Below are 537,464 nucleotides of genomic sequence, written 5' to 3'. Positions count from 1 at the left end.
TTCCATCCAAACATCAGGTAATGGGGGGTGTAACCTGTAGACGCATGGACAGAGTTATTATAAGCCTGGAGCAGTTCGGGCAAACATTGTACCCACCGAGTCCGCCTCTCTTCCTCTAGGGTGGACAGCATATTTATTAATGTCTGATTGAAACGTTCACAGGCCCCATTTCCCTGAGGATGATAGGCAGTAGTTCGACTTTTCCGACAATTATAATACTGACAGAGCTCCTTTATGAGGGCGGACTCGAAATTAGCACCTTGATCCGAGTGCAGTTGTTCTGGGCATCCAATTGGCTGAATAATATGTTTCAACAACATCTTCGCTGTAGTTGCAGCGGTCTGGTCCCTGGTAGGTATTGCCCAAGCATACTTTGTAAACAAATCAGTGGCGACCAAAATGTACTGGTATGAGTCTGCCGGTCTACCTAATGTCAGGAAATCAACTGCCACGGTTTGGAGAGGTGCGTGTGTAAGAACAGGACTAAGTGGGGCCTGACCGTCACCACGACCTTTATGACGTACACACCGTTCACAGGATGTTGTCCAGTCCCGCACTCTCTTCTCCATTTGAAGCCAATAAAAACTACGGCGCAGCATCGAAAGTGTCTTTGCCACCCCCAAATGACCATTCCTTTCATGGAAAGCCTTCCATGTTGGTTGCTGTTCCTCCAAAGGAACAAGGATTTGGTAGTACGCCTCACAGGTGTTGGAATCAAATTGTCATTCAGAACCTTTTTGTCTAAAGATACATATGCATATGTTACGGGAGGTCTGTTAAGAGAGCCTCCGTGCAAAAAGAATAGGAATTCTAGTAGGGACCAGCAACAAACCACCACGCACACACTGCAATGGGTTACACAAAATTTATTTGTTCTTCCTCTAGGCAAACTACCGGCTGAAGACAACCCCGGCCAGGGATCCAAAGCCCAAAGACCACCGCGGTCCGAGTTCTTCGCCTAGTTACAAACAGGGGAGAGAGGGTCACTGCACGAACACGCAACCAACACGTATCAATCCTGCAGCTCCCTAAAACAGGTTTGCCACCCACCTTTTCAGGCTTTAACTTTGTTCGAGGCTGGGTCTCCACATTACCTCCCGGCAGTTAAACTTCCCCGAGCTGGTCCAGTTCTTCTTATCGGGGCGCAGGAGGTCTCCAGTCTAGTGCTCGTTTTCCTCTTTTCCAACACGTCCCTTTTTTTCCAGCACGTCCTCTCTTTTCCAGCACGTCCTCTCACAGCTCCATAGGAATACGTCCTCCTTTCCACGTCCTCCGTTTCGTTAAAAGCAAAAACCAGGCCAGGCTAAAAAAAAATCCTTTCTATTAAAAATGCGCACACTTTGTCCTGGATCTCCGGGGCTCTCCTGCTTCACCGAGGTCCTACTAAAAACAACAACAACACTTCCTGCTTCCTCTCCCCTTTATAAAGAGGAACTCCAATCAGCCGCTCCCTGTATTCAACTCCGCCTCACTGGCAGCTGGGCTAAAGTAAAATCTCCCCTCCCACACAGGTGCAACAACCGTAAATAAACACAAAAACATGCAATTAATCCAAAACAAACTCAAAAACAAAACCAACAAAACTTAGGGGGGGGGGGTGTTTCTCTCCGTCCTTTCCCACCATGCTATACTCCGTAACACATATGTGCAAACAAACTTTTTTCCTGGTAAATTTATTAATGTCCCGTTCTAGGGAACTCCTGCTTCACTCGAGCCCAAATTTTTACATGCCTGGAAATATTTTAATTGCTGTTTTTGTATTTATCTTGTAGCAAATTAAGCATTAAAATTAAATAATATCTTCCACTTGTGTCCTACAATAACCTACAATTTTAGAAATTAAATTGTTCACTTGGAAGATGCCAGAAGAAAAGAAATGCTGGTAGATGAACAAAAGTGCAACCTACTTTAAAAGCTGAAGTTAAATGTGTACCACACACACTGTCATCGATCACAGAGAAGCATTTCACACAATCATAATTATCATATTTAGCAGAAGGTTTTCAGCAGTGGGAATAAATCAATAAAGGTCAATGACTCCCTTCCTCTAGCTGCTAATGTTCCTCTATCCTCCCCCCTGTTGGAACTGCAAAACCAGTATCAATACTCCCACCTACTGGCCAATGCTTATTAGTGTACACCCCTGCAGTCCTTTTGCCCTTTTTCTCAACCCCCCACCACCCGCCTCCAGGCTCCTCTTCCTGCTGCAGGAATGGTAAAGTGATCTGTCGGCCCCTGAGTGCTTTTTGCTGTCAGTGGTGTTGACGTGGGATGCAATAGAAACCCAGCTATGGCCACCTTGATGTAGGAGACATGCTTGGCTTTGCAGTGTACACTCAGAAAAGTCAACTAAGGCACTTGTTTGATTGCTTAGATATAAAAATGCTTAATGAATATAAATATATTGTGTTCATGGTTATTAAATGATTCCTTCTTGTTGGTTGTATCTTAAGAAAACTCAGATCAACTATATCTATATGTGTTCATCCAATGACAATTAATTACTTCAAAGCAGTGACAATTTCAAGTGCATGTTCCACACTTGGAAAACGTTCAAATCCAAGCAAGTGGGAAAAAATGTCAGAAGGCTGTTAAACTAACACATCTTCAGAGCTAACAGTTGCAGAACAGATGCAAAAAAGTAGACCTGATTATATGTATTTCTGACATCTTCTTTCCATCAATATAAAACAGCCAATTTCAGGTCTCAGAAGGCAGTGAGTTTTGTCATTCATGTCCAAGTTTTCTGCCACACTGACACAAATTTACACTTCTTATCTAACAATGCAAACACAACTAGAAAATATTAGAACATGTCTGTTTAGTTGAAGACATTTGCACATTTTTACTCTTATATTGAAAACTTTAGAAGGCAGTAGTGGTTTTGTTTTGGGGGTATTCAGCCTTGCGTTAGCACATTAGTTTTGCTGTCGACATTTTACCATCATTAATTACCTTTAATGGTAGTTGATATCTTGCTCTAAATGTTTTATATTCGTGAAAATATTCTGATTTTCTCTCCTCTGACTGGTTAATAACTAAACAACTGATGCAACCAGTTTAAAATTAGGGTTCTTTGTGTGTGTTTTACAGTGGAAATGTAAGTAGAATGTGTTGTAATATTCTTGTCTTTACTAGAAGCACATCACAAAATAAAACAGCCCCCTTCATCTGCTCGTGGGCCCATCTTCTTTAATCCACAGTACGTTTTTACACATTTCTAAGACGATGCACATGTATGTACTAAGGCTTAGAGTAAGCTTCTTATTATTATTCCTGGATGGATATTGTACACAGTGCATAGTGACAATAACATATGCAATAACTAATACATAATTACTATGCATTTACATGATATACCGATGTAACGGTATAGCTTGAGTAAACCAATCAAAGATATGAATAGAGAGTTTCATTTGGTTCAAATTGGTCGGGTGTATTAGTCTGGTTAGATCTATATTAGTAACCAAACTGGATGACATGTTTACGTACAGTATAATATATATGTGTTTGTGTGAGTGTGAGTGTTCATAAGGGAATTGTGTTCTTGCAGTGCAATTTTTAAATTTATTATATTGCTTATGATGTTAAAACTGTATTTTTTATTTTTAAAGCTTTATTTTCATTTGTGGGATTCTGGAGAATTCATAGGAAAACTTTGTCTTGCCTTCAAGTGTTTGTTGAAATGTCTTTACTCTTATAATGTGCTTCTTCTTTTAACAGTAGATTTATGTTTTTAATCAAAGAGCATACACACATGGCTAAAGGCACGATGAAGATAACAGCGATGAAGCCATGTGTCACATGTTTGTGGGGATGTACACAGACCTAAAGAAAGTTTAGCATAAAAGAAGGAGGAAGAACTAGTTACAACAGTAACAGTAGTTAATTGCTGCCAGTTACAGAAAAAAGTTACATTTCTTTGGATGTGTTAATAATGTAATTTATCTGTGGTAAACTTTGTTATCTAAATAAATGAATTTGAATTGAAACAATAAGCTTAATATTCACAATATTTTCTAACCATGTATTAGTTCATTCAACAACACACACTAGTTACACAAAGTACATAATAGTTTTATATAACAAGGCAACATTTTGTTGCTCTGATGTGTTTGATTTACGAGTAAATGAATGTAAAAACTTTTTGATTTACTAAATCCAAGTATTCGGAATGAAAGGTTAAAAAAGGTCAATAAATTAAAGCTACAAAAAAGCTAATTGACTGAAATTTAACCAACAAATGTGTGTCATGTTCATAGAACTTAAGTTTGGTTGATGTATTTTGTTTAAGTTTTTAGATGGAAATATGGTGCATTCATTCAGATTATTTTTAAAGTGTGGACAGCAACTCCCACTCATGTCTTTCACTCTGTTTTTTTCTTCTCCATCTCTTCCTCATTTTACTGTCATGTAACAAAATTATCAATATAGACCCAAATATTGTCAGACTCCTACATCACCTACATACCTGCAGTAAATACTTGCAGTTCTGTGACCAAATCTGTTTTAAATGAATGACTTATTATTAGCCCCCATCTTTATGTACGTCTCCCACAGTGTGTGTCTGACAAGGTGATCAGCAACACAGGGGCACCACAGGGGACTGTCCTCTCCCCCTTCCTCTTCACCCTCTACACCACAGACTTCAGCCACTGCACGGAGACATGCCATCTTCAGAAGTTTTCTGATGACTCTGCGGTGGTTGGATGCATCAGCAGGGATGATGAGACAGAGTACCGGGCTGTGGTCGACTCCTTTGTCACGTGGTGTGAGCAGAATCATCTGCAGCTCAACGTGGCAAAGACCAAGGAACTGATCGTGGACTTCAGGAAGACCAGGAAACACTTGACCCCTGTTTCAATTCAGGGGGTCAGTGTTGACATTGTGGAGGACTATAAATACCTTGGAGTACACATTGACAATAAACTGGACTGGGCTAAAAACACCACAGCACTTTACAGGAAGGGCCAGAGTCGTCTCTATTTTTTGAGGCGACTGAGGTCCTTCAACATCTGCCAGAAAATGCTCAGGATTTTCTATGAGTCTGTTGTGGCCAGTGCGATCCTCTATGCTGTTGCATGCTGGGGGAGCAGGCTGAGGGTCGCAGATGCCAACAGACTTAATAAACTGATCCGTAAGGCCAGCAATGTTGTGGGGATGGAGCTGGACTCCCTCAAGGTGGTGTCGGAGAGGCGGATGCTGTCCAAGATAAAGACAATGTTGGATAACACCTCCCACCCACTCCATGACATGCTGGTCAGTCACAGGAGCACGTTCAGTGAGAGACTGAGATTACCGAAAAGCACCACTGAACGACACAGGAAATCATTCCTGCCTGTGGCCATCTCCCTGTACAACGCATCCACTTAACACACTGTTTGCTGCTACAACTACACATGTTTCTTTTCCAACTATTTATTTATGAGTGACTTATGTATGTATGTATGTATATATATGTATATATTGTACTATTCTTAGTTAGTGTATTGTCTGTCTTGTCTTAATGTTGGTTTAAAATGGAGCACTGTAACAAAAAATAATTTCCCCCAGGGATCAATAAAGTATTCTGATTCTGATTCTGATTTACACATCCCACTCAATACTAGAGCCTGGTGTCACTCTACACTCCTCATATAAGAACAAATAGGCTGGACACCTTGCACTTAAACACAGTCAGTACTATTTTTTTTTTTCTATATGCAGGATTGTAAACAGAATCAATGCAACCCTAACCATTATTAAGACCAAGAGCAAATAAAACAGCTCATTATCCATTATAGCCACTGGCAGTCCATCAAGGTGCTAGAGCACAAACTTATGCAATTTTTCCATCTTTCTGTATAGATTATAGTACAAAGGTGGCATGAGGGGCACTGCATTTTTAATCTCCAGAGTTGAAGCTATGGAAAGTATTAGAAGCCAAAATTCATCTTGTTTTCTTTAATGTTTAATCTTCTAATACCACCAGCTGCCTTTTGGAGACTGAGACCTCAAAGTCGCTCCTTTAATGTGTTGACTTGCTAGTTAGCTCAGTGCACTACTGTGCTAAAAGATATCCTGCGAGACTTGTTATCAAATGCTAAACTTTTTACCTTCAAATATGTTAGATTGCAAGTTGACCTCCAGTAAAAGTCATATGTGTCTGCTGGTCAAATAAAGCTTCTGAGAGACATTCCTGCCAAATCCAGCCAGTTCCTACAGTATTACAGTACTACAGTCTTATTTTGTTTACTTCACTGGCAAAAAAAGACCTAAGCAATGTAAAATCAATAGGACTGACTTTGCTTGAGTCGACAATACATGGGAAAACACATCATAAGGAGGGTTTTGGAGTTTGGTTTTGTTTTTTTTAACACAAAACAGAATTTCTGTGAACTATTTCTGCTAAAAGAAAAAAGGCGATGGGGGAAGGGTATAAGTGAAATTTATATTCTTGTGCAATTTGTAAATTGTGTTTTTCTTTCAATCAAGCTCCATCCTGGAAAAGAGATATACTTCAAGGGCCCTGGACTGCATGGGAAAATCCCCCCTAACTGGTGGAGGAAGCCACGGACACAAACAGAGGAGAGTTGGGGACTACCTGCTGTTTAAACAGATAGCGGGCCTGTGTGGCCGAGGCTGGAAAGGCCCCTGAACTTCGCTCCACTTCTGATGTTTAAAAGTCCCAGCGAGGGCTTTGGCAGTTCTCCTGAGAAATAACGAACTATCTGGCCAGAACAGCCTTTGGATCCCGGGATGGACCGCCAGCGGCGATGCAGAACCCTTTTGCTGATTGGTTAGCAGACATGCAGAACATTCTCCAGGGAGCGGATGCTTGGGTGGTTCAGGAGATTGCCAGGCAGCCGCGCAATTAACTCAAATAAGCTTTGTGGAGAATTACTTAATGTGTGTCAGGCCCTTGCTGAGTATACAAACTACAGAGAACATCTACTGTTGCAGCAGTTCACAAGAGATGCACATTAGTGTCCCGCCCCCAACTCCCTACAGCCTCACTTTCACAGTCTCTTCAATACCACAAACAATATTTACAATATTTCACATCAACGTGATATGAATGATAGATGCTACAAGTGCTATAAAAAACTCCTGGCTGCTGCTCGTAGTGGGAATATAATGACAACAGTTTCATTTCTGAATCAGGTTCAAGCAAACACCTGCCCTGAACTTTGTTCACCGTGTGGGGGCCAGAAGCATGAATCTTCCCACACAGAGCCAACGACTGACCAGGGACCAAAAACAACAGTTGTAAAAACAGATGAAAACAAAATACCTGCCCAGAAATGAAAGAAGTCTCCCTCGCACATGAAGAAAAAACAGGTGAAAATGAATCGATGTGACGTGGGCTGAATGGATCCTTGCAGATGAACTAGTTTTTTAGTTGAGTGGGTAAATATGAAATTCTAAATATCTGCAAAAGATCAAGCAATCAAACTGCAGCTGCTGAAGCCTGAATGTCTTTTCTCGCATCTCTGAGATGAAAAAACGACTGTGTTGATATGAAGCTACCTAATAGCAGCATGACCACCTAGGCTGATTTTATTGCTCCCATTTAAGGTTCACAGGAAATCTGTATTTATTTACAGGCAGATGTGAGTACCAATAATCCTATAATAACCCTAAGTAGTAACTGGGAGCCAACGAGCCTCCCCTCAACAGTTACTCTGTTATTCCAGCCGCCATACCCCTGCATTTCCTCAACCTGACTGGGGTAGGGAGCTAATCATAATATATTAACTGACCATACAGGAAGCCATTTCCCTCTGTGCAGTTATAGTTACCATGTATGTCTTTCAGGCTTTAAAGGCCATTTAAGGTAAAGGCAGTTCACGCAAGCATTTTCAAACTAGTCCAGTTGTTGTTGGATGCCAGCACCCGCTGCTGAACAGAGCCGCGTTCACCCTAAAACTCCACCTTCAAGAAGAAATAATTTTATAGCGACGCAGTGACATCATTTACACGAATACGTTGTTCAAAATCCAACAAGGTCTTTTGTATATTTGATTTGGCCTCAGGCCCCTCAGCTGACCAATACATCACGTCTGGTCTGCAACTATTTAATGTAGAATCTCCAAAACTCACAAATGCAGTGCAACCAAACGTTCCAAAGATGTACCAGTATACTAAACAGGCCATATATCTTGCTCTCTTCTCCAAACAGAAATAGATTTTGCTGAATTGTTTGATAAATTTGGTCTAGGTTTTCCAACCATCCTTACTGGAGCTCCTACTGTTTTTCTGGCTGTTGGTGGCCTAAGCCCTAATCACCCACTGTTCCCTCAGAGGCCATAAATTACTCCGATGAGATGGTCCTTTGTGTTCCTATTGCTGGGGAGCGGGGCGAATTCACAGCGCCATATTTTGACAACCCGTACATTAAATCATTGTTTTATGACAGATGGGAAAACTTCTGCACTTTCACCGGCCTGATTTATGTTCATTTGGGTCTGGAGGACACTATAATTTGCAAGTAATGTGAAAACAGATGGATAGAGAGATACCAAAGGGTAAGACTGACCTATACATTCTCAGCGCAGCTTGCAAATGGCATCCATATGCTGCTAGAACTCTTCCAGTTATATCTCTATTACTGCGTGTGTCTGTGTGCGCGCAACGACTACATGCACATGCTTCTATGTTTGACTTGTGAAGTTGAAGAATAAAGGAGGTAGAAGCCTGTAAAAAATTAGATTTTATGTTGATGTTTGTTGAATAAAGAATCTTGTTGAGCATCCATCAACATTATAATCAGTAGTGTAATTTATTACGTGTGCACTGCCTTTTTTTATTGCTTATCTAACATGCAAGTGACAGCAAGTCACTCCGACATGTTTAACATTTATGAGCAAACACTTTAATCATTTGTCTTTGGTTTATTTTGCTGCTTCCTATCTCCAGTGAGGCATAAAAAATGGAAATGAAATAATTTAAGCCATACTTCACCAGATTTCCTCTCTGGTCAGATGTCAATTTAAATGAATTACAAAGTCGGCCTGCTTCATTTCCAGGGCCGCAGGTCATGTAGCAAGATCATAGATAGACCGCTCAACAGAGTTTCTCTGTTCTAATCACATCAGACACACTCTCAGTATCATCCTCTGTGTCTCATCATCATTTAGGTTAATGTAGCAGTCAACTGGAGTAATGACAAGCTGCTGCTAAAATGTCCAATTAGTGCTTTTTAAATGATAGACATCTACTTGTGAACTGCGATATTGAGCTGTTTTGTCAGACCACACTTGTAGAAAAAAATACTTACTGTTAAAAAAAGATAGCGATAAAATGTCAGAAAGCCAAGACATGTATGGTAACCGGTGAGGAAAGAAAACTTAGCCTGGGAGCCCTGGATGACTCGTGTTTTATGGCTTTTCCAATGAGGCAGGACAGTATGTGAGTGAGCAGTGTCTGGTTCAGCTATTGTATTCCAGCAAGGGGAGGGGGGGGGGACCACCCACATGAAGTCAGTGATGAAGTAAATACTGTTGCACGGCCACGTTCCCCTCCCTCATAGAATAAACTGTGGTCAAATGGCATGGCTCTGCTATCTCAGCTTGTCTCCAGATTATAGGGCAGAGGCTGAAGACATTCAAAGCAATCACACCAGCCTCTAGTCTTGCTGTGAATCCCCCACTATCTGCCCTCCCTGTCCCGCTAAGGAAGCCAGCTAATAGTGGCCAATGTCTACGGGCTGGGTTGAACTTGGCAGAGCACCGCGTCTTTCAAGACAAGACTTATGCCACTATGGAGCCAAACACAAAGCAAGGCCCAGAAGGAATGAGGTGCCAACAGATGCTCCTGTCACAGGATGACGCCCTTGGTTTTCTTCCCTTTCATGCAGGACATCAGGCAGAGTTCATCCTGGGAGAGTACCACATGTTCAGATAATCCTTTCTGAATCAAGTGATTCCTTCTCAAGTAGTCTGAGAGAATCTGCGTAAAAATACTGAATCGAAACAAGTAAACTAACAAGCAAATCTCTTGTGTCCTACATACCAGAGCTCCTTAATCATATCCTCTCTTTTTGTTTATTTGGGCTATTTGGACATCAAACCTTTCAAGGGGGAATAATATCCCAGGAGCATGGAAAAGAGCAAGCCAATTGGCCTCTTACAGGAGGTCTTTGAAAACCACATTTGTGTTCTACACTCTAAAAAATTATTCATGGGGTTAGTAAGTAAAGCTTAAAATTAATAGCTTTTTCTGCATAAAAAATTAAGTTTGTTGCATGTACACATTGTAATCAGTTGATAACTTAATTTAATGAGTTGGTCGAAATGAAAATAAAGAAAACAGTCTTAGCTCAGTAATATATCGATTTTGAACAGACATTTCTGTGTTAACTTAACATGAAAGTGTATTCAGTTAATACAACTTAAAAATCTCGTAAGCGTCCTTTAAAAGCTGAGTACAAGGCTGACTTGCCCGGACATGTTGTGCTCTCAGACCACTGATCGAAAGAAACGGAGGCAAAGAGAGAAAGCAGAGAAGCGGCATTTTGTACGGAACATTATCAAACGTTAAAGCTTTGTGGTGAGTACAATTTTTTGCCTTGTTTTATTCACAGCAGCTAATAACTCTAACTTTAACTCTATCAACACGCACTGCAAGAAATCCTTTTTACACAACACTAAACTCTTCCTCGGCGAGTGGTGGTGATAAGCTAGTAACGTTACACTTCTGGCTAACTTGTGAAGTAATTCGACCGTAACATTAGTCTTTGTTAAGTTTTGTTTTACGGTGGCAGCCAAATGGTGTTAATTGACACTGAGCTTCTGTAGCAGTAGTTTTAACTCTGCAAAGACAGGGTAATACATGTTTTTCTTCTTTCTACTTTGAAATCGTTGCAGCGTTGATGAAGGTTTGACCAGCAAAAGGCTGGGCCATTTTACATTCATGACTAAACAAATGTAGGTTACTGAGTATACATTCGGTTTAACATCGATGCATTTTGATGTTTAAGTCCTAGAGTTATTTTTATGTGAGATTGAAGTTTGTTAATTGAGCCCTAGCTGAAGAACAGCCTGTGTCAAAGTTCAGTCAAAAAACGCGGGCGAGGAAGCGAACGCCATGTTGTAGAAACGCCACAGGAAAGATCTTAAGTAACATTCATAAACTAGTTGTTTTAATGACATTACATTGAGTGTGCATTAGCACATAAAATATAATTTTGCTCCTTTGGGTGTTAACTGCAGATACATAAGCGCAGTTGTATCACTTAAGAAAAAATATCTTTGATTTGGAAACATAACATAACATTCTCCATTCGCAGGCAGGAAGTTGTCAATCAAGCACCAAAAATCAATGACCTGAAAGAAAGATGGCCTGCTCTTTTTGATGCAGTTCAGGTAAATATTTTTCCATAAGATAATTTGCAGTATGTATTCTTTTAAAGTAAATTGTATACATTAACATGTTGTGCCTATTTGTGCCTTTTTTTTATACAGATAAACCAAGAATTCAGAAGGATCACCACTGTTAACCTGGAGACAACATTCATGGCAAAGCTGGACCAGTACTCTCAGAAAATAATGTCCTTGCTGTCCTCAAGAGGAGGGGCTGCAAAAATGCGCATTCGGCGCATCCAGAACATGCTGCTAGAGGTATGAATGAATGAAATGTAGTTTATTTCAAATAGGATAATCCACTTTTTTTTCCAATAGGTGATATTGAGTCTTAAAAGGTAGCTGTTTACAACTCAACTATGTCAAATTATTGTTTAGAGCTTGAGGCACAAATATCAATTAAAACTATAAATACTTAATAATAAAACAAATTATAGGTGATGTGGATCATGATTGGCAGAGTAATTTGCAAGATTTTGCAGTTTTTCTATTTGTTACCTGGATTTTTCAAGTTCATGAATTGATCATTTCAGAGAAATGGCTCTTTGAAATGATCAATTCATTATTTTGATTATCACTGGAAATCTATAATTGGTACAGTTCAGGCCATATAAAGTCAATCCTTTTTTTTTTTTTTTTTTTGGATGTAATTATCAAAAACCCATCCTCCTCGAAGAGCAGTTCGACATTCTTTTTCTTATTCACAGGACGATTCTGTGGAGAGAAGGCGAGAGGTCGCTATCCGTGGCTTAGTGGTGTATCTCAGGGAAAAGGAGGAGGATCTCTTCAAAGAGCAGGTAAATCAGACATGACTATACTTTGTATTAGAGGTACGATCTAATCTATTATTAATTGATTTCTAAATTAATCGGCAACTATTTTGATAATTGATTGATCGGTTTAAGTAATTATTTTAGAAAAAGAAGTCCAAATTCTCTGGTTTCAGCTTCATAAATGTGAATCGTTTCTGGTTTCTTTACTCCTCTATGACAGCAAACTGAATATGTTTGACATTTGAGGTCATCATATTGGGCTCTGAGAAACATTGACATTTTTCACCATTTTCTGACATTTTCTGGACCAAACAACTAATCAGATAATCGTCAAAGGAGCTTGCAAAGAGAACCTTCACAGACATAATCAGATAATCGAGAAAATTGTTAGTTGCAGCCCTATTTTGTGTTACTCTCATGTATAAGTATGATTACTTAAAACATTTATATTGATTCTGATCTACCAGGATGGTGGCGGGGATATTACCAATGAAGTGATGAAGATTGTAACCAGAGGTGCCACAACGTCTGATCCAGCCAGCGCAAGGATCATACTTGAAGGAACAGAAGTCCTAGCAGACCTGGATGTACCCAGAGCCTGTGCCTTGCTAATGGGGCTGATATATGCACTCAACCTCAGCTACCCAAAAGAACTGAAAAACACTTTTGAAAAACACTTTTGAAGTGTTTCAAAAGATATTCCTCGAGCTGGATGATCTGAAAGCCAGTCCTAAGGTAATGTCACTAAAAAGTAAACTGTTGTACTAAAAAATGTGAAGAGTGAGGCTATCCTCAAATTAAACGGGAAATGTTCCACTGTTGTTTGCAATGTGTTGTGTTACATACTTTACAGTAGGCAGTAGGTGTAAAGTTGAGCGTTGAGCATTAAGTACACCTAGTTAAAAATAATGCACTTTAAAAGGATAGCTCGGGTCTTTTGAAGTGAGGCTGTATATGAGGTACATATGTATTGTGAGTGTATTACACACAGTAGATGGCAGTCAGTAAGCTCCACCTACGGAGAAGCAGACGGGGCCACCGGCACGCAAGATGAGCCTCCATCCTAATAAAACTGATGTCAGTTTAAATGTACATTATATCAAGAATATGTTTACTGCTTTATTTTGCTATCAGACAGCCTTTTCTGTGAGGAAAGAGAAGTTCTACTGCTTGTTGTTTCAATCGCTCTGGCCCACCAGCGTCCATGGACAAAAACAGCAATTTTACCTGACAGCACACAGGAGTTGCTGGTCTCCTGCTGCCTTGATCAGTAAGTGTAATTGTGTTATTTGGTGACTTTGGTGTTAGTTCGGGTTAGTTCAGATTTACCAAAGTCACACAAACAAACTGAGCCTATCGTGCGTGTTGGTGGCAGGAATGTGCTGACTGCTGTCTACTGTGTGTAATACACTCACAATGTACTTCATACTTAAAAAAACCTAAACTATCACTTTAACACAAACAAACTTGAATCAGAGCATGACTGTCAAAATGTTCAGTCTTTTTGAGACAGATTTACAGGGGTGTTTTATGTCATTTATTTTATGGAGGCAACAATTTTGTCTGCTATTGAAATGTCAATGAGTCTGGAATGGTGGACTGGTGTTCTAATAAACAGTTTGATCATAAAACTGGAATTTCAATGTGTAATTTATTGTATAATTGTAAGTTATAAGTTATTGTAAGTTACTAGTACTCAAAAAAATTAAGGTAACAATTTGCATGGATATTTCTGAGTAGAATAAAAGTAAAAAAATAAGTTTTAATAACTAAATGGAGTAATTTTTTAAACAATTAAAATTAAGTTGGTTCAACTTAATTAAGCTTGTAGAGGACAAAGCAAATCATGTTGTTTGTACGTAAGGAATAGAGTTTGCCTAACTAGAGAACTCTTGTGGCATTTACGCTATAGTGGCTAAGCTGAAGTAACTTAAAAAGATCCATGCAAATTGTTACCTTAATTTTTTTACGTTAAGCCAGCAGATCTTTTTTTAGAGTGTACCAACAGCAGCTCAGTATTTTCACTCTGTGAAACTGTAAGGCTGATTATTACCACTATTAGGAGTCCGGTTCCCGATTTGTTAGGAAAAATGAATCATCTCTTTGTGGGAACACTGAAACTGTCCTCCAGGCCAGTTCCTGTCAAGCAGTGCCACAAAGCTTAGACAGACCTTAGAGACAAACCAGAATCTTTTTTCCCCATCATGTACATGAGGATTGTTCTAACCCTTTCGCACCTTTGAGACATTTTCTGAAACTCTGTTATCCAGTGAAAAGCCACAGAGTGAAATGCTACTGACATAACATTGACCGTCATTTGCGAGGAGGTTGTTCCTACAAATGCTTGCTTTATTGGTCTTAGATGATAGCATCAACCACAATGTCTTTTGCTTTCATAATGATTTACTGCTGCCTGGTGGGATGAGCTCAGTGAATATGTGGGGTTGGCTGCCAATTCCACTTTTTCCTCTGTTTCTTTTTGGTCTGTGTGGGCCCAGGAGGTTTCTTAACTGTTACTGAGCCATTTGGACTGGAGACCAGGCAGTATGAAGCTGTATTTGGCTAAAGACCTCACTGGGCCTCCAAAAATAAGAAAGAACAGGGTGAGCATATTTGTCTGTGTGTGTGTGTGTGTGTGTGTGTGTGTGTGTGTGTGTGTGGGTCAGACAGATACAGCAAGCCGTATTTGTTCAGTAACACTAATAACTAAAAATACAAATGAGCCTTTCACTGTAAACCAACTCGCCAACTTAACAGAACATACAAATTGGAGTCAAGTCATCCAGCCCTCTCATTAAGCTTTTATATTGACCATACAGGCTGTAACACATGGGCTTAGTAAAGCCTTTTTAGATGTTAAGAGGGGATAAAGGGATATAATATACTTTTACAAATGTTTAAGAACGTGATGGTGTTAACATTTCGCCAGCTGTGGTTAATTCTCTACCTGCAGCTGTTTCTGCTGGTGGCCATCTTGAGGAAATATTACTCAAAAAAAGAAGAAGAAGAAAAAGAAGAAAAAGAAGAAGAAGAAGACGTGGGCTTGACCCAGTCACTGCTGTTATTTTAAAGAGAAAGAGGTTAGGACACTCCTCCTGAGGGACTGGTGGTCTGACCTGTGGACCCAAAGTCAAGGATGTGAACCACAAAGAGCAGGCTGTGACTTTATAGAGGGACTGAGCTGTACGGGAGGGGGTAACATGTCTATGAAGGTGAAAGATGTGGGTTCCTCTCAGAGGAGGGAAAACCACAGATATTTTTATTTAATTTTAAATGTTTTAATCTACATCAATACTCACTGAAATAAACTTTTGTGTGTCTGTGTGTGTTTTGTTCACATGGTGAAATCACTGCTCTTGGATAAAAACGGAGTACACTGTGCAGGCCCGTCTGCTGCTCACGCATCATGTGATCAGTGGTTTGACTATGGCGACCTCTAGTGGTCGCTATTCATACTACATTGCCATATGGAACTGGTTTACACCAGTGGTTAAATATGCAGCACCACATGATACTGGGCATGCTGTGCACGAGTTGTGGCAACCCCTGCTTACAAATCGTGCGATGTCAAAGTTTGTAGCACAAAGCCAACGTCACTGTTAGATTTTGTAGGGAACTGTGTCAAGCTTGTAGCGGGGGTCATATTGAAAGGGAGTGAGCTGGAGCCAGTAGTACACATTATATTTATTACAGTCATATTCAAGCTGCTCCTTGTTTCCCTGGCATCATTCATGCAGATGACAAATGATCCAATTGCATAAATTAGTTTGTTAAATGTGCTTTTTTTGTTCCAAATGGCAGAATGACATAATGTATAGTGGATGGGCTTCATATTTATTCTGCAGCATGCTGCAGTTTAGTTTGACAGATGTGCCCTGCACCCCCTTACGCTAGCTGACCCTTTTAGTCAGTATGCATGAAGAAAGCGCCAAAGTCACTTCTTTCACCTCGCTCAGATTTTTATGGCTGACTTTGTGGACATAGAAAAGCTACCCAGGCCGAGCAGCAGACAAATAGAGCCCTGTTCATCTGTTTCTTTGGCCACCCTCAAACACAGCGTTCTTACATCATCCATAACTTTTCTTTCAACAAGAAAGTGCCATTTATGTTGCGTTTCCCCCTCCCCTTGCAGCACATAATACACCGATCCCATCATGTAAAGCCATTTGTTTGGAGACTTTGTGTGGTGGCCACCCGTGTTTAAGCACGGCCCCGGCGTGCTGATGACTTTTCCAATCTTTCCTCACAGGCTGGCAGGCAGAGTGGAGCAGAGCACACAGCCCCAGACCTCAGGCAAGCCCTAGCCTTCCAGAGTCCAGCGTTCATGTTTGTTCTTCTTCACCTTGATTCCTGTAAGAGTCTACCATCTGATGTACAGGTCAACAGCAGAGGAAATGACAATCCCAGCTGAGGATGAGGATATAACCTATTAACTTTCTCATCTGTGGGAGGGAAAATGGATCACTCACTAAGTCCTCTTCTAACCGGTGGCCGATTTCCTCCCCAAAGGAAATTAACAGTTACTCTAGAACTGTAAGTTCTCTTACAGAATCCTCTGCTCTCTGTCTTTGTATGCACATGCACATGTTTGATGTGTACCAAGACATTACATAGTGATAAACAAGACAGTTGGACTTTGTAATTATTAAAATCATATTGTGGTCATTTGTTGTTTACTTGATTGAAAGGTTTTTGCTTCAAAGCAGATCTTTTAGTGAACTGTTTCTGGCCTATAGGGTGGAAATCTACGTCCTTCCAAATAAAGCCTGGAATCCTGTGATGATTTATAACTATTTAGACAAGTGTTTAACAGAGATGTAGGATTATGGAAATACTGCTGTCATATGTAATACACAGAGCACCTCATGCGGGCTTCGGTGACCACTTAAATCTGTTGGCAGCTTGAAATGTCCCCTTCAGCTAGGCAGATGGATAAGGCTACGTTTCAATCCTCACACTGAATATTTGACTTCCTTATGAACTTGACAGTTAATGTTAGTTGGAGGTCCCAAGGTTTTCTGCATGTCATCTGTCTCCACTATAGAGAAAAACGGTGGATCCACATGAATGCCGTTTATTGTTCTATGAAGAAAAACATCTTTTTATGATCAACTGATGTCAAAGAACCTAAAATAGAGCCTTCCTCCTGGGATGAGATCAATAACATGGGGTAGTCACTTGATTTTTGACAGGTGTTACAATTCAGAAGGGAAATTCAACTACTCATCGTGTTCAAAAACAGATTTTTTTTCCATCAATTGTTTTTATATCTAATTATTTTAAATTACATAGCTACTTTCACAATATGGCAGCTGCTAGGCTCCATGGATGGATGTACAGACGGAGGGAAATAGCTATACATATTGACCCTAATTAAATATTGCCACTAAAGGTCATTTGAGCTCCTGCGTGTTACAGAGGCTACAAGTTTAGCTGTCAGCAGCTGTCCTTCTTTCTCATGTGGAGAAAAAGAGGAGTGGGAGGAGAGGAGAGGCACAGGCTGCAGAGAGATGACAGCATGGCCACCCTCCTCTCCAAAATCTTTCACTCAACAGCACCGAGAGGCTTTTCTGGGAGAGACAGAAGATGACCAAGGGTCAGACTGACACACAGACATGAATTTTTCACCAGCATATTTTCTGTGGGTAAATAATCCAGTTGAGCTTTCCAGATGGTAGATTATAAATCCTGGATCGAAAAATAAATAGTTTTTGAAGCAAGCAAACAAAAAATAGCTTTTTGGGATTTATTTGCCACAGTGGTGTAATGTTCACTTTTTGGTAATGTGAGGGGAAAAATTCAGTGGTAGCTTGAATTCATGAAAAGAATGAAAATGTGATTATTTATTTATTAATTTATTTAGTTATACAACCTATATACACTCAACAAAAATATAAACGCAACACCTTTGTTACTGCTCCCATTCCCCATGGGATGGACGTAGAGACCTAAAATTCATTCCAGATACACAATATAACCATCCTTCCCAAACAGTGGTCACAAATCAGTCCAAATGTGTGGTAGTGGGCACATCTGCTATATTGAGATAATCCATCCCACCTCACAGGTGTGCCACATCAGGATGCTGATCTGACATCATGAGTAGTGCACAGGTGTACCTCAGACTGCCCACAACAAAAGGCCACCCTGGAATGTGCAGTTTTGTCTCACAGCAAAATGCCACAGATGCCACAAGCAATGACGGAGCGTGCAATTGGCATGCTGACAGCAGGAATGTCAACCAGATCTGTCGCCCGTGCATTGAATGTTCATTTCTCAACCATAAGCCGTCTCCACAGGCGTTTCAGAGAATATGGCAGCACATCCAACCGGCCTCACAACCGCAGACCTCGTGTAACCACACCAGCCCAGGACCTCCACATCCAGCAGGTTCACCTCCAAGATCGTCTGAGACCAGCCACCCAGACAGCTGCTGGAACAATTGGCTTGCACAACCAAACAATTTCTGCACAAACTGTCAGAAACCGTCTCAGGGACGCTCAACTGCATGCCCGTCGTCCTCATCGGGGTCTTGACCTGACTCCAGCTCGTCGCCGTAACAGACTTGTGTGGGCAAATGCTCACATTCGATGGCGTCTGGCACGTTGGAGAGGTGTGCGCTTCACGGATGAATCATGGTTCACATTGTTCAGGGCAGATGGCAGCTGAGAATGTCCCAGTTCTTGCATGGCCAGCATACTCACCGGACATGTCACCCATTGAGCATGTTCGGGATGTGCTTGACCGGCGTATACGACAGCGTGTACCAGTTCCCACGAATATCCAACAACCTCGCACAGCCATTGAAGTGGAGTGGACCAACATTCCACAGGCCACAATTGACAATCTGATAGACTCCATGCGACGATGTGTTGCACTGCATGAGGCAAATGGTGGTCACACCAGATACTGACCGGTTCTGGGTCCCCAGACCCCCAATAGCGCAAAAAACTGCACATTCCAGGGTGGCCTTTTGTTGTGGGCAGTCTGAGGTACACCTGTGCACTACTCATGATGTCAGATCAGCATCCTGATGTGGCACACCTGTGAGGTGGGATGGATTATCTCAATATAGCAGATGTGCCCACTACCACACATTTGGACTGATTTGTGACCACTGTTTGGGAGGGATGGTTATATTGTGTATCTGGAATGAATTTTAGGTCTCTACGTCCATCCCATGGGGAATGGGAGCAGTAACAAAGGTGTTGCGTTTATATTTTTGTTGAGTGTATATAAACACTTTGTGAAAATCTATCAGTCAAATCTAATTTTTACTCTGTTTAGATTTTTTCACTCAGTTTTTACTTTCGCCTGGTTGGGTTTAGAAAAAGATCATGATTTGGGGGATAAAACACCCCCCTTCACAATCGTAACCACTGACCAGTGCCAAGTCGTAAGAGCCAGATCACTTTTGCTATTGCAAACCGAGTGTGTCCTTGTGTACACATGACGTTTGTCTATATTTGTGTTGACATTCACAGCACTTCAAAGTTACCAGCAGATCAGCCCAGTAACCACACACTTTCACTGATATATCACTGTTAGTCTCTTTCAGTCTGCATCCTCCTGTAATCAAGTCCTACAAGCTCCGTCTTTCTTTTTCTTTCTTTCCTGTATATTTGTTTTAACCATTAAGCAACATCTGCTAAAGAAGAAAAAAAAACTTTCAATTTTTTTCCTTTAAAAAAATCTTGAAGCCCATGAAACGTTAAAAGCAGACTCCACCACCATTCGTGATCCTCATGAGGTCTTTTACACAGGTAACCCTACCTTTGATGGTGTATCTGCACCCTATTATGAAACGGTGGGGCTGCACAGCATGCCTGTTGGTCTGTGCCACTTGTAATGAGTTCCACTAGCAGGACATAAGGACAATCTACAGATCGATTCAGACTTTTATTTCTGCTGAGTCACTCTCTTGTAAAAAAAAAAAAAAAAAAAATGTCATGATGACTGTCCCTCCTATTTCCAAAGTTTACTGCTTCTTTTAAAAAGTATTTGGGACTAGTAGCCTCCTGAAATCAGACTGAAATCATGTTTGGACCTTCAGAAAAAACTTCAGACACATTCCTTCTGTGGTACACCCTTGCTCTTGTATTTATTAGTCGCCCACCTGACAGTAAATGTCAAACTTTGGACGTGTTCTCCAGGGTTCAGCTGATCAGTGTCTACAAGCACATGAGAATAATTTAGGCAACCTAAAGGTTTAACCGCTGAAAACGTGTGATGTTACTTCTATTTTTAAACAGGTCATTAAGTGTCGCCTCCATTTTCTTCTAAACAAGTTTCGAGCGTATTCGAAATCACTTTTTTTTTCTCTAAAATTCTTCATTCTTTTCATCTTCTAAACAAACACGAAGGCTGTGAGGCGTCATGTGTTTTTGATGACTATTTTTCCATTTTAGAAACTCTGAAACATCCCCTGTTTGCTTGAAAAGGATAATCACCTAACCCATGAAATGTTGATGAGGAAAATGAGCAGAGCCATATTTACCATACGGAGAAGCTCATTAGAGAGTCAGTGGCAGGGACGAGGTGCATGAGGTGGCAAGCACCTGCCTTCTGTCTGAGGCATGCCTCTTTTATTGCAGTGGCTTTTATTTACTCACTCTCAAATTATTTTTGGTCCTTAGTTGACAAAGATAAATGGAGGGATTAATATATATTGGACTAATCTGGAAGCTTGCAGTGGGGGTAGCAGCAAGCCTGGATAGTATTTCCCTCAGGTAACCAAACGCAGGCCCACTGGATTAGGAGCCATTTGCAGTAAGGATTAGCCATGATCCAAAGCTATTAGCAGAACATGGCTGTTGGAAAAATGATGGGAGGAGAGCTAAAGAGCTTTTTAATTGCATCCTACTGATTGTAATTCACAGATGCTCCTTAACAAATGATTGTATTCACACTTCAGCTGACAGGTTTTAGCGAATAATGTGGTCTTGAAAATCTAATAAAAAGAAAGAAAAATATGATATGGGGACTTTTTAGGAAGCAAGTGTTTTTGGGGTGCTTCATATTTTTGTTCATGAATAAAAATATATGTAGTGAATGTGACTAGGAAGGGAAAATGAACAGACTGAAATTAAAGTCTGGTTAAACACATCATCTCAGGACTGGACGGTACGTATGGGAGGGGCCCGAATGATAGGTCCAATCTGAAAGTACCTGCATGGGAGTAATGTGACTTTATAAGAGCTTCCTTTGAACATTATGTGCATTTCTTTGCTACTGTTTAAGTGGACCAGTGTTGTATTAGCACCTTCAATTAATTAGATATTAAATCCGATGGGTTGGTTAATAGCTAGTATTGTGGAATGAGTTGATTTTTCGCGTGCTTTTTTCTGTCAGTGAGAGCATGGAGATATTTGCTTGGTAATTAGAAAGTGTCCCACGCGCTGCTTACAGCCTCAACATACTAGTGTGTTCATGGTACAATTGTAAATAAAGCTGCGGTTGCAGTACTCCAGCATATAGCTGGCACAACAGAGGAGAAGCAAGCAATAACATTTAAATAGTGGTGTTCCATTAAGACAAGCAAGGCAAGCAGTGCCTGCAAATCGAAAAGTAGATATAAAATCAGTGGTACCACCGTAAATTGGTCTCTCTCATTTCATCTCAGACATCCACCATAAAGCTTGTAATACATCCCCTATATTACTGCCATCTTGTGGCCACGGTCAGCTATTTTCACTGAAAGATACGCTTGCTTCACAATCATAGGAAACCGTAGCTCTCTCTGTCATATGAGTCTCTCCCGTTAGCAGTGGCTGGAGATGAGCAAGCTGAGAGGACAGCAGCTTTTTTGTCGGGGGGAGGATTTCTGCATGTGGATAAACCTCTGGTTTCACAGCAAACTGATGGGAGACCAGCATGTAAAGCAAGCTGCCACTGGCTCCGCTTTCAATGCTCTGAGACAAGTTAGGATTTGTGCTTCATATGGAAACACAGCTAGCATTAGCAAATAAATGAGCTTCAGTGATTTATCATCATGCCCAAAGAGTTTCATCTTGCAAAACATCTTGGCGAACATGTGTGATGTGGAGAAGATGTTTAGTAAAGCAGAAAATGGTGGAGCATATGCAGCAGTTATATTAATACATTTGACGCTGATGGGGAGCATTTTTTTTGGAGAATAATCGGTTTAATTCGATTCTTTATGCTCAATTTTCAAATAATACAGTTTTATGTGTGATGACGTGTTTTCGTAATGTTTTATTGCCTTTTTATTGCAAATAAAATATGGTATTTAGAAGATTTGGGGGCAGCACAAATTTATTTTAATCTGATCCATTTTTTGTCCAATTATTGCTAAATAGTGGAGGAAGATCTTTTTTGTTTCTCTGTGTAGGGATAATCTCTCCTTTCCTTTCTCTTAAAGTCACCACACTTTACTGCATTTTAAGTATATTGTAAAATACAACATTTCAAACACTGCAAATAATATAAAATACATCAACTGTATCTTTGTCTACAGCTGGTATATTTCACAGAAAGCACAAAAAAATAACATATAAGGTAAAGACTTTACAGTATTACAAAGAAAACCCAACAATCCCATAGCTCCAAACAGGCAAGCCCTTGGTGAAAGTGGGAAGGAAAAACTCCCTTTAAAGAGGACAAACCACCAGCAGAACCAGGCTCAGCAACAGGTTGGGGGTATGCTAGACTACTGATCTTCCGACTGACCTTCCATTGTACAAAAAGGTCCGTCATATAAACATTGTTTTGTACCTGCTGAAGTTCAGTTTGACCGGGTACAAAACAATGTTTGGTACAACTATCCTTCAGCTATACACAACAATGTTTTGTACCCGGTTGATGAAGGTTAGTTTGACTGGAAGGTCGTGACTCAGTGAAATAGTGGTCAGTGAGAAATTAATTTTTTTTTTTTAATGTTATGCAAAGGTTGCATGAAAATACTATACTTGGCAGGTAGGTATAGATACCACAGGTTAAACTGTTTAATTTGTTGTAATTTGTACTGCGATTATGGACTGCAGGAAGTGGATTCAAATGCAAAAGGTAACAAAAGGTGAGCCGTTATTTTGGCTGATTCAAGAATTCAACAAAAACAAAGAACCTGCAGACAAAGAGGCAAACTAAGGCAGACAGGTGACACACTGGGGAGGTAAACAGGCTCTGAGGCAAGGACTTCAGGGACACCACCATTATTTATATACACGAGGGCCATCAGGGGAATTGAACGAAGGAGGGTAGCGAGATGGAGATGAAACCATTAAGACTAAAACACAAGGAAATTATAACTATATGCAAGACACAGGATACAAATGAGTGTGAAAATAAAACAGGAACTAACTACCAAAGACAAAGCTAAGACAAACACATACACAACAATTTTACACTAGTGGGAATATTGGGAAAACTTATACAGTCTTTAAAAAAAAAATACCAAGAGCTCCAAATAATCATAAAATCCAAAAGAAAACAGAAACCCAGGGACCATGACCGGTAGTAAAGTTGGCTGTGATGTTCACAGTCAATGATGGATCACATCAAAAGGTACCATCCTGTCATAAGGGCGTGATTTGGGGTCATTTTTCTCTGCCTGGGTTTTTCACCCTTCAGGTGTGCACATCTCATTGGCTGTATCCCAATTCAGGGTCTGCATCCTTCGGAGGACCCGGCCGTGGCAGTCCGCGTCATCCGAAAACCGAGAAGGCCGGAAGTACGAGGCTTCCGAAATGGGACAGTCTAGCCTCCGTCGCGCTGCTCAGGTTGCCTAGCAACCATGATACTAACCGCTGGAAACGTTTCATACAGCTTTGACAGAAATGAAGGAGACATTTTTTTTGATCATCTGTTTTTACTCGGCTGCCCCGCTTTTCACTTTGGTCATGTAAATATAATATGGCCAATATTAAAGTCAGCATTATATTTATCATTATTAGTTATTACAGCAGTGAGCCTGAAGTCTGTGTCAAATCTTGAGGGGCAGTTGTTTATTATTCCTATCACCTTGAATCTTCACTCAAAGACAAGCATCTTTACACACAACATCTGTATACACACACACACACACGTTATTTTATTATGTTGGCATTACTAAACTTGGCTCAATGCTTACATGTGTACAAAGACAATGTATGAGCTGTGATAACCGTTTATGATAGAATGAAGAGTAGACTGATATATTAAATATTCTTTTACTGGGTGGGAAAATCAGACCATGTCATAACTGCTTTAAGTCATACAGAATAGATATCAGAGCCTTAAACAGGCTGACTTCTGCTAAATGGGTCAAACTGGGCAGAAAGTATACAAACACATAACATCCTTATAGAATATGATGTAACATATTCATCAACTTACCTCAGAATATATAAAGCATATAAACCATTACAGCAATATGATGCAACAAACACAGCAGTACTACTGATCCAAAATACTCAAAGCTTCATAGAACTGAAACAAACATTTATTTTTAGCTCCATTCTGCTGCTGATACATACTTTAGGTTTCTGAATATAAAACTTGTTACTGCCTTTCATAGAGTTTTCATAGTGTTAGAGTACTGAAAACACTTTAATGATAAAATTATTTTAACATTACCTAATAAGACTGATTAAGGACAGACAATTAGTCATTTTAAACTTTTCTAGCAGTCCTTCACATTGAGTGTTGACCCAAGGTGATATCTAAAACCTGCAAGACGCAGGTACTCAAGGCCTGGAGTTGCTCACCCCTGGTCTATTCTCTCCATCTGTCAGCTGCTGCTGGCTCTTCCTCCTCCTCTTCCTCACAAACTGCCGAGTTTGTCCTGGTGGATCATCAGGGGTGCAAAGCCTCACAGTGGGTCCCTCAGTCTGTCCTCACTCTGGACACTTGTCACACATGAAAAATCAAATGTGATAAGCTGCGTTATTACGAGTGCTGAACAAGATGGTACAGTGGAGACATGTGTGACTCCTGTGATTAAAGCATCGTCAGCTCGTTCAAACACACGTTAAAGTCCGTTTGGCTCGACACCACCGAACAGAGGCAGCAATATAATATAGCTAACATTAGCAGTGCAGTGAATCCTGCTTGTGCAGTGATATTCAGGATATCCAGTGATATCCAGCTTCATGCCGACCACAGAGCTAGCCTTCCTGATCAGTTTCTCCAGCCTGGATGAGTCCTTCTTTGCTGTGCTGCTCCCCCAGCACACCACAGCATAGAAAAGTACTCCAGCAACCACTGACTGGTAAAACATCCTCAGGAGCTTCCTGCAGATGTTAAAAGACCTCAGCCTCCTGAGGAAGTACAGTCGGCTTTGGGCTTTTTTATACAGGTGCTCTGTGTTGCATGACCAGTCCAGTTTGTTGTCCACCCACAGCCCGAGGTACTTGTACTTGTTGACCACCTCCTCCCCCTCTATCTGAACCGGCAGTGGACCTTCTCTGGACCTCCCGAAGTCCACAACCAGTTCCTTAGTCTTTGAGGTGTTGAGTTGCAGGTGGTTTGTGTGACTCCATGCGACAAAGTTCCTCACCAGACTTCTGTACTCCTCTTCCTGATCATCCCAGATACACCCCATGATGGCCGATGGCACTGCAAACTTTATGCTTTGCAGTGATAACATCAAGCCAGTAAATCCACTCATTATAATATTTGTCCTCTGGTCTTTTTAAATAAATTTCAGCAATCCTAAAGTGGTGCAAAATTTTACCAGTGCATTGCATTGTTGCAGTTGACTTCATTCATGATGTTAGTAAAGTATAGCTTCAAAAATTGCACAAATAAAACATATTCACCCACCAAAGAGTCTATGTCACGCTTAAAATGTGTTTTAAATAAAGTGTGGAAACATGACTTTAAACTGAAAACCTGAACATAATCTGCTCCCGACCAGGTTATGTCTTCAGCATATGTTTCCATGGTGATATAGCTAGGGTAAAAAGAGAGCCACCTTTGTGACGGTGACAACTCTGGCTTTAAGCTTGATCTGGCTCTCACGCTCCTTAACCCTGCTTCATACTCCGCCCTTCAGGGTGAAGGAGTGAAAAAGAATGTTTGATGTAAAGTAAACAAACACACAGACCTAAGCAGAAAGGATAAATCAAATCAATTTATTTATATAGCACTTTACACAGGATAAAAACCACAAAGTGCTTCACAGTAATATAAAACAGAAATACATAAAATACATTAATTATCAAAACATACAGCACAAATCTAATTAAAAGCCAATCTAAATAAATGAGTCTTAAGCTGCTTTTTAAAAGAATAAATACAATCAAGGCATCGTAATGATGGAGTTAGAGCATTCCACAACCTGGGGGCCACCGCTCTAAAAGATCTATCACCTCTAGTCTTTAAACGTGTTCGTGGGACTACCAACAGCCTTTGATTAGATGATCTCAGGCTGCGAGAGGGAGCGTGGGGTTCTAAAAGATCAGAAATGTAGGCAGGGGCATCACAATTCAAAGCTTTAAAAGTCAGTACCAAGGTTTTAAAATGAATTCTGAAATGTACTGGAAGCCAGTGTAATGAGCTTAACACTGGTGTAATGTGCTCTCTTTTTCGTGTCTTAGTTAAAAGCCTTGCAGCAGCATTCTGGACTAACTGGAGACGGTCAAGCTTCCTTTTGCTCAAACAAAGAAAAAGGCTGTTACAATAATCTAAGCGAGAAGAAATAAAAGCATGAATAACCATTTCTAACTCAGATTCAGACAGCAAAGTTCGCAGTTTGGAGATGTTTCTTAGCTGAAAAAGGCAATTCCTAATCAACTGGCGAGAGTGTTGTTCTAGGGACATGGCAGAATCAAAGATCACACCAAGGTACCTGAGGCTCGGGTGAACAGATGAGCCAAGAGAGCCAAGATGCTGTTTGATTAGAGATATCTGGTTATCGGGGGCAATAGTTAATGTTTCTGACTTCTCAGAGTTCAACTGTAAGTAGTTGTCACCAAGCCACTGTTCAATGGAAGCTAAACATTTAATTAAAGAGGACAGTTTATGGACTTCCATCGGCTTAAAAGAGCAATAGAGCTGAATATCATCAGCATAGAAGTGATAAGACACCTCAGGGAACTGCTTAATTATAAGTCCTAGAGGTAACATGTACAAAAGAAAAAGAATAGGACCCAGAACTGAACCCTGCGGTACCCCACATGTCAGATCCTTGGAATGTGACATAAACCGATTCGCAAAAACACTAAAAGATCTGTTGGAGAGGTATGACTGAAACCACTTCAATAAAGCTGTAGCAGGGGGAGACAGACAGCTGAGCAAAGGCCCGGCTAATATAAGTACAGCCTATAACACAGACTATAACAGCTAACTGGGATTATGTTACTGTTTCTTGCTCACATTTGTTCAGACGTATTTTTCAGTACACAACCGTGTTTGATTTAAGTGGTTCTTTTTGTTTGCATTAACAAATCCTCTGTAGAGTTGGAGCTAGTCAACTCTGGAGAAGATCTAATTCATCACACTGAAAACGCCTGTCGAAGAAGCAAAAAATATTTAATATTCTCTTGTGTCCCCTTATGAGTCCATGTGTCATCTGAAAATGTTGTCCTAGAGACATCTGCAGAGGCACCACAGTGGTGTTTATCTTTCATATGTGTACAGATTTTGACAGTGTGATGGTGTTGTACCTGTGAAAAAAATAGTCACAAAACTTTGCAAGGGTGTAGCTGAGCTGCATGGGAAGTAGTGGGGCCAAAAATGTGGCTTTGGAGCCATTTACTGCACTGCAAGAATTACTGCATTGTTTTAAGTGAGCACTGTATGTCACGTTCACTAAAGCACCTCAGTACAGATGCTGACTTTGAAATGTGTGCCGATAACACTCCAGATCATCCCTCTCCTGCATGATTTGGTAGATGAAATAAGGTGAATAATTTAACTTGCATTCATGGATCCACCAACTATGCTCCCTAACATGGGGTCTCAGAAAGTTCATAACTCCCTGCAGTGATTTCCACAACCTAACTGTGACCAGTCGTACTGTAGTGCTACAAGAGGGCCTGCAAAACAATTCCATTAATAATGATTGCAGACTGATCCATGTTCTAATGGAAAACAGAGGCTTCTTTGGATGGTTTCTTTATACCGAAACACTTTGCAGCATGTTGCACTGTCACCTCAGGCAGAGAAGGTCCCGTGCTTGGTTAACTGTTGATTCAATTTTGTCTCTCTGTGATGGACAGGTCCAGGTCACCTGTCTTTGGTATACACCAAATCTAACATTTGGCAATCTGGGAGAGGCTCACATTGACCCTGGATTAAAATCATGATTAAATGGTTATATTTTAATAAGTTGTCAAGTCTGTTCTCATTTTAGGTCATTTTTGTTTCTCTTCCAGTTTATATAAGAATTACAGTGTGTAATAATACTGGCATGTCATTATGTTACTTAACTTGATAAAGAAATTACCAATAACTCGGGGACATAAGGTCACTAAAAGTAAGAATCAGTTTAAGGGCTTCACTTTTTTGCTCCTCGCTATAACAACGACTTTTATGTGAAAACTTAGGCTGTTCTGTCCACTTTCACATCACACCATAGGCGGGAACCGTGTTTCTTACCGGAGCACGCCTGCAGGGAATCTAGGTGGACTAGGTGAAACTAAGGGAAAAGAAAGACACCGAGGAAGAGATGGCACACTTTTCCCTCTCACGTCATCTCAGTGATGGATTAGAAGTGAGGAAAAGCGAAGCCCAAATGTAAGTGATTTTCTTTTTTCTTTTTGTTATATTTGTGGTGTGATTGGCATGTAGTACCTGTGATGTTGTAGACTGTTTGTTTGCACTTAGGAAACGCCAGAATATTTTATTTATTGCATTAAATAGCTGATGCCATTTTACAAACATGTGCTTTGTCAGCTGGTTGGCCTGTCGCGGGAAGGCTGGAGTTTCAGACTCGCACAGTTTTCATTCATAAAGTGCTTTACAAACCCCAGTCAGTGCAGCTAGCCAAACAACAAAGAACCACTGACTGCTACAGACAGTGAAAGTGGGCAGTATACCCTCTGTTTTAACATAAAACTCGTTGTTACAGCCAAGGACAGCACAGAAGTGACCCCCAACTGATTTTTACTTTTAGCCTTCTTATTTTCCCGCGTTATTGGTTCTGGTACTAGCTGGTTAAGGTAAACTAGTATAAGTCTATTTAATTAACCCAGTGACGTAATGTTCTGTGCTGCCAGAAGATGGCGCTAAACATGTTTTTAAAGCTTTAAGCGTTCATTTCATAAACCCAGTTACATCCAAGGGCGGATCCAGAGAAATGTTCTTAGGGTGGCTTTAAAGTAATCAAGTATGGTGGCAAAATTAAAGCCACTTTATTTCACACATATGCAGGTGTTGCATTCTGTAATATGTGTTATATATGGTTCAAATAGATCAAATGCAGTAAGTGTACACATGTTTTATATAAACATAGTCTGTAACTTTCTTATCGGTTTTAACCCAAATAACTAAACAGTTCAGTTATATAAGAAAAATGTGAATTTTGATATTTTTTTTTTGTAGTGTATATGTAGTTATAATGGATAAGCATGTAGCATGTATAAAATCCAGAAAACTACACAACATGAGGGTATCAGTTTGAAACACAAGTCTAACTTACGTTTCAAGCCCTTTTTATTAAAAATAATCAAATTGTTACTTAAATTTAAAGAAAATGTTAGAAAGTCATGAACAAATGTTTCACTAAAATTTCAAACCTGATTTTTTTGGGTTAATAACACTCACATGTGTTGAAATGCCCATTGGGTTGATTCAAAATGTGCTCTGGCACATTCATAGGCATCAGCTGCTGATGACAGCAAGAAATAAAGCCGTCAGTGCTATGAGCTGAACTGTGTTTTGATTTGGGGGTTGGGGTTTAACACTACGCAGTATATTTAGTTTTAGAATTTATATTCAGTGTGAATTGTAGCTAGGCTCAAAGTTAATGCTAGCTTATTTTAATAAACAACATTGTCATATGCAAAACTAGGGTGGCACTGGAGTTTTTATGCCACCACAGCAGATCCTCCCCTGGTTACTGTATGTCAGTCTTTGAGAGTAGAGCTTAATGGTGTAAATTAGCCTTTTTACATTTAGTGCTTCTTGTGCACTTTAATTCTGGCAGTTGCTCTGATCTAAGTAGGTTTGCTACTCTATTACTTTAAACTGGATCCGTTATCTCCACAGGTTATCTGCTGTTATTTAACTGCAGTCTGGTACATAAAAACATATACGTGCATATATTTCTCTCTGATTGAGCTTGTAATAGGACTCAGATCCTAAGGGGGACTCCTGCAGTGCACTACATCACACACAAGGTGGAGCTGCAGAATAAGATTTGATGCTGCCCTGTTTCATTTAGTCAATGGAAGACGTGCTGGAAAACAAAAGGAGAATTTATCGACTTTCTTATCTCACGTAGATTAAAACATGGTTTAACAGATATGAACTCTGTTTCACACGTCCAGATGAAAAGACAGCTTCTCCATTTTCCTCCTGACCTTTTCTGCTAATCACAGCCACTGTAAAAACAAGTGCAATAAAACACTGGCCAGCTGGTGATAAAGAGCACTCACATCTAGCAGGTGGTGCTCTGTACGTAACGTCCCCTCAGTACAACCAAGCAGTTATGGTTTTATTGCCCTACACATCCCCTTCATATCTGTGTACTTCCCAGCCGCAGCCAGGTAGGACCACCTGTCGGAACAACGATAAGACATAGAGGGATTGTATGCAGCGATAGCCTGCCAGGCTCTGGCTTTGGCTGTGATAATAGTAAAGTGCAATATTTTGATGACTATGGCCATGTTGGTTTAGTGCAGTGTGTGTTTTTGTGTGTGTGGGTGAGAGAGAGAGAGAGAGAGATACATTGTGAATTTCTTGAACCTTGCAAGACCTTCTGTCTGTGCTGAAGCCAAAGCTGTCCACTAGAGGGCAATGGTGCTCACTATAACAGCAAACCCTTTTTCCATACTTAAAAACTGGTTTGATTTCTACTTTTAATATTTTCCACATTTATTTTAGTTTTTTTCAAAGGAACAGACACTTTTTAAAGGTACTATTTAAACAAAGGAGCTCTGAACTGCAAAGAACAGCTTCTCTCTTGCAGCACATGGTTGCAATAAACAAATATGGCTCACTTTTTTTTTCTTTTTGTTTTGCAAGATTATCTGAATGGTACCACAGCTGGAGCTGTGGACAACACTCAGCCACTTGCACAGGGTGGTTGGCTTAGCAATTGTACAAACAGGGTTTTCTGATTATTTTTGCTTTGCTTTACCAACATGCCATTGAGATCAGCAGATCAACAGCCAGCTTTTTGAGTGCTCTACTTTTCAGTGTGATGTGCAGTAAGTCTGAGGATCGCTGTGCAAACAGCCTCTTTATGACAGAGAGCAAGGTGAGCGGCTTCAGACACTACAAGCCAGACAACTCATCAAACAAACACACTAGAGGCACTGAGTACACTCACTGTGTACCATCTCGTTTGTGTTATTAGAGAATTTATTGACATTAGTATAATATTACAGCTTGGCACAAATAAATACAGTGCTGATGTAGTTGCTTTGTGTGTTGTGCTGCACATAATCTTCACCTTACAGCAATATTTTTGTGTTTTCTGAAACCTGCCTGCATTTCACCACCCTGCTGTTTGGTGCTAATATACATTCAGCATCATCTCCTCAGTTATGACAGAAGATCTAAGTTGCCGCCTTTATTCCTTTCTTCACACTCGTGGCATTAAGAAGCATTGTGTTTTTACAGCACACTGAAAGGTACCATCTTTTCTGCGTGAGCTTTAGCACCTTTCAGCACCTTGCTAGCAGGCTCACCTGATGAATCTGCACAACTCCCTGCTGCACAGCTGAGAGGCTTCTTTTCTCCAGCCTAGCAACAGCTTTAGCACTAATCTCTCTCGCTCTCTGTTTTCTCTTTCATTTTGCTTTATTGTTTCTTGAATGTGAAAGCTGATGACTGATTTTTTTACTGTTCTGCCACCTTTCAAATCTCTCAGCGTACCTTATCTCGAGATAAAACCCCAGTGCCTGTAAATGGTTGAATTGAATGCAGGTGCACTTAGTGCTCAAATTATAGCAGAGAGAAGCGAAGCGTGTATGCTAAATCCTTAAAACCAAGGAGATATCGAGCTGTGCACTTTAAAGAAATGCAGCCTAACAAAATAAAATGTTTTTTTATTTTTTAACATGGGACAATCTGCTAATTACAACTAAATTAGCCCGAGCAGCCAATATGTGAAATGCTCTATGAAAACTGCCACTACAGAAATCAAAGCAAAGGGAAAAGCAGTCCTGACTGCCAGACAAATAATATGATGCTCCAGCATTATCATTAAAACACTTTCTTCCAGGGTGCACTGTTCTGTATTTATTTATTTCAAAACGAGCACCAATTGTAGCTGTCAGAAGGCCAAACAAGAGGCACCGCAGCTGTCTCACAGTCAGTCACATGTGATGATGCTGGCCCATTAACGTCGTTGTTCTCATATCCATAAACGGATATTTCGAAGCAGCATCTAAACTGTTTAGCCAAATTAGAAGTCAAATGAGCAACAACATCTGCTATACGTTAACGTCGAAACATTTTCCAGAGACAACACAAAAAAAGACGTGACCGCAGATTCAAATGCCTCCCTTTTCTTTTCAGTTCTGGGATTTAAAATTGGTCCGACATTAGAAAGACTATTGTAAGGAATAGGAAAATATCATTCACGGAATCAATATCTATTTCCATATGACATGAGAATGATAATAGGCTTCCAAAAAAAAAAAAAAAGAGAATGATAATAGGCCAACAAGCTCATACAGATAGTCCAAAAAAGAAAGGTGGTTAGGAGGTGTTTCACTTATTCACATCCATAGAAACACATAAGTGAATCATGTGGTCTGCTATTTTCTACATCACTGAGAAATTAAGCAACTGCCACAACTGCCAGTCTATTGCCTTTAAGTCAGCTGTTAAGCAGCTTTACAACTGCCAGCATCTATTTCATTTTCATTCTTTACAAGCTCGATTAGATTCGACTGAATTATTCCTTCCTTTCTGAAGGAATAGCCACAGCCACTTACTTTTTTGAGCAGCTCAGGACTGTGTGGATCCCCTTGAATTGCAGATCAAATTTAGCATTTACATTAAAAACATCTAATGGCCTTGATGGACATCTTAGGCACCACTTGCTTGTCTAAGATGTCCTGAGACGGCCTTTTTTTCCATGCTGTTTTGCTTGTGGTGTTTCACTGGTGCCAAAGTGGGCCTGGTTTGCAGCCATGTGTGACTGGGGCACTTAGTGGCTCACACTAATGACCCTAATTGGGAAAGTGGGCTCAGTTTCAGGGTCACTGACAGACTGACTGGCATGTGAGGAATGTGACCGGGTGGCACCCTCCTATTGTCTGAGCCAGCGTATCAATTAGCTGCTTATCGCAGTGGACACCTTTCCGCACGTATCGCTCCACAAATGGAAAATGACCTGCTTTTTCCTCCAGAGCTTTGCATGCAAAAGATTTTCTGTCTTGCATCTTGTGCTTTTCGAGCTCAAGCAACAAGCAAAAAATCCTCACACTTTTGTCTAAAGCTTCCAAACTTGTCTTCAAAGACTTCTCTGTCATGGGAAACCAAACTCACCTGACTTGGGAGGTTTCAGTTCTTTCAGCAATCGCCTCTGACTTCCATCGCTACAGTGCCGAGCAGCTTTGTCCCTTTTGTCACACAGCTCTGTAGACAGATATGCTTTGTTACCACAGGGAGTGGTGGGCTATTTGTTAGTGTTGTACTATGAGCTGGAATTCGGTTTTGATGCATCCCTGTGTGGGATGAAGGTTTTCAGACAGAATTCAGGAGAAGAGGAGTCACCGAGCGAGAAGTTTCGCAGTAACAATTGTTGCACACCCTCTGGCATTGCACTGTCAGTTAATCAGGTGTTTGATGTGGTTGGCCTCATGCTCTGCTCCACACCCTCTCAGAGGCTTCATGAATGAACCTGTTGAAGCAAATTGAAAATGTAGCTTCAGTCAAGAATTTTCTGAAATCCGTTCTGTTGTCTTTGCAAAGATTAATATATTTGCACTGCTGTTTTAGCTGTGATGTCATAAAATATGGAAAAGCACAAGTGTTTGTTGCTTCTTTTTTTTTAAAAAAAGCACTCATAGTTCAAACTGACTATCATATGATCCTTTCTAGTGCATTAAAATGAAAGTGAACAAAATTCACAGTTCTTTCCTTAAACTAGATGAAAGTTCCCAGCTTTTTCACACAAAACTTGTCACCTTTAGTGATCCAGAACAACAAGAATATTTCATATTTAAAATGCCAATACTCTTATGCAAGCTCTGTGCATTTTGTTTCCGATTAAGGCAGACTAGGAATCTTTTAGGACCTTTTTAAAGGCTAATATGGACAGGGTTCATTGTTACAACAAGAAAAAGTGTTTCAGTGTTCATAAAGGGACAAATGTGTTTTATTAGTTCAAGTAACATACACTAGGTTATCTACCTCTGCCTTCAGATTATTTAGAGAGTGATCTCAGAGGCACAGTGTGGACAATAAGAAGGCTTCCATGTGCATCTGATCTTTTTTTGGCGGTGCTATCCATGCAGCTCTCTTTTTGAGCGTGCTACTGTCTGCCACCTGCTTCCCTGTGGTGCCACTCAGATGTGGCTTTTCCTAATACCTGTGCTATGGTCCTCTCATTTCAGACTCAGACGTGCATTACGTCGGTAGGTGTGCATTAAAACTAAAAGCCCGCTTTGGACCATGCAATCTCTCGTGATTTGTACACAATATAAATATTTTAGTCTCAGCACATTTCAGAGTACAGGTGATGAGATGGCGGCACGCAGCAACATACGATACACCTTTGTGATCTGGTTGAAGGCAGTTCAAAGTTTCTCAGATATATTCCTGCACTCAAATTATCCAAAGAAATCATCAACATCTAATCGCGACAGTCAACAGTTTACATGATGATTTTTTTTTCTCACTGCTGCTTAACACCAGCCACTGAAAGACATGGGTGTGAGCCACGCGCAATAAGGTATGTGTGTCAACAGCGCTGGCCTGGAGGTGAACTCTTAGATACACCTTGTGTGAAGGGGGAAGAAAAGGGAAAGGCAGAGAGAAAGATGGAGAACAGCGGGTGTGGCCTGCTAAGTGTGTCAGCCGGTCTGCTGAGTGACAAATCAAATGCCAATTGACAGAGCGCACTCTGGCTCCAGATTCACTGGCTCCCTCCACTGCACAGGTGGTCTTTGTCTCACGCGTGCACACGCACGCACGCCACAACACACTCAGCCACTCTAAATGCACAAACGCACTGCAGTGCAACCTCAATGGATGATTGCTCTCTGCATTAAACAGGTTAATCTCTGCAGGAAAAACAATACTATTTGAGTTTGACAAACATTCCTGATCACACATAGTGAATCAATATTCAACTGGAAAACAGGAACACAAATCATACTTTCTGGGGGGGGTTCGCATCTTTAAGATATTGTGCGTCTTATCCAGTGCCCCGTACATGACCTAGCAGTTGCGACACGACATGCCAGGATCTGACCTCATCCACACACAAGCACGACACTTGATTAATGGGCTCCGAGCTGAACTCTACAAGGCTGTCCCAGATCAGTCTTTTTGTGCTGATCCTTGAAGGGAGTGGTCAAGTTGTGGCAAATTGATGGTGCTTCCCAAAAGGAGGAAGGTGAAACAAGTGCCACATAGAAAGACTTGCTGAACCTCTTTATACTGTGTGTGTGTGTGTATGTGTGTGTGTGTGTGTGTGTGTGTGTCTCTCTCGCTCGCTCGCTCACATACGAGAACAAAGAGAAACCACTTTCAGTTGTCAGTCACAGCTCTAGTTTACCTTGATAACTTTGGCATACTGTCAAACTTTAATCTATAATAGGTGTGTTTGCAAAGCAAAGAATCCCTAAGAATGATCTATTTGCTCATTTCTTAGGTCTTGTTTAAATAAATGCATTACATAAACTCTTTCTGTATTTGTTTGTAAACATCAGGAGATGACGTGCTGAGCAAATTTACTCTCGTGTGTGGTCACAGGGGTGCTGAAGTAGCTCCAATTCATAATGCCACCCAACAGCCCGAATATTACCATTTCCAGCTTTCCCTAAATCTCAGTTTTCATAAACTGAAGACATGAAAAAACTATATGGATCAGCACATTTTCAACAAAATAAAATCCAACTTTTCTGGAGGGATTAAAATTGTAAATATAGAATTGTACTTTTTTCAAAAAGGGGGAAAAACAGCCCAAAGAAAATTTGGTCGTTGAGTCCAAATGTGAAGTAACGACCTAGTCCTAACTTGTTTCACAGCATCTGTAAAATCGGGCAGGTGGCGCTCTCTGTGCCATTCTCTAACTGATGCATTTCCACATTTTTGTATGAATCACAAATTCTGCTTGCAGAAATAACCCACTGTTTTGCATCCTCATGCTGATAACATTTCTGAAATTTTGTAAATGTGAAACGCGTTGTCATGCTCAGCGTGTTAAACATCTTATGAACAGACTTGCAACCTGCCCGCCTGTCTGCTTCCCTGTCTGTACGCCACCTCGGGAGACGGGGATTAGAGGCCTTGGAGGACTGACTGTATGGATGGTGTATGAATAAGTTGGAGAGAGGTGACAGACGGGACAGATCGCGTCTCATCACCAGTAAAGCCTCGGGGCTCCCATAGGGGACCGGTGCATCACACAGAGAGCTACATAAAGGGCCGCCACAGACGAAGGCCTGGTCAAGGCCTAAGCTATAGAAGCCCTGACATCTGGCTTTCTTCTATGTTTCACCGCCAACCTGCTACCCCAGTCTGGCAGCTATATGCACTTCATTATTGTGCCTTAATGCACTCTTGAATCACAGTCAAAATTTAGTCCTGATATGTGTCTTTATTGCCAATAAAAATCTACTTTATATGAAGTATCTACCATAAGATATATGGTGAGTTACAACAGCATGCAGTATATGACATTGGCAGTATCTTTATGCTGCCCATTTATGTACAAATGTGCAATGTGTGTTGCATTTTGGCCAACAAACTGTAAAGATAAAATTATGATGAGACAATAAAGGCAGGCTCAATCATTTTGAAGGGAAGATACACAGCAGGTGGTACGAAAAGCTCTGACAGAACCCCTGATTTGTGCAGAATTGTGTTGCTTAAAGGATATGGCCACCAGATGCCCATTTGGATGAAAATCTAGGTTTCAGTCTAATCTGTCAATTTCAGAAGCCAAAAACGTGTCAGCTTCATGAGCAATGCGAGAAACTTTGCTGTTAACACTGTTCCAGAGAACTTCTTTACTTTACTAGATTGAGAATTGTCAGACATTTGTTTGCAATTTGATGATTACAATTATATTTTATTAATCTTATTTACAAATAACAAGCCATACTTTTTTTTTCTCCTAGCAATACATGACTGCCTTTGTGCTGGGTGCACAGGACCTCAGCAGTCCTAGGAACATAGCCATAGATGGCAGTGTTTTGCCTTATTTTTAACAGCCCACTGAGTTCTGTGGCTGTGCAGAAATTAAATTTTGTTTCTGTGTAATATGCTTCCTGGTGGCAGTATATATATATATAATACATTTATGTATACACAGAATACTTTTGGCTGATCTGTTCCTGAACTGGAGATGAATCTCTAGATTTAAGCAAATCCTTTATGATATAAAGTTCCAGGTGGCATATTGTTACAATCACCTTTAAAATTTGCACTTTGCCTAAAGCTTTTCCCATATTTTTGTTTCTTTTTTTGTTTCCATTTTCTAATGTACTTTTTAAAATGACTGCAACAGTTTTCTTATTTACTGTACATAAACAGAAAAGAGGGAAACACATTATAAAACTCAGCTGTCTGTCTAGAGGTGCCGCATTTTTAATTTTCCCATTTACGGGATTATTGCCTAAATATTTTTATTTTTTTTTACTGTTAAATTACTACTTAAATAATAAAATCACCTATTGTACATGATGAGGTAATCTCTGCTGCTTTTTGACTGAAACGTCCTGATATTCTTCTCGTATTTGCTGAGTTGAAGAAGATTTGTTGACAAGTTCTACTTGAATAAATTGTGTTTAAACAACAGTAAATTTCCTTGGTCTTTTGCTCCGACTGGGCCAAGGTCGGTTTTATATTCGAGCGAAATCATAAAATGACACTTGAGATAAACAGAATGTTTACCCTCCCCATGTGAGCTGAGGCTGATATGTAAATGCAGCCTTATTCTTTCATCAAATTTGCATTTACCCTCTTAACCAAACACTACAGGGCTCCAATTCAAACAGCACTAATGATGGCTGGCCCTTTATGACCGATTGCCGTATCGGCAAAAAAGGGGAAGAGCAATTTAGCCCGGAATGAAAGGAGTAAAGCATAGTAGCTATCTGTGAGTGGCTGACAATAATTGGATCAACTTTGCAGAGAAATGGATGTGTTTTGATGCTCTAGTGGCTGACTGGCAATCGGCTGGCTTTTCGCCTATTTATCATTCCCCTTTTATCTGCTGCTGCCAGACCTTTCCACTGCCTCCATTCCAGGGCCGGCTAATCAAACAACTTTTTAATAAGACCAAACGGCATCTCCGCAGCCGGAGAACAGAGCGGGGCTTCACAGAACAGCGAGGAGAATCTCGGGATGAATATCAATTAACACTCTGACATGCTGTTTTTCTGCACTGAAAAGTTTGACACAGTATCAAGAGCAGTCAGCTGACTTTGTTTGCTGCTTTCAGATCTGTCAAGCAAGCTGTGACTCACAGGGCCACAGCCTCTTCAAATTGGGCTGCTTACTGCTCATCAGCAAGAAAACATTCAGCTTAGCCGGATTTGACTTTTCGGCTCAAATGACGTCTTCCAGAACTGCTTTATTGGCTGCAGTTGAATTCAGCCTGGTGCTTCGAGGACCACGCTGCTGTCGTGTTTCCACACTGAGTCGGATTGGTCAGAACCTTCCAGTGAACCGTTATCAGCATGTAAGGTTTAGTGCAAATAAATGTCAGTATATTAAGTTGCCCAGGCCGGTGACACTTGTTGTGGTCGTGTGGCACCTTTGCACATCTCTCTGGTCACAAATGTAAGCTGGACTTATCGCTGCATAGAAATCTGGACAGATAGTATTGCAGGGAGGAGGTTCAAGGTCCTGCCTGGCTTGTTTTCTGGCTTTGTCCCACGGGTAAAATTGATGTCTCGCAGCCACTGCAAGATCACCAGCTGCCGCTTGTCCGTGTGGCTATAGAGAAGCTAACAATCTCCCACCAAAAACAAGTGACAAGATGCAACAAAGAACACCAAGGAGTGAACAGGGCTGTCTGTAAGGAGGAGCTCCCTGTTGGTCCCCTACCACCAAAGGAAGGCAGGGTAGAAAAGCAGACCTTGATTCGAGTCCTTGCTAGGTAACTGAGGGTCTCGTGTTTGGAATGTGTCCCCCTGTGCGTGTGATACGCCACCCTGCGAGTCCACTGGCCATAGGTCACACAATTTATCTTTGTTTTCAATGCCTCAATTATGTATTTCCTTTTCGATTTAAAAAGAAAAGATGAGGTGCCCTTGGAAGTGAACAACAAACCTCACATTTTGAGTGTGCCTGTCAAATTGCTATCTAATTGTTGCAGGGCTGCAGGGGGAGCTGATATCTGCTTTTCTCTTGCCGCCGGCTGCCGGCCCTGCCATTCACAAAGCCAGGGATGCCACACACATTCTGTTTGTTCTACATGAGCAAACAGATTGTAAACTGGCTGATAATTTTTGTTCTGACAATGTCATTTACGGCTGTCAGCCTTTTGTCTGCTCTGTTTGCTTTATTCAAATATGAACCGAGTGGACCTCCCCTTCAGCGCTCACTTCTGCATTAAAATCACATCAATTCACTTCCATTTTGTCTCATCTGAAATTCATTGGAGGCAATCACTTGGTTGAATGCCCTGCCATTGCCATGGAGACCACAGGTCCCGTGTGGACTTCAGTAGGATTAGGAACTTGTAAGATTTAAGTCTTGAAGTACACAGTTGCTTTGTTGTGTTTCTCTTTGATTCGATGGGGAGGAATTTGCCTTTTCTAACTTTGGACTGAGGTGAAATAAATCTGTGTGGATATTAGCATCCTCTGCTAGGATTGATAAATATTCATCTAGTCCCCTTTGGACTGATTTATCTCTACATTTACCAGTCGCTTTAAAGGCACTTCTGTAGTTATTTGCCTGACCCTGATCTGCATTCATATGGCATGGGGACCTCAGCGGTGAACCACTCGGAAAATTACATTTTATTCAGGCACTGCTCAGCTTCATTTGTCAAGCAGCCACCTCTGTGCTGAAACTATGACAGTCCAAGTGGCATGCAGTGCCTGGGTGCCCCAGTGGCACCTCTCTGCCCCGCCGAAGGACAATAAGTCCAACTCAGCGAAACGAGCAGGGGTGCTCACTGGACGCTCGCCTCCCAGGGCGTCGCACTTCACTCCTGAGGCATCCCCCCCCCCCCCCCCTTTGTTCGCCAAGGTCAGGGCACAAAGTGCTGAGTTATTCACATCAAACTGTCTGGTTGGAAGCGGCTGCAGATGTTACTGTTTTTGTGTTTGGTTTTGTCTCCTCGCTCCGTCTTTTCCCTCTCCCCCGCATCTTGTCAGAGCTGGCTGCCAGGGCGCTTGGCGTGTGAGGTTTTAAAAAGCTGAAAAAACGTGGCCCGTGAAAGAGAAGTCGAAGCCTTGGCTCCTGCACCTCATGAATTGTGTTTTTTTTTCTTTGCCAAAAGTACAAAGTAAACAGAATGAAGTAAATGGATTCATTTTTAGTTGCACCAGGCAGTTTGTGCACAACAGAGAGACGCTTCTTTTTGTCCTCTTTACCACCAATGCTAACATCTATTAGGCCACCCTTTATTGTCAGCCATGACAGGCGGTTTTCAGAACTTAATGCATTCCAAATATTTCCTCCACTTTCTTACAAAGGTTAAGAACAAAAGAAATCTTTTGAATAGTTTGCACATTTTAACTAACAAAGGGATAGTCTAGATCAAACCACTAACAGTCCTAAAATATGCTGTAGATGTATGGAGTAATTTGCATCTAATTTCCTCATTGAATCGCACCGTAAACTCTGTACACTCGGGCCCGTTTAGACATCGGTGATACGTAAAGCAAGAGATGCACAGATAGATATTTTTATTTCAAGTACATCATTTATTTAAACGTTAAAATTTATACATCAAGTGCGCTTGACTCTAATTTTTATTTATCAGCGCAGACACTTTAGCAATATGTCAATAATTTTTTAGTGCCATTTCAACATTCTGTGAAATTTGAGATGTAAACAAAAGTTCTCTCTGCTGGCACGGTGTCACCTAGAGCATCTAAACAATCAATGCACATTTGCAACTTGGTATTTACCTGCTGTTGACATCAATGGCAGCCCTTTAAATTAAGGTCATTTTGTCAGATATTGCATGACATTACACATGGCATTTTGCAAGGATAACTATACACTGAATATAAAATAAAGGCAACCAAAAAAACGAAAGCAATTATATACATTAGTCATTTAGACAAATGCAAACTAGGTTTTCGCAGTAGAGCAAAGATTGCCTACAATTCTGCTTAATTTCACATTTCCTGTGTTCAAAGCCAGGTGGCACATTTACATCACTTGTTTTGTCATTAAAGAGACATTTTTTCAGCCTCCAACATTGCAGATCCTCCAAAGATTCACCCCTCAAAAAGGTTTTGACAGAGTCTTGCCGCTGCCTGTCGAGACACTATTTCATCTATGGAAGGAGGATTATTCTCAAATACCAGCCCCTGTTTGAACAAAAGAAGCTGATGATGGCAAATTAGGCTCAGGCTTTCTGTTGGGGAAAAAGAGGAGAAACCTCTAAAGTCTAACTTGGTGGTCTCCATTTATTCATAATGATATATTCACCTACAGTTTACGTGATTACAGAAGGGAACGATCAAAGCAAAAGCCACGGACAGTTAAGGCTGCGTTTCACTCTGTACGTTATTGCACCGCGAACGGGCCTTTATTGAGTTAAAAGCATCAAAGCAGACATTATATAACGGCGTGGGTTACACTTTAGTCAAGGACACGTCTCGGTGGTTCGTTGACAGTCTTTATTGTGCCAAGAGGCAATGGGAAATCAATGGCACTGACCTGTCCAAGCCAGTGTACCTATAAGCTGACGGAGGTCACTGTTAGGAAAGATCTGGCTCAGCAAAGTACACAGAAAACTTCAGAAGGTCCTCTGGGACGCTTTCGTCTAAATGGCGATATGGTGCGTCGATACTGCACCTCGACTGCAGTGTTTCATATTCAGCGAAACAAATGCAATGAAAAAAGTTCCGTGTGAAGGCAAAGTGCGTGCAAGCAGATCAAAGATCCAGATCAGACAATGTGCCCGATCTTCTCTGTCTTGCAGCTCCTGAGCGGCTGCTGCTGCCACTAGCTGCTGCACAGTTGGCCGCGCTATTGATCTCATTGTGGCTAAAGACACTTCATGTACCCTGAAAGACTGCTACACAAAGCTGTGACATTGATAGGGCCACACTGAGGTGGGTCTTTTTGTTCCTGCCTGTGTGTGGGAGTTGAGCTACAGCTGGGGGTGGGGGCAGTGCTTTGAGCTGACCCGCACAGGACAAAATTTAAACTTCAAGAAGCTGCTTAGGGGTTAAACTGAAATGCTGGGCCGTCTCTTAGTCGTCATGACACTTTTTCTTTTTTACTCATTTAGATTTTACAATGGCTAATCCAGTTAATCTGCTTTGTTGTCTAGACATGCCATCCCAAAATACCAAGCTGCAAATTTGATGTTTTGAAAAATGTAATAGATATTGTTTATTATCAAACACATAAACACAGCGTCTATCTGAAGTTCTGCCAGGTTCAGCTCCCACACTGTCAGCGATGTTTGTACATTTTGTTAGGACTGTTGGTTTAAACCTTTCTTTGTACAGTGAAAGGGAAAGTCGGCTTGCAAAGCAGTGGCTGTCGACAAGGCTGCCTTTGCGTCGTCACACACAAGTATCCTGCATGTAGCCACACGAGGCTCCTGCCTGCACATCTGGCTTTTATTTTCGTAGCTAAGGAGTATCTAAACAGGTCTGAATCCGAAAACGGCTTTGTTGTTTTAGTCCCAGGTGGAAGGGATGTTGGTTGCCGCAAAGAGGAATTTTCATTGCACGCTGATTTCTGTCTTTCCTGCATTCCGTGCGTAACATATCACTGTTGTTAGTGGGCACTTGCTTTTATTGTTTTTCTAAAAGGAGTCCATTTTGATAGGATTAACCATTGCTAGGAGCCTTGTTGTAGTAGACTTAGTTTATCCAAATGTAGGAGCTGTATTGTGCTGTTTTGAAAGCACCGTGGCCACCCAGATTTCTGGAGTTTCAGGGGATGACTTTGCAGGCAAGGCGTGACTGATGCGCCTCCCAGAGGAGAACAACAACTTCCGAAGGGCAAGTGGGTAATTGATTTGGTGCTTTGTTAATAGCTCATGACTAATTAAGCATACCATGAGTGGCAAAATCAAGTACAGAATGCTGAACACTGTCAAGAGGGCCGTTAGTTCAGTTCTTGCCTTTTCACCGCCTTTGCACCAAACTACATGCAAATAAAATACAACCAGTATCAATAAACGTTTTTTCATTTGTAAAACTGCTTGTAAAATATTGCTTGATCTACAATGTTTAACAGGCTTCAAACACACTGGTATTTCCTGGTATTTTTTGTAGGGTCAAACCAAGATGCCCCTTCATCACGTTCAGCCTTTTTCGGTTTGATTTCAGTGCCAACCTTTAGTGTTTACAATGGTCTCCCGTGTCACTTCAGTGGCACATAGGCGTCCCCTAATTAGATCATAAAGCTGATCTGTTGTCCTGATTAGCATTGAATGGACTTTGATCTGCATGTATTATCAGATTACTGTGATAACCCACCTTTGGATTAAGAAAAGGTCCGTGCTCATTGTGCTCTCTTGCTGGGAAGAAAGAAGGGGGTGTGGGTTGCTTGAGGATTAAGCCCGATGCCTCCTTTGTATGCGGGAAATACCACTTTATCAGGGAGGGCTGTGTCGAGCTGCAGGCTCTAGCAATGAGAAAGGGGGAGCGGGTTGCTCTTTCAGGGGAAGCGGTCTTCTGTACCCTGGCCTCTCTTCTAGGCCTCAGCCCCCTTTGTGGAAGCCCAGTGACCAGCAAGGATCACAAGGGATGACACACCCCAATCTGGCCTGTTTACTCAGGGAAATAATCACTAATTTTGGAATAATCATGCCTCCTACTGACCAAGACTAATTGAATGGTGGCATGCCATGGAGGCGCTGGACCAGCTTTACGTTGCGTCTGCCTTGTCAACGGTGTTTGGCTAGGCAGCTCAGAGTGATTGATCCCCACAGAGCTCCGAACACAGAGAGGCGGAGAAGAAAGATATAGAAACATAATTAGTCATGAATATGCCTCCATACCCCTGCTGTGATGATCCTGAGATTTTAGGATTGAGGAATGTTGGATTACCCATCGGCACTATTTGGACAAGTTGGCTGCATTGTGGTGCACAGGGATAGTCCGAAAAAATATGTGACCCAGCCTAACCCTATCGAGAAATCAATATTTCATATACGGGGATTGGCTATTCATAACCACTGAGAGCACTTGCATTTCTTCATTATGACGTGATGCTTCAATCTTACTGCCAGCTTTAGAAAAGAAAGAACCATCCCTTGCCAATAAACGGGTCAGCCCTGTTGACATTTTTCCCAGCGTGAGCCATTTTGATCACCCAAAATATTTCAGTTCCCAAGAAAGGGGATTTAGGAAAATTTTCTTTCATTCTGCTGATCAGTTCATCTCCCGTCATTTTGCCGTCAGGTAATTCACTGAAACTGAAAGAGAAGCTTTGAATGAAGTAATGGAAAATTTCAATCCATCTTTTCTCGCTGACAACCCTTCCCTCCTTTAAATGCAGCTTAATGCAACAAAAGAAGCTCATGCATGTGTTTCATGCTTTGTTTGGTATTTTTCAGAAGACAAAATGCCTCCAGGTTTGGATTACTGTGAGAGCCAAAGTTCAAATTCAGTCTCAGTCCAAGAATGTCATTTTATCTAACTATAGGAGCTTTTTAGGGTTACAAGGCTGCAAAAATAAATTAATAATAAATCAAACTTGTACTCTGCAAGTTGAAGCAGCGAGCAGAAAATATTGATATATGACCTATAATATTATTAGTGATTTAATCTCAGCACTGACAAAAAGGAAGTTTCCACCAAAGCTTGCAAATCATTTTATTTCAAATGAAATGTTGTAAACTGTCAGCCCATCTGCATTCATCTGCACTGCTGATGGAAGGACAAAGACTGTATGGAAAGACTGAAATTGGATGTGAGATATTCTGGATTAACTTCAGGCAAAACAAACACACAAAATATGGTTTTAAATATTTTCCTAAACACAAGAGTTCCAGCTCTAAGAGTACAGACACAGGAAAAGTGAATGGCTGATATCAAGGTTCCCATCTGCTGTCAGATCAATATTTTGTGCAAGCCTTGTAGGCCTGTCTGTTTACCCTAGGCATCTGTGCCTAGCATACCAACCCAGCGCAATGTTTGAGCATGTGACTGTGTAATAATGGCTAGATAGAGGAACTAATAGCCACTGCAATATCTGTAGCTTGACCCAGTGTGCCTCTACCTAATTGATCTATAGATTAACATCAGACACATCAGTCAGGGGTTAACCTTTTCTGTTTCCTGCACTGTCTTTGCTGTGGATTATAAAGCATTTGGAAAGCTGACAGCGGCTTGCAGGAAGGAAGCGATCCCTCTTCTTTGTTTTAACGCATTTCAAGCGAGGGGTGAAGGGAAATGGCACAAGCACTATCAGCATATTAAAAGAGATGTCAAAATACTTTTTTTTTAAAATTCACCCTACACTATATGTGCCACAGATGCTGTGCATACACTTTCCACATCATGCAAGTATTATATTTATAGTCAGCCACCCTTCCTTTTTGACCCACGTTTTTAAGCAATCTTCCTCTTCTGTGGCTTCGGTCACAAAGTGTCTTTTTCCCCAGTCCAGACTCACGGAGGTCAGCCTAGTTCAGTCCCAGTTGGCCCCACAGTTCCCCTGCCCTATATGTACACTTGGTCTGGCTATGTAAACTTTGACATGTGGGTGTCAATCTCTCCCGTATTTACCGTGGGCTTTATCAGACCATGATTAGTTTTCCGAGCAAATTTGGAGGTAAAAAGAAAAACACCACTAGCAGTATGTAAGCCAACACTGCGTGTGCCACTGTTGGGCACTGCATATTTACAAGGGTCCAGCTTGTTTTGTTAAGGCTTTCTCTGTAGGTACATGTCAACCGAGGGCTTCTGGAAGAAGCAGGGGTTTATCAACAAGCAAGAAAGGGTGCTTTCACGCATGCCGTCCACCCCGACAGGTTCGTGTTTGTTAGCTGTGCCGTTCCCTTACTTCTACTACAAATACTTGGAGTGCCGTGGATGTCAACAGCAGTATTTCTGTGAAACAATCACAATGTCATTGACGTGTTTTGCTATACCGGCTCAAACAAGTAGGCAAAAAGACTTCCCGAAGTTCATAACGCACTCAAAAAAAGGAGTTAATTGAACATTAAAACAAGACAGATGGGATTATTTTCATTTATTGCATTAGGAAAACAATGGCACAGGACATCCTAAGATTGAACTTGATAGGATTATATTTGCGGACACCGGTCAATGACATACGAGGGCCCTAAGTGTTTGCCTCAAACAAATGGTCCCCACTAAACGTGTACTCAAGCCAGAGTAAATTTGATTGTGGCGACTGGAGAGAGGAGGGGTGATTTCGGCCATTCCTGTAAACACAGGAGAAAGAGAAACATTTGCTATGACACGGATAAAGCAAAGATGATAATAGCATGCAAATGTTGGCAGATGTAACAAAGCAGTTTGCTTTTACGGACCTTGAAGAGCCCTCATAGAATATTGACACTGACCTTAGCGCTCCTGGTAATCTGCAGTTGTGCAATTTTATTTTTTCAAATTTTCTAGACATCCAAGGCCTGGTAATGCAGAATACTGTGAATAACCCTGACTTTCAGTTTCCAGCTTTACCTCTGATTACACCCGTCTATGAACAGTCCTCTCTGCGCTAATCCAGAGTCGGCTCTCCATCGACACAAATCTTATCAAAAAGTATTCATGTTGAAGTTGTGCTTCCTCACTCCCAAGTTACCATCTAGTCTGGACAAATCCCACTCTGTGCTGCTCGGTGTCATGGCAACCGTGGGAACGCTTGGGCTCTGTTTAATAAACGTGGTCGGACGAGGAGCGAGGGTCCGATATTGACCACTCAAGAAAAGATTAAACGCTGGTGACATTTCCGAGGTGGAATTTGCAATTTCCACAAATATGAGGGCGTCCTCGAGCCCGGCATGACAGCACATAAAATCAATACAAATAACCTGAATCCCTAATACCTTGATCCCTGTTAGTGGAGGGATGCATTACAACTAAGACACTGGGAAGTGGGAGACACAGCTCTCCATAACCCCACCACCAGGCTCACTGCTGATTCCTATCGACTGTCTCCAGGCCAAACACAGACGCAATAACAATTAGGTGGGACACTGGGCCAATTCGCTCACTCACACACACAAACACACACTCGTACAGCACAAAAAAAGAAAAGAAATATAATAAAAATCATATCACTAATTCAAATGTTGTTTTCTGTGGGTCAGGTATATAAATATACACACGAGAGAAGGTGTTCATCCACCATTAGAAACTATTAAATGCCACACAACATGATTCACAAAGCCAACATAAACATTCCTATTGATATTCACACTGTGGAAAAGATATCTTTGGGAACACATTGGACACACCCGTTGTGAGTCATCACACCAAGAAGGATTAGCGGGCTTACCCCAGACTTAGCCGAGGGGAGATACTGAAAAGAAAACAGCTCTCCTTCTTTATATCTTCTTTTCTGTCTCCTGCAAGAGCCAAAATTGGGGGTGGGGGTTTGCTGCGCTGTACAGTAGCTACTAGGCAGGGTCTAGCTGTCACTGCAACTCTGGCGTTTTTTTATTCTCTAAGCTCTCACAGAAGGGCAGGTGAGCGGAGGCAGGTGGCTCTTTTACAGCACGGAGAGCAGTTGGCCTCTCTTCAAAGCAGGCACCCGTAAATGTCACACCACTTTGAGTCTAGGGAGAGCTCATAAACAAAAGGGATACTACAGCCAGGGAACAGGGTTAAGGAAAATTTCCCTTATTGAGAAAGTTAAGTGCCTAGCGTTGGCTTCAAACAGTTCGACGTGGGAGTCGTCTTGTGCGCTATCGATCGCCCCATCGTATGTAGACCCGTGTACATGACTAAAATATTGTTCGGCGCAGCAGAGTAGGCAATCAAGCTCAGCTGTGCCCTTCATTTCCTGCTGATTGTGGTGTGGTTTCATTACCTTTCTATGGAGGTGATAACAGTGCACCTGCTGTCTCTGCTTCCTGTGTCTGACCACAGCAAGGCAAGCCACTCCTAGTCAGCACAGTTGTCTGCCTACAGGTGGTGGTGGAGCTGCTGACCCTGCAGTGGTGCCGGATACACACAATTACCAACAGCTCTCATAATGGCCATGTTCTTTACTCAGGATTAACTGTTTCTATTCCCCTTCCAATCCAAGAATAAGGAACCGATTCCATTTACTGCCTTAAAGGGGAACTCAGCCTGTGAGAACAGTTAAGTAATGCCAGACTTCATGCTCTGGCAAATGACCCTGAAGAGTACGATGAACTCGTCTTGTTTTCTTAAGTGGTGCTCTAAATTAGTTGCCTTTTTTGCTCATTTTGCACAAAAAAATAAATATAAACTGTAAATCCTGAAATGCAATAAAGTAATTGCAGAAAAATAAAATGGATGTAAGAAGGAAAGCTAAACTCAACTGGATAGGTGGAATCTGTGAGAGTTTTAGTTTCCCAATGCGTCATGAAATTTTCCTCACATATTTAGGTGAGCTGTTTGGTGAAGGATCACCGATGGATGTGAGAATCTGAAGCCCGGCGCTAAAGCTCTCCTGTCAGGAGGCATTACTGCTCCGTGTTGTGCAGGAGGACAGTTGGAATCCTTCAACACTGATATCTTAATCTATGTCTTTCAGAAGTGCGACTCCTGATGAAGTGGTCACTAAAGTGGGAGGGAGGAGGTGCAGGGAATCCAGGTGGCCCGTGACGTTCACCGGCAGGTAAATCTGAAGGAAATGGCATGCCTTGACTCCTTTTACTCCCTCCCCATTCCAGGCGAGTGTTTGCAAGAGAGGCGTTTTAAAAGCTGTGCCCCAGCTAAAGCTGCCATCATCATTACACTAAGAGGCTGAACTGTGGTGGCATAATGTGTGTGCCGAGTTACTCTGTCTGTTTGAAGGGCCCTCAGCAGAAGTGTGTCTGCTGTTGACTCTCCCCATTTAATATTGTTTGAATTTTTCATCAAGATCCCAAGCCCTGTTACAAGAGCCCTTTGTTTTCTGACTTGTTTGTACATTCTTTGCGCACGCTTGTGTGCGCACGTGAACGGTAGTGTAAGTGCATGTTTGCAGAGAGGTAACAGACAATCATTTAGCGTTAAATGTAACAAAGTTAGTGCTGCTTTGCATGCCTCTGTACGTAATCGTATGTCACCTATTTATTTTTACTGCAATATTTCCTTGATTTCAAAGTATTGTCCATCCCAGAGGTCTGTGAGGGTCTACTGAGGAATTCCAGACTCAGGACTGGACATCCAGCTGCAGACTCCCCTGTCTCCCAGTGCCTTTTGTTCTGGGGACCCCGACGTAGCCTTGAATGCAGGTCACTGCAGGTTACTGACAAAGCTTGGTGAAAGGGGCGTTTTGTGAGCATGTCTGAAAGAAGTGCATACAATTAAAAATAGCCTGCCCTCCTGTCAATGTATCGCCATTAAAAACAGCTGGGCTGGGCTTCTGCCTGCATTCAGCCACGTGAAAGTTGATTCTCTCATTGTGCGCCGATCTTGTCACAACTCCCCCTTTACTGCCACCCTTTGTTGGCTGCTTTGTGCAAGCACCATCACGGAGGCAAAGTCAGCCTCATAAAAAGAGTTCATTTTGGATTCACTGGCCTCCGATGAACAGTGGGAACTTTCTTTATTGTGCCTTCATCCATAAATCGCTGCTAACTCACTGGGCCGTGTCAGTCTGTCTCAAAAGATTCTTTATGGGGCATTTCCTACTTCTTTCCCTGGATGCGTTTTGTAGGTGATTGTGAAGCTCAAGTTTCTAGGACGGTGCACGGCGGATGCTCCGTGCGTTTCTTTTATTGCAATAACAGGGGAAAGAATAAAAATGCCTTTTTATTTTCGATGGCGGGAATATATTTTGATTAATCAAACTTAATTAACCTCACCTGGCTGCCAGATGATCGTGCAGACCCGTGAGAGTGTTTTCATTTTGCTGTCAGTTATGACACATTGGAGCTATCATTGGCTTTAGGATCAGTCCTCTGAGCCTACAGGTAAAAGTAAACACACAGGATCCCACCCATGGAGCAGCTGTCAGTGGCTTCAATGAATCAGCTCTACCTGTGCAACCAGGCACTCTATGGGTTAATGGAAGTGGAGGCGGACAGTCTTGTCTGTATGGCATAGCCGCCTGTGTTAGATGTGGTGCTTTCAGGAAGACCTCCTTTACCAGGCTTGTCATTTTCCACCAGCCCTTATTGTTCCACCCCCGTCTCCGTCTCCGACTCTCTCTCTCTTTTTCTTTCTCCCCTGGGCCCTCTCTTCACTCTGTCCAAGGCCTTTTCTGATGCCAAGAAAACACACACAAGCAAGCAGCAACATGCACCCTCACACTGACACACTCTCATAAAGACAGAGACAGAAGCAGTCCAAGACACAGAAGACTCACACAAACAGAAAGTCAATAAATGGCCTTCTTATCTTATCAGTACTGTCATCGCTCTATCATCCACAGCCGGTCCTTTTGTCTCATTGCCTAGTGATTCCCAAACAATGGATGCAATTTATACTTAGAAGGTTTGAAATAAGCCAAACCTTTGAAATTTCACTAAATCAAAGATTAGTTTGCAGAAACGAAGAAAACATTTTTTTGTTTGTTTGGGTTTTTTTTTTTTTTTCAAAAATGCAGAAGTCACCATTTGTAATCAAAGCAGGCGCACAAGAAGGCCTTTAAGTTGTTTATGAAAGAACAAATCTACAGGAGTGTTTAAACTTATTCTAATGCGCGAGTTTTATTTTTGCTCTACGTTTAGCTGAGGGGTCACCGCAGCGGGTAGCTCTGCATATTTGATTTGGCACATCTTTACACCAGATGCCCTGTTTGATATATGTGTAGTTGTACCTTAAGCTTATAGACACAGACACCTAAATAAACCATAAAAAGGTTATTACTGTGTTTCTTTATTGATAAATTACTGAATTTTGGCCGTTCTTATTTTTAAATGTTTAATTGAAGAAGAAGAACTCCCCAAGTCCTTACAAATGATACAATATGTAAAAACATGAGTTTATTCTTTTGTGATATGCTGTGAGGCCTGTGGGTTCCCTCCACTACTAAATCATCACATGTGTGAGCAATATACTCATTGGTAATAATAAGACGCATGTTCATTTTGCACAAATTTCTCTTATTGATATCCTCATATTTTTGCATTCATAGTTAAAGCAGATGCCATGGATTTAAAATCCAACCAAATTCCAGGTGTATCACCCGTATACAAACATACTGCTGTGATAACATGAGAGGCCACTGTTGGAAAAAAAACCCTTAAATATTCACCCACCTCCCCGTAATTAACTATTAGACATAACATTGTGTTGTTTTTGTTGATATTAAAGCAGCTCTTTTAATGGTTACATAGACAGCGTTTTAAAGATAGGCTTCGCAGAAAATGTAAACTCCTCCTCTCACCCTGCTCATTTTCTCCCTCATGGCTCTCCGCCTCTCTGCTCTTTTGTTCTGTCTCTCTTTCTGCTTCGGCCTCTGCCGCCGCTGCACTGCTGATGGAAGGGATTGTCTAGTTTTATTAATATGACAGGTGAGCCTGCCCAGCTGCTACCTGAGTGCATCTGTTTGTGTGCGTGTGTGTGTGTGTGTGTGTGTGTGTGTGTGTGTGTGTGTGTGTGTGTGTGTGTGTGTGTGTGTGTGTGTGTGTGTGTGTGTGTGTGTGTGTGTGTGAGTGTGCCAAAAAGCAGCAGCTGTCTCATACACGCAATGCACTCTCATGTGAACCCTTTCACTCGGGCATTATTGTGGCATATAGATTTTTATTTTATTGCACTTTTGATTCACAACAGCCGTTTGGAGGATGGTGCAAAGAAACTCGACACAGCCGGTGAAAAGCAACGACTGGCCAGATGCTCTTCATTCTGGATCCATATTTGTGCATTATTACCCTCGTATATGAGTGCTTTGTTTACTTCCTGGGCTGCAAATCACCAGTGTAATTTCCACTTCCCCACTGAGATGGCCATAACATCCCTGTGCTTGTATATACACTTTATGATTTGACTCATATGTTGGGGTTCAATACTTTCGTATTGACTCAGGTAATTGAACACGAGGGACACGATCTGTATTCATAAAAGAAGCAGGGAGACTCGGTGAATCCGGGTTATCCGAACGGTCGTGAGAAGCTCCTGGCAGCGCGATCGACACGCTTTTTTGCTTTGAGAGAAGCGTCAGGTTGTATGTCTGTCATTGACTGCAGTTCAGGCATGACCACGGCAGGACAGAGGTCTTCCACCTGAGCAGCATTTTGTTCTGAGTCGCTCCATTACCTGAGCGAGCCTCCTTTGTCTTATAGCTCCATGTGGAAAATGAATACAAGCTGAAACGGTTCAGGTCACCAGGCATCGCGAGCATTGTTTGTATGTGTGCGTTTGGGGGGGGCTAAAAGCTGAGAATGTTTTTAATTTTATCCTTTTAAATCCAACAAACACCTGCTCTGTGGTTTCTGATCCTATCTGAGATGTTACCTGAAAATCATCAACCCACCAAAGATTTCTAAACTATGGTGTATTACAGTGTTTTAACAGACAGATGTCAATAGATTCCCACTCAGTAGAACAGAGCCATCACACTTATATATGTATATATTGTTTTTCTTTCTTTTTTTACTTTAAGGAGTCAGGCTGGCTAATGGGCAGCGTTTGTGCCGTTGTGGCCCTGCATTGCCCTCACTGCTGTTAATTTTTAAGTACTGTGATGTCATTATTAAAGGCTGCCTTCATTTCTATGATGCTTTGTGGCCATCACATTTATTATCAGACCTAAGAAATATTTACAGAAAAGAGTTAAATACATAAAACTTAAAGAACAGACAGAAATGTTGCTATATTGCCAAAAAGTCTAATTTTTCTTCTTTTTCTGCCTATCACTAAGGCAGCAGGTAGAATTAGGAGGTCATTACTCATCAAGTACATCCTCCATAGAGTTGGATATTACGTCTTTCTAGGTGTGGGCTTGTCAAAAGGCAGGAGGTTAATGCAGTGCACTGCTGCTTAAAGCACACTTTGCTCTTTTCAAATTTAGTCATTGTGCCCGGTGAGATCAAAGCGGCCCTTTCAACATGTTGCTGTTGTCAGTGAGCTTTCATGTCTTACCTCATTACTGGAAAACTTTTCTTTGATTGAGCCGAGGTCTGAGCTGAGTTTGGCCAGACAATAGGCCTGGACGACTTTCACCATAATACAATGAGGAGGCAACAAAGATGTTGTCTCAAATCCCTCTTGAGATGCTGGGCCTCCACGCTTTACTGTGGCCAAAAAGCCGGTGAATTACAGTAAGATCCCTAAAAATAAGGATTTGTAACTCCTCTGATCAAACTCAGCTCACGACCAGTAGAGGCTAAATCCCCGCAGGGTACCAGTGTCGGAGAAGAAGATGAGACGAGCTTCTCCAAATGCATCCCCTGCCCATTTCATTTTAAACCCCTTTGTGATAATGTCTGGAAAAATGGCTTGAAGAGGTTAAATGTAACTTTTTAAATATGCAAGTTTTAGCAGGCTTAAATATCCAAAGCACTGTCGGAATGAAAATCCTTTAATAGACAATTATATTTGTAATGAAGCACGACACCTTTCCTTAAAAATATTTTATTCATGCGGTTTCTAAACAGCTCCAACATTTTTTTTTACTTCTAACAAAAATGTCATAGCAGGGCACCAATATTTTTTCCAATCATTTTTTTGAGGAATAGAGCAAACAAAGCCTTGAGTGAATCCTTGAGTATACACGCCCCTCTCTGGCTCTGAGAATTGGGCTGCAAAAGTCAGAAAATACTGACAGAAGTGGCGTTTTATGGATCAGTAGAAAACTACTTTTGACCTTTTTTTATTTATTTTTTTTGCTTTACCCATTATTTCCCTCCTCACACAGACATTAGCACCACGCTTTCCTTTCTCCAATTTCTCTCGATTTCTTTCGCACCTCCTGTCTGACCTTTTTTTTTCCTGTCTGAGCTTCTCACTTTTACAACTTAATTTCCTCTCCTGCTGATTTAAGTGTTTGTTTTAAAATATTTTTATCATCTTTCCAGTGATAACTGCTTTACGGGCTCAGGTAATTGCAGACTGTCAAACCAAAATGCCCATAAGAGACAATATAAATATTTGAGTGATTAAAAAAAGAGCGTTTCCTGTGACCCGGCCTCTGCAGAAAATTGAAAATGAAATAAACTGCGCCTGTTGCAAATTTTCCACTCTGATAATTTTTCCTTTCTTTGGAGGAGCCGGCCAATAAGAGCCAAGCTTTTGTTCCTGTTATCACACGCTGTTCATTTGTCTCCCGGCCGGAAAGCTGTGTTAAGATAACGCCATCCTATCATCTGATTGTCTTATCAAAGTTGAGCGACACAGCACCTCCAGACACTCTGAACAATCAGTCGAGCTGGATGAAAAGGTTAAGTTCTGTAGACACATCTTGTTAAAAAGGCCACAATACTTGGATAGAAAAGCATTTAAAAACACAACTTATTCAAGATGTTTTCTGTTGCTTTTCTCTCCCGCTTTCAGGTACCTCACCACATCAGGCTCGTGTAGGCCAATACTCAAAGCCTGTTTAATTTCTTACAGCCTCCTCTCAAGATTTCAAGTGCAAGAGTGTGCAACCCTTATGCAGCGTTTGACACCAGGGTCAGTGGAATTGCCCCACTTGAACTAAAAGACTTTTAGTTTGGTTTGGAAAGTGAAAACTCGGACACCGTTAATTTGTTTGCTCTCCCACTAGTCATGACCGCAGCAAATGCCATCACCTCAAAGAAGTGGTCGGCCGTCCTCACTTTTATTTGTTTGTTTCTTTGGAGGGTGTCAGAAGTTGTGGAGCCCAGCTGTAGCAGACATTGGACTTGTGCAAGGGGGTGTGGTGACCGTCCAAAAGGAAGGCTTTGCAGGGAGAAAGCTATAGGGAGCTAGCAAACAAGCTAGCGACAGAACAGAGGGGGGTGGTGATGGTGCAGGGAGGAGTGGGGATTCATTTAGCCAGGCATAGCTGCTCTTGTTTGTGGTTGTCCCTGACAGCGTCGGCAACGCTGCTCCAAAGCACCTGTGTTTGCTCACTAGCTTTCCCCCAATCTGCTCGAAAAATGCTGTGAGCATGTCACATGGTGGCCAGATAGCCTGGGCACCATGGGAATACAAAAGCCAGGGCTTTTAGAACAGTTAATCATTAATGGAGGCCTCTCTTTTGTCCCCATTCAGTTCCACGCTGACAGAGGCTTTGATATTACATATAGCAGACAGGTCAGTCGTAGATATCGCCAAGTACATGGACAGGAAAGCGCTTTCAGGCCGCTTGATGACGGTAAGAGTTTCCTTACAAAGAAAAAGGATCTGTAAAGGACAAGGAGAACATATAAGTCAGTTTTATATAACACTGTAGGATTTTTTTTTTACTATTTAATTAACTGCACAGTAATTGTAAAGCAGCTTAGCAAATGCTATTGAGCTCAATTAGTGAGTACTGCCAACAAAAAATCAAGTAAGGGCCACAAGCTTCATGATTACGGCTCTGTCGGTGATCGTCAGGAATGCAATTAATAGAACGGGTCTTTTATAGAACTGAAGGCTGTTTTACCAACCCCACAATTAATTAACATGCCCTAATCTCAGTTTGCTCACCATCTCGAACTGTCAATGAAAAGTCCTGGGCTCATTTCATGCCTGTCAAAGTGGGCTTTAGAATAGAAGAAAAACGCAATGCGTGAACTTGCTTTCACAAAGCAAGGCCAAATTTATCTTGAGGAGAGATTAGGTCTGCACACCCACGTTCTTATAAAGCTCTAAAAGGGTCAGAGACAAACTCTTATCTTCCATTTACCTCAGCATGCCAACAGTCCTTTATAATACTGTATGGGACTTGGAGAGCATAGTGGGGCCACAAACATTTACGGCTGAAAATGCAGCACAAGAGCAGGCAAAGTGGCCACTCAATGCAGGATGCTTGGTGTGCTGAGAGTCAATCATTAACGTGGCACTTTTAGCGATATCTGCTCTCTCTCACAAAGTAGAAGTCAAAAGATAAATGGAGGTGGTGTTTCAGGGAATGATGTAAGGCTCCAGCGTACCAACTTGGGTTGTTTGGCAAACATAGCAGGTTTCTTTTGAGATATTTGTGGATGGTTTTCATGCCTCTCTTAGATAATATGTTCCATAGCTGGCCACCAAAAGCGAAATGACTCAGGTTTATGTTTGTGTTAATATCACTAAAACACTTCCTGAAATCTCTAATGGAAACCTCTCAGCCTTTCCATTATCATGCAGTTTAAACTTCCCTGTTCTGTTATTAATGACCTGCCTGAAACCGTTCTCCGTCTACACAAAAACTATTTGAACTCAGGTGTATGGAACTAGTATGACTGCAGCATGATGCAGAGACGCCAGCAGAAAGTAAAAACAATTCCTTTGGCATGTGTGAGCGTCACGCAGCCATAAATTGTTCCCTTCCTTGGGTGCAGCTTGACCTCACTACAGCGTGTTTATTTGCAAACCCTGGTCACCGGCGATAAGAGGTACTGATGTCCCCAAACTGTAGCTCGCAATCTCTGCTACAAACACAGTAACAACACACCCATGTTTTTAACTCATTTGCACGGCACAACACACAATAAGGAAAAACACAGAGGCGCTAATAAATCCTCTGTCTCAGCTATAAGGAAATAAATCAGGTTGACTACAGTCAAAGGATGGGCTTAACAAGTGCATGTTTCAAACAAAAGTTCCTGTTTTAGGAGGGAAGGTGCACGGCTGATAGATGGCTTGGCAAACATAGTTGACATACCTGGCCAATGCCATGGGCCGGTCAAAACCCAGGACTGAGAGGGACATTGTGCGAGTGTTTGAGTGTGTGAGCGCATCAGTGTAGCTCTTCTACAGCCTTCCCTCTGAGGCTTCCTCTCCCTCCTCTTCTCCTCTCAGGCCGTGGGGATCACTTCAGTCAGCAGAGCCCTGTTTGACAGAGACTCAGCCTCCATATAAATCCCATCCTCCTATTTATTTGATGTGCAGTTCTACTAGGACGCCTTCGATCCGTCCTCAGGGAGCCCGCATCTCAAAATACTCAAATAGTCTGGGTGCACAGATAAGCACGGGGCTGGAATTATACTCCCAAATTCCCAAATCCTTATAGAGCATTGTTTCATCGCATTTTAAAGCACTTACATAGAAAGAAAAACTGCCATATGGTATAGGATCGTGAATGACTGCAACTGCTGTTTTCTGTAATTTAGTGTGTTAGTGTGTGTGATGGGAAAATGTGAAAAAGACCAAAAAAATAAGTAAATAAATAAAAGGAAAAGGGGGGCAAATATTCCAAATCCTTTTTCCATGAGTGCAATTTGGAGCATTGGAAATGGGTCAGTGCAGTCTGGTGGATGAGTGGTGAACCTTTACGGGGAACACCCAGGAATGTTTAGTTAACTCACCCGTCGCATTCAAGCATGTGTGTCAAAGGTGTTTACAGGGTGCTGACATTCACACACTGGAAGAGAAGTGTTGTCAGTGAAACAGCCGTGTGTGGCTGAACTGAATCTTTAACAGAAGTAATAAAAGAGATCTGGAGGAAAAATGTTCCCAAAACAAACAGCTGCATATGAATTAAGAGAGAAAAACAATTATTTTTAATAAAATGAAATACAAATGCAAAGGAACTGCAATCGTTAGCACAGCAGCCTTTTCACCAAAAAGCCTTAAATACAAGTTATTAATTTCATTAAAAAAATCATGAGATTAAATAATAAATTACATTTATATAATGTCATATTTTATATTTATTTTTGCTCGAAATTCTATCCTGATATTTAATTCATTTATTCTTTCAGATATATTTGAATTAACGCTAAAATTCAGTAAATAAAAACTGACACAGCACTGACTCGATAAGGCAGAAGCACAAAAATGCGACCCCGTTCTCAAAGGTAAAAAATGGTCAGCGCAAAAGATTGTTTTGATCCAGCAGTCCAACATTAATCCAGCATGTAAATATCATCAGCGCGGTGTCACCGCAGCTGCTCGGTACTGGTTCACCCAGTATTGGATCGCACTGACCCCACGCTGGATACATTTTTAACTCAGTGATGCAGTGACACAAAAACATATTTGAATATTTCTCGTGTCATTTTTTAATTTATAGGATAAATTAAATAATTAAATATATTTGTTTAAAATTAAAGATTTTTAGTGCAGCCAAAGATGATGAAACAATTCTCTTTTTTTTTATTTATATTAATATTAGTTGTTCTATTCTACATAATCATAATTAAGCATCATCTTTTTATTCCAAAGTCATGGCATATTCATTTTAATTTTGTTTAATTTATGTTCTTATTGTTTTACATTTGTCTTTTCAAAAGTGGGGGGCAGGGGGCGGGGGGGGGGGGGGGGGGGTTTCCATTTTCCATTTAAATTATGTTTTTGTTTGCTTTTTTTTTTTAATATGTGTGTGGTTAAAATATGAACAAGGTATAATTACTCTAGTAGTAAATTTTATGATTAAGTAACATGTTGATCTGCTAATAAAACGAACTTGATAATATGTGGTTTAATTTCCCCTTATTTGATTCCCCGGCAATAAAACCCAATTATGCAGTCATATATCCAGCCGCTGTAACACAAGGCAAACACAAGATATGTGAATCTAAATGTTTAGTGATTTAAAACTGTGTGATTATGAATCATATTTCCACAGTTTAAAAAAATGCTATTTATATTTTAACACCAGCTCTTTTAATTAACGTGTTGGTGAGATGTGGGTTGTTAACACTTTTATTTATAACAGATAAATGGAGACTGAATGAAGAACAGAGTTTATTTTGAAAATAATAGAAAATTAACTTTTTTTTATTCTTTGTATAATGTTTTGTATTTTTCTCTGACGTCTTTTTGAAAATACTAAATTTGGAAAAGGTCTTTTACTCTGTGTCTCAAATACAAATGTCAAAGACGTGCCCATGAGCAAACACTCAGTAAGTCCTCTCTGTCTGTCCGTGTGACCACCCACCGAGTGCTTTGGGGCATGAAGCGAATGACTTTAACCGTGTCCTACCAGCTCGCCACACTGACCCACAGGTGACAAAATGGCTAACCTGTTATAGTGCCTGTACACCCAATTACTTTAGGTCACATCGCGTCCACGTCTAGTGACTGAACCACACGCGAGAAAGCTGCAGACTTCGCTCAGACTGGCATTGTTTAAGGTAATTGGAGGAGTGTTGTAAGTTTCCTATGACTCACAAGGCTCTTTTCTCCACCCATGAATGCTGGAAGATTGTAGGTCGTAGTTAACTTAAAAACGAAGTCCTCTCAACTCATAAATTACACGGTAACGGACAACCTTAAGCAGTGTTGAAATGCCTCGAACAGAGCTTTATTTCAGCGTTGCTGGAGCATGAAGCTGAGAGCACCACCCCACAAGGAGCCTGGCTCTCACAACCACAAATAAGACAGCTATTTATCTTGCCATACCTGAGGTCTGACATGCTGGCAGAACGCTGGTGGTGCACCAAAGGTGGATGTGAAAACAAGCACTTACTGTTTCTTAATGGTGTTGCTCTTTGAGGTATTGCTTCCGTAACAGGTGATACCCTTTTTATTGTTGTGAATAAAGTCAGGTCTTGAATTTAAAATTTCTGGCCTAAACAAAAGGGTTTTCCTTCCTGGGGCCTGTCTTGGCACAGCTACTGGCACTTTGAAATCTGATCTGATAGATTAAGAGCTTATCCATTAGAATAAACCATTGTGGAATCGTCGTGGGCTGGGTTTTCACTCGGCTGAAGAAAAGAACAGTTTTCATGCCATATCTTTGGGTGCAGACTGTATAGAAAGATGCACACACTTGTATAAAAGTGGCCTTACAAACACAGCCAGTGAAAAGCTTTCTTAAACGTTTCCTTCACAATGTCAAATTGTGTTGAAATTATCCTCCGTCTGACCACCCAGGGGGTCCCTGACATCACAACCTTTACAGAGGGGGAGGGGCTCAGTGTGTGTGTGTGTGTTTGTGTTTAGGCAAGTGTCTGCTCACATGCATGAATATGCTGCTTCATCTTATGTGTATTGATCCTCCGGTGACATCCCACTCCTGCTCTTTTCTGTTTGTTTGTTTGTTTGTTTGTTTGTGTGCGTTTCAGATTCATTTACCATTGTTACTTTATTCCCTGCAGATTCCGCGGGGAAGCACGCTACTTCCATTTCCTGCCACCCCGGCAGCATTACACGGGCCGAGTGTGTGTGAATACACATTCAGCAGAGGACTGGTCAATGTAAATGCAAACACCAACCGACACACCAAAACAAAGGAGCACAATATGCTTCTCTCTGCCAGAGCCCCTACACTTGCTCTATTTGCCCTCTTTTCTGGTTGGAGTCGCCATTAGGTCATATAATGGCAGCATCAAGTGCCCTCAGCAGCTTCCTGCCTTTGACTGGAAAAGGACTTTTTGTTGGGCGCTACAAGCACGACTCCTGTCTTAGAGCTTTCCTTGCGCCATAAATCTAGATCCCCAAAAATTATTTAAACTAGGCCTCCTGCTAAAACCATCTAAGCGCCGTTATCACAGTCGGTGCTTGACTTGTGCTTCCTTCTCTAATACGAGAAGAGGGGTCACCCGTTATCCCCCTCCCACAGGCCTCAGCTGCCTTTTATGGTAAAGAGAGAGCAAATCGAGGCCAAAATGAGTACACATGCTAAGGTGAACAGAGATACACGAGTGATACCTCATTCAATTAGACAACACCATTAAGGCAGGCAGAATGCGGACAGATAAATGACCATACAGTATGGCGTACAATGGGAATTAAAAGTATAGGGCAGCTGTGCTCTTATCTGGCTGTGGTAGAAGAAACCAGGCAACAAAGGGAGGCCTAAGACTAAGAGGCTTGATGCATGGGAAAGCCATGGGCCAGCCATTGTGGCTGCCCTTCTGCTGAGCAAATAGTCCAAACTGTTCATTCCCCATCTCCCATTCTCTCGCTGGTACATTGTTTGTGTCCTTGCATTTCATTCTGACTGGGGAAGATTGCTCTCAGGGCCAGTGAGCAAACAGTCCAGAAAAGAGCCAGCTATCTCCTGCCGTTCCCAGGAGAACTAGCATTTTTATTTCAGCTCCAAGCTGTCAAAGGATTGGAGAGTTTATGTCAGGATCCTGAATTAATTGCTTTAAGCCTTGGGGCCGACGCCGGCGTTTTTATCACCAAATGTTCAGTAAAATGTTTCCTAGCAAATTATGCGGCCCCCTCCCCACCGTTTCCTCGCTCAGTCGCCAAACATTTGGTATTGGATACATACAGGATGAGTTTCTGCAACACAAATGATGTGTTTAGTTGTTGTGACAGCACAATGGTGTGAATAGTGATGGGCTATAGCACGGCTGTCAAGGATTTGGTGGAATGAAGGCGAACAGAAAACTTTTGTGTGTGTGTGTGTGTGTGTGTGTGTGTGTGTGTGTGTGTGTGTGTGTGTGTGTGTGTGTGTGTGTGTGTGTGTGTGTGTGTGTGTGTGTGTTTTCTCCCTCTCCATGACGGTAGGTGCACGAGCCAAGCTTGGCAATAAAATTAGTAAGCTTACAGATGCCTCAATAAAACATAGCTGCTCAGACATTTGGTGGACCGAGCTTTAAAGGCTCCAAACTGTCCCATGAACTGCCAAACTGACTTCGGAACCGTCTGTCATCCTCATATCCATCCCATGATACTGCTAGCTAAATAACTGTACACTGTATATCATAGATTTGGAGGTGAAAAACTCCTATGAGTGACCACAAGCCGTATATCCAACCGAGCAGCATGTAGAAACTGCTCATTTCAAAGAACCACTTTTTAAAATGAATTTTGCCTGCAATGAATGCATTCGTAGCTAACACTTGATACAGTTGATACATTTGGCTCCGTTCACTGTTTTAAATCTGGTGTATCTATCTCAATTATCCCAATTATTCTATGCATAATTTTTGGAATTAAAAAAAATGCTGTGGTATTTATGAACACACAATGTTGGCGTATCTGGATGTTGCGTTTTCACTTTTTGGGGCCAAAAACAACACAGCAACGGGAAATCCGACACTTCCAGTCCTTGGAGTTACACACCAATAACTGAACCTGGATCCACTGTGTGCGTGTTGTTTTTCTTTTTACCAGTCGTCACCCACTGTATTTGCGTCCAAAAAGGCATTAGTCCTTTTTCACTTTGCTGCATGATATTAAACTATTTGTATAAATAAGCCCTTTGACAAATTACCTGTCATCTATCCCTCACTGTCTACATCAAGGATTGCGTCGTCTGATCTACATGCTGATAGGGAGCTGTTCCCAAAGAAACATTTGCATATGACGGGATCTCAGTGGGAAATTTGCATCAGCGCATAAATACAGCTGTCTCTGACTCAGTGACCTCAAACAGTGGTTGCTTGTAACAAGTCTGAACCCACAGCAAATTTAACTGTAACCATGGCCCTTCACAAATGCTTTACGACACCTCTTTCTGCTGAGACTCCACCATAATAACCCGACTCTGACCAATAAATCTGCCAGTTGACTCCTTAATCTAAAAGGATATTAAGTGACAAACACCATGATGTTGCTGTCAGCATCAAGCAGGCGAGGGTTAAATAGTGTGTATCAGGGGACTACTCTGCAGTGGGGGAACATACAGGCCTCATCCTTCACAATAATCTGCTCAACAGCCCTATAGACACTTCCCAGCTTTCCTCAATCCTTCAACGGAGCATCCGTCTTTCCATTATAAATAACACAGCCATTTATATGGGATTAAATTGGGGATTAATTTGATTCAAGTCAGGGTATGGGAATTCATTAACGGGCTGACAGTGGCACTATACACGGGGAGAATTTAATTTGAATCCCCCAAGGGAAGCACTGTGAGGCGCTGGAGCTGTGTTGAAATGGAGGTCTGAAAGACAAGGAGGGATATTGTTCTTTAGATTTGGACACTTGTAAGGTGGCACTTTATTGCTGTTGATGGTTTGTTATCAAATTGAGAGCAGCACTGCTGTTAGCTGAGATGGCACTGAAACAGATAGAGCATACTGGACAGCAAGAGACGGGTTTATCTGGAGGAAAGGGCTCAGATTTCACCTTGTCTGTCTGCGTGGATCAAGAGTAGTTTTTGACACTCGCTTGACCGTGAAGAAGAATATAGAGGTTTTCTCACACAGACTTGGCTCTCACTCACATGGTATTAAAATGAGCACATTATTTGAATGTCAGTGATTCTCATGAATGTTGAAATGGCATATCTATAACAGCCATTCCCGACAAGCTATGCAGTGTAAAGTAAAGGCATTAAATTCAACTCGGATGCCCATTACAGAATTCGACCCTGCAGAACACCATCCTGGCATTCTCTAAATTGGACAAGTCCCATTGTAAGATAGCCTATCAATGTGCACATGTCTGCATAGGAGAACATATGCAGGACAAAATATTCCATAGTTTGTTATTCCGAGGACAGCGCTGGGGGCACACAGGCTTGTTTGCCTTTGCTGGGAGAGGAGATTGGATTGGGGGTTTAAATGAATCGCTGGCGCACCACGTTTATAGGTTTCATTAACTTTTAATGAGTTAGGTGTCCTTCGTTGCGATTGGCTGGCAAAGCTCTGCCTTCACTTCCTGGAACTGGAGCTCAGGGGGAAGTGAGGAGATATTGCAGCATCCTGGCTTCCATGTTATGGCCGTGCGATGGCTAAATATGCCACAGTGTGTGGAAGTGGTTCAGAAAAGGGGATGTAACATGGCACTATATGCGATACCTCCCATCAACACTGCAAGAGCTGGGTCTAAAATATTGAGGTGCATGGTCTCAAGGGGAATAAAGACTCCACACCAGATCAATCACAGCCAAGCAAGCATCCCTTTACCACTGCTGACCGACACATCGCCCATGGCGGCTTTGCCAACAAGGTTTGAGCTAAAAGATCTCCTGGGAAATGTCTGAGGAATTACCAACAAGGGCTAAAAGCACGACTGTGTGCATGTACACAAATACATCAGCAGTCAGCCTGACTGATATCTAACTTCACATTGTAAGCATCTCTAATCTCCAACCAATATGATTTTTTTCTGCCTGGATGATCACACTTCTATTATCTTATGTGGAGGGTTGCTGTTTCTTTTTTCTGTTTCTCTTTGAAAACCTAATCTTCCCCTCCGCTGCTGGGCTGAGCCTCACGTCAGCGCTCAAGAGAAACAAAAGCTTTGATGGTCATCTCAATTTTATCTCGATTCCACCGACATAAGACGGAAAGCTCCTCTTCAGAAATTTACATCACCTTCCACACTCTTGATATTTAGCGGTTCCCATACGAGAACTTGATTGGTTTGGTGAGGTGCGGACTGCTTCTCTTCCATTTTCATGATGACAGACCTGTGCTGCGATACTATTTAAGGATAAACACTGACCATCCATCCACTTCCAGCCTTATAAAAGCAGGAGGGTAGTGAGAGGCACCCCGTTCTGGACTGAATAGATTGCCTTTAGGTCACTGCATGTCCCACCAGCTGCTGCCTCACAGTGCTCAATGGGCATTGTTGACGGACCCCTCTCTCTCTCTCTCCTTCTCTCTGAGAACATGATGGAGTCCTGCGCTGGAATGTCACACAGTCTTGTCAGGAAAGTGCGGACACATCACAGTTAGCGTCCGCATTCTCAGCCTCCATCCCTTCCTCTCTCTTTCTGCCTCTCGCTCGCTCTCACACACCCAGCTCTTCATCATCTTTGTAACAAATCTGCGTTCATCTAGAGTCACCAAATAATATCTGCGTCTGTAACTCTGAGACTTTGCAAAAAATTAAGATGAAACATGTCAGCATTACAAATGACAATAAAGTGATTTGTAAATATAGAATAAATCTGCTTTGCCTTATCAAATAATCTGTATACGTAAAGATTTTTTTAAAAAGGGACAGAGCAAAATTAAAGCCAAATTTTAGTCAGAAATGATAAAAGTTGAGGTTTCACTTACATGCACATCTTGTAAATTCCTCATGATATTATTATATTCCAGGTCAGGAGGAGAAAAACAGGCTTTTCTATAAAATAGTTTCTGCCTGCTGTCTCATGCAGTTTGTACGAATTATCCACAACCCCCCAAATTACATAAAGAAACATTTTTAAAAAGCCAATTTTTTTTTTGCTGATATATATATTTTTAAAAATAAGGAACATTTGCAATTATTGAAACTCCATTTACTTTAACTGCACTGTTTTAATAGGAAAATTATTTATAAAAGCCAAATAGTTAATTCCTTGCTTGAAGGTCTGCCTGAGATTCATTTTATGATTTTACTTTTTAATATTTCAAGTTTGTCTTATTAAAAACAAATATTCCACAGGAAAGAACGAAGCTCAAAAGTCATTTTAGAAAGCCAAACACACAATAAAACAATGTGGAATTAAAATGTAATTTATTAATAAATCATTCTTCCCTGCAGTAATCCTGTTTTCATTTCTACCTTTTTGTGCTAGAAATCCGTAATATGTTTGCAGAAGTGCGTATTTATGTGCAAATATCCTTTTAAATACAAACGTGTGGGCAGCCTATGAAACGGCAACAGAAGGAATGCATTTTCAATTGCAAATTAGCTGGTTAACTGATAGATGTGATTTCGATACATTTTAATATTTCAAATTTCGGACACTCTAAATTTATATTTTGGTTATGAGCTCATTTTAAATTCCTGTTAAATCAAATGTTTAACAACGATAGAAAATAGCAGACGTTCAGAAATGACAATAACGCAAACCGAACCGCAGTGCCGCCTCTGGAAAAAATAAGCCGTAAAATGTTTATTAATTTATCAACATAACAGAATTTATTTTCTACAATTTATTTATTTATTCTTTTATTTAAAGTTGAATTAATATTTAAATCTTCTGGGTTTATTTGCGCAAATTTGTCGAAATCAAATAATAAAAAGTTATGATTACAAGTATTAATTTTCTGTAAATAGGCGCTGAGAAAACTGAAGACACGTACAGTGGCTGGCCGGACGGGACGGGACGGGGCAGCGACGCTCACACCGGGATGGGCCGCCTGCTGGGAAACCATGGGTGGCTTTAAGTTTTGACTTTGTGGCCTCTTTAATATACTGAGGGACGGCAGTTTGCCTTGCTAAGATATGGGATTAGGAGTATTTCTGGTGAAAGAGGAGTTAAGTCGGGCTAGTGTGGACGGTCCCTCCCCTGAAAAAGGCTGAGACAGAATTACAGCTTGTTGGACCGGTGTCCCGCCGTCGTCATGGAGACGGATCTACTTGGGTGTTCCAGTCCGCGGGCTGCAGCGCATGGAGAGCCTATAGGTGCGCCAGACACCTTTCTGTGTATATAACACATCTGACTCTTGAAAGAACACTGCTCCAGATTTAATATAGCCTACAGACACAGGCTGATGAACTGGGCAAGAATCGAAGAGGCTGTATTAGAAGGCCGATTGGAGGATTGATCACAAAACTACCCACTCTCACACACACGCGCACACACTTCTTATTGTTCTTCCCTTCCGAGGCCAGTGTTCATACGATAATTCCAATAATTTGTTGATATTATTTCAATTCTTTTATGCGTAAACCGATGGTGTAAATGGAGCCCCATCAGGCTGATATAGCCTATTCAGTTGACGCCCATGGGTGGATGCGCATATGGCTTATAGGGTACTGAGTCATTCATTGAAGACAGAGGCCCAAACTCGCCTAGGCATTAAAATACGTCGCTGTAGGGAAAATGTCTCACTTTGGAGGTCTGGTATTAGACGCTATTTAAAGTGATAAAAAGAAAAGGAGGTAAATCGTCTATTGTTGCAGTAAATATATCCTCCCCCCCCCCCCCCCCAAAAAAAAAAGACTGAATTAAACAGCAGAAGACTTTATAGTACAATGATATTTGGTCTATTGTTTCCAGCTACGCTGATTTTTTTTTAAAGATATATGATTTCCCATCGACGACCTGCAGTGAGAGTCAGAATGCCTGCCAGAGATGAGTGCCTCTGAGAAAAAGGGGGTCCTGTTTTCAGGCCCTAATCAAGAAATATGCAAATACGCTCACAAAAAAAGCAGAGAAATCAGGTTAGCGGGCTAAGAAAAAAAAAGGATCAACAGGCCGGGCCATCCTTTATTCAGTTGCTATAACAACAGATGTGCTCGTCTATGATGGCGCGGCCAGGAGCTCCAGAGGTATCCTCCCCGATGGAAAAACCTGAATAAAGTTAGGAGATGCATGAGCCCCGGCGCACTTTTGTGTGCCGGTACAGATTGAGGTTGGTTACCTTTGAACCGGCAAAGCTCCACAAGGCCATTCCCGGCTCAGTGCGCGCGAGAGGGGCTTGACTGGGGTTACCGCGCCTTCTGAGGGTCGGAGGAGAGCAGCGTTGGAATATAACTGTTATATATTGGCCGAGGAACAATTTGAAGGGCTCTCCATCTACTTCAGATTTTAAAGAATCAGTATTTTGGATGCAGTGTCTTGAACATCATCGTCATTATTATTATTATTATTATTATTATTATTATTATTATTATTATTATTATTATTATTATTATTATTATTATTATTACATGTTTGTGTTTAATAAAACGGTAAAGATTCTAGCTTTAAAATTAAGACTTCCGGTTTTTGAATCCAGGAAAAAAAAGGGGGGGGAATAAGATAAAGTACGTATTATCCTAATTTTCTTAAAATATTTTATTAAACGCGTTTTATTTTCATATATTACTTTACTTTTGATTAAAACTGGTGCTGGAAAATAAAAATCGATTCAGTGTATTTACATACCGGTACCAAATAATAAAAGCCGTAGAGTCAGTGTTGCAGGAAAGCTCGCTTTCAGGACGTAAGAGCAGCCACACTGATACCAATCAGCCGCACACTGCAAAAAATATCTGCACTCAGTCTCACATGTCTCTGAACAAGGAAAGAGTTCCGCTGGTTTCGTGTGTTTCCTCCAGTTTAAACAGTCGCTTTTCTCTAATGTGCTACAAGTTACAATTGTGGACAGAGTTCATCTATTTGGATGATTTACTTTTGCGAAATAACCACCAATTGAGGCGAGAGAAATTATCTAATCAACTGAAAACTTTTAATTAAAAACAAAAATTACGCAGTTGAAAGAGTAAAGCCAACCTAGTGTGTCCGTGGCAGTTTTTTGCAGTGCGCTAAGGTCTCTCCAACATGCAACTCAGAGACAGGGAAACTTGCAGCAATCACACAACCTGCATATCCTCTCAGCTTTGCACCACCCTGTCGTGAAATCAAATACGTCTCGTTTCGACTGAATTTAGGAAATCAGCCTCTGCCCCCTCCACCCCATGCACCCCCGGGAACGGCTGTCAAACCGTCTATCCCTCCAAGTAAAAGGAAAAAAAACGATGTAAGAAGACAGATTTATAAAAATAAAAGCTTCATACCTGCGCAAAATAGCCGCTGCTTGTTGTTGGCAGGCCACACAGGAGCCCATTGTAGAAGCTCGCCTTCTGCCTTCTGCAAAGGGCTCCAGACATCACGGCATTTATTTGAGCTCAAACTCTGTCACTGTTGACTTTAGCACAAAGCAAAGATTTCACTGCCCCGCTAGTTTAAAAAAAATGATTATTTTACAGAGATATCGATCAGTGTGCTATAAAAAAATCAGCTTAGCATTATATGTCTAAAATGAATAGAACGAAATTTAATGTCTGTGTAAATTTACAGAGCTGCGGCGTCCTATTCAAAGTTTACACTTGTGCAATTTGGTTTGTGTGTGTACTCTTCCTATATGTGAGCATAGCCTACACTCTATTGTTTACTGGCTTTGTTTATTCGCAGATCACGCTGTTTAAAGTACGATCTGTAAAGAGGGCCTGGAGAATAAACGCACACTTTAGGCCCTACGTGTTCAGAAGTCGAAGGGGTGTCATTTGGTTATAAGAGGAGCAGAAATGCTCCCAAACTCCCTGGCCTTGGATTTGAGCTCAGGAGGGGACTTGGAGTCATTTGGATGACAACTAGCCTATCTTATCTAACAAGTGGGGAGGGTCCCACTACTTTAAAAATAGGCAGAAGACAATGGTCCCCCAGATTGTGGGGAGAAAAGTTAGAGCATCGCATTGAGCCGGCTCTGTTCCCAAATCAGGCCCCTTTTGCAACTATTCTGCTGCGCCACGGGAGGCTGTTTTATGTGACAATGACACTAATCTTATTCAGTGATCCAAACTTTGCACTGTGCGCGTGCGTGCGCGCGCGCCAGTGTATGTGTGTGAGAGAGAGAGTATGTGTATGTGTGGGAATTTAATAGCTGGCATAATGCATGCATGTAGGCTGCATATAATCTCACCAACTGCAGCTGAAGATTGCGAGATTAAATGGGAACGTGTGCATTTCTGCCTTTGGATCGACTGTGTGGGGTCAATTTTGCTAAAAAAAAAAAAAAATTAATTAATTAAAAAAACATTTTAATATATATATTTTTAAATTATCCTGCCGCTTTTTTTCTTTCAAACCTCCTTTTACCTCACTTTAGTTTAAAAATATTATAGAATGTGGCGCACTGGCTACATCTCCTTTTTTCATATAAATATTTGAATTTGTGGTTGGGATTAATGAGCATATATGTGTGTTGTTTACATTTCCTGAATGACAAATTGGGAGCATTGTTCCCGGTTTTATCCAGCAAAGCTATTAATCCAAGCTGACTGTGAGCCTTACGTGGGTAAGAATAAATTCCAGAATTTGAATTAAATAAATAAATACATCGTGAGAAACGTATTTTATGATCCCAAAGATGGATGAATGGATTCGTTTTTGTTATGATAATATAAACCAAAATTGGACTAAATTAATGCCGCCTCAAATTGTATCTTTCTCCTGCAAATTCTCCGTTTGAAGTTCGTTTTTTGGATAAAATCTAATTTTTCCTATAATAATAATAGTAATAATAATAATAATAATAGTAAGAATGATAGTAATAATAAATGGCCCAACACCGTGACATTCAGAAAACAAAACCAATAACACTTTAATATAGATTCTGTTCTTGTCACTACAAGAATACACATATACAAGCCATAAATAGGAATTACACAAATGATTGAACAAATCCAGCGAGGCATTTCGAGTCATTTACGAGTCCAGTTATGCGGACGCAGGCTATTTTACAGCAAGTTGTTGTTGGTTGTCTTTGGGTCCAGTCCTGAAACCAACTTCTGAGCAGATTTCCGTCACATTATCAGTGTTTTTAATCATTAATATCAGCATCCTCTCAAAATAATTAGGCTACTAACAAACTCGACAACTAAAACTGTGGGAAACGTCAAAAATATCTGAAATACATATTGTACACAAAGTCTATACTTTTTCTTTTACAAATGTACAAAGTGAATGGGAAGAAAGTCCACATTACATGAGGGAATAAAAGAGTTTATGAGGAGTTCATAATTGGTCTGGAATAGACACCTTGGTAGTAAGTTGTGTCAGGTATGGATGAAGAATCCAGACCGGCTTTCCCCGCCATGGAGCCCATGGAAAGAGGTCCCGCCATGGGGGAGCCATAGCCGGAGTAATGCATCACCTGCTCGTAAGTCTTTAAGTCCATTTTGTGATGCTGCTGCTCCGAGGACATGAGGTTATTTATGGAGAAAGGGTGGTTGAAGGAGTAGTGGTGCTCCGGCTTCAGGTGGGCTTCGTGCGCAAGAACCGAGTGATGCTGAGACATGAGGTGCTGCCCCTGCGTCACCGGGCTAGCAGCGGTGTGCTCCGGGCTCAGGGCCTGGCTCGTCTTCATGTCCGACAGGGACCTTTTGTGGTCGCTGGAGGAGGAGTTGGAGAGCGGGGACTCGTTGCCGTTGCAGCTCTCCGAGCTGCTGTTGGAGGAGCCGCCGTCCCCTGACTTGCGGCCCGGTTCCTTCATCTTCTTGTCGCACTTAAAGCGTTTCTGCCTCCTCAGGTAGCAGCCGTTCTCGAACATGTTCCCGGAGTCCGGGTGCAGAGTCCAAAACGAGCCTTTCCCCGGTTTATCCGGCGACCTGGGCACTTTGACGAAACAGTCATTGAAAGACAAAGAGTGGCGAATGGAGTTCTGCCAGCGCTGCTGGTTCTGTCGGTAAAACGGGAAGAGGTCCATTATCCACTGGTAGATCTCGGCTAGTGTCAGCATCTTGCTCGGGGACTGCTGGATGGCCATGGTGATAAGAGAAATGTAGGAGTACGGGGGTTTGGCGTGCGTGTAGCTCCTGCGGTAGGTCTTAGGGTCTCTGGACCTGTTGATGTTAGACTGTCCGTATATCGGGCTCATGGCGTTCATGTTTGAGTACGACGTGAGGGCGTTCATAGACGCGGGCTGTGCGGTCATGGGACTCATGCTGGGGCTCAGGGCTGCGCTCATTGCCGTCATCCCTGCGCCCATGCCGTTCATGGCGCCGGTTCCAGGTGACATGCCGGTCATGGAGGGGCTCATGCCCGTGTTGACGTATGACATATTCATGGAGTTGGCCGTCATGTTGGCAGTGGTGCTCATGCCGGACATGCTCATGTAGGTATTCATAGAGTTCATTCCCAGGCCCGCGTTCATGTTGCCAACCGAGGTGTAACACTGTCAGTGAGGGAAAGAGGCATTCGTGAGTTTCATCTGGCATTGCAGCGAGGAATAAAGCGGCACAGTGATTTCTAAACACGGCGAATCGTTATTATTTGAGCCTGATAAAAATCGCCTTATTCATCTCCATAAATAATACTTTATATTTTAAAGCTTCCCGGTTTCGTAAGTGTGAAGTGGCATTGTAGGCGTTTGCTCTCGCGCGAAGTATTTCCTAAAAATGAAAAACAGGGGTGTGTATATTTAACAATATATTTAACGCCAGTATTACAACAAAACATAAATAAATAAATAAATAAAATTGAGGTGACTATTCCTCTTAAAATGTGCAGCCTAGATGAAAATACTACTCGGTGTGCGTGTGTCCACTGAAAAATCTCCCCGAAATCAAACAGCACCCGTGTTTATTGGGTGGAAACCTGACCAACAATAACCCGATTTAGTAGAAACACGTAGAGACTTATGAAATTATAATCCGAGCGAAAAGTTTCTTCCCCTACATGTCAAGCAACTTTGTTAGGATAGTGCGCTGCGTGGAGATGGGGGAGGATTTGGAGGCGCCTCAAGTCAATATTTGATCACAAAGTTAATATTATCTCAGGGCTAATATTGAGTTGTATAAAATGGGATCGGCTTTAGACAGAAAAAAATATATATTTAAGGTACCCACCTCGGGCTCTCCGTAGTAGGTGCTCCAGTCGGTGTGTTCGTGTCCTTCCATTTTAACTGCTCCAAGCATCATGGAGGACTTTTACAAAGCGTCTCCCAGCAGAGGGAAAGCCGAAAGTCTCTCTAATAGCAGGTAACTGGGGACCACTGAGTGTATTTAGGTCGTCGGTCTGTCCCTTCGTCGAAGACTGGAGCATGTGTGTCTTATGGAGCCAGCCGTGAAATGCGTCTGTCAGTGACTGGAGTTCAAATGACGCTCCGTGCTGCTTGTTAACGCTGTGATATAGCTCTGTGCTCTAGGCAAGCCTCCAATCCCTACTTCTACGCCTTGGGCCCTATTTGAATAATCTCCTCGCACCTAGGCGTGAGACTCCTCGAGCATCCCCCCACCCCAATTGTACACCTGCGCTAACTGAAAAGAACAGTTTCATATGAAAAGCTTCATTATAAACTAATCTTATTGTATTTTGGTTGGGGCAGAAAAAGGGGGGGGAGAACTATAAAAGGAATGTTTGGCGCTCTTCCTTGGTGCGCTTTTCATTACGCACATACTCCAAAGTGCTTATTCCACTTCAGCTGAGCTCAAATCATAATCCATTTTATTGCGTTGCATTCAAGGAATTTATTGCCTAAGCCTACATATAAATTTTGACTATTTTACACCGAGAACACCAAAGAACACGAAAACGTTTAGAAATGAAGTAAAATCTCGTTTCAGCAAAAATCTCTACAGAGATTTAAGGCAGATTAAACCATTAACTGATACAGGATTAAATATTATTCTGCCATAGCTCTGTTGCTATATAAATCCAAGAACACGTGTTTATGGCTTACATAAATGATAAGACACAGTTTTAAACCTTTCTGATGTTCACCTGAAGAGGATTTCTCTTTCAGCTTTGCTTAGTCCACAGAAAAAGCAGCGAGATCCGTGTAAATGACCGCAGCATGTTTGATATAATTGGTCATTTTAAACAATATCAAAACTTCCTACAAGCTAAAGTTTACATTTTGTCAGTACTAAAGTCCTTACCTCTTTCCCAACTAATGTAGGTGATATTTGCACAAAGGCACAGTTTAACCTGATTTCTTAACCTGGGAGACCGAATTACTGTTTCTAAATGTTTTAATTAGTGTCGAATACGCCAGGCACAGCTTCAGAGCGCCCTCTCTCGGATGCCACCTCCGACTGGCTCTACTGTCTGTGGCACGTAAAGTCATCCTTTGAACTCAAACGCCCGTTAAAAAAGAAAGCTGCGTGTTTTTTCTTTAGGTTGACTCAAAAGAAGAGATGAAAAATAACCGAAATCAAGAAAAACACGGAAGTGATGACGTTACAGCCCACATTCTTTTATTTAAATAGGTCGTTTGAGAGTGCGCGTGGGTGTATAGGCAGACAGCTTTTTTGATTTTGCTTGTTGGGGGACCTTTAAAGCACGAAACTCCTGTTTTTCATCAGACGTGCAGGCCTGTGTGTTGAGGGCCTCTCATTTTCGCAACCCGTACAGTATTTGTATGACACAAACATCAAGGTGAGGCTGCAGAGCGATGCCAGCCACGTGTCAGTAGTTGTACATCTATTTGACTGCATATTTACGCAAGAGCATAACTATCAGTATAGAGCCCCATTAGTAAAGGCGAGTAAACCTGTCGTGTTGACGAGGGACTAACACAGTCTGCTTAACTTGGAAATGAGATCATGAGAAAAAGCTCTGTGTGTTTGAGGATTTGGGATTGCACCGGCGGAGAGGTGGAAATGGAGAAAGCTGGAGATGGTCAAATCTGCGCTCTCCCGGCTCGACTGAGTTAACAACAATAAGTTTTGTGAAATGTTATTTTTGAAAGGGACAGTCGCTGCAAAATCACAAAACGCTTCAAACAAACAGCCATGTAATATTTGTATATAATAGGGCCTTTATAAAGTGTTGAGGGCGGAAGATTAGGCGCGTTGAATATTTTCGGTGTGAGCTCATTATGGAGTAACTGGATTTCAGAGAAGACATTTTTCGTAGATGTTAAAATATAATTTTTAAAGAGTTTTACAAATATTCTGACGCATTTCTGTTGCATAAATGTGCTAAAAAATCTGATCGTGAATGCTTGCATGGCCAGCAGGTATGTTTGTGTGTGTTACGCAACGATGTGGTGACGCTGAATGTGAAAAATGTTGCATATTTTCTTTAAAAAAGTATGAAAACGGATTTAAAAAGGACCTGGATTGGTTCTGGTACCGCTAAATCCATTATATATGAGTCAAAAATATTATTTCATGAAGTGCTTATTATAAAATTACAGAAACAAAAAACCGTGAGCGTTTTAAAAGGGTCCTTGACCTGTGTAACATTATGTTCCTGAACGAGACGTGAAGCTAAATCCATGGTTAATCATCAACTTTCCAGAGTCCTCTGACATGAGTGAAGGTCACATTTTGGAAAAACAAAAAACTCGTGCAGGGCTTTATGCAGATGTATTTTCTATTCAGTGTATTTTGTTTTTCTTCATTATTCTTTGGTGTAGTGTTTGCATCCTCACCCCAGAACAATAACTGGCCTTTTCACAAAAAAAATGTTACCTCCTCTCCATAGCAGACACTACATATCACTCTGACTCTATCTCACACGCTGTACAACTGCAACATTTTTATTTATGACCCACTCTGACTGTGTCAGTGGAATGAGGTAGCCAAAGAAATCACACGGTAAATTTAATATATGGTGGCTGACTTCAGTTTTTAGAAACAGAACACACACAAAAAACAAGTAAAGAAAAAGTGTCAGCAAAGTAGTGACAAAATGTGGAGAATTTCAGAAATGTGAGCTCCGAAACAAAGTTTAAATGTTCCAGAGAATCAGAACAAGTTCCTCCCGTGGTAGCTTTAATTTGAATTTTAAAAGCCAGAGTAGTTAATCACTGCCTCTTTATGGTTGGTACAGAAAAGATGATTGAATCACCAAAGACTGAAAATCTTGCGTTGCGTTACACTCGGCTTAAATTCAGAAGGTTAATTACACGTGCATGTATATACTTGTAAGCTGGTCTGTTAGTGAATAAAAAATATGCCAAGTATCCATTCTTCTAGCGTAATTATGTAAAACGGGACTAAAAAAAAGCCGCAATATAAAATGAAAATCTTTATCCAAAGATTTCAGAGTCTTTGTGTTGTTTCACACTCAAATTAAAGTAATACTGTAATGCATTTTGCTTATGATTGAGGTTCAGACCATGTAAACCTTTGGGTCAAATACAGGCAGTGTGTTCCCTTCAGTTTAACCTCTGGTTTATTCCATTGACACCAGCTTTAAATATGCACTTTAATAGTTCACTTCAACACACTGAGCAGGGAATCTAATGACCTGACGGTCATTGCTGCAATATGTACAAACCGCTGCCGCGTTTCTTGGCAGTTTTTCTGTTCCCAGCTGAAGCTTTCACAATCCGGCGTGCACTGAAAATGAGGCCAGGACTGCATTGACTTGTACTCATGAGATTGAGTCAGAACACAGCTCAGTGTGTTGTTATAAAATTTATATATTTCCAGTGAAAATTTACTTGAGGCACCTGAAGCAGCAGTGTAGCCCTCTTTCTCCTCCAGTTAGATTTGCCACACTCTTGATTAATTAGCCTTTAGAATGATGGGTGTTACATTTCACACATTTGGGTGTTATTCATTTACTCGTTATGATAAGGGAATCCACTAAGTGGTGAAAATAGTAATGACTGAGTTAAAGAGGTGAAAGCAAAGCACACACGTGGCCCCAAAATGACACCAGGAAGTTTTCTTGGGTGCAGGGCAGGGGGATGGAAACGGATAGATCTCTGCTCGGTGAGAGGAAGGTGGAACATTCCTTCAAACACCCAGGAGCTGTTGGCAGTTATGTGCTAGCTTTAGGTTTCGGCTTTCAAAGTAAGGATTTCTTTCTCAACTGAAATTAAAAGCTCTGCTGAAGAATGCACCTTTTTGTGCCTTTCTACCCTCCTGAGTACACCGAGCCACACAAAACGGCACAGGGCAAAGGGTTAAGCATGTGATTCATCAAAATAAAATTAATAACAAGAGAGTCTTCCTCTTGGAAAGTGCTGGAAAAAAAATGTTTGCAGCCAACTTGCCTGTGGTGACAGTAAACATTCCAGAGCCGGGCTGGAGTTTGGACCTGCCATTATCTGCCACAGCTGTGACAACGCCTGTTGGCTGCAGGTTTGTGGCTGGCCACACTGTGTTTACCTGGAAATGAATCTGAAAAGCGGCCGGACTGGGAAGGCACACAACCTAGCTAAATAAAAACTGAGAGTGGTCATTGCAACGAGATGCAGTGGGAGGCAGTCCAAAGTTATTGCACTGGCCCCAGTGGGTCAGGGCGCAAACACAGGCGTAAACGCAGCAAGGCTGTCCTCAAACACGCACCTTTTGATATTGAGAGGAATGCAGTGAGGAATGCCATTCGATATGTTTTATGTTGACTGTATCCAAGGCATTGTAGATGCAATACTTTCCTCTTGTCATGTTAAAAAAAGAACCTATGTTTACCTCTGGCCTTCATCTGTCAAACAAGGTGACAGTTTATCTATTGGACCACAGGAGTAGAATGAGGAAAATGAAATCCTGAGAGATGGAAGGATCCAATGCACTGAAATAGAATTTTGAGTGTTAATGTTGCTGCAGTTTATTCTTTTGACAGGTCTGGAAATTAATTTGACCGAGAAAAAAAGCTGCTTTATTTGTAATTAATACATGATTTGCAAAAACCTTCTAGATTATATTTGGTTTTCAGGTTGTGAGAGCAGCAAAATAATACAAACTTACTGCTGTATTAAGTGTTTTTAGTTCTTATAGCCGCACACTTAGTGGGTCATATAAGACTGAGACACACGTGGGCTTAAATTATGTTATTTAAATGAACCCAATTTAATCTCAACTGAAAGAAGTACAGGCTGAACCCTGTAACACCAAGTATGTCTTTTCAGAGCTTTTCAGACTTCTACATCATCAGTGTGATATTTTATTTTTCCCCAACCAAAATAAATTGATCAAATTATTTTAAGTAATAAACTGACAAAAAGTGCCAGATGAACAAAAATATAATATAAATTAAAACTCATATATGCAAATAGATATTGAATTTGTCAGAAGGTTCAATAAAAACTTAATTTTCAAAATAAATTTGCATTTTTTGGCAATTATTTAATTGCTCAGGCTTTACAGGGTTGCTGGATATAAAGCTGCAGGTTAAAGGCTAAAATACTTATTTTGAGGGGGGAGGGGGGGGATATATACCCACACTCTGATCAGATGCCACGACTCCTTGTGCCTTCTGAACTTTCTACAAAACGTGGATGGGTTGTGTATTAGAGCCAGAAGATTTAATATCACCAAATCAGCACATTGTTATTCATTAGTGGACCAACTGCAGAGTCAATACACATTTAATCACAGACTGAAGGCAATTAGAACAGGAGGAGAGCCACTGGTGCTATGTTAATTAAAGTGCCAGGCTCCCATGGGAAGCACTGTGTCTAAATATCACTACAATCAAGCCCGTGCAAGAGCTTGCTGTTCACACGCGGCCGCCATGCTGTCAGATCCCTGTCAGTGTGGACAAGAGGGCAAACCTGGCCTCGTGATTAAAAAGTTGCGTATCAGTAATGGTCTTTTTAATCCTAAGTGCCCTCAGCGTCTCACAGGGGACAGACCTCTGGTATCGTCCTTTCCGTGACAGTTAAATGAATTCATCAACTATTTTAATCTCGCGTTGATTTGTGAATGATGTTCAAACCTGCAGCACTGCAGTTGTTGCTGGGAGACCTCTCGAGAAAACACATCTCTGAATCTGAGTGGTCCATTTCCTTTTTCCATCAATCACTCAGTCAGTCAGAGTGAGGTTCAGATCTGCTGCAGTCTTATCTGTATTCCAGGCTGATGGGGAAATTCAAGTTTGGGATTACCTCTGACTGCTGACCCGAACCCATCACAAGCAACCGGCCAGCCGAGCGCTTTCATTATCTTCACGCTCCAAGGCTCCGTACAACAAAATCTTTCTCTCGAGCAAGAAATCGTTACCAGCATATCTAAAACACTGACTGTGCACGCTTTGTTTTGCATACATGAGAAATTAAAAGCTGGCGTTGGGGGGCCGGGGGGTTATTTGTTAGAGAGTCGATATCTTCAGCCTTCTTGCAGGCAGTTGTCTGCTTCCTGTATGGACTAAGGGCCCATCCATATGCAGATGGCTAATTTGTAGTGTTTACAGAGGAGCATAGAGGGGGCTGACAACTCATGAAGAGGTCTGAAAGAGCTGCCTTCGTGTCACCCCAGGAGCCTGGTGTTAAAGCCAGCTCTACCAGAGCAACAGCATAAGTGTCCAATCTGTGTTTGCTTACCCGTGGACACCGATGGCTGAGCCCTGGCCTGGGGCCAATAAATTTTGCCTTTTTTACAGGCTCTGACAGCTAACAGGCCATTGGGAACAGGGCCCCAATGACACAGCCACTCAACAGATTAGCACCTCATCAGCCTCCTGCAGCTTCGAACAAATATGGTGCCTGCCTCCTTAAGGACATAATAAGGCGGCCACATCTGAACAACCCCCCAACAAGAAAGCCCCTTCCCCTCTCCAGCCACAAAACTTCCCGGTCTGGCCACAGCTGCTTCGAGGAGGCCCTGCCCAGCCCCTGAGCCCACCCCTACCCCAATTGCTATGATGTGAGTATTTCAGGTGAGCAAATATTGCCACTTGCCTGAGAGTTCAATGACCGTTCCTTTCAGGGGGGTTGCGTATTGCGCCTGCCTGCTTTGCAACAGGGGCAGCCTACATTTTGCCTCACACAACAACCAGATCTTAGGATGGGTCAGGGGAATTCTCCAGGCACAGCTGGAGTCAGCAAATCAAACATACCTACATAGCTCATCTGCATTTTCCCAGACGAGGAAACCATTCCCGGCTTTCATTTCCTCTCCACAGCTTTTACAACAAAAGGATGACTGGATGTCCTTACAAGCCACCACACACACGGCTTTCACCTCCTTTTTTTTCTCCAATATACAGTCTAAAGTGATGCCAAAGCATTTAATTAACGTATTATACAACCTTTCGGTAAATTTCAATTATTAGTCAAACGGTAAACATGCAGTTGATCTTGTGAAGCACTCCCCACCCGTGTCTCCAATACACACCGGCCTCAAGGTAAAAAGCTCTCTGCGGAGGCATTCATTTACCACCTGGGTCTTAATGTGAAAAGAAGAGGGAAGAGTGCTTTTTGGGAGTGATGCCCTTTACAGAGGACACGGGAAGAAAACCGGAGCAGCGTGGCTAACGTGTGGGTTACAGCCTCTTCCAGGCAGAGTGCACTTGACTGATAATACGACAAAGAACATAATGCAGAAACAGGAAAAGATTTCACTTTAATCAGTTTAATATTAAACACCTATCTTGATCATTTCTTTGGCATTTGTGTTTTAGATTATTTATCACAGTCAACATTTACTTAAAGTTCATTATTTGCTGGCCATGGCTGAAAAACAGCTGTGTGAGGACGAAATGCCACACCAACAAGTCCCTCAGATAAAGGCCAAGACCACAGCTAACGAGTACTTGACCAGCCTAGGTAAAGGCTACAGGCCTGTGGCTGCAGCCAGCTGTGTATTGGATCAGAAGATGATGTGTCAGTGCAGAGTGAAGACCACCTTGATCCCCGTTGGAAGTCAAACACAAGTGTGGGTAGTAGTGTCCTGGGAGGCCTTTTCTGCCATCACAGTGAAATAGAACTGGCCCAGAGAGCAAACAAGAGCCATCCCCATCTCTCCCCCCAAGCCCAGCCCGACCTCATCCGGGTGATGGGTTTTTCTGTTGTTCTGTTTGTTTGCTTGTTTGGTCTGAAGCTCATGGATACCCAGCATGGAGCGGAGAGGAGAAGCGGAGGAACGGATGACACGGAGCAGAAGCGAGAAGAAGCGGCCGTGGATGGGGGTTGCGAGGGTGCGTGACACGCGGACCTCCCCTCGAGGTGACGAGAGACCTGCCGAGAAGCTACCAGGCAAAGCTGCTCAACAAATACACACAGACGCTAGGATCAAGGCAACAAAGACAGATCGCTGTCTCTGATCCTTCAGCAGATGTTATTTCTGTGAGGGATCTTGTAGCTCGGTCTTCATGTGTAAATTTTATATCAGCCTTTCAGATGTGTGTCATAGTCTCCAAAAGAAGCTTCTATTCAGCTGTGATATGTGACTGATAACACTGTAGTTTTCAGTATATGCAAAGGCAAATTCTTAATGTTATAGACTGTAATACATTGATTATATATTTCTCTCATTTGTAAAGAAATAATAATCTGCTGGTTCCAGGATCATCTGTTTTCAGTAATAGCCACAACCAGCCTTCCTTTCAAATTTGAGTGGATAAACCAACAGAGAGTGACACCTCCTGGCAGCAAAGAGAACAGTTTTCTCTTTGGATACAGACAAAGTAAAAATACTGACACTGCTTAAGACTATCTAACAGTCTTGTTCTTCCATTCTGATAACGTCTCATAACACCGCCCTGTATGATTAGCACTCTATACTCAGTAACGTCATCCACGTAACTTCTGTGTCCTGGAGAAAACCCATCAGAACTGTGCAACTGATGCTAAAATCATCTTACAGTTTCACAATAAATATGACAGCAAGTGTTTAAAGACACTTTATAGGCACGTCGCTCTTGAGTAAATGATTTGTTTCTGGTTTGATTTTTCCAACAAAAATTCAAAAGCACAGTGTAAAACTTTCAAAAAAATCCAGCTTCTGTAAAAAGTTTAATGTACTTTCCTTATTACACCTCTGTAAGCTACACACAGGGCCATGAATGGCTTCTACAAAATAATGAAGTTGAGCTCAGAAAAAGGAGTAACACGGTTAAATGTTAGGGTTGAAAAAGTAAAATGTGTTTAGATAAGAGCAAAGGTTTGCTGGTGCTGCATGGGGCCACGACAGGTTAAAGGAACGCATGAATGACTGAAACCTTTACACCTCTGGGCAACCAGACGAGGGAGACATTGCCTGTTTTTTGCCTGATTCTTCTTACGCTGTATCCTCTAATTTAACGAAGACGAGCTACACTTTATTATGAGGTACGGTATGCGTTTTGAAAGAGAATAGATTTAAACGGTCCTGTTGTATTCGGGCCTGTTCAGCGTATCAGAGCCTCCGTGTCCCCCCCTCAGAGGTTAACGGGGTCATAAGGACTGCAAAGGAAGTGCACATCTTGAAAGCATTCATGCTAATAGATAGAGGTGAGCAGTATCATGTATCCTTAGAGAGAGAGGAAAAAAGAGCTGCAGCAGGGATAGTTGTGATTACTTCACAGTCTATATCCAGTGAAGGAAACTTCAAACACTTTTCTAAATTATTGACAGCTGTCTGTTCCCTGTAGCAGTTTATTGTGGGCCTACCTTACAATAGGCCCATCCATTACACTGGAGCTGATACTCGAAGGGATCTGTGATAGCTTTCATCCCGAGTGTTTTCAGAGTTTTCCACAACCCCCTTCCTCACTACCGCCCTCTTTAACTATGTCATTACTCTCTTGTGGCGAGTGGCTGGCTCAGTAAACTGCTCGGTGTGGTGCAACAATCACATCCAGCTGCTGTGAACGGGATCCGACATGTGAAAGCACGACGCACGCGCACATCTTGATGAATCACACAGAAAACTACGAGCCACTGCTGCCTCTGCGCACACATCCAAAGCCCGTCTTTATCTTTTATTGCACCTGGAGCCGTGATCTCCAGACAGCAGGTATATAACATAATACACCGCTAAAGAAAGCAGTGTGAACAGAGAGGATTTCAGAAATTTACCAAATGTTTCATTTAGGTTTTTTTTATTTCATTGGTATGTACTGAAATATACAAAACACTGACACCTGCCAATCCAGCGGCAACAAAGACAGAGAAAGGAAACTGGAACATACTCCCAAACACACCGACGGAGCAAATATAAACTCGCTCCCGTGTGAAATGATCGGACAACATAATGAACGTGGAACTCCTGATATTTTGTTCTGTTTAAAAGCCAGTTTCGCCCACGTTGGTGATGAAACATTTCAGATAGCTGGGTTGAGGTCGAATAGTCGTTTTTTTCAAGGAGGGTGTGATAAGTGTTGGTTGAATTCTCTGCTGAGGAAAGGTGACGTTTAGGACACACGCTGACCTTCATTTAAGAAATGTGGGGACACGGCGGCTTCCCATAATTCAAAGCGTTGCATCATTAGATCAAAAATCATCTTATGCCATAACATCCTAATATGTTTATGTTTTGAATCTTTAAGAATATATTAAAGCTAAAGCTGAGAGGTAAAGCACTTTTTAACGTGAGTTTGAAGCGTTTGTTGAAAATAAAGAATAGACTAAAATTATTAACTGTGTATCATCAGACTGAGCGTTAATGCTTTCACAGCTGAAGACAGCTCAGGTAAACTGGAACATCTGTTTAGTTTGAAGAACAAATAAAAAGGAGAACAGGACGAGTAACCGTTCTCAACGTGACAAACGTGTTTTTCACTGCGATGTTTAACTGCGATTTTTTAAAAATATTATTCATCAAATGTGATTTCAGGAGCTGTGTTGTCAGGGGCATTTGGCACTGGTAGGGTCTCCCAAGGCAAATAGGTTCTTGGTAAGAGCACAGATTTACATTTACCCCTATGAAACAAACATCATGGGACAAGAGCTCAGGCCTGAGCCCATGGGGTCTGGCCGTGTACTCGCCGCCCTGTGAGCCTACCGCCCGAAGGAGGCGCCACAGGGTCGATCTCTGGTTGCTGAAACGGCAGACTGACGTGGTAGCAGCAATGATGAGGACGCTGTACCAATCTGCTGTAACGAACAGAAATCTGAGTGTAAAAGTGAAGCTGTGATTACGTTTCCTACGCTCACCCATGGCCACGAGCTGGGTAAGAATGAGATCGCAGATGGCAGAAATGAGCTTCCTCCAAAGGGAGGCTGTACTCTCCCTGAGATGGGTGAGGAGTTTGGTCATTCAGGAGCTAGTTGGGGTGGTTTGTGCTTCTAACTAAGATGTTTTCTTAGTGCCTACTAGAAGAGGTGTTTTGGGCACACTGGGGGAAATGTATCTCTCCGCTGGCTTTGGCATGTCTCAGCCCTTACAGGAGCTTGCTGGTGACAGAGAGGTCTGGGCTCTCCTTAGACTGCCCCCCACAACCCAAACTCAGAACAGGAGCAGCCAGTGGGCGGATGGATGGAAAGATTTTCTATGTTTATACAGCCAGCATGAAAGCAAAGGGTGAACTTGATCTTAATCAACATTATTCATCATCGAGTGCTAAACAGCCTAGTGTGGACACACCAGGTTCTCTGTGAATTCTCGTGCACACCTTTCCTTCACCTTGTGATGTTTTCTTAGAGAAACAAGAACATAGGACATGACTTTTTGACTATTCGACCGCAACCCCAGAGAACATCAAAGAACACGTCCCAGCACTGGAGCGCTTCAACGGTCACATTCAAGAAAACAGTGAAAGTACAAAAATGTGATGCCGAACCAAAGAGTCCGTTCCTTGTTGTATTGCATTCAACTACACTTCAGGGTTACGGCCTTCACAAAAGATTCACAAAGTCAAAAAAGGAAAACAGTTGAAAGGAAACAGCGAAATGAAATGTAACATATTTGGTCAGGGTTTGTTGGTTTCTCTCTCCGAGAGCAAGCCGATAAAACTTGCACACTACTAGCTGCCATGAACAGATCACACTCTGAACACACGTAGGTTAAAAACACCTGCTGGGATCTGAGACAAAGGAGCTAATACTGCGTGACACCGTTTCTAACTTTGAATATTGACGGGAAATGTAAAAACAGTTTGCGTTCTGTAGCAGTGAATAGTGTTTTCTATTCAGTTGCTATGGAAATTGGTAATATAGTGCAAAAACCTACCACAATTACTAAAATACATTAAAAAACCCAGACAAATCTGCGTGATAGTTCCAGTTTCATGCCACAGGACAGTCTCACAAACAGTTTAGAAATGAGAACAAACTCGTGTGTTTAATTCTCAGGCTGTAAATCCCTTGCGAAAAGTGCCCTTTAATCCCGGCGTAAGCGCTTCACGCGACTCCTCTCTTACATCACGAGCACGGCCTTCATCCAGAACTGTGCGTGTTCATAAACATTGTTCTGCTAGTCCTTAAAAAATGAACCAAGATTGAACAAATTCATGGAATGTTTTCGTATTATTATACACCAAGGAAGAGGGAGCACTCGCCTCCTGTGACAGTGTCTTAATGCGTTTCTGTGACACGCATCTCCGCCTGCTTGTAGCGGTGCTTCACACTACAACCTCTGCTGGGTTTTCCCACTTTTCCAGCCTCTCCACCCGACTGGCTTATCTCTGTTTCGAGAGTTCTGGAGGGAAAACCTGCCACTTTCAAAGCTTCATGAAAACTCTGTGAGATACATGTGGTGTAGCAAGTCTCCCACTCCACTAGGGGTCCTCTTCCATGTCGTCCAGGTTGGGAGCCATGATAAAATGTTTAGGGTAAACAAGACTGTGCTCGTCCGCGTACTCCTCCCAGCGTGCGTCGTCGCTCTCGTGAGTGATATAGCGCTCGCCTCGCCGCGTCTCAAACTCCCTCAGGTCCAACCACGTCTGGTAGTCCTGACCAAAACAGACATGAAACTGTCAGTAAATCTGGCTCATTGTGGAGAAGCGGCTTCACATAAACTGATTCAGAGGTAAATCTGCATTCAGCTCACAGCATTTATACACAGTTTTCACTCCCTTTACTTTTCGGGCTTCCCGGTCCAGGTCTTGGCCACGTAAGCCAAACGCTGTTATTGACACAGTGTACTGATGTGCAGGGACAGCGCTGTTGTGGTTGTTTGACTTCTAGTTCACCACCAGGAAGTTTAATGGTGACATAACCACAAGTGGGCGGAACCTTTAACTCTATTCATGTTTTCCATGCTCTGACTATTAATGTTCACACAACTCATCTGTAGATTATTTTCAATGAAGGGAATTGATGACTTGACAGAATTATGACTCCGAGAATTAGCTCGAATTGCAATTTAAAGAGAGGAAAAAGCAAATGAGTCATACCTGTAACCAGGGATGGCTGAGACACTTGTCCACGCTGTACCTCTTTCTCATTTTGACTTGGAGGAGATTGTTGATCAGATCTGTGGCTGCGGAGGAATTAAGAGTACAAGAAGTGTAAGTGAACAAGATAAGTCAGAGGTGGTTTTGAGTTAAAGGGAACAAGACCTGCAAAAAGATATATCTATCAATATATATATATATATTCAGTGTTTTTACCGCATAATATACTATATACAGTGAGTGGGAGGAGGTGCAACTTGGGCAGTTGGGGAGATTTGAAAGTGATTCATTTCAACCACAGACATAAAAAAGCTGACATAAAGTTCAGATGACCCAGACGTGTGGGTGGGGAGGAGCTACATGTGTGAATATCATTTAAGTTACAGGTGCAGCAGGCCGCCAACGGCTCACAGACGAGAAGGTCAGATTAGATCAAACATTTCTGAAAGCAAACAAACAAGTAGCTCTTTGTCTTCATACCCTCTGCAGAGATGTCCTTCCAGGGCGTAGGAGGGTACATGAAGGCCGCATTCTGGATCTGATCATTAATGTCCTCGTCCTCGTTAAACGGGAACGTGCCGCTCAAGCTGACGTACACGATCACTCCCACTGACCACATGTCTAAGGAGCGGTTGTAGCCTTTGCTGCGCAGCACTTCTGGAGCGAGGTAAGCCGGAGTTCCTACCACCGACCGCCGGAAGGACTTCTCCCCAATGATACGGGCAAAGCCAAAATCACACAGCTTCACCTGGAGAAGAAAAGCGGCGTGTTAACGTACACACGCTTGCGGACACACAGCTCCACACATGCAAAACACATAAATATATATGCTCTCACCTGAGGGAAAGGCTCTGCAGAGGCCAGCAGTACATTCTCAGGCTTCAAGTCACAGTGAACAATGTTTTTGAAGTGCAGATGTCTCAAGGCCACAAGGATCTGTTGCAAACACACAAGTCCCATAAGCACAGATTCAGCTAAAAAGATCAAAACACTGTAAAGTCTGTAAACCGTACGCTATGAACAGAGTGCTGTTTGTGTAATGTATGGAGGAGACTCTATGGTGCTGCCATGTGGAAAAATAGTAGCAATATAAACATACTAATGCCCTTAAATACTTGCATCTTTACCAGCACTGCCATATAAGGGACACATGATCTCATCTCATCATCTCATCTATATTCACAAGGCCTATTGTAAGTGAGCGCTGCATGCATGTCTGCCCATGGCCCTGCCCCAAGACCACAGAGGGCCTGGCTCGCCGATCCTGACCCTGGCTTTAGCAGAGGCCCTCCTGGCCACATCTGAGCCGAGCCTGCCGCAGCTAATGGGGTTGTTGTTAATGGCCCCGCTCCCGTTTGGTACCCGAGATCCACGGAGCCTGCTGCTCCTCTAATCAGGCCACAGAGCCACCAGTATACTGAAGGCTGTAATCCACAGCCAGGGAGGAGGCCGTGATGCCATACAGACCAAATCCCGTAAACAATTCCCTCCAATCAGCTCACCACAAGAATAAACAGGCCCCAGAGCTGGAGCACAGACCCATTACACCCCCAAAATAGGGCACAGAGAGAGAAGGGAAGGAAGACACAGCACTAAGAGGACTAAGAGGATGAAACATGCAGCAAAGCTGCTCGATTCTCAGTGACTGTCATTATCTGACTATTTCAGTGTTAGGACAGAATCTTGATTTGAGAACTGAGGGGTGAAGAAGGCTGCGTGAAAGGGCAGAGAGCTGTGTTTCAGCGGTGCAGACCTGCGTCACGAGGAACTTGGTGATTCGTTCAGGCAGTTTGCTCTTCTCGCTCGACAGGATCATCTCCAGCATGTCGCCGTGCAGCTTCTCCATGACGACAAACACCCGCTCAGGCGTCTCAAACATGCACTCCAAGTTAACGATACCCGGGTGATGCAGATTCTACAGAGAAACAGATCAAAGGCTTCAAACGAGGAATACGCTAAGAGTAAATGTAAACCAGTGACAAATGTAATGAGCGGATTTTCTCTTAACTGTTATCAGTGATTACCTGTAATATGGCGACCTCATTCCGCAGCTGACTCTCCTGCTTGGTAGGAAATCTCATCTTGTCAATAACCTTGATGGCCACATCTCTGCCGCTCTTTCTGTGTTTGCCTGTGTTTGCCAAACAGAAAAAAACATCAATTCACAGCACAGACACTGAATATAAAATGTTCCTTTTAACTAAAGCACAAACATACCTCCATACACAATGCCAAACTGGCCCGATCCCAGCACTTCATCGGAGAATATTTGGTACACCGAGGCAATATCCTACACGGGCGTAATTTACACCGTTAATTTTCCTCTGCTTGTGGAAACATTCAAGTGAACTTTCCATGCTGCAACAGTTACATCATCTTTGGTTTTGGCAGAACTGCTGCCCTTCCAAAATGTTTTTCAGGTATTGCCAAATAGGCAACTTTCACTAAATGCAGAAGTGGAACTGAGACGAAAACTCCATGACCAAAAAATGAGTCTGCAGCTTCCCCATTTCTGCAGCGTAAAAGCTTCCACTGGATGTTTCGGCGACAGGCGCACTAGGATACCGTTTCTGATCTAACCACAGCAACTATTTTAATAGCATATGAATGCATAAATTTGCGAGCTGTGCTGGGAAATTGTGCAACAGCATCTAAGAGAAAAAAGAAGCTCCACTTACCACATTCTCCTGGACCTGGCAGTTGGACACAGATATGCTAATAGACAGCTCTTCTGCAGAGGGAAACACATGATATTTCCACATTCAACAAGTAACACAACATCACTCTGCCAATGCACAAAGCAGACACTAAATTCTTAAGCAACTGTAATCAGAGCTTGCTCAGATACCAGTATTTCTACTTTTCTAAAACCTGCAATCTTATCACAGCTGCACGCAATAACTCACAGCCCCACATAATGAAGCATTTTATTACACAATGAATTGGCTATAAAATTGATCTGGAAAGCTATCTGTGACTGAATGCTGAAAGTATGCAATGCATTTCAAAACTGGGGATTCAGACAGCCGCAGAAACTAATTCTGCATACTAGGCATTGGACAGAAAGCCGGAGATAAAAGCCAGCAGAAAACTTTCTGTGAGGTAATGCTCGACACAAAGATGGAATTTCACTCTTAGACAATGCTTTGATTTTTCAATTAACAGAGACAAACACACACATCACGCTGTCATCTGCAGATTAAACGTTTCATCTACTGATAGTAAAGTGCGGCTTAGTTCATTAGTAAATGAATTCACATCTATGTAGTGAGTTTGAGTTATCTTATCAGGTTGGCTTCTAGCGTCTTTTCTCAGGTTTTCTCATGTCACACTCATTATCAGTTAACCTCAAACTGTGCACATTTCTCATTTCTCTCTCTTTTTTCGGCGACTGGGAGATATTATCGCTGCCCTGACCATCAAAAGCTCAGTTTCCATACAGTTATGTCACTTCACTACTTACACTACTGTCATCCCCAAACAGTGACTTCACAGCCCCACTTCCTTTGGCCTACAGACCCTGAGTCAGGGCTTTCCCAGGCTAGCAAAAGTTAACCGAGGACATCAACTTTAAGGTCATCAAAGTAGTTTAAAAATCGCCTACGACGGGGCACAGAGAGCCTTTTTCTTTCTATATGAGCAAACAGTTCTCGTTTGTCACGGCCGCGACAGGTAACAAGCCTGCTTCATGCGCTAACCAAAGACACATGCAAGCTGATTTCATTCCTACAAACACAAGATAAAAAAAACAAACAAGTTTTTCATCCGGAGACATATCAGCAGCATTTTTAGCACAAGAAAGTTCTGATAAATTCTACTTACTGTGATCTTTGCCTTGGCCGGCAGCGCTGGCTACACTGGGCTGAGGCGTGACGGGCATCAGGGCCTGTCTGATGGCCTTCTCCCAGCCTTGAGCCACCTCCATGCCGACTCCAGAGGCGGCCAGAGCAGGGCTGTGGTAGTGACTGCCGTTGTTCTCCCCTACATAGTAGACCATGGTGGCTGTGATGATCTCAAAGCAGTGAGGGTTGCTGCCCTGAGCCAGATTGCTGTAGTCTCTGCACTGCTCTACCTGGAGGATCTCAGACAGAGGGATTTCCTGTGGAAGCAGTGAAGGAGAACTGATAAGAAAAGCAGACGAAACATAAAAGAGCACAATCTGCATTTCTCAATGAAAGCTCAAGCAAGAATCAGAGTCTTCTTTTCTGTCTTTCTTAATGTTTCAGCCAGTAAACAATTTATGCAAGTCCAAGAGCACATGAACTTCTGAAGGAACCAAAACAAACAGATACACTCCCCCTCCACACAGTGCTGCACATATAAAGTGCTGGGATGGAGTGGTGGAGAAATAAAAATCTCTTATAGCCGATGCTGGCTGTAAACTAGAAGAATATGAAAAAATACTTTCTTCAATCAAAAACATATCATGCTACTAAATGAGCAAATCCACAATTAAGCAATGATACACAAAAGGTAAAGACAGAGGAAGTAACACTCACACACACGCCGCACTCAGTCGTCCCCGCTCTAACTTTCTGCCTTCCTCTTCGCTTGACTTGTGAGCACAAACAGAAAGTGGAGCCGCACTACACTTTAAAAGCCCCCCCCTCGCCCGTCTAACTCACTGTCAAATCAAAGGTGGGAGGGAGGGCCGAAATTACAAATACAGACAATTTCCAACCAATGGGGGCTCAAAGAGGCGCACGCCGTCTGCTCTGCGTGGCTCACCACACAGTATCAGATGAAGTGCTTGTGGTTAGCAGGGCCTGGTCACGTGAGCGCGCTCTGCGGCGGCTCAAGCGGTTCCCTGATTATAAGGCAGGGCCAGCAAGAGGCCCCATCTGAGCACGAGGCGCTGGCGCTACCACTAGCCACCAAGACAAAAGACCAAGCAACTACCGTTCCTCCACGGGGTCGTTTGTGAGTGGGCGTGTGTGATACTGTGACAGGGAGAAGCCCCCTCACCCCATGAAAGCTTCTTCAGAGAAAGCCACAAGTACAGGGGTCTCATCTTCAAACGAGGAGCTGTTATGGCTTCCAAATGGTGAAAATGGCTGCCATGCCTGGCGAGCGAGCCACCACGCGACCACCACTAATCAGATTGGAGGTATAAAGAAAAGGGGAGTGGGGAGGACGGCGGCCACACACTGATGAGCAGCAGGCTAGAAACTGGGGAGGAATGAAAGGAAAGAGCTCGAGGCAGACGGCTTTCCAGATACCAGCGGAGCTCATGGAGAAGCAGTGGTTTCGGTAGAAGACCCCCTCCCCCCAAAATACTACAGGAAATAATTTCATGTTATCTGTCCCAGATAAAAATCCTCTGCTCTGAAGCAAGAGGCAAAGACCAAACTTTGGAGCATAAAAAGGAGATTTACAGCAAGCCTTCAATTAGCCTCCTGAAGCTTTTAAACATAGCTGAGTGCCAAGTTGATAATAAAGAACCACATAAAGCTGCCCTGTAAACACACCCGAGGAGTCGGTCCCCGCTGAGGTTTCCTCTCCGAGGATTTAGTGGCCGGGGACGCAGGGTGTGACAGAATAATTGGGAGAGAAGGGGGAAGGAATACAGTTTTTCCAAAACTTGCTTCACAACAAATGCGGACGGAGAAAAAACAAAAAGAAGGCAGGCAGGACAATAAGCAGAGCTGTGAGCGAGACCACCTGTTTGAGACTCGCTCAACCGAAGTGGAAACTCTGCCGCGTCCTACTCAGCGCCCTGTTGCAACATACCTCTGACCACAATTCGAAGAGGTGTTAAAGTCTCAAAACGCACAAAGCGAGAAGAACAATAAGATAATTACACACTCCATCCTACACAGCACACACGACACACATGTGGAAGTCTTTACCTTGCAGCCCGTACTTCCCTCCCCTAGGCCTCACTGTGTAATTACTGTGCTATTAAGCCCCTGTGGCGGCGTAATGACTGACTACGGCGCTGCCACCGAGAGGGAAGTGTCACACATATTCTCCTCAACTCCATTTACACGTTTAAATCTTCACATTTCACTCAAAGCGAACACTGAGGATTAGAAAAAGAATCAAAGCCAGCATTCAACAGCTCGCAGCGTGACTTTTTAGAAATGTTTTCCCTTCCCTAAAATAAGAGCTAATCAAAACTCTTTTGTGTGACAGACGCAGTCTGACATTTTCTTCAAAACCCCATTTAAATGTCCCATCTCTGCTGTTAGTGATACTGAGGATGATGAAACGCAGAAACTCCGAGACTGCGACCCTTTCACTTCAAGCAGCGAAGAGACCAGGCGGCATTGTGAAAAACCACAGGGGGAATTTCAGTGGGACGAAGTGACCACAGGGTAGTTTACAGTTGTGAAGCGGCAGCCTTCAGCTGAGTCACGCGGCTGCCACCGGGTAGATTTTATTTACATATCACTCATAAGCATGACAGACAGCCTTTATACCTGAATATGAAAACAGATCTTTCCTAAATGACACGTTTGAATCATAAGACAGTAGAGCGGGTGAATTCTGTCTAAGCACTGTGGGGATTTTCATGATATAACTCTGCACAGACTGGACGCTGCAGCTTTTCTGATATTCTTATGAATAATAGTTCGTCGCACCAGATCGAGCTGAAGCCGTGGTTTTCCAAGAACACGGCAGAAATAATAGTTTTAATCTTACTTTGTAGAACTTGGCTCCGGTGTCGTTCTGGAAGAGACTCAGGCTTTTGCTGTCCAGCCTCCAGTAATGCCTCTTCCGCTGTTAAATGGAAACCCCGAGTTAGTCCTAGTGGCAAAATATGGACCACCTACCAATATTACGGAAGTTCAAAATTTTATTTCACAAGGAAAATACCTCGTGTGCTGATTTCAGCACATGTGAACAGTTTCCCCAGCATACATTTAGGGCAGAGCCGTTTCAGGCTAAGCTCCTCTGTTGGGCTTTGGGGTTATCAGTCTTACCAGGTTGTCCCTGCTCGTGTAATGAACCATCCAGCCCTCCTTCACCACCGTGGAGCTCCGCCTCTTGGTGTGTTTGATGGACTGGACCACCCGCATCAGAGGGATGTTGGTGCTAGTGGAGGGGCTGCAAACATAAAAGGAGGTTTTTTTTTATTTAGTGATGATTATCACAATTACCGTAACTCAGAGTTATGATTTCATTAACGAAACACTATTCAGAGCACAGCAGGTACTTCCTGAGACATCCCTCATACGAAGTGAAGCGCTTTTTTTATGTTTTACGTAACACTCTAGGAAACATCAGACTCTGCTGCTGCAGCTGGAGAATAAACAGAGGAGTTGGAGCGTTAGACCTAGTAGTTAAAAAATAACCCCAAATTCCCCAGTTTAGATCAGAGTAGCAACCTTGAATGTCTTCCCCTCCTCTTCTTGTTTCTGATCCCTTTTTACTCAATTGTTCGATTACAGTAGAGTAGAACAAAAATACAAAAATGACATCAGAAACCAGGACTGGGTAGTTTGCATGAACTCTGACATTCATCCCACATCAGCTGATAGATTAGCCACCTGATTGGCCAATCCACCCTAGCTCTTCTTTTTGATCCCGTGTCTGACTTGTCTTCTAGGAATAATCCTTGAAGCTCTTTTCTGAACTGAGCGGTGTCTGTTCTATGTAAGGACTGCCTAGAGAACAAAGAAGTTAGTGAGGCTGATTTCTATCCCTTGAAAAAACCCACAAACTATCCTAATGGTTCCCAAACAACAACTTTACTGACATGAACTCAGGTGGCAAAACTGGTCAGCGTACAGGTGAGGTCGCCAGATGTCGTGTTTATGAAGGAAAGAGTTAAGCAGTCGTCCTTGTCCCTGGTGTCACTGGTGCCTCTTAGTCTCCATGGAACATCAAATGTAAACGACTGCAGTTTTGGGCTACAGCTGGCCTGGATTAACCAGTATGTTCATACCTAATAGTCTTGATGGGCTCTTCATCCTTCTCCCTGTCCAGCAACGGCGAGTCCATTTCAAACATCCTCTCATCCGGAGTGGATGGTTCATCTGGATCATCCATCCCTCTGCCACAATCCATGTAATTACTGTCTACCTCCATTGTATCCATGGTAGTGTCTGAGTCCGGCCCAGGGCTCGCTGGCTCTGCACAAGAACTTTTATTAGAATTACAAATATGAGAAATAAACAACTGTCAGTTTGAAAGATGATGTAGAACTTACCTCCATTGAAGTCCACCTCACCTAAACAGTCTCTTGGTACCTTTGAAGCACAGCGCTTATGGCAGTTGAATCTGCAGTCTAGGAAACAAAATGTTATGATAGTTATGGTAAAGCGCTGCTGTTCCACGTCCTCTGTAGCGGAATCTTCATTGGTCAGCCTACCTTTACACTGCATGCCCTGGCGGAAGAGACCTTTGAGCAGACGCTTGCAGTACTGGCAGATAGTAGGACGAGTGTAGGTGTGAATGGCGAACGTGTGTGGCACCTTAACCCGTGTCTTTTCCATCTTATCCATCCAAATAGGCCGGCCGCTCCAGGACGGGATGCGCTTCCCTGCCTCCTGATGGGACCTCTGCTGCTGGGGTTGGATGGGAAAAGGGGAAGACGGGGGGTATTCGGAAGAATTAAAAACCATATGCAGGAAGGAAGCGAAAGAGGAAAGATAAATAAATAAGATAAAAACAGAGGTAGAAGAGCCTCAGAGGGAGTATGTGAGTGACAGACAAAGAGAGTGAGTAATGACATGTGAGTAAAAGACATCAAAGAAAAAAGTGAGTAGTGTCTGCGCTTCTATTGGTCCAAACAGACGATCAGATTTGTCACTCTTGCCACACATTAGAGTTTAGTTGTGATTTTTTGGTGGATAAATGGAGCAGTCTGGAATCTGTCAGGAATGGAGTTTTCTTCACTTTTTGCCAACAAGTGAGCAGATACATAAACTTGGACTTCTATGGACTTTTAATGTCATTAACATAATTACATTTCCTGGTGACCTTTTGGAGAGACAAAGACAAGAGGGGAATATCTCAGTGTGGGCTTATGCAAAAACGGTTTCGTAAGACCTCGCTGAGGATCTCTCCACAGAGCTCTGTGCAGCACAATTCAATTTTCTGCATCAGTGGTATTCTACAACAGGGCCCAGGAGGTTCACTCGTGGAAAAGAGCCACATTTGATAAGTTTAGAAACATTTAACAGTGGAGGCAGAGCCTGTGAGCTGCATGTGGATTGCCTGCCACACATACTTGCTCCGAATATGTCTCTCTTCCTGCTTCTCCCTCATTTGTCTTCATTTTTTCCATTTAAGACAACGCTTCAGTGAGTTCATTTTACATATGGATAAAACAGTAATCCTCACATTTTCCCTTCTGTTCAGAGAATTCGCAGCTACTAAAATTCCTCTACGCTGCTCTTTCTCTATCCGAGCACCTTCATCCAGTCACACTCACAGCAATCCGAGCTTACCTCATCCAGGACAACCACTGCATTTTCAGCAGGTAAAGGTCGGGGGACAGAGAGAGATGGTCCAGGCAGTGAAACATTGGACAGTCGCCTCTTCCTCACACCACTACAGTTATTTGGGATCTTGAAGGCACAGCGCTTGTGGTAGTTTAGCCCACATCCTTAATAAAGCAAAAAAACAGATCACATTAGTTACCGAACTCATGGAAAGATGACATCATCGTAAGAAATGCAGTGAAGAAACGTCTCATTTTGCAAATCAGCCACAAGATGGTCCTGCTGATAAACAGGCTTAGTACGAGAATTTATGGCCAGGAATGTTTCACTGGTGAATAAATCTTCTCTCTTTAAACTTAATTCGCTGTCAGCGGAGAACTTGACACGAAAACACAAGAACATATTTCAAGTATGATTCAACAATGTGAAAAAATGTAAGGAAAGCGAGCGCGACATGAGTCCACTGGGATCTGAATGTCAAGCATTTCAACGGCTACTGTGCCTGCGCCACATTGTTCTTGTTTGCCTCTATATCTCCCTGATACAGTTACAAGGTCAGATATGTGGTGTGTTTTTGGATCTGTGTTTGAGTGCGGATGCAATAAAAAGGAAGGTGCAGATAAAGGCCAAGTTCTTGGGAATTTGGTAGAATTGATCCAAGTGTGAGTGCCACTGTGTGCGCGAGCGTCTAACCTTCACATTTAAGCCCCTGCCGAACGAGACCCCATAGCATCTCGCCACAGTAGTCGCAGAAGGTGGGGGCCTTGTAGGAGTGGACGTAAAGGGCATGGGGTCGGATCTGGAAATCTTCAACTGTGGCTTGAGCTAGAAACAAAAAGCAGAGGTTGTTTGAGTAAAGATAGAAAATAGAAAAGTTCACAAAGAAACTTCTAATCTAAAGAAAATCATTAAAGATGAAGAATAAATATTTTTGAATACATTTTTTTAATGTAAGTAAGTAGGTGCATGTGAGCTTGCACAGGGAAGATCTACTCTACACGCTCCACTTGCTGCACATAAACACGGATGCTATGTCTCACTGCTGCAGTAGAGGGCATCACATCTGCACCACACGAGCGTGATCGAGTGATAGGGCACGCCCATAAGACACCAGAGACATGCATTTTATTCCTGTTTGTTATTAAGAACCGAATATCGAATCAGCAGAGCCGTGAATATGTCTCTCTTTCTGTTTCTCTCTTATTTGTCTTCATCTTTTCCACATTTCTGTGTCAAATGAGACACAGTGAGTTTGTCGCAACAAGACTTGGCTAATCACGGCTGTGAATCATCAAAGATGTGAAGATGAGTAAGATAAGGCTCATGCTGCCAAATATCCCTGAGTGTGTGACTGTGCCTCCTCTGTTCCTATGCAGTCACTTATGTGGCAGCAGTGACCAGCGAGGGGACGGTTAATATTTACTCTTGGGTTAAGCAGCAAATGTGCTAACGCCATTTCGTTGTGTTTGCCGATGAAGGCATTTTCAGCTTAAAAAAACAAATGTGAAACGTCCTTTGCTTAAAAGCAGCATCTGATATGAGTAAAGACGGGAGGAAACAAAAAGGCAGTTGGTTAAACGAATCCGATCTCTTAATTTGAGCAAAGAATGCAGGACAGGTCAAATGGGAAAGCAAACATTTTGATGTCATAATCCCTGGAATGGAAAATATTTACAGACATTTGCAGGAATATTAAAGATCTGAGACAATTCGGGGCGGCTGTTGAGAACTACAGCGGCTGGTGGGGTGATGTTGGCAGTTTGGGAAGAAGAGGAGAAAGAGCTCAGCGAGGTCACATGTCGAGAGGCGCGCAGCTTTCTCACACAGACACATGAAAGGCAGCCTTCATGAGCTTTCTGCACACGCGTCTGCAAAACAACTGGCCACTTCTTAGCAGTCACAGTGTTACGTAATGGTTATCGTGCTAATAAGTATCAAACAACTCCAAACATAAACTCGACACGTTGTTTTTCAGAGCGCTTCTCACGAGCGGCGGGGCTCGCATGAATGTGCTATCTGTTCGCTCGGAGGCACCGAGTTTCCATTCGGAGTCAAAAGTTTCCATCTCACAAAAACAAGTTAGTTATATTTATGACAAGCAGAAGGTGTTGTAAAATATCAATTTCACGCGGCCCGTGGCGGTGAATAAGGGGCTTGTGAAAGTGGGTGGGAATTTAGGAGGAGTGAGAAACAGAACAAAGGGACACTCGGTCAGGCCAAACCTCAAACCTCATGGGCCGAGATGGCCTGCGCAGCGTCCGCTGCATAGGGCCGCCCCGCACATCAGAGCGTGTTTACACTCCGCGGGTCTACTACAATCACTTACTGCAGGAAAAACAAGCCTTTTTCTTTGAGCTCGCAGCCAAGAAAAAGCCACTTCTGCCTGCTTCTTGCAGAGAAGGAGATATTCAGACCGTCCTTCTCCCACAGCCGCGCAATCCAAAAACAAGCTCGCCGAGGAAAAACTGAATGGAGACGAGGACGAGAGAGAAACTGCGCGGTGGGAAAAGGTTGTTTCACACGCAAAGATCAAGCGTCCGACATGCAAAGCGCCTCTCAAAAAGAAGGTCGCGTTCACAGATTGTGAGATGAAGCATGTGTCCATGTGTAGCAAATCTGAGATCTTCTACAGCTGTTTTCAGCAGGTATGTCTCAGGTTATAAATCGCCTGGCTCCACTGTTGGCGCTAACACCTGCAGACGGATTTGTTCAGGTAGGGGGGGGATTAGAACGAGAGAAAGCGGGGAGGGAATTGCGAGCCACAGAGACTGACACAAAAGAGAGCACAAGACAAACACAGACAGAAACAAAAAGAAGGAAGTTCTCCAGTCTTTAGTCTACATTCCTCAGCCTGAAGTATCCTCAGATCCTGAAACTATACAATCATCCCCTGACTAAATCCCTGCAAACAATACTGTCAGCCCAGGAGAGAGGGGGGAACTCGGCACAGGTGGTGTCAGGTGCTTCCCAGTGGAGGCAGATGGAGCAGCAGCACAGATTGGAGCAGAACAGATATCCTAAGCCATTTGTTGGTCTCAGCACCGCAGAGGAAGCCGGCTCATTCATCGCAGGAAATAACAAAGAAAAACCGAGCACCTGTGTAGTTTTGCAAAGGTGGAAAATTATGGAAAGAAAAAACTCAAACGTCACACAGAAAGCAAGTGTTTGAGAGGACTGTCTGCTTGTATTCGTTCACTAATGACAGAAAATTGCTCAAGACTAATATTTATTTTGGGAGAGCACAGCGGACGCTCACAACAAGCATCTCAGCCCCAACGGGACCCCCGAACAAGACACAAAAGACCGTGTTTATGAAGGTGTGGCAACGACGGCTGGGCCCAAAATTTAAAAAAAATAAGCTGACTCGAATACTTGAAGCGTATTACTTTCAGACAATTGTTTAGACTTTGCAAACACGTGGTTTATACTGCTCGGAGGAGTTTTATATTCATTTTTCTCCTGTTTTGGAAGTCTAGAAGTCTAAAACAGCAGCAACACTGTGCCAGCAAACACACTGCACTGTATCACAGTTTGTATATAAGAAAAGACTGAAAAAACTGGGCAAATTGGAGGAAGTGCGCTGCCAGATTTAGAAGAATTTGGTTTATAGTATAATCCTCTAAATACATGAACAAGTCTGCTGCTGGGTTTATATTAGGGGAGTCACTGCAGGTAAATGGGTCACAACTTCCAACATATACCACAAGTAAAGCAGTTTATCACGTATGCTAAGGCAATCATCCGTCCTATTAAAACCACTCAATACGCTGATGTCTAAGCTGCAAACAAGACACGTTTAGATATTTTCCTAAAACAGAAATATGAACACTGGATGAAGCCAAGCTCAAAATTTTTTGTTTCCTTTGTTGAATTTAAGATTTAAAAAATCTCATTTTATCGCTCATAAATAAAAAATGATATCAAAAGGCAGGAAAAATAGTTTCCACCATGTTTTTAGGAACAGAATGTTCAGTGAATCCGTCTCTGAATAAAAGCTCTACAAACCCTTCAAAATCCCGAGAATATAAACAGAAATAACGCTGCGGAGCTTGGATGGATGTGAGATATCTGCCTTGGATAATGAGCCTCTGTATTTAGAGTTATGAGCTGTAAAATTACACACATTTTTTCTTAAAAGCAGTATTTAAGGTAAAAAAAAATGTAAGTAACAGATAGCATCATCGTATTAAGGCTAAATACGATCACTAAATATGCAAATCAGGCACAAGCTCAATAATTATACATTAATTCTGCATAGACAACGAACAGAAGAAGTGCAGTAAAATAATTATGTTTGAGAGCAGAAGTCCAATCATCGAATATCTGTGCTTTTGCATGAAAAAACTGTGTTTGCATAAAGTCATCATCAGTGGCTCAAACTGTAACACTCTTTGTCTGCAGCTGCATTTAATTAAAATCAGTCCACATGTAGCTCTCACCTGAATGTGGCCGTAAGCTAAACTATCTGGATAACTAATCTGAAATGGGAAGTTTTATTTTCTACTCTTCAACAGCGCAGCTCTAGAATGTCTTTTTTTCCTTTACAAATATGCCAACTAACATTTCACTTAATGCTATTTTGACCTCTTAAATTAGAGGATGGAAAATGTGCATACACTGTACAAACACATTTACGGTGAGGTGCGAAATGACATCAGACTGCTTTGCATACCAGAAAGCACCACCTCAATGAGGTCTCCTTCATGGATGTCTTCAGCTGCAGTCAGCCTCTGCAGGATGTTCTCATCGTTTAAGTCGTGGCGGAATAGCAGGATCTTGTCGTACATGCCAAAGAAGCCGCACTCCGGGAACTGGAGAGAAAGGGAGATACAACAAAAAGAAATAAGCAAGTTTAATTGTAGGCATAACGAATACCGGTAAAGTTAAATGTCCCGAGACGCGATGCCCAGTACGTGGACATTTATGGTTATGCTCTGCAGTGGCTCAAATCTAATACAGAGCATTTAAAAAGGTATGGATCAGCCAGCTGTCTTGATTCTTTTTCAAGCACGCACACACTCACATTATGTCAGTTCCAGCAGCTTACATCACCGCTTGTGTGCAGTATTGTGAACCCAGTGGCTCAGGAAGAGAGCCCCTTTCCTCCCTCAGAGTAATCGACACTATATACTTGGAATAATTCAGTACAGACTAATTCAAAACGAGTGGCTTGCATTTAAACCCGTGTGTTCTGCATTATGCACTTTGAGTTTTCTGAGTCATCTATTAAGACGAATCGATGATGTGTCTGCTTTAGCTGTTGAAGTGTTTCCGCTGGATTTGAGCAGCTTTCTACTATAAGATGAATCACCATTATTCAAGCGTGTCTAAAACGCCCAACAGCAGCTATCACCGCTCACAGCGTGTTGACCAAAACAAACCTTGACAAGCTGGTCGTGAACTGCAGCTGAGTGTGCGACATAAAGTCACATGACCAGGGAAAGGGGCGGGGTAGAGGGTGGGAGAGGTAGACGGGGAGAAGGAGAAGGTAAACATCCTGAGAGGAGTTCAGAAGAATCAGCATACAGGAAGTGCAGCGCCAGTCAATACTGAGTCATTTCCTGTGGTGAGGGCAGCCCATAACCTCTTAGAAAGCCATGTTCTTGTCACAGGGATAGGCCTATAATGAAAATATCCACTGTCCATGCGGCGAAACGGCAGAGTTTGCCCAGTGTTGTCGTGCTGTGGCTCCGCAGCACGTCTGTCGTGTTTAAAAGGAGGAAACGCCATCAAAGGTCAAATCAAAGTGAAACTTACTGAACATCTACTTGGCAAGGATCTCTCCTCTTTGCTCAGACTTTTCAAAGCTCAAAGGAGAAATGCGCTTTGAATACCAGGAACCTGCGCAGCATAACAACACATCTGCACACCTGACACGGCGGAAAAAGTCCAGCGACCCTCAATGAATTTTCAAAGCTGTCCCTACACGGATTGGGAACTGTGACGCTGTAGTTTAACGCCAAGGCAAGAGCCCAGCCTTGATGCCAAGTAGGTTGGTACTGAAGAATCCACCAGCTGTTTCCCCCTGAACCAGGGTCACATTCAATGGGCCACACAGAACAATGCCACTGTGTCCTGGGAGTACCAGGGGTTGGTACAGTGTCTAGGCACAGGACACATAAGACACCTGGTGGCTTATAACTGCCAAGAAACACAGAGAGAGAGAGAAAGCGAGACAGATTGATGGCCTGGGGAAATCACGAGTGTATCACATGACTTGTGTCAACTAAGCCAGAAGGATGAAATGCCTAAAGGTAAAAATGTAAATTCTGCAAAGCAACCGATAACCGATGGTGCTTCAGTCAGCAGTGGAATACAGATGCATTGTAATAAAGGAGCTGGACCCCTGCCCCCAACATGCACTCGGAACTCCCGCTGTGGAGGGGAACAGTGTCCCCCAGGGGAAATTATACGGCAATGGTTTTTTCCACTGAAAGGCCCAACAGTGGGGTGCTTACAAAAGCATTCATGCACTTTCAACAGGCTCATTCCAAGAAAAAATTAAATGTCTTCTAATAACAAAAATTTTCAAATATGGTAGTGTGCAAAAGTCTTGAGCCACCCCTGATTCCCTTTCATTTTATTATGACATTGGCTGCTTTTTCTCCCATTTTCAGTCCATTTTCACAGGAACGTTATGGTTTCCTTGTTAAAGCACCACACAATCATTCGAGCATAAAAAGAGCGCCTAAATCAAGAAATGGACTTAGTACGCATCATTTGTTCTCATGTCTTCATCTGAATCTATGGAAAATGATAAAGATAACACAACTTAAGTCAAACAAATAGTTTTTGGAGCTATTTGCTGAAAACCTGGAGTATCTCAGGATGGTGTGAAATGTGTCCTTAAAAACATGAAAGGAAACAACAAGTGGAGGACAAAAGATGAAACAGCAGGCAGGCTTAAAAACCTACCTACAGCAGCTCAGCAGTATCTGAAGGTCATGTGCTTATGAATAAATAAAAATAAAGCCCAGTAAAGACCAGACACGGGACCTGAGAGATGAGACTTTCATCGGAAACGACTCAGTAGAAGGGGAGGTCAGGAGAGAGCTACAACAGTCAGTTTCTGTAAAGCACGGTGGAGGCGCTGTCATGGTTTCTGGCTGCATTTCATCCCGTGGTGTTGGAGGTGGGCTTATCAGCGTAGAAAAGCACCATTAGATTTTGATCCAGCATGCAGCACCATCTGGAACCTGTCTGATCAAACTGGGAATCATCAGAACAAAAGAAGTTGTAGCATGTGCAGCGACAGCCTGGATGTTCTCTTCCTGTTCTCCAGATGTTCCACTTTTGCACAAAATGCTTGCTGCTCACACGTTAACACTCTCGTTGGCTGACTACCTGTCAGGACAGACGCCTCCCTCCTTATTGCACGCTGGGCTAATTTTCCCTATGACTCCATGAATGACAAATGTATTTCTATTTGTATCCCTACTCCTGCTCAGTCATGACGTAAACCTGTGCACTGACCTCACAACAACAACTACGTGGCAACATAATCCATATATGAAGACTATTTCAGTTATATTCAAACTGCATGAGAAGCTGATTTTGCTCAGAGTGTAAAAACAAGGCACGCGACTGTAGAACGAAACCTTTCCAGCTCGATGCCTCGGCTGACATATCTACATCCTAATCCTGTCACGCTTTCAGGTGATTAATGCTGTATGGCTCAAACCATCAGCACCAAAGGCGGGAGGAGGGGGGCATCCTTCCTGAGCCGGCTGCAGTGTCACGGTAGGGTTTTCCTCCACCCGCCTGACACGCCTGCACTTGGACACACAAACACACGCACACACAAAAGCTGAGGTTGATGCCCATATCTAGCCAGCTTGAGTCACCTCCTCTTGGCTCCTCGTGCAGCACTTTCCACTGTACAGAATGAGTCCCATTCCAGAGCATCTGCATCTGCAGGCAAGAACATAGCAGCTCCAAGGGCAGAGGACATTACTTTTTTCCATGCCCTACTAAAGTAAGAGGAAGCCTATGGTACAAGAACAATAGACTGGCAGGTTTAGGACAACGTTTTAACAGTTTGTTGTTCTGATCGCAGGCGTAGAGGGAAAGCCGAAGGCCGACCTGCGGGTGGATGGACGTATAAAGCACTGCATTTATACATTCTCTCCTTCCCGCATGTAAAAATAAACCATTCACCTCCAGCGTGTGCCTGTGCACATATACGTCCTTACACACCATCACCCAGACATGCTGCTGCATACATTTCCGAAGCCCGTAGTGACTAAGCACGTCTTTTGTCATCTTCGAACGAGAGTCCATTCAGCCGAGCAGCCGCGACCACACACGTACACCAAAGACCCCGGCGAGGAGAAGCTGTGTGAGGTCCACAAGTCAGGCTGGAAAGACAAAGACAAGCTTTTGTTAAACGAACTAATCCGCCATTGATATGCTAAATCCTGCTGTAAGGAAAGAGGGTAAGAGGCAGGAGATGAAGGAAAGAGCGGGACAGATTTGAAATATGGTCCCATTTTATTAGAAGCCAAAAACAAATTATCTCAAGACGGCCAAGAAAAAATGATCTGACTGGAAAAAGAAAAAAGGTGTAGCTTTGAGGAATATTGATGCTTATTCCTATCAGACACAAAATGATAAATGAGTGAAATGAATCACAAGTCGTAGCTCATGTATTCTGTGCGGCTGCTGTACAATTCCTGCACGAGGGCCTCAGTCACAGAGCACAATGTGTTTGTTGTGAAACAGGATGGCGTGCACCTGATTATGTGGTTAAACATTTGTGTTTCGCTGCATGTGAGGGTGAAGCGGCGCTAAGAGCATCGCGCAGGCTCTGACAGATGGCCGCGTGTTCGCAGTAAGGAAAAGCATGCAGCTTGACCTCGGGCTGCCTAACACCTTTATTGGTGTGGCAGCGGGCCAGACAGACGTGGAGGACAGCGACAGTTAAACGTCCAGCTCATCATCGCAGCGCCGGAGATAAAAGTTGGACGATGGAAACAATGCTGCTCGTGTGCAACACGCAGCACTGCACAAGAATGCAGAACTGCAAACCACGGTTATTTTCATCTAGTTGTCATTTTCTTGATTAATCCTTTGATGCTGTGGTTTATGGAAAGTAAGAAAAGTATGGCTAAAGTTTGACAACGCTGACGTGAAACCGCATATTTGTCTCATCGACGCTGCAAAATGTACGGATACTCAGGAAAACTGTAGAACTGTAAAATACGGAATAGCTGACATTATAATTATTATAGCCAATTTCATTCATTCTCATTTCAGGGCACCGACACGAGAAGCTTTCTAAATACTCTTCCTGGCAAAAGGATTATAAAATGCCAAAATTTAAAAAAAGGTCCTGTTACATCTGGCATCCCATGGTCATGTGAATATTTCTGGATACTCTGACTCAAACGATTGTGCCATTTTTCCTTATAACACTGCAAATAACTAAATCAGATATGGCCAGAAGCAGGATAGTTTAGAAAAAGCAAACAGAGCCCAGGTCTTCCAGGTGTCCAGATTCTTTCTGCTTTTCTAAAAGTCAAACTTCACCTCCCTACATGAGATATGAGACTGAAGTCGGTTACTATTATTTAGCATTTCAATCAAATGGTCACCTTAAGAGAAACAAAATGCTAGAGCGCACGGAAAACTTTACATCCAGCTTGGAAACTGTAGATGTTTCCTCTGCAATGTCCTTGAGCAGATATGTACTTAAAGGCCAGGGCAGCGTTCTCCGGTGTAAATGTGTAAACTAATGGATTTTCTTATACTGAACCACAGATATGTAAAAACATTACAGAAGCAAAGGGTAAAAGATTATCTAACCTCCAACACAACCTAAAACGTTTCATCGGGATCCTTGTGAAACATTTAACCAGAGTCAGGAGGTAAAAGACTCTTGTTTATTTTGCTCGAGGTGCCAAGATAAACACTGTCACAAGATCGGCATGATACAAGGTGCTTTTATTCAGCAGATAAATAAATCTATTGACTGATAACCTTGTAATTATTTAACAGTGCTAAGGCACAGATCGCTGTGGCCCAGAGACACCGAACCAGAAGACACAAGACGATGTTTTCTGTTGCTCTGTATCTGAGCGAGCATCATAATGAGAGGCCAATAAGAAAAGACGGCATCTGTTCAAACTGGGTTAACAGCTACAATCCTGACTTGATTCATTCTGATGCGTTGCACATTTAAAAGGCAGCGCGCGCTGTGCCGACGAGCTCCGCAGTCTGTTGTGAAACCGACAGACTGTAGTGAGGATTTCACAAATAGGACAACAGTGTTTTCATGTCAAAACAATGGGGAAACCATTGTTTGACTTTGACGTGCTTTTTAACTCCCACAACAGAGGAAAATACACTTCAATACTTCAACTAGTCCAACGGCTGCATTGGAAAATCCAATTATGTGCTCACACGAATCTTGGAGGAAAGCTGTGTAATTACTTTCTTCGAGTCACATCAAACGCGATGTGGAAACTTTGTTCATTTATTAAAGTGGAATTGTATTTGTTTTCATTGCACATTATTAATGTAATACCAGGCAATTTTTTTCCACACAGCATGGCGCAAGTCACTCATGCACTGCAAATTACAAGAGCACTAGATGTGGGCAACGACGGCAGCCAAATAATGAATTTGTCACTTGGACGGATGCGTCAGAAGAGGGCATGTTGGAAACACTCTGGCTTTCCACTGTCTTCTGTAACATTATGTGTTTTGGCTCCTCCAGTAACAGTTTCCATTCACTTTAGCTGAATGGATTCACTTTGATGGTGAAGATGTCCTCACAGTATCAAGCTAATTAAGTAACGTGCTTCTTACCAGGTTTATGCAGCAGAGAAAGTCTATCCCACTAAATGCAGGAAGTAAGAAAAGATCTTGCGAGTCAATTCGAGCGTTCCCATAACCACCAATACATAAACAAACAAACACATGAATGAAATTCACATGCTGAACGACACATGTTGCATTGCACCTCTGAGTGATGTCACACACAAGGAGCAAGTGCAGTGGAATGAAAACCACATGGCTGCACGAAAGGAGGCGTGACGCTTTTGATATCACGGTATTAAAGGAACAGATCGACATCCCATCCTGATACTTTCAATACCGGAATCAGGTGGAAAAATCTAGCCTGGATCTGTCCAGGCTGAGCTTCATCTCTTAAAGCTGTAACGTCACTGATTTTCAGGCAACTTCAAAATAAAGCTGGAGACGACCGAGTATAAAGTCGACCGATTTAATAAGGCAAAACATTTTCATATAGGATTATTTCTACATGTTTCAGAGACTCTGTCATCTATACAGAACCAGCATGACTCGACTGAGCTCGAATAAACGGTCCACGATGAATCAGGCGAATGCACAGAAAGTGCTTCGCTTCTGCTCTGCAGCCGGTGCACGAAACCGTCCGAGTGCATGAAACCGTCCGAGTGCACGAAACCGTCCGAGTGCATGCCTGATTTCTATAGCAAAACTGTTTGCTCCTCCGTTTGCATGCACAGGCCAAGAACAACACGCTGCAGCTGGAGGCAGAAGTAAAAGTGGGTTGGAAGGGATTTGAAAGGTACGTGCAGCTGACTGAAGAAGCACTCCCCTCAAATGGTTTACACTCAAGAAGGAATCTTTGCACATTTTTTTCAGATTAAGCAAATGGATCCCACCACTCTCCATAACATGTTCACGATGTGTTGGCGACGTCCGCTCTTTTTCTACTGCAAAAGGAAGACTTCACTGGGGGTAATCGACAGAAGCAGCCGCATGCAACGGAAAGGAAACTCACGTGGTGAATTAGCAGCAAGAGAAGCTGTGACTTTCTCACTCTAGAGGCTGACTAACGTGTTTTCTTCCATGTGGTCGCATACGACTCATGGTTCATTCATAGCTTTTACTGCATGAGGCTGTGTCATCATGGAACACAGCAGCAAGTTTTTCATATTAATAGAAACATGCCTGATTTTGTTTAAATATATCTGACAAATTTCAGCATGCATGACACAGAAACACAGCTCCTTCAAAGCCCTCGCAGCCCCCACTTTGCACAGAAGACAGACTCACTCTGCTTCTTTGTGCGGCCGCAGTTTGACCAGCGTCTCTGGACACTAAACAGCTTTTCACCCTGTGTACTTTCACATAAATCTGCGCCTGGTTTAGCCGTAGCTGACACGCTCTGCAAGATGATGAATGCACGGGTCTGAATTGGTGCCAAACGTACAGATGCAATTAATTCACTGCTGCTTTTCTTGTTTTTGTAGGTGGAAGGCTGTGTGCGTATATCTGTGTATCTATGTGAACATGTGTGCATCTACATTTCTGGTCCGGACTAGGAGGAATTGCAAGTCTAACCACTGAGTTTAGGTCAGCTGCCTGTTCCAGACCACAGCACAGTGGAAAACTCTACACCTGTCATTCTAGACCTCTTTCAATCACCAAGAGACTCTGGGAAAGCTATACCCCTTACCCGATTTACATCAACCACAAAAGCAGAACGTCCTCCTGCTTTTATCAAACGTAGCTGTGAAGCACTCCAAAGAAAATCCTACAGTAATTTCAGCAGGCTCTTCTGGATGTGGAGGAACAATGCCCTTCTATCGTTATTTGGCCTTAAGAACAAAAGCGCTGCAATGAAGTCGAGATAATGGTGGTGAGGTCACTGCTTGGTTACTAGCCACTGTATCCTCGACGAGAGCCAGGCGGCTTCCAACCGAACAACACCAAGTTTTTTTTATACATGCATGACAGAACCTGCCTCATCCCTCTTCAGTGACGCATCTCCAACACGTGTGGGTGTGCGCCAGCAAGCATCTCTGTGTGCGGGTTTTATATGCAACAGCGCCCAGAGGCCAGGCATAGGAGAGGAAGGCTGAGTCACAGGATCTAAGGCCTCGCAGGAAGACAGCAGTGATCTAAGACATGCTTGGCCAGGCCCCCGCACGCCACTGATGAGTTATTGCTCCGTTGCGATCCTCAGCCAGCACCTCCACCCCAAAGATATACTGCAGCACATACTCCATCTCCTCTCTGTGACCTGGAGAAGCGAGAGAGGGCCGCCAGATTCACCTCCACAGGGGGCAAATAAACAGGTGAACCTGGGGGGGATTTTTGTGAGATTGATGGCAACTGCACTTTCTCTTGTTCTGCTAGAGCAAAAGGTCAGAACGTGTGCAATAATGGCAGGATGTAGAAACAGGCTGCTGTTGCTCAACAAAAGCATTAATAATTGCTGTGGGCTCTGCAGCAGAAAGTAGCTCAGGACTAGCTGCATAAGCTTTACTTTATTCCCGAGTAACAGTGAAGAATTGCTTTTACAGACATGCCTTTGTTTCACACAGTTTCGCGTAAATGTACCTCTGAAAAGGGAAAACTAAAGCTAAATAAGCAGTCCGGCCGAATTCCAACACTCTAGCTGTCACCTCCTTCAAAACAGCCACCGAGAGGCAATTTCTCTAAATGTTTAAACACGCAGACAAGAATAATAGCAAGTGCAGGGTAGAGAAAAGCCATTTGAACGCAGGCACACAAAGTGAACGGGCTGTGCTGCTCTGCCGACCACAGCAGATTGGAGAGCAGGAGCAGAGAGAATATGGAAACAGGGAGCGGCTCTGAGGGGAACTAACCAGCAAGCACGGCTGAAGAACGAGACAGAGTGACAAAAGGAGCCCAAATTAAGTGGCTGACTGCTCCCCTTGCATTCAGAAATGTTCAAACAAACCAAACTTTTCTTTCCCTTTTGCCTGGGGTGCTGCTTTTTCATAGATGTGCATTTCTTGAGACGTTTCCCAATTGTAAGTCAGAGAGCTTGTTGTTGTATTCTTGTTGTATCAACATGTAATTTCACTTCCTCTGCCACCTTCCTATCAGTCTGACAGATCACTCTCTGCACTGAGACAGGAAAGGCAAAGAGCGCTGAGAAAACAGCAGCGAACGAGACACTCTGTGACGTGCTCGTGCTGCAGGGATCGATAATAACGCCAAAGTGATACGACTGTACGGCTACTGCATGTCAGTCAGTGACGTGCACACGGTTCTGATGTTAACTGCTAAGGTCACAAACAAGCAACTTTCTGCATTTTCAGTTTACGAGCTCCTCGAGTCAGAGAAGTGACATTAGTGGTTAACTGCGTCGAGCGGACAAATGTGGTGTAGCGTAGAGTCCTCGTCACTACACCGGCTTTAACTGTTTCTCTTCAGCATTTGTCATGCTTGAAGTCCTCTAAGTATGCTGACATTGTCAGCAAGTGCAGTCAAGTTAGAAGCTGGTCAACAGAGGAAGGCCTGTTAATGAATACATGAATAGGTGAAGTAAGACATCCGTTATGCCACGGTAACAAATTTATGAATGGAAACTCGAGGAATCTCTCGGGAAGTGCTCCTAAATCACTTCATGTGGTTGGCTTTGCAAAGACAAAGTCACCAGCATGTACGAGCATTAAATAGCTCTGCGGTGCTCCTGCGTGCCACGTTAATATAATTGCGATGGAGCTCTTTGAGTCCGTATTAGCGGGGATTGGAGCGATGCCACGTTATCTCCCACCACTGGCTAAAATACGATGAAGGACATTTGAGCAAGCAAGAAGCACAGACAGCCCAAGGCGAAGCCGTGATTGGTGGCAGAAGTGGCTTCTACTGATGGTTTTGGCACAGAACATCAGCCACGCAGTGCCCACAACCCCCTCTGCACCCCAAGCAGGGACTGCCAAGGGCTGTCCCAGCCTCCCCTGCCCCCTCTCCCCAGAGAGGACCACGCTTCTCCACTCTGTCATTCACTGACTTTTGCGGCCAGGCCCCGTGCTCTGCCTTGCCACTTTACATTTAAAGGAGAGCAAGGCGGTAGTAATGTGCACTGCAGATGGTAGAAATTACTTAGCTCACTTAACTTCAGAGATATTTTTTTTCCTTTTTCTTCTCTCTCTCCCTTTTCCACAAATTACTCCAAGACTGGGGAAATTGATAGATTCCTCGTGCACGTTGGCTTTTGATTTGTACATGGAGGACTTTTGTTCTTCGGCAATCCCATCCTGATATCCATTTAGCTGGCTCTATGGCTTTGGAATACGATAGCGTGCCTTCAAACGAACACCAAAATGTTGGGGAAAAGGCTAAAAGCCAAAAGTTTGCTTTACACTGGAGAGACTCGTTTTTCCTTGAGAAGAAGCTCAATGTGCTTTCCAGGAAACGTCTGGCCCTATGCAGATCACACGTGTGATGTCGAGACGTCCTCTGGGGCGAAACATGTCAGCTAGCTTCATAGGAACATTTACATGTGGCCTTATAGCGTCGAAGAAAAGCAGCGAGGGAGACGGTGGTGATTTATTTCCCATGTGTTTCGGTTAGCGCTGGTCGATGTGAACTGCAGCCTCCATTTTCCATCTGTGCACTTCTTTGATGCTGTTTTCACCTCTTATTTCCTTCCCCTTATAACCTGTTTATGTCTCCTCTGCCTTTCTGTCAATGCTTTTCTTCCAGAAGGGGTATTTATGAGTTAGTGATACAAGCAAATAAAATAAACAGGTCTCACATTTGTACTTTATTACTGTAGCTGTAATCCTAAATGTATCAAAGACAGAAAGATACAGAAAGAAAGTGTTTTTTTTCTTTTCATTTGAAAGTTTTTAAATATGTAACAAACAAGGAAGTAAAAACTGCAGATTAATACGATCGTTTTGTAGCTTCTGTCTAAACCAGCAGTCCCCAACGGACCGGTTTATGTCCGAGATATTTTCACGGACCGGCGTTTAAGGTGTCGCAGAAAAATTCAACAAAGTAAAACCAGTACCAAAAAAAAAGATTTATTCATAACACGGGAAAAGACCCAGGGAAACCGAGTTAACGATAAAACTGATAAAAATGCTGAAAACCATAAATTTCACAACCGTATCGCAACTCTCGCGGCCCGGTACCAAACGACTCACGGAGTGGTACCGGGCCGTGGCCCGGGGTTGGGGACCGCTGACCTAAACAACAGAATTCCTGCTGTTGTCACCAGACCTGCAGTAAACTTCACTGGGCATGTAATGCAGCTAGGCCGGGGTCACAGGGGTCAGCCACATGCAGCTCTTTACTCATTTTCAGCATCTTTTTCAAGCAGTTATGTGAATGTGAATATAGAAATAACCAACGTTGTGGGTTTTTAAATAAAAAAACGCCTAGCTTACTTTAAAATGTTTTCACATGTGCCTTATAGTCTTTTTCATTGATGTGTTAGCTGGATAGCTTCAGTAAAAGTCATATGCACAAACACTGGTAGCGCTCTATGGTGATTCTGTTTCAGTGTTATCAGCCAACATCATCTATTTGGTGATCGATCAGTGTGACTCGAGTCACTCAGAGGCACGCCATAACTTCTCTGTTAGCAACACACGTGTTTGAAATGTTTGTCCAAACCAGCTGATCCGAGTGTAAACGAGTTAAGTGAAAAACATGTTTATGTTCCATCTGTCTGAAAGAAGAAAACTACCAGTTGGTATATCGGAATATCGGATTTTGAAATCAACAAATCAAAAATGCTTCATCGGCTGGGCTCTAAAAGCATGGCATGTTCAAAAAAGTTCTAAATAACAGTGCTAAACAGTGCTGAAAGGTTTGAACTGCAAAGGTGACACACTAATTTACACGTAATCATCTGTTTCACTTTCACCGTGAGGCACAAATATATATTTTTTGGTCAAGAAAAAAAACAGCTCCTTTGGAAAAGGTGTTTTTAAAACAAAAACCACCAAAAAAACAATTATCAAAGCATGATTTATTAAAAAATTCTTAATTATTAATGGCAGTCAAAGAAAAAGTTCAGTATTAACAGGGGGAGCTACATAGACAGCTGTTTGTAGATCTGTGCAGTGCTGACAGGAAGTGCAAGGCAGGAACCTGTTCAGTGTTTTGTCACTGTCATGAGTGCGTCATGTTACGTTCAATAGCTCGGTTTATTGTTTGTAAAGCTCCAGCTCAGTTTGCTGACAGCAGTTTTAGTCATTATTCAAATCTTTCACTGCACAGCATTTTTATAATGTGCCCATGCTTCCTACAGGGCCTCCTGTGCGCTCAGCACAGGACAGATTCTATATCTCGCGGAGCCCGCGGGTATTAAAATGGCTCCATTCCCAGGCCTCGCTGTCCCGTACACGTACGAATGCAGACCAACACAAATCTTCTGCACTGTTGCAACTCAGTCTAATTAATCTTGGAGGAGAATTCTGAGCTGATCTTGTTTTCTTCGCCAGCTGTTACCTTGCATCATGTAAGTGATATTACTCAAAGGTTTAGAGCGATCCAAACCCTTCTGTTTTTATAATACTTTGCTTTTTTCCTGTGTGTTGTCCAACACGGCCCATTTCTGACTCAAAAAGGTCTTTGTCTGGCTAATTACAGAGGCAGCTGCAGAGCTCTGAACCAGAGACTGGGAGTTACAGTGCTGACAAAACCAATGGGGGAACCTGCGGCTGAGGCCTTTCATTGCATTTTCAGCTGTAGTGAAAAAGCATCAACATCCTAAGGGCTAAATTAAAGTATTCATAAAGCTAACATGCTCTCTTTCCATCTCCAGTGCCAAATAAAATCTAATTTCCTTCCCCCTGCTAAACTTTATCGTCGCCTTTGATAGAGAAACTTTTAACTGATGCCAAGTTCCCCTGTAAATTCAAACATATCAAACGTGCTGCTGCCGACATTCATCAGAAAATTCTATTGTTGCACTAAATACAGTTGAACAGGAATGAAAACTAATCTGTGTTAACCGTGAAATCGGCATTACAGCGCTCCTTACAACTTGTCAAATATTCACTCCGACCACAGCAAGAATTTAGCCTCACGCGTCTGAGTTTCATAACACTCGAATCCCACCCATACCCAGGAACATCACATCATCCTCCAAAAATGCCTGGGCAAAGAAGAATGCTCTGTAGCTGACTGGCTCACCAGGCTGACCAGCTGGCTAACTGGGAGTCGTGAACTTTTGTCCCGACGCTGCTCCCTTTGCTGGCTGCTAGAGAGGACTTGGGCGACACCAAACAGGAAGCATTCAACAACTGGACGCTTTGGATGTTTATCTCACGCCATTCATCAAACCCCCAAAACCAGAGGAGTCGGGACCCGGCTGGTGAAACAAGGCTGTGATCAGGGAGCCATCGCGGGGTTAGATCTGGGCTTCTTCGTACCCTGACAGGGGTTGGTCTCCTCCACCCTACGGCTGGCTCCCCTCCTCCTTTCTCACAGTCTTCAAGGAGCCTGGCTTAGGGTTGATGCTCTTGTGCCAAGTGGTGACAATAAAAAAGTTACACTTTTAAGCATTCAGCAGATCGCAAGAGCAGTGACCACAAAAGCTGCTCTAAAAGACTGAACTTATCAGCGTCAGGGTGCGCAAGAATAAGGTTGACCTAACCACTATAAGTTGGTAATTACGAGTCAAACCGCTACTATCAAAACCAACTTCACATCAACACAGAGAACAGAAAGAAAATCTATTCTGTAGAAGCAGCCAAGTCATGTGGCTGGTCGGGTGTTTAGCAGGAAGAAGAATGAGCCGAAGAAAAACTATACAATGCGCAGCTATTATAAAAGGTTGCACGACCCCATGTGAAACAGAGAGACTCATTCAATACTATAAGGATAGTTTACTAAATATTAACCTTTGAGGCATGATTCAGAGCCACAGCTGGACTAGAAATACAGTATATTCCAGATAAAAGTGAGCTCAAAAGGAAAACTATAGCAAAGTAAAGCACTCTGCTGATCAGAAAACAAGTTTTTCATCCTTAAGCTATGATCACAAGCTTTAAGGAGATACCAAAGGAATGTGACTGCAGATTTCACGATACCCTCCTAGAGCAACTGCAGCAGAAGAGTGTTTGTGCAGAGCGATGCGCTGCAAGCATTTTTCTATCTTAAATATTAAAGCACATAACGTACCGATTAGAGACAATATGTGTGTCTAAAGAGGCAGATCACATAAAACCTTCACAACAACCTGTAATAACAGCAATAATTCAAAAGATATTCTGTTAGTGGGACTCATTAAGTCCTGGTTTACTAATCAAGCCGGTCAGTGGGAGATAGGAGCTGGCTGTCTAAAGGGAAAAAACCCTGGCTCAGACAGCAGACAGTAGGGCATCGACTTCTTTATGCTATCTAAACAAAAGAGTTCAAGGACACCGCTGAGAAAGAAAAGTGGATCCAAGTTGCCATCCCGCCCTGCTGGCACAGCGGCCAGACCTGGATGATCAGCACAAAGGTGGACAGACTGTGCAGCCGTTTGAATACAAATGTATCGACTAACAAGACGTCAATGTTATATCCGCTGTGGTTTGTAAGCAACCAGATTCTACACTGAAAGCTCACAACAGCTGACACAGCAGAAAGGCTGACACTGAACTGCACAGATCTGAGTTGGGATAAGCATCCCTGTTTGTTGCATGGCTGAGCGGTGAGTCACTTGGTGAAGCAGGCCAGCTCTCAGCGGAGGAAACGGCACCACAGAGGGGGAATACGCTTCCATCCAAACTCCATCTCCGCGCAGATATTACAACATAAAGTCGAACGCTTTTTCCTGCCTCGGCCGCGCTGACAGACACCTGAAGTTGTGCTGACTGGAGACATCCTGGGACTGCTGTCAACGGCTAGACCGGCTAAGGTCAGAGATCCTCAGCTGAGAAAGTTGGCCGGGATGAGCGGACTCTGTATCGCTCACCGCTGTCATGCATATTCTAGAAAAGAAGGCAGGGATGGACTGAAAGCACACAAGGCCTACAGTCATATTTTCCACTGATATCAAAGCCATATGGCTGGATTTCATGAAATAGTTGAAGCAGTGCACTGCTTCTGGCAGTGTTTAATAGAAGCACTGCACACTAATGTGGATGAACAGACTGGATGTGTTCTGTGGTGATGATGTACAGTATATTATGATGAAAAGATATACAGCGTGGTCAGATGTTTATAGGCTCGCATGACTGCTGGCCATAAATTTTATAATCACCTGGCACATCTTATCAGACTGCCCGCCATCTTTGAATGAACGCATGTGATACAGAGATAAAGCCGGACCTTATCTCGGTTGGATCTCAACTCAAAATGCAGGCGCTGCACTGATTTTCTTTAAGGTGTGTTTCTAAAGCATCGTGTTTCCTCACCTTTTCCTGTTGCACATTCTGCACCAATATGTTACGAGATCCATGCAAATTTGTGCAGCGATGAGATTTTCTGCTCTGTGAACCAGAACTGTTCATAACCAGCTAGCTAGTGAGAATCAGCAGACCTCGTAAAGAACAACAACATTACCCTGCTCCTCTGGAATGTCAACTTGGACAACACGAAGCAAAGGACGCGGGCTCGGCGCACACAGCTCCCGCACAGTCTCCCTTTTGTTCCACACAAATTTGCTCCTAATTCCTTTTTTTTTCCCTTTTAATTGTAATTATCATGACTTCAAAGACCAGCGCGGCTCTGACCTACATAAATGTTCAGATTCTAGTGGCTGATGAAAGTGCTTTTTTTAATCACCCTCTCTTTTTATGCACTCAATGATAATTACACACACAAATGGAGTAATCATCATTATTTGCAAGAGGTTAAACATGTGCATGCACACAGAAGCCATTTCACTATTCCAATAGGCTTTGCATACTATTAATCCCTCACAACTGTTAAGTACAGCACCTATAAGAGCATCTATAAATGGTTAGAAACGCCACACATTTAGCAGATAGATATGAACTACGATTTTTTTCACTGTGCAAATACAGTGTTTAACTTTCCAATTTATACCAAATACTATTTTTGTCCTTTTTGTAATTATTATATGATTATGGACAAGAAAACCACTTCACATGACGGCCATAACATCTGGGGTACTGCGGCTTTGCTGTGCTTATATGAGGTTGTTTCAGATGAAGGAAATTAAAATGTTTAACCCTCATTCTTACTTCACACATTATAAAAAGAGCCCACACACGCACATGCAGTATGACTATAAATTTCTGACCAGTTTCACCACAAAACAACAAGAACATAGAAAGTAAGGCGAGGTAAACGCGCCACAGCACTCGTTTGTTGAAAGATGCAACCTATACTTGTGCTTAAAGCCGGTTCTTCTGCTGAGGCTGAACTCCTTCACCAATACCATGTGAAAAAAAATGCTTCGAGATGCACAGCGGGCACAAAACCACTTCATATATGCGCGTGCATATGAGTTTGTACTTGCACTTGCATCGTGTCCAGTGACCTTACACAGCAGCATAAATAACAGGCGCTAGTAGACCGTAACTGGAGGAGCGTCGATGCTGTTGTGTGCATGCTTCTGCGGCGTTTGACTCATTGGGAGCCACATGGCGCAGATGTCTGCTTTGGAAAACAAAACCAAAACAGATGAATATGGTAGGAGATGGCAAAACACATGCTGGTGCTTCGTCACGTTGGTCCTCTTGAGCCTCTGATATCACGGCTGCACTGTGAAAAACAAGCTCCCTGCAGATAGCGAGCTTGTTTTTGTGCAATACACTTCATTTCAGAAGAGATTAAAGAAAACAATGAAGGTGAAGCACGTCCTTTATGACAGAAAATAGACTGTTAAGTATAATAAAGAATGAATGAAGACGTCCCTACCTTCTGATCCACTATGGAGCACACCAGGTCCTTCACAGCAGACAGCGACAGGTCACTGGCCTCCAGGTTCACCGTCTCTCTGGTCAGTCCGATCTGCAGCAGGAAGGACACCCCATGGAAAGAGCTGCGGGAGCTGGTGGGGCTGGGGGCGTTGTGACTGCCGTTGGACAGCCGTGTGTAGATGGGTCCAGACGGGGTGGATGGCAAGGACGGGTGGTGCAGATGGACAGAGTGGAGGAAGGCTCGAGGTAAGGATGGGGGAGAGGAGGCAGACATTGGGTTTCTTCCAGTTGCAACGTAAACGTCTGAACAGTGGAGGAATCAGTGAGGGCTGGCAGAAAAAAGCACAGCTGGGTTTCTGTGGATGAACTCCTGGTAGGGGGAATCTTTGGTCTTCATCAGTAACAGTCAGTTTATTGTCAAAATGATACTGTCCTTTTCAAACTAACAGCCTATCCACCCGCTGGAGCTCACACCGCCCGAGCTCTGTCACCAGACTGACAGGTGATGGAGGAGAAGTGTCTGAACAATACGCAGGCCTCTGCAGTGAAATCACAGCAACACACTTCATATCCTGGAGTTTTGTTCCTTCTCCTTAGTGAAGTCAGTAATCCACTCTGACCACAGGAAGCCTGTCACCACACACACGCACACACACACACACACACACTACTTTTTAACGAGAAGCATTCTCATATCTGAAAACAGTTGTGAAAAGCATTCAGGGTGTATGAATGAATCAGCTGCTGTTCTTACAGTGTAAAGACACTGAGCTGGATTCACTAAGAGGACGTTTCATTTTACGTTTGTCACAAATCTTTATTCAGAGCTTTTTCAAATCAAATATAAAGTCATTTATTATTATCTGCAAGGTTCGGAGCAAAGCACGCCCCCAAAGTTTGGGGCTTGTCTATAATTTCAATTATTTTAAATTTTCTCGCTACATTTCTCGACTTGTGCTAACTGTGAGAAAGTTGTAAGTAGGCGACTGTACGCGAGCGCGTAAAACGCCAAAACAGCAGGCCACAAGACGCGCAAACGTCGATAAAGGGCATCACTTGTGTGTTTGTACGGATTCAAACCCCACAAACATCTGGAACCGAGGCTTCTGAACATCTGCTCCCCTCCCACTTTCGATTGGCTCGCTGGCAGAACACAACCCGAGCCGAGAATGCCAGCAAAACAAGTTATACAAGCCCCGAATCTGCGCTTTCTGAGCCTGGCCGCTGAACACTCTCTCTCCCGGTACAGTCGGGTTAAAGCCAAACGTCGAGTTAAACGTTTCTTACAGGATACTTTACCTTCGCTCTCGGCGCAGGGCGCTTTTCGATCCATTGTGAGAGGGCTGAAGAAACTTTTCGACTCCATCAAGTGAGGGAAGCACAGTCGGAACTTTATTCTTCTGCACTTTGTTACAAGTCACACAGAAAGCACTCCGGCACAGCCCACAGCTCACACATACTAACTTTAGTTTTGCAGCGAGTCTCGCTGAGACGAGCCGCTCCGTGCATTAATTTTCTCTTATCTTTTATTCCAGATTGTAAATTCATGCGCATCTTATTATCCTTCCAGCTGTGACTACTCCCCCTGCTCGACGAGAAAAAGAGCAGCGACCGTCGCTGGGGCTTGGAGTCTTTTTATTATGTCCGCATAACTGACTTTCCATGAGTGGGGAGGAAAACTTGAACTACACACCATGTGAAGCAATGGCGCCTCCGCTCGAGCTCGAACCAGTGCGCATGTGCCTTTTCTTTTCCGTTATTTCAACTTGGTCATGCCAAAAGAAAAAAAAAGAAAAAAAACTTTACTCCACATGACCCGGATCGAATTGTAATAAATGGCTCTCCCAAGTAGGAAGCAAGAGTCGCAAGGGGACACTGAAGGAGTTCATACAAGTCGAGGTTTATTACCTAAAGTGCGCTCGGCTTAAGATAAAGGGACGTTGTCTATGAATAGATTAACTTTGAAGGGCTAATATGTTATTTAACTAATACTCGGAATATTACAGAACAAATTTCAGGAAATTGTCCAACAGTTCCACTGCATTGTGAGATTTTTCATTTGAGAACATTACAAACAGCCTCTCTCTAATCAGGATGCTCAGTTTAAAGAAAGCCAAGAACAACAGAGAAACAAACAGAAAGCAGCCTTTATTAACAGTAAAAACATAATAAATGCATTAATACTGCGGAAAAGTGCAGTCTATTCCCCTCGCCCAAGCCGTGAGGCCCCCACAGATGTCTTTTACGGTGACACGGTCCACTTCTGATCCACTCATCTTCTCCAGAATCTGCACGGCCTTCTGAGAATCGTTACCCTGCTTGCAGATCACGTAAACTGGAGAGAGAAGTCAAGAGAGACTGGTGGACTCATTACGTTTGATTGGTTGAAACACAACATCAGGTACAAGCAGGTGAATATTTAAAAATCGAGACAGAGTAAAGTCCAGGCTAAATTTATCTCACTGATTAAAGAACGTCACCAAAATAATGTTTTGAATGTTAATTTCTGTAAAGCGGGCCAGCTGCACAGGCTGACTGTACTTGTTTTGGAAAAGGCCTCACATAGCAACCCCATTACAACCTGTTTCTAGCTGTCCAAAATAAGCCTCTGGCCCAGCAGTGTGAGACTACACAGTGGCCTCTGAATATGCACAAGTGACTGTACGTGCCCGTTCATTTCAAACAACACACCCTAAATGGTGTTTTTGCTGTGTTACCTGGCGGCTGGCAGTCACCTGCCATCTGGTGCTTCAGCTGGCTGATTCTCTCCCGGAGTAACTGGAGATGTTCCCTCTTCCTCTCCTCCAGACTTGAGAGTGGAATATCTGGCAGCAATGTAAGGCGAACAGCCACACAGACACGAGGCTCGCACGAAGAGAAAATACACGATTATGGTGCAGCCAGAACGATTTGTGTCTTAAAGGATACTGAGAGAGGAGGCTAAGTGGCATATATCCACCTCCACCAGAGGGCGTACATCCAACAGGAGATGGGGCTCTTCACTGTCCATTATCGATTTATAGTCCTGGAATCACATTAAAACAGCCCTTAATACACTTAAACTACCAGCTGCTACAATTACAGAGGTGCGGCTTCGCTTTTTGGGGAAAGGCGTGGATTTCTACGTAAGCAGGGAAACCAAAATTACTCATGTGCCTGGACTCGTAATTGTAGAGTAATATGAACGTTTTAACAGTTTTTCCTTAATTCACAGGAAGCAAAACTGTTTCTAACTGCAGCCTCTTGCACAATCTCAGCTGCACCCCAATCAATCATGATCCCCATCTCTGTGCTAAATGACTCAGTGGGTTTCAAAGCAGCAGTTCTGCAGAAACATAAACAGATGCAATCCACGCTCCTGCGCTCGGTGCCAAAGAGAACGTGTTATTCTTTCCCATAGAAAATTTACAGGCGCATTTTAAGTCATTTCCCATTTGGGGCTGGGTCAGCACCGAGATGCAATCAGTTTATGAATGCGCATGAAAACTGAGAAAATTGTGAGTAATCATATAATAAACAGCACTAAATACAGGGAGTCACGCAATGACCGAGCGCTCTGCACTATATAATCCCCACCTGCACTGTGATCCTCTGCTCTTTGGACAGCAGGTTTAGTTTGCGGCACTGAAAAGAGAATTTTCAGAGAATTAGGGATAATTATTTGCACTTTTAAAAATGTCACTTTAATATAAATCAAGTTGATTTAGGAAACACATTTGAAACCTTCAAAAACCAGCATTCCTCCGTAAATGGGCGTGACTGCAGAAAATGAGGAACTCCGTGAGTTTCTCTTATGACCAACCTTGTCTGTGGCAGCAGATCCACAGAAAGCCTCATAGTCCACCAGCCGGGTCACGCTGGGGTTTTCTCCACATACAGCACAGCCGGCCTGCTTTGGCCGCAGCCTGATCGACCTGAACCTGGCATCTTGGGCGTCAAACATCACCAGCTGCTGGCCGCAGGAAGCTGGCACGCCCGGTCAAGGTTACTAACAAGGCTACTTACTTCTGAGAAGCACCGTGTCGCTCGATTCAGAGGTTCAGAGTCTGGCACGTCTCCCACTGGTACATTAAAAGCCATAGCAACATTCGGGGATTTTGCTGGGAATATGGTGCAACACTTTCCCGGCTGACGCATCACGGGAGGTGTTAGCATCAGTACAACAATGCAATACAGAAGGACGGGGTGCGTCTATTCTCTCCCGTGACTCTCAGTACCAGCACGAGAACATGACAATGGCAAATAAATAGTCAACTCAGAGAATGCAAACAAAAATCTCCCTTCCCCTCCTTATCATTCAGCAGCTCATTGTTAATCAATTCTGGTGACTAAGCAAAAGAGCTCAGATGCAAAGAAGCACAATAACTAAACTATATATAACAAGAAGGTGAAGAAAAAAAGGATACAGCCCTGTCCAGAGGCAATCTTGAGGACTTCCAAAGCTTGGAAGCAGCCCATTATCCCTGGAACTTCAATACAAGCGGGAAATATTATAAAGAATAATCATTTACACCGACTGTGGCCTCTGGGAAGGTGAGGGAACAAGACTCACCCACTCCTAACACTCCTCCATCAGAGCAATTGGTCACCGTCTCTGGAGGTGGAGGCACTGGATACAGACATCTGTAGCAGGGGCCTCCACGGTAGTTATACACCGTCAACTGCAGACACACAAAAGATACCGCATACTGTACCCACTGCACCGATGAGGAAAACGGGGGTCTGCCTTCTACCTTACCTGCCCTTCCATCCGTAAGGCACTCGCCGACACGAGAGGTTTGCCGCTGAGCACGCAGGCGTCGTTCACCAGATAACGAGTGGGGACGTTGTCTGAGCAATCAGCCACAATGTCATATATGAGGTCAGTGAAGTCAAGGCGTCCTCGCGGTTTATCAGACACGCATTACTTACAGCTTCTTCTGAATTTCTCTTCATGTGCGCTGATAAGTAATCACAGAACGAGACTTGGCAGATAGCAGCTATGTGACATATTCATGATTTTACAAGTAGAGGTCTGTGCAATAGAGGATACTGTTGAATAAGCTGTAAAGCGTTTTCCGGCGAGAGCTGCAGGTGGTAGGGAATGCACTCCACAGTGGAATTTAACCTGCAGAGATAAATGCAGATTCAAGTAATTCCCTATAAAGTCTGTGTCCTGCATAAACAGCACATTTAATACAAACACCTTAACTGTCCTGCAGCAGCACGAGAGCCAAGAAAGCAAAAAAAACGCAACATGCGAGTCCCGACTGTGGCAGCAGACCTGTCGGAAACCTGCTCGTGCTTCCTTCCTTCTCCATCTTTGCCATCTCGACTTCCAACGCAGAGGAAAAACACTGACAAACATTACAGTCGCACGTCATTTGCATCGTGCATGCAAGAAACGATCATTAAAGAGCAATTATTAACAACAAGGCTCAATAAAACTGGGGAACAAGTGCAGCCCAGCATTAAATTGATGTTTCAGTTCTTTGCTAGTCAGCGAACTGACGCCCTCGTGTGGCCGTAGGTTAAAGACGCGTGCGCGAAACCACAGAAGGCCTACTGTGTGGCAAAAAGGCACAAAAACAGCTGTCTCTAAAATAACATGTTTACAAAATATTTGTAGACTGGGGTGAAATACAAAACCAAATATAACCTGTGGTGAGACTGGAAAGCGCCGGTGTGCATTATAACGCAGCCCAATGTTTGCACAAAGCATAAAATACACTAATTATCACAGTTACTGAACATCTAATAATAATATCCAAACAGTAAGGTCTCTGTTTCCAGTTCGGGGCGGGAGGGCATTTTTAGACAGATTAGTAACAGTATACTCAAAAAATCTTTCATACTTGAAGTCCTAGATGATTTTGGTATTCTCTACACATCTGCATACCACGAATTATACGCAGTGTACACAGAGAGCAATCTGGGAAGCCGTCGCCTATCGTGTCAGACTGAGCCTGCAGGGCTGACAGCAAATGTCAAAGTAAGATGTCGTTACTGTTGTTGAATGTAGGAACTAAATGAAGAATAAGAGTTTAAACTGTGCTGGGATGAAGGACGGTGGTTTTGTGGCCACTGCACTATGTTTTAGTCCTTCACGCTTACCTGCATGCAACCAAGGCTTCCTTAAAGTGACCAGGACTAAAAAGAGAAATACCCAGTCTCTGGTTTCTTGCATAGATATTAGCAGTTGTTCACATGCAGACACTTGATTGCAGCAATAAAACAGTACCAAGTCTGTACCTCTGAACTGCACTGGCAGCAGAGAGCGCCTTGGCCTGGCCCTGGTTCTCCTCCCCATGAAGCACCTGTCTGTGCAGGTTACTCAGCTCCACTTCATCGTAGTCTAGCAGGCCGAGGCGACCTGGGGAGGCAAGAAAGGCTTTAAAACTCATCAAACACTGATACCAATGAGTATACTCATAAGGTACAAACTTTTAAATTATGCATCCAAAGTTTGCCTGACACCCCACCTGAGAAAACAGGTAGTATAACTCTCTCTTATTTCAATTCACTAAATGTTAAATCTTAAATGTTATACCGTACGTTTTCTTGTCTCTTCAGCTTTAATCGTTTTACTCACCAAAAATTAACTTTTTATGGCTCAACATTATTTTAAGTAAACGCCACTTTTAATGAGCTGATTACTTTGGTGGTGATGTCCTCTAATCAACAAGCGTACCTACCAACACCTGCTGCTGCAAGATACTGCGCCAGGGGGCAGCCCAGTCCTCCACAGCCCACAATCAGCACGGATGTCTTGGACAGATTCAGCTGACCTGCAGATAATCAGTCCTCACTTGGTACAATGCTCTGAACATCAGACGAGTGTAATCTGCAGCCATCCGTACCTTGCACACCAAGCTCGGGCAGGAGGAGCTGTCGACTGTACCGCATGATGTCCTCGTTGGTGAGAGCCGCTTTGCCTGTGAGCGGAGTAAGGGGCGTCACTCTCTGATGTAGCTCCACCGATGCAGCTCGGCTCTGATGTCACACCAAATACATTTGCATAGTTTTTATTCACCAAAGTCTTCCACAGTTTCCCTCTAAAATCAATCCAGATGTGTTTTTTAAGGTTTTGAAGTATTTTGTGTTTTTCGATAAACTCTGATGTACAAATGTATCGCTGCACTCAGATTACAGCTGCACCATGTGACCACTCTCATTGAATTTTTACTTTGATTTTTCCTTATGTTAAAGAGCCAGTACTCAGACATGTTTTATGCATTTATATTAAATTACAGATCCTGGTTCACTTGAACATTTCACTCTTTTTCATGACAGCTTTCCAGCTATTCATGTTCAAAAGATTTCAGTCTATGAAAAAAGGTCAGAAAGTGAGTTGGATGAGTCTTTAAAAAAATCCAGGAAAGTATTTGATCCATGAAGCTGGAATGTCAAAGAAATCATGTCCAAACTTTGGATCATCTGGGCGAACAGAAAATTTTCTTAAAAAATGGATGATTTTGAATTGAATGATATTAACTCAAAACATGTGAAAACAGGAGGAAATAAAAAGGTTTGACCAGCAAAGGTCAAAGATTAAATGTTAGAAAGAGATAATAATTAATAACAGGCAGGCTAAAGTAAAGCACAAATAGGTGACATATTTAGAAGATAAGATAAACGATCAATAAACATGGTTAGATGGAGAAAACAAATTGTAGGCTCACATAAATGAATATATTAGGGATTTTTTTATTTAAAATAAGGTTTAAAAACGTCAGGTAATAATATAATAATTAGACGCCTACAATGGGGAATCTTATTTTATAAGAATTAATGCAAACTTTTCATCTTAAACTCTGAGATTGTAAGGATCAGGTGAATATGAACTCTTGTCTCAATGATGCATTTAATATTAATTATGCAGCTGGTTGCTGTGGCGACACCTTGTGATAGCCGGATAAACTCTGAGGTGTTGGAGTAACATAACGTCCTTCCCCGATATCGTCACTAAACTAAGCTCCCATTATGCTCACGTTATAACTGCACCGTTAATGCCACACAAGAAATCAGGCACATACACACACCGAAACACACCGATACACAGACGTGAATTCACTTTCGCACCTTTTCCAGTTGCGCCAGTTTGTTCTTCAGAGCTGCGATCTCCTCCTCTTTCTCCCGCAGCTGCGCCTTCAGGCCGCACACCTCCTGCGCCATGGTGCAAAGAAAAAAACCCTACGGTTAGAAAAATGAAGCTCTAAAGCAGGAGACTCCTCTCAGACATGTTGACATGCCAAACACACGGTGCAGGCTTCCGGGTTGGTCACGTGGTAAAGACACCACGTGGTAGATGACGTCTGGAGCGCCGGTCAGAAAAAATATCAAAAAGTAGCTAAATAATAGAACATTTTAATTAGATTAAGAAATAATAATACTAATATAATATAAACAGGAAATTCGTCAAATATTTTTGTGTTTATTTGTTTTTGCCAGGGCGTATTCTTAAAAACATTATAGGTGAAAAATTATGCATTTATTTAATTAAAATAAATAGAAACCTATTGGGGAGGGGGGGAGCCTAAGGATCTGTTAATGCAGTGAGTGCCAATTTACCGTCATGGTTTGGGTTCACGTGTCCTCTCGAAAGCGAAGGAAAAATAAAATGTAAAGTTGCTATGAGAGCTCACTATGCTAATCCTACACACCCCTGTACCAGTGTGCGGTGACAAGTGGCTGATAACTCATTTCCTATATGTCCCTGAACATACCGGGTTTTCACTGGGGTGCTATTGGGGGGGGGGGGGGGGGTTATAGAGGGGCTCATAGGAACCCAGGAAATCCTATCTACAAGAGAGAAAACCCAAACACAAGCACGTGAGTTTAACGATTTTAATGCGCACAGAGCTCGTGACTCCATAAACACAGATCAGGAGTTGCACTGGAACAATGCAGCTGCATCTCTAAATGGCAATGCTTTCATAATCCCATCAAAAAACAGAGAGCAACAAAATAATGCATTAAAAAAGATGAAAACTAAAACATCATTTAAGCATCATAAATATACTTCATTGTTATGTGTTTACGATAAATTGTGTGCATAAAACAATAAGGAGGGTGCACCAGAGTAAAGCTCCCGTTCACGTGGCTGGGCTTTACGCTGTGACCTGCAGCTTATGAACATACAGAATGTGCGGTTTGCTGCTCAAAATGAGCACCTATCAAATGACTCTGGGGTCACTGTGTCAGGCACCCATGCGGTTCCTGGGAGTGGAAAACACACACACACACACACACACACACACAGACGGTGACGCGCTGCGGTTTAGAGTCCTCCCTCCTGCTCTTCACATGATCTGAAAGCTTTCACAGAGGAGAGACAGGAATGTGCAAAGGAGCGACTACATCAGTGGCTGATCGAAGCCACGCTGCCTCCACAATGTCTTTATTTCACACTGTGGCTGTCTGCGTGACCCTCATCCACTACACCAACGGAATCCCATGGACAGAAGAAAAGGTAAATATATTCAAAGGATCTGCTCGCGTTCTGGGCCTGAATGCACCGTGGTACTGCTTCACAGTCATGTGTTTAAACGCTGAGAGAAATCTGCTCCAAATATGAATCCATTAAAATAAGAACTTACCACGTGCTGTATTTACTCTGACCATCAGTAACCTGCTTTCGACACGAGCATGACTGCTTACTGTCATTATTTCCTGTCTTTGTGATGCTTTTATCATTTAAAAGCATCTGTGCTGAATGATTTGATCGTTTTGGGACTAATAATTAACCATGTAGAAAAAAAATAATAGTAATTTTAGCATGTTAATGTCTTTATATTGTGATTATATTGTTTGTGGTTACCTGCACCGTTACTGCTGTTACATTACTCCATAAGAGAAAAAGAGAGGCTCTCAAGTAATCGGATACATCTTTATAATTAAGTGAAATATGTGTTCATGACGTTAGAACAATCCCCTGCGCTTTTAACACTGTTGTGTAATTCTCCTGAGGTACACCAGGGTATCCCTGGACATAAATCTTCTTCATCTATATTCTTCTTCTCCTCTCCCCTGTGCTTGGTTGCTATGGCAGCACAGCCATCATCATTGATCCTCCAATTGTGGGTCTTGGTATTTATAGACCTTAAGTGGACCCCCTTTTAACCCTCTATGAGCTCAGTGAGCCCCAGCTCTTTGAAGGGCTGTATTCAGTCTGTGTGACCACATAATTATAGTTTTCCCTCTGCAAACACAGGCCTGCTGTATGAGTCAGCCACTATGGGCTTAAGACGTACTGGGAGCAGGTTTTGTAAGTGAATATTTGTGCCTCCGCTGAAATAAACAGACCTGGGGAACGTATCTTCTGTTGTTGTCTGCAAAGAAGAGCAAATGTTGTTGTTGGTTCTGCAGATGTAGCAGTGCCGAAGCAAAGAGTCAGTTAATCTGTCAGTTTGTTGCTTCGGCCATTTATTCCAACTCCAACAAACATAACATAAATATAAATGACTAATTCATTAAGTGAATAATGACCACATCAACTGATAATAACCTTAATATTATTCCTTTAAGCTCTGAATCTATATAAATATTTTATAACCTTGGAGTGCTGCTCGTTTCCACCACATTCCCAATTAAGTACTAGCTGAGGGCCTAATAGAAAAAATGGAGCCGCACACAGACGCGGGCTTTGATTGGTCTCTGATATTTACTCTCAGCTGTTTCCCCCCCGATTCCCTGTTTGTTACCAGGACAACAGTGTTTCTCAGCAGGTGAACTTTGTGACCAAATGAAACAGGACTGATTGGAAGATCAATGCGGTTTTTTAGGCCACGACTGTGAATCAGCAGTCATTGAACTGACTCTTATAGTTTGCACAAAACAGCAAACTGGCATTTTACTAAAGAAGAGTAATTCCATGTTAACAACTATGCTTGTCTTTGCCTCCTGTCTATTCATTAGATGCTTGCTTTTTTAAAGGAGCCACTCTGTAAACTTGTGTCTCTTCTCAAAGCTCTAATTAGCTCTTGTGTCCCGACAGGCTTTTTTCACAGCTTATTAAGGACACTGTCTTTTATTTAACAGCTTTACCATATGATCAAGTTACTCATAGCTCATATTTCCTTTATTTTTTCTGTTAAAAAAGCTACATTTATTCTTTCCTCCCCCAAAGTTCCTGCATATATGAAACATCCAAATTTTGTGATGAACAAAAACAAGCCGTAGGACTGCTGAGCAATACTTTTTTGTTGTTTTTCTGACAACCACTTATTTTAAGTATCAGTTGAATCCATTCATTTTATCTCTTGCTTCTTTGGTCCTGTCCAGTTGTACCACACAGCTGTCACGCTAACACAGGATGAGATGCGTGTTGCCCTGTCGCACACTGATGTAGAGCAAATGTGGCAGAGGGACCTGAGACCACTGCTCGTTACCAGGTATCCAGGGTCTGCTGGCAGCCAGGCTGTGCAGGACGTAAGTTGATCTGATACCAGATCTGTGTCTTTAACTAGAGGAACAGTCATCTTTACTATCATCATGTGTGCACACGTCTGGATGGCAGGAAAAATGTAAAAATAATGTTATATTTCCTCCAAAAAAACACAATGTTTTACACCTGGGAGGACACTTTCCACATTTGTAGTAAATGCAATTCCACTGGTAATAATAAAATGCTGTTTAATTCTGCAAAACAGGAATCAGGTCAGTATATTCAGTGGTTTAGCTAAGTAGTAAGGAGATGATAAGATGAAGGAGAGGCTAAATTACATAAAAACCTTTGCGTGTGTGTCCGCAGCACATCAAAACAACCCTCGGTTCGCTCGGAGCACAGTGGGACGTTACAGAGGACAAGTTTGTGTCACAAACACCATATGGACCTCTGCCCTTCACCAGCCTAATTGCCACCCTGAACCCATCAGCCAAACGCCGCCTGGTCCTAGCCTGTCACTACGACTCCAAGTACTACCCACCACAATGGCACGGAAGAGAGTTCCAAGGAGCCACGGATTCTGCCGTTCCCTGTGCCATGATGTTGGAGCTGGCAAGAGCCCTGGATCTGGATCTGAAAGCTCACAAGGTATAATTCTAAGTCATGATTTACAGCTGCAGGGCACAGTAAGCTAAAATGGTACATTATACATTATTAGTAACAGGCGTTTCATTGAAACCCAAGCCTTTTGGTTCTAGTCTGTAATGTGTTTGGTGTTTTAGAGGTTGTGATCAGCACTGACTTGACTGTGGTCATGAATCACGATGAACAACACAACATCACACAACAACAACACAAATGAAAGCTGAAAGGAAACCTGGCCAGAGGTAACAAAACACCAAGAGCATTCAATTTTCCTACCTGCAGCACTTTGATATAATATATTTTTATCTTAAACACCCAGGCTCTGTAGTTATTAGGAAAAGATTTCGCACCACTGTGAAAAACAATTTAAACTACGTCCTCATATAGGAATTAAGAGACAAGTGCTCAGGCGCTGCTAATCAGTCACACTTGATTGGCTGATCATCATCAGCGTGAGCGACTCAGGTGTGCATTAACACAATGCCAGGAATGAATGACATCAGCGATGAGCTTTGAGAAGCAACTGTTGCTGCTCATCAATCTGGGAAGGGTTACAAGGTCATTTCCAAACAGTTGGAAGTCCATCATTCTCCAGAGAGAAACATCAGTGACAAGCGGAAAACATTCAAAACAGCTGCCGGTCCTCCCAGCAGGGAGCATCCCACCGAATTCAAACCGAGGTCAGACCGTGTAATGGCCAGAGAGACCCCAGAGCTTTATCTCAGACTCTACAGGCCTCAGTTATCATGTAAAATGTTAAGGTTCAACCAAAACTAGGGCATACATCAGGACAATGATCCCAAGAACAGCAGCAAATCTATAACAGAATGGCTGAAAACAATCAAGGTTGTGCAACGGCAGAGTCAAAGTCCAGAACTCAGCCTGACTGAAATGCTCCGGTGGGACCATCGGTGAGTTGTGCATAAATGTCCACAGACTTCATGTTATTGCCGCCACAGGTGGTGCTATAACCTGTTTCACAGGACTTGACGTAGCTGCCCATCATTGTGTGGTAATACAGCTCCCACCAGTACACCAGTGCATTTTAAACACCAGTTAGGATCTCTTGCAAAAAGGAAAATACGAGAGTTTGGCTCTATGTTTTACACTATGTTTTACACTTATTAAGATCAATTCACTGCTCGTATTGATCCTTACATGATGGAAATATAAGAATTTGCCCAGTGCCGTCTGCTAAGAGCTTTCACAGAGTCAGGGAATAAGAGGATGCAGACGTTTTTCACAGCAGAGATATGACACGTTGAGTTAACCAGCATTGATGAAGGCTGTAATCCATTTAGGTGAGACCAGAGCTATTGGTACTGCTCCAGCACTGCTGGCTTTCTATGCCTGATGTCAAAAAGGCATTTAAATGTTGCTCAAATGTAGCCTACACATTTCAAACACTAAATATTTTTTATATTCATTTGTGAACCTGCAGGCGTCCACACTACAACTCAAGATCGGGATAAGAGCAACATTTCAAGTTACATTCTGGATGTTTTAAATTAATTAGTACATACACGTTTTAATTGTTCTGCTCAGTATTAATGCATTAGAAAAGAAAAAAAACATTAGCATTCATGCAGCTAGCTCCTCTGCCCTTTTCCTGTTCCACAGCTGAGCTCAGCCTCCTGTCTGCTGGGCGGACAGTGACATCGTCTGTGACAGAGAGATCAGCCAGGGGACGTGTTTTCCACACTCAACTGTCTGTCACAGAGGTCACGGTGGAAATAGGAAGCACACTGAATTCAAATGCATTCTGTGGACGAGAGGACACATAATCAATATGAGAGCTGATAAATCGTGTGTTTAAAAAATCTGTTCTAGAAAAGAGCAATGAAGCAAAAGAATAAAATGAATATTTCCCTTGAAAAACATTTTTCTTAGTTTTCTGTCAAGTACTATGAAACAACACTAGATGGCAGCAAAACTCTTGGATAAAAAGTAATTCTACTGGTTTTTGTTTTTACTCTGTTTAGAGCTTAAATTCCAACCTGACCCTGCAGTTACTCTTCTTTGATGGGGAGGAGGCTCTTTTTCAGTGGACCGCCACAGACTCCCTGTATGGCTCTCGCCACCTTGCCCAGAAGATGGAGGCCACCGCGCATCCTCCAGGAGCCACAGACACCAACCAACTGCACGGCATTGTAAACATCACTTCTCCTAATTCTTCTCTGTCCAAATCACGGAGGATTAGGATAATCACTTAAGCACACTCAAGATCATCCTTTTGTTAGCCAACATCAATTTCAGTACAATCTGCTTAGCCCTGATCTCCTCTTACACACTCGAACAACTGAAGTGCATTTCTTAAATAGTTTTGTATTTGAAAGAATTACACAGCCACTTATTTCATCACCAGGGAGGCTCGGAGGGCTTTATATGGAGCAGAAGTTATTACACGCTCTATAAAAGTATGATGTCACTGTACCCGGTATATATGTCCGTATCCACGCTATAAAGAGATAACTGTTATCCAAAAACTGGGGAGATAAAGTTTCCCAACATTGCTGGTGTGTGAGCGTGTGTGTGCATGCGTGTAGACAGACAGAAAGACAGATTGGTGTGTTTTATGTACAGCACCGTGGAGCACGTGATGTAATCACCTCAAAGCAGCACCGCTGAGGTGTGGTTATTATGGGAATGAGCTGCTTAACGGGGAATTACCGCCGGGGTGTGTAGACAGAGTTTCTCATGAGAGATGGGCATCATTCATCCCGTCCTGTCTCTGCTCCTCCAGGATCTGTTTGTGTTGTTGGATTTGATCGGCGCTCCCAGTCCTCGCTTTGGCAACCAGTTTCCAAGCACAACAGCCTGGCTCTCCAGACTTCAGCACATCGGTGAATAATCATTCACTAATGCTTTATGTATAATATGCTGTCTTTGGTGCAGCGAGGTTGAGTGATCACCAAACATTAGCAGCTACGTGAGTCTTGTTAGTCATCACCATATAGAAGCTATTCACCTTTGTAACACATTATCCTTTAATTGCAACATTTCAATGAGATTATGAATAAATTAATGTGATAACAGTCATGGGTTTGTGGCTTAAAGGGTTGTTAATGGAAACTAGTTAACCTGCATGGATCCTGTTACGGTCCTGGGCCTGGTGACCCAGTGTTTAGATTTAGAGCTTTCCGGGGTTTAGTCTTTTGTGTTTCTAGCTTCCAAAGTTCTTTGTGATTACAAGTTCGTAGGTTTTGTTTCTTTGCCTTCCACGTCTATAGTTTAGGTTTTGTTCTGTCTCCATGTTTACTCATCTGTCTTCCCTGTCAGCTGTGTCTCCTTAAGTCGTGTCTGTGTGTGTTATATGCTCAGTTTCTAGTCTCTAGTTTTCCGTCGCTATGCCTGCCCTGTGTTCCACGTTTAGTTACTCTTGTCTCCATGTTTCATGTCTGATTCCCCTTGTCAGTCATGTCTCCTTGTCACAGTGAAGATCTCATGTTTCCTGTTTTATTTTGATAGTTTCTTGTTCTGTGTTCAGTGTATTCAGTTTTGCTTCCTCCCCGTTCGTTGTGTCTGACTAGTCCCAGCCGTGTTTCCCTCCTGTTTCCCTCATTACTCCCGTGTGTATTTAAGCCCTGTGTTTTCTTCTGTCTTTGTCATGTCATAAATCCTTTTTTCTGCGTGTTGCCGCTGTGCTCCTAGTAAATTCCTAGTTCTCTGGTTTCCAGTTCCTTGTTTTTGGGATGGTTTCTGTAAATGTGTAGAATTATTTCCAGCAATAAAGCTGCCGTTTTCAGTTAACTTCCCGTGTTGTAAATCCTGTGTTTGGGTCCTACATCCTGCCACCACGCAGCCGTACCTTGACAGATACAGCCATGTTGATTGGTGCAGGGAGAGAGGAGTTAGAGACAAAGTTAGAGAGACAAGGCTGAGATGGTTTGGGCATGTGCAGAGGAGAGATAAAAGACAAAGGTTGCTAAATATGGAGCAGGAGGAAAAGAGGAAGACCTGAGAGGAGGTATCGAAGGAGGAGATGCAGAGGGTTGGTGTGATAGGTTGGTGTGATAAGCATATAGTTAGGGCTGGACCAGGTGATCCTGAATCCTCCCTTAGTTATGCTGCAATAGACATAGGCTGCCGGGGGATTCCTATGATGCATTGAGTTTTTCCTTTCCAGTCACCTTTCTCACTCACTATGTATTAACAGACCTCTCTGCATTGAATCATATCTGTTATTAACCTCTGTCTCTCTTCCACAGCATGTCTTTTATCCTGTCTTCCTTCTCTCACCCCAACCGGTCGCAGCAGATGGCCGCCCCTCCCTGAGCCTGGTTCTGCCGGAGGTTTCTTCCTGTTAAAAGGGAGTTTTTCCTTCCCACTGTTGCCAAAGTGCTTGCTCATAGGGGGTCATATGATTGTTGGGTTTTTCTCTGTATCTATGAAGCGCCTTGAGGCGACTTATGTTGTGATTTGGCGCTATATAAATAAAATTGAATTGAATTGAATTGAATTGAATTGAATTGAGGAGGAAACAGAGGCAGATGAGTAGCTGAAAGAAGAAAATACAGCAAATTGTTTGTTTATTTATTTATTTATTTATTTATTTTTACTATTAATAATTAACATGTGAGGTGTTTTCACTAACCTTTGAACTTTTTATTTTCTGCTCTGCCTTTTCTAAACTTAGAAAAGCGTCTTCACTCCATGAGCCAGCTGGTGGACCATCCTAACAGCGTGCAGTATTTCTGGCCAAATCACCACGTGGGCCATGTGCTGGATGACCATATACCTTTCCTAAACAGAGGTATGACCCTCAAGCAACACAACAACTAAATCAGCAGTTGCCCTTACTGTGTTGTTCTCTTTGGTGATCCTCATAATGTGCCTCTCTGCCAGGTGTTCGGGTCCTTCACCTTATCCCCTCCCCCTTTCCGTCTGTGTGGCACACGTTTGATGACAACGAGCAAAACCTGGACCGTTCCACTATTGAGAACCTCAATAAGATCCTGCAGGTTTTTGTTTTGGAGTACCTCAGCGCCAGACCCACCGTTCCTTCAAATCCACAGAATGCCCCCTAAAGCTCCCTGTAAACCCTTCATCCTTTGATGTCTCACTGTAGTAAAGATCCTCAGCTGCCACTTTAAAGACACAGAGCATTCACTGCATTAACCTCTATTTATATACTGAGACGCATATGTACTGCTTAACTTAATGACTGAGATAAAAGGGTTAAATTGTGTGCATCAGACGAGTGCTTGTTGTAGAGAACATTTTCCATAGATGATCTTTAGAAATATTGATCTAACCTGCATTTTTATTTTGAAAGTCTGAAAGTTGTATGCGTGTAAAATGAAAGATGAGGCTCATCAGAGAGACTAAGGCTTCATAGCTTCTTCATTTCAAGCCCCCAGCAACAATCCGAGCACAAAGGACCATCAGTGTGTTTCTGCAACACTGCTCTCTTTGTATCAGTCAAAGGCCTTCCTTATACCGCGAGGATTCATCTCAGCGCCAACACTAACATCGAGGATCTTTACCACGCCTCAAAAAGTCGAAATAAGAGCAGCGCTGTGTTAAAAACAGTTTTCATTTTACACACTTTCTCAGTAACAATGAAGTAAATGAAGCCGCTAAGATCTAAATTGGAGATAATTTCATTATGGATTGCTTTTGGAATGCCCTCAAACACTTGCTTATAGTCATTTGATGACATTCAGAATCCCCAGTCGGGCATGCTTTGTGAGAAATATAGTCAGACCACCCACACAGCTGCTACCAAACATATTGAGTATATGGCGACACACATGCCACACTGTGCGAAATTTCCCCTCCTATATTAAACCTGTTCGGTGTTTAGAGAACAAACCTGTCAGTAGCAGGAAGTGTGGTTAATTTGTACTAAAACAACATCTTTAGCCTTTTATATCCTCTCATCTTAGGTGAAGTGGATGACTTCCTGTGCTGGTGTTTCATGTGCCTGTCTTTGTTTATATGACGTTATTAGCTTGGTTTTAATGTAAATGCCAGAATAATATACTCTGCCAAAACTGGACTTCCTGTATTTGGAGACTGAAATAAATGTTGATTCAGAAAACAAAGGAGAGAGTTGGTTTTTTGCGGGATTTTTAATCATTTGACAACTTTGTGTTTAAGCAGATCCAGACTACTGTACGTACTGCAGCTCCTCCTCTAAAGCATTTCTGTATTTCTGACCTGCAACAAAGAAAATTTGACTCTCCTTCCAGTCCAACATCTTTTCAAATCACTTTTTTGATTCCTCGGCTTCACCAGTCTTTCCCCTAATCCTATCAAGAGGCCATTCCCCAAATTCCACACCATCTAAATCCTCTTCAGTCCGGACCACTCGCATGTAACCACTCGAGGAGGTTTTTGTTTGCTGGAGGCAGAAATATTTATGATGCAGAGGTGATGAAGAGGTTTAGTTATATGTGAACCAAAGAGAGGGGTTGGATTCAAACTATATTTTGGAAAGCAGCACGTCTGAACAAAGAACAGAAGACCAGGAAAATCGAGAGTTGTATAACAGTGTATTGTGGCATCCAGTTTATGTGTGACAGCAAATTGATGAATGCCCCAGTTTAATAACAGCAGAGCTTTAATCTGAGCTGATTAGAGAGCAGAGTGTGCAGCTGCACAATAGTGGATTGATGGGTAGGGCCCGAACTCTTTCTAGGTGTGTTTGAAACGGTTAGAAAACAAAGAAGCGAGCAGTGCTGTTTTCTTTGTAAGGTCGCTCGCTGGAGTTTGACTGAGAGGTTTTATAAATTTCTAAAAAAAAAAAAATCACAAAAGGGTTACACAACTTCACAACAAAGAAGCAACACTGTACTGCAGCCACCACGATGCTGCACCTTTTTTCCCACGAAAGGTCAAATTTTATATATCCCCTGGCTCATACTTTTAAACATACACATTCCCCATAACGTGACCTTTACGCTTTCTGTGCTGTTGTGCAGTGTCCACCTGTTGCAGCACTGTAAACCCACTGAACCAGCTGCTTTGTCCAATCCCAGTCTGCATCATGTTACCTATTATATGTCCCAGTTCTGTCATGCAAGAAAAAAAATCACAAATAAAGATTTTTAAAGGAAGACCTTCAGCATAGTCCTGATAATATTTTTCTGCATTTAAATTCCCCTTTTAAAAAGTCATTTTCTGCTCTTAAAATAATTTTTGAGAGAAAAAGAACAATATCGCAAGTAACTGATTCCCTCATCAGACCCAACGTAGCCTGCACTTCATTTTCTCTGCACTGCACAAGTGTGTCCATTCTAAATGAGCTAATGGGGAATATTAATTTATATTATTGCGTGTGCATAAAGAGATGCGTGCAGAGTGTACGCTGCAAAGAAGCAAGACACCAGCAGAGAGCAGTGCCGAGTCATGTTCAGGTTCCAGGAAAGCACAAGCAAAGCTCTGCTGCTCCTGTTTGTCTCACGATGTTGTATTTTGACGACTGCTCATTCAAATATAAGAGAACAAATTCAGCTAGTGTCACATTAGGTCAATAGCTTAATCATATCTATGAGGCCTTTCAAGTGCTCAACACAAACGGAGGAAAATGTTCTATTTTAATTATGATTGTTCACATTGTTCTGTATTTTCCTTTTTCTCCTGAAGCAACACAACACAAACCGGTCAGCACTGTTTCACGCCTCCACTTTCAAATGAGGGCGGCGAACACACGGAAACCTGCGTTCAGGTACTCTCCGTAAATTCATATCACCACTCGGGCGTTCTGGTGGTTTTTGGTTAGAAAATTGTAAAATTGGTTTATTACAAGAAAGAAAGAAAGAAAGAAAGAAAGAAAGAAAGAAAGAAAGAAAGAAAGAAAGAAAAACATGATGCAATGGTAACGAAATTCATATCTCGGTATTAGTTTTTGATACGTAAGCACTATTATGAAGGCATCTGCACTATGTGAAAATATAAACTGTGATATTTGTTAAGTGTATCAGTGTTTTATTAATCACCGGGGCTCACTGGGCATTTAAGGAATAATTGTGATTTTTCCGAGTATTCCCGGCAGTACGTGAATGCAGCATCAATCCCAACCCGAGCGGTGAGGACCTGAGGGGGATTTCAGTCCAGCCTCCCGGTCGAGTGTGCGCACAGTTGTTCATTTGGTGAACACAAACAGACGCTGAGAGCGAAGCTGGAGCGAAGAATGTGACAGAAAACAGTTCTCCGAGTTCTTCATCAGCGCCGCCACATTTCGGCTCATTTCTCTTTCTCTGATTTTATTCTGAGCACACCATGGAGCCGATAACCAAGTGGACGCCAAAGCAAGTTGTCGACTGGATGAGAGGTAAGTGAGGCACTTTGAAAAGATTAGATTTTAGTCTGGAAAAAAAAATCTCATTGACTTCATTAAAAGAGAAGCTGTTCAAAGGCTTCTGTGCCCCAGCGCAGAGTCGCTCCTCGGTTATCTGCTCTTAGTTTCGTAGAAACTGCGTGACAGCATACCTTCACTGAGGCGCATAACAATGGGACTACATTTCTTTGACTCTCACTTACACAAGAAGGACAAAGAAATGACACTTGGCTGTGTAAGCAGTCCCCTGACATGCCAGTCGTACTACTGATAACACTTGATAATGAGATTTATTTTGTCACTGTGCTAACAAAGGAAATGTATTTGATTGGCTCTTAAATACACTGACTGTCCTAAGTTTGGTGTCACAAATCCCGAAGTCAGAAACAAACAGTATCCAAGTGTCTCTTATTATATTTGCTGCTGCTTTTTTATTTGTTTAAAGAAAGTGATATTGATGTGTAACAGTCACTGTACTCTGGACTTTTGGAGCTTTAAAATCTCTAAAGAAAGTCCGAATAATTTGTCTGTAAGTTTGCACTGATCTTTTTTTCTCCATTAAAAAATAAATTCTATTTCTAATTTTCTGAGAGGAATGAGAGGTATGCTAGTGGCATAAATATTCTCTGAACCAGACTTTAGTCACAGCATAGGTATGCATGGCGTGCGGCGCAAGAAGCTACGTAGTGGATGGAGTAGTTGCAGAGATGCCAAACTCAGAAACTGAAGTTTGTGGTCATCAGTCAGGAAAAAGAAGCGCAGGCTCTTCGTGATGGGATCAAAGCGTCTGTCTTTGTTCTGAAGGACATTTGGAAACTTTTTTCATATACTGATTTGTAAGTTTAAGCTAACTTCTGTATTTTTATGGAAGTGTAACAGTTAGTAGGCGGTGGTGTATTAACTGCTGAATGAGGCGTGCCTGCTAGTGCGCATCGATAGTTGGGGGTTAAAGGGGATTGTCAGGGGTTAGTTTCCATGTGTGCTGTGAAAAGAGCCTGACCGGGCATTTGTGGATGGAGGATTAGTTGTGTATATGGGCCCCACTACTGTCAGTGACCTGAAAATCTGACTCAGCAGTTGTCTCTGTAGGTCCCAGCTACTGGATTTGCAGACTCCTGCAAACACATCAGAAGGGAAGAACTGAGTGAAATGCACTGACGCGCTCAGGGAAGTGCTCCCTGCTGAAGCTGGTGCATGAAAAACGGTTGATGAAGTTTTGTTTTTATACTTGAGAGGCTTCCAGGGTCACTGCTCTGGCTTTGCTGAATCACATTTGCACAGAGGTGCTGTCGTCGGTGTAGACAACAATAACTTTGCAAGCAGGTGGATCTGCATTTAAGCAGTCAGAGCTGCAAAAAAATGAAGCGTTGTGATATTGCACTTCTTCCTTTGGTCATTTAAACCTCTCCCTGGGTTGGCTGTGCTCATGCGCCAACATTTTCTTTGTTAAAGAAAAGCAAAGAGCCTTTTTAAAGGAGGGCCAAAAGCCACCACCAGTTTTCACAGAGAAGAAAAGGCCTCTTTCGGTCCTCAGTGACCGCTGCACCGTCCACAGCCATAACACAGCACGTAACCACTCGTGTTGTTTGACTGAAGGAAACCTTGTGTAATCTTTTCATACCAAAGCCAAACGGCGTCAAACTGAAGGAAAGCGCACACCCGGAGCGGGGTCACGGCCGCTTGTTGACCATTCGCACCAACACCGAACACGGCTGTTTGCAGAGTTGCTGTGCGTGTGACAGAAGCCAAATGAAAGTCTCAGGAAGCACTCTGTGCAGACCTTTACTCCCGTTTGCCTCGGGCTGTTTCCCCGAGCTGGACAGGGGCTGCTCTTGTGTATTGAAGCTGTTGTTAAACACCTCCATTGTTGCAGCGGATCAAGTGGTCGCTGGTGGATGTTTATTGTCACTCTTGATCCCTTTCAATTCAAACATTGTTGTTGTTGTTTTCTATGTGTGGGGACTGGAAATGTCCTGAAGCACATTTGCTTCACCACAAGATCTCCCAGCTGGACCTGCAGTGCTCTGTGACTGGTATGCCATATGTCATGTGTGGGATTACGTCCTCCGGGGAACTGACCGCACTTTCCTGAGAACACACCATGTTTTCAGTAAATGCATTTTTAGCTCATTGTGATGATTTTGAAATTAAGGCTTAGACATGCTGCTAGTCATTTTCCAAATATAGTCTTGAATACACAACAGCAGTGTTTTAATGGTGAGGGTGGCATTCAATATATACAAACACCTGAATAGGATGTAATTCAGATTTTTCTTTTCCACCTTGCAGCTGCTGGGAGGAATCAGTGTATCTGTAAATACAGTCTTACTGTGTGGCTTTTTGCTTTTTTGCTTTTGCAATACAGCCGAAATGTCCTGCAGTGTTTTCCATAAATGTATCCTGGCTTATCAAATTTCAAAGCTCTGTGTCTGTAAAGCAGGTTGGACATGTAAACTTCAGTGATGGACTTATTTTACCAAGCTTTGCTCATCTACTCAATAGTAGGTAGAAGAGTAGCAGCAAGTGTGTGTTGATCCAATTTTTTTCCACTTCCAATCCGATCCAGAACCCAAAAATCTGATAACCAGGTTACATTAGTAAGATGTAAATCCTCACTGTGTGGAACAGACCGAGACCAATTCTTTTATGCCTCAGCTCAGCTTCCTTAGCTTCATTCACCTAAATTTCATTACCGGTAGTCTCATTTCAGCTCAGCGTGAGCGTCATTAGGTTGCTGTTAATTGCGTTCACGCTGGTTTGTCCTTTACATCCTCTACCTGCTCCTCACACACACTTATCGAGTGTGGATTGGAGCAGACAGGAGACAGCTGAAGTGAAATCAAGTCCAGCAAGAGCTTCCAAAGAAGTGGCGAAGCGAACACAAACCAAGCGAGACCAAGACAGTGAAAGCATCGTCGCTGTGGGAGCTTTTCAGGTGCGTCCGTTCACTTCGACCACAGTGGGTGTAGCTGCAGTGAAACACCACCAACTTAATACTTGGATATCTTATCCAAATATCAGATCAACACGTCCTTAATGACAAGCATGTGCAAGCACTGTTCTGTCTCCCACCAAAGGGCTGAGATGTCGGTTATCTTGTCAGAAAGGTGACAAACGTGCTCAATGTGCTTTTGTCTTTCACCAAATTCGAACCTGGGAAAAATAAAAGGATTGTTGAGTAGCTTCACTGACGGGTGCCTTCAGCAACCTTATCTCTGGAGAGGATAGGAAGGTGAGGGCAATGATGGCTCATGATCCTTATCTGACTGAAACAGAGTTCCTATATGGGAGCAAGAACAGACATTGTCCAGACACCTCACCCTTATTAAGGCATCCTTTACCCCTGTTTTAGTGCCGGCTCTATCAGGAAAGTAGAGTCTATGTTTGGATAGCCACCACAAGCATCATTAATCCATTTTTAGCAAGCCTTACGCTGGAGCAACTGTGTGTATATGCATCAGGAGAACAAGTGTCAGATTAATCCAAACATATTCTGTAAGCTGCAGAAATCTGTCTGCTCCGTCTAACGACCTCACTCAGAAAAGGAAGTAACAGGATGGGATGATGTATTCAAGTGAAACTGTTTAATTCCCGTAAAGTCCAGCCTTTGTTTTTTAACACTTTCTGCATCTTTAAGTTTAACCTGTTGAGTTCTAGTGATGCGCGCATAACAATGTTTCTTTAGAAAAGAGTTTAGGGGAAGTGCTGTAAGAGGATTCCCCCTGGGGAGAGGTTACTCAAAGGCACTGCTGTGGTTTTGTTGCTGTCATGGCCTCTGTGGCCTTTTTGTCACATGAATCCCAGCCTGACAGCATCAGGAGCTCCAACATGGGGGGACACAGTCAGCGTCGGGGTTTTTCACACTCTGATTTGGTCTGAATAAAAGGCAGCTGCATAAATAAAACCTTAAAAATGACTTTCCTCCGCAGCTTCACCAGCAGCCGGCACATTGTGTTTACACGGTATACTTTCTTGCGTATGGCGCTTTATAGGTCAAATGATTGTTATCAGCACACTGATATCAGTTTGCATTTGCATGTAGAGCACATTATAACTAATTCTCACAATGTCAGCAGAGAGGAGCCCGAGTTTGATCCCACGTCCAAGCTAACCCGAAGCTACACCAGTTTGCTTTTCATTCAAATCTAAAATGTGCATTGCAAATCTCCCTGATGAGCTCAGCTTAGTCGGACCTGCAAGCTGTTTGGCCTCAGTCTGCCCTAAGAGCATTGGCCTGTGAAGTGCCATGCTTAAGTCACGGGACTGAAAGCAACAACCTGAGGTGACGCAGCAGGCCAGTGTGTATTTAGGCGTCACATGTTGACCGACCTCTCGTGCAGGGATGTGAAATGCTCCCGTGCACTCGCTGGTATGTGTCACGATTGTTCCCGGTGATGTCTGTAAATGCTACCGGACCTGTGTGCGCTGGTGCAGGAGGGAAAAGGAAGTGTGTGCCTGGGTTGATATTGTTATCAAAGCACCGCTAATGCATTTATGCTCAAATAAACTCCGAACATGAGAGGAATGTAAGTGCTGTGATTTTTTTTATTTATTTATTTTTTTCCTCTCCCTCCTGCTAAACCAAACCAGCGGCTCTGTGAATGAGCAGTCCAAACAGGTCACACATGTCCTTTGTTGCATTTGGGGCCACCAGTTGCTTTTAACGGATTTAAAAATGCCACAGCCTGTCAGGTCGGTCCCCCTCGCTGACCAAATACACACAAAGCTCTTTCATCCTGCCACCTGCTTACACTCTAATGGAGTGTAATGTCATTATGATTATAAAGTGATCTGTAGTTTTATGAACTGTCGCCTACTTTGGGGTTTAGCCGGGCACTTGGGCGAGCGCCAGATCTGTGCATGTTCAGACTAGTCCTCCGTGGAGGCTGAATTCCTGTCTAGCTGTTCCCACAGGATAAAATTGTCATTCCTGTGGGAAATACATTCTTGTGACTAAGCTTTAATTTGCTTACTATCTTTTTTCTGATCCACTGTTGTTTATATATGCACAACAGAGGTGCGTGCTCGTGTTTGTGTTTTCACTCGCCTGTGATGGGTTTTTTTTAATTTGTCAGCTCTCATTCACTGGTTACGCAAGAGAGCGGCGATAGATGAGGCAGCATTAATGGGCCAGTCTGTGTTTTTAAAGCATTAATGAGCCCCACTATCTGCGTGGCTTCATGGGCTCTGAATGGGTTGATGAACAAAAGGTTCCTCGAAAAACACAAAGTCTTTGTGTTTGTTTATTCGTAATTTTCAGGTCAGATTTCTATTGTTCTATTAAGAAAAGCTCATAATCAGGTGACAAACCTCTGTTTTCGTTTTATCGTGGCTGAAAGTCTCCTCAGGAGTCTTCAAAACATTCCACAAACACATGCTAGTGAAGTCATACATGTTGCACCAGCTGACGAGGACTTTAGTTTCACTTGACGCTGCACATTTTCCCCGGGCTTCCCTATCCCAGAATGGGGGGGAAAAACAACTATTTTTGTCACCCAACAGTCATCATACTAACTCATCCTCTTGTGTCCAGTCCACATACTGAACTAACCATTGTTTTTTGTCTGAGACACAAACTCGGAGCGTTGTACAAAAGATTTTAGAGCAAATGTTGGTTCAACTGTTTGGACAGGGAGTGGCGGCTCCTCTTTGAGAGATTTGTGGACCCGAAGAAACAATCAGGGGAGATTCTGTTGATCCTCCCTTTTGTTTCCAGTGGTGCAGCCTACCTGGGAAAACTCTGTCACGTGACCTTCCTCTCTGTTTGTATATGACAACCTATTCCAGCTGTTTCCAGTCAACAGCACATTTATTATTTGTAGGAACAACTCTTTCTGTGAGGAAGATGCACGGCAGGTGCTGGCAAGACTCGAAACAAAGCTCACCGGTTAAGTAGCGTGTGAGTGTGTGTAAGCTATCATTTATTTCATACAGCAAGAAAACAGAATGTAGGGACAGCAAAGCCAGGACAGCACAGATCACATGCTGTGTGTTCGTGCGTCACGGGTGCCCTGTCCTGGCCTGTGGGTGACACACTGTCATTCAGTGCTATCTTTTCATTGAAGATGACTCACCCTCCCTCTCCCTCACCCCTTGCAGCAGGAAGAACAGGATCAGCTGCCCACTGCCTGTAGGCAGCCTAGTGATGTCTTGCGTTGCATAATTTGTTGAAGTTCTCCTTTCTGTCATAAAGAGAATATTAGTCACGATTAATCCTTTATTTTTAATTGATTTATGGGAAAGCCGATCGCTTCTAATCATGCTTATGTTTCTGTTTCTATTTAAAACGTGTGCCTGCCTGTAACGTCAGACAGACAAATGATGCTCTCGGTCTTTTCGTGTCCTCTTCCACTGACCTGGCCATGAGCCAGGTTTCTCCCTCCCTCAAAACCCTCCCAAATCTCCCACCCTCCACTGTCGCCGACCTCTTCCCACTTCCCCTGTCACTATAGTAACCTTAACTTTATTTACAGCCTCGGCCAGTCTGGTTGTGGCTGAGGGGGCTGACCACCAGCAGCACTTTGCACTGCCGCAGTAAAATGCTGTGCTGTGGAGGGTTGTGGACCTCCAGCTTGTCGGGGCCAGAGATGAACCTCCTGTCGGCTTAGATCGAGTAAACGCTCAGCTTGGCTTTGCAGCAAAGTCGATCTTTTTACTGCTTTGCCCTGTGATAGATTTATGTCAATTAGCAGGTTCTTATCCAAAGATGCTTTCGTCGATCCAAAATTAGGATTGGACTACATTCAACCACATGAGCCACTGGAGCAATATGAAGATATCTTTAGTTTAATTAAAGGCCTCTTTCTGTCTGTCTGTCTGTTTCAGAAAGCATTGTCATGCAACAGAACAGCACAATGGATGCAAAGTTAAATTTGTCTCTGCTAGAAAATATGCCCACATGCAGCGTCAGGAGGACGTCTAGCACAGTATTCCCATGGCAAACTAAATCAGTGGGACTCATTTCCTCCCCCAAACATGGCTCATCTTTATTGTGGTTTCCATAGGCAGCTATTATGGCGCTGGTAAATTGGTCTGTAATCAGCATGGAGGGCCACCCTGGTCATACACCGTACATGTAATGGGAAAACACTAAACCGAGTTCCCTGTTTTTTGCCTGTGTCTTAGTGCATTTGGCTTTGAAGCCGTGTTTCAGGCCTGCTCTGGATGCAGTGTTTTAAGTGTTCATTTACAGCTTCTGTCTCTGACATTTGTTCCCTCACGTTTGCCTCTTTCTCTCCATCACTGTCTCTTTGCAGAACACAACAGTCTTTAATTATAGATTTTTTTCTTGGGACAGTGATGCTTAGGTTGTAACAAAGTGAGTGTTTTTGAAGTCGCGTTGACACGAAAACAGCGCTTCACGGAGTGAGCGTCCTCGTTTCTGTCTGATTGATCACCTGCTGCGATCAAAACTACAACACTCCGCTCTTAAATGATAAAATCGGCAATTGTGTTGTGACTTTAAAGCTTTGTGACTATGTTTTGATGTTTGTCAACAGGTTAAGCACAACAATATGAGCCTTGGTGGGGCCAGGAAGACGAAATATTGTGGTGGGCGGAGAGGCAGGAACAGGAGAGAGGTGGGGGTGGCTTGAGATATTTCTGAGGTCTTTGTTGCTTTCTTTAGAACGTGTTTATCCTGCGGTAACGAGCTGCAGCGTGGCCAGGCGGCCGACTGGAGAGCGATGGGTATTTATGTTGGCCTGAGAGGTTATTGCTCCAACTCCTTCGCTTACCTGCGTAAACTATTACCTCGTATCTTTTTCTCAAGAGACAAGCAGTTTATCTGCTTTTATAAGCCTGATGAACCTTCTGCCATGCACCCATATTTATTTATTGATTGATTTTGCACCCTTGTTCATTAGCATAGCTCCAAAAGAAATCACCCAGGACAGAAACGCATGTAGCTGATTACTCACAGGAACAAGACGCAGATTTTGTTGCTCCAAATGGTTTTTGTTGCAAACCCAGCAAACAAACAGCAGACTGGGCCAAAACGGATCCCAGCATGAGGACAGGCAGACAGATATGAACACGTTTTCCATGTACGGTGGAGTTACAGTCAGATCGTTTCTTACAAAGCAAGAAAATATTTATGAGATTATTGCAACGACAAAAAAATGAAACGCATGAGTCTGTGGCACAGCCACACGACGTCTTTTCCACGCACACAGACCTGAGCCTTATTAGAATGATAGAAAACTCTTTCCTGATTTATCATCTACTACATTCTGTCTCATGTGTTGCATGATGAATTTAAGGTATCTGGGCTGACGCAGTCCGGTGTCCTCATTCTAAACCTGTGACGTGAGCAGTTTGGTGTGCAGCCCGTTACTTCTGCAGGATAAGAAATGAGCTCTAGAACCAGCGTTTTGTTCATTAATCAATAAAAAGGTCACATAAAATGGTTCCTGAACACAAATTTGATCTTCCTAGAAAGTCTCGTGACTTACAAACAACTGCAAAAGTGCATCTAGCAAACATTTGATTAGCTAACTTTTCTGACACGAGCACGATTAAAGATGTCTTGCATGCACTGAAAATTAAAACAGTGTAATACAGCTGAAACACACTGCAATAATACAGGATAGCTTATTGACTCAGAAAGTTGTTGAACACAAGAATGGAGACTTCCATGTTGCTGCCTGTCCTACATGTTCATAATAATGACTGATGGGAAAAATCCACCAATCAGTGACTGCTTACTGTCCTTTCTTAATCACTTAAATATTGCAGAGTAAATCACCAACAGATAATGAACCTGGCCATTCACAGATAGCCAGTCTATTCATCCAATTGCCTGAGCTTAATCGGAATAATCAGGATTAACTGGATAGTCCCCGTCACTTCTCAAAGCTTCAGATCTAAGATGTCTAATCTAATCTAAACCCAAAAATGATGTTCAGCGCAGGTGTAGCTCACTCAAACTGCCCAAGAATCCCTAATATTACCTGCATATAGGCCTACTGTATGCAGCTGTTAGAGGTTCCACGTGTGGCGTTGAGTAACCGTATACAAGGAAGGAATTTTTAGGTTTAAACTCGGTGACCCAGTCAGTTTCAGAGTCTTATCCCACGCCTCTAAATTGGGCAACAAGTGTTTTTGTTGCTGCAGGTTTACAAAGACTCTCGTACTCATGCGCCCGCAGCAGTGTGCTTATCTCTTTGCCCTGTTTCTTGTTCTCTTCTGTCTTCTGATGTCATTGTGACCAGAAGTCATCACATAACAGCCCGACCAAAAATACCTCTCCAAACCTCCTCTTCTCCTCCGCCCAGACCTCCATCACCTCCAGACCTTAGTCGATATTAACTGAGCTGTCCAACATCCTCCTTCCCTTCCAGCTCATTCAACCTTAGAAATCTAAAAAGGTCGCAGTCACGTGACTCGGTCTGCTGTGCTAGAGGTGAGGATTAACTGAACCTAAGGGGGCTGGCACTCGTGCTCGCTGAATGCGCTTCAGCCACGACAGCCCCCTGAACTCTGACCCTTCAGCTCTCATCAGTCATCGTCCATCACCCGGTAAGAGACAGGGCTGCTTTTGTCTTCTGTGGAGGGGCCAGCCTCAGCTGCTTTTCTCCCTTACGAAGCACACTTGGGACATGTAGCTGCCAGTTTGTAGTTGTCTGTCTTTAAGATTAGGGTACATAAAGTGAAACACTCTGTTAGCTGGAGGAAGTAATGATAAGATTAAAGCATGGATTATACCGGCTTGTATAATCGATGCTATCAGAAGATAGGAAATCCCAGGAATGAATTAGCCTGTGAGGTTTTAGCACTGAAGGAAAACGTGCATCTAATATATATTCAGATTAATATTATTATTTATATTAATATTAACATTTTGTACTGTCTGCAGAAGAAGAGACAACAGGCGCAATAGAGACGGAGATCATTGTGTAACTTCTATCCCCAGCTCCCAGTGTGTGTACAGGCTTTGTTGTTGTCCTGTAAAGTCATGCATTACAGGATAGCTTAGCTGTGTAGTCGAGAGGAGCTTTTTCTTTCTTTTTAATTACTGCACAGCCTGGTCCTGCCAGAGACCATTGTGCCAAAGCGCTGCAAGTTCCCACAATGGAGCTGCTCAGCAGAGAACAATGAATCAAATTCCTGACCGTTCCCCACAGGTTCAGAGGCCCGGCTGACAAATAAAGACAGCGGAGTTACAGTGGCTTAGCTATTCTACACCCAGTAGCTTTCCCAGTGGCCACCCCTGTGGGGATACTGGTTTATGTGTGTGTGTGTGTGTGTGTGTCTGTTACATGGTGGCAAGTGCTCCCACTGGGAGCACAGGGAGGGGTTGAAAGATGGGGGAGGGAGATTGTTTGTTTCTTTCTGTTGGGGGAGAAAGACTGCGTGCTCTTTTACTAATGTAATCAAACCCCTGAGAACGAAAAGTTGGCAACCAAAAGCTGCACTGAAGAGCATTATGGATCTGAACTGATCTGGGTTTTTTTTCCCTTGGGACAAAGATGTGAACTTGTTTCAGAAATCCTGTTCAATCCTGTTTGCTGTTGTTTAATGTTGTTCATCACAAATACAGAGTCCTGGGCTCTTTTGTGCTTTAGACAAAAAAACAGCCAATTGTTGAGATTAGGATAAGAATAAACTAACCTTTTGCAAAAGGATGTGCTCTGTTTATATTGCCAGAACTGTGTGCTTACACAGGCTTTAAGTAGGCTGCAGAGCTTAAAGGCCACTAGGCGGGTCTAGTTCCATTTATGTTGTCCAGATTGTCCAGCTCTTGTCCTGCTGTCCTGAAGGTTTATCCATTGTACTGCTAAACCTTTGCTGCTAACCTGTTTGGCACATAATCACTGTTTACCGAAACAGTGTGTGGTGGTGAGACCCCACATTGAACAGCAGGTCCACATTAGGCACAGCCAGATCCCCTAACCTCTAACCCTGGCATTTGTCAGTCATCTTCTGCACTGTCAGTGATTACAGTCTGTCTTCTCCATTCTTCCTTTTTAAACTCTTTGTGACACTGGTACTCTCACACCTTCTCTCTGATTGTTCCCGGATGAACAGAATCAACTTTTTGGGATTTCCTTACCTGGATGATCGAGCCTCTGTGGGCTGGGAATGAAGCACTTATTTGCAGACTCAGGATGAAGGAGTTCTTAGTGCTGCGAGATTTTGGTTCAGATTTTGAAATGTGAGAACTTTGACAAGCAAACTCAGTTTACTTTTAGAAAAGTGAGATTTATTATTTCACAGCTTAAGCTAAAGTATTCAGAATGCTAAGTTAGCCTGCAAAATGCATTTACACTGATATGAAGTGGAAAACAGCAGATTGTCACATCTCACACTGGACAACTTTGAGCTAAAGAATGATGAAGCACGAACCAGCTGTCAAAATGCACACAGTAATTTAGACTTTTTGATGATGTAAATAGAAGGAGGTAAGTGATTGTCTGGTGTTTTGGTGCTTTGCTTCCCGGTTTACATGCACTCGCTCTGGTTTGAGGACATTTGCCAAGCGGTTCTCAGAGTCCATAAACCTCCACAGCATTTCATCCTGTGCAGGCTTTTCAAAAGCATTCACACACTCCTCCCCTCTGCTTCCCCCTTTACTCAATTCACAATAACGTGACACTCTATCTCTTTTACTGGTTTCTCTGCCCTTTAATGAAAATTGATAGTCTCGCACACACATACACACGCCCTAACAGCCATTGATTGAGGCACAATAAATGTTTTATAAGCCTCACTGTTTTTATTTTTTTAAGTGTCAGAGGGGGGAAATGTCCCCTTTCTGTATTTAGCACAAATAAAAACATTTTAAACCTAAGCCAGAACATCACGGAGTGATTTTCCTGATGCCTACAGCTCTAACTTCTAGGAAAATTCTTGCCAAAGAATGAAAGTGAAAACAAGCTAAAGGAGAGGATAGCCCCTCATCAGTTAGTCAATCAATTAATTCCAGAGTGTTTTCTGATATCTACTCTGTGTTTTTCAAACAGTTAAGATCCTGCAATTGGAGCCCCTTCAACTCTTTTTGTAGCCTAAACCACAACTTTCCCTTGTTGGTGGAAGGACGGTGGCACCATTCCACAGGAAATGCCTTTTTAACACAGCAGGAAAGGGAGACTTTGCCCCGTCCAGACCCACGACTTTGTTTTCATCTAATCGCATTAAGTGACTGGCCCTGTGTTTGTGCTTGGCTTGTGTTCATGTCAGTGTGGGCTCAGGCCAGTGCTCAGCCCCTTTCCTACAATGCGAAGTGGATTCCCTCGCAGAACACCAGCCAGTCGAGGGTTAAGCCTAAAAATTCTCTGAAAGTCTTGCCTAAGATTAGCATGCCGAGGAATGAGAAAAATGTAATGAGCCTAACTGGACCTGACTTGTATGGAGGCTAATGGTTAACGAGTCGTGATGGATTTTCTCTGTGATTCAGTGGAGACGACTTGAGCTCTCACACATGGATTATATTTTCTGAAGGATTAAAATTGCTGTCAGAGGGAACGTTGATACCATAATGAGGTTTTAATGTGTCTGAAAGGTGCTCTTTTATAGGCATGTGAACAGAAAGATTCGCTCTAAAGTCGAATGCTACCATGAAACATGCAACAGGTGTTAAAGAGTTTGACATAACTTTAAAAAAAACATCATGAGAAGTGATTATAAAAATGTCCTGAGGTCTCCTGACAGTATTTACCTCATGGGAACTCTGTGGCTGCAGAGCTCGCTGAGTCACCTGACGACAGTCGTCTGATTGGTGGCTGGAACTTTTTAAACTGAGCCCTGCCCACAACACCAAAATGGTTTAATTTCAGTCTGAGTCCATAACTCTGAAAATATGTTTTATGGCTTTTTTAAACTGTTGTGCTTGTATTCATGCTTTAATGCGTTTTAATGCAGAATGCATGCTACAAGTATTTGCATGCAATTCAGTATTGTTTGGTCAGGAGTGACTGTCACATGCACACCTTTGTCTTTGCTTTATGCAAACTCTCGGCAACAGGTGCACGAACTGAGCCCCACAGGGACATAAACATATGAGGTGCCATTTAAAGACAAAAGCAACCACAGAATAAACCCACAGGACTTCACTCATACCTCTACGTTTGATAAGGACCCATCTGCAGATGTCGCACGTGGCCAGGCTAAAATTGTCAAGTCGCTTTTGAACTTGGATGCCCCACTTAAAATATATCACCTAATCATGCACCACGCTAAGTAATGTCAGTTGTGCTTCGTGCATGTGCTGAGGTCTGAAAGAGTGGGAGAGTCTTGCAGCTGACGGGTCTTTCAGAGGGAATCGGGGCGCAGGGCCATGTAGCTGCAGCTGCCGCCTCTGTGTACGCTCTTTGATGGCGAGAGGCGATGGCGTTTACTTCCACACCCACAGCTACACACACTCACAAAATACACAAAGGCTCATTTTCTCCTCTGTTGTTTGAACTTTACTTTCTGGTCCCCTGAGGGGTGCATTGCATGCATAGGGAGGGCATGTTTTGTGCATTTGTTTATTATAATGCACAGCTTTGAAATCATATGCAGTGTGAGAGGAGGCTGTGTGAGCTGCATCCTTGTAAGTTCAGTGACTGTAGCAGTTGGTGTCACAGTCCAAGTCATTTGTTAGTGGAGTTTGGAATAGAAGCAAGGGGACACCCATGATGCGGACGCACTTATTGCAAACACCCACACCCACATAGACCTAACATGCATACACACAAATACAGCCACCCATTGTTTAACCAGTCTAACAGACTGAGCGCTCTCAACCGTTACTCTGTTTATGGTTTGTTTATCTAGCAAAGATAGCCATCCCACCTGCTCCTTATCTGGACAATGCACACGCACACTTGGAACGTGCTAAAAAACCTGACATCACCTGATTTTTGTGGTTTTGTTTTGCATGGCGACAAAAAGGTTTGTGAATGACATCAACATACTTTGGTAAGATTATCCTCATTTGCTGTTTTTTTTTCCCTTTTCCTTCTTGTGTGTGTTGTAGGTTTGGATGACAGCTTGCAGCAGTACGTTAGCAACTTTGAGCGGGAGAAGATCAGTGGCGAGCAGCTGCTGAAGATCACACATCAGGACCTGGAAGAGCTCGGCGTTGCCAGGATTGGCCACCAGGAGCTGGTGCTGGAGGCTGTCGACCTGCTATGCGCTCTGGTCAGTAGATCTGTTTCTGGTTGAATCTATGTGAGGATTTTATAGGCTGTACCTCAGGAAGGCTCTGTTGGTCCCTGACCCTCCCCCCTCGCTCTCATTCACTAAAAACTCAACTGGTAGTTTCTGGTCTGGCAGCTAAAGGAACTAGCGATGCAGAAGAGCTCATCGTTTCCCACACATCTCAGCAGGGTGTGGACGCATCGCGACACATGAAGCAGCCTGAGGACACTGGAGAAGAGCAGGTCACAGGTGTCACAGCTGTGTGGCAGTTTGTAGATGTGGGAGATAACAGAAGCTGATCCTAATGGGCAACATGTAGCTAGCAGTGGCAGTTAGATGTGTTTGACAGATAAAATAAGAAGCTCCTCCTCCTTTCTCGCTATATGTGCACCAAATACATATGTACTTAAGCTGTTTGTTCATCAGTCTCAAAGGAAATGAAAAGTTGGTTTCGTGCTTACTCCTGCAATCATCTTCACTCCTAATTCCATGCTGAATCTCTCCCGGTTCAGTATCAAAATCCCATGTTTGGCTCCTCTTGCTCACTTTGAGTCACGCTGATCTGCTGTCCATCACCACAGATCCCAGAACAGCTTCCAGCTAAAATGTGTCTGCCTGAGACCTGCAGGCGAGTAAAGAGTGATGAAACCTTCCGCGCTCCAGCTGAAAGAGAAACAGGTTCTCCAGCAGATGGGATCGATTTGGAGTTTTATCACTTCCTGTGCCATAAAAGTCCAAGCTTGTGGTCCCCGCGTTTTGATCAGTGTCAGCATTTCTGTGCGCTCTTAAAACACTTTACATTAATCATTTGTGGCATGGTTATTTTTGCTCAAAGCTATTTAAATGTTAAATCTTCTACTGCATGAGGCGGAATGGAAAATTGTGGGTAGAATAGATTTGGAGCTACTTTTACTTTTTTTTTTTTCTTAGCGCACAAAAGCCACATTTGAGTTCTCGTGCATTCTTAATAAAGCAAGTGTACGTGCGCTTAGCTTGGATCTTATTATCGTTCCTTAGCTTCTTTGCATTGGAATAGAGTCACATGAACTGAGCTATTAATATACACAATCTACAGGAAGGACGCTGAAGTATCTAATCTCATGTCCTACCTGTCTATTTATCAGTTTAATTGTGAGTGATATGCAAAATATGTTAATCTCTTCCCTTTGACACAGTTTTTGACAGTTTTTCCATCAATGCACGATAAGCTCCTGCCTCCTATCAGTGCTCTACCTGTAGTCACCGCACTGAACAGATGGAAGCATTCAGCACGTATTCATTGGGGGTTTTTTTTTATTGGATTTATTTATCATAAAATTTGCACCATGTGTTGCACTATCCCAGTAACCAGGCCCAGATTTGGATTCATCCCTGGAATCTTTTGCATTGACAAAGTGGAATCTCAAGTGCTTTTGCTCTAAGATTTACGGTAAAACATGCTGCCAGTTTGTGCTTTGGTAGTTGGTGCACTGTCCTTAACCTTTCACCCCTGATTGAAGCCTTGAAGTATAATGTTTTTTGTCCGTTTGGGGTTTCCCTATTAAGAAGCGGGCCTCAACCTTCCACTGGGCTCATGGGAGGAAGTGAGGCCCCCGATTCAATTAGCTTTTACTCAAGGTCACTGCTACTCACAGGAACGCAGCCCAGCAGCACCCGAAACCCCCACACACTCTCACACTTTCACCCACTTTCTCCCCTTTTTTTTTTTTTTTTTTTTTAATTTACTGGGAGGTCAGACACTTCCTGTTGACGTAGAGGCCCTTTGCTGCAAGGCTTTGCTCTCGCTTTTTAAATGTTTATGCATGTGTGCACATCTTTGTCTCGTTAATAGTTACAAACTTAAATCATGATGAAAGATGAGCTAACATACAGCGCTGCAAACCTTTAGGAAGCATTCGTACTCGTCCTCCATCCGTGCAAAGGAGATCAAGACCAAACTGCTGTCTAGAGACAAAGAAAGAACACATCAATTCATTTTACTGGTCTTCTCACGAGCCTTGATGCTTTCTGCAGAGTCGGTGCTGAAAGTCAACACTTCTATCATCACATAAGCATTAGCTACAGCCATTGAACACGGCTTCATCATGGGCCTGCTGCAAATGTTTGTACTATTGCTTAAAGATATGTCCTTTATAGTCAAGTCTGAGGGGAGGAAGCACCGTGTTGTGATAACCGTTCTTGATTTCTCCTGAGGAGCCTAAAGTCAGCGAATAACGTCTTCAAAGAGCCCCAGAAAGGCCTTACTTCAAAAATAAAATCTGCCATCTTGGTTTTTGTTTAGCTTGGTGTGGTGAAAAAGGACACTGCAAGAATGTAAATTTGACTTGAAATGTTGTGAGGATGAAAAATGGGTTGAGTGAAAACGCAGATTTTGCTCAGACGTGGTTTTTAGCTCAGCGGACATCTGTGGGCCAGTCAGAGCCGCTGCGACGGTGTGATTAGCCTGCTAATGAAAAAGCCACGCTGCCTTGGTGCTAAAGTTACACCGAATGAGAATAAAACCACCAAGTGACTTTTCTCTCTTTTTTCACATATTCCTTGATCATGTTTGCATTTCCTTAATGGTGTTTCAACAAACCATTTCATGCCAAGTGTGGCGTGAATAATGCTGCCTTCAGCTACTGTTTGACTAGTCTGATTATTCCAGTGTGTCCCCGGAGACTAAAACTGGTCAAATATATGTTTTTGAGCCCATGTTGGCGAGGGGCGGTGGAATAAAAGGAGACGCTAACCACTTGCAGATCTCGTTTGTTGGTTGCCAAACACGTGCCGTGTTACTCCTTGCAAAGCATATTTAGCTCCTGGCATGTCACTCAGAGTGCAGCGTTTGCTGGCAGCGATGCAACATCCTGTAAGCTGATATTTACCAGGACAAGAGCCAGGCTGCCCTTCCACTGCGTACATATGGAAAAAACACATTATTCCAATTTCTCAGCTGCAAGAATGCAAAAGTTTAAACACTGCCGACTCTGATAAAAGGTGAATTCTGTTGCTGCCCAGGTTTCCTGCAGCAGCTCACTTCACAGCTGGTTTATAGTGTACTCCCTGATCTTTGAGACCGGCATACATTCCTCTTCTAAATAAGAGGAATGTATGCAGGAAACAGCTTAGACTTAGGAATGAAAACTTCACACCGCTTGATAAGAATCAGGTGATGGCACAAGTACTCACACCCCAGAACAAATCTAGAGCTGGGTGGGAGTGATGTCTTGTTCACGATGTTCACAGACAAGTGAACTCAAAGCATATCTGTCAAATCAATGATTACAGCCTTTCAGTGGACGGGACACAACTTGTTTTGACAGGGTGGGACCATAAGCCTCGCAGGTAGACTATGTAGAAGGATTGATGATGAGTGTGCTCTTAAACCGTTCTGTTATGTTTAATTTGCTGTTTCAGAACTACGGAGTGGAGTCAGATAACTTGAAGAATCTGGTAGTGAGGATGAGAGCTGCCACCAACAGTCTGCACATGGCCACGGCCGACCGCAGGAAAAGCCCCGCCTACGATGGAAGCGCCTCGCGAAAGCCACCTAACGATTTTCTTACCTCCGTGGTGGAGCTGATCGGTGCTGCAAAGAGCCTCCTGGCGTGGCTCGACAGGTAACACTTTGTCACGGCCTTAATGAGAGGCGGAAGTGTCACGTTCGATCACACTAGTTTGAAATAAAGATGCAATTTGATATTCAAAAAACGAGTCTGTTTATGATCAGACATAAGAGTTCGTTTTCAGCATTATAAAGACCTTTTAAAAGCATGTCAGCTTATCGTTATATCCAGCTGGCAGAGTGTCCTGTGCGCTCCTGTTGACCTGCTCCAAAACACATTACGCCATAAAAGCCGAGCATATTAAGCAGGTTGCCAGGATTAAGTGTTAGCTGGCTCAAATTAAGCTTCTCCTTTTTATGACAGGCTTGGCTAAAGTGGTGCATTGATGTCATTGTTTAAATGGTTGTTGTGATGCTGAAGTGCAAGCAGAGCCAAAGAAAATTTATGGTTCAGGTTTGTAGGTCATTAGGCTTCTCTGACTCTAATAATAATGTATTTGTACAGCACATTAGCTCAGCAAACAAGTCTTTGCACATTTGGTATTAGATCTGTTTCTGGTCAGACGGCAGTTTAATGATTTTGCATCAAGTTTCTTGTTTATTAACAATAAAATATATAGAGACGTATTTCTGGCACACAAATAAAGTAATCCTTATTTTTTTGTGCTACTGGCCAGTAAGTGCTATTTGTTTCAAGATTTGTAATATAGTCAGACATATTCCAAGGACTACAAACTGGTTTTTGAAGCACATGTTTCAGATAGAGTGAGGTGAGAAAAAGACAGAAAAGTACAAGCTGGCACCAGAATGGTTGCATACTTGAGAAACGAGTAACAAGCCTGTCGGTGGCCAAACACAGCAATCTGAGCGAGTACAATAAACTTGAGCTCATCTCTGCAGTCCATCGCTTGTTTCCAATGTTCTCTCTTTCCTCCTTTGTCTGCTCGCAGGACGCCTCTTACAGGGATCAGTGACTTCACAGCCACCAAGAACAAGATCATTCAGCTGTGCCTGGAGCTCACCACCACAGTTCAGCAGGTCTGCATGCTAGTTAGTTCAGCAGAAACACACACACACACACAATAGCTTTTTTTCCACTGAGCACATACCAGCTCAGGGGCACAGATGTGTAGGAGAAGAGTGTTATGGGAAATGTGGTCTGGCAGCCATGACATGAGCCTGAAGCCAGCAGTCTGAGCACATTATTGCAAATGCTGCTGTTTTTCTTGGGATCTTTTCCTCCACGTGCTGGCTAATGAGGAGACCCCCTCGGTGTGGGGACGTTTAATGGTAAACGTTGCTTTTGTGCTTCCAGTTTCATAAAACCCACTAGCGCTCTTTTAGAGGTGGCTGCCAACATTCCCCGGGCTGCTGTACTCCTTCGGGCCATGTGGTTCCTGTTTTTGCTTCTCCGAGATGCTCCCAGTGGGAGACCAAACCGTCTGGAAGCATTTCCTGTGTGTAGGTTTAGTGGAAGGATTGAGGAGGTGGTCCTTCAGACTGCTGGAAAGATGGCTAACAGATAGCGCAGAGCACCGGCAACCACCCTTTTATATTTCTGCAGAGGGTTGCTCTTGAATTGCATCAGTATAGTTATTCCTGCTTCTGCCAGTTTCATGAAACCAGTAGTGGTTGCTCATGCATATGGGGAAGACTTTATTTGACTGGGTTTTCTTTCCTATCAATTCATCCGCTTGTCTTTTATCCCTCAAGGGTTATCCCGATAAGAAACTCATTTTACGCTGCCAGCGAAAGTGGCTCCTGAGAGTGCAGGTGTCATTTTTTTCAGAGGGTTATTGCATCAAAATAAATTCCTTTCCCAGAGTGCCTATTTCCTCGCCAGAGTCTGGGATTTCAGCGCCTCTGGTGATTTACTGTGGGTGTATCGGTCATGGTCATCCAGCAGGAGTGGGGGTATCCATTTCTCACACTGCCATGTGAAGTGGAGAGGTTATGGTGGAGAATAAACTTCTGATAGGTGCTGAAAGGTTCTTGCAAGGCTTGAGAGATTAGCTTCCTCTCGCAGCTGGAGAGACATGCCGTTCGACTTGCTAGTTTTAAGCCAGCTCGCAGCAGCTGATGAGGATGGGCGATTTCCAACTAATCCCATGATCGAGTTTATAAAAAAGCACACAGGCTCAGAGAAATCCTCGTTTCATTTCCGATTTGTCTGAATCGTTTGGATTCCTTGTTTCTTTAGAGCAAGTGGGCTAGCATGGAAAGCACTGGTTAATAAAATGAGTTGCACAGGAGTCTGCCACGGTGATTAGTTTTATGATGGGGGAGGACGGCGTGAGGTTTGCCCAGAAATCGGGGCTTTTGAGATCGCACTTTATGTGTTCTGCCTGAATGAAGCCTGTGTTTGCACACACAATGGGACAAGGCCATAAAACACTGCATGCATCGTCCTTCTTGGCTGACCCGTCAGCGTGGAGGTCACTCTCTGTCAAAGTATGCATTTTTCATCAATCCCGCGTGTCTTTAGTTTACGCTTCCCGCTGGATGACGAAGGAAGTTCAACTCTCTGCAAACGATAAAGTCCATCGTTGTCATCACGTGAGAAGCCCAGGTGTGACCTGCTGCAGTCCGTGGCCTTGGTTTCCTGCAGGTGTGAAGTCAGTCCAGGCTCGGCACCGTGCCAGCGCTCCACTCTCAGCCACCTCACTGCCCGACCATGCAAATCTTCTCTGGTGGCTGATCAAAGGCCCAGAGAGCTGCACCCAGAGAGTCATCTGATCCACACTGGTTGTGAGATGAAGTCCATAATGTCAGGGATCAGTACACCCAGGGAATTGTCCTCAGCCGCAGTGCTTTCTTTCTCATCTCGCCCTCGTCTATTGTGACTACTTTGGTCCTGACAAAGATGTGGGATTACTTTGGAAGCACAAACAGTTCTCAGAAATGAGAAATAAAGCCAGGAGTCTAAGTCTATGATATCGTTTTCTCATGATCTGATACTATGGAGAAGTTCTGTAAATGTTAAAGCTTGATGGGAGTCGTGCCAGCTGATAATGACATGCTGTTTTGTTTCACGACCTCTAAACGTTGAAATATGTATTTTTAGTTCATCCTTCTTGGCTCAGTTAAGAGAGCAGCGATCCAAACATGTCTGTAAAAGAAATATGCAGCTGTTTGTTTATGGAAGAGCAGCTAAATTCTTGCTGAAACCGCCATATATTCCTGGCTGGAATTAGATTGTTTGGAAACATGATTTTTTTGGGGACCAATATATGTCACAGGAAATGTATTATAATTGCATTTATTCCTACCTCGTGTTTATACTGTTTTTTTCATTTTCCTCCCCAAAGTAAGGGAAACATGGCAGCCGCATGTATGAACCTTCACCGAATGAGTTTCATCCTTCAAACAGACGGTAAAACGCAGATCGAAGGGAATATTTAGGGAGCACTGCATGCATTCTGCTTTGATGCGAAGCCATCGCTCACGGCCACAGACGGTCGCGCAAATCTCGTTAGTGCAAACAAGCCAACGGTTTTGAAAACAAACGCCCCGCTTTATCCCAGTGGAATGTGCAAGCTATGGAAATATGGAAAAACATGGCTGACCCCCCTATTTGCTGTCTGTACAATGCATTTACAAAGAGCAACAGAGCTGGCTTTGTGCACATCACAACAGTTTTCCTTTATTTTCCATCCACAGGTTTGTAGCTTGTGAGCGTTCTGGGGGAACGAGCCTCACACTGATACCTTTGTGCTCTGTGGTTTTGACAGAAGCATGTCACCTGTGATTTGTTGGATGCTATCCCTCGGGGGGTTACTCTAGACTGACCCCCCCCCCCCCCCTTCTTTCCCCGCCAGCGACACAGTTGTCAGTGGGGCTGTTGCCACAGCTGTGTCCTGTCTAGCTGACACTTGGAGAGGGCCAGTGGACAGTTTCCCAGCTGACTGGGCTGACTGGGTGAAGGAGCTGCTGATAAAATCTGCAAAGATCACAGCTTTGTCTTCAGAGGACCTCCCCTCCTCCACTAGCCCACCCAGTCGCAACGAAGAAAGCGGCCGTGCGTCCAAATATTTGCTCTCTGCCAGCAGACTATTTGGAAGAGGGTTTTCTGAGCACGATGACATGTTTTCCCGACTGTTTCTCACCATGTCATCTGCGCATAGTTACTGTATGACTGTTCTTATGGTATTTTCATTCCAGTATAAGTAAACTGAACCACAAAGGGTGTTATGTAATTAAAGCATCCACATGATTTAAGCAAAGCGGTCATTTAAAGCTAAAAGCTGTTTATTTGTGGCTTTTTTCATTTTTCTCAGTTCTATATGTAGGATTCTGATTATATCCCATTTACCCAAACCCTGCTTCATGCTTTTGCTTTTTCGCTCTCGAGCCATCGACTAACTTCTTCCTCTTCCCTGTTTCTATTCTCTGCAACAGGACTGCAGTGTTTATGAGATGGAAGAAAGGATCCTGGAAGTTGTGAGTACTCTGCATCTCTTTGCAAACAAAGAACTGACCTGGAAGTTCCAGTATTGTGGGGAATGGGCCTTTAAGTCTTTTTAATTGGGCATTGTGTCAGACTTGCTTTCAGCAGCAAGGTCAGATTTTTGAGTGAATAGAGCAGGCGGGTGTACAAGAAGACCAGAGGAGGAGGTGGGTCTATTATGGCCCTGCCATCAATCAGTGTTTCCTGTTGTTGACACTCTCCAGACTCTGTGGGCTAACACTGGGCTTCCTCTACCATTTTCTATCTTTCTTTGAAATTCATATTACAGACGTCTTTGTTTAAAAGCTTTTTTCTTCACTTTTCTTTCATTGCTCCTCTTTGTCACCAGCTTTTTTTTCTATTCTTTATTTGGCACGAGTCCGATTTATTTTTATTTCTTGCCTTTATACTCCTCAAGATCAACTCTACATAAAGTATATACGATAAAACCCTCTAATGATGAGAAATTATAGTATTTGCCATTAACCAAGAAAGGAACATAGAAGAGGTGTGTTTAAAGGACTGATTTCAGTCCTATGCGTTGAGGTCGCTCCACTTAAAAGCACACTAATGACCCCTCGCAGAGCATTAAACCTCACAGTAGTGAGGTTAATGTCAGGCACACAGGTCTTTGCATATAGTATGAATAGGAGGAATGTAACCTAACTGCCAGTTCTAACCTGTAAAACACACAATAACTTGATCTTTGGATGATTAAGTGCAGCACTTGTGATCACAGCGAGAGGTTTATTAAAGTCTTGTGCTTATTATTTTGACCACTGAGGCATTTTGTTTGGCGTTCTCTTCTGCAGTCAAAGATTTTGAACACCATCTGTGATCAGACCGTGAGAACCACCTCTGACCCCCTGATGAGCCAGTCGGCTTGTTTGGAAGAAGTCCAGTTGACCAACATCAATCCAGGCGAGGGTCTGGTGAGGAATGATTCTTGAACATTTTTTTGTTTTCCTCTTTTTTTTGAACCTCGAACTTGTGGTCGGCTTCTTGGGTTGTCTGTCTGGGAATGTATTCGATGTGTGAACTGGTAATACGCTGTTATCGACCATTTTTCTTTTCTTTTTAAACCCAGGGAATGTACATCAAGTCTACTTATGATGGGTTGCATGTCATCACTGGAACCACAGAACATGTAAGTAGGACAGGAGCCAATTTTATCCAGTTTCAGTGCTGAAATTCATTCATTCGCTGCCAGTACTCTTAAACAAGCTTTTGTAAGTTTCATCCTCCTCCTCTTCATCCTCCTCTCTGAGGGCACCCTGAGTAACATCATGTGAGGGAGTTCAGAGCTGCTCATGTGCAAAGGGGATAGTTTCTTTCTGCACTCCACACAAACAAGTTTTACCTTTTCACCACACTTACACACTCAGTCAGTGACTAACACACGTGCATCACAGCCATCGTTGGATCCTCACGCCTCCAGTCCCCACTCCTGAATCACAACCTGAATCATCGTTTATAATGACCAGTTTATCTCGTTTGGCATCTTCATGACATGAAAAACAATTCTGCTGATAGTCACACACACTGAGAGGCTTTTTCTCACGATTCTGATCTTTGAGTGTTCATCTGGTGCAGAAATCAGCCACGAGTGGTACCAGAGCGCCGCCCAGTTTCCACAGCATTTTGAGAATAGTTCAATAAAAGCGGTCTATCTGGTTTTGACCTTGGCTGTTTATGTATTATGTTTAGTCGCCCGCAGACCTGACGAGGAAGATCCACGCTGGGGACGAGGTGATCCAGGTCAACCATCAGACTGTGGTAAGAATCCCAGATTGTGTGGGAAGTTAAATACATACTGGAAATCTTTAATCAAAAGCATGAGCATCATGTGCATTCGCTTCCTGTTAACCAGGTGGGCTGGCAGCTAAAAAACCTGGTTTTTAAACTGAGGGAGGACCCTAAAGGTGTGGTTCTACTCCTGAAGAAGAGGCCCACGGGCACAACAGGTTTCACCCCTGCCCCACTGAAGAACATGCGCTGGAAGCCCCCAGTACCTCAGGTACATGCACACATGCATGCACGCTTCCTTTCATCATTGTCTCGTCTAATCATTGTCAAACAATTACCAGCTTTTTAGGGAGTTGGTTCCAAAGCAGCAAGTCCAGACAGGGCCACCCTGAAAGAGTGCTGCTGGCTCAAGTGAATATAGCATTCAGCTTTTCTTGCACAACAAAAGAGGCAAACAAAGTCCCAAGATGTTATTCAGTCTATGAGATAAAGCTTCCGAGCTTTAGTGTTTCAGAATGGTTAGTTTATTAGACGGCCCAACGTCATGGTTTAAAGCAAACAACAGACACACAATCATTTGTTTGTGTTAAAGAAAGCTTAAAGGGAAATGGGATAAATATCGAGCCTGTGAGGGAATGTGTGAGCTGATTCATAATCAAATGAACACATTACGCTAAATTAGGTGAGTCCCCACTGACAGAGGGGGAGGCTGCAAGCCTGTCATAAACGTAGATACCAAGACTGAAGCTCTGGCACCGCGTCATCGTGTGCGCAGCCTCTTTTATAGCCGGAGAAGACAGGATGAGATTATATCAGTTAGGAGTGGGTTCCTCAAATCAACGAAAGAGGCTCTGTGCACAAAGGTGACCAATGTCTACACATCCACCAGCATCTTCTTTTAACACGGAGCCAGGCCCATCGGAGCCAGGCCCATCGGAGCCAGGCCCATCGGAGCCAGGCCCATCGGAGCCAGGCCCATCGGAGCCAGGCGTCTCAGTTTATTTGCGATAGCAAGGCTCCGAAGAGCCAAACAGAGACAAATCATACGGTGTGACTCGAGAATGAATGACACTGGTTTTGTAATAGTATATAATTTGTACTATTTGAGCTATTTGGAGAAGCGCAGAGAGCAGTGTTTCACGAGATCCCCAGTCGGATGTTTAGTTTGCCATATATCACATTTACAATGCTGTATCAGCAGATGTGTAATTTTTCCCTGATGAGAATAGCAGAGTAACACTCAAGGACGATGTTGGGGAAACATAACTGTGGTAAGTGTCTCAGGCTATTTTGGACTACACTCAGAAGCTTTCCATGCCTCAAACAAGAAGGCCCGACATACAGGAACTTAAATGTCTCACCACATCTGGGAAACTCCTCCCGTTAGCCAGCAAGTCAGATTAAGGCTTAATTTAAGGCTGAGGAAAAAAAACTATTAGCCGAAACAGTAATAAGCAGAAACACAAACTGATCTGTACATGCAGTCAGATAAGGTGGAATGAGAAGACTTTATTCTCCAGATTAGATCAGGCACTCACGCTTGTGTTGTATTCTTTCAGAATAATTCGTCCCTCGTTAGAACCCAGTCTCCTTCCAGTTCAGCTAATGGATCAACCAAAAAGGAGAAGCCGGCTATCCTGGACTTGTACATCCCGCCTCCTCCTCTAATGCCGTACACGCCGCGGTAAGCCATCCTGTTTCATGTGCACCGATTATTAATTTACTGGAAACTTCAGCTCTAAAAGTAGTAAAGTACTAAAACAAGAAGGCTGGAGGCCACCTGCTCCCCCCGCTGTGAGGGATTCAGACACCCCCAGTCAACCTTTGCTACAGCCTAACTCAGAGCTTTAAAGCTGATGAATAATGAGTGTGGTCCCGGCTCGTGATCACTTTACCTCGCACCCCCTCCTGCTGCACTTTCTCTTCTGCTGGTCTTCAGCCCACTCAGCTCCCACCCGTCCGTACACTACGACTGTTTTATCCTCCACCTCCTCATGCTGTGGAGATAAGTTAATGAACATTTGTTCCTCCGTCCAGAGAGGCGAGAACAGATGCCTTCTCCAGCATCAGTAAAAGACCAAAGGGCTCTGAGTCACCTAACTCCTTCCTGGACAAGGAGAGCAGAGGACACTGCACCGATTTTGACAAGCAAAGCGCCGGCTGTCCCATCGAAGCAAAGGTGGTCCAGCCCAGAATGAGGGAGCATAAACCCTCGCGTGGTCAGTACTTTCTCATCGCAGTGGTTTAGAAATATTCCTCTGACAGAAACTCAGAAAATGTGTTTTCAGAACAATTAACAAGCCTGAAACTTTTGTCTACAGGTAAGCCCCGGCCGCTGTCCATGCCTGCAGACACCTGTCTGTCAGTGGTTGATCCTTACGCAAAGCCCTGGGCGCAGGGAAGGAAAGGTGTGTGCAACTTATCATTTAAATTTATTGACTCACAATTGGATGCAGCCTCAAGTGGCCACTAGTGGAACTACACTTTATCGCACATCATTATTTTTTCAGCCCATTAAGTTGCTGCTTAGTTAATTTCAATAAGAAAACAAGTCAAATATTTAAAAAAGATTTGCAAAGCATTTTTAGAGACTTTAGAATAACCTGTCATTGTGTCTTTGCTTTAGGTGAGGATCTCCTGTACAGATACCTGAGTAACGAGAGGATCCCCACCATTGCTGAGGAGGTCCCCTCGGTGTCTCCACCCTACAGGCCTGCAGGGGAACGGCATCTCATCCGAGTGGACCACATCCGGGGCAGCCGCTACTACTCCAACTCAGACCTCCACAACAGTGCCACCATCCCCTACCAGGAAGACACGAAAAAGGCTCCGGTAGCTCCCGTCTCCAAGCGCACGACGGCAGAGCGCTCACTACTGGTCAGTTGGATCACGCGGCTTAAGCTATTGACTCACTGATGATGCGCTTCCTGTCCGGGGCTTCCTGTTCCTGTCTTGTCTTCCTCAGTGCCTTTGACATTTAACGTCCTGGGGCTTTCTCACACTCCTCTCTCCCATACCTCCCTGGTGTTACTACTACTACCAACTACAACTGCTACTCCTCAACCAAACCTGCTTTTGTAGTACTCACTACATTAAGTCATCGCTCCTTTAACACAACCCTCATCTCTGACACAAGCCTCAGCATCAAGAGGACACAGTTGTGTTCAGATTTAGGCTTTTTTGGGCCTCGTTTGCTGTACATGGACATCTCTGTACATATCATGTAATGTTTCGGCTAAGATGTTCTTCACGTCGCTTATTTAATACACTGAAGCTCTCGACCAGTTCGGTTCTCTGTTTATTTGCTTTTCATTTGCATAAATAAGTTATTAAAAAAGAATAAGTTAGACAAGCAGCACATGTCTGTTAGCGAGGCTGTTTTTCTTGTCATGTTGCTTTTTTTCTTTTTTTAAACAAATTCATTTTTGTGATTGCTTACATTAACTTCTGCCAATGGTTGCCTCTTGTAAAGCTATGCATACGATTTTTACTGTCACTTTAGTGGAAAAATGCTGCATTGGTTGTTAAAGGTGTTTATCTTGTCACTAGCAAACATTTGTGCATGATTTAAGGCTATGCACTCAACTCAGTAAACCTTTATAACCTGTGTTTCAGCTCAAGCACCCATCTAAAGGGCCTCTATATACAGCTGGTTGACAGTAAACTGGTCTTTTATGCCAGTGTTTTTGAACAGTGGCAGAATGACGGCATTATTTAAGAAGCCACAGGGAATGAGTGTCTGTTGTTGCTTTATCTGCCTTTTGTAAGATTTGAATAGCGATTTATTAAAAACTGCAGTTTATTTCAGTCAATTTTTGTATTGTCTTTATTTTACTGGTGCGTGTGGAGTGGCTGCTAAACGTCTCACTGTAATATGCATCTTCTCCTGCAACCCTGCTGAGCTCCGTTCAGCCTCAGTTTATACACTTTAAATGGCATGTTTGGTTGTAAAAAAAAAAATATATATATATTAATTTCCACGCCAGGACCAAACTGTAGAGCCAGCTGTCTTTCTAACCTGCTTTGACCTTTGAGGTGAACCTGGCCTCAGTGCAACAGGATAGCTAACGTGAAGTTACCTTTTGTTGGTGTCAGATGGCGATGGTTATGTAACCACTTCCCTCTTTGAACTTTTGATTCCAGCTGGGGAGCCATATGGTCAAAGCAGGTTTTTCCACTGGGGCATCTCTTTTCTGGCACATATGTTGCCTTTTAAACATTAAAACGGCAGGTTAGGATTACCTTACTTGATGGCTTTTGCCACTTTCATTGATTTTAAAGCGTTTTCCTGGGACTGATCATCAGCTTTCGTCGTGAAGGTGAAGCTCTGACAGCCACGAAGAACTCCCGCCTCTCTGACCTCTCTCTTTGCCCATGTTTTCACCATGCATGCATTTACTGATTGAGAGGAGCCTGTCTTCTTATCTCTCTTTCACTTCTTCCTCCTAAAATCTTGCTCTGCCCAAGCTTGCTGAGCTGTAGTCGCCTGCGGTCCTCACTAATTTGCACTTTCTGAGACGCTGTGGTCTGCCTAAGTACTACCTGCGCTCTGTTTATCCCACTGCATACGTTTGCTAACCACTAACATTTTATGCCTACACATCACAAATGGTTACAAGGGAACGATGTGCTGAAGTATTTCTAGTTTGTGCATGTCACAAAACAAAAATAAAAATTCTGCCTTTGTTATATAATTGCATTCTTTTTATTAACTCTAAAATCACAATTACTTGTTTTTGTTCTCCGTTTGTTTTTCCTATTCTTGCCAGAATCATTTATTTTACTGCAAAGCTTACCAAGCAAATATTGTAGATTTCCTTAATCCATGCATAATTTAGTGCCCTGCAAGAACGCAGCACACAGATCTTCAGTCACTTTAAAGAAAATCATTAAAGGAATATTAATCAACATAGAGCGTCTCAACATTCAGACTGAGGCTTTGAGAACACATGCGTTAACTTAAAAATCTTTATTTATCACAGGGATCCAGCTGGCACTCTAGCAGTGACTTCCTCAACCGGTGAGTTCCCTTCCCTCTTTCTCCTACACACACACACACACACACACACACACACACACACACACACACACAGTCTGCTGGTCAAAGGTCTGTGACATCTTAAATAAATTAGTTGCAAAGTGAGAGTAAAATACTTCCGTTTTAGTGGAAATGATCATTTTGTGTGGCTCCCTTGTGGTGGACATGTTGTCCTGTACGATGATGCAGTGTATGTGCTGCTACAGCTGTAATAGGACTGGCTTTGCATTTCATACACCATATGTCATTCACACATTATCACAGAAGTGCTTTTATCTTCACCTTTCACATTGATGATACATCTGAGAGCAACTTGGAGCTGCGTGACCTGCTGAGGATACTTTTTTACCAACCTTCTGATTAGTAGATGACCTGCTCCCCTGAGCCACCTAACAATCATGTAGCAGTCACACCTGTCCAGCGTGTCCCCTTCTCTCCCCCAGTGTCAGCCGTGGCAGGCTTCAGCTACTCTTCAGCTCTGAATTGAAAAAGCGATTTAGAAATAAACGTCTGCAGAGACTCTTCCAATCACAGCCATCACAGTTTTACAGACCTTACTTCTTACATTGTTACTGTCACTTTCTTAAAGCAGTCTTGGATAAATGTTAGCCCGTGCTTTATGAAGTGCAGCCCACAATGTGGAATGGTTTGATGGGCACTTCTTACGTCCAACATTTTTCCCACCACAACAGCAAGACTCAGATCCAGAGGCTGTGTTGTGTGCAGGCAGTATACCAGCTGACTGCTCTCTAAATATTTATAACATGTCGTAGGGCAGTGAACAAATTTCCTACATTGTCACTACTAAACTACTCTCCAAATACCCCCAAACCCTCACTTTTGGGGTCTTTTGCCCATCTTAATATTTTCCTTTTTTTGTCCGTCTCTGAAAATTCTTTTCTTTGCAAATCTTCCTGGAAGTTGTTTCTTCACTGTTGGCCTGTGAGCAGACAGTTTCCCAAATCTGAAACTTTGACACACTATTTCTGTCGCTCAGTTGTTCACTGGGCACTCTCACTTCTGTTTTGCGTGCACTTTTGTGTGTTGCACAAACTGTTGCACCCTATAGAATAGCCTTAGTTTCTCAAACCATGAATCATCTGGCTATTTTAAGACAAAAAGCAAGCACACAACAGCTAATGCTCCAGATTTTCAACTAGCCAAATGAATTATTTGGAGGAGAGATGGTTACTGAAAAAGGGACCTCTTCATACTATGTCTATATATGAATATACCCCGGAAATTATTGTCATTTACAAATAAAGGCCAAATTATTAGTCTTCCAATGAAATCTAAAGTTTTCGTCTAACAGAGTAAGGGGTTTTCAGCACAGCATTTCTACACATACTATTTGCAGGCGTGGTACATGGGATGCCATCAACCGCTTCCTTTTAGACTATTTGTGTCTATATAGGTTTATATGTTGCAGACCAACTTCTGATTTCTACACATACTAGTTTACTTTAGAAAGCATAGGTAGCATCTTAGCATCCTGTAAAACTGACTTTTTTATTGAGCATCACAAACAAACCATCCACTGCTGAGCAATGATTATAATTATTTTCTAATTTACACACAGTATAAAAACTTCAGTAAGGATTTGATCTGTGTCATGAGAAAGCATCGTGGCAAAACCAGCGAAATCCGTTTAGTTTAGATGCTCACAAAGCAGGAGATGGATATACAAAGTTATCACAGATTTTGCAAGTGTGGACAACTGGAGTGTAAAGTATTATCAAGAGCCACAGAGTGCAGAACAAGCCTCACAGACTTAACCAAGTCGGGAACTGTAGTCACGAGAACCCTGCAGGGAGGGTGAGGTATCAGAGAAATGCCACTTCTGCACAGGAGGCAACGTAAAGCCAGACTGAAAGTGTCTAAGTACAACCTGGAGAACGATTATGCAAACTGGCTCCCTGGTAGAGAACTACCTCCAAAGTGAAGGTTACTGCTGTGGCTGATGGGTAGTTGGTAAAACAGAATGTTAATTACAGAGATTGATAAACGTCCTCTGCAGAGCATTAGTCATTTCTATCGATACAACGTGACTTTTTCCATTATTGAAGTTCCTTAATTAATTTAGAGCTTATAATGAAACTGAAAGAGTATTTGTGGCCTATTTTTTTTTAACATAGTTCTGTCTCAGCACCTCAGCATCCAACATGTCCCACACAGCAATGTGTCCATCCACCCCCAAGATCCCCCAGAGATCTTTAGAAATGTCACTGTTATGACGAATGCTAAATCCGCTTCCAACTATAAATAACTCCATCCCACTACCAAATATGATGACATATGAGGACTGCTGTTCCCTCTCCTCATGCGTTGCCCATAGATCTCTTCTTGTCTTGGACGCAGGGCCTGGGGAAGTGTGACTCCCCACATTAACACCCCAATAGATGACTAAACGCCTTGCACCCCACCCCCAGCCCGGTGCTTCTATTCTAAGAGCCGCACACAAGCGCACTGCATCCGGTCTATTGCACGCTTGATCAAAAACATTACTCACAATTAGGATATATAGACAGATGCTATTGTAAATCTCATAGTTGACTCATCGCTGGTGGCGGTTATGAACATGTGCCACTGATGCAGGGAAAGGAATTTGATTGACAGCGGATTTAATCGTGTGTCATATTAATTTTAGGCTGGTCAATCTGTAAAAACAAGAGGGGGGGGGGGTTCTCACGGTGAGGCGAGGAATGTAACGGTGCATCAGATTTCTCTTTGTCATCTATTAAAACCATTTTTTCAAACAATCTTTATCATCATCTTTTTTAATAATCTGAGAGGGAGGAAAACAAAAATGCAATTAAAGGGGAAGGACAGCAAGCCTTAATCCATTTCACAGCCTACAAAACACACTGGCTTAGGCCCAGCAGAGGGCAATTCAGTATTGAGAACAGTCAGAACATTGGGAGCGACCTTCTTCTCCAGCATGCTCCTGTGACTGGTCTCCAAATGTATTATCAGAAGCACTCACAAATAAATCCCAACCCGTAAGTGTCTGCTTTTGCTTTGCCAAATCAGAGTCAGATTGGAACACAGATAAAGATAATGAGCAGTTAGCTGGGAAGCAATAAGTATGTGTTGGAAATGTTCAAAATACACTGCGGTAATGTGAGATGAATCTCTTTGGTGTATGATATAAGTCTGCTGGAAAGCACTGCTCGACATCAGTGCATGTGGTGTGTTTTCAGTTATTAATGTGTTGGCTTTCGTGTCTCTCGCTTGTTCTTACAGGTATAATCATCCACATTTACGATCGTGGTCCTTTTCTCAAGCAGTAAGTAAATAACAATCAGCTCCTCTCACTGAAAAAATGAAGTGCATGCACCTGAATGATGTGTGTTTGTGAGGAATGGCCTGGAGCTTCAATGATTGACCTGTTACACTGCACACAAAGCTTAGTCTGCACTGCAAAGCTCTTTGTTTTTTATTAATATGGATGAATCTTTCTAAGTGTCTCGATTTTTCCTGCATCTTAAATTTGACATTTGGGATATGAAATAAAATTCAAAAAGTGTATTTTACGTAAAACTTGGTGAAGACATTTATGTTGGGGATAAATCGTGTCCTTGACAGGTTAATTTTTTTTATTAAACTACAAAATCCTAAATTAAAATTTGTGCTAAATCTCTAAACTAACGTGGTACAGATCATCTTTATGTGTTAGCAGTATCACTTTGCAGAAGACTGCATCTCTTCGTTCTCTGTTGAATGTGCTGTTAGTAGAAAATTGATCGTGCACCTTCTAGCTTTAGCATTTGTGGAAATGAGATGACTGCAGGGGTTAACTGAGGACGCACACAGTGAAACCACACACCCCAGTACCACGGGTTACTGTCAATCCTCCACAGGGGTAAGATGGCTGGACACAGGGAGTCCACGCCGATGCAGGCGTGGTATATGGGAGGCCATCAACCGCTTCCTTTTAGACTATTTGTGTCTATATAGGTTTATATGTTGCAGACCAACTTCTGATTTAAGTTCTTTCAGTCTTGAATTCAGAGCTTTGTGCACCAAAATCAAAATTCAGGACATGATCAGCGGCAACTGCACAGTCAACAACAGCCGGCAAGGGGCATGCAGCGCCATCAAACTGAGCGAGCGAGAATCTGATATCATCTCCAACCACTGCACCCTTCCCCCTTTACACTGTGTGAGAGTCCCCTGGTAAATAATAGCCACTCTGTTTGACCCCCCCCCCCCCCCCCTTTCTGTCTCACACACAGTTTCTGGGTGGGGGTAAGTAAGTGCCATGACAATTCTCAGCACGGATCATGATGGGAGATTGAGTTGGTGTGACCAATCAGCACTCCCTTGAATCCTTTGACATGAGTCGCAGGCCAGATTATCTCACTTCCACCAATACATAGCTCCAGTAGAATGCACAGAAATGAGACGGGCGTGAATTATCATGAGCTATTAAGTTTAGTTCAGCACGTTTAATTGAAATATTAAAGGCTTCTGCGAGGTTTAGGGGCAAATCGAGGAAGTCACTTGATACAGATGAGAAAGATAGGGTGACAGCGAAGCAAAGAGGAAGCCACAAGCCTGCGCGAATGTGAGCGAGATAAAGAAGGCCTCCTCGTCACTTCACACCACTTTCTACTGTACAATGGCAAGTGGAAAGAAATACGAGGCCCCTGTCTATTTAGGCTTAGTAAAAATGGAGACTATAATAACGCAGGACTCAGGAATGTGTCTGCTGGTTTACCGCCAAACGTGGCCCAGAACATCCAAGCCTCTGCACAGATACAGCTCAGGCAGTGATGCTGTGGCTAAAAACTCGCTCCCCACTGAGGCAGCGAAGGGTGTTGATAGCCATGGAACAGCTTCCCTAAGCAACGAGTGGATGGGTGTAAACTGAACCGCTTATATTTCTCATTCTTCTTGCAGGCGGTTGTTGGTGATTTTTATCAACTTCTCTTAAAGTAATAAAAAAAATTTTAAAAAAGTGCTTTGTAAGCATCAGTGCGGACTTCCTCTGCATTCACCACATGTGAAATGCTGCTTTTCATACTCAGCGTGAGTTACTGTGAATGTCACAGCTGTTTGAAACAATGATACAATGATGTGTTTTGAATTACACAGGCAAGTCTGTGGAACAGTCCCGTCTACATTTTACGCGTCAAGTACAACAACAGCTGTAAAGACAAATGTGTGTGTTGGGTAAAAATGATGCTTTTATGACGCTCTCACTGAGGTTCCAAGGCTGTTACACAGTTGGGATTTAGCGACACCCTGCGGTCAGGTGGGGTAACTGCGAAAACGAATGGATTTTACTGAATTTAATGAATGAATGAAAGATGCGTGGGGAAAGTGGGGGGAACATGAAATGCGAAAAATTAGCCCTGTAGTTATATCTGAATTATTGGGGGGAGTCAAAAATATTTGTCACTTTGTCAGTTTCAGTTTGGGTGGTGCCTTCTTTGGAGGGTAACGCCCAGACAGGACCTGAACTCACCTGAAACCAGCCGGCGTCTCTTTGAACGTGCTCTTTGGCTTTCTGCGTATGTTCCTGACATGTTTGGCAAAGTTTGGTCAACCTTTGAGCAAAGGTTTCGAGACAGACTACTTTCTCTGAGGTTATGGTGGAAGGTACAGTGTTTGTTTTACTGGCAGCTCGGACTAATTCATTTGTCCGCAGGCTTCTTTGACTTTGTTTCGCCATTAAGCTACTGGACAACAAGCAGTCAGGCTACTGCTGAACTACACTCAGTAGTTACAGTCAGAAAATCGTTATTTAACATTTAACCAAATTTGTCTTAAACTTCGCAAAATAGTCCTAATAGTATGAAAAGTATTTGGTTGTAAACACGTCACATTCCCCTCTATTCTTTGTGAATGTCATTTCATTGTAAGACGCAGATTTTTTTTCGCTCTTTTGAAATTGTAGGTATTTGTTTCAGGTAGTGGTCGAGAAATTGCGTCATTCTTTTTCTCCCGAAAGCTTACTTTCAGAAGAAAAATCTTATTTTCAGGTGAAGTGTCAACTTCCTCCTTTAATGGTGATATAACAGAGCATCTTACATACAGAGAGAATATTTCATTTTTCATCTCTTGCTGCATCTAACCTCAAAGAATAGTTGCGTAAATCTGCAGATAGGTTTGTTCAGTCTGGATCTTGCCACTAAAATTACACATGGTTCTTAACATGTGCAAAAGAGAAAACTCCAAGAGGAAGTTAGTTACTAAACACAGGCAGGCAGTCACTCTCAGTCAGGTTTGGGCAGTGGTTTGTGTGGTGATAGGCATCTACCTCCTACACTCAGCCTCTCAGCTCTGACACCCGGAAAGCAAAGTGATGATACATTTGTGTTGTGCAAGGCACAAATGTACAGAAGTATTGATGAGAGCTTCTAGTGATGGTTTATTATCACTGTCAGAGGCACAGAGGATACTTAGCTGTTTGGACGAACCTTTTAAAGAACCAGGTATGAGTCTTTCTCTCTTCATTGTTCTAGCTGGGGACTTTGGCGAGCTGTGGTACCGGTAAGTGGCTAAACTTGGACAGCTGCAGCAGGGCTCAGGACCCTGTGAACAACTCGCCGCCTGGTTTTGCCACCGAGTCTAAAAATGCCTGTGGGTTACACGTTTCAGAGTACTCTGAAATGTGTAACCCACAGTGTAGATTCTCATTTTCTCTAACTTCACACCCAGTGGGGCAGCACGGTGCTTAGTTTTGTCTCTGATGTTCTTTCTCTCTAACAGTTTTGGCATTTCAAAAAAAAGGAACTTAACCTAGAGGAAGTTGGTCAATAAAGGCAACTTAGATTTCACAACGTTACTGTCCATTTATGAGCTTGAACTGCAAAGTGAGAAAAATCTTTCTGATTCTTTGTTTGGGAAAAAATAGATTTTTGCACGATGTCGTTTTGCAGAAGAGTCCTTTTCATTTTGCTGTGAGACAACTTTCTGTGTGTGTCACATATTAAACAAATCTGCTGACACTGATCATTGTGACACTTGTGCTGTGACTCAGTGCTGATCATGAGCATTAACTTTTTACGTTTTTAACCTTTCTCTGAGCTTCTGCTTCCACAGAACTTCTGCTGTTTCTGAGCATGTTCGATTCAGTTTTTTCCATCCTCTGAAAAACAAAACAACAATAAGAAAGAGAGAAAAAAAAGCTGATTGGGAAACATTGTCTTTGCTGTACCCGTGACGCCACATCCTTTTGTCACACTGAAGAAATTTTTTTTCTCCTTTTCTGCTCATTTCTGTTTTGTTTTTTTCCAACCTACACATTTTGAATAAGGTGTTTCTTTCAACAGGCTGCTTTCCCCATATCCGTGACTCCTTCAATGGCTGCCGATGACTACAACCCTGTAAGTAGCTCTTTTTTGTCTTTTTCTAACATTTACTCGCTCTCTCTTTAAAGGATTAGAAACTTCTGCTTCCCTATTTATCAGTAACTAATTTGAATGTAAGCAGTATACACCCAGAGTTTAGACACCACCAGGTGGATGTTTTGTTTGACTCACTGGGGAGCAAAGAGAGTTACAAATAAAAGGAGACCAATAAGAAACAAGTCACAGATGCTAATGGAGGTGTTAAACAGCATGTAGAAAGATAGAGAAAATGCACATGACACTCAGTGTGAAAACAGGATGTTTCAGACAGCCTCTTCTTCTCAGTTGTGTGGTCTGAAACTGCTGCTCACCCCCTTGCCTTTTTCTTTTTGACCTCCCCCAACCCCTCCTCTGCACTCCTCTCAAAGGTCTCCCTCCGACACAAATCCAAGAAGAAGAGCCGAGGAGGTGAGTCCTGCCTTATCACCTTGTCACTTATCTCAGCCTACAGCTGCAATTAGAAAGCGTAGTGGGTGGATGCGAAGCAGCGGTGCACTTGGCGTGTGCAGAGGGATTTTAGACGAGTTCAGTTACTTTCACTTCACTTCTTTTATTTCTTGGCTCTGTGTAGCCGTGCCTTTGGGTTCTTCTGAGACGCTAACTAATTTGTATATATACTGTTTTTGCTGACTGACTCATATCGGTAACGGGTAGGATGAAGGTAGAATAGCACTTTTGATTTGACTCTTCCAGGATGCTTCACGCGCTTCTTAGTTTTAGAGGTCCATTTGGTTATCGACCAAACTCCGGGAGCTCTTTAGACTGAAATGGAAACGTTTTGGTTGTTTGTGTTTGGATGTTTAAATCTGTAACGTTCTGCTTCCTCTGATGCTGTGACTAAATGCGCTGTTGTCTGGTTAAGGCAATGGTACGATGAGCAGAAGACGGATCTCGGTCAAAGAGCTCGGCCAGCCAGACCACCAGGGCTGGCTGTACAGGAAGAAAGAAAGCAAAGGCTTTCTGGGTATGAAATGGAAGAAGTACTGGTTTGTGCTGAAGAAGACTGCTCTCTACTGGTATACCAACCAGCTGGTGAGTAAAACACCCTCTGACTAGAAGACTAATGTGGGTTTTAGACTAGCTGGTTGCTATTTAGAGATTGCACACAGCGAGTGTACAATTGCACAATCCCTGATAACAAAAATATTTAACACAGATAAGTCTGCTTCTCTATATCAGTTGCATGCTTTTCAACTTCTTCAATTTATCTTGCAAGATTATAAGATATAATGTAATGATGAGAATTATATCAAAAGAGAGAGGAAAAAATAAGGAAGCTATTAAAGTTGCACCTCTTTCTTTTGGTTTTCCACCACTCTTTGGAATATTTTGTGTGTCATCCTATCTGTGTTGCCCTTTTTAAAGAGTATCTTGCATATCTTCTTTATTTTTGCTAATTTCAGGAAAAGTTACAAAGTACAACAGTGTTACACCCAAGTCATCAAAAAAACGCCTTAAAAGAATCTTAAAACTGTCTGATGATCTTTTTTTTAATCATCATAAAATAGTTAAAAATAATCGGGGTAGTTCTTGAGAACTTGTATCAGCTGCAGATTAAGTGCTGTAATCACTCTTTACAGCAGCAGGATGGTGGCACATACACAATGTGTACTTTAGTTTTTGACTGAACATGTAATCCGGTGATTGATGTGGCTTCATGTGTTTTTATTTGCTTTTATGCTTTTTTGTCTCACGCTAACAATAGCAAAAGATGAAACATGACTAAATTTTATTACAGCTTAAGTAACAGACCACAGAATTAACACTGGGTGAGTCACAGATGTGCGCTAGGCAGTCAGGGCTGCAGGTTAGTCATACTGGTTTCCTCCACAGCTGTCTCCTTGCCAGTCTGTCACTGCAGGAATCAGCGAGCGCTGGTGACACTGCGCTTCCTGAATGTGACCGTGTCACTAATAGCCCGCTGCTACATATATGTCTAATCTACATCTGTTTGACTTACTGGCACGATAACTTCAGTCAGACCTGCTGTACGTCACCACCACTCAGTACGAGGAAATTAAAGAAGTTGCCTGTTGCAATTCAGACGCGCACGTCCGTGTGGGGAAGTGGTTTGAAAGTTGTGTTCTAATACTCACTGTTGTTCAATCTGTGCGTTGCAGGCAGAAAAAGCTGAAGGCTACATCGACCTCACAAACTTCATGATCGACAGAGCCATCGAGTGCAAGAAGAAATAGTGAGTCCTCACAAACAGTGCTGGGTGTGATCTATGAAATCACAGTTATAACAGTAAAACTGTCTTTTTTTTTTTTTTTTAACCCTCGAAACACTAAACTGCTGTTCGTCTGTCTTTCCCTATTCAGTGCATTCAAAGCTTGTCACCCGCAAGTTATGATGTTTTATTTTGCTGCCGAGAGCTACGAGGACATGAACTTGTGAGTCATGTCAACTAAAACAGTGTTTGGAAATGTATACATTTTATGTGCATTATAATATTTTATCAGAATTGCAATTAAGTTGGATCATTTCTTTGTTTCAGGTGGGTGAATAAGCTTGGGCTGGCCTCCATTCAGTATGAGCAAACAGAAGTAAACGCTTCGGCCGGTGAGCACCTGTTTCAGTTCCCCGCCTCTGTCACTGAAGCTTTCCAACATCTCACTTTGTTTGGGTTTTAGTTTAAGAAATTTACTATTTAAGTTTTTAATCAGCAACGGAATCGTTTGTTTTTAATTGTCATATAGCTCTTCAGTACTTTCCAAGCAAACATGCCCACTTCAGCCCCGTGTGGGGTTACTATGGGCAGACCAATATGAAATGTATGGCACACCTGGGCCCCACAGATTTTTACAGCAGATGCTCATCCTGGCACAACCCTCAGGGGATCTATATCTCTCACTCTCAAACCACTTGATCCTTAGATCAGATAAACTGTACTACACTGTGGATCCACTTGCTCTCAGAGGAGAAAAATGAAACACTAAAGTCTTATTAAACCAAATATGGCCTGTTATAGCTTTCACTCATTGACTTCTTTTGCAGTGTAACCCCAGTTTAACTTCCGTTGTACTGAGGTTTTGAACCAGCCACTTTCTCTCAGCCTCATATTTCTGACAGTGTAATAAAACATGTTCTATGGTTGTCTCTTCTCCACAATATATTTTCTTTTTTGATGCTTCCTTATCATAAATAATGTGTCAGCAAACATGCCCGTGTGGGCCCACAGTGTCTAAATGTGGAGCTGTGTGGGCAAGGCAAGCCCAAACTAATCCCACCTAGATCCTGCTGCAGTTTTGCCGTTCGGGGTCCCTGTAAGACAACTGTTGGTTGCCCACAAAGTTCCCTCTTGGGGGCCCAAAAAGAGCAAAACTGCTGTAAGCCCCACGTGGGCTTACCCACAGAAAACCCATGTAAGGTCCCCAAAGGGCACAACTGCAGCAGGATCTAGGTGGACACGCCCACTTGGGGTAAGTGTGGGTTTACAGCCCCACAGTTCACCAACAACTACCCACTGTGGGGCCCCACAGGCATTTTTCCTGGGTTACATTTGTTGGTTACATGTTTGAAGTTTTTGTTTCTTGTGTGTCTCCATGTTTCATGTTCAGAGTGTTATAGTGAAGCTAGTGATCACGAAGAAGCTGAAACCACAGAGATACCTCCTCCACCGTACTCTGAACAGACCCTGCGGGACTCCTCGAATGCCTCCGGTCCGCCTGGTAGCACACATCAGGTCAGTAACAGTTCTGGCTGGATGCACATCCATCCATAAGAGCCAACATTTATCTTTTCATTTAATATAAGCTCATTTTGAATTTGATGCACATCTGTGAAGGCATCTGCAAACCTGTACAGGTTCTGGAGAAACATGCTACCATCAAGCATGTTGCTGGATGCTTGCTTATTTCAGCAAGAAGATGCCATGCTACTTTGAGAACATTAGAATGACTCTGTACTAAGTGAGGTCACGGTAATAAACAGCCTGAATGCAGTCAATGCAGCCAAATTCAAAATGAGCATATAACTGCAGTTTAATTGTTAATGTTCAGCAAAGATTTACATTCTGTTTAGATTAAACACACGGTCACAACTTTTGCAAAGGCAGCTGTGTCTTTAAGGGACACTACATGTTTTATTACAAGTAAATAAAACCAAGTGGAACCAAATGGGATTAATTAATAGAAAAAACTCTTAACTTAAATGTATTTGTATTTCAGGGTACCCTTCCTCCCCCTTACTCCTCTGCAGTCCCCAGCGAAGCTAACGGTTCGCTCTCCTCACCTGTCAGTACGATCACATCTCAGAGCTCCGCCTCTTCGCTCACCAAGCAAAGACAGTCCTGGTTGGACCTCGTCTCGCAGGCATCTCCTTCTGCTGGGGAAACAGCAGTGGTGTGCTCAGCCCAGGTCCACTCGCATCAGCCTCCACAAAAGGAGACGGCAGAGGAAACAAGGCTGGAGAACTTGGCCACCCAGGACTCCTCGGGCACTGAATCTAATGAGGAAACGCCTTCAGCTGAGGGGGAAGATCAGAGGGAAGTTTTAAGGACGCAAAATAAAGGTGAATATTTAATATATGCAGTTTTTTCTCGTGGCCCACTTCCAGCTCTAAGAAGCAGAGCACGTTTCCTGTTTCTCAGAACTTTGATTAGCATCAGTGATCAACAGAATATACGACTGTTAACATTCTTATTCCTTTTCTGAGCTTTCTATCTGTGACTAATCTAATTGACTCACCTGCATGCCATTTGAATTAATTTAGCAGGCATTTACTCAATGCAACCACTGCATGTAGGATGATGATGATGATGATGATGATGAAGTGTGTTGTCTTGTTGCAGGCAATCATGAGAACGGCTCCGATGAGATGGAGAAGCTGTATATTCACCTGAAGGAGGCCAGTCTGTCGCCGATAGGAGAACGTAAACCATCCACGAAAAAGGAATTTAGGACCTCCTTCGTAAGACGCTGCAAAAACCAGGCTGTCAATGACAAGCTGCACCTTATCAGGACACTCAACAGCACATTAAAGGTACATTTCTCACCTCCCTTTTTAGTTTTTAGTTTTTTAGTTTGCGAATAGCAAAAAAATACAGTTAAATAATTTATGCATATTCAGTTTTTCACTTTTTTTGCCCAGGCGAAAGAGGCGGACTTGCAGGCAATAGAACAGATCCTGTCTGACCCGGAGCTTACCTCAGACAAGTTCAGAGAGTGGAAGGAGGCCAACGGACCTCTGGTGCAGGAGATCTGTGTCACACACATCCAGCAGGTGGCGTCAGAGGCCGCAAAGGCTGAAGCGTCGGTCATAGCCGCTCCTGTGGTAGAGACCAGTTTATAAAGACTCTTCATGACTTTTTATGGTGTTCGGACTCTGAGGACCTCACAGTCACATACATCAAATACACACACACGCACACACACACACACTGCTGTTGGTTATTCACTTGAGAACTCTGTTTATATTCAAGTTCTTTTCAACTAGTAGTTGGATGAATGAACTGTTGTTTTTAGTTCCATGTGGAGACGGTGTATGATAAGCAGCACACATTAAAATGTGAAATGTGTCGTAGTATTATTTTTATTGTTTAATTTGTAGGTTTAGCAATTTTTACAGCTGTTTGTTTTTATAATTTTATGAACCTATGTATAAACTGTATATTTGGAACGGTGGAGTGCATGGAAATAATGTCTCTGTTGTTCTCTGCATGGAAACACTTTGAATTTATCTGTAGTGAATTTTGTTGTTTTTAAACTATTCACAGTCAGTTATTGGTGCCATGCACCTTCAGTGCCTGTTACACATGTGTTACAGAAGCTTTTTCAATAATGTGTGTATGTCGTCGCCCTATATTCATGCTTATTAGGAAGACTTTGCTGACTGAACACTAGGGCCTGCACTAACAGAATAAATGTTGGTCTCAAATCAGAATTTCTTCTTTTTTAATACTCAAAAGTGTCAAATTCATGTGACTGTAATGTAATTTACTGCTGAAATGTAGCGATCGCCTCGTTTTTTGTGGAAGATTTTTTTTTTTAATCTTCTAAACCAAAACAAACTTTTTAAATTATTTCAGCTACACTGATTTTTTTTTTTTTTTTTTGGTCATTTCTGCCCATGAACATTGACAGTATGAGGCAAAATCTTGTCTAAAATGTGACAGACTTTATAACTGATAACATCTGTGCATACAGTATATTGAAGTAAAGTGGGGATTTAGCAGTATTAAGGATAACTCTCAGGAAAACGCTCCTGGAATCATACAAACAAGTCTGAAAGACCTGGTACAAGTTAGATAAGTGGATGGTTATAAATAAATTCAGACATTATGTGACTGCACAGTAGGTTTGGACACCTCAGGCCGAACAGGATTTTAATATATGACAGGACCTACCAGAATACAGAGGCATTTTCCCCCTTATGTATCATCTGTTGTATAAGTTAAAAAAAATGTAAATAATTGTGAAGGGATGTGTGATGTTTGTTCTTAATTCTGGAATGAATGTGTTTGTTTGTATACAGGGAAATAAAGTCAGAAAAGTGAACTTTACCAGCCTCTTTGTATGATTCCTGTAGTGAGTGTCACCACTGATACCAATGGGTTCCACAGGTTTTATAATGTACTGCTTCAGGTGCTCTTTTTAAGGGTCGTGTCACAGCTAATCCTCTACCTCCATCTCACCCTATCTGCAGCATTCTGTCATACTAAACATGTCCTGCTTCATCCATATATTTTCTCTGTGGTCTTCCTCTTCTCCTCCTGCCTGGCAGCTCCATCCTCGGCATCCTTTGTCCAACTTGACCACTTTCTCTCCTCTTCAAAGCATCATCGGTTGAAACCATTTCAGCCATGCATCCCCAACTTTGTCTCCAAACCGCCCAACCTGTCCCCCTGATGCACTAACCGAATCTTCTCCACTGTGGTCAGTCACAATGAAAATCTTAACACCTCCAGTTCAGCCTCCTGTCTTTCTGTCAGTGCCACCGTCACCACACATCATATCAGGTCTCATTATACACCAACATTCCGTCTGATACGACTCGTTGACGCTAGGAGTCGCCGGTTTCTCTCCACATTCCCCGCTGAGGTTATGCGCCATATTGGCAGTCTCCTCCATCTCAGCAAGCGTCGGGCATGCACGCCTCTAACCGGTTATCGAGGAGACGTTTGTAAATATTTACTGTGGTCTGCCAGTCGAAATACAACACTATGGAGGCGGTCAAAGCCTTTAACAATGAGGTTTGTAAGAGATTCTCGCTAAAAGATTTGAGTATATTGAGGATATGTTGTCTAATTCACAGTCGCGGTAGCTAGTCGGCTAACGTTAGCATCTTAGTAAAGAAGAGGGTAGTGTTTGGCAAGGCCGCTGTTTCTGCACAGCAGTGCAGCGGTAACGTAAAGTCAGTGAGTGTGTACTTCGTATAAACTGGCCACACATCATGCAAGAAGAGAGTTAATTTGTTAGTACAGCCCTAATCAGGGTTAAATTCTGTGAACAAATATAACCCAGCGGCTGCCAGTAGCGCTAAATAGCTAGCTCGCTAGCGAGCTCCAAATTAGCAAAACCGCTTGAGCTAACTATCTGATGTGACCATGGGCAGAGTAGCGCTCATTCACCTGGGAAAGAAACAACAAATGATTGTGAATCAGTACTTTCCAAATTACAGTTAGCTTCCCGGTATATGCAACCTAAACAATGTGAAGTAGCAGCGCATATCCACACTGTTAAGTTTAGCCTTAGCTATCTGAAGCCTCCAAGCGGAGACCGCAGCCGTCATTTGTCTACATAACACGAAGTCTTTGCTTTAGCATGATGATCATTGTAAATAACACCTGCATTTAATCCTAGTAAAAAATCAATCCGCTGTCGACCGCAATCGAATTGTGAGTGTTTGTTTTAATGACGATACTAACGCAAATACCTGAGTCAGAGGCAAGCCCCCGACGTCGCTTTATTGTGAACTTGGGGTCTCTCTGAGCCCCATGACAGCGAAAGCCAAGGTTCTTTAAATTGTTAATAAAAGTTTGTAGTTGGTGAAGGGGGGTACCCATTTAGAAAGCTATTGGGTGGCAGTTTACGGTTCTTATAGGATCACTTCAGTATTTAAACAAGCTGTTCTCTGTCTTTTTCCTTTCATATTTCAGCTGTACTCATTGAATGAATACAAGCCCCCCATCTCCAAGGCCAAGATGACTCAGATCACCAAGTCTGGAATAAAGGCTATAAAAGTAAGTATGCAGTGTTATAGGATGAGGCAGGTAATAGAGGAATAAAGACATGATTATTAAAGAGAACTGTTCCTTGGCTCCCAATGAATATAAACATATGCATGGTCTAGCAACCAACATTATTCTAGTTTTGTTGAGTTGCTCCTACAGTAGAATAGACCTCAAGTAATTTTTAAATCTCAATTTAGGTCACAGCCCACTAGAGTTGTGGTATGTTAATGTTATCCAGTATGAAGATGGTAAAGAAAATGTGGGACCAAAATTGAATTTTTACTCTCAGCTCATCTTCAGTCACATTCTGGTTTGGTCTTTAAATCAAGCATCCAAAACAATATGTGGTTATTGGTATTTAAAGGAATAAAGATGAAAATATAAATGTTGACTTTTACTACAATGGCAGTGCAGGTGGTTGTATGCCCTTTGGCTTAACACACGTAAGACCTCCAATTCTAGACAAAGGGAAACATACGGTAATACATTTGTGCGTAGGAACAGCATGTGGAGTAAAATATACCAAATCAAATATGCTGTAATGACCACGTGTGAATGAGGGAGCAGCCAAAAGAAGCTGCTTTAAAAAAAAAAAAAAATCTTATGCTAATCTTATGCTGTTTACTGGATAAACTACAAAGGAATGTAGGGTTATATAAACTCAACAGCAGTGTGTGCAACTCATCTGCTCTGCTGTAAAACTGTGTGGTGTTTGCATAACTTTTAATAATAGAACAGTTTAATAAAAGCCCAGGAAAGCTGAATTACCTAAGAATTAAAAAATATATGAGGTGTTGCTCTTCTGCTACCTTTTATGGTTTCTCATCAGCCTTCAGGCAATAAGCAATTTTTTTTTTAATTGATTTTTTTTCATGCAATAGAAATGACTTTATTGATTTATATGTGTGGGAAATATGACGATTAGAGGGGTGCAGTGAGACTGAAGTACCTCGCTAGCCAAACATCCCAGTTTAACAGGGAGTTTCAGCAAAGTCGAACACCAATCAAATCTATAGGTTTTTATCAATTTATGTAGTTTTCTTATAGTATATTTCTAATCAGACATTTGTTTGTTATGTGTTGAACATGGTAAAGTTAACATTTTGAGTGTATGAAAAGTAACTGAACCCAGTGATGTTGAGTTATTCTGTTTTCAAAAACAGGTCATGTATCACATCACACTGAGGTTTTTTTGCCTGCTTCAGTTAATGTCTACATATCAACGTTGCCTGTTACTGCACAAAGTTCATTTATGTGCTAGGCTGTTAGTAAATAACATTTTCAAGCTTGAAGAGACATTTTTCACCATCTGTATTTATAAGTCTCTTCGTTTTAGTTATAGAAGTTTTTTTTTAAATAAAACTGACTTTTCGTTGTGTAAAAGGCAAAGATGTTAGTAACAAGTATAACAGTAGCTTCATTCCTGAGCAGTGAGCCAGCGTGCACAGTGCCAGAAACTCGGGAATTAAAGTAACAGTCATTATTTTTATTTATATAAGTCTGCTTTGTAACTCATCAAAGTTATTTTAACATATGAGATAATTGTTTTATTGCTGTTATTTGAAATCATGGCTGAATTCACAAACTGATAACAGATTTCTTTTATACATTGGAAATTCTACACACGTTATTGTGAATACAAAGTTTTTAAAAGGCTGCATTTGATCAGTTTTTACGTATATTAACACATCAGCAGCCAACAGCAGTGCACAGCGGCTTTAGCACTTCTTGTGGTCTGGAAAATATAGATGGGATGCCTTGAGTAAATCGGTTAGAATTCTAAATAAAACAGATGTTAGACATAAAACATTAAGGTAAATGTATTAGGTGCCAACAGCGTATTAAGCCACATTCAGACTACGGCAGCTTGCCACTGTGACATCATTTAAAATGAGCGTTTTAGCCTTTGTTATCTTACGGGTTTAAAACCCGAAATGATGAATGAGGAGAGCAGGACCTGACTGTGAACCTGTGAACTTTCTCATTGGCCAACAACTTGCCAATCACAAGTTTAGTATACCCTGGTTGTGTCATATAATCTCCAGATTTTACTGATTGTGCTAAATATTCTGGAGCAAGTTCGTCCCTTCTGCTGGCTTTGATTGATCTGTGGTCTGATGCATCACTCGGTCAAGGCTCTACAAATGCCTAATCTGACCACTGTAACAGATTTAGACTGATCCCAGTATAAACCAGTCCTATTGGAGTCTTTTGTGTATTTTACACAATTACAACAAACAGAACAATCTTCAGTCAGCAGTTTGTGTTGCGTGAGCATCAAATAAGGTGTGGACGATTTTAAAAAGAATACAGCTTCACATCATCTGCCTTATTAGTTTGGTTTTTGATCATTATTTTCCTATGATGTAGCACCATAACTGCAAATCCTCTGATTAAAAATGATACGCAACCAGTTGTTATTCTGACCTGATTATGTTCAGTGGTACACGTGTAAAAGCTGCAGTACTTGTTTTTTTTAAATTTTTGTTTGCAATATTCACATCTCATAATAACAAGAGCCGAGTGTTATAATTAGGCTGAAATTAAATTTGATAAAGATAGAGCTGGTTATTAATCTGGCTAAATTAAAGGATACATGGCAGTGAATTTGTTTTGGGAGGCGTTTCTGCCCACTGAGACTGAGCTTGAATACTTTTCCATGTGTGGGAAACAGAGTGTAATGTTGTCATGGAAATAGTGAGTTACATTGCGGGATGCAACCAAATTAGCTTTTTAAATATATCTTACTGCTGTCTGATTTTGAATCTATGGACAACTTCCTAGAATGACTTTGATGGAGGAAAGATAAAATCCTACAGTGAGTTCCGACCTCCGCTTTTATTTTGTAGTTTTTTCTGATTTTGAAAATAAAGTGCAGACACATGCATAGCTGTATAGTTGTTAGCTGTTATAGTGTTGAAAGTAGTTGGCGCCATTTCTGTTCTTGCGTGCTGTTAAATGCTTTAAGCTCTTGTACTTGACTATTATTAGTTTAGCTGAATTTGTAACTAGTTCTAACGTCACAAAATGAACAAATAGCAATAAAAGTCTCACCCTGCTTACTCAACAGTAACTGTGCGTCCTCATGTTGCAGGTGGACCGTTATATTTTAGTAGTTTTGCATGTTGGTTCCTGTTTACAGGTCTGTCAGTGTATCATAAACACATGATGATTCATGGGGATAAATGGGCCTTAACACATGGCATGTAGCCAATACACAGCAAAATCTGTGTGTCTTAAAAACCCAAGCAGAAAATGAGACTCTACATCTGGAGAAATTTTAGAAGTAAAAAAAATCAGTTGAAACCCAAAGAAATGCTGCTGTTTTTTTAAAATTAAATTTTATTACTTAATTTTATATATAGATGATTTATAAAAGGTGAAGGTCATTTTTACTTTTCAAAGTGGGCAAAAAAGTGTTTTCCCAGAACGGTGCTTTTTATTATGCATGCTTGGCTGGTATCCTGCACACTGTGCCTATAATTCGGGGGGTCTTTTGCATCGCTGATCATTAGTCACTAACAAATTCTCCTTAGACTTCATTGCTTAAAGTTGTTCTTATTATGAAATACTCAAGGACCAAAACACAGTTTCCTTCTTTATAAAATGACAGTTATTTTTTTAGTCATTTGAATTCTGGGCCTGACACCTTGAGTTCAGGACACCAGCCTTTAACAAAAGTCCTCTCATGATATATTTCTTTGTCCTGTTTGCACTCTAAAGGAACTGCTCTTCTTGTGGTGTTTCTATGCCTTGTGTTACCTGTGAATAACACCCGTTTCCCCTTCCCTCAGCAGCTCTCCCAGCTCCCCCAAAGCACTGAAAGTGAAGCAGGAGGATGGGGTGGAGAGAGTTACAAAGAGATAAGAGAATCCCTAACCAGCTTAGGTAGGAGTATGGGTTGTTTCACAAGGAAGATGGAAGAAGACTAAAATAATTGAACTGAATTTGTTCCCACACACCCAGAGATGCACAGCTTTTGCTGTTCTGGTTGTCTTGCGTTGGTCGATGTTGGCTTTGAACTCTTGTTTTTCAAATTGAAGTTGCAGTCTTGTTGATTTTCTTCATGAGTTATTTGAAGATATTTGTGTTTGGTGCAGTTAATTAAAGTCAGTCTTCTGTGTTGCTTCATGTTGGATGGAGCTGGAGCGGAAATGTGTTAGCTTTGGGTTTAAGATGCCATCAGTGACTTATTAAATGTTGAGTATACAGTTAACTGCATGAGTCCTTTAACATTAAATATACACGTTTAGTGCTTTTATCTCCAGCAATACTCAGATTTGCATGTCAAGACTAAGTTTTTATTAGAATCTTAGATTTATTTCATTGAAGCTTGAGGTTTGTCTGGTTCACAGTTTAAAAATTGTAAATCCATGCTTTGGCAAAGCAGTCGTAATTGATGTCTTTTGTACACGCAGGAAGTTTGCCTTTTTCATCAATAACTGAGAAATCCAGTTGAATCTACATATTTCAGATGGTGATTTGAATGAAAGGTTGGGGCTGTTGCTTCTTGTTGAGTCGTGCTCAGATGGAGGAGAGCTTAGAGAGCTTAAACTAGATTGATGATGGCGCTTCAGTGCTGGAGCTGATCCGTAGGATAGGACGGCACATGATTTTAGAAGTTTCTCTGTAACGTTGCTGATCATTTCAAAACAGCCAACATACGTGATAAACAAAAATAATAAATGGAAAACGATGCATATGTGACCAGCCGGGATGGTGCAACAAAGCATCTGAGATGTAATGTCAGATGCTTTGTTATCATGTTACCCATTCAGCACAAATTTCTAAGAGACTGATGTCCACAGGCAGCAGTTTTTATGCTGCCATTCAAAATGAATGAAGATTCTAAAAGTAATTTTCATTCATAGCCAGATTAGAAATGGTCTTTTTAGTCACTGCCAGAGTTAGATTACTCTCTGCTATTATTTAGTGTAGATATCTGTAAGAGGAATGAACAGCAGTGCTACAGAAACTTAGCATCTTCCAACCCAGTGCACTTCAAGTGTTTTTGTACAAAGGACTTCACTGTAAAATCGAAACTTCCAGCACAGAAAACTGTTCCTGTGGACACAGCATCGAATCTTTAATTTGGTTTAATGGGCAGTACAGCCTCAGAGTAAGGTTGCATCTGAAGAGCACTTAACCTTACTGGATTGTTACTATTCTCCATATACTGAAATTGGATGAATGATTAAAGACAGGATTTTAGTTTGTCTTTCAGCGTATCTTGAGTTTGGATAAGAAGAGACAGTCTTGCACTTTAAAAAAGGAAAAGTTACCTTAACTCATGATCATCAGCTGCGCTCTAAAATGTTCTCTTGAAGCAGCCTGACAGACTCACACATGTTCAGACAATTATTTTCACAGCCAAGTTATTTAAAAATTGATGAAAGCGTGGCATTAATGTAAAACCGTTAACGCCTGTAAGGTGCACAGCTACCGGCGACTTGCTACAAACCAGCGAATGCTGCGTTTTTGCCACATTCTGCATTTCGTCTGTGACTAGCAACAAGTAGGAGAGAAATACATGGTTTTGAACCAGCCGGGTTCCACTTACACAGTCTGGGTACGCTTGTAGGTTGCCTATATTTTACCCGTGTTGACCCACTTGGCATTGCCCACCAGCAGCTGTAGATGTCTCGCTCTTTTCTTTGTGTTGTTTGTGTGTATCAGTCTGCCTGTACTTCCAGGAAAAGGACAGCTTTCAACACAAAAAATCTCTGAAACATTCCCCTTTAAACCATGCAATAAGTGATACTGATCCCCGTCTGCACAGAATCCGTTAAGACCTAAAATTACCTGTGAAGATTATTGTGAAATGAATTGGTCTCAGTGGATTATTTTAATTCCAAGCGTCTGTGTGGCCCACAGGCAAGTGGTTTCTTTTGCAACAAACTATATTTTTCTCATTCACAGTTCAGTTTGTACTAAAAGGTAGCAATACGAGAACTGTAACAGCAACCTTTAGCACTGGCTTAAACTATAAGTTGGTGCAAAAATTACAGTTGTCACCAAACTACCATTATTTGAACCAAAAAGACATTAAATATTAAAAGTAACCTAACCTGACAGCAGCTATAACAGTGTGTGTCAGGTAATGAATGATCAGGAATAATTAGGAACCTCTCTGCAGTCTGAGGAAACAACACACAGGGTAGGTGATTAGTTATTACAGGATACAACCGATAAAATCCATGCAAATATTTTGTGAGTTTAAAATATTTTTAGACTGACCTAAAATGACCCGATCTTAAGTCATTTTACCGCCACTGACTTCCAGCCTTGTAATTTCACTGGAGGAATTTGCTGCATTTATTTTTGAATCGGGCTTCATCTTTTAGATTTTTCAGATCCAAAACGCCCATCGGGCTATAACCCGACGGGCGGGGCTGAGATAGATTTTGGTCGCCCGACCGGAGATATCGCTAGTTGTGGGACATCGGGCTAGCGATTTTGCGAGCCCTGAGATCTGACCAATTGGATCACTGCATTTCGCAACAGGTGTGCTCGTAACTCAAATCGCGCACTGTTACTGAATACACAATGAGATGGAAATGGTAAAATAGTCCTATTTAACCTCAGGCGCACGGTTAGATGCTGCTCCAGGTCAGTCGGCTCTCTCTTAAATGATTCCTCTCCATTTTCAGATAAGGTCCCAACTCAAACAATTAGTTCATTACCAGACCTCTGGAGAACTTCAAGACATGTTGAGGAGGTAGTTTAGCCATTTAAACCAGCTGTGTTGGATCAAGGACACATCTAAAACCTGCAGCACACTGGCCCTCGAGGCCCCTGATTTAAAATGCTGCTGCTGCTCCTGAGAACTGGATGCAGACAGAATCTGTTTCCTCCTTTTCTTTTTGGAAACATCAAGACCAGCTTATGATCGCTTCATGTCTACTCCTTTATTTATTTGTTTGTTTATTTTTTTAACCAATTTTAGCAAAAATCCGACCGGTTCGGTGTGTATATATGTTACACGACAAGTTTGGATCTGGAAATTTCTGAATTTCGTGTTGTTGTTTTTTCACATCACATTCGGTGTGTAACAGATTTACTCTACAGGATACTTCAGATGTACGTAGCTATGAAAGCTGTAAGATTAATTATTAAACGTGAATTTGTATTGAAAACTTTTATTGGGAATTATTGGCAACTGTTTCGATGCCGTTTTTATTTTCTCCTTTTTTAATGGATGTTTTAAACTTAAACGTGCTGCTTCGTTTATGTTTTTTGCATTTGCTGCAATATCAAACGAGAAATTTAACATCTACTTCATGAAGCTGACGCCATTAGCTGCTAGAGTCACACACAGGGACTCGGATACTTTCTTAGAATATTTATTATTCTTAGAATATTTGTATAATGCCAGGACAGTTTGAGAGTGGACAGGAAGGCTGGGGGAGAGACACAGTAAACAAATAGGGGCAGATTCAGACCCTTAAGCTGCATAGCTCAGTGAGCTGTACCCAGCATGGTTACTTTTATGAGAGCTAATAGAGGACCAGTTATAGAAGCTCTTCCCTTATTCAGGGGCCACCACAGCAGGTAGTTGTGCACGTCTGATTTGGCAGACTTTTACACCGGATGCCCTCACTGACACAAACCTCAAAGGGATTTGTGTCGCCTAATAGGCTCGAAACAGATGTTTTCTACACAGCAGAGAGCCTCATTGACTAAATGTGTAATAGATCCACTGATCTAGGATCAGTTATGGCTTTTAAAAACAATTCTGTTAGACAGTAAAGGAGCAGAGGAAATTTCCTTACCTTATACTTATAAATGTGGCACGATGGTCCTTTGTAACAGTGGATTCTAATGTCCCTTACGTATCATCTCAGGTTAGTGTGGAAATTTAAAGATATTAATCTGAAAAGTCCAGAGTCCAGTTAGAAAATACTGCTGGATATGTAACTTATTTTTAAATGGGTTTTATCTTGTTTATTTACTTAAAGTCTGTTTGAGTCCGACTGCTAAATACAAAGAGATGAAGTTACTCTTTATATGTTGGAAGTATTTGCAGGTTGAGAGAAAATAATTAGGCTGGTTAAGTAGTCTGACAGAAACCCTTTAAATCTGAACACATGTTACACGAATGAAGCAAAAAATTGGCCAAGCAAAGATTTAGTGTTTATTTTAAGAGCTACATGAAAGCATTCATCACATTCCATGTTAAATGCATTATGTTTTAAATCTTGCTGAAAAGTGCGACACTTTGCAATATTTGAGACCCTGCAGTGGCAGAAAAGTCTGCAGAAGTTAAGGTGGTGTTTCTGTGAGGACTGCATGTAGTGGCTGCTGGTGTAATGTAATTACACATTAACAAAATAAACTAATTCAGTTTGTTTTTTTCCGCTGCTACATTTCAGTGCTGTGAAACGTTTGAGCTCAGCCTAAATGATCCTGACTGACATAGAAAATCACAAAGCTCTCTGCTGAGCCGTCGGTTTGAGAGAGACGTTTCATTCAGGAAGTATGAATTGATCATGTCCTGGTTTCTATATCTGCAGTGAAATGCCACACGCGTGCTAGCATGTGGCCGATGCTTGTTTGGTGCCTCGAGTGAAGAACGGCATCTCTGTTAAAAGTGGTGAAGATTGCAGCTTTGCTTAAATGATCCCTCTGTCGCACCACCTTATCACTTTGTCTCATGAAGAAATTTGCCAGATTAAATATAACCTAATCATTTACACTCTTCGTCATCATCATGACATCCGCAGGTTACCAAAGTTACTAATAAATGATAAAACCTATGTTATAGCAGAGTTACAAAGTGCTTCACAATTATTTATCAAGCTTTACAAACATAAAACGGCTCAGGTAGAACTAGAGGTTTAAAAAAGTGAAGAAAGAACGAGGCAGGCTTTAACGTATCTATCCACTTATGTCCACTGATTATGGATAGTGGTAGACTAGATTATGTGATATGTGGATAAGGTTGAACATGAATGGCAGGGATGAGCTGCACAGTGGGACGTTAACCCTCTGGCTTTTGTCTCAGTCCTTCTCACTCTCACATCATCATGTGCTGTCGAAGAAAAGCTTTTAAAGTAGTTGCTGTAATACTTGTGAAGATGGGTGTAGTCTGATCGCACGATGGTCTGTAATTTGCTCCTTTCAGTTTCTGTCTATTCCATCGAGCATTTTCAAAATGTGCGTGTGGGGGGGTCACAGTATTATGACAGTAGTACATAATTATCTACAGTGTTTGCATACTTGCCTAAATTCATAATCTGTTCATCAGAAACATGCACGTGTGTTTTACTTACTCAGTGCTTTCTAAATGTCTATAGAGGGACACAAACCACCATAATCACAGTGATGCTACTGTGCTGCTCATGTCTTCTGTCTAGAAGTACAAGGATGAGTGCAGTTCGGTAACAGTTGCAGGTAGTGTTGTGCATATCTTTCACACACAGCCTGTGCAGTGTGTGATCAGTTGCCTGGAGACTGGTCCACACTGCAGCAGGTGATGTATGAGCATGTGGTTTTTTTTGTTTTTTTAATTCTTTGGTGTGAAAGTATGTGCTCAGTAGGGTTTCTGGAAAGGGTGGAGAATCTCTGTGAAGAAGACTGTCTGCTAAATGTTCACGACAGTTGTCTTTGCTTTTCATACCCAGACCCAACTTGACTCATTAGTTAAGTTGCTGCTGCTTTTGTTGTTAAAGCTAAATCACAGTTTAAGGGTCACGTAGAGGAAGTGTCTGCCTTTACTGTACAAGGAAGAGACCTTAAAGGAAAGCACAGGGAGAATACAAAAGTAAAAAAAATATATAAATACATCGTCAGCAGACGAATGGAGTGAAGATGAAACACCCAGTTAATTTATTCACCAAGCCGTTTTCCTTTCTAATTGAATCTTTTAAAGGACTGTTTATGTGTCCTGGTGCCAGTATTCAGTGTTGTTTCAGTTCGTTATGTGTAATTTTCCATTCAGTCTCCCTACGGCGTCACATCACAAAACAAGTCACCTCTAAACAGTTTAAATGGTCCACTCAAGAGCCAACAATTCCTGACAGACAGAGCTGAACACAGCATCTCAGCTTATGATCCTAGTGATCACAGGGAAGAACCATCGCTAGCAGGTTGCTGGATCATTGGAGGAGCTTATTTTATGTATTTATGTATTTAGGTTTTAATTCTTGTAGTAGATAATCGCAAGAGACAGAACTCTGAAGGAGGAAATAGTTGGTCTTTCTGCAGGGCTGATCTAACAGTGGCATCATTTCAAACAGGGCTTGAAGCCCTCTGTTATCCCCAGAAAGCTGTGTGCCCAGTGTTACAATGGCAATAGTAGTTGAGTTACAGTACTCGTAGTTTTACGTGTACTTGCCGTAAGTTGTCGCTCAGTGTGCACATTTATTAATCTAAGATAAACAACAAAGGTGACATGCTTTGTTTCCAGGGTGCAGTTACTTTAATTATTTAATAGTCTGACGATTGCTTTTTAAAGTAAATGAATAAAGTTACTAAAGTTTGTCTGCAAGCTTGAGTCTGTAAATGGCATACTGCAGTTCTCACAGTCACACCATGTTAAGTCTTCATACTTTACAGTTTCTGCTGTAAATTTCTTGTCTTGAAAATTTCTAGTGGACTTATTTCAGCTTCACTTTCCCTTGCATATGTATAATGTGTATATATTGTAGTTTGCAGCTTCATGTGTTGGCAAAATTTCAAAACTACCACCAGCTTTACTTGTTTAGCTTCACTTGTATCATACCTAATGACTTTTAAAAAAAATGCTGGCAGTTTTAGAAAAAGCTCTACATGATATGTTACCTTAGATAAGTTTAACTTTGACTGCAGCTGAACTTATGTAATTGGAATCACTCCTCCACAGTCCTCTCTGTGATAAAGAAACATCATCAGACCAGCTCCTCTGTTGTACTTTGACTCCATCTGCTGGCTGTTTGCAGAATTGCATCATCAACTAGAAATTCTGACTTTTCTTAGCAGGCTGTGTAAATACTTGTGGTGAAGGGCTCCCTTTCATTTGCTTAACCACAACTGCATTGCTGTTGTGCACTTGTACAAATATACAAAAGACTGAGTCAGTAATAGGGCTGCACGATTTTGCATAAAATGAGAATCACGATTTTTTTGGCTTAGAATTGAGATCACGATTCTCTCACGATTTACTTTTCCAGTATAAATATTTATTGCACTTATTAACTGCACATCAACTTCGTAACAGTTGAGACTGAACATAAAAACAACAAATGTCTCACGCTTTGTTGTTGTACTGCTTGAAATTCCGTCTCCACCGTTGCTCGACGCTGCGTGTATAGAGCAGGTAGTGCAACAATAGAAAAATAGTTGCGGGACGGCACTGCGTAGCGTTTGTCTAGGGTGTTGATCATTTTCCTAAATCCCTCGTTTTGCACCGTGTTGATGGGAGCCATATCTTTGGTCAGGTGATAAGTAATAGCCTCCGTAATTTCTTTGTGCCTGCGGGAGTTCGACGGGTATAGGGAAGCGCTGTATAAGGTTCCCGTTATTGATGTTTGGGTGGTTGACCGGGACGGATTTTCTCCTGTCACTTTCTCGTCATCCTTGACGTGCTCTCCGTTGTTTTTTCCCTGCTAATTTTAGCATCACACGGCACAGCTTCTGTATCACGTGGTATAAGGCTCCGCCCTTGTCATTTGTTGAGCAGGAAGAGTGAGCGCTTGTTTTCATGCAGAGTACGTCCCGGATCAAAATCAAAATGCGGTACAATCGTCGTCGTCTTTTTTTTTTTTTTTTTTAATTGTTGTCATTTGGAAATGAGATCTCACATAAGTATGAATCGAGATCGCGATTTTCTAACGATTGATCGTGCAGCCCTAGTCAGTAATAAATCTTTGAGCCCCAGCAAAGATCTTCCTGATGGGATTTTGTATTTTAACATGGCACTTGTGTATCTAAACCTCACAAGAAAGCTTAAAAAAAATCTTCAAGTTTAATCTTCGTCAATGCACTTTCATGAGTACAATATTAGCATTAGCAGCTGTCTAGTTAAACTAGATGTCAGTGATATGAAGAGATTTTGCTGCAAATGGGTGCACAAAAGTAATGTCTACCAAAAAGTTCTGTATGAAACTAAGTCACTTTTAGTGCTGCACAGAGTTTCAAAAGTACATTTGAAGGTGCCTAACTGGCAAATATTTTTACTGTCAAAGCGCTGAAATGCTGCCTGTTTAAATGAGAAAAGCCTGTGAGGCTGTTACTTTCAAGTGTAAAGTGCTCAGCCAAAAAATGTCCATGAAAGCAAGTACAATGATTTAATCATAATGATTTAAACAAACTAAACCTAACACTGTAATACCCATCTCTCTTCTCTCAATATTAAGCCTATTTCTGACATTTCTGATTTATTTATGAAATAGTTTTTCTGTGCATGCCATAAGGTTTTTTCCTCTGTGAGATGAAATCACCTTTTCCATTAGTACCTACTCTGCTTAACTCGCCACAGTTTTTGGGGTTTTCCATTAGGTCATAGTACCCGGTACCAGGTACTAAAATAGTACTGCTCGGCCGATCTACCAAGTGATCCGATACTAAAATGTGACGTCATCAGATTGCATGCCACCGATTGGCTGGTCAGTGGTGTCACTTGATGAGTCATGAGTCTCTCGTTTCCGAAAATCAAAACCGCCATTTTTGAAACAACACTGTGGTCCCCGAGTCTGACGAAAAGCCACAGACCGAGCAGTGATCGACGTCCACCTTTGCTGTAGCGTTCGTATCGCATACTAAATGCGTCACAGGACGCTCAGCAGCGTTGCTATGACGATGACCATTCACATTTAAGCTGTACTCTATTGTAATGGAAAAGCAGTCGATCCAAGTCGAGTCGTGGCGAGTTAATCTGAGTAGGTACTCCAGGGAAAAGGGGCCTAACCCTCACAATGTCCAGGTTAATTTGCGGGGAGGCAAAGAATTTAGTGCTGGTAACGCAGGAAGACATCCCATCAACAGACCAAAACTGTTGGCCTGTATTTAGACTACAAACAAGACTGGCAAACTGTCTTTTAAAAAACATGATCTGAATCCTTTTACTGAAGCCAGGACAGGCTTGTCCTCATCCTGACTAGTTACCAGGGTGCTTTACTGCTTACTCAGGTAAGGTCCTGTAGCTTGAGTTGTTGCTCTTTTGGTCTGAGTTTTTGGGGAATTGAATGCAAGTACATAAACAATGGATTTTAAACAGTTTGGTTCACAGGGGCACAAACCTGGGACATGTCATACAAAAGCAGTACTGGCCATACAAGTCAGGACTGTTGCTGTTCTTGTTGTTATACCTGTGCTGTATACCTGCAGGACTGGTCTGCATACATTTAATTCAAGCAGTGTGCTTTACCTTATTTAACAGAAAACTCTGGATTTTGCTGATATTTCTGACCTGAATTTTGAATTTGGCTAAACTAAATAGCACTTTAAAAAATTGTTACTTTTTTTAGTAAACCCAGAAATCTTTTTTGTTTGGCAAATATTTGTTTATGTGGAGTAAAAACCCCACTCTGGCCTGCATATATAACAGACACTGGCACATCTTTATAGATGTCAGCTGTGCAGGCCAAAATATCTAAGAGTTGCTAAGTGGTGTAAGTTGTAAATAAGGAAGAACCTTTCAGTTTCAGAGTAGTACAAGTATTTGACATTCTGGTGTTTGGATTAGTTTAAGTAATCTAAGTTACTTCTAGCTCTTGATTTATGTTAATTTACAGAAATGTATGTGGGACTTTTGAAGTCTAGCATAGATAATCCACTCTGCCATCCATGGGTGGCAGTGTAAACTAGTAAAGTGTTAAAATAAAGATGGGAGATAAATCCAAAGAAAAATCTCACTAAGCCATCAGAAGCTCTTCAGTGTATCTTGACACACATTTTCCAAAGTAGGATGTCATTCTTCAGTTCATGTTGATCTAGGGCTGGGCGATATGACCCAAAATTCATATCTCGATATTTTTTAGCTGGATGGCGATATAAGATATATATCTCGATTTTTTTATAGCCATAAGTTAAGAACAAAAAGAGAGTTCTTAGTCACACTGTGTCCCAGATGTCACACGGGCACTGTTATTTACATACAGCGTAGATGTACATGAAGAAATTACTCAAAAATAAATTATCAGCATTTATTAAATAATCATGGTCCATAAATAAAAGAAAACAATGTTGTTTTTGTGCATAACAAAAAGCTCACAATTGTGCAGTCAAAATGTAAACTAATAGACGCTGAGCATAATAACAAAGAGACAGATTTCACAGCTGCACCACGTCTCTGAACAGGTGCCGTTTGTGGTCCTTATACACACACAGTACGTATCACTCCGCGAGGCTCCTCCTCGGTAGCTGTAATCCTCCGACAATCCATCAAGTGGTGCAGCTCCGTAGCTTAGCAAAGTCATATTAAAACATTTTTTGACAGATTGCCGAGCGCTGTGTACCACATAAAATCGGTTCGCGGTCAGTAAGCACAACCAGAATTCATACATAAGGCGCACTGTCGATTTTTGAGAAAATGAAAGGATTTTAGGCCGTGCAGCCCCTCCTGGCTGCATGTCGTTAGCGCGGTTAGCTCGTTAGCGCGGTTAGCTCGCTAACACGTTGACGCCGTCCAGCCCCACGCACGGTAACTCGCTAACGGAGATTTTCCGCTTTCATCTTGTCATTGCCTGCAGGTGAAGCTATGGGGGAGGGGGAGTTGTGTTCAGTGAAGGAGAGGCGAGGCAGAGTAACGTTGCGTAGAGACGGAAGTGGTCGAAAGAGAGGCAAACCTGCGGCTCCACAAGTATAATTATAACGTAACATAGACTATATCGATATAAACGATATTGTCACATCTTATATCTCGTATGAAAATATATCGATATTTTTTTTTAAAAAAACTCGATATATCGCCCAGCCCTATGTTGATCCATCGTCATCTAAGAAGAGACCCTTCAACTCAGGATCTAAATGTTCCAACGTAGGATGAGGAGGGGACTCACTAAGAACACATTTGTATAAATTTATAGCTACACTTAAACTTTAACACACCTGTCTAGACAGTCTATATATAGCTCTGCTATAAATCTGTTTCGCACACAGGATCTGCTTGGGCAGTGAAGTGTTTTTATTTTTTTTCACGTATTGGAGACGAAGACAACAGCAGCAGAGATCGATTGCTAGTGGATAGCCCCCTGAGTCTTATTTGAAAGGTTTGGCTGTTTTCAACCCGCTACAACCGGCTCTTCCCATCCTGCGTTTCCCTACCAGTGTGTGCCTGCCCCAACACCGGCACCGCCAGAAATAGAATTCAAACCTGTGGGAAACATGAGCGATATTCCTCTGTGTGGGTGTTGGAGTGTTTTTGCTGACGCGGTCTTATTTTGCCCTGCACTGACACTCTCCCCTGAGGAAATGTTGCTCTTCTGCTTTTTCTTGCATATCACACTAATGCACAGTCATCAAGGTCATAGAACGTGGAGCTGTTTATGGTTTATGTCTGTGCTGGAAGAAGATGAACCTCTGAAATCACTGAGATGTTTGTCTTTCCAGCGTGACAAAAAAATCAGTCTTCCTGCTCAGTGTGTTAGTGCCTAATTGTTCCATACGGTGGACTGTGTGAAAGCATCTACATTTGTTGTTACTCTGCTCTTTTAGTCTTTAGGGTTTAATTTGTCACTTTGCCTGTATTTTAATTATAGAAGAATATCTATACTAGTAGTGCTACTAGTTGTCTAACTCCAGAGTGTCCTGCAGGCTGGTGTGATCATTACAGTTTTTAATCTGTATTCATGAGTTTGCTCACTCCCGCCCTCAGCCGTAATTTTGATCTTGTCTGCAAAGCTGTTAAATTTCATGACTTTATATCGTGCAGTAATTGCGATGTTTGTTCACAGACATGAATAATAACAGCCACACTGTTGCAGATAGTAAAATAATTGTTTTTTTAATTATTTGGCCCTTTTAGTTTTTGAATTCTTGTTTAAATCCACAAGAAAGTGATGATGCTGTCTCCATCTGTCATGTCTGTTGTATCCTCCTTTAACAGAACTAAGCTTTAAAAAAAGCAATTATTTATTTATTTTCTTTTTTGTGCATGTCATTAATTTGTAAATCTGAGGAACGGGGAAATAAGACGATTTACTTAAGAGCCTCCATCCAGTCTCTTTTATGTTTTTTTTAACCCTCAGTGCTGTTCCCCTTTTGTTACTGTGCTCTGCGATGTTGTTGCTCAAGTCACTCAAAATATTTTTTTCTCTTTGCTTTACTTTCAGTTCTACAAGCATGTTGTCCAGAGTGTAGAGAAGTTCATACAGAAGGTGAGTTAATGCTTTAATTAGAACCATGAGCCACATCCAGGCAGGTGCAGAGATATTCGTATGTTGCTCTGCTGTTCATATATCTCAACACCAGCTGTCTTTCTTCGACAGTGCAAGCCAGAATACAAAGTCCCAGGGCTGTATGTCATCGACTCGATCGTCAGACAGTCCCGACACCAGTTTGGCACAGAGAAGGACGTATTTGCCCCGCGCTTCAGCAAGAATATCATCTCGACGTTCCAGCACCTCTATCGCTGCCCTTCAGATGATAAGGTTAGACCATTTTTAATAGGTTTTCTGTTCCTCTCTGTGGCTTCTCATTTCTCGGTTTCCCAGGACATTATTGTGACATACAGGGCGTTCGAATGAGTGCGATCTGTTTTGTGAATGAGTATGAATGTCTCGTGTGCGATCGGTCACAAAAATATTTAAAGATCATGTGTCTGAGAGAAGGTTTTTGAGTAAATAATTTGTCTTATTGTTTTTGTGTCATCCAAATTCCAGAGTAAGATTGTGAGAGTCCTGAATCTGTGGCAAAAGAATGCGGTTTTCAAGAGTGACATCATTCAGCCTCTGTTGGATATGGCAGCGGGGATTCCTCCTCCCAGTGTCACACCCGTCATGCCCAGCAGTGCTGCCCCGGTCAACAACACTACACCCGGTCAGTAGAAGCACATTAAAGTTCAGATTTGCTCTTCTAATCACTGCTACTGTGGTGTTTAACATATCTGAACACGGCAACCTTGTGATTCTCTCTGTGTATCCAGGGACCCCGGCTACACCGGCCACTCCAGCCAACATAGTGCAGGGTCTGCCTGACTGGGCTTCGCAGATTACCAACACCGACACTGTGGCTGCTGTGGCCCAGATCTTGCAGAGTCCCCAGGGACAACAGGTAAGTGAACACATCCTCCCAAAAAGTGTTTACATCAGAGCAGCATGTGTAGCTGTCGGAGTAAGAAGGTGTTTAACTTACTTTGTTGTCGCCTGTTACAGCTCCAGCAGCTGGTGCAGAGTCTGCAGATGCAGCAGCAGAAGCCCCAACCGTCCCTGCTGCAGGCCTTGGATGCTGGCCTAGTGGTGCAGTTGCAAGCTCTGACAGCTCAGCTCACTGCGGCAGCTACTGCCAACAGCCTCAACCCCCTGGAGCAGAGGGTCTCCTCTTTTAATAAGGTAATGCTGCAGTCAGCAGCTGTGAGTTTATTTTTATGCTTCTGTGGCAGCCAGAGCTGGAGGCGTTATGTTTTTGAGTTGGGTCCATGTATATATGCACATCTCGGTTTTATTGGAGTTTTGTATTTGCAAAAACATTTGCATTCATTGAAACAAAAAACACTTTTCTTTTTGTAAGAATTCATTGGCCAGCGAGAAAGAAATGAAACAGAAATCTATAAAAGAGTTAAAACACAAAGTTAGTGGAATTTTGTATGTAAACAGTCAAAGGTCTTGTGTGCATGGATGTTGTTGAAGGCATGCATCCTTGCTTCATTTGAATTCTCTTTACTTCTACTCACATTTTGTTTCTGTTGCAGAAACTTTTGGGTCCTTTTGACTTTGGGAACGATTCAGAGCGTAATGAAGAATCTAAAAAGGACAGCTCAACATCTCAACTGTGAGTTCAGTGTGTTTGACGTTTGTTTTAGTCCTTCATTAATAGTGATTCTGCTGCTTCCACCTGAGAGTTTGTGTCTAATCACGCTGCTGACTGCTTCCAGGCCCATGGTGTCGGAGCCCATTAACAGCTCCCTCTTCCATCAGTTGGCTGAGCAACTTCAACAGCAAAACCTGGAGCAGTTTCAGAAGCAGCTGCTGGAGCATCAGCAGAAGGTAGAGCACACACACACAGAGCGGCCTTCTTGTTCAACATTATGTTTGTTCTGGATTTATGATTTGCTACAACTTGCATTCTGCATTTTTTTGCAGGCAATGAACATAGAAGGGCAGGACTCGATCTTTGGGCAAGAGAACTCAGTTTCGAATGCTCAGAGCAGCAGCCAGCCTCAGCTTCCAGAGCCAGAGAATAAGATCGACGACTCCATAGACAACCAGCAGCAGGTATGCCCGTGGGCCATTACTGCAACTTTACACTAACTTAGAGGTTGGTGTATGCACTTAATATTTGGAAAGAAATGCATGTCTAAAAGCAGGACTGCATTAAATGATTAGTTAGCTCTAGAGATGGGCTTTACCTGAAATTACCCATGGGTTTTCTAGGACATGGATCTAGATGAAGGCCCGGATGGGATGGAAGAGGAAATCTTTGAGGCTGAAGAGAAGAAGACCTTGAACACACGGTCTAGAACAAGGTCAAGGTCACGCTCCAGGTTGGTTTGACTTTTGATACATGGGTTTGATGTTTAAAAGGAACATGCTCAGGGTTTAATATTAGCATGACAAAAAGTCAGTATGGAGAGAATTCCCAAAAGGTTTGGCATTGTTTCTCCCCAGGTCTCCAAAGAGGAGACGGTCTAGGTCGCGCTCCGGCTCACGGAAACGGAAGCATCGAAAACGGTCGCGGTCACGCTCTAGAGATCGCAAGAGGAAGTCCTCGCGGTCTTATTCTAGTGAGAGACGCGCCCGAGAACGAGAGAAGGAGCGGCAAAAGAAAGGACTTCCTCCCATACGGTCCAAGACTCTCAGTGGTAAGAGGAAGTCATTGTTCTGTTCTGTTAAATATTTTAAGTTTACCACCTGCAAACCTTTTTTTTTCCCTGATGAGTAAAAGTCCCATTATTTTTTCCCCATCTCGTTACCTAGTGTGCAGCACAACTCTGTGGGTGGGCCAGGTGGATAAAAAGGCCACTCAGCAAGACCTCACCAATCTGTTTGAAGAGTTTGGCCAGATTGAGTCCATCAACGTAAGCAGACCTCTCCCTCCTTTACCCTCTAATTTTCTTGCAGTGTGTAGTTTTGATCTCTTAACAAGAAACGTAATGACGGTGCCCCAGCCTGTCATTACTGTAGCTGTTCCTAATGATCTGTCCTGTGTGTTTTTTAAATGCCTGTGTTACTATCCTTCTTTCACCAGACACACAAATCTGCCAGTATTCTCCGCTACACTCTTTTGCTCTCTTTAACCTCCCCTGTCCTCGTGTCTCTCTGCAGATGATCCCTCCCAGAGGTTGTGCCTACATCTGTATGGTCCACAGGCAGGATGCATACCGTGCCCGTCAGAAGCTCAGCACCGGCACGTTTAAGATTGGCTCCAAAATCATCAAGGTCCACATTACCTATACAGTTTATTCCATTGTGTTCTTTGTTCGTTCTACACGGTGAAGCTTTAGATTTAGGTGCACATGGTTGTATATTACAGGAAGCTACTATTAAAAAACAATAATAATAATCTGTTATCTTGACCTTTTGTGCGTCTTTGATCCAGATTGCGTGGGCTCTGAACAAAGGTGTAAAGCAGGAGTACAAGCAGTTTTGGGATGTGGACCTGGGTGTCACGTACATACCTTGGGAGAAGGTAAAGCTGGATGACCTGGATGGCTTTGCCGAAGGAGGAATCATCGACCAGGAGACTGTCAATGACGGTAAGAGGAAAGGAGCCTTTCTTTGGCACAGACTCAGGCTCTGTTAATTCTGTGGCGGTGTTTGTTGAAATAAAAGCAGGACAAACATGCGAGTTTGTGCACAAATGATGAAAACAAAACAGTTATCCAGGCAGACAAATCTTGGCATTTCATCATCTAAGTGAATTTACTCTCTGCTCCATTCCCTTTATTTATTATCCACTGGAAAACTCGGTGAGGAATAAGATTGAGTTGGAAAGAAAGAACTGAACTCCTTAATCCAAACAAATAATTGAACAGTATTTGTTTTTTGTTTTTTTTTTGGTCTGTGTCTGCAGAGTGGGAAGCTGCCAAGAATACTGAACAAGCCAAGGAAGCTGCAAGTCAGCCAGTAAGCACTGAGACTACAGCAGCATCTAACACCCAAACCGAGACCTTCAACCAGCAGGTTACCATGATGCCAGTGCAGGTACAGTCTGCCTGTAAACTGTAAAAGGAGTACACCTCCATGATTTGATTCTGATTAGTTTAGCTACACTGTTGTAAACCATTAAGAAACTTTGAGTTGCTGAAATGTGTTAAGGGATTTGTGTATCATAAAACTTGGGAGGTTACACTATTTTTCTTTTAACAGCGTTTTGTTTACACAGTCTTATATCCCTCGTATTCAGCTTCCGGTTGCACAGGCAGTTCCCAGTGCGGTCGGTTTGGTGCCTCCTGCCTTCCCTGTCACCATGGGCATACCTCCGCCAGGTTATGGGCCGCCGCCACCCTTCATAAGGGCAAGCTTCAATGCCTCACAACCTCCGCCAGGTAAATGATGCACGTGTTGTAAAAAGATGAGGCCAAGAAAAATTGACCAGCTTACACAAATGATTCTTTCTTGTCCAGGTTTCATGCAGGCTGCTCAGACAGCAGGAATGGCCTCAGCATCTGCCTGTGAGTATCTATATGCTTCACCTATGACCAGTACATGGATGTGAGTTTGAAAGTGGAGCTCCCTATTAGACTGTCAGGTTTAAATATGTTTTTGTTTTGTTTTTTTTACCTGTAGCTCTGGTTCAGCCTTCAGTGGGCTCCAGCCAAGATGCTGTCAAGGATTCACCATTCGGTGCTATGATTCCTCCAACAAGCACCATCCCAGGTAGCTTCATGCCCTCGGCTATCCCAGGAGCTGGCGTGTTCAACCCAGTGGGAGTGCAAACTCAGCAGGCCGCTAATGAGAAAACACAGTCTGCAGAGGGCATGGATGCTACTGCAGAGCTCACGCTGCAAGGTGACACATCGTTAATGTGTTTGAATAGTTTTATTTCTAGTATTCATTTTTATGTCTCCTTTTTTTAACAATTCTGTCTGCACTTGTGTTCATCTCCAGGCATGCAGAATGCTGTCCGCAGTGGAATGGGTCTGCTGGGCATGCACCCTACAGCTTCCCTCACCCACCCCCTGCATCAGTCTGGACTGAGTGGGCAGAGGATGCCCGGCCTGCTGCCTTTGGATGTGCGCCCCAACCTGCTCCAACCCGGAGCCGCTGCTCGCTTCCCGCTGCTCATGCAGCAGGCCCATGCCCAGCAAACCCCTGGCCTCCTAGACAGTCCAATCCAAGCTCAATCCCGCCCCAGGGCTCCCTTCCCTCAACTGGACCCCTTCCACCGGCCCCCCAACATAACCAGTGAAAATGTATCCAAAACAGAAGATGAGTCGTCCTCTGGAGCTGACGAGGGCAAAGACCAGGACTACCGCTTTCCTCCGATGGAAAAGCAGAGCACGGGTCTGCTGCGGACCCCTCCCCCAGAGCATAGGGAGCCCCTTGCAGGATCAGGAGCAGGCGTGAGACCACCTTTGCTCCAGACCCCAGGTACTCAGCCAGCCAGATCAAGCCTCGTAGGCCGTCTGCAGGCCCTTGCAGGGTTTACACCCGATAACCGCTGGAACCAAGCCAGAGGGGACTTTGATGAACGTGATGGCATGCGAGGAGGCCCCCAGGCCCCAGGTGGTCCAAAGGGCTTCCCGGAGGCTGGTCCCACACCTGGGCAGAACTTCCCCAGCCGCTTTGATAACCGTCCCGGGACAGCAGCCGGTGTTTCTGTAAATGCTGGAGCTGTTGGGGGGCCACAGGCTTGGAACCGTAGTGGTAATGCCGCAGCTCCTTTTGAGAGCGAGCTCCATCAAGACCTAGATGAAAGAAGACGCCCATGGGACAGGCAAAGAGATAGAGATGAAAGAGATTTTGACTTCAGGAGGGAGATGAATGGTAACCGCCGCAGCCGCGAGAGGGAGCGCGAGAGAGACAGGGGCCGCGACCGCACCAGAGAACACGAACGCGAGCGAGACCACGACAAAGAGAGAGACCGCGAACGTGGAGGCTCAGCACCCCTTCTCCCTCTGCCCACACCTCTTCTACCAACTCCACCTCTCAATCCTAACCTGACACTGAACCAAGGCAAAGTGCTTGCTCCGCTTAAACTGAACCCTCAGATTCAGCCACGATTCCAGCCCCCGCTTTTGCCTCAAGCTCAGGGCAAGCTCCCTCTGCTGGGTCTTAATCAGGCAGCGCCTCAACTTCAGATCAGGTCTCCTCCTCCATCACAGAACCAAGCAGCCGTGCCCGAGCCTGAGTCAGAAATCCCAACTCCATCCGAGGCCCCCCAGGCACAGCCGACACCCTCGACGCTTTCGCACGACCCGTCATCTGACGGCGAAGGTCAGAGCACATTGACTGAGGCGCCTCCAAAGTCAGAGTCGTCGCCACAACCAGAGACTTCTCCACGCACAGATTCACCATCCCAGCCTATAGCCCAGTCCGCCTCTCAGACCACTGCTTCTTCTGACAGTGAAACCCCTAGCCATGCCTCACCACCTGCTGAGGCATCGTCCCAGGACTCATCCATGGCCTTCACACAAGCTGCCAGCCCCCCCGAAGATACGACTCACTCTGCGGAGGAGCAGAAAAGTGGACAGAAGGATGAGGAGGAGTCACAAGAGAGACCCTCCTCTCCCCAACCGCCGGGGGTCAGTGGACCTGAGCTGGACAATGATCAGAGTGAGCCCGTGGAGGATGCTGCAAGTCTGCCAGTGGTAGACACTGTCACAGACACTGAGGGGACATAATCATCACTCAGTAGGTAAAAGATCATTTTGTAAAGTTGTCTCTTCTTCTCTGTACTCATGTCAGCAAACTACCACCACCACACGGGACATGACGAATACTGACTCACACTGTCTGATAACAAATGATTTTATCCTCACAGAAACCAGTGTACTTAAATAGAAGGCTCATTAGCTGATTTATGGTTAGAGACTTTTGTTTGTATTTTATTTCCTTTTTTCCTTTTTTTTAAGTTGTAATGCCACACCACCCATTTTAATTATGAGCTTGGTGAATTTTATCAAATTGCCTGCCAAAATGTTTCAATTGTATATGGGGAAATTTAGCTTTGACCTTCCTATGGAAGAGAGTAAGAAATCCTGGCTGTTCGACAACGGATTGATATACTTGAAAATGGCAGCTGTTGGCCCAATTTCTGTCTCCTCTTCTTTTAAAATGCTACTGCAAAGTTTTCAATGAATGCTTTTGTGGTGTCTTGCAATGCTTTTTTTTCTTCTTCTTTTTTTTTTCTCCTGAGCAGAACAAATGGCCTCCATACATTAAAACCAGAACAGCTGCTTATAATTGGAAAAAAAAAATGAGCATTTTAAATAGAAAACATGAAAATGTTGTATCCCCAAAATAAATGTCTGTAATTTGTTTCTAATTATCCAGTGAACACAAACAGAACATTACATGCCCGGGGGAAGAAAAAGAAAAAGGAGCAGAGGGATGTTCTGATGTCGGCTGCATATTGTTTTAGTTTGAAATAAACATGCTTTGTCTGTTTAAAACACTTGCTTTAGGACTGTTTTCTGACCCAGGACCAGTGGAAAATGCTTTACAGACTCGTGCGCGCACACACACACACACACTGTGTGCTGTCACTTCGGTCGATTTGATGTTCTTGTAACTCAAGTTGCTGCTATACCATCCATCCACAGAGCACTTTGTTGGATGCAACCGTGGGACTTGTAGTTTTTTTAGTCTGAGGACTTCAGCCTGTATGTTTCCCTAAGCTTTTTGCTGGGTGACTGTTGAGGATGGGATTGTGCCTTTTTGACTGGATTTGTCGTTCACGATGCTATCCAACACTACTGTGCGATGTACATCAGACTGTGCGTGCAACTCTGCTTTAGACAGCTCACTGAAAAGAACGCTCCCTGCACAGAATTGACTGACCTACAGTTTGAACGGTGGCTGCGCCGTTTGTGCAGCGCCTACCTAGAGAACAATATATCCTCCATCGTTCTGTGCATGCAGGCCTGTAGCCATGTTTTAACCTTCTGTCTTCTCTTGTTCATTTCATACCTGTAGTGGTTTTCTGTTGAGACGTACCTCTAGATATCCATAGTCTGCTGTTCTCTCAGACCAAATGTCTACTACAGGAGTTGTGATGTTGAATAAAAGTTCAAGGTGCATCAGACTTTCACTCCTTACTGTCATGAATTCCCATTCAGGCTGACCAGAATCATTATTTTGGGATTAATAGTCCAATTCACGGGATTGGATTGCATCTCAATAGTCTGTGACATTTCAAGCACCACCCACCCGCTCTTCATCAAACAGTAGGAACTCACCTGGGTTTGGTCACGTGACCACAACCCGTGATGGATCCAACACGTGCATGAAGCTAAGACAAATAGTTTCATGCGTGTTAGTCGTTTAAACTGAGTAAATCATATAAATTGAGTTCTTCACAGCTGTTTTTATCACAAAAATCAGTTTAGAGAACCAAAATACCAAAATAGCATTTTGAGACCCGACAGACTGGACAAAGGCGAATTCCACACTGCAACACAGACATCCAAGCAGACGCCACACGAGACCTGCTGCCCTTTATATTTTTTATAATTTAAAAAAATCCACACAACAAAAGGAAACTAATAAAGAAGGCCGGCTAAAATACCCCCACCCTGCCGGAGAGCTGGCTGCTACATCTGGTCGATGTGCTTACTCAGCACGCACTAGCACCCAGCTCCTCTGCGCTCATTTATGGCCTCACTAGGGTCCGAAAAAACACAAGCTGGAGGATTCATTAAAACAATCGCCTCCATCAGCGTGTCTCCTGGCACCATCTCAGCACTTTTTATTGTTATAGAGAAATGGTGGACAAGAGCAGTGCAGTGTGCTGCTTAATGTCTCTACCTCCACTTAAGCTTAGTCTCTTAGTCCAAACAATAGTCAACAAAAATAGATTGCATGTAGAGACCCGAGTTCTGGTAAGAATATCCAGTTGTGTGTCTATGACTCAGTCCATAAAGTTCTAGCTCCCACCTGCCTCCCAAAGCCTGGGCAGTCAGCCAGGTCCATCTTCCTGCTGACCTCCCGAAAGAAAGATTAGACAGCCTGGAACTTTCAATCAATGGCTATCTGTACTCAAACAGACACACATGTGCACAACAGTTGGCTAGGTCTTCCATTCACAACAATAAAAATAAATATTCGCTGGACGGAGGTCAAGCAGCTTCAGTTACATGTCTATGGCTGGGTAAAGGGCATGCCACAACTGTAGTGTGATTTATTTAGGAACTGCAGCTTTCAAATAGGTCCCGGGTATGATTTAGGATACTAGCCTATGTGAGGTTTCCTTTCTCTGCACGCTGTCCCACCTGCCTCCGATCTGAGTCTAATGCCGTTTACTGTGCCAACCCATGCGCACTTCATACTGCATATAAATTCTTTGCCTGACCTTTACCTTTTAGCCCAGCATGGGCACCAAAACTGTATTTAGTATTTATTTATTTATTGTCATTGTCAAGAACAATGAAATTGCGTTTGGGGCTTCCATACAACCCAAAAAAAAGAAGAAAATAATAAATACCCCTTAAAACCCAAGTGTACATATTTAACCCAGTGTGACTCCAATGCAATAAGACAATCCTTAGCAATAATGTTCGTAGAAATTCAGACAAAGACCTGAGAAACATGACAAAATACAACAATGCAACCCATTCAATATTATTGTACTGTGAGATATGATATCAGATATGATAGTTATCTATTTAAGAAAGAGGGGGGGGCAGGAGGGGGAAGAGAATAAAGATATGATGCACCAATGCAGACCAGTTCATTGCTATTAAGAAGTTGGATATGGTTATTGTCCGTGAGAGGGGGGCAGAGAGTTCAGGAGCCTCACAGCCTGTGGATACAGGCTGTTGGCCAGTCTGGATGTTCTGGCCTGTATAGACCTGTACCTTCTCCCTGAGGGCAGCAGATGGAAAAGTTTAAATACTAAACTGTAATGGCATGGAATAATGGTACATTTCCAGTTTGTACCCTGGCAGAAGCGCTAATGTGTGGTTTTGACTGCAGGTCAGATACACAGAAGTTCCCTGCTGTGAGGAAGTTAATTAGACACAGTGCTAGCTTTTGGCTTGTAAAAGGCTTTTTACTGTGTTGTGGGAGAATCATAAACATTTCCTACCCTAATAATGGCTAAACTTCAAGCCCTAATTTGTTCTATAAAGAGGATTTCTCAGCAATTACGCGATACACTGGAGGTCCATTTTCACAACCGCTATGGTGCTCCTGCTGCCTTAGTATTATAGCAGTGCCATTACTCCGTCTGGCCATTTGGGGTCAGTGTGGTGCTGCAGCACTTGTCAGTGCGCCGGCCTTACTGTGCTCAGTGCAGACCGGATTCTTTGAGTGTGACGGCTCAAAATCTGCAGTGCTCACCTCTCTTACCTTCTGTTCTTCACCATCTCAACAGCACCGTGGCAAAATATCGCTACATAAATCCCCCTCCTTTGAAACAACAGTAACCTTGATGTAAGGATACGGGCGAAGGAAACCACTGATCCATACGGGACCTTCATTGTGCCAGGTCCTTGAAATGAACTCATTCCATACCTTTTTGGGATCAATACAGACGTGTTGTGATAAATGGAATGAGGTCTTTTTAGTGTGAGACTTGGCTGATTTCTGCAGCTTCCCAGTTGCTGCATTCTTAATTGATTAAAGCTATTGATTAGGCCTCCTAAAGCCTCCAGACTAAAATGAGCCTTTATCTGCCATGGCCAGATACCCAGATATCATATTCACTCACTGTGCAGCCTGTGCCAGATGCAGAGAGCCAGAGCGTCTCTGCTGGTGTGACCACTCGCACAAATTCATGAGCACCAGAGATGGAGTCAGAGCAAGAGACAGAGCCATCTATCTCCCATCCACCTAGTTATGCAGGAGAGGAATCCCCTATCTCAGCTCACAGTCTGCAGCCACAGTAATTACTCAGCTCTGTGGGAGTGCGCATAACTTTTCCTCTGCTTTCAAGAAGCCACTGCCCGCCCGGCTTCCCGTTATCAGGGCCAGCAGACACTCCTAGACTGGGAGGCGTCCAAAGTTCTCCTCACCCAGGAACTTGGGCTCGCTGCAAAAGAGCAAGGTCATACAGCTGTCCCACTGTGCCACAGGAAGTGTGCGTGCAGTTAGAGCAGCACCGGAGCTGGATGTTGGTGAGGAGATTCGCTCAAGGCCACATCAGCAGTGCCTGTACTTGCAGCATACAGGTATAAGCAAAGCTCTTCGGGTTTTAGCTTTCTGTTCTTTTAGCATGAATTTTAATGTGCAGAGCCACAGGGGAGGTGGGGGTTTGTGTTTTATAGCTTTTAAAGAAGGAAAAGTTGAAAGTACGACGCCGAGGCTGTGATGGAATTCATCATGAGAGAGACAAAACACGGCCTCGGGTGACTGCACGTCAGTACTTTGCAAATTGGATGAACGGTTATGTGTTCGTGCTGTTTACTCGGACACATTTGATGCTGACAGCTCGCGTCGTGATAGAAACGTCTGTGCAATTGTACCCATCAGCCTCACCTGGACTGAGACAGCCTGGAAATAAAAGATATTCAGTAAATTCAGATGTATCACATTTAGATAAGGCTGATGATTCCCTCTCACGGAACATTTTGTCTCATTTTTTGATGAGACTTTTTTGTGTCATTCTCTCGAGATGAACAGAAATTTGATGGCAAGCAGTCTGTTTTTTCCCCCCAAGACTGCTGAGAGGAGGAGAGAGCGCCTGTTTGCGCCAAGTCAGTGTGTATTTGCATACTGAAGAGGTGTGTGTGATTGGGGGGGGGGTTAAACGCTCGTCACTGAAGACCTTTCTATACTCACATCCTTTGTATGTGTCTGTGTGTGTGCGTGCTGGAGCTGTCAGTGTGACGACTTGGTGTGCAAACACACCGGGGCAGAGACACGGGCCTCGCCGTTTAGGATGCGAGCAGCTCTTACCTCCGTGCACGCTGTCAGCGGTCCTATCTTTCCTGCCCGTACCCTCACTTCAAAACACACAAATATCAGTAAACATAGGTGCATGTAAACAGATCATGTATCTGCTAAAAGTGGCTGCCTTGAAGCGATTACACGAGCTCTGCTGGTGCTTCTACTTCTCGTCTTCAGCTGTCTCTGCATTTCTCGAAGGGTGAACGTGGGGTCATCGGGGCAGGGGATGTTAAAGGGCGCCACTGTTGGGAACAGAAGGAGGACTATAGGAAAATGAGAGTTGTCATGGAGGCAATTACAATCCACAAACACCTGATTCCCCCTCTCTGTTTTGTTTTTTGTCCAACCATGGCTCACAGCAGGCACAGTGTTGTGCTGGGTGATGGGGAGCTTATTAAATCTGCTAACACAGACAACGAATATGCATATATGTGTGCTTGGGGAGTATGCAATAGGGATGAGGCGGAAGATGCTGAGCAAGCAGGGAGCGGGCTGTTTGACAGCGCAGCACATTGTGCCTGAGAATGGGGGAAACTGGGAGATGTGTATCAGGAAAGACAGGCAGGTACTGGATGCAGCCCCCATCACTCTGACATTAGTGGTGCACACACGAGGGTGAGCCCGTTAAAATGTCGTACGCACTCTTTAACCAAATCCCAGATCGGTTTTCTCATTATGAAGCCGCCTCTCGTTTTTCTGCACTCGTCTGCAGCGACACGAGGTGTGTGACACACACATTCGTGCAGCCTTAACACACTGCAGGCCTTCTGTATTTGTTTTACTCTCATGCGCCGGGTGTTGCCTCCATTCACGGGTCTGTCATCATTTGAGAAAGACGACCTTATAAAAGCTGCTTATTAAAGGCTGACTCAGCTTCTTCCTGCAGATGTGACACCTGCTTCTTAAACCGCCAAAACAAGCTTCATTGTTTCCATTAAGGAGGATAGTGAGTGTGCGTCTACCTGCCCACACATGAATAAACAGTCGCTGTTTGTTCCCCACCCCGGGCCCTTTTAACCCCCACTCTTTTTAACCACCCCTCCTTGCCGTTTCCAAGCAGCAGCTAGCTGGTAATTAGCCCTGAAGGCCTCCTCATTGTCTGCCTGTTTGTTTGGTGAGAAGCAGATTCCCTCCTGAGAGTCGGAGGCGTCTCTCACAAGTGTGCACAAGAGACGGAGCAGACGGTGTCAAGTATAAAAAAAGAGGAAATTCCAGACTCACCAGAATGAGGCCGGAGCGAGGGGTGATGGTGGTGGTGCGTGGCATGTGATCAAACCTGGTAATGTGTTTCATGGACAGACTGCAGCACTCGTAGATGTTAGAACGTGTAGACCTGATGGAGAGTTTGAAGGCTGAAAGTAGCGCTAGGATCAGTATATTTCAAATTCAACATAAAGTCAAAGCTCCTGAAACAGCTCTGGGATCAGGAATAGCACCTTCTTTGTCTTCTTTCCAAATCCCCCACAGAATACCACACAGTCATAAATCTATTACTTTATAATGTCAAAGTCAAAGGCCTGCTGCAGTTGTACCTTATTATTTATATTCTTTAAAATATCAAATTCTTGTATTTATTCTTGTTTTTATCAAAGAAAGCCGACTTGTTGTACTTTTGAACATTTTTCCAGGTGTGTGAAGTATTCTAGCAATAGACCATTCATGTAGAAATCCCTACCACCTCAGCAGCAAATATCTGAATTAAAAAACAAGGTATCATGGAATATGCTGCAGTCTGATTTCACAATAATAAATACAGCAAATAACATTTTCGTGAAATCGATACAAGCATTTGTGATCAGTTCTTTCGGTTTATTCAGATGTTCATTTTCTTTGTTCCTGTTCACGTACGACAGAAAAAAGAGAAGAAAGTACATCATCTTTTTAATTCTAAGGTTTTGTCCTTGACGACATCATAAAGCACACCTTTACTGCTTCCATGGGAGTTGCGAGGGTGCTGCATCGGTGTGAGCACCTCTGAGCTGTGTGTTAGCTCAGTGCCAAAGGAGGAAAGACATCAGCAATGATCTTAGAGGACCTTCCCATCAATTCTCAAGGCATGTGAAACCATTTCCAAAACAATTTAAAGTTCATCATTCCACAGTGAGAAAGATTATTCACAAGTGTAAACATTAAAAAAGCTGGGGAAATGCATCCCAAGAGCTCCATTTCAGACTTTACAGGCCTCAGATAGCATGTTAAAGGTTCAAGTTAATAATATGATTAAGAAAGGACTGAACATGTTTGGCTTGTTTATAAGGGCTCAATAAAGAACACGGCAGCATGGCTTAGGTTTGCAAAATTACATCTTAAGAAACCAAAAGACCTCTGGAGCAATGTCCTTTGGACAGACGAGAGCGAAGTGGAGACGCTCGTCCATGAAGCACAAAACCAAACTCAGCACATCAGCACAAACACCTCAGACCGGCTGTCAGCACGGTGGTGGAGGGCTGATGATCTGGGCACCCAGCAGTTTGTTGGGTTGACCACAAACTCCTCTGGATACCAAAGTACTCCAGAGTCAAATGTGAAGAAATCCGTCTGACAGCTAAAGCCTGGTGGACACCGGCTCGTGGAGTGAGAACCATGACTTCAAGTTATTGCAGCTGAGAGAGATTCTGCAGGCTACAGAATCACAGGGTGGACTTTTCACTCGTTTTCTTCCTGAATAATGACACGCGGCCCACGTCACCTCTACTTGCAGCCCGGATGTTGATATGAAGAAATAGTTTTAAAAATTATTATTCGAAAAATGATTTAATTAGAAGGCAATATGACCAGCGTGTTACAGACATGGCCCTTTAAGACTGTAGCCCCATGGGCGGTGTAGTCCTCGCTGCAGGGAGAACGTGCGCCCCTCCGTGTGTGAGCGCGAGGAGTTGCTACCGAGCAGAAACGGGAGCTGGAAGCATGTAAATATAATAATAACCACTGCAGCCAAACAGAGAGCCTGACAGCCCAGTTGGAAGTAAGCTATTAAGACTCGACTGTACACTGTGTTCGTGTTTTTCTCCAAAACAATAAAGTTCTGCTGGAGCAGCCTTTCAACGCTTCTTTCTGCCTCTCGCTAGCAAAGTTGACCCAGACAGTAAAGTGAGTTCCCGGCTACGAGCCCGACACGGAACCCGAAGTATTAGCCGGAGGTCTCCTTACCGCGGAGCCGCGGACCTGTCCGAGGTAACAGAGTGCAAACATGTTGAAGGCTGTGTTAGTTCAGTGAGAGATTTATTTGGAAAGAAAACAATTTTCACTTGACTCAAAAACTAATGTGTACGCTTATGTATGGAAGCCCGTTTCCGCCACTAAATAAAAACAAAAAAGCTAGTATCCATAACTCGAAATTTCGAGAAGTATAACTCAAAATTTCGAGTTAGCTCTGCCAATCAAAAATATACGTGAATGAGGTCGCTTTCTTGTTACTCGGAAGCATATGGCGCAGAGGAACGCGCACTCAAAAACGGATCCCAACAAATTGACGCTTTCGCGAGTACGTTTGCTGATAGTAACACCATGTGATTCAGCTAATAACGCAAGGATTTGTGAAGCCAGGCTGAAAACACAAAGCAATCTGTGCATTCACGACTGGATGTAATACTGGTAGCTTAGCTGTAGCATTTGTAGCTGAGGGCTTCAGCTTCCGGGTAACGAGGAAATGACGTCATTCACGTAGATTACTGATTGGCAGCGCTAACTCGAAAATTCGAGTTACTTTTCTCAAAATTTTGAGTTAATAAATCGAAATTTCGAGTTAATATGTCGAAATTTTGAGAAAATAACTCGAAATTTTGAGTTATGGATCCTTTTTTTTAGTGGCGGAAACGGGCTTCCATACTTACGCCTGCATATTTGTTAAATACAAACAAAATTATAGCAAAAGTGCTGCCACGTGTCTGGCCAGAAAGAGCTGTTTATTTGGTAGTTCAATGAAAGGCTTCAGGTAGTCAAGAGTGAGAAAAAATTGCGTTCATGTTTGCAGTTTTTTCTTGTTAAACATTATTTGAAATTAAATAGAACAAAGAAAACACTACATTTTAGGAAATATTAGTGGGTGTTTTCTTGTTTGTTTTCTTGTACTACTTGAACACTAAAGTGGCCCTCCAGTGAGATGACGGTGCCAGAAGGGGCCCCAGGCTCATTTGAGTTTGAGACCCCGGGTGTAAGATGTCACGTGTTGTTGTTTATGGGATCATATTAGAAGCTAGAATCTCCTGATGCGTTAAACCTTTGCACGTCTTTTGAAAAACTAAAAAAGTTCAGATATGGGACACTTTGCGTTACCAAGAGAATTCTTCTCAGTTTAGCTCCTTAGAAGCAAATGTTTTTTTTTGTGGGGATTTTTAAAAAAATGTTTTATTTTTTATGGATTGTTCATACTTCTCAGTTAAACCCAAGATCAAAATGTGCGCGTGTTTCCTCAGGGTGTGGTGCTATTCATCCATCTACATTGGTCTGGTGAGAATTACCAAGGTTTGGAGCTACTGTGTTGCTCAAAGTGCAAAAAATGCATTTGAAACACTATCTGGTTATGTCTCTCTCTACAACTCATGTGGTCATCTGTTTCTATGCAACTCACTCCCGTCCAAAGGTTGGGGTGTGGCCAGCTAACATGAGGGCGGTCACCATCAGTGCTGACGTTCTGTCTCGCTGTCCCACCACAAGCATCTCATCGCAGATAAATGCATGCTCCCTTTGGCACGGTGGTGCAGTTGGCAGGTGTAGTTTCATAAGGAGAAGAAACTGCTCACAACAAGATTTCTGGAAACAGATGTTGTTACTTTCTTTATTCCGATATATTTTTTCATAGGCATAGTGCCACTTAGTTCCATTATATTGAAGAGGAGTCAGACATGTTTACGCCACATGTCTCTGAAACCTTTTAGATGGATAAGCAGCAACTACAGAGGAAAAACATGGAAATCAGAGTTTGCCGTCAATCATTCCTTTGTTTTTTGTTAATATGCATAAAAAAATACTGAAGAGGAAATTCTCCAAACACAGAAAAGTAGATCCTGAGTCCTGAGTGGTTAACCCCGTGTTCAGCGCCTCAAACTTCCCTCCTGCCGTTTGTCCAATCTGCCGAGTCTGTGGGCGTGTGTGCGGCTCTGTCGATATCGCCCGTGACTGTTCCTATGCCGCCCCGCTGATGGGGATTAAACATTCATCATCATGTTTATTAATGACCAGCAGGCATCAGGGGTCTCCAGGCTGTCACACACATGCTGCAGACAAGCTAAAGCTCACGATTTCTGGCACTTTCTCTCAAGAACTTGCACACAGAATAATAAACACACAGCTACCTGCAAAGGTGGCTTAAATATTCATGAACCCCTCCCTTTGTTGTTGCTTGTTTTCAAGCGTTTTTGATGGTTAGAAGTTCTCGTGTGTGCAGCTATCGATCCACTGGCCTGTTAAAGAGTTAAAGAACAGATTTTGTGTCTCTCTGGAGCGCCAGCCTCTCCCATGGGTGGAGGGATGGACTGAGAACATCTGTGATGGCCGACTCCTGCAGAGACACACCAGTGTGTGTGTGCAGGGTTGAGTGGTCTGTTACCTATAGAAGCTTTAGAGGAAGCGCACTCCCAGTTTATTTCTTCCTTTCTCTCTCAAATAGACATGTAATCATTTCTAAGCAGGCGGCTGCGCAGGCAGAAACCAAGCTGCCATTTTTATTCAATAAAAGCTGTGTGGCTGAAAATCCTTTGAGTTTATTTGCATCTCTGCATTTTAACCATTTTCATCATTCACTCTTCAACTCGGAGACTCGGAGATGTGCCCTCCTCTTAGGTGATACTCATAAAAACGACATACTTTGCACCACAGCCTCTGCAAATGAAATGATAAATGAGTGATGAGCAGAAGCGCACTGATGCTGCACTGCTCACAGCCTGCCGTCTCATTCTGTGTGGTTGAGCGTCTCCCTCCATACCTTCATTATTATTGTGCTCTGCTGCCTCCCCTTATCCTTTTTTTTACTCCTTTGGCCAGTCGTGTCTCATTTTACTTCTCTGCAGCTCCATCTTTGTGCTCCACTCTCCATTCTCCCCAGTGAAGCGTGTCACAGTCTGGTCCAATTTCTTGGTAACGGAGCCTCTCAGTGGGAGATGCTACCCAGATCATAAAACTCGCTTAAAATATAGTTTGTAAAGCTGTGCATTGTGTGAGTGAGGCTGAAGAGCAAACTAAGGAAACTGATCTCAAACAAAGTCAGGCTTTTAGTGGAAAAAATAGCAGTTGGCTGGTTTTTGGACCGGTTTAAATATAAACACAGATTTTAAAATGATTTCATATTCTTAGTAGATCTGAACTGGAAAAACAGAACAGGTAGAAGGCTGGCTTTTAGAAAGAAAATGCTGGCATTAACCAAATATTTGTAGAAACAACAACAAAAACTGATATATACACACTCTGGCCACTTCATTAGGGACACCTTTCTAGGTGTCCCTAATGAACACAAACGATTCCTGAGAATTTGTTGGTTACGTCCAAGATGTGAATCTCCCGTTCCACCACATCCAAAGGGGCTCCGCTGGATTGAGATCTGGTTACTGTGGAGGCCGTTTGAGGACTCGGTGTCATTTTCAAGAAACCAGTTTGAGATTATTTGAGTTTTGTGACGTTATCTTGCTGGATACCTGGTGTGTGTCCTTTTATGACCATACATATGAAGGGATGGACATGGCAAACTTACATACATGCTTCCCTTAGCTAGTATTACTAGAGAACACTGCATACATTTTCATTATTATGCAGATGATATCCATCTTTATTTATCCACGAAGCCAGATGATACAATAAAGAGATTTCCTGCTTCTAAATTCAGATCAAACTGAGGTTGTTGTTCTCGGCTCTAAAACCCTCAGAAATACACAATCCAACCAGATGACATTACCTTTCCCTCCAAAAACTCTGCGGCGGGCCTTGGAGTCGTTTTTTGACCGCCTCTCAGAATGATGCTGAAAAACTACTTTGTGCATTTATCACTTTTCTCCCATATTAATGTCTCTTTATTGGCTCACTGTTAAATTCAGGTTCACATTTAAAATCCTTCTCCTCACAAGGCCAAGCTCTGTAATAATAACAATCAAGCCTCATCTTATCTTGAAGACCTCGTACCACATGACCTCATGTTTGTCTTTTTCAGACTGTCCTCTGTAAACAGAGATGGTTGTTTAGGAAAATCCCAGTAGATCAGCAGTTTGTAAAATACTCAGACCGCCCGTCTGCGCCACGTGCATTCATTCAGTCTGAACTTCAGCAGGCTGATGTAACCATGTCTACATGCCTAAAGTCAATGAGTTTCTGCTACGTGATTGGCTGATTAGATGTGTAGAAATATCAATGCTATAAAAAAGTAATATCACAATTAATACTCAAAGGCTGTCCTTTAATTTTATAATAACTGCTGTATTTGCTTTCAAAACATTGTAGTTTACTGTGTTATCTTGACTGAAGGGGTTTAATGAATATTAAGTATTAAGAAAAAGTGAAATATATGAAAGCTACCTTTCAGGCTATAGCTCTAACCTCCACCAAACAGAGGAAGGCAACACTTAAAGCAAAGAAGGCACATGAATCCCTGCTTGATCGCTCTCTTGATTGCTTGAGCGTTTTAAAGACGACCGTGGCATTACAAAAACCTTACATAGTCAATATAAAGTAAAAATGTTTCCATTTGCTTTGTTTTTTCTGACTAATTTGCATTTAGTTACTATGCTATACCCTGACTACGTGAATACATGTGAAGATGTGCATCAGATTTTTAGATTTTGTTTCGTCTGTGGGAGTTTACAGGCTTTTGAGTCAAAACAATAAAACCTTTTCTATGTTAAAATGTCTGATTCTTTAATCTAAAGGGGGTTTCTATTCCATTTCCAATGTTTCAGCACAGCACATGTAAAAAAACAAAATAAAAATCAGACAATAGACAAAACAGGAAGTGTCTGTGCAGCATAATGCAGTCCGGCACAACATCCGATGAGGCTTTTATGCAGCTTGAGTCACAAAGATAACTCATGAAACGAATTTAAACTCAGCAGAAAACTGAACGTGGAAACGAAGACGAGAACAGGAACAAACGCGTCAGTGGGAGTCGGCAGAGGAGGGTCACCATGTTTGACAGGGTAACAGAGGGATTTGTTTCTAATGAGTAAACAGACAGCGTACACTACTGCCAACCCCCCCCCACACACACACACACACACATTCTGTGTTGTTGTGTGGGAGAAAATGAGAAACGTGAAACTTGCACTCGTCTCAAAGAGTTTCTCTGTTAGGAAGAATAAGTGTCAGTGAGGTCTGGCTGTTGGTTTGGGGGGTGGCAAAACCTTAACTGCACAGAGAAAAGAGGGGAACTGGGTATCACATGTACCGTGTAAAGGTTTCCTATCCTTATGAAGTCATATTGAGCAAGTAAGGCTGGCCAAAATTAAAGAAACATTACTTATGGGAGGACTTTAGTTTCCATCATCATAATTAACATAGTCAGAAACATCAGCAAAGTGACCTCTGAGCCAGTTAGTGTTTCATGTGTGGGTGAGCTGTGTCGTGGTTTATACTTTATCAGATATGGATTCATAAATTTTCTGCCCAGCTGATACAGTATAGCTGATGTAAGCACAGTTTATATATAGCCACGCCTCGATACTTTCATTACACGTGTTTGAAGGCAGGATCGGAGTACACCGTCACAAATCGACTCAACTCTCCCAAAACCCGATTGCTGAAATGACCCTGTCACTAATGAGTACTTGCAACAAGCTAACTTGTTAAGTAGTAGTTTACCAGCTGCACTGCCATAGATCCACGTGCTTCATAATGATCTTATTTTTGATTATTGGAGAACAAAAGCAAACCAAACTCTAGCAAAGAGAAGCTGGTTTTAATAGATTTCTAATGACGCTGCTGGACCAACGTGCAAAGAACCTTGGGAGAAGTTGAGCCCACATAAATCTGCCTTGCTTCTTCTCTCCCACGTTTCACACCGGTCCGAGTATATGAACCTAATTACACTTGAACTTAATAGTTGACAAAGCAGTAGCTTTTATCTTTCAAGGCCTCGTTGAGTTATGGGGCCACAAAGAAGTCTGTTCACATGCAAGTATAATCCCAACCTTAGTGTTGCATGTGGGCAACTTCGCTAAGATGATAATGCTCTCATAAACGCACCTAAAAATGATTTAAATAACTAAATATGACTGAAAACAAGAATTAAACCAAATGGTTCCCATGACCTCGTGATTCAACAGCACTAAACCTGTCTGGGGTGTCCTGCGTATTCCCTAAGACCTGGAGCGTTTCCCTCCTGCAGATATCCGCTTCATTATCCACTTAGATGTGCTTTAGTATTTTTAACAGCACACAAGAACAAGCGGAGCCAGCTAGAAGCGTTTCTGTGGAGCATGGAGGATTTTCTCGTGCACGTCATACACACACTGTGCTCAAATCAAACATGTGAGTGTGCACACGCAACACAGCACACAGGAGAACTAATCTGATTTCACAGCCCAAATGAAAAGTGATGCACACATACACACATCCATTAGCTATTATTAGGTAAATAGGCTAATAGGTAAACACACAGAGAGCTGCTACGGAGACCACAAATGTCAGAGGGACAGCAAGAAGCGCTTGATTGTAGTGTTGAGTTCTGGGCGTGCTCACTTAGGGCAAACACCAACAGGCAGAGATGTGACTCCTTTATTGGAAGTCACACCTGGAGGCGAAAACTGCCTGCTAGTCATTTTTATCAGGTTTATTTAGCCAAATGTCAGGAAGTTAATCGATCAGATACTCTAACGACTGGCTTCTCGGTTTGTTCGCAGCTGCTAAACAAAGTGTAGAGCATGGCACTGCACGCAAACACTCTGCACCTGAACACGCTGTAGAAATGTAGTGACAAAATCACACCAGCCCCTCCTTCTCCACTGTAGCTCTGGCTGTCAGTTGTCGGTTATTTAATCTGTATGAGTGGTTCGCCTGACATTGGAAAATGATTTAAAATAGATTTATGTCATAAGATCACCTACCAAACTATTACTGCTGGTCTCTACAGTCCTTCGACGCTCCTATGACCCTAATATTAACAGCCCACGGATGAACTTTAGGTAGCTCGATGTCATTACATAATTACCACTCACCTTTGAGAATTTCGCCTCCTTCTTCTCCCAAATGGCTCACATAACTGACCTGACATTCTCATCCACAATGCTTTACAAGCTGGACACGGCCAGGTCTGCACACCGCAGCACTTGGGGAGACCTCCAGCTACAAAACAGAAACGTCCTGAGTGCTTTTTTGTTCACGAAGCTCCTGCAAGTCAGAACAGTGGTTGGCCTCACTATAAATAAACATTTCCACCTGGAAAGACTAAGAGAATAATGCTGTAAGACGTTCTAGAATGATCTTTATTATCCCGGTCTCACAGACAAACTGTACCATCTTCAGTGTAAGATTAATACTTTGATTACAGTCCCCAGTTTGATGGTGCTGCTGACGCATCCCGACGGGATGAATGCTAAGAATCTATGGTGATGATAGTGTATAAAAGTGAAGGTCAACCTGATGAAACTTTTTAATGACAACTCAGGAGACAAAAGCTGCAGATCCTAAATATATGGAAAAATGATCCTCAGGAAACACTTTGCTCATTTTGGATCACAGTGAATACAAAACTGATTCCATTTTGGACAATTAAAAGTCCGAGTGGAGGATTATCCTGGGTGTATTTGAAGTCCTTAGCATACATGGCATAAAAGATGGATGAAGCTACCATGACTTCAGCCATTGGTCCTGTTTCCTGTAGTCCAGATAAACATTTCCACCTTCACCACCTGTTTGGCCGTGAAACCGCACATTCATTGGCTAATGACTTGTCACTTAGAGTTCATTCACCACTGAATAAATAATCCTGCTTTGTGAAACGCAGAACGAACCTGCAACCACACAAACTCACTTAGATAAAGAAGTCTTCTCTGGCACTGGATAAAAGTTACTCCATTAAAAGTTATCGATAAAGATAACTAGTTAGCTACAAATGCTAACCATTGCAGCAGAATAAATCCAGGCCTCGAACTTGTCTGTACACATCATTTTAAGGTAGAGAATCCAAAGTGTGACTTGTTCGTTGGAGGGATCGGCAAAAGCAAAGCAGTCTTTTCTTCTTTTAGTGAACTTTATCTTCACAGATTTCTCCTCTGAACTAACTGAAGTTTATCCCTGAATGCTCATAAGCTGAAAACAAAGACGCAAACATGCTAACGTAATCTTACAATCACAAAGGATGATCTAAATGTCTCCCTCCACAAGGCCTGTAAACAAACCAGTCCAAGTGGTTTGGAGGAAGGTATCAGCTTTCCAGGTCCTGCTTTGTCTAATAACGACATGTCAGACAGACCCCTCCCCCCAGCTGCCCTTCCCTTAGCTTTGGTGCCCTCTGTTACAGTGCATCGCACTAGTAGCTAATAATATTGTGCTAAAGACCCAGAGCACTGTATCTGTTTCCAATTAAGAGGTGAAATGAGCAGGTTTTTAACAAGGTGACTGTAACAGCGCCCAGCTTCCCTTCACATGGGTGTGAAAGTATTTGTCAGCAGGGAGTGAGGAGGTTATGGGTGTGGGAACCTTACCTTAGTGGGCACGGCAGAGGGACAGTCACAGTCCTAATGATGCAACAACAGTTTGGTTCTCATGCTTTAGACATTGCAGCAGACATCCTCAAAACACACTAATTACTTCATATATTAGCAAAAGACTAATTTTTTGGGTGAGATTTGCTGCGATAAAGATCCATCCTGAGACTTTCTGCTCGATGTTGTTTGCGTCTTGCTTGTTTTCAGCTCGTCTCGTTGCTCTTATTGAGTTTGAGCAAGTTGAATTTAGCCCAATACAAATCACATTACACTTCAGAGTGAATGATTGCATTTAGCTCATTGGAATCAGCCTTTACTGTTTTTTACTGAATGAAGCTTTTGATTTTTAGGCATGTTTGTTGGCTTGTAATGTGTTCGATCATTTGACTCTGTGTAAGCTTGCGATAACTCAATCAAACGTCCCTGCGTTTGCTGTGGATTCCCCTCCACTGGCCTGCAGGACTGTGGCTGCAGGAGTGAAGAGGTTTAAAGCAGCTTAAACTGTCACGCCAGCCCAGAGCTACAGACTGTTTCCTTATTCTCTTTCACTGAGTCTATAAAAGATGAGGCTTGTCCAGTCTTGATCTGTCTTTCATAAAGTAATCTCTCCAAAGTCCCTCAATCATTTATATTCTTTGCTCTCTCGTGTGGGATATATATTCAGCCACTAACATGCTCTTAACTTTGTCAGTGTCGAGTCTGCCCCACATTCAGACAAAGAAAAGGACAGCTGTGTGTACTTTGGTGCATTTTTAGACCAGGGCCTGATGTCACGCTAACCGCGCGCCGGGTTGTCCTCCATCAGTCATGCCCTCCATGAGCTTAGACATGGTACGGTGCCACCATGCACCAACTTTGACGTAGCCTGGACGACAAACATGTTTTTGTTTCAGGTCTGATGGTTTTCTTCCGGAGCTGCTGACTGTAAAAGCAAGCGAGAGCTGAATGTTTTGGAGCTGGTGCAGGTGGGCATGGTTACCTGAGAGGAAGTGGTAAACAGGAAAAAAGTCAGTTTAGATCAAACACAGAGGCTTAAAGGGATAAAGAAGATGTTGTATTTCACAAAGTTCTCCTTGTGCAGCACTGCAGCCTCGACGGTCAAACTATGGAGCAGCTTTAAGATGCTCATCAGGTCTGAGACAGGGCCACGCATCCCGTTATACCACACGCTGGATATACTGTACATACAGTATGTTACATCAACAAGTAGTCTGACGAGGGGTTTGTGCACGTTTTACTATGACATGGCCACAACAAATCACTTCCTGTTCTACAGTTTTAAAACTCCCGATTGGCTGATTCCTTTCTTAGTGTTTTATTTTTGTTGCTGCTCATCTGATGCCGTTGTGGGTATTTACCATAACTAGTCATGTGAGTTGTGATGTGCACGAATAACATCAGTTGTGAAATAGTGTCAGGAGGTTTGTTATCTTCATGCTATAATAAGCTGTAAGCTTTTGAAGCAGTTTATGGGCTTTTAAAATGACATAATGTCTTATATGTTTTCAACCTGTAGCTTTGTATTGTGTTGTTTTTTTACATCGTATCATAACCAATCACAGCCGCGTGATTCTCTCATGCATTTCGTATGTGTGCAGAATCCGTAATCATTTCAATGATGACTGATGGATAACATAATGCTGTCTTAATAATCCCTGCTTCAAAGCTCTGGGAGTTGTGGATATCCTTTAACAACTTCGCTGCACTTACCTTGAAATGATTCATTTTGCAGATGGTAATGAGTGCAAGTATAGATGGATGGAGGCAGGCAATCAACCACAGAAAGAAAACTATGCTTTCCCTGAGGCAGTTTTAGGGAAGTTGTATGTGATGACATTCTGCAAACTAACATGGATTAGATCCTTTTTTTAAAAACTGGGTTAACAAGAACCATTTTATTACTTTTTGTTGTTATGCTGGCTTCAGGTGCCGACACTTAGCTCTATACTTATCTTACAGTCCCATCCTGTTTATCACACGGCCGTCTCAATCTTTTCTCACAAGCAGGCAAACAAAAGAGTAATTCAGCTCATCAGTCTGTAGGAGTCTCGTGATAGTTTCTTCACCTACAACTCAAGTGATGAGCAAACACATCCAGCTCCCCTCACTGCTCGGTAATGAACGATCGTGCTGCAGACAGGCAGTCAGACAAACACATGATGCAACGTGTGGAGGACACGTCTGTCAAATATGTCGTTTCCCACACCGCTGAATCCATGCAGCTTTATATATCGTCTGATATCAGCCAAAAAACAGTATATTCATCATCTTCAACTCTGACACATATCTTGCACGTCCACAGTTTGAAAAGCATTTTAAATGATGCTCGACTCAAAAAAAAAATAGAATTACACTAAAAGAACTGAGGGTTTAATAATGTAAGTGCATGTAAATCAGGGGCTTTAAGTGCTGTGTCTGTCCTTTAAAGACCCTAATAACATTGCTGCAAAAGGGTGGCCGCTGTGACACACTTTGCTTGTCTAAGCCATTGATTTCTCATTAGTTAGGCCCTCAGGAGTGTACAAGCTATCACTTGGATCAGCCCTGTTGTATTCAATTAAAAGCCTTTCCAACACACCCTGGCTTTTTTCTACCTTATCTTTAAGTGCATATTTTTTCTGTTGCGTGAGCTGCTGCCATGGCCTCTTTCATTTTGGCTGCCATATTTAGAAACAAGTAAGGAGTTGTTTCAGGGTGTGGCAGTGGTGGCTCTGATTATAGCCCTCCCTTTGTCTCACATGCACCTTATGACATCTCCTTCTTTGTGTTCATGAATGCTGCGCACACAAAAACCGTGTTCCCAGCACCTTCTGCCTAACCCTGCCAGCCTTTCAGACAGCTCTATGAGAAAAATGTCTTCCAGCCACAGCAAACCATTAGGGCTCACATCTCAAATCAGTTTGGTAATTACACATGGACGCTGAACAGGCCAGCTCTCACATCTCAGTACCTCATATAGTGGTAATAATGGCCAGATCACAGCCTACAAAAGGCAGCTATGAGAAGGGTGTGAGCATCGCTTATCGGGGAATCTGCAGCCCCCTCCCTGCGTCTCACGTACAGTAATACACACTCACATAGAAATGCACGAACTGTGACGATCCTATTAGAGAAGCCATAATGGCAGAACAAAGCGATGACAGTCGGAATAGCTGGACCGGGGGTGTTGAGAAGCCTCATTTAAGAGGCGAGGAAGGAGGACTGAGGTGTGGATGTGTGTCACTATGTGTGTTGTGGAAGCCCACATTTCTGGCTGAGCTCAATGCTTTTTGCTCCCCGTTGTGTTTTAAAGCAATAAACTGACAATACCAATATTTCATTTCACCGGCCCTGTCCTCACTCCTCGGTGTGTTCGCAGGAGTGGCAAAGTCAGGACCGTCGTCTTGTGCCAGGCCGACAGACAAACACAGAGGGGATGATGGGCGGCAGGATGACCGTCAGAGCCAATTACGTTTAATGAGATGTGGAGTGACCAGAGCTCCCGAACGCTGCCAGATGACACAGGGAGCTTCCGAATGTATCCAGGATTCTGCCCTGGAAACATTGTGTGCTGGGATTGGTAGCATGTCACTGGAAAGGCTGATAATGGTTGCCCAGTTGATTATTGCACTACGTTTGATTACCAATAAAAAGATGTGAATCAGTTCAAACGCAACAAGTTCCATTTGTAATGATTCACATTCCCTAACAACCTAATTTGTCTCTGAAATCCTTTGACACTCCTGCAGATGCATATTAAGATATGTTGATTTCACAACAACATGCTTGGTTAACTGGAGCTAAAATCCCCAAGGCTATGTACATCCAACCAAGGGGGATGAAAGGCTGCTTGTTGTGATGACAGATCCTGATCAGACTGTGATGAAAGGAGTAGAAATACTGTATCTGCTTCTACGACAGGCACCGTGGCCACAGCTGTAAACTGGCTGATATGGAGACTGGACAGGGCGGGCTGGGCTGGCACACCCGGCCAAAGAGCCACGTTATGAAACTCAAGCTTTGTGCCAGTTGCGAGGGAGTTTTAAGGAAGCAAGGCCGTGACGGTCATGTTATCAGTAATCTGAGACATCTCGACAAAGAAGGGTAGAAAGAAAATGGAACAAAGGACTTAAATTTAGTCCAAGAGAAACAGCGACAGTGGCAGCTACCGCATGATTTCTGAGTTCCTGAGGAGAACAAACCTGTTCCCTATCACACTGCCTATCAGTTCATCAGACCACGTGACAGTCAGGGTTGTCACTGTTATGTAAAAGATGCCTTCTTCACCTTTTCCAAGGCAGGACATGCTTCAGGTGAAGGACTGTCATGGAGAAAAGGCTTTAAACTCAACTACTTGCCCCAAGAAAGTTTCGTTAATGCTGGATTTAAACCTTTGCAGAATGATTGAAGAGGTCAGAGGAAAGAGTGAAATGCTCACGCCTGTTCTGACTGTGGTCATAAATGCAGATGGAAACAAATAGTTTGGTGTCAGTGACCCAATCAGTGCGATTCATATCAGGATGATTCTCACACCGATTGCCTCCCATACCTCCTCTTATATAATAACTAACTAACAACCCATAAGTTAACTTTAAAATATAGTCTACACATTTAATAGCTATTTACATTAAATCTATAATTGCATATGTTTAACTGCAGTATCATTTTCTTCACCTGAAGCCCCGACGAGCCCTCAGCCCCCATTACATCAGCGTTATTCTCAGCTTTCTATGTGTAATTAAATACTGCATTAAGCAAGAAGATGCTTATAAACACACAGTATAAAATATGATCATTTTCACAGATTATATCATAACATCCCCAAACTCATTTTAATCTTGGTGCTGACGATGTTTCCTTCTTTTTTAAAGTCTTTTGATTGATTGATTTTTTTATCTGTGTGGTCCTTTACAGTTCTTTTACTTTCACCAACTTTCCATCAAAAGGTTTTAGCAGTCACTTCAAATCAAGCTTAGGCTTTAACCCAGGACACCCAAGAAGTTTTTTTAATTGAAGTTTATTTAACAATCAGAGAACAGCCAGATTAAATAAAGTTCAGCGTCTTTTTCTCTTTTCAGTCTGACTACAGGAAGCTAACTGTCTTCACAGGCTGAGCTGTGCTCATGAATAAAGTGTAAAATCTGTCCTTTTGAATAAAGGGAAAGGAACACTTTTCTGATATTTTTGAGGACCCTAAAGTCCTTCTTCGTGACCCCTAAAAAGTCCACGAACCACAGTTTGAAACACCTTGGTTCGTCACACGGTTAGATTTCCTTCCACGGTACTCCATGTTGTAGTCTATTCAAGGCTCTCGGCCATCCCCCCTCTCCATGTCCGTGGGAAGGAGGAGTTTAACCCCACATTGCGAGGAGTCCGCAGTCTCTTGGCGCTCCGACCCGGGATCGTTTGGCGTGGACACGGAGGGATCGTGGAATTAGCTCCGAGAAACGCAGACTTTTTAATGCAGCGCTGGTATATTAAGAGTTTTCAGAGAGGAGGACGCAGGAGTGCTGCGGGGAATGTGTTTCACGGGTGGAAGCATTAGCCGGTAAGTTGTAGACGAACTTATTCCCAGTCACGCTGTTTTAATAGACTGCCGTTCAGCTTAAACGCGTCTCCCACTCTGCGCGAAAAAGTTTAACAATTTAACAAAGAATTTCCAGTAAGTCGACCAGTGACTGAGGCAGCGATGTAATCCAACTGCAGCACGTCCGATTATCCAGTGATTTTAAATTTGAATGATTTCATAGAGATATCTGTTTTATTCTGAGGCTTTCTGCCGTCGTGTAATTATTCATGTTGACAACGGTCTCCCCTTTCTTCCGTCTGTGGATCTGTCACGTATTAAAGCCTTCACTGTGGATGTTGTTGGACTTTCTTACCTGAAAAGCAGTAATCGTTATGTTTTATTGTGCACTGTGAAGCAGAATTTGGGGTGATAAATAGGAGCACCATAAACACAAACTGTGCCTGGACACGATCTAAAAGTCCCACTAAAGGTATCTGCGTGGCTGTTTCATGCTGTAGCTCGCAGCAGTGTCACAGGCTGCTTATAGCTTTTGAACTTCTTTCTCATTTATAGGCTGGGAGATGTGGGACACACAGGATGTATACTGATGTGAATTACCTGCCACTTGCATTGTTGTTTGGGTTTGTGCTGGGGTGGAAGGGCTCTAGCCACATACAGAGGCAACAAAAGGGCCCCGGGACCCCCGGAGTGAAGGGTCAGCCCAGAGCAAACAGAGTTTTGGATTAAAGGAGGAAGAGCCCGGCATGCCTTTTGGGATGGTCATGGAAACACCCACAGGAAGGTGTCAGTCTTACTGTCCTCCTACCTTTAAATGCCACAGATGAGAATGAAACAGTGGCTAATGTTTGACTCGAACAGCCGCCCGGGTCACTCATTTATCTGTCTGATGGCTTTGGCTGGAGTCTGTCCAGTGTTTTGCAGCAAGACAGATTGGATATGTGCTTGCACTGTAAATGTAAATCATTTACTCCGGTCATTTTTATCCAGGAATTATGCTGAGCCCAACATGCCCAGGAGGAAAAACTTCAGCAAATGCCTTGTGTTTATTTTTCTGCAGGGGGAACATGCTGCGTGCTCGGTTTATATTTCATCAGGCCTATCAGCCCCCCTGCCTCTTTAATGGACTATCCAGAAATAGTTATTTACTTACATAATTGCGTTGATCTCATGTGTGTTCCCTGTTCTTTTTGTGCGAGATCAGTAAGAATAGCGCCGGGTTAGAAGCACCGTGTGCATATTTTGGCTTCTGTGGTTCACATTTTTGCAGCACAGAAGTCCTCCGCCACAAGGAACATATTGTTTTTACTATTCTGTTTTTCCCTGGATTGGAACGGGGTCTTGAACCAGAGCAAAGCTGACCGAGTGTGGCCCTTAATTTCCTTTTAGTGGAAAACATGTGATAGTTTAGCTGGTTCGTTCTGTCCTTCTGTGGCACGAGGGGCGAGTTTCATCTGGCAGGGCCGTCAAAGTTGTTTACAAGTGATAAAAGGGTGAGGCCACGCTGGCTTCTCTTTGGGTGGCACAGAGTCACAGGCTCAGAAACAGCATGACTCTGTGACATAATTACCACTGGAACTGCAGTCAGTACATCAACAGCTGATGCACTTTGTCAAGTAACTTTAAGAACAGCCGTCTAACTGTCGACTGCTCTCGTCTTTGCTTCTTTTTGATGCTCCGTGTGAAAAGCAGCCTTGGTCAGGCACAAAAACTTGGAAGTGTTTTCCCCTGACTGCGCCTGTCATCATTAATTCTCAAAGTGTTCACACACTGGCCGAGAAACGCCAATGTTTCATGTCTTCTCCTCTGCACATTTTTCTCCATATAAGGTGCACGGGTAACATCTGTGCTCATTGTCACACGGGGATGAGGGCCTTTCACTGTCTCTAGGTAGAGAGGCCCTGCAGAGGGAAACCACAGGGACTCCACACGAAGGAGACAAAAGGATTTGAAAGGATCACATTTAAATGAGCAAAAACTTGATTTCTTTTCGGTTTCTCGGCATGTTCGCTTTCTTGATTCCAGTGAAATGCCATTTTGAGGCTTCTGTTCGGGCTGCACAGTCGGGCGAGCATAATGGTGGCCTGCGTGCTTCTATTTCTTGCTGCTGTGGTTGAATTTATATTTGGCTTTCAGAGTGTTTGCTGGTAGCCCGTTGCCAGCAGTGTCTGGAGTGGTTGCTATAAAAAGCAGGTGATCTAAAAGCTGCTGTTGACAGCATCTTGGCCAAGACTTCTCATTTCATACGGCGCTCACCGAGAGGCTGACCAAAAGACACGTGGCTGGCTTTGACCCCTTCTTGGATTCACGCAGCTACAGGTCGAAGAGCTATCACGGACACAACACCGAGGTTATCCTTCTTGGCTTTCAGCGGACGCTTGGACAACAGTAATAACCGAACCCTGTCGCTGAAACGGCAAAAAGAAGCCGCCGAGTACTTTGAGTGCTGCATAATTCAGAGATTCTGAATTTAACTTGTTTTGCAGTGGATACTGGGCTGGTGGTCGCACACACACAAGCGTGCGTGCATCCACTTTGTGAGATTTGTTCAGTCAGCTTTGTGTATCTGCTCTAACACAGAATTTCCCGCTTTGCTGCACATACTGAACCTTCTGCCCAGCTCAGCAGAGCAGCACACTCATCCAGCTGAACCGGCCCATTCATGCTCCTCCTCACACTGGCTCCTCTCTTTGAGGAGATTCATTTAATGCATTGGGCTAAACGGAGCTTCATGCTGTCTGGGTCACCTGCTAAAGGGAGGCAGTACGGTTTTAAATGCAGGCAGGCATGTAAACAATTGGGGTGCAAATGAAGAAGAGGATGGCGTAGCTCTTCACGTGTGATTCAGACTTTCATTAACCCCAAAGAAATAACTGTTAGGCTGTTACTACGCTTTTATTGATGGCCTTATATATCATGCAGCGATTGGTGAACACGAGGGAAAAAGCTCCCATGGCAGCAGTTGAGTAGCAGTGCATGTAATTCTTGTAAGCTTGTTAGACGGCGTGCAATATTTCAGTCTGGTAATGGTGCTGTTTCAGCATTTTGAAAGCGGACCAAGTGATTTAAAGGCCTTGAATATAAAAGCAGTAGTTTGTATTATCTAAATGTGTGAACAATGAAATGACTGACAGTATGGCGGCTACAGAGACCTCAGTCGGAGGGCGTGTGATCATCTTCGCTCAAAGCATATTCCTCCAGAGCGTAGCTCTCTGTGTAAACCCTGTTTGAGGTCTGGATTGTAAATATTCAGACTGGAAGCAGTCGAGCTGCATCACGTCTCTACTGCGTACACGAGAGAAGTCTGTATTTACATGATGTTTGTGTTTAAAAGATGACGCGTGCTGGCTCATTTGTCAAGCAATCAACAGCCCAGTTTGTATGGAAATAACCCAGTCTGTACACACACACACACACACACACACACACACACACACACACACACACACACACTGGCTACAAGCCTGTTTATAACAATAGAAATTGTGATTGATCTGTCCTACCTCAGTCCAGTAGCCATAAGGTCCCACTTACTATCTGGGCCCTATTGGAAAGGCAAACACAGCTGGTGCTACAGGCTAAACGAGTGCCCGGCGCTGGGATGTTCAGCTGACGCTGTGCGTCTTGCATTGTCCTCCATGATGGATGGAGCAAATTCTGGGTACACATTTACAACAACGTCCCAGCTGCTCAACAGCGGGTGGATGTAAACTATTTTTATTTTTGTTTTAAAGAAAACTAAAAAGCCCTCACCTCTTTTTAAATAGTTTTTTTTATTATTAATTTGTTTTTTATAGTTAATTAAGACACCACATTTCTTGTCATACTCGTCTAACAGGTACCCAACTGCAATGGGATCCTTTCAGAAGATGACAAATGATGAATCTGGGCGATACAAACGTCGGAAATAAAGTTAAGATGCTCATAAATCCATCATCGTGCACACATGGATGCAACTGTATCCGGTAGTCCATTCATCCCAGCCTTACCTTCAGCAGTCAAATATCAATCATCACAATTGCACAACTGCAGTCTTGCAGGATATTGATGTTGCTTCGCTTCGTTCGCTCGCTCAGAAGCTCGCTCCAGTCCATGTCCTTATCTGCACAGTTTCCTGGGCTTTGTGAAACATGCAAAGTGTTTCGAGGGTCTTTGGCAGCCGTTGCATTCATGTTATGTTGAGGAACATTTTCAGGCTCATTAGCACCCCTCTGCCCGTCCAGCCCACTCCCTGCTTTAACAGTTGGCGGTTTGATCTCTGAGATAGATAAGCTCTATTCTTTACTTCTTAGTCTCCAGCCTTTGTCACGTTGGCGTGCGGCCAGTGTAAACACAGACGGGGTCCTGATTGCTTTAGGTAACCAGCAATCCTGACGTCCACTCATGGAACACGCTCAATTAAAGATTCCTCTAAAATCCTGTTTTTTCCGAAGAGGTAAATGTTTTTAAATAACCTGTTTCCTGAGCTGATATCATCATCCAGGCTTGTTCGGCTCACGGGCCTCGTCTGTTCGAAGGAAAAGGATGTAGAAGTGAAGGGCTTCATTGTGCCACAATAAGAGCAATGAAACAGAGTGTGTAAGAACATTTTATCAGGTTAATGTGAAATTGTGGCTAAATGGTGTAAGACAGGCCTCACATCCTCAACCTAAGCCGAGCGGTAAATCAGCCAGGCTGCTGTAGGAGATCCTGTGTGTGCTTATTTTCTATGGCACCCCTTCTCTACCTCAAACTGTAGTTTAGACACTTGGGTTTCCCTCCCAGAAACTTCCAGCTCCACTTTTCTGTGTTCGGCTAGTGCCAGGACACGATCTGAGCTGTTACGTAAGAGGCGTTTAATGCAGGGCTGGGCTTCCCTGGCTGCGAGTGACAAACGTACCCACTGCCCGGCTGGCTCTCTGTGACACTCTGGCTCCACAAGAAACTGCCGGGATGGTTTTTCACACCTGATGGCTGCAGGTGCCCAACACCAAGCGGCTTTATCTACACAGAAAGTACAGACCGTACAGACTCCGTTAGAGGAGAAACACTTGAACCGAGGAGCAGGGCCGCTGTTCGTGTATCTTTACGTCCAACAACACAGGATATTTCCTCATGGATATTTGTGCTACCAAGCATAGTGCTTATCTCACAAATGCATCCTTGGCAAGTTGACATGCACAAAAGACACAACATTTAGATAAAGTCAAGGTTGGTATTGGCTGTTTCTTCCATGGTTAGTCATTCAGATTACAGGGTGCGGTTTGCAGTCCAGCGTGTTGTAATATGGGACAGCTGTGCAGATTTAATACACTTCCCTCCCTCAAAGAAGTCAGAGCAGGCGACACTATACACCCTCATTGCTGCAGCTTCACTCATATCACCAAATCCATAAATCTTCCTTTAAAACTTGATGCGGCGATGGTCTGAGTCTGATGGAAGGAGGTGTGAAGGGGATACCTGAGGCTATTACAGGTATTTGACATTAAGGTGTCACTGGAGCTCCAAACCTGTCTACTGCTCAATCCTCGTGTTATTTAAGGTGCTAGAGCGCCGGGTTTATGGACTGTCATTGATCCTGGTGTCTCTGTTCATGCAGTGCACTTTAAATTAGAAAAGACGTCAGACAGCACAGATAAAGTTGACCCAAAAAACTCTTATCAAAAAAAATTAATTAAACATTGTTTGGGAATATTTTTATTTAGTTTTTTACCTAGTTTAAGTGCACTGATTCCACTTTCACATACAGAAACATTAAAGCAAACCTTTGACCTCTGCAGTGAGGCAATCTTGTGGCTCTTTTATGATTTATAATGAACTCACTGGAGGATATGGAAGGGGAAGTCCTTGTGTACAAACTTCTGGAAATCCAGCAGGGCAGCCATGTTTCTTGACTCAATATTCATATGCAGCGGTCCCCACGAATCAGTTTATGCCCGACAATATTTTCATGGACCAGCCTTTAAGGTGTCGCGGATAAATACAACAAAATAAAACCAAAAAAAAGAAGATTTATTCATTACACACGGGAAAAGACCCAGAGAAACCGAGTTAACAATAAAAGCGATAAAAACCCTGAAAACCATACATTTCACACCCGAGCCTCAACTCTCGCGGCCCGGTACCAACGAGTCATGGACCGATACAGGTCCGTGACCCGGGGGTTGGGGACCGCTGTTCATATGGAATCTTTTTGAATTGCTCTTAGTTTGGCCCCTCGCCCATGAAGCGTTTGCCTTTGGAGACCCTACCAGGGGCAAATTGGCCTGACGATCTAGCTCTTGGATTACGTGGGCATGCAAACCCTTCCACTGTGGGACATTCATGCATGGGGAGGGTTTATGCCGCTTGGCTAGCGTGACAGAAGAGCTAGACGATTACAGTCTAGACTGATGCCCGCGACCCGGATAATTGGCTGAAATTGGATGGATGGGTAGCTGGACCTTTATTAGTCAAAGGAGGGCTTTAAGGCAGGTTCTCGGCTTCCATGCTTCATGCTTAACCAAGTTCCTGTCTTTAAAAGGTAGAGCTCATTGACCCATCTGTCTCTTAGCTCCAGCTTGTGTTGTGACATTTTCATCAATCTTTCCATTTGTCTTGTTTCAAAAAAAGTAAATAAGCTTTAAGGTCAGCTGTTTCTTCTAAATGGGAAATCTCTTGAGTTTCTTGGTGTTTTATTTGCAGAGTTTTCAACGCCGCGGAGTGAAGGCAAACTTGAAAAGGTCATGGCTCTGCCTCTGTTGAGGCCTTTTGAGTCCGGGTTAAAGACACACCGTACCACGGGCAGAGCAGGAGCTTGTATGGGTTATCTCTGACAACCACTCAAACATCCCAGGTGGGTTGTCGCACTCAGCGGGACCGTTGTTGGCCTTTCTGGATGGATCTGACTGGATGTGGAGGCTATGTGTGCTGCAGTTTAGGGGAACGAGTGACTCACAGCTACAGACGATATACAATACACATCCTCTTTATGTGTGTGTGTCTTTTTGAGAATATGACTGCCGAAATATGTGAGGCCAGTGTGGTTCCCATGCTATGCAGCAGCCCTTCTGCCCAAATTCTTCTCAGCTGAATAATGTGAAGTCTGTGTTACTCTGCATAGCTCTCTCAAAGCCTCCAACATCCATGTTGATGGAGTAGCTGCGTACGAAGCGCCTGTTGGTTTTCAGCGGCTGTGAGTTTTGATCTCTATCTCACCTGCTTTCATGGTGGGAATCCTGCTTCCAGCATATCAAAGGAACATAAAAAGTCCTTTTTAAAGATTTTTCTACATCCGCCAAACAGCCTTTTATATCCTCATTGCTATTCCCCTCGCATGTGACAGGATCCGGTGTAAAGTGAATGCGTACAGAGGTGAAGTCATTCATTATAAATCATTTCCACTTTGCAGGGTGAAATCATTTATTCACAGTCTCATGAGGTTAGTGATCCAAGGAGCACACCCTGACTGGTGACTAATATGCGGCTGATGTTGTGTCACTCGGCCCAGCGACATGCAGCAGATACTGTTTGGTCTCCAGGTTACTGCGCTTCATCTCGTCTGTCATTGCAAACAGCTACTAGGAGGCTTCGTTTGCTCAGGCTTTTAGAGGGGACAGGTTTTTGTTGACGAGTCCCAAATGTCTGTTTCTTCCTGGCAGAATAACTTCAAGAACATATCACAGTTATTACAGTAATTTTGTCTCTTTAGGCGCTTGCCCTGCTCCTCTGTAGTAATTTTGTGAGCGAGCGGTTTTGTCTCCAGCGGGAAGCCCTGCGGTCTGCTCGCGTGGAGAAATCGGCTTCACTGGAAACTTGCGGGTACCAGTTTTTTTTATACTAATAACGATATATTACAGCACATGGGTGCACACTGGCATGCCCGGGCTTAAGCTAATAATAACAACATTGAGAAATGCCAGGAACTGGGTTTTCCTGACAGTTAAGATGATTGCTGCAGTTCAAGGAGCTGCGAAAGCTGTACTTACAGTCATATTGTGTTATTAGCCTCGTGCATCCCTTTTTCCTCCCCGTCTGTGTGATTCATATATGCGTTTGTACTTGATCAAATTTAGATTCCAGTAATTGGAAACATATTGTTTTTCATTGTCTTCCACACTCAATTGGCCCTTAAGTAAAACAGAATAGTAAAACAGGCCATTAGTTAGTGGGCAGTGATGATGTGTGTGTTTCTCTCTAATGGGGGTTGTCTTAAGTGTTCATGTTTAATCCCAGACGTGCCTGCTGCTTTTGCTAATTATTCTATCATACAGTGCCACGGGCTTTTCTAAGCCAACAAGTATTTTAACAAGCTGGAAAGCTGCGCTCATTTTTTCCGATCTTTTCCCAGCATCCATACCGTCACGTTTAATGTCTCGAGGTGCAGTAAGCATTCAGCTAACTAGGGCTGCCACAAACGATTATTTTGATAGTCGACTAGTCACCGATTATTTATGCGATTAGTCGACTAATCAGATCATCATCCACTGGACGTAAAACTACAGCTTATTGCACCAGCAGCATCTGCTCTTATATAACTATCATTAGCTTACAGCTTTAAGCTTTTAAGGTGCTAACTAAAAATAAAGACAAGATGATAGTTTATTCAATTTTAATGAAATTTGCAGATTGTTTCGGTAAAGTTGAATAAACTCCTTGCTATCTAAAATATAACAGGACACCGGAGTATATTCTCCAGCATCTCACACTTCTGATAATCAGCTGTCTGCTTGACGTTTATTCAGCTGTGTAAAAACTATAACTTTAATCTCAGCCAAACCGATTTACTCAGGAACAAATAAAATACTAAAAAAAAAAAAAAAAAAAGCCAAACAACAACATTTTTAATTTATCTAAGTGACTCATATATATTTAACCTGAGTCGCGAAAGACGGCGGTGGGTTTGAAAACAATTTGCCGGGAGTCCGGTGTTCTCACGGCGCTAGTGACCTAGCCCCCGGCTAGCTATCGAGCTAGTGGGTAACAGACGTCTCCGAAAACGTCGGAGCGCTTTTGAAAATATGTGGTGTCCTGATAAACTGAGCCGATATTTGAGGTTTACACAGCTACATTCTCGCCTGAAAATATGTTAAACGTTTATTTTGTGACCCAGAAAGAATAATAAGAGTAATATTAAAACTAACTAGCTACCGCCATTGTTGGAAACTAAGCTGGGCCGCGCTATGAATTCTGGGACACAGCTGCTTCTTCTTCTTCGGGGTTTAACGGCAGCTGGCATCCTTGTACATGCAGTGCTGCCATCTTCTGTTTCAGTCCGTTATTACACTCTTAAATCCTGCTATTATTCCTGCGTCTTTTGCGATCTTACAAAGCTTCAAACGACACGTCGACTATTAAATCAGTCGTCGACGATTTTGATAGTCGACGTAATCGTGACTAGTCGACAAATCGTGGCAGCCCTACAGCTAACCACTAACTGTACATGGAATAAAAAAACATCGAAGAACTGTTGTATCGCTGTCTTGATGCTGCGTGCAGCCACGCAGCAGAGTCGCTTTGATGTAGCGTGAAGCGAAACAGCTTCACCGGCACTACAGACAAGTCGGATCAGGCTGGAGTGTTTGAAGTGCCTCTGCTGTGTGCCTTTGTGGTCATTACTGCTGCTTAAAGCGGGCTGCAGTGCATCAGTCCTGTCAGAAAAGCTCCTTTTGTTGTTGTTATCATGCATTGATGGCAGCACAGTAAGATCTGAGCAAGTCTGAAGTTTTTGGTTTTCTTTTCATGTCTCGCTCTTTTCTTTTTAATACCTTTCTCGTGGTGGGCACGGGCAGAGCGCTCCTTTATCTCCACCAGCAATGAGAGAAACGCTGCATTGTTGGTACTTGGCTATTTGCCTCAAGGGTTAAGTATCCATCTCCATTCCCTCTGAGCCCACGCCAGCTTAGGAGGGAAAGCCTGTGAATAAATGCCACCCTTGTACTCCCATAATGGAACAGCTTGACCTTTCGTGACCTCTGCCGGTCGAAGCATCTGCCTGTCGATTTCTCCGGCCCGTCCCGTGGGACATCGCCGGGCTTTCACATCTGCCTGTGAGCGGTGATTCGATTAGTTGAGGAATTTGTTTTGCTGAATAAAAATTAAGAGTCGGACTGTAATTTTTCAAAGTCAGTAAAAGAATGGCCGCCAGCTGAAACATGCTGTAGATTTACTGTGTAATCGTGTGAAAGTGCTGGTTTCTTTGTGGGCATTGTGCACGACGACTGCATAATGAGCATGATCCTCATTGACATTCTTGATCCACCCTATATGAATGGGATAATAACGAGTTTGGCAGGAGCCTTAATTTAATCATGTTGGTAAAAGCGGCACATATGCGGCACAGCTGCTGGTGCTTAGCCGAGCCTCGCCGTGCCCTTCGCTGAGGTGGTGTTTGGTGCCCGCTTTGGCTTGTTTTGTGTTATCGGCCTTTCTGAACCACATTCCTCTCTGAAAAGGCTTTGCAGAGAAGGACAAAGGAGTTAGCTTTGCGGAGATTTGCCTCTGACTTTTTCACAGCCATCGAATTGGTTCACGTGCCTGTGCATCGCCGTGACTTGTGAGACTGGTTGCACAGGTCACTCTTTTGTTGTTGCCTTTCTTTAACTTTGCAAGTTAAACACAGGTGCCGCTCGAGTGCTTTGTCCAGCACCTGTTGTGGATTATAGGTCGATAAAGGCTAATTTCTTGAGATAGTTCTGCAGTGAGATCTAATCTGGCCCTCGCCGTTTCAGCGAGCTTCGCAGACCCCACGTCCTGATGTTGGGATTCAAAATCTGTTCCTGCTTAGAGTGAAAAGGAGGCGGAAAATTCACATGTCTGCTCGCATGCATTAGCAGGCACATTTTCACACAGTGTTGTGCTCCAGTGAATCAGGCTAGCCCTGCAGGAGCCGGCACTGTGGCCTTAACGCACAAACACACACACACACACACACACACACACACACACACACACACACACAAAAATCATCGTAGCTTCATGTTCTGCTTTTATTCCACCAGGTGTTGCTGTTTATTGGCTGTTTGATTTCCTTTTAATCAAAAAGTCTTTAAATGTAAGCAAATAAAAATCTGACTTTGACTGCATGACTTTGCATTAAGCTCACATTGCATTCCTTCATTTGCAGATACTTAGACTTTCTCAAAGTGTAAGGAAATTCATACTGCCCCCAGTTGCATCTCCTGTAAACATGTAACATCTTACAGTCCCGGCTCGTATGCAAGAATCCATCCACCATATGCAATGTGCAGCTAACAGCATTCGCCGATTGTGGAGGAAGTGGATTGCTGGCATTTTGGGCCATGCAGTCTGTAACGCCCTCAATAAAATATCTGTGTCTGTGTGTGTGTGTGTGCCTGGCTCCTACCAGCTGTCTCACCCATCATCAGTGCTTCCAGGATGTTTAGCAGACAGTCCAGCTCACACTTGTTTCCTCTTATCTGTGCCGTGGACAGTAACAGTTACTGTAAGTTCTCTTTAGCCTGTTTTTGGCCTCCAATAAAACTCCGTGTTCAGGTTGTTAATAACCGGACGACTCGTGGGTCTGCTTTCCCGAACATTCGACCAACTTGGCTTTGATTCATAACTTGTTTATTGTCAGCTCTGTTTGATCAGCAGAGAGTTCAACAGAGATTGTTAGCTCTCCTCTTCAGTAAAGAGTCGGTTTCTTTGAGGAGCATGATGCCAGAGGATGGTTACTTTATGCGGTAATTTACATTTCTTTGCCTGTGAGCTCTGTTTACTAAAGCCGTGCTGTGGGATATGTCCTTATTAGAGGCAGCAGACTGGTTAAGGACGTTTATATGGTGAATAATGTGATTGTGCATAAACTTGCACATGTATAGGGTCTAAATACAGCGAGACATGTCTAAACAGAGCTGATTTCACCTGATGGATGGTTTATATAGCCCTCCAGCCTGTGGTCCTGTGTTTACAGGCCTCTGATGTAGGTCCATGACACGATGCCGACTTCTCCACCACTTTATCAAACCATCTACAGCCAGCCGGCCGACTCCTCTCGGCTCGGGTAGAGGCGAGGATGTGTATTTGAAACACGCTGGCTCGGCAGCGTGACGCGAATACCAAAATCTCTCCGGTGAATCATCACTTTAAACTGAAAGAATTGCATCCCTGCAGTCGTGCATTTGTGATGTGGTCTGGATTTGCATGCTAATGCTGCAAAGAAAGGTCGGTGCCAAAAAGCAGTGCAGGCCCGAAACTTGTTTCAAACAAGTTAATCCCCCATTCACGAGGAGAGGGATAATCCTGCTTGTTTGGAGTTTGGAGTTCACTTGTTTCCGGGAAAACAGATCAGTGCTGCCGTGTTAAGAAAGGTTTTCTACACGACAGCTAGAGTTGCACTTAATTATGTCACGTCAGCATTTTTGTGGTGAGTCAAATGAGCTGGCATCTCCGCCAGGTAAACAAACAGTCTTTCATACCTGCCACTGTGTTCAAAGAGAGTCTGTAATAAGGACATTAATTACTTCAGGTAATGACTCCCAACAGTTTACTGAGCGGCAGGTCCTTTGTTACCTATGTTAACCTTCACCGCAGTGAGCAAACCAAGCAGACGGGCCCAGGCTAGTCTAACCACCTCTGACAGACTTGGAGCATCGTCTTGGCTTTGGCTTGTCAGTGTGTCGCAGTTTAAGGCTTCAGCAGACATGACGGTGATGTATGAATGGAGGTGAGTGCTGAGCCAGCGCTCACTGTGACCCGGTTGTTGTCTGGTTTTGGTTTTTTTCACCTATTTATCAAAAGTGAGGTCAGTTTCTTGTGCTGTTGCTCAGATGATGTCCTAACCTGTGTGACAAAAGAATAATGCTCGATAACTTGATCAGTGATTCGTGTCCCGTCTGGCCTGACTGCATCTACACTTTAGCCCTTTAATTGCCCATTAAAAGCGAGACGCTGCCAGTTAGAGCACGAGTTCACCCTGAACATATGGCCCAGTTTGGCACAGGGACACAAAGTTTGAATTACGATTTCTTTTTCTGCTTTTTCGAGCTTGAATCGGACACGAGCGATCCAACAGCAACAGATTTTTGAATCGGGGCTTTCCCTTATCCAAAAGTGACTGAGAGAGGCGTGAGTGGTTCTCTAAAACGAGGATGGGGGAGGCCACAGGGGTAAACTCCCTCTGGCGTCAGAGCCCCTCAAGAATGCAGAGGGGGATTAATGCATGCCTGTGGCAGTGATGGATCGGACGAGGCTCCACACGCATTCGCCCAGACATACACCCACAGAGCATCTGGATGCAGATGGTTTGGCCAGCTTAGCAGGTGTGTGTGCGCGGCTTGTGTGTCTGCTGGAACAAGGCCAGCCGTGGTTGTTTGCCCTACTACCCCAGATAGAGCGGTAGCCACCAGCCGCATGTCATTTTGATTTGAAAGCGCAGCTTTCATCTTGCCAGCTCACCTCTGGGGCCTTTTAAACAATTCACTTTGTCCTTCTCAGATCGCAGATGAATCGATTGCCGCTCCCTCAATAGCTTCTTCTTTCCTGTTGGGTACGGTGATTGATGCTGAATGTGCGCCGTAGTGATTTCTGCTTTCTATGCGAGAACATCGATTACTGTACGTGCACGCGTCTCTCTTCCCCCCGATCCGCGGCGCCTCATCGTTTCCTGCGTGACCTCCAACAGCTGTGCACCTGAGTCGGTCCTGCAGCGGTCAATGATCTTTGATGGATCACCTTGGGGATCCTGAAGTGTGCCTCACATGACTGCCACAGTACACTACAGTGACCACTGCAGTGCTAATGAGCGAGTGGGTCGCAGGCTGATTGTATTAATCACTAGAGCTTATGAAACGTAGCGTGTGACGGATTATCTCGCCGTGCACAGCGGCAGTTGATTCGAGTGGAGATAATAGAGTTTGCTGGTGGGTTTAATGTCGGTGTTTTATGCAGACATTTGCACTCGGACGTACAAAGTCATTGTGAACTTTGTCTTTATTGATGATGCCTCTGCCCTTCCTGAAGGTTACCACTGAATGCTGCGATGTGATGTGTAGATATCTGTCAGCTGTTGTGCTTCTCCCGCTCTTCATGGGCAGGGCTGGCTGTTTACTCGTCCTCCCAGGAGCCTCAGGGTCTCCTATTTCGCCCTTGTTCCACATGTTTTGCATGCACTGCTGCCACTCATGCTATTACTTCCATTCACCGCCAGGCGTTTTCTCCATAACTTGAAGACAGAGAGTCTCTAATGGTGCTCTGCTGCGAGCCGATCACAAGAGAATCGAGCAGCTCGGCTGAGATGTTCTGCTGCAGCACAGATGTTGAGACGTGTGTGAGAGCATGCTGATTGCACTGGAAAATCAATCCAGCTAAATCGTGAGAATACCAATCAGCCTGAATGCCAGATACTGCAGCTCTGGAAAACGTTCAAGTGCACGCTGTGTGTGCGCATCTCGTGTCTTTTTCCTTTACAGATTCAAACCTCTGAATGACCTTCCTCTTTCCATTAAGCTGCTTAATTAGCAGAGAAGCTGATGGAAAGCTGATTTGAACCTGGAGTCTTCCAGCTGTTTGTTATCTCACACACACACACACACACACACACACACACACACACACACACACACACACACACACACACACACACACAGTCTTCTTGATTGAGAGCCTGTAACCTATTCGTCCCTCTGCCATTCCAAGCATGCACATAAAAGTGCGCATTCATGTGAACATGCGCACTCTTGTGCAACAGATGGAAGCTGACACACCCTGGAGGATGTCCTCAGCCCGTGTCCCCTCTAAAGAAAAGGCCCCAAAGATGTTTAAACAACATTTCTCACATTAGATTTTAACACCGTCAGTGTGAACACAGAGCGCAGTCCCTGCAGTGTTGTTAGCTGAGAGCCCGGGCGCACACATCCCGGTTTATTTAAAGTTGGTGCCAAACTCTCGGTGCAGAGGCCTGCTTCGTCTGACAGGAGCACCACTGTGCAGAGGAGCTGACAGCAGGGAAGCTGGCGGGAAAAACGGACATCGCAGTTTGGAACAGAGGGATGAGGAACAGATGATTAATAGTGGGAGGGATAACCTTTGAGTCTCTGAATGACACAGAAGCCGAGAGATGAGTTTGAATGCGCTTCATGATATTTTCAGACTTTTACATTTGTGGAAATGAACATAAAAGATACATTTGTTTGTTTCAGTCATAGATTTGTAAAAGCAGCATGTTTTGGGGTGAAACACGGTATTGCACAAAAGACCTGACCTTTCACTCTGGCTTAAAGTATCCCAGCTTAAGTAAATTCCCTCAGTCTACCCCACCTATGTGGGGGGATGTGTGTGAGTGCACATCCCCCAGACACACACAATAAACACACACCCGCCCTGCATTGCCCGGTCCGTCCCACTAGGCTTTATTTTGAAAGCAAATCCAGACTCTTAATATTCCAAATTGATGTTTCAATGTGAGGCTGTGTGCTAATTGCTGCTAAAATGAGCAATTAAGCTCTATTTATTTCCTCCCAGTGGATGTTTTACTCACAAACTGCTGAAGACTGCAGTCCCCAGTGAACGGGATAATCAATGGCATCAAACCATAAACGGCCTCCAGCCACGAGAATGGCTCCAGCATGCTGTTTATGAGAGAGATGACTGATGTCTGATTTTTGTAAAGACACGTTGATAAATAGCAAATCAACAAATCTGTATTTTAAAAATAGATTTTAAAGGTATTTAAAGTCAGTTTTTTTTTTTTATAAGGCTCAATTTCTGCTGCAAATTCTGCTCTTTTTAATAATTTATGACACTGCCGGGATGAACTGTCCAAATGTGATATTATAGATGGGCTTTTGAGTGCATCATATGTTTTTTTTTTTTTTCCAGGGAGGGGAGGGGGGGGGGGGTTAATTGTTTAAACTTTGATTTTAAATCCGGGGTGAGGGGGTGCAGATTCTCTCACACTCTTATTATTGAGCCCGGTGCCTGAAAGGCCATCCGGGGTCCTCCGGAGCTCGTTCTCAAACTTCTGCTGACTTGTATTCCTGTCAGTTACGTCATTCCCTTGTGTTTCACGACAGCTGCGCTGCTGCGCACATGAGCTGCGTTGGTGCTTTCTTGAGTTACGTCTTCATGTAGAGCAGTGTGACCTACAGTCCCCATGAACTACCTAGTTCAGCTCTTGGAGATGTGAATGGAAATCGTGCAGAGATTTGAGCACGTGTGGGGATTTAATCTGGCTGTGTTGATCGGCGCTTGTCGGAGCCTTAATTCATCGTAATTAGGGGTCAGAGCATTTGGCCGGGAGGAATTAGACCGAGCACCTGCTCTGTATGAATATGCATCACAGCGGCCCTGCCTGCCTCCTCTGTCTTTCTCGCTGCCTCGCTCTTTTCACGTCTCCCAGTCACTCCAAGTGTGTTGTTGACCAACCTTTTAGCTGCCTCCATCTATAGCCGGACAAAGGCCTTTGAGAGCAGCTCAGACTGGGCCACGAGGACCATTGTGCTGTTAACAATGTTGTTTAGCTCTGGTGAACGCTGCTGATATTGTGTCCCGGAGCTGATGTCTGTGTGTCAAGCAGAAGCAGCTGGCTGATGGGAGCCTATCCACAGCTGCTCGTACAGCGTGCACGGACGTGACTTTGAATCGCCATTCAGACCACAATGATTTTCTGGAGGAGAATCCATCTGAACGTTCTTGTTATATGTGCTATAAGCGCTGATACGTCCCCAAACATCCAGTAATCTTCGCTCGGTTACTCTGAAATAAAGTGAGAGAGCCGTCTGGCACACAGGGTCCAGTTCTGATGTCGTGCTGTGTTCTGGTGTGGCTTTGTTAATGGGTCCAGTTTGACTCTGACCACAGTTATGCGAACCATAGAGAAATGGAGGCATGCGTGTGTTTTTAGTCCGACGGCGGTCTCAAATTTGTCTCCGCTTGGAGACGGCTTAGTCACAACACTTTGAGAAAGTCGAATTCCCGGGAAGTTTTGCTTTTTTGTTGCTTTTTAAATCAACTCCCTTCAAATTAGGACTTCCTTCCCGGCCAACAGAAACGTTCAAAAGGCTCAGGCATGTCGCTGTCCCGCTCTTTTTATATTCTTCTACACTAAACATGCACACATCTCTCTCTTGGGGGTGGTTGGCTGCCTCCTTGGCCTCCTCTTGGGGTCATTGTGGTATTTAGGGTCAGACAAGAGCTCCAGTCATTGCGCCCTCAGCAGTGCCTCCCAGGCAGCGCTGCAGCCATTACACGCCAGCTTGTCTCGGCCAATCCCCTCAGACTGCTATGGAAAACCGCCTGGGCTGCAGCGGACCCTGCATCCTGCTCCTTGCCAACGGAAAAGCTGGATGTAGGAAAAACAACACGTTGGAGTAGTGGAGCCTTTCTGCGCTGGACGAGCGTTATAAAACATCCTCGCCTCTCTTCCTGAGAGAGCTCTTCTGTCGAGGACCTTTCACTTTTTCCTCTCTGGTTTTTCCTCTTGGCGCTCCGTTACCCAGGGTTACCCTCGGAGGATTGTGATTCGCTGCTCCTCCAAAGCCGGGAGGGAGTTTCCACATGTCCTCCAGTGTGCCTGGGTGTGTGTGTGTGAGTCAGATGCAGTGTGTGTGAGTGTTGCTTTAAGACTCAACGAGCCTCCCCAGAGTGAATCCAGATCAGAGAACAGCAGCTAGATTTCTCCTTTGCAAGCTCTTCAAAGAGCTTTTAGATTAAAGCCCGGGCCACGGAGGTAAGGTCTGCTCTGGACTGGAGTTTTATCTTTGTCTCCCTTTGTTTCTCCTGCTTACTGGATTAAGAAGAGCCTGGAGTGGAGAGGCTGCATTGTGCTCCCCATTATCAGATGCACAGGTGTGGTTTACACTGTGTGCTTGCATGTGTGAATGCTGTTTAGTTCCCACCTGGATCTGCTAGCTTCGCTTTGTATCTCTTGTATCCGGCCTAACTCTATGTACTTGCTTCCAGCTTGCAGCCTTGTACATGAAGACACAACAAGGTCATCTTTCTCAGTCTGAGACTTTATTGCTTCTGCCGGTTGTCGCGTTCGTCTGACTCACGAGAACAACTTTGTTTGACAGACTTGTTCCTTTGTCTAAACTTTGTGTGAAGTTTCTAGATGTTTGCACGATTGTACAAAAAGTGTTTGGAAACATTTTCATTTTCTTGGCATTAGTCTGGAATGGCGGTGGCATACACGTATAAATCTTTCAGCAGGCTGCCATGACATTTTTGGTCGGCAGCCAGGCTCAGAGCTTCTAAATGTATAATGAAAAAGTCAGAAAGACACTTAACAAGCACTTTGATGGATGTTTGGTGGCTTTGGCTGGATCCACCGCACAGTATTACGGGCTTTCAGCAAGTGATTCATAGATGGACATTTCTGCTCATAAGCAAACAACCGCAGGATACTTTAAATCTGATTCGTATGACAAAAAGTCAGCAGGAGACGGCGTGGTCTTTGGCTTCAACCACCCTGTTTTCTCTTCTTCTTCACTTCCTGTTGTTGTTTTTCTTTGCCCGGAAAGAAACGACGGTGTTTTGCATGACTTTGAATTTAATTTGTGAGTCTGAAAGAGAAGCTTTACGCGTGCTGTTGCTTTAAGAGCCGAGCTGTCGCAGCGCCAGAGGAAAGTGATAAGAGACTAGTCCCACGGGCTGTGATTTGACAGGAGGAAAGCGGTGCGATTGTGTTAACACTCACAACCAATAACAAATGACCTCATAGCTCCTAGTGCACAATAATTCAGAAAGATTGAAACCTTGTTGGTATCCTTTATTATATTTGAGGTTATTTTGTCACTTTCACTGTGATATATTCTTTTCTTCAAACAAAACCTTGCCTGTATTTTCAGCAGGACTCCTGTGTGGTGGCAGAGTGGGTTTAAAGCTGCCCTAGCAGCAGCGTGACGTTACCGTGGGGCTTCAGGGAGTGTGTCACTGCTGTGTCTGGAGTTTTTTCCTGCTGCTCTGTTTCTATAGTTTAGATTCAAGCACACGAAGGGCCAGGTTAGGAAATCCAGACTCTGCACGTGTGGGTTTGAGTTTAGAGGTTGGAGCTTCTCTGCTACAAATGCACGGTGGTCTTGGTGAAAGGAAAAAAAAGGCAGTTACATCCTCGACAATTCACATACCTGCTGTGTTTACACCAAAATGAGGCGTGGCTCATTCCTCACCGTTATCCTGAATCGCAGACCCAAGACACACACGGTGCCAGACTAAACACGGAGCTTACGTAGGAGTCACCCAGGGCCGGGCTGAGAAGAATGCCAGGTCACGGGGTGTGTGCCGAGGAGCAACGGGGTGGCAATGCTCCCTTTGCCCTTGAGCAGATGGCCTGTAGGAAGCCTTTTAACGTGAACAGAGGACTGAAGGGGAAGAAGGGGAAGAGGGAGGGAGAGTTCACGACCGGGTGCAGCAGTTCGCAGCTAAAAAGGAAGACTTGTCTTGTTGTTCTCCGAAAACATTCGCATAATGCTCCAGTTCGGCGCGCAGCAGAAGGCAAACGTGTGCCTTAGTTTGTGTGTTGGCACGCCTTTGAGCCTTTCATACCCACAGCTCTGCTCTCCCCCGAATAAACTTTGCAAGAAAAGCATCAGTGGTAGCGTTTAGAAGAAAGCCGTCGTTGTGACAAGTTTGACAACCAGCTTTATGTTGATTCCCGACAGCTGCTTCCTTAGTCTTTTACTCCTGAAAGAGAAATAGTTTAGTTGCTCTCCATTCATGTAGAAAGCATCTGAATCAGGCTAACTCTGCTTTTTAGCTCCTTCTGCTCTGCTTGGCTCTTGAACAACAGAAGTTGGGAGGTAACGCGGGCTATCATTGGTCAGATTACTACTGAAGACGAGGGTTTGACCATATACTCCATAAACGCTCCCAGCTTGACTTTTTCCAGGGTTCGTAAGAATAATGGCAGCAATTTTCCCAACTGTGGGATAAATAAAGCATCTCATGATATATCCGGAAATGTATTCCTGGAGAAAAGCTGCTTCAGTAACTCAGGATTATATTTCATGCTTATATTCAACATCTTCTCCTTATAACTCTTGTGAAATGAAGCAAATGTTTAGTTAATACCCTGATCGTGTCAGACTCGCGGTTCGAGTTCATTACCGGGCCTGCTCGTCTCCACAGCCAAGTTTCCACTCTGCTTTCTGCTGCTACTTTTCACACTCGTTCTAAACAGCTGCAGAAGAAGAGAATCATTTCCTCAAGTGGCTTTTATTTTTTCTTTCTATTTAAAATGTTGATGTTTCCTGGAATTCCTTTCTCCCTGTATTAAATGCGCTCTTTAACTTTAGTTCACTTACTCCGCCAACACGTCTTAATCTCACCTCGCAGTCAAGGTGCACCCAAGCAGGAGCAGATAAACTCTTAATGCTGCAGATCACTTAATCCTGAGGTGACACTTGGCAGCGAGCTTTGTTTTTACTGTAACCGTACACATGCTGTACACATGCTGTACGTATGCTGCGAGGCTTAGCAGAGTTAGCACCGTTTGAAAGCCCTCTCAGACTGCATTACTGCATGCGTTTAGGCGTGTTGTGTTACATACACGCAAGGCAGTCACATTGCCTGCAGAGACACGTGGTGCACTCGTTCTTCTCCTTTGGATCCCGGCCCCCTGGACGAATTTGGAGATGATGGCTGAAAAAAGGAGCGAGCGAGGATTCAAAGGTTTAAAAATAAACAGATGGGTAAACTGTAGCTGGCTTTGAAATGCTTTCCCAAACCCGATCAAAGACGACGTCATTTACTCGGAGGGAGGTGGAAAAATGCATCAAATGTTTGGTTTGGCTGATGGGGCGCTGTAGCGTCTGTGTGGCACTGCTGGACGTGCTACCTCGTACAGGAAGGAACTTTTCTTGTACTTTGCATTTTCGAGGACACGGTCCTAAATCATTTTTACAAAATGAAAAAACAAACGTGCATGCACCAAATGCTGTCCTCTGCTCATTACACAAAGTAAATTACATTTTTGTGGAAAGCACTAAGCCAACCTCTCCCTGTGTGTTTCAGATGAGCCAGACGACGGAGGAATGAGTTTATTTTGAGAAATGAGGCGGAGAGTGGCGCGAACATAGAAGCTCCAGTCTGAGACGAGGCTTCAGAGGTGAGTGTAAGGAGCCTTCAGACCAGGGTCAGCTTTATGCTTTAGTTCAACCCCTCAGCTTTCTGTCTTCTTTATCTGGTCAACTTTCATTTTATTTAATAGCCAGGTCACTCTTGAAAAAGAGATTTTGAATCTTATAAAAGACCTGAAGTGTTGCATCCTTCCCACGCGTCATGCAGGGCTTTATTTTAGTTCCTGATCGTCTCGGTTTGCTAATTCAAAGACTTGAAGGCTGTTAGAAGTGTTTGGCCTTACTTCCACCTGTTATGCAATCACATCATGGGCGACGGCGGACACGGTAATAGTCTTACCGGCAGTGTGGAGTCTTGTCACAGCTCTCTGATGCTAATGTAAGAGAGCTGTGAAGCATCTAAAAGTTTTTAATTGTCAACATAACGACCACGACAGACTAAAGCCTGCTGGTGTCAGTTATCTGCTCCTGCAAGAATATAATAAAGTGAGAGGGAGACATCATTAAGCATCAGTGACCCGATACAGCAGAATAAGCTATGGAAGACATCAGCGACGTATTAATCCTGCTGCTGTTGTCACTGTAGCTCAGATGACTGTGTGTATCCGTTATTGTTTATGAGTAATAAGTTAAATTTATGCCTCTGATGAATCAGCATTATGTCATACCATGTCTAATGTGTAAGAACCACGGATTTTCCAGTCGTGACATTATGGTTTTGTTTCCTTTTTTCTATGTTTTTTCCAGGGCAGGATGGGAAATTCAGAGAGCCAGTACAGCATTCAGGGTCCCAAAGGCACCAGCTTTATCTTCCCCGGGAAACAGAAGCCATATTCATTAAAGCTAGGCTCAGCCAAAGGTGATGCTCTGTCTCCTCATTCGTGGTGGAAAAATGCTCCGGTAGGCTCAGGGTACAAGACCAGGTGCGTTGGCCGTGGCTGTCTGTCGCCTCCTAAAAGCCGACAGCCTTACTCTGCCCGGCTCTGTGACTACGTCTCCAAAGGAGTGAGGGGGAGCCCGGCTCAGCACCGCTGGCATCGGTCCCCTGGATGCGGCATAAGGAAGCGGCACATGTCAGACGATGATAATCCATACGGGGTCGAACTCAACGGGCACGCCCTGAACGGAGATGATGACGAGCACGAGGTTTTAGGGGAACAAAGCAGCCCGCGGGTGGTGATCAAAAAGGACGGCACGCTCAGGGTGGAGTTCACCAACACCTCGGGGAATCCTCTCCACCTGGATGAGGCCACTGGCCCGGTCCAACTCCTCAAGTTCTCCCCCAATGTGGAGTCGGCATCGACTCCCAGTCTGCCTGGGTCCAGTGGCAGCAGGCAGGATGGTCATCACAGCGCTCCGCTTCCAGCCTCTACTTCCTCCACAGCCAGAACCAGCAAAGGCAGCTCACTGAGCTCTGACGGCTCCTGGTATGACTCCCCCTGGGGGCCGAGCACAGAGCTGTGTGAGCAGGACCAGCCTTGCTCTGCCAGCAGAACGTTAGCACACTCCCCCATTCACCAAATTGTCTCCTTTGCAGAACAGTCCCCCCCTTTGTCCATCACAGATCTGTATAAAGACCCCACAATGGCTGCGACTTTCCCCACAGCCAGGGACTTGTCCTCCCAGCTACACGAGCCTCCACCGGGCCAGAGGCCACACCGAGCGTCCTTTGCGTCCGTCCTGGACGTTCCTTTGGAAGAAGAATGCCCAGAGCCCCGCCAGTACTCTTCGTACACCCTGCCCTGTCGCAGGCCCAAATCGCACACCGTCAGCGAGAACCTGGACCAGTACCGTGACCAGGGGCAACGGCAGGAACAGGTGGGGCCGGATTTCATCTTCCAGAAGAAAGACTCCATCAAAAACCGCATCAGACGCTTCAGTGACTGGACGGGCAGCCTCAGCCGCAAGAAGAGGAAGTCTCAGTCTCAGGTGAGCCTGCACAAGATGGGCTTTGGGGTTTAGTCACTACTCTTTAATGAATTACACTCTTTTTATCACTCACAGGATGCATACAGAGCCATGCCTTATATTTTATAGAGATTTTATATTTGAAAATCTTAGTGTATCTTCATATCTAGCCCAAGAAGGGAGTGGTCATCAGACAGTTTCCCTCCTGGCAAGATTTATATGATTGCGGGCCACAGTGGTTGTCCTGGCATGGCTGGGAACCAACCACCGTCCTCTGGTCCTTTAGCAACACAACACCAGCTGTCTGAGGACAGGACGCAGCGGGGTGACACAAAATGAAATCTGTAAAGCAGCCAGGGCTGGGTCTAGTTGTTCTAGTGAGGAGGGAACAAGGATGGGAGTGACTTTTAGCACAATGCCGAAGCATGGACGACGCTCCGACGAAGAGGAGTGTGGGGCTGGTAATCAGATATCACGAATACTTTTACTGGATGGGTAAATCTAAGTAGTATTATTGCACACTGACTGTTTTCTAGCAACATGCAGGACTTTCTTTTACACATTTAGCTCGTTCGTTTACAAGTCGGATCGATTAATCGTGTTACTGAAGATGTCCGTGGGAGGTGCATTGACTTTTGAGTGGACAGCTGATCTTCGTGTAAGTAAAATGATACCTGTGCTGTGAGGAGAGCAGCCTGTCAGCCCGCTGCCTGCACGTGGACGCAGGAACCGCCTGATTTTGGTTGTACAAACATCAGGTTTTTACAAGCTTTAATTTGACCTAAAACATTTGCTTAAACTGAGCCTGAACTCTCGTCCCTCCCTTCTTTGAGGGCTTGAAAGCAATTGTTCCTGCATTAATTCGTTTAGCTGTGCCTTGTAAAAGTTTTCAGAACGCTGTTTGGGTGCTGCCAAGAGAATAGCTGTAAGCCTTTGAGAGGATCTGTAGAGTGAGGCTAAATCCGAGCTGAAGATTTAACCCCACCCCTCCTCTAACGTTAATGAGTGACTTATGTTTGTTCTGGTTGTTGTGTTCAGATTTTCGGGTCTCCCCTCACGTTCCTCGGAGAATAAATCTGCTAATAGGGATTGGTGTTCAGTCGGTTGAGTCTAGGAGCGAAACAAAGGACAGAGAAGAACAAATGAGAAGGCGTTTTCTTCTTGGAGACTGTGTAAGCTGCTTCTCGTGCTGAAACGTCTTGATTATTTTCAGTGAAATATGCAAGAAGCTTTGCTGTGACGCAGTTTTCTGACCCTGTGCTTACTCGACTCATTTTGAGTGTTTTTAAAAAAATGCCTCCTTCTAAAGCTGCTGCGCTAATTTCTAACCACGTGCTGGTGCAGGATCGATCTGCTCCAGTTTTGTTTCCTCGTCCAGAAGTAAAATTCAAAGAAGTGGACCGAGGTCTGGTAATCAATGCTGATTACGGGTAATTGTGTGAAGCACATAAATACTTACGAAGTCTGCATTTCTGGTGCAGTTTGGTATAAACTAATTGAACCAATCAGGCAAATTCACAAACAAGTCAGTGCACGGGGGTTTCCTTTCTCCGTAATCAACGGGGCATGCAACAAGTTCTCGTTAAATTCATTGAGCTGTTTAAAACTGTATTTCCTCTTTCCTTTGGGAGCCGTTTTGGTGCCAAACTTCGGTGTGCAATATCTCTGCGGGCTGGTCACAGTGCCTCCTTTCAGCAGGTCATCAGCTCTGGTTCCCCTGGACTCGTGGGTTTAAAGGTCACATAGCGACCCTGATGCCAAAGACCAAGAATCTGCTTGTAATGAAAAGCAGATGGAGGACGGTGAGGAGAGGCTGGATAGAGTTGGGCTAGAGGAAGCTTGCCCTCTGCACAGTGTGCATCTACAGCTACTAACTAAACAACGGTGGATTTCATGGTTGCTACAAGAGGACGAAATGGTAAACAAAGCCTGTCCTCAAGTGAGCACCGAGTTCACCGGGTTCAGTCCTGCTGTGAAACTTAAACATGAACCCTTTGCTGCCTAGTTACAGGGCGCAGGGAGGCAGAACTGCATGCTAAATATGAAGAAGGGTGAGTGTGGATGCAGCACGAAATGCGCATTAAGGACTGAGACGACGCAGACAGGTTGGAGTGAAACGCATTAATAAACAAAAGATGGAGACAGAGCTCTGTCGTGACGCCGTGCGCGTCTGCACGCTGAGAGCGCTCCGCTCTGTTGCCAGGGGCGGAATCGATGCTCCAATCTAGTGAAGTGTAGGTAGGCTGTCATTAGGCATGAAAGGGTGCAATTCCATCAAGTATTCATTTGGGGAATTGGGAAGCCACAGCAGACCTCAAATGACGTGAAATTGTCTGAGCCTGGAGGGTGCCAACCTCTCAGGTGCCATCACAGGAAATTTGTCCCACTTTTTCAGCCTAGGAAGAATTTCGAGACTGTAATGCAGACTTTGAAGTAGGTTCGAGTGGTTTGCCTCGATTTTTCAAAAGTTTCGCAGTGCCTTGGGGCTAATTGAAAGAAGCAGAGTTGATTTGTGTCCCGCTGTAAGCTCACGGGTACCTACAGAAGTCTGTACACCTGGAGGGCAAACATGCTGTGTTTTGCCTAAATGTGGATGGGAACAATGCAGGTCAGAGCCAAGTTTGTAATCTGCAGCCAGCCCCACACTTCTGATCTTCCTCCAATTGACTTTTCTCACACTCTTCATTCACTTTCTTCACCTTTTGTGCCTCCTCAGGAACCCCGGTACAAGGACCTGAGTGATACGTTTGACAGTGGGGTGGATGGTCTGACTGCAGACACCAGCTCCCCCTCCCAGGTCTCCAGCCTCCTCTGGTTTCCCGGAGCCTCCAGGGCCCAATCTTCAGGAGCCATTCACCAAACGACCAACGATGCCCTTCGCCAGAACATCTATGAAAACTTCATGAGGGAGCTGGAGACGGGTACCGGGCAGGGAGGAGGTGAGAGAAGAGTGCCGTCCACCGGCACCGAGGAAGACGAGAGCAGCAGCGAATCTGCCGAAGGCTCGCTCGAGCAGCTCGACCTGCTGTTTGAAAAAGAGCAGGGGGTGGTTAGACGGGCCGGCTGGCTTTCCTTCAAACCCCTCGTTACTCTGCACAAGGACAGGAAGCTGGAGCTGGTGACGCGGCGCAAGTGGAAGCAGTACTGGGTGACCTTGAAAGGTGAGCTTCGGTGCCCTGTCCTTGAAACTCAGATGAAGAATTCACAGTTTGGGTTAGTTGGAAATATCAGAAGAGAAAATAAAATATATGAAGTGACGCATTCTTGCCATTTTTCTGATTCTGTGCAGGATTTGTGCTTTTATGTCTCAATGTCACAGCAACAACTCCAATTCTGCTGAAGTTCATTGCTTAGATTATTTTTCATGTTGAACAAGGACACAGTGTCTGCAATAATCACAAGGTAAAAGCATTTCCTTCCCTTTCCAGGGTGCACATTGCTGTTCTATGAAACTTACAGTAAAGGCTCTCCGGAGCAGGAGCTGTCGCCCCGCTACGCCCTCCTGGCCGAGGACAGCATCGTCCAGGCTGTTCCTGAGCATCCCAAGAAGGAGAACGTGTTCTGCCTCAGCAACTCGTATGGAGACGTCTACCTTTTCCAGGTGAAGAGTCACCTGACTCCTGTGCTTGTGACTCAAGATTTCTCAGAAAGTCTTTGCACACACCCGCTGGTTTCTTTTTTCATATAAAATGACCTTAGAGCCCAAGTCCCATTTAAAAAGGGCTCAACTGATTTCTCATCCAGTCTCCTCTCAGGATGAAAAGAGCACATTAACCTTGATTTAAGCAGGAGTCTTTCAGCTGCCTCCTAATGATCTTTCTGAGATAAATGGTACAGTAACTTTATCGTGCATGTAATGGAAATACTGGTCAGCGGTTTGAGCTCCTCGTTTCTTTATTTCCCTTCCAGGCCAGCAACCAGACCGACCTGGAAAACTGGGTGACGGCGATCCACTCCGCAAGTGCCTCGCTGCTGGCCAAGCGCCAGGGGAAGGAGGATACGGTGCGCCTGCTGCGGAGCCAGGTCCGCGCTCTGCTGCAGAAGATCGACATGGACGGGAAGATGAAGAAGATGGCCGAGCTGCAGCTGACCGTAGTCAGCGATCCAAAGAACCGCAAAGCTATCGAAAACCAGGTGAGCAGGTGGCGATGAGGTCTGCGGGGAGACATTGGCTACGAGGGCTCGCACACTTCCTGCTATTGAGACAAATTCTCAGAGAAAATCTGCTTCGTTCGCAGCGGTGATAAACGGATTCAGTGGCGTAACGTGTGCTCGCTTCATGTTTCAGTTTTTAAACTCATCTGCGTGTCGTTACCCTGCATAATTCATGGTGAAACCACACAATGTGCCCTACTTCATTTTTCTGATTATTTCTTTTTTGGACTGCGGTGACGAGCCTGTGTTTCATTTTCGTCTGCGGGTGGGTGAAGTGGCCTAAATGCTTCAGTCCCAAACGTGTCGCGAGGGGCCCAGGGGAGCAGCTCTCTCCCCAAACATGTGATTGGGATTCCAGATGTTTCCCGGTAATGGGCTCTCAACATGCATTATCCTCTCCCTCCTCCTCGCAGCCGGAGGGAGAATCCGAAGCACCCAGCGCTGTTTTAGCCTACATACAGCAGATCACAAAGGGCTGGAAAAAGCTCCAAACCTGTAGCTTAGCAGGAAGAAAAACACTGTGACGGGAAAACAGTTTGTTTTGCAGCGTCAGGCTGTTGTCGTGGCTGACAGGGTGGTCAGTCCGTTTCATTTTTTGCACCACATTAGACACGAGGACCTGATAAAAGCTCACTGCAGGGCTGATCCGTGGAGATGTCACCGCCCAACTTTGTCCTCAGGTCTGTTTTCAATTAGCTGGTACGCCAAGACAAGAAGACGGACATGGTCGGAGTCAATGATGGGGTCAGGACCGGACTGATAAAGACGCCATGAGGCTGATGATAGATTTAAGGTTCTGGGGGAGTTGTGGAGCACCAACAGGGCACTACTTTGATGTCTCTGCCTACCCCCACCTATGTCTATGGTGCCAGTAGAGCATGTTTGAAGTCTACACACACACACACACACACACACACACACACACACACACACACACACAGAGTGCAGTGAAACAGCATTGAAGGATGTGTAGAGAGAGATCAGGCAGATGTTAAAGAGGGAAAATAAGAAAAGAGAATCTCTTAACAGAAAAGCTCTGAAATGGAAGTAAGTTGTGCACGCCGGCCAGATGTGACCAAACATGACTCGCTTTCCACTGATGTGCATTTTTTATCCTGCGCTGACTCAAGCCTGCTAGATGCATCAAGCATTAATATAAAAATTCTATTCATCAGTAACGCGCCCCAGCATGACTCATCAAATCGAATTTTCTGCAGGACTATTTTAGGCCGTCCCGGCACAAAGACGTGGATATTTGACTGTTGACAAACCGATCCGTGGCACATCAATCTGGAGCTCGCACAGATCTTGTCAGATGTTATACATAAAAAGGATTTTTCCAAAGCAGCGGCCCTGCAGGTTTTAAGGAAAGAGCTTATCTGATTTCGGCGGCGATGCCTCCCACCCCCTTTTAAAGTCATCTTCAAACCGCTCAGTGGGAATTAAATTACGGTACACTGCGTTTTATACAATGACCCAAGAATAGCAGGATAAAAAAACCAACTTGTGTTCAAGTAACAGCACGAGCCGCAGCAGACAGGAAGCTGTTTGACGCATCCTTTTAAGGGATGAGTATAGCAAAGCCATCCACAGGTTTCTGGTGTGCTCGCCATAGAAATGGCACCTTCAGCCACTGTTATCTGCACAGAAGTACCCACTTTTTAGTTTAACACTGACTACCGAGTCAAAATGTTTTCCTTTGACTCGACTTTGACTTGATCTCCAGACTTTCTAAGATTCAGACAGGAACCTTTGGCTCTCAGGACGTTAGCCCAGCCGAGCTTTTAACAGAGCGGCGAGTCGGCCTCTCGGCAATTTCTGTGCAACCTTTGTGTTTAAGATGTTTGTGAAGTCACAGGGTTCATAAAACACCACCCTCGTGCCCTTTCTCAGTTTGCTCCTAATCCGAAAGAATGCCGTCAATGTGAGCGAGACCTAATGGGAGCGCGCCATAGGGTGCGTTATTGTAAATGAACTCGCAGTGCAGACGAGACCCATTAAAGTCAGTTTGTTATGGAGCGTTGTTTAACTGAGTGTTCTCATTAAAAATGGTCTCCAGCCAACAAAATAAGCACTTTCTTATAGCTTACATAGTGCAAACGGGGACATGGGGACTGTACGTGTGTGTGTGGAGGTTTAACTGGTGGTCTGTGCAACATCATCAGCCTCTCAAGTCGTCCATAAAAAACGGGCATTTGAATTTACTGCACACACACACACTCTCGTCTGCTCCATATGCAGTCATCCTTCACTATCAAACCTCCACAGAACTTATGCCTTTACCCTCCACCAACATCTGCAAGCAATCGCAGCTCCCTGAAAAGCTCCAGACTGACCCTGGATCCCCCCTCTTTCATTCCCTCCCCGCCCCTCAACTCCCTCCATTATTATTTCCCCCAGCGCTCTTCTGCTCGCTCACCTACCAAACACCAATTTCAAATTCAGATCTTGTACCAAGCGCGTCTTTCCTTTTCCCTCAGATCCAGCAGTGGGAGCAGAACCTGGAGAGATTCAACCTGGATCTCTTCAGGATGCGCTGCTACCTCGCAAGTCTGCAGGGCGGAGAGCTGCCCAACCCGAAGAGCCTGCTCGCCATTGCCAGCCGCCCCACCAAAACCACCCTGGGACGCCTGGGGATTTTCTCAGTCTCCTCCTTTCACGCACTGGTAAGGAATATATAAAGAGGCGATTCTGACGCTTCTGAATGGGACGTTTGGATTTACTTGATGTCTAGCAGTAACCTTGAAAACTCTTTATTCAGTGTAGTATATTGCAGCGTGCAAACGCTCGTTTTGTGCATCACGGGAGGAAAATGAACTTAATTAAGATGGTTTGATTAGATGGAATTTCTGTTGAGAAATATGATCGTAGTGCTGATAAAGTGTATCTGCTCAGATCTGTTCCAGAGACGAAGCCACAGTCAGGAGGCGCTCCCTGTCCCTGACTCACAGACAGCGCAAAAGAGGCCTGTTCTCCTCCCTGAAAGGCCTCGACAACCTCACGAGGAGAGGCCGTGACAAGAGACCTTCTGTCTCGCAGGTATTCACGAACACACAGACATCTGAAGATGTTTTAATAAAATTCTGTGTTTAAAGGAAGAATTAAACGGGTTAAACATTAATGCACTGATTCTTCTTTTTATCTGAAATTCACTAAAAAACCTCATAAACGACATGAACGTGCATGATTACAGGCAGTGTTCACGTCTACTGTACATGAGGAGAAAGAGTCCCGATGCTCCCGCCTTCAGTGCACAGTGTGCACGTTCGTTAATGGAGCAACCTGAAAGCATGCTGGCTGGTCGCTCGCTCGCATGTGCAGTGCCTTTGTTAATGTGAAAGAAATAGCTAGAGACTGTTTTAGTCACGCAGCGTTCTCTGCACATTTCCCCTCCTCCCCCAGAGGAGTCTTTATTAAATGAAAAGCGCATAAGCTCACATCCCTCCTGCTTTCCTGTAAGGCTGAGCGCAAACCTCCCATCAACGTAAACACAAGGGAGCATTCCTCACCCAGGTGCATTGGGGGGGCATCTAAATCCTCTCAGGTTAGTAATTAGACTCATGCAAGCTGGTTATTTATTGATACAGAAATCCACCGCTCTGTACCCTGCAGATACGGCCCTGGAGACGAGCCTTGGTGGTCTATTTTAAGCATCACCAAAGGAAACACTTGTGTAATTTTATGGACCCCTGTTCATTAGTCGAGACTCTAATAAAGCAGAGGAATGTAACTTTGTGTTTCTTTGTGCCGTAATGTCAGCGTGGCGTCCAACGTTTCCCGAGCGCGGCTCTCCGGTAGGCGAGCCCCGACTCCTGACTACGAGCAAAACGCCGCCTGTCCTGTTTCACCTGCTCTCGTCGGGCTCATCTATCCCGCCACCTGCTCTGTGATATTTATGCTCGTGCATTTGCGCACGTCTGTCACCGGCTAGGTATGCGTGTATGTGTTATTTTTCTGGGGGGACTCCAGCCAGCCGGCCTAATGAGGCCCAGTTACATTTCACAGTGCAGGAGGCCGAGGTGGCGCTGCAGCACACATGAATTATTAAAAGCCATATGTGGTAGATGGCGTTCTCCACGGTTCCCTCAGCCCAGCAGATGGTTGGTGTAAAGACGCTAAATATTAAACAGCCTCCTTTTATTCCCCCCCCCGTTTCCTCTTGCCCACGAGCTCTTTTTTTAGTGTTTTCTGGTGTTTTCGTCTTTACTTAGAGGCTAATCATGAACAGTTAATGGCTGCTAAGCGCTCTGAGGGATTTTCTGAATGCTGGGGTTTCCTGGACATCTGCTATTTTCCTTAATCTTTTTCCCAGAGCGAGGGGGTCAGTGCGGCACGAGTTTTGGTTTTCTGTGATTCTCTGTGGGAAATTCAACTGTCGCTGTCACAAACATGACATCATCGGCTCCTTGGCTATTTCCGCAAGTTGGGCTGACGAGTGATACGTCTTCATACGCTCCTCAGGTTCTCCCAAACGTGCCATCTCCAAGGGTTTCTCTCCATCTACCAGTTTAAAAACACTCTCCAAGCTCCTTAATTTATTCCATCTCTTAAACTGTGCGGTTCCCTAATTTCTATCACCATTTGTTGTCCCTCTCCCCCCTCCAGCCGCCCCCATTTCTCAGAGCATAAACATCATCAGAGCTGGCGGTGCTTCTCCCACAGTCTCCATACTGACTCATGTGTGTTGACTAAGCCTAAATCCCATTTACCACTTTGATGGCACACTCCACAACCTTCCCCCAAAGTCATCCCCCCTGCTCTCCCCTTTTCTCTTCTCTCATCCGCCTTAGCGGAGCTCTGGATCATAAGGAGCTGGCCGCCAGTCGTTTGTGGGAAGTAGGCCAGAAAGGTCCGAGGATTTGTGGAAGAGTTGTTAAAGCTTTCTAAAATAAGCCGGCTTTTTTAGTGAAGCGGCACCATTTACAGCTATTTTATAAACGTCCTCATGCTGCGGAGAGACGCAGAGTCTTATTAGCAGAACAAGAGCTGGAAGTTTCTTTGTGATTGTAAAGACATTTTCTTGGTCCTGTAGACCCTCTAAGTCCGCTTGAGCTCTTTAATTTGTGAGCAAAAACAAACACCTTTGACTTCATGTCGGAGCTTTTTGGGGAGCAAAATAGTGAATTGAATTTGCCGGCTGTGCTGCTTGTCATGTCTCTGCTGCCTGCTGACAGACTGTCAGAGCACAGCCTGATAACTGCAGTCCACTTAAACGAGGACTCGAGGCACGCCCTCATAACGGATAGCTCTGTCACGGCCGTATTATAGAGTTGTTGAAATGTTCTGAGGCCGCAGGGTTAGCAACACACCTCCCAATCACAGACAGGCAGGACGGACTCGAGGAGCCAGAGAACTTTGTTGATGTGGAGACGGATAGGTGGGAGCTGGCCCTCCCCTCTGCTTTCAGACACCCCCCTTTGATCTCTCTGCTACACAGAAAACACTCAGTGTCCACACACACATTTCCTCCACTCACTCACACACTGCACATTTCCACCAATGCACCTTCAAAGGCCACAGACCCTGTTTGGAAGCAGTATCAAAGCGCTGCACTCGCCATGCGTAGTTTTTAATTAACTGCATAAAAGCACCGTGTGTGTTTAATATGTGTGTTGCTGAGATGGCTAGGTGCTAATGGCTCATGAGTCAGTCAGCGTGGTGCCCCTCTGTCTGTACTTCTTACTGTCTGTCTCTGGGTTTCAGGTCTTTGAAAGCGATGCTGGAGGCCAATCGTGCGCCCTGCCTCCCAGGAGCACCGAGGTGAGTCACCGATTTCAGTAACTTATTTTTTAAATAATCTCCTAAAAACTCCCCCGCCATCTGTCGCGGGCATCCTGTTGCACAGTTTCATCTGTACTATTATTAGTTTAAGTTGGAAGTAGCTGCAGTTGAAACGGGTCTGCTGCTACTTTAACCTCTGCCGTCTTTCGCGGCTTTGATGGTTCGCTGTGCAAAGATATTTGAACACGCTGGGCGTGCGTACATTGGGATCACAAGGCGCACGTGTCCGCCTGAGTATATTACACGTCCAGGATCAAAGCAGCGATTCCTTTCATGCTGATCTGCAGGTGTCTGCAAGACAAATGGAGAGCATATCTAACAGGAGGGATGGAGCCCTGTGAAAAACCGGCATGAACAGGGGTCCAATTCACACCATAATTGAGTTAAAGGATGGTGTCGTATGTGAATGTGTATGTGTGTGTATGGGCGAAGCGTTGGATGACTGACAAGTGTGAATTCAGGCCATCTGAGCAGCCAGACTTTAAAACGCCAGCGTTTGCTGGTTATTGAGGGCTGTAATTGTAAAATAGCAGCGCGAGCTTGAGGTCCTCACCTCGCCGGGCTCCAACTTCCACATGTTCTTCTCTTTTTAATTCCCATTTCAGTTTAAAACTCCCAACATGAATATAAATAGAATCCAAATACGCCACCTATTATAATCCCATTTCTGCATTGTTCACTTTCTATTTCATTGTTTTGTGTCTCAATTTTTTGGACTGCATGTTGTAGTTTTCAGTCAGATACAGGAGCCAGATTTTAAGCTTTTATAAGCTAGGCTAAAGTTAGCAAGCAGCTCATTTAGACCAAAACAGACCTGAAAAACGCAGCTAAACATTCGTGGTCACTGATTGGTGGCGTGGTGACAGTATCAGATTAGTGCAGCAGTAATGAGTCAGTCCATCCTCCTCCTGATGGCTCCAGCAAGCCAAAATATTTCCTGCCTGATGAAATGTGGCACTGACAGATGGGTATAATGGATAGCGTTAGACGGAGGACGAATGGTGTTATAAAGATCAGTGTTTCACAGGATGTAGTGATTCATAGCATTAGTCTGTGGTCAATGTGGCAAGTGTAAAACGGCCCTCATTAAGGGCCTAGAAAGGGACTCTGAGCAGGAAGCGTGTTGGGGAAACAACACTGGCTTTCATGCATGTTGCTGGAAGCTTCTCTGCTCTTTTCACTCAAAGTCTCTCAGGTTTGGACGTAAATGAGGAAAGCGGCTCGTCGCAGGGATCCGTTTTGTTTTTCGGGGGGATTAAGGCTTCACGGTGTGGGAAGTTAGAAAAGAGAGAGGTTTGCGCAGCCGCTTTGATTTTTGTCAACATGCACACTTCTTCATTTCCGTCTTGATGACTTTGCACCTATTGTGCTGCTTTGGACTCAAAGCCCTCGAATTACTCTAATAAGCACTCATCCTGCACTAATCCTTTCAAGTGAAGGGTGTGCGTCGCTCTTGTGCTTCCTTGTGTTGCTGTGTTTGTGCGTGTTGTGTCCTCTCTGTGTGGGTCTTTTCCATCCAGCTTTTTCTGCAGGTCACGTTTAGCTGTTGCCTTCAGTTGGTGAGATAAACATCTGTATGGGCTCGAGCTGCCACTGCTGGAGTTGCCTTGGTATGGTGTGAAGTTAAAACTCACATAGCAGAGCTTGGCTCCTTACATCCTCGGTCCAGCCTCTGCTTCCAGCAGTGGAAAACGGCACAGGGATGATTTTGTTTTGCTGTGGATTAAGACTCCTCAGCAGAGCGAGCTGATGTGTTTTGACTGCTGGAGGAAAAACTCCTTGCTACTTATTCTTATGTTACTAAAACAGCTTTGCTTTAACTTCATTTATGCATTTTCACACTCCATCCATCCTGACGCTTTATCCGTAAATAAGGTTGGTACCTTCCTCCTGGGGAAACTCCCGAAAGCTGTTTAATCAAACCAAAGCACTTCAGCTGCTGCTTTTTGGAATAAAAAGCTTTCTTGTCCTAGTTTGGGTCACTTCTGTCTGCTAAGTGGTTCTTTATAAAGATTAGGACAGAATCATGAGCCCGCCCACCCCAGCACAGATTATTTATGTTTGCACATAATAAAAGAATTATAATCTGATAAAAACAGAAATTATGATGGTGAATATTATTAGACCTCTGAAAAACTGACCTTTGATTGAGCCACAGCACAAATCATGACTGACCAATGATGTGCTTTCATTTTTTATTACACACAGTGTAAACCTCAGCAAAGATGTGAGCTGACGAAAGGAATTGTTGATGCTGAAAAATCAGGACATAAAAAGTTATCAGTGTGTTTCCAAGTTTAATGTGCAAAGTAAAATAATGTAAATATCTAAAGTAAAACTGGGATGTTTGGAACAGCTGTGTTTAAAACATTGTTGCTCTGTTTTACAGGAAGAACGAAATATAACAAACGTTCATAGCGGGGCTAATATTTCAGTCCTTATTAGCAGAAGGGCTGAAGGTTGGAACAAACATTACCAGGTAAATCAGAAGCATAAGGTTTGCTTTCCACATCAGCGTCTTCTTCACCTCGCGCTACATTTCTATGTTTCATTTTTCCTGGATGGTGCAGTCCACAAATGAATAGCAAAGAACTGACTTGGAGGCGAATATATCAGGTTGTTCTCACCTGGCTGCAGGCTGCTCCAGTGCATGCTGAAGGTCGCATCATTATCACGCTAACAGAACCACATTATCTTCAAAAAGCACAGGAGTGATTCGTACGAGCCCCTCACACCGACTGTGCCTTAAGGTGCTCGCCTGAAATATCACGAACAGCATCGAGGAAAAGGGGCGACCTCGAAAGAGTTTTGTGCTCCCCTGGTCTCATGCTCTCGCCAAACCAAGAGGAAATGTTGAGTTGTTATGTTTTTGGAATTACAGCACTTATTCTTTTCATTCTCTTTGAAATGAATTTGAAAAAGACGCTTTCACATTATTGCAACTTGACCAGAAGAGCTTAGGGCGAACGATGCAGAGCCGTGAGATGATGAAGACTCAGCTAGTCAGCTGCAGCCATGTTTCGTTTATTAGGGAGACTGAGAGGTCTGCTGGTGAAAGAGAGTAAAATGAAACGAGTCTTTGCCTTCTTCAGTTATAAGATTCGGGTTAAGAAACAGTCAGTAGTGTTATGAGTGTGGAAACTGGTGGCATTGCGCTGTAAAGGAGGGGATCGCTGGGTGGAGCTTTAAGGAAATAAGGAGTAATACGCTTTAAATAGACCTGATTGGCAATTTTCAGTCTTTTCCTATCTGTTTGAGGAACTACTGTAATATTTGTGTTACAATGTTGCTAAGTGGAACAGAGATGGTTATTCTTCTGCAGCAGCGGTCATCACTAAACGTTCGTTACTCCACTCTGTTCCATCTTTAGAAGTTCGGGTGGAGGACCGCTCGCTTCGAAATAATTTCCACACTGGAGGGGAAACGTTGAAGCCCTGGCTCGAATGACCTGGCTGAACGCAAACATAAATAGCACGCGCACACTCGCCACAGAGGGCACTTGTTGAAGTGCAGCGCGTGTCTGGCAGCGGCTCACGGAGCGTTGGCCAGGCAACCGTCGGCCCGTTAGAACGCACTCTGACCATGAATGAGTGTTCAGTGTTAGTCTGTCTCTGATCGGGACGACAGAGTTTTTGGTTTTGCAGTCACACCAGGACACAAACGGGACATTTACGCAACCATGTCGGCCTTTTTTTTTTCCATCCTCAGGTTGTGAGTGTGACCTGACATCTATAAAGCTGCAGACAGAAGTGGGCGTTGAAGCAGCACCTTGTGTTCCTTCATGCAGACGGAAACATTTTTAGGAGGAACACAGGTGGCTCTTTTTTTTTTTTTTTGGCTAATCAAAAGGACATTAAGGTGGAAATGTTTGTGTGTCTGTGTGTGTGTGTGTGTGTGTGTGTGTGTGTGTGTGTGTGTGTGTGTGTGTGTGTGTGTGTGTGTGTGTGTGTGTGTGTGTGTGTGGAGCAAACTGATGCTCTGAATCAGAGACTGTAGCTCGTCCCTTTAGGCCTTCTGTCTGGCAGGAAAAAAAGGTCTTTTTCCTCTTGAGGTGATTCACCAGGCAGCTCGACTCTGGAACGGACTGAAAAGCTCACACACATGCAGAGCAGACAGAAAGCCTCAGACAGGCACACACCACGCTTTATTTTATCATGCCATAATGCATCTGAAACTGCGCTTTATATCCCAACCTATTCACTAAAGCAATTATCCCTCTTGGTCTCATGTCTGAGTTTAACCAGCACGTTTCATATCGTCTGTGTCAGAAGTGCTGAATCACAGGCTTCTTCCACCCGCGTGTTTCACTACATTTGCTGCGACTGAGCCGTCACTCGTGATCCAGAGCTCTGATAATTGTGGTCTCGGGCTGCACCGTGGCGTCTCCCACAGCCCCGCAGCTCCACATCGCAGCTGTGGCGTTTTTCCTCCAGAGACACAGAGTCGCGACCAAAACCCCTAAATGGCCGCCTGTGAGGCCAACCCGCCCCCGCCTTAATACCCCACTCACTCTTAATCCCGCAAATAATGCAGCACATAATTACCTCCTGAAAGTTTGAGTGATTCCGATATAAATTGTCCCCCCCGCACTTCACCTCAGTCCAAATGACTCCTGTGGTTGTTTTAGAAGAAAAAGTCCGGGAGAACTGCGGCGATATCATCGGGACGTCTAGACCCAGCACTCGACGCTTGCCAATCCTGTACACGGTCATTATGATGACTATTATATGGAGCAACTGCCGTCTGTGATGTCAGATGAATTTCTGAAAGGCTAATTGTATGACATCTTTGCTCTGCCACTTGATCCACAGCCAAGCATTTAGACTAATGGACCTGTATTGATTTGTGTGTTGTTGCTCAAAGTCTCCTCTCTCTCTCCTCTCTTTGTTTACCTCCCTCTCCCCCGTATTCTCTTTCCTCTCTGCTCCATCTAACGGTCCTCACCCACCTCTCACTGCATCCTGCCTTCATGCCCCTCTCTGCACCTACACAGAGGCTGGACGTGCTGACGAGTATATACTCCATGTCGCCCCCCGAGGGCGGTCTTTGGGACAGCGTCAGCAGTGCCGCAGATGCGCTGATGTGTGTCTACATGCCAGACGGGCTGACGGTCCAAGTTCCCATCAGAAGAGACCAGGCAGCTGCTGACCTTCTCTGTGCAGCGTGCAAGGTTGAGTTTCAAAGAAATTATGCCATTTGACAAAAATCAGACGATAATATTCCTGTGACTGTTTTAGCAAAAAAACATTTGAATGTTTCATATATGCAAAGCTTCTTAGCTCCATCGAGAACAGCCTCAGTAATGGTCAGATAATCTGGCCTCAAACAGCTGTTGCAGCAGATTTGATTGCATTATGTCCCCGAGGGTTTGAAATGACACCAATTCATTACACACTTCACACAGCCCCCCCTGAATGGCTGCAGATGCATGGGCTCACACATGCAAAAACAACATGCATGCAATTTCTTAGGCGAAACATTTTTTTTGTTTACTGCAAATTTCCCATCACTACATGGAAAGTCTGAGTAATTCCCACCTCGGGCCACACAGCAGCTGTGTGGCGAAGTACTGGTGCGGAAATATGTGGGATGATTTTTGTGCGTGCCGTCTGCTAAGCATTTATAGGCTCCTGTGTAAACAGGTGAAACAGCTGGACCCGGGCGCGCACTGCCTCCGACTGCACAGGCGAGCGGGGCAGCACGTGGAGGTTCAATACGTGGCTCCCGGAGAGCTCCTCCGTGATGTGGTGAGAAGGGGAAACACGCATGATCCCACACGAACACTTCATTTATCCGCTCTTTCTATAATGTGTATCGATTTGTTTAATATTGCCCCGCAGGTCAATGATCAGTTGGAGGTGGTCCCGGCTAATGTGTTTACGCTGCACATGAGCAGGCAGAGCGGCAGCGGCGACTTCGGTGAGTCGGGCACGTTTGGGCGAATCGTGTTTGTAGTTTATGTCGTGATCCTTTATGTAATCCTCCGGTTGAATCCTCCTGGCAGGTTTTGCAGTAACAGGATACGCAGACAGCCAGAAGAACAGCAGGGTTTTTGTCAGCGAAGTGCTCCCTGATGGCCTGGCCTTCAATGAAGGTGCCGATCTAGAAATGACCAATAAGAGCGTCACGTTTGAGATCGGCGTGGCTTTTCTGAAACGAGTTTGCCCGTGTGAGCAGGTCTGCGTCCTGGCGATGAGATCCTGGTCCTGAATGGTCGGTGCGTCCCCGGTCTGGACCTGGCATTGATCCAAATGCTGTTTGCTGAACAAACTGTGCACCTGAGCCTGAGGCGGGAGGGCCCCGTGCTGCCACCTGTGACCTCTGACCATCTGGCTCCTCCCACTAAACACAGCCAGGAAGTTCGAAGTAAACACCACCGAGCCAAGTCGTCCTCAGGTGCTTTAATCAGACGCAAACGTACAGTTGAACACACACACGTTCATGTAGATGGAGTCATTATCGGACATTAGCTTTACTTACTGCAAACAGCTAACAGTAGAATAGAAAGAGACGCTGGTATTGAAACCTTATGTGACACAAATGGTGGCACAAGTTGAAGGGTGACACGTACAGTTTCACTTTCACAGTTCTGAGTATGAATGTGCAAATGTTACTTCTGCTAAAAACATTCGGTGTCATTGTGCAGAACTCAGAAACCGCAAAGTTCCAGTTTTTCTTTCCTCTTTTTCTACAGTCGCTTCTTATCTTTGTAATCCATCATCTAGGCAGCATTATTGTTGTGACATCCGAGAATCCATGCTTCTTTAGAATTTACTGTTTATTTGAACCTCAGAGTTATTAGTGGTGAGCTGTTGCTTGTTGTTACCAGTAAGCGGTGGGAGTGCTGTCACTACGTTTCCGTTTCAGTTAATAGCTCCACTTCCCCGAGTTAAACGAGTAGAAAGGGGGGGGGCTCTAGATGATGTTTCACAGCTCTGTGTGTTCTGGAGGAGAGGAAGGGCCGGGAGGGGCTTTTGACCGCAGAGGGCTCATTACTGCTGTGGATGTATAGAGTGCTGTCAGCCTGGTTTAGTCTCACGGTGCAGACGAGGTGTCAGAGCAGAGCAGGGCGTCCGTGTCAGCACAGCTGATCCCCAGCTGGAAGAGAAAAATATCCGATTGTTGTTCAGCTCTTGATTTCAAGGTAAGGAACATAATAAAGAAATAGTATGGCTGATGTTATTTTGAGTCATATGTAATAAAACTGCAGTCATTGCAAGACAAAAGAAGAAGTTGTGTAGCAAAACCTCCTTTAAGATGTGCATATCATTTTGTGTCGCTTTTATTGCATTTCATTGCACAAAAACAGTCTTGAGTGTCATCTTAATGATAATAATTCATTAGCGTTTCCTCCACTGCGGCCGTAATTGAACACAAAGGGATTAATGACTTGAAGACCTCATTACTGCAAATGGTGCCATCAAAGCGCCTGCAGTTTTCCCGCTCCGTCTCTAGAGGGCACATGATCCCAGGCAGGCTGATAAGGAGGCAGGGAGGTATGTGCCCTCAGTGGGGGAATTAACACTTGTCTGACATGAATTACAAAAGGATTTCACCATGGCGTTCCTAGAAGGAAGACGTCTGTCACCTGGCGTTCATTTAGCCTGATGCAAATGTACGAGACGAGAGAAGCGACAGCAGATGATTAGATATATTTAGAAATTGCGGCCTAGCTATCAGACATTGGCTGATGATGATTGCCGGCTTAAAAAATGCCAAGTTCGGCTCAATGGGAGGCCCAGAAGTTTTCTTTTGTTTCCCGCCAACACTTTGGCCTGCCTCCCGGTCGACAATCAGAAATCTTGCATGTGCCAGCTGCTAGAGAGCATGTCCTCCAGATCTTGAATTTTAACCAGAAGGAGGCTGAAAAATTATTTTCAAAACACTGTTTATCTGTTTGTCATGCTGTAATGATGCAAATATTATTTGCAGACATTTTTCAGGCTGGACTAGCAGCAAACTTTATCTCCAGAGTTGTTGTTTTTTTTCCCAGTCGAGCAAGGAAAGAGATAACTGAGTCTTTAATTAGGATTTCCAGGCATGTGCTTTTTTGCTTTTCTGGGTAACTGAATGCCCTTGGTGTTTTTAGTTTGGAGACATATTTAAGTTGTGTACACGACAAAGTCGCCCACAGTGGTTTCAGACCGACTCTCGTCTGCATTGTTTGTGCTTTGTGGGTTAGAAGAAGGATGCGCTTCAAGGGGCGGTATGAGCTTAAAACACCATCAAACACAAATAGACGCATGCTGACTCTCTGTCTCTCCACAATCTCTCTTTCCAGATGTTTGTACTGCAGCTGGCGGTGGCGAATCTCTGTACGTAGGACTGGAGGATGGTCGCTCCCACTGCGCACACAGGCCTGTTCAGCACAGCAAGGTAGGAGGGGCCCGAGTGCGAAAAAAAGACGTGTAAACATCCACACTCTGTGCCCGTCTTTCCTTCCAGGTCTGTGTGAGTGAAATTGTCTGTGCTGTGTTTGTGCCCACTCTCAGCAGAAGCTGCGGGGCTGTCAGAAACCAGACTGGCACCAATCCTCAGCATTTCCATAATTAGGATACTCAATCGTAGCCACCGGTATAAACACAGCTTATTACTGTCACGCAGACGGCATGCAGACTGAGAGGGGAGGCTGTGTCACACTCCCACTGCCTCCTGCACAAACACACACTCACATGTGTCTACATGCACATGAGGACAAGCACGCCTGGGGGCAAAGCCAAATCCTCTGAAGAGAACGCTTCTCCTGTCATTCACTTAACCGTGCACATGCACCATTTTATTAAGAGCTACCCTGCTTGTTACATGCAGACTTTTCCTTCTCGTCATGCATTCGTTAGCCGTAAGAGTCCTGTTTTTGTTCTAAGCACGCTACAGTTAATGCAACACTTCCTTTCAGGCCACTTTAGAGGAATATCTCATATCTGTAAATGTGCCAAACAGTTGTCCCTTCTGAGTTATGGCAGATTGTGCGCCTATTTCTGTCCTATTGGTCGCTCAATATCTACTCAGGTTTTTGATATGCAAACCAACTTTATTGAAGTCATTAAACCGCGAGCCTGTTCCGCTGGGAATTACGCTTCAGTGATGTGATAATGTAATACGGGAAGATTTGTGTGCCGGTGTTTATTGAGGGCAGTAATGAGTGTGTGTGGTCACAGCAAAAAGCCGTGTGTTAATGATGCAGCCATGGCTGGAAGCCTAAACGTATTCGTGCATGTTCACCTCCTCTTGCATCATTCGGCTAATATTTAATGCCCTTCAAAGCTGTGTATAGTCGTCGCTGCTGCGATTGCGAGTGCATGTTTGGCAAGTTGCTCATTATGTAATGCAGACTAAATGGAAAAGGGAGCAGGCATCATTGATGGCGATACAGGCGACATGTTTGTAAAAAACGTTAATCGTAGCTGCCACGTGTTTGACCCGAGGTCAGCCGGGAGGTGGACTCTTGCTGTCGTTTCCTCTCTGTTCGTCTCTTGTTGTTTGCCCGGCGACGTGAGTCAGTCCTGTTGCTGGGATCTGCACTGCACCACTGCTGCTCAGCTCCCTGCCGTTTCTGTTTTCCCAAGGAACGAATGGAAGATGGGAAGGTGTGCGGCTGTGCGCGAGAGAGGGAGGTTTATGAGTGTGTGCGTGTCCGTGTCACTCGTGCCACTGGATGTGTGCACATTGCCACGAAAAAGGAGAAAAGGGCTCCCCCTCTGCATCGGTGGGAATCAACCACTGTGAAGGAAATTAAAAAGAAATAAAATACAGGGTGAGATATCGGTGCTGGTAAATCAGATTTTTGCTGCTGCGCACAGAAGGATTTAATCAACGCGCAGCCATCAGTTTGTTCTCCAGGGCGTGCAGAAAGAAATCGAGTCACCGGGTAGAAAACCGGCCATGCATCAGCACAGAGCTGCACACGTGCATGCACACGCTGCTCGCACAGTCGATAGAGATTGATGGAAGGGAAGGACCAATTTCAAGCCTCTTGTCACACATGCGATCAGCTGCCTCAACCTGACTGATCGTTTTTGATTAATTAGTCTATTGCAGTCCAATTTGTGTGTGTGTGTGTGTGTGTGTGTGTGAGCTGAAACGCTTACCAGGCAAAGTTAACGGCTTTGTTTACCGTTGAGTTAATGATTGTTTCTATTATTTAATGAAACGTTTGGATGGTGAGCGCCTTTGCAATCGGTTTAACAGTGTTGTTGTACCATAATGAGCTGAGCCACTCAGCAGACGAAGTGAACTAAAGTGGTCTGAAAGACGTGAGCGGAGCCTCGATCGGCAGATTCTCGCACATCGTCCGTTCAGTTTCTTCTGCTTGCAGACGATTGCAGGGGGGAGGCGGAGCCTATCCCAGCTCTCGCAGGACAGGTAGTCAATCTGCCGCAGAAAACCATTGACACCTACAGTCAATAGAGAATGACCTAACCCCACTGGAGAACATCCAAACTCCACACAGAAAGGCCCCGGACTGCATGTGATGCGTCGGCGCTAACCGCCGCGCTGCTGCGCTAGAACATAAGCATCTATAGGATGCTGTGCAATCCCATTAGACAGATGGAAGGACGTGGGAAGTAATCTGGTTTCACCACATGACACCAGTCCGCATGCAAGTGATTGATTAAAATCATTTAAATTCAAGTTTCCCAAGTTTGTTCTGAGGGTTTAATCGACTTCTTTCACTTATTGGGAAAACTGCGGTTAAAATAATCAATAAGGAAACGGACCAGTCAGTGCAGCTTTGAGCTCAGGTGTATTGTATATGTGTCCTTGTATATGAACGATGACATAATAAATTCTGCGGTTTGTGTTTGATGCAATGCAAAGCAAAGCAGACAGTCATCTTTTGCATTAAACCAAAGGTTAAACAGCGGACAGACATATTAAGCTTCTTTGCATTTGTCCAGACGAGACATTTCACTAAGAGCATTTGAATGGACTTATGAAGAGCGCTATGACTGGAGCCATGCTCTGTCTGGATGTCAGTGCAGCGAGATTTGGCTTGATTCAGGCAGTGATGTTATTAAGTTGAGTAATAAGCAGGCTCGCACCGTTTGTTCACATCTTTACTCTTCAGCTCTCTGGACTCTGGCACCTGTCTGCGGGCTGGACGAGTCTGAGGTGTTTTAATATGTTTTAAAAGCTTGTGAGGAGGATGTTTCAGTTCTCCCCTCTTATCATGGATCCCAAACTTCAAAACGTTGGCACATGCCTGCAGATGTGAGGTTGTATCTTCTTCTTCACAGATGATTTTGTTTTCCTTGAAGCTACCGTCACCCCCCTCTAAACTTGAGCAGACGTGTGTGTGAGGGGTGGGTAGGTGTGGGTAATTTGTGGAAGTGCTTGTGTGTTATGACTAAGCCGCCATCTGGCCACGAGCATACTAATAATCTAGGCTTACTGCTGTCAGCACAGTTAATGCTAGCCTTCCCCTGCTCAGTCCACTCCACAGTAAGAACTTCCAGACGTGGAGATAAAAACTGAGTGACGGAGGAAGCAACGGGGATCCCGATGCACAATGACCCAGCATGGCCATGGCATTAGCAGAAAAGGATGAGGATCCCCGGCCATGCCTTTGCCTCACCATCTTATTTGAGCTGCTTCAGAGGGGTCGGTCGCTGGTTCAGGCCTTGGGCGCAGTCGCAGCCATGTGCTGCTGCTGGTTCTGGCCGTTTGGCTGCAAAGCTGAGGAAAAATCCCCGTTCTTAGGATCTGCGCTTCTCAGGCTGGGACGGCTCCTGAAAGACAAGCTGTCCTGCGTGGTCCAGGACCTGACCGCCTGCTTGTCCTGCCAGAGAGACTCCAAGGAAGGCAAACAGCCGGTAACTGTGGGCGGATGGGCTCGTGGTTTTCTGTGTGGGGCTGGGATGGCTGATAGTACAGACTCTTCACACTTTAAGCTGCAAAGTTTCACACAACCAGCCCACATCCCTCTGTGTGCAGTAAAAATAATCTAACAAATGCAAGCATGGAGTAGTTTTACTGTCAGAGGCTCTTAGCAGTAATGAAACAACGTGTGCTTGCAGCTCTGTTTTAGGCTCGTGGTGACGGCAGGTGGAAGAAGGTAAAGAGTCATAGTGTTGGGATACACTGGGATAGTGTCTTCCCAGCGTTAATGCTATGTTGGGAGTGTACTTGCAGTGTTACTTGTTGATAAGTAGTTGCTGTCTTTGTTGCTGTATCGTGGATCCTTTGCTTCTGATTCACACAGAGTCTTTTCTGGGTCGGATGCGGTCTAGAGAACGACGTTTGCCATTACTGTGAATTATTTGTCATCGAGAGGTGTTTAACATCAGCAACAAGCATCGCCACTTAACCTTTTATTCAGTTGTGGGCATCCCTTTGAGAGGGAACAGCATAGAGTCGTGGCATTACTTTGTCTTCTGGCTTTAATGCAGTGGAGTGCATGTGAATAGCCTCGGGGGCTGAGCAGAACGGGTGTTTTAATGTGAAGCTGGCTTCATTATTAAAACACAATCCTCTCTCAAAGTCCTCGGAGACTTGGCGGAATAATATTTGTTTAGGATGAATAATAAAAGGCGTAAATGGGCTCGAGCGGAGCGCGACGGGGCCGGCCCTCCCCGCTCGTATTTCTCTCTCCTCCCCTCTGCTCTGTTTGATTTATGAGTGCGCGTCTTCTTTTATTGAGCTTTGAAAAGAAGATGGCATGGTGGCACTATAGCCCACTAACACGGCAAATGAATCACCGGCCTGCCCACCGGCCACAGGCCTCCGCTCTTTCTTGCACGCTCTCTTTCTCGGCCTCACGGTGTCATGACAAGGCTGTTTCTTTTGAAGGATGCTTGACGCCAGCCCCGGGGACACGCCTGTTTTTCATGCCCTCCTCCTTATCTCCTCTCTCCCCGCATTTGTTTGTTTATTCCTGCAAAGATGGGGCTCCTCCGCCGGTAAAGCGCAAGGCTTCTCCTTTGATTTGAGCAACGTTTCATCTGCAAGGCAGACTGAGCTCTGTACATAATGACTCCATCGGAGCATTAAAAGGGAGATAGAGATGCTGTTTAGTGTTTATCTTGCATCCTCCCACTCTGACAGAGCTCAGCTGTGTTTTCTTTTTCTTTTGTTTTCTCCAAGTGTTTTTGCCCAGACTTGGAGAAAATAAGTGAGACTTAATTATGCAGCGGCATGCTTTACTAGCTTACTCAATATAAAAAATATTGTACGTGCATGTGGATGTGCACACGAACTGAAAACACTGTCTCTTTAAGGAGACTGAGGACGTAGACGGATGACCGCGGGGTGAGAGGAGTCCAAATTTAAACAGAACTTAATCTCGTTTGGTGCAGTTTGTAAAGTTTAGTCCCGATATGCCAAAGCCGAGGATGCTCCTGCTCAAATCTGGGCTTGGCAGGAAGACGTCTGTTATTATGCATTCACTGAGTCTGGTGCAAATATATAAGACGAGGACTGAAAGCAGGTGATTAGCTGTATCTAGAAGCTCTGCTCTAGCTGATGATGATTGCCTGCTTAAAAAAACTGGGAAGTTTGGTGTGAAGGCTTTGCAGACAAACTTGCCCAACGAGCAACAGCTGGGGGTTAAGTTGCGAAAGAGGAAGCGCCACAGCCTTGGTTTGCATCAGGCTGCGAACTGTTGTCAGATGCCGTTCCCTTTCTCCTCCACCGCTCCCCTCCCGCTGTGCGCCGCCACCATGAGTCAAAATGAGATGTTCATGTCATGTTTACTACAAAATCATCGAGGACCTGAGAACTGATTGTGATTCCACACACCTACTGGCAGAACTTGAAACGCAGGTCTGCAGTGTTAGATGCAATTTGGTGTCTTACACGTCTATACTGCATTTACACAGCATTTTACAACCAGGCAGGAAGCTGCAGTGCAAGTAGAAGTAAAAGAACAGTAGCAGGAAGCTATAGGACAATAACTAACCTTCCTAATTGTAATCCCTTACATTTATTTACCCGAGTGAGGTGAGAAAAATGGTTCCATTATAGTTTGTTGTTAAAACCATCCAGCATCTGTTTATTTCTGTCCACATGTAGTAGCCCGCGAGCGAGCGATGCATGTCATGTTTTATTCTTGTACGAGGCCATAGTTAACATTCCTGCACTGTTACCCCCACCCGCTCAGAGCCTCCCAGTTTTGAGTCAGCCATTCCTGTGTGTGTAGAGGTAACAAGCCAGAACAGTCTGCATTGTACTGTCGCTATTGAGAGACTGGACCCAGATACAGCCCCCAGCCTCTCAATTCAGCTCTCTGGAAATCACACCAGCGAGGTCACCTGGAGCCGAACAGGAGAGGAAGAAGCAGGAGGCATATCTGGAGGCAAACGGACAAAAGGAAGTAGGATGGATGGCAGTCTGTGGCGGTAGAGACATCGGAAGAGCAACGCTGATACGCGGCGACAGAGAGTAATAGCTCCTGGGGGAGAAATTCCCCCACAGGCCAAGTGGCCAGACCGTCCGCTACGGACTGATATGCAAAACAAGCAGGCAGCAAGCACTTTTTCTCTGCCTACGCTCACAGACCAGTGGCCACTCCGCCCCAGAGGCTGAGGTGCACTGAAGTCTGAGGGTTCTGACTTGGGCCTGATGGAGAGACGGGCAACGGCGAGCTAAAGAGAAACCGCAGAAGAAGAAGGAGGAGGAAAGTTGATGAGGGTATTTGACTGATCATCAGAGGGAATTAAAAAAAGAATCGAGGCAGGTCAAGTAAACTTCAGAGCTCACTCTCTCCGAGCTGTTATGCCAATGTCCAGAGGAGGCCGGCTACGCAGGAAGAGCTGCTCGCTCGCCCGCAGGACCCAACAGCAGGCCACGGCAGCATGGAGGCTGCTCTACAGACTGCTCGTCATGGTGACTCGCAGACTGGGAGAGGTAGTGGATGTTTAAACCTTAAAATATGAGCTTCAGTAGGAGATTTTAGAGCCATCAGGATTAAACATTTAAACAGATGTAGTCTGGCTTCGCTGGAGAAGGAAACTAGGTGTAGGTTGTGCTTGATTGTTGTGTTTGGGATGTTTGGATTGACAGTAAAGTGTTTTTATTTGACTTGACGTTGGAATTAAAATCTCTGGCTTTGATTTCGGGGATCTAGGAAACGGACAGCTGGCAGACGAGCGGAAATAAAAAGAAATGCAGCTGGAAATGCATCACAGACAAAATAAGAAGAATTCTTCTCCAAATTGGTTTGAGCAGAAGTCGAAACACTATCCCCGGCTGACACCTGTCAGCAAGAAAACCTGATCAGGAATTCACAGCAGCGCTGTCAGATCCGCTTGTTTTCCGTGGCGCTCCCTGGCTTTTCTCCCGCCTCTGCTGGTTCACGTCCTCAGCTCTTAATTGGTTATTTGGGCTAGCTGTCAGGCTGTGTCGGTGGGATTGTTGTGAGGCGAATGCATTTCCCGAGTCATGACTGCGTGGCGTCCACCCACCAGCTTTCCTTCTCTCATCACGCTCCGTCCGTCATTAGCGTTGATGAAAATCTTACTAAGCGACCTGTGTGAGAGCTGAAAGTGTTTTCCCCTCCTCCCCCCACCTCACCCGGCTCCTCCATCATCTCGTTTGTGTGTGTGGGTGTGTAACAAGAATCAAGTCGGCACTTGAATGGAGGTCTCTAAAGACCTGGGCAAACCTCACCTTCGGGTGCCAGAGCTGAAATAAAACACAGTTATCTGTCTGCACAAGGATGCTCTCTCCTGTCTGGAGATACTAGCGGGCTGTTTGATGAATATGTCCTGCTGATATCCTTCAACCTTTGTGTTTCCTTCAGGCAGCCCCCCCACCGTCTGCCTCCATGGTGCATTATGGAGTTCTCCCAAAGCGTGTATCAGTGAATGAAGGCTGACTGGTGCTGTGTGTGTGTGTGGCAGCAGCATCAGTGCTGGAGGTGGATTTTATGATCTTTAAAGGGATAGCCTGTGTCAACAGCTCTACTTATGTTCCAATATCCTCGTGTTTCTTTGAATCGCTTCAGATTTGAAAGCGTTTAAATGCTAAATGACACGCGCACAGTCGCATTAAATGTTTCCTGTCACCTCAAACATGCTCAATATGACATGATGCTAGCTTTAGCTAAAGAAAAATGCTATTTGTGAGCAGCATTACTGCTGCGTTGCTGTGGTTCTCACTGCAAACATTTATACAGGTATGTCTGCAGCATGAGTGCATCTTGTGTTGTGCTCTCCACTAGGAACATTAGTCCCTACATCAGAGCACAGGGAGACTTCAAGTCCCCTCATAATTATCAGCCCACATTCAAAGACCTCCAGAGTGGAGCTACAGTGGGAGGTGGATCACTTGAAAGAGGCTTAGCCCAGACATACATAAAGGGCATGGAGAGGAATTTTTCCCCCTTCCCTTTTTCTTCTCTCTTTTTCAGTCTTTGCACACGCGCACACACACACACACACACAGTCTTTGCTGGAGTATTGGAGGGCCGTCTCTGGAGTGACCATGTTATAATGAGCTAGCTGATGAGTCGCAAGCTTATTAATGGCAGACTTTATTATCTGCGGTCTCCCTGGGAATGGGCGGAGGTGGTGCTGGGGGGTTACGGGTCGTACCTCACACACACTGTGAGAAGATGCGTGACTCGGGTGAGCTCTCACACACTTCCTGGCAGCGTATCGGTTCTGTAGTGACAAAATGAAGGTTTTATCGATCCACGTCTGTTACTGCACAGTTTTGAGAGGGAGCTGCGACTGACTGCTTGCTTATGCAATATTTTAAATAGCAGCACATGCACGAGGAGGCAGAGAGTGCTGAGCAGCTGTTTTGTTTGGCGTCTTGGCTGTCCTGCCGTGCTGTGTTGCTGTGCAGCGGACTGGAACCTGCTATTACTGGCATTTATCAGCTCCTGCTGATTTTTTTGTGACTGGCCACAGATTACAATGCTACATCATGCCATTCACTTGGAATAAGGGGGTCTGGGCATCATGAGGCCATTTTTATCACAAGCATCAAAGGTAATTGATAGCAGCAAAGCTTGCTGCAATTGAAGTGTTTTGCTTGACACGCCTGTCAGGTAAGAAATTAGTAGGTAGGATTTTGATTACTTGAGCATAGTTTGCATGTATTGCAGTGCTTGCTAACTGCAACCCAAACATTGCAACAATGGTGTAAGTTGGAAACAACAGAGAGGGTTTTTTTCCCCCTTTTGCTTCTTGTTTCCGTAGAACAGAGCAGCTCCTAATAGTTCACTTTCTGACACGATTGCTCTGAAAGTCTTACCTGCCACAGGCAAAACTTCACAGCGCGCTGCCGACGGCTGATGTTAAGTTCCCCACCCCGGGCGGTACAGTCCACTAAAATGGGATGCGAGCGATCTGCTTCTGTAGAATATTTTTGTAAATGCTGTGACGCTAAGTTCTTCATGGGGTTCCACCCATCAAAGGTGTAAGCTGGAAGAAATGACTCATTTATGTGTGGAAGGTTGAGACTTCCTCTTCATCAAACACCAAATATTTCACACTAATATACGACCACTTGGGATTTCTTGCCATGTCAGACTGTCTGTAATCGACGTGACACAAAGCTGCATAACTGTCTATTATGGATTATGGAGAATAATGAAATGTGCTGTAATGCTATCTGCTGGGATATCCAGTTGCTAATTCTGTAAAGTCTTTGATGCAAAGCCAATTAGCACAGAGTACATAACTAAATCTCAGTAACACTCTTACTGTACCCAGGGGGATCGTTGACCAAGCGCAGGGTGGAGTGATCCACGTGGTTATTTTACACAGCTTTGGGGCTGCAGTCATTAGCTGTGGATGGTTAAATGAGGGATCTTTAAATGGATCCGTGAGAGTTTGTGTTCAGGCCGTGCGTGTCATCATACAGTGCAATATCTTCTTATTTTATGCAGCTGACTATAATAATCCTGCCTAACCTACATACACCACCTTCTCTCTCTGTCGCCCCCTACAGAGCGTGGACACAGTGTGCACTCTCTACCACTCCTTCCAGGAAGGGTCAGGCTCGGGCAGCGGGGGTCTGATGGATCACGGCGGGGAACCCTCGGTGAGGCAGGGAGGGGATTTGGGCTCGAGCCCTACGGGAGACGCTGCCCTGCTCAGACCTTGCCCCAAGCATATGACGGCCACAGAGAGGTTACGCAAGGTCATCCAGGAGCTGGTGGACACGGAGAAGTCCTACGTGAAGGTGAGACCAGCAAAGAATTTCTAATATTAAACTTCACATCATGATTTAGAAAGCTGTGCCCTTATTGTAAATTGGGTTTTTTTTTTATGTAAGGTTACTTTAATAGATGATGAACAAGAGATCAGGAGCATAAAACAAGCATTCAGAAGAATTTGTTAGCTGTGAGTAGTCGCTCAGCCTGTCTGGCCAGTCATTTTATAACCTTTTTTCCCCCACCTACCATTTTTCATTTAGTCTCCTCCCCCCACACGCCTCCTCTTCAGCCTGCAATTGAGGGAGAGGATTGTCTTCAAAGTGTGGCCTGATTTTAGGCATCTTCACCATGCAACTAGGGGAGGGGAAAGCCCATATATCAACTTAATGAGTACAACAGTCCCCGCAAGGAGTGGGGGAATTAGGGGCTGTGGTGGTGATCTGATAAGAGGTTCAAAGGTTAAGTGCTGACCACTTCTGTTTCAGGACCTGACCTGTTTGTTTGAGATCTACTTGAAACCTCTACAGAACGAAACCTTCCTCACACTGGATGAGGTAGGTGGAGAATTATTTATCCTCCTATCGCACTCAACTATCCTTCTCCTATCACCCCACCCCGATCAGGTGGGGGTGATCTCTCCCCTGACCTGGCGTCCTGGCTCCCCCTTGCCGTGGCATTTATATCATACCTACTTCCTCACTCAGCCTAATCTGCTGTAGGCTTGGTTAGCATGGGGGGGGGGGGGTCTACTAGCCTTTGGACCCTTACTGGATACAGACACCCCAGGTGGGAATCGAACTTGTGATCCTCCGCTCCAAAGGTGTGTAGTCAAACCACTACGCTATCAAAAATGTCCGGTTATATTTTGGACCTCAGAGGGTTAATCCAACAACGACCAGGACAGAGAGCCCAGGGATTGAACCGGCGACCTTCCGGTTACAGGTGCGATTCCCCAACCCCTGAGCCACGGTCAAAACAGTGAAACTTAAATTAGACGTGTGTTTGTAGATGAACCGCCCCATGTTGTGTAGCTTTCTGGATTTTAGACTTATTTATTATACAGACTATATAGTACATAAAATCAAAACTCACGTTTTTTATGTAACTAAAGTGTTTAATTATGTGGGCTACAGAAAGTAATTAGGTTATAGACTATATGAAAAACATGTATACTTACTGCATTTGAATCATTGTAACCATCTGTAACCACCTGCATGTGGTTTGATTTTGCCACCCTAAGAAAACTTACGTATGCTAACTCTGTTGGACACCTAATATGTGGAGCTTTTATTATCCATCGATGAACTCTGCCGGGCCAAATCTCCCTCATTACTGCTCCAACTGCCTGGAGGACAAATTAACATTCTCGTCCGCCGACCTTCCGGCGTCTCAGAGGGCCACACCAATAAAGGGCGGCTTAAGAGCCAACCCACCTCAGCTTAATATGCCACGGCACGGCTGTCCACTGCACGTACTCTTCATTAAAGAAGGACTGTTTTTCTCCGTTTAACAACTCAACAGCATATATCGTTGCTGTAGCACGCAACTTTCCAGCTCTGTGACCTCAAACGTAGCACATCTCTCCCAAGTATTACCAAGACACACCAGCTGATGGGCCTCTAAGCATCGGGGCAAATTAAGAGGCCATTATTGGACACCGGAATGTGACCGGACACAGGACAGACAAGGGCACGCGAGCTTTTAATGAAAGGAAGTGGCGACCCTGGCTGGATGTGTCAGATAGCGCTTGTTACACAGCTGAAGTTTACTGTGTCCATTTATATGTGCTTTATTTGTGCGCGGCTGTAGCTTGTCCCTAAGTGCCTCTGTCAGAGATGGAGCCATCACAGTGGAGCTGTTATAACACTCTGGGGTGCCGTCTGCTATGAATTACAAGCTATCCTGTCTGTTTTTCCTCGTTGCCACACACTCTCTCACCCTCTGATGTTCTTTCATACGTCCTCACCTGTCACCTGTGTCGCTTCCTTCTCCTCCTCTTTCTAACTATTGTTCTACTTCCCTTTTGCCTCCTCAAAGATGGAGAGTCTGTTTGGCAGCCTGCCTGAGATGCTGGACTTCCAGAGGGTCTTCCTGCAGACCTTGGAGGAGAGAATTGCCTCGTCACCTGACTTTAGCACCCTGGAGACCCCCTCGCAGTTCAAGGTAAGCAGTGTTGGGAGGGTTACTTTTAAAATGTATTCCACTACAGATTACAAAATGTATTTGTAACGTATTCTGAATACTTTCCATTACTTAATTTCCCGTCATTATGTGGGGTGTAGTAGAGGTGACATGGGCTGCGAGATTGAGACACAGACATTAGAGCCTCTTAATGCGCGTTTTGTTTGGGTTTCCAAATACCAAAAATAGGGAGGACATAGCCTAACATGAAACAGGAAACGACCACACTGTAATCCATTTATTTCAACAAAGTAACTGTATTCTGAACCTTTTTAAACGGTAACTGTAACAGAATACAGTTACTCATATTTTGTATTTTAAATGCATAACGCTGGTACGTGTATTCCGTTACTCCGTTAGGTAGAGAAACGTCACGCTGTTTGTTAAATATCTAAAGATTCAGTCCCGAATCCACACAGGCTACAGAGAAAAGAGAGATCTTTCAGGTGTTGGGTTTTAAATAATTGAGGTGGTGCAACAGAAGCGTCATCGGCTGATTTATGGCCTCAGTGTGAGGAGGTGTGAGGTCTATCGATCGCGGCGGCGGTTCACTGGTCGGATTGTGAGCTGCTGAAAGCCAGTGTACTGAAGAGGCTGGGTGAGAGGAAGAGGACAGAGGGGGCATTTTGAAGGGAGGGCACGGTGATTCAGTCGTGACTTCACATGTTCACACCCTCCAATCCTCTCTCGTGCTTTCCCCCCCCCCCATCTCTTCACAGAAGCTGCTGTTTTCCCTCGGGGGTTCATTCCTCTACTACGCCGATCACTTCAAGCTCTACAGCGGCTTCTGTGCCAACCACATCAAGGTCCAAAAGGTCCTAGAGAGAGGTACAACACACATCTTAATATTCTGCATAGTAACGAGAAACAGCATGCAAAAACAAACTAAATCCACCTCCGCTAAATTTAGCTTCCGTGCTCCTGTGTTGCGTCAGAGGAAGCTCGGCCGCTCACGGCTGAAGGTTCGGTCTTCTCTTTTGGGAAGCAAATCAATTATGTATGAAAGTAAATGTCCCAGAGTGAGACGGTGGGTGAAAGCGAGGTGAGCGATGCCTCTCCAGTTTAGCACCAGTCCCGCTCCAACTCCAGCACCACGCACGAAGGAGCACACGGCTCTCCACCTTTCAGTTTGTGATCGACACTTTCAAAGCATTATCGCCCTTTTCTCCTCAAACAGATGATGTTTAAACAAATACATGCACATATAAATATTCTGGCTTTGGATAACCTTGTCCTCTAACAGCAGATGTGTGACCGTGACAATAACTCTCGCTTCTCCCACAGCATGTGACGCTGGAGAAATTTTAAAGTTGATTTATGCCTCCTCAGATGTTGGCCTTTCCGCCACTATTTGGGATGAATGCCCAGTAGAGAGAGAGGAGTGCAAGCAGATTGGCTTCTTAGCTGACGGGGGGGGGCTGTGTGGGATATTCCTCAAAGGAAGCAGCAGGGCTGATCTTTAATAGGATTAGATGGGACAAAATCACTAAAGTACCTTGAGGATGGTTAACCAGCAACACTTGAAAGCATTTTAGGAACAGTCAAAATGATTTGATCTTGTAAATTATGTTAATGATATGCTTAAAAGCAGGCTATAAAAAGATGTTTTGCTGCAGAGGTAAAGCCTCCTGTTATTTTTTGAAGATGCAGATTATTTTTTTAACCAATTGTTCAGATATGTAGATGTATTAGGTAAAATTTTCCCCCCATAAGCATCTGTGATTTTGGCGTAGTGATTATTCCTGAGTGCTTCAGCATGCGGGCGGTGCTAGCTTGGCACAAAATGGTTCCAAGTGTTTGAGTAAGGGAAATAGATGCCAGATATTCACTGGGTTTGTGCACCCGCTCTTTTAGCCAAAGCTTTAAATGACGGGTTGTGCTGCTCACAATTGACGACTGCAAACTGATATTTGAGCAGGAAGCATAATATTTGCTTAGTACGGATAAAACAGCCGAGTAGAACATAAGTGACGGCGTGCGAGTTTCTAGTTGGCTCAGCAAAACCGAGAACACCCAGCGCACCTCTGGTCACGAGCAGCTGATCCACAACACATCGCAGAAATCTGCGGCTGTTGTGAGTCCTTTAAGTAATTATATACTCATCTCTGTCATCTTCATCCCCCCTCCTCTTCTGCCACGCCATGGGGCCCGGGTTGCCTTAGTTTCTGTTTATTTGTCGACTCGTTAATTGCCTGCCAATTACTCTGCGAGGCGTCGACGTGGCTGCACGTCTGTGGCTGGCAGTGCTATAATTAATACTTTAATGGCCCCCCTCGGTAACGCTGTGGAAGCATAGCGCTCGGGGAAAATGTCAGCACCTTTACCGAAGGCCTGCTCTGTCTTATACCTGCTGTTTCACGTTAACCATGCGGCCCCAACTTGGTGTTTTACCAGATTTAATGTTACAGCATCAAAGATTTACACTTTGATACCACAGTGGTCGTAGCAGGTGGAGAAGCTCACACTCCCCCCTGCTGGAGACGCATTATTGCACCGCGATTCTGCACTGACCCACATTTTCTTTAGTAGGTTAGAGCTTAATAACGTAGCCACGGTCCGAAACATAGACCAGAAGCAAAGAGAACAGACGGCTTAAAAAGATCCAGATTAAGTCTGAGTGTTTCTTTCCTTTAGCCAAGACGGATCAGACCTTCAAAGAATTCCTCGATGCCAGGAACCCCACCAAGCAGCACTCTTCCACCCTGGAGTCCTACCTGATTAAACCAGTGCAGAGGGTGCTCAAGTACCCCTTGCTGCTGAGGGAGCTGGTCTCCCTTACCGACGGCGACAGCGAGGAACACTACCACCTCACCGGTAGGAAGGCTGCGTGCAATCAAGCGCTGTGCTATAAACAGGCCGTGCTGACACTCGGCATTTCGGTGTCACGTTAGTCGCACGTGGAAACATTAAGTGATAACCTTTGGCATTTTTCCAGTACAGGGTGAACACAGTCACCCACAGGGTCACGACTTGGTCCTGTTAACACTGTTGTGTCTGCAGAGGCCCTGAAAGCCATGGAGAAGGTGGCCAGCCACATCAACGAGATGCAGAAGATCTACGAGGATTACGGCTCCGTGTTCGATCAGCTTGTTGCCGAGCAGACTGGCCACGATAAAGAGGTGAATTAGTGTATTTTTGGTGGAGTTTCCATCAGTACATCAGAGCGCAGCAGTTTAGGTGATGCGCACGCCTCTAGGGTCTGAATACATTTATAAATTGATGTAATATTTACTCAAAGCCAAATCATGTTTTCTATGTTCACGTATGCTTTCAGTGTTTTTAAATTTGCCTGAGCTTTGAGCCTGTGCACAAACCCGAGTGTGCAGTGCAACTCCATTCACAGACACGCTTAGCCTGAGCCGTAAAAAGCTCAGCGCCTGCCTCGACTCTCTCTTAAACTGTCTGCCGTCCCTTACGCCTCTCTCAGGTCACAGAGATCTCTATGGGAGAGTTTCTCATGCATTCCTCTGTGGTCTGGCTCAACCCTCATCCGTCGCTGGGCCGCATGAGAAAAGACCCCGAAATGACCGTGTTCGGTGAGTCAGCCCTTTTTATTTTTCACCATTTCCCTTAATTGTCACTCGTGGATGTTTGCAGTAGAGAAAGTGAATCGATATAAACCAGCTGTATTGGGTTTGCTGCACAGAATAGTGTGCAGGAACAGAATTTTAATATCCACAGCTGTAACGCTGATATATGCTTTAAGGCTTCAAGCTTGCATTTAAAATGCTTCTGTGGTTGCGCTCCCTCAGTTGGCTTTCCCCAAGAGGCATGCACAGTCAAATCCAAGACGCTCATGTGTTCTCTCGCGCTCTCTCACCAGTGTTCAAGAAAGCAGTGATATTGGTCTGCAGGGAAAACAACAAGCTGAAGAAAAAAATGGTATGTTTGTGTCACGTTCCCACATCGAGTGCGTTTGGTGTGAAACGTTACATTTTCTCTCTTACCCCATTTTTCTTTTTTCTTGTAATGCCAGGCCAACCCTCGTTCGGCGCTCTCTCACGGAGATTCGGACCCCTTCAAGTTCCGCTGGCTCATCCCGCTCTCGGCTCTGCAGGTCAGATTGGGAAATACTGCAGGTAAGAGGCCGACACGCTTCCAAATTATCCCCAACAAATCACTCACAAAGTACATCCACTAAATCTCTCTCCTTTCATATTTCCCTCAGCCCATTCGCATTACCCACACACCCACATTTCTATTCAGCTTCCACCCCTCTTATCTCCCTCTGAAACCATAAACCATACACGCACCACATGATTAAAGGCCTCTCATTTATTTCCCGGCTCTCCTAGGAACAGGTACGCAGAGCAGCTATATCTGGGAGCTGATTCACTCCAGGTCTGAAGTGGAGGGGAGACCAGAGACAGTCTTCCAGCTGTGCAGCAGGTCAGAGATTCAGCGTTTAGGTGAAATCACAGCTTTCTAAAAACGCACCGATTTTAAGTTAATGCTACACTGGGAGCATCGTGACATGGTGCGAAAACGAAGTCAGACAGCAAAAGAAATACGAGCAGTAAAATATTTTGACAGGTCGTCAACACAAAGGAAAACTCTGCAGACTAGTTTAGTCGATACAAACTGTCATGATGTTTGCAATGAGCAGTTTGTAGATCACATTGAATGTCGGCCTCTCGTCCAAAGATGTTTGGATAAACTCTGGTTTTTAGGAGCCGTCACATATTTCACACGACTGTCACATTAATAATGACCCAGAATTCTTAAAGAATATAGTCTATCGGCTGGAAATGGTTAATTAAGTTTTCTATTAATAGAACATTTTATCCATAATGTTAGATAATCAAATAAAGCTACTTCTTCTCTGCCCCCCAAAAAGACCCATTTCATACAAACAGTCTACATGGGAACTGTAGCGAGAGAGCCTGTGACTAAATCGGTGATTCTCATTACATACTATGAAATCGGGATCAGTCCTAATAAATTACATCAGTAATTTCGCCGGAGACACAACGAACCCTTCGCAAATCTTAATCTATATTTAGCTTGTGAAATCAAACTGAGCATGCCCCGTTCTCACGTTACTGCGATACCTCTGGTTTCTTCTCAGTGTGCCTGAGAGCAAGGTCAGCATCATCAAGGTGATCCGCTCCATCCTCAGGGAGAACGTGAGGAGGAACATGAAGGGCGAGGGCACGCTGGAGAGGAGCTGTAAGGAGCACCTGGCTCCTCTGAGGAGCACCCTGCCTTCCTCCGCCAGGCTAGGTGGGTTTCTGAAGCGTTCTTATGGAGATCTTTCATCCAGTTTAGGTTGTATGAAACACTCCACACTCATTTTTAGTACCAGGCACGTCTTCCTGGGAAGGTTTCCTGTAAAAACATCTCTTTATAAAAATAATTCTTGTCGACTGGAATTTGAAGTCATTTGGCCGCCTAACGCTCGGCTGGCACTCGGCTGCTTATGCTGCAAGTGTTCAGCTCAGATAACAGTGGAATTTCCATCCCCACCTTTGTTTCTAGGTTCCTCCAGAGCTTCCTGGTTGTGCAAGCAGCCGCCTGCAGAGCTCTCCACCCAGGGCGAGGCTCCGAAGCTCGGGCCAGACTCTGACGAGGGAAGCCTGAGCAGTGGAACCTACAGTTTGTCCGGGGCTCCTCCAGCCCGCGTGTCCTCCGACTCGCCCATCTTTCCAGTCCAGCAGAACTGGTCTCAGACACACTGCTCCAACTCTCAACCCCGCTCCACCTCTGTGAAAGAGTCTGACATTTTGAGCGACGAGGACGACGACGGCTTTAGCGAGGGGGGGACGAGGAGGGACAGCGGAGACAGCAGCTCCCCAACTAGTGCAATTGAAGCTCAGTTTCTCCAACTTAAACTGTCGGAGGATTCTGCATCAGAAGGTGCACCGGCCCCCCGCGTTCAGCCCGAGGGTGTTGGCGACACCCCGGAGATGCAACCCAAACTAGTGCGAGGCCACTTCACCGCCGTTAAGAGGAAACCGTGCAGTTTCAGGAGGAGCCCGGGAGCCCTGTTGAAGATGAAGGAGCAGAGCAGGTCACTGGACAGCCAGACGGATGCAGCGCTGCCGTGTGGAGCCGTGGACCTCAACACGTTGCTGGAGAGAGAGTTCAGCGTCCAGAGTCTGACCTCAGTAGTGAACGAAGACTGTTTCTATGACCCAGCTGAGAGCGGTGCCACCGGCGCCTCGTCTCAGGTGTCAGCATAGACGGGGCATACAGTACCTGGGCTACTTTAGTGGCCACCGAGGCGATGACTGCGAAGCTGTGCATGAACTTCAATGCCTTACAGATTTAAGTCTCACACTCGCCCACACAAGGTTAGATGCAAACGACGTGTTCTGATGGCAGCTCGTCGGCTGGGACTGTGGCTTTCTTCCCCTAGAGAGGCAAAGCGCAGTGATGATGACTACAATGAATCTGCCAAGCACTGATGTGTGTCTGCATCGTCCTCAGCTCTCTGGGCTCTGCCTCCTCCCCACAAACCATCAGTGCGACGCGTTCCATTCAAGTTTGCCCCGCAGCTGCTGCTGATTGGCAGTTTTTATTCGGTTCTTGACCTTTTTCACGAAGAATGTCCTCGTCTGTCACTCCCAAACGTTGAGAGGCGGTGAAATCCACAGGACGCTGAGTTGAGTTTCTCAGGCAGACACTGGTAATTCGGCAAAGCTTGCCAGGCAACAGGCTTTTGTATCGATTCTGTGAAACCAAAAGAAAACGATTAATACACCGAACGTTGTACGAATTTCACTTTAGTACAAATATGAAAGGAGGCACTGAAGAAGAAAAAGGTGATCACAGACGCACCCACAGAGCTGCAACGGTCAAGTGAGACTTCCTGAGAACAGGAGGCATCAACTACGCCTTTTTTTGCTGTATTTTGTGCACTAAGAGTACACTGTTTGCCTACATATTTGAAATATCTGTACAGGTTGTATTGTTATTACTGCTGTTTTTAATTTATTTCTGGGTTTCATTATGTTTATTTTATCCTCTTTGGGTTAAGGCTTGAACTCGAGGCTACAGATTCGGTCGACTCTTAAATGAGAGAGAACAGTTTGAGAGTTAATCACTTCATTTTTAAATGCAGCTACTGGATTTGGTTGTGTTTCGCTCCAGATTGTAATTTCTTGCATTGGGATGTCCATGTTTTTACTCAGATGACCGATTTAAACTGCAATAATGTTTAAAACCCGATGATTTTAATGTTTGTATGTATCCTGTATATATAATCTTTTCTATCTTTGATACGTTTATGTATACTCATACATACTTGACACTGTACAGAAACGAAACAGGATCTTGCAGTAACACAGTTGATATTTTTGTAAAGAGCGTTTGCCATTACATTAAGTACATGTTTGTACTAAAAAAAGGCAAACCACTACATGCTTTACCCTTTCAGCTGAACTCTACCATGCCTTTAATGCTAGCATACCAATGAATGTGAATGCTCCATTCTGATGGAACTGTTTTATAAATAAAAGTATATCTGTGAAAACCATCTGGGAAAGTGTTTCCAGGCTGCCCTTCAAAGCGTGCCACTTCAGTTTTGCATGTCCTTTATGTTTCATTGACAGGTAAGCGTCTCATCTTAGGCTCAGTCCCAGGGCTGGGCTTGATGGACGGTCCCCGATTAGCTGTCATATGATCCTGACGTTGGAAGCATACGGTGTCTCCTCAGAATACATAATTACTTGACAGAAGTGGGCCACGGCTACACGAAGAAAGACTTGGCAAAAGGCTTCACGCACACCGACAATTAATCTCCGTGATGGGAAAATATTTGTTTGCTCATTATTTAGCATCACCGAAAGCACAATTCATTCGTCTTGTTAATTTCCCCCACGTAGCCCTAAATGCATAGCTCGACAGATCCTTCATTTTTGAGACATTTGCCAAACAAGAGGAGAATGTGGAATTAAATCCAGCAGCTTAAAGCAGACGGAAAGCCTGCTGTGTAACAGCCACCGAGCCTCCAAGTGATAATGATGTGAAAATATTTCACACTGAAGGTGTTAAACTCTGAACCGACTTAAAATGCAAAACTCTAGCTGGAGTTGGCCGATATTAGACACAATAAAAGGTTATTGGTCACACCAGAACAGGTCCAGCAAGAAAATATGAGGTGAAGCAATCTGACATTTCCTGCTTAAAAGTTCCATACTGTTGCTTTAACAGCACCAGGGGAAAAAAGGACGCTGTAAGACTCTTCTAGCACTTTGGCCATTGCAGAGTTTCACTGAGAGTTTTTAATGATACAGCGCACAGCCGATCATTCAAGTAACTGTGCACGGACAACGGTGCTAGAGTAACAGGAAACCTGCTGTGCTCTTTTATTACCTAAGAGTTACTGGAATTTACAGTAGGTGACAAATCACCATGGCATGAATATGTCATGAGGCTGGTTCAGTGGCTGATGGAGCAACAAGGATACAAGGTGTACGGTTCTGGTTGGGCGTGATTTAGGAGAGGCTCTTAAACGGCTTAGAAAGCGTGCTAAAAATGACTGTGGACCAAAATAACGTCATGAATGACTAATGTCAAATATCCTGCAGAGACCTCCTTAATAATGAGGTAAGAAGACTGTACTCCAACAATGGTAGAAATATTGTGAAGTTATGTTAAACTACACTACAGTCAGTTTATTAAATACATTTCTTTTTGAATTACTCAAGTAAAATGGCCAAATAGACAGCATTTAAAGTGACCCCGCCTCAAGCTGCTGTAATTTGAAGTTATTAATGCATCTGTTGTAACACTGATAGCGGAACATGACTCGGCTCTAATATTTCACTCTTAACACCAGGGCCGTGCAGAGACCTTTAAGTTAAAAAGGGGCACATTGAACCAGGCTGAATAACAACAACACACATTCATCAAGAATCTAATATGGGATCGCATCATACTATATCACTGTTGTGAGGTGGCGACAAGGCAAAGCAAACGTAGCCTATGTTTTACCTGATGGGTACAATGTTGCTGTTGAGGGGTTTCTGCTGCTCCTGCTGCTGATGGTGCTGGAGGGCAGGGTTGTGCTGATCTGAGACTGTAGACATTAAAAAGTCCATAGGAGAGATGGTAGCTGATTCAACAAGTGTCATGAGAGAATAACAAAATGCAAAGATTGGTGACAGCGCTTGGAACCATAAGGCAATAAAAAACTGTGAGAAATAATTTAGGCTCTGCCTGTGAATCACTCTTTGCTTCTCTTCTTCCTTCCATCCCATCATTTCATATTTCACTCTCCACTTGCTGTCCATCTGAGAACAAGGCACAACTTGCTATTGCAATAAACTATAATCTAATTATCCACACCTAACAACTCCAGCACTTAATCTAAAATTAAATGATGACAGAAAAATGTTATAGCACTGCCTTTGGTAGCCTCACACAGCTCCTACTGTTTCCTCCTCATGTCCTTACCAGCCATGTCTGCACAATGTTATATCATGAGTAATAATTTAAAATAATCCATATACATAAAACAAACACATGCACGCACACACAGTGACATTTTAGACCTTCTTCAGAATACTGTATATACTATGGGCATCATGGTGCTGATCCAGAATCCTTACATTATTATTTATTACTAGAGCTACAATAATAAAGCAATGAGGAGGGGGAAGTAATAAATATGAAATAATGTCATTATGATGATTCTATTTGTTTCACTATCCACTCTGTGCAGGGGGAAGCTTTTTACATTTTTAAACAGATACAATAATTTTACTGCTGTAAAATCCAAATTTTGTCTTATTTAGAATATAAATCTAATATAATCTGTTTCTTAATGTATGTTCTTTAAAATACAGCATGTGTTTTTTTTTAAATATTATAATAATGCATAATTATGTGGACATGCATATTAGATCGTTTTTTAGTGAAATATAATCCCTCCAGAAAGGCAGGAAAAGCCCGGAAACTTGCTTTAAAACTAAACATGTTCCCTAAAACGGTGACAGAGCTACAGACCCATGACAGCCTTACACAGTGAGCTAGCAGCTATGACCAACACTACCTGTGCAGTTAATAACAGGTCAGTTAATGTTTGTTGTTGCACACACAGCACGCTCATTTCTTTCTGTTCGTCAGTTGCCACAAGACAACTTACCAACGTGTACATAATAAGCCAATACTCCTGTGTGCTATACACTACAGTGTACGCTGTACACCTACTTACTGGTTTTGTCGCATCAGTCTGTATGGAAGAAATATAGTAAGTCTGTGTCTCTGAGGTAATTTGTGTTTCTCCTACAGCTCCGGACCGCAAAAAATGCGCGTGCTCTTTGTGAGCTCGTTCCCGGCTCGTAACCAGCGCGTTCTGCCGTCAAGGGCGATCATTGGTTAATAGTGATCATGTGACTGATGCAAGCCAGATCCTTTTATTTAGCAAAACTGTGACTAATAGTATACATTATTGTTGAGGGGCACAGACAGGACTCCGCACGCCCACACACATAAATTTTTTTTATAAATATATATATATATTTTTAAAGTTGCCTCAACAAAAGGGCACTTTGGGCACACATCAGGAAAGGGGCGGGTGCTCAAGCCCCCCCCCCCCCTTCTGCACGTGCCTGCTTAACACTTCTGCACTTTTACTGAAGTGAAAAATTTCAAACGCAGGACTTTGTCAGTGACCGTGGCTCAGGGGGTTGGGAAGCGTATCTGTAACTGGAAGGTCGCCGGTCCCCGGGCTCTCTGTCCTGGTCGTTGTGTCCTTGGGCAAGACACTTTACCCTATCGCCTACTGGTGTTGGCCAGAGGGGCCGATGGCGCGATATGGCAGCCTCGCTTCTGTCAGTCTGCCCCAGGGCAGCTGTGGCTACAACTGTAGCTCGCCTCCACCAGTGTGTGAATGTGAGAGTGAATGAATAGTGGCATTGTAAAGCGCTTTGGGTGACTTGAAAAGCGCTATATAAATGCAATCCATTATTATTATTATTATTATTATTATTATTATTAATGGTGTCATTACTACTTTAATGTACATTACTATCAGTGGAAAATAGACTCACACTCCAGTTAGCCTCTGTACATCAGTGTAACCCAAGTGCAGACTTTCTGCTTTAAAGTCAAGGAGTTCAACACAAATACTGCATGCTACAAATACTGCATGCTACAAATACTACACCTGGTGAGAGAAGTTCATTTGTTATTTCATGACAAAAGAAGATAAAAGATCTGCAGCTGACTGGTGCTAAACTTTTTTAAGCAGCTTTCATTGGAGCTCTCGAAATGACAACACTAAGCTGAAGAGAAAACTAAATCTTAGAAACAATGACTGCGACACCAAAAGAGCGCAGAGAGCACAGTAGGGAGCTAAAGTGCATGATGACAGAATTATTTCCATGATTAATAAGAACAACTTTACAACATCTAACCAAGACAAAAACACTCTGCAGGAAGCGTATTGAGTCTACAAGAGGAACTTGCTGCACAACTGACCAGACAGAGCTTCACAGTACACGTGCATAATGAGCCAAAGAAAACCACAAAAGCAACTCAAGATTTTCTCAGTACTTAGGCTGTATCCCAATTCAGGGTCTGCAGCCTTAAAGTACGCAGCCTCAACAATCCTCAAGGGCCGCGTACTCAAAGACCGCTAAGGCCGGAAGTGCGAGGCTTGTGTAATGGGACGGTCTAGCCTCCGTTGCGCTGACACTGTTGTTTGTCAATAAAGTAAAAAATTTTTTTTAAAAAAAGCCTCCGTTGCGCTGCCCAGTTTGCCTAGCAACCATGATACTAACAGCTGGAAACGTGTCATAGCTCTGACAGAAATGAAGGAGAAACTCTTTTGTTCATTTGTTTGTTTCTACATGATCTTTGATCATTCTCTACGGCGTACATTTTAAAGTAAAGGCTTTAAAACCAAGTTCGTACAAACGTCACTAATGTCACATAACTTTGCCGACATGTGGCCAACAGCAATGTTTTAATGTTCTTCGTTATTAAACATTTGCACATAAATAAGTGACATAATATTCAGTACTTAAAGTTTACTCTTCGGGCGCCCCTCATCCGCCCTTTTTTTGTGCAAATTTATCCACACCCATCGCCGCGCTATGCATTCTGGGATATGTTGGGCCAGGAAGTCTACACTGCCACAGCCTTAAAATTCAGGGAAATGAAGGACGCATTTGAGGGCCGCATTTCGAGCAGCCTTTGAATTGGGACAGCCTTCGGCGCGCCGCTGTGACGTAATCGGCCTTGAAATGCGTACTTTAAGGCTGCAGACCCTGAATTGGGATACAGCCATAGAAATGAGATATTCTTCAGCATCACCTGATCTCAACCCACAAACAAGCACCTGAAGGCGACTGCAGGACATCTCCAGAAGGAAAAGCAACTGAACTTCAGGCAGGAATTACTTAGTATTAAAAACAATCCTTATATGTAGAATTATTACAATAATCCTGTTTGTCAAATAGGTTTTGAGCCTCTGGAAAAACAAAAAAGCATGCAATTCATGCAAAATGTTTGTTAGACCCGTTGAATTAAAGCTGAAAGTCTGAACTTTAATCACACTGTGATGATGTAACAGTAACAGCACTACAGACACTGTCCAAAAACAAAACCATCGAGTTTATGATCATAACTCATACAGGTGCCCAACACGAGCTCAGCCAGCCCCACATTTAAAAATGAATAATATACACATTTTAAGAACTTTGATAAGCTGGATGCAGAAATTACATAATTTCTTTTTAGATAAATATTTATCTACTTTTACTGTAGCATGATGTTGCAGTACTAAGTTTACTGCAGCCATGCTGACGCTGTGTACTAATTAAAGACCAAATGAAACTAAATTTTTGATCCAAAAATATAACAGGTGACTTTCCTGACCAGCTCATCAAGTTTTCACTCACCTGTAGCTGCGGGATGACGGTCTTCACACAGCTGTGGTGGACACGGTGCCTGATTGGCCGCTTCTGTACATTATTCAGAGTATAATTGACTTTGAGATATGATGCGTACACTAATGCTCAAAGGTATCAGACAAACCAAACAAATGCCTCTACGACCGCAGCCTTGCATCTTGTTAGTGGCTAATTATCTTCCTCCTCTGCGTGATGCAATTCCTCACCCTTCAGTCCTCCTCCACACGCCGTCATCTACCAAAATAAAAGCTTATCGTAAGAGCAGTTTATTTTGGGGTGACTGAGCAGACTGAACGGCGCGCATCACATCACTCCTGCACGTCATGCGGATTGTTGATTGTGGCTGTCGATTATCACCCACCTATCATCAGAACTGAGTGAATTCTAACTCTGGCAACTACTCAGCCCTAGCACGCCATCTGCCATACTGGCAGGAAGCAGCGCTGCCATGTTCTGCTGGTGACAGTCTGCTCATAGAGGAATATTTAAAACTACAATGCTTTCACCGAGAAACACTGCACACGCTGCTATTTATTCATACTTCTGATTAAACAAACAACAGTCACTTGTAAGATTTTATTATTTTGCCTCATTTTCCAGTTATACTACAAGCACATCTTACCCCACCATTAGCCCACAGAACGCAACACAAAAAGTTTTGAACAAAAAAATATTTTAATTGCAGCCATCTTCCTTTTGCATGACGAGTCTTTCTTGAGCTGACAAATTCACAGCACTCTTTGTCCCTTAAAGCGCCGTCTCCCCAGAGACTGAGCAATACACACTGGAAGGAATAAAAGTGGCCTGAATATGGAGCTGCCATGTTCTCCTTGTCTAAATCACCCTGAAAACACTGTTTCTTTCAGTCCCACAGGATGAGGTGTTATGTGAGATGGATAAGAAGTAAGAACTGGAACATAAAGAGATGCTTTCTCTTAAAAAAGCTTCTGTGGGGAACGAACTAGCCGCCTTTCTTCATCCTCCCTAAAACACGTGACTTGCTGGTAGCTGTTGGATCCCAGGAAATGGTTAAGGGGCTGAGCCAAAGCCTGTGTGGATCCTGTGTGTGAGTCCCAGTATTTCCTGTATACCAAATTGCCGTGTGTGTGCAGGGGAAATGCTTTAAAAATGCATGGTTATGCCAGGTGGAAATGTCACAGCTAAGAGCAGACTGTTGTCTCCCTGTGCTAACAGAAGCTATTAGTCCCCTTCTCTTGGTGTCCATGCTTTTTATTTTTTCAGCGGGGTTGCAGAGGACTCTGCCACGCCGCTCGGTGCGTCCGTAAGTGTAGGCGATGATGCCGTGTTGCTTTTTCTGGCAACGTGCTTCAGCCTGAGCTCCTCTCTGAACTCGTAGGTGAGAAGAGCGGGCTCGTGAGCGCAGAGACGAGCGTAGGCATCTGCTAACGCCCTGAACTGGGGTATGGTGAGTTCTGTGGGGCGCAGGATGGGGTCTACGTCGGCCTGCTGCATCATCTCCTGTGTCAGTTCAACACGACGCGCCTCAGGGAACAACTTCCTGTGGGGAAAAAGCGACGACACGAGAGTACAGATTCCTGCGCTTAGTCCGCTTTGATATCTTAACGATCATGCAAGTTTAATGGCATCAGAAAGTTCAAACAGAAAGAAATTATCCCTCAGCAATTATTTCAGATCGGTGAAGTTAATTGAAATCACACAAAGTCCTCATGAATTGTTAATTTACTCCACAGCCACACTGCATAGTCCAGGGCTGCCATTAAACTCACACAAAGTTTCTAAATCAGAAACAGAGCAGCTGTGATTTCAATTGCTAATTTTTATTTATTTTGCCGTCTCCCACCCTGAAAGCTGTCCCTGCCTCAGATGTTGCTGCGGACTCGTTCGCTGCAGGTTAGCGAGTGACAGCCAGCTCCACACAATCTGCAGATGCTTTTTAGGTGCTCGAGTGCTGGTGCCGCCTCCCCAGTTTGGTGCTGCTGCCACCGACCCACGGCAGTTACATAAAATATGCTTCCTCGTTTTCCTATGCTACCTCAGTGACTCATAATTGCTGCTCTCTTTCAAACAGCCAGCGCTCTTTTGTTATCTGGGCCTACATACACTTCCCTAACAGGCACGGGGGCGATGGGCACACGCATGTGGGTGTCTGGCTTTGTTACTAGCTGCTCTGAAGTTACTCGAATGTTCAGCTTTGGTTAGAGAAACACTCAAAAGCTGTCTGAATGGTGAATATAAAAAATATATAAAGCCACTCTAATTAACGATGAGATGAAGACGTTGCCGTCAGACATGAAAAATGTAGAGAGAGAATAACTGATGTGAATGACGCATGGATTAAAAAGTAAAAAGAGGGAAAGAGTGGATCGAGGCCCTACAAGCTTCATTAGGTTAACGTGTACTTACTCGACTCCTTTATGGCAGTGCTTCCTACGGAATTGGAAAACGTTCCTGACGACTTTCTCCACCAGCTGAAAGGGCTGCTGGATCTGGGGCTGAACCAAGGGGGTGAAGTGAACTACTCCCACGTCAACCTACAACGAGAGGAAATCCAGACAGCGGGGGGTTAGCACAGACCTTAAAACTAGACTGCAGAGAGTGTGCTCATGGGAATGTGGTGAAAGAAAGTGGCAGAAAAAGAGCAGTCAGGTGTGATCAGAGGGGGAATGTCAAGTGTGCCAAAAAAACAAGCTTTCCTGACAAATGGCACGAGAGATACAAAGCTGGACAAAGAGAGCGAAAGAGGGAAAGGGCTCAACACTCCGGGATAAAAGAAGGAGGGAAGGGAGAAAATAAGATGACGCAGCACGGCTGGTTGGCGAGCTAGTTCCAGTTGCCACAGTAACACCTGTGCAATGGACCATAGAAACTGAGTCTCTGTTGTTGCATCACCACCGAGTTCCTTAATACCTGCAAGCCTGACTCACCGTAGAGCGCATCTCTTTATCCCACTATCTGCCTCTAACATTTCCACTGAGGACCGACCATATATAGATGCAGCGATGCAGGCAGCCATGGATGATTCAGCGGGAACTAAATCGCATATACCTGCTTTCAGCTCACTTAAGAAGGTCCCAGAAAAGTACTCCAGGGTTCGGTGGAGCCCAGGAAGGTGGAGATATTTTGGAAATGTTTTTGTTTTTGAAGGTCACATTTGGACAAATGGTCCCACGAGCGTTTCAGGAGAAACTACAGCAACAGTTTGAAACCTTAGGAGCCAATCAGGTTAAATCAACACCAGCCCCATAGTCCCTAATAAACGAATAAGGCCATGTGTTACACCGTAATACATCTGACTATTAATTTATTTTTGTTACTTGTAGCAAAATATCTGAAAACCACAAACATAATAAATAATATCTATAAAATCCATAAATCTGGAACCTCCCAGCACACCGCAGATGCAGGAGAAAGCAGGACCAGCTATACTGGAGGTGATCCAGAGCTGCCCACGGAGAGACCAGGGACGCACTTTTTTATTTCACGTCAGCTGAAGTCTTTACAGTGTTACCACAAACCCCCTTTAGGTACCCCCGTTCGGGAACCTGAAGCGAACCCCAGTTAAGGACTGGTGGTGGGACTCTCGGCTCCAGTTCCACTCTGGCAGCCTCCTCCTGATCCTTCCTGTGTCAGCTCTAAGCTAACATGACACACTGATGAAGTAATCGCGTCTGAGCCAGCAGAGTGCATCTTTCTCACTCTCAGATCTTTTACTTTCAAGCACCTATACGTACACACGTTCTATTCTAGCACTTCACTTGTTCTCCTGTAAAGCATCCTCTAACTCTCTTTATCTCCTCAATGTCATGATGAGCTCAAAAGAACCAAAATACATTAAAAAGACTATTTCTGAATCTCCAGATCTTTGCTTTAGCAGCGCAAAGAAGGACATCGTTGTTCAAGCACATTTCACATGATGCTGCCAGTTCTGTAAGTTATAGTTAAAGGAGATACTGCACAATCAGGGTGATACTGCACTGCGTGGGGACCTAAAGCTCAGGCAGACTACGGGCAGCAGAGCACAACAGCTGCCTGTCAGTCTTTCCATAGTCGGTAATAGCCTTACTTCCCTCAGGAGGGAGCACTGAGTGGGACTGCTCGAGCACATCGAAAAGGGGAGCTACATAGACACACATCCAGAGTGCTATTCTTAATAATAACACATTTCGTAGTCCTTAAGTGCTTTTATCTGTAATTTCACATGACTTTTTATTCAGGTATACGCTGGGAGGAACCGCAGAGATGGCAAAAGCTGCAAAAGGAGCAAAGCGTGCTGGTGCATGACTGGCAATGTTAATTTAAAGATTCGAGGCAATACAAACATGTGAACCACACATCCCCTAAGGATAAGCGCCCCCTTCTCACGCTTAACGGGGGTAAAATAAAATGACATCTAATTCAACTCCGTTCAAAGTCTTCCTGTGGTGACGACGTGCCCCGCGGAGCTCCTCGTGCACCCATGTGGCTTGTATCTCTGGATTGTGTGATTCACTCTCCTTCTCAGCTGCTTCGTGCTGTCCGGGAGTCGCGGCTGGTGTTGATAATTAGGGGAAGAAAGCTAAAGTGGTCCAAGGGTACCAAAGGATTTTAATTAAGCCATTTAGAGTTGTTGTTTTTCTTTAAAAACAGATGTAGCGTTCAGGAGCGCTTGTAAACCACAGCTCTATCTCATATCAGATCTATAGATCCCTGTGTAGTCCAGAGATGCCTGGTTGCTGCTGAGCATCCTGCCAAAGAGGCTTTTAATGGGACAGCAGCAGTGGAGACTCTTTGTCTCACCAGCCCTGAAGGCTGTGCGCTATAACAGTACGGGAATGCTTCAAACTGGATGCAGCATAAGGAGCAGGGACAAAGGATGTCGTGGGTATAAACAATTAATCTTAAATCTTCTTCAAAATGAGTTTATCATTTACACAGAGAATATTTTACAATCAAAGGCCACGAGCCGTCCCGGGCACCCAGCGGCGGGGCTGCGGTATTTTGTCTGCATCATGAAAGGCGCCGTCTCCACCTGTCGTGTCGACAGAAATTCAGTCAGGACTTTGTATCTGGAATTTGGAAAAACACTTGTATGGGTGCTTTGGTGACGCTAGATCAGACCACCATCTGGTAGGAAGAAGCAATAAAAAGGAACGTCTTTAATTTCACTCTCTGCTGGAATAATTAGGCCATTTATATTCCGCACTTCATGATTTAAGAGAGGAGCAAGGGAAAAGTCGATACTGGGACTATACAGGCAGCAGCATTTCAGCCATCAGCTTGTCCAAGTCACTTTGCCCGTTTGATTTATGTGTGGCCTTGCTACATGACTTCACTAGGTAGCACCACTGTAATATGTCCCACTCCCTGCCATTAATCCCTCCCCTCGATAACCCCAACATGTAAGGAAACTCCATCTTAAATCACGTGCCGTCACCTGGCTCCTGTGCCGAGGCGCTGTGAACATGCCTTCAATGCTCTCTGTGAAGCATATCCCAGACTTACCGACCCCCTCTGAGCCCATTATCCCTCACCCTGTGCTGTACAAAGGTAGCAGTGGGGATCACCTGTGCAGAGCACACAGGCTGGCCAGACTGTGGGAGTCATTTTTTTTAGGAGAAGAAGAAAAATAAACAAGCGACTCATTAGCCCAATTTGAGCTGTTATGTAAGGATCTTTAGTCCAGCTCATGAACATTCCTCTCGCTCTGACTCACTTAATTCAGATAAACTTGATTACATTTGGGAAACAACGACTTCAAACATTTACACCAACTCTGAACCTGCTTCTTATTCCAAATATGGCAACTCAAATAATCCGATTAACCAACAATGGCGCCTTTTATGAAGCGTACAGTGATTCGGTTCGAGCGTTCTGAACAGTCACGTCTGCTTTCGTCCTCAACTTCAGACCTTTTTCTGACCCAATAATCGGACATCTGCATGAAAAGATTTGCACTTTACTATATTTCATGTGTTTGACCTTCCAAAAGCAGCACTATTACTTTATACAGCTTCCTTCTCTTGCTCTCCTTTCCCCCCATTTCCATCTCCGATGTGTCTTTCTTGGTGACTTTACCCAATTGCGTGTGAGCAGTAATTTGTCATGTCCCTCTAAGCGTAGCCAAGATGAGATGGCAGGGGCCCTCGGGCTCTAGCCACTACACTACCTGAACCTCCGACACTTACATAATGGCAGGTTTGGAGAAAGAGCTGGGGGATGGAAGAAAGCTATATACAGCCAGGGAATACACGAGACAAAAGCTCACGGAGATCCTGCAACCGAAGAGGGAAGAGCTGCATTAATCATGACAATACCTTGGGAAGACAACCTCCATTACATCAGAGGAGGCAGACAGCCTCTCGGAGAGGAGAAGGCAGCAGTCAATGCCACTGAATATACCAGGCTGATATTGCTTGAGGGGTTTAAGAAGGAAGGGCTTAGGGCTTCCTGTGCAGGCAGCCCAGCATACTTCCCATGAAATTGGCCCTTGGCATGCACACAGGACATTCGAGACACTCCAGCCTAGCCTCTGACAAGATCAGCTCCTTGGAGAGAAACTTTCGTCATAGAAAAGCTTGAACTTTGCCCAAAAATGTGAAATTTACTGTGCCAGTAAATGATGATAGCATGGGAAAAAGAAGTTCATACGGGACACTAAAAGCCTCACACACGTCAGTCCAGGCTCGGCCACTTGCTTCACGGTGTAGCCCGAAGAGAGTCTTTAATATGCTGGTAATTTTACAAAATGTCAGAAATGTTTTGTCTGAGACGGGTTTGCACATATTATGTAGGGTGAAACTAGACTTGGACCCTGCTCTGCAACAAGATTGCAGTGACAGCAACATCACAGCTATCGCAAGACACCTTGCATCGGAACTGTGAACAAATCGCTGTTGCAAGGCGATGAGCCTGAAAACCAATTACGCAAGAGCGGACATAAAACGGGGGAAAAAAAAACGTAAAGTGAACGATAAAAGCCCCTCGCGCGGGCAAAAAGGAGCACGGCTGGGCCGGCAGCGCCTCACAGCTACGCTGCAGAAACGCTGGAGAGCTCTGCTGTAAGGTGATAAAATAAAAAGGGACCACGCTTATAATAGCCCACAAAATCTTCACACATCACAGCGTCACATCTGCACCCACTGGGTATTTGTTGACTGCATTTTGCTCTTCTCCCGCTACATCCATTCCCTCTATAATGCATTTATTTATTTATTTATTTATCTTGCTTCTAAGCGAACAACAGCAGCATCAGCACTTAAGATCTCATCAGTTACCAGGAGACAGGTCACACACGCCATACTGCAGTGTGCGTGTAGAAAACTGGAAAATCTCTCATCTCGCTGCAGGTGCGTCCCATAAGGAATTCTAAGAATGTAGCGCCGAAGGTCGACACCGGCATCACACTGGAGCTAATGTTGTGTGCACCATCCCCACATCTCATTTTAAGACAAGGGTCTCTGAGGGGTAGTTTACAGGAAAAACAGTGGAGGCTGGGTAGAAATAAACAACCGGATCAATAGCTAAACAAATCAATTGCTACCAAACCATCTCCACGTAATGACCACGCATCACCGTCTCCAATACCTGGCCTGTACTGCAGTTGGGAGACTGGCAAAACTATTTCCCACAGCCGGACGTTTTTGTGCCTTTGCAGCAAAATAAGAGCAACGCACATCTGCATTTACAAGGATATCAGGATATCGGCTCTATTAAACCCTGCCTGATTTTCTTCCTTTCTCGCTCTTTTGTCCTCTTTGTCATTCATGAATCAAGGCCGTCCTAGCCACTCCCCCTGTTGTTCTATGTCCTCTACAGGGAAGGGAGGAAAGACGGGCAAAGACAGGGGAGCAGCTGTGAATTTTAGCATCCTGCTGACTGATGCTGATGAAGATGATGCTCTGGGGAGGGTCAGTTTTGGCATGGCGGGATACACATGCTCCTCTGGCCTCTGGACCTAGAAAAACAAAGCCTCACAATACCAAAGCCTGACCAGCTCATCTGGCCACAATCATAGCAGCTATTTCTTCTGCCTTAATTAGAGTACCCTTCCCCATGGTACCGTCAGGCTATGATTGGAAATCTTATCTAGCCCTCTCAGCCATTACTTAGGCATACATTTTAACAACAGCAGCACTGAATTATGATTAACTAGGAAGCTCAGTGCAACAATGGGATGAATATCATTTTATTTTGTTAGTTAGCAGCATTTTTCCCCATCATGGGGGGATTTCTGGTATCTTTTAATAAATGCTTGAGCCACGAGCCACACATTTTTTTTGTAACTGGTCTTTAAGTTAATCCTGCACGACACAAAAATCTGCTTATTATACAGCCAGAAACAACGGGAAATGTACAGGTTTCTGTCAAACAAGGCGCTTTTAAAGCCCCGGGCAGTTTATACTGCATAGCACAAGGATTTTTCTCCCTGTTATTGTTTCATAAACTCTTTATATGCCAATATGACCCTTTTGTAAAATAAAAAAAACAAAAAACAAATAGCACTCTGTAACAACATGCACTACTGTAATCAGTTCTAAAATATTAACACAAAAACAAATTCACAAAAATAATGTATAAATAAATAACCAGATAAAATCTGATGTTTGGACAGTTTTATTTTACTGAAGCTCTCTCTAGGGGACAAAAGTCATTTTTTGTATATAAACCTAAGACATGTAAATATATAACTTATATATGACCAGTCACGTAATTGTTTAGTGAAATTAATGATAAATAATGTAGAAAATAGTGAAAATGACGCGAAATCAGTAATTAAAGGAGTTCGGTTCGAGTGAAACGGCAGAAGTAATTCCGGTCCTGTTCTGGCTGCTCGAAGGTGGAGGAGGTGTCGGTAGTACAGTAGCGGCGCGGAGCTGTGAGGTTTGAGCCGTCTTTGAAGTTGGGAGGCAGAGACCGCTCTGCTCCAACGCGCAAGCCCACGCACGCGCAGACACACAAACCGGCGAGGAGCGACTCACAAAGAGAGAGAGAGCGCGCGCGAGAGAGAGCGAGAGAGCTCCGGTTATTCCTCCGGGCTCCGGCCGAGCCTGTGTGGTCTCTCCGCTCTGTTGCTAAGGAAATGGATGGCTCGAACGGCTCCGCGGTCCGGGATGAATCGTGCTCCTCGCCCCCTCAGAAGCCTGCCGTGTTTACCGGAATCACTGCGAACACCGTGACGCGCCAGCTCTGCACCAGCCGGGGTAAGAGATCATTCCCACAGCGCTGCTTTCTTTCAGACTGGACCGGGAAACAAAACGGAAACAAGTGGCCCGCGTTTACTGTTCATTACAAGCTGGAACGAGCCGTGAATGAGAAAAACCGTTATGTCAGGAGGTCCGACTAAAAAATGTGAATAAAATTTAAAAAATAAAATAAAATAAAATAGTAATATAGAGAAAAAAAGCTTTATTTTCAAAGTTTATTTCTGCGACCGAGTAAATAATAATTGGTGTTCCAGCTTTAGATGAGGCTGTGCAAGTCTTTAAAGGCTAGTCTCAGTTTGTTCGGTAAACAGCGCTGAAATCAAAGTGGTAGAAAATACAGTCGACTGTGTGAGTGGAGTGAAGGCACTGCAGCTCAGAGTCCACATACTGTGACTACTGAGCATGGCAAATACCTCAAACACAAACTCATCTTCCTCACAGACAGTAGCTCTGTAAAAGCAGAGGAGTAGAGCACACATGCACAACGACCGGCGGTGTTTTGCTTACCTACAGTGAGCCTGAGCCAGCTCTTAGCGCCAGTGCTTGATGCTGTCCTTTGTTTCCAGCCAAAAAAAAAAAAAGAAAAAAGTCTGCGCTTGTGTGAGGTGAATGAGATGTGAATTTCTCATTTCCGTCTCTCTCCTCCAGCCCAGTGGAGCTGCAGCTGAGGAGCCGGGGAACTGGGGGATTCTGACTGGCAGCTGGTGCACCACCAAAGGAGGGGAGGGAGGCGGCGGGGGTCCACGAGCAGCGGTGCCGGAGCGGGGTGAATGCTGCCCGGAGAGGACAACGGCTGAGGCGGCAGCGGCGTTGACTTGAAAAGCAGCATGGCATCCACGGGCATGCAGATATTTGGATTCGTCCTAGCTCTGCTGGGCATCATGGGCGCCATGGTGGCCACTCTGCTGCCTAACTGGAAGGTGAGCGCAGATGTGGGCTCCAACATCATCACAGCTATCTCCCAGATGCAGGGACTGTGGATGGACTGCACATGGTACAGCACAGGCATGTTTAGTTGCACACTTAAGTATTCAGTGCTTTCACTACCCGCATACTTGCAGACTGCTCGCACCACTATGGTGCTGTGCTGCGTACTGGCTGCCATGGGCCTTTGCCTCGCCTCCCTGGGACTAAAATGCACGCGCTGGGGAGGTGGACGGCGCTCCAAGCGACACGCCGCCATCGCCAGCGGCGGCTGCTTCGTCGCTGCAGGCTTTCTGTGTCTGGTGCCTGCGTCTTGGTTTACCAATGAGGTCATCACCAACTTCCTGGATTCCAGCGTTCCCGAGAGCAATAAGTTTGAGCCTGGAGGTGCCGTGTACGTTGCCTTTGTTTCCGCAGGTTTCCTCTTTGTGGGGGGGTCCATTTTCTGTATGTCCTGCTCGGGAAAGAGACACGGACCCCAGGATCTGGTCCTGCTGCCCCCCCCTGACAAATTGCTTCTCCAGCAGCAGCAACAACAGCTGCTTCAGCAGCAGCAGGAGCTCCAGCACCAGTACTGCTCTCTCTCCCCATTAGACAATAAGACGGGCTACAGCCTGCAGGACTACGTGTAATAATGCAGTGCTGTGCACGCCAAAGGGAGACGAGCCCGAGGGGAAACATCACGGCTACGCACTAGGATCTACTCAAGGATGGAGTTGGAGGGGGAAAAAAAAAAGAAAAAAAAAAAAAGAGGAGAGCAACAACTTTGAAATCACATTTTTCCTTCTGCTCCATCTTCTTTTTTCTGTTTTGCAAGCACAAGCAGTCGAGGTATTCCCTGAGCAGCGCCTTGGAACAAACGGCGTGAATGTGCAAGGAGCCAGGATACCAGGATAAGGTGCTGCAGAACTGACGGAAGCTGCCAACCAAACGCAGACATCCTTCATCAGTAAATCACACAGAGTTCCCTGCGGAATGAATTAAGCAAATAAGGAAGCCTTGAGTGGAGTTTTTTTTTTTTCCTCGCCAAAGGTTTAAATTGAAGGAAAAAACATACGATTATTTAGCTGCTATTTACAATCGTTCAGTCCTTCGTCTCATTTGATAAAACAGGCAATATAAAGCCCAAGAGCAGTAGGTGGAAACCCTCACATAGCAAGCCATTGTAGTTTATCCTATGCTTGTCCACTAGAATGCAACATGGAATTGACTAATGAAATAAATGGGCATATTTTTGTTAGCTACTAGAATGACGTTGATATTTTGCCTCTAAAGCATGCTGTGTGGAGCCTGTGTACAAATACAGCGGAATGCCTGGTAGAAGACTGAGACATAGCCACACAATGCCTGTGCCTGAAAAGCTGTAGAAACATTACCCTGCTGTAACTGTTCAAAGAGGACTGTCAGGAGGAGTAGATGTGGGCTGCTGGGCTGGATTTAAGAGAGAAAATGCAGGCAAACAGATGCCTGCGTCTCTCTCTGCAGGTGGAAATATGAGAGAGATGGAGAGAAATTGAAAAGAGCGTGATCCAATACTTCAGCAGCAGAGTGGACCATCTCATATTTCCATCCAAACAAAAACAGTCTGCCTGTAAGTAGCAGCTACCCATCTCGATCCATCCCAGACGATCACGCCCACACATTTACACATGCACTTGTGCGTCTTCTCGTATGCAGTAAACACTCCGACACGCCGGCTTTTTGCATGTGCTTTTCTCTCCTGTCATCCACCTCCACACTGCCATGGAAACCGAATTCAAGCATTGTCTGGGGGTATGTGCGTGTCAATCAGTCAAGTTGTTTTATTTTGAGTGGGCGGGTGGGTAGGGGGCATCTTTTTCTCTTGCCATGGCATGCCATAAGCTTTCATCAGAGCCTCTGCTCACACTACTTTCACTAATCCCCTTTATTAACCAGTGACATGAAGCAGAAGCCCTGGTCGGGGGGGGGGGGGGGGGGGGGGGGGGGGGCTGGAAAATGGCTCTTCTTTGTAACACACCCCTATATGGTGTCTATGCCGTGCATGCGGTCTCACATGGATGAACAGATGTTTAATGGTGCAGTGGCACAGAGGAAAAAACAAAGCAGATAAGAGGAGGAATCCTGAGTCACAGCCAACTGGGTAGTCGTGTGGCAAGAGGCTAAAAATGATTTGAGTCATTCTCCATATGCGACTTGTTTTTCAAGTACGTCAGCAATGCGCATACACTACCAGCCTGCACCTGCAGAAGGGTCTCAGTGTCTTAAATTTCATCCACCAGACTGTCCTCGTTTACCTACCAGTCGCCCTCGTCTTTTTTTACTCCATCTCCCCGTCCTGCTTGTGTCAGGATATGATTCCTGACAAGAGAACACTGATGCATGTTGAAAGCATGTCCTTCTGAGACGCACACAAACACGCACTCGTGTCAGTTTTGCAGCTACGCTTTCACAGTTACCGTGCGCTCTATTTTCTGAGGTAAGAAGATGGGAGGAATATTGTTTTTGTGCTTGAGACAGGCCTTGGCAGTGATGTATAGAACTGCACATTCTCTCCTTCTCTCTCATAAGAATGCAGCTTCCTGGGGGAGAGCAGATGGCTAAGCCCAGCTCGCCACCTGCAGGCTGCTGCCGGCACACCACGGGATTCGCTGTGGGAGCTGCCGGTGGCCCCGCGGGGTTGTTTTTTTTGCCCCGCCCCGGTTTAGCCCTCTTGCCCAGCTCAGACTGCTCCCAAAGGAACTGGCCTCCTGACAACGACTCACTGCCCAGGCACCATTACCAATGCAATAAACAAAGTAAAGAATGTGCCAAGTCATCAAGTAATACTGACACGTTATGTGTTTTGAGAATGTGCCAAATGGTCTCATGATGACACGTTTTAATAATATCTGAAGTTCTTTTTGTTTATTTTTTTAACAACTTGTTTGTACATGAATTCTACATTAGCAAATGTTTTATGGATTTGTGATTCGTCCGAATCAGCTGGATGCTTGTGTACAGTCCGGTGCGGCTTTCGAGGGTTATTTTAAATCCTCTTTATTCCTCATTTCCCAAAGCACAGCGAGACGAAACAGGAGGAAGACGAGTGAAAAGTAAATAACGCTTGTTTCAGGAATTCCGGTTTACTGCAGGTCTGTGACAACTGTACACAAGCGTCTAGATTTTTAATACGTTTAGGTTTCCTACTGAAGGATCGGGATTCCTTCACACTGGTTCAGTATAAGATACACCACGCTCATATCATATCTTCTTTATAAGAAGACTAGTCAGTGCACGTTTACGTTATTTGACAGCAGTTCGGTTCAAATGGCTGAGCATTCAACTTCTCTGGACCAGGACAAGTACATCACACAACTGGCACTCTGGAAAAAAAGGGAAAGTCTTTCGGTCTGATATGATTATGCAGGGAAAAAAATTAGCTAAAAATCTCTCTTTTTTGTGGCTGTGCAGCTTGATCATCAGCACGCGATTTCATTAGCTTATAAATGGCCAGAGTGCAAAGTGACTAGGTCCTAAAAAGAGTTAAGCTCTCCTGCGTATCCTGTACCAAGACGTTGATTTATGGTTTTGATAACTGCAGCTTATTTTTGTGGATGCTTTAGCACTTCTTACTTTGCCAGAGCATATTTGTGATGATAAACAGTTCACAAGTTCTGATACAGTTGTCTCAATGTGCTTGTGCAAGTAGTTCTATTTTTTACCAATAAAACTATTTTGTGAAAGCAGCGCGCCTGCTGGATGTTGTGTGCTTTTATGTGTGTGGCTGATGGGGACGGCGATAGCATTCATCTTCCTGCCAAATGTACAGATTGCTGGATGGTACAGGCTGCGCAGTGTGCAGGAGGGAAGGCAGGCTGCTCGTATGCAGCACCCACCAGTACAGCAGTGCGTCCAACAACAAGAATAAAAAAAATAAAAAGGATTCTCTGAAAATCGCACTTAAAGAAAGGGTTTTATAAAGCTGCTCCCAATCTCTTCCAGTTATTTCTTAGTGATAACATGAGCGAATACACGAAGGAAGCAATAACGACACTTCTGGGAGTTGAAGGGAACGCGAGTTATCCGAGTTGGCTGGTTTATCTGGCACAAAGCGACGAGTTTAACGACATGTAAACTCTTCTGCCAACTGGTGGAAAGAAGAACATTTTTTGCCGCCTCTCTTTTTGGTATTTTATCACATTTTTGCTAGAAAAAAAGGATCCTTAGACCAACTGATCAATCAGATTAACTGAAAATGGACTAGTTTACTCCTCCGCTGCAGACCACACTTCTTTGTCCCAGTTCTTTAATAATTAATCAGTGCTATGAAATGGTATTTACCCCGTTTCTCATTTCTTAATTTGTTGCAGATTTGTCACATTTACACGTTTCAGATCAAACAAATGTTAAAAACGTAATTTCCCTTTAACCTAATAACTGGTTGTGCCACCTTTAATGATAACCAGCAACGAGCCTTTCACATGACTGTGGAGGAATTCGCAGAATTGTTTGCATTCAGCCACACTGGAGGGTTTTCCGGTATGAACTTCCCGTTTCAGGCCACGCCAAAGCGTCTTAACTGCATTTGAACCCAGACTGTGATTATTTCACTCCAAAACGTTCATTTTGTTGTTTCTGAGCCGTTCGGATGTGAGTCAGACTGAGAGAAGTGAGGCCTGCAGTTTTTTAAGTGTTGTTTGGGGTTGTTCTCTGCCGTCCTGGACGGGGCGTCGATGCGCTCGTTCAGTAACTTTGGTAGGTCGGTCACTCCTGGGAAGGTTCAGCTCTATTCCAAGGTTTGTGGATAACATGTGGATAATCCCTCTCACTGTGGTTCACTGGCATCTCAAAGCTTTAGAAATGGATTTTTAACCCTTTCCAGACAGAGATGGCAGTGACCTCGTCTCTCACTTGTTTCTCTTTTAGCCTGATTCACTTCACAGGTTCTATTTAATGTTATTCAACAGGTTTGGCTATAATCAGGCCTGAAACTGAAGCTTTCTGTGGTTAATTCATGATTTAACAAGGTACCGTAGCAGCTAGGTTTGGATAGCTTTTCCCCTTCATACAACAAACAAACTCTGTGATCTTTGTCTAATATTAAAATTGAAAATGTCTGTGAAAATGTCTCAGACTTGATGGGAGTTTGGTTCAGATCACAATCCTGCACAGCACGTTCCCTCACGTTCACGCTGGTGTCATATTTAGCCTATACACTTCAGATGGGGTGGTTATTACATTAGAATCCGGGCTCTCATTACAGCTGATTGGAGTCTCATCAACAGAGGGTGAGTGAAAATATGCTTTCCTGAAACAAACATGGATTATTAAAGCCTCTCTCTCTCCCCGTCTCATTCTTTCCCTGTGTTTGGTTATGCAATACGAGTGCAGATCAAATAACTACTCCTCTCGTGGGGGAACGCTAATAAGATCTGCCCTTCTGTGTATTTAACCTACATTTTTCATCAAAGGCTTTCACCCCGAGTTGCTGCTATGACAGATCTGGAGTGTGAGCTTTAAATGAGGGGAGGTGAGCACTTGTCAGTTGCAGGCAGGGGTTAATCACGCGCTTTTCTTTCAACTCCGAGCTCACATTTGTTTGTTGACCTTCCTGGTCAGCAAAATGTCTTTCCAGATATCACCAAACAGGAAAAAAAGGAGGAGGAGGCGTGGATGGTAATAAGATGAACAAAAGACTCGGTGCACGTTAGGGAAATGCCATCGCTCACATCCACATTGCTCAAAATTGCACCAACGAGTCACAACCCTTAAAGTGCTGCTCTCTGATTCGGACAGCAGTTATGCTCATGAAAGTTCATACTGGAAATATAATGCGCTCATCAGCGCTGAGGGAGGATGACCTTCCTTTGTCGCTCTCCTCCAGTCCCTGCGCACATGTGAGGCCGGGGAATAACGGCAACGACCTTAGCTGCTCGGTAAATCGCTGACAGAGGCAGTAAAAGCTATGAAGATGACAAAAGGGAAGCTTGTAGGAAAACAATACGCTGTGACAGTTCAAAGGAGGCCCTTTAATATTTTAGCTTTGGAGCGTGCAGACCGACGCGTGCCCGGGAGGATTCGGTAAGCTGAAGGTGAGGGAGGCTAAACGCTTCAAGGGTGCTGAAGGTTTTTGTATTTTTAGATAATCTATATTTCTCCTGACTAAAATGATGATTACTGTAGACAGGCAACAAGGAAAGAAAGAAAAAGAAGCTCCTTTAATCATAAGATGCTGTTCATCACCTCACCAGTGAAACTAGTTAATATAGCCAGTAAATCTTTACCTGGAACTTTAAAATTGGGATCCATCCCACACCTTCAGTCGCCATAAAAAGCCTTAAAGTAAGTCACAAACCGCCGCGTGTGATGTTGAAATTGGACACTCAAGTAAGCCTTTAAATTAATAGCTTATAGATTGATGCCTCCCATCGCGGTGAGGCTTTTCCCCCATGATAAATGTATTGTAATTTGATTTTTCTCATTTGTAGCTGAACTTTCTTTCCTTGGAGGATAGCCGGGTTTTTAAAACACCGCACCCCCTCCGCTGCGTGCTCACTAACCAAACAGAGCTGAATTTGCTAAACTCGGCACAGTTACTTGTTAGGAGGAGGCAGTGGCTCTCTGGAGATGTTCTTAAGCTAGCTCTGCCAACCTTGGCGTTTTGTTTAAGGTGAGCGGAAATGAAGGAAGAGGAGAAGGAAGAAGCAAGGGAGTATTTTTAGATTTCTTTACCTTGGGTCCGTGATGTATTGAGACCAAGCCTTCGGGCATTTTCTGGGCTGGCACGAGTCATTGAAATAACTTTCCCTGATACTCTTGATACCGCGTTTGACCCCGTTTATGGGATAGGAATAGGCTCAGATGAATTGTGAGAGTGGAGGATGTGTGGCGGGAGGTGAGAAAGCAGCACAGCCCCTCTGAGGAGATTCACTCTTGCTGTAGAGACGGGCAGCGAGGCCACATTACATCACAGAGAAGATATTCATCACCACGGTGGTCCGAGCTGGGTCATGCTCCCCAGTGAACCACCTGTTTCAATTCAAAAGGATAAAATTAATTCAACAGAGGAGGAAAAAGTCTCCAAAACTCGGAGCTGTGGAGGAGTACATGTACAGTACCTTTAATTCAAGTCCAATCGCTCTCTGACTACTGCCAGCTACAACCGAAGTTCAATGCGGCATTAACAAATTTAATTTAGCCTCTGCTCATCTGGCCTGTGCTCTTGGTAGACTTGTGTACAAGGCGAACATCTGTAGGGCGCTCCTCCTGTGAGGCTCGGTTAGTTGGTGGGTGACGGCCATTACTCAGAGCAGGGCTGATGACCGGCCCAGACAACCATCTGTTTGGAGGTACGCCTCGCTCTCCTCTCAGATCCATCTCTGTCATGAATCTGTCTTCTGGTGCTCTCTGGGCTTTGTTTCATTTGACAAATCTCATATTCAGACGATAATCTGCTCTCCAACCCTGCTTCCATTTATTCTGGTTTTCATCACCAATATTTCCTTCCATTTTTGCATCATCACCCACCCTTATTCCCTTATTTCTCAGCTCATTTTCTTTTATTCATTCCATTTCCTGTTATGCCCTACCCCATGCCTCAATTTCATTCTCACCTTATTCAGCAAATACCCGAGTTGTTAGCACAACGTGGAGCCCCCGAGGAGCTCTACAGAGGACACAGCAGGTTGTTTGCGACGGAGCAGCTACTGCACGACTTACAGACCCGCCTGCGATGGAAAGAGGTTGATTTTAATCACATTGTACCCAGATGGGGGAGAGGAAAGGGGAAGAGAGATGAGCGAGTCAACGTGTGCTCTTTTCTCTTTTCAAATCAGCTCCTTTGCATGTAAGGAGGCAGTGAGGATGCAGATGCTTGATGTCAGCGTGCACTCAGAAACCCCTTGACCCCTGACCAGAATATGAATTAGAGATGTGTATGAAAGCAAAAGCAAAAACAGAAAGGCAGTTCCTATTTCGGTTTTCTCAGGGAGCCTTCAGATACGTGCATAGCTGTGAACCCCAGAAGCGATGCAAGCATCACTCAGTCTGTCCATCTATGTGAGAATTAACAGGAGGAGAGCGACTAATAAGGAAGAGGAGGCAGGTGTGATCTGCAGTGGGACGGACCTAGGGCACCCTGAGCCTGGGGGAACACCATCAAAGCAGCCAATCGCCACTCTCGAAACCCTTCAAGGACAATCTCAGTCACTCAATGTGACACAGCAGAGGCGAGAGGGACAAGACTGGCAAATTAAGCAGCGGGGATAAGAGCCTATCTGCCCACCCCGCGTCAATGCGGGCCCCCGCAGCCGCTGATGTAAAATGGATTCAACATTTCCTTTCTCATTATCCCATCAGCCTGCAATACTCGGCCTCCTCTACGTTCAAATCAGCCGGCCAATCAACCCACACTCCCCTCCCCCCTTCGCCTTGAAGTGATGCTATTTTCTCATCGTGGTTATTTGGAAAGGTTCACTGCTTTTTCAGCGGCTCTCTGGGACTCGCTTTGGTTGATCTCACAGTATTAAACCACTTCACATGTTTTGTTTTTTTACACTTCACTAATTGCCATGTGTGCACAGCACCTGCTACCGTGTAGTTTGTTTTACTGTCCTGTACAAAGCATTAGCATCGCTGCAGAATAATCCCAACAATGATTGGCACACACGTTCGCAAAAAGGCTCACGCAAAGTGAAGAAAGCAAGAAAGATACAGAGACACAGACCTTTGGTACTTGGCAGTCTAACAGCACCAGTATAATTAGTTCCTCTCTACAAAGGGGGGTATTTAGCCATCGCCATCTTCATAAGGAGCACTGTGAGCAGTGTACAGTACTAACACTCTGCACAGCAACCATAACAATTTATGCACGCAGCATTTTTCTTTCTGTATATTCAACATCTACAATATCTCGGTTACTTCTTCTCTTTAGCAGGAAATCTGTCAATATTCCCATGAGTGACAACCTCAGTCGGTCCCGCTCCTCTCAGCCTCTCTGTCCTGTAAACCATGGAAGGACATTTTTACTCTTCATGCTTTTCTGCGTAATTACTCTGGTGTGCACCAGTAAACAAAGCAGAGCCACTGAGCTTTTTATGAATTATACTACATGACACACTACTACGATAGACTTCATCTACTCTGTGTGCTCTTGTTCCTGGTCTTTTATAGGACACCAGCAGCAGGAGGGCTGCTCATCAAACAGCCATCATCTCTCCTAATGACACCAATTTGACCAAGAGCCCATTAAAACATTTAGTAGGAATAGATGGCCCGTGTGGGCATGTGGGAGGCGCGGATTCATCTGCACGCATGTGTAGCATGAAACTTCCCCTGTTCAAATGTATTCATACCATATGAGCATATTACATCAAAAGATAAAGCCTGCTAAAGCCCATTAAGCTCCACTTTGACATACACACAAAAATAAAATGCTCTAGAGAAACAAATGCACAGAAAGGCAGCTGAGTGCGATGAAATAATCATTGGAATCCATCTCTTCTAAGAGAATGAGCAATCAGCACTGGTCCCATTCACTCGGCTGAATTTTACTCCACACGGGAGATTAAATATTTACTGTCAGTGGGTCTCCTAAAGAGCCAGGACATCTTCGAGGGACCAGCAGTCTATCTCTGACATCCACCTAACACCTATCCTTTAATTCTGGGAAAGAAAAAAAATGGCTTTATTTGTACAAAAGATGCAAGCGAGCTCTTGAGTTTTCTAAAACACTTGAATGTGTGCGATTTAAAATAAACTCCAGCTGCGTATTAGCCAGCATTGATCCTTTTTTTAATGCATCACCTCTGGTCCTACGTTAAACGCTGAAGCTGAAGACGAAATGCGCGATCGGCCCTGATGCTCACACACGGGTGGAAAGATGCAGAAAGAGAAACTGGGCCTAAAAAAGAACAAGGCCTTCATTACAAGGCACAGTGTGATCGTGCCACATCTCAAATACCCACCAGGCATCATTACAAGCTAAAAAAAGGGTCCAAAGACAGAAGTGAGACAACACTGATTCAACACAGTCTTAATGAAGCCTTAAAGCAAGAAGAACGAGTGGAGGGATGAGCCAGGGTGACATGATGAGGGTCCCGCTGACGTCATGAAAGCTGGAACGTCACTTGTTCACTGATATTGAAGATTAATATCATTATTATTATTATAATAATAATAATAATAATAATAATAATATACTTTACCGTTTCTTTCATTTTGTTCTGAAAGAAGAAATCTTTTCCCAGCATCACCCCCGAGGGTGTGCGTGCGGGGATCTGAATGCTCGCTATAGCTTTTCCCAATAAACCGTAACTATCAGCACAAACTTCAACAGCACCTTGAAACAAACCGAAAATATTCCACTACAGTTTGAAGCAGAGCCTAATCCGAGCGGCTGGTACACAAACTGGACGAGGAACAAAGTCAAGAATCAGACGCCATGTGCTTTGCCAAACGCCTACCCAACACCTTTTTCTCCAGCTCTAAAGTAATTAAACTTCAGCAGCACACTGATGAGGTTTTTTCAGTGTCACAAAGTCAAATATTAGTTAAACACTACCTCTGGTTTGGGGACGAAGGCCCGTCCGGGGATGGTGAAGCAGTTGTGGACAGTGCAGAGATACTGAGCCATGATGGAAAGACGACTCCTCTGTTTGCTGCCTGTGCTGGCCGTCAACCTCTGGATGGAAAAAACAACTGCTGAAAGTTACTGAAGCATATTAAACGTGTCCTAAAGATGATTTTTGCATCACAGACAGAGAAGAATTAAGCAAACATCAATAAAGCCTGTTGGCCTGAATCATGAAAGGCCCATCCCAAATCTATTCATCTCAGCTGCAAAGTATTTTTAATTATGAATCAAGGAATCAATATTAAATCACAACAATAAAATAAGAATGAAATGAATAAAAATGTCTGCAGAGTGACGATTGCTCAGGAAATCTGCAAACACGGGTGTTTGACTTTATTTAGGGTCTATGTGGGTCATGTGGAGTTCACCCACCTCTGCCACCTCTTTCTGGAAAGTGAGCGTGAGTCGGGTGCGTCCAAACGTGAAGGGCCCCGTTCTGTTCGCTACGTTTTCCAGCCACTTGATGATCAGCGGGGTTGAGACGCTGAATGGGAGATTCCCTATGATGTGTAGGTTTGGAGGGTCTGTGAACACACACACACACACACACACACACACACACACACACACACACACACACACACACACACACACGTATTTCCCTCAGTTTGATTGCCGTAACAGCTTACGTACGCTCATCCTCTTACCTCCCTCCCATGGCTTAGAGATATTTGTTGGGAATCCTCGATCCAGTCTGTAGGTGAGTATGTCACCGTGGACGATCCTCAGCCTGCCCGGTGCTGCCTCAGACAACAGCTGTGCAAATGGAAAAAATAAACAAGTAACAATCATTTTAAAAAGAATAAAAGGACTCATCAGTCACTCTGCAAGCGGCCACAGCTGCAAAGAGAGGGAGCCGGCTCCTGCAGGTGAGGACGTTTGAGCCGTTTGTGCAGAGTGACCTCGTTCAGCCAGCCTGGATCCGGCCGTTCTGCTCACCTTCAGTCCGGGGATAAAGCGTGTGTCTTTCTCCACAACAAGCAGGTCTGCGGCCCCAGCATTGAGGATGGAACGGGTGAGGCCTCCGGGACCCGGCCCCACCTCACACACGTGGGCATCTCTCAAGCTGCCCGCCTGGCGCACTATTTTGTCTGAGAATACAGAGAGGGAGCACTCAATATTCATTTATAGTAATTTCCTGGGATACATTCTCAATTCGTGCAGCCTATAAATTATAAGATGTTCTTCAATCAAATGTTTTCATCAGTCGGGCGTCCAAATTGAGATTAATAGAGTGTGATGCTGCAATATCTGCTCTCCTCTGTGTGATGAAGATGAAAAGCATTAATCTAACAGTCACCTTGTCCAAGGACGAGAGAGCAGATCAAAGCTGCACTGCATCGCTGATAATTGTGTTAAGGCTCAGCTCTCAAGGGCTACAACAACTGAGCTGGTCCATTCGCATTAGTAGGAGATCTACAGAACCTCACCTACAAAGAAAGCCTGTCGGTTTCGATGCCTTCAAACAAGGCGGTGCAGCACCGTGCAATCAAGTGCATGTAACACGCTACTGTACCCTGAGAAGGACCTCAAGGGTCTTGGTACACTGCAGACGGGGCAAAAGAAGAAGGAGGAATGAAAGAAAGAAAATAAAATGCTGGATGACTAACCTGTGAGCCTCAGGTCCAGCAGAAAGTTCTGGGACAGCTGTTTCTCTGCTCGCAAGTTGTACAGCTTTATGAGCTCACCTACAGTCGGCAGGGGAGGCAGGCGGAAGGAAGCCAGCTTCCCCGAGGCAGCCATCACTGGGGAGAAGGCTGTGAGAAACAAAGGCAGAAAGCTGTGAGACTAAATGTGACTGATGAGCCTCCTCAGCAAAGAAAAACACAATCTCACAGTATTAATAAGAAATTCCTTTGTTACAGCAGCTACAATAAAAAACCCAAAAACAAACATAAAACAACCGACTAGCGGAACAACAAGTGGAATGGTGAATAACTCAATAAAATATGATAAAACTAATATATTAACAGGGTCAAGACCAATCTGGACAAATAAAATAAGAACTAAGTCTAGTCCAACTTAACTGAATGCAACCATCTGGTACAATTATAGCTATTCTGAACTATGCAATTTATGATAACTATGCAGCCCATTCAGCAACTGAAGAATTTGAAAGTAAATTAAAACAAAATATAATTTTACATTAAATAAAAAGTTTTAAACTTAATTAAAATAAAACATGTCTTAAATTAAAATAAGTAAACTGTCATGTTTATTGCTGCCAAAAAAAAAAGTTAAACACATTTGGACAGTGAAGGAATGTCAGGATTCTTGCTCAGAAAAAGGATCAACATGCTCTGAAGTCAGAGTTCCAGTCTACAAAAACCTTTTTTGTAACAAAATATCGATTTCTGCTGTCCCTGTATCGATACATTATTAGCAAACAAAATATCACGATACTACACAGTATCGATTTTTTCCCCCACCCCTAGTCTCAGCTCAACTGAACCATGGACTTATAAACTGCTTCATGACCAGGTGAGACCTGTTTCTTTACAGTTTGGTGGCATGTTTAGCAGATAAAAGACCAGGAGCTGAGTCCTAGTACTGAACTTGTATTTGGTACTTTTTCCACTGGAACTCTGAATATGAAGTACAAAAAGATGTTGATACAAGAGAAGGAGGCAATCGCTGAAAAACCCACATAAACCTGTCACAGAACAAAAAAATAAAATAAAAAGCAACAAAACTAAAAAAAAAATTAATGCACTGACCAGCTCAGCCAGACCTAAAGGACCTCCTGAGCTACAGCCAACTGGGGGGAGACACGAACACCAGATTCGACTTTTTCCCAAAAAAATAAAAAATAAAAAAATCATCTAAAAGAAAACTCTTTGGACAGATGATACATAGAGTGAATTTTACTAGAATGATGTAGAAGGAAAGAGCATGTATGACAGGTCACTGTTCTGTGATGATCTGACTGCTGACAGAAGCAGCAGAATGAACCGCGCAGTGTTCAAGGCTATACTCTATGCTCAGATTCAGACAGGTGCTGCAGAGTGGATCAGACAGAGCTCCACAGTGCAGGTGGATAATAGCCCAAAGCAAACTGCAAAGTTTCTCAAGGCAAAGAAATGGGGTATTCTACAATCAGCAAGCCAGTCACTTGAGCTCAGCCCAGGAGAGCAGCTTATCAGTCACTGAATACAAAACTAAAAGGCAGAGCGCCTCACAGACAGGCAGCAGCTGAAGGCAGCTGCACTAAAGGCCTGCAGAGCATCTCAAGCAGGAAACACAGCACCTAGTGATGTCCATGATGTCTAGCCTCCAGCACTTTGAACTACTAATATTCACCCTTAACCTTTTTTAGTTTGTCCATTTACTTTAGATCCTCTGAAAATGAGGGACTATGTATAAAACGTCCTTGAATTAAAGCTGAAATCCTGCACTTCAACCACACCGTGATATTATAATTCTTAAAATCCACTGTGCTGGTGGAACAGAGACAAAACTACAGAAACTCTCCAAAAACCTATGGGAGCAGATGCACATCAGGTTTTTTCTCCGTGTCTTGTGTGCGCCTCCTTGTGGCCTTTGAGCAGAAAACTAAATGAAAACACCCGCACACAGTTATGTGCCGTTCTCCACGTTATGAAAACACGTTCACTGTGACGGCCAACGTCACGTAAATCCACGACTTAGGAGGAGAAACTGGAGCTGAATAACTGGACTTATGAACTCCACTCTGAAGCTGACAGCTGACTCTGCTGTGACACTCTTAACACAGGAGCTAACATTTGCAGCTAATGTTAGCTTGCTGTCTAAAATGCAGCTCGCAGAGCTCGTGGGAAAGCCGCCAATTTACACGAAACACGTGACCGTTTTCTCCAAAAATCGAGATAAAAATGACAATGACACACAACGAGTACACGAGACTGATAACACACAGGAGTTTACCCACGTTTGTCACCGGCGGTGCTCTCTTCCTTGAATTTCCTTATTCGTCATCGTATTGACGACCAGATATCCAATAAACTTCGTCGAACACCGGTATCACCCAATCAAATTAAAGTAGGCGGAGCTCCACTGTGCCCTTGACAGGGCGGCTGGTGTTGATGAATGACGCCTCTTCGCCAGAAGGGGGAGACATTTCAGCGCACACAGTGGCACCTGGTGGTTCATGTAGTCCTAATTTTACACCATTTCTTCTCTTAATAAGATCTGAAAGAGAATCTACAACCCTAAAAATCCAAATGTAGCTTTTAAAAGAGCAAAAGATGGGAGAGTCATTCTTAACTTGTTGAATCCTTTCCATTGATGGGCAGGCTATATGCTTCTATTAGAGCTCTGTAGGATATTTATTCATTGTCTGAGTATTTTGTGACACTGAGTGATGCCCAGCTGTTGTCTGGAATGAACCCTGTGGCCCTGCAGTCTCCCTCCTCTGTTCATGAGACACGCTGGCTCATAGGCATCTGAGCCTCATATGGAAATACCCTTCCCCTCCAGAAAGTCTGGCACATGACTGGCAGTCCTGACTCCTGCTGGGGCTGACCTTGAGAGAGAAAACCAGCGGCGGTGTCGGTGGGTGAGAGTCATGCTGCGTTTGCTGCTATGGAAACTACTTTAAACTGGATTGTGCCAGAAAATATCAATCACTTTTTTTAATCGTTTGTGTGAGCTGGACTCAAACTTTATTGAATATTGTTACAGTCTGGGAGCAGGAGGGTGTGTGAGAGAGAATCACCTCCTCAATGCAGCTCTATAGTGTGTGATCAGGACACACAGGAAATGAAACATAAGTAATTAACATTTCTGAGCGGGTAACTCATCACCAGAATGGGAACACGAGAAGAAAAACAAAGGCAGAAATACTTAACAGCATGTAATTTCCCAGCCAATTTAGGCTTTAGACACAGGCTCACATCAATAAACACAAAAACCACAAGAGATGTACAGCAATAACTTCTGTTATGATGATAATTCACAGTTGAGTCAGTATTATTCCCCTATATTTATCTGGATGTGTTACGGGTGATGTAACAAGTTCAGCAGGGTTAAAAGCCCAAAAAGTGAAACCAGATGCACGCTCTTATGAATACCCTGTTTATCATGGCAACACTGGATTCCACTGAGTGCTATGGTCTTACTATTACTTTTTTAATTTAAATTAAAGAGTCGCTTTGGTCTGAGACTGCATGAATGCCAGTTTTTGGCAAAGGTGACGCCTGTGACTGATTTTCTGTTTATGTTGTTTCGTTTTTACTGAGCTGAAATTTGGTGTCAAACATGATCTACGTCCAAGCTTACAGTAAACCACCTTCAAATTGCTCTAGAAGTCTTTTGATGAGTAGTTTGACTCAAACAGCAGCGTGATGTCATTTTCATTGTTCTTATGAAAGAAAAATTATGTTACATTTATCATTTTTATGCCAGGTCACAATTTCTGTGTTTGGAAGCGAAAAATACAAACAGACTTTACACAGACAGACCAAACATCGGCCGTACTGGAATTCCTGTGATACAGCACCACATGAAAGAGGTAGCTGTACTTCAGCAGAGGAATTCCTGTGGTGATGAATGTGATCCTGGGATACATGTGGTGTGGTATTTTTGTGGTATCCTGAGACGTGCTGGCCCTTTCTGGATAATTTACCATAAGATGTTTGGTGAGCAGTCTTACTGTAAAAAGGTTTCCTACGTGAATTCAAATACTGAAAGCTTGCTTGTCATTGCAGGGAAGTTAATCTGATTATATATCCTTTAACAAATAACTGAGGTTTGTCTTTGATTGGTGGCAGTGAGTAAAGCAGCTATTTTGGAAGGTAAATGTATTTGCTTTCTTGTTACATGTACCTACAGCTAAATACCCGTTAGCTTAGAGACAAAGGGGCTCAGCTGGTCTGTCAGACATATTTAGTTTAATCATTTCAAAAACTCAAGGATCAACAATCTGTTATGTTATGAAGGGTTATGTTTTAAACCTTTCAGCAAGTAGCAGCTAACAAAGATTGTCTTCCTAAACCAAACCAATCAAATTGAATTAAAATGAAGATAACACTCAAAGTCAGCTAAACTTCAGGGATGTCAATCTGTTCAGTTAGGAAGCAGAAACCTTCATGTGCTTTGGTGTAAATGAAAGTGGCAACAGGTGCACCAAAGAGGCAGCAACAAGACAACCTGCAGAAAGGGAGGGATTTGGCAGATGGAGGCCACAGACCATAGGAAGCTGCACGGGGCTGTAGAAGGCCATCGACCCGGCAGCATGACTGCTATCTGCTCTTTTGTGTGAGGAGAAACAGGAGGCACTGCCAGAACTCCATGGAATTACCTCTCCGTACATCCATCTGTGTTGTTGTAAGATTTGTTGTGTCTCACAGCACAGTCACAATAGTGTGGAGGATATCAGGAAGAGAGCTGGACAGGGCCGTAGAAGGCCAATAACCTGGCAACAGGAGGAGCACATGGAACCAGAGCTCCATGAAGTGACCTCCAGCAGCCTACTCATGTGCATGTGTCAGGTAGCAGTACGCTAACAAATATTTTTAATTTTATGCAGAAACACAGTTGGCAACATATTTTTTATTGTAGCTCTGGAAGCTTTCTCTTGGAATTTCACCTGTTCTAAGCGTTCCAGGTTCACTTTTCGTGTTGCCACAGGTCATTCAAATCTTCAGGCAACACTTTTTGGATCATGCAGAAACCATCAGCTTTTTTCTTACACTGTGGTCATTTGAATGCATTCCTGAAAGCTTAAACAAAAAACTATGCAGATTAAAGTTTTGGCATAAATCACATGACTGCCTAAAGTGGAACTCTCGGTCACCTTATACCAGGCAGTGTTGAATAACTGAGCCACAGCTGTGTTACAAAATGTCTTGTAGATTATTTTACAATTTTTCAAAATGCTTTCAAGCAGGACTGGTGCATTTCCCGTCCCTTAGGTTTGCACATCAGTGCCGTTCTCTTTGTCTTTTCATCCCTTCATCTAAAAACATCTTCAGTCCCTTCATGGCTTCAGGCCCAGAATACGACTGTCTCTGTTTTCTCAGTTTAGCCTAATCTCACTTTGCTTGGACAGCTCATCAGCATCCTTCAGCGAGGCCAAACCTAAAAACGACCCGGGAGAGCCGAGGTGACGGCTGATCAGAAGAAGTAGAAGTGAAGAGAGACTCGCTAATGCTGGTGGAGTGATGTGAAGACAGCCGTGACCGTTGGATGGGAAAGACCGGCGTGAAAAATGGAGATATGAAAGACTTACATAATAGAGTCTGGTATGTAACATCATACAGTGCAGATGTCATGTTATCTTCTCTGCCTACGTTTCCCTCGATTAAACCTCAAACCAAGACTTTTGCTTCCACCTGGGTCATGAAGCTGACATCTTATAGCAAAATTTTATCACCCATCTTGTATTTATCAGACGTGAGTGCGATTCGCTCTGATCACATCGTACAGGAATGGCAGCTCCTTCCACCAGCCCACATGTTTCATAACAACCACAGCCCAAAGCGCCCTGACGGGCCCACCGTCCTCCGGGCATTCTGTGTACAGATTGAAATCATAACAAACCTCTTCCTCACAGAATCCCACCACATGACTTCATTCTGGGTGTGGGAATTATGGCATCCAATCAAAATAACCTTCTCATGACCTCAGTTTGGCTAGAGCTTCTTCTCCGATACCAAACGGAGAGGAATGACTTCATATGTGAGGAGGAAGAGGCCTGTCAAACAAATGGGCTTTGTTTTTCTTTGCGCTCATTCATGCTGATTGTCACAAATAAGGATGAGAAAAAGTTCAAAGCTTTGGGTTAGCTGCAGAGCGCGTGCACGTTAAGGTGATTTTGCATCTTCAGATAGGCCGCCTGGAGAAATGATTCATGACAACAGAAGTAAAGGAATCTGAAGAAGCAGAGAAGTGTATGCATGGGTTTATGTCCGCTGCAGCAAGGTTTCACTTTATGGAACAAAACATGACATCAGCACCACGCCCAGATAATCCAGCAACTGCTACTCCTGAACGCAACTGCTCTGACAAACAGGGAGTGAATGCATCAGTGTCCATCTGACATAACTCCTCAGGGAGTACGTGAGTCTGTTCGCCGCTGCCTCTTTTGTTTGCTTTGGTTTCCACATAGAGATAAGAGCGTCATTATGTGCACCGAGCCCTGCTCCTTGGTGACCAGACAGGACTTTCACTTTAGTAACAGAAAGACGCAGACCGCCATGACTCCTTGTGCATCACCCGTAACTGTGATTTGAAATCTTTAAACTTTCTGTCCTGGTCAGACAAGAAAGCAGAGGAGCTCTGGGTTTATGTTTCGGAGCATTACCATCACTCACTGCTGATCTCTGCCATGGGCCACATGCAAAGTGCTTTCACTTCACTGTTTACATTATCATAATTCACACGCATGCAGAATAAAGGACAGTTTATGCTCCTTACATTAGCGTATATGATATCAAATCTGAGAGCATATACTGGACTACTGCTGGCAAGATATTACAAAACCATCTGTATGAGCCGTGATGAACTGTAGCATTGAAAAGGAACCATTATGTCCTTAATGTGATGTACTGTTTTGAAAGGAGAGACGATGAGATTTTGCAAATATTTAAATATAGTTTTACTGCTTAGATATTTTACAGTTAAGACAAAGTTTTAAAGTTCAGTGCAGAGTTAGAAGAGCTGCTAGACACCTTTCATTTTGGCATTTCCTTTTCATTCAATAGGTCACATCTGTCTTCGTGCTTGATTCTAGAGTGAGGTGCCCTTTTCATTTTCACTTCCTGTTGGGAATCATGCATTCCTCTTCCCATCCTCTTCATCTTCCTCCATCCGTACTGCTCCTCTCCTCTTGCCTGGCCCCATCTCCGGCATCCCTGTCCTTAGATGTCCTCTGCCCAGATCCAAACCAGCTCAGACTCACCTATTTCGTTGTCTCTAAGCCTTCCATCCTACGCCATGTTTTACTTATTCTTTTTCATCATCGCAAATCAGCGTGTCAAGAAAATGTGCCACTGGTGCCGGGCTTTTATAACCAGTAAAGATGCACAGTTCCCAGCAGTAATGAGCTCTTCAGTTATGATCTAAACTACATGGACTAGATGTTGTCTTTGCTTTTCAGTATATATTTATTTATGCTGGACTTGAGAGCGAACTACCCCACATATAAAACAGGTAGGTGAACCAAGGTTAGGTTCATTTACTCACTCTGACTCAGCAGCACCCTGGCAGCAGCTCTTCCCATTGATGCAGAGCACAATTACCGCACCTCAGATTCTGCTCGCCTCCCTAAATTAGATTGTTTTCTGCAAGCAGGGCCAAAAAGACAGCCTGGCTGCCAAAGTCCTGGAGAGTTTGGCCACGCTCAACCATCCCAAGACGGCAATTGGCGGTTACTCGGCCACTGTTAGGGCTTGGGTGGCTGCTGTCACTGGACTTTCCCAGCCTGTGAGAATGGCACAGCACTGTTCAGCTGTCACCGAGGGTCAGCGGGGAGAGTTGGCTCTCTGAATGGCCGGCCAAAACATCTAGCATTCAGCTAGCCTCAGCTGCTAGTGGCACCCGTGCTGGCAGCAGTGGATGAGTTAAATATAGAAGTATACTTCTGGCTTTTGTGACTCTGGTCAAAAAGCACAGAGAGGGATGATGGTGGATGTGGCTTGGAGAAAAGATCTGGCCCTGTGACAAAGGACATCACAGTCCACCTCACCAGGCAACGGCCTCTTTCAGACAGAGCGGGAAGAGAATAGCGCATGCCCCCCTCCACACACACACACACACGCACGCACACACACACACACACACACACACACACCGCTCATCAACTGGCTTCTTGAAGGGATAGGAGGGAAAGAAAATGAGAGGTGTGTGCTAGCCTGCTATGTGAAACAGAACTGGATAGGCTGTGGGAGCGAGAGAGGGCGTGTGTGTGTGTGTGTGTATCTGTGTGTATCTGTGTGTGTGTGAGAGAGAGGGAAGTTACAGTCCTCTGTTATTGCTCTCTACCATTCCCTTCTTGACCCGACGACCTAAAAGAAGAGAGGCAGGGAGAGAGTGAGAGAGCAGGGAAGCAGACACCACCAGTGGACCACACAAGCCAGAGGATACGAGTGGACTCTGTATTTCCTTCTTGCCTTTTATTATTTTTGATTCTAGGATTACTTGCTGTGTTTACTAACTGGTTAAACATTCTGGAAACATCAGAGCGGCAGGTGAGTGATCATCTCTTGCATCTCTCATGCTGGAGAAAAAAAAATCTCTGCTATTTAGAGGGAAAGAGCCAATGACAAACATGCGGTTCTAGCAGAGTGGAGCTTATCAGCTGTTCTGCTTTCAGGCTGTAGTGAATGAAACGGCTGAGTGCAGGTGCTGCTGCTGCTCGGCTGTCATCAGTTTTATTGAGCCAGTAAAGAGCACTGGTCAAAAGAGTCTCCTGGCTTCATTTGTTCTGCAGTATGTGAATGAAAACACTATTCCCCACATTCCTGTGTGATTAATTCCAAATAATGAGCGTTTAAACATTTTGAATTAATTAGTGTGCGAGCAGACACACGACTAGTCTCTGTGCTGATAATGGAAATGCAGCACGTTCGGATAAAAGAAAGTCATGAATCAAACATTTCTCAATGAATTACACGTTGTTACTGTGTGAATGAGACCATTTACTGTAAAGAATGTGGGCATGTGGGAGGAAACACCCACAACACAGCAGGGCATGGTGGTTTATTGAGATATTGCAAAGAAATGAGAATGATATCGTACACATTCACACAGTCGACCTTTGCCCCCGACGTCTCCCACACGCGCCGCCTTCGCCTCCTCATGCAGCTCTCACTGCTGCGCTGCTCAGCATTAAGAAGCTTAGGCCCGACGAGCTGCAGCACGATGACATCTTTCATCTGGAATATTTATGGGATGTAATGACACCGAAATGAATTCCATTTCATTCACATGAAGTCACCAGTGTTTAGGAGGAGACACATGGCTCCTGCCAGTCGCTGTTTGTCAGGCCATACGTCACCCTGTCTCAGTAAACTGAAAAGAAAAATGTGAAATGCGCCTCGGTCTCTTCAAGGCCAGCTCCCGCTGATGAGTCGAGGGTTTTCTTTCCTCCTTGAGTGTTCGAGACCGCAGCGCAGCCTCTCCCTTCCTGCCTTCCAGTGGTACCAGCCCTGCCTCAGGACAGAGAGACCCGGTGCAGAGAGATTGCTCATTAACATTTCTGTGCTTGTAAGTCCTCTTTACTCCTGCACACTCTCAGGATAGTCTGTGAAATTCACCGATGGAAGGAGTTCTAATGATATTTCGTGGGTTATTGATAGTAAAGCATACTTAAAGCTACTCTGTGGTCACACAGTCACTGCAGTGCGTTATTGTTATTCCTGCAGTGTTACTATGTATGTTGCATGCTGCTGATGGAGTGGCTAAGCTCCTCCTCTCGCACGTGACCGTGGCAGGTTGGGGCTGGAGTTTGATTCTTCCTGTTAAAAAGACGTTTTTCCTTCCCACTGTTGCCAAGTGCTTGCTCATAGGAGGCCATCTGATTGTTGGGGTTCTCTCTGTATTATCATGCAGTGTATTACCTTACAATATAACATTGTTGTTGTGATTTTACGCCATAGAAATAAAGCTGATTCAATTCGGGATTGTTTTTAACTCTTTTTTCTTACTTTTTATTTTTTTATATGTAAAACATACACAGACTTGGCCTACTATATAAATAGATATAACAGAAGCATAAAGGTTTCTAAAGTAGAACAAGAACCCTGAACATGTATTTTAATGCAGTACTTGAGTAAATGTACTCAGTTACATTTGGCCACTGTAGAAATTCAGTCAGCTGAATGAGCAATCAGAAGAGACAGATCTGTGACTGTAATCAGTCCCAGCTTGTTAATGGATCAGTCTTTGTGTAAATCAATAATGCAGTCTCTGATTAACTGAAACTAAGCTGAGGCTGGGTCTCCGCCAGAGCAGCATTGATTCGTGTGTCACCTCACGACATCACTTGAGCTCTATGTCACTTAAGGTGTTTCTCATGCACAAGGTGACATAGTTTAGCAGTGAGTACACAGTGGTACACATGACAGAACAGCATTGTTCCAGGATTAAACGTTGACACCGACACCTCAGCACCCTGTAAATGCTGCTTATCATGATACCGTTCTTTATACTTGCATCGATATGCACCTGTACCTCTATCTTGTGTGTTCGTGTTCATGTGGGCTAATTCATTTTATGACACGTGCACTAACAGAAACAGGAGGCGGAGCTTGTTCCGCCAGTAGCCGGTGTCTTTCCTGCGTGTCTGGGGGGCCTCGACAACAGCTGTCACCGACACATGCACAGCTACAGTCGTATAAATGCCCCTGGTCTTGAATTCCAAAAATGCAGTTTAGATACTTCGGGATGTTTTGCAGAACAGCGGCACTTATAACTCATGTGCCCTTCATTTAAAAATAAGCCCAGAACTCCATGGCAACCCAAGATATTCTAAAGAGCACTTGATATGTTGTGGTCAGAATGGCGACGCATACGTGCTAAAAACAGGGGACTGGTTAACTGGCTGTTGATGTTTAACGATAATAAGACGAGTGATGTCATTCATTAGGTTCGGATCTTTGGACCATGATGTGCCTGGACCGCTCTGGCATTAAATATGGATTGCATCAGGAGACATTTCAAATTTCACAGCTGGGAACAAACCTCACGACCCATTCTGTAAACTTTTCCCCTGTTTGCCAGTAGTGACATAATCATGACTTTCCTGGTGATTTCCTGTGTGATAAGTTACACCAGCCTTCATCATTCCAGTGATATTACTGGTCAGGAGAGAACAAACCAGCATATACAGTAAAACATCTGAAGGCACCTTTAGAATGAAGATGACTGGCCTCTGTGACTAAGACAGGCCGTCTTTGTCCCTGAACCAATCACTCTGTGACTCCACACGTCTCTCAGCGAGTCAGAGCTCTTCTCTGACAGACGTGTTATGCTTTAGTTTATTTTTGTCTCACCTGCAACAATGCTTTTCATTTTTTCCCATCTGTAAAAAAGGTAAACAACTGACAATGGCACCAGCACAAGACAATGCAAATGCTCACTTACAAACTTAAATGGGTAGCAGTTTGGAGATTTGTGGTTAGCCATGTGTTACATTATCATTCCGAGCGCTGCGACGTGCGATAGCTTAGGTTTACTGGAAGGCCAGCTGCAAACTTTAAACTTTAAAGCTGAAATTTCTGCCCACTGTTTTCCCGTCCACACATATTTAATCTCTCTGACCTTTGGAGCCTTTTTACCTCTGTTTTGGTCTCCACACCCTCCTCAGATAAAATATCTGGGTCGCTGAGTTGCTAAGCTCAATTTTCATCTCCAGCAACAGTTACTTTTACACCTTTGGTAGCGGTGACACATTTTTATCAACATTTTCTTTTATTAATTTGAACGATTAAAAAAGCTTCTGGGTGCTGTTGGTGTGACTGAAGAGGATAGTAGACGCAGGACAGAATGGAGGGAGGAGCCTTTGTGCCTGCCAGGTTTTTGTGATTGTTCTGCAAGTCGCCACCCTGGCATACAGCTGGGATCAACAGGGGCTCAAGAAGTAGAGTTGGTCACTTACCCGTCGGAAGGTCGATGTTTATTTTACAGCTACTCCAGTCCAGTGTGTGTGTGCACAATTGTCAGACAAAGCTCTTAGGTATAGAAAACAGTGTTTGCATGAATATGTATGAAACTGGGTGAATGAGGTTTGCAGTAGAAAAGGACTTGGAGTGCTCCAGTGCACCATATCAGTACCAGTCCAATTCCCAATAAATTCCAGAACTCTAATGGTTGGAGAAGAGCTGCAAGTTAGCACAAAAACACTGTTCTCTGAACAGCTATGAAAACATGTTATGGAAACCAAACAGACGTTTGATGTGTGCTTTAAGATGACTTTCTAAGTTCTCTCTCAGTCGCCCATTTTTTGCTCCGCGCTGACTTCAGCTGGCATTCAGAGGATTTTAGACAAATGGCCGAGCCTATGTCTCTTTCCCACGTTTGAATGTGCTTCATCCATATGTTGCTGTTTCTATTCATAGCACACTCAGAACTTAATATCTTCCTTAAGAGAGGGTAAAGATGATAACCAGATCTAGAAAGATCTAGTGCTTCATTAGTTGGTGTTGGTTTACCGATGCTGCCGCTAGACTTTAGCAACGAGAGTCAAGTGACTCTTACTAAATGCCGTTGCTATGGGAATCGTTAAAATGTGAACGTTTATCGTCGTGTTTGAAACTATGTTTCTAATAGACTATGTCTAATCTAAGTGTGCTTCATGTGCAGCAGTGTTTATAATGCATGACCCAAATCTGAGCATGTTTCATCTCGCTAGGTTCGCCGGTGGATTTACACAGTAAGAGTGAATAAACAGCTTGAGTGAATATTTAACAAAGTGCCCTCACAACAACTCTCACGAATGCGTCCTGTTTTATAAGTGACTGATTAACGGCCTACCTGCGCTGAGTGTTTATCAAGCAAAGAGCGTGTTTGCTCTAATAGCAAAGACTTACTTAGAGAGCCACCTGCATTCTTCTCGGTTTGCTCACTGTTCAAGCTTCGGCTGGTTCCCATGAGGGGATCAGGTTAATGTGACATCAGGAGAATACTACAAGATGAAACCCACCACCTATGCTGACATTTTGCTCCAGTGTGCTATGCCAGAATTAGTTAAGTATTAATAGAAGCCATGATTACAGTAAGACAAGCTGTAAATGCTCGCGTTATGTGCACAAAATCTTTTTGATGGTTCAGTTTAACATTACAAGAAGAACGTTTATGAAAGCAGAATCTTTAAGGAATGTGAACAAGTATCACTCCAAACTTTTTCTGCCAACAGAGTCTTTAGTTTTCCCAGGAAAAGACTGTTATGTAAAATTTGACCCGTGAAGGCCACCGGCCGTCTCGGCTCGAAGGCTCCGTCTCCCAAAATGGATTCCTGGAGCAGACTGCGGCTTTGTACCCTTGCATCCTCACAAAAGTTTCAATAATAAATGGATTGACTGGTAGCTTCGAAACCCATCCGCAGAGACGGTTTTGATTGGAGCTTTCATGTCTTGGCAGGGCTGGTGTGTTTTTCTTGCTGCTCGAGCACGCTGCATTTTATCTGTGTTCTCTGGCAGAACTGGTACCCTAATGCTCTCGTGCAGTTCTCTCTCCTTTTTTGGTCACGCTGGGTTTGTGCTGTGAATACATCAAATCACACCGAATCAAAAAAGTCATTTTTCCTTATTCATCACCTCCGTCCTCATCCGGCAGATCAATTTGGTTATATGCCAGTTTTTTGCCACCAGGCCCAACCTCTTGATACGAGCATCACATACAAGCTCAGTTTTCAGTAGCCTCGTGACCTTATCATGCTATAATTTTATTTCAGCTAATGGTGTCTTTAAAGGGAATATCTGCAAATGAACACACACAGGATGCAGGTAGTTGACTTTCCACCACCTTCTGTGCGATTGAGGGCTCGTATCTGCCCAAGCAGACCAACCACTGGCAAATAAATGACTCATTTATTTAATAAGTTTTCAGTCATTTTCTCCAACTCTAACTCTGTGTGTAACCATAACATAATTAGTGTATCTGGCACAGGCTACAACATTATGCCTATTAAATTTTATTAGAGCGTGCTGGGAGCAAACATCATTCGGACTAAAGGTATATGTAAGCCATAAAGTGAACATCGGTGCGGACCACTGATTAGCTTTTACAGTTTCTTTTTATCACTTTGGAATGGAGGCACGTGCTTTGTTGGGGCCTATAAATACACGTGTGTGACAGCTGGACCTGCCCAAGCCTTGGGGCAGATATGGGTCCCACTTTAAATTTAGACTCAGGCCTTGGACTTGGGTTTTAGGATATTTCTTATTAGATTGAAGTACTGGATGCCGCACCATCAGTGGTGATGGCTTAGATGCTGTGAGTGTGTGTGGACATTGTGACAGGTGGTCATTGATGTTAGAGTACAGATTTACTGTCTGCATGCTCTCCTTTCTTTTCCATAAAGACAAATGGGAATGCTTCACGGCAGGGAGGAATTCAGGTCACGTGACTCAGGAATCCCAGCTTGTCTCTCTGCGGAATTAAATTGATAAAGACTGCAGCGACCAGTCAAGGTGACTCAAAACTGTGAAGACAGTGGGCTTTGACACATGACAGTTGTGTTCATGAGTTGCCTGTAATTGGCCATGAGGATGATAAATATGTAGCAGTTTCAACAGCAAGATTTCAGATCAGCTGTGGTTGCACATGGAGAAAAACCTGGTCAAATAGTCCAAATACTTATGGACTCTGCAAAAGTTGTTAAACTGTAATCAGCAAAGGCCGTGAAACTGTAATGATTTTATTATTTTCTGCTACCAGGAAGTGTTGGATATTAAATGTCATCAGGTTGTGCAGCTGAGGAATGTTGGACTTGTTATAATAATAAATTAAAAGTTGATTTCTAAAGACAAATGCATTTCTCGTTGAGATATATTTAGTTTTCTAACACTCTGTGCAGTGTTTGTCATGTTTCGGCTGTGTGGCAGGCAGGGATTGGACACAAACGCAAACTCACGGGGACAGAACTTGAACTCAAAAGCACAGCTTTATTGCTGGAAAATAGAACACAAGCAATACAAAACTAAACTGGGAAAAGCTAATTAAAATGCATACCAGAAGGCACGGGGAGAGTCACACACAGCATGAGGGACGACGCGACACTGACTCAGAGAAACACGGGGTTTAAATACACTGGGAAGTAACGAGGGGAATGAGACACAGAAGGAGGGCACAGCTGGGAGAAATCAGGACTGACGAGACAAGGAAGCAAAGCAGAACACATTCACATAGGACACGGACCATCAAAGTAAAACAGGAAGTATCACACAGAGACGCGAACTTGACACAGTGGAGACAGCAACTAAGAAACACGGATGATCTGATATCCTCGTGTTGGTGTTGTTCCCAGACCATCATGAAAATGTTGTTCCAGGTTCAACATTGCAAGTGACCAATCACATTGTTGTGACGTTATTCTTTTGCGCGCCAAGCCATTCGTGCATTTATGAAATTCCAATGTTGCAAGGACAATATCAATTCTGCTTACTGTTTATTAAAGGGTTACGGTTAGGGTTAGGGTCAGGGTCCGTTGATCGGCGGACAGAGGCAGTTTCACGCAGCTTTAGTACAGTTTTTTGTTTTACGCCGGTTTTTCCCGAAGTCGCAAAAGTATGACGTCACAACATTCTGATTGGTCACTTGCAATGTTGATCCTGGAACAACATTTAGTATGATGATCTGGGAACAACACCAACACGAGGATATCAGATCAACCAAGAAACACAGAGACATAAACCATAAGGCAGAGGACTCTAAGAACCGAGAGACACAGAGGGGAACTCAAACATGCAGACACAGACTACACAGAACAGAGGGGACACAGAGAAACATGAAGGGCAAGGGATCGAAACTAGAAACCATAGAATAACTCACACAAGTACAATAATACAAACATCACAAAGAACTAAAAACGCTGGGTCAGGAGACCCAGGACCGTGACAGTACCACCCCCCCTTAAGGGCTGGCTCCAGACAACCGAAACTCAGAAAAACAAAACCAAACAGAAAACAACCCAGGGCGGGCGGCGGGGGCCCAGGACGGAGGGCTCGGAACAGAAAACAAAAGCAGAGCACAGCAAACACCGGAGCCCAAGAAAACAGCCCAAACACAGGGGCAGTTCAGGGGGCCGACCATGCGGACGGCAATGGCGGCGGCGAAACAGTTCAGGGGGCCGACCGCGCGGAAGGCAGCGGCGGCGGCGACGACGGAGCAGTTCAGGGGGCTGGCCGCGCGGAAGGCAACGGCGGCGGCGAAGGAGACGACGGAGCTGTTCAGGGGGCCGGCCGCGGAAAGCGGCGGCGGCTCTTAAGTGTCAGGCGTACTGGCCGAGGCTCGGTGGGCACAGGACCAGACGGCAGCTCAGCAGCTGACGCTGCAGACGAGGATGGACCACACGAGGCGGAAGCAGAAGCTGATGATGCTGATGCTACAGACGGGGATGAAGCTGATGATGCTGATGATGCTGATGATGCTGGAGCTGGACCAGGCGACGGCGTGGGTGGAGACGCGGAGGCTGCACCTGGCGAGGAAGGAGACGCGGAGGCTGCAGCTGACGAGGAAGGAGACGCGGAGGCTGCAGCTGGCGAGGATGAAGCTGGAGACGGAGGCGCTGCAGCTGGCGGCGGCGTGGATGACACTGCTACTGCAGACGTGTATGAGGCTGCCGGTGGAGCAGCTGGTGGCTGGACGGGCCCCTCGGGCCCCCCAGCGGAGACGGGTGGCTGGACGGGCCCCTTGGGCCCCCCAGCGGAGACGGGAGGCTGGACGGGCTCGCCAGAACCCCCAGCGGACGAGGCAGGTGGCGGCGCGGGAGCCACGGAGTGCTGGATAGACTCATCTGAGCTTTCTTTACGATCCGTGTTTTAGTTTTGCAAGAACCGTTCCTGTGAGGACACAGTTGTATATTCAGCTGGTGGAGGCCAAACAAGAGATAAAAGAAGAGTGAATACTGCCTTTCATGAGGAGGATAATTAGTACTGTAAATCAGTGCTAAACTAAGTAGAAAATGATGTGCTATTTCCAAAAACCTAAATGAAAGGCATTAGCTCAGGGGTGGGCAATCTCAGTCCATGAGGGCCGGTGTCCCTGCAGGTTTTAGATGTGTCCTCGAACCAACACAGCTGATTTAAATGGCCTAATTAGCTCCTCAACATGTCCTGAAGTTCTCCAGAGGCCTGGTAATGAACTAATCATGTGATTCAGGTGTGTTGACCCAAGGTGAGACCTAAAACCTGCAGGGACACCGGCCCTCGTGGACTGAGATTGCCCACCCCTGCATTAGCTGGTAGGTTTAAATAAAGTTTTGTATGTTTTACTCAAAGCCCTGCTTCAGATTGGTCACCTGCCCGGGGTGTGACCTGCCTCTGAGCCTGTAGTAGCGAGATAGGGTCCCGCCCCCTATTAGGAAAAAGGACAAAAGCCTTTATTCAGAGCTAAACATGATAAAAACATATATAGTTGCCGTGAAGTCAAGTGAGCTGCATTTCAACAATAAGATCAGAATTAATGTTTGTGTTCTGGGGCAGTTTGTCTGAAACCTTGTTTTGATTGTTTGCTTTACTTTTAATGCATTCTTACATTTTCCTCATATGAATTTTTATTGTACAAGACTGAATTTGACCTGAAGCTATTTTTATTCTTACATCTGTCAGCTCTAACTGCACTCGCCCGCCTTCTCTGCTGAACGATAGTAACACTGCAAAGTGAGCCGAGCTGTTACAGTAGCTGGATTTTCATGGCGTCGGCCCAGAAATTAAAAATAAACCATCACGGTCCTCACTCGGTGTCAACCATCTTGTCCTTAGGAAGTCTGCCAGAGTCATTTGCAGCACTACACATGTTTCTGTGTTTCGTCACGCTCGTGTCCCAGAGGTGGTCATTTTAATGCCCTCGACCTCTGGGCATCATTCAGAAACACTGGCACAGTTTGAATGGTGGACCCAACACTATCAGCACTCGCGCACACTGCTGCACCACAACACTGGAATGAACGTTAGCGAGCCTACAGCTGAAACTAATAGGTATGAGCAGGAAAGAAGGCACCGCCATTAATCTCCAGTTAAGAACCAGATCTCCTCGGAGCCAAAGTGCACTCTCTGAACTCCGAGATAAAGGATGCACTTAATGGGTCCGTTTGTTTGATTTTCTTTCCTCTTTATTTGAACTGAGAGATGCTGCCACTGTTATCTTGCACCCCAATTTTCGTACATGGGTGTTTTTCCCCGAAACAAGTGGGATTCAAAGAGATCGGTTTCAAGCGTCATTGGAATTCACTGCAGTCTTGACTTTGGTGACCTTTATTACTGAAGAAGATAAGCATTTCTCTTGATGTGAAGCAGCAGTTTGATAGACTCTCTTTCAAACTTCTCGAAATTGTATAGAAAATCTAACTGAGCTTTACTTTTTTATCAGGTTGGACTGATACGCATAGTTACTGATGTTCCAGTAGAGCATATGTGTGAATTCTATCGCACACTTCCATGAACGTGCACCAGAGAGAAGTCCTGACAGTTTGGACGGCTTATTTGGGATGATTCAGAGGTCAGGGCGCTATGACATCACTGTGGGCTTACAGGGGGACTCTAGGTGCTCAGGGTGCTTTTCTGTTTGTAATTATAAAGAGCTGCTGATGTCATATCTGAAACCGATCACAAAGAGCACTCTGTTCGTACAGAACGTGAACACACACACAAGAACACGCACGTTTTCACATTCACAGAGACAGAGAAACAAACTTCTCTTCAGTCTCTTAACATTGTTGGTTGTTGTTCTCGTGTGTGGAGTCAGCTCCCAGCTTGAGAACTGGGTAGAGGTCTTTGCCCCTAGCTTTTGTTTTAGCATCACAGAAATGTGGAAATTTTAATGTCACATTTTTGCCATTTTTTGTAACTAATTTAACCTCCTAAGACCTGAACTCTTCCACAACATGCATTTTAAGTTTCTCTTTGATATTTGGGCTGATTGGCACCTGATGAATGTAAAAACAAAGAATTACCAGATTTTTTTTTGACCTTTTTTTTTTGTTTCTGAGAAAAATGAGAGCCACATATGAGGATATTTGTTTAAAATTTCAATAGAACAGTGGCAGCATAATGTCCTCGTAAGTGGATATCAGGCCCTTGAAGAGCAAAATTGAGGATTTTGGCCTAAATAACCCAAAATGTGACGTCCACATGTGTGGACACCAGGTCGTAGGAGGATAAATATAAATTAGTTTGTGTATCCATGTCCTCCAAAAGTTGTACCCACTGCTTTCATAACTTTAAAAAAATGATATTAACTGAAGAGGGTGGCAGAGTGGTTCAGTGGTTAGCATGGTCACCTCACAGCACCAAGGTCGTGGGTTTGAATCTTTCTCTGTGGAGTTTGTGTGGATTACTGTGACTGAGAAGCCACACCGGCGGTTTGGTTCATTGGTTATTCTAAATTGACTGTAGCTGTGTCTCCAACCTTTGACAACTGTAAACTTGACTCATAAATACAAATGAACTCATGCTGTGCACAGGCTCAGTTGCAAACTACTTTTAAATTATTTAAAACATTCAGAAATGACAGCAGAAGTTGTGAACCAGTGATAAGTACATGCACTTCTACCAACACTCACCCTTATATGCCTTTGTGATTTTGGGACTACACACACACACACACACACACACACACAGGTGGGTAATTATTGATATTCACTCCAGATTAGGGATGTTAACAGAAGACATGTTTATCCAGTTTTAATACAAACACAATGATTGTGCTTGTGTTTGTCATCGGATCAGTGCAGGTCAGAAGGTCTGTTAATGTGAACAGGAATGGAAGCCAAACTCAAACAACACACTCCTGAACCAAAAATACCTATGAAAGGAAAAAGATGAATGGTAGTGGGATGCAACCGAATAAAAGGCTGAATTAAAAACAGAGAAACCTGTTCCTTCTCTCTCTGGTTCAGGTAGGATGAGATCCAAAAGCAGTGGGGTGGACACCCCAGCCAATGGGGTACTTGGAGTTCCACAGGGTGACCAAGAACAGGAAGTGAGCCTGCCTGTGAAGACCCTGAAGGCCAAAGTCCAGCAGAAAGATGGTGAGGAAACAGTGGAGGTCGAGGTGATCTCTGACAAAGACAAACCGTTGGATTCCTCCAAGGCTGGAGATAAAAGACAGAACATCCTGGATCTGTCTAAAGAGGATTTGCTGACACTGTTGGGAATCATGGAAGGAGAGATTCAGGTGGGCGAGGCATTGTTTCCCTTTGTGTTTAGCTTTCTGTATGTGATCTGCAGCTGTAAGCAGGACAAGTGCAATGATAAGAGAAAAGGTGGATGAGCGCAGTACCTGAACATTATTGGCTTGAGTAACTGCAAGTTTTGCACAACAGCTCTCTCTTGTGGTTTAAAATGTAACATACCAGAGAAAACTGACAACCACACTTAGACTTTATCGAGTTGGTACTTTAGAGAACTCTGAAAGGTAAACTGGTGATCCACAAAGCAAAGACTAGCAAGTTTTTAACACCCTCTGTATCATTTCCATGTAACTTCAGGCCAGAGAGGATGTTATCTGCATGCTGAAGTCCAAACAGAGTTCCCCAGAAGCCCTTGAGTCACAGTATGGCTCTGCGGTCCCTGGCTCGGCCCTCCAGGCCCTTCAGAGAGACGGCGTCATCACAGGCACCAAACCACACAACCACAGTGTCTACCAGAAACCGATGACTGAGGTTAGTAGGCGAGTGTCAGTCACAAACCCTGAGGGATGATCAAAATTACTTTTTTATTAACAGGCCTCAAGACCCTCGAAATCCAAGAAATCACAAGACAGAAACTAATAAAAGTAATGTTTTTGTCACCACCTGGCAGGAGGTTGTTGCTACAAAACACTCGGCATGTTGCACCACAGCAACTGGAATTATTTGTTTCTGTGTGTGCGTGTTCGTCTTTGCCGTCTCAGCTCGAGCGTCTGCAGGAGAAGCACAAGGAGACGTACCGGCGGATGCTGGGTCAGCTGCTATTCGCAGAAAAGTGCCACCGGCGAACGATCCACGAGCTGGACACAGAGAAGAGGAAGCACGCCGACTACATGAATAAGAGCGACGACTTCACCAACCTCCTGGAGCAGGAGAGAGAAAGGTGAGGAGATCAGGAAAGGAATGCAAGAGCCAGCGGCTGTAAAATTGCAACACCATTATCTGAACCTGGACACTGTTTAGCTGCCCCGCTATTTTAAATCATTTGGTAAATAAGCTTTGAGAGAAGCACCTACAAATATGTTCATTTAACAGAAAGCAATATGCACATAAAGTGAAAAAATGGTGTACAGAAAGTAAATTTATTGCTGTAGCACTGCAAACATCATGTGATGCTCATACAGAATTTTACAGGTATGAGAAGTAAAAGGAGGAACTGTGAAGGAGAACCTGGTAAAAGCAGCAGGGGAAGAAGAAGAAAGCATAAAGTGCAGTTCCAGTGTAGTCTATGAAGCCAGTGCATCCAGTGGCTCAAGGGAAGGAATGCTTGAAAAACATCTCAGACTGCATGAAAGATGGCTTCATCGAACCTGTGACGCAAGCGAGATGGGAGAAGACAGGGAGGTGCCGCTTACTGAATGATAACCTCGCATAGCTTTGTATGCAGGGGAGAGTCATGCAGCTCAAGGAAAGAGAGGCCAGAGGCAGGGTGGACTTGGACTGCTGTGGGAAAGACACAGGTCAGATATTGAGAGAAGAGGACACAGAGCCATGGGGTGGAAGAACAGCAGGAAAGACAAGCGCAGGGCTAAAGGACATGTCAGAGCTTCATTGCTGAGGTTGTGACATGGGCTCGCAACCTCAGAGCGGCTGCATGGACACACAACACAGGAGGGGAGATGGTGAAATTCTGTGTTTAGAAGGCTCATAGAGATAAAGCAAGCCTGTATGTGAGAGCGTATTTGTGCCATGGGAGTGTATGAGAGAGAAGGCCCTGCTAACTGCAAACACTCCCATATAAAAGGGTTTAATTGACTGTTGGTTGTTGGAGATTATTCTTTTGTTATTGTTTTGTTGCAGCTTCCACAAACGGACGGCGATGCATAATTTAAAGCTATTCGCACTCATAGTTTGCAAAATAAAAATAACAGCAAAATATGTGGATGACATAATCATCTGTAAGACAGACTGGAGCACTTATGTGGCAATTTATAATGACTGTGAAAAAGTTGCTTTAAAACTGTGACATTACCTCTTTGCACGGGCACGGGCACACACACACACACACACACACACACACACACACACACACACACACACACACACACACACACAAGACACAGCTGGGAAATAAGCAGCTGAATTTACCCACAGAAACGACCACCTGCAGTAACCAACCACTGTGGCCCGCCCCACAGTTTGAGAAAGACTAATCTAAAGTAAATTTATGTGAAATTTGATACTTTAATCTAGCACTGTCCAACTCCAGGCCTCGAGGGCCGGAGTCCTGCAGGTTTTAGTCCTTGATCTGACACAGCTGATTCAAACGGCTAAATTCCTCATCAACATGTCTTGTAGTTCTCCAGAGGCCTGCGAATGAACTAATCATGTGATTCAGGTGTGTTGACCCAGGGTGAGATCTAAAACCTGCAGGACACCGGCCTTCGGGGCCTGGAGTTCCCCACCCCTGTTTTAAACAGAGCCCTAGTGAAAGAGTGCACACAACCAGCTTAAACTGCATGTATTTCATGAGTTTTAGCAACAGGAAAGAGGGACTGCTGACCTGTCTGTGGTGTATCCTGCTGTGTTAGCTGGACTGGTCGAGCTCTTCTGTGTTGCATAAGCAGGGGTCTCGAACTCCAGTCCTCGAGGGCCGGTGTCCTGAAACTTTTCCATGTGTCCCTGTTGCAACACGCCTGAATACAATTAGTAGGTCATTAGTAAGAGTATAGAACTTGACTGCGTGCTGAAGTGGAAAAATTACTTCTAACAGTACTTTTATTGCACCATGTTCATTCACTCATGAGCTGCTGTAACATGAATCAAATGGCTGAATTGTCACCTCAGCATGCAGTCACGTTCTACAGGGTCTTGCTAATGACCTACTAACTGTATTCAGGCTTGTTGCAACAGGGACACATGGAAAAGTTTCAGGACACCGGCCCTCGAGGACTGGAGTTCGAGACCCCTGGCATAAGCAGTGAGGTACATAGGTAGTGGTCTCACCCTGACCACACCTATAAAATTGTCCGTCTTTACCACCGACATGAACCAAAAGGAGTCTGCAAATATTCAAATGAGGTTATTGTAACATTTCTGAAGGAAAACAACTAATTGATATTTGTGAAGTTGTTTGAGTGACATTCCACAACTTTACTCCAAAAGAATCTGATCTGAAACTTTATAATTAATAAGATAAGATAACCTTTATTGAGAGAGATAAGGATAAGTGAAGTTTAGCTGTAAGTGCTGCGGTTGGTAATAGCGACCAAATCATAACTAAACGGGTTAATTTACTTCTACTCGATCATTTGTTGATCCCCATCTCATGCCAGGTGGTTTCCAGCAGGTTCCTTGGCTCGCACACATGGCGGCCTCTGTCACCCCAAAGAGAGAGAGCAGAGAGGATGAACTCTGCCAGGTCTTTACTCTGTCAACACCTGCACGTTTCAGATTCCTCTATTTGCACCATACACAGGGATGCGAAAACAGCTCAACTCCAGGAGGAAATCTAACATGTCCATGGTATATTCATTAAAGAGAAAGCCTGACGGAGCTTGCAGTAAAGCTCACGCAGTGTTATTCTTGTCTAATTTACATCAATTTTGTTTAGCCGGAAGTAAAACTTCCAATTTTGTTTTTCAAATCTCACTTGCACTGAGAGATGGGACAGACGTTTGCTGTCCACACAGTAGCAGGTTTTTCCCTTAGGCCTTAGATTTATGGAGTTTTTACTCACTAAAACTTTACCTAGAAAGTGAAAAAAAGTAGCCAGGGGCTGGAGGGGTTAACATAAACAGGAAAAACAGATTTAAAAGAGAACATGACACAAGTGCTAACAGCTACACAAAAACATGCAAACAGACAGTCATTCACTCTCTCAGGTGAGATGGAAGCGTGTCATGCTCTCATCCTTATGGATGTGATCTCCTCCAGCCATCTAGATGAGAGTGAAGAGAGAGAAGTCAAACGCTCTTGTGCCAAACACCTTGAGGAATGCAGAAAATGGGCAGAGAAGAAGCTCCTTCAGACCGGCAGCCATCAGCGATTAACACCCTCTCAGACAACAAGTAATTTATGTGTCAAGATGTTAAATATTTCAAGTGGCACAGTGGAATGTGTTCAGACTGACGGAGGAAGCAGCTCCCACTCCTGACGGGAGTTTCAAAGAGCGCAAAGTCACGCACACAAAATGAAGACGTGGCCTCCAAACTTAAACTGTTTGCCGTTATCGAGCATGCTGTCTGCTCTCCTTTAACACCAAGTCAGAGTGCACAGAGCTCAGGCTCTGCACCTTTTGCCACTTGTTTTCTACATCCATCTTCATCCTACTGACACAGGCTTTTAGATCACACACACTTTTACATGGACGCAAAGCAATTTCTTGCAAAGTTGAAACACAAGCTAAGCTGTGCTTCATAGAAACGGTAACACAAACACTTGTATTTTCCCATTTTGGACATTGTACACCACAATTATTTCTTCCTTAGTAACAGTAAACTAGAAATCTACATGATCTGGCCACAAGTGCCAAACCCCTCTGACATCATGACTCTGACCTTTGCATGAAAGTAATTTTAGAGTTCCAGTTTCTAGGGTGTCAGTGACTTCTGACTGTGTAAGTATGAAATGTTATGAGCTACACTTTCACATGTGGACGGCCTCTTTGTACAGTAGCCAGGTATGCTAAACACACTTGGCAATGGAAGCTGCTGGCATTATGAATCAATGTCGATGTTTATCTACAAGTTCACTGGCAGACGTGGTTTTTTTTAAACTGTGGTTTTGTTTAAATGATTAACTGTAGCTACACGGCCCCGCGCTGCAGTCTGGATGTAGCGCTTCGTACTCTTATTGCCATGTCTCTATCCTCCCATGTCTCCGTCACCTCAAGGGAGGCATCCAACTCTTCCATATCTGGTTTCCTCATCATATGTAGACTTTGCAGGGAGCCTCATTCATGTCCAGGTTCCCCTAAAGTGCAACTGCAGCAGACATTCTCTCTTGTACCAGTGAGCTCACAGCAGAGACATTATCCTGCACACAGAATGGAAAATGGAGCAACAATGATATAACTTTGAATGTGAGCCTCAGAAAGCATTAACACTAATTCATTTTTTTTGGAGTAAACTTGGAAACAAAGTTATATTGGGCTAATCTCTATTTTTATAAAAAGCATTAAAACTGAGGGGAGCTTTGCAAAACACTGGTTCTGTGGAAGGGTCCCACCCCCTTCACAGTGTCTGAAGCAGAGCTCTCTCTCTCACACACTCTCACACTGCTTTACATGGATGAGGTGGCATCACTCACTAGAAGTCTGCTGTTTCCTCGCAGTAGTTATTCACCTTTCATTGCCCTCATGCCACGCCTGGAGTGTGCCGGTGGAAGATTTAAGTGACAGGAGGTCTCTGCTACTCCTATTGCTGCTACTGTGGATTTTTGCACGGGCAGAACAGGGTTCATGTGCTACTTGTAGAGCATCAATAGTGGGTAAGTTTTAAATCTAGCAAGTTTCTGAGGTCTTGTGACCACATACATTTTGAATGGAGCTCATTTAGTCTCTTTACGAGTTGTTTAAAATGCACAGTCATCCTTGTTGCGCTGATGCCTCTTGTAATTTGGTTTAATTTGCAATGCAAAAAGGTTCAGGTTGAATATTGTATTACAATATCCCCGGGAGTGTACAGGCAGGAACTGCATCTGCATGCATTCTGCTTTGTATGGATTTTCTTCGAGCTGGAAATGAGAATGGACATGAGCAGCATAGAAAGGAGCTAAGAGAAAAGATGACTGCTTGGTGAGGGGGTGTTGGTGAAACTCAGTAGCAGTTTGTTCTCTTGTACTATTGCTTTGGCAGGATTGAAAATAGTAGGAATGTTGGAGTGTTTCATTCTGACAGGTTTTCCTCTGGATGCTTGTTTGGGACACTGTAGCATGAATTATGTGTTCTACCAGGACTGTGACTGATAATTGTTTTATCCGTGTTCTTTCTAGATAGCTTCAAGTGCTGGGCTTGTTTATACCACTGTTTGATTTAGAGTGTGGAGTCAGTGCATAAAGTTTTCAAATTCAAATTCAAATTTTATTTGTCACATACACAGTCATACACAGTAGGATATGCAGTGAAATGCTTAGACAACTGCTCGTGACCTAAAGAAAAAAAGACTATGAATAGGATAGGAAATAAATCTGAAAATTAAAATGAAGGGTAAATTTAGCTTGGAAGGAATAAAATAAAATATTGATATTAAAGTTAAAAATAAAATAATTGTACAACAAATTACACAATATAGAAATATATAAGAATATATGAAGAAATATAGAACAATACCAGCAGCTGTAAAAGTACTAAATGGTATCAAGAAATATAATGTCCAGGGCTGTGCAATCCACATGTAAGTGTCTTGTGCAGTGCAAATATGCTTAAAGTGATTTATTTAAGTGACTTGTGATAGAGTGATTAGATTAGATGACCACGCAGTGTAGTTGTGCAGTGGCCACTGGTGTAAACAAATGTCCAGAATGTCCAGTGTGTGTGTAAGAACCATATGTGTGGGTCAGTACTGTGTGGTGGTGTGATTGAGAGACCGTATCGCCTGCAGGAAGAAGCTCCTCCTCAATCTCTCTGTGTTGGTCTTCAGGGAGCAGAATCGCTTTCCTGACCTCAACAGAGAGAACAGTCCATTGTTGGGATGGCTGAGGTCCTTCACGATCTTCCTGGCCTTGGTCCAGCACCGCCTGCTGTAGATTGAGTGCAGGTCAGGGAGCTCGGAGCGGAGCTGATCGCACAACCCTCTGTAGAGCTCGTCTGTCCTGCATGGTGCTGTTCCCGAACCAGGTGGAGATGTTTCCCGTCAGGATGCTCTCTATGGTGCGCGAGTAAAAGTTCCTGAGCACCTTGGAGGGCAGTCGGAAGTCTCTCAAGCGTTTGAGCTGGTAGAGATGCTGTCGGGCCTTTTTCACCACGGTGCTGATGTGGCAGGACCATGACAGGTCCTGCGTGATGTGAACTCCGAGGTATTTGAAGTTGTCCACTCTCTCCACTGGGCACTTGTTGATGATGCAGCCTTGAAGCGAGCATAGAAAGTGTTCAGCTTGTCTGCCAGTCTGCGTTCGTCATACCGGTTGTTGATGCTTCATAATCCGTTATTGTCCTTAATCCCTGCCACAGGCTCCTAGATTCACTCTGTTGGAGTTGTGACTCTAGTTTCCTCCCGTACATGCAAATTTCAAGTTTAAAGTCAGTGACCTTCCAGAATAATGCCCTTTCTTTTTTTGTTCCTTTCAGACTGAAGAAGTTGCTTGAGAACGAGAAAGCCTACCAGCTCAGAAAGGAGAACGAACACGCCAAACGTCTGACCAAGGTGCGAGAGGAGCTGGTCAAGCTGAAGTCTTTCACCCTGATGTTGGTCAATGAGCGGCAGCAGCACCTGGAACAAATAGACCAGCAGAGCCAGCGGGTCCAGGAGCTCAGCCAGCAGCTGCAGCAGCGTGAGCAGGCTCTAAGTGAAGCCAGGCAGCGTGCTCAGGAAGATGGACACAGGGTGCTGAGCCTCGAGGCCGAGCTTAAAGAGAAAGCCGACAAGCTCAAGCAACAACACGAAGAGATGAGTGCCAAGCTAGCCGGTCAGGAGCTTCTCAATCGTCAACTAAATACAAAACTTTCAGGCCTCACGAATGAGGTTGCGGAGCTACAGGAAAGCAACAGAGCACTGAGGAGATCTGAGGAGGAACTGCATGAGCTAAGGGAGAAGATCAGCAGGGGGGAGTGTGACAACTCAAACCTGATTGCTGAATTAGAGAACTTGAGAAAACGAGTGCTGGAGATGGAAGGAAAGGATGAGGAGATTACTAAAACAGAAAATCAGTGTAAGGAGCTACGGAAGAGGCTACAAGAGGAGGACAATAAGAGTAAAGACCTCAGACTGGAAGTGGAGAAGCTCCAAAAAAGAATCATGGCATTGGAAAAACTCGAGGGAGCATTTAGCGTTAGCAAAGCCGAGTGTGCACAGTTACACGGTGCTCTAGAAAAAGAGAAGGGCCTGACCAAAGAGCTTTCAGACGAAGTTGTAGCTCTCAAGATTCGTATGAAAGAGCTCGAGTCATCTGAGATAAAGCTGGAAAAGTCTGAGCTGAGCCTTAAGGATGACCTCAGTAAGCTTAAATCACTGACCGTCGCATTGATGGAAGAACGAAAGACCCTGATGGAAACAGTGAAGTCATGTGAGGAGAAAAAGGACGATTTAAGCAACCTGGTCAAAGCTGAGCAGAATAAAGTTATGGAAGTGACAGAGAAGCTGATAGAAGAAAGCAAAAAGCTCCTAAAATTGAAATCAGAGATGGAAACCAAAATAGAGACTTTAACGAATGAAAAGGGCGAGCTTAGCACTAAGCTAGCTTATGAAATTGATAAAACTAAGGACCTTAGCTCTAAAGTCAACCAAATGAAAAAGAAGTTAGATGGATTTGAGCAAGCAGAAAAACTTTCTGGAAAGAATTCAGTGAAATGTGACATGCAGAGAACATCTGAGCCCATCATCAGAGATGACAACAAAGTTAAGGAGCTGACGTTTGAAATTGAGCGCCTGAAAAACCGTCTCAAACAGCTCGAAGTGGTAGAGGGAGATCTTCTCAAGACAGAGGATCAGTACGACATGTTGGAGAAAAAGTTCATGAGTGAACAGGACAAAGCCAACATTCTGTCCCAGCAGGTGGAGGAAATGCGGACTCAGATAGCACGGAATAAAGCAATCGAGAAAGGAGAGGAGGAAAGCCAGGAGGAAGATCTGCGTCAACGTTGCAAGAGAGAGGAGGCCAGAACCAGGGAACTGCAAGGTGACGTGGTAGCGCTCAAGGAGAAGATCCACGAACTCATGCACAAAGAAGACCAGCTTTCTCAGCTCCAAGTGGACTTCTCCGTCCTGCAGCAGAGGTTCTTGGAAGAAGAAGAGAAAGCCAAGAACATGAGCACTGAAGTTTTCCATCTCACCAAAGAACTGGAGATGGCTAAGCGTCAAAGTCGAGCGCTGCGACCCAGCTTGAATGGGAGAAGAATAGTGGACGTGGCGGTGACCTCCACTGGCGTGCAGACAGAAGCGTCGTCCTCCGAGCCAGCAGAGGAGGATACCCCGGCTGGCTTTATAAGAAAGTCTGTTCAAGAAGAGAACCACATTATGAACAACTTAAGACAGAAGTGCCTGAAGAAGCCAGCAGAGAAAGGCAGTGCTGTTGAGCGTTCACCTTCATCTGGCAGTGATTTAGGTATCAAGAGATCTTGGATTCCCTGGATGAGAAGAAAGGACAACAGCCCTCAAGAGACCCACCTGGAGAAGCCACTGCACAATGGAGAGAGCTTCTCCTCTGAGCTGACCATGCCCCAGAAGCCAGGTCAGCCTTTCCACATCCGAGTGACACCAGATCACCAAAACAACATGGCAACTCTTGAAATCAGAAGCCCGACTGCTGGGGACGTTTTCTCTAGTTCCGCTCCCCTCAGCCCCAATCCATCTCAACCCAAATCCAGAATCACCATCATTCCCACCGGCACTGCTCCGACCCAGCGGAGAAAGTCCCCCGCTGTGTCTCAGGGCCCCGAAAGGGCCAAGGCTCCAGTCACTATCACAGCTATATCTAGAGCCAAGTCTCCAGAAACCAGCCGAACCTCCTCCACTAACTCAGGAAGACCCTTGTCCCCTGTCTCCATCATGACAGTGAGCACAGCTGTAGCGTGCGAAGCATCTGCCTCCCCAGAACCTCAGGAGATGACCATGGGCCGAGCCGTGTTCAAGGTTACCCCCGAGAAGCAGATGGTCCCATCGCCTGTACGAAAGGGTCACGGCAACACGAGTATCATCACCACGACTGACGATAGCAAGATCCACATTCATCTAGGCAACAACATCGCCCCAAAGATGGTCGTCAGGCCGGTGGCTGCTGTCACAGAGAGCAAGGAAATGACCTTATCGACTGGGACAGTTTTGCGCTCGCCTCGTCAAATCACCACCACTACTACCAGGAGCACGCAGAGCAAAGTGATGAGCAGCATTACAATTTCTCCTGTTACGTCCTCCTCTTCCAGAACGACACAAGGCATGGTAAGTTTTCCTTCATCCAGCTTTGGATAATTCCTGTTTTCTTTAAGTTGGATCATCTCTTTTCCTTACCTTCTTCATTTTCTTTTACATTTTTGGATCAAAGAGTTGATAGGAACACTCAAGCTGATAGCGGTTTCCTAAGTTCACCATGAGCTTCTTTTCACATCTCTGGAGATGAGAGATAATGCAGCACTGTGTGTGGTGTTTCCCGGGACCCCTTTTACTCTGCTCTTTGTGGATCCGATGGGTAGTGTGACAGAAACGGGGCCATGTGCAGGTCTGAGAGCAGCAGAGATAATGAGGTGGAATTTTGCCACCCTGCTTTAATCAGGCTGTAATTTATAGTTGTTACACTGTGTTTACTGTTTACATTCACAAACAGCCGTGGCTCGGGGCCCTCCGCGCTCTGGCTGACACAAAACAGCTTGGCACCGTCAGCAGCGTACTGAAACCTGGCCTGGACAAGCACTCGCTCGCTCAGTGAAAAATAAATGTTTACATTTCTCATTTGTGCTGCTCTTTTAGCACATAAGATCAGTTACATTGCACTAATTTACAATTCCTGTTTCCTGCATGATTTTTACCATGAATCCATAACTTAGTGTCGGTGTGGCTCAACTGTTTTCATTCTCCTGCCTGAGAAACTGTACTCTCTCTCTATTGTCAAACAGACCGGGCACGATGCCCAGCCACCGCGCTCAGGGCTGACCCGCATCCCAATGTCCAAGAGCCTGAAGACGGGAAAGGCTGCGCTGGGATCCCTGGGGGTCTCCGGTGGAGTGAAACTGGAGTCGCGGGCTGAGAGTCAGTCTATGAGGATAGAAGTTAAGAAATCCAGCGTGAATAGCAGTACTTTACAGAATGGAGGAAAAGCCTGAGAGACACAGTACCAAACGTATCTACATGGTGCTTCAGAGAGATTCATAGTAAAAGCTGTGGTGTTTGAGTACAACTCAACTATAGTTTACAAGGCATTTCTTTATTATTATTATTAAGCAGGAGACTGATTTTATACTTTTTATAAGGTATTTTCTACTTCTTTACTTCTTATTTGCATTTCTGCCATTTAGACTGAAACATCCATGATTTGTTTTGTTGTTTTTTACAGTGTGTTGTGATGGGCATTTGGGTAAGACTCTGCTGCTATCAATGGCTTCTTTCTTGGGGTGGATATTTAATCTATAATGAGTTTATTTGTTTTATATTAGACACAAAAAGTACACAATTATGTGAAAATTTGGTGCATTTCTAAAGGATTTGTATTGAAAATATTGTAAATAAAAGTGATATTAGAGCAAAGTGTGGTGTGATCATTTATGCAGACACTTATGTTAACTCATCTGTGTACCTGCAGTTGTGACAACCAGTGCTTCTTGCCCGGGCCTGCATCCAAGGATTGAGGGAAATGAAAAAATTCATATCCTGTGCTTTACGTAAATATTTTTGGAATAACAAATATTCTGGTTGATTCCTGTAATATAAACAGAAATCTTTAAAAAGCAATGTGCACGAGGCCAGACAAAGAAAACAATGAGACAGTGACGGTGCAAGAAGCAGAGGTCGTGAAGGTAGATGTGCTTAAACACCTGGGGTCAAGCATCCAAAGAGAGGTGAAGGAGAAACCCGGAACAACATTTATTATGATGATGTGGGAACAACACCAACACGATGATATCAGATCATCCGGAAAGCACTGCCAGGGGTGATTTGTGACAAAAGGATAGCAGCAAGAGGGAAAGGGAAAGTTTACAAGATGGCAGTGAGACCTGCTGTGATGCATGGTTTGGAGATGGTGACACTGAAGATTTTGAAGGTTTTCATTGGGAGTGACCAGGAAGTGAGGTTAGAGAGGTGAGGTTGAGATAGCTTGGACAGAGGAGACACTGGACAAAGGATGGTAAATATGGAGCTATCAGGTATGAAGAAAGGAAGAAGACAACAAAGAAGCTTCAAGGATGTAGTGAAGGAGGACGTGCAGAGGTTTGGTGTAACTGAGGAGGATTCTAGGGACAGAGGACAGAGAAAAAAGGTTAAAAACAGTCAAACATGTAGAGCCTTCTCGTTAAAACCCGAGCACAGACACCTACAGGTACTATCAGCTGTCAGTGACAAAGGGGCGTTACCCTAATGTTTGCGATGATGTCACTACTACGCTACTTCTTGCTATTGGTTCGAAAGCTTCCGGCTTCTTCTTCTGGAGAGAGAACCGCAGTTGAAGGCAAACAAGAAGTCAGCGCTACAATGAGCAGATATTTTCATTAGACTGGGGGTAAAGTTCACTTCGCTCACAGTTTTACCCTTTGCCTAACCGCTCTGTGTCTTACTTGACGTGTGGGATTAACGGAGCAGCTCGGCTGTCTGTCAGAGAGGATTATTTAACTCGAAGCTGACCGCAGCCATGATGGCGTCGAGCTACAACGCTAAGGAAGAGGACGGACACCACTCCGGCGCTTCGAGCGGCACTGGCCTTTCGAAAAATAAGAAACCGGACAACACGGCGTTCAAACAGCAGAGACTTCCAGCCTGGCAGCCCATCCTCACTGCAGGCAGTGTGCTGCCGGCTTTTTTCGTCATTGGGCTCATCTTTATCCCCATCGGCATCGGCCTGTACGTCACATCGAACAACATCAAAGAGTTTGAGGTACAGTCGCGCTCCTGTCCGCCTTTAACCGACTCTGGCTTCTTCTCGGTTCTCCTACACAGCCCGGTGTAGCTACACACCGTTTATACACACAGTAAACCTGCTGAAGGAGGCTCACTAAACAGGAATAAGTGGTTCTTCGATAAGTGACGTAGCTTCTTTACGTCACGCCAATGTTAACAATGTTAATTGTAAAGATGAACAACATAGTGTTGAAGTTCAGTTTGAAGCGCATTCATTCGACGTTACTTTTAAATGTGGTTGCTACACACTTGTATCAAAGGTCGATATTAGATGGTAAAAACATCAGAGACATGGGGAGTCGGCACCACATATTTAATATTGAGGCTAGAAAGTGATCAGAATCACGGCTTATATCAGTGTGGCTGATCATAGTTTGGGCAGTGTGGTTTAACAGCACCACAAACCACAGCCTCTAAAGTGGCTTTCACATGGCTTCAAAACAGTCTAAACAAAGCTGGACTAGAAGGTAAGAAACACAGGATGTGTCCGGGGTTCCTGCCTCGCAGTGGGCCTTTGAGGGCTGCTGTGATCATAAGTGATTGCTGCCTGTGCATTAAACAAAGTGTTCCTGTATTTGATTCAAGTCTGTACCTTCTTCTAGTCATGTTGCTGCACTGAATAGACGGAGCACTGAGTGTATTTCAACATCAGTTTATTTCCTCTTTGCTTCAGATCGACTACACTGGTGTGAGCAGTGACAGCCCGTGCTACAACTGTGCAAAGAACTTCACCTGGAACACCACAGAGCCCTGTGTCTGCACCGTCAACTTCACTTTGCTCCAGCCATTTGAGGTGAGCTCAGATCCCCCACCAGCTTCCAGGCATTGGAAGTTAATGAATAATGCATGCATTTACCTGCAGGACGGAGAGTGCTGCTTGTGCAATCCTAACAATAATTGTCCATTAAGATCTATTTTGAGTACAAACAAAAAACACTCAAGGTTTGTTTAGAGGCTGCTTTACTATTGATTGTTGTAGGTTTAAAATATGCTCTGCAGCTTTCAGAAGGCTTCATTGATTATTTATAAAAAGCTCTCAGTTGCTCGTCTGCACTCGTCTCATTTAACAGCTTGCATTTAGCTTGTAAAATAGCATTTTTTTTTTAATTAAAATGTTTGCGTGCTTCTTTTCTGAGAAGCAGAAGAAGTATTTGTATTAAGTACACTGCATCCTGAACAGTGAATCACCTGAAGGTGAAGTATTTTTGTCAACAAAGTTATTCACGTTCAACAGAAAATGGAATCATGTGCTCTTTCAGTTTAACAAAGCTGATGAAGTGAGTTGTGTAGAAACGAACAGCAGCACTGATCAACAAAATAAATGAGCTGGGCTTTAAATGTTTATTTCAGCGTTCTCTTCATACTGAAATCAAACGCTTATGAATGTGCAAGATTAATGATTTTCTGGAGTGCTGCTCTCTTGTCGTTTTGCAGCAGCACTATTGCGTTGTACCATGTTATTTTTATATTCCTTGTAGATTTCCAGCACCTGTTATTGTCTCTGGTTGGAGTAGGTATACAGGTATTTTATACCTGTATAAAACATTTTATACAGGTATAAAATGAGGTTATTTAAAATTTACTTTAGGGCTTTTTAGTCCTCATTTAACAGACAGCAGAGAAAATAGGGAGAGCGAGCAGGAATGAAATGGTTCAAATAAACCTGCGCGGACTCAAACCCAGGCCCCTGCAGTAAGGACTCCAGCCTGTGGTATATGGGTTGCTAACTCAACCAGGTGAGCTGTGATGGTGCGCACAAAAAGCAGTTTGTAAAACTGGCCTGATTGCTCGAAACAAAGATGACACCGGTGCCGTAACGCTGTGGGAGAAACATCACTACCTGATCAAGCACCACAGCCTTTTATGAAGGCACAGACTGGCAAGAAGACGCATGTCCCACATTAAACAAAGCCCCTCTATGTTGTTAACCTTTTTACAAATGTATTATTTATTTTTAAATATGCATGGATATCATTGGATTTGGTTTTATCTCCCAGTCCCAGTAACCAGTGAGTTCAAATGAATTTCCATCACTGTTTTCCGAAGGGGAATCTTTTAATCTTGATGATTTTCTTGATGATTTATGTTGATCATAGAGATTGTGTGTAAGACCCTGTCACGGAAAAGCTGCTCATTCATCCTGGTCGTTACTGATTCCTAATTCTGTCAGCGATGCCGTCTTTTCTCTCGTACAGAGCAACGTCTTCATGTACTACGGCTTGTCCAACTTCTACCAGAACCACAGACGCTATGTGAAGTCCAGAGATGACAGACAGCTGAACGGTGACCTGTCTGCTCTGACGGTATGCTGCTGTACTTTTTGTGCCTATAGATAATTCAGAGAATCCAGTGAATGTTTCTTCCATCAGGTGAACATTATGTCCTTTTTCCAGGATCCCAGCAAGGAGTGTGAGCCGTACCGTAAGAGCGGAGATGTGTCCATTGCTCCGTGTGGGGCCATAGCTAACAGCCTTTTCAATGGTGAGTGTGTTGAAAAACTTCACTTTCCCTCTCTCAGCTGTTTAGCTTAACTGGAGTCTTATCTACAGTTTAAAACTGCTGTGTTAAAGCTTTGTAGAGCCTGATATCTGTACTGAATATACTGATTATGTGTTTCAGACACTCTGGTGCTGTACTACGTCGATTCCAACAACAGCAAAATTGAAGTTCCTCTGGTAAAAAAAGGCATTGCGTGGTGGACGGACAAGCATGTGAAATTCAGGAATCCTGCTGGAAACAGCAACCTGACTTTAGCTTTCCGAGGTGACATCTGCACACAGTTCACAGGCCCCTGTAGTAGGGATGCACCGATACCGGTATCTGGTATTGGCCTCGATACCACATTTTCTAAAGTACTCGTTAAAAGTCCCCCGATACCGGGGACCGATACCACGGTCTGAGACCTGTCTATGTTTGAGCGGCATGTAAGGGGTTAATCACAAGGGCCGAGTGAGTGAGTTGCACTGTCACTGTTTAAATATTTTTTTCATAATTATTTATTCTGTAATATGTTTCATACAACATGCTTTTCATTTTAAATAATAATTCTTAATTCCAAGCCAGTCCCTTGTTTTATTTTTTGTTAAATTATAGGACTAAAGCTGTTACCTGTAAATTTATATCATGTTTTTATTCAGTACTCGGTATCGGCGAGTACTGAAATGCAAGTACTCGTACTCGTTTCCAAAAAAGTGGTATCGGTGCATCCCTACCCTGTAGGCTCGCAGGTTCGAGTTGCAATGACCAGCTGGGTTTTGTCTTCATCTCTCTCAGACACAGCGAAGCCGGTGAACTGGGCGAAGCCGGTGTACGAGCTGGACCCGTCAGATCCTGATAACAATGGCTTTATCAATGAGGACTTCATCGTGTGGATGCGCACGGCTGCATTGCCCACCTTTCGGAAGCTCTATCGCATCATCCAGAAGAAGTCTGGCACCACCCCAACTCTCCCCAACGGGAATTATATGTTGAACATCACCTACAGTATCCTTTACATTCCAGTAATCTCATTACTAGAGTTAGACATGCTGCTTTGAACAGGCTAGCGTGAGTTTTTTGTGTCTTATAAAGCTTAACAGATCAGACGGTCTTTACTTGCAGTATCTCTGCTTCTTTGATTAGCACACGGAGAAGCTTTTGATTCAAGAGGTGTGCAGATATAAATATTTTAAACACATCTACATATACTCAAGTATCCACTCTGGGCCACAAATAGATTATTTTATATTCCTTTATGGCCACAGTGTATCCATCTTCTGTTGGCCCTTACAGCAGGATAACGCGCCATGTCACAAAGTTGGTTCCTTGAATGTGATAAAGAGTTCAGTGCACTCAAATGCCCTGCAAAGTCAATGGATTTAAAGCAATAGAGACACTTTTGGGATGTGGTGAAACAGGAGTTTGTCCTTATCTCCAAAATCAAAATGTTCCCAGCACCTTGTTGAAACTGTGCCATTAAGTCTGTTGTGAAGACAACAGCAAGGCGTACCTAATAAAGTGTCCATTGAGTGTAAAGATATTTAAAAAGATCATTTTTCTGGTTTCTCGAATCTCAGTAGATTAAGGGTGTATCGTTGTTCGTGTGTGTGCGCGCGCTCTGTCGTTTCTCTTTAACCGCATGTAATCAGATTACCCCGTACTCAGTTTTGATGGTCGCAAGCGGATGATCCTGAGCACCATCTCCTGGATGGGAGGAAAGAACCCCTTCCTGGGCATCGCCTACATCACCGTGGGCTCCATCTGCTTCTTCCTGGGTGTGGTTCTGCTCATCATCCACCACAAATACGACAACCGCAACACCAGTGCGGATATCCCAAGCTAAACGGCGCGTTCCACGCTCGGGCCTCTGCATGCACGAGTGCGTACGCCGTACCAGGCTGTCGTGCGGTAGCGTCTCCAGTTTCTCATCAAAGCTGTGTTTAAGCGTAGCGAGGCGTCTCCGTGTGTCTCTGTGTATATAGCTTCAGGCCGATTTGCTGAGAATGTCTTTTTTTTTTGTCTTCAGGTTTGCAGTCTTTTATTTATCTGAACATTATCAAAGTACCTGTTTCATTTTAGCAGTGCTTTGCGAATGGCTTAATTATTGAAGGATGTATGTAATTTTAATGCAAGTTTTTGTCCATATTATGTAAAGTTATATGTCCTGCTGATGAATGTACCGTAACACTTCGTTGACATACCTCTGTGGGTTCTGGGATTACCTTGAATACTGAAGGTGATTATGATTGCTTGGATAAATACTGATATTCAAGAGTCATAAAGCATTAATAAGAAGTAATAACAGAAATATGCTTTTCTGCCCTCCACTGTGACCGAGGAGCCAGTCTTTTATTTATCACTCATAAAACTTACTTTATACAGTATTCCTAATTCAAAGGTGGTGTCTCTGGGTGGGTGGAGCACAGGAATTCTTAATTTATTGTTTGTTAGTGGTTCGGCCAGAGTGTGAAATCGTCTGATTGGTTAATGTTGACCAAACGATATGCACTTTAAAAGTGTCCCGTTTGTTCGGTTCCCCCTTGTTTCGCCCTTCTGGACTGTTCTTGGTTTTTTTATGCTGTTAAAACTTTCAATTTGAGCTCCTTGGCTTTTTATAAGGTTTGTAGGGTCCAATTAAAGAACTTGGTCAATGTATCGCTGTCATTTGTGATTATAATGGTAGAACTCCCACTGCTTCCATTATCCATGCTACTGTGACATTATCTCATACCTTACTAATGCTTAATGGTGTGATGTTGTAAAATGTAATGTAAAAAAACAGTCCTTGTACTTAAAGCCTCACCTGTGTGGACTGCACCACTTATCCAGGTAAGGAGGAGGTTGTGTTTAATGTGTCTCTTATACACTCTCCTACTCTTAATGCTTCTGTGCTCCTCTCACTGCTCTGGATTCAGTCGCGCCCGTCTTACCAGCTGATTACATCATCATCATCAGAACGTTAAATGAAATCTGTCTCAGACACTGAAATACACAACAAAGACGATCATCAATAACACACCATGCTGATAATCTCTGGGAACTGGGGAAAATGGGGAGCTAACTTTTGTTAAGAAGACTTTTATCAGTAATTAGATCATGCCTAATTAACGTTATATGAATTATGGACTGTATATACCAGGGGTAGGCAACTCCAGGCCTCGAGTGCCGGTGTCCTGCAGGTTTTAGATGTGTCCTTGATCAAACACAGCTGATTCAAATGGCTATATGACGACCTCAACATGTCTTGCAGTTCTCCAGAGGCCTGGTAATGAACTAATCATTTGATTCAGGTGTGTTGACCCAGGGTGAGATCTAAAACCTGCAGGACACCGGCCTTCGGGGCCTGGCATTGCCTAAACCTGGTATATACCATTGAATTCATCTTTTAACTGAACTCACTGCAACGGACAGGGCTGACCAGCAGGTGTCGCCATTTGGCTTTATCAGCCTTTAAGGGCCTAATTGTAGGTCCGGTGGTTCCCACAGACAGACAGAGCACAGAAGCAGAAAAGGTGAAGATCTTTCAGTATTATTGTGTGGTTTTGGGATGATTTGAAGTGAAGTTGTTTCTTGTCGGTTCACTTTTGACCAACGCTGCTGTTTTGTGCATCATTGTGATCACAAGACTCCTCCAGCAGTGTGGCGTCTTAAAGCTTATTATAAGTAAATTACAAGCAAATGTTTGCTTGAAATATTGTTTTTACTTTATGTGAATCTTTAGATGGAGGTACAGGATAACAGGCTGTATTTCTCAGTGAGTTACAGTAAAATGAAAGGGTCTCTTTGGATTTGCAGGTTCTGGAGACAGAACCTTGACGTTTTTGTAGCCTGGAGGATAAATATGTGAGATACCTGCTGCATTATTGAAAGATCTCCGCCTGTAGGGGAGCTGGGCTTTAGTAGTTATTCTTGTGTGCTGCAAGTAAAAAATCTTGCAAAGTCAACATTCAGAGTGTGCCAGGCTTTGCTGATCTTCCATAATACTAGAAATCTGGAGCCCAAAACAAACACTGTTCCAGCACATCATTTGATTGCTGTGGTTAACCAGAGTCGAGCTCTTTGCAAGCAAACTTTAGACATTCTTGTTGGGAGAAATTTGCTCAAATCATTTTTATATTATTTCTTTGTTTTTTTTTAGATGCATGAACACAGAAACTGAAGCCTTTGAAGCAATAATGTGCTTTCATTCCTCCCCCTCTTTGATCAGGAGGACAACAGCATGCCCATCATCATCTGAAGGGTGGGTCAAAGGACGCTCCGCTCCACAGAGCCGCAATAAGTCTCAGTGTGTTTGGTATGTCAGCTCTCGTCTGAGATTTGATGAGTCAGGCTAATTTCAGATGTCTCACTCTGTGTTTTGGATAAAACACGCCCGCGTCCCGACCCCAGCGTTTTAACCCAAACTGTCTTCTAAAGATAAATGCCTGTAATTTGACGATGCATCATCGAGGCTGTTTAAAGTCTAGATTATTAACTTGTGTTGTATCTCGGTTACATCTGTAATTCTTGTTTGATCTCCTCACAAGGAGTGGATATGTTGAGCTGTTAGTGCTGTGATGCCCAGGAAGCCACAGTGAAACAAGATCAATAAAAAGCATTCCCAGTTAATTACACCAACATGGCTGTAGGATCCCATGCAGACCCCTTTGCATCCTCTTGTCTCTTGTCTGATCACTGTTATAGCACCCTCCTGGGTGTTTGTCTCATGGTGTAACTCTGTAAAAGTTCAGTATCAGATGCTTGAGATCACTGCTTATTTATTGTGCAGATAAATCACAGCTCTCTTTTTAAAGGAATGTTGGTATTTTTAATTAAAACCTACAAAATCATTTATTCTATGGGAAAATATCCCAAGAATTTCCCGGTGTCCTGCAGGTTTTAGATGTGTCCTTGATCCAACACAGCTGATTTAAATGGCTAAATGACCTCCTCGGCATGTCTTGAAGTTCTCCAGAGGGCTGCTGATGACCTAATCATTAGATTCAGGTGTGTTGACCCAGGGTGAGATCTAAAACCGGCCTTCGAGGCCTGGAGTTTGACACCCTTGTTTTAGACTTCTTTCCCAAGCCAGTAGCTGCTGTCTATCTCTAGTATGACCACTAGAGGGCGCCATAAACCTTCGACTCAGTTTCAGGAGCAGCTGCTGCTCAAAATCCAGGGCTTCCCCAATAAAAGCCAACTAAACTCAGTCCTTTATAGTTTAAATAAACTTGAAAGACAAACGGACTGATGTGATTTCGCTTTTGTTTCTTTAAGCATCTTGAGCGCATTATGGGGAGAATGACAACAAAAAAATTATTGTTTATAAATGAAAAGGTGAAGTTTTAATTTCAGCTGACATCTGTGTAAATAAGCTGGATAAAGTTGCTCATTGCGCAAATAAGAAAGTTCCCCTCGGTGCGCTCTGGCCAAAGGTGCCCCTGCTGTGAAGTCACAATTGGCGCTGGAAACTCGTCGCCAGACCGAACGAATGCTGGGAAAAATGTAATTTCCGAACACCCGGTCGGTCTTAGCGGGGGACATACATCAAGTGAAGGACGGAGCTTTCGTAAGAAGCCCATATGATGGTAAATTGAGAGCTGGGAACTCCCCCCTTATTAAGTAGCCGATGGTGGAAAGATTCTTCCCACTTGGAAAGAGGCTTTCCTTTCTTGGACATCTGCTGGTGGAGCTTCCAGTAGCTAGAGAGAGAGGAAAGGGGGTCCAGGAGCAGCTCCTGAAATTTCTTACTTTCCTGAGGGGGGAGGCTTCAAGCGGGCTGCGCTCACGTTTGGTCCGTTCAGAATTTTGGGGGAACTTCAGTAGGTGAGTAGACAAACTTTTATTTCTAACAATTACGTTATAAAGATCAACTTTTATTTTTCCTCACAAAATTTCGATACGATATTTAAATTTTTTATTCACACTTTTTCAATTGAATGCGCTTTGATCACCAAACCAAGCTGAATGCTCTTAAAGCAAATTATAGAAGTTTGAAATGAGTTGTTGATCTGAGATTCGAAGATTTAAGATAAGAGCTCGATTTTTTTTGTTGTTGAGCTGAACAGATTTAAATGCAGCCACCGCGAGAGGCAGGTAAGCCTGTAGTAACTTAGATTTAGCCTAATATTTGTGTTTTATATGATCCAAGATATCCGATTGGATCCAGGGCTGCAGTGTCCTCACATGTGCACCAGGCGGAGCGCACAGCCTGCGGTTAAGTTTAAAGAACTCGAGTTCAGCCTGAAGTGTCCCGTGTGAGGGCGACTCATGAGTTTATAATAATAAAATAATGTCAAAAATGCAAATTAATCACATCCAAGTAAATCTGCAACAGGAAATGAATGTATTAAAAACAAATTTTTGCTTCTGTGATTTTTTTTTTTTTCTCTTTTCCCAAGGGAACCCTTAGGATCATAGTGAAGATTTAGGGAAGGATAGAGGAGTAATATATTTTCATATACATGAAAATGAATCATCACAGAGTAGCCCGTGATATCACAGACTTAGTGATACTATGAGGTCCTCCAAGGCAAGGCAAGTTTATTTGTATAGCACAATTCAACAACAAGGTGATTCAAAGTGCTTTACAGAGACATTAGAAACAAAAACAAATAAAAAGCATGATTTAAAATTAATCATCCAGTCTTCATCCCCGTAGGTGTTATGTGAACGAGAACCAGTGAGTCTATGCTGGATGTAATGATCCGCACAGCAAGCTGCCAAAGTCAGCAAACAACCAGAAACGCATCCATTTTCCAGTTTATGCACTGGAAAATCAAAACTGAATTGCATGTGTTGGATATTTCTTTCATTCTCTTATTACTGAATAACTGCAGAGCTTCATTCAGTGGTAAGAAAAGTGCTCCCTCAGGCCATGGGAGTCAACTGAAGGCAGCAAGGTGTGGTTGGTTGTGTAAAGGAGTCTAGGTGGATCCAGCAGTTTTTTTTGTGTCGGGACTGAAAGCGATGACTGACTAATTAAAGTTATTTATCTAGATTTATATTCAAAGAAACACGATCCAGGGAGAACTGCGTGCACGCTGTCTAATTGTAAAGGCTCTCAGGTCACGCTTTAGACGCAGCTCTACGTTAGGTGTAAAGCTGATGCCTTTACACCACAGTGTAAAAGTGAGCTGAGATGTGCAAATGTCCTTTTTTGTTGTTGTCTGCAGACTTTTTGATGCGCTGCTGACCCTTTAGAGCCAAACATGAAGATAGGGCTGTCTCTGGCCACGGCTGCCTTCCTGGCGGCCCTGTTGTCCTCCATAGATGCTCAAGGTAAATACAAAGCATCTGGCCTCACTCTCCCCACACACACTATTCAACTCTGTCCAGTCTTTATCTCCTCCTTTTCTATTTTTACCTCTTATCTCCACTCCTTATTGAAGCTACTGGAATTAATGTGAGCGATTCATCACAACCAAACATGAACTGTTTGTACTGACTGAATAAAGTTAATCTTATTTCATATGTATGATATGTTGACTATGTGACTGATTCCTTGATGTCTGTCATGCTTTTATTCCTCAGTAGTGGCATATTTTCCCAATGTATCTATCAGGACTCATTGTTTGCTTTGATGTGAACTCCAAATCCAGATCCCACTCACTTGGAATTAAACTGTAATTTAGGAGTTTTAAACCAATAATGCACGAGCAAGTTTCTCATCCACATTTGGCACATGTGAGAAACCGTGCACACGAAAGTTTATTTAATTTCCAGTTTCTAACTGAATGTATTAAACAGCGAGGCACAGACTACAAGTGTAACAAAAGGCATTTTGTGGTTAATGTTTCCCTATAAATGTTTTAGCACAGTTTTTGCTATTTCCGTTTTACACTTTTTCCAAAGCAAAAATGGGAAGATGGCCCAAACCAGGTAGTTACGCACCGATTAATCTGGCTTACATAAATGTTATCATCATTACACTAAAGGTGCAGAAAGATCCTAAAACATATGCAAATTTCTTTTGCAGTGGTTCTAACAGCTGTTAAAACATTAGATTATTGTGCATGACAGCAAAAGCACAAAAGATAAAGTAGAATACAGTCATTTCAGTTTTAATAATAAATAGAAATGTGAAAAGTGCATCAGTACTGGAGTAGAGTCATTTAGTGGACAGAAGTGGATCTGTGCAAGAAAAATGCAAGTGATTAAAACTCGAGTGTCTGGCTTTTTCCTTCCCAACACTGATTTCACGCTTCTACGTTACAGTTTCAGTAGAAACTAAATGATTTCGCTCCACATGCGACATGATGTAAAACATCATCAACGGTTAGGAATCGGTTGTAGCAGGAGTAGTTCTGACAGAAAATGACTTAATGTAATTAAATATTCAAACATCTCAGTCCAAAATAATGACACATAGAGAGGGGGTATGAAATCCTGCTCTCGCACGGCAGAGGAGTCTGCGCTCGGGTATCTCCGCTAACCGAGTGGAAAGATGAAATAGGAGAATAGCCAATTAATCCTCAGACAGCTCAAAGACAAAGAGCCTTTCTCGAGCTTCTTTGCGGGCATTTGTGAAAATGCTGAGTTGCAGGACATATGGAAAGTTAATATGCAGTAATGTTTAATGTCAGCACAGGCTGTGGAATTACTTTGGCATCTGTCCTGCCTCTTTGGGAGAGTCAGTGTTCTTTCCTCCTCTTCTTGGTCTCTCCTATTGGCAGCAGCTCAGGTCAGGATAGCTGGTTGGCTGGCTGACTGCTGGAGACTGAGGTAACACAACGGGAGCCAGATTCTGGCCCCTGGAAGACAGAAGTGTCCTTTATTATGAGCTGATGGGACAGACGTCCATATAACAAACACAACCGCAAAGTCCAAATAACCTACCCGCGATTAGTTTGACAAAACCACATTTGTTCCTCAGCTACATTTTTTTAGAGCAGACAGACATGCGGTGAAAGGAATTGTAGCAAATCAAAACAAGATGCTCAGACAAGCTCGCCATGAACAAACGTGGGAGCGGCAGGCGCATCCTGCAGCTGAATTTTCCACTCATCGTCCACGCTGTGCTACTCACTACCCCTCCCCAACTCATCCACACCCAAGTACCAACACACACTATACACCCGTACCGTTTTGGTGTTGGAGATGAGTACTCGTGGAGAAATCAGGGGCAACATGGTCCACCGGGGCTCCTTGAGTTGAGATGCCAGGTTGGTGATCCTCCAATGCCAGTTTTTAAATATTTGGTGGGCTCCTCTTTGTCATCTGCCTGTGCACTCAGTGTGTCCCAAGCTATGGCTTCCTCCTCATAGTATATTTTACAATGATATTCTTATGAAGCATGCACCCAGTACCGCATGCCGTGGCATCTTATGCATGTTCGCGTCCCCGCCACTACACGGACAAACGAGGACCCGCACCAGAGGACCACGTAAGATTGGTTGCGCTAACCTCATTAACCTCACGGCAATTAATTTGATTAATTGCTCGAGTTTTGTGTTGTTGACACTAATTTACTGAGTGAAAAGACTTTCAGAGCTGCATGATTACATGAGAAGTAACTGAAAGATGAGCTCACAAAATATGAACTAACACCCATACCGTGACCCGACTCTAACAGTGGTTAACCTGGTTGACAGAAGCGCAGTCAGAAGTTTGCTGCTAGTTCCTGAAATACTCTGATGTGACTTTAATGCATGTGTGGTACTCACGTACTCAAACGTTAACACTCTGCCTGCCTGCAGCCTAAAGACGTAAGAAAGAATATCATTCTAAAATATGTTTGTCATCTCTGTCTCTGTACATGGAAACTAATGTCCAGCCGGTCAAAGTTGTTGAGTCAAACAACTTTCTCATGTACACACTGCATGATGTTGTCATCAAGTCAGCTCCATGTAAAGGCCTGCGGTCTTCTCACACTGTATATGTCTTCTCATATTTATTTTACATGTACACCTTTCTCTGTAAAAGCACATTTGGTTGTCTGAGGAAGTCTTGTTCTCTCACACCTTCTTGTGCATTTATGCTGCTGCTGGAAAAAGTACACAAGAGTCGCCGGTGACGAATTGTGTATTCTTTTTGAAAGGTTTGCAATGGATGTGTGCCACACGCTTTTGTAAAGAGTCGTAAGCAAATAAACAAAGTATTTTTTTTTGTCCCTCAGATATGTTTATATACGTTGTGTATATAACATATGGTGTTCATTTTGTCACTCCAACAGCTACATGGCATCGTTGATTCCATTGTATAATCGGTAACTTAAGAATGAAGTCACTGTTGTGTTTGTTACTCTGAGCTCGGCTCCATCATAAAGGCAGTTTAATATGTGGGGCATGCGTTGTAACTGCACTTAGCATGTGTTGGATGGTTCACTCAGTGTCTGCACTTTAGTGGCGTTTGCGTGGATTCGTGCACAGACTGACGTGTATGCCAGTGCTTGAGTTGCCGGGCCGTCTCGGCTGGGCAACTCAAACAAGCGCCATTTTGCTCCAAAATGGCTTCTCACACTTTTCCATTGTCACGTGTTGCTCACCTGTCACCCTCACAGAGGGACGTGTTGTGTGTTTGGCCCCAACGACGAACAAGTCCGCTTCAGCCACGAAGTGTTTGTCGTTGGGATTAATGTGAATGTTTAATCAAAGATGCCCTTTTATTTCATTTGATCAGAAATACGCCCACGGTCACACGCGTCTTGTGTTTTAACAGCGTTTCGTCTCTTATTTGCAGTGGAGCCGCCCTCAAACTTGAAATTTCACATTCTAAATGAGAATACAGTGGAAATGTCGTGGATGAGACCCTCGGCAACGATAGAGGGCTTCAAAATACAAGTGCAAGTGCCGGATGGAGGTCAGTGCGTGTGTTGGTGTGCTGACACTACAAACGCTTTGAAACCCTAGCAGCTTTCTAACTTCCTGCTTTGCTCCTCATAGATGAACCGACCAGAGACTTTACCCTAGATGCATCTGCCACTATGACATCGCTCACTGACCTGACCCCTGACTTGGACTACTCTGTGTCAATAAGCTCCTATTATGGCTCAGAGGAGAGCATCCCCATCTTTGGACAACTGACCAGTGAGTTGATTATGCTTTATAAACATATTTTTCAGTGGAAAACAGGTTTTTAAAAAGTAAGTGTATGTTTTTACGCTCTATAATGTTCTTATTGTGTCCTGATGTGAATTCAGGACATCAGGAAATCACTTTTCCTTGCTGGCTATTGAAACCTCTGAATTATGTTCACTGATACAAAGCATTTACTCCCTCGGCAACACGGAGAGAATTTAATCATATAATATGCTAGTAAAAGTCAAGTAATAGCATTTCCATCCAGCCATAAAAAATCTAGGAAAGGGAAAAATCACATCTGTTTACCGACTCTTGAATTGCTCGCTGTTTGTAGTTAATGCAGCGTTTGTGTGCGTACGGAGCTGCTTTTATGATGTGTTGATTTTCTTGCCTTTTTCCGCTGTGAAAAAGTACACAGTGAGGCTTCAATGTGCGGCGCTAACTCACCGAGTGTTTCCTGTGTTTCAGTCCAGTCCAGTAACAGCAGCGGACGAGTCAGGAGGCCACAGGCAGATGCAATCAGTGAGTATGCTTACTGCAGTGTCGGCCAAAATCCAAACACACCCGACCCTTCGCAGGGCTTTCCGAACTTTTAAAATGTATTTTTTCCTTTTTGACTGTCATCATAATATTTTTCCCATGGAATAATTTGGTCAGGCATCTTACTGGGTTCTAACTGGGTAGACAGACAGGGTTTTGGCAGCGAGTGGAAAGGCACATTGGTTCCTTTAATTCTAACCAGCAGCCTGGTTAGAATTAGGAAGAAAAAAAAAGTAAAGGAAGGCTTGAAGCTGCAAGAGAAAAGCTCCCTTGAGCTCTCAGCTTCAACCCTTAAGGAGAACGATTTTGGAGGGGAAAGGAGCAGGAGGCAGGTCTGAGGTACGAGTTCAGCTTTGATCAAGCGTCGCCATTGCAAACTTTCCTCAGCTTATTCAAACTGTCCGTGGTGACTGATGGGCAGACGTGCTCACTTTTCCCTCATATGATGATTGGAAACTGCAACCATGAGTGCAGATCCTCTGAAACATTAAGTCAGAGCATTTTGACTGAAGATGCCTTTTTCTGAATGTTTCATGTGAGACAGGAGGAATCGCATTTAGAGTCAATGAGAGTGCAGGGAGCGAGGATTAAAGTCCATCCACATAAGCCCTGCCAATTAGCATTTCAACTTAAATGTTCTGTTGCATCTGTGATTTAAAAGCTTGAGGATCTCAGTGTTTAAAAGTAGATATTACCAGTGGAATTTCTGCTGAATATTTAGTCTACAAAGGCACATTTTTGCCTCAGTCTGCTGGAATAACTGCACCAGCCCACTTTTGGCAATGGCTCAGAGTTCCTTTGATGCAAGAATGCACATCTCTCAGTCGTCCAACTACCTGTCAAAGATTTTATTTTATTCAGACGGACAGAAGAAATGCCATGATTTAAAATATCACCGTGAGATGTAAAGAATGTAGTTTTCTGCTTTCTGAGATTTTAACCCCATCGTTCACCAAAAGTTGAAAGCCAATCCATTCCTAATACGAATCAGTTAAAGTGTGTTTATTCATTCTCTCATCGACTGTTCTCCTGATTGACGGTCTTTCCTGTCCGCCGTCTGTCCTCAGAGTGTTCGGTCAGTGCGATAGCCGACTTGGTTTTCCTGGTGGACGGCTCTTGGAGTGTAGGAAGAGAAAACTTCAAACACATCCGGAGCTTTATCGGCTCGCTGGCAGGGGCCTTTGACATTGGCGAGGACAAAACCCGTGTGGCGGTGGTTCAGTACAGCTCAGACACTCGTACAGAGTTCCCCCTCACTCGTTACACCAGGAGAGGAGACCTGCTCCAAGCTATCAACTCACTTCCGTATAAAGGAGGAAATACCATGACAGGTACGATGTTTATCAGGAGGCTTTGAATCGCGTTTTTTAACCTGATTGCGAGCGAGGACTTAAAAATACACATGAACTTCTTTTTAAAGGCGATGCCATAGAGTACCTGGTGAGAAACATTTTCACTGAGGCAGCTGGATCCAGGAAAGCTTTTCCAAAGGTAGCCATGATCATCACTGATGGAAAATCCCAAGACCCAGTGGAGGCGCATGCTAGAAGACTTAGGAACATTGGAGTGGAAATATTTGTCCTAGGTATGGTTTATTATTCAGTTTTTTTTTTCCTTTCTGATTTGTGCTTTCCCATGTGAAAGTCTGCCTGTTCTCAGAAACCATTTGATTTTCCATCGATGGCTCGTTTTAAGATGCAGTTTTGCCCCAGTAAAAGTCAAACTGTTGTATTGCCTAACATAAGCAATGCCCTAAATCACATCTGTAAAGCAGACAGTCCTAACACATGAGTTACTGTTTTTCCTTCACAGGTATCAAAGGAGCAGATGAGGATGAGCTCAGGGAAATAGCCTCCACGCCTCACAGCAAACACGTGTACAATGTGCCCAACTTTGACATGATCCAGGAGGTCCAGAAAGAGATCATAACACAAGTGTGCTCCGGTGTTGACGAGCAGCTGAACATTCTGGTCAGCGGAGAGGAGAGTGAGTCAAGTGATATTTAATACATGCCCATGCAGGATTCATCTAAAATGCTGTTACAGTATACTGATGTGCAGCATCTTGTTTACTTTGATGCCTCCCACAGTGGTGGAGCCAGCCTCCAACTTGGAGGTCACAGAAGTTTCATCCAAGTCAATGAGGGTGACGTGGGCCCCGTCTTTGGGTGATATCACGGGCTACAAGCTAACCGTCAATCCCATGCTGCCCGGCATGAAACGCCAAGAGCTGTACATTGGGGCTGGACAGACATCCGTCAACGTCCGTGACCTTTCCCCCGAGACCGAGTATGAAATCAGCCTGTACGCACTCAAAGGTCTGACTCCCAGTGAACCCATCGTTGAACTGGAGAAGACGCAGCCTGTCAAGGTGTCAACAGGTGAGGTGGTTTGCTGTCATGTGTGGTCAGCTTTTAAGTTTGATGTACTCGTGAATGAATCACAGGCAGTCATGTGACTTGGTTTCCTGTCTTTTTCAAGAGTGCTCACTGGGAGTGGATGTGCAGGCCGATGTAGTCCTGCTGGTCGATGGCTCGTACAGTATCGGATTACAAAACTTTGCAAAAGTCCGTGCCTTCCTGGAGGTTCTGGTCAACTCCTTTGACATCGGACCAAACAAAATCCAGATTAGCTTGGTCCAGTACAGTCGCGACACATACACCGAGTTTGCCCTCAACACTCACCATGACATTAACGCTGTCGTCAGAGCTGTGCGCACCTTCCCCTACCGCGGCGGTTCCACTAACACCGGCAGGGCCATGACTTACGTCAGGGAGAAGATCTTCGTCCCAGCTCGTGGAGCGAGACAGAACGTCCCCCGCGTCATGGTCCTGATCACAGACGGAAAGTCGTCAGACTCTTTTAGGGATGCGGCCACCAAACTGAGGAATATTGATGTGGAAATATTTGCTGTTGGCGTGAAGGATGCGGTGAGATCAGAGCTGGAGGCCATCGCTAATCCACCGGCTGACACCCATGTGTATGAGGTGGAGGACTTTGACGCTTTTCAGAGGATCTCTAAGGAGCTGACTCAGTCCATCTGTCTGAGGATTGAACAGGAGCTGCTCAACATCAAAAAGAGAAGTAAGTAGAAGAAGATCAACTCCTTTACTATGATCTGGAGCTCAGATTTACTTCTCTTTCTGATGGTTTCCATGTGTTAGCACCTTCACACTGGTCCACAGGATATTAGACCCTGAAATGTGACTGCATTTTTAGCCGCTGACGTAGTGGCAAATAGCCAGAGCAGTCATGGAAAAGCTAAACAGAGAAACATATTTTGTAAATTGCTGTCAGACATGGCAAAATTGAATCATTTCATCAGAGTTGCCAATAAACATACCACAAAAACCACGGACGTGCCTCTTGAATGAGCTCGAGTGATACCGAGAGCTGCAGCCCAAAACACTCGACAATCAGCCAGTGTGCCGTCCAGTGCTTCAAGATCTCAACTTTTGAAATCCATATTTGTTAAACTACAGTAGCTTTATAAAAGTCACGTGCAGGTGAGGCTCTAACTACCTGACTACCTCTTTGATTTTCAGGTTTGCTTCCACCGAGCGATTTGCGCTTTTCTGAAATTACCTCCCGAAGCTTCCGTGCCACCTGGGTACCTCCTCTTGCCAATGTCTTGTCTTACCTGCTACGTTTCCGCAAGGCGGAAGATGTCACCGGAGACTACATTTCCCTGGCTTTGCCCGGCGATACCAACACAGCTGTCCTTCCCCATCTTTATCCCCTCACCACCTATGAAGTCAATGTCTTTGCTCAGTATGATAAAGGAGACAGTTTCCCTTTGACGGGTGAAGAGACAACTCTCGAAGGTAAGAGATTTACCTGAATTTAACAGAATGTAATCAAAATAAAAACACTGAGCATCTAAGAGTTGCATTTTTCTTCTCAGAACAAGGAGCTGTAAGAAATCTACGAGTGACAGAAGAAACAACCAACAGTTTCAAGGTGTCGTGGCAAGCCGCGCCGGGTTCAGTGATCAGATACCGCCTGTCCTACGTCCCGCTGAGCGGCACAGGAGAGATACTGGAGGCTCAGACCCTTGGCCCAGAGACCACCATAGTCCTCCAGGAGCTCTTCCCCATCACTACCTACCGTGTGTCTGTGTCTGCTGAGTACGCATCCGGCCTTGGAAGCGAGATGCAGGTGGATGGAACCACCAAGGAGGGTGAGCGAGGACAACTGCTGACACTATTGTCAAACTGAAGTTTTGAGAAATGTGAATTTTGAGAAATGATGCATTTTGATCTGTTTTCAGTCCGCGGCTCTCCCCGTGACCTGCGTGTCTTCAATGAAACAATATCTACGATGAAACTGGCGTGGAGGTCTGCTCCTGGCAATGTTCTTCAATACCGCATTGCCTTCAAACCTGCTGAGGGAGGTGAGAGGAAGGAGATCTCTGTCAAAGGAGACACCACCCAGGCTGTACTGAAGAACCTCCAGCCAGCCACTGAGTATGAGCTGTTTGTCAGCGCTCGCTATTCTTCTGGTTTGGGCGATCCTCTCCTGGGCACCGGAACCACCTTAGAAGGTAAGAGACGCTGCCATATTGGTACTTTAAAGCCTTTGAAGCACAGTCGGATCATGTTTATTTCCAGTGTTTGCAGCATGCTTTGTAGATGTGCTTAGTATTTCCAGCTTAACAGGCCCCCTATTGTGAAACTACACGCATTTGGGAACTTGTTTCCTGTCCTCTAAAGGTCCCTGCACCAATAAAGTGAAAGTTGTGTAGTAGTTTGGAAGGTTGGTGTGAAAAATATGGAATGTGTAAGCGTTCTTTTACCACAGACTCCCCGACACGTCCTCACTCCTAAAGCGTAATATTTCACGCTACGTGACAAATCATCGATATATTACGCTTCCGAGCACCCAACACGTCTCTATGTTACGAGATCTGAAAAATGAGGAAACATGAGAACCGTTTGGAATCAATCTACACATGTATGTTCGTTTTACTTAAATCTGTTTAAAACGTCATTAAAGTGCTGGTTAGGGTTAAGGTTAGGGCTGGAATACCGCGGGAGTGTCATTCTACTGGATTTCATCCGTAACCCGGCGCGTAGCATAAGAACGCGGGTGGTCACCTTTCGTGTTCCTCAGGAACGCCTCAGGACTTGACAAATCATCAGCATATTACGCCTCAGGAGTGAGAACGGGCTGGACTCCTAGCTCGGGGTGACTTTGCCACCCATGAAGGCAGTAAGATGGAAATGAGTGGGTGTGGAATGCTTGTAAACCTATGGAATGACTTGGAACTGACTTTGAGAGGCATATGCTCGCCTGCTGAGACCTTTGCATCTCTATGACACGCGAATGATTGTGTTAGAGTCGCTCAGCGGGGCTGTCTCTCTGTCAGTAATTGCTACTGATTGCAAATTCTGTTTATAAAATCAGGAATTTTATTAGTTGTGCATTCAGTTTTATTGGGGAGCTAGCTGTTCTGGCCCAAATTGTGGTTTAAACGGACAATAATTTGAATCTCAATAATGTGTGAAGAGATAAAGTCTGCTGTTGTTTTGGCCAAACTGTTAATAAAAGGGAAAAAAAGAAAGTAGACTTGGCCGATTTCACTTATGAGTCCTTTTTGGGTAGTTAAAGATCAGAGAATGAATTTTGCAGTAATAGAAAAAGTGGGACTGTGTTTTCTTCATCTTGTCGAGTGCCAAGACGAAAATGGCACGGTGGCTGTTTTTCATCACATCTAAGTTGTGCCTCATTTGAATCAGAGTCGTCTCTGAAAGCAATTTAAGCCCTTGGACATATTAAAGAGTACATTTCTTGGTCTTTACAATTATGTTGTTACATTGAAACCACTGGCGAGGTCCTGCGTGCTGGATATATCTGCTTTTAATAGGCTTCCCAGTGCAGGTTGAATAAGAAGACTCGAGTGCAAAAAATTAACTAAATTTCCGTCTTGAATTTACAACTTCAACAAAGCATTTTTGTGTAAATTTCGGTGACCATAAAAATGTGGATGAAAAGTGGTCTCGTCTTTATTTCTTGCTGTTCCCACACTGACCGGAGAGCCCAGTCTGGATTAAAGCCGTCTCCACAGGTCAAATCTGTGCAGTCAGCCCCACACCCCCACAGGAAAAAGCTCCATGACAAAGCACTCTGTTTAGGCATTTTTTATTAAGCTGTCATGATATCAGCATGCCTAAACACTGATCTCATTGTGTGCCACTCTTTTTGAGTGACCCACTCTGTGAAGTCCATGTAGGCAAGAACTGGAAGAAAGTGGCTCGCACAAAGGCCTCTCTCACGGCCAACAGAGGATGGTAGACAATACAGAAGCCTTGAGCAGAGCAGAATTAAATCATCCTGAAACGAGTGGGAGCAGAGAGAAGGTGTGACACAGAATGCTTACATCAATGTGTTAAATGTGGATATTATACACTAACTATTTACTTAAGGAGTGGGAGTGTTAGTCGGCATGTGGAAGATGTTACCTAAGAGGACCCTGAAAGCTGGGTAAGCTGTCTGTCTCGTCTCAGGGAGAGCCGTCTGTTCATCTTCCTCCAGGGTGGGGCAAAGGACAGGCAGGGGCAGAGAGAAAGGCAGAGGGAAAACAGGGTACTTGAAAATGTGAACCACAATGCCTCAGGGTGACCTGGTGGGATAAAGGGCTGTTTCTTCCCTAAGAGGTCAAAAGTTCAACCCCTCATTTATCAAATGCTTAACTACCTGCATGACACCTCTGATGTGTTTATGCCATGAAGGACTTTCGAGCTTTGACTTGCACAAAAGCTCGGCACCAGGTGAGGTTGTAGCACTTTGGCTCGGTTTCCTCTAACCTATCCCTTTAATGAATTTTGTGCAGTGCCAGACTCTTTGGCGTGCCACATATTTTTTTCCACCACTGTAAAAGGTCCTTTGAGGTAAAAAGACTAGGGACAGGCAACCCTGGCTGACAGACACTGAAGGCTTGATCTTCGTGGCCCACGTGTACGTCTTAGCTGACCAAGAGCAATAAAGCGAAGGAAGCTTGAACCTGGCTGCCAGTGCTGAGATGGCACAATGTATTTCCCGATGTGATTTTGAAGGAGTTTGCAGAGAAAGCAAGCGTGCTCAGTCTAGTCAGGTAATATATACAGTGACCCACCTGAGTCTATGTAGCTGCGTAAAATGATTAGGACAGTGCTGGCAGGTTAGTCGTGTTTCCTCTGAATTTCTCTTGCCTGCTGGCACGACTGATTTCTTTCAAGTGCCGTCTGCAGTCATTTATATTTTCGAGCTTTAGACGTCGTTGGCTGCAGATGTGAAGGTTATGTCGGCACATGCCCTGCAGGAAATCTCTCAGATGATCTTCGGTTGTGTCATATGCGGTTTTCTAGACATGGGTGAGGCCTTACTGTTATTTTGTGAGCCACCCTCGTTCCAGATCTTAATTTGAGAGTTCCTCGCCTTGATGGGTAGGATGCTCAGGAGGCGGGTGGGGTGTTATATAGAGGCGGCTATAATTGTTCTATTTTGATAGGTGGCACTGTAAACAATGCAACAAGATCTAAACATGTGTTTTGTAACCAAGCACTGAACTACAAACTGTGCAGAAAAGAAGTGAAACTTGTTTTTTTGCATTGCTGTAGAGGTTTTGCTTGGACTGGAGCATGTGTTTCCCCTTCTCTATAGCTTGTCTGCAAGTGCTGATGAAAAGTGACCCGCTGTCTGCAGAAACCATTATGTTGTGATTTTTTTTTTTTTTTTTTTTTTTTTTTTTTTCCACCGTTGGTTCACGCACAGCCGGTAAAGTCAGTCAAGTTCATCTGCTTGGCAAAGATAATTCTTTTGATGGAACAATCTGGGTATTTATGAGCGGTCCACGCTGTTTTCATGGTATCCATAAATCTGGAACTCTTCATTAATTTGTGGCCGTGGCCGTTGCGCTTGACAAGTGCCTCCTCTCTTTGCTCTCAAGGTGCAGATTTCTGCTTGGCAGGCACGCCCGGTGCCGTTACTTCCGTTCGCTTTCCAATTCAGCCAGACTGGATGAGTCGCAGGGCCTGAAATCATCATGCATTTCATTTATAGGACTTTTCTGTTCCATTACATTCTTTTCAACTGCATTTTTGCTTTTATTAAATCTCATTTGGTGAGGTTTGATAGATGAGGTTTGAGTGGGACCACCCAGCTGGTCAGCTCTGCTCTGCTCGCCCGCAGTGGGTTAGGTGTTTGAATGAGGATCAGGATCCCGGAGGTTGTGTGGGAGGCTGTGCGTGGCAGCTCATCCTCATCCTCCTGTGAGATATCCAGCTCCTCTATATGGCGGCCAGATTGAAGAGCCGTCTCAACACGAGCGTCCCTCTCAGCCAGGCGTGCGCTGGCCGTGCGTTGCGAGACGCCACCGCAAAGTTCCCTTCCCTGCCTTTTCTGCAGCTTTCTCCTCTCATGACAGTCTCCTAGGAAAAGAGAGTGAAGGAGAAAAACGGCGAGCACAGCATCTGCAATTGTAGCGAGCGCACATTTCTGGATCGGGTTTCCTCTGCTTCAATGGAAAATTAAAGAGCTGTCAGGAGAGGTGCTGAGGATATGTGATTAGTTCTGCAGAAGTTTTTCCAACCGTCTCTTATTATGAAGGGAGAAAACTGTGGGTGCTCAAACACATCCTCAGGGGTTAAGGTGGAGACAGATGAGTGATGTCTGGTGGTTTATCACCGCCATTGTTCATTCCGTCCCTTTCGTCAGATCTTTATATGTCTGCATTAGCAGTACTAACAGCATCTCAGCCCAAATATAAAGTACTGAACCAACTCAAAACAAACTTCTGTCTGATCTACTTCTGCCTTTGAATCCATCCCCCAGAGCTCGGCTCACCCAGAGACTTGGTGACCAGTGACGTCACAGACACCAGTTTTGCCGTGTCTTGGACCGCGGCCCCGGGTAACGTTCGTCAGTACAGGGTCACGTACAAGTCTCTGTTCACTACGGAGTCTGGGGAAGCAGTAATACCAGGAAGCAGCACCACCACAGTTTTGCAGGGTCTCACCCCAGAGACACGCTACGAGGTGTCTGTGTTTGCCGTCTACGGCCATGGAACGGGCCAGGCATTGGTTGGAGAAGAAACCACAGATGGTAAGTTACTCTTCTTTTTTCTTGGTCTGTTTCGCTTTCTTCATAGGCTTTCTGTGTGAAGTCTGAAGACTTCATCTCGGTCATGCCTAGAAAGTGTGAAGCTAAGTATGTGTGATGTCACCGTACAGCCATAAAACCACAGAAGACACAAAGGGACCTTCAGATATTTCCCCCCACCTAAAACACAAACAAAGCCTTAGGGCTTCTTGCATCTGTTAAACTCCAAATACGGTCCAGGAGCATCATCACTGAGCTTTCTGGGTCAGTGATGCAGGCTTAAAAGTGGTCCAGGAAAAAATAGTGTTGAAAGTGGTATTTTGTAAGCTGTAGAAAAAGGGAGCTGTCATCAGCGCTTACTGCTCAGTTCATTCTGTTGAGCTCAGAGATAACGTCATAGCTGATGCCATTCGCCTGAGCAGTAACGAATCTGGAGACTTCACACGCACGTCTTCGAGGCTGTGCATGTATGTTATATATGTGTGCAGAGGTGATGTCATGTCCAGGACACCTGCACGAATTTTCATGGGAGATCCAGAGCAGATAGGCCTCACTCATGCATATTGTGCAGAAACTTGCACCAGTTGGGAGGATTTTAGTTCAAGAGTTAGTAAAAAAGATTTCAAGGAAAAAGATTTCCAAACACTATTATTGTTTATTGATTCTGGCAAGCAGGAGAGGGGGCATACCCACCAAATACAACCATCCTATCTAGAACCTCCCTGGGCCGAAGCGACACGCAGCTAACTTGGATGTGCTTCCCTTTTCCATTAATAAACGTGCTCCCACCGATGCAGAGGGCTCTGAATATTTTCCTCAGCCCATTTCAAATCCTCTGACAATTCAACAACAACAACAACAATCTTTATTTATAGAGCACATTTAAAAGCCTTGGGCATACCAAAGTGCTTTACATAAAACAATAAAAGGTTCAAACATTGATAACGGATAAATAAAAATAACGAGTTATGTTCATAGATAAAAGCTACCAATAAGAATGACTACAGCACATGGGTAATAGCAAGATAAAAGCTGTACCACCATAATAAAAGACACCAATAGAAAGATAGGAGGGAATTAATACAAGAGGTCAATAGGTCACAGCAACCAAACAAACAACCAAACAAACCAGCAATTAAAAGGTGGAGAAGGCAAGTTTAAAAAGATATGTTTTAAGCTGTGATTTAAAAGAATGAATAGAATCAGATGCCCGGATGCCAATCGGGAGATTGTTCCACAGCACAGGTGCAACAAGAGCAAACGATCGATCACCTCTAGTCTTAAGTCGAGATCTGGGCTGAGCCAGCAGTAACTGTGACGATGACCTTAAAGCCCTAGCAGGAGCATAAGGGTTTAAAAGGTCCTTAAGGTAGCTGGGTGCAGTGTTGTTAGTAATTTTAAAAGTAAACAACAAAATTTTAAATTGAATACGATATTTGACAGGCAACCAGTGCAGATCGGCAAGGACAGGAGTAATGTGGGCAAACTTGCTGGTTTTAGTTAGAATGCGAGCTGCAGCATTCTGAACTGTCTGTAATCTATGTAAAAGGGAAGAGTGGAGACCACAATAAAGTGAATTACAATAGTCTAGCCTCGACGTTACAAAGGCGTGGATGAGCTTTTCGAGATCTTTATGCGGGATATAGCGCCTAGCCTTAGAGATAAGACGAAGCTGGTAAAAACTAGATCTGACAACAGCAGACACTTGTTTGTCAAGTGAAAAGGAGCTGTCAAATAAGACACCCAGATTCCTGACAGTATCAGAGAGAGAACAACTAAGAAAACCAAAGGCATCCCGGAGTTTGGCACGAAGGGCATTACTACCAAAAATCATAATCTCGGTTTTCTTCTCATTAAGGATAAGAGAATTCGACAACAACCACTTCTTGGCCTCAGACATGCATTCTTGGAGGCTATTCAGAGACAGAGCAAGATCGTCGTTTAGCTCAAAATAGAGCTGGATATCATCTGCATAATAGTGATAAGCAATATGGTATTTCTCAAAGATGGCACTTAAAGGAAGCAAGTATAATGAGAAAAGGGTAGGGCCCAGCACAGATCCCTGGGGGACACCACAGCAAACAGGTACAGCCGAGGAAGAGGATGTAGCCAGATGTACCGTAGAGAGCCGATTGGAGAGATAGGATTTAAACCAATCCAGGGCAGCGCCCTTCATGCCTACAGTGTGCTCAAGTCTCGCTAATAAGATATTATGGTCAACCATGTCAAATGCCGATGATAGATCCAAAAGCACTAAGACTGAGGGGCGTCCGTTGTCAGCCATTAGTAGGAGATCATTGAAAACACGAAGCAATGCTGATTCTGTGCTGTGATGTTGTTTGAAGGCCGATTGAAATTTATCATTTATATTATTCTCATCAAGGTAGGTCTGCAGTTGGAGCAGAACCACCTTCTCAAGTATTTTAGCCAGAAAGGGAAGCTTAGAAATTGGCCTAAAATTGGCAAAATCACTAAGCTCAAGGTTCCTTTTTTTTAGAACAGGTTGGATTATGGCATGCTTGAGAGCTGAAGGTACATAGCCAGAAAGCAAGGAGAAGTTCAATATGGACAATAAACAAGGTCCAATTACACTGAAACAATCCTTAACAATACGGGATGGGAGAGCATCATGTACACAGTTAGTATTGTTCAATTTATCAATTAGACGCTTCAGAGTGGAGAGAGAAACGGGTTCAAATTGATAAAAAGTGGCCGAACAATCAGGAGTAGACATACAATCAGTCACCAGAGGAAGAGTAGATCTAAGGGATAAAACTTTATCTAAAAAATAGTTTGAGAATTTTCCACAAAGACCCGGGGAAGACAGCAGTGGCATAGAGGGACGGGGGTTCACCACAGAGTTAAAAATTTTAAATAGAATTCGTGGATTATCACCATTAGTGGTAATAATTTTAGAGAGAAAAGCCGCTTTAGCCGTTCTGGCAGCAGTTTGGAACTTCGAGCGGCTAATACGTAAAATATCATAAGAAGACTGAAGTCTATCACTCCTCCACTTCCTCTCATCACGCCGACATATACGTCGTAGGGCACGAACAGAATCATTTAACCAGCATTGTGAGAAAGTTCTAGGGCGTTTCATTTTGATGGGTGCAACAATGTTAAGAATCGAGGAACAGGTGGTAAAAAGAGTATTAGTAGAGTTCTCAAGTGTGTGTGGGGAAGAACAATCCAGCATACTAAATGGGGAGTTAACAAAAGACGTAATAAAGTTGACCACAGTATTGGCATTAATAGTCCGCGTAGGATAAAGAGGAGAGTTTAGGTATTGTCCAGTATCACCCAGGTCTACATCGAAGATGACCGGGGAATGATCAGAGAGACCAGTATTCCTGATTTCCTTAATGCAAATGTCCACATTGAATGAAAAAACCAAATCAAGGGTGTGGCCTTGAACATGGGTAGGCTCATTCACCCACTGAATAAGATTAAAAGAATCAGTCAGCACAAGAAAGTCTTTAGCCAATTGGTCATTCATACAGCAGACATGAATGTTAAAATCTCCAGAAACAATAACAGAATCATATTTAAAAAGAACGGATCCCAAAAAAATCAGCAAATTCAGAGATAAACATCTTATGATATTTAGGCGGACGATAGACCACGACACACAAAGTGGTCCGAGAGCCCGTCAGTTCCAATAGCTGAACTTCAAAACTGGAATAGGTTGGAGAGGATAGCAGCCGTGCATCATGTTTATTATTGAAAACCGAGGCTAAGCCACCACCTCTACCAGTTAGCCTAGGTGAGCTAAAGAAGGCAGAGTCAGGAGGTAGAAGCTCAGAGAAGGGGATGAACTCACCCGGAGAAGTCCAGGTCTCCGTTAGAAATAGGACATCCAGTCCCGAGGTGAGAAAAAAGTCATTTAGGAGGAAGGCCTTATTTGAAAGAGACCTGACATTAAATAAGGCCATCCGAATCCGGGGGGCCAGGACCTTTGTAGTAGCCCGTCGCAAGGAGCAAAGGTTGTTATGTTGAACACCGCGGCCAGGCGGTGTTATCCAAAATCGGGCAGAGTGGTAAGCCACTGGGCGAGCAGGGTAGGTTTGAAGGCCGATGGAGCAAATCCAACGGTGGGTTAGCAATCTAGCCGCAGAGTGGCTGCTGAGATAGTGGAAGAAACAGGATAGCTCACGGCTTGTAGAAGGGAAGTCCATAGCCATGGCTCTGATATAAGCCTTAACGCGGACACGGACGCCGCTCCTCCTACCCCGTTTCCTGAGGCGTTTCCTACGGAGCATGGGAAGAGGAGGATAGGTCACATAGGTAGGGGAGACAGGCATCAGGGGGATAGCGGCACCGGCGGTCCCAAGGCAGTCAGGTCGTTGAGAACAGGAAAACCGAAGATTCAGGAGCGTGTCTCTGTCATAAGTTATTAGTGTACAATCACCTAGAGAACATAAAACCAAAGATAAAACAACGAGAAGTACAACGCCAAGGCGAAGACGTGGTCGGAGACGGTCAGCCATGCACACCGGCGCCATCTTGCTTCCACGTGACCACGCGAATGAGCGTGGTCAGAATTCACACTTGCCCACACTTGCCCTTCCTGCAGGGAGAGTAAGAAGCACTCAACAGACACACAAAGAATTTCCTCAAGATGTCACGGCAAGACATCAAAGTTTGGCGCCCAAAACCACCTATTAAACACAATCAATCATGTAACTTTGCATCTGTTTAAAGTGAGTAGGTTTGTATTCAGACGCGTGGAAAATGAGCCGATGAAAGCTACTGCGAGGTAGCTGACTGCGCCGTTTCCTTAGCAGCAGGAAAGCCTTGGTGATTTTATTCCCCCGGGGCCATCTATCCATCGTTTCTCTCTGATATTTGTTCCTTCGTTGCAGTTTCAGCTGCTGGCAGATCGATCGTCGTCTCAGAGGAGACGGAGAAGTCCATGAAGGTGACATGGCAGCCGGCACCTGGAAACGTCGTCAACTACCGCGTCACTTACAAACCACAGGCAGGAGGGCGCCAGCTGGCGGCCAAAGTGCCCGGTGGCACTACCACCACTGTGCTGAGACGCCTTACCCCTCTCACCACTTATGACATCACTGTGGTGCCCGTTTATCGCTCCGGAGAAGGCAAAGCAAGGCAAGGGGAAGGAACTACATGTAGGTTGGCCCGCTGTTCACTACACATCATGACACTGTAAATCCAGGCTATTATAAAGTCGTTAAAGACCCTCCACATCTGCCCCGATCAGTCTGTGTATTCCTTCCCCTCCAGTAACACCTTACAAAGGCCCGAGGAACCTCCAGACTTCAGAGCCCACCAAGACCAGTTTCCGTGTAACCTGGGACCACGCTCCCGGTGACGTTAGGGGCTACAAAGTCACTTACCACCCAGTGGAGGATGACATCGACCTGGGGCAACTTCTGGTTGGTCCCTATGATAACACTGTGGTGCTGGAAGAACTCAGGTTTGTCCCACTTTTTCGTGTTTTTACGGTTTATTATCAGACTCGTTTGGACTTTGGACTATGTTCTCCTGCATATTTTGTAATGAAAGTTGTTTTTTGGGTTGACAGAGCTGGTACCAAATACACAGTGAGTGTGTTCGGTATGTTTGAAGGAGGGGAGAGCATGCCGTTGGCTGGAGAGGAGTACACCACCTACTCTGACGCACCTGATCCTCCAAATTTTGACAAGCCAAGTAATATTACCCACATATATGTGATGTACATTGCACACGGTCATTGTAAGAATAAGAGAAGGCGCAGAGCACGTTCTATGCAAAAACAAATGAAAAAGTCTTAGTCATTCTGTTACTGTATCTGTCGTCCTGTTTAAGTCACTAGATGTTTTGTATGTATGTTTTGTTTCTCTGTATGTTTTGTTTCTCTGTCAAACATCGGAGAGTGTGTCACATATTACATTTTTGTTTGGGGAAAAACCCCTCTGTAAATCCAAGCCACATAAAAGCTGAATACCTTTCTTTAAAGCGAATTGTCTCACGAAATAACAGATGTAATGGCAACTCCATCTGCCTGCCCTTTCCCTGCTTTCTTCGCCGTGTCACTTTGGGCTTCCGCTCTTTATTTCCAGTCCAGCCAGCGGAGATACGAGCCGTGCGTGTATAATCTGTTTGCACTTATAAAACGTTTTACTATCCAGTGAGTCAGAGCGTGGCAGGCAGCAAGTGTGAGACGAGGAAAGAAGTTGTGTTTGCTGCGAGGAAAGGTCAGCGTGACCAGTTAGCTGCAAGCCCTCTCCTAAAAAGGAGGCAGATGTAGACTCGGTGAGGTGACATAATCAGCGTTTCCTTGTACATCTACCGAGTAAGTGTCTGCACATTAAAGGCACTTATTCCTGGATCTTTATTGTTACAAACTATTTCAAATGACTTTAGAAAATCATATTTTACCTCCACATACCACTTCTTGGGCTTTTTGCCCACAGATTGGAGATGTTGTGTGTACTTCTAATGTGTAAAATCATGTAACCTGTTTTCAGTTGCAGACAGCAGCAGTTAGTGCGACATCTGCAGTTCTCTTTTAGGTACAAAGGATCGGATGACTTCCTTTTCATCACACAGGTGTTTGGAAAACAGGATGTGAATGTTTCCTCGCTGCTCTGCAGGGCACAATAATCTCCTCAGCGGAGGCCTTTAATATAAAGGGCACATTCTCCTGGGAGTACCCCGTGGATGGGAAAACCACTGAAAGAATTACTGCCTCCACATGCTGCCGAGTGAAGAAGATCATAATTATACCACCTGGAAAATAATTGTTATCCACAGAGGGATGGAAGAAAGAGCAGAATTATTTGTTGCGTGCATGTAGAGATTGTTTGTTAAGCATTCAGGAAATTGTTTGGATTTTTGTGGAAATTTATTGCCGTCAGCTCTTCTTTCCTCCCTTCTTTTCTTCTCACACGTCCTTGAAAGCTCTTCCACCATTACACTAGAGCATTTTTGATTATATTTGAAACTCATTTGTAACGTTCACCTGGGATCCTTCGTGACACGTGAACCTCTGCCCTGTCAGATACGATGTGTAGGACCAATGCTCAGGCTGACATTGTGCTTCTGGTGGACGGCTCCTGGAGTATCGGACGTCTGAACTTCAAGACTATTCGTGCCTTCATTGCACGTATGGTGGGCGTCTTTGACATCGGCCCTGATCGGGTCCAAATCGGTGCGTTGAATCAAAATAAGAATGATAAAGTATGTATTTGTTAATACAGCAAAGGTTTTCTTTGAGGTGCTCTAACTAAGATTTGGCGGCTTCTTTAGGGCTTGCTCAGTACAGCGGAGACCCAAAGACCGAATGGCACTTGAATGCTCACCGAACCCGAGAGTCTCTCCTGGATGCTGTGTCCAACCTGCCCTACAAGGGAGGAAACACCATGACAGGTGATTCGCTTCGTTTCTGATCTTTTTGCTTTTGTAGACGCAAACGAGCATTTCGCATTACTCTGTGCCTTCTTCGTGGCAGGTCTGGCTTTGAACTACATCCTCCAGAACAATTTCAAAGAGGACGTCGGGATGCGTCCCAGCGCTCGAAAGATTGGCGTCTTGATCACTGACGGAAAATCGCAGGATGATGTCATTGCCAACTCTCAAAACTTGCGCAATCAGGGCATTGAGCTCTATGCCATCGGTAAGCAAAGAGTGGTGCAGTTAACTTGTGCTTTTCCTGCATCTAAAAAGCTGCTGCTGACCCTTGACCTTTATATCATTGTTATTTAGGTATTAAGAATGCAGACGAGAACGAGCTGAGGTCCATCGCCTCTGAGCCGAATGACATTCACATGTACAACGTGGCCGATTTCTCCTTCCTGCTGGACATTGTGGACCGGGTTTCTGACAACCTGTGTAACAGTGTCAAAGGGCCAGGTGTGTGAAGTCCAAGGTGTTTGATAAGCAGTATAATTATAGTGGACAGCATCAAGGATCCTCGTGAAAAAGCCACATTAGATGCAAAGAACGACCCCTGCATGAGCATCATTTACTCCCTCATACGTGGAAAAGCTATGAAGCTATGAAATGAGAAAGTTGGCCAGTTTCAGAGCTTTTCACTACATATAATTCACCCTAAATCAGTGATTTAGAGTTAATTATACGCAGCGGTTTCAAGCATTCTATGCTTGCATCTTAACAGGAGGCGCTCCAGATGCACCCACTAATCTGGTGACATCAGAGGTGACTCACCGGTCCTTCAGAGTCACCTGGGACGGCCCCGACGACCAACCAGAAAAGTACCGTGTGGAGTACAGGACTTTATCGGGAGCCCCACAACAGGTATTTGCCAAAAACACCAAAAAACTTGCTCTGCTTCAATCACACACAAGTAATTCTAGTGCAGTATGTGAGTGTTAATGCTGCCCTGATGCTACTGGGAAACAACTTCTATTTCCAGCCACCTGTTTGTGTTGGCTTCTTGCTGTTTGGGTGTCTGATTACACTGCAGCTCGACACAGGCCAAGGAAACAAAAACAGCCGTCTCAGTTTCAGAGATTAGTAAGAAAATCTCGTGACTTTGAATGAGAGATGGCCCCGCTGGCCGGCAGCGTCTCGGCTCCACGGCGTGGATGTGTTTTTGGAGTCTGAAACAAATATGCAGAAGTTTGTTTTTCTGCAGCTCCCAGGGTTTGCTTGAATAGTGAACATTGTGGATTTGTTTATAGATGGTGAGGCTGACCTTTAGCCTGGTAAAAATTTACAGATTGTTTTCTGGGATTGATTGGAAATGTCTGTGAAGATATTCACAGTTCTGGTGCACATTAGTAAAACTTCATCAATCCTCTGATCCTCCTGTCTGTTAGGTGATCGTGGACGGCAGTCAGACCACTGTGGTTCTCCAGAGGCTGAACCCTCTCACACAGTACCTGGTCAGCGTCTACTCCGTGGTGGGAGAGGAGAGCAGTGATGCTTTGGATGGAAAAGAGACCACACGTATGTCCCACCTCAGCTCACTGAAAGAGACTGAGTGACTAAAACTCCACACACAACGTTAATGCAAACCTAACTTTGTAAACAGCGCTGCATATGACACTAGTAAAAATCGGTACTAAATCGGTACGTGATGATGAACTGCAGATGTGACCGTATTTTATTGCACGCTCTTAAGTGGTTATCATTTAGAGTCTAACTCAAACAGACCTTTCGCGCTATTAGGAAAGCCAGATAAATGGGGCTCTGAGAGAGCTACGGTTTCAATTCGAGCAGACTCTGGTGCTCTCACGAACCCTGAGTCTTTGCTTTACGAGCAGTTGCCCTTTGAGTCAGCCGCCATCATGCAATCTCTCCGGCACGGTTGCGTAACACAAACGTAATGCAACTCAGAGACTGTAATTCGTGTGTGGTCTCCATTAATAAAAGGTTCAAAGGATATATATATATATACACATATATACGCACCTTGTTTGTGAAACCATATGTGGCTGCAAAAAGATGAAAGTACCAAATCTTGATTAGATGCAAATTAAGAGATTAAATTTGGTTTTAGGTCCAAATTTGAAAGAAAGATTATATAGTGTAAATGCAAACTTTATGCAATCAAAGAATTAATTATAATTGTGGCTATACAAATGCAGTGGTTAACAAGTATTTGCTGTTTCCTGGTTTTCCAGTTCCTCTGAGTGCCGTGAGGAGGATGGAGATTTACGATCAGCAGGTCACCACCATGAGAGTGAGATGGGAAAGGGCACCGGGAGCCACAGGCTACATGCTGCTCTACAGCGCCATCAATGCTACGCAGCCCACTACAGAGCAGGAGGTAAGATCCATTCTGGGAAACCAGAAGGCATCCAGCCAATCAGCTGTGGATAGAACTGAAATGGACACATTCACATGTGTTTGTAGGTTCATAACACGAATGCCTGCTCGCATACACGAGCACCAAACACACGCAGCGCCTCGCTAAAAGCACAAAGTGACCTGCTGTCAGCATTTCTGACTGAGTGCAGATGTCACACATTGAAATAACTTTTTACAAAGACACCAGTGTTTGCCTCGTCACTCAGCAGCAAGGCAACAGGAAAAAATACAAAGAAACATTGTCAGCCACAGAGGGGTGGCTGAACCATGAGCTCACTCTGCCAAGGGAACATCATCATCATTTCTTCATGAGGTGTCAACCCCAGTGGGGCAAACCCAGATGCAGCAGATGTGCTCCAGTATTTCTCCTCACCATATTTCCCAGCCAGCGAGGAGTCCCCCTCATCTGCTTCCCCTCTCAACCTGTGTTGTTTGTTTGGTTTGGTCCGCTTCCAGATCAGAGTGGGCGGCGACACAACCGACGTCCAGCTGGTGAAGTTGCTCCCCAACACGGCCTACACGCTTTCCCTATTTGCCCTCCATGGAGAATCAGCCAGCGAACCACTGACCAAACAGGGAGTCACATGTTCGTAACCAGCCTATCATTTCAATGTTTCAGCACAAATTCAGAGTCATTTTTGATAAACTAACAGAGTTTTTAACTCATGTGCAGTGCCCATGCCACCTGCGGGAGAACTGAGGGTTCGGGATATTACCCACAGCACCATGACGCTTGACTGGGATGCTGCTCCCGGTCCCGTTCGCAAGTACCTCATCACCTATAAGCCTGAGAGTGGAGATGCAAAAGAAGTGAGTTCGTCTTTCCTTTCATGGTATTACAACCGCTGTTATGACCAGTCCCTTCCTGCTATTGCAGAACCTCCTGTCTGTTATAGTCATTAGGATTTATGATGATTAAGTTGTTGGATATTTCTCGACTGATCCGTTATCACATTGTGGAGATTGCAGCTGTTTGAGTGGACATGAGGGGATTTTCTGGAGTCTAAAGAAATATTATGAAACTCTCTGAATGTGATTTTGCAAGGCTTACAGGCTGGTTCTGGTACTGGGGACTGGAGGAATACTTTATGGTTGCATGTCCCCATGTGGGAGTTGTTGGGCTACAGCAGCACATTCTGCAGGAAGTGAAGATTAAGGTGCTCTAAAGGTGGAAACACACTGAGCTGAAGATATGTGATGCAACACAGAGACATGGTGCCACTAACAACATCTTAACTTTCAGCTAACGAGTGAAACCAAGAGCACAAAGTATTTCGTGTGTTTAGTTTCTTCCTGTTTGCTTTAGTGTTATACCTGCTGGTCACACTGCTACCGGTTTTATGAGGTGCAGATTAGTGAGGTCACCAGAATTCCAGGAAACCTTCCCTGAGAACGAAGCCTTACACTTTTCCAAAAGCGCAAAGTGATTCTTAAGCGCTATATATTCTTTATTGATACTGTATAATAACATTTAACAACTGTGTTTTATTGTTCTACAGCTGGAAGTGGGAGGACGCGTGACCAGCAGACAGTTGGATAACCTGATCTCTCAGACCGAGTACGCTTTAGCTGTTACTCCAGTCTACGACGAAGGTCCCGGACAGCCGATGCTGGGAGAGGCCATCACAGGTCAGAATCGTTACCATGGCGCCGGCCCCGTTTGCTGCTTCTGACCGAGATGGAGATCATAATTGCATTTTCTTTCCTCCGCTCTAAAGATGTGGTTCCAGCACCAAAGAACCTGCGATTCACAGAAGTCACGCATACCAGCTTTGTAGCTCACTGGGAGCATGGAGCGCCTGACGTGGCTCTGTACCGCATTGGCTGGGTTAAGAAGGGAGATGCCAACACCCAATACGTAAGAGAAAACCAGATGTCCGGGATGTTTATATTAGGAATAAATCATGCAGGTATTTCACGATGAGTCCCACAGTAGGCGTTTGGCGTTGCTTAGGAAAGACCTCCGGTGGAGGCAGGGAGAACATCTAAAAAACAGACGATGAATTTTACATGGCTTACATTTGGTTTTTATTGGCTAAGCTGTCTTTGTGTTTTCCTCATCAGGCCATTCTGAACAATGATGAGACGACCCACCTGCTGGAGAACTTGGAGTCAGACACGCCCTACGACGTGTCCGTCACTGCGATCTACCCGGATGAGTCGGAGAGCGAGGACCTGCTAGGCACCGAGAGGACATGTAAGACGCACACAGTGATGACGACTCAGTAATAACTCTAGCTAACACTGTATGCTTAAAGTATTTGTCACAGTTTCTCTTCTTTTGGTGTTAATTTTGCATTTTGATGCTGTGTGAAGTGTTCGATCAAGGGTTTGCCCATTATGCCTTTCTATTTCTGCCTCTATAGTGCGCCGTCAAAATGGTTCCCCACGTAAGTGTGTTCATAGCAAACCAAAGGGATGCTTTTTCTTTCAAGTGACAAAAGCATGTTTTATTGTTGCAACCAGTCATCAGAACCGTTGTTATTTCATCATCAAGCAAGACCCTTAACCCATCCATCGCTCCAGTGGTGCTGATGCTGTCACAGCCCGGTTTTATTCTTACGTGTTTGCTTGTCTGCGTTTGTCCACGCCATCATCCCACGGCTTCTTCATGTCCTTACTCGGTTACATGAAATGGCTGGATGGAGTTCCACCATGCATGCCTGGCAAAACAAGGATTTCAATCCCTGTTTTCAAAGCCCGTTCCATCAGCCACCATCAGTTCATTCATCCATCCATGTTCATTCATTCATCCATGCATTTCTCATTCATCATCATCATCATATCATTATCATCCTCCTCCATCTATTGTCCGTCAAGAGACACCTGCTTGAGAAAAGACGAAGAGCGACTGTCTTTTCTTTTTTAAAGCTGCAGTCCTGTTTAACGCTCATTGCTCTATTTTCTTTCAACCATAAACAAAAGGCAGAAAATTAACTGGCATCTGAACTCAAATCAGCCAATAATCTCAAGGACTGTGTCTTTAAAAGATATTTCAGTGATATCAGAAACGCTTTCAAAGGAAACCGTATAACTGCTGTTGGCGTAGCTTTAACTGTCATATATGTGCTTGCCTGTTGCACTGTGCAGTGCCTCTTCCAGCGCCCACCAACCTGGTTGTGTACAATGAAACCACCACCACTCTGAACGCCATGTGGACTCCACCGACGGGCCGTGTCCAGAACTACAAGATCTCTTACGTCCCCACATCTGGAGGCAGGATTCAGACTGTAAGTCACACAACAGTTAGCTCGTGTTTGTCAGTGTTTAGCAGCAGTGACAGGCTTTAATATTTTAGCTAGTGTCTCCTTTCTTTTCATCTCCTTCTCAGTCTCGCTTTAATAATCCAGACAACTGCGGTTTATAGTTTATGGCTTTAACTCAGTCGGTGGATTTGTTTCTTCCTCCACAGCGACTTTGCTTCCAAGAAATCTATACAGCTGTGGCATCGGTGTTCAATTATTTGAGTTTATTCCGAGTCAAATCTCATAATCTGTTGTTTGGATACAGCGGCATTAGTGTGGACAAAACCTTTCCTACTCTTTCCTCAGTATTTCCTGACGCTGCAGACTGTCTCCCGCTGGTCGTGCATTTTTGGCCGTCTCGCTGAATTTTCAAAAGTCTTTCTGGATGACAGCTGAATTTTTGGTTTCAATTTTCTGTCAGACGTTTCTCAGAGCTTCCACGAGCAAGAATTAAAACGAGAACCAGAAGCCTGAGGACGAGCAAATATCTACACACGAGATTTCACGCTGATGCGAAGCGTCTGATCGTTTATTTATGAGATTAAAAGAGATCAAACTTGAACGTCATAAAAAGTTGAGATGTTTGAAGAGGCAGAGTCCGGTCACTGGTGTCAGATATTATCCTGCAGATCAAGTTTAAAGTGCTGCCGTGCACTGGTCCTTCACACTTTTATAGCCACCTTTTAACAGGTGCAATCCAGAATTTGTCATTTTAGGTGACTAAGACTGGAAGTTCATCAAACTGTTTGTATGTTTAAAATACGGCTCGGTGAGGTTTCTTCTTTTGGTTCTTGATGAAATGTAATTGTGCTAATGGCAAAGCGGACGCTTACTTACGTGTTGGTTCAGTGTCCGGATTTCAACGTGTATGAGTAACCCTGAGTTAAATAAGTGTGTTTTTTGGAAATGGGCTGCACACATTTTGTACTTAAAGAAGAAAAAACTGCCACAGTGCCAAATAATAAAAATAATAAGTGCCGTCTTGACCCGAAACGCAGTGATAAAACAAATCCAGCAAATGCAAACAGACACACACTCTCTAAGAATATTTACTCCTTATAGCAAAAGCCAACAGCGTTGCAGTAAAATCATCATTAGTCACAACAAGACATCTGACTGTTTCCACCATTAGCGGACATATTTACCTTGGCCACTGTACTGTATGCTAACCTTGTCCAAAAACACTCAGAGCATTCCACCTGGAAGCTTTCAGGTAGAATTCTTTCCATCAGGTTATCAATCTGAGAAACCCCGCAGAGGATACTTTATTCCATCTAAAACAGAGGAAATACCTCCTCCTCAGCACATAAAAGAGCTGCAGAGTTGTTTTTAAAGCTACAGCAAAAGAGACAGGAAATGCAGAAATATTTTAAGGACTGAAAAGCCAAGTGAAATTTACTAAACTAGGTAACTATGTTTCATTTGTTGTTCCCTAACTAGACCCAGGTTGGAGGAAAGAAGACTACAGTCCTGCTTCCTAAGCTGACGCCTGACACCGAGTACGCCATCAGCGTGGTGGCAGTCTATGCCAAAGGAGCTAGCGGGCCGCTGGAGGGCATCGGAAAGACCAGTGAGTTGTGAACAAATATGACAGCCAAGTCTTGGATATATGAATACATCACACTCATGGAAAGTCTCTCAGTTTAAAAAAGCTCACACATGGTGTTCAGCCTTGTTGATGGATGCAACGTTATCATATCTTTATGTTATTCCAGAGCCTCTGGGTGGTGTTAGGTACCTGCGGGTAACTGACCCCACCACCAGCACCCTGACCGTCCAGTGGGAGCCTGCTGAGGGTAGCGTCCGTCAGTACAGGATCTTCTATGTGCCTGCAGCTGGAGGAGTGGAAGACATGGTAAGCAAGACATTAACAACGACATTCAGCCATCTCCAGTGGAACAACCCCGACATGATGTATGCTGTGTTGTATTTCTGCACAGGTGCAGGTATCAGGCAGTACCCACAGTACCGTCCTGAGGAACCTGGATTCTGATACTGTGTACACTGTGTCTGTGGTTCCCGTATATGCTGCTGGAGAAGGACTGCGCATGTCTGAGAACGGCAAAACATGTAAGCACTGCACGCATGCAACTGCTGCTGTAGGTAACGAGATCCACTGCAGATCCACGCGAGGTCGTTAGGCAGCGACAGCCACCTCTGTGTCATCAGGGTATAGAAAAGCCCACGCAGACCAAGAAGAAGACCTGTGAATGAGATGCCGTGACGTGGCAGTGGGATTTATTTTCCAGTGTCAGGAATCAATTCCCGTCTATCCGGAATGAACCGAGTGGCCTCGGCTGCTGGCCTGCTGGGTCAGAAACCTTCAATAAGGCAGCCAGTTGTAACTGATTTGTTTCAAAAATATCATCCAAATCCTCTGAAAATCTGCAATCCAGCCAGCTCAAATCCCATCTCCTTCTCCAGAAGTGAAAAAATACCTGAATAAGTCTGAACCGGGGTACCCGCAATTACCCGACGTCCCGGGTACGAAAAACGTCCATCAGAGAGAGCATTCAGCTGACTCGCTGGGACAGAGCTTTAAACCTTACCTGCAAACTGGAACTTAAAGCTTAAAATAAATGACAGCATTGAGCTCAGTCAGCTTAGTTTGAGTGAACATCGGTTTTCCAGTTTCTCCCACAGCTGAACCACCGAACTCTGCTGGGGAATTAGTCAGCATTTTGTGGGGTGATTGCGCAGGAAGGAATTCCTCTGGCTTGGCAGCACTATAATGGTGTCTCCTCTCTCTTTACTGTAACATTGTCCATTTATAGGTTGAGTGAAGGCTAGCGGTCAGGGTAATGGCGGGGCTGGGGTATTTGGCTCCTCTCTGGGAAAAAGAAACAGGGGCTTTGAAATGAATAGAGAGCATTATATGTATAATTGCTCTCAGCCTGCTTTGCTGGGGTCATGCGCCGTGCCAGCTACTGTTACCCCCATTTTCCCTTCTGTAGCAATAGTTCATCATGTTCAGTGGCTTTTCAGTGGACAAGTCAAAGCTCACGCTGCCTGTGTACATATATTTATGTTCATTAACGTCAGGCCTTGAATCGGCTCTCGTCTGATTCAACTGTTTGAGCTAACAAGCTGCTCGGCGAGCATTCACAGCATCTTAAAAGTAACAAGCGTTGGTCTGTAAAACATTTAAAGTACGGAAGCTTGCTTACTTTTTTTTCTCCTGCGTTTATGGGGTTATAATTGAGAGCAGCACAAAACCTCCAAACATCTGCTTTGGTTTTTTAGAAGTCTAGCTTCACACAGAGCTGCACATAGGCCTTTCTGTATCCTTTTCATTAACCTTCAGGGCACTGACAGGAAGTGCCCTGTTGATAGCTGTATTGTTAAATAGCATCCTAAACTCGTCTCTGTTGGCTGCTGGGGGAGTTTTACTGGAGAGTTCTCATGTTGTCCTGTTCTGGCCATAAAATGAGTCCAGACCATGATTTATAAACCTTGACAAAGGGAGGATGACAGGACTACAGGAGATTCACAGAGGTGTTATTTAGATACTCGTAAACCTTTTCATCTGGAGTATTTACCAGTACTGGAACCCCAGTTATGCATTTGTGCTTCATTCTTATGGGTTTTGTTTAATTGTTGGTTTTTTAGCCTTAATTTATTGCCATTTTTGCAGTTGTCAGCCTTTCCTTTCCGTTCGTCCTCGTTCTCTTGCCCCTCTTTAATTCCTTCTTACCAAACAATATTCCTGTCCCTGCAGTGGAGCGCAGCCCCGTCAGAAACATCCAGGTTTACAACCCCACCACCAACACTTTGAACGTTCGCTGGGAAGCTGCCACAGGTCCAGTCCAGCAGTACCGGGTGGTCTACTCTCCTCTGAACGGTGCCAAGCCTTCAGAATCAGTGAGTTTCCAACTGCTGTGTGGGAATGGCTGATACGTAAATTATATTATTAGATTATACTTGAGAAAACTAACTGAGAGCAGGTTTATTTCTAATGCCTTCAATCATACAGAATGCGCACAAATATTGAGGATCACCACATGGAGCTGGAAGTGGGAGCATTTGCAGTTTACCGTGCAATTACTTTTAAAAGCACTCGGCCTGCTCACCAAACGCATTGGTGCGAGCGTGTTTGCATGTGTGCACTTTCTGCCATTTGGATTGTTTTGTGTAAATAAGTGCTTGAGTTTCAAACACGTTCATTAAAGCAGAAATTCTTTAGCTGCAGCTCCCGCTCTCTCCGTGCTGCGTGCCATCTGGCATCAGAGGGCCCACATCTTCATATGTTAAAGATTTCTGGGCAGCTCAAAGAATCCATAAAACTTTTAAAGCGTCTCTTTGCATCAGCTTTCTTCAACATCCATGCCAGATGGACTGCACCACTAGTTTCTTCACTGGGTCGCTAACGACAGTGTCTTTAAGAAGGTGATAGAAATTCCAGCGTATTGATAAAGACATGCACTCAGCTTTCTTTTCCCCCCCTTTGGTCAGCACGTTTAGGACAGGATCGTGCCCTTTGCATGGCCAGAGCTAATTATGCGGGTCAGTGGTAATGTAGCCTGTTTCAGCCAGCACCACCAAATCCAACGCCAGCTGGAAATTTGCAGCGTAGCTTTTTAGCTTCATCATCATTGGCTGCTGAGTCCTAAGCCTAAGTTTGACCAGGAGACACTGTGGCATGATTCAGACACCCACAAACATGTTTGAACCTCCACCAGGCCAGAGCGCTGACCTTAGCCTGTCCAGATAACCGCTCTGAGGCTAAGGACACACGATCAGCTGTCACCTCCATCAGTGCTGGCTGTCACCCACCTAGCCCCCTTTTCTGTCCTTTTTTAAACCACTATCACACCTCTGAACATCAAAGGACTGTTTGGCTCTTCCTTTCACTGCTGCTGACAACAAGGAGCCATTCAGTAAAAGGCAGGTGTAGAAAACAAGCAGCTGCCAGACGAGAGGGGCAGAGTCTGTGGCTGCGTGAATGTTGGATTTGGCCCTTTGGTGCATGTGTGCATAAAAGCTCACTTATTTTGTGTCTCTGCACAGATTCTGGTACCAGGGTCAACCACCACAGCCTTGTTGCAGCAGCTGCTTCCAAACACTGATTACAATGTGGGAGTTGTTGCTCTGTACAGCGATGGCGAAGGACCTGCTATCATGGATGCAGGAAAGACATGTAAGAACCCGGGCCAGTGTGTTTTGTTAGCAGCTCTGAGACGCGCAGGTGTTTTCAACAAAAATGCAAAACCATATTCTTCTTCCCGTTTCTGTGCTCAGTGCCTCGAAGTGCCCCGAGGAACCTGCGCGTATACGACCCCACCACCACTACCCTCTCTGTCAGCTGGGACCATGCAGATGGTCCTGTCATGGAGTACCGCATCACCTACGCCCAGATCACAGGAGACCCGATTGAGGGATATGTGAGCATATTTATAATTCGACAGCGATGTTTTTGTGGCCATAAATAACAAAGGCACTTGTTTATGCATCCAATTCTTCTGCTTGTAGACTACAGTGCCAGGAAACCGAAACAACGTGATCCTGCAGAACCTGGACCCGGACACGCCGTATAACATCAAAGTGACCGCCATCTATGCTGATGGAGCAGGAGGAGAGGTGGATGGTGACGGACGCACAGGTACAAGCTGTTCCATCTGTGCGACCCTGTGAGAGTTTTTATTCAATAAGCGAGTGTTATTGATCAGCGGCGAGCAGAAAATCCGAACGGATTGATTCACTAATGAGGTTCCTGAGGAACTGAACATTATACCAAACGTGGAATAAGTGATATTGTTGACTTTTAAAGAATGCCAAAAGCACAAAATGCCTTTGGCAGAAAAGCTGCCTGCACTCCAGTGAAGGAGATCGTATCCTCGTAGTGCTGGCCAGAGTCTTGCCTAACTTTGCTTCTCAAACAAAAGAAACACTATTGCGTATCGTAATGCCGCTCCGCTCCTTCAGGCAGATTATTATTCTTATTATGATTTTTTTTAACTTTCTTTCATGTGCTGGAATTTATCATCCCGCTAATCGCACATTAGAATATTTCACTCAATGTTATTATGAGCAGTGAAGTCAGATGCAGAAATTACCCAGCTGCTGATGGATCACCAAAACTCAGATCCTGTGCATCCCATTACAGTGAACCTTATCCTGTGTTGACTGCGCCGCTCTGTCTTTGCTTCCTGCAGTGGGAATGCTCGGCCCCAGGAATCTGCGTGTTTCTGATGAGTGGTACACCCGCTTCAGGGTGTCCTGGGACCCCGCCCCCTCCAGGGTTAACGGATACAAGATTATCTACCAACCTGAGGGTACGGACATGCTTTAGCATTGGATCAAAAACTATATATCGTTGTTGTTGTTTTTCTAGTTGTATGAGTTGTTACTAGACAAAAAGCCTCATTGCTTACATGCAAGTCATATTAATGTTGCTTTTCAGGCTCGGATGAGTCCATGGAGGTGTCTGTTGGAGACGTAACCTCCCACCAGCTCCATAACCTGAAACCTGGAACCACCTATGACCTGAAGGTGTTGGCACAGTACAACACGGGTGACAGTGCACCTTTGGTCGGTCAAGGCACCACCTGTAAGTACGCTGCTACCTGATGGTTGATGTCTGGATCGGATGGATTTGTAATGAGCTGCGTTTGCTTGTCTTTAGTGTATCTGAATGTGACGGACTTGAACACCTACAACGTTGGCTACGACTCCTTCTGCCTCCGATGGGCCCCTCACAGAGCGGCCACCTCTTACAGACTCAAAGTCAATCCTTTTGATAGTAAGTTCAGTTCACCCGGTTACACGTCACAGTAACGTTTTAGAATCAGTTGCTAAGTCGCTCTCCTCTTTCCTCTCCTTTAGCCTCCAGGAGCGGGGCTCAGGAGATCACCGTCAGAGGCTCAGAGAACAGTTACTGCTTTGACGGCTTAACCCCCGACACTCTTTACAATGCCACCGTGTACACGCAAACGCCCAATCTCGAGGGACCTGGAGTCAGTATCAAAGAGAGGACGTGTAAGGAAACGGCTGCTGCTGGAACTTCCTGTTTCTTTGATGTTACAAAGATGTCATTTTACCAGCTATGATAAATTCATACATGCGATTCTTTCTTGCGTTGCAGTGGTTAAACCCACCCCAGTGCCAACAAAGGCTCCCACTCCTCCTCCTCCAGCAACAGTCCCACCTGCGTTAGATGGTAAGGATAGCTTTAATCAATGTATTTACTTTGTCCAGGCGCGATCAGCCTCTAACGTTGCTTTACCTGCATCGCAGTGTGCAAAGGTGCCAAGGCCGACCTGGTCTTCCTGATCGATGGTTCCTGGAGTATTGGAGACGACAGCTTCAATAAAGTCCTCCAGTTTGTTACAAGCATGACTGCAGCCTTCGATGTCATCAGCCCTAAAGGCATGCAGGTCAGCTGATGTTTCGGTGGCTTCTTAAAAAAAAAAAATCATGCACATATTTCCTAATATGTGTTCACCGTCGTCACCATCCTCTTATTTTTGTTCTCGGTGAACAGGTTTCATTTGTGCAGTACAGCGATGACGCCAGGACCGAGTTCAAACTGAACACCTACCACGACAAAGGCATCGTGATCTCAGCTCTGCAGGGCGTCCGCTACAGAGGAGGCAACACCAAGACAGGTGAAGCTCTGGGGAAAAAAAGCTGCAAACTTAAAGTTCTGACTGTAGTGAACGTTTGAGGTTCGATGGTCTTCTTCTCCCGTTTTCTTCTTCGTCCAGGCATTGCTTTGAAGCACGTCTATGAGAAGGTGTTCACCTCAGACAACGGCATGAGGAGGAACGTCCCGAAGGTGCTGGTGGTCGTCACGGACGGACGCTCCCAGGATGAGGTCAAGAAGAGTGCAGAGAAGCTGCAGCATTCTGGTATGTGTGGAAATATGAATCGCTGGCTCGTGTGTTTGCATTTGTGCTATAGAAGAAGTAAAACAGGGGAAGCATTTGCTCCTGAACGTCGATTTAGTTCATCTGAACCAGACTTTCTGGCCTGTTTAATAAACTCTTGTATTAATCCCCGCAGCGGGTTTTTGTTGCAGACTTAACAATGGTCTTTGTTTGTTTTTGTGTGTTTGTGTTTTGCGCCGACAGGCTACAGCGTGTTTGTGGTCGGAGTGGCCGACGTGGATATGACCGAGCTGAGAAGCATCGGCAGCAAGCCCAGCGAGAGACACGTGTTTGTGGTAGACGACTACGATGCTTTTGCCAAAATCCAGGACAACCTGATCACCTTCATTTGTGAAACAGCCACTTCCAGTAAGTTTCATGTATCAGAAAACAACAACTAAAGTTTAGTTTCACTCGCAGGCGCAGACAAAAACTTTATTAGACGGGTTGATTAGTGAACGGCGGAGTTAAGGGGAAGCTCTCCCTTTGTCACGCGCTCCTACCGATCCATTGCCTGGGGAAATATATAAAGGCATATAAATCACATTCTTTCTGCCGTAATCTGTTTTTCCAACTCATTGTATCTTTTCGTTGTGTCTCAGCTTGCCCTCTGATCTACATCAATGGATTCACCACGCCTGGTAAGCACACAACATCACCATGCAGTGTACACAGCAGATAATCCCTGCAGAGTTTGTTGACATTGCTAAATGCTGTTATGTGGTACACTAGAAGGTTTCTCTCGTTGTTCTTCCCCTCCAGGCTTCAGGATGCTCGAGGCGTTCAATATCACAGACAAGACATTCGCTGCCATGAACGGTGTGTCCATGGAGCCGGGCTCCTTTAACAGCTACATCGCCTACAGGCTGCACAAAGATTCCTTCCTGAACCAGCCCACCAAGTAAGAGCTGAGGGTGTGCATAATCGCAGGTTACTGGCCTTATCGCCTGCACGCTTCATTATTCGTAATAAAGTTCAACAGCCTCTGCAGTCACAGAGGTCTCCCCGATGCTCAGGCCTGTTTATTGCTGCAGCTCATAGAATATGAGGTGTTAGCAGGAACATTTTGGGTGTAGCGTTTTAATCCCCAGGACCCCCACCCTCCCACCTTTTTCTTACAAGGAGAAAACAAATCACCGCTGAGTCAAGTGCTTTGTCTCTTTATTGGGCACCATTTAGGCGTTGTTAAACACTTGCACAACAGCTGTAGTGTCCAAAAGTCTTCTTAATATGTTTATAATGATGCGACTTTAGTGTGCGTGAGTGCAGCATTTGTCTTATGCACACAAGTGGAAACACTTTCAACCTGAAAGAAGACAGAAAATCCTTTCAACATGTGCACAATTTAATCAAGGCCATGGGAAAAACATGTGCCGGCTGTGTCACACAGTAGACCATTTGTTATGCATATCATTATTAATCTGCTACAGTAACGAGCGCACAGCGTCTGATCACAGGGTGTGATTTTTCACAATTACAGGGAGATCCATCCGGATGGTCTTCCCCCTTCTTACACCATCATCCTGCTCTTCCGCCTCTTGCCCGACACGCCCTCTGAAGCTTTTGATATCTGGCAGATTGCCGACAAAAACAACAACCCTGAAGTCGGGGTCACGGTCAACCGTAAGTCTCCCCTGCTGAATATTCTTACCCTGAGCTGTACACTCTTTAAAATCATACTTTGTTTTTTTGTATAAATCACTAAAGGTGCTAGTTGCAAAGCTTCAGGACATACTGCTTGAAATACAATTGGACTTTTTTGTTGTTTCGCTGGGAGCTTTAACTCTTAAAACAGCACCTTGTTCAAACCATGTGCATGCACATAACCACAGGAATTGTCCTAATCCCTCCGAGCCTTCCCTTTATCCTTCCCTTTATCCTGCTCTCTCTGCGAGCATGTGTTCTCTATAGTCTGTGCTTTGCGTGCCACTGCGCTGTAACACACTGTCAGGGATTCATCAAAGGCTCTTCTCTTTTCAGCTTCCAGCAAAACAGTCACGTTCTACAACAAGGACACCCGAGGAGAGATCCAGAGAGCCACATTTAACGAGCAGCAAGTGAGGCGGGTTTTCCACGGCAGCTTCCACAAGGTAAACATCGGGCGTGATTCTTAAAGAGAGGAGCAAAGTGACATTTTGGCTTTAATGCGAAAGACTGGGAGTCTTTTGTTTGTGAGTTGAGCGCTGCTTCTCCTTTCTGAAGGCTTTTGTGTTTTCAGTCTTTTCACGTCTGTTTTTACATCCTTTCACACCCTGTGGCTTCTATGCCTCCTTTCTTTTGGCTGAATTACCTTTTAATGCGAAGATGTGACAAAACATTCAGGGTCATGTAGCCGTATCAAAAGGTTCCTGCTATCAATCTCAAAGTGGCAACCTGCTGTCAAAGTGGCCCCTTTTTACACACACACACACACACACACACACACACACACACACACACACACACATATATATATATATATATATATATATATATATATATATATATATATATATATATATATATATATATATATATATATATATATATATACACACACACATACACACATATATTTCTTTAATTTAAGCCACGGCCAGTGAATATGACAAATGGGCTGTGGAGGCTATAAATAAGTTTTAAAAACTTTGGCTGGAGGGAAATTCTGCTGCAGACTGTTAGAGTGAATCATGGCGGTCTGACCACATCAATACTCGAAGCTTTCCTGGTAGTTGTTAGATGAATTCCAAACCAATCTGCTCCTCGCTGTATCAATTTTTATGTGGGTTCAGTTGACTTGCTTGCATTTTTTCCACAAACAACACGAAACATCTTCATTTAATTCCCCAAAAGACATTCCTGCAGGTGCATGAAAAAGCGTCTTTCACCTGACCATCCCCGTCTGCTAAATGTTCTCCGTTTTCAAACTAAAAGCTGAAATTTCAGGACGAGTTTAAGTTAACGCTGAAGATATAAAAATCATTAGCCCCCGTGATGAATCGGCTGAAATTTGCTTGTGCGATCGGTGGAGATTTGGGCTGGAATGTGTACTTTTCTCATTGTGAAAGCAAGGAAACACATTATTGGCGGAATGCTGCAAGGACAGTGAGCGGTGGATTTAAGGCTCCAGGATCCAGATGTTTGCAACTGTCTTGATGAAACATTTTCTTTATTTTGAAACCATCATCTGCTCCAGATTTCCTGTGAGAAATTAAGCCAGAACTCCTAAAGTGGCATGTATTTAAAGATTTGTGAACATCAACTCTTCAAACAATCGGCCAAAACCTCTCATCTTACACAGAATATCAACAACAGCGGCGATATTGTGTTTCAGACTGTTTCTTTCCCTTCGTCGGTTTAGCCGCTATATTAGGAACACATGCCGGGCTTACTACTGTGATAAACACCATTTGTATCGTATGCTTTTTCTCTGGGCTACAGAAAGCGGTAAATAGAGACATGGACTGTCTTTGTGGCCAGTGCAAAGCATCAGTGACTTCAAAACATCCCCTGTTCTGTTTCAGCACAGTAAGACGGTATATTTTACAAACCTGGAAAGATTTACGATGCTAAATTGATCACCGGGGGGAAAGCAGCTGGTTTCGGTGTACTCCAAGTCACAACCAATTGCATTTGCTATTTCTAGACAGCGTCCTCCGTATTTAGTACACTGTACATTTATTCTAAGGTCATCGAAGTAAACGACCCTTTTCGACATACAGACATCTTATCTGACATCAAAGATTGCCACCCCACTTCCTGACATGAAAGAGCTCAGCGTGATGTACTGGCCCAGAGATCAGAGCCTGCAGCAAATTACTTTTTAGTTTGACCGTTTAGCGTCTACACAGCTAATTGCAGGGTGACTTCATGAATGAATGCGACCCTGGAAAATGTTGGGTCAGGATTGGATTTTAATTGCATCACAGTCGGTCGAGTCTTCGGTGCGTGCGATTGCGCGTGCATGTGCGTTGCATGAGCTGGCGAGTCTGCAGCGGTCTACCTAGCTGCTTATTTGCTGGTCTGCTGAGTAAATGCCGCTGCTGACTGCTGCGGTGGAGTGTGTTTACATGTTGTCAGTGGTTTTCCAACACTTTGTGGCTATTACAGACTGACCTCAGCATGAGTGTGCGCAGGCTCAGCCAGAGTGACCACTGATGAGACTGTCACAAATGATAGTTGGGTTTTTTGTGGGTGTGCAGAAAAGCGAAACGCAGTGAGATCTGAAATACGGAGTGAATACAGATTTAGTGAAGACTTACTTTCTAACCTTACACCTCAGCTTTCATTGGATCAGCTGGTAGAGGATATCATCTGCTAACTGGAACTGAATCAATCTCTGTCTGCAAGCCAGTCCCGATGCTTTCAGTGGAGTCTGGATGTGCATGAATGTTAGACAGAAAGCACTTTGTGTCTTGTAATCAGGTTTTTGACTCGCTTCTAGAGTATTTTCTGTGTCCTTCAGGCTAGTTAATAAAGAGTAACCCAAGCTGGGGAGGTCGTGGTCAACTGCTACTTAAACATGTGGGATCACTCTCTGAGATGGCTATAGCAGATGCTAACCACTCACTAGCCCCACTGGGGAATTCCCGCCCCCCACCACATTTGACTGATGGGAACCTTGCTGGTAACCAAAGATTTTTTCCATATGTCATGATGACCAATCGCGTGTTCACTGCTTAAAGTTTGATCATGTAAGTTGTTGTAATAGTGAAAAGTACATTTTAGTTTGCGTTGTCTTTGTTCATGAAGGTGGTGCCAGTGTACCGCTCTTTGTGAGCCCAATGCCAAATTGTTTATAATCTTCATTTCTGACAAAAAAGTCGACAAAGTTAAAGATAATTCAGTTTTTTTTTTTTTTTCATAGAGAAGACTTACACCTGCTTATTAACAGGGCTTTGAGTCTTTTGAGGTTCAGGATTGGAAAAAAAATGGAGGAAGACGGAGGACGGAGCCTAGAGCAACAAAATGTGATATTATATAAATCTCGGATGTCATGTGCATTGGAGCGGCGACGGTGTCAGCTTGAAATCTCACCATATGTGCTGTGACTGTGGAGTGTTGACACAGCAGAGCACAGTGAAACCCTCTGTGTTAACAATTGATGAATGAAAGTTGTTCGTCTGTCAACGCTTTGCTGCATTTGGACAAAATCATTTAACAGCAACCATCAGCTGAGGGAGCGCTGGTCATTATTTTTCCTGAAGCCTCAATTTCCAGTGACACTGTGTTTTGTTTTTTGTTTTTTTACTGTGTTTACTTGCTGGTCAGTGAGGTAATGTGTACAGTATACCATCCAACCATGTTTTGGTAAGCCCTCAGGAGCATCGTGGCGAATTATATCCACGCCAGGACCTGGAGATAAACGGCAGCCCTCTCTCTATGTGGTCTCACCAGATAGTTTGTTCTGTTTCCAAGGAAGTAAACTATAATTTTAAGATTGATTGCCAAGAACTATGGCCTAGTCTGTGGTTGGTATAGCTTTGTAGAAAGAATTGGTAGCTTGCTTTTCCTGACATAAAGAAAGCTTGTCTGACTGATAGGCAGAGGAAAATGTGCAACTCTGAAGGGAAACTATGGAAAGTGTAGGACTTTTGATGGCACACCGCAAAAGATATTATTTCAAGATGTGGAGCCGGGTCCTCTGAAAAGGAAACTTCAGAAACTGGCACTTTGTCACTCTGTGCTGTTATACAATCACTGACTAGCACTTTAATACCACATGGAAATGCCAGTGTTGTATATTCCCACTTTACGGTCCATTTATCTGTGGAGGCATCAAACAGCAGCTCAAAGACTAAACATTTCTAGTCTCATGGTTTCACTTTCTTATAAAGAAAAGATTAATATTTAAACGGCAGCCAAAGAGATTTAAATGCCAAACCAGCTTTTCAGAAGCGCCAATGTTCTTAGAAATATTTGCCAAATAATCGTTGCAACCAACTTGGCAGCTGAGGAGACAAAGATGTTAATGGTGCCCTCTCTTCATCCGTCCATCCTGCAGCTCCACATCACCGTCTCTCCAGAGAAAGTCAAGCTCAACATTGACTGCCAAGAGGTGGCAGAGAAGCCCATCAAAGAGGCCAACAACATCACACTGGATGGCTATGAAGTGCTTGGCAAGATGGTCAAGTCTGGAGGTGGAAGGAGGCAGTCTGCTACAGTAAGTCAAAAAAACGAGCTGGGACTCATTAAAACTGCAAAAGTTTGGAAAAACGCTTTTGGAAGATCATCTCTTAAATTTCCAAAGAAAGAACATCCAAAACTTCTTGTCCATAGATGCACAATTCACTTTTAACTGCTCCCACCGAATGCGTCTGTCTTTTAACAGCGTAGGAGCCATTTGTTAACAGCCTCGCTTCTTCTGTTGTGTAGTTCCAGCTCCAGATGTTCGATATCGTCTGCAGTTTGAGCTGGATCAGCCGAGACAGATGCTGCGACCTGCCTGCAACAGTAAGAACAATTTAGAATCGTGTCGTAAACAAGCCAGAAGGCCGCTGACATACATGCGCACTGTTCGGCTATTCTGCCACATTTGCTTCCCATGTTCTCTCTGAAGCCTTTAATCTTTGCTGTTAGCTGTAACACATCTCCAGAGGTCCACTGTGACTGTATACACTATCCTGGGTTTACAGCCCAAAGTCTACGTTTGCTGGTATGTGGTCATTAAGCAAAACGCTATAGTGCTGTTTGAAAAGAAAGCGCCTCAGCTGGCCTCAATGGAACCTTGTATCCTGTGTAATTGTGCTAATCGCACTATTGCCATCATGACCTCCCGATTACATGAAAACAAACGCTCCTTTAGATCACCAAGCACTCACTAAATCACATTTACTTTGATGCATTATGGTAAAAACCGGATGCATGCACATTTAGGCAATTACAAGTAATTCTTGTATAATTTGCATCACATATTAATCCATCATGTCAATGATTCCAGTCTTATATAACACATCACATCAACCAATCATTTCCATACGTGGACAGCGTTTGGTCCTGAAGCTTCACGATGACCAGAGTTTGTTGGGATACTGTTGCCTAATTGTGTAATTGTATGCTACAGATTTCAAAGACAAGCCTTCGATTGTCAGTTGGTGTTAAATATGCAATAATAATGTGTGTTTCTGCTCAACTTTGGTCCTTTTCAGAGAGATGAGGCCAAGTGTCCATCCCTTCCTCACTCTTGCACGTGCACGCAGGACAGCATCGGCCCCCAGGGACCTCCTGGACCTTTGGTACAGAAACTCCCTCCATCATCCCTTAATCTGCCTTCACTTCCTCTTCCTCTGCGTGTCTTCACCTGATAAAGCAGTTTTCTCAGAAGACAGAAATATTTCAGAGATGATGATGATAAAGCCAGACCGTTCTCTGTTACAGTGACCATACAGCTTCACATTTGTACTCAAACACACTGAGGATGTTTTTTTTTAATCTCTGGAAAGAGCATTTGAGGATGAGACAAGTGGCACATGTGAAAAAAAAAAAGTGGGCTTGGGGAAAAGTGTCAAAAGATAAATGCCTGTCGGAAAAACGGCAGTACAGACGTCTTGAAGAGAGGTCTGGAATATGTGGGCTTGGTAACCTCACTAAGCCAATGCAAGGATTTCGCTGGCTTTGGGGCTTTAGGGGTTTTGGAACTTGCTCCTGTTGTTACACTCACTCGGATTTCTGGCTCCTCACTTTTCTAGGGAAGCCCGGGCACCAAAGGACCTCGAGGAGACAGAGGAGATCCTGGCAAGCCTGTAAGTTAAACTTGACATCACTGTAGGCTTTGATTTTATGAGGCTCCTAAAGTAAAGTTAGATATGTGATAAATATGCTTCGCGATGCCATGGTATTTCGCAAGCTATTGCAAATTGCACACATCTGAAGTCAGTTATCGACTGTATGTTTTTCCACAGCTACAGTTAGAGGGGCCTATGTTAGGTAACCTAAAGGCTCGTTTCCCGAGGCAATCATTGTCTATATGTGCAGTTAAAGGTTTGCTTTAGGTTGCCAGAGGCTGTGTAACATTTCGTTGTATGTTTCGGTTAATGCTTTAGGGTTCGATGGGTCCACGTGGTGAGCAAGGACTTCCAGGTTCGATGGGACCACCAGGTCCACAAGGCCCTAACGGACTCTCTCTGCCTGGAGAACCAGTAAGTTCATCCACACTCCAAAGAAATCCTCTGAGTAGATGTACGTTTCCACACTATCACTGTTTTTTCTTTAAATTACCGTTCACATGTGCTGATAAGTGAAGTTTGTGTGAAAGTTGATGAATAGCTGATGTAGTTTACATTTTGCCAGTGAGTTGGATTTATAACTAATGTCAAAACACATCACACTCCCCTCGACGTGAAGAAAGACCAGAGGGCTCGCTTAGGATTTTTTTTTACCTGCAGATGTTCTTGTGAAAACACAAAATCAATCACAATCACAGGTTCACCGAAAGAAAACAACCCCAAAGACTAAAGCAAGCTTGTCTTTTCTCATCCTCCATCTTCAGGGTCGCCCAGGACCGAAGGGAGATCCCGGAGACCCAGGCATGCCCGGTCTGCAAGTACGTACTTCTCTTTATTTTGTGGTTTGTGAGCAGGAAACGGGAGACTATCCACAGAGAGCGGTGTTGCTACTGGAGCCTGGATTTAGTCCATATGGCTGGATGAAAACCACACTCAGAGTGGGAGGTTTACCATGCCATCCTCAGGGAGTCCCACACTCTCAGATCAGCCCACTGATTGACAAACGGTAGAAGGCCGCTGATGCAGTTAAATTATTATGAAGTGCAGGCTCATGTTACCAAAGGGGAAATGGGGAATGGAACATGTTCTTCTCCAGCCTTGTAACTGAAGATGATTGGGACGTGGTAAAGACTTGCACTCTGTCTGAAGTTTGAGCATCTTTGACTTATGGCAGAAGACATCCTGCTGAGCTTGTGGATGAAAATGAAGGTCAAATAAAAGCAGACTCTTGGGAGTTCTTTGAGGTTGCACGGATTTTTTTTGACTGTCAGAAGCAAATATGAAGTTAGGCCAAATCCATTTTATATAATAGTTAGGAATTTTCTGGATTTGAGAGGCTTGGTATTGCGTAGCCATCATCGCTTCACTCATCCAGCCAACTCCCACCGTTCAGTTGGAGAGAACCTCACTATTGGCCATTCTGGTCCTTGAATAAGCAAATTCAGACATGAGAGAAAGTCCCAGAGCTTGTTGGCAGCATTGTGATCGTTGCTTACGTAATACAGCTTATTATAACAGCCTATGTACATTTCTACAAGATGTCCTACGTCAAGAGACAAGAGAGAGGTTTTCCTACCAAAATATGTACTGTTTTTGGCTCGACACTGAGGAAAATGCAGGATTTTTCTGTTAATTCTAGGTCAGCGGGGCCACTGGGGAGCTCTATAAACGTCCTGTTCTTGATCATTCACATTTGATGAAGTGTGTCTGCCTTTTTCCCAGGGTCCTGCTGGACAGCGCGGTCCTCTGGGCCCCGTTGGACCGAGCGGAGCGCGGGTAAGATCGATCTTTGGACATGCGTTGTATTCACACTGTGTTCAAAGCCTAGAAATACTCAAGCACATGTTTTACATGCGATCAGCCACTTATACACGGCCCCATGTTTGATGTTGCCTCCATGTTCTCACTTACGTCAGCCAGAACCATTGAGCCACTGCCTATAAGCCTAATGTAAAAACACACACACAGGCTGATGTATTGCAGGGGTCTCCAGTGTGTTGTTATCCATGTGTGATTGTATGTTGTTTCTGCTTAGGGGCCACCAGGAAAGGAGGGACCATCTGGACCCAGAGGCCCACCAGGACCCATGGTGAGTGTGGAATTGTTTGTGTTGAAAGGAGCCAAATAAATATTCAGTGGAGTGTGCTTTATTTCCTGATATATCTGCAACAATTACTCCTCTGGCTCCACGGCACATGAAAAGCAGGCTGTAGTCTGTAGCTTCCTCCACTGTTACCAGGCTCGTGCGTGCATCTCATTTCCTTTTTCTGTGGTTTAAGGAGGTCTGAATCCACTTAATCCAGCCGCCATGCCAGCCAGTATAGAACGCACACGTACTATACCATCCTGAGTGCTCCAAGAGCCATTAGCACCGGCTGGCGAGTGTGTTTGTGTGCATGTGTGTGTTTCAATCTGTTCTTGGCAGCTTGTGCCACGTGCCCCTACACCCCCCCAACCCGCTGCAGATGCTAAAGTATAGCTCCCTACCTAAAGCTTGTTATGCAGCTATTAACAGGGAGCAGAAGTTAAATGTTACGATTACATTTACTGTGCAGTCATTTCAAATACAAACCGCTTTTCTCTGAAAATTCTCCTTTTTTTTTTTTTTAGGGAAATCCTGGAAATCCAGGTGTTCCAGGAATAACAGGAAAACCAGGAAAACCAGGAGATCCAGGAAGTCCAGTACGTACTGAATAACGTGGCACAAATATAGGGGTCCAGGACGTGGTACGCTTGTTCTCATGTTGTTCCTCTCATTAACAGGGACCTGTTGGCCTTAAAGGAGAGAAAGGAGAGAGGGTGCGTATCATCTTCTCATCGCTGTTTTGTAACGCTTTAGGAAACAATCGCTTCATGACAACATCTTTGTTTTCCAGGGAGATTTTGCATCCCAGAACATGATGCGCTCCATTGCCCGACAAGTTTGTGAACAGCTTGTGAACAGTGAGTCAAATGTTTCATATAACTCTGGGAATTTATCTTAAATGATATTTCTGTCCTAAATCTCTTTGATGCGTCCTCTTTGTTTGAAGGTCAGATGAGCAGAGTCGACATGCTGCTCAACCAGATTCCTTCCGGATATCGTAGCAACACTCCTGGACCACCTGGGCCTCCGGGCCCTCCTGGCAACACGGGATCCCGCGGAGAGCCCGGACAGCCTGGCCGAACTGGTTTCACTGGAAACCCTGGTTTACCTGGAAATCAAGGAGAAAGAGGTGCGATACCAACTCTGTGGTTTATCCACAATTCCAAGCAAACACTTTAATCAAGAGTCACCTCAGTTGTGTTTCATAGACACCCTGAACATTTCTCCTTTTTGCCAGATATGAGAACTTGTTTTCATTTGTTTGAAAGTGAGTTCTACTCTTTAATGTTTCTGTAGGTTTGCCAGGAGATAAAGGAGAGCGAGGGGCTCCAGGAACCGGTATCAGAGGACAAAGAGGTCCAAGTGGACCACCAGGTAACACAATTCATCTTTTTGAAGTGAAGTAGGCCATAGCGAGAAGAAAACGAGCTGCTTTAAGCTTGTTTTCTGTTGAACATTGTTCTCCAGCAGCTGCAGACAGTCTGCTGCTCTCCCACTGTTCAAATTTACAACTCGATCCTGACTCTAACACAGTTTCGCCGTGACAGCCTTTTCCAACCTTCTTGGTGGACCTTTCTAGGACCGAGTACTCCCACTGGCCCCATTAAAACGACACATTTCAGCAAGAGGCTGAAATTTACCTACAGTAACTGTGGCTCAGGATCTTTGGTTTGGGCAGCTGCGCTACATAAATTTTTTGGAGAGGCCCCAAACATTTTCCCAATTCTTTCCTTTCTTAAAGATTTATGTGATGTGTGCATATTAGACATCTACAAAGACATCCACGGTAAATGGAAAAAGAATTTCCACATGTGATGTTCAGACAGCACCCAGGACGTCTTTAGACCGTGTTGCAGTTCAAGAAAAAGAGAAAATGTCATTAGTTTGAATGAGCTTGTAGTTTTCTTTAGGTGAAAATGAGATCTGGTGTGCGGCTTATAAAAGTGCTCGAGAAAGTTTCCGTTCCCTTGGGAAGTGATTCCTCAACAACAGGAACCTCCTATTGATGTCTACCCCACACCGAACACTGACATCTCTGTTTCTGTGAATGAATTGAGAAACAACTAGGAAGTCCACGCTGATGACTCACACGCACTGTGTATGTGTGTGGGTGTGAGTGGGGGGGTCAGATTGTTGTACAATGAGCTTTCTTTAGTGGCTTCATTGACAACACATGGGCTCACTTAAAGGAGAGAAAAAAGAGGGGGGAAAATTCCACCGTGAGTTTTGCTGTCTAGACAGACGGGGCCGGGGTGATTCCAAACAGCCCAGACTGCATCCCTCTTTAATTGAGCCACTGAAAAGTTGAAATTACAGTTCTGCTGCCCTGTGAACCCCCACCGTTTCCACAGATGGGTTGCGGATGATGTCAGTGGGGTTTTGTGCTTAGCTGTAGAGACTCCCTGCTCAGGTTGGCTTCACTCGCCTTCTCGCTCCCATTTGCAGGGCCACCCGGAGAGTCACGAACCGGATCCCCGGGGCCTTCTGGCTCCGCTGGGCCTCGTGGCCCTCCAGGTCGTCAGGGCACTCCAGGCGTGAGGGGACCACCGGGACCACCTGGGTACTGCGACTCCTCTCAGTGTGTTGGCATTCCTTACAACGGACAAGGTTACACAGGTACGCTTGATGCGCTGTAGGTCCTGCATGGTGCTACATCAGAGGAAACTCCAAGTGTATGCACGATTATTAGACTGGCAGCTCATTGGACAAATTCAATGGATGGAGGTATGAATGCAGCAGAGTGTTGATATCGGAATAAAACTATTAGTTTTGTTCCCTGGGATTCGTTTTCAGTTACTCATGCTGCTCTGTTGAGCTTTGTTGGTTTGCGTGTGACAAATTTTCAAAAATAGCAACTTTTGAAGAAGCGGTCAAATAATTTGTAACTTGTATATTTAAATACCTCCATACATTTAATGTCCAGGTTTGAAACTGGCATGTAAAGCATTCTAGCTATTGGTCAAATGAGATGCTTTTTACTTTGTTCCACAGAAAACTCACACCTTGTTTGAACTATTTTCAGGTTTTGCATAGTAAACGTTCTAAGTCAACTGTGCTGCTTACACTTTGAAGTCCCGTTTCTGAGATGTTTGGCCGTTTGCTATGGGGCATGTAAGGATAAATCGCCACGGACATGATTATTGAACATTTAAAAAGAAAAAAAAAAAAAAACACGAATGGAGCGGACTAACATCATCTCACAGCTACAAGCTACGGTGATGGCAACCTGCTGGTCTGTTTGCATCTTGAACCACAAACCGTTGGGAGATAGAAAGCAGAGACTGAGCACTTCTACAGAGGAAGGAGCATGTACAAATACCACCCAAAACAAGTACTAACATAGAGGAGCGTTAATGTAGAGGTGACACGTGTAAATAAAACTAATGTTTTGCCTTGTAAATGATTGTATGAAACGAGACATTTCACTAAAAATCAAGTTAACATCTGTATTGAGCTCGTGCCTTGTAACCCTCTGCTTACTTACATCAGCATAACCCCTGTTTATGACGCCTGAGTGCCCTAAACAGCTCTGGTCCAGACTGAAGCATGTTTCATTTGTACTTTTTAATCATCGTGCTCTTTGTGTACATTGGTGAAAATGGTGCTAAATGTTGCTTTCCTGCTATTTCCATTTGTCTTTTATAGTATCAGCTGGTTATGTTACTATGTCTTTTTTATTCAATATCTTGTTGGGTTTTATTGTAAATGTCATCACAGCTTTTAAAACTTCTTTTTGTTACTTTAGAGAGAAGCAGTTTGACACAGGGCATTTTTTAAAGTCCACAGTGCAATATAATTTAAAATTGTGCATGTGAAAAGTTGCAGAAGCAGCCCGTTTTTTGATTGGCCATCCTCAATATGTTTCTAGCCAACCAGTACCCACCTGAACCCGAAGTAGTGAATATACCTGTGGAGCCAGCTGGAGAGTTTGAGACACGAAACCCCAGAGGAAAGCGATCGCTACCACAGGACAATACAGAAACACTAGCATCATAGCTACGTTAAGGAGCGGTCAGAAAGTCTACTATTGAATAACTTACAGGAACACTTAAGTGAGGATGAAGCGATATCCAGAGCAAAACTAGTACTTATATGGGTTTGATACCCCTGGCTATAATGAACATATATTTTTTTTTTTGATGTGACAAACTTTAGGAAGATGAATACAAATGTACATGTTACAAACCTGTGTGCTTGCCAAGTGTCTGCTTGTAATATAACCGCAAGTGTTAATCGGGCTTCAGTGCACTAATCGTGTAAAATCCCGTCCAGAGATGTACATCGTGTATGTTTTTGAACACTTTCCATCTACCCATGTCGTTTTCAGTAAGTACTGCCGTTTCAGTTAAAAAACATCGCCCCTGTGACATTGTGACCAATTTGTAAACCCGCTGATATTCTGACTCTTTGTAACAAGCAGCATTTCTTTTTAAATATTTTGTTTTCTTACCAAAGGTGGAATTGCATAATTGTGCTGTATATTTACTGAGGATTTCTAAGGCAGAATATAGTTGTCATTTCCTATCGATGCAGTTTCAATTTGGTTGCAAGACTATGGACATAGGATTGCTATTTTCATGTTTTAACTGCACATTTTGTGAATTCCACACAGCCTTATTTTCTTATTTATTTCTGAAACGAAAGAGGCATTTTTCAATAAAACTACTGAAAATGTAACAGTTGTTTGAGCTTTCTTATCGTTTTTCTATAAACTGAACTTTGAGTCAGAAACGTCAAAGGTCTGAGCCGCAGCTGCTGTCTGTTCGAAATTCCTCTAGATGTTTATTTGAGCGACAGAACCTGTTTTTCCTCGACATGAGACTTTCAGGAAAAGACTTTGAAGTGGAAAACTTTATTTATTTTGACAGCTAAAGATATTTTGAGCCTGTCAAGACAACGAGAAGAGAAAGAAAGAAAGAAAGAGCTTTCTCAACTTCTGAGCTACTTCACAGTCTTTGACATGAAACCGCTTGGCTTTTATCCTATCAGACTGCAACAATTAAGCTTAGAGATCCATAAGGAAACAATGTAGTGGTAACTGGGCCAATACCAGCACTGGAAAAACCCAAAGATTTATGCCCTTCAAGCATGTCTAATGGTGAAATAAGAGACGTATGAGGTAAGCAACAACTGACAAGTTTCTGTTTGTTGTGATAAAGGGAAAGCATGTCTGAGGAGGGGTTCTGCACAAATGCCACAGATAAGAGCTGCGAGTAATGTCCCGAGGTCAAGCTCGGCAACACAAACGTGGAAACATTCCACTCTGGATGTGTCTTACCTTTATTTCCTGATGATAAGTGCATGAAGGTGTAAAACAGCTGCTACATGTTACACAAAGGCTTAAGTGAAAGGACCCACAGCTGATGGTTCTCACTGCTTTAGTTATCACATGATTTCTCTATTAAGCCCCTCCCCTTTTTATTTTATAGTACTTACAGACATGTTTACTGCGACATATGGAAATGTATCCACACCTGTTTTTACGCCATACAGAGTTCACACTGCGTTTCAACATACAGCAAACACATTATCATCTCAACATCATTCGACGACGCTGTCCAAGCAAACTCTGAGGCTACATTTGCCCCCATTTTTCCACCACATCCAAACGATACCGCGTTTCCCCCCAAACTTACTGATGCCTCACTGTAATCCACCTGGTCTGGTTGAGTTTGATGGCAATCCAGCGTCCATCTGTGTTCACTTTGTGGCCAGAGTTTCAAGTGGGCTGTTCTAGCGGTTGTTACGCACTTCTGTTTTATCTCTGGATGTCCTCTTGAAAAACAGCAAACAAAGCACTTTTTCGGCTACAGTGGGAAGAAATATTTGTAATCTTATGTAGCATTTTATGACTTCAGGGAAAAGGTTTTGGAAAATGTACATATTTGCTGAAAGGATGAACAGCAAAGCTGAGACTTCTCATACGCTCTCCAAGCTCTTTAAAACATATCTGTTCATCTGAACACTTCACGTCCTCACTTTAGGTTTGACAGCGTTTTAGTAGGTAAGCTGAAAGGCTTGGATGTGAATTGAGCTGCGGTTTGGGGAAGGCCTCGAAGGGGCTCCCGGGCCTGGCAGATCCCCGTGTTATAAATACAAGTGAAGAAGTTAAACAATTGATAAGTGGAGGGAGGGTGGGGCACGTGAATGAGAACAAACAGCTTGTAGAACTGGGGAACAAAAAAGATGAGAACTGGAAGGAGCATGTTTGGAGGTCCTGGGGCCCGTTCTTCGTACGTCGCTTACTACATCCAAGATCAAATGACACATCCAAGATCAAATCATCGCGCTAACCGTGAGCTCGCTAATCCGGTTCCCCGAACACACCTGCTGTTGACGATTAGTACAGCTGGACGCAGTAATGTGACATCACTGGGTGTCATAAAAGGGGCTACGCATCGATAGTAGAAACATTGATCGGCAACCCTCTGATTGGTCGGCGAAAATGTCGAAGGAGCGCGCTCGGCTCGGTATTTTTCGGCAGCAGAGCAAGAACTCCTGAGTGAGGGATTTCAGGAGTTTCAGAGTTTAATCAGAACGCAAGGGAACACTGCAAAGGCTGCAAAAGCAAGGAGAGAGGGCTGGCAGAAAGTTGCTGACAAATTAAACTCGTAAGTAATTTAATAATAATAATAATAATATATTGGATTTATATAGCGCTTTTCAAGGCACCCAAAGCGCTTTACAATGCCACTATTCATTCACTCTCACATTCACACACTGGTGGAGGCAGCTACAGTTGTAGCCACAGCTGCCCTGGGGCAGACTGACAGAAGCGAGGCTGCCATATTGCGCCATCGGCCCCTCTGGCCAACACCAGTAGGCGGTAGGGTAGATTTATTATATTACACTATATTATCCAATATTATATTACATTATATTATATTGTTATATTATATCCTCTTTCACATTAGAGCCACAACAGGACCCACTAGAACATGGGAACAAGTAAAAGTGAAATATAAGAATATTCTACAGAATGGTAATATTTATCACTTATATTGCTTTTAGTCTCTTGGAAAGAGACCCTGGAATAATCTGTTTGTTTGTTTATAACAGCAACCAAGAAAAGGGCAGAGCAAAAAAAGACAGGTGGTGGTCCTGCACCCCCTCGTCAACAAGTTGGTTAAGTAAATAATATCCTCACGGGAAAATCGATATCTCTCAATGAGCACACTGTCGCGCTGAGCTAAAGGATCCTGTCTGTCCCGCAATATACGCTGAATTCTGAGGACTCTCCTTATCAATCTTGCACCTTCCGCAATGGGTTGCTCGCGTAAACGGACAGGACATGGCTGCGACAGGCTTCCCAAATCCACCTTGGCTTTTATAGCCGTGGTCTCTCATCTTGATTACACGAAGTAATTTACAATTACTACTCTGAAATATGAATTACATCTGTAATAATCACATACATGTAATAGAATGTTAATAGTACATTTCCCTTTTTTAGGAAATGACCTGTATGTATCTGTGTGACATCAATAAAAGGATCAAGTGCTGCATTATCTTCAGTTACATTGATGTTATTTATTTATCGCTGTTGCTTTCGTATAAATGAAGCGGACATACCTGCGTGGCCGCGATCTAATCCTGTTTACATAAAGTAAACCTGCTCCCGAGCAGGTTTACGCTTACGGCTCTGTTGCTATGACAGCAAGTCCCGGATGAGCTTCGGGGAACCGACTGATCCAGGATCACGCGAAATCGTCAACAATCTAATCCGGCTAACCTACTTAGCGAGGTACGAAGAACGGGCCCCTGCTCCTGAAATTCTGATACTTCATCTCCAAAACAAGTTTTACCATAGAGATTGAAAATGTGACGTCATTCAGGGGTAAAACCGCAAAGAATTCTGGGAACTCGTGGCAAGAGGTACTAGCGAATGCAGGCTTTCAATTGAAATCAGTTACACAGCGATAAAAAGAAACACAAAAAATGGCAAGAAGCTGTTGTATTCTTGACTGCAATAGCCGGTCGCATGACAGCCACGGGAAGCCGACGGGTAAAGAGATCGGTTGTTATCGGATTACGTCGTGGAAGAGATATTGTTCGAGCCATGTTTCCGAAGTAACAAAGAGGCGACGGATGGCCTGGATTGCAGCCATTCAAAGACAAAATATAACGTCCCAGAACACTCCAGCTCACATGTTAGTCTGCTCCAAGCATTCCCACAAAGGTCAGTGTTTTGTTGTAGTTAATACGTCATTTTTCTTAACATAATTGGTGATATAGGTTACAAGCAAGTCTGGCACTGAACAGAAATTGTCGCTCCTTTGTTTATTGTGCATAAATAGTGAATTGTCCTGACAGAATATTGTGTTTCGCTTCTGTTATTACCATGGTACATTGACAAAAACATATACTTTTATTCACAGGATAAAACAGGTTTTTTTTGTATCACTAATTGCCCAGTACGATTACAGCATGCAGTGTTATTGTCACTGCTACATTTCTGTAACGCGTACCAGAAATTATTTCCACTACTAATTAATTACCGTTGAGCTCAAAGGTCCTATTAATAAACTGTTAGCGAATGTGTATTTATGAAGACGATTTGTGAGACTGGTAAACTTATGATACGTACGATGGTCTTTCGATCTACACGGTGCATTTCAAGGTCCTGTACCCATCCGTCGGTAAACTGTACCTGGGCTTGTTGCAGTGACCTGAAGTTACTAAACTTCATGAGTGTATGCACTCACTCCAAGAACCGTATAATTATAAATATGAGCGTGGTGAAAGTTGGGCAGCACGCTAACGTATTGTAGCGGGTCAGGGCTGTTCAGGGTTCTGTTTGTACAGTTATGTTTTGTTTATGTTGCCATAGTGACGGGTGACGCCCTCTCGCTGCGGCGGTGTGTCCTTCCGGGGTCAGAGGGCGCCCTGTGTGTTGTTGTTGTTGCCGCGCTGAGCAGTTAGCTAGCAGCAGTGTTCTTCTGCAGATGTCAATAAACGGCTGTGCTCCCTGGCTAACTCACGGGAAGCAAGACCAAACGATACCTCCGTCTCCTCCTTGTCTGAGCTCGCCACAGTATTTTGTCCACTCTGTGTGCTCGTAAGGGTCTAACCCTTTCACAAAAGATACGAGGATTTTTTTTCCTCGTATCTTTTCTTTGACTTTTCGTCGAGTCTGTCTTTGTACGGACCGGCATTGTTCTCCTTCGTTTTGTACATAACTTTTTGGGGGGACAAAGAAAAACCAAGAATTCATTGGAACCGGAGAATGAAAGTTTTGCGGTGCTGCAAATGCTTGCATTTGATGCGGTACTTGGATTGTTTTGCCACGAGTTCCCGGCATGCAATGCGCGAAAGTCACGTGGTCTGTCAATCTCTGAAGGTGGGGCCTAATGTGGGTGCTTAGAATTTCATTCATGGCTGCGTTTTATGGCTTCATTAATATTCTTAATTGGTCAGCTTCTGATTAGATTTGCTAAAATAAAACCAAAATTTAGATACAAAGTTACAATGTTCCATTCCCAGTAACAGTCCCCCCTCCCTCCACATTTAACATGTTCCCATCACTGTGAAGCTAAGTCAATAAAAGAAAGAATTAGCCTTAAAGTGCAGACAATCAAAACAAGAGTTTAAACTATAAACTGCATAAAAGGCCAACAGTCTGCAGTCAGTGACGTAAACCTGCATTTTTAAAAAGATTTATTCTCAGACTCAAAGCGAGGCTGCTACATTTTAGACATAAGGCAGACCAGCGAGCTGAACTGGTGCTCAAACCTGCATTTTTAATGGACAGTCAAGGGCGACTCATCTGGTCGTAAAAAAACTTCCATTTGTACAGAAGTCTACGGGAAAACAGCCCTCGGCTCCCGCTCTGCTCTGTGACCTCAGCCGATAGTTTCAAGTCAATGTGAATAAAATGGGAAGTTAATTTGTAAAGTATGGCCATTATTAGAGTCACAAAAGAGGACTATCCAATCCAAATGTGTCAATCAGATGTAAAAGCTAGAAAATGACATCAAAAGGTGCCGGCACCTGTGAGTCACTCATTTTCTCTCATTTCCTGTCTGTTCCGACATGACAGTGATACCAACTTTCTCATCTAACTCTCAGCAAGAAGAGAAGAAGCCAAACTCTCACCATATGCTCCATAAATGTAATAAATGTTGGGTGTCACGAGGAGACATTGATGTTACATAAAGATATGTTTTGCTTATTTAAAAAAAATGCTTTGATGTTCTTCTCACAATGGTCCAATATGGCAGCGTCAAATTCCTGTGAGCTGTGTTCCATCAGCACTGGCACACTAAAATACAACAAAAATACAGACTGGCTTTAGAGAAAGAAAAACCCACCAAAGCCACTCGACCCTGTTGATTTATAACAGAGCTGTGGGAGTAAAACGTTACAGAATGCTGCAGAGACGTGTCAACTTCTTCATTTCATGGCGTTAATCACAGCATTTTATGAGCATTTAACATCATCACAATAAGAAAGGAATCTCTTATCGAAAAGTCGTCATCAGTGACTGAAAAGTAGAATTTTATGAGGACTTTTAGGGTTGCTGTGATAGCATGAGATGAATTTCTGGGTTGACAGCTAAATAATGGAAATCACATGCAGTGGAAGGTGGAAACATATGGGCCATTTAAATTTTTTATTAAAATCAGGCTTTAAGCATTGATCTGCACGCCGTGTGATGATATTAATCATTGTGATCGGATCAATGCTAGCCCAGATACCTGGCTAGTTTTGCTGCATGCTCCAAGCATGCACATGAAAGGATGGGCCAATCCTGGAACTGAGATATTCTGCCAAATTTCAATTACTGCCGTTTTGACTGAACCGGGAAATGGTGACAACCACCACCTGTGATTCGGAACACTGTTATCAATCAACACCTTTTTATTACGTTTGTATTCAATCAACAATCAAGTCAGTGCACAGAGAGCAAATGCTGAGCGCCATTAAGAGCTATTTTTCTTCTACTGTAGTGAGCTTCGTTGTTCTGGTCCACTAGTGCTTTTCACTCCGTGCTCCATAACATGCCTACAACTAATAGTTGTGCATACGTACTGTGTACCACTATGTATTAAAACAGACACTGCTAAACATTAAAAGGAGGTTTCCTAACCTTTGTAGTCTCAATAATCATCAGTTGTGGTGCCGTTCATGTGTCAGATGTCAGTGAGGTGTATATAAAGCCCTGCCTTGCTCTTGGACACTTCAGCAGGGTGGTAACATTGTCTCGTTTATCCTGTAATGAAAACACTTCTACCCTTTTGAGAGCTGTCTTTGCTAGGATGCCAATCCTTCCATCAGTGGGACATGAGGGGGTTACTGGTTTCATGAATAATGCTGTGAAACCTTTTTTGGACTCCAGACATTTAGGATCCATGCTCCGGACACAGAAGCTGCTCTGTGGCATCTATGTATTACAGAAATAGTGAGGTTGCAAAGCTCACCATTTCTGGGAGGGACTGACCAGTATGGATGCTTAGAGACCAATAATAAAGCTTTTCATTGAATGCTGTATTACTAAAAAGGTTTTCTTTAGTTTTTTTTTTTTTTTTTTTAACCTTCCCACTAAATTATAAGGTATTATTAGCTTTGTGAACATGAACCAGCATTCAGACTGTGTGGCAGTCCAACTTTCCAAGAAAATGCAACAGAATAATTTATTATTATGGATATATATGGATTTATAAACATCCTTTCAAAGCTCTCTAGAATACAAGCAAAGCTATTTACTCATGGGCTTACTGTAAATTGTATCATCTCATCACAGACTTTCTAAGCCCAGAACGTTAGCTTGGCTTTAATGTGGTTTCAAAGAGAACCACATTTCAGACCAGACAACTGTTATCTCATGTTAGACGAATGTGTTTTATTTTATTATATTTTTCTTGTTTGTCTGTACAAATACGTGTGTGTGTGTGTGTGTGTGTGTGTGTGTGTGTGTGTGTGTGTGTGTGTGTGTGTGTGTGTGTGTGTGTATATCTACACATATATTCATATTCGTAAATGAAAATACATGTAGACGAGTATATATTGGTTTTTTTTTGTTTGTTTTATTATGTCTGAAATAAATAAAGATACAATCACACAAATGTATAGGAATTGCTTCACCCTTGAGCAGCCACCCATTATAACGGACGGCCCTTGATTCGCGGTTTTCCAACCAAAACCTGAGGGAGGAACGGAGTAGTCCTTTTGAACTTGAAGGGGATGGGGGGGATGTTGACTCCTAAAAGAGCAAATATTCAGAGAACATACAGACAGAAGGTTTTGACTGACTGAGATGCCAAAAGCAACAGTTGAGCACTGCTCCTCTTTGAATATGGGAAGGGAAAGGGAGCGCCAACAGTTCTCCCGCTGACCTTGTTTTTTTTTTTAAAAAAGGTCTTTGTTTGTGAATTCTTTCCCACAGACAAGAACCAAAGAACTACAACTTAAAGAGAAAATAGTCCCAGTTAATCACTTAAATCCTAATGACAAACACTGCTTTCTCTAACACTTGTTATATAACCTGTCTCAGCATCGACACCCAGTCACTGTTCAGCTCTGATTCTTCTGCTCAGTGTGTTTAGTGTTTTAGTCCCTGCTAGTCCCAACAGAGGGTCAGTTCACTGCTATGCACACGGCCAAAAACATCTGTACTCCTTCTGAAAGGATTTCAGGTAAAGCTACTGTCATTAGTCTTGGAGTATCCATCAGGTGATCCCCCGACTTTTGTTTCACCTCCAGTCTGATCATGAATGTCTTTTTCTGTCAAATATATGTCACTTCCAATGCAATAGAAAAGGTCCAAATTTTTCCATGCTGGGCAACTTGTCTGTTTTGCAAGGAAGGCGATTCAGCAGACGTCCCCCACCTGGGTCACTGCTCTGCATGTGCTGCTTCCTGCAACACAACGTAGAGCACAGCTGCGGAGATCACGGGTCGGGAGCCAACAAGTGTTTTGATTCCTCTGCCGATCCCAGAAAAGGATGTGCAAGAAGTCTGACCTTTAAGCAGAGTGAGACGTGATGGTATATTTATGAAGACCTGAGGGTGGTCTCAGACACTTTGGGGTTGTGACTGAGGCCTTAATGATCATCAAAGGGTTAGACAGTTGTTGAGTGCTATGGGCATACAGCTGAAGACATAAATCCCAATCCTGCTATATCTTTGGATCATCCAAGTGCATAGGTGTGCACGAAACCATTTATAACCCAATTAACTCAACTGACGTCAATACCTGACATGTTTCTTCCCGTCCTCGAAGAGCGGTTTAAATGCTCCTGGGTAGCTATGAGTAATGACTTTGGATAAGTACCTCATCCTGTGACATGATTCATCTGCTTCAATCAGAGCTGATGTATTTCAGCCTTTTTTCTCCCCCAGCACATTCAGTCCAGTGAAATCTAACAGCACTGCAAGCGAAGCGATGTGTAACCCCACAGTGGCTGCGCACAGTGAGTGTTGTTAGCATTTTTCACTAAAGACATCAGATGTCCAAAGACAGCTGCATGTCAAGATGAAGTCAAAGATGAGGTGTGAAAGATTTTATGGGAACATTTCTTCTGTGTCAGACTGTATTGATTAAGTTACAAATGTTACTTACTGAAGAATGTGGGAAATGAATACAGTCAATTCAGTTCAACTGAATTTTATTTATACAGCACCAAATCACAATAACAGTCACCTCAAGGCGCTTTATATTGTAAGGTAAAGATCTTACAATAATACAAAGAAAACAGAGAAAAACCCAACAATCATATGACCCGCTATAAGTAAGTGCCTTGGTGACAGTGGGAAGGAAAAACTCCCTTATAACAGGAAGAAATCTCTGGCAGAACCAGGCTCAGGGAGGGGCGGGGCCATCTGCTGCGACCGTTTGGGGTGACTGGAAGGGAAAACGACAGGACAAAGACATGCTGTGGAAGAGAGACAAACATTATGACTAATGATTAACTGCAGATGTGTGTGAACACATAGTGAGTAAAAAAGATGACTGAAGAAGAAACAGTGCATCATGGGAATCCCCCAGCAGCCTACACCCAGCGCAGTGCAGCTGAGGATGCAGGGTCACCTGATCCAGCCCTAACTAAAAAGAAAGCTTTAAGTCTAATCTTAAAAGTGGACATCGGTCTCCCGAATCCAAACTGGAAGCTGGTTCAACACAAGAGAGGGGCCTGAAAGCTGAAGGCTCTGCCTCCCATTCTACTTTTAAATAAGATTTTCAGGGCCGAGTACAATAACCTCAGTTTGATCGGAATTAAGAAGCAGAAAGTTAGCGGCCATCCAGGTCTTTATGTCTTTAAGACATTCCTGCAGTTTAACTCATTGGTGTGTGTTATCTGGCTTCATGGACAGATAGAGTTGGGTGTCATCTGCATAGCAGTGTAAATGTATGCTGTCTTCTAATGATGCTGCCTAAGGGAAGCATGTATAATGTAAACAGAATTGGTCCTAGCACTGAACCCTGTGGAACTCCATAATTAACCTCAGTGTGTGAAGAGGACTCTCCATTTACATGCACAAATTGGAGTCTATTAGATAGATATGATACAAACCACTGCAGTGCAGTACCTGTAATACCTACAGCATGTTCTAATCGCTGTCATAAAATATTTGAGAGTTATGGCAAAGAGTGAAGTACTTCTGATTTGAGGAGGTACGGCTTCCAGAGTCATACATATTGAAGAAGTAAAATTATTAACAAGATGATCGACTTCTGTGGGAGCAGCATTCAGATAGCTGCTCTGCTCTGTGTTGACTGCTCCCCACTGCTGTGTCATCCTTAATCTAAATTTAAATGTTATCAGGAAATGATCAGACAGGAGAAGGTTTTCAGGCAACACTGTTAAATGTTCAGTTTCTATGTCATATGTTAAAACGAGATCTAGACTGCAATTAATGTGTTGGGTGGGTTCTTTTACATTTTGAAAGAAACCAATCGAGTCTAATAATAGATAGAAATCAGGTCAAACCTCAGAGTAAGGCCCACCTTACTGGGCTCCTCTTTCCTACAAGTGCTCTATACAACACGCCACATTCACTCTAGGTTTCTTAGTGCTTCCTAACTACCAGTCATAGTCCGATGGACACATCAGAGATCAATCTTTCCCAAGGATACTTGGCATGCAGACTGGAGGAGCCAGGGATCGAACCACTAACCTTCTGATGAGTAGATGATCTGCTCCACCTCCTGAGCTACAGCCACCCACTTTACTGATTGCTACCGAATGTATGGGCCTGGATGGTAAGTGCTGGTAGAGACATGTTGGGGTGAACAAAATGCTGTGTCACTCTCTCCTTGTGGAGCAACTTTGAGAAAATTATCTCCAGTTTCCCCTTCAGGCCAGAGCAGCTGTCAGAGAGGCAAACCCCAGCGGAGGAGTTGTCTGCATGACTCAGCTCTCACAGGAGTCTCTGAATGGGAGTAATGGGAGGAATACAGCCTGCTTTTCTGGGAAAGGCCAAAAAAAGAAGGAGAAAATATCTGTAAGCATGGCTTATGTTGCCCGTTACTTCTTTTTCCTGAAAGGAAATGAACGCACTGCAAAAAAACACAATAAACTTATTTAGAGATAATTGTGAAAAGCTGCTTGAAAATGACGAGAGCTGTTTAATTGTTGGTATTTCAGGGTTATAGAGTAATTATGAAAAACATTAAATGAAGGTTTGTCTTGTTTTAATATGACCACAAAACCTGTTAACATCATGAACTCATCTACTAAGAAGTTTCGCTGTGTTTTTACTGGAACTATGGATTTTAAAATTAGGAATTTCCTATTATTAATCTTAAGTTTGGGGTCTGTGAGCATTTTGTAGTTTGTGTTGTAAACTTTGCTTAATCAGTTTGCCCTCAGTAGGTCTTGCAGACCTTTCAAACACATGTCACAGTCTTTGGTCCAGGTTACAGTTTTTATTCTCAGTGCTGTAATATAACATAGTGATCAAATATCATCCCTGCCTATTACATTCTGAGAAGTCTTGTGATGATGTCTCGTGGTAAAGTCAGAGGATCATAAATATCTAGAGCCAGCTGTTAATTTGAATTCATGGAGTGTCCAGACTAGAAGGGTTCGTTTCTCAGAGGCTGTAAATCATCTCACTTTAGTCCACTGCAAACTGCTCGTTATCATTTGATATTCGTAGCAGGCCAAATATGGCAGCACATTATCTTTGGATGTGAGGGCACATTAGTGATTCTTGAGCTTAGTCAACATATTGAATACAAACAGTGAGGTAGCAGGGCTTACCCGGGGCAGACATCTGGAAGGTTCTCAGAATAGAACAATGACCTTCTCTCTTTGAAATCATATGTGTTGCCCGTGTAACCTGGGAAAGCACTGCGGTGGTCTGGGAAGAGCTGGAGGAGCCTGCTGTCATTGTGACCCAAGTCTCAGAGAAGGGTCATAAAAGAGATGGATAGAGGTTTGGTCTGAAAGATCAGGAGGTCAAATAGTTTCTCCTGTGGGCAACGCACAAAACAGAAAACTATTTGGCTTTTTCAGGACTGTGATGCTGGAGCAAACGCTGGGAAACCTCTCAAGTCACACGAATTTAAGTTATGGTGACCATTTGTATTTTGGATCATCCAAGTTACTTACTGACAAATCCCTCGATGGAAAAAAAAAAAGAAAAAGAAGAGTTTTGGTTTCCACTATACTCTAAACATGTCCCCGTTAGACAGACATTCAAGCTTGATTTGACTGGCAGGTCCAAAAAGTCTTAATTAATAACCAAGCTGAGCCTAAATTGAATTGTCACTTATTTATTCTCACTTCAACTGACTCGGGAAGGCCAATCTTGAAATCATAACAAGTTTAAACTTTGATTTCAGGCAGGAAGGCAGCTCTTTCCATCCTCACGTTTGAGTTAAGGCTGAGAAAACAGCCCTAATTCCATCCATACTGCTGCAGCTCAGCCAGAGGAATGAAACTGCAGGCACAGCGGCCCTTCCATGTGTCCCCCACTGGTCATTTGAAGTCACTTTACAGCTTCACACTGAAATGACCGTCAAACATCTTGATGGGACACATTAGTTTAAGTCTAGAGAGTTCAGAGCTGTTTCCATGATAAAATCCCGCCTCAGCTTGTATGTGAAAATTTATCTATGCATTCAAATGAAAACATCAACTTGTGTTTCTTCTCCTTCTCCTTCTCCCTCTTTTGAACTCCCTGCTGATGACATGAGTAATTTTTTCCTCAGATGGTAAAGGAAAAGGAGGTGGGAGGTGGGGGCAGCGTGCTGGAGGTGCTATGAAGCGTGATGGTCTTTGTCTGTGTGGGAGGGACATTCCAAGCAGAGGTTTTATAATCCAGTTCCTATCAGTGATGGATTTCGCAGACTATCACTGTCTGCGGTCCACTGCGGCGCTGTTACAGAGAAACCGGACGACAACTGGAGGAGTCGTCCTTTTTCCATCCCCCCCTTCCCGTTTGTTCCCCCTCAAGAAATGCATGTCCTTGCCAAATAATGTGAAATGGCAGCGCGCCCCGGGTTGGATTTAAAAGACTGACAGTGTTTAGGTTAATGTAAAACAGACATGCTGAGTATGCTCTCCAGCGGTCAGACGTACCTCTTTATGCTGAAATATGTTGAATTCAGTCAATTCTGTTTTCACACTGCGATCGCGAACGATGATTTGGAAAAGAAAACAGTATCTGTGGTTGAAAGGACATTTCTGTTTCGGGGGGAGAGGTTTAGGAAACGGTCAGTAAACTGTTTAGTTTGGCTGCAGACGAAACATCTGATTCATGACGCTCGCTGCTTGTCTTGTTTCTGTATGAGGTGAACAGAATACCCAAACATGCAACAATATCCTTGTAATTTACTCAATTAGAGCCAGTTTTTTCTTTTTGTAGCCAGATTACTCACTGATCTTTAATTGCCTAATAAATCTTCATCTTCAAAGAGTCGTTTCCTTCTCCCTTTCTTAGGTAGCGCAGATGCAGATGCACAACTCTGAGTCTGTTATTGTTATTTGTAATTACAACAATGCCAAACAAAATGAGAATCAGTCTGATAACTAAGGTTCAGCTGCAGCTGAACATAAAACTGACAAAACATTTAGTCTTTTTATATTTGATGAGAAGAAAACTTCTGCGGCACTTTCAACATGGCCTCGTTTACATTTTTTCATAGCAACTTACATCCAAACACTTTTGCATGATTCTGGGAACATAGCTGCATAATTTAATGGAAATTCAATCACCGGTTTGAACAGATGACGACCGAGAGCCCCGTGCCATTTTCACTGCCAGAGCTAATTAGATTTTATGTTCAACGTTTTTGCATCGCAACTGAATAAAATAGTCAAACCATTGTCAGCGCTCACGACGCTTTCAGGATGAATCGTGTATGGAAGCTTTTCACGTCCTACAGAGTTTGTAATTTGGGCCTGTACGCCAACCGACTGCTGAATGAGAGGCTGTCAGTGGCTGCGCGGTTTTGGTTTTGCCTTTAAATGTATCCTAGTGGCACCACTAATGAAATATTATCGCATGACTTTGTGTTTCTGCCAGATTTGAAGCTCTCCACAAAGCGCGGCGCCACATTACACTCAACACTGATCCACTTTAATTTATATAAAGCAAGTTAGTTCAAGGACGGTAGTGGGTGGGGAGATTCCATTTTAATGAAACCATCCTTACAAATGATCCTGTTAAGATTCCTGCAAAGGTAGAACCAAAACAAAAAGGTCAGCTTTATTAAAACGTGATTTAAAAAAGAAGTTTGAGAAAGGAACAACAAAACTACAAAGTCTAAAACAAACTAAGATGGGACGCTGGGGGAAACCTGCTTCTTTCAACAATCACCTCAGTGGATCACCTGTCTCCAGCTCACCCTGCCCTACCATCTTCCTCTGTCACACCAGCCCCCCTGCATGTCCTTCAGCTACATCCTCTTCTTTTCCCGCTGAGCGGGTCCTTGGGTTCAACATCACTTTCCCGTATATCCACTATCCTGCCTCCAGTGTTGGGAAGGTTACTTTTAAAATGTATTCCATTACAAAATACAGAATACATGCCCCAAAATGTATTCTGTAACGTATTCCGTTACGTTACTCAATGACAGTAACGTATTCTGAATACTTTGGAATACTTAATATATTATCATGCTTTTTACAACAACGTGAATGTACTATTGCTGTGTGATTTATTACTATTACTGAAGGTCCGCGACTCCGAACTGTAGTAAAGGGACCTCTGACTAATGCTGGGCTTACACTGTGCGATTTTTGGCCCATTTTGAGCCGATTTTTGAGTCGTGCGACCGTTTAGGCGATCGGCCCGATTTTGGCCTTCATCGTGCGTCGTGCATCGTGTAGTATAGTGGGGTAACGAGAAGAGATTAACACCTCACGACGAGCTCCCGATCATCAATCGCTTGGTCGTGAGGGTGTCACCGCAGTTTGTCACACTGCGCACGCGCAAACACAAATGTCAGCGAAAAAGACGGCGCAGCACGGCAGTGCAGCGTGTGATCTGGACACAAGCGATGGAGGCACAACTTGTAGAACTATGGAAAGCTCATCCGAGCCTTTTCGATGTGGCCTCACAAAATTATCACGACCACAACAACCTTGAAAATAGTTGGATCTACACTGCTGCTCAATCACAGCTGCCTGATCAATGTTTTTCATTAGCAATTTAGCAAAGTTGATGGTGGTGGTGGCGTGTCTGTGTGAGTGAAAGACAGAGGGAGAGCGAGCGACAGAATTTCTGTTATAACCTTCATTTTATGGACGCACAGTGTGAGCACTCAGGTCGCATCAGAGCATCGGGTCGTATAGTGTGAGACCCTGCATCGTGACCTATGAACTTCTAACCCCTGCGAGTCAATCGTACAGTTTGAGCAGGAGCTGAATCGCGCGACTGAAAAAATCGCACAGTGTAAGCCCAGCATAATACGGCGGGGTCCCTGTCGGCTCGTAGCCGAAAAATAGCTTTACTTTGTTGTGTGGGTCAACTTTTCTTGCGAGAGACAGAGAGAGGCGTTGAAAGACTGCTCCAACGGAACTTATTGTTTTCGGAGGAAAACACGAACACAGTGTACAGTCGAGTCTTAATAGCTTACTTACAACTGGGCTCGTCAGGCACTCTTCTTGGCTGCAGTGGTTATTATTATATTTACATGCTTCCAGCTCCCGTTTTTCCTCGATGACAACTCGTACCTTTCCACTCCCCTTTCTCTCCCTCCTCGCGCTCACAGACACATAACGTGTATGGCAGTCCATTCTCCCAGCAACACGGACTACACTGCCTATGATGCTACATTCTTTAGAGCTATGCTTGTAGCATTCTGCCTGTTAGCTTAGCACAACAACAACAACGAAAAGGCGCTCTCTCACCCAGGAAACACACAGTCGCAGAGAGAGAGAGAGTGTCGCCCTGTAACCATGGCAACCGTAACGCTGCCGCCTGGAACAACAGAACGTAGCTGTCAAACAAAACCCAAACAGTCCTGACCCACGACAAAATGAAACAGGAAAGTACCGCAGTGTAATCCATTTATTTCAACAAAGTAACTGTATTCTGAATACCACCTTTTTAAACGGTAACTGTAACGGAATACAGTTACTCATATTTTGTATTTTAAATACGTAACGGCGGTACATGTATTCCGTTACTCCCCAACACTGCCTGCCTCTGCACATGTCCAAACCATCCCAGCCTCACCTTTCTAACCTGAGCTGTCCCTCTGATGTACTCATTTCCAATCCTGGCTTTGTTATCGCCACCATCAACTACTCATCACATTAAATCACCCCTGACACTCGTCTCCACCCACTCTACCCTGCCTGCACTCTCTAAGAAGGCATGCGTTGGGGAAACAAGGGAGTCAAACTCAGACGATGGTCTAAGGCAGGGGTGGGCAACTCCAGGCCTCAAGGGCCGGTGTCCTGCAGGTTTTAGATCTCACCCTGGGTCAACACACCTGAATCACATGATTAGTTCATTCGCAGGCTTCTGGAGAACTTCAGGACATGTTGATGAGGAATTTAGCCATTTAAATCAGCTGTGTTAGATCAAGGACACATCTAAAACCTGCAGGACACCAGCCCTTGAGGCCTGGAGTTGCCTGGTCTAGAAACCTTCTGCAGACGAGCACACAGAGACAGGGGGCACAGGTGAGAAGAACAAACCACAGGAGAGAATGAGCCAGACATTCATAAATGAAGGGAAACGAAAGCATGAAGTAAAATCTAAGTAAGGCACATGGGAAAAGTCTACCAAATTAACCAAAAGAAAAATAGCTAACATGGAGACATGAGGACTTGACATTAATCATGATTAGAGAGAGAGGTGAACACAGCAAGCATGGGGAGAAAATAACACCAGAGGCAACAAAAACTAATGAAAAGCACTGGAATAATGACATTATCTTGCTAATGAGTATTGTCTGTATAACTAAAACCTGATATCGCGGCTCCCTCGTTGTCCAAAAACTGTTTAAACCACATCATTACATCGTTCCACTGGGTGATAAATTCCTTCATTAGCCTGAACACACACACACACACACACACCACGGTTTGTCTTGAGTCATGTTGTAAAAGCTAATAAAAAAAAATATAACAATCAGCGAGTGAAAAAGCCCAGAATAAACGCACTGCTGTTACTCCTATAATCTTAAATTTTTATCCATTTTCTAGAGATTTGTGTCTTTGTTAAGAACAAACGAGTCTCAGCCCGAGTTCGTGAACACCCTCAAAGTTTTCTCATGGCAGCACTGCCGTCGGGAATCGTCTGCTTTTCGCATTTGCTCCCAGTGTGTAGGTGGCTACGATGTGGTGTGAAGGGTTTTCCTGACAGACGATAACCTGATGGCCTGCATGTCAAAGCCCTTCAGGCTCCCCTGTTGTCTGTCAGAATTCATAGATTGTTGTAGAGCTCTGGGCCAAACTACTCCATGGCTGAAGGTTCGCTGGAGTTCACCGAGGCTGTTTTACTTTCTGTAACTCCAATTTGGTCCCAACTTTTCTCTCCTCAGGCAGATTTTAGGTGCAGGCACCAGAGACTCCTGACAGCAGAGGCAATTTTCTTGTCTGCAAACCTTTCTTGCTAAGCTTGTGGGTTTAATGCTTTTATTCTGGGCTGCAAAGATCATGTTTCAGTTGCAAAGGCTTGTTGGACAAGTTTCCAGGTGAAAATTATCTCTGCTCATTTAAAATTTCCTGGTGATTTTACTGTGAGGTGGACACCATGTAAAGTGTAGTTTTGAGTTTGTTGGAGGGAAAACCTAGAAAAGAACACGTAACCATTTATTTTGTGCAGACATCTTCATGTAACAGCAAAAGTTGTGCTCCCTGGTAACTTGGACTCAGCAAATTCATATGTCTGCCACAGAGTCTATTTTGCGGTTTCTGTTTAACTGCTGCTTGTAGCAGCATGATATCATCTGCAGCTACCACCTTCTGCTGTATTGTTCTCCTGAGTCAAACAAGCCGAGCACGAAAAAGTGATCAGGGAGCTTGAAGCTGAAGACTTACATTAGTGTCAAGTTTAATTATTCAAATTTATGTTAATACTGAATTAATATGATTAGTAAATGCTACTTTATAAGATTGTTCGTAAGCTCATGATGAAGACTGGAAGGTGAAAACAGCTACAGCTCAATGCTAAAGCTCACAAACATCATTGATCATCATTTTGTCTTTAAAATGTAACAATCAATGCTTTCAGAAGAGTTTGAAGGATTTACGCAGAGTAAGACAAGTAGCTCCCCACTGATTTCTGCATATTTGGCAAGCTAAGCGCATTTATTTCTGGGGTAGCTCTCTGTTTAGAGTACAGACATGAGAGTATTCATCTAATTCGGACTCATTCAGGAGCCAAACACATTTGCGGTTCTACAATACAAATGAAACATTGTTTGGAAAGTTTATCTCCACTGTTTCACTTTCCAGCTATCCTGATGGGTCTATCCTGATCTGCCTCGGTTTTTTTCTAGTCATTGTTTTTTAGGTCGTTGAACTTGTTGGAGATGAACGCAGGAAAAACAATCTGTCTTTGTTACTCGTCTTTTCTCACCATTTTGATGGCAGGATACCTTTAGGACCTCCTGCTGTGCATCAGACCAGCCATCACAGTCACAGTTTGCAGTAAATCAAGAACTATTTGCTTTAATGTCGTCTTAAATGACTTTTATTGATATTAACCAGTTAACCAAGAAGGCTGAGATTAACCTGAAATTAATGTCTGCCCACCTTTGGACACTTTATGGTTATTCGCTGGATGAAAACTGCAATAATAAATAAAACATGAGAAACCTGTTGCTTATCGTGTGGTAGTGCTAAAGGAGCTCATTGCACTGGGTGTTTTTTCTGATCGGGTCTAGTGATTAGGATTTAAGGATGTTGCTAATGTCAAAACGCAGCTGCATTGAACAAGGGTGTTTCTGCTTTGGCAAACATGACTCAGATTTTGGCGTTTGTGCTTTCAGTGACAGCCAGAGCATTACAGATTGAGCCTTGAGCTCTGGTCGCATTATAAACAGGCGGCACGGAGCTGCAGATGGCAGTCTCTTCCATTCATCACTCATGGTCTGGATCCACTGTCATGTTTACTTCACCTACGTATGAAAACACACCCCTCTGCATGTGTTCACCGTTACCCAACGCTAGTTCTAGCATTGGCTAGTTCAGCAGTGATGTGACTGAGGGTCCACAGCCGGGTCTCGGCAGATGTCTTTGGTTTCGTCTGCTCTGGTGAGCTTACAGTCTTGATTAGACTGGAAAGAGTGCAGTGGTAGTGTCCAGCGTCTCGCTTCCCTTTCTGGCATCGCTCAGATCCTGCATAGTTAGATAGTAATCGCTCTTGAGCTGATGAGGGAACTCAACAATAGGCTCTTGCATGAAGGTAGTTCCAGGCTGATCGCGGGGATTCCTCTAAGGTAACGGGCCTCCCATATACTTTTACAAGAAAAACTCTGTTCACAGCGCCAAGCTTGTGATTTCATTTTCCTGCCAATTAAAAAGTTATCATGACAAACCGTTCTTACTTTCCCACAGCACCGTAGAAACATGCCGCAAATACTGAAGAGTGATTGTATGTGTTTTTTTCTGCTTCATAGACAATCCTTCGGCTGCTCGTTTAAATAACTCCGGACTTAACAGATCATCCACAGCATCTGCTCAGAATCTTTCCTCATAAACAATGATGTGACAAACAGGTCAAAAGCATTTCATAACTGTGTGCGCACAGCAGTGGCGATCTGCTGAAGTGCACGTCTACTCAAATTGAAACTAAAGCCTTCCAGTCCCAGTAGGAGTACTAGCGACTTTTCCAGGTTTTAGCCTAAAGTCTGAGGCCTTAGTTACACACCCGTCACCTTGTGATTGTTTTGAATCCAAGCAGATTGCTGTGATCATCGGTTTTCATGAAAAACGTGTTATTTACTCTCCAAGTGGAGGTGAAACACTTGCCAATACACATTTTTCCTGTGGGCCTTTGTAACTGAGGCCTTAGCTGATAATCTCCCTGATCTATCAAACCTCCTAAAAATATACTAAATAATTGAGCTCAGATATCACTAGATATCCCCAATACATCAAGGATTCTAACATGAATCTTCAGGAGAATTTTTACTGCAATATCAAGACTTATGGCAGTAATTTAAATCTTCTCAATATGAGTCACACAAATCTCTGAGAAGTCTGAGCATTAACACTGCAAGTGTAGTACAAGATTGATGGTGGTTGCAAATCCTCAGATGCTCAACTCCAGAACATGTTTATTATTTTTATTAATTTGTGCAGCTGCTTACTTTGGATAATTATGTGCATCGAAGTAATTGCATGCGCGTCATAGCTGCAGTGTTCTTGGGCCAGCGAGTTTTCAGGTGTGCTTCCACAAGAGTGCGAGGTCCTCTGGCCGCGAGCCACGTTATGGAGGCGACTCGGGCCGAGTGTGTGATGGAGGCCGCTGAGACGCTGCTTGTTGGAGGATCGATGCTGCCTCCATGCGACCAGTGACTGGGAAAGTCCGGTCAGTCACTGGGTGTGTGGGTGTGAGAGAGAGAGAACATAGTTGCACACAAGATTTCATCTGTCATCCAAACCTTCGGCTTTTCAGACCAACCCTGCTGCCCTCAAAAATCTGTGCAGCTGCAACTCAAAAAGAAAACTCAGCATTGTAAAGTAAGAAAAATGCTTTACTTGTGTTTTCTTATGAATTATCTACAAGTGCATATTTTTCCTTTTAAGCCAATATCAGTGGGAAGTTTGATTCTTGCCAGCGCCATGAATTTATCTGAGATCTAATTGCAAGACACAGGTGGAGCCAATCAAACAGGTGGAAATGGTGGCGAGGCTAACTATCACAAAGGAGGGAAGCAGAAGAAACCAAGACATAGAGACAGATGGGGAAACGCATCGGGCAGGGGAAGAAAATTACGCAAAGAATGACTCCGAACTAAGAGAACCACAGTGACCATAACAGTGTTGAACTCAAACCGTGCCTATTTTTAGTGCCTAAACTTTGCCAAGTGAACAAATGAGAGGAAATCAAACAGCAAACCAAAACACAGCTCAAGCCTCGAACCATCCCACTGTGTGTTTGGTGTACGAGTCTGGTAAGTGAGTGAAACAAAAGTGACTCGTGCTACCACATAAAAGATCCACGGTGACTTTCCATGAACATGATCACAGAGGGTAGCACCCCGGAACTTGTCTCACAGGTCATCTAGCTTTCTCATACAACCCAGAGACATGCAGTTAGTGAGGTTAGGTTAACTGGTGGTTCTCAACCGGCTGTAGGTGTGAATGTGAGGATGAATGGTCCTCTGTGTTGGCCCTGCGTCAGTCTGCGACCTGTCCAGGGTGGAGCACACATGGGACAGGATCGAGCCCCCCAGTGACCCTGACTTGGATATGTAGGAGAACATGAATGAGGATGCAATCATGTGACTAGATGAAGAAGAGGCTCCAGATTGTGTCGTAGGTCTTTTGTACATCCACAGATCGATCAACTACAATTTGTCAGGTGGCTGATCGACAGTCAGTCACAGTAGCGTGAAAAAGACGTCACTCCACTGACAGAGTACTTTCCACTCGACATATTTGCTAATGCTCCAGGAAACCCACGAGGCACCGAGTAAAGATAACGAGTTTACAAGAGAACTCTGCAGGGTATCTTTAGCGGCGGCTCGCCGGCGGGGCTTTGACACCAAGCCCACTCCGACAGCTGAAAATGCACAGGTGTAGGCCTGAACTCCACTTAGCTGCTGCGGTTTAATGACGTAATGGGATACCTGAGCATAGCAGAGCAGCTCTTAATGATACCAGTGACATCTGTGCTTTTTCCTGCTGTGCGTGCATTTGTTAAAACCTTCTTTAAAATGTGCGTAGTGCAGCTTTAGCTTCAGCCAGCACCTCTCTGTGAGGCTGTGCAGGTCCAACATGCTACATCTGCTATCGTTCATCACCACAAAAAATCAGCGCTTTACAAGTGTGCGACATGTGCAAGTGTCGGGCTACTTTGTTGATCAGCAGTTTTGCTTGGAAAAGTCAGTGTTTTAGGAAAGTTTAAAGTAAAAGCTGAAGTCTCCCCAGTGCAAACAGCAGTGCAGGTTTTCACATCAAGCCCATCAGTAATTAAATTAGGAGTTCTGAGCTGTTAAGTCAACCGAATCAAATCATATAAAGAGGCAGTTTGAGGAAGGCTGGTATTTGTTTCTTAATGCTAATTCAGCTGATGCTGATTATATTTTACAGTAAACACAATCCTTAGAAAACATTCCAGCCGGGAACACTTTGCAGGAGGTTGTATGAATGATGGAAAGAGGATGAAACAGGGAAGCTAAACCAGGGATAACAAGCCTTGCTGATGGGGTTTGAAGTAGACACAGAGAGAAACAGCCGTCTGTCATTAAGCCACTTACTGACACCTTTTCCTTTCATTTAAACATATCTACATCCTCTATGCTTTCAGTTAAATGAGGTGGCCCTGCAAGGTCTACGCTGGCAGACAATTTACACCTTTAGGCTGTTATTGATTTATTTATCCACGGGCTAAACGTCTGAAAGCCACTCCTGCTGTGAAGTATGTACAGAAAATGAGATCCTTGTCCGAGCAGTCGGGAACTGTCTGCTTCAATTAGAAATGTTCAAACCATTGCTGGAACTTTCTTTCCCCACTGTTTGCTCTTCCTCCACTCACATTTTCCATCTGCTAGGAAAGCTTAAGTTCCAGTATTTGGGAGCAGGGAGTTCTTTCTTTTTGTCCTTTATTCAAAAAGAAAGAACAGTCTGCCAGTTGACACAAAGGTGCCATATTTTAATTAGTATCTGCCATATCCGCCTGAGGTGGACTCGCGAGGTAATAATAAAAAGTTGACCCGAGCTGGGCACGGTTACCCCAGAATGTGAGTTTTCAGAGTTGTGCTTACATGAACAGCTATAAAGCACAGCTGTGTGTCTGATATTTTTATAGCATCTGTCCTCTCTTTCCACCCTCTTAAAAACCTCTCCTAACTGCCCATTTACAGATGCTTTGCAATTACCATTCCATCGCATTATGCACCAGAAATTTTTTTTATGAATCACTGGAAACTGTTAAGAGGTTCTGTTGTGTCATTTTCCACAATCATTCCAGTAAAAGCTTCTTTTGGGGGGCGAAACTAGAAATGGCAAAAGAGTGAATGTTTCTTTGGCATCGACCTGACACATGAAGTCAAACCGGACGGGGATGCTTGGATCCTTCTGGGTTTGGTCTGAGCAAAGTGTGGCTCCGATGATCTTTATTGATTTTACTCCCTTTGGTGGCTTTAACTGTCACTCTCATGTGGAAAACACACCCAGAGTGGAAAACTTTGTCTTCTTTATTTTTTAGATGAATTTTAAATCTGGTTGCACGAATTTTTGTTTTCTGTCAGAGGCAAAATCTCTAATCTCTAACGATTTCCTGTAAAATGTCCAAAGTAGGACTAAAACTTTGAGGACAGCGCTCCTCAATAACAAGGTATGCAGGACTTGGAGGCAAAGCAAACACAGGAGCAGAGTTATTTATGAGAGTTTGACCAGTTTTGTTTCCTGTTTAAAAAAACTTCAATATAATGTGTTGTCTGGCATGTACAGTAGATGATTAATACTGTACTGTGTGGGAACATGGCAATGATTCAAAATAAGAGCGATTGTGAGCTTTTTTTGTGTGTAATTATTTGCAAACCAACTTCTGCTGCGTCAAACAGCTCCGGACGTTTTTTCTCTTTGTCCCCAGCATTAGCTCGTAAACTGAGGGGCTACAATACCACCACTCCAGGAGCTGCTGCCAGGAGCCAGAATTATGCTTTTTGTCTCAAACCATAAGGTTCTTGCTATTCTCTTTCCCAAATGAGCCGAGGCAACACTGAGCAGAGGGTGGAAGATCACATTCTTCCAAGCCAAGACCATTCAGCAGCTGCAAATAGAAGAACGAGACAACCAACATTTTTTCCTAATTACTTTAAACCTCAGTTTGGGGGGGATGACGCGGGGAGGGGTCTGAGGGTGCTGTGAGAGGATACTTTTAGGAGAGGAAGGATGTTCTTTAGTGAGAGTTCGTTGCTTTGGCACGCTGCGCATCCGTCAGCTGAGCTGACAGCACCTGTATAAATGATCCTGACGTGTAATTAGAGGCTCTTAAAACCAACATTCATTCAGCATGAAGCCTGAGGTTATCACACTTTAGAACAAGCAGGGTTTGCGATTGATATTTGCTTTAATCTTAATCAACTCACATGCCTGTGTGAAATCTAATCTTATAATGTGAAGGATTATTACAGCAGGTCTTTAGATGTCATACGCTGTTGTGAAACAGGATGAGAGGACTCTGTCGATGACCTCGGGAGCTCTGCTGCAGCTTCTGTGGACACCTCCATGTCAGAAAGCAGAGCAGAGGACCTCAGTTTGTTTTCTCATGTGTAAAAGAGCAGCAAACGTTTAAGGAAGCATTAAAAACTGTGGGTGGCCACACGTACTGTACATACAGGTGTTCATCCTCACTTCTTGATGTTTCTTATTTTACGCGTTTTATCCTGAAAGAATATGTCTGCACAAGTGAAAAACTTGTTCCCACAACAGGTTAGATGCTTTATTTTGTACCGGGTCATTATACTGTTAGAGTGAGCATTAAAATTGCCACAAGAACAATAATATGCTCTTATAGGACCAGTTAACAATGAGAGAATTTGCAATAAGGAGAAAGGAATCCCTGTGATTTTGCCTCCAACACAGAGAATAAGAAGCATGACCAATTTTCCCTCTCTGAGCGCCGCTTGCCCATTAACCGCAACCACAAAAGTGCCACTCAGCAACCAGCGAGCCTCAGGGCAGTTGTAACTCATGCTCAGGGTTTAATGCTTACGGTGGCCAAAGAGGTTGTTCAGTGAAACAAAGCACGGTGGCTCTGTTGGTGGTCTGAGTCTGAATTCTTGGTTGACCTTATGACTTTTTCTCCTTGTTACATAGTTTGAGATCATCAACATGAGGTCATTGTTATAAAAATCTCATCCAAAGGAGAAAATACTATCATAACAGGAAACTCTGATGTAAAAACACAAGCTGGACCGGTTTAAGCATCCAACACGACGAACGTACAATCACAGCATTAGCAAAAAACGTCTGTGACAAGGTAAAGAGTTCGCGCTCTGAGCAGTGAGCGCTGGCGTCTGAGAAGTCTCAGAGCAGTACACTGCCTCAATATCACAGGCAGTAAAATCTAATAAGCCCCCCTGTTATCGCTTTTATCGTGCTTGCGGTTTGCATGTTTGGATGACCTAAATGACCAAATGTTTTCATCTGTTCACAGGCTGCAGGAGCCGTGTTCAGGCATTATTATAGGCAAATGATTATCACAATCATCGCATGATTTCTTGTGTGAGTGCAGTTAACAGTCTGCTGGCTCTCGGTCAGCTACAGCGTCGGGGAATGCTTCTCATTAGCCAGTGTAAATAGCACATCCTGACTCAGTCTTTAATTTAACATTAGGACGGAGCTTGTAATGCTGAAAATAGCGCAGAGTGGTCTATTTGTGCTTAAATCAAGGACAAACAGTCGGCTTTCTTGCCCTGAGCTGTGGTTAAAGGAATGACTAGTCTCGATTTCTTAATTGAGTTATATGCTGCCTGGTCTCCGAAGGGTGTCCTAGCATCTGTTGCTATGGTTATGCAGTTAAGTGTTCTGCACTTAATACCAAAAATGTTTTCATCTGGTAACAGAGCGCAGGACCAGTATGTCTATAATCATGCACTGGTTGGAGGGCCGCAGGATGAAACTGTGCTTTGAAGACGAGGACCAGATCTGCAGACTGTCTCAGTTACTCTGGTGCATCCAACTGCGTGGGTCTGTTTTCTGTTGCAATCCATTTGATAACATGGCAATAAACTCTGATAAGTTGGTGAAAATTGTAACTCTGTTCCCATTTTCATAAACAGAAATTCAGATTAGCAACTGATATTCAGATTCTCTGAGAGTTGCTCTGCAAAATTGGGACTGTTAAAAAAAAAAAGAAATTCTGAAAATATTTTAATCCACAAAATATTTACTCAGATTTTGTGGTGTGTAAAGGCTGTGACTCGAGTGAGTACAAGTCAGACTGATTGCTTTGAGATGGGTTGTCTTCCACTTGTGCAATAATAATCTGACAGATTATCTGTAAAGGAAATTCAAGCATTTTAAAGTTTTTAAAGTTTCTGTGTGGGAGGGAGCATGAACGACACAACTGCATGACTCGGACAGGGAAACTCAAAGCAGCAGCTTTATTTGCTGGGAAAACTCTAACACTGAATACAAGAAAACAAAACTAGAACTGGGAATTTGTCAGGCGCACAGAGGAACCACAGCACTGAGAAAGTATATGAGGATACAGCACAACAACGCGCAGAGGGAAAACACAGAGCTTAAATACATGCTGGAGTAACGAGGGAATGAGACACACGGGGAGAAGACAGCTGGGAATAATCACACCTAACGAGACAAAGAAGAAGCAAAACTCAACATACTGAACACAGAACATGGAAGGGAACATAAAACACGGAGACAAGAGTAACTAAACGTGGAACACGGAGAAGGCGCAGTGACAGAAAACTAGAAACTATAAATATAATAAAAAGAGAACCAAACAAATCAAAGAATAGAACTTAAACCAGAACTACACAAAATGTAACAGTTTGTATTACTGTAATTTACAGGTTATGTTTTCAACAGGAAGTTGGGCTTTCACCCAAACACTCGGGGCTCCTCCTCATACGTATCCACTCCACACGCGGGAGGTGATTATAACTTTATTGTTAAATGTAACGTTAAAGTTAGAACGCCACCTGATCAGTCCAATCAGTGTTAACTTATTTTTACTTTCAGTTAGAGTGCAGATGCGACCGATTAGTTTAATTTATAGGAATAATGTAGAAGCACAAACAGTGTGAAGGTGCAGAAACTGACCGGCAGTCCTCAGAGTTTTAGAAAAAAACAGTGAACAGGACATGACGCTTAAAGCAAATCTGTAAAATGAAAAGACCAAAATAAACACAGGAGTTTAATGAAGTAGATGACTAATGAGTGCTGCCAGAGTTTGTGTTACTGTTTAAAGTCGATTTTGTTTAGTGGAGACGACACTTTCTGGACTCGTGGGAATATCACGTTTCATACACAGAAAGACAATGAAAGCGGCTTCTTCTGAAAAGTGATTAATATGACATGTTAATGTACGTGTTGCAACGCACAACAGTCAGGTCACGTTCCACTGGTTCACGGAGCCCAGACAAGGCTTTTGCTTCCTGGAACTTGATTTTATTGATGGAAACTGTTTCATGACAAAGAAATGAGAGTGTTGCACGTTCCTTTGTTTTCTGGTGTTAACTTTAACCGCCTTAACGTCATGATCCCAAAGCGTTTGTATAAATATAAAAATATCCTGCTGAAGAGCAGATATGATACGAGGCTTGTTGTTGAGCATCGGGACAGGTTCTGAAGTCTGCAGACAAAAACACAATGTGGCAAAGGCGTCGTCTGTATGTCTCAGGGCTTTCCAGGGTAGAGATGCTCAGACTCTTCTGTAATCAAAGCGGCAGTAAAACTAAAGGTGCCTTTGCTGGCTTTGCACTGTTGTCCTTTCAAACGAACCACAAAAACCACACTTTCCATGGTGCCGACCTCTCGGGCAGCCAGTTCTACCAGCGCTGGGCCCAGCTACCTGCAGAAGAAGGAACCGAGGGCGGTCTGGGCTTCGTGACTCACTGTGTCCACAGCTGAGATGCCTTCCACTCACATTCATAGCAGGAGCAGTAAATCATTGCACACATGCTTTGCTGCAGTAGTGAAGCTTATGCATGAATGGTAGTACATCAGCAATAGGGCTTCCAATAAATGATCAGGAAGAGATGATTCACAGCATTCCCCTCAAACAATATTTGCACTGTTGTAATTTAAAAGGACCCAAACTTTCCACGGTGTAAACAGTCTGGGCAGCCGTGGAATCTAAAACAGTCTGAACTTCTTACGTGCTTTGAAAACGTCAGCTGTTGGGATGATTGGTGTAAAGCTGAAATGCTGTAAAATTAGTTCCTTTACATTAACCTGTCACAGAGGTGATTTAATAGGTACAAGCTCCAAACATCAGGACACAGAAAAGGAATGTCTGATAAAAAGTCCACCTTTAATGCCACTACAGGTTGAAACTTATAGATATAGACAAGCGCAGCTAGTTTCTTCTTTGTGGTTTACCATAAGATTCGGAGATTAAATTATGCCTGCCAGCGATTACCAGGATGAATATAATCTGTGTTACAGCCATTAATCCCGAAACAGCAGAGTTAGTATAGATTTGTATTTTAGAATTATTTTGATTACATTTTGATGCTCTGTCACGATCCTGGGTCTCTGATCTGTTTACGTTTTGAGTTCTTAAATTATCCCCTTAAATATGTTGAGTAACAGGATTGTCATTTGGTTGTCTTGAGTTCAGTCTAGTTATGTTTCACTCAGGTCTTCTGTGTTAGTCATGTTTCTTGTCTTCTTGTGTTGTCAAGCTTGTGTTATCATGTTTACATTGTTCCATGCTGGTTCCTGTTTTATTTTGAAAGTCTGTGTCCTATGTCAGTGTAGCTGGCTTTGCTTCCTTTGTCTCCTTCTGTCAGATTGCCTCGGCTGTTTCCCCGTGTGTTCCCACTTCCCCTGATCGCCTCCTGTGTGTATTTAATCTGTATGTTTTCTTTCACTTGTTGTCAGCTTGTCTTTTATTTCTCACCATTTTTCCAAGTTTCATGTTCAGGTTTATGTCAAGTGTTGCTTTTTAGTTTAGGTCAATATTTAGTTTTGCATCAGTTGTCTTGCTTTTTGTTTGCACCTTTTTTTTTAAATTTTTTTATCAGCCTTATTAAACAGCTCGCCTTTTGTTAATTCTAAGTCATGTTTCATGTTCTGTTTTTGATCTGCTTTTGTGTCCTTCATTCACAACACGTATAGTCTGCTTCGGACACTGTGACACGTTTTGTGTTTAATTCAGTTTAGTTTCCAGACTGGATTTTTTGTGGTTCTTGTTTGGAAAAGTTTAGTTTTAGGCTTTTTGTTGATCAGGAACGTGACTTTCTCTTCTTATTTTAGTTATTCACAATGGATGTTTTTTCTTTCCATCTTTACTTCTGTTCTTTACACCTTTTGAAATAAATACAAACAGTTTTTTTTTTTTTTTTTTTTTTTTTTTTTTTTGCCTGTCCCATTTGGTTCTTTAGCAATCAGAATTGTTGTCTGAAGACCAACAAGGATACCCAATGGATTTACTTTGCCAAATGGATCTTCGTGGCATTGCCGTATTGGTCCATTTGGTCGATCTTTGTTTTTATTATTTATTATATTTTATTTTCAGATGTTACAGATGGGACAGACATGAGTGAGGGATAGGGAAGGGAGAAAGAAAGAGGAAGGAAAGGAAAAACAGAAGGGGAGAGGGACAGTGAGAAAGGGGGGGAGAAAAAAAAATAAAAATCTCCTGGATCACCTGTTGAGAGAAGAATAGAAAACAAGCAAAAAAACAAAAAAAAAACAAAGCAACATACTAAACACAACACCATCGCATTAATCTAGCTAAGTGTAAACAGCAGTAAATACTAAATATTCAATGTTGTTGTGCAGTACGCAGGACAGATGTGCTTCGAAGTAGCAGCCAAGAAAGGTATAATTTGGGTCTACGAGCAGTGAACACCCGTGTGCATACCTGTGTGGATCAGCGCGCTTGTATTCCAAAGGTTTCTCCATGTAACGATCTGCTAGGGAGTGTGGGGGGGCCACAGCCCCGTCCTCCAGGGTATGAAGCAGGTATGGAGGAGATCAAAACTCCAGACATCCAGAGGCCCCCAGAACACAAGAGACCATAGAAGACCAACAGAGGGGCAGCCGCGCCACTGTCCCAGTAAGAGCTGAGGAGAGTCCCAGATGAGGGCTCACTCAGCTGCCGCGGAGCAGAAGCCAGGGGGAGTTGCAGTGACGCGCCCGTGAGCTCCGCCGGCAGCCAGCTGTGCCTGAGTGACCGAGCCCCAGGCCGAGAGGCCGGGGGCACCCCACCTCCGAAGTGGCCCGAGCGAGCCCCAGGTCCCAGGCCCCGATAAGCGGCCGCCAAGGAGTGAGCCGGTGTGTACCTGGACGCCCACCCCCAGACACAAAGAACCACCAACGCACCGACACCTGAGGGAGTCCGCCACCGGCAGGGGAAGTGGTGGTAGGTGGAGATAGGCCTCCAAACCTTGGAGGGCCTGAGGTGTCCCCAGAGAGGTGGTGTCTGATACCCAACCTGACATATAGACACAGACATACAGGCACACACAGACACAAACATCCATTCCCACCCTCATGCTCTCATATGCACTTACTCCACACTCAACCAACGTGGAGACAGACATAAAGAGACGCTGTACACACGATCACACTCCCCAAGCGTACTCTACAAACCGGGTCTAGGTACCCTTGCCCCTGGAGGGGGGAACTGCACCCAGACCCAGGTGGTGTTACCCTTTTCCCTGCGGTGGGGAGAGGCAGACCGCCCCGACTCCGTAGCAGCAGGGAGGCCCCACACTCCAGACCGCAGTCGGACGGCCAACTCCTCCTAGCCCTCCCGCTCCAGCAGGCCGCAGGGAATGGGGGTGAGAGAAGACTCCAAACCTCCCTCCACCCGCTCATTGTAGTGTTGATGCATGTGTGTTCTAAGGTGCAATTAAAACCCAGGAGAGCATGGAGCTACCTGCCAAGAAGCAGCAGGTAAGCGCATAGTCCCTCCTGATAGCCCTCAATGTCTAAGTTTATTTAAAATTGAGAGGTGGGCAACGACGCCAGGGGTGAGGTGTACACCCTGATGGTAATATGGACTCCGTGATTGTGCCCACCCCCAAGATCCTATATGTATGTGTAATGAGAGTGTGAATAATGTGAATGTCTAAGTTGTGGGATAAAATTGAGGCAGAGGCAGCCGGAAGGGGACAGAGGGGGGGGTAGCCTCCTCTGCACCCTGGTGACATACCCCTACTCCAAGGTCCTGCATGTGTGGGTGGTTGTGGTGGAGCGGGAAGAGGGAGGCAGCTGGAGATGGGGAGGGAAGGAAGGGAGGGGCAGGTAACCCCTCCCTGGGGCCAGCTCCCCTGCTGACCCCAGTAGGCACTCCCACACTCCGCGACCCGCCAGGGAAAGAGGGCCCAGGCCCATCCAGACCGGGGCCCAGTGCAGCAGCGCCTCCCGGCCCCACAGAGCCCGGGACAGTTCACCCCACCCCACCACAGAGAAAACTGCACCCACCCCACCATCCACTCATCTTCCAGACTACATAAGACAGTAAACGCCCAGGCTGAGATCTTCCTCCACCTCTCCTGTGTCTCCCCCTCCTGCAGAGAGAGTCCCTGAAGAGAGGAAAGCTCCTGCAGATGTGACCATCTCCCCCACCAGTTGAAGAGCCCCCCAGGCGGCTCGACGCACCGGCGGCACCCTGCTCCAGGGCTGGGCCCCCATGCACCCACCCGCCCACAACCCCGGCAACACACCAACCAGGACCCAAGCCCCCGAGGCCCGGCCTGGGCCCCAGCCCGGAGACGGAGCGCCCCCACAACCTCACGCCCATCCCGGACCCACCCAGGGGCAGCCAGGCTACCAGGTCAGTAACCCACGTCCGTCAGCACAGACCCTCCCCTAGCCCCGCTGCACGCAGCCGCGAGGAAACAGTCACCTGAGAGCCAACAGAGCCCCCAACCGGACATGACCGCTACCCCGGGTTGAGCCCCCCAAGGAAGATGCCTCCGGGGAACCCCCCGACGCCCTAAGCCTGTCCCTACCCCCACACCAATCACAACAGTGAAGGCGGGACCAAACTATGACCCCCCCACCCCCACTAGGTGATGGAGCTGATAAAAGGAGCCCAGAGCAATTGATCTGATGTGGTGGCCGAGGCTGTATCAAGACTAATGTAATCTAATAGATAATTTCTATATTGGTTAGAATTAAGATTATTTTTATTTTTCCAGTTCATGAGGACTGTTTTCTTGGCTATGCATAGGGCAGTGAAAACCATATGGGCGATATTCTTTTCTGTAGTGACATTATCTAAGCTGCCCAACAAACACACTAAGGGGGAAGTTGGAATGTTAAATTTCAGACACTTTGATAAGTCTTCACATATCTCGCGCCAAAACTTTTGCACTGGTGGACAGAACCAAAGAGCGTGAATGTAATTGTCTGGTGTATTGCCTTGACAGTGTGAGCAGTTGTTGGAAGATGTAAAGCCCATCTTGAACATCCGATGACCTGTATAGTGCACTCTATGTAGTATTTTGTATTGTATTAATTGCAGACTGGGATTTTTAATTAATTTAAAGGTTTTTAAGCAAATCTGAGACCAGAAGTTTTGGTCTAAGCTGACTGATAAATCTGCTTCCCACTTTGCAATAGGAAGGGATATTGATTCATCTAATTTAGAAAGTGTTCTGTATATTTTAGATAATAATTTGGGGGATTTAAGAGTAAGGAAATGTGCCGCACTTGGTGGTGTTTGTAATTCAACTTGACTGAGGTTAAATTTCTTTTTTACTATGGATTTAATTTGTTGATATTCTAAAAATCTTGTCTTGTTGATCCCATATTGTGCAACTAGTCTGTCAAATGGAATAAATTCTGTTCCCTCTAATATATGTTCTAAGTATTTAATTCCTTTACAACTCCATTCTGGGAAATTAATCATATTATTGTTTTGTAATATGTCAGGGTTATTCCAGATAGGTGTACGTTTGCATGGGATTAATGAAGACTCCGTTATTTTTAGAAACTCCCACCATGCTGTCAGAGAAGAGCTGATGTTGATACTTTTAAAGCATTCATGTCTTTTGATGTTTGAGCTAATAAATGGTAGGTCTGAAATCTCTAGATCCTTGCATAGTGCCTGTTCAACATCTAGCCAGGGCTCAACTAAGAAGGTATGTTTTAACCATTCTGAGATGAACTGAAGCCTGTTGGCTAAGAAGTATTGGTGAAAATTAGGCAGATCTAATCCTCCTCTATCCTTGGTTCTTTGTAGCGTTTTTAAGCTGATACGCGGGGGTTTATCTTTCCAAAGGAATTTGGAAATATATGAATCCAGAGATCTGAACCAATCTTGTGATGGTTTGTTAGGGATCATCAAAAATAAGTAATTTATTTTTGGCAAGATCATCATTTTTATAGTGGCGACCCTTCCCATGAGTGATATGGGTAAAGATTTCCATCTAGTCAGATCGCCTTCTACTTTCTTTAGAAGTGGGATGTGGTTTAATTTAGTTAAGTCTGAAAGCTTAGGAGAGACATTAATACCTAAATATTTAATATTTCCGGATTGCAGTGGGGCAGAGGAAGAATTATGGAAGGAGCAGTTAATGGGGAGAACTGTAGATTTTGGCCAGTTAATTGAATAATCTGAAACTCTTGAAAACCAGTTTATTAAAGTAATTACCTCTGAGAGGTTGGTTTGTGTGTTTTGTAGAAAAAGCAACACATCATCCGCATAGAGACTGATTTTATGTTCTATGTTCTTACATTTTATGCCCTTAATTGTTGTAGCCTGTCTAAATGCTGCTGCTAGAGGTTCGATAAAAATTGCAAAAAGTGAAGGGGAGAGTGGGCATCCCTGTCTGGTGCCCCTCAGGAGACAGAAGCTGGAGGATGTCTGGTCATTTGTTCTGATACGAGCTGTTGGGGAATTGTATAATATTCTTATCCAGTTTATGAAAGAGTTTCCAAAACCAAATTTGTGTAAAGTTGCGAATAAAAATTTCCAGTTAACTCTGTCAAATGCTTTTTCTGCATCTAGAGATAATATTATGGTTTCGATGTTTTTATCATATGAGTAGTCTATTAAATTAAGTAATCTACGAGTGTTTGTTGAGGAGTGCCGACCTTTTATGAAACCAGTTTGGTCAGGATGAATTAAGAGGGGGGTCATTTTCTCTAATCTCTTTGAGAGAGCTTTGCAGATTATTTTAAGGTCTACATTTAAAAGAGAAACTGGACGATAGCTTGAGGGAAATAAAGGGTCTTTGCCTGGTTTTAGCAGGAGACTAATGTTGGCAGAATTCATATTTGGTGGTAGTCTGCCATTTTCCTCGATTTCCTGCAACATGCCGTGGAATACTGGTGCCAAAATTGTCCAGAATTCTTTGTAGAATTCTGCAGGGAAGCCGTCTGGACCTGGAGCCTTATTATTGGGCATACTTATCAGGGCTTCCTGGAGTTCACTTGGCGTCAGTGGCGAATCCAGTTCCATTGCTTGACTGTCTAGTAATTTTGGAAGAGTTACGTTGTCAAGAAACAGATCAATTTCATTTTTAGATGGGTTTATTTGTGGTGAGTATAAAGTTTCATAGAAATCCCTAAAAATGTTGTTTATTCTTCCAGGATCATATATTGTGTTCCCCGATAAATCTTTAGCAGCACATATAGTGGTTTTTTCTTTATTTATTTTTAGCTGGTTAGCTAGAAATCGACCTGATTTGTTACTGTGTTCAAAATTCTGCAAGCGTAGTCTTTGTATAAGGAATTGTGTTTTTTTATTAATAATTTCATTTAATTCTAGTTTTGTTTTGCATATTTTGTTCAATGTTTCCTGATCTTGGTCGCACGCGTAGGCTTCTTCTAGTGATTTGATGGTTTTTTCTAATTCCTGAATATTTTTGTTTTCTTCTTTCTTTTTGTGTGATGAGAAAGAAATTATTTTACCTCTCATCACAGCTTTACCTGCTTCCCATAGAACAGAAGCAGATATTCCGGGAGTGTCATTAAAGTCTAAATATGAAGTCCATTCCTTTTTAAAATATTTAATAAAGTCTTCATCTTTAAGTAGTGATATATTAAATCTCCAGTTTTTTCTTGGCGTAGTGTTATTCTTGTGTATTAGTGTTAAGGATACGGGAGCATGATCGCTGACAGCTATAGGATGAATCTCAGTGTCTGAAATGTCACACAGCAGTGAGCTGCTGACCAAAAAATAATCCAAACGAGAGTAAGAGTGATGAACATGCGAGAAAAAAGTATATTCCTTACTGGTGGGGTGAAGAGAGCGCCATGCATCGCAAAGACCAAAGTCGCTCATATACTGATTGATTATATTTGTGGACTGCCAATTGCGCTGAGTTCCTGTTGTGTTGAGCCTATCCATGTCTTCATTTAGTCCAAAAATACAAACAGTTTTTAACAGTTTACACTATTACAGTAAGATTTCACAGCCCAGGTACAGTTTAGTACAGTATAGTAATTATTTCCTGGTGTAAGATGCAAAATATCAAACTTCTGTTAATGTGTATATATCAAGGTCAAATTACTAAGTTGATACAATTTGATTAAGAAAATAAACAATTTTTGAAGTACTGGTATGAAATGTACCGGTTTATATAATAAACTTCAGTTCACCACATTAACTTAGCAATAAATCACATTCTACCTGTACAAAGTCTCCACTAATTTCCTTTGGAGATTAAAAAAAAAGACAAGAATATTGCCAAGTACTATAAAAGGAAAACGAGGAAAAGCGATCTCTGTTCAGCCGGGCAGTATAGTCTGCTCGACTGTAAAGCTTTGCCACAGTTATTCTACCTCTGTAAATAACTCATATTTACAATATTCAGCTTTACATTTCCATAACGTTCAATAAAACCTGAGGCCTTGAACTCCATGAAGTAGAAAGGGGAAAGAAAATGCATGGCAGATTCTCACACCAGTGGAAAAAGATGTCTTAAGCATTGCCACATGTCTAAGTAGACATCAAGAAAGCATCGCATAACAAGAGAAATGCAGACCAGCACAGATAGTTTCTTCCTTGTGGTTTACCATAAGATTCAGAAATGAAATTACCACATGCCTCCCGGCGATTACCAGGATGGATATACTCTGTGTTACAGCCATCAAGGGGAGCGGCGAAGGAGACGTCTGGGATGCTCACACAGAGTTAACATTCTGCTGTAACTGTGCACACTATGTTACGTACTGTGAAGTTTTGCTGTCTTGATATTTTTGAGGTATATTTTTATGTATGATTGTTCCTTCCTTGTTAACCGTGTTTCTATTGAACACAGAAGACATGTAGATGTCGCTCTGGCAGAGTGCAAACACAGCAAAGATCTACAAAAGCCTAAAACCTCTTAGAAATACGGTGACATAAACTTTAATATCTGTCCTTAGCCCAGGAGAAATGTGCATAAGCCACGTGCAGTAACATAGTTCATAGTTTGATTAATGAACGCTTATTAATGGGGATTTATGACTGTGTGTTCATTATGATGTACATTACAAATACATTACATTACAGCACATATTGTCTCGATCGACTGACGGGCGATGATTTATCACAATTAGGAGAAAATGAAATGCAATCTGGAAATCTGCGCTGCAGAAACGCTGAATCAGCAGCAGCAGGATGGAGGCACAGCTGAGGATCCTGGTCTGAACGTGCTTGAACATGACTGTTCTTTTATTTGCATCTCACAGTTTGGTCGTAAACTAATCAAGGTTTTTCTTCGCAGCACAGCAGATTAACTGCAAACACATGCTTCCTCATGGCTCAGAGATCAGGTCAAAGTCATGATAACTAAGTAGAAATTAATATTGTTGTCATTGGTGTTGACAGCTGGCATATATTAGAGATATATGTGAGCAGCCAGTCTGTGTAAAATCAAATCAAATTAAGCAGAGGTGCTCTCCTTCCTGATGCCACAGTGGTAGCATCGTCACTCACCGCTCCTCTCTCCGATCAGCTCCGCTCTGCCCTCTGAGTGTCTTTACAGCAAAGCTGGACTTTCCTCTGAGATCTGTCAGCGAGGATGAGCGAGAGTCTGCTTGGGCCGCATCCACCGGAGGAAGACTCCAGATTACGCTTGCTGCCAAAAGGCTAATTTGCAACATATGTGCTTGGGGGTTGAAAGGAGGAAGCCTGAGAGTTGGGGAGACAGAAACTGATGTGGCTACTGGATTAAATCCTGCTCTATTAAGTCAAAATTAAATATTTAAGAAAATATAACATCCCAGAGATCCAATCCTCACTTCATCTCCTCCTAAAGTCGTCTAAACGTGCATCGCTCCTCGCCACTAAAACCGTAACTCTCCTCTCGTCTGAAGCAGACGTGAAGTCATTTCGGCAATGACATCATCCTGCAGACACCGTGTTAACAACAGCTGTAGATATTAGCGATAGTCATCATTAGAATTTACAGATGAATTATTGAGGTGCAGATTTTTCCACAGTTTGTCCCTAAGTCTGCGATAATCCTCTCGCATCAGCAGGGAGAGGTGCCCTGGCTACAGCTGACAGTCTGAATCCCAGCCTGGCTGTTCCGGTCTACAAGCCTGCTAATCTGTCTGACAGGGTGGTCGTGCAGTAGAATCACAGTAGAATCTGTGGATCTTTTACTTTTGCCTGTTGATGAAATAACATAAATTCCTTGCAGTTCTTGCAAAAAGAAAGTAACCCTCTTTTATTTCTAAGGCTTTACATACATGGGGGAAAAAAGAATGTGGTTCTTTGTTTGTCATGCATACGTCTGCATTTTGGAATATTTATTTACCAAAAGTCCATCTTTGCTAATTCCACAGGGATTAAGAGGATACGTAACAGCCAGGTGCTGCTAATCAAATGCATTTGATGAACTGATAATTAGTGATCGTGAGCACCTCCATAAACGTTTTAGCTGTTTCAGGTCTGAAGCATTCAGATTTGTGTCAACACAATGCCAAAGAGGAAGGACATCAGCAGAGAAGCAACTGTTTAAGTTCACCATTACTGATTATTCAGAAGTGGAAAGCATTCAAGGCAGCTGCCAACCTTCCCAGCAAATTCACCCCAGGGTCAGAGCATGTAATGGTCAGAGAAAGAGTTTCATCTCAGACTCTGCAGGCCTGAGTTAGCACGTTAAAGGTTAAAGTTTGTGACAGTGCAGTTAGACAAAGGCTGACCAACTATGTCTTGTTTGGATGCATTGCAACATCTGAATAAGCAAAAAAAGACACACAAGCCCAAAGTGGAGACGTTTGTCCATTCTGCACAGTTCATGTGGAGAATGTCAGCACAGCGGTGGAGGGCTGATAATTTGGGTACCTTGACCGTGAGCTCCTCCTTGTACCAATGTGTTCAAGGCGAATGTGAGGCCACGTGTCCCGCAGCCAGAGCCTGGCTGAAACTATGCAACAGGACAGTGATCCTGAGCACAGCAGCAAATCTGCAACAGAATGACTGAAAAGAAAAGAATCAAGGTGTTGCAATGGCCCAGTCAAAGTCCAAACCTCAGCGTAGTTGGTGGTTTGACCTTCAGAGAGCTGTGCATAAACAAATGCCCGTAAACCTCAACGAGCTGAAGGAATGTTGTAAAGAAGAGTGGGCGCCAGAATTCTTCCACAGTGATGTGAGAGACCGATAAACACAAAAGAATGACTTCAAGATATTCTTGCTAAAGGTGGTCTTTCAAGATATAAGCAAGCTGCAAAAGCACTGTTTGGAGATCACACACTGCTTCTGCATTTGCCATATGTCATGTGTTGTTCAGCTTAGGTTGTATTTAACAGCTGCTAATGACCAGAAAATGATTTTACTGTGCCCTGATACCGAAATCCTGAGACCTCACAAAGGGTCCAATCAAGTTAAGTTAATTTAACTTTAAGTACTTTGGCAAACAACGAGTGCTGACCAAACCTCTGTGTAAATAAGAAGAGGCCGTACTTTTCTTTTTATCACATCTTGATTGTGAAGGCTGCTGATTTAACTGTTTGAAACTTGCGTCTACAGTATAACGTACAGCAGCAACTATACTGACTCCAAACTGAGACGATGCAAATCTTTCACTTTGTAATATCTTGCTTATGTGGTTCTGAGACAAACTGCTGCCCACTGCATCCCTTTGTGATGGTTCTCCGTGTCCCTGCATCATCTTTGAGATATTTTTAATGACATTTGTGTCTAAATCTGAAACACGGCCTCGGTTAATGGACGTTGCTAAAAATCAGCATTTATTACTTCTTGGCTCTGGTTGTTTTGTGCCAGTTATGAGGTCATGCACAATGAACAGAGATGATAAACAGACTGGAAATGCAATACACGCATGGAATCAGAATCAGAATCAGAATCAGAATGGGTTTATTGCCAGATGTTGAGGTTTACAACATTAGGAAATTGCTGCGGTGCTTCAGTGCAGACAATAAGAATTAAAGTGCTATGTAGAAAGAAAGATATGTGCATGAGATATACATGAGATATATACATGAGAATAAGAATTATGAGTGCTACGTAGAAAGATATATACATGAGTGCAGGTGGTGATCAGTGCCAAACATGAAATGATGCAGTGACACAGCGTAGGGTCATGTGTTAGTGGCGGGGACAATCATGTGGTTATTGTTCATGTGTCCAACAGCAGAGGGGAAGAAACTGTTCTTGTGGCGAGAGGTTCTGGTGCGAATGGACCGGAGCCTCCTGCCTGAGGGGAGCAGGTCAAACAGACTGTGTCCAGGGTGAGAAGGGTCAGCTGAGATCCGGGCTGCACGCCGCAGTGTCCTGGAGGTGTACAGGTCCTGCAGAGATGGGAGTCTGCAGCCAATCACCTTCTCAGCAGAGCGCACAACACGCTGCAGTCTCTGTTTGTCCCTGATAGTGGCTCCAGCGTACCACACGGTGATGGAGGAGGTGAGGATGGACTCGATGATTGCAGTGTAGAATTGCATCATCGTCCGTGTTGGCAGGTTGAATTTCTTCAGCTGCCTCAGGAAGTACATCCTCTGCTGGGCTTTCTTGATGACGGAGGTGATGGTGGGCTCCCACTTCAGGTCCTGGGTGATGGTGGTACCCAGGAAGCGGAATGAGTCCACAGAGGTGATGGGGGTGTCAGTCAGGATGATGGGGGGGAGTGGGGCTGTGTGCTTCCTGAAGTCCACAATAATCTCCACTGTCTTCTGGGCATTCAGCACCAGGTTGTTGTGGCTGCACCAAGACACCAGACGTTCAACCTCTCTCCTGTAGGCAGACTCGTCCCCGTCCGAGATGAGCCCAATGACGGTGGTGTCATCTGCGAACTTGATTAGCTTGACAGACTGGTGGGTGGAGGTGCAGCAGTTGGTGTACAGGGAGAAGAGCAGAGGAGAAAGAACACAGCCCTGAGGGGAGCCGGTGCTGATGGTCCGGGAGTCCGAGACATTCTTTCCCAGCCTCACGTGCTGCTTCCTGTCCGTCAGGAAGTCAGTGATCCACCGGCAGATGGGATCAGGCACATTCATTTGGGAAAGCTTGCCTCGGAGATGGAACAAATCAACACGGCAACCGCATTAGCTCCAAATGACGTGCAGATTTCTGGAGTTTATGCAGGTATTTGATAAGACTGTTCAGTTTGTTGGAATGGAAAATTGAACGACTGCTCTGCTCCTGGAGAAGTGATGGAGGACGGGTGCCGCGATGAAAAATCAGGCTCTGTTTGGGATCATTTCTAATAGATGTGATTTGTTAATTTACATTACAACCGCAATGAGAGGAAGAGTAATCACACCGAGGAGAATAATCTCGCTTGTGTGTGAAAGTTTAAGCTGGCCCGAGTGTCGTTATAATAACCACAACAGAGCACGCTCAGTTGATTGTGGGCGTGGCCTGTCAGCTGTCACGTTCCAACTATAATTTACATGGTTCTGTTGGATTAAAGTCAAGGATTAGAATCTGCTCCTTCTGAACTACAATAGACTTTGCTCCACCCAAGCAGACATGAACGAGTATGTTAAATTTGTGTGGATTTTCTTTGACCCTGCAAGTGAATCCGATGAACGCTTTTCTAAAACGCTCGCTTGGCCCAGCACAGGTCAGCACGGAGACTCTGTACAGTCGTGTTCACAGTTAAGTAGTTGTTTTCTGACTCTGGAGATTTCCAGTCATGTGTTCAGTGTTAGATTCTTTTTCTTCATTTGTTTCTTGCTGATAAAACGCGACGTTTTGTAGATACGGCTCGGCTCGGCTACAGGTTTGACTGTTTATTTCGGTAAATATAAAATATACAGTATAACTTTCTGCGGGAAAGATTTTCCTCCGTGTGAGACGAGACGGCAATAGATGTTTAAACAAAGCAGATGTGAAAGATTAGAATAAAAGTGGCAGCTTTCCAGAGGAAACAAAGACCCTACATACAGATTCTGCAGTGGATTCTGTGGCTCATCAGCTGAGGGATATACTGTCGGCCTATCATTTGTACCCACTGCTTAATGTGTTTTATGCCAAAAACCTGCGATTTTCAACTAATAATCAGTCAAATCAAATAAACAATAACTCCAGCTTTGGCACGCCAGGGACGTTACGCTCATCTCCTCACCGCCGCTTCGACCGCTGTCGTTCATCATGAGCTTGCATCAGTTGTAGTGAAGGAAAGCGACGAGTCTGAGGGTTGGATGTGGTTAAATTTGTGACGCCAGCAAAGGAGAGCTCACACTTTGAGAAACTCATATCCACTTTGCTTCACAAGCAGAAATATGTCTTTTTCCACAGGTTACATACTCGGTTTAAATTTGGGAAGAAAACCTTTGTGTTTTGAGTGATTCATTGAATATGAATGACAAACAAACACATTTGAATATTAGACGAAACTTTGGCAGTTTTTAAATAATGATTTTATTTATTAAGAGGAAAAAGTAAACCTTCCTCCCCTGTGTGAAAAGTAAATGCCCCCCTAAACCAATAGGTTGTTCCACCCTGTGACTTTCACATCACTGTGGAGGAATTTTTACCCACTCTTCTTTGCAGAATTACTTTAATTCTGCCACATTGGAGGGTTTTCCAACATGAATCGCTACACCACACCAGACCGTCACACCACCACCACCATGTCTGACTGCTGCTGTGATGTTCTCTTTAGTTTGATGCAGAAACCTTCCACACAGCTCAGTTTTTGTCTCGTCAGTCCACAGAATATTACGCAGAAGTCTTTAGGATGATCCAGATGTTTTTAGCAGATGTGAGACGAGCCTTGTTCTGGGTTCTTGTGTGACGTGTCGTGGTGTCAGCCGGCCACTAAGTTAAGAAGTAGCAAGAGCGCACATTTTAGAGTCATCCAGAGTAAAGATGATGATTTAATGGGGCAGCTGGATGCCTGGACTATGAAGTTGCCCATCTCTAGTATTTCCATAATATTTCCCCATTTTCACTGTGGGTCAACTTTGTCTGTCCTCATTTCCTGTTGTATCACAAACAATCTCATTACTATACTAAATACCATGATTTAGTTGCTTTGAATAATATATATACGTAAATATATAATGTTTAGTGGTTTCTGGCAATCTGAGCAGGGTAATCTGGATACTAGCTGCTGAGCCGCTCTCTTTCTCCGTCCTGCGTCAGCCATGTGCTGAAACATTTCCCTCCATTTTTTTGTCCTGCGGTTTACGGCTTACATTTCCAGGAGATTTGTTTGAGGCTACGAACAAACACTGGAAACACCTCAAGTGGATTTGAAACTAATATGAAGCCTAATCAGAGAACGGCGGGCGAACGCACTCAATCGGCACAAAGTCCCACCAACCAGAGGCAAAAATGGCAGCGGAGGAAGGAGATGATGTTCAGGCGCCATGAAGAATCCAATACACCATTGTAATTTTACAGACTGGTCCATTAACATTTTTGGTTTGTGGGTTTTATCCGCACTAATAAATGCAAAGCATTACAGATTCTTGGCCTTTTTAATGGGCTACCAGCAGCTCTGATAGTACCAGCAGAAGCTTTCCTTTTCTCTGACAGCCTCTGGTGTTTCTCGTTGTTTGTAATTCTTCCCCAATTTATTGGTTGTCTCTTAATATCAGCCCTGATTCCACAGTAAACAGACAGAATGAAATATGGCAATATTATTACTGCGCTGTTTGCCAGAATGGTAGGAAAGAGTTCCTCCGAGTCATCCAAAGTAAACACGATGATTTAATGATCTTCGCAGGTATATTTTTTTGTGTATTTTGAAAGCAGCCTTGCCTTAAAACCAAATAAATGTCAGTGCTTTTCCGACTTTGAAGCCAAATCTTTTGGATGTTCTGTTCTTACTTGTTTGTGTACAGGGGATTGGACTTTCAGGAAAATCTATAACCACGTGTGTAATTTCCAGATTTAGGTTTTGAAAATCAACTAAAAAAAACAAACAGCTAAAACAGGATTTTGATCTTGACGACAGCACAGTGGGCTGGATTATTAAGACGATAATAGTGCAAACATATAACCTATACTTCACCCTGCACACAGAATCAGCTGTGTTTTATCAAAAATGCAGATTGCCTAAAACGTTGGCGAACGTTCAGGTCAACTGGTCGCAAAGAGGTGCTGCGGCAAAAACACTGCCATGATTCTCCGTGGTTGCTTTGAGCACTCGCAGATTGTTGTGATCACCCACAGCTTGCACACTGAACACATTGACTTGTCTGCAAACACTCACTAACAACTAAGCACGCAGTAGTAAAACTTGAAAAAGTGCAACGGAAACTGGAAATGCACCATGTTTGCCTTCAAAGTAAAAGCTGTGCATTAACACTTCAGCACATTTCAAAAGTCACAACTTTTATTTTGAAGGCAAAATAAAGTTTGACTACCACTCGGAGAGCAGCTGGCAAGCGCTGGTAGACAATTTCGCGTGTTCGATGCAAACTATAGGCAACTGCAGCAATGTGCGCGCAACCAAAGCAACTGCAACAAGGCTTTTTCCAACCTGTCAGGCTGCTCTCCACATCTGCTCGAGCCCCTCTCTCAACCTGAACATGCTTTTTTCTCTGGCAGCTGGAGGTTGATCTCTGACTGGTCTTTGCAAGTGGGGGCTTTAACAATCAGTTTCACCATCAACCTCATCAACTGGTGGGAGATTCTCAGTGTGACTGGGATCATGCAGTGTCACCATTGTCACACGTCCAAAAAGGTGGATAAGTTAATGTAACGTGGCTCGTCCATGTGTCTGCAAAACCTCAATATTTGTTCCCTTATTTCTTTTAAACTTTCTCCACTGTCACTTATTATAATCACTATTTTCTTGTTAATGAAAATATGAGTTTGATCGAGATTAAAGTTTGACAAAACAAAATTAAAGACTACTCGTCTAACTTTTTGTCTATTTCTTACTTACATCTTACTGCACTCGTAACATATTCATATACCAACACTTCAAAGCCATATCTGCACTTTTTATTGTGTTCTTGGGGTGTTTTCTTAGCTTGGCATGTCCAGCTTTTTCCACTTCTTCTCTCCAACACAGGAACTTGAGACTTCTTCGTCTTCCTCTTTGAAACTGTGTTGAGGAAATTCTGTGTTTTACAGCTCCAAATTTTCCACCACACAGATACCGCACCTTTGGTCCAGTAACTCAGGATGCAGCTTTTAAACTGACTGAGTTTCAAAAACACGATTTTAAATGTACCCTCCAGTGGCACTCCTCCAAACGTCTGCCCAGGTGATTGTACTGGACATAATGTTCACAGTGAGGGGAGAATAACACAACTAGATGGCTCAGCTTGGCCTCGGGGCTTTGGGACTCTCTGGATTTCCAAATTGCTTGGTGTGCGAGTCCCTTTAAGAGTTTCCACAGATGTGTGAGATATATAATCCATCGCTGGCTCTGGGCATCATGTCGGTTGCCTCCTATCAAAACTCCCCGCGCCCCTCAACATCGTTCAGCCAACAGTCAACCTGATCCTGACCAGAATAGAGCGGACCGAACTCCCTCGACCCCCTTTTTCACACATTTTCATCCAGGCTGAGATCGCTCGGCTGCAGCTCTGTCGACACTGAGCGGGCTTTGGGGGAGAAGACTCCCTGTAGAGTTTTGAATTATGCTTCAACTTGCAGGCTTAAGGCAGATATTAAAGAAACTGAAAGTCCTTCCACATTCTGCGTGCAAACGTAGTATAAACAAACTCTGTCAATAACTCAGCTCAGTAAATTTTCCATGTTCCAAAGTGTTTAAAAGTCGCTGGTTGCAAAGAACAAATAAAAGGGGAAAATAATGTTTTCAGCAGATTTTCATATGGACATTTAAGAGCTGCAGATGTCCTCAGTTCTGTTTTTTCTTCTTTGGCTATTTCTCCCCATTTTTGTTGCTGCGTGAAAGAGAGGGAGGCATGATGGGAAATGAAGCTGCGACCTGTCAGCTCCGTTTCATGCACATTCACGGATTTAACAGGTAATGCTTGACAGAGCTTTCCCCCCATGTTGAACACGATCCTGGTGATTCACATGATGAGATGTTATGTTGTCTCGCTCACAGCTTCGGGCAGATGTATAACAACCAGCAGTCAACATGGCTGTTGCTTATTACCGCTGAGACTGCCCAGTATCTGCTGCTCGGTGCCTCTGCATGTTGTAAGCTGACATTCTGCAGTTGCATTTCATACTGAAGACAGCTTGAAACATTTTTGAGATTCATAAACTGCAGGTGCAAAATTTGTTTGGAGCAAAGAGAGCTTGCGCACTTCTTTCCTTAGGAGATTTGAAGCACACGCTTGACTTAAATATTACATTAATTTTTGGACATTTCTCTAAAACATGTTGAAAACATGGCAGTTGTTTCATGCCACGCCTCATAATAACCAGCGCTGGAATAACCCACTTGCTCACCCACTGTTTCCACAATCTGTGTTGCCCAGGGTACCAGATACCAACCAGCTAAGCCACCAGTCCTGGTGACTGAGTGAGATAAACAACAACCGTGTCAACAATAAGACAAAACAGAGCAAAACAGAGCAGCGCTAGCAACCAGCATCTCTCCTGCCTGATTAAAAACAATCTTCTTCAATCTCTTTCCAATAGACTGTATATAAAAGATGGACACAGCCATGGTGACATCATCGGCATCCATATTTCCCATCCATCCACAAAATGCTAACTCCGTGCCTGTGTGGCCCAGGCCGTTCTCTCTGCACTCCTGATGCTACAGTCCTGTAGGTCCTGCCTCATTACAGCACGGTGAAAAACAAAGCTGGCTGTTGGCTCTCAGTCTTGTTTATTGCACTCTTGTGATGCTCATTACCAAAAATACAGACTAATCATTGCACCACAAAGTGATCTTGGGGCCTCTCGGTCAAGTTGGTTATCCGGGCTTGTGTAACTCGGCTGTGATCTTTATCTAAGCTGAACGATGACACGTTATGGAAATAAAGTTCCTAAAGTACTCAAAAAACAATTTAATGACCTTAAAATAGTTTTCATTTACAGCAATTGCTTGTACTAACAAACCGTAACAACCACCACGCGGAGGAAGTCTGTAATTAAACCATGGTGGTAATTTAGGCAATGAGTCTGGAGTCATTTTCGTCTTAGCATAAGTCGCCAGCATAAAACCCATCGTTTAATCTTTTTATTTCAAGGGAATAAAAATTAGAGCAACAACAAAGGTGTTTCCAGAGAGGGATTCGCTTCCCCTGTCACTGATAAAAACATGTCATTGGGTTTGTGTGTGTTTGAAATCTGCTGGCACCACATAGGAAGTGGACTCTGGCAGGCGATTAGTCTTTGGAAACTGAACAGAATCTCAGATTAAAGCCTAAATGTAATCACTGGTTTCTTTCCTTTTAGTTTTCACATGTGCTTTCCTGCTAATATTTCCATTTGTTTTGTGCTCGATGCACTTTTGGTACCGGTTCCAGAAATAACCGTCTGTGATTGCTGTCATTCATCGCCGTGTGCTCAGCGGCTTGTGTGCGTGAGGACGTGGAAGCCCCACAAAAGCAGCTGAGGCTCACGAGTAAACGCGCTGATTACAGTGTGTATAGTTCACATACAACAACGCAGCCGCACATTCGTTGGTTATTTACAGTTTAAGGAGTTTATCCGCTCCTTTTTTCAACCCTTGACAGATCTGCAGAGGTGTTGCTGGGGTCATGCAGCACTCCGACGGTTCAGAGTGCACTTTGGTCTTTGACACTGAAAATGATGAATGAACTGCATTTATCTTGTGCTTTTCTTCAACCACTTGGAAACAGCATTATCTATACAGGAGGAAAATCCAGCTTGTTAAAGAGCTTCCTATTTATTTCTTCTTCCTTTTATCCATTAATGCTATTTTCAGTGATACTTAAAGTCATTCTTTAGTGATTTATCGGGTATTTTTGCAGATGGTCCAAAGGCAAATACAGATATAAGAAAGAAACCACAACATTAACAATACATTTATCATCATTTACACTTAATGAGCTGACTCCTTTAGAAAAAAAGATCCCTGGACAGTACGGTGGAGTAATACACTCTGGCATCCGAGCATCGCTCTGCTGCAGTGAAGCAACAGCACGAAAGAAACAGACCACAGAGGAAATATAAAAAGATATTAATTGAAGCCACGTTCAATACAGTAAATTTGTTACAGCCCCGCATTCCTTGAATAATAATGATTTGCGATCTTCAGTGAAATGTGTGAAACACTTTAGGAAACTAAATTGTGTTGAAGCAGGAACGAATTATCTCAGTCTCCTGTGGATTGCTTTACGATATATAAAACAACATTTAAAGCTTTACTGCAGTTTTCAGGTGTTTTGTTTTAAGAAACTTTTGTGAGCTTCAGCTCGTTTGATTTTTGTCTAGAAGTCGAGCCCAACTTTGAAGATCTACAGATTTCACATCTGTGTTTTACTTCACTCAAACGGGTGCGTAACTGCAGACGTTACTGGATAATTCCTTTTCAGCAAGGCCACCTATCTACTTATGCAATGGAGCAGTCAGCTCTAATTTATTGTTTTAAAGAAAATCCTGGAAATGGCGTAAGAGAAACAGACAGGTCGGACTTTGTTCCCCTTTGCTAGACTGTGCCGATGCTTTCACGTGGAAAATTCTTTAGAAATACGTCGAGGCAGACAAATATGGCAGCAGCCGTTAATGAGCATAACTGTTGCTTCATCTGTGAAATGCAGGTAACTATTCTCCATCAATCAATCACCCAGACTCAGTCGAGCTTATTTGAAAGGGCCCACATTCTTAGGAAGAGTCGATTGGGCTCATCTATGACAGGTTCACAACTGTCCAAACAACTTTCATATGATTTTTGTCCAACAATAACTCATAAATAAATTTAGATGGCACCTTTATGCCATCAGAAACTTCTTTATTCTCCATTTTTGTATAGTAAGTCAAAATGTTGCGCCACTGCTCCAAAGGTTTGGCTGTTTAAACCTCTGAGCAGCACATTTCGCTCCCTCAGGCTAAACTCGTCTCTGTTGAGATAATGTGTGTTCTTCTTAAAGTGCAGCCAACACTTTTCTTCATTTGACAGACATCACACACTGACTGGGACGGAAAGAGATACAAAATAGACCTCAACTTCAGTAGTTTCCATGGTAACTTACTGGTATTTAATTTGGCATTTATGGTAAAGTTACTTTTAGTTAATATTATATTTGTATAATATTGTGGGCAGTCTACCAGAGGCCGGGGAGCTTGAGGGTCCTGCGCAGCACCTTTGCTGTTCCTAGTACTGCGCTCTTCTGGGGGGAGATCTTGAGTCTCACTCCTGGGATCTGCTGGAGCCGCTCACCCGGCTTATGGCTCGCAATCGGTCACCGAGTGCTCCGATTGCCACTGGGACCGATATTGTTCTTTCTTCTTAATGTTCTTCATCTGCATGGCCACCACTACTATGTTTGGTTGGTTAGCCATCACCAGTCTGTGATGCCACAGGATCTTGTCTTGATGTCTGTGAAGGTTCTCAGTCATCCAGGTCATCGTAGTCAAAGGAGCTTGCAAAGAAAGGCGTCTGGACTTCTTTAAGTTACTTGAAGACGTTTCACCTCTCATCTGAGAAGCTTCTTCAGTTCTAAGGTCAAATGGTGGAGAGTCCCAGATATAAACCTAGTGGGAGAAACCCCCCACAGAGGGACAAAAGGACCCCCTGATGATCCTCTAATCGCCTGAGCCAAGGTGTGAAACTGGGCGTGGGTCCCAATCAGCCAGAGTTTCAGGTGTGTTCATTGTGAAACCTGGCCCCACCTTATCATGCGAATTCCTGAGGGCAGATGGCCCAGGATGTGAGTGGGCGTTAAGGCGTCTGGGAAGGGATCTCAAAACTGGATTATAGATGGCAGAGAGTTGGTGTCGTAAACCCCCGCCTCTGTTCAAAGATGGTCGCTCACAGTGGACATAGATGGCTTCTTTCACTCCTCTTTCAAACCATCTGTCCTCTATGTCCAAAATGTGAACATTGGCATCCTCGAAAGAGTGTCCTTTATCCTTAAGATGCAGATGGACTGCTGAGTCTTGTCCTGTGGAGGTGGCTCTTCTGTGTTGTGCCATGCGCTTGTGAAGTGGCTGTTTGGTCTCTCCAATGTAGAGGTCTGGGCATTCCTCGCTGCACTGTACAGCATACACCACATTGTTAAGTTTGTGTTTTGGCGTTTTGTCTTTCGGGTGAACCAGTTTCTGTCTGAGCGTGTTGCTGGGTCTGAAATGCACCGGGATGTCATGCTTGGAGAAAACTCTCCTGAGTTTCTCTGATACACCGGCTACATAGGGGATGACAATGTTGTTGCGTCTGTTTGAGGTACATAAACCTCAAAAGGTTGATTCTGTTCATCTGGATGTTTTCAGTGGGAGAAACGTTTCGTCATCATCCAGGTGACTTCTTCAGTCTCAGCTGACTGCAGGTTTCCAACCTTATAACTGTTTAATTTGCACAATAACTGAAACCAGCCCACTGAATGAACAATAGGCTGGGAGACCAGTTACCATTGATCAGTGTGATTCCATTCACAGAATGTCTATATTTTCATTGTCACAGGTACAAGGAAATTAAAAGTGGTCCCTGATCAGTGCATCATCCCTAAAACAATGAAAATATAAATAAAACAATACTATTCAATAAAATCAATAAATAAAATACTTAAAGTGCTAATAGGAAAAGTATGAGCACAAATTCACATACATGCTTCAGTCAGTGCATAGATCAATACCAGAGTAGCGTGATGGACATTTTTCAGTAGCAGCAGTCGGACGTGTTATTGCGGTTGGGTAAAAGTGGTGTTTGAGTGATTTGTCCTTACACTGATTGCTCTGTACAGTCTGCCCGGTACAGGTCAAACTGCCAGGATGTTTGGTATCTTTCATAATGTTCTGAGCTTTTTTAAGACAGCGGGTGTTGTGTAGATCTTCCAGTGTGACGAGAGCAGCCAGTGATCCTTTGGGCGTTGTTAAGGATCCCTTGGAGTGCTTTCCTCTGAGCCACTGTGCAGCTAGTGTACCAGATGTATATGCAATAGGTTAGAACACTCTCAATGGTGGCACTGTAGAAGGACACCAGCAGTCTCTGTGTGATGTTATTCCTCCTGAGAATTCTCAGGAAGTCTCTGTTGGGCCTTTTTCAGCAGCTCAGAGGTGTTCGCACTCCAGGAAAGGTACTCCTCAGTGTTGACTCCCAGGAATCAAAAGTTTGCCACCCTTTCTACACAGTCGCCATTAATGATTAGTGGTGGGATCTCTGCCTAGAGAGTTGCAGAATAGCTGCAGTGCACTGTAAGAGGATCTTAGCCCAGTCATTCTCCACCAGCCAGGGGGCCGTCTCCCGTTTTGACCTCAGGACTTCCAGGCCATACTCGGCACAGATGTTTCTGCATGCTATACTGGCTACTTGGTTATGGCGTTCCATGACATCCTGCCTGCTAGCATCTTGCACCCTGCTCTTATAACAAATAGTAAATGGACTGTTTCATATAGGGCTTTGGAGCGTGATGTCACGGGGGTGGGCGTGGAAAGGATTTTGGCCCGATCCGCCATTTTGGGGGTCTAAGTAAGGAGCGAAAGCATAGCCATGGTTCGTACTTGCTGTGCGGTCGGCTGCAATGTTCGATCTTACGACCGGCACGGGAATAAGTTTGGATTGTCTTTTTATGCTTTCCCAACCTGGAAGCAACATGAAGGAGCTCATGTATCGGATATTACCAAACGAAGGCGTCTAGCCTGGATAGCAGCCGTGAGACGAGCTGATATCAAGTTCTGTTACGTCTCCAGATATCAGTTGGTGTGCTCAAGACATTTTCATTCCGGTAAGTTCTAAATATGTTCACATCACACTTTATAGCTGAATAATATCATCGTTGGTGGTCTCAGAAGTTATAGAAATTGCGATCAAACATAGAATGGAGTGACTTGATTGGTTGATGTAAAGACAATAAATGAAATGAGACAGGAAGGACACAAATTGGCGTTAATAATTTACCCGATTATCAATGTGTTAACTTGCATGTACTTTACAATTATGGGCATATAATATGATAACGATATTTTAGCAGTTAAATGATAAATGTGTAACATTAATTATGGTGGGGGGTGGAAAATGGCTATTTCACTCGGTGCACTCCAGCTGACTTACTTTGACGACGTACTCAGAGTTTGGCGGCTTGAAAATAGCCAAATCTTGCACCCAGCCATTTGTAAATTGGATGTGCGCCTCCAGTGACTTGTAATTACGAAACTGGTTCGCTGTGTAAGCGCTTACTCCACAAACAAGATACGTGAAGATATCGGGGTAGGACAGTGGCGGTAAGTCGTCTGGGTCTTTACTCCACTGCCGTATTTCAAATGGGTCCAGATTTGCGATGCACTCTATTTTTTTTCAAGTACCGCTGCTTCGCCTCTGGACGCAATCGGTCTCTATACCGTCCGTTTTCTTTTGAGCTGCATGTTTCTTATCGTCGTCGTTCCAACACAGTGTGTTTGTTTTGATTCGTAGACCCCGAAAATGGAGCTGCGCTCCCACAATGCATTGCGGCGTGACGTCAACTCCAAAGCCCTATATAGCACGTTTCTACCCTGACCTCCGATTAGCCAGGTGTCATAGGTGTGCCGGGTCCTGGGCCATATTATGGAGTGGCTTAACGCTGCCAAACGTCCAGGTCTAATTTCCTGAATACACCATTTGAATGTTATATTTGAACTGTGATTGTTCAAATATGATTGGTTCCATCATTCTAAGGTCACTGCAAAATTGTGATGTTTTGATTTTTAAGGTAAAGATCTTAAAAGTAAAGATGAATCCTGTAAAAAATACGGCCCCGGCCCAAAAAGCTCGGTGTATTTAATATGTAACATGGGGAGATAGTGTTTGTTTTGCCACACTAAAAGTTAGTTACTACTTACTAAAATTTACTTAGAGTATAATTATTTCTTTATTTCCCGTAAAGACCTGATTTGCTGCTCCTTTATTCTAGTGCCTACTGTAAATATTTGTAGGTAAAATACTACAAATATATATGTCAATGTAATTACATCGAAATGAATTTTCATTTCAGGAGAAGGATGCTCTTAGTCACGGCCTGTGTTATAAAGTGTTGCTGTAGTTTTTAGCAAACACTGTTCAAACTGGAATAAATGGTGTATTCCAGCAGTTAATGTGCATTTGTACATAAAACAGTGAGTTGAAATAGGTCCAAAAACTTAGAAGTAAGAAAAATATTTTTCCAAAGACCACTTTGACATCCTGACACCAACTTGGGCTTTTTGATGTGGATGGACTCAAATGAATATTTCTCCATATTTCGCGCACACATTAAGTTTCGATCAAACACGTTTTTCACTTTCTGTCTGCACCTCATGTGCTCTGCAAAAGCATGCAGTTTCCTGTCAGTACTTTTGGGCTCAGACTCAGAGGTGGCCCTTTTAGACTATATTAAAAGCAAGTAACAATATGCACTAAATAAGCACTAACAATATATTAATTTCGTGACACCAGCTACTGATAGCTACAGCTATAAAGATCTGGGTCACATGGAAATGTGATATTTCAGGTCCTGGTTATGCAGACAAAGTGTTACTGCTGGTTTTGCTCTTCTTAGAATATCACAATTTCATCCTGTGAAATAAACCAACTTTTGACGATAATAATGATCTTAAGGAAGCACTTACCTCTTTAGTTAACAGCGTGTTCAGCTAAAGAGCACAGCACAATACTTCATACATTTTCCATTCAGAGAAATTGTGCAGACCTTAATTACTCCATAAATCTGCAGTGCAGTGAATGTGGTTGGTCTGCCATGAAGATTCATGACTGGACTCTGTTTGTTTTTCTTCGGCATAGTTATGAATTGATTAATAGCTTACCCACAGCGTTTGAACGGCAGTTTAAAAATCATAGAAAAAAGTATCAGGACAGAGGAGAGGAGACAAATGATAATTCACGGTGTTTTTACACACAACGTGTCTGCTTCGAACCACAGGCACGGCCAAATAACCAAACAGCCGGTTCTTGGAATGAAACTCAACCATAGCTTGGTTTGTTTTTAAATGTGAAAACTTTCTTTGACATCTCAGTCTTTCAGATTAATCACAGGAAACAGTTGTGTGCAACTGTCAGAATTGAAAAGGAGGCAGGAGCACACTGGGGGTAATGAGTCAGTTTTTAAATGAATTATGGTCGAAGGACAATAAAAATACACACAGGTGTTTGTATGAAGGACGGGAGAAAGGATATTAGCAGAGCAATGACTCTTGTAGATAAATGTAGCAGCAGTACAAAAGTATTACGTCACATGACACAAGCCCGTCTACAAACCCATCAGTCTATAGAGATGCATTATATGTAGAATAATTCCAAAGTGAAACCAAAAGTGAACGCTAACCTTTTTTCACTTGATAAAAGTTAACGTGAGGGTTCCTGATGGTTAGGGACAAATGCAATCGCATGGCAGGATGCTGTAAACCAGGGGTGGGGAACTCCAGGCCTCGGCGGCAGGTGTCCTGCAGGTTTTAGATCTCACCCTGGGTCAGCACACCTGATGATTCGTTTATTACCAGGCCTCTGGAGAACTTCAAGACATGTTGAGGAGGTCATTTATCCATTTAAATCAGCTGTGCTGGATCAAGGACACATCTAAAACCTGCAGGACACCGGCCCTCGAGGCCCGGAGTTCGACACCTGTGCTGTAAACGGACCAAACTTCAGCCAGCAGAACAACTGAGATAATCCATCTACAATACGAGGTTAGTCATTAATGTACTGCTGCATGGGCTGAGCTGTAGCTACGTTGTAAGGGTTTAAAAACTGAGCTTTAAAATGACCAGTGGTAATAAAAACTGAGAGAGGCCGACAGTAATCACTGACTGTTTTGGGGGCTTGTTCATATTAAATAGAACAAAATACAAAGCATTAAAATGTGTTAAAAACACAACAGCCTTAATAAAGAGAGTAGTTTGGACCTGGAAGCAGGGTCCATACGTCATCAATTGACAACCAAATAATCACAGCATCCATTAACTGGCATGTTTTTATTGCTGGCAACCTTAAATCATCAGACTTAAACAAAGCAGAGGATGAGAGAGTTACTTATTCAAACTCCTGAAGGTTGAAGTATCCTCAAGGCTCCAAGAATTCCCTCGACATCCATCGTCTTCTCTCTGGATATCGTAAGTTACTCAGTGACTAAATTTGGAGCCTTAATAAGAGTGCTGGCCATCATTCTAAAAAGCTGCGTGCACAGGATCTGAAGGTTTCTGATTATTATGTCTATTCAATCTGACTTGAACAGAATTCTCTTTTGTTTCTTTACAAAAATGCAGAATGAAGGCTCTTGGTTGATGTTCAGCGCTGATACTCTGTGTTCCAAAGATCTTTGTCTTCTTAAAAAGGACAATTACAGCAGGATCTATGCAAGAAAAATAAATAACCGTTAATTCATTATGGCAAGATTTGCATGTGGGGAGCATCTGGACTTTTTGAAGCGACTTCAAATATAAAGCCTTCGGGGGTGGAATTAAATACTGTTCACATGTAGTGCAACAGTGTGAACAGTCATGAAGCCAACGCTCCACATGGTGAACTTGCTAAATGTCCCTGCCGTTAAGTTTAAACAGGAAAACTCATATTTTAAAAAATGCCTCATGCAGTGTTGTTTTAAATAAATTGTTCTGCATCTGGTCCTGGGGTGCAAAGACCTCCATGCCTATCATGTTGTCACGACAAAAGACAATATGAAACGGTGTGTACCTGCAGCTTATGACTGTTATTTATTAGATGAAGCTTCATCCTGATGGCTTTTAAACATTCACATCTGGATGGTTAAAAATACACCCCAGACTACATCTCCACAGCTGCAGCAAACAGTGGACAGGAGACATGCAACATTAATTATCTGAACATTTGCACGGTAGATAAATAGGACTAATTACTTGCATGCACAGTTACAATACTGCAATGCCATTTATTAAATGAAAGTCCCGCGTTTCTGTGAATAATGAACGGATTTTCATGCCCAAGTAGATCTGACAGGTAAAACTAAGCTCATTGTTCTCTAAGTGAGGAAGTTTTAAATGTTTATAAATGTTTAACGCATTTATCTCGTTAAATATCTTTTGTTGCCCTCTTCCTAACTCGCAGCAACCAGTTTTGGGCAGGGTCACAAACTGAGGCCGGATACACAGGGAAGGCTTAGAGGTGGAAAAGCTGAGTGTCTGTTGGCAAGACAGCAAGTGGATGAATCGTGTAAACATGTTAGACCTTAATGCAAGGTGAGCAGTGCCTCCAGTGTCTAAGCAAGAAGTATGGCTGAATACGTCGCGATCGTGGCTCAAGAGTTCGGAGTTCGCCTTGTAATCGGAAGGTTGCAGGTTCGAGCCCCGGCTTGGACAGTCTCGGTCGTTGTGTCCTTGGGCAAGACACTTCACCCGTTGCCTACTGGTGGTGGTCAGAGGGCCCGGTGGCGCCAGTGTCCGGCAGCCTCGCCTCTGTCAGTGCGCCCCAGGGTGGCTGTGGCTACAATGTAGCTGCCATCACCAGTGTGTGAATGTGTGTGTGAATGGGTGGATGACTGAGTGTGTAAAGTGCTTTAGGGTCCTTAAGGACTAGTAAAGCGCTATATAAATACAGGCCATTTACCATTATGAGTGCTGAGGTTTCCTCTTTATGGCTCTTATAGACGATAAATAAAAACACAATAGAAGATCTTAAAGCCCACCAACAAAGCTGAAGTGGAACCACGGTTTCCTCACACAATCACATCCTGCTGGATGTTAAGCTTACACTATCAGTGTAGTATACTACTGTAGTACTGGCAGTTTATTTAAATAGTTTAACAGAAAAAGACCATCTGAAAACAGCACTCCACACAAATGTCATTGCAACAGAGGAATCTAAAGTCGTTGACTTCGAGTCCTTACGAACGGTCATGATAGAAAGAAGGAACACCTGCTTCCAAATCTGCATTTTTGCATTTCAGGATATCACAAAAAAGCAAAAACAAGAACAAATAAAACTTCAGATGAACAACGGCACGTGCCGTTTTACACCGTGTCGTTATTTAACGAAATAGAAAGGAGTGTAAGCAGCAGCCAGCACTTTGCACTTGATCAGCTGATCATCTAATAAAAGCAGATGCGTTGGTAGTTTGCATGTCTGGAGGATTCAGGTGTGTGCAGAGCCGACATCAGGAGTGATTTTATTTTGCTGCCCATCAGTCTGGGCACGGCTTTCAGACCATCTGAAGTGCAAAACATTCAGCAATTTGTCAGTATTCCCAGGAGTGGACATCCCAGCAAATTCACCCAAAGGTCAGACTGCAAAAAATCCAAGAGTTCCTCTGTGTGCCAAAGTGTTTTAGAGTCGAGGCCATCTGTCCAACAGTTAAAGCTTGACCAACACTGGGTCATAAAATAGGACAACGATCCCGAGCATAGTCGCAAATCTACTAGAGAAAGGATCAAGGAGGGAGTCAAGGTGCTGCAACAGCCCAACCAAACCCCAGATCTCTGCTGTAGAGGGATCATCAAGTGTTCACAAACCTCAATAACCTGAAGCAGCATTTGCAACATAACGCTGTGGGAGACTGTGGGAGAAGATATTATCTATAAGGTGATCAGTCATGGAGTGTACTTAGTTTTCCACACAGCGCTTCAGCATTTTGTTTTGCAGGTTCAGACCTGCCTGGCAAGGCTTCAGTTGGTCCAGAATGCTGCAGCTCATCTTCTGACACGTATTAAAGGACGTGAACACATTTCCCCGGTGCTCGCCTCTCTTCATTGGCTCCCTGTCCGCACAATTAACTTTAAAATTTTATTGTTGACCTACAAAGCCCTGAATGGACAGGCTCCCGGGTATTTGTCTGACCTCTTGCAGACTTATACCCCCTTTAGATCTCTTAGATCAAGTGATCTTTTGCTTTTAGCTGTACCAAGGTCGAGGCTGGTTCATAGAGGCGATCGAGCATTTGCAGTCGTAGCGCCTAAGCTGTGGAATAATTTACCCCTATACATCAGACAGGCTCCCACTGTCAATCTTTTTAAACCTTATCTTAAAACGCATTTTTATTTACTGGCTTTTAATACAGCATGAGAGTTATTTGTTATTTTATTATGTATATGTTGTATTCTTGTACAGCACTTTGGTCAACGCTCCTGTTGTAATTAAATGTGCTATATAAATAATTAAACCATTCAATAAATAAATAATTACACAGTAAGTAAATGTAGTAAGTTGTATGTTGCATAATTTAAGACCTGTCAAGAACCAGATGATTTATTTACCCTCGAAAAAGGGAAGTAAGTAAGTAAAATGTATTTTTATCGCAGTTTCATGGATAATATCACAAAGTGTTTCACAATAAAACCAGAAATAGAAATGAAAAAATAACATAAAACGATTTTAATTAATCAAAAGTTTGTTTATATAGAAAAGTCTTCAGCTGCTTTTTAAAAGAGTCTGCACAGCATAAAGACAACGATAGAGAACTCCACAGCCGTGTTGCCGTCCCAGTTTAGAAATGTGACTCAGGTGGTTAAAAGGCGGGGGGTACTTTCTTTTTCCCATCACCCTGCAGCTACACCATGGAACAGAAAAGAAGACGATGCTATTTTGACTGAGAATGTTCACACGCTGTATCTGTAGCTACTGAGCTGTAGAAACATATGCTGCACACTAAAACGCTCTTCCTCTTTGTGAATGCACCGTATGAGTAACTGGATTATAATCGTAATGAAAATAACAAGTACTTTAAAACAGAATCAGTTTTTAGTTTTTGACGTTTTAATGATTCCCTCTGATACAGTCATTAGTGTGAAATTACTTTACACACCAATTATTGTTAAGAGCTTGTAGAACCTTCTCCATTAACTAATTTAAGTTGAAAAGTTTTGGAAATGTCTCACTTTGATTGACTAAAGAAAACATGAGGTGGATTACTCACCAGTCCTGTAACAGGGGAGTGATTCGCTGCGCTTGCTTCACATGTCAAACAGAGAACACGGCAGCTCCTCCGTTCACTCAGAAGTTTTGACATGCTGGATTAAATGCACGTCCTGCCACAGTGTTATATTGTGTTCACAAACATAACTATTGTGCCAGAAACTCCAGGCAAGAAATGTTCCCTCAGGTTTGGAGTTTTAAAGAGAGAAACCAGGAAAAGCTCTGTGCTTTGCTGCCAGCAGCGGAGAACGTCTGAAGGTGAATTGTGGGGGGAAGCAGCAGAGATATTTAAACTGACAATTACTGTATCATCTTTCCATAAAGACTCGCCTCAAGTGACTCTTTTTAATGCAAGCCAAATGTTCTGGTCACACGGCAAAATCTATGCAGAGGCTTCGGATCTGCTCTGCAAACTGGTGTCTTACCACCAGGTTACTGCATATAAAGATCAATGTGTGCTTTTTTTAAGGAGAAATATTAAGTCGATGACTTGATTATTTCAGCTTAAACACTTGCAGATTTAGTCTTTAGCTTTCATGAATTTTAAGGAAGTCATAGCTTGCAAAAGGCCGATCTCTGCTGTCCAAGACCGTCCTCTTCTGTGTGCCACGTGTCCGCGGCTGAAGTGAGGAGAGCTGCTCCTGCTGTGATCAGCAGCCATGGCTTTGAGTGGCAGATTGATTGTCGATTGGCTCCACAACTCCAAATATTGGGTGCATTTCAGCTTCAGGGCTCAGAGTTCAAACTTCACAGTGTCTGGGATTACAACATGACAGTTGTATTATCTGCTGAGTGATTGCACTAATCCAGCAGCTTTGCCGACTTTCACCCGCCCGTTTGCCCAGACGTAACTGATCACAATAAATAAAGTTTATTGTTCTGCAACAAAGAGCTTGTCCTTATAGCAAACCACTTTATTTATCTCTTGCTTTTGCAATAAAGGATAACAGCTCCCATGGGCTCGCAGTGTGTTAATATTCATTAATGCTGCAACACTGTGAGCAATAACAATATACTTTATTTACAGTGTTGGGGAGTAACGGAATACATGTACCGCCGTTACGTATTTAAAATACAAAATATGAGTAACTGTATTCAGTTACAGTTACCGTTTAAAAAGGTGGTATTCAGAATACAGTTACTTTGTTGAAATAAATGGATTACACTGCGGTACTTTCCTGTTTCATTTTGTCGCGGGTCAGGACTGTTTGGGTTTTGTTTGACAGCTACGTTCTGTTGTTCCAGGCGGCAGCGTTACCGTTGCCATGGTTACAGGGCGACGCTCTCTCTCTCTGCGACTGTGTGTTTCCTGGGTGAGAGAGCGCCTTTTCGTTGTTATTGTTGTTGTTGTTGTGCTAAGCTAACAGGCAGAATGCTACAAGCATAGCTCTAAAGTATGTAGCATCATGGGCAGTGTAGTCCGTGTTGCAGGGAGAATGGACTGCCATACACGTTATGGGTCTGTGACCGCGAGGAGGGAGAAAAAGGGGAGTGGAAAGGTACGAGCTGTCATCGAGGAAAAACGGGAGCTGGAAGCATGTAAATATAATAATAACCACTGCAGCCAAGAAGAGTGCCTGACGAGCCCAGTTGTAAGTAAGCTATTAAGACTCGACTGTACACCGTGTTCGTGTTTTCCTCCGAAAACAATAAGTTCCGTTGGAGCAGCCTTTCAACGCCTCTCTCTGTGTCTCGCAAGAAAAGTTGACCCACACAACAAAGTAAAGCTATTTTTCGGCTACGAGCCGACAGGGACCCCGCCGTATTAGTCAGAGGTCCCTTTACTACAGTTCGGAGTCGCGGACCTTCAGTATTAGTAATAAATCACACAGCAATAGTACATTCACGTTGTTGTAAAAATCATGATAATATATTAAGTAATCCAAAGTATTCAGAATACGTTACTGTCATTGAGTAACGTAACGGAATACGTTACAGAATACATTTTGGGGCATGTATTCTGTATTCTGTAATGGAATACATTTTAAAAGTAACCTTCCCAACACTGTTTATTTACACGAAACGTGGCCCGATAGCTGCAGAGACAGCGCACCATTGTGAAACAGTAAGTTAATGTAAGGGAACAGGCCGAGACCTCTGAGTCATTGCTCTGCTTTTTAAACAAAGACCATCACTTATTTTCTATAGCAAGCAGTAAATCCTCTTTGCAGTGCAGAAACATTTCTGGAGACCTTGAGAAACAGTTGGAGCCAATCGTGTGAGCACATTGTCAGTTGTTATTCATCCCTATAGTCAATACATTAGTTCCATTGTGTTACTCCAGTATATACAGGAATAAGAAGGCATGGAAATTCAATTTTGAGATTAAGTAAACTTTAAATCTTCAATATTTAGACCTGAATGATTATGGGGAGTGTTGGATAATTGTTGCTTGATTAATTCCACTTGAAGAGCTGACGGGTTTGTTAGCTTGTGTGCAAAAGCCATGATTACCGATATAATATAACATTCCTGATGTCAAAGGGAAAATGTTGGTGTAAGATTTGTGTTTGCAGACGTCGTATGACACAAACCAGGGAACGGCATCTTTCTGCAACGGCTCTGTTTTTAGCAAAGACCAAAATGAAAAGATTTCTAATATATCTGAGAACTCTTGCTGTCATTTGGTCATTTCCAGGGGACACCTGCACCCCACCTTGTCCCAGGTCCCATCAGACCAGATCACATCAGTGCACGTGTAATGCTGGGCATACACTGTGCGATTTTTGGCCCATTTTGAGACGAGTTTTCAGTTGTGCGACCGTTTTGGGGAATCGACCCAAGTTTCGCCTTAATCATAAGTCGTGCATCGTGTAGTATACGTGGGGTAACGAGAAGCGATTAACAGAGTTGTGGACTCGAGTCACATGACTTGGACTCGAGTCAGACTCGAGTCATTAATTTTATGACTTTAGACTTGACTTGAAAAAATATTCTAAGACTTGTGACTTGACTTGAACTTTTACACCAATGACCTGGGACTTGAATTGGACTTGAACCGGTTTACTTGAAAAGACTTGATATTTCACCCCAAATATAAAATTTAACACGCATATTATATAGAAGGTGTGCACTATTAATTCAATTCATTCATTTATTTATTCAAACCACACTCCGTATGTATGAGTGCGTGAGCTGTAGCACAGCCAATCAAATTAACCAGATTTTTTTTAAAAAGAAAAAAAAAATGCTAAAAAATGCTGCAAGTAGTTATTTCTTTCAGGTACATAAACTATGAAGTAGTCAACAAAAAAACGAAATGCAATATGCAAAACATGCAAGAAGAGAATCACAGACAGAGATGGAACAATTTCCAACTTTGTCCGACAGTTGAAGTTACATAAAGAACGGTATGTGGTGCTTCTCTTTTGCTACGATGAGATAGCTGACTTCATATAACTAGCAAACGTTGTCCAGGCTACGTTGGTGATACAGTTTTTTTATGTGTATAATATTTTTGTCATGCGATTTTAAAGCCGGTCCTACGAGCGCATCCAAGAATAACATGCAGCTTATCTTAGAACTGTCGGTGAAAATTATTCTTGGAGCTAAGTTTAATTGAGCTGCATTTTATAGAGGTGCAGTTTTCACAATTTGTTCACTACTTTGTCATGTGTTCAGAAAAACACAGATTTAAAAATCACATGGTCTAATATTTACATTTAGCATATAACTGCAACATTCTTTTTCCGTTTTTTTTTTTTTTTTAAGACTCGAAAGGACTTGAAATTCAAAGTTTCAGACTTGTGACTTTACTCGGACTTTTACACCAGTGACTTGAGACTCGACTCTGACTTGAGGATTAAGACTTGAGACTTACTTGAGACTTGCAAAACAATGACTTGGTCCCACCTCTGGCGATTAACACCTCATGACAAGCTCCCGATCATCAATCATATGGTCGCAAGAAAATCAAACCTGTTTGAAATCCTCGTGAGGCTAATCTCTCACGCTGCGCACACGCAAACAGAAATGAAAGTGAAAAAGACGGAGCAGCACGGCAGTGCAGCGTGTGATCTGGACACAAGCGATGGAGGCACAACTTGTAGAACTTTGGCTCATCCGAGCCTTTTTAATGTGGCCTCACAAAATTATCACGACCGCAACAACCGTGAAAAGAGTTGGATGGACACTGCTGCTCAATCTCAGCTGCCTGATCAATGTTTTTCATTAGCAATTTAGCAAAGTTGATGGTGGTGGTGTGCGTGTCTGTGAAAGACAGAGAGGGAGAGACAGACTTTGTGTTGTAAGCTTCATGTTATGGACGCACAGTGTGAGCACTCAGGTCACATCAGAGCATCGGGCGGTATAGTGTGAGACCCTGCATCATGACCTATGAACTTCTAACCCTGAATAACAGGACTGAAATAATTGCACAGTGTTTGCCCAGCTTAAGCAGAAAGCAGTACAACAAAACCTCCTCTAAGTTCAGCTCTGGCAGTTTGATGGCAGAGCTTAGTGAGGAGGAAGCTCCAGTGATGCTGTGCTTTTATTAGACCCACAGTTCTGCTGCATCTATCCAGAGGATGACAGGTCATAGTCAGTTAGGTGTCTTCAGTTTGTGAACTCTCAGAAACCTTATTTCTAACAAAAATGTGCAGCAGCATTAGAAATAGCCAGATCATCTGCTTGCTGGCTATCTGACTGCTAACATCACACTAACTCAGGCTTGTTAGTTTTTTGCAGTATGCTTGATTACCCTGATCGTTTAGAGTTGAAAACAAATTAGCACCGTTGGCTGTGCCAATGTTGTGAAAGAGAGCTGGAGGATGACTGGACGCCTGAGATCATACATCTGTCTGCCATTTGAGCTACAGTAGAGTTATCATAGTTTTTTCAATGTAAAAATAGCTCCGTTTGCAGATAAAGCAACAGTAAGAGAAGTTTAAGACTTTACAAGATGCTTAAATGCTCTGAGAGCCCGAGGCAAATGCGATAAGTAGGTAACAATCATCTGCTTGTGTAGTCATGAGATATATGGGAGCAGAAGGTTATGAATTACAGCAGATTTACCTTTTAACTGTTTTCAAAAGTAGGTTCTAAATGATAAGCTCTAATCAGTAATTATGTCACAAAATCACAGCTATAAACTGGGGATAAGTGTCTATTGTTCTTATAAACAGCACATTATCTTTAAATAGAGCAAGCAGCTAAATTTAGATGTTTGCTTTGACATCATAAATGGTCCTCACATAAAACATTTGAGTGTTTAATTCCAGGATATGTGGGATTTGTGAGAACAAACTCAGCTTTTGTGTGTGTTGGTGCCGATTATACAAAGCAGGCAAAAGAGGAGCCGGACCTGCATATCCAGAGGAATGGAAAATGTCTTTCAACGAGCCAAGCCTCACGCTCAGCCCGAATCCCCCACCTCCAGTTGTCCTTGTTTGATACAAAGGGTGTGCGTGTGCTCCATCCAGACCACAGTCCTGATGAATGAACATGCAGAAGGGGATCTAGGAGCAGTCTAGAGAAACAACGTCTGTCTATTCGATAAATTAACAGAATGTAAAGAATGCTAATTTATAGACTGGCAGCTGGAAGCCAAATGGATTCGGCTCTGCTGCCCTTTGAGCATCTGCAACAGTTAGAAAAATGCTATGCAGACAGAAAAGGAGAGGCCTACATGGTGCAAATTTCAGGGTTTGTGGATGAGGGATCATTTAAAACCCTTTCCGCTGCCACAACTAAGAGCTGGAAGGCCACAAATCCCCTTTGGTTTGGTTGCTGGTATGGATTGATGTCCCCTATATAGAAGCCACTGAAGCAGGGCCGCAGAGAGTCGGGGTTTCCATTTAGATTGGTAAATAGTGGGCGTAACACTGAATACTGTAGCACTGGTGTTTGCTTACTGGTATAATAAGTCAGCATTGAGGCCATTGTGGCTTTATTGCAGTTCCATGACTAAACAGTGAAACGCTGCCATGGGAATCGGTGCACAGACGACCTCTGGTATTACCCATCCTCTTCAACATGCTTTCTGGGGATCATCCGGTTCAAACTTTTACTTTTCTTTTACTCTCTGGGGAAAAGAACAAAAAATACAACTTGTCTTCCTCGGAGAGCTTCTGGAAAATGTTACAACAGTAAACATTTGATTATTTAATTACATTCTAATAGCCTACTCATCCCTTTTCTCATGATTGTTTGACAAGGATTAATTAGATCTTCTTCATATTGTTTATCACCCAAATAGCATCGAGGAGATCTGTGGCCGCTGTGATGAAAGCCTGAGAAGTCAGCCAAATAAACCGAGTGTTGTTGCTGTGTACAAACATGAACCAATGTGCTGGTTTCCATGCAAGTTTCTGCATGCGAGTCCTGCACATTCTGATCAGTCCTCTGGCATGCCCCGACTCAAAGAGATGGACCATTAGAAGTCTTTAAACCCATAATGGGGTATTGTGCTGGGGTTATCCGACCTCTGGTATGTTGGGAATCTGAAACGAAGGAATGTTCTCCCTTTGGGCAGATTTAAACCAGCCCGTGTGCCAAAGATCACATTGTGACCTAAAGGTAAATGTCCAACAGGATACTCGAGGAAAAGATTTTTTTCCTTTTTTAATTACAGAATTATCTACATTTCACTGCCCTGTTCTTAGAAATATCAATGCTTTTTTACACATTTATGCAAGTACAGAAAAATGATAAATAACAGGGTCCTTTTTTTGGTTTCATTTGCAGCGCAAAAAACTGATTCCATTTTCATTTCTGTTTTATTTTTTTTGTGAATTTTTAACTTGAATATGTGAAATTGTCAATTTTTCCATTTTAGCAACAAAGAAATGCTCAAAGCCTGTTCATAAAGGATTACATTTGTCATAAAACCTGTGCTAGGCTTAGAGAAAACCTTCGAATGAGGCAGGCTAAAGATGGAAAAGTCTCAAAGGGGATGATTTGGTCTTTGCAGAAACAGTGAGAAATTAAAATTTCTGGTTAGAGAGACATTTGCAGACGCTGAATATTTACAAACACACTTCACATATTTTAACTGCACCACGTCAGCCCCTAAACTGTGTGGTCAACAGTTTGCTTTTGGATTTCTTGGATGTTGAGACAAACGTGAGAATGATGTCGATGTTTAGATAAAAGCGCTTCTGGTCTTTGGGTTGTGTTGTAGTTTCTTTTGACTTCCGATTGTTGTTTTCGATTTTTAATTAACACATTTGACTCATATGTTATATATAAGATTTGTGTTTTATTGTTTTATGTTTAAGGTTGTGATTTTGTGTTCATCTGGTTTTCAGTTTTCTCGTTCTCTATGTTTCAGTTCTCACCAGTCATTATATTTATCAATATTAGTGCTTCTGTTTGTCCCTCCCTCCCCTGTCCATGTCTCATGTCCATGTCTCATGTCCATGGTGATGCTTTGTAAAGTGCTTGCAGTCGTATCTGTGTTTTAGTCGTTTCCTTTTATGTGTTAGTCGTGCTTCCTGTCTGTCGTCTCCTGACTGTGTTCACCTGTGCGTTGTTTCACTCCTGTGTCTAACCCTAATTAGCCTCCAGAGTGTGTATAGTTTGTCGTGTCGTCTGTGTATGTTCCTGGTTTTGCTTTCTTGTGTTCTTTCCTTACTGGGAGGAGCTCCTTTGGATTTGGAAATTGTTTTTAAAGACATGTTCTGTATCTGTGCCTCCTGCAATTATTCGACACGAGAAGTAGGCAAATGGCAAGCTCGTTGAAGTGTTTCTGTAATTATTGATCACACAGATGTAAGATTGGTCATCATGATGCTGCTAAAACAAACGGTGAGACTAACGATCATAAAATTTCAAAGAAACGTTTACGTCAGTAAGGAGAGATCAGTTTCAAGTAGCAAACTCTATTCATGGGTGTACAGAGTTTTAGTGATACATCATTTGGCCGGTGAATGTGGGAAACAGGACGCGACTCCCAGAATCCAAAGACTGGTGCTGGAGGAGAAGATGACAGAGAGCGAGAAAGAAAAGCACTGGATCAAAGTGACGATGATAGAATTGAGTATGAGACGTAAAAAATAAAAAACAGCAGTTATATCCCAAACACAGAGGAATGCAGGCAGATGTGAGAACACAGATGTTTCCTATTGAAGTTTTAGTATGGTACAGGAAGTGAAAGGTGATTGTCTGGTTTTTATTTTAGAATGAGAGGTTCAGGGAATCGTGAGGGTAAATAAGACTGAGCTCCTCGTCTTAGCTTTAGCTGCTTAACTTTATTAAGAATCTCTAGAAGCATCTTTAAGTATAGGTGTGTCAAACTGGTGCCAAAATGTGTGTAAGTGTATCCTGCAGCATCCGGATGCCCAAACCTTCATGTGACCTGTAAAGTTGATGAGAGAGCCACTATACTGCCCACCCACACGTAGTATGTGATGTCACTCAGTTGTGTATAAATAGAACACAACATCCATCTCATTCTGCAGTTCATGTCGTCACATTTTCAGCCTCTCCCGCATCAGCTGACTGCGATGAATAGCCCACAAAATGGTTAGTGTTGGGATAGGGTGTCGTCAGCTGGAGCTACAATATGTTTGAGAACACGCACAACTTAAGAAAGCAGCAGGTTAATCATAAGCTGTGTTAGAACAGTTATCCAGCATAGAGAGCAGAGGCCCATTACTTTGGAAAAATAACTAGAAGCTGGAGGAATGAAGGAGGCTTACTATCCCTGAAACAACCAGACACTCATAGGAAACAATGCGTGAGTGTACAGCCTCAGCGTGAGTTCAAAAGATTGTGTGACTGGAAGTCTTTGCATATAAATGGTCCAAAATGCTCTCCAGCCCCCCAGGGGTCCAAGTAATGAGGCAAATGATTCATTCAAATTCAAGGTGATCACATCTGGAATAGTCTTCTCCACAGCAACAGTCTTTCCAAATTAAGTGGCCATCATCATCTACTGGTTATAAAGAAATCCTCCAGCACTTGTGTGAAACTCTTTTTGCAGTTGGCTTTTAAACAGGCATTTTTTTCAATAACTATCCTGACCCAGATTTCACGGTGGGTCAGATCAAAGTGTAAGATTGTGAAATGTAATGGCAGAAAACCTCTCCGCTCTTTTTCCAGAATTTAATTCCTACCGTAATGAAATTAACACTAAAGATTGCCTTTTGTTGAATATTCACACGTCATCTGAAAAGCATTTACTTGGATTTTACTATAATTTTCACAGTGCAGTTTCAAAGCGGTCGGCTACGCAGCATTCGGTCGACGAGTCCTTAATGCTTTTTATTTTATTGTGTGTCTAATAAAATGCGGTCAGCTTGAATTCAAATAAAACCAAATGACATAACTGCTTTAGAAATGCTGGAAAGGTTGGACACTGTGCCAGCTGTACCACACCGCTGCTCTTGTGATATAGAAAACTATCATCAGTGATGTCATTGGAGGGACGAGCGAGCCTGCTGCTCAGCGTGACGAATATCCACGTGTTTAGTCAGTTTTATGTGCATCTGCTTTCACAATGTTTGCTCCTTTTCCCTCAAATTTGAAATATTGTAGCGTCTTCCAACAAAGCTGGCCCTCTGCCCCTTAGATGACCCTTCCTTTCAAACCCTAGATTCCAATTTAAGAGTAAGGCTTTCTTGTCACCTATCGTCTCTCATCACCGAGGAAACGTAGAGAAGAAAAATGAGGGTGAAAGTGAAAAATGAAAGCGCTGACCTCTGTACCTTGCCTGAGGGGGTAGTTCTTGCAGGATCTTCTGGACAGGGAACAGCTACGCGCTGAGACTGTGACAGAGGCGCTGCAGGTGAACAGTGACACCTGCTGGCTAAATGTTTACACCCCCCCCCAAAAAACCTCCTCAGACTCAGTCTGTGCTTATGATCAAATAAAACGTACACGGCTTTTAATAACTTGAGTAAAAACCTTAGAGAATGAGGACTGCTCCACCACTTTAGCTGCTGAGGTTAAAGAAGCAGAAATATGAGTGCTTCTGTGTGAACCTCTTACTCTGTAACAGACCTCACCCAGCCTGTTTTAGCAATAACAGGATTAAAGCTGCAGTAGAGTGTTAGAGGGTTAAATGTGATCATCTTCCCCGAGTTGCTGTTTCTTCACATATCCATCCACACACTGATGCACATGGCTGCCTTTCTTCATGACATCACCACTCTGGATCCCATTACCAGACCTTGGTTCCCCCCACCTCCTCCTCTGGGGAGTCTGCAACGTCTCTCCATCTCTCAGGGCTTACCTGATCCTGCCACCACACTGTTTATCTAATCAGCAGGCTGCATCCCTCCCCAGGCTCTCACTTTGACCCATGACCTCTTCAAAAAGTTGGAGAAGCAAAGAATAACAAATCAATTGTCCGGCCAACCTGAGAACACGCCCAGCGGTGCTGTGTTTAACTTGTTTCTTCATGAAATGCCTCCAACGTTTCTATGAGTTTACTGACATCCTGCCATAGAAAGAATAAAGAGCTCAGCACCAACATCTCTGCCTCAGCCTCCGGTCACTGCTTACAGCTCAACCTGACAGCTGAAATTATAGTGAATACACAGCGTGGCTCACTGATGCTCATTGCTTTCCTTGCTTTTGCAAATCTACAACAAATGACGTGGCAGCGTGAAGTGTATCAGCATAGAAATGAGAGCAGTCCCTGCACCAGGTTCTCATCGTCATATCAGCACCAGACTAACTGAAATCAAGTCAATGAAATCAGAAAAAACAACACAAACTTTGTGTGCACACTTTGTTTCCACATAAGACATTTCAGATGCCGTGGACCCTCTTTAGGCACTTTCTGTAACTTTGAATTAGATGCAAAAAAACAAGAACAGAGCATAGTACAATTTAATAATCCTAAAAAAGAAATAATGTGGCTTTTTAATACAAATCAGGCCGTGTTTGTTTACTGCCTTTCATTTATCTATCATTTTAGATATCTTTGGCTTCCTGGGTCTGAATCACACACAGATGGAAACAGTAACTCCACAAATGCTCGATCACTGCAGGACCGTGCCACCGCTAACAAGATCATCAGAGCTAAAGCCTTCGGCAGGTTAGCTCATCATCGATACACGTCACATGCTAACAGCTGTGTCAGTCCTGCAGACGTGTAACACAATCTACCTGCAGACGGACCTTTAACACAGCACAGTATCGCTGTTTGTAGAGCAGCTCCAGGACGCCAGGAAGTAAACATGGGAGACCAAACAGACACAGACTAGAAGCAGGGAACACAGGAACACAAGCTTACAACATAGCTAACAATGAGAACTACGAACACAGAATATGAACAAGAACACAAACAGAGAACATTCAACAGAAACTGAAAGTCTGAAACGCAGGATCATGAAACTGTCCCCAAATTATCTCGTCAATGTTGAGGCCTGCTTCTTTGTTCTGTTCTGAAGTGATCATTTCCTCCTGCGTCCTCCCTGCACGTCAGTCATTTGACCCTCTGGGTTTGACTCTGAAATATGTGGTGTAATCATTCACAACAAAAACACGAGCATGAGCGAGGCGGCGTTTCTGTTTTCATGAACCACTCAGAGGAAAAACTGTGCCGTGTACACAATGTAATCTAATTACATCCTGGCTGAAATGAACGAGGATGTATGTCCTCACTTATTTCAAAACAACAGCAAGTTTCTTGTCATCACTATTTTGGATCAGCACATGGAAACCTCAGAGCCACTGAACTCACACCCTGTATAAACAGCTCTTCTCTCTCGGGTGAACCAGTCTGCATCTTCAGATGTTATTGGAGTTGAAAAAAGAAGAAATGGGGCAGTGGGACATACACTCTTTATTTGTGGTGACCTGGTGCTTCAGGGTGTGCAAAAATCTCATACGAGTCATTTTATGAGCTCTTAATGGCGGCCTGAACTTTACTCCAATGAGGCAATCCTTCGCTGGCTGGCTACAACCAAATTAGGTCATGCCTTTAAACCCACTTCATGCAACGCCATTTTCAGTTCATGGTTATGTTGTTGTTGCTGTTGATGGACACAAAACAGTCTCACAGCCATGTTGTGTCCAGGTTTTGAGTTGACCTCTGTAAAGGTCACCGTGACTGAGAAACGAAGCCGAAAACGCCACAATTGGGTTTTAAGGAAAAAGAGGAGAACCTTTAACGAGGGCAACACCGGGTAACCCGACCTCCAGAGTATGAGCATCCGGCCGTGATGTAATGTGTTCCCGTGTGTGTGTTTGCACTTGAATCCCCACCTGCAGCACGCACACGCCTCCAAACCTTTTTTGTCCAACAGTCAATAAAACGTCCCAGCACAAGAACCGCGAGGCCCGCTCCTGCCCCCAAACGTGGGAAGAGGAGGAAGTGCTGAGTCGACACACTGCAGTATTGTTTTAGCGGAGAAATGTGATGACCGGAGAGATTTGTCGTTCTCAACCTGAGTTTGAGGGCCCGCTTTTAATGAGCGGAAAGTGAAGCCTGGGAGCTGAATTTGCATGCATGGAAGGCTTGGAAAGTAATCACGAAGCCTGGTGGGCGCTGAAAACACAGGAGCTCTGTGCTGTGTGTAGTCGGCACGGTGTCAGATTTCCAAGATAAACTGCTTTCAACACAAGTTTCTGCACATGTACGAAGAAAGAAATGGTGACGTGACCTCACCGAGTGGCATCAATTCATCACTTTGCTTTGGAAAAGGCCGTTTTATCATCTGCGCCGGTGCTATCGGCACCTTCCGTTTGGGTTTGTGCACCATGTGTTAAATTAAGTATGAGGTCACTGTTTCAGCAGACGGATTGTGTCAGAAGCAAAGACCGTTAATGTGGCAGACTCCGTCAGGCTGACATCATGATTTCACCTTTTCCCCACCCCTGCATACTTTGCTGTGCAGAGAAAACACCAGCCTGTTAAACTCATAATCACATTAAGGCTGCGGGGTGGCACTCAGATAAGCATCAGCTGTCGCTAACAGCAAATTAAACCCTGAAACGATTTACTGCTCCGTAACTTTCTCTGTTGCTACTTCTCAAACATGCAGCACAGCTTTAAAGGTTTGAGTATAATAATTAGAATTTTAATTATAGTGAATATGTTGTGTTTTAAAGTGGTTGCTGCCTTTGAATAGTGAGTTACGGTTTCTGTGTGACTGTCAGTCTCTCACATCGCTGTGGATTCTGGTCCAGTCTCCTTCAGTGTTAGTGCTGCTTCACTTCATTGAGGCTTGCGGGGATCTGTTCATGCACAGCTCTCTGAAGGTCCCATCACAGCATTTTAGCTGCGATGGGAAGGGTTTAACTCTGCTGTGACCCAGATTAGGCCGAGCTTTAGCTGTGGGACAGATGGCCTCAGTATACTTTGGTATAGAGAGGAGCTCACGGTCCACTCAGTGACTGCAAGAAGCCCAAATCATCAGCCCTACACCACCGTGCTGACAGCTGGAATGAGGTGGCTGATGGTGATGAGCCTTATGGACAAACATCTCCACAAATCTAAACCACGCTGCCATCTTCTACAATTTGAATTTGCTGTTACGCCCTCTCCTGAAAGAGCTCACAACTTCTTGAGTGATTGACTTTGATAGTTGAGAAGATTGTAGGATTGTGTTAATGCACATAAATGCAGAGGTCTCACACTGATGATGATCAGTTAATGAAGAAGAGTCGATTAACGATGCTCGCTGCTAATGAACCTCTTAAAAAGTTTTTCAGAGGCCTACATAGGATCTCCTGAAAGAGATCTTTTTCCTACACGTCTGTCTGACTGTGGTTCTTAACCTAAATGATAAACAGCCATTTGTGCTACGAGCTAATGGTGAACTCAAGAATTTTCCTGACTGGTCTGAAAGGTGAAATGTGGAAAATAGATGGACTGTTTCCAGATGTTGAGGCCTGGAAACTGCACCACGAGTCTGGAAAGTGTATTAAAAATGTTGCCCTTTGCTGATATGCAACGCAAGTAACATTTTATGCAGTTTTAATACCTGCTGTCATTTAAGAAGATATTATATTTCCTGTTGAGGAGAAGGCTGTGTTTAGTTAATCGTAACACTACCAGCTCTGCAAGCCACTGCGAGTAGAAAAAACACAAAAAGCACTAAATCACACCATAAAATGTTGGTTTGGAGCAAATCTGAAACATGAACCAGGGTAACATGTACACCAGTCGGGGATAATAAAGCGTCAGACTAAAGGTGATTTGCACCACGGTCTGCAGTGTTTCCGGCTCATCACATCCTGCCCCTTCATCCTCTCATATTACTCCAATCCAATAAAAAAATCAGTCATGAGAAAACCCTCAATATGAAAGTGAAACTACTGGTACGAACATCTGTGCTTAGTCCATTTATTCCCAGGGAGTGAGTAATTCCTCTCGCACACTTGCACAAACACACTTAAATAAATGCTCATGTGATTCAAACTTCCTGTTTGTCTCTGATGTTATTGAGCGGTTTCTGTTTAGTCTGTTCAGAAGACGATGACCCGTGGGACCACACGTGAACACAAGTGTTGAATGTTCACGTTATTCTTTCGTAAAATTCACCGTGCTGTTAGCTCCTTCTCAGGCTGTTTGCTTTTACTCCACATGTCGATGCTGATAGGTTTGACACCTTGTTTCCCAGAAGAGATGTTAATCTGTCTGCGATGAAGCTGACCACATCGTTTTACTGTGGAAACGCTGGAAATGCATCCCGACACTGTTATACCAAAAATAATGTTGCCTTGGCTTTTGTGCAGAGGAAAATTCTCCGTTTTACAATCTGCAGCATGATGGCATTAAACTTGTCGTTGCTTACTTGAAGCCCAAAAGCTTATTATCACTGTTAGCAGAGCAGCTTTGAGAGTAGCTGTGATTTTATTGGTACTTCAGAGCCCATCACGGTTCATCCAGCAATCAATCAATCAATCAATCAATCAATCAATCAATCAATCAAAGCTTTATTCGTCACATGCAGGTTGCCCTGCAGTGAAATAGGACCCCCCCCCGACCTTACACATATAGCACAAACATTACATGGGGATACAGGTCAGAGATTGGTAGAATCAGAAAAAAACATTGAAATGTACTGGGGAAAGTACAAGAGGAAAAAAAGAGACTCCTACTCATGCTATGCTTCCATGGTAGGACAGCATGAGAACAGGAAACAAAAAAAACTCCTCTGCACAAGAAGCACATAAATGTCCACAGCACAACATTGTGAAGACATGACAAGCCACAGGGGTGGGTGGGGGTTGAGGAGTAATCCGAAGCGAACACAGCAGCCACCCTGCACAGCGCTACCATTCCAGCGCGGCACACAGACCCGCCGTGCTGCCCCTTCAGGAAACAAGCATCGAAGGCGTTTGGAAGGGAGGGGGGATGAGTGTGTGCTTATCAGTGTAAGTGTACGTGTGTGCGTGTCCAGAGTTCAGCGGAGACAGTGTCCTTCGCTCTATCAGGCTAAGTAAACAGTCTGCCAGCCAACCCAGGTGGCCTTCATGGGACGGGAAGAATAGTCATCACACAGTCGTTATCAGGGAGTTGTTTTGGTGGGCCTCAGCCTTGGGCCTGCAGCTGGCGCCGTGGTGTCCGAATGTTGAATATTGTTAATTTCTGTTTTGTGAGCAGCTCGAATTTTAGCACTCTGAGACAGGTCCCTCAACTTCGCGTTGAAGAGCTGCGAGCCTCCCCATGATGGTATCAAACTTCAGTTCCAAGGTGTTGTCAGTCTTTTGATTCTGAGACTTCACAACTGCAGTGATCCGTTCTGCGATGTTTTCCAACTGTCGCTCAAGGGTGTCATTTTGAGCAGGCCTTTCTCTGATGTTTCCCCTCATACGCTCAATGGTGTTGTTTTGAGCCTTCACAGCAGCAGTAAGCGTCTCCAAGGTGTTGACCATATTACGTTCGTTGTGAGAGGTCGCACCTCGTCCCCGCGCTTCGAATCCAGCGGGCAGCCATGTGGGGGTTTGAACAGCCGGTTCCGCTCTCTTATTTCTCCGATAAAGCAGGGCTAGGCCAACGCCGATCAGCATGAACCCTGTTATCATGGTTCCGAATAGGTAGATATCTTCAGCGTCCTCGATCGACAGTCCCGCCAGGCACACGGTCCTCCAGTTCTGCCACCCGTCCATCGTGTAACCGGCAGGGAAAGTCCCTCCAGGGCACTCAGGCTCTCCCGAGCCCCGACTTCTCGTTGAGAAAAGGGTGTCAATAGCACTCAGGGACCAGTTGATCAAATCCATAATTCTCTTTTAGGTTTAGAGAACGACAGTTACATGATCTGTGCTTTTAATAAAAAGAGTGATTGTAATTGGTTGGCGTGTGGGCTGAAGCATGTTAAAAAGCCTGCAGGTTGCATTTAAGTGAAGAGCACAGTGAGAGTAAATATTATTCTATGAAATTAAGTCATATGTTCTTGGCAAGCCCTGCTGTTTGTCTGCAGCAGGTATTTCAATCTGCTGCTGGAATCTTTACACAATCATGACATCAGCAGCGACGTGTGTCATCATAACTCTTGTCCGAACTGACAGGGATGGCGGAAATTTTGGACGAGAGGAAATCCTTCGTGCATCTGTTTAAATGCTCAGAGCCTGCACGGTGGATGAGCGAGGATGTTCTTGTGTTATAAGACAGCTAAGGCCCTCTAATCGTTTCATGAGCCCAGCAGAGTCCCAACGGTCACAGAAGGCTGATTATTATTAAAGAATTCATCTTCCTTCAGACGTTAAGACACTGAGGGGAGATTGATTTAAAAAACACTCCTCCTGGTGAGCCTCGGTCTTTGAGAACAAGCAATCGTATGTATCATGAGATCTCACAGGCCAGCGAACATGAATACTTCCCATTTCTTTACTGTTCTGCTGGACTACACTCCAGGGAGTGCTGACTTTCACAGCCATCCAGGGCTCAGATGGCACGGAAACCTGGCAAACGCAGATGCTCACCTGGGCGTTTCCCTCTGTGGTGGGCTCCTGTGAGGCTGAGCACCTCTGTGGGTTTATAAAAGCCAAAGAATGTTTAAAAATCATTTAAACGCCACACTGGCATATGAAAAATAATTAAAGTCTACTCAAGAATGATAATTTGACAGCTTTACAAGGCAATAAAACCGACTTTTATTGCTCACAGCAAATAAAGTCACTGCAACTGAGAACTGACAACCAAACCTGTGCTGATGGAGCTGCTCTTTGCACATTTGTTCTTGTCAGTGTACAGAGAAGCTGGATGTGTTACACACCAGAGAAAACATACGAATCGCCCCCTGCACACACACACACACACACAACTCCACCCCCATCGGCTGTATAACAACACACCAGAATGTGAGTCCTGTGGTTTGAAGTGGAAAAATGGCTCTAAATCAGAGAACCGCCAGTCACAGGCGAGCTACAGCTGACTTCCAACAATCACTGCTAGGATTCATGTGCAGGCACATGTATGCATGCACACCTCTCAGGCAGAGCCTTCTAGTTCATACTCGCATCAGTGATAGAGAGCAGCCCGAGGAATAGTGGAGGGGAGAGAGAGGCTATACAATTAAGCAATTACAAACTTTGGGGTCCCGCATTTTCCATGACTTAATCTCAGCAGCTTCTGTGTTCACTATGGAGGCTCCGCAGCGTCTCCTGGAAAGAGGCCCGAGAGAGGGAGATGGTGGTTTCTGACATAGATGGATGCGCATCCCACTTCCCCGGGGTTTGGTGGTTCAGGCATCCATCATACATCTCTAGACAACATAAATTCTCCTGCTTCAGTGAGGATAAACGATGCTCAGACTTTTTTCATTATCTCCAGCCTCACGTTCCTCTCCCATACATCCTCACCTTTTTCATTCGCTCTTCTCCTTTGAGCTTTCTCACTTTCCATCACTTCATCTGTAATTTACCGTCTCCTTCACAGTTACCTTCTGCACATTCTTTGTTTTTTACAAAGTTATCTGGATGAAAGGGGCTGGGCTTTAGGTTTGTGCAAGCTGAAATACAGCCCGTCTGTGCAGGGTTATGTAAGACTTTGCATGACTGCGTTTCACAGCTCCCACCTGGTCTCCACAGGCTGCAGCCTGCATGGCATTGAGCTTAGCCCAACTATATTTCACGGGAGGCTATGTAAAGGAGGAGGAAGATAATGTGCTGTGCCTCTTACCTCTGCTCGATGTTTTTTGCACATGTCGGCTCCCCGAGCTCAAACGGAGCGACTGTAAAATCTATTTAGGTCAGACCTATTACATTTCAAGCCTTGTTCTTTGTCTCGGCAATTTAAGGGGCTCCGAGCACCCCGACTCCATTTGTCTCCATCCAGTAGATGTTTCTATATTTTGCATGAAAAATTGTTTAAAGGACACAAGCAGGACAGTGGTACAACACAGAAATGAAAAGGTTTTAAGCATTAAAGGTTGGCTCAGTATGCACAACTAGCTTAAAGAATCTTAGCGTAAATTAGATGCTTCAGCAACAGGTAAGAGCACAGTTCTTACATGCAGATTTTTCATTTTTGACTGCTTGGACGGAAATGACATCGTTAACATAACACAGCCTAGTTATATTTGTTCTATGACAAATTATTCACTTTTACGGCTGAGCTCATAATCACAAGAAATCATCACTTGCTGCAATTTGTCACGGTGCTAGCATCCCATTTTGGATACCTTGTGCCGAAGCAGTCGACTGTAATGATTCCATCGCGCTTATTCCAAAAGAAATATCCTCCGAGTGTGCTTTCATGCGCACAAGTCAAGCGTGCATGCACAACACGAGTGTTTCCAGCTACGTAGGCATCTATAGAAACGCAGTTCTGGAGAAGAGCCACGGCAGCGGACGGCTTCATGTGGACTTCAGATGTTTGAAAAAGTAAAATTCCACAACACCAGCCAGCAATGCAGCAGTTTGACATGTAGGGTACGCTATGGGCAGATCACAAGGAGTCAGTAGGGACTTCTGACATCTGAAGTGAAGACTTCAGCAGACAGGCCACTTCAGATGTGGAGGATGCGGGCACGTAGAGGTCAGAGTCTTATCGTAAACTTGGGACCATCCATCCTGGAAATACAGAGATTTAAGTGCAGGCTGTACCTGTCAACACAACCCAGGAGCTTCAGACTGAGAGTCTGGGCACTGCACTAACACGGCTAACAAGCGTGCATGCAGCCACAGTGGCAATTGTGGCTTTAAGACGTCTATCACGGTGCCTATTGTGTTACTTTTAATTGCTGATGGTGGAAAAAGAGTCTGGGAAACACTACATTTGAACCTATCTGTTGTTTATCGTCTTATAAACTGACAATTTTCTGTATTTTCCCCACTGCTCCAAACTTTATTTCCTCCCGTGTCATTAGATCAATATCATAAATGTCATGCAATGCACATTTTCAGCGTCCAAGAATAAATGAGCTCCACACAAAGCTCCTGTAATGCAGACAGCAGCTAATGCAGGGCTGATTTTCAATCACACAGCTGAAAATGCGAGAGTCTGTTGAATGTGGGGAAGAATAAAACCAGCATCGTAAAAGTGCACTGAATGCACTCAAACGGGTCAGCAAAATGTGTACTGGGAACATGTTTTCTATTAATTGAAGACAAACTGCTTGCAGACACACTGGTGTGGCCCTTTAAAGGCAGCTGAATAGTATTTTTACATGACAGGAACTTTTATATATTGTGACATTTATATAGCACACGTCACATAAATCCTGTTATTTGGAATGTGTGCTTCAAACCTGAGTGCAGGAATACTCCGAAACAGGAATTCGAGGATTCTAATTTTGGTGTGCCGGCCCCCAGCCTGGTGTCCTTCCAGCTGCTCCCATATGTTGTCCTGACAGACATTCCTGGGCTGTCTGTCACAGCCGGAGCTCAGCTCGTCTCCAAGCAGCACAACGAGACAAAGGAGGAATTAAAAATGAGTTTGGGTGTGATCTTTACCTCTAAGGTGTTTGATGTGTCAGTAGCGTCCACGTGGGTGGAGTTTTCCTTTACTCATTCATTCGTACATGTACACACACATGCTGTCTGCGGCTAAAGGAATAAATATCACGTTTCAAAGCAGAAGAACAGAGTAATTATTTGTTTAGTGATTCCTATATGACTCTTTACTGCTCAGCTGCTCCAGGCTGAATATCACAGATAGTCAGTGAGATTCAAAAACAGCACCCCAGACAGCAGTTATCAAGCAGAGACTGACTGAATCAGCTTGTATTACCAGTAGAACAATAAGAAAAATGTAGCCCAGATGAAAAATATCATACTTATTCTCTTTATATTAACTGTCCACATCAACAAGCGTCGTATTTCCTATGACCATTGAATGCACCTCTCAGTTCACCCCACGTGAGGGCACCTAGCTCAGCAACCAATCAGAGCCTACCCAGGCCGCATTGACCCTGTCAGCCAGGAAGTGAGGTGGAGGTGCATGGTGTCCCGGGTTTTTCTTATCTCAGCAAGAGGAGTGGAGGCATCTGCTACTCAAACCGAGAAATCCACGGACAAAAGAGAGGAAAACTCAGGATTGAGAGGAAGGAAAACCAGCCTACTTACCTGCTGGAAGTCCGGAGTCGAGTGGCTGGATGAAGGAGAGAGGCAACGTCGGTAAGACGAGTGTTATTCTGATGGAAAAAACTTGTAGAGACTTACCGTCGCGATCATGCTAATGCTAGCTCGGTGTCTCACAGGCTAACCACTCACCTTTCATCCGGAGAGCTGCTGCAATTCCAACGCCAGTGTGTGTTGGGCTTTTGTGAAACAGAGCAACGGTGAGCAACATGTTCTTAGCTGCTCTAAAGCTAATTTTTGTCAGTTCACTGTGAGTTTAAAGTAATCTAGAGGGTAATTTTTAGTGCATTTCTCTCTCACGAATAGGCCTATAGCGTGGAGAAATTAAGCACACTGTTTTAATGCCTCTGAACTGAACTCATATGTATATTTTGTTGCTTATTTGCACATAGTTCTGAATTTGTTATGGTGTATTGTATTTTGAGTGTCAATGGTTACTTACCATAAGTATTGTTTAATTAATGTTTACATGAATAGAGAAATATTTGAGCAACTTAGATGTTTAGTTCTCATATTTGATATGCTTGAAAATTGAATGTTGTACAACAGAACTGTGAGATTTGATAAGATTTAAGATGTTGATGCAATGAATATGAGGTGATGCAATATTTTGATTTTGTATTTTAACCTTAAACAATGCATCTGAAACAGACTGATTAGAATGTACATTTTATGACCTGGATTATAGGTCAGGTTTTTTGGAGAGGACGGAAAAGTCCAAGGACCAGGACGATATTCTGGTTGTGATAGATGGCGAGCCAACCACTTTGAGGACGATCTACCCCAAAGAAGATACACACCACACACTCATACATTCCAGTTACACTCACAAGGACCTTTGAAGTTGGCTATCGCCAGCTTAACTCTAAATTCTTAAAGGGCCCCAACGAGTACTTTTATTTTGTTGAGTGTGCACACTATTTATTTTATTTTATTTTATACTTTATCTGTACAAATTGGACAAATACCAGTTATACTTTGTAACAATACAAGAGTGGCTACTCAAAAGTTAACATTGTGTCCAGGTCATTATTGCTGCTCAATACTTCGGCTCCATACGAATTTGGTGTCTTCTGATTCTGGCCAGGGTCTTATTACGAGCCCAAGTAATTATTGCGCTGTAATTCACCTTTATACCTTAAAGTTGGTTACAGAAGTGGCGAGCCAGCCAGGAGCCAATTGATTTGAGCATCAATATTGAGGCAATGACCAGCATGGATTTCATACAAAAGTCTGGTGTCAAAATACCTAATGCGGTTGTTGTCGCTGGGATAACACAGGTATCTGAGAAAGATGAACAGGTCATTGACTTTCTGAAACAGTATGGTAAAATCACAAGAGTCCTTTTTGTTGATGATTCACTGTCCAACTTCTACCAAAACCTGATCGTAGAATACTCTAGCAGTTCAGCCTTAGAAGGTTTAGAACCTCGTTTACCATACACATACACAGCACAAGCTGATCCCAGCGTTGTCTATGAAATTAAAACACTCAGTAGCATGTACACTACCACGGTTGGGAGTAATGTTACAAAAACCTACTTGGCGGAACTCAAGGAACTAGCCAAGCTGAGTGGCAAAGACTACGGTGAGGTGCTGAAGGAGATGATGTGTCAGATTGGGGAGGATGTTGAAGCCATGCGACCCACCACTGAAGAACCTTCTCCCACGTATGTCGAGACCACTGTTGTATCTCCGCCCGCTTCTAAAGAGCGACAGTGTCACACCTCACATTCAGATGTTACACCAAGTGATACTGGTGCCACTGATGATGTTCCCCTCACTAATGGAAGGAGAGCAGCGTCCCTCTCAGTAAGTGACTTGAACCCACCTGACATTCAGAAGGTTGTGGTAGAGCATATCGTACGAAGGCAAGATGTTGTCCCACACATCCAGTCCCAGGTGAGACTCCGTTCCTTCTCCGGTAAGGTTCCCAGACCTAACAATGAAACTGATTATGACACATGGCGCACACAAATTGAACTGCTCCAAAATGATCCCAGCATGTCCCCCCTGCAAATATCCAGAAAGATCCATGAGAGCCTGCTCCCACCAGCAGCTGATATAGTTAAGAGTTTGCGGCCTGAGTCACCACCTGTGACTTATTTGCAGCTTCTAGATTCAGCCTTTGGCACTGTAGAAGATGGTGAGGAACTTTTCGCTCAATTCCTGAACACCCTTCAAGATCCAGGTGAGAAGTCATCCACTTACCTTCACCGGCTACAGCTAGCATTAAACAGAGCCACGAAGAGGGGGGGAGTCGCATGTGAAGAAGTGGACAAACATCTACTTAAACAGTTCTGCAGGGGATGTTGGGACAACGACCTACTCAGCGCCCTGCAACTTGAGCAAAAGAAGAGCAGCCCACCCCAATTCTCAGACCTGTTGTTAATGATTCGCTCTGAGGAAGATCGACAGCAAGCAAAAACTAACCGTATGAGAAAACACATTGGCACCACAAAGCAGAGAACGCAGTTACAGTTCCAGGGTGCACATGTTTGTGAACCAGAGGAGAAACATGGGAGTAGCATTGCTGCTATTGAGGATCTGCGAAAGCAGGTGGCGAGTCTGCAAAGTCAACTAACTACATTCATGTCACAGAAAAAAACAAAGTTTGCAAACAGCAAGGACCCTGCAGGGAAGCCGCAGAGTAAGATGTCAAAGCCACATGGTGTAGATGGACGTATGCAAAGACAGACTTCAAAGAGGCAAAGGGGCAGACCCAAGCCCTGGTATTGTTTCAACTGCGGTGAAGATGGACATATCGCTCCATGCTGTGTTGACCCCGCTAACCCCAACCTAGTAGCAGAAAAAAAGAAGCAGTTGGAGGAGAAACAACGCCAGTGGGAAGCGCAAGATTGTACAGATTCACCTTTAAACATCTAACAGTTCCTGTTGTGGGACAAACAGGAGCTGAGGAGAGTCAACAACGTCCCTCAGACGTAAACAATGGTGACAAAATCACAGCTGAGGTTAACAAAGTAAGTACCCCAGCAAAGACTGTCAAAGCACAAACATGTTCTGGCTTAAACCATTCAGAGCAGAACCAATCTTTCCAACTCCCTAAACAGTTGATTGGTACCAGAAGTACAGCTCAAGTGACTGTGAGAGGTGAAGAAGTCAACTGTCTTCTTGACTCAGGCTCCCAAGTTACCACTGTTCCTGAGTCATTTTACCAGCAGCACCTTTCAGAGCAAAAGATCAAGCCACTACATGACCTCTTAGAAGTGGAAGGTGCTAATGGCCAGCTAGTGCCTTACTTTGGCTATATAGAAATGACCATAACTTTTCCAAAGGACTTTATAGGTGTTCCAGTAGATGTAAACACACTTGCTTTAATCGTCCCTGACACTTCACAATCCCTCATGCTCATAGGCACAAACACCCTAGATGTACTGTTCGACATCTACTCAGAGACTGACTTAGCCAATCGTCAACCCCTCCCACATGGCTACAAAGTAGTCTTCAAAATCATTGAGTTGAGACGGAAGCAGACAAGTGACACCCATCAGGGGGTAGTGAAGCTACTTGGCAAGATGCCTCAAGTCATTCCAGCTGGTTCAACTGTAGTGGTGGAGGGAGTCGCCCTTGGCGAGGGCCTTCAGGATGAAAAATCAGTTGTAATTGAGTACCCATCATCGTCCCCCTTGCCCGGTGGCCTGCTACTTAAAGCCGGTCTGGTGGACTTTCCCCAGCGGCGGCCCCACAAGTTGCCAGTTGTTATAAGCAACGAGTCTGACCACGACATTGTCATCCCTGCCAAGTGTACTATTGCAGAGGTTAGTGCTTATCAGACCATCCTATTAAAGGAACACAACAAGACCAAACAGTCAGAATTATCCCAGAGAACTCCAGACACTCCGTCTTTCCAAGAGCCCACCATAACCTTCAATTTTGGTGACTCCCCAGTTCCATTGGAATGGAAACAGCGCATCACTCAGCAGCTCAGCGGCATGCCTGAGGTGTTTGCACAGCACGACCTGGATTTTGGCCGGACGGACCAGGTGCGACATCATATAAAACTTTCGGATGGCACGCCTTTCAAACTACGTGCCCGGCCAATCCACCCACGGGACATTGAGGCTGTCCGGAAGCACATTCAGGAACTCCTTGATGCAGGAGTTATTAGAGAGTCAGAGTCCCCATTTGCGTCACCCATAGTGGTAGTCCGGAAAAAGAACGGCCAAGTCCGGTTGTGCATCGATTATAGGCGTCTAAACCTTCAGACTATAAAAGATGCGTACAGCCTTCCGAAGCTAGAGGACACATTCTCAGCCCTCAATGGTTCACAGTGGTTCTCTGTTCTTGATCTAAAATCAGGGTACTACCAGATCGAGGTCGAAGAAGCAGACAAACCGAAGACGGCCTTTGTGTGCCCTCTCGGCTTCTGGGAGTTCAACAGAATGCCTCAGGGTGTAACGAACGCCCCCAGCACGTTCCAGCGGTTAATGGAGCGGTGCATGGGGGATATGCATTTGAAGGATGCATTGGTCTTTCTTGATGACGTGATAGTATTCTCCCGAACCCTTGAGGAACACGAAGAAAGACTCATGAAAGTGCTCACTCGTCTAAAAGAGTTTGGGTTAAAGCTGTCACCAGAGAAATGTGTCTTCTTCCAGACTTCAGTCCGTTATCTGGGACATGTGGTCTCCAGAAATGGAGTTCGGACTGACCCTGAGAAGATTTCGGCCCTTAAAACATGGCCTGTCCCACAGACCCTGCGAGAGTTAAAGTCGTTCCTTGGTTTTGCTGGGTATTATAGAAGGTTCGTTAAGGGGTATTCCAGCATTGTGAAACCTCTCCACAACTTAACTTCGGGGTACCCACCTAGCCACAAGAAATCAAAAGTAAACGCAAGACAAAGTGCACATCAGTACCATGACCCAAAAGACCCTTTCGGAGGTCGCTGGACGCCAGCTTGCCAGGAAGCCTTCGAGTCAGTCATCCAAAGTCTCACCACTGCCCCTGTACTTGCCTTCGCTGACCCCCAGAAACCCTATATACTGCACACCGACGCCAGTACCACCGGGCTTGGTGCTGTATTGTATCAGGAGCAAGAGGGACAACTTAGAGTCATAGGCTATGCAAGTAGAGGGCTGTCACGGAGCGAAAATCGCTATCCAGCGCACAAGTTGGAGTTTCTGGCGCTCAAGTGGTCAGTTACAGAAAAGTTCAGCGACTATCTCTACGGCAACCACTTCACTGTTGTAACGGATAGTAATCCGCTGACTTACATTCTGACTTCAGCAAAACTTGACGCAACTAGCTATAGGTGGCTAGCAGCACTGTCCACATTCTCTTTCAAACTCCTCTATCGTCCAGGGAAGCAGAATGGAGATGCGGATGGATTATCACGCAGACCACACGGAGGGCTAGCGGACGACCTGAAATCACAAAAAGAGATTGAACGCATACAACAGTTCACTCAAGATCACCTTTGTGATCCAGACAACATCAATGCTGTAAATCAGTCTGTGGTGAAAGCAATCTGTGAGAGGCAGTTCACCTACAGCGTCAGTCCTGACAATGAAAGAGAGGCAGATGCAGATTGTGTTGCCTTGGTGGAGGTGCTTGCTGTGTCTCCTAGTGCTGTACCTGATAGCTATGGGCAAGAGGAACAGTTTGGAGGTCTGCCAACCATTCCCCATCTAACTGAGGCAGAGCTGGCAGACGAGCAAAGAGCCGATCAGTGTATAAAGCATGTTATTTCTCAGATCGAATATGGGGACACACCACCTCCAACCGTGCGCACACAGCTCCCTGAGCTTCCACTGCTCCTCCGAGAGCTTAACCGTCTTGAGCTCCGCAACAATGTCTTGTACCGGCGACGCCAAGAGGGGTCCCAGAAAACCTACCAGCTTGTACTTCCAGCTGAGCTTCGCAACACAGTTCTCACCAGCCTGCATGACCATATGGGTCACATGGGAGTCGACCGTACACTGGACCTTGTAAGGTCAAGATTTTATTGGCCAAGGATGGCTTTGGACGTGGAAAGGAAAGTGAAGACGTGTGGCAGGTGCGTGCGGAGGAAGGCACGGCCTGAAAGAGCGGCCCCCTTGGTCAACATTAATACGACACGACCTCTTGAACTCTTGTGCATGGACTTCTTGTCCCTGGAAGCTGACAGGAGTGGAACCAAAGATATATTGGTGATCACGGACCACTTCACTAAATTTGCAGTTGCTATCCCAACACCTAATCAAAAGGCCCGCACAGTGGCAAGGTGTCTGTGGGAGAACTTTATGGTACACTATGGCATCCCAGAAAAATTGCATAGTGACCAGGGTCCAGATTTCGAGTCCCGCACAATCAAGGAGCTCTGTCAGGTGGCTGGTATCCACAAGGTGAGGACAACCCCATACCATCCTAGGGGCAATCCTGTGGAACGATTTAATCGTACCTTGCTTGATATGTTGGGAACTCTCCGTGATCAAGATAAGTCCTGTTGGCGTGACCATGTAAGACCCCTGGTCCACGCTTATAACTGCACCAGGAATGAGGTGACTGGTTTCTCCCCGTACGAACTGATGTTCGGACGCCAACCTCGGTTGCCAGTTGACCTTGCATTCAACCTGCCAGTGCAAGAGGAACAACACTCATCTCACTCTGAATATGTGCAAAAACTCAAGTCACGTCTCAAAGAAAGCTACAAGTTAGCTATGGACAAGGCTGCAAAGATGGCTCACAAGAACAAAATGAGGTTTGACAGACATGTAACTGCATCAGACTTGGAAGCTGGAGATCGGGTATTGGTCAGGAATGTCCGTATCCGGGGCAAACATAAGATTTCAGACAAGTGGGAACACACTGTGCATGTAGTGGTGAGAAGGGCAGGCAACCTCCCAGTATATACAGTTAAACCTGAAAACAAAGATGGTCCCCTAAGAACACTACACCGGGATCTGTTGCTACCATGTGGCTACCTACCTGTGGAGGAAAGCAGTGAGCATGTACAGAAGCCAGTGTCACGCAGGCCAAGAACCCGTGCAAATCCAGCGCTAGAGGAAGAGAACTCCTCAGACGAAGAAGATGATTTGCTCATTCCTGTTTGGTTGAGTTCCCCTGTCCACACAGTGAGTGAGAGTCCTGTAAATGTTCCTGATATTGACAACCCACCTGTTTTTGACAGCCAATCTGATTTTGGCAACATACCTGATATGCCTAACAGTACTACAGATGATACTGAGTACTTATCTACCAATGGAGTCACACCGACCGAACAAGTGGATGAAATAACCTTAACTGAAACTGACTCACCTGTTGATGACCCAGACGTCCAAGAAAGGCAACTTCCATTTCAGGAGGCTGGCACCAGAGGTGCGAATTCTGAGGAGAGAGTGGAGGAGATAGTCCCAGTGGATACAAGGGAAAACATGGATACAAATGATTCTGTAAGGAGATCTGAGAGAAACCGTCGTCCGCCACGACGGCTTGACTATACGGAGCTAGGCAATCCTCTGATCACTGCAGCAAAATCATTCTTGCAAGGACTGTCTTCAGCTTGGGCCGATGTCATCAGTGATGGTGAAGAGCCTGCTTCGCCCTCTTCCTTGACCCGTCAAATAATCATCATTTAACCGTCTACCATGCACAGGGACGTGCATGAGTTCAGGAGGGGAGGGTGTAGCCCAGATGAAAAATATCATACTTATTCTCTTTATATTAACTGTCCACATCAACAAGCGTCGTATTTCCTATGACCATTGAATGCACCTCTCAGTTCACCCCACGTGAGGGCACCTAGCTCAGCAACCAATCAGAGCCTACCCAGGCCGCATTGACCCTGTCAGCCAGGAAGTGAGGTGGAGGTGCATGGTGTCCCGGGTTTTTCTTATCTCAGCAAGAGGAGTGGAGGCATCTGCTACTCAAACCGAGAAATCCACGGACAAAAGAGAGGAAAACTCAGGATTGAGAGGAAGGAAAACCAGCCTACTTACCTGCTGGAAGTCCGGAGTCGAGTGGCTGGATGAAGGAGAGAGGCAACGTCGGTAAGACGAGTGTTATTCTGATGGAAAAAACTTGTAGAGACTTACCGTCGCGATCATGCTAATGCTAGCTCGGTGTCTCACAGGCTAACCACTCACCTTTCATCCGGAGAGCTGCTGCAATTCCAACGCCAGTGTGTGTTGGGCTTTTGTGAAACAGAGCAACGGTGAGCAACATGTTCTTAGCTGCTCTAAAGCTAATTTTTGTCAGTTCACTGTGAGTTTAAAGTAATCTAGAGGGTAATTTTTAGTGCATTTCTCTCTCACGAATAGGCCTATAGCGTGGAGAAATTAAGCACACTGTTTTAATGCCTCTGAACTGAACTCATATGTATATTTTGTTGCTTATTTGCACATAGTTCTGAATTTGTTATGGTGTATTGTATTTTGAGTGTCAATGGTTACTTACCATAAGTATTGTTTAATTAATGTTTACATGAATAGAGAAATATTTGAGCAACTTAGATGTTTAGTTCTCATATTTGATATGCTTGAAAATTGAATGTTGTACAACAGAACTGTGAGATTTGATAAGATTTAAGATGTTGATGCAATGAATATGAGGTGATGCAATATTTTGATTTTGTATTTTAACCTTAAACAATGCATCTGAAACAGACTGATTAGAATGTACATTTTATGACCTGGATTATAGGTCAGGTTTTTTGGAGAGGACGGAAAAGTCCAAGGACCAGGACGATATTCTGGTTGTGATAGATGGCGAGCCAACCACTTTGAGGACGATCTACCCCAAAGAAGATACACACCACACACTCATACATTCCAGTTACACTCACAAGGACCTTTGAAGTTGGCTATCGCCAGCTTAACTCTAAATTCTTAAAGGGCCCCAACGAGTACTTTTATTTTGTTGAGTGTGCACACTATTTATTTTATTTTATTTTATACTTTATCTGTACAAATTGGACAAATACCAGTTATACTTTGTAACAATACAAGAGTGGCTACTCAAAAGTTAACATTGTGTCCAGGTCATTATTGCTGCTCAATACTTCGGCTCCATACGAATTTGGTGTCTTCTGATTCTGGCCAGGGTCTTATTACGAGCCCAAGTAATTATTGCGCTGTAATTCACCTTTATACCTTAAAGTTGGTTACAAAAACATTTTCCTCAATTTAGCCGTAGGAAGCAGCAAATTCTGCACCCGAGATCAGAATCTGTGTTTTATCTCCAATAAATACATTTTAATGGGACGTAAGAGCCGAGATGAGCGAGGACTGTCATTACATGCTCCATTAGGGTTGTAAAGAGAAAAATATGGACGCGCACTTTAGATCATAACGCCGGCGGTTGTCACATAATCTCCTTTTCTCCTTTCCTGCTGTTTTCCTGGACCGCCACATGGCTAAAGTTGCGGTGCGGCCTCAGCAATGAGGTCTCAGGCCAGGCTGTAAAATTTATGAACCCCTGACTCTGAATGTGGACATCGGCGATTCCAGCCTGAAGATAATGTTGGAGCTCCGTTCATTTCAGGCAAGCAGACTCGCAAAGATTACACCTGAGATGTGTCTGGACTTCATGCCCTTTATGACCTGCTGACAAAGTGTCTGAGTGCCACTGCCTAATAACATCTACACCCAAGTCTGTCCACGCTCATTAATCGCAGTGGAGTGATAACATTTTACACTTTAAAGAGTCCGTTTTGCTTATCGTGTCTGTGTCAGCTCAGGAGGCCTCCCCGTAACACTGTGACTGACTGTTATGTGGGGGCACGGCGCTCGGGGTCTGACTTTTATACCGTCTGCCCTGCAGGAAAAGTCTTTAAACTGACAGGAAATATTTAGACAGCGAGATCAGCTCTGGTGAAATCACAGCCCCAGTGAGACCAGACAGAGCTGTGGACACTGCACAGTAATTTGTGGACTGCTACATTATGAAATCATAAGAATGTTTTCCTTGGTACTGACCAGCCAAGTCTGCAGCAGAGCTTACACATAGTAGGCAGAGTTTGACATTTTCTGTTAGCCTTTCTGACACAAAAAGACAACAGAGAGATCTTAAGGGGGGATTTTTGGGCTTTCTTTCGTGTAAGAATCAGTTGCACAACCACAAAATATAAAGTTTCCAAAGTTTTGAGGCAGTTTGGGAATATGCAAATGGGAGTTGACTGATGTCTCCCAAAGTTGCATTTCTGCTTTGCTGTACTTGTAGAGGTGGGATGATGTTCTCTCTAACGGTGCATAGAGTTCGGTCACAGTGTGCAGTGATGCCAACACCAACAGATCCCTACTGATAGGCACCAACATATAAAAAAAGATGGTAAAACACTTTTACTCTCTCAAAGCAACCACTGGGGGCACCAAAGTGACTGAAAGTCGCCAAACCCCCAATAATTGTTGTTACTTACATATTCCTTTTCTTTAATGACCACTTAAACACTTTAGACTAAAAGTCACATTTTAACCATTTTATTCTCTACACAAAGCAGTTTATCAAACATCTGCAGCCAGTTTAGAATCATCAAGTAACCTAACATGCATCGACTCGTCAACCCAGCAAGCTGAACTGGTGCTCATTACAGGTGAACATTTTAATGTGGGAATCTATGGGAAATTATACTTGGAGCTAACTTTAGGTAGACCCTCAAGAAACTCCAGTTTTTGACTTTTAAAAATATTGTCCAGGCCATGTATTAATAATATGGAAACCCTTAGAGGTAATATTATAAAAACTGTGGGGTAGCTGCTGCGGTTTATCAATCACAAGTATCTTTGGGCTGAAGCACCTTTCCATATGTTTTAAGCCGTAAACAGCTTTGAGTTTCAGCTCTTTCTTGCTTATTGGGCTTAGTGCATCACTCTGATAGCAGATTTTTGTGGGCACAAAACAAAACAAGAAGATGGCAGACTCCAAAAACAGGGCTAAAAGTGCATCGTGGACTATTATGGACAAAGGAACAAGTCTGACACATGTTTTGTCACCTTTGCACCTTCCTGCAGGCGAAAGTACAGCAATACCTCTGAAATCTGCTTAAACAAGTATATATGTATAGAATTCTCTCACAGCACATCCTCGCTACAGTAAATTAAAAGTAGAAATATGTCAGATAAAGACATTAGTCCCTTTCCATCCTTCAGTGAGGCTGACTTTAATCAGTGATTTATAACTGAGAGAAAATGTGAGGTTGCATCACTCAAAGTGCAGTTAATGAGGCGCTGTCAGACGACGAAACACAGAAGCTCGTATCAGACTCTGTACACTCCATCTCAACTCTGACTGGAGTATTTCCAGCAGCATTTCCAGCGTTCATTATCATCGTGTCATATGTGAGTAAAAAAGTGGGGGTTTTCTCAGCTCGTGCCGTTCGTCGGTCCCGTGATCCCTGCTTCTGCAGGAACATGCGCATGTGTGTACGTGTGTTTAGCTGAGGGATGCACGGCCGGTGTGCATGTGTGTGTCCTCGGTGTGAAGTAATCACAGCAGTTTATCGCGCAGATTCAGACGGCTCAGTCAGACAGTGTTTGGTTCCTCGTCAGACTGCAGGAACTCCCGCTCTTTCTGTGGGTTAGACACATAAATAACCCGTGTCAGTTAGATATGTCTGTGCAAACACAGTGCTGCTTTCTAGGGGCTTTTACATACATTTGTACTATACACATACTGCTTTGACTTTACTTCTGTCCGGCTCTCCTTCATGTCCACAGAGAATACAAAGGCTCTAGCCCACGCACATACAGGAGCCGAGGTGGAAACCTGAATCCATCTGCTTCTGATTACTCTAATTGGGCAGAGAGTTTGAGGAAATGTGCGACAGTTGAATACAGGGTAGCTAAACCGACCCTGGTGAAAACTGAGTTGAAAACCGAGAGCCAGAGGTCACACCAGCATCTGCAGTTTGGGTTTGCTTCACTTGCATGTGTGCATGACTGGTTAAGTTATGTCTGGCTTTTAATTTGAATCATTCGCCTCTTTAGCTCACACGCAAAGAGTTAACAGAAGTCCGGAGATGAGTCAAGAAGTCATTGTGAGCCAGACTGAATCAATAAATCATAATCCAGAAGCTAGTCTTGTTGAAGCGTTTCCCGGTGATGCTCTTTCACCACAATAAGAAAAAAATACTACTTTTGTAGCATAATTTGATATTAAAAGGTCTGGAACCAGCTGAAGAGGTTATTCTCTCACAGTCAGAGTAAAGAAATGTAAATCAGTGGTTCCAAAATCGACCCACTTTCTTCACACCTTAGTCACAGTTTCAGCATCATTCATCATCATTTTCACCTTTCCTGATCCCGTCTGCTTAAGCATCCCATCACTTCGGCCTCTCAGTCCAGCCAACACTCAACACTCCTACCTTTCATTCCTCTGGATGTCCAGAGACACTAAAAGTCTGCTTATTCACGAGGCAGCAGTCATTAACTCTGTCTCCTTTTTCCTGGTGCGAGTAACGCAGCTCTGGCTTTAATCTGCCTGCTCTGTCTGTTGTTTCTCACTGCTTATATTTTCTATCTCCACTTTCTCTTCACCCCAACCAGACCAGACAGATGGTTTCCTTCCCTGTTTGGTTCTGCTGGACGTTTCTCTCTTTCAGGAATGTTTTTCTCCCCACTGTCATCAAATGAGCAGCTCACTGAGAATTGTTTCTGTGTCTTATTAAAGATACATAAAAAGAATGGAACTGATTATCTTTTGTCATTGTGCACATATTTTAAACATTTTTTTTTATCTTTCTACCCTCCGGTCAGTTGCTTCAAGATTTGTTTTTATTAAGAATTTTTATTAGACTTGCAGAATGCCCAGACATGCATCCACAGCCCCAGATTTGGGCAATAGCTTGTGGCTTCACTGGGCTTGTGGCAGCTCGTATTTGTACAAATAAGAGTGAATTGCAGACACAAACATCAACAGACAATGATTCACATGAGCGAGTAGCCAAACATAATCTTTGGTGGTGACAAAGTATGAACCAGACTCCTCTGATGTCTGATATCATCTTTACCTGGATCATATCATGCTGGTATGCTCAGATTAGGCCACGGGCAGGCTGACTAAGTGGACCTCTGCTCTGCTGCCCGGGATCCCCCCACCTCTCCTGCACGCTCTTGCATGGATTTGTCTGTCTGAGCCGGATTGTTCGGGGTCACGTGGGGGTTGTGTAAATATTCACTCGCTACGGGTGGGAAGAAAGCTCCGAGGGATTTTCCATGACCTACTCTGGTGAATGAAGCATTCCTTGCCAAACAAACGCAGCATCCTCCTCTCCGCGCAGACGGGGAATCACTGAGGTAGCATCACCAGGGACACCAAGCTTCCATTCATCTTTGTTGTTGCTTCCACCGCGAATTTAGTCACAACACCCACAGCAGCGATTTTCCATATGATGCCGTTGTTTGTTTGGATGGCAATTGTTTCCTACTGATGTCATCTGGAGCTGGACCACGGGGAGCAATTATCTGCCTGTTTTTGGAAGAAAACTTGTGCCGGATTAAAGCATCAAACTCACCAGATGCGATTCCTAACCGCGCCATCCCAAAGTGAATAACTGCGGTCACAAAAGCAGCGGTTATCGTGTAATTTATCATTATAATATTATAGTATATCATATAACAACCGCTGCTGAGTATACAAAGCAACATGGTTACTGCACTTAAATGTGTATCCCTGTCATCTAACTTTTCCACTTTGATGGGAGAGTTTGAAAGATTCATATGCAAAAAATCTGTCGCTGATCGGAGCTACACTCAGCTTCTGTCTAGCAGCAGCTGCATTAGCTCCCATCAGGAGATGGAGCTCATAAATAACCATCTCCTTCACTGAGTTTAACCCATCTGCATCTCCTAGGCGCGTAGTCAGCGTTATACCTCTGTACAGCCACACTGAGGAGAAGGAATCAGCACGAATCTGATTTATGAGTCTGGGGCTCGATGTTGACCTGGGTATGATAAGACCAAAATATGGATTCCAGAAACTTCTGCAAAAGCAGACAGGAGGGATTTCAGGGGGAAAGGTGTGCTTTTTAATCTTCTGCTTCTGCTCACAACCAGGTGTGGGGAAATTCTCCTAAAGCTATAAATCCTCTTAGCTCTCTCCCATACCAAGTGCTTCTTTCCTCGCAGCTAATGTAAAACCGAATGCTTTGCTGATCCTAAGCTGTCTGTCAGTTAAGGACATTAGGCACTCGTCAGGCCTGACGCATAGTACGTGCATGACATCATGGGCACCGCATGCGCTCCCGACGCTGTTTTCATAGCATGACCCACGACACAGCAGGGTCGATGCATCAACATTTCATCCTGTAACTTTGTTAAAATGCTCACGGGTGCATTTATTGTAAGCAGAGGAGTTTTATATCTAATATCACCTCTCTGTATCATGAGAACTGCTGACTTTATTGGCAATATTAAATGTTAAAGAAACAAGACAAATGTAGCTTTTATGGCTCCAGCCTGAACTTTGAGACCATCTTTATTATGATACCAAGACTGCCATCTAGTGTTTGACATTCACAACTGCAGCTTTGGAGCTTTTTATGGAACAGCTTTCAGGTTAACGTGATGGTAACTGGTGAGGTTTACGTAAGTTTAGGTTAAACTGCTGAAAGCTCCTGGTGTGCTGCCACACTTCAGTAATTTTGGATTATATGATGACTAAAAACAGCAACATATGTGAGCATTAGGGGGAGGAGCCGGTGGGATAAGCACAAGAGCGTGCAGACACTAAGGATATGTAATGTACTGCACAAAAATGGAACGACAGGAGCTTTACCTTTAGCTTGGGAGTAATTAAGGCAAGGAAAGAATTTATGAGATGTTCTCACAGGCTGCACAACCAACAGCTGAAGGTCCAGATGTGAGTCAGTTTCCTTTTTGTGGGACATCTAATGTTCTGCTTTCCATGTCTGCTTTTACTTATGAACCGAAAAGCTTCATTGTCCCTGGAGGGAAACCACTTTGCCAATGAGCCTTTCAAAAAATATTTTACATAAAAACCAGACGTGCATTTCCATTAAAATGCAAAAAACAACGATAGCTTATTAAAAGAAAGAACAAGTCACCAAGTGTGAGGTCAAAGGTCATGTTCAGCTTCAGATTTTATGCAATCCAGTAAGTGTTAAAGTGGTGTGAATTATTGCCACTATAAAACAGATGAGCAGAAAGTTTATTAGAGAGTTTATGTGGTGCAAACTTAAACATGCATTTGTTCTGAGATACAGTAACAATTATTTTAATGATTCCATCAGTAACGTCAAACCTGGTTACTTCCCCTTTTTCAGTGTACCTGCAAACTCCGTGAGGTGAGTGCTGCTTCAATCCAGCAGGTTATTCAACTGAATACCAACAGGGATTAAAAACATTAAAGCTACAAGTCAGACATTTGCTGGAAGTCTGCAGAGCTGTACAATAATCCTTTTTAGCATTTATATGACTCTGGGCAGCTCAGTACATCTGCATTTCCTGCCAACAGAGACACAACAGGGCATGTGTGCAAATGAGGGAAAACGTCACCTTAATTTTTCTGTTTGCTACTATCGGCTACAGCGCTCCTTCATTTAATGGTTCATTTTTCTCAACTTATGGAATCATAGTAGCTTTAAAGAAGCTTTAAATGGAAATGCATCTGTTTTAGATAGTATGTGTTAGATAAAAAGAAATTTAACACGTTTCCACTACCAGTCATTTCATATTCACATCTTTACAAAAAAGAAGACACTGTTAACAGCAGAGAGCACTAAACAAAGGAACAGTCCACTGGATAGAACGAGGCCAAAATGAGTTTTGTGTAAAAGACACATATATATCCAGTACATATGAATGTGTGAGTCCAAGTCCATCTAACCGACGAAAACAAGAAAAACAGTGAGTCCGAGAAACAGGCAGCTGAAGCTGTAGGCAGCCATCGACTGAGCGGACATGGTGATGGTGATTCCAGGCCTGCAGAGATCACAGTTTGCACCACAGAAGAAGCAGGAGTCCATGCCGGGCAGACCTCGCGAATTGTACATGCTCATCGCGTTTCTCGCTGAAATTAAAAATACGATCATTCACATTAAATATTTTTTTAAAAACGACACTATTCACAGTCGTACTCACTTGGCTCATAGTAGTCGTAAACGCGTGCCACAGCGTCGTGCACGCGGGCCACTTTGTAGTTTCTGACGAGGGGAAGGTTGATACAAACCTCTGACTTGTTGAGCTGCAAATGACACCAGAATAATGTCACTACGCACGTGATGTAATCGGATTCCTGCTATTTTATCAACATGCATTTTCATTTAATGTAGGAAACCAGTGCTGGTGAAGCATTGCAGGGCAAATGAAAAGGGGTTAATATCACACCCAAATAATACGCATAGAGCGGGTTTTAAAGCTTCACGCTGATTGCCGTTAGGCTGCTTCAAACACTTACTGAATCCAGGTACAGGATGACTTTCTCGGGTGCCGTCTCCACCTTCCTGATAACAGCTGATTGGACAGCAGCCTCAGGAGAGAGTGTGAACCCGCTGAGCAGGCCTACATCCAATATAACCATACCTGTGTGAGGTATCAGCTGACTGTCCTTTAATCTGGAGAGGACAAAATTTTCAGAGTGTTTAACATGCATAGTAACCAAATGATGATAAATCTTTTTGTCTGCGTAGGTTCTCAGTCATCCAGCTCATAGTAATGGATGTTTCACCTCAAAACATCTTCAAGAAACTTGATTTTGTTTTCAAGCTCCTTGGATAAATCATCTTCCTCCATCTCCCCCTGTCCCAGCATCCTCCCCCGTCACACTAACCCTCTGCATGGTCTCCTTCACCACATTCATGAATATTCTGTGAGGTCTTCCATCGTCCACCATCCCTCCTCTGCACGTGTCCAAACCATCTCAGCTGTGCCTTTCTGACTTTAACTCAGAAGAGCAAAATCCGATCTGTCCCTCTGATCTACTCATTTCTAATCCATCCTTTCAGGCTGGGTTAACCAAATAAAAATAAATACAGTACATAGAAACGCACTGTCCATGTGTGAACCGCTCACCTTGTGCATACAGACAACATCATGTGATTGTGGTCGCTGCCATCAGCAGCATCGATGCGTAATGAGAAAGCTTCGTCTGCAGCTTGCTGGTGGTTCTCTGCAAAAGTTTCCCTCTCCAAGTGGTAAAAGACGTTCAGCTGTAGTCATGGAAACAGTTACAAATGTTTGATTATCGATTAAAAGCTGAAGTATACAGTTAAAAGAAAACACACGTCTCATACAAAAACTAACAGCACAACGGAGAGATTAACCTTTCACCTCAGTTCTCCTCTCAGCGATTTTATCTGCAGTGCAGACAGATGCTGTCTGACGTTAATTGCTTGGGATCCATTATGATGCAGCATTTTCATTTATGATGCACAACGTTGTGCTAAGAGAAGCTATCGCGCACAGCTGCTGCTGCAGTTTATGCTGCTCGCGCGCTGGTGGTTAAACCGTCTGTCGAGCTCAACACGATGGAGGAAACATTCCTGATGTGTAAGGGCGAGTTCCAGTTTCTCATCAAATCTGTACCTTACAAATAATTCCTGAAATGGAACCACAGCGGTACACAGAAACAGAGAAGCCGTACAACTGCACCTGAAATGTGGCAAAGCCTCTGCCTTCCATGGATATTTTTAGATGCAGATTGTTTTCAGCAGGAATCTGAGAAACATGAAATGAAAATTGGAGATTAAATAAATTTCAGTTACTGTACATATCAACCATCTAACGCCAGGTAACGGATGCACCTCTTGACTTTGATATGTTCGATAGTTGGTGGCGTTGATTCGAAACAGTGATGAAGATTCTGGAGAAGACACACTGACCATGAGGTTGATGGCATTGGCACCGCTGAACGCTGCGTAGGAAGCCAGAGCCTGGAGAGCTACTACTGTGTCCTGAGGAAGGGAACAGAAGATGCAGCCATCGTGGATAAATATCGACTTTAGGGGCAGAATGTGGGAATATTTGTGAGAATCCATGGCGGAGCTGAAATATGCTGTATATCTGTACACAGGTGAGAATCAGTAAGAGGAAAAGAGGTTTGTCTCACCTGTGTTGTTCCGTAGCCTCCTAGATGGTTTCTCTGTGTGCTTAACCACTTCATTTGTGTAATGCCATCAAAGAGTGAGCCACGGTTGATGTGAGCTAGCAGCACATACGAGGCCATCTCGATCTGTGCTGAGGGCAGCTTCTGGTTACGTGACCTCGGGCCTGCAGACGAACTCCACATCATCACTCCATCTAAGAGAATAACCACAGGCTAACTGACACAGCCACTGTATAAGTCGGTAAGTAAAGGATGGGATGTTGCTGTTTTTATAAAAGCTTCAGATAGAAAAAAAGGCTGAGTCACCGATGTAGTCCGCTCTCTTGCCGAGTTGAGTCAGTGCGGTGAAAGAGACGGGACTGTTGACCAAAGCTAAAGCGTAAGCCGTCAGACACAGGCTGTAGTTACTAATCACTTCACTGGACACTTTGTCCTCCAGGTACTTTCTGGCCAGAGACACACTGGCTTCGTGTATCTCCTTCATACAGAGAAACCAATACAGTATTATTAGCATTCGCAGACATCCTGTCCATTTAAGTATCAGCTTCTAGAAAGCTTAAAAATAGATTTCTGCCCTAACTCACTGTGTAGATTTCATCCTGCATAAGTGCAATCAGGACATAAGCCGTCAGCGCCACCGGGCCCTTATCCAGCCCTCCCTGCATCTCGGTGTGGATCAGTCTGCCCACCTCACTGAACTCTCCTTGGGGGCCCTGGCGTTTTAAGAGCCAAGACACAGCCCTGTCCAGGATGCTCTGGTCTATCATCACGTAGGGCTGAGCCTGGAGGAAGCAGCGCAGCACAAAGGCCGTCAGCCTGGATCCAGAGAAAGAAGAGAGGAGAGAGAAGAAGGAGCATCAGAAAATTTGCGATTTTAGAGAAAACATTTATGAAAATGGACCACACGGGTGACCTTACCATGTGCTGCCAGAGGTGTCGCTGTTTCCAAAAGCACTGAAGGAACCGTCTTCTCTCTGGTAGGACAACTGTTTCTGATAACCTTACAGCAAAAAAGCAAAAATGCTTGTGACAAACCCCTTAATGGGCTCAGAGAACCTTCAATTTAACACTCAGAAGACGTTCTTATATATTGTGATAACTAGTTCTCCAGGTCAGTGATCTTTATGAGTGACCGAGGTCCATCTAACCTTCCATCATGTAAGCTAGAGCCTTTCTCCTGAGCTCTTGGTCATCCTGGTTTGAAGTGTCCAGGTACTGGATAACATATACACTTGGAGCAAAGTGGATCATGTTCTGTTCCCCACATCCAAGCGGCAGCTGAACCAGTGAACCCAAGTTGTTGATGGACAAAGCCAGGATATCGCCTGCGAGAAGCAGCAGGACAGAGGATGGAAAGATTTAACGCATGAACAACATGTTTGTTTTTGAGCAATTTGAGCTGGAAGGTGAGACCGGAATGGGAACAGAAAGTGTCTCTTTCACCAGACGAGTGTTCAAATAAGGTAACTTTTGAATGGAATATAAAGAGTATTTTTTTTAAATGGGCACCTTGAAAGTCGGGGAAGTGGCTTAAATGACACGTTACAGAAGGATGGAAAAAAAAACAGCCTCACTGAGCAGGAAGCCGCAGTTCTGCAAGATGAAACGTTTATCCTGCAGCTGACTATCAAGACAAGCTGAACCTGAAATCTATAGCTGAGGAAAATCCCGACGCTTGCTTTTCTGCTATGATACATGCCTAAATGACTCAAAGTAAACAAACTGCATGCACGAACAGTAAGAGGACAAACGGCAGACTTACCAGCCAGTACCACACGGGCCCTCTGACTGCCGGGCACCACATTTGGGGGGAAGGAGAAGGAGAGGGCTGTGGATTTGTTCCGTTTCTCCGGTTCCATCTCCAGGAACAGCGTCTGAGAGAAGTACTGTTCAACTCCCTCGGGCTTCAGGAACAAGCATTTCAGTGTTATGATAGGAATAACTGTGCCGCATAAGTTCAAAAGCACATCTTGTAGCGACATCGTGTTGCAGGCACCGTCCTATGCTCAGACATCTCCCTGCTTTATCATACCTTCACCATCACTCTCCAAACAAGACTGTCTGAGGCCTCTGCAGACACAGCATCCACAGATATCTCCACCTCACCCAGAGCCAAAGGCCTCACAGGGAACAGAGCTGAAGCAGAGCCGTGACTCTCCACGGTGACTTTCTGAGCATTGATAACAGATGCATCTTTTCGGTGTGTCAGAACAAACTCAAAGGACTTGCTCTGTGCTAGCAGCACGATGACCTACATATGCAGAGAAACGTATGACAGCAAAGCGCAATCTTTAAAAACAGGGAAAATATGCCGTGCCAGAAATGATGGAAGTGAGCAATAATTCATGCAACAGGGAGAGACTCGGATCTCTGTCAATAGATGTCAGATTATTTACCAAACTCAGCCTTATTCAGCTACAATGTACCACAAAGTGCGTCCTACATACATCCATCTCCTGCTCCAAATGGTTGATGATCTTCACTTCCAACACAATCTCCTCTCCTCTGATGAGGAGTGATGGGGCGCCCAGAGACAAGGAAAAATCTTTGGAGACAGTCAGCTGTCGATGAAACAACATAAGCGAGAGTTATTAAGAAGGTCGGGGAAGATAACTCCTCAGCATCTCAGTTCGTAAAACTCCTCGTTCGTAAAAGAAGGAAGCACGAATACCAGAAATGTGAAGAGTGTTTTGTTACCTTTTGCAGCACAGGAGTGAAGACCAAGCCCAGGTTCTCCGACATCACCACTGCTAAAGCTCCCATAGCAGTAATGCCATCTGGAACGAGTATTTTCTCACTTGTCCAAGTCCGATTGCTGAGAGAAAGGAAAAAGCAGCAATATTCAGTGAACTACAGGGAGTGCAGAATTATTAGGCAAGTTGTATTTTTGAGGAATAATTTTATTATTGAACAACAACCATGTTCTCAATGAACCCAAATAAAATCATTAATATCAAAGTTGAATGTTTTTGGAGGTAGTTTTTAGTTTGTTTTTAGTTTTAGCTATTTTAGGGGGATATCTGTGTATGCAGGTGACTATTACTGTGCATAATTATTAGGCAACTTAACAAAAAACAAATATATACCCATTTCAATTATTTATTTTTACCAGTGAAACCAATATAACATCTCCACATTCACAAACAGAGGTGGGACCAAGTCATTGTTTTGCAAGTCTCAAGTAAGTCTCAAGTCTTTATCCTCAAGTCTCAAGTCAAGTCTCAAGTAATGTCAGGCAAGTCAGAGTCGAGTCTCAAGTCACTGATGTAAAAGTCCGAGTCAAGTCACAAGTCTGAAACTTTGAATTTCAAGTCCTTTCGAGTCTTTAAAAAAAAAAAACAACGAAAAAATAATGTTGCAGTTATGCTAAATGTAAATATTAGACCATGTAATTTTAAAATCTGTGTTTTTCTCAACACATGACAAAATAGTTAACTTAGAAAATATACACAAATTGTGAAATTGCACCTCTTTAAAATGCAGCTCAATTAAACCTAGCTCCAAGAATAGTTTTCACCGACAGTTCTGAGATAAGCTGCATGTTATTCTTGGATGCGGTTGTAGGACCGGCTTTAAAATCGCATGACAAAAATATCATACACATTAAAAAAACTGTATCACCAACGTAGCCTGGACAACATTTGCTAGTTAGATGAAGTCAGCTATCTCATCGTAGCATATTTATATGCATATTTATAATCATACGGTTCTTGGAGTGAGTGCATACACTCATGAAGTTTAGTAACTTCAGGTCACTGCAACAAGCCCAGGTACAGTTTACCGACGGATGGGTACAGGACCTTGAAATGCACCGTGTAGAAAGTAAAGACCATCGTACGTATCATAAGTTTACCAGTCTCACAAATCGTCGTCATAAATACACATTCGTTAACCGTTTATTAATAGGACCTTTGAGCTCAACGGTAATTAATTAGTAGTGGAAATAATTTCTGGTACGCGTTACAGAAATGTAGCAGTGACAATAATATTGTATGCTGTAATCGTACTGGGCAATTAGTGATACAAAAAACCTGTTTTATCCTGTGAATAAAAGTATATGTTTTTGTCAATGTACCATAATAACAGAAGCGAAACGCAATATTGTGTCAGGACAATTCACTATTTATGCACAATAAATAAAGGAGCATAGCGCGACAATTCCTGTTCAGCGCCAGACTTGCTTGTAACCTATATCACCAGTTATGTTATGAAAATGACGTATTAACTACTAAAAAACACTGACCTTTGTGTAAATGCTTGGAGCAGACTAACATGTGAGCTGGAGGGTTCTGGGACGTTATATTTGACCTTTGAATGGCTGCAATCCAGGCCACCCGTCGCCTCTTTGTTACTTCGGAAACATGGCTCGAACAATTTCTCTTCAACGAGGTAATCCGATAACAACCGATCTCTTTACCCGTCGGCTTCCCATGGCTGTCATGCGACCGGCTATTGCAGTTAATAATACAATGGCTTCTTGTGTTTCTTTTTATCGCTGTATAACTGATTTTAATTGAAAGCCTGCGTGCGCTAGTACCGCTTGCCACGAGTTCCCAGAATCCTTTGCGGTTCTACCCGTGAATGACGTCACATTTTCAATCTCTATATAATATGCATGTTAAATTTTGTATTTGGGGTAAAATATCAAGTCTTTTCAAGTAAACCGGTTCAAGTCCAATTCAAGTCCCAAGTCATTGGTGTAAAAGTCCAAGTCAAGTCACAAGTCTTAGAACATTTTTTCAAGTCAAGTCTAAAGTCATAAAATTAATGACTCGAGTCTGACTCGAGTCCAAGTCATGTGACTCGAGTCCACACCTCTGTTCACAAATATACATTTCTGACATTCAAAAACAAAACAAAAACAAATCAGCGACCAATATAGCCACCTTTCTTTGCAAGGACACTCAAAAGCCTGCCATCCATGGATTCTGTCAGTGTTTTGATCTGTTCACCATCAACATTGCGTGCAGCAGCAACCACAGCCTCCCAGACACTGTTCAGAGAGGTGTACTGTTTTCCCTCCTTGTAAATCTCACATTTGATGATGGACCACAGGTTCTCAATGGGGTTCAGATCAGATGAACAAGGAGGCCATGTCATTAGTTTTTCTTCTTTTATACCCTTTCTTGCCAGCCACGCTGTGGAGTACTTGGACGCGTGTGATGGAGCATTGTCCTGCATGAAAATCATGTTTTTCTTGAAGGATGCAGACTTCTTCCTGTACCACTGCTTGAAGAAGGTGTCTTCCAGAAACTGGCAGTAGGACTGGGAGTTGAGCTTGACTCCATCCTCAACCCGAAAAGGCCCCACAAGCTCATCTTTGATGATACCAGCTCAAACCAGTACTCCACCTCCACCTTGCTGGCGTCTGAGTCGGACTGGAGCTCTCTGCCCTTTACCAATCCAGCCACGGGCCCATCCATCTGGCCCATCAAGACTCACTCTCATTTCATCAGTCCATAAAACCTTAGAAAAACCAGTCTTGAGATATTTCTTGGCCCAGTCTTGACGTTTCAGCTTGTGTGTCTTGTTCAGTGGTGGTCGTCTTTCAGCCTTTCTTACCTTGGCCATGCCTCTGAGTATTGCACACCTTGTGCTTTTGGGCACTCCAGTGATGTTGCAGCTCTGAAATATGGCCAAACTGGTGGCAAGTGGCATCTTGGCAGCTGCACGCTTGACTTTTCTCAGTTCATGGGCAGTTATTTTGGTTTTTCCACACGCTTCTTGTTGACTATTTTGAATGAAACGCTTGATTGTTCGATGATCACGCTTCAGAAGCTTTGCAATTTTGAGACTGCTGCATCCCTCTGCAAGATATCTCACTATTTTTGACTTTTCTGAGCCTGTCAAGTCCTTCTTTTAACCCATTTTGCCAAAGGAAAGGACGTTGCCTAATAATTCTGCACACCTGATATAGGGTGTTGATGTCATTAGACCACACCCCTTCTCATTACAGAGATGCACATCACCTAATATGCTTAATTGGTAGTAGGCTTTCGAGCCTATACAGCTTGGAGTAAGACAACATGCATGAAGAGGATGATGTGGACAAAATACTCATTTGCCTAATAATTCTGCACTCCCTGTAGTGGATCAGATGAATCACCTTCCCCTCTCAGCCCTTACCTAACGTTAGTGTTCAACCACAGCAAAGCTTCAGCACCATCCATCCAGTGGTGCCAGTCCTTGTGCACCTCTGGGGCATGTCCTTCTGAAAGCCATGAGATTGTATTTATAGCACTGAAGATGCAAAGTCAAGTCAGTATCGTAACTACAAAAAAAACAGCCGTTTTACCATTTTTAGGTCCAGGCTGGTTTTTCCTGTATAATTTCGTATTGGTCAGGATCTGAAGATCACAGTCCTGTGGTGGGACAGGAAGAGGAAAAATGGGTAAGAGTGAATCTGTTTGGGCGAGAAAGTTTTTAAATGGATTGTTGTCAGATCACCACATGAGTTAGAAGTCAGGTGTGACGTAAAGTCTAAGCGTCTTTATAGGAATCTGAGGCGATCGCAGTTTTTAAATGATCTATTCTACCACACACACACACTCACACCTACACTCTCACACACACTCACACCTACACTCTCTCTCACACACACACTCTCTACAGACTGTCAGAGCTTTGGAGGTGAGAAAAGGTGACACTTGGTTTCCTCTATTGCAGCGATCCTTAAGCCTCAGGTCCTGAATCCAGAGCACTGAGGTTACCAGCTCTTAGAAACAGGAGTCACCTCCTAACAAAGCGGACAGATATGTTATATCTGGACGAGCCGGTTTAGTGATCACTTTTTCAATTTCCGTGCAGTATCTAACTGGGAACAGTGTGCCGGGGGACTGAGGTGACTGGGAGAACAATATGAAGGAAATCGTGCGGTATCTAAAACAGGTGACTTTCTGATGAAGGTTCGCAGGAGCTCATGTTTCACAGATGAATTTTAAGCTTTTGTCTGCAGACATAATCAGCATTTATACAGAAGGAAGCATGGTTACTGCGGTCATACCCCTTCCTCTTTAAAGTTCAGATCGGGCTGCAGGGCGTCATCGTGTGTCCCCATTACCGTGACTGCCAGCTGAGACCTGGATTCAAGACCGGTCACAGTCAGCGATACCTGCTCACCTGGCTGGGCGCTTTCACTGCTCCACTTTAATGACACCTGAGGGGAGCACGCACACAGAGTACGGCACAGGATGAAGAGGATTACTGTTGGGAATTCATTAGAGCAATATAATAAAACGAGATCCTGTACATAGCTGTCTCGACTGATGGATATTTGTGCTGCGTCGCTGATGATCTCGCCGTCAGACAGGATGCAGTAAACGGTGACACAGGCCGCAGGGGCCCAGGACAGCGCTGGGGTCACAGAGAAGGACGAGGAGTTTTGGGTCCCAGCAGCTACCACCTGGCCTTTAGAGCTCACCTACAAAATACAGTGGGGCAAAAAAGTATTTAGTCAGCCACCGATTGTGCAAGTTCCCCCACCTAAAATGATGACAGAGGTCAGTAATTTGCACCAGAGGTACACGTCAACTGTGAGAGACAGAATGTGAAAAAAAAAAATCCATGAATCCACATGGTAGGATTTGTAAAGAATTTATTGGTAAATCAGGGTGGAAAATAAGTATTTGGTCAATAACAAAAATACAACTCAATACTTTGTAACATAACCTTTGTTGGCAATAACAGAGGTCAAACGTTTTCTATAGGTCTTTACCAGGTTTGCACACACAGTAGCTGGTATTTTGGCCCATTCCTCCATGCAGATCTTCTCGAGAGCAGTGATGTTTTGGGGCTGTCGCCGAGCAACACGGACTTTCAACTCCCGCCACAGATTTTCTATGGGGTTGAGGTCTGGAGACTGGCTAGGCCACTCCAGGACTTTCAAATGCTTCTTACGGAGCCACTCCTTTGTTGCCCGGGCGGTGTGTTTTGGATCATTGTCATGTTGGAAGACCCAGCCTCATTTCATCTTCAAAGTTCTCACTGATGGAAGGAGGTTTTGGCTCAAAATCTCACGATACATGGCCCCATTCATTCTGTCCTTAACACGGATCAGTCGTCCTGTCCCCGTGGCAGAAAAACAGCCCCATAGCATGATGTTTCCACCCCCATGCTTCACAGTAGGTATGGTGTTCTTGGGATGCAACTCAGTATTCTTCTTCCTCCAAACACGACGAGTTGAGTTTATACCAAAAAGTTCTACTTTGGTTTCATCTGACCACATGACATTCTCCCAATCCTCTGCTGTATCATCCATGTGCTCTCTGGCAAACTTCAGACGGGCCTGGACATGCACTGGCTTCAGCAGCGGAACACGTCTGGCACTGCGGGATTTGATTCCCTGCCGTTGTAGTGTGTTACTGATGGTGACCTTTGTTACTTTGGTCCCAGCTCTCTGCAGGTCATTCACCAGGTCCCCCCGTGTGGTTCTGGGATCTTTGCTCACCGTTCTCATGATCATTTTGACCCCACGGGATGAGATCTTGCGTGCAGCCCCAGATCGAGGGAGATTATCAGTGGTCTTGTATGTCTTCCATTTTCTGATGATTGCTCCCACAGTTGATTTTTTCACACCAAGCTGCTTGCCTATTGTAGATTCACTCTTCCCAGTCTGGTGCAGGTCTACAATACTTTTCCTGGTGTCCTTCGAAAGCTCTTTGGTCTTGGCCATGGCGGAGTTTGGAGTCTGACTGTTTGAGGCTGTGGACAGGTGTCTTTTATACAGATGATGAGTTCAAACAGGTGCCATTCATACAGGTAACGAGTGGGGGACAGAAAAGCTTCTTACAGAAGACGTTACAGGTCTGTGAGAGCCAGAGATTTTCCTTGTTTGAGGTGACCAAATACTTATTTTCCACCCTGATTTACGAATAAATTCTTTACAAATCCTACCATGTGAATTCATGGATTTTTTTTCCACATTCTGTCTCTCACAGTTGAAGTGTACCTCTGGTGCAAATTACTGACCTCTGTCATCATTTTAAGTGGGGGAACTTGCACAATCGGTGGCTGACTAAATACTTTTTTGCCCCACTGTACATACATTACTAAATCATTGATGGGTTGAAGAAGTGTCACGGACAGGTGCACAACTTCCGGTAACAGTGTTTAAACACACACATAGTACTCTGCATTAATGAGTAATTGTGTGTAACACAACAAAGCCACAGAAATGATTTACAGTTAGAAGCTTAGACACTTATGTGCTGGCCACTGTAAGATTTTCTTGCAATTCATAAGATTAATTTTACTTTACAATATGTTGCATTTTGTCCTTAATGCAGAAAAGATGCAGAAAATCAAATGCACACACTGTGTATTTAACCAAACATACCACAAAGTGAAGCTTGGTCAGGTTAAAGGTGCTCTCTACATTTATCTGCAGAGGCAAGCCAATCTGGAAATTAAATAAATATAGTTACATTTTGGATACATGCAGCTGTGATATATTAAAAATATTAACTTTGTATATAATACCTGTGCAGATGTGTTGCCGGGGGCGATCTGAACATACGAGTCGCTCGGAGAGGAGAAGTTGTTGGAAATCTTCAGAGTCTCCTCACTGGACTGAAATCTGGCCTAAAAATCAGTATTTATAGCAGTAAGATAAAGAAAATGTGCACTTATGAACTGATGTTCTCCATCTTTCTTTGTTCTTCTGAAAACATAACACATCAGAGGTCGTGTTTTTAATTTCAGTCATTTCTCTTAAATTTAATGTCATCTTTTACGCTACTGAAACTCTTACAAGCAACAAAAGTACAGAACTGTGATTGTTCTGCAAGTCCACCTTTGCGTGTTGGAGAATTACATTACTGACCTGAATAAAGAGCGTCACAACTTGAGCCTGTAATTTAAACCTGATGCGGACGTCCCCGTCCTCAGACACAGGAAGTATCAGAGCTGTGGGTTCTGCGTTTTTCACAGACGTTATCTGATTGATTTGAACCACAGCAGAGTGCTTTAGATCCACTGAGCTGAGCGGCTTCCTGTCGTATCTTGAGATCCTGAGCTGTGAAACAGAGGAGGCACTAATACTGTGTCCAAAAGGCTCTGACATGTGAGTTATGATAATAATAATAACTCACGTTTGTAGAGAAGTGTAACGACGGCTTTAGCGTGGGTGGAAAATCGTGGAATGTGAGCTGGAATACATTCTGCATCAGGTGGACTTTCACGGTTTTGTTCACTTTAAACCCTTAACAAAGAACATTATGTTGTTTGGTGAAGTTAAAGTTATACTTGCAGCAACGCTGGTTTATTAAAATGCGTCATACCTGTGGTGCTGTCGTTAACAGAGACAGTAACGTGCACAGTGGGACGACCGTCACTGCTAACTGATGAAGTATGCAGAGCCTGGAGTTGATCATTGCTGAAGAAAAACTGTGTTGATCCGTAGAACTGAAAGCGAAGGTTAAAAATGACAGATAGTGTCTCTTATAGTTTCTATTGCTGTTTCAGTTTATGATTAAAGATATGAAAAACTGAAGAAAAGGGGACATGGAGAGCTTCACCTCTTTAGTTTGCATAGCAGAGGTCGTGTTGCTCATAGCAGACTCCAGAGAAACAACTAATGTTCCACCTAAGGGTCGTCCACCAGGGTACCTAAATGGAAAAACACATTAATGCTGCTTCACTTGCTTCACTTATATGTATGAAAATATGTTATTGGCTGAAATGATCCAGATGAGCTCACAGTGCTCTCACTGATCCTGAGACGTCATCTCCAGCAAGGATGTGTGACGGCGTCTTGATCAGAACGTCAAAGTGTGGGCGCTCTGTGAGACAGGATGGTCATTTTGGTAGATCTCAGTTTAATCCTAGTTTCGATACCAAGAACAAAGCACTGCAGAAGTGGACGCTGGGAAAATTACAAGCTGACCTGAGACTCAACAAGAAGATTAGAAGATCCATCAAAACAAAAATGTCAGCGAGTGGCGTGACAGGAAGATCGCCAAAGGGAACAGACGTTGCCATTTGGGAACTGTGACTTTAAGTCATTTAGAAAATGTAGAGCTGAAGTACGTGGCGATTCTACAGCAGGGGTGTCAAATATAAAGCCTGGGGGCCAGAATCGGCCCGTCGAAGACTACAGTTGACCCGACAGGATGGAAAATATGAAAGAGGGAATCAATTTAAGCCCAAAGAATCAGGCTGACAGATTTCCTTCATTTACTACAGCAGCATGTAGTTGAAACTGCATGTCTTTTTTTCCTATATCAAAATATTTCAGGGATCAAATGTGCAGTCAAACTTCTTTACACCGACAGAAAGGGGAGTTTCACTGGTCCGACCCACTTCAGGGGCTGTTTGTGGCTCACAATGCAAAATGAGTTTGACATTCCCGTTTTAGAGGGAAAGTCAAGGCATCGCAAAAGGATTTGGATAAATCCTAGGCATTAAATGTAATAGGAATCCATCCAGCTGTTGTCAGAATGATTCACTCTGAACCACTGATGTTGTTCAGGTCAACCAGTGCCGTCTATCCTCAAACTGACCGATCGAACATAAACCATCACCGTTATTTTGGAATAAATCGATATGCACGTTACCATGAAGCTCCACAACAAACTGCTTCTCGTCAGCCACACCCTGCATGTAAGAAGAGGGAAGCTCGGATGAGAAGATATTCCTTCTTAGTCCATCACAGCGTGCAGAGGGGAAAACAACAACAACCCTACATTCACAGTAGCTGCGATCACCCAGCGTCCAAGAGCAGCCGTCTGGGACAAAGGGAATTCTCGCAACACGTTTCCCAGATTGGGCGTGGACTCCCACCTGTCAACGATATTCCCACTGGGATCCTGCATGTAAGAAAGGAATATCAGTCAAGGTCCCAGTGAGCAATGAAAAAAGAACAGAGTTCCTGTGGCTTTGTTCTTTCACACAGACAATAGAGACGCACCCGTACAGAGAGATCCACTCTGTCCTTGTATGGATGGTTATCCAGCTGAACACACACGGCTCTGACTTTGACTGCGTCCCCTGGATGGTAGCGGGATCTGTCAGTTTGGATAAAGGTGGACACATTCCTGGGACTGAAGGTTAGGGTGGTGGTGTTGGTGAAAATGACAGTGTTTCCTTTGTAGCCCCGCACCGTCAGGTTTAAGAGGGAATTCTGGGTTAAGGAGTCAGGAATCTGGAGCGATGACATAAGTGTTAACACTGTGATCCCAGTCAGAAAGACTTTTTTTCCCCCCTCTACTGCCGTGAGAAGAAATAAAAACTATACTTACAGGAGGAAGCGTGAGGACACTCGTCAAACCTTTAAAACAGAATGACCTTTTAACCCTCCCGAAAGTTAAAAGAAACTAATTCAAGCTTGAATCGGCTTGTGACTGCACATCACCTTCTTGGAAGTCTTCGGTCAGCGATACTTTGGTGCTTCCACGTCCCAATTCAGCTGTCACCGTGCCCGGGAAGTCTCCGAACACGGTGACGGCCAGAGGAGTCGGCGTGCCAGCGTGCACCACCTCTGGACCTGAGACCAGATACAACGTAGCACTGGCACAGAGGAAAGAAAGGTGCGTTACTGACGAACGGAGGTGGTTGTGCGCCATCAATTCATTCACGAATGCAGGCGTTCTCGTTCAGGAAACGAATGCGACTCCCTTCATACCAAATTCCACCACTTACCTGGATGAATTCTGCGTCCGACCAGAAACGGCAAAACTCACAACTTTGAAACAAACAGCTAGGGTCCAGATCGCGTTCATGTTCACAGTCACGCTTCGAATGTTTGCTTCTGACTCCAAACTGACAGCAAACGCGTCACTTTACCTGTACCTGAGTGACCAAGCTCCTCCTCCTGTCCTCCTGCCAGGGCCCCAGGGGGCTCCTCTCACACGCATAGGAAGATTAGGAAGCATATCACACGCAGCACACAAAGCATAGCAGGAGGGTGTGCACACACTCGACACCTTTGCCTGGGGAGAGACCAGCATCATTTGTCCGTGGAGACAATTCCAATCCACTTCCAAAGCCCGGAGAGACACACCGAGGTGTTATTGTATCCATAACTAGGAGAGATCATCTTAAATGTCACAAGGAACAGAAAACTGCATGTGTATTAGACACAAAACGACCATATTATTTGAAAACGGAGACCACCAATCAAATCTCTGTTGTTTTAGGAAATATTTTGCTACATTACAGGACTCTGTGGCCTACTAATTGAATACAAAACCATATTAGCACAATTCAGCTATGTAATAAACAGGCTTGACATTTTAATTATCTCGTGACAACAAAGGACGACAGGCTGGCAGTGGGTGTTGCGTCTCTGGAGGAAGTGATGAGACTGATCCGACAGTTGTCTGAAACCCTCCCTCTCCGCTGATCTCAGGCGCTTTCAAACATTGAGTTTTGTCTTTATAATTGCTTGTTTAGAAGTTTATAGACATAAATACAGGTTGGACAAAGAAAACGAGGTAAAAATAGCATCGCGGTGATTATGAGTTGACATGATGGGTGCAACACTGACCGTGCTGTAGCCACTAAGTGGCAATTAAAATTTTTTTACTAAGGAATAGCAGCATGATGCAGGCAAACAGAAGCATGCATAACCTTATATTCACCAGCAGGTGGCAGTAAAGCCAAGATTAAGCCAATTTCAAACATGAGCTCCTCCCAGTTCAAAACAGAAGAGATGAGAATGTTGAGCCAAAAGCCCATAAATGGATTTTCGTGTCTGTTCTTTTCAATCCTAACAGTGGGGTTAGTAAACAAGACTCACGGCGCCACTTCATCCAAATAAACTGTTTATTTCTTTGGTATAATTCTTCACACTAGTTAAATACAAACATATCTTACAATGTAAGGAGCACTTGATTCATTTTGGCACGTACAACTTTGTCAACAGTTTCCAACATGTCGTAAAAATACCAGATGAGCATCAGCGAGGATGCAGGTGTGATGCGAGATGATGTTGAAACCGGATGTGCAGTCTTGTGGAGGCTTGTATTTGCTTTAGCTGTGTCGCTTCTTTAACACACATCCCTGAGCAACTTAACAGCACCGGCTCTCTCGTTAGCATCACGGAAGCGCTTTGAAATTTTGATTACATGTGTTTTATGTGAGGAAACGCCAACTTTTACTGAAAAACTGAAACTTTATCTAAGATAAATCATCAGACACGTTTCTGCCTGGACTGAGGCCTTGCAGCTGAATGCCCACACAGCCTTTACAAAACTACTGCACATTACATTCTGACATCAACAAAGTGCTGACAAAAGTGCGTATTTACACAGTGCTCAAATGTCCAAACACATGTGGAATCTTTGCAAAGCATCACATATAAAAGCCAAAGATTATAGATTTCATGGAAGACCTAATACAGTACTTTTTGACTGTAAAGTACCAGTGTGGAGACATTTACAGCAACTCGTGTACACACTTTAATAGAAAGATGCTAAAAAGGTTCCACATAACCGAAATTTCCACAAGGCGGTCACGATAATATCCACTTTAAAAGCTAAAATGTGACTTTTGCATGTCCGTTTTATTGTCTGAACAGAAACGAGTGCACGCAGCTCACACCCATCTGTGCTTACATCCTTTGGTTACAGGCTTTTGTGACAGCTGTTTCTGAGTCTATTTCAGTTACAATCTGTAGCTTTGAAAGTCATCCGCTTTTAACCACCCAGCAAAAGTAGTATTCAGGGAACAATTATGATGAACTATGCTTCTTTGACAGCGTTTCTGAAGTGTCATCTGCGGCGGGGCCGTTTGACAGTACCTCCAACAGTTACATCTCAAAGTGGCGGTACATGCTCTCCACATAGCTCAGAACCCGCTGCCAGTCAGGACCGCCCGCCCTCAGCATCTCCTCCACTGTCTGTTAAAGAGACACATTTATGAGCACAACAAACAAAAATCTGTTTCGTGTGTGTGTAAAATGGGAAATTGGTTAAAACACAAAGTCTTACCAGAGACTGCGCAATCCCAACGCTCTCTCCTGTTTTGAACGCTAGACTGAGATTCTCTTTCTACAACGAAGGAAGTAAAATCGATAAGTTTAACACAAACGAGTAGCTTCATCCCATCAGTTACACAGAAACCGGCACTACCTTGTTCTCGGGGCCGAGGGTGCTGTAAGGGATATGTGAGGGGAGGTAGGTGTGGTAGACGGCACAGAACGCCAGGCCGTCGGCCCAGCTGCTGCTGAAGTTGGTGATGTCAATGTTCTGCATGAAGAGGAGAGGATACAAAAATCTATTATGTTCATTACTTCAGTGTTAAAACCTGTTAGACTACCACTGTTATTAAGTCCTTTATTTAAACAGGTCTATAAACAAATGTGCAAAAGCTCAAACACATTACACGTGTTCACTGATTATTATAAGAAAAGCACGTCAAAGTACAACCTTTTTAAAATGTCTGAATGAAACCAGAGAGGGTAGTCTCATAGGTTTTGGCAGCTCATCCCTTATTTAAATTAGTTTTTCAAGTTCAGTGTGAATAAAAGGGCCAGCTAATGTTAACATGCATGTGACCTGATACTGTAAACATGTATTTAACTGTAGTCAGAAGTTAGTAAGCTGTAGATAAACATACAGTTCAGCTCTCGTCTCTCACCTAAGGCGAGCCATTCACTTTTCACATAATCACAGAATCAAGAGGCTTCAAGGCAGATGAAGAAAGATGCATATCAATAATATCACCATATTTAAGTGTGCACAAATTATGAATTATTACAATGATCTTTTGACTAGTGAATGTATACAAAACTTTTTATGAGGGGCAGATATAATATTGTTTGTATACAGAGTGATGGACCCCTGTGGAACACCTCTGCAAACAGTGAGCAGAGGTTACGTGACACCTCTGTAGTTCTACCAGAAAGATAATCTAAAATCTAAAAACACTTTTTCTACTAAAATGACAAGATCAGATGCTTTTGACAGGTTCAATACTAATGGTTACCGAGAGTTTCAGTTATATTACTGGAAACACTCAATGGAGCTGTTGATCTGTCACATGATTTAATCCTGAGGGTAAACGTTGATTCCAGAACCAGTGTCAGCTGGAGCTCTAATATTTTAGCAAGGGGAGGACAATTTGAGACAGGCAATAATAATTTAAATCACTCGGGTCCCCGTCTTTGTGGAGTGGGAGCACAGGTGCAGCCTTCCAGGTTTCTTGAATGTTTAATAAAAAAAAAAAAAAAAAAAAAAAAAAAAAAGGACTGTTATCAGAGTTTGGAATACTTGGTGGAGATTTAGAGATAATGACCAAGAACCCACACACACACACCTGTAAACTGAACTACATATAAAAGCATCTTGAGGGTCACCTTGTAGCCTTGGGTTCGACTCTGACACCAGCGGAGCAGCGAGTTTCTCTTTGAGCCTCCATGGCGACGCAGCAGCAGGTTGAATCCATCCTGAGACCTGAAAACGTGCACGCACGCTCGAGTCAGTTACAGTAGAGCAAACTGAACGTCGCACGAGAAGTGTTTCCTCTACTTAAGCTTCACGATCTATTTTGCTTCAGTCCAAACAAGTCGTTCGATTTATAAAGGATGTGACTGTTCACAGAGCGTCGCTGTGGACTCACTTGGTGGGCGGCAACTCGGTGAGGGCTGAATTGTACTTGTTTAAAGACTCCTCGCATTTTCCTGCAGACAAGAAACAACCCTGCGTTACACACCAGCAAGCTATGAGCATCCAGTGCAGGAAGGCTTAGTCACAGCACAACACATTTTAACTTAACACAAACATCTACACGGTTAAAGGCTCTTTTTGTAAATGTGTGTATTTAAAAGTAATTTAAAACGACCTAACGCCATAATTAGAATATGAAGAAAGAACAGCTATGACTTACACATAAATATATTGTGTGGAAGAGATATCAGCTGAAAAGAAACAACAACAGGGCTGTACTTTCATGTCATTAGTTTGTACCACAACACTATGCAGCACATCAGCGCCGCCTTTATTTTCCCAAACCAAACCTCGACAACCAAAAAACTAGTCACTACTTCAGGCTCGCTCTCAGATCTCTAAGACGCTCAAATTTACAAATTTACAATATGGTCACTTTTGGCTCTAAAAATTATGAATGAATTAACAAAATGAGGTTTAATCCCATCGTCTACATGGAGACTATGGTTAAAAACATAGTTCCTTAGTAGTATGAGGCGTGGGTGGGCTCACCTGCGTCACTACTTGACCTGCCGTCCTGCCAGTCCAGATTTCGACCTCTTAATTGCAACAAGTTCTTTTAAAGAAAAAAAAAGTATCTAATTAGGTATAGCTGTGTGTGCATACAGTATGCATGTCTTCATTAACAAGCAGACCCTAATGAAGCCACTTCCTGTGTATGAGTCTCACCTTGTTTGCAGCAGCAGCTGTTGCAGCAGAACTGGACTGGGAGGCTCCGTTCAGCATGGTGTTGGATTCTGAGGAGCTGGGTAATCTGGACAGGCTTCTGCAGCAAAGAATGGATAAAACAAACCAAATCAACTCTCCTCACACAGCTGCTTCACGCTCCACTTGTAGATTGGACTGTTTAAATTCTTTTCAAGTGGTCGACTTAATGCAGTACGTTATAGAGAAAGCACAGCCGCAGTCCTGACCAAGTTTGGTGATTGTTAGCAGAGATGATGTGGAGCAGAGAAGGTTTGTTTTCAAATCTCTGTCCAGTTCCACAGACGTACGCTTAGGCTCGAACCGTTTTCTCACCTTGACCTCTCTGTAGTCACCATCCTGCGTGTTTCACTGGATCGCACCCCCTCTCTGTTCCTGTCCTCATTGGTCACATTTCTCAGGTAGCGCTTAGTCACATCTTTACAGTCTGTTTTCGCCTCTTCGTCAGCGACATTCTTCACCACCTCGTTCTGATTCTTACTATCCAGCCCTTCTCCTCCTAACCTGTACACCACCCTCTCCCTGCCTCTGTGGCTTTCTTCCTTGCTCTCAGACTTGTTAGATTCTCCATTTGGCTTCTCAGGTTCATGACAAGGTTCCTGGGCTTCACTTTTGCCCTGGACCTTGGTGAGATTAGCCAGTTTTTGCCTGCTCTCCTTCAACTCTTCCCTCAGAGTAACCAGCTGCACATCAGCCTCTTTCTGTCTCTGCTGGGCAGCAGAAAGCTCCTTCTCAATGTCTTTGTGGGCTGTTCGGATCGCCGTCAACTCCTCTTCTGCCTCAGCTCTCAGGCGATCTGCCACCGCCACCGCCACCTGCAGGTCACCCTGGAACTGCAGCCATTCGCCACGCTCTGACTGGAAAGCAAACAGAGGATACTTTATTAGCAGGAAAATCTCAGTTTGTCCAACTAATTTAAGAAACAGCACCCATGTTCTGTGTGGGCATACGCTAGCACAGCTGACTGGTAAGCTGAACACAAGTGCAGCAGAAGCTGACTATAAATTTTGTAAATAATCTGTCATACAGTCCCGATCAAAAGTTCAAACCACAGGGGGGAGCTTAAGGGAAAGATTTTTTGCCTTTGCCATCAGAATGTCATGACAGAAAATGACAATAAATCTACATTTTTGCACAGATTTGGCCCTTTAAAGGCATGTAGCCCTAAACCTTTGAGCAGCTGTAAAACAGCCTGTTTTAGTTTCAATAAATTACATGCTCAACAAAATGTTTTGTCTCACTCTTTCTTCTTGTTGTATGTTGAAGCTTGACTTGGAACCTCGTTAAGATCCAACCATGCAAAATATGTTTTTTTTGCCATCTTTCAAGTGGCCTTAAACCTTTGATCAGGACTGAGAGAAATATAATAAAAATGTAACGGATAATCCACGCAATCAAAATTATTTTCACAATAATGCCATAAAGAATCCAGATGATTAAAGTTGGCTTTAAGTTAATCAGACAGACAAAAAGAAACAGCTCAGCTTTCCGCAGAGAATGACTGCAATCAAATAAACTATCAAATATCCATTTCGCCCTCATTAGACGACAAGTTGAGCTGAAGCGAGCAGCAGGCCTCAGCAAGCCGAGGGGGGGAGTGGAGCTGGCAAGCCAACTCAAATGAGGCAAAACTCGATCATGAGAACAAAAAGTGGTCTGCTCGTTTTTAAAAATCATTCTTGGAGGGAAAAAAAACGACTCGAAGCCGAACAAGCTCCGACACAAACAGAAAAACAAAGCAAATGTAAGCAACGTTTTGGGAGCCGGACCAAAGATTACATTGTGAAACTGCCTTCTGCGACACCATCGGTGTGGCTGTGATCCAAAAACAGTTTTTTTGGACATGGGAAAACCAAATCCCAACTCGGATTCAGTTTCACATCTTCGTGATGTAAAAAAAACGCTTCCAGCTTTCATTCTTATAGTCCTGCAGCAGCAGACATGAACAAACACTACCCCCAGACATCAAAACAGGCACTCAGAGCCAATGAAGCCAAGAGGTAAACGATACCAGACTATTAAAAAATGTTAAGCGACCAACATCATAAAAGAAAAACAGAGGGATGTGGAAAAACGTCAGAGAAGACAGGGAGGACAATAGAAGTTGTTGGAATCACACACAGATTTAAGGAAAGGGAGTTCACAGACTGTGGAGAAATGTAAGCTGGGGAACTGCGAGAGTGTGGAGGAGTGGAGGGATTGGGAAGGGTGGTAATTAGATGAAGAATGGATGAAGATGTGGAGGAGGAGGCGAGTCTGAGCCAAGCCGTTCCCTCATCTGACCACTGACTCAAGACCACAGCTGGACCTGATTACTCTGGATGCATGCGCGCACACGTACACATGCATATCACGTTGCTTTCCTCTCTCCCACAGACACACACCTCCCCTGTTCTTTCACATCAACATCAAACCACACCGTTTCATTCTCCAACACGCATACATATACTCAGGTTAAGCCGAAGCACACTCTCCTTGGAAATCAGCAGGATAGTGAATCCTGTTTGGAGTTCTCCGAGTCTATATTTAGGATTATTAAAAACACCCGCGTGGACTTAAAGAATCTTGTCTTTGCAGAGTCTTTGTTATCTAGATGTGGACACCAACTGGAGCGTGTCTGTTTAAGGAAACAGGAAGGGGTGCTCCTCAGTTAACACTGAGATAAGGGTGTGGACTGTCAGGACCTCAGGACCCAGCCTCATGCCCCGCTGCAGGACCAGATGTAGTACAGGCATACATACACATGTCTATACTCTAGATGCAAATCTGCGTTCCTGACAATTCCTGGAAAGAGTTCAGCACACACTTGAAGATTTGTGCTGTGTTTACTACTATGTGTCCCTACTTCACCTCCACGCCCACTCTAACTTGGGGAATCATCCCAACTCAGTGATTACTGCTCTCTCCAAGCTGTGGTGTGAATTCAAATATATTTATTAAGACACATTTGCCTCCCAGATGTGCAGTGCAAAATGGCCAAAAAACTCTGCAAATGATGCTCAAACATAACTTAACCATAAGCTAACAAGAGAGTTGCATATTTAAGAAAAGCTTCCCAATGGAGTCGGGAACCCTTCTCCCATCCTTCCATCAGTCTACATGTGATCTGTGGCGTCCAAATGCACGGCCTGTTTCACTGCAGCAGACTGTCAAGGAGCAAAGAGAACAGAGAGAACCTGGAGATCATTTCAGGAAATCTCGGCCAGCGCTCACCTGGAACTGATTCCAAATGCTTTGAGATCGACTCCAGCAGGGAACACAAATCTGACCATCCACCCCCACAACACAGCCACGATTGGAGTATTTTCATTTTTGCTGGTTAAGAAAACTGAAAGCTTGTCATGCTCATAAGCACAAACAGATGGTACATTTGATAACATCCTTAGCAGTTCATTGCACAATGGGCAATCATGTGGCTTTCTTTAGAATTCAGTTTAACTACAAAGAAATGGAAAATACATTATTGCTGCCGGGTAGACAGAGACAGATAAGGAGCATTAGGAAAAGCAGTGCTGAGGACAGATGAAGAAAGCACATCAGGGAGGCTTATCTGTCTGAGTGTGACTGGAAAAATAACAGCTACTTAAATTACAAGAAAAAAAGGGGTCAAAAATGGGGTCAGATCTGAAGAGGAAACGGCTTAAGCAAGGTGGGGTCAGACGAAAAGATGGATGGTGAATGCAGAATAGAGGAGAGGGGGGGCTGAAGGCATCCAGAGGAAGGAAGAGATGAGAGAGAGAGGGAGAGCCATCGCTCATTTCAGTCTTGTGCTCGGGGTGGAGCGGTCAACAGGCCCAGCTGGGGGCTGAGGGGAGGGGGGAGGCCTCTGAAGAATTCTTGGTGCATGTGTTTGTAAGTCTTTTGTTTCGTGTGCACACGCACAAAACATGGCCAGTGGGTCACTGCAAGCTGCAGCCCTTCTACCTCACCACAGCACAAAACAAAACAAGTTTTGTCTTGGAAACAGCCGAATGTGAACCCCCTCCTCCGCCCTGCACTCCCCTTCTCCGGCTCTCCACACAAAGGATCTCGGCACTGCAGAGCAGGCAGGGAGGGTTCATAAAGCTGAGCTCCGGCTAGCTTATATCGTCCTACAGAGGGCTCATGTAAACACGGGTTTGGATTGCCATGATTTCCATAACACTGAGCCCTCTCGCTGTGTTATACCACAGTCCCTCTGAGCTTCAGCTGGACCGTGCGAGGCTTATATTTCTAGGTCTTTTACAAGGATGTGGGAAAGTGGAAGAAAGACAAAGTAAAGAAAGGAGTGTTTGGACAGTTTGAATATTAAATAGGCAGAGCTGACATCAAGGAGGCGCGGAATAGACGAGCTGGAAGATAAAAACGGACGACGTGCGTCAGTCGCAGTTCAATTAAAATAATTCAAATACATGAGAAAAATAAAAGAGCAGACGAGAGGACGGGGAGGATAGAAGAAAGAGAAGAAAAGGCGATGGGGACGGGGAGGGGCGCCGTTCTGTCATAGTCCAGCTGTCGTAATCTGTGGCAGATCTAGAGGAAGCTGGAAGCCTCTGGCTACAATCCTCATAAGGGAGGGTCAGGAATCGGAACGAGTAACTGACAGGAAATTACTCAAGAATATCACCGTCCTCCTAAGATCGCAGAATGAAGGAGAAAATGAACTAAAGAAGTGCTGCAGAATTTGATTTTATCCATATCGAACATAGCCGGAGAGTCTCTCGTGAACAAGCACCACCTTTCAGGTTGAAAGTCACTTCTTCATTATTATTAACCCTTTTGTGTTTGCCATTCAGTTCAGTTCATTTTTATTTACACAGCACCGACAACAGTCACATGTTGTCTCATCAGAAGGTGCAGCTGCCTGTGATACCAAAGGCGAGCGTCCTTGATAAACTATCTTGTTGGACAGAAAATGATCTCAACGACTTTCCTCCTGTGGAAGGACAGGAAGACCTTCATTAGCACAGCTGCAGCCCCCAGGGGGTGAAGCAGACTCCACTTGAAGACTCTGTTGTTGTTAAAGGGGAACAAAGTGTGGGCTGTGATGGTACATTATGTGTTATTGTTACCTCTCGGCTCACAGGTCATATTACACTGACCTGTACATCACTTCCTGTTTACAAATGCATGCACTTTACTCGTTCAGTTATGCTGCAACAAAGGTGCGTCGTGTATATAAAACACAGGACTAATTACAGGATGAAGTTTGATGAAAAAAGAGGCTTTAAACAACACAAGACTGGCAGTGGGACCCCAGATGAAACGTTTACAGTCACAGCTTACAATCTAGCCGGTGTATATCAAAGCAAAGACTTCCTGTCATCATACAAGAATTTTAAAAAGTCAATTTATTGGGGTTTAGGCAAACGCATCCTTCACGGGGACTGGAACCTGGTCATTACGACTAGAAGGCATCCAGTACCAAAGCTCCTCACTCCAAAATGTTGCCACATTCATATGCAAACTTTAGTTTATAGAGAATGACCGGATAACGTCTCTTTGGGGGGGAAGAGTTAAGTGCACGGTCGGTGTCTGAGGAGAAAACTTTCAAGCTCATCTCACCTCTAATGTACTCTTCAGACTCTTCACTTCTGTCAGCAGATGCTTCAGTATCTCTGAAGGAAGGTCACAGAAATGTCAGGCAGCATCACATGCATATAAAACACAAAAAATGTCGAGGAAATTGACTTGCCCTTCTTAAAACAGACAAACGTTTGGCCCACATTGAAATGCAGAGTTGTAGCACTCAAACAACAAGCCTGCTGGGGTTGTTATTGCAGTGCTTATTTAGGGAGGAGATATTTTGAAATTTCAAATACTAGTACTATAATAATAAGACTGATTTCACTCTCACCTGCTGTGTTTGTGCTCCCGTCCTCACTGGCAGGGATTCCCAGAGCTAGCTTACACTCCTCCAGCAACTTCTCCAGTTCCTCGCTTTGGCCATCCTTCGGTTCCTGACACTGCGGCAGAGACTGACTCAGACCACTGTCCCTTTCTCTCCAGTTTTGCCCCAAAGAGCTGCCCACCACAGGCGAGGCACTAGACAGAGACGAGGGGCTCTTTATAGGACTGACAGGCACACTCTTCTCTGGGGTAACAGGAATCCTGGGTGTAGAAGTAGGAGGACCACCATTCCTCCCTACAGTAGCTTTCTCACTCACGGCCACAGCACCGGCTGGCTTGCTGTTCACTGGGTTAACTCCAGCGCTGACCATGGAGCTGTTTGCGCTGACCGGCGGACAAGGCTTCCAATCTGGAGGGGGACTGCGAGCGCTGGGAGTAGTTGGCGTGCCGTGCTGCGATTTCTTGCCAGTGGTCGCCGGTACTGGAGGTAGAGACGAAACTGAGATCGTAGGGGAAGACGGAAGCTGGGGAGCACTGGTTGTGAAAACAGCACCATCGTTCTGTGGCGTAGTAGGTGGAGTGTGAAAACTGTCCACCTGAGCCCCTAAAAAAACAGATTTGAGAGAAAATGAGAAAAGCAAATTGTGTTTGAAGACTGCATCTAAATATGGGAAAAAGGGGAAAAACTGAGCTGAATAATCATTTCTGTCAGACGTTTTCCACACAAGACATCAATTTAAGAACAATTCTTGAAATAATTTCATATCCTGGTCTCTGGTTTTAACTTCATGAGTGGAGCAGGACTTTAAAGTTTGTGCTCATTTCCAGGCCCGACTTTTATTTTTGGACCGTACTGAAATAACTTTGTTTAAAATAGTCCACTTTTCTTATACTGAGCCTTGGTGCAGCTGCTTAGCTCACTCGCTATCTGAAAGAAGCAGTTTTAACTCCTCTTTCTTTAAGACACTTTGCTCCTGATTGTGAACAGAAGGTTTGAAGAACAGGTGGGTGGAGCACACGTCCTCACATCATGATCTCTTCACATCACGCAAGTCCAAGTATGGGTGTTTACAGCAGTTTAGAGCTCTTAGAGAGTATTTGCACATACGACGACCTCCGTATCTGAAACTCTGACCATGAGCAGTCATCGCATACATGTGTGACAGAATAACAGCCTCCATCTGTGACTCGGTCACACAGACTGAAGGAATACACTGAACAACTGAAGCGGACACAGAACGAAGTAAGAAAGCAGTCAGTCGTCAGCAGTCAGGCATGCTGACGCTGAAAACATCATCTAGCGAGTTGACGGAACTCGCTAGATGCTGACCAGCACAATGCCCGGGCCGTGCCCCTGACGATGAATGCTGTAATACAAGCATTCCTCTAGCGCTGCTCATCCATACCACTGCTCCCGATTCAGGAACACATGCAGACACAGGACAAACAATTCCCACGTATTTGCAGCACTCAGTTACCGATTCATTTTCAGACTTGACACATGATGAGTTCCACTTTTTGGCATTCCCCGCCTGTCACAGCACGCCAGCGTTAAGAACTCCAGAGGCTGTGGGAACCCGTAGGCAGCGTTTCCTTCTCTTCCCCGCTCATTTTTCTTGTTTGGACAAAAGCTTCACTATGAACAAAATGAATGTTTTTTGTTCCTTCGTTTTTCTTTAGTGATGTAAGATCAGCACTTGAACATTTGCAAAGTTATGCACCACCTGCTGCACGGCCAAGTCACCGAGAAAGAATGACAGGACTGTCTAATAGGACTCTCAAGCCAACCCTTCTCTTTATTTCTTCATTCCAGACCTTAATGCGCTCGTCCAACCATGTGCATGGGTGGCAAGTTGACTGAATGAGAGTGGATGTGTGTGTGTGTGTGTGTGTGTGTCAGATGGCATTAGACTTCCTATGATTAATCCGCTGCCCTTGTGCTGAGCTGGGGAATTCTGCCGATTCATCACAGCTGGCCCGGCAGGGCCAGAACGAATCACACGGGGACGCGAGGAGAATGACCACTCACTGAGCAACACAGGAGAGCTGCCAAGATTCCTGCTGCAACTCAGCACACACACAGACACACACACATTCACACACCTACAGCTTTTCCACTTTCTTCTCTCTGCTGCCTTCAGTTTCATGATTACTCTTCATCCACCTTCACTTTTTGGGAATTCTAGTACGTGCACTTTTCTGGTATCATGCTTCCGACTTCCGTGTACTTCATGAATCAGATGTTTGTGATTTCCTGGAAATTTCTCAACACAATTCAAAACACGAGGCCAACACAACACAGCCATCTGTGCGCACTGCCAAACCTTTCAGACACAGCATGGAAAGTTCAAGGGAGCTGATTCCGCCAGAGCTGGTTTAAAGAAAGTAAATTAAGTGTGTGTGTGTTTGAGGGATGACCTACCTGTGGGTCCATGGCTGTCCTTGGTGGAAAAGTTGCCCATTCTGCAGTAATAGGGATGGGGCCAGTGATGTGGCCCTGCAGGTGCTTGTTGCACTTTCACTCAGACCAGACCAAAGAGAGAGAGAGGAGGTGACCTACACACACACACACACAGTGAGAGAGAGAGAGTACATCCAGCAAAGGATGAAGTCGTGCACTTTTATCCAGCTGAGAAATAATCCAGTGAACACAACCTCGCTCACAGTGATGGCGGACTGAGGAAGTTTACATGGAGTCTCATTTGAATGATAGTAAAATCAGTACCTTTACATAATGAGGCTGAAACACCAGAGTGAGATCAGACGTACAGGCAGGACGCTACAGTGTGGCCACATGAGGCAGAAAGCTGTTGGCACGTAGGTGTAAGTGCTCGGTGAGTGGAAAAGGACGAGAAACGCGCCCCAGATCCACAGAAACTGCAAACCGAGTCACCGAGAAGCACCCACGAGTTTAAACTGGCAGTTAAACCAGTGAGGTTCACTAAGACGTAACATCGTTCTTCTAGAGTCACAGGTTTGCGCCACAGACGCGCGAGAAAAACTTTCAGCCACAAACTCGATATAAGTTCTTCACTGAGGGTGGAAAAAAGTCACTCAAAAGTCATCTTCAATGTGAAAAGGCAACAATAGTGGGTACAAACCTTGGACAGATTAGAATCAATCCCAGATCGTCCGGTTCTGCGTTTTGGAAACTCTGCTTCTTCTTCTTCTTCTTCTCCACGACCCGCTTTCTCCAGCGCTGCTCAGCCAAGCGCACTGCCCCGCTGTTCCTTCACGGAGAGGCGCCGAGGGCAGATGGACAAACGCAAAAGCAGCAGCTGTTGGACAAAGTCAGGTCCAAGCAACATTTTACTCCTGGGAGCTTCTCGATAAAGAAGCAAAGACGTGTGGCTTTAGTCCTCAGAAAGAGTCGAAGTGAACTCTGACCGCAGATGACCAATGTCTCCGATATCCACCGGACGTGTCCACTGGAGGGCACAGTTAGGCTGTGAAAGGACAAACCTGTTGCTGTCGCCTCTGGGATGGGTTGGTTTCTGTCCGCTCACTGCTTCGAGCGGATGACCCACTGACCTGCTGTGCCATACAGCCCCGGGCTGAACAGTGAACCGACTTTACATACCAATATTTCTCCAACTATTCACGCGGTCCCGGTGAGAGTTTAGCTCCCACATAACTCCGGTGAGTCCTGGGATGATTCAGTTCTGAGTGTTTCAAACTATTTCCTGGTTACGCTTTTGCACTAATGCAGTCATTTTTTATAGTTTAATTCTGACTAACTCATGCACACAATAAGAAATAAACCACAGTTACGCAAAACTAAAGTTACGCATAAACATTAGTGACAAAAACATTAAAAGATCACATATGTAGACACAGCAGCTCTGGTCTGGACATATTTATTTAAAAGCTGGCATACACAGGAGATTACTAATTAAACTAATCGCCCATATGGCCAAATCTTTGAATCTATAAATTTTGAAATATATATATATAATTTTTTTTTCAAATTAAATTAACCTGTGTCAACCTTGCTAAGATGCATTTAACCAAATATTATCAGTGGGGTGTACTTGTATATTTGAGGTTTTGTGGATCAGAAAAAATCCCAAATAAACTCAAACTTGTGCAGTTAATTATTGTTTTTTTTCTTTAACTCATGAAAGTTGCTGTACAGTCGTTCCACCGTGGAAAAATGGTAATTTAAAGAAATCATTAAAAAAGTGTTTGACTAAAATATTTAAAAGCAGCTTGTGCTGGTCGGTGTGAGTCTGTCTACAGCCTCTGGTCTTGCACTGCACGTTGTGTCTGTCACAGTACCAGGATATCAGCGTCCGTCCTCTCTCTGCAGTCTTACAAGTTTATCTTGTGATTAGGTCATCAGGGCCGTGATTCCTGTGGTAAAATTCTGTCACATCTCTTGAAGCATAATTACACCCAAACAGCATGAATTGAATCTTGACTAAAACATTTATTTCTTGGTACAAAAAGAACAATTTCATCTCACATAATTGCACAGAAACAATCTGAGCCACAGCTGTGACTAAAGTGCTTTTATTTCATGAATCTAGTCCAACATCTTTTCATTAAATATTAATGACTTTACTAACAGAACAAAAGTCTCCTTTAATGGGCACAGCTAAAGTCAAGTTTGTAGAGCTTCACAGACGCTAATGGATGAGCGCTGATGTGTGACATCCAGCACACTGACAGATGAATACTGTGCTTTCAAACATCCCTTGCATTTTTAATCCGAGAGCTAACGTGTTTTCGAGCATCGCCATTATTCAGTGCACTATCTCGGCAGTTTCTCCTCATAGACTGCACAATGCCGAGTGAAACAGGAACCGGCTGCAGCGAGGAGACAAGCTCTCCTCCTTCACTCTCTTATTGAGATCAATAGGTTTTCGCAGTTCTCTGTGCTCACTGTGCACTGTTGCAGTATAAAGAGAATCCATCAAAAGCAGCTAGGTGCATTACACAGCTTCCAGCCCATGTCCACATTGATTCTGAAACTCCCAGGAGGGCAATGCCTGAATGCGACCGCAGTCTGCAGTTCAGTGAAAGCACGGCCAATTATTTCCGATCCGAATTTTCAAACAGGTGGAGAACATTTTAGTCAAACGTGTCTGTAATTCTGAGCGCTATCTGTTTGGTTTACTCTGTACATTTCCTCCAGAGCATTCCTGCTCTTTATAACCCAATTATGAAATTGTTTATAGGTGTCAGCCTCAGTCCAGAATAAGGTGAGCAACTGTCCAACATCCGATGCCAGTTGGAGCCATTAGCCCGCTCCTGAGTGGATTACGACCATTTTGTTGGTGACCCTCTGTGCTAGAATACTGGTGGGTCACTACTGGGCCATTATAAACTCCCAACCTGCCACAACTAGCCACTTGTCCAATTTGGCAGAGCGACAAGGACGGCTTTTTGGCTATGAGAATGTGGACTGCAAGGTCTGGCTGACCTCTAACTGACGAAACACTAAACTTTCTTACGTCCTCCTTTGGAGAATCCCTCTGTTGCCTACCTTGTACCATCTCCACATCTGATAAATCTCAAGTATACTGGCTCAATTTAATAGCCGGTCAATGACGACAGTATAACCTTGTGCAATCCATAAGGCACAACGTGCATTCTCAACCACGCTCAGTGTCTCGCCGAGTCTCAGCTCCGCTCTCTCTGGTACATTTTTTTGGTGTTAACACGAATGAAAACACCACGTCTAGACTCGTCCATCCATATCTGACAGCGAGACAAACGGTGGACACTGCAGGGGGAATGGCACAATATTTGGACGCACAGGAACTGTTTACGGGTCCTTGACCCTCTAATACCAGATTAGGTTAATGAGTGTGTGCACCAGGAATGGTTTTCCACCAGGGTTAATCCCCACGGAGGGCACAGACTTATCCTGCAGAAATCACCACTTTACCTTGCTTACCCGCCACCTGCGGTGTCTCATCAAAGTGTATTTGTGCAATTGTTGTTTACACGGCCCACGCTTTGATAACAGATCCACTTTCTTCTGATAAAAGAGCCGTTTTCAAGCCACAAAAGCATCCTCTGCTTTACCACTCTGACCGAATCCTCAGAGAATTTAAAGTCCTCAGAATAGACGCACCGGTTTCGACTCAGCCCCAAAGCCAACCTATGTCTTCGACTGCTCTCTTTCGATTGACAGCCAATGCAGAATACACCAAAAGATGCCAAGGCTTGTTGATGGATGGCACCTGCTCCTCCTCAGAGGAAATCAATTGAAGTCATGGGCAAGGATGGGCTGCTCAAGCACTTACACATGGCTTTGTGCCTGGGAAAAGATGGAAAGGAGGTCAGAGAGAGAGAGATGCCAACCATCTGTGTACAGAGGAGCGCTGCCAAGCATCACTCTCTTTTTACCTCAGTACTCGAAAAGACACACAATGCCTCCAAATTAGTCATGCTAGCTCATTCAAGCCACATTCAGCCACAGTTTCTGGGAAGTTCCAGCACCAGTTACGTACTCATCCCATCATTCATGCTGTTTAGTGCCCTCTCTGTGCATTAAACAGCCTAGTTATTAGTGAATAAGTGAACCAATCCAGTAGAATGTGAACTATTGTTACTGAACTCCATATCTCTATGATACTGTTTCTTATTTCGCGCCAACACACAGGTTCAGTCAGATATCCACAGCAGCATGTCTTCAGAGAGCACATGGGCCGCATTGGTGCAATGGGCCGGCATAGCTACAATCTTAGACATGACCGAGCGTAGTTACCGGAACTCAACCTATGGTGCCGGCCAAACTATCACCACAGACTAATTTGAGGGAACTTTGTCGCCAACGAACGAGGGAGGTGGGATCCCCTGGCAGGCACCGGCCCGGCGAGTCGCATCCAGGACGGGGATCCTGTGTGCCACTGCACTGGCATCAGTGTGCGTGCCGATCCACTGCAGGACACGGGAAGAGGGCCGATGGTAGAGGGCCAACTGCTTGGAGCTGTAGCCACACATCCCGATCCCAACGGCTCCCAGCAGCATAGCCATACCAGGCACGGTCTTCTCCGCCGGAGGCGTCACGGCCACATTATGGTAGGCCTGCGTCTGAAAGAAAAGTAACGAATGCGATAAGCGAGGCACAACATGCACACCTCAGCTCCAGCTGGTGCTCCCAGCAATCCTGGAGAAATTAAAACCCCATCTTTTCTCATTTACTAAATTGTGGCCCGTCTCTTTTGACAAACAAAAAGCTCATCAATTTTGCGACATGGACAATTTCCTCCGTGGGCCCTTGACAATTATAAAGCATGTGGAGGAGCAAATAATAGAAACTTAACTTCATAGTTTCTAATGGAGCTGTGTCCCAGGCAGTTAAGAAGCCATTCCTGCAGCTCGCTCAACCAGTTCCCATTTCCACTTACAATGCAATGGACTGTCGCAGGCTTTCTCTATTGTTTGTGATAAACGCTACTACTATTGAGCTAAAATATAAGCCGTTCTACAATTACTGGAACAGCAGCCTGGAAATATTGTGGTCTGTGCGTATATAATAAGATAGCACTGTGTTTCATCATCTTGTCACAACCGAATCTGTTGAGACAATGCACAGAAAAATGGCTGCACAATAGCAGCACGAGGCTTAGCGAAGCAAGTGTGCTGTATGATTTGTAACTGTCAATAAAACTCTGCACGTACCCATGAAAACAGCACCTTGCAAACATTTTATCAGCAGTTTCTCCCCTGCCTCCCTCTGGAGTGGTTCAGCAGAGACAGAGCATGCTAACCCCTGTATGAATCCCAGACTAAAGCACTACTTTTTATTTTAAAGGTCTTGCATTTGTCAGTAAAACTTAAAATCTAAGAAAAGAAAAACTTATTTTCTTAAATATTCACCTGAAACCTTTAGAACCTACCAAAGGCTCACACTCACCTGCAACAGCCTGATGTAGCCAGGAGTGAGTCTTGGGAGCCTGAAAAACATCTGAGCTTCCCACGCTGGTCTTCCTGCTAAATCAGATGAATTAAAGGCCAGATGACTCTTGGCAGTCTCTATCTAAAGCTCCTCTCCCTGGACTCCCAGGACGGGAAACCCACTGAGATAGAGGGTTCGTCCGGGTGTTCGCACACCTAAGCTCAGCTGTCTGAGGTAGGACAGTCTGGTCAGCCTTTATAACGTCTCCTTCCTGACTTTACATAATAGGACAGCTGCAGGTGGTGAGCCTAAGGGGATTACATGAGCTGGCACACAGGGACAAAGAAGTCAGACTACACAGAAGGAAGGGTGGACGTGTAGGGAAAGGTGATCCTCGCTTCTTCTTTTGCCAAAGAATACAAACTGAGCAAAATCATATTTAAATATGTGCGATTGTTTTGCATATTTCTGCACCTCAATCAAACTATAAACATAATCAAGGTTTTTATAAAATGTATAGAGTGTAGTGATATGTGTCTGAATTATATGCAGAATATGTATGGATAATTTCAGAGTTGTTTCCAGTTTGATGCCAAAACAAAGTCAAAAATGATGAATAAGAACTTGTTGATTATGTAGGCACATTAGCATCAGGTGTAAAGGACTTCTGACTTCAGCATTTCCTTTAAAAGGCCCACACTGAAGAGGTGAAGTCATTTACAGTCCAGAGCCCATTTAAATCTGCCAACTTAGTTGATTTGAATGTTTTTTGTGTGTTGATGTTGAAAGTGGCCTCTCTAGCTGTGTCAGCAACTTTCTTTAAGCTTTAATATCCTTCCTGGCTTCGGGGTCCCGGGTGCAGAGCGAGGTCTTATAATGAGGTAGCTGTGCTGATAACGTCGCTCTCGGTGGATGGGAGGAATTTTCTCCGGTGAGAGTTACCAACAATGACCTTCTTCCCATCTCTAGTAACAGGAACCAATTGTGCCTCCTGACTCACGCATCCGCGAATAATCTCAAACTCTGGCAATAATACTGCAAAGTCATGATGTCATGGAAACTTGTGATGCCCACTGGGCTTTAAGCACAGAGACAATATACCACTTAAAATGCTGTGTGAGAAAATGTCAAATCACAAACTGATATTCTATTGAATATTTAGAGTTTAGAGACATTTCCCAGGAAACCTCAAATATGAATGTCAGGATGGGGTTAAACCAGGACTGCTAACTGAAAATAAAGACAAGATGATAGTTTATTATACTTTTAATGAAATTTGCAGATTGTCTTGGTGGAGTTTGATAAACTCAGCCATCTGCTCCTTTCTATCTAAAATATATCAGGACACTGGAGTAAATTCTCGACCATCTCACATTTCTGTTTAATCAGTTTTCTGTTTGACGTTTATTCAGATGTGTAAAAACTATAACTTTAATCTCACCAAACTGATTTACTCAGGAACAACTAAAACACTGGAAAAAGCCAAACAATAACTTTTTAAAGTTATCTAAGTGACTTATATGTCATGTTTAACCTGAGTAGCGAAAGACTGCGGGGGGTCTGAAAACGATGTCCGGTGTTCTCACCATCTCTAGTGAGCCTCGACCTCCCTGTCAGCTATCGAGCTAGTGGGTAGCAGACGTCTCCGAAAACGTCGGAGCACTTTTGCAAATATGTGATGTCTTGATAAATCGAGCAGATATTTGAAGTTTACAGCTACATTCGCACCTGAAAATATCTTAAAAGTTTATTTTGTGACCCAGAAAGAGTAATAAGAGTAATATTAAAACTAAGTAGCTGCCGCCATTGGAATTGGCTGAATTCTGGGAAAGGTTGGGCCACGAAGGATACACCCGACCCATCCTTCAAATCTGGGGAAAAGGAGGATGCAGACTGGAGCAACTACGGATCAAACTACCAACCTTCTGATTAGCAGATGTCCTGCTCTTCCCATTTTCTTCACATCAGCTGCATTTATGAATATTATTAAGGTTAGCTCTGCTTTGATGACTACAACACAAATGTTACCTCAGTCTTGTTTTGAGTAGCTACACACGCAACCTTCACAAAAACTCCCTTAAAAGGTCTGCAACTGGTTCACGGGCCACTTTTGAGAGGATAGCCAAATGGTAAGCCTCGCTGTCTCGAATCCAGGGATATCTCTCAATTCTTTAGAAGTTTAAACTTTTCTGTGGATGTGTGGAAAAAGTAACCTGCTTTCAGAAGTGCAGGAAATCCTTGCGGATTATCAAAGATGTTAGGATTTATACTGAGCTGAACTTAAAAACAATCCACCTTACAGTCTTTGAGATGTTTGGGTCTGGACTGCAATCCTTGGAGCCATTAAGCATGGCTGAAGAAATGCACTAATCTCTGAATGATCACTGTTATATTATCTTAAGCATGTGTGCCCTTATTCTCTCCTCTGGCTAATGTCTGCATAATGAGCCCATGAGCTCCCATCGGATGCAGCACCTGGTGCATCCATCCATGAATGGAGGCCACAGATGGCAGCCCTCGTGCTAATTGTTCAGTCATACACGCATACACTCAGGGTGTGTATTACAGTGTATGATATAACCTGTCGGTGTCTACTGGTGCATTCCCGGTTTGGAGCAATTGTTCCTCTAAAGCCGGAACATGGCAGACAGCTCTCCCTCATGCCATCAAAAAGTCACTGTCCAGCTGAGATAAATCTTTGTCCTTTTCCTGAACTCGTCCCTTGGCATTGCATGATGGGTTAATGCATTAAAATAGGCTACCTGAGCTGCAGACAGGTATTGTGATGCAGAAGGTTAAGCTACCTCCCTAGGTGGTACTGGTTTAAAAGGTCCATCAACAACAATGTGCTGGCATATTTAGCATATAGTTAGATAAAGGAGAGTAGCTTTGGGGATTATGTAATGGCACTAATTACTGTCCCTTATCATTCACCAGCATAATGAATATATGCATACACCCCATTAGTAGAACTGCCCTGAAGACCATCATTTCAGTGTAGTTATCCAGAAGTGCAAATATGAAGAGGCGCACGGCACAGCTGAGCAGTAATGGATTGGTGGGGAGTGTACTGGAGATAATTGAGGAGCTATTAGGTTAACGGGCTGGGTTTAAATGTCGTAACATCTGCAAACAATACTGATGCTCGAGGTAGAACTGACATTTGCTCTTCTGGCAATTAGGGGGTAAGATGTGATGGGGGTTTGTCAGGCTAACACCAATAAAATGTTTCCTTTATTTAAAATGCATACAGAAACGCTAAACAAGCGTAGGAAAGTAAAAGTTTGGTCGATAAAGACAACTTTGGCCTTACTAACGATGGGCGGAAGGATTTGTCTGGCTCAGGATTAACCGGCTTTGTTTTCCTCTTGCAAACGGAGGAGACGGGGTGTAAGAATAGACTGGGCACAGAACCAAAACTGACATATTTAGAATTTAATAAAACATTTCATGCATTGAAAGCAAGTCCATCATTTACAAACGCTGTGTATGAGCAAAAAGAAAATTCTTGGTAGAAATGATTCTTCAGTAGTGTCTCTGCGTCTGTTCGACTGGCAGTCTCATGGGTGTG

General features: G+C 43.7%; 17 protein-coding genes and 1 long non-coding RNA gene across 32 annotated transcripts in view; 9 read left to right on the top strand and 9 right to left on the bottom strand.

Moving 5' to 3' along the window:
* Positions 1–851: 851 nt before the first annotated feature.
* Positions 852–1,610, bottom strand: LOC146646359 (uncharacterized). The gene is made up of 2 exons (XR_014908847.1): positions 1,051–1,610; positions 852–958 (listed from the first exon to the last, which is right to left on the bottom strand). It is a non-coding gene; the product is annotated as an uncharacterized LOC146646359 (long non-coding RNA).
* Positions 1,611–70,600: 68,990 nt separating this feature from the next.
* Positions 70,601–73,176, bottom strand: foxa2 (forkhead box A2). Its single transcript, XM_085392026.1, has 2 exons — positions 72,871–73,176; positions 70,601–72,197 (listed from the first exon to the last, which is right to left on the bottom strand). The coding sequence occupies exons 1-2, from the start codon at positions 72,940–72,942 to the stop codon at positions 71,028–71,030; spliced, it is 1,242 nt and encodes a 413-aa protein (XP_085248152.1). The 5' UTR covers positions 72,943–73,176; the 3' UTR covers positions 70,601–71,027.
* Positions 73,177–82,722: 9,546 nt separating this feature from the next.
* Positions 82,723–118,920, bottom strand: prkd3 (protein kinase D3). 2 transcript variants are annotated; one of them, XM_085390990.1, is made up of 19 exons: positions 118,230–118,920; positions 116,929–117,560; positions 100,022–100,160; positions 96,043–96,174; positions 95,356–95,513; positions 94,275–94,470; positions 94,113–94,190; positions 93,849–94,035; positions 92,884–93,007; positions 92,603–92,680; positions 89,780–90,056; positions 88,636–88,688; positions 88,175–88,247; positions 87,982–88,088; positions 87,711–87,872; positions 86,795–86,893; positions 86,438–86,705; positions 85,958–86,043; positions 82,723–85,513 (listed from the first exon to the last, which is right to left on the bottom strand). In XM_085390990.1, the coding sequence occupies exons 2-19, from the start codon at positions 117,202–117,204 to the stop codon at positions 85,340–85,342; spliced, it is 2,667 nt and encodes an 888-aa protein (XP_085247116.1). In that variant the 5' UTR covers positions 117,205–117,560; positions 118,230–118,920; the 3' UTR covers positions 82,723–85,339. The 2 variants fall into 2 exon arrangements, with proteins under 2 accessions (XP_085247116.1, XP_085247117.1); XM_085390991.1 differs by having other exon boundaries at positions 94,275–94,467.
* Positions 118,921–119,059: 139 nt separating this feature from the next.
* mocs3 (molybdenum cofactor synthesis 3) lies at positions 119,060–125,186 on the bottom strand. Its single transcript, XM_085390992.1, has 13 exons — positions 124,992–125,186; positions 123,770–123,902; positions 123,605–123,697; positions 123,162–123,282; positions 121,963–122,037; positions 121,669–121,786; positions 121,483–121,591; positions 121,337–121,399; positions 120,733–120,896; positions 120,507–120,554; positions 119,859–119,955; positions 119,648–119,755; positions 119,060–119,265 (listed from the first exon to the last, which is right to left on the bottom strand). The coding sequence occupies exons 1-13, from the start codon at positions 125,082–125,084 to the stop codon at positions 119,108–119,110; spliced, it is 1,380 nt and encodes a 459-aa protein (XP_085247118.1). The 5' UTR covers positions 125,085–125,186; the 3' UTR covers positions 119,060–119,107.
* A 1,019-nt stretch (positions 125,187–126,205) lies between these two features.
* On the top strand, positions 126,206–134,981 carry qpct (glutaminyl-peptide cyclotransferase). The gene is made up of 7 exons (XM_085391769.1): positions 126,206–126,381; positions 128,193–128,339; positions 128,662–128,943; positions 130,923–131,090; positions 131,684–131,783; positions 133,577–133,693; positions 133,786–134,981. The coding sequence occupies exons 1-7, from the start codon at positions 126,250–126,252 to the stop codon at positions 133,965–133,967; spliced, it is 1,128 nt and encodes a 375-aa protein (XP_085247895.1). The 5' UTR covers positions 126,206–126,249; the 3' UTR covers positions 133,968–134,981.
* A 1,603-nt stretch (positions 134,982–136,584) lies between these two features.
* Positions 136,585–179,512, top strand: LOC146646354 (connector enhancer of kinase suppressor of ras 3-like). 2 transcript variants are annotated; one of them, XM_085392515.1, is made up of 25 exons: positions 136,585–137,218; positions 151,185–151,348; positions 154,748–154,950; positions 155,846–155,933; positions 159,294–159,335; positions 160,155–160,274; positions 160,430–160,489; positions 161,050–161,118; positions 161,213–161,359; positions 162,648–162,772; positions 163,126–163,307; positions 163,410–163,496; positions 163,715–163,965; positions 166,071–166,108; positions 169,370–169,412; positions 173,407–173,460; positions 173,853–173,892; positions 174,347–174,516; positions 175,605–175,678; positions 175,806–175,877; positions 175,982–176,046; positions 177,045–177,169; positions 177,654–177,996; positions 178,277–178,467; positions 178,576–179,512. In XM_085392515.1, exons 1-25 carry the CDS (start codon positions 137,167–137,169, stop codon positions 178,774–178,776), a joined length of 3,006 nt encoding a protein of 1,001 aa, XP_085248641.1. In that variant the 5' UTR covers positions 136,585–137,166; the 3' UTR covers positions 178,777–179,512. The 2 variants fall into 2 exon arrangements, with proteins under 2 accessions (XP_085248641.1, XP_085248642.1); XM_085392516.1 differs by lacking the exons at positions 136,585–137,218; positions 151,185–151,348; positions 154,748–154,950; ... (10 more) ...; positions 166,071–166,108; positions 169,370–169,412 and adding an exon at positions 169,436–171,730.
* Positions 179,513–180,526: 1,014 nt separating this feature from the next.
* Positions 180,527–248,672, top strand: scaf8 (SR-related CTD-associated factor 8). Of its 6 annotated transcripts, XR_014908940.1 has the most exons (22): positions 180,527–180,676; positions 181,583–181,666; positions 197,908–197,952; positions 198,064–198,225; positions 198,457–198,613; positions 198,720–198,847; positions 198,949–199,125; positions 199,485–199,564; positions 199,668–199,779; positions 199,876–200,007; positions 200,167–200,276; positions 200,401–200,594; positions 200,710–200,810; positions 201,058–201,171; positions 201,332–201,488; positions 201,806–201,936; positions 202,118–202,280; positions 202,359–202,406; positions 202,522–202,743; positions 202,843–204,592; positions 247,846–247,939; positions 248,658–248,672. XR_014908940.1 is itself a non-coding variant. In XM_085392499.1 (21 exons), exons 1-20 carry the CDS (start codon positions 180,647–180,649, stop codon positions 204,576–204,578), a joined length of 4,083 nt encoding a protein of 1,360 aa, XP_085248625.1. In that variant the 5' UTR covers positions 180,527–180,646; the 3' UTR covers positions 204,579–204,592; positions 224,767–224,998. The 6 variants fall into 6 exon arrangements, 5 of the variants coding, with proteins under 5 accessions (XP_085248625.1, XP_085248624.1, XP_085248626.1 ...); XM_085392499.1 differs by lacking the exons at positions 247,846–247,939; positions 248,658–248,672 and adding an exon at positions 224,767–224,998; XM_085392498.1 differs by lacking the exons at positions 247,846–247,939; positions 248,658–248,672 and adding an exon at positions 205,231–205,987.
* tiam2a (TIAM Rac1 associated GEF 2a) lies at positions 226,889–287,503 on the top strand. Its single transcript, XM_085392494.1, has 27 exons — positions 226,889–226,935; positions 247,846–247,939; positions 248,658–249,839; positions 252,535–252,979; positions 253,247–253,419; positions 253,728–253,952; positions 256,454–256,639; positions 256,869–257,012; positions 259,677–259,733; positions 264,748–264,924; positions 265,397–265,501; positions 265,595–265,673; positions 265,759–265,848; positions 265,932–266,150; positions 268,036–268,130; positions 277,653–277,886; positions 278,346–278,414; positions 279,898–280,023; positions 280,761–280,869; positions 282,676–282,855; positions 283,042–283,160; positions 283,469–283,577; positions 283,865–283,923; positions 284,018–284,120; positions 284,337–284,430; positions 285,110–285,264; positions 285,520–287,503. Exons 3-27 carry the CDS (start codon positions 248,664–248,666, stop codon positions 286,221–286,223), a joined length of 5,232 nt encoding a protein of 1,743 aa, XP_085248620.1. The 5' UTR covers positions 226,889–226,935; positions 247,846–247,939; positions 248,658–248,663; the 3' UTR covers positions 286,224–287,503.
* A 6,496-nt stretch (positions 287,504–293,999) lies between these two features.
* Positions 294,000–317,533, bottom strand: tfb1m (transcription factor B1, mitochondrial). Of its 2 annotated transcripts, none has more exons than XM_085392502.1 (8): positions 317,494–317,533; positions 315,197–315,343; positions 314,526–314,677; positions 314,234–314,342; positions 313,959–314,110; positions 313,515–313,634; positions 295,290–295,417; positions 294,000–294,423 (listed from the first exon to the last, which is right to left on the bottom strand). In XM_085392502.1, the coding sequence occupies exons 2-8, from the start codon at positions 315,327–315,329 to the stop codon at positions 294,135–294,137; spliced, it is 1,083 nt and encodes a 360-aa protein (XP_085248628.1). In that variant the 5' UTR covers positions 315,330–315,343; positions 317,494–317,533; the 3' UTR covers positions 294,000–294,134. The 2 variants fall into 2 exon arrangements, with proteins under 2 accessions (XP_085248628.1, XP_085248629.1); XM_085392503.1 differs by lacking the exon at positions 317,494–317,533 and adding an exon at positions 316,304–317,440.
* Positions 301,567–305,785, top strand: LOC146646351 (claudin-20). Its single transcript, XM_085392099.1, has 2 exons — positions 301,567–302,065; positions 302,717–305,785. The coding sequence occupies exon 2, from the start codon at positions 302,896–302,898 to the stop codon at positions 303,622–303,624; it is 729 nt and encodes a 242-aa protein (XP_085248225.1). The 5' UTR covers positions 301,567–302,065; positions 302,717–302,895; the 3' UTR covers positions 303,625–305,785.
* Positions 317,534–323,497: 5,964 nt separating the features above from the next.
* Positions 323,498–346,735, top strand: LOC146646349 (filamin-A-interacting protein 1-like). 2 transcript variants are annotated; one of them, XM_085392015.1, is made up of 6 exons: positions 323,498–323,752; positions 335,126–335,399; positions 335,713–335,886; positions 336,117–336,295; positions 342,641–345,446; positions 346,118–346,735. In XM_085392015.1, the coding sequence occupies exons 2-6, from the start codon at positions 335,127–335,129 to the stop codon at positions 346,322–346,324; spliced, it is 3,639 nt and encodes a 1,212-aa protein (XP_085248141.1). In that variant the 5' UTR covers positions 323,498–323,752; position 335,126; the 3' UTR covers positions 346,325–346,735. The 2 variants fall into 2 exon arrangements, with proteins under 2 accessions (XP_085248141.1, XP_085248140.1); XM_085392014.1 differs by having other exon boundaries at positions 335,122–335,399.
* An 881-nt stretch (positions 346,736–347,616) lies between these two features.
* On the top strand, positions 347,617–353,243 carry LOC146646348 (cell cycle control protein 50A-like). The gene is made up of 7 exons (XM_085391776.1): positions 347,617–348,087; positions 348,784–348,903; positions 350,306–350,413; positions 350,504–350,591; positions 350,730–350,873; positions 351,384–351,593; positions 352,238–353,243. Exons 1-7 carry the CDS (start codon positions 347,845–347,847, stop codon positions 352,429–352,431), a joined length of 1,107 nt encoding a protein of 368 aa, XP_085247902.1. The 5' UTR covers positions 347,617–347,844; the 3' UTR covers positions 352,432–353,243.
* Positions 353,244–356,187: 2,944 nt separating this feature from the next.
* Positions 356,188–406,558, top strand: col12a1a (collagen, type XII, alpha 1a). Of its 3 annotated transcripts, none has more exons than XM_085391292.1 (66): positions 356,188–356,393; positions 357,743–357,848; positions 361,248–361,367; positions 361,451–361,594; positions 362,057–362,110; positions 363,196–363,459; positions 363,549–363,713; positions 363,941–364,114; positions 364,218–364,508; positions 364,609–365,211; positions 365,673–365,951; positions 366,032–366,307; positions 366,398–366,670; positions 370,939–371,208; positions 376,068–376,334; positions 376,450–376,642; positions 376,751–376,875; positions 378,209–378,358; positions 378,457–378,576; positions 378,659–378,823; positions 378,913–379,059; positions 379,325–379,464; positions 379,989–380,118; positions 380,796–380,941; positions 381,439–381,568; positions 381,656–381,792; positions 382,482–382,611; positions 382,701–382,840; positions 383,047–383,179; positions 383,349–383,372; positions 384,073–384,212; positions 385,668–385,797; positions 385,943–386,082; positions 386,168–386,297; positions 387,946–388,088; positions 389,235–389,364; positions 389,466–389,608; positions 389,697–389,826; positions 390,380–390,499; positions 390,628–390,774; positions 390,850–390,966; positions 391,050–391,202; positions 391,309–391,383; positions 391,461–391,600; positions 391,708–391,831; positions 391,931–392,074; positions 392,297–392,461; positions 392,695–392,733; positions 392,855–392,993; positions 393,573–393,715; positions 394,073–394,182; positions 398,076–398,234; positions 398,447–398,524; positions 399,220–399,306; positions 399,760–399,813; positions 400,114–400,209; positions 400,560–400,613; positions 401,518–401,571; positions 401,831–401,884; positions 402,406–402,477; positions 402,559–402,594; positions 402,672–402,738; positions 402,828–403,010; positions 403,178–403,255; positions 404,327–404,497; positions 405,750–406,558. In XM_085391292.1, the coding sequence occupies exons 2-66, from the start codon at positions 357,779–357,781 to the stop codon at positions 405,875–405,877; spliced, it is 9,333 nt and encodes a 3,110-aa protein (XP_085247418.1). In that variant the 5' UTR covers positions 356,188–356,393; positions 357,743–357,778; the 3' UTR covers positions 405,878–406,558. The 3 variants fall into 3 exon arrangements, with proteins under 3 accessions (XP_085247418.1, XP_085247420.1, XP_085247419.1); XM_085391294.1 differs by lacking the exon at positions 405,750–406,558 and adding an exon at positions 404,904–405,065 and having other exon boundaries at positions 356,189–356,393; XM_085391293.1 differs by lacking the exon at positions 383,349–383,372 and having other exon boundaries at positions 356,190–356,393.
* Positions 406,559–484,524: 77,966 nt separating this feature from the next.
* Positions 484,525–487,732, top strand: LOC146646346 (zinc finger CCHC domain-containing protein 18-like). Its single transcript, XM_085392219.1, has 2 exons — positions 484,525–485,047; positions 485,536–487,732. Exon 2 carries the CDS (start codon positions 486,053–486,055, stop codon positions 487,730–487,732), a length of 1,680 nt encoding a protein of 559 aa, XP_085248345.1. The 5' UTR covers positions 484,525–485,047; positions 485,536–486,052.
* A 12,170-nt stretch (positions 487,733–499,902) lies between these two features.
* LOC146646345 (CD109 antigen-like) lies at positions 499,903–515,580 on the bottom strand. 3 transcript variants are annotated; one of them, XM_085391990.1, is made up of 32 exons: positions 515,480–515,580; positions 515,193–515,347; positions 515,080–515,108; positions 514,749–514,982; positions 514,525–514,647; positions 514,396–514,435; positions 513,540–513,621; positions 513,358–513,448; positions 513,121–513,244; positions 512,932–513,041; positions 512,664–512,855; positions 512,321–512,422; positions 512,178–512,240; positions 510,093–510,263; positions 509,847–509,999; positions 509,139–509,205; positions 508,970–509,054; positions 505,541–505,658; positions 505,291–505,404; positions 504,876–505,094; positions 504,606–504,747; positions 503,992–504,168; positions 503,762–503,843; positions 503,428–503,659; positions 503,150–503,321; positions 502,847–503,037; positions 502,542–502,691; positions 502,390–502,455; positions 501,811–501,947; positions 501,197–501,353; positions 500,881–500,983; positions 499,904–500,809 (listed from the first exon to the last, which is right to left on the bottom strand). In XM_085391990.1, exons 1-32 carry the CDS (start codon positions 515,557–515,559, stop codon positions 500,622–500,624), a joined length of 4,149 nt encoding a protein of 1,382 aa, XP_085248116.1. In that variant the 5' UTR covers positions 515,560–515,580; the 3' UTR covers positions 499,904–500,621. The 3 variants fall into 3 exon arrangements, with proteins under 3 accessions (XP_085248115.1, XP_085248116.1, XP_085248113.1); XM_085391989.1 differs by having other exon boundaries at positions 499,903–500,809; positions 508,970–509,051; positions 509,847–510,263; XM_085391987.1 differs by having other exon boundaries at positions 509,847–510,263.
* A 1,014-nt stretch (positions 515,581–516,594) lies between these two features.
* LOC146646344 (uncharacterized) lies at positions 516,595–529,525 on the bottom strand. 2 transcript variants are annotated; one of them, XM_085391972.1, is made up of 12 exons: positions 528,767–529,525; positions 528,464–528,597; positions 526,049–526,645; positions 525,757–525,809; positions 520,528–521,069; positions 520,177–520,273; positions 520,000–520,063; positions 519,401–519,461; positions 519,138–519,234; positions 517,912–518,028; positions 517,771–517,830; positions 516,595–517,679 (listed from the first exon to the last, which is right to left on the bottom strand). In XM_085391972.1, exons 2-12 carry the CDS (start codon positions 528,501–528,503, stop codon positions 517,590–517,592), a joined length of 1,818 nt encoding a protein of 605 aa, XP_085248098.1. In that variant the 5' UTR covers positions 528,504–528,597; positions 528,767–529,525; the 3' UTR covers positions 516,595–517,589. The 2 variants fall into 2 exon arrangements, with proteins under 2 accessions (XP_085248098.1, XP_085248097.1); XM_085391971.1 differs by having other exon boundaries at positions 529,143–529,523.
* Positions 529,526–530,549: 1,024 nt separating this feature from the next.
* On the bottom strand, positions 530,550–534,107 carry LOC146646343 (uncharacterized). Its single transcript, XM_085391811.1, has 2 exons — positions 533,912–534,107; positions 530,550–533,085 (listed from the first exon to the last, which is right to left on the bottom strand). The coding sequence occupies exons 1-2, from the start codon at positions 533,960–533,962 to the stop codon at positions 532,801–532,803; spliced, it is 336 nt and encodes a 111-aa protein (XP_085247937.1). The 5' UTR covers positions 533,963–534,107; the 3' UTR covers positions 530,550–532,800.
* Positions 534,108–537,304: 3,197 nt separating this feature from the next.
* Positions 537,305–537,464, bottom strand: part of erich1 (glutamate rich 1) — a 7,841-nt gene continuing 7,681 nt past the window's right edge. Inside the window, exon 6 of the mRNA XM_085392192.1 lies at positions 537,305–537,464. This exon is cut by the window's right edge and continues 91 nt beyond it. Within this exon, the coding sequence (XP_085248318.1) occupies positions 537,419–537,464 (46 nt within the window). The 3' untranslated portion in view covers positions 537,305–537,418.

This window comes from Rhamphochromis longiceps, linkage group LG19 (genome assembly GCF_057381845.1).
Source record: "Rhamphochromis longiceps isolate RC_006_pf linkage group LG19, R_longiceps_female_GT1.1, whole genome shotgun sequence".
Taxonomy (NCBI): domain Eukaryota; kingdom Metazoa; phylum Chordata; class Actinopteri; order Cichliformes; family Cichlidae; genus Rhamphochromis; species Rhamphochromis longiceps.
This window is presented reverse-complemented; position numbering and strand designations above follow the sequence as displayed.

What these genes read in the sequence shown, in the direction of transcription:
- foxa2 (XM_085392026.1), bottom strand. Translation starts at nt 72,942, where the DNA reads ATGATGCTTGGAGCAGTTAAAATGGAAGGACACGAACACACCGACTGG. An exon ending in CCTACTACGGAGAGCCCGAG is followed by an intron (nt 72,198 to 72,870) that starts GTGGGTACCTTA and finishes CCTCACTGACAG; the next exon opens with TGTTACACCTCGGTTGGCAA.
- prkd3 (XM_085390990.1), bottom strand. Translation starts at nt 117,204, where the DNA reads ATGTCTGCCTCCTCTCCCCCATCCTTACCTCGAGCCTTCCTCCACTCT. An exon ending in GCTCCATAGTGGATCAGAAG is followed by an intron (nt 100,161 to 116,928) that starts GTAGGGACGTCT and finishes CTTTCTCTCCAG; the next exon opens with TTCCCGGAGTGCGGCTTCTT. An exon ending in CGGCCAAGGCAAAGATCACA is followed by an intron (nt 88,689 to 89,779) that starts GTAAGTAGAATT and finishes TTCCCTCTGCAG; the next exon opens with AAGAGCTGTCTATTAGCATA.
- mocs3 (XM_085390992.1), bottom strand. Translation starts at nt 125,084, where the DNA reads ATGGCGCAGGAGGTGTGCGGCCTGAAGGCGCAGCTGCGGGAGAAAGAG. An exon ending in GCCCGAGCTTGGTGTGCAAG is followed by an intron (nt 123,698 to 123,769) that starts GTACGGATGGCT and finishes GATTATCTGCAG; the next exon opens with GTCAGCTGAATCTGTCCAAG. An exon ending in TGGAGGAGTGTTAGGAGTGG is followed by an intron (nt 121,400 to 121,482) that starts GTGAGTCTTGTT and finishes CTTGTATTGAAG; the next exon opens with TTCCAGGGATAATGGGCTGC.
- qpct (XM_085391769.1), top strand. Translation starts at nt 126,250, where the DNA reads ATGTGCAAAGGAGCGACTACATCAGTGGCTGATCGAAGCCACGCTGCC. An exon ending in CTCCAGACTTCAGCACATCG is followed by an intron (nt 131,784 to 133,576) that starts GTGAATAATCAT and finishes TTCTAAACTTAG; the next exon opens with AAAAGCGTCTTCACTCCATG. An exon ending in TATACCTTTCCTAAACAGAG is followed by an intron (nt 133,694 to 133,785) that starts GTATGACCCTCA and finishes CCTCTCTGCCAG; the next exon opens with GTGTTCGGGTCCTTCACCTT.
- LOC146646354 (XM_085392515.1), top strand. Translation starts at nt 137,167, where the DNA reads ATGGAGCCGATAACCAAGTGGACGCCAAAGCAAGTTGTCGACTGGATG. An exon ending in AGGTCAACCATCAGACTGTG is followed by an intron (nt 161,119 to 161,212) that starts GTAAGAATCCCA and finishes CCTGTTAACCAG; the next exon opens with GTGGGCTGGCAGCTAAAAAA. An exon ending in ACTGGTATACCAACCAGCTG is followed by an intron (nt 174,517 to 175,604) that starts GTGAGTAAAACA and finishes TGTGCGTTGCAG; the next exon opens with GCAGAAAAAGCTGAAGGCTA.
- scaf8 (XM_085392499.1), top strand. Translation starts at nt 180,647, where the DNA reads ATGGAGGCGGTCAAAGCCTTTAACAATGAG. An exon ending in TCAAAGCCTTTAACAATGAG is followed by an intron (nt 180,677 to 181,582) that starts GTTTGTAAGAGA and finishes TTCATATTTCAG; the next exon opens with CTGTACTCATTGAATGAATA. An exon ending in TGCCTCACAACCTCCGCCAG is followed by an intron (nt 202,281 to 202,358) that starts GTAAATGATGCA and finishes TTTCTTGTCCAG; the next exon opens with GTTTCATGCAGGCTGCTCAG.
- tiam2a (XM_085392494.1), top strand. Translation starts at nt 248,664, where the DNA reads ATGGGAAATTCAGAGAGCCAGTACAGCATTCAGGGTCCCAAAGGCACC. An exon ending in TCTCCTCCTTTCACGCACTG is followed by an intron (nt 256,640 to 256,868) that starts GTAAGGAATATA and finishes GTATCTGCTCAG; the next exon opens with ATCTGTTCCAGAGACGAAGC. An exon ending in CAGATTGGGAAATACTGCAG is followed by an intron (nt 284,121 to 284,336) that starts GTAAGAGGCCGA and finishes CGGCTCTCCTAG; the next exon opens with GAACAGGTACGCAGAGCAGC.
- LOC146646351 (XM_085392099.1), top strand. Translation starts at nt 302,896, where the DNA reads ATGGCATCCACGGGCATGCAGATATTTGGATTCGTCCTAGCTCTGCTG.
- tfb1m (XM_085392502.1), bottom strand. Translation starts at nt 315,329, where the DNA reads ATGGCTGCCTCGGGGAAGCTGGCTTCCTTCCGCCTGCCTCCCCTGCCG. An exon ending in GCTTTATCCCCGGACTGAAG is followed by an intron (nt 314,343 to 314,525) that starts GTGAGCAGAACG and finishes CCATTTGCACAG; the next exon opens with CTGTTGTCTGAGGCAGCACC. An exon ending in CCTTCGTCCCCAAACCAGAG is followed by an intron (nt 295,418 to 313,514) that starts GTAGTGTTTAAC and finishes CTCTCGTTGTAG; the next exon opens with GTTGACGTGGGAGTAGTTCA.
- LOC146646349 (XM_085392015.1), top strand. Translation starts at nt 335,127, where the DNA reads ATGAGATCCAAAAGCAGTGGGGTGGACACCCCAGCCAATGGGGTACTT. An exon ending in TCATGGAAGGAGAGATTCAG is followed by an intron (nt 335,400 to 335,712) that starts GTGGGCGAGGCA and finishes ATGTAACTTCAG; the next exon opens with GCCAGAGAGGATGTTATCTG. An exon ending in ACCAGAAACCGATGACTGAG is followed by an intron (nt 335,887 to 336,116) that starts GTTAGTAGGCGA and finishes TTGCCGTCTCAG; the next exon opens with CTCGAGCGTCTGCAGGAGAA.
- LOC146646348 (XM_085391776.1), top strand. Translation starts at nt 347,845, where the DNA reads ATGATGGCGTCGAGCTACAACGCTAAGGAAGAGGACGGACACCACTCC. An exon ending in CCTGACTTTAGCTTTCCGAG is followed by an intron (nt 350,874 to 351,383) that starts GTGACATCTGCA and finishes CATCTCTCTCAG; the next exon opens with ACACAGCGAAGCCGGTGAAC. An exon ending in TATGTTGAACATCACCTACA is followed by an intron (nt 351,594 to 352,237) that starts GTATCCTTTACA and finishes GCATGTAATCAG; the next exon opens with ATTACCCCGTACTCAGTTTT.
- col12a1a (XM_085391292.1), top strand. Translation starts at nt 357,779, where the DNA reads ATGAAGATAGGGCTGTCTCTGGCCACGGCTGCCTTCCTGGCGGCCCTG. An exon ending in GTGCCAAGCCTTCAGAATCA is followed by an intron (nt 388,089 to 389,234) that starts GTGAGTTTCCAA and finishes GTCTCTGCACAG; the next exon opens with ATTCTGGTACCAGGGTCAAC. An exon ending in CAGGAGATCCAGGAAGTCCA is followed by an intron (nt 402,478 to 402,558) that starts GTACGTACTGAA and finishes TCTCATTAACAG; the next exon opens with GGACCTGTTGGCCTTAAAGG.
- LOC146646346 (XM_085392219.1), top strand. Translation starts at nt 486,053, where the DNA reads ATGACCAGCATGGATTTCATACAAAAGTCTGGTGTCAAAATACCTAAT.
- LOC146646345 (XM_085391987.1), bottom strand. Translation starts at nt 515,559, where the DNA reads ATGAACGCGATCTGGACCCTAGCTGTTTGTTTCAAAGTTGTGAGTTTT. An exon ending in GACACCTCTGGCAGCACATG is followed by an intron (nt 503,660 to 503,761) that starts GTAAGGTCACCC and finishes CTCTGGATCCAG; the next exon opens with GCTGACGGCCTTTGTGCTGC. An exon ending in TTACGACTACTATGAGCCAA is followed by an intron (nt 500,810 to 500,880) that starts GTGAGTACGACT and finishes TTTTAATTTCAG; the next exon opens with CGAGAAACGCGATGAGCATG.
- LOC146646344 (XM_085391972.1), bottom strand. Translation starts at nt 528,503, where the DNA reads ATGGGCAACTTTTCCACCAAGGACAGCCATGGACCCACAG. An exon ending in CAGCTGCTGCTGCAAACAAG is followed by an intron (nt 520,064 to 520,176) that starts GTGAGACTCATA and finishes TTTCTTTAAAAG; the next exon opens with AACTTGTTGCAATTAAGAGG. An exon ending in GTCGAACCCAAGGCTACAAG is followed by an intron (nt 518,029 to 519,137) that starts GTGACCCTCAAG and finishes CTCTTCATGCAG; the next exon opens with AACATTGACATCACCAACTT.
- LOC146646343 (XM_085391811.1), bottom strand. Translation starts at nt 533,962, where the DNA reads ATGTTTTTCAGGCTCCCAAGACTCACTCCTGGCTACATCAGGCTGTTG. An exon ending in GCTACATCAGGCTGTTGCAG is followed by an intron (nt 533,086 to 533,911) that starts GTGAGTGTGAGC and finishes CTTTTCTTTCAG; the next exon opens with ACGCAGGCCTACCATAATGT.